At 46.0% G+C, this 576,716-nt stretch overlaps 1 long non-coding RNA gene across 1 annotated transcript; it reads left to right on the plus strand.

Annotated features, from left to right (window-relative positions):
- The first annotated feature begins 433,837 nt into the window (after window positions 1–433,837).
- LOC145715281 (uncharacterized) lies at window positions 433,838–435,203 on the plus strand. The gene is made up of 4 exons (XR_014137250.1): window positions 433,838–433,875; window positions 434,014–434,159; window positions 434,265–434,356; window positions 435,050–435,203. It is a non-coding gene; the product is annotated as an uncharacterized LOC145715281 (long non-coding RNA).
- Window positions 435,204–576,716: the final 141,513 nt, after the last annotated feature.

Raw genomic sequence — 576,716 nt, forward strand, 5'->3', positions numbered from 1 at the left:
TGCTCAGTAACTGCTTGATTGATGCAGATGAACACAGGAGAGGGAGAGACATCCCCATACATACTTTGAGATTCTCCTTCCTTTCTTAAGTAGACCAACTAGGTCACAAAGAAATGCAGCCTGAATAGATGTTGTGAGTTTTCTAACTCACTGTTACAATAACAATGATTTTTCTGATTGAAATACAATTTGAGGCGCCTCACAGTGTTCCAGTGATCGCTTTGTCTCACCGTTACCGATGCTGTTAATAACTCATGAGGGATGCTTGTCATCCACTCCGATGAGCCCTGGGTCATCCACATACAGCAGTACAGCAGGAGCATCTAGGGGAGTGATGTGGCTTCAGGGACCCCTCCTCTGAGCCCATCCAGGGTGTGGGTGTCCTTGATGACACCCTTGTGAGTTTCAGTTTGACCCCTAAACTGCCCCCTCCCTCCTGTCTTGTGGCCTCTGATAATTCTCAGGCATCTCAGACCTATCTGCAAGTTTTGTTTGACCTGACACCGCCTCCCTTCTGAAGGGCGGGGTCAGCCCCAAGGTCAGTGAGCTGGAGGTGAGCAGGGTGGCAGGGTGGCGGTGGGTGTGTTGTGGGTGTCGTTAGAATGAAAACCACAGGCCCCAAATAGTGTCACTTCGCTGAAGTTCCCAAACTGGGGCTTAAGGCCTAATCCAACTGCATTTCAGCCCCCCTCAGAGACGTAGTCTGAACCAGCCAGGAATGTTCCATCAGTGCCAGTGCCTCTGCCACAGGGGCCTCTCCACCCAAAGAAAGAAGACGTCTCCTGGATCCAGGGACCCCTTGCTTTCCCCCTGGACAGCAGCCTCTCTGCAACAGCCCTTCACTGTTGCTAGTAACTTTCTTACCCGGCTCTCCTTCTAGATGGACCTTCCTTTCTGTCCAGCTTCTTGGAGCCCCTTCTGCTTGCTGCTTGGGGTGCTACCCAATTCATGAGTCCTAAAGCCAATCATATATTTAAAATCTGCTCAGTTGCATTTTTGTTGTCTGGCAGTCTGTGCAAGAAGGCTCAGCCGGTGTCTTTCTGAGGCTTAGGCCCCTTCAGGCATGGCCACCGAAGACCCTGAGGGACCTTTCTCGGGATGGAGGGTCTCTGAGTTTGGAACTTATCCTGAGACAAGATTTGAGTGATGTTACTGCTCCTAAGGGAGCAGGGCAGGATGGGGGCCTATAAAGGGTGTGCGGCTCCTCTGAGAGACGGTGGGGACAGTGTGGGGACAGTGTAGGAAACGCCTCAGCGTTGCCTAGTGGGGGCAGAGGACTGGGGCATGGGCGTGCAGTGAGCCCACCCTCCATGGTTGATGCTGGGGCAGAGATGCCTTGCAGGCAGCAGCCTTGGCAGGAGGGGGTGTGGGTGGGGCACCCTGTGGGCTGCTCCTGCCTCGCTTCCCGGCCTCCCTGCCACTTGGGGACCAGAAGTCCTGACCGTAGTGTTGATAGTGGAATGTCTGAGCCCCCTAAGGGGAGCCCTGGAGGAGGAGTATGAGAGTGTCCTATAAAAGCTGACCGCTTGGGAGAGCACGGGAGGGAAGAAGAGGGCTCTGTCTGTGAGCTGGCCGCAGCCCTCAGACCAGCCAGGAGCCTCTGTGGGAGCAGCCAGTGGGATCAAGCCCGAGGAGCCTACCCTCTGTTCAGCCCAAGCATTGGAGCTTCAGGCCCAGACACTGGCAAGGGCAAGACTCTCCCCTCACCGCCTCACCTCTGTCAGGAGCCGAGCCTCCCCAAAGAGGCTGATGGAAGAGAGCAGGTCTCTACATCCTCTTGGGGGCCATGGCAGCCCTTTGTGGCTTCTCCAAGTGGATTCCTAGGCCACCAGCATGGTTAGGGGGGACCCAAGACGGACAGAAGTCCAGCAGTGACAGGACATGGTAGACGGGCACACGGGAAGAAGCCCTTTTGAGACTCAGAAATGCCTGGGTGTTTTGGGGGGTTTTGACTCAGTCACTAAGGCCACTGGAGGGGTGTCTATGCACCATCATGTGAACATGAAGGAACAACAGGGAAACCCAAACTGATGCACAGCCTGAAAGTAACACACAGGCCTCTGTTCCTCCAAATTTCTGTGGCATGAATGACCAAGGCCGAGGAATGTTCCAGAATAGAAGGTAAATAAAGAGATGTGACCACAGAATACAGTTAGTGACCTTGGAATGCATTCTGTGCAGGAACAAAGTTTAATAAGGACATTTTGGGGACAGTTGATGACATTGGAATATGACCCATGGTTTAGATTACGGTGTTGTACTGGTGTTCAATTTCCTGAGGCTGGTCACTGACTTGTGAATATGTGAGAGGATGGTTTTGTCCTCAGGGTGTAGACCCTGAGCAGAACCGACAAAGGGGCACGGTATGTGCAACCGACTTGGAAATGATTTAGAAATACAGTAAAACCTTGGATTGTGAGTAATCTGCTCCGCGAGTGTTCCACGAGACGAGCAAACATTTCTAATAAACTTTAACTTGATGAAGGAGCGATGTCTTGCAGTATGAGTCGTACGTGACTCCGAATGTCATGTGGTCACAACTGAGCCAGTGGTTCTTGAAATTTGCTTTGATACATGAGTGTTTTGGATTACAAACATGTTTCTGGAATGAGGTATGCTCGAAAACCAAGGTTTTACTTTATGTACAAGTCACGCGCATACGTCTGTACATAGGTAAATCCTGGCCAAGTGAAGTATTAGTGAAACGGGCTAAAAGGTATATGGGGGTTCCTTTACTATTCTCGCAGTCTTTTGTGGCTTTGACAGTGATTGCAAGATAAAAGGAAAAGGAAGTTAGTGACCAGTTAGTGAGGCTCGGGAACACTCACACACAGTGTCCCCTGCATCCCATGGGAGACCAGATCCCCCACCCCTCCTGCCCAGTCTGCTGCCCCACCCCCACCTGGCAGAGTGCTTAGATTGTCCACGAAGCCCAGTCTCCAACACCCGCCTTGCGCTCCACCCCCTTGGGACTCATGCTTGGAACCATGCACAGGCGTTTGTTTCCTCTTCATTCACATGGCCTTGTTTTCCGCTAGCTGTGCCAACGCCGACCCTTGGTGCACCCCCAGGGTCCCCAGACAGATCAGGAGTGTCCCGCCCTGCCCTCTTTTAAGCCATATTTTCCCAGCCGTATTGTCCAGATCTGGTCTGTCCAGCCCTATGGCATGATGCATGGCACAACTTCATTTTCTGGGTCGAATGAGCGGGCCAGGCAGGGGGAGGGTGGTGTGCTCCCAGACCCTTGGGAAGATGTTCTGAGGGAGGAGAGGGCCACCTGGCTGCTGTGGGGGGGCAGGTGGGTAGGCGTGGGCCAGGCGTTCACCCAGGGATTGTGGTGCTGCCGGCAGGCCCGTGTCAGAAATGACAGGAGGTAGAACCATACCTGAGCAAAGCGTCCTGTCCGTTGTGACCGCATCATGCTGGAAACTTCCTTTCTTAGTGTCCCTTTGAGGCTGCGGTCAGGGAGGGGCTGGGTCCCATTGGAAGCTGGGTTTGTGTGGGGTCGGGAGACCGCAGCCCCCAGGAAGGGGAAAGGGGGTGATGGGGGAATGGAGGGAAGGGGGAAGGGGGTGCTTCAGGAGGTCTATAGGAGGTGAAAGGCAGCTAGAGACACAGAAAATAAAAGCAGAATGAAGACTCTTAGGGATCCATAAACAAGCTGATGGGGCCCGCCCCTTGGGGTCCTCTCCAAGGCCCACCAGTGGGGAGCTTCTCAGGCTGCAGGGAAGGTCTTTGTGGCGAAGGTCTGGTAGGTGCTGCACTTAAGTGGATTGATGTACAAGTATCTCAAAGCACTAGGGGAGGGCGAGCAGGGTATGGCCACTCTATACTAGGGTTTTGGATTTGTACTTTTCCTTTCGATTTGTGAAGTCAGGTCTTTTGTTCATGTCGGATAATGCTTTGCTCTGGCGGGGGGGCAACTCGGGGTCCTCTCCTTGCAGGGGGTTCACAGCCTCTTCCATCTCATTCACTGGCTTTGGGCAAATCGATAATGAGCCCAGCCACCGTCTATAGAATCAAATCAATCCTGTTAGTGTGTCTCGGTGGCCCACACTCCCTTTTGTGGCCCCAGTGGACTCTGGGCAATCTTAGTCCTTGATCTGTTCTGCAAATATTGTTGAGCTGCTTTTTAAGAGCCAGGCATGGGGCGCCTGGGTGGCTTGGTCGGTTAAGCGTCTGACTTCAGCTCAGGTCATGATCTCACAGCCCGTGAGTTTGAGCCCCGCGTCGGGCTCTGTGCTGACCGCTCAGAGCCTGGAGCCTGTTTCGGATTCCGTGTCTCCCTCTCTCTCTGCCCCTCCCCTGTTCATGCTCTGTCTCTCTCTGTCTCAAAAATAAATAAACGTTTAAAAAAATTAAAAAAAAAAAAAAAAAAAAGAACCAGGCAGTCGGTCTGGAGCTACAAATATAACGGCAGCCCACGGGGGCCCCTGTTCTAGGTCCGAGATGACAGGAGACCAGTAAGCAGAATCCTGAGGTCCATCCAGCAGGATTCATGCTGTAAAAATAAAGAAGCCTAGGGTTCGAGAGAGGAGCTCTAGATTAGGTCAGAAACATCTTCCTGGAAGGGCGTGGGTGAGCAGAGCCCAGAAGGAAGTAGGGACCATCCCTGTGTCCTGCGAGCTCCTGGCAGATGGCAGGGCACAGCCATGATTGTGAGGTATCTGGGGAGGAGTGGAGGGCCATGGGGAGATGGGGCAGGAGTGGCAGGGACAGGCCTGGATGTTGGAGGCAGCAGGAAGAGCACCGCCTGGCAACATGGGCAGGGGCTTAGCTGTAGCCACACTGATGTGAGAAGCGGGTTTTGGGGCTAGGAGAGTGATACGTAGCACAGTCATCCAGGGGGTCAGATTAACTCCCACTGACTTCAGCTTCTATGTTACCCCTCCCGAGGGAGCTGTGGCCCGAGTGTCTATGCCCTGCATCTGTGCTTCTGATTGGACGCTGCATGAGGACCAGCAGGACATAACGCTGAAAGAGGCCATGCTTCTCAACCAGAGGTGATTCTGTCCCCTGGCTGACAGTGGACAATGTCTGGGGACATTTGTGGTTGTCACCACTGTGTGTGTGCTCACACGTACCTGCACGTGTGTGTATGTGTGCTTGTGTGTGCACGTGTGTGCACTCCTGGCATCTACTGGGTACAGGCCAAGGATGTTTCAAACATCCCTCAGTGTCTAGATCAGATGTCCCAAACAGGCTCTTCTGGCCCCAGATGACCCCACTGCCGACTCTAGACCCCAGCTACACATGGCATGTTCTTTGCTTCATTTAATCCTTATAGGAATCCTATTAAGAATGTGATTCCCTTTTTATAATTGGGGAAACTGACATTGGGGATGGTGAGCCATTTCCCAAGTGACACAGCTGGTTAGAGGTGGAGCTGGTTTTCGAACCTGGGTCTGACCCTGCAGGTTGTGTTTTAGTCGATGAAGGACGTTGTGCGGGGACCAGGCAGGTAAGGGGCACTCAGCAGGTGCCTGGAGGGTGAAGAAACCTCTTTATTTTGACTTGAAAGTTCTCTGGGTTCTGCTGCCAGTTTGCTTTTGCCCCAGACATTCCCTGGTCACCCCCTTGATTTGTTCACTCCCTCGGAAATCATCCAGAACATTCACACCACTGCCCAGCACTCATCGGACACTGCCAAGCAGGGAGTTAATGACATCTTGATGTTGGAGTCAAGGAGAACTAGATTGGGCAGCCAAGTCTTACAATCTGTACATGGGAATGAGGGGTTATATTACCAGTGCCGCCCGCCCTGAGTCTTGGATTTGTAAACTGTGCTGACGAGTGCCCGTCAGCCTCAGGTCCCTTTCTTAGGAGGCCCCAACCCCTTAGGGAGGTTCCTGGACCCACTACACGGCAGGGCAGGGGGCCTGATTACCCACCACAGCGAGAGGATGGTGGGGCATCTGATTCAATTGCTGTTCCTGTGGATCCACTGTGACAGATGTCTGTGGTGGGCCTGTGTGCATGCTTGGCCTGGGGACTTCCTCAGCGTCTTGACGGCCATCCCAGGGGATGCCTCAGCAGGGGCATTGAAGGACCCAAATGTGAGATCCATGAGCATGGTTTGTAATCACACCCCCTCCCTGCCCCTCTCGCCGGCTGCCCCAGGGGCTCCTGTTCGTATCATCCCCTCAGCTGTGATTCCTTGGGCCTACAGGTTTTGAACCAGCCTGAGCCAGAGCAGTGGGTAGGTGGGCTCTGAATGGCATCAACTTACCAGAGACCTGCTTCTTTTATTTATATTTTTAAAGTTTACTTATTTGGGGGGAGGGGGGAGAGAGAAAGAGAGAGAGAGAGAGAGAGAGAGAGAGAGAGAGAGAGAGAGAGAGAGAGAGAGAGACAGTGAGAGCGGGAAGGGCAGAGAGAGAGAGAGTCCCAAGCAGGCTCTGAGCTGTGAGCAGAGCGCCTGATGTGGGGCTCGAACCCAGATAATGACCTAAGCTGAAATCAAGAGTCGCTGGCTTAATGGACTGAGCCACCCAGATGCCCCAGGAGCCCTGCGTCTCAGTGTCTCTCACCCACTTCCCTAACCCTCGGGGCCATTGGTGGATGGGTTGATGGGGACGGTGGGGACAAGACAGCATTCATTAGGAGTATACAGATGGCTCATGGGGACCCCTGCTAGTTTTTCAAGTTCAGCTTTCTCACTGAGCTGGGCAGGCCCTGCTCCAGGCATGGGAGCTATTCATTTAAATGAATCCTACAAGGCCTGCCCTCCGTGAGCATGTGGTCTGTTAAAAAAGCCCCATGTACAGTAAGTACATCAGTGCAGGGCCCCCTGGCTCTTGTCACTGCCCTGCTCACCTGCCCACCTTCCATGGCTACTCTTGGCTGTTCCCGTCCCCTCTCTTGCCCTCAGCTGAATATTGCTGGCAGGTCTGGCCTCCAGGCACCTGACCTCCAGAGCCCTTTCTGCACCCACCACCCATCCTTTTCCCTGGTGCCTCCATGCCCTGCCCTCTGGGTAGAGGCCTCTGGATGTGCTCCTCAGCCTGGCTGTGAGCTGGCTGTGGGTGGACCCTTCTGTGCTGCAGGCCTGGTGCTGTGTGCTGAGGGGCAGAGGAAGGCCTGGCGTGGTGTGCGGGGCAAGTGCAGGGTGTGGAGGGAAACCATGGGTCTGTGTGCAGCAGCCTTTCCTGCAGAAGGCACTGATCCCGGGTATCTGGGCATTGGCCTCACCCACATCAGAGGCTCAGGGTCAAGACTTTGTTGCCATGAGTCTGGGGTGCACGTGGGCAGGTTACAGTGTCAAGAGCCAAGTGTGGACCCCAAGGCTCATTGTTGGGATTTTCAGCCACTCATCATAAACTCGTCCTCCTGCCTAAGGGGAGAAACCCTCCCAAACTCAGGATCCTTCTGGAAACCACCAGGGCCTCGGACAAAAGGATAATGAAGATTTTCTGCAGCGACAAAAATGAAACCTGGAACTAATGTGTTTTTACAACGTCCAGTGTCGTCTCCCCGACCCACAATCGCGTTGCCCCAGCACATCCTGCCTCCTGCCCCCACCTGCTGCTTGGACTTGGAGGATAAATGAGCTGGGGTGTCCCTGAGAGCTGGCCTGCTGGGCACGTGGAGTCGGGGGCACTTGGGGCGGGTGTGGTGCAGAGCCGCATTTTAATAAGTGTTTGATAGTTGCTACCTGCACAGTGACTAATTGCGTGCACCCGTCAGGAGGGCAGACCCCCTGCGTGGCGCTCCATTAACAAATTAGTCTTCAGTCCTGAGGGCAGGACTCCCTGCCCTTGCTGTGATTCTGGAAGCTCAGTGGGGCACAGCCTCACCTTCAGAGTGACAGCTTCCTTGTGCCACCAGCAGGCTGTGTGGAAGGTTTTACCTCTCACCCTTCCCGTGGCTGGGTCGGAAGGGCCGCCCTGGAAGGGGTGTCGACCTCTGTGCCCTCCTTATCCCCCTCATCTGCTTCAGCCCTTGCCCTCACCCCTGCTGAAGAGCCCTGCCACAGCCACCTCTTTGTTACCTGGAGGTCTCTGTAGTCAAACACCATTTCCTTAAATAGGGCAACTTGATTCCAACAGATTCTGTCCCTGGAGCGGGAAGGCCGGGACCGGCTTAGCCAGAGTGGCAGGTGCGTTATGTGATGTGGGGTCAGAGGGCACCCTCCAGTGACGCTGAAATCTTCCCTTTTCCTTGCTCAGTCTCTCTGGGAGACTCACCTGCTTCCCTTCCTACGTGCCCAAGCACAGCCCAGGGGAAAAATAAAACCTCTTTCTTGCCATTGCCAAGAATTCTTATTGCCAAGAAAGTCCATGCGTTCATTGTAAACTGCTGTTTTTGTAGAGGACAAAAATCAGGGTTAAGCCTGGACAGCAGCCTCCAATGAAAAATATACCAGGAAAGATGTGAGGGTTTGGTGAAAGGAATCACACACACAGGATCACAGGAAAGGTTTAACAACTAGATTTTGTCTGACAAAGGCTGGCGACTTTCCCTCCCTCCCTCCCTCCTTCTCCACCCCAACTAGTTCCCTGTTATCTTTAAGAAACATCTCCTTTCCTTCCCCATCTTGCTCATGGTTCTTGGTTGCAAACAACAGACCCCGCTCTAGCTCGTGGCTCGTTTCAATGTGGACAGAGCCCGTTGAAGGACCCTGGTGAGCTCACAGAATCCCCTGGGACATTCTGAGTCTTGCGATCACAGGTCATGCACACAGGAGCCCAGCCAGGCCTGGCGATGCCCCCTGCCCCAGCTACTGTGGGCCATGCTACTGCCATGGATGGGGCTAGGTCACACGTCCTGCAGCTAGGACAGATGCATGGCCCCGCAAATTCAGCATGAGGTGAGGACCCAAGACCGAGGCTGAGGAGCAGGGCAGAGCCATGGACTGAGAAGGGGCTCAGGCAGCCACTGGTCTGTCTCATGGTCATAAGTGGAGACCTGCAGTGTGCCACAGGGTGGGAGCACCGGGGGCAGGGGTAGGTGTGGTCTCGTGGGAAAGATGGGCCAAACCAGGGGAACAGAAACATCACAGTAATTTTGCTGGAAGGGAAAAAATTGGAGGTAGTGATGGGCCTTCCCCAGATGGGGTCCAGGGCGCCTCCCTGTGGTGGTGCCAGCTAAGCTCACCTGTGGCTGCTCCTGCCATCTGGGCACAGCCAAGTGTGCCGGCTCTGATATCCGCATTGCCAGGATCAAGGCCCGTGTGCCTAGCTCAAGCTCATGGCGGTCCTTGGATAAAGTTGGTAGGTACATGGGGTGGTTTGGGGTCAAGGGGAAGCATTTGGGCCCTGGAATCTTCGAAGCAGCTTAACTTGGGTAAACTGACCTCTCTTACCCTTGGCTTTCTTCTCAGGAGGTAGGATTGATGAAGGTGCCTGTCCCATAGGGTTGGAGGTAATGCTTGTCAGGTGTGGAGGACACAGTCTAGCTCACAGCAAGTGCTCAGTTAATGCTTGGCTGTTAGGGTGGCATCACCTTGCTCATTAGCAATCAACTGATGAATCAATCGCTAAACCATAAAGCCAGACTGTTCCTTAGTGCTTTGCCGGTGCATAGGCACAGGGGGGAATAGTGTTTGGGATTTTCTTTTAAGAATCTCTGTTCTACCATATTTTCATACCTCAGTGTTCTTCCTTAACTACATTATCTACTAGTTGTTGGGTATTTATTCTAGGCGCCTTCCCCAGAATGCCATACTTAATCCTTAGTGTGTGTGTGTGTGTGTGTGTGTGTGTGTGTGTGTGTGTGTGTGTGTGTGTGTGTGTGAAAATCAAGTGTCATAGACTTTAAGTATGTCGCCGAGTGTTGTAGCTTCTGTGAGGAATAGCTGGGATTTGAACCCAAATCTGGCTGACCTCCAGTTGTGTCTTATGACCAGTGCCGGGTTGCAGAGCAGCGCTGAGGTGCGGGAGCTGGAGGCCTGTGCTCTGTGTCCATCTCCTCGTGAGCCAGAGTCCTCACACACACAGCAGGTGTGTCCCGAGGAGAGCCCAGCAGCACCCATTTTTGCCGTCAGACAAAGAATGTGCCTGGTGTTTCCCCCAGAACTTTCTTGGGAAATTGTGCCTAAAGAAGGCAGTTCCTTGTAAATTCAGCCGCCACCGAAAGCAGAGAGGACTCGGTTTTCCAGAATGGCAGAACCACCGCCGATCCATTTTTATTTGCTTCTTGTTCTTTTGCATTTTCTTCTATCCCCATAGTGCTTTCTCCCCCATGTGGTAAGATTTTCATCTGACTGTCTATTTAACATACCGATGCTTCTCGCAGAAACTGACGTCCATTGTTCCTTGGAGTGGGGATTCATTAGTCTTTGCCAGAGAGGGGCTGTGGATTCGGTGCCTCCTTTGTAGGTTTGAGATTAATTCCTGCTGTGGTCATGTTCATTGGGATAATTTTATCAAGATTTTCTTTCTGTTGCTTTTATTACTTGCTTTCTTGGTTACTTTATTAAATTCTAAAATGTCTTATTAAAATCACTTCTTTTCTCATGACAAAAGTATAACTTTTAAACTTGGCTTGAAAAAATTTGCAAACCAGGTGCTTCTTGCCCCTCCCCCCTGCCCCTGGGGGGTGGGACAGGGCCTGCTGGGGACATGGGCCAGGGAAGGCTCTCACCTGTTCGCTCTAAACGTTTGTGAATGGTTTTTACTATTGATACTCATCACAGACTATTTCACTGAATTGCTTTAAGCAGTGAAAAAAGACTTCTGGACGTGGTAATGTTAATTTTTAAATTGTCTTATAAATTTATGTTAAAAGCAGTTGGCAGATATAGAAATGTAACAAGTCTTTTGAGAAATACACTTCGAGGACTCCACCTTTAAAAAATTGACAGATGGCAATCCCTCCAGTGAGAATAATGTGGCTATCAAAGTTGCACAGAATTCAGGAATATGCTTTAATGGAGATTTTTAAGGCCACTTGGCCTAACTGCAGTTTACAGCCCAAGTGACAATCTGTCTGGGTTCTGTTGGAGTATCCAAAGGTGCAGAGATAGATAAGCTGTACTCACACTGTGGAGCAAGACTTAATGCCAGCAAATGACTTCCATGTCGGCCATCACCGGAAACCATCTATCTAGAAGGACAATTTATGAAAACCCGGCCTTTTGTGACTTACATGTTGCCTGGTCATTTGAAAAAGGACTGTCAGGGCAGGACTTATTTGGTGCCCACCATGAGTTAGTTTCTCACCTGGACAGGTGTCTGCCTCTTGCAGGTGGGCAGGTAAGTTGGCTTGCTGGCCTTGGGAGGCAGGGCACCTATGGGTGGAAACCAATTGGTGTGGAGAGCAATGCCTGGTGGTGGAGGAACATTCCTGTGTTCACAGGCCTCCCCACTCCCCCTCTCCAGGGCTCTGTGCCTCTCCTGGTCCCAAATAGGAGTGCTTTCTTGAAGCTACAATAGTCAGAACACCCCACGTCCTCTGCCTCGTTCCCACCCCCGGATCCCCCACTCATATGTCACATGTGTTTCTTAGACACGGATCTAAAATTAATGCTCTCGAGCTCGGTTCCTCGGGGAAAAGTGGGATAATCAGCAAATGTCAAAATGTTTTCTCCAAATTTCTAAATGAATGGAAAATAAAACAACGTAATTCCCCCTCCCTCAGGAATTACCTGGCCACCGTTTTGCCAGAGATTTGACAAGGCTATCTTCTGTTCCCCTGAGTGAATCCAGTTGGGAATATTTAATGCTTTAGATCTCTGAGCTCTGAGGAGAGGCACTGCCCCTTTGGAAAGAGGGGGTCCTGAGCACAAGGGTTCTAGGGCGGTGTCTTTGGGTTCCAGGCAGCTTTCTGAGCCATGCAGTCTGTGAGGCACCTGGCCACTCACCCAGAAACGGGCTCCTTCTGTGGGTAGTGCCGGTTAACCTCCAGAATCTATTGTAACTGGAAATCTTTATTGGAATTACCCAAGCCATTACCCGCTCACTGTATTAGCTCTGCCCTCGAACACTCTTGACTGCGTCTCATGGGGTTGGAGTGCTTAGTCAGTTGGAACTCAAGCCTCCCGATCTTAATTAGAGATGTGCCAAAGTACCTGAATTTAATGGAGAAGGTTGGAAGACAGATCTCTCTCCACCCCTCTTGCACTGAATGACTTCATTACTGAGTACCGTCCACAGCCATGCAGAAATTAAATACGCTCTGCAGAGAAGCAGAGGTTGACGTGCAACCGCTTCTGCGTGGCACGTTCTGTGTGCAGCTCTGCGCTCTTTGCAAAACGGGGAGAGCCGAGATGTCAGCATTTTGCCCTGCTGTCCCCCGGCCATGCTCCGCCCAGCAGCCTGTCCTCGGACACCCGCGAGGGGCTGATGCCCCTGATACCCTGAGGTGCGGTGAATGCATTATTCATGCACTCGCTCCCATCCGCAGATAATTCAATATTCTGCTCTCAACAATCTTTTCCAGTGTTATCTGTATTCGTCCTCTCGTTTTGTAAAGAAGGCTGCTACGTAATTGTTAAATATCTCTCCTGCTCCCTGAATAAATTGGAGATACAGAAAAATAATAGGGGTATGATTGCACCGTGTTCATTGGGTCGCGTCTGCCCTGAGTCAGTGGTGCGGTCACGGCAGATGGAAGTGCGGCCTTGTAGGGACTGCAGAGCAGGGCCCAAGTCACAGCTCTTTCTCCCCCTGGAAGATTTCCTCCGACATCTGTCCTTCTTAACTCAAACACGGCACCCTGCCCTGGCGACACCAGCTCTTACCAGCGGTGGCTTCTTTTCCACCAAAAACCAGGTGGTGGTCCTGGTCCATTCACGTGGAAACTCTGCCAGCCTCATTCTCTTATGTAAGCTAAACATTTCTGTCAGAGGCAGGAACAGTGTAACTATTACACCCGTCTGCTTTGCAAAGCCAATTCACAGGTTCAGATTTCCCCAGTCTAAGCAAGGGCTTGTGAGCACAGTAAATACAGCTGGAGGGAACTGTTTGTGTAACACTTGCTTGGAAGGAATAAATAGCACTGGGTTCCGCCAAGAAAGGTAAAGAGCTCCCAGGCTTCCACAGAGGAGAGAGGAGCCAGGAAAATGGTGACTCTTTCCTGGAAAATTCACTGGAAAAGAAGGAGTCGCTTTCACTTTGACGCTGAAAGAAAACATTCAGGGAGAGCGGCCGATGCTGGGGTGCTGGGCTTGACCACTTTTCCTCTGGAAGCCAGGTGCAGGCTGAACTTGAGGGCTGGGCAGGCGTCTGAGCACGGGGCTCCCAGCGGGCAAGAAGCTGGTGCTTCCGGAGCTCAGAGCCACTGGTCCGGGTGTGTGGGTGGGGTGGGTGGCCCAGGGCCGGGTGGCGGGTCAAGGGTGTCGGCTCATGGGGTGTCCTGACCACCCGTTCCTCTGGGCCCCTCTCCGGTCAAGGTGAGGTGCTGGGCTAGTGCTTGCCATCAGCCCTGGGTGGCTGCAGGTAAGTTTAGGACACCACACTTCTCATCCTGAGAGCTCCGTGTGAGGCCACTCAGCCACAGGTATTTATAAGCACGTGTGTCTCTCAGGTAAGTACCTGTGGAAGTCAGCTCTACCTTAGTTCTGGTTTTCCAGTCACATGCAGTTGGCTGTATGCTCAGGATCCTGCCCTTCCCCTTGGCGGGACAGCACTGTGCTTCTCTCCGTCTGTGTTTGGACATCAGTCTCTTCCCAACCTTTCCTTCTCTCAGTCTCTGATGTAGTGTCTTCTGACACATCATGTCCTTCTCTCCTTTCCTTGCGGCCAGCAGACTTCATTTGCATCCCGATCTTCAGGGTCACCGCTCACTCCCTCGACATCTTTTTGTTTTAGAGCCTGTCACATCAGCGTGGACGCAAGCCTCCCGCATCCTCCAGAGATCTTTGACAGTGCTGTAGACGCCTCAACCCACCCAATGTGTGGAATCTGCTCCCTGCCGAATTAATTTCCTCCCCAGCCTCCAAGAGCCTTCAAGTACGTATGGTCTCATCTCTTCATTCACCCTGGCCAGACTCTCTCACTGGGGCTGACGAACACATAGCACTAGTTTAGACCAGTGGTTCTCGACCAGGGGGCTGTCCCCTCCCAATGGGAGACCTGGGGATGTCTGCAGGTATCTAGGGGGTGAAGGCCAGGGAGGCTGCCGACCATCCCACGGTGCACAGCCCCCATCACAGAGAATCACTCAGGCTAGAAGTCTGTCATGCCTAGGCAGAGGAACCGTAGGTCGTAACACAGCAGTGGTCAGGGTTTGCCTTCTCCTGGCAATATGACCTCAGCCAGAAAACAAACCCCACAGCTCTTACCTTGAGAGCTTCTGCAGGGATTAAAGGAAGTCATGTTCATAAAGTGCCTGGCAGAGTTATTCATGGCACATGGAAACACGCAAGTCCCGGGTGCTGTTGTTGATTTTCCTGGGCTTCGTAAAACCCAAGCCCCACACCCCAACTTCTCCCGAGGGCTGGTCTCCTGTTCTTCATCTGCTCAAAGCCCTTGCTTGGCTCCTTGCACTACCCTGCTTCACACCAGCACTGTACAGTGACCCCGGCCTGGGCTCCTGCAGCCCGGCCCGCACTGCCAGCATCTGCCCCGGCACTCTGCTGTTTGGGCCCTTCCCTGAGTGTGTGCCTCTGTCTCTCATCCCCAGGGATGTGGCCATGTTCCTCAGGACCTCCCTCACCCAGGCCCGCCTCTCTACCGAGGTCAGTACGGGGGAGGGGGAGGGCTGGTGTGGGAAGGGGTTTAGCGTGCAGAGCCAGAGGCCACCTGCTCATCCCTCTCCTGAGTGCCCACTAAGCCTGACCCGGGCACTGGGACAGGGCCTGACCTTCTCACATCCGTGCTCGAGGGCCTTGGGAACAGGATGTAGGTGTGTGCGAGGAGCATGAGGGTCCCTCTTCCCTTCTTCTGAGTCTTCCCTAAGGCAGAGGCTTCTCACCTGGTGGAAAGACACATCAGGCTGATTTCAGGGGCACCTTGTTAAATGATATTAATGGCCCTCGAATGTCTAGTGTTGTCCCATACTTGGAAATGAACTCGGGGGCAGAAAAGCTGCCTCTGTTACCTGGTACTTAGAGTGAGAGTCAAAGGCCATACACTTGCAGGAAGTCCTTTCCTTCATGCTGAGCGCTTCTTTTTGGCCCAGCAGATGGGTCTCAGATGCCTCTGCCCCTGCCCTCTGACTGTTCTCAGGACCCTCTTGCTCTGGTGCATTCCAGCAGCTCCTCAGTCTCTGCTCACTTATCACCTCCTGTCACAGGCTTACCTGAGCATCTTATAGAAAGGCGCCTGTTTTCAATCACCCTGGTTCTGGTTAGGACATTGTCGCCATCTTCAAATACCTTGTTGATCTGTCTACTCGTATTCTCTGCGAGCTCTGCCATGGAGGCAGGTCTGTGTATTCTCTTCATTCATGGCTGTAGCCAAAGGACGTAGCTGAGCCTCTGGCACCCAGTAGGTGCTCAGGAACTATTTAGTGAGTGCCTGGCATGAGTGTATGGGAGGTTCTCCTTCTGCCCATGGAGAAGGAGGGAACGGGGAAAGGCAGAGAGATGTGGCATCGTCATGCCTTCCTGAGGGTTCCCCTTGATGCAGGCTGGGACCAGGGCAGCATGGTGACACCTTCCAGGTCAATGGTATTCTTCTTGGATTCTACAGGCCAGTAGTCTCTGTAGCCAGGACTCTGAAGACCACAAATAATAAAAATGTGGTTGGGTCCGTGGAGCCGTTCCCTGCTCAGTATGTGTGGACATTATTCCCCGGCCCTGGGTTGAGCACCTGCTGTGCAAGGCCCTGGACTACGGTCACAAGGAGCAGACCTGGTGGGCTGGCAGGAGGAGAACGAAGTTGGAAAAATGGCGGCCACGCGTGACAGTCTGTGGGAGGTGGTAAGGGACACAGAACATGGCCGCAGGCATGGGGCTCTGTTTGCATCGGACCCAAGCTCCTCCGTGGGACCATTTATTAGGTGGGTAGCTAGAAAGAGCCCTGTCATCCCTAGTGCAAGATGAGTCCCAGCAACCTACCTGTAGGGATCTCAGCTTTGATAAGGATGTCCACGTTTGTTGTTCATTTCCTGCCTCCTGATGAATCAGCCTATGAGCTGCCCCAGGACCCTGCCCCACGGATTTCCCTGCCCTGCAGTTCCTTGCTCTTTAGCTGACCTTTAGTGCTATTTGGATCCCTGCACCTGCGCTGTGTCCTGGTCGCCGGTGCCCACCTGTCCTGTCATGGTTGTATGAGCCACACTCCGCTCTCCTGCTCTCTGTTGGCTGGGACGGGTCATTTATAGAAGATAGTTTGTCCATGTGGGATTGTAAATAGGCTCATAACGTATCTTCCCTGGGTGACCCCTCGTTATCTGCACCCTGTTCTTGAGGCTCGTGTGTTAATGGCATTAGCAGGGTTTGAAGTCCAGAGCCAAGAGGTGAAGTGTGGAGCAGGCTACAGAAAACGCTGCAGACTTTGGGCTTTCACAGCCCTGGTTTGAATCCTGGACCACCATTCACCAGCTCCGTGGCCGGGCCAAGCATTTCCCTTCACTGGGCCAGTGTTTCCACCTGTAAGATGCAGATAATACCAGTATTGCACACGGCTCTTCGAATGCAAGCCACGTGGCTGAGGCTGGGTCTTGCCTGCCCAGCATTGCTTCCATCGCTTCTAGTAGGGCCCTCCCATTCCTGTGTAGAGTGCATTTCATCGGGATCAATCTCCCCACCTCCCTTTGGGGACAGGCACCTTGGCCAAGCCAAGCTCAGGATGCTCACATGACCTAGACTAACGAACCAGCTTGGCAAACACACACACACACACACACACACACACACACACACGTGCACACACATCCACGCACACACACAGCCAGGACTAATCAGTCAGCTCAGGGAGGCAAGCATACGTGACCAGGTGTGACCAGATCAGCACAGGGTAACTCAGATGACCCAGACTAGACATTCAGCTCAGGGAAAAAACATACATGACCAGGGCCACTCACTTCAGCCCCAGGATGCACACCTGACCGGGTGGTCCTGTCTCCCCATGAGTGATCAGTCACTCTCCATCCCAGGAGGGAGGCTGTACCCTTGGGCAATTCTTAGAGCACATAGCCTTCCATGAGCTGGAATCTGGGAGATTTCTGGGTGTATGTGAAGTTTATTTCCATTTCACCCATGCTAGTGGGAGAGTTCATGTAACTGACCACTGAAAACAGGTGCCCAGTGCCTGGCACAGAGTGGACGTTCGGTGTTTCAAGACAGGAGTCTCCCCCAGGCTCTGGGGAGACAAACCAGTAGTTTCCTGCTCCCCTGCTGGACAAGCGGCAGCTGGCTGTGGATGGGCGCAAGGGTCCTTCATGTCCCTCGAGAAGACCACCACCTTCTGAGACGTCCGGAGGAAACAAAAGGTGCCTGTTGCTAGCCCTCAGTGCTCAGCCTGTTAACTGAAGGAAAATGCATTTCTTTAGTGCTGCTCTGAGAGAGCTTTCTTTCTGATTGGTAATTCTCTAGCACCCAATAGATGCTAATGAAAACGCACTCTCATTGCCAATTCCTCATGTAATTCATTCCTTTTCAACAACAGAAAGGAGGGTGTTTTATCCATGGATTGCAGGCAAAGAGAGGCTTTGCCTCTGTAGCAAAGAGACTTCACTACTCATATGTGTGTGACTGTGACTACATCTTGATGTAACTTGAGTCAGCGTTTTAGCGTCAGAGTGTATCGAGTCCCCCCACGAGCGTTGGTGTTGGGGGCAGGAGCCATCTTTCTGATGAGCTACACAAAAGTCAAGCTAGTTAAGCCCCTTGTTGAGTAAGTGACCATCCGTAATCTCTCAGAATTTCAGGAACCTAAGTAGATGGAGTAGGTACACACAGGCTTCCGTGGTCGTGCTTCCTGGAGCTTGCCAGTCGAACATCCCATAGCTGACGGTCCCAAGACACGAGCCCTTCCTACATAATGACGCCCTTCCAGACTAAGGCACCATCTGTCATTACCTCATCACTCAGCCGTGTCTTATTTATTCCAGCATGGCTCTGCAGAGCCCATGAGAAAACATGTTCTTCTGCCCCCAGAGAGCGCTGCCTCTGCCTGGTGAAAATGGACTGTTTCCAATCAAATAGCTCACAAATCACTTATCCCCGGAGCGATGAAAACGCTTGGAGGTCACTTTAGACGGAGCCGAAGGAAGCAAATCCGATGCGTCTCTCCTCGGTTCATCAGCTCTGCGTGTTTGCATCCTCACAGACTCCTTGCTGGACGACAGCCTCCAACGTTTTCCAGGCAGCCACTGCTTGTGATTTCCCTGAAGTCTCATGACTGCTGATGAATGACGTCAGAGACTGGCCAGCCAAGGGCACCTCTCCTAGGTCATAGTGGGGAGCACATTGGAGCTCCACTCGTAGGTACAGGCAAGAGCCGGGGAGCCTGGCCACGACTGGGCTGGCCTGACCCACGGGTCTTGTCTTTAGTCTAATCCTTCTGGGGCCCCTCAATGCTGAGTGTGTCTCCTGTTACTCCTAGTTGTCTCGGTGTGTGAATGGAAGTCTCAGGCATTTATCCAGGCTGAGTGTTGTGTCAGGGACAGATTAAGCACGTCCTGGGCGGCGTGTCTTAGGAAGAGCAGTGGAGGGGCTTGGGTGTCATAATAGGTGGACCATGTGCTGAGGAACACAGAGGCCCTGCTCAGACCGGCTGGGTTCTTGTCTGCTTCTGTTTCTCACTAGGAGTGACTTGGGTGTCTCAGTACATTCAGTGTGCTCTAACCAAATGCCACAGGATGAGTTACAGATAAGAAGCAGACACTTTGAAAGGTTGTGTAATTTGCGAGGTCTGAGATCGTGGCACCAGGGTGTTTGGTGTTTGATGAGGACCTGCTTCCTGGTTCCTAGATGGCTGTCTTCTTGCTGTGTCTCACATGGTGGAGGGTGTCAGACACTTCTCTGGGGTCTGGAATTGCAATCTTGTCAGAAGAGGAAAAAAAAAAACCATTCATGTCTTAAGAAGCTTACCATGTTGGGGGCCTGGGTGGCTCCGGTGTTTAAGCGTCCAATTGCAGCACAGGTCATGATCTCGCAGTCTGTGGGTTCGAGCCCTGCGTTGGGCTCTGTGTGACGGCTGAGCCTGGAGCCTGCTTGGATTCTGTCTCCCTCTCTCTCTGCCCCTCCCCTGCTCACATTCTGTCTCATTCTCTCTCTCTCAAAAAAAGAATAAATGTTAAAAATAAAAAAAGAACCTTACCATTGATGATAGACACTAAAAATGAGTGTTCATTATACCTCCAATGAGGAGGCACACCTGTGGAAAATTACCACTTAGTGCATCCAGATCTCGCGAGGCCCCCAACTCTTTAGGAATAGTCCATTTGCGTAAAGTGGGGTCCTCTTCATGCGTGGGTGCTTGCCCTAGGGAGACAGTAAGGCTGAGAAATTATTAATCTACCCCAACCCAACTTCATTCGTGGGCAGAGTCCAGAGGGTGAAGAGTGAGTGAATGTTGTAGACGTTTGCAGTCTTGGTGATCTGCTCATAAACACAGTGGTTTATTAGAATCTAGGATGCTGGATTTGATAACAGCTGCAGTAGGGAACCTCCTCTCAGAGAGGTTGCAGAATGCCCCTTGGGGCTGGTAATGATGTGCAGAACCAGTCTGTCTCTCCTGGAAGGGAAAAGGCTGGTGCACAGTGAAGTTTGGAAACAAAAACAAACTCAAACACACCTTCCTCAAGACCCGAGATTCTAGCCGCGTGCGATGCAAGGCATCGCAGAGGCCCAGTCAGTCTTGGGGGAAACTCGTCCAATGCTCACTTCTGCTTGGTGGCAGGGACTCTGCAGAGATTCACTGATGTCCTACTCCAATTGCAAAGCCGTGGCTCGTGGCCCACGATCACAGGGCTGCTGGGTTCACATAGCTGCAAGGCAGTCCCAAAGGGTGGAGAATTCCAGAATGTGGGAGAATAGGTGACGGAGGTGGGTGAATATGTGAGTGACTGACATTTATCATCGAAGAGATCTGATGTATGCTAGAAGTTGGCTTTGGAAGGGGCCGGAGATCAAGGTATTGCTTGCCCGTTTCCTGGTGATTTTATTTGTCACAGAAGAAAGGAAATACAGTCATCACTTGGGAATTGTGAATGAGGTTGGGGCCCTCTGTTTAGGAATGGGAGCACACTGAGGGACAGGATGTTGGGAAGGAAAGTGGCTCTATTTCTCCCAACACAGTGCCTTTCCTCAAGCCAAGGAGTCTCCCCTGGTTTCTGAATAGATAAGAATGGTTTGTAATTCACATATTGTCAAGGGCTTCTGGAATGCTTGAGAATGGTTGGAAAACGATTTCAGTTGACACAGCATGGCTTTGCCCAAATTGCATATGCCATATTCCTTAGCCAGTTCCTTTCTTTATACAGAGGTTAACTTCCCAACTGGCAGGTAGGGATTATCACAGTCCGAATGTAGGTGGTTTCTGTATAATATTTGCCTCTGGGTGCCCCTGTGAAAACAGCTAAAAATAGGGTCTTCTAGAGAGAGAGAAGTCATCAGCTGGGAAAGCTAAGGGCTGGAGGTGACCTCAAAACCTAGGGAGATAAGCTTTGCTGTGAGTTGAGGCAGCTGGGAACCTGTGAGGAGTTTCCAAGAAGTTAATTCTACAGAGGTCTTCAGTTATCTACACTGCTATTTCTCTAACTTCCACCGGAAGAAATGTTTATATTTAGCTTGGTTTTGGAAAGGGTAGGAAAAGGATATATTTAAATAAAAGTTTGGACAGCTTGTATACCAAAACCCATCACCCTCCAGGTACACATATCCCTACAAGCTGAGGGAAGGAAGCCTTCATCCAATGGCTCCCTTAACTGGTGGTGTCTGTTTCTGTTTGGATCTCAGAAACCCCAAACACAGCTGTTTTCGTTAACACAGATTTTAATGGGAGATATTTGTCCCCAGCACTCAGTCATTTCCACTTGCCTGAGACTGCCATTTAAAACAACAAGTATAATAGCATCTTTGAGCTTTGTAGTTAAAAATTAATTAGGAGGTTTAAGAGCAAACTCTTTGGGGGTTACTGTACAATAGCATGTTTACAGAATTAGGTCTGGGCTTTTTGTTCTGGTTAAGTGTTTCCATTAATTCTCTGTCTATTAAATGTAATTACGTATGATGCCATCATACATTCATCAGCCATCAACATTATGATGTCGCATTTAAAAAGCAAGCTGGGAAAAAGTCTATAATTTTAAGTGTGGGATGAGGGTAACTATGGAAATTCAAATACAGGCACCTGTGACTGGGTGGTGGGGGAGTCACGGCCAAGAATCGAACAGCAGAGTTTCAATCACGGAGGCCATTCGGAACACCTTTATCCCTGTTGATCTCACCTTCCTGCTTCTGCTAGGATGCTTCCTTGGGGAACACCAGCACAGGCTAGATGTGTGCTGCAGAAGGACAAGAATGAACGGAAAGAAGGAATGTTCTCGCTCACGTCCTTGGCATGTATTTTCGCACTTACTGTTTTTTAATGAGAGCTTTTCATCGATTAAACGCTCGCTTTTGACATTGGCCGTTCAATGCATGTGCTTCCAGAATAACCTTCATTTTCTCAGTCTGGAAACAGTGCTTTTAGACACTTTGGAAGCAGGCTCTGTAGTCCATTCTTTTTCAGAGCATAGCTCTTGAACAGGTAGCATTTGCTGGGAGGGTTTTAACGTGTTGCTGTGCAGGTACTCAGGCTTCAGGACGAGGAAGCCCAAAGAGCTCCTCCCCCTCCTGTTCATTGACAGATTCTGTGGCAGTGGCCCGGCACGTTGGATCCCACCTGCTTAATCACCTCTGTTAAAAATGGATGGAACGGTGTCGTATCTCGAGATTGTATGCAATAACTAAAAAATAGTGCTTCTTGGAGAGGAATGCCAGGGTCTTGTCCTGTGGCCGACCCCCTTCTCCAAGCCCGGGGTGTGCATGGGAGCAGTTAGTTCACATCGCACTAGAACAGAGACTTAAGAAGCTTGCAGTGGTGGGGCTCCCCAGTGGTTGGCAAAATAAAGCCTAGACCAGAGTGACCTCTGAACACTCCCATGCTCCTGGCAGACGTACGAGACACAAGAAGTCACTTGCTGGGAGAGCCCGCCAAGATGGCCCTCTTCTCCTTGTGTCAAGGCACCTGGGGCCCAGCGATGCCCTCCATTTTCAGACGGAGGGGGAACACCCTGCAGGTAGTTCCTGGACTTGGGGACACCAGACATGCTTCTTTTGGACGCACCCTGACTCGGCTGTGCTGACAGAACTCATCTTGGAAATACAGCCCTTCCGCAGGCCTTATCTGAAGAATGCAGCTCTTCCCTGTGATTTCTCTTCAGCAGTTGTATTTTTGGAGCGTGTTTCTTGATGGGAGACGTGCTGGGATCCGTAAGGAAGGATGTTGATGTTCTGGTGTCGCTCCTGGTCATTGGAGTGGCTGGAGGGGACACACATCAGTAGGTACGGTTGGGCTTAACATGATGTCCCCTGCCTCCGTGCTGCCTGGTTTCCCTCTTGCCGAGAGAAGGGACGGTCTCTCTTCCTTCTCCAGACTTCTCAAGCTCTCCCTGGTGACTGCTGAGGTGGCAGATCCCTTTGTGGGGGGGGATTCTAAGAGGGGAAAATAGACTATTTCTCTTGCTGCGTTCATATAGTATTGGGGGCATTAGAAAAAAGGGGGCAAAGAAAAAGTTATTTTCAAGGCTTGGGGGGTGCTACTGCAGTGTAGTGGTGTTACCTTCTTTTTGTTTCTTTCCTCCAGGGTATAGTTAAAATTCTGAATTAGAATTTTTGTGGCATGTTCTCACTGTGCATCTTGATGATCAGATTTCCACTACGAGATGATATTTATCCCATATGCCTCACTTTAAGAACTGTCTTTTTTAAATCATTCCTCACAAGATGGGAGTGACTTTGTTTCAGGTTTTCAAATGCCTTTCATCTCATGCATCTCTCTCCCTATTTTGAATAACACAGTTTTCACTCAAGAAGACACTTCAGGCTGAAAGAGCCTCATTCAGTCCCAGCTTGGGTGCTTATGGAGGGAGCACATATCAAGATTGGTAGTGGAGGTTTTTTTTTTTTTTTCCCCAAAGCAATAAAGACGAGTTAGCACAGATTTGGCAATTATTGCATGAGGTGGGACCTCGCATCTCCAAGCCTTGTGTGTTATTGGACACAGATCTGTCAAGAACCACTTTAAAAAGCAGCACAGGAGTAGTTACTCTGGAACTCATTTGATTTACATGTATCAGAAAAGAAAAAAAGAAAAGCAAACTGTCCTTGTGTCACACAAATACACACTTGGACTAGGCAGCAATTTCCAGAAACACATTCATGTGTGGAATCAAAAAGTGCTTAATTGCAAACATCTGAGATGAAAGGAAAAGTGGGATACTTGGAAAAGTATGCTAGATGATTCAGATGGGCGCCCTGGAGATGGGAGAGACACTGATGGGAGAGCCAAGCACGGGGTCTGAATGAAGTCATCTCATCAGACACGAGATGGAGAAATTAATGTTTCCACGTTGATACTTTCTACGGGATAAAAATGTGTATACGTGCCTGAGTTAATAACCTGAATATTATTAATAGATATTGGACGTCTTCATCTTTTTCAAGGAGCTTTATTTATTTATTTTTTCTTTCAGTTTGGTCAGAATCTACTTTGGGATTACCTCTTCCTGGAAAAACAGCACCATGTCTCTGGGCACATGTGTTGTTGATTTTTCTTTCAGACCTTGGAGCAAGGCTTGAGGTTGGGAAGTATTGGGGGAGGTGGAGAGAACTGCCCGTCGTTCACACCTGTGCATGGTACATCCACAGGTCACGTACACAGTTCTGGTTAAGTCGGCAAACTTGGAGTGTGCTTATAACCTTAATTTTCAGTGTTTCATAAACATCAGAATGGTCGGTGGAGTTTATTAAAAATATAGATTCTGGGGGCCGCCTGGGTGGCTCAGTCAGTTAAGGGCCCCACTCTTGATTTCAGCTCAGGTCATGATCCTGGAGTTGTGGGATCCAGCCCCGTGTTGGGTTCTGTGCTGAGAGCAGAGCCTGCTTCGGATTCTCTCTCTCCCTCTCTCTGCCCCTCCCCAGCTCATGTTCTTTCTGTCTCTCAAAAGAAAAATTAAAAAAAAAAAGAATGGAAAGAAACACAGATTTGTGGGCATCATCTCCCATAGAGCTGGAGTAGGACCAGGAATCTGAACTGGGGACATTTGGATGTCGCCATCACACTGAGGCCTGGAGAGTTTTCCAGGGGTGCGATTCGATCCAGCATCAAGGGGAGGTGTGGGTGATGGGGCTCCACGAGGAAGGTAGAGCAAAGGGGCTGGGTCTCTACGTGCGTGTGAGGAATCAGCTGTACCCAGGCAGGTCCAGTCTCCACCCTCAGCCTCAAGGATATCATCTCAAGGCCCTTGGAAGGTTCTAGCCAGAAGGAGCATCCTCGTTTGATGGGGACTTTGGCCACTCAACAGTCCAGCGGTGTGATTTATGACGGGGTCTTTAGGACCCATCATATCAGTTCTGATCTGGGGTAGGAGACTAAAGGTCAGCCAAGTGGGCAGGACGCAGTCAAGCCCCAGTTAAGATTCTGGAAAACAAAGGCTTGGGTGAGCTTCCCGGATGAGCCACGCTCTGCAGTGCTGTCGCGCACGGAAGCCCGGAGGAAGTAATACCGTCCAGGACACCACGGGGGTGGCTGGAGGTTTTTGGCACTGGAAATTCATACGTGGACCCTCCCAGACTTTGCCTCTGTCCTGTGGTTGGCTCTTACTTGTATCCTTGTACTCATGATAAACCTGTTCGTAAATACAGTGTTTCCTGCATTCTGAGAGGTGTTCTAGTGAATTATCAGACCTGAGGGAATCTTGGGGACCCCAGGATTCGCAACCAGGGGGTCAGACGTGATGGTGGCCATGGTGACCCCGAGTGTGTGGCTGGCATCTGAAGTCTTGCGCCTACATGGCAGTCTGGAGGGCTGTGCCCTCTCCTGGAGCATGGCCAATCCTTCTGCAATGTGCTTCAGCCTGGACAAGCCTGAGAAACACAAGGTGGAGAGAAAGAAACAAGTTCCATACAATGATATACAGCATGACAACATTGATGCCAATTTTAGAAAGAATAAAGCGATGCCGCTGTGCCTAGGTGGCTCAGTCGGTTAAGCGTCCGACTTCAGCTCAGGTCATGATCTCACGGTCCGTGAGTTCAGGCCCCGCATCGGGCTCTGTGCTGACCCCTCAGAGCCTGGAGGCTGTTTCGGATTCTGTGTCTCCCTCTCTCTCTGACCCTCCCCCGTTCATCCTCTGTCTATCTGTCTGAAAAAGAAATAACTGTTAAAAAAAATTAAAAAAAATAAATAAAACGATGCCATAGGTTGTTTACTAACATATATGCACACGCACATATAACTCATATTTTCATGCGTGTGAAGTGCATAGGTAAATGTATATGGTTTATGTATAAATATGTATACTTACTCATTTCTATGAATATGCAAAGCATTATAGTTTGGAACTGGACAGATACACACCAGTTTCTTAACCAACCTGCTTCCAGGGTCAGGATGAGAAAGCGAAAATGACAAACTGAGAACATTTGTTAATTACCGATGATGATTTTGGGACGTTCATATTATTATTCTGTATGTTTCCCTGTATTTGAAATTAATGCACACAAATCTGGATTGGAGGCAAGGGAGTCAGTGGGGCTTCAAGGGTGCTGGGAAGAGACCTAGGGGGCTGAGTGGTCACAGCTCCAGCAGCAGGACCACCCGGAGAGCAGCATGGGCTGTCGAGCAAGGACATGCAGATGGTTTGTGTGGCTTCTCCCGTGATGGCTGTTCCACAGACGACCACACCAGGAGGGATTCTTCAGCCTGAGTGCCTGGAGGTTCAGGAGCTGCCCATCGCTGGACTCCCCTCCCCCCCCACCCCGTCCACCCAGATGCCTGGGTGATGGTCACCAAGGAGGGAACAGCTGGGGGCTCTTGGTTCAGCTTCAGCCCAGTGTCTGGGAGCGGCCCTAACAGAGCGGCCATTGGGCTTTCCTGCCTTCGCTTGCTGCCCCCTTGCAACTGAGGGCACATGTGGGTGTGCAGACTTGCCCGGCCTCAGCTCAGGGCATCCACGAAGCCCTCTATGTGGTGCGGGCCAGCCCCGGCCGCCACAATGCCAGCTTGGCCTCCTCGGTGGCTATTGTTTCTTGCCTGTGCCTAATTATGCTCATCGGTGGCACAAGTCAATAAAAACCCCACCTGGCCCTCACAGCACAGAAGACTCTGTCTGCCTTGAAAATTCGTTTATGCTGAGCCAAGCACATGCTTCTAAATCACAAGGGACAGAAGAGTCAAGGTGACATGGCAGGAACAAAAAATCAGCCACAGGAAGCACAGGCGCCATGGGGCCATATTTCACCCTTCATGGGGAGGACAGCAAAGGCACGTTTCCTGGTTTGTTCAGGTGATGAGAGGACATGAGGAGGCACGTGTGAGGACGTTAAATGGGGTGTGCATTTTACCCAGAATATATTATTGTGGGTGCATTGCATTTAACGTCTGTTTGACCTAACTGGGGACCCAGTCAGACTACCAGCTTCACTGTGTCAGAACCACAGGCATTAAAAAAAAAAATTTTTTTAATGTTTATTTATTTTTGAGAAAGACAGAAGGAGAGACAGAGAGAGAGGGAGAGGGAGAGAGGGAGAGAGAGAGAGAGAGAGAGAGAGAGAGAGAGAGAGAGAGAGAGAGAGAGGAGAGGCAGAGAGAGAGAGGAGAGGCAGAGAGAGAGGGAGACACAGAAACAAAGGCAGGCTCCAGGCTCTGAGCTGTCAGCACAGAGCCCGACGCGGGGCTCGAACCCACAAACTGTGAGATCATGACCTGAGCCAAAGTCCGGTGCTTAACCGATTGAGCCACCCAAGCGCCCCAGAACCACAGGCATTTTGAGCTCCAGCCACCCTAGTAAGCTGCCTGGGACAGTGTCAGGTCAGCTGTGCCCAACTCAGGGTCCTGGGCACCTTCCTGTGAGAAAGAATTCCAAGCAGGATACCAGGTGGAAAAAGCCTGGATTTTCACAATAGACATGAACTTGATGTGTAGGTGTCTTGTTCTGTTCTGGTGTGGGGCAGGGGTAGGACACACCCCTTATCTTTCTTACCCTCTTTTTCTGAGCATCTGTGCTTCTGAGCTCAGCGTTGGGGAAGCAGGGCTGGTCAAAACACGGGTCCTGCTCTCCAGGGTCCGCATGTGGCGGTGGGGAGAAAGAGGCAGGTCAGGGAACAGACAGGCACTTTCAGGTGCTGAGGGAATGGGGGAAGTCACAGGGCGGGGGTGTGGGGTGAGGCATGGGGTCCCCATGAGGGGCCTCATTGAGAAGGAAGGAGGGGTAGGAGGACTGACAGAGGAAGAAGAAGGAGGGGAGGGAGGAGGCGAAAGGAGGGAAGGAAGAGGAGGGAAGAGGAGGGATGGAGGGAGAGAGGAAAAGGAAGCATGCATGGCTGCCACTGTGTGGTAGGCTGTGGCAGCGGCTCGCCCACCTTCCTGGGCGCTGGCTGCTTGGCTGCCCTCGGTCTTCCTCAAGCCCTCCGTGTCCCCACCTCTCACCACCTCTGTCGCCCCTGGGCTATCTCTGACTTCCGGCATCTGTGGCCCCCAGCCTGGCCCCTGCATCTGGCCCAGATATGACAATTCTAACTTTTATCCAGTCCTTGAATCTTAATATGTTTCAGCTGCTTGGGGCCTGGGTTCCCCTGCTGGTCTCGTCCTCACCTCGTTGCTGGCAGCACCTGGTGCCCCTGTCCCGGTGGCTTGCGGTCACCTGCGACGTCCTCCAGGGGCCGGCTTCTCTGCCACAGCCCTGGCCTCCGGGTCCCTAGAAATTAGACATTTTGGTGGAGGCAGTAACATTTCTTAGCACCTGGAATCGGCAGGCAGCCTCCTGTCCGTGCGTTACCCGCAGTCATCCGCCGCCTGCGGTTACGGTAAACAGAGTGCGCGTGGGGGCGAAAGGCTCGTGTGGTGATAGATGTGGCCCCCTGGTTCCACACCCCACGCAGGATTAAACAGGTGTTTCACCTTCTGCTTATGAATTCTGTCAATAAGTCTAATAAGAACTTGCAAACATTAAATTAGAATCAGCTCATAGGTTTTTAACATGAAAGGAGACAAAATTTGCTGAGATAAGTCAATTTGAAAAAAAAGAAAAGAAGCTGCTCACATTATGCATTTATGAAGTAGAAACTCATTTTCCCATCCAATTTGAGCTTGCTGTTTCACGATGGGTAATAGGTACTTCTGATAACAACAGCAGCCCCTGATGGAAACGCCAACGCAGTCTCACCAGTAAGTTCTCTCCAGGCTCGGGTCAGTGATGAAAATCTCATTGGCCGGACCCTGGCTAGTTAAAGGCGGAGTGCAGTGTGCCAGCCAGTTCCTTGGCTCACTGCCTTGCTGCATTTATTTATTATTCGTACCTAAATGCTGCCCACCCTGTGCACGTGAACTCCAGGCTCCCTCCTCTGGGAAGCGTCCAGGGCTGGCCCTGGGCTGCAGTGATTGCGCCTCTGGCCACCACCACCCTTCAGGCCCCTCATCCGCTGCTCCCAGCTCTGTGGTCAGGACGGGACAGGCAGAAAGGGTAGGCGGGTGCTGAGTTTGACACCCATTTTCTGCTGGATCCCTCACGAGAAATCTGTTTGTGGACCTGACAGGCCCCTGCTCAGGCTTCTGGGGGTGACCTCTGCCTTCTTGGGCCCCAGCCTGGGTGTGGGAACCAGGATGGTGGGTGCAGAGGCCTAGAAGGACCCAGAAAGTTCTGCATAAGCCACGTCGTTGAAAAGCAGGCTTGGGGAAGGTTTGCTCTTAGAGAACTAGAGTCAGAGAGATCCAGGGGGGAGCTGGGCAACCGGCCTAGGGAGGATTATGGCGTTATCTGGGGTGGCCGGTTTACAGAGAAATGATGAAGGATTTTGAGGGCATCCGCAAGGCAAGGGCTAGACGGCCCGTGAGTGGGGAGAGGACTGGTGTGCGGTATTGTCGTTCGGGGTCACTCATCCCATCTTCTCCGGTGTTCGCTGAGATGCTCTGCCAGACCCAGAGGGACCGCGTCTCTCTGCACTGCCCCGCGTGGCCGTGTGACCCCTTGGCTGCATGGCATGTTGTGGGCCGTATGTGGCCCCTTTGCTCAGGCCCGGGTCTGAATTCGGCTATGCGGCGGGGAAGCTGGATGGCAGATCTGGAGCAGGTTGCTTAGCTCTCTAAGCCTCGTGTCCTCAGCTGTGAAAGGGGCACAACTAATCACCTCCTAATGGGGTTGTTCTGAGGTCAAAGTGAGATAAAGGGAGGTGACATGGGGTGTGGGGCTCATCACGCAGCAAACAATTGGAGGCTAACAGGTCTTTGTGTCATTGATCTCCTAGCCCCGCATGGCTCAGCCCTACCCTGTGTCTGCGTCTTACCCCTCAGCTGCTGTGTGTGCCCTCTGCGGAAGGGGCCGTGACTCAGGAGCTGTTTATGCCCCCAGAGCCCTCCCAGGAAGGGGTACGCAGGGGGAGCTCAGTGAGCCCATGAGCATGTTCCTCCTGTTACCCCAGCGGGCAGTTTCCTGAGCTGCGGGAGGGCCGGGCTGGCGCAGGCACAGAGGAGAGCCCTGGGGCCAGCACGCTGGCCCGACGGGATTCCTCTCTGGCTGCGCTGTCCTGCATCTGAGTTTCTGGACTTTGGTCACAAGAATCTCGTAGGAGAGAAGCACGCGGGTTTGGCATGCTGAACTCAACCTCTAGAAATAGCACGCACACACACGGCTCTCAACACATGTTCCTGCGAGGAGTCATAAATTCGTAAGCACATTTAATTGTTCAACAACAAGGCGTCCACTTGTCTAAGGGCAAAATACTGAAAAATGCATCGAGCAGGGGAAAATCACCAACAAAAATTGAACTTAAAGTCCCATGACTAAGTATTTATGTAGGGTGTTCCGTTCAATCACAGTTGACCATGTCTGAAAACAGCCAGATTGTGCAGCAGGCATGGGAGAGTTGACCATGGGTCAGCCCAAGCTGGGCCCGTGGACCCACGCCATGTCTGTGAGCAGGCGACTCAGGCAGATACAGTGGCTCCTTGGACTGTGGTTTCACAAGAGGAGCTGAGGGGCTGTGTGCACAGCGTCCAGCACCAACCGAGGACTCAGTGTATCCCAGACGTTGTAACTGTTATTACTGTAGTTTTTATTTTATTTTTTTACTTCATTTTACTTAATTATTTTATTTTACTGTATGTATGTATGTATGTATGTATGTATGTATGTATGTATGTATGTTTGTATGTATGTATGTATGTATGTATGTATGTATGTATTTGAGAGAGGGAGAGAGAGCACACAGGCATGTGAGCAGGGGAGGGGCAGAGAGAGAGAGAGGGAATCCCAGGCAGGATTCACGCTCAGCGTAACGCCCACACGGACTCAGTGTCACAACCAAGAGACCACGACCTGAGCTGAAATCAAGAGTCAGACGCTTAGCCTATTGAGCCACCCAGGGGCCACCCTTATGATTGTATTTAGGAGTACTAATGCCATTTGTTCCTCCTGAAAAAATGGCCGTTCTTAATTCTTTTGTGTACTCTCAAGTGAGATAAACATGTTAACTGATGGCTGTCGCACATTCCGCGTCTGACACCCTAGTGAACGGCAAACACATCTCCACTCAGTAACGGCCTTAAAAGAACCACAGACCTGGTTTCGCAAAAAGATGTATCTTTGCAATCAACAGACCTGCCGTTCATTCCTGCAGCCATCAGGAGGCTCTCAGCTGTTTGCACACATCCACCAAAAATGCAGAAGTGTGGGTGCGTGACCTTGAATACTCACGTGAGAACAACAGGTGGCTGTTAACACGAGCTGAGAGCAAAGAGCACACTTAGGGACATTTCACTCGGAGTGGGACTCCTGGCGCTCACACCTACTCCCATGGAAGCAAATTTACTGAGAAAGCAATGGAGGCAGCATGACAGCAGCTCAGACTGGAGCCCCCCGCCATCTGTGCAAAGACCTAAGCGTGTGGTGCAGACCCCGTGCCTTTTCTCTCAGGGTGTTTTAAGATAAATATCCTGAAAAAGCATAACTGTTGACTGAGCTTGATTCAGTCGTTATGGAAAGAAAAGTCCGAACTAATAAGCAAAGAGAAAGCACTCAGAGGTTTGGCGGTTGGTGGGCGTTTGGCTCACCACCTGTCCCCAACCCCAGTGCTGGGCATTATCCCACTATTCCTGCTGCGACTTTGATCCCTAATGAGCAAGGGCCAGGCCTGGGTCTCAGAAGCAGCTGAGGTCACTGATGGGAGACAAGTGATGGTAAGACCATAGCTGTGAGTCAGCCCTTCCTGCACAAGGTGCTTTGCAGAGTGATTCTGTTTGCCTCGGCCATCCTCGGATTGTGGCGTCACTCTGACCTCTGCCTCCTCTTCACATCAGCTCCGCTGTATGTCGTCTCCTCTTTGGTCTTTTATAAGGACACCACTGTGTCACATCTGGCATGAGCTCATCTCGAGACCCTTCACATAACGCCATCTGCAAAGACCCTTTTCCAGAGGAGGTGACATTCACAGCTTCCAGGATGCAAATGTAATTGGGGGCGAGGGGGCACCGTTCACCCTCTGCAGAGAGCCTTCAGTCAAAGATCTCAGCACAATGCCTGGCACCACTGAGTGCTCGAGGAATATTATCTGTTCCTGTATGGTAACTATTGTTTCCTGGGAGAGGGTTTGGGAAGCGCTCTGGTCCTTTGTTTAAAACAGAACAGATGGAAAGGAGAGTCTTCATGACGGGGCAGGCTAGAAGGGGCCAGGGGCACTGCCGCCGGGCCTGCCAAGCGAACACGGGGCTCCCTGCCTCAGTCCCCTCAGCCTGGGTTGAACTTTTCTTTTGGCATCTGCATTGTGGGTTTCTTGGGAGCAGAAGTTTTCCCGGGTAGAGTATGCTTTCGCTCTTGAGAGGCTCGGCTGTCCTGCCCCTGGCCAGTGTGCTCCTGCAGCACCAAGTCTCAGAGCTAACCACCACCTGCTGTCAGCAGAGAGGTGGGCAGAGCCCAGGAGGATTGTACCAGGGGACGAATGCACCACTGGCCTCCTCTATCATCTGCGGCCTCAGTGGAGCTGCTCAGATGCCAGACTGGAGGAAGCAGGAGAATCTTCCTCTCTTCCCAGGGGAGGAACCCATGCACCTGACCTGGGACGTTCACCCACCAGAGCACCAGGACTGAGGGGCTCGGAGCTCCTTGCTTGAGGCTGGGGCTCTCGGACAGGTCTCTGTCCCGAGCCCTGCACAGCGGCCCCCTCACTCCCGCCTGACCTCTCCGACCCCATGGGTGGCCCGCAGGCACTCATGCCCTTCCATGTTCTCTTGACTTCTGGGGATCACGGGCCCACTTTATGCCAGGTGAGGTGCTAGGTGGACGCTGCAGCCTTGGAGGGAGCACTGGCCAGAGAAAAGCCATCTGTCTGTGTCTGCCCCCATTTACCGATTTGTGGGATGAACAGATCCTGCCCAGGCGGTGACCGTTGAACACCTGCAGGCTGCAAGCCACCTCCCCCTGCGGTCCTCAGGTGCGTCTCCGGCTCTGGCCTTGTGTGTGCGCTAAGAGCCAATTAAGTCTGTTCCCACATCTGTTTATGCCAATTGCACCAGTTCGTGTAATTACATCACATGACTAAATATTGCATAAAACAATGGCATTTCAGTGCGAACAGGAAGAAGGGGTTTGTTTCTATAAAAACAGTCGAATTTTTGGAAAGACTTAAAATGGGCAAGGTAGTAAAATTTTTCTTTCAAATTCAGTTTCCATGAATCTGCAATAAAGGATTGAAGGGAGGAGTCACAATTCTGACTGATGGTGATACCTGCAGGCGCTTCAAATTGCCTGCGTCCTCACAGCACGTTTGGTGGGTGGGATGTGCACTGCGGGCATGGTAGCTGTGAGCCAGAAACCAGAGGGCAGAGGGGGGGTGTTTTCCCAGTGGTGACCAGACAGTAAGTGAGCATATGTCTAAGCGTTTTGTGTTGAGATGTTTAAGGCATCATCAGTGGTAATGACTGTCCACTTCACAAGACTGAGCCTGTGTGGCTCAGTCGGTTTAGCATCTGACTCTTCTTGACTTTGGCTCAGGTCATGATCCCAGGACTGTGAAATCCAGGCCTGCGTCAGGCTCTGCCCTTACTGTGGATCCTGCTTGGGATTCTCTCTCTCTCTCTCTCTCTCTTTCTCTCTGTCCCTCTCCCCTCCTTCTCCCTCCCTCTCTCTCCCTCTTCCTCCCTCTTTCTCTCCCTTCTCTCTCTCCCTGTCTCTCCTTCTCTCTTCCTTCCCCCTCCACCCCTCTTCTGCTCATGCTCCCTCTTTCCAAATTAAAAAAAAAATGGTCCACTTCACAGGATTTTTTTGGTCCCGTTTGAGAGGGAGTCTTCTGGGAGGCACTGTGATGGCGGGAGCTCACAGGGACCCAGGTCTCTCCAACATCCAGGATGTCATCCCCAGACCAGAGATCGCAGAACAGTGATACCTGTGGGATGGCATGTCAGAGTCTCCACAGCGCCTGACACATCCTCAGGAGGAAGCACTCCAGTTTTCTTGTTACTCTTCAGTGGAGGAAGCGTGTAAAAGAGGGCTTACTTTTGTCACACATATGCACACGCGTCTGTATTTCTCTCTCTGTTCCAAAGACGGTAACTCTAAATGTGACTTTCTGTTCGGTCAGCGTACACAAAATAATCCTGAAAACATGGGAACTCACTTCCAAGAGAGAAAAAGAAGTTTAGACAGAAACTGAGGCATAAGCAGCAGTTACCTGCCGGTCAGGTCTCCTTAGGGTCCCAGAGAGCTGTCAGCTGGCCCCTCGACACGAAGACGCAGGGTCTCATACAGCGGCCACCTGGATGCTCACACACCAAGCGTGGGGATGCTTTGCTTGCAAAGCTCATTGCACTCCGTCTAGTTAGAAGGCAATATCTTTTAAAAGGTAAAATATTGCTCATGTAGATTATTTAACTTTTTTTTTTAGCTCCTTCTATAATAATAAAAAGAGGCATACAGCATCGAAATGAGCAATTTATGGAAACATATAAAGGAGCACATTTTCTTGGCGAGTCCTTGAAATTTAATTTAGAGATGTGGCAGCAGAGGAAAGGATGCATTTTCATGATGCTTGTTTCCTCTCCTTTGGGTGACTTTGCGGTGCCTTTGTGAGAGCAGCTGAGTTCAGGGAAGGAGCCACAGGGCCTTTCAGATGGTCAGGCATCCCCGTCCCTGAGCATTGGGTGGGGAGGGCCTTGTGCTAAGCCTGAGGAACTCCTGTCTCTGCACTCACTCCCTCGCTCGAGAGTTGAGTGCCACCGGCGTGTCTCTACTTGGACGTCAGGAGCCCATCTCACACTTGATGCATGGGGAGCTCAGCTCCCGCCTACGAAGCTTTCTCTGCGAAGTCTTTCCCATCCTCGTGGATTTCAACAGTGTCCATCCAGGTGCTCCAGCCGGATCACCGTGTCATCCCGGCTCCTCTTTTCCTACACCTCACACATAATCCATCACCGTGCCTTTCAGCAACACCTTCCAAATACATCCAGAAGCCAGCTGACATAGATAGGTAGCTTGTAGCCAACACCACGTGGGCGCCTGAGGAACTGCCGTGGCTGCTGAACTTCCATTCTGCCCATCCTTACCCCATTTCGGTGTCTACACGACGGCCAGTGGGAACCTGCTAACGCCCAGTAGGGCGATGTCACCCTGCTTCCAATCCTCTGAGGGCTCTTTTCTCCCTCGGTCGGTCATGTGACTGTGTGAGTGAGGGGCCGTTCCGCCGTGTGGTGGCAGGGGCTCCTGCAGCTGGAGACACTGAGAGCCGGGGGTGGTGAATGTGAGCAGGCACACTCACAAACGGAGCAAGCCCCACGGACAAAGCAGGTTCTTAGTGTTCTGGCCCCGTCCCTCTGATGCCAGAGCAGGCACATCCCTGTATCACGTCATCGTCACTGGGGAAGCCCTCTTAGGCTAGGACCTTGGTGGATGTGAAGGAAGATTGCCAGGAGGGAGAGAATACCAGATGGATGAAATGTCTACGATTCCATTCTGGTTTAGGGAAGTAACTTACGCCTCAAAGATAGTGAGTGGGGCACCCGTGTGTCTCAGTCAGTTGACCGTCTTGACTCTTGAAATCATCTTAGGTCGTGATCTCACAGTTCATGGATCGAGCCCTGTGTCAGGCTCTTCATTGACGAGGAGGCTGCTTGCCATTCTCTCTCTCCCTCTCTCTCTCCCTTTCCTGCTTGCTCTCACTGTCTCAAAAATGGAGGAGGGGGAGGAAAAGGGAAAGGAGAAGGAGGAGGGGAAGGGAAAGAGGAAGGGGAAGGAGGTGACTAGGTGGCTCCGTCACTTAAGCAACCAAGTTCGGCTCAGGTCATGATCTCACACTTCATGAGTTCAGGCCCCACCTCAGGCTCTGTGATGATTGCTTGGAGCCTGGAAGCTGCTTTGGATTCTGTGTCTCCCCCTCTCTCTGCCCCTCCCCTGCACATGCTCTGCCTGTTTCTCAAAATTGAATAAATGTTAAAAAATTTTAATAAAAGGAAGAAGGAGGAGGAGAGAGGGAGGAGGAGGAAGAGGGGAAGGAGGAGGGGAGTGGGGAAGGGGGAGGAAGAGGGGAAGGAGAAGGAGGAGGAGGCTGAGTGGTGGGGGAGGGGAGGGAGAGGAGGAGAAGGAGGCAGAGATGATAATACAGAGTGGCTGGAATAACCAAAGCCCAGGTATGACCCTGTGGGATCAACCCTAGGTTGTGTGCCACAACTAGGTTTTGGCACACAACCCTAGTACTTCCCCGGAGAGTGCCCCAGGCGAGGGACGTCCCTGCTCTCACAGAGTGTACAGTCTGGAATACCTGTCTAAAGTCCCCAAGAGGGTCTGAACTGACCGACATCAGCCAAGAGAGCTCACTGGCATCACATGACGCTCTGCAGACTGAGTCTGGTTTCTCTGTGTGTCATCCAGTCAGATTGCACGTGGCATTTAAGGCCCTCGTCTGAAATGAAACCAGGGGCCCAGGTGATGGATTGTTGACTGATTCATTCATTCACACACATTCACTGCACACCTGTTGTATGCCAGGCGCTGGGTCAGCCACTGGGGGTGGTGAGCCCCGCGAGACCATGAAGCAAACCAAGAGTCTCCCAGCACCAGGGCTCCTGGAGGACCCTGTCGCAGAGCCATCTTGCACAAGGATGTCTGGAAGGCCGCCCTGTGCAGCTGCCCCCACGCACAACACATCTCCGTTGTATGTTTACACAGGGCATCAGGGATTTATGTGGGGAGGCATTAAAGCATCAGGGATATCCAGTCAGAGCAACAAAAAAATACAGGGACCGTCTTTCACTCCTGGTATCTGCACAGTTCCCTTTTTATGTGACAAATATGGAGAACAATTAGGTCCCTTTTGATGGGATAATTGCTTGCTACCTGAAGAAGCTGCCTTAAAATGACAACTCGAGCAACGTGGACTTGCCAGCACTATTTAAACCCGTCACATTATCCAGAAGAAGTGGAAGGAAGGCTGAGCCAATCCGTGAATGCCTCCTTCCTAGATTGCCCAGCCTTTTGTATCTGTTATTAAGCCCTTCACAAGTATGCTGTTTCTCTGGTGAGAAAATGTATTTGCATAGCTCCCAGTGGCTACACCAGACAGTGGTCAGCTCGAGATACACCTCCCAGAGCTGGGGAGGAGGGTATTACGCACATACCATAACCAGGTCCAATTATGTTGAAAACCAATAGCTGTGTTTCTCTGCCCATGTGTTCCCTGAGTGTGAAGAGAAGGAACAAATAGACTGATAAAATAGAATGGAATGGAATGGAATGGAACAGAATGGAATGGAATGGAACAGAATAGAACAGAATAGAATAGGAGTAAAATAAACTAGACTAGGCTAGAATAGACTAGACTAGATTAGAACAGACTAGACTAGACTAGACTAGACTGGAATAGAATAGAAAAGAATAGAATAGAAAAGAATAGAATAGAATAGAATAGAATAGAATAGAATAGAATAGAATAGAATAGAATAGAATAGAATAGAATAGAAAAATAATATAGAATAGAATAGAATGGAATAGAATGGAATGGAATAGAATAGAATAGAATAGAATAGAATAGAATAGAATAGAATAGAATAGAATAGAATAGAATAGAATAGACTGGACTCAAGTAGACTAGAGTAGACGAGACTAGACTAGAATAGAATAATAAAATTGCTACAGGGTTTTAAGGATGGGAGTCTGAGGAGGAGCCATTCAGGTTCTTGCCGCTTGTCCTGTCTCGTGTGGGTCTCCCAGGAGCACAGGGTATGCTGGTTCTGCCAGCCCCTGTGGGCTGCCCCCTGGTTGGAGGCAGTGTTGGGGTCTGCCAGCACTCCATGTGGCAACAGGAGCCTGGAAGTGCCTTCTTGAAGAAATGGCCTAGAGAGGCATGAAGCTCCTCGTTTTCTTTCTTTCCAGTAATTGACTGTATATTGAGTTCCCCACCAAAGTGGACAGTCAGGCGCTCGTTCCCAATGAAAATTGCAGCGAGAGACAAATGGCAGTTGAAATAAGTAACATCGAGTCGCTTCACAAATGCATCTGCAGCAGCAGCAGAGGCCCCGGCTCAGGAGACACAATTATGCACCTGACCTTTGAAGCCAGTGCCTCAGTGGCCGCAGGAAAATGGATCGGCTACGTGGGGCCTGGCGTGGGCCCTTTCCATGTATTTGTCCCAGAAAAGTTAATCAGAGTGAAGTGGAGACGGGGAGAGCTAAGGTTATCCTAATAGCGTTAAAACAAATTAAATTCCGGTTGGCCCTTTGCAATCCAGGCTCATTTCTCTCTCCCTCTCTCTCTCCTATGGAAACCGTGTCTATCCGTGTCTTTTCAGTGTGAGAACAGTTTCACCCTTGAATTGGTGAGAGGGGCCTTACAGTTTCTTAGGGAAGTGCAGAGGGCAGGACAGGGATTGCGAGGGGAGGTCCAGTGGCTCCCATGGTCTCCTCCACCCCACCCACAGGGCTGGCAGGAGAACACAGATAGTGCCATTTTACCTGGACAAGCATGTGGTTGAGGACAAGGCCCCTGGGGGTTTTATGGGCATGGGTTTGCCTGGAGGACAGATCTGGGAAGGCTAAGAGAACGTACGCAGGGAGCTCCGGAGGGGCAGAGGAAGGATAGGTCAGGTGTCGTCAGTCACCCAGCGCTCCTTGCCCTGAACAGATGCATCGTGCAAGAGTGTGTCTTTGCATCTGCCCATCATGCCCAAGGCTGGGGGTGAGCCTACGCCCCTGAGGATTCAAGGACCAGACTGAGCCCCTCTGCTGGTTGAGGCGGGAGGAGTGTCAAGGCTGGGATCCTAGATGCTTACACTGGGGAACATCTCCCCGAGCACCATACGGCTGCCTGCCTGGCCAGTGCCAACCAACGTGGCCTGGAAGGCTCCAGAGCTCAGGCTGAGAGGCCACCTCTGGACATTGTGCCCATAGGAAGCCCCTCCCTTAGCTGTCATCCAGCAGGAGAAAGTCCCTGGTGTTGCTTCTGAGGCCACCACCGCATTGCCTCTTAACACCCCAGACAGGTTCCTGGAGGTTGGATGGTTGCTGAGTAAAAACCAGCACCTCCTTGACCTGCTGCCCTTAGGAAAATGGACATGGCCCAGCAGCCGGGGGTGACTGTGCTGCCATCCCCACCCAGCCTCCAGCCACGCTGCACCCAGAACCTTCTAGGGGTCCGCCAGGGGGCTTTGTGCATGTGTACAGTGTCAGGAGGCCCTGCAGGAGGTTGCCTCCACCCGGTGCGGTGCCCTGGTGGTGGTTCAAGGTCCTTCTCTCCTGCCCTCCCACCCTTCACGCGTGTATGGGCAGCACTGGGTCCCACATGCCAGGTGCCGATGGCAGTGTTTTACCAACCTCAGTCATTTACTTCCTTACTCCGTGGTTTGGTTTGGCCACGTCTCCTGCCACCACGGCCCATCTTCACCGTTTTCCACTTTGAAATATTTCCTTTTTTATTATTTATTCATTGTCTCCTCTTAGTTGCCTTTTTAAAAAATAGACTTTATTTTTTAGAGCCGTTTTAGGTCCACAGCAAAATCGAGAGCAAGAGGAAGGTCCAAAAACGTTTCCATATGCTGCCCTCCCCGCACTGACGTGGCCTCCCTCGTCGTCACCGTGCCCACGGGATTTGTTACAGTCCATGAACCACGTGGACGAGTCATTATCACCCAAAGTCCATCGTTCACCTGAGGATTCACTCTTGGCGCTGTGTGCATTCTGTGGGTCTGGACTGATGTGCGGTGGCACGGCCCGCCAACATAGCACCACACACTGTGGTTTCTCGGTCCTGAAAGTCCTCCGTGCTCCCCCCTTGTCATCCGCCTCGCAAATCCCTGGAAACCACCGATCTGTTTACTGTCTCTGTAGTGTCGCCTTTCCCAGAACATCATAGATTGGAGTCAGATTGGCTTCTTTCATGTGGTAATACACACTTAAGTTTCCTTAAGGTAACTTATTAAACTGAAGTGAATTTATTTTTTTTTAAATTTTTTTTTTCAACGTTTTTTATTTATTTTTAGGACAGAGAGAGACAGAGCATGAACGGGGGAGGGGCAGAGAGAGAGGGAGACACAGAATCGGAAACAGGCTCCAGGCTCCGAGCCATCAGCCCAGAGCCTGACGCGGGGCTCGAACTCACGGACCGCGAGATCGTGACCTGGCCGAAGTCGGACGCTTAACCGACTGCGCCACCCAGGCGCCCCTGAAGTGAATTTATTTTAAAGGGACTCAGTACCACGCATGGAAAACTAGTATCATTTATATTAATGGGGGATAATGGGATGAATACAATAAAAAGCGAATACGTTTTGGCTAGATATCATCAATTAACAAAGGGTCAGAGCCCCAGATCTATTTTCTTTATTGAAAAGATACATGAGTGTATGTGAGGTGTCAAGGCTAGAGCACCATGGAACTGAGGCTTTCCTCTTTATCGGAAGAGCTGAACAGCCTCTGCTGCGTGTGTCCGCTCGGTCGATACCAGTAGGACAGTGGTGGGTTCACACTCTTCCTTCATTTCGGATTTAGTTATATTCTGGAGCAGATGTTACTATTGCCAGTTTAAAGAGGGGAAATTGAGGCTTGGCAAGGCAGTGGAGCCAGGACCTGAACCCAGCATCCTGGCCCTCAGGTCTCATGCTCACGAACATTGCATTCCTCGCGTCGGGGAGAGGGGGCGGTTCCGTCTCAAGGCTCCCAGCCCCCGGCATCAGACTGGCAGGGAGGGCTACCCCCAAGGCATGTGTCGGTCCTGGAGGGCTCAAGGCAGCCCACCTCTGGGGCCAGGCTGGTCATCTACCTCACCTTTGGGTTGACTCTCTGACCCAAAGCACAGATAGGCTTCTGTGTGAGTGGACCATCCGCAGCTGGGTTGGGTTGGATCCTCTGGGAAGGGCCCTAAACTTCCTAAGCGCTCTTCTCTGTCATGTGTCTCGGGGGCAATCAGGAAGTGATGCAGGTGACCTTTCCCCCAGAGCAGAGCTCCCCATTAATGCTCGACATTAATGCTCAGGTTCAGAGGATCAGGTTCACAACATCTCAGCCTGCCCCATTAATGCTCGACACCTGGAAAGATTGGGCCCACACCAGGAGTTGGTTTCTCAGAGAGGCTCTCTGCAGCCCCGGGGTTCCTTTTAAATTTCTCAGCAGCAAAGGATATACAAGAGGGAGTGTCATGCGTGCCCAGGCAGTGGGAGGACTTTCTTTCCAGTGACCTGGGGAAGTGACCTGCTGTCTCCAGGTAGGTGGATGCTGGAAGTCCCTCACCTGTGAGCATCTGGCAGGGCTTATTATCCATGGCCATGGAAGGAGCGGCCCCCCGCTTTCACGACTCGAGGATAAGTTATGTCTGAGTTATGCATATGACTAACGTATTGGCAGACCCGCGAGCGTCTGTCCTGGTTTTCTGGGTCAGCTGTTGTCAGCAGGAAGATTGACACTCCTCCAGCTCCTTGTTCTGCATCCTCCCTCCTTCTGTTCGACACCTGTTGATAGCGTGCCAGGCACTCCAACACTCGGGATGGCTCCAAGGCCCTGGTTTCTGCTTCTATTAGGCTACCGGGCACCTTGTCTAAGAGCGGAGCATAGACCTGGAGTGCGGGCTGTCTGCACCCACACTTCCCATCCGTGCACACTGGGGGGCAGGCTCTCTCCGTCCCCTGCATCCCCTCTGGAAGCTTACCTTCCATTCTGTGGCTGTGATGACTGGGTATTTCTATATTGAGGAAAGTATGCATGGTTACAGGGAGGTCAGGACCGGGACACTTGAGGCCTCTTTCCTCCCCTTTTTGGCGTTGTGTGTATGGGAAGATAGAAATGGGACCCACTGCATCTAAGTCCCATGTGCAGAACTGAGCCATGGGGAGTAAAGTGTCTACATGGGCATGGCCCAGGGGGCCTGGCTCTCTTGTCTGAGAAGGTTCTGGAAGCAATAGAGACCAGAGTCCAATGGTCTGTGTCACGATACCTTGTGGTCGGTCTGCCCTCTGTGGAACACAGAGTGGCAGGGTCGGTCACCCGGAGGAAGGAGTTGGCAAGCACCTGGCAAGTTGACAGGTCCCAGGCACTGCCTGAGCTTCAGGTGAGGCAACAGTTCCCATGGACACTGGAGAGCTGCACAGAGATGCCGCGGTCATCAAGACAGCGTGACGTGGGAGGAGAGGGGGTGATTACACCAGTGTGGCCCAAAGCCCAGGTGCCACCAGCACACCAGGTACAACATCTCTGAACCTGAGGGAGCAAGCCAAGAGCTCAGGCCTGTCACCAGAGGGGCTGGGGCCTCCCCTCTGCCCTCTTCCTTTGCCTCTTCAGTTCTGGGCACCTGGTCTAATACTGTATATGCCCAGCCCACCCCCTTCCCTGCTGACTCGTTCTTCTGGCTGCTGCCACCATCCAATCTTACGTTGTACTTCATTCTTTCGTCCATCGTGTGGTTCTGCCCATTGGGGTCTGGGCGGGAGAGCTCATTGTCTGGTTCCCAGTGCCGGCCACCTTGTGAGTCCAGGACACATGTTTCTTGCATGGCTGACAGGTGGCCACATGCCACATGGACGTCTTGTGCAGGCTAGATCACACGGCCAGCTTACGGTGTCTGGAGGGGAGGCGTGCATGGGTCCACTCGGGCCGCAGGGACCTCGCCATCCACTCGGTCTTTCTGGCTTCTCCTGGAGCAGCTTTTCTTCCGGTAAATGGTAGCCAGAGCAAATGTGCTCAAGCCTAGTTGTGAAATCTGCAGTGGTGTGTAACAGGGACACTTGTACTTTCTGTAAAGCTGAGCTCACAGTTCTCCCCATATCCCCTTTTTGGGGGAGCCATGGGAAGGATTGTAAAGATATTTTTTTGTAACGTCAATTTTAAAAAAGAGAGACGCCACATATTCCCCTCTGTTCTGCCTTAAATCAAGGAAATACAGCTAGGGCCTTCTTGGGGGACTTCCCGACTCCTTCCCATCCACATACTTACTGCTCTGTTCAGTTGTTCATCTGGCCCACAGACACGGGTCTGGCACCCACCAAGCTCCAGGTGTGATGTGTGATAAAGAACCCTTCCTATTAGATCAGATGCTTTGAAGGTCAAAGAAACCAACCAGGGATAGCATTGGCTGAGGCCCACAAGGACTTTCTGGCAGTAGTCCAGGGAGCCTCCCTGAGTTACAGAGAGAGGAAGCCAGGGCACGAAGAGTGGTGGACGCGTGAACAGAAAGAACTCAGACAGTAAGCTGGTGCTGTGTCTTTGAGAAATTTGAAGGTGAGGAGAAGCCAAAGGTTGTGAGGACAAAGCAGGGTTAGAAGCCCGGGAATTGAAATCACCGTATTCCAAGTGGATGAGGAACAGCCAGTGGAGAGAAAGAGAGCCTGCTACACATAATCTTATAAAAAAATTTTAATTTCACTTTTTATGTTTAGAGAGCTCGAGTGGGGAAGAGGGCAGACAGAAGGCAAGAATCTTAAGCAGGCTCATGGAGCCCGATAACGGGGCTGGATCACACGACCCTGGGATCATGACCGGAGCCGAAGCCAAGAGGCGGACGCTCAACCAACTGAGACCTCCAGGTGCCTCGACGACGACACATCTTTCATCTCCTTGTGTCCTGCTGGCAGAGGTGGCGAGGAGGTGAGACTTCCTGGGAGGACCTTGGGGGGCCCGTCTTTGGCTAGACTCCCCGGTTCCTTAAGTCAGAGGGAGGCCCTGAGCAACCATCTAGTGCTCCTGCACGACTGCTTACAAGATGGGGAGCATGGTGGCATCAGCGGCGAGCGGGGATGACTTTCTTCTGGAACCTTCCTCGGTGTCACCGAGCAGCTTGTAGCCTGTGACATGCCATGTGTGTCATTCGACAGGTTTGCGTGAGTGCCCAAAATATGCCAAAGAAGGCTCTCCCGAATGAAAGGTTAAGAGATGAGGGGTCCGCGTTGCTGGTGGGGCGGTGGGAAGGGCGGCTTCCACCGTCACACTCGTCTTGTGGAGCCAATAGCCGCAGGTTCTTGCAGGGACCGGGGCGCACCTGCCCCCAGCCACGCAGAGCCCTTGGTGATCTTTCCGCCTGGGTCTCCATCGGCTCTGGGTGCGGCTACTCCACTAAATCATTGCCGGTGTGATGAGGGTACAGTGATGACTCCTGTGGCTTTAATGAGCGTTTCCTGAAGACCAGTGAGTTTAAGAATTGTTTTCACGTTTGTCGGTCGGTTGGCGATGCTCTTGAGATTTACTGACTGTGCACATCCTTTTGTTCATTGACAAGTGGCTGGGTTGTTTCTTCTTGTCCTTTCTGTCAGAGGTCTGTGCGTGTTGGAGCTGTTCACCCATTGCTTCTTATCTGCTGCAAATGCTGATGGCTCCAGACTGCCGATGGTTTGACCTCACTGTTTTTCGTCTTTTTCGTGGCGTGAAGGCAACATGCACTCAGTGGAAAGCGTCTTTGGGATTGCGGGTTTGGACCTCTTCCTGGGTTAGTGATGTGTGGTCCGATCATCACCTATGATGTGGGGCAGCGCGGGCTCCCGTTAGCCACATGACCACAAGTGTCACCAACCCATACGCTGGTGGCCACTCTGCACCCAGGCGTCCCTCTGGCTCCCACTTCAGGACAGTATTTGGTACATTCCACGAGGCAGTCAGCACTCCTTGATCCAATAGGATTTAGGATGAACGGTCCTGCCCAGCCGTGGGCTCACACGACTGTTCTTGCATATGGAAGGCAGGCTGGACTGAGCTCTGAGGTGTGGGAGGTCAGGCGTATGCATGCATTTTAGACTTAATGATGTTTTCAACGAAGGATGGGTTGATAGGGATACAACCCCATCGTGAGTCCAGGAAGATCTGTATTTCTTTTTTTTACAAAGACTTCATTTAGGGGCACCTGGGGGCTCAGGCCATGCGTGATCTCACAGCTGGTGGGTTTGAGCCCCGCGTTGTGCTCTGTGCTGACAGCTCAGAGCCTGGAGCTTCTTCACATTCTGTGTCTCCACCTCTCTCTGCCCCTCCCCTGCTCACACTCTGTCTCTCTCTCTCAAAAATAAATAAATAAATATTAAAAAATTAAAACAAAATAAAACCCACAAGGCTTTCATTTACCTGTTGATGTGTTTGCAAAGGCATTTGCTATGTAAAATTTCTCATTTTTTGTGCTGCCAAGTGTGAGTGCTGTCTGTGCAGCATCTGAGGTCCCGTCCTTCCCAGGGATGTGTCCCTGTGCCTAGATCCTGGTGGAGTTTCTTCTGTTTCTCCTAGGAAAGCGCCTGTATGACACCACCCCTTAAAAGAGCCTTGTCTTTTCTGAAACATCAATTAGATCTGAAATAGGAGAAATACGGAAGGTTTAAAATTGTTGCCTGGATATTATTTTATAGCCCTGTGTCAAGATCCTATTGAGAATTGCTGGGAAACCCGTGTTGTGAGAGAACTTTGACTTGATTTTCATGGTGTATATTTCCTTCTTACCCTTTCCGCACTGAGTCCTCTTCTCTGGACAGTCTGGACAGTGGTACCCCCAATTTCCTTGGGGTAATGAATGCGTCTCGGCCATCGAGGGCATTCTGGATTAGACACATTGGTGTCCACTCTTGCCCCGCGAGCTCCCGGTGCAGCCAAGCCTGGTGGAGGCCCTCCTGAGCTGAGTGGAGGGCTGGAGGCGGAAAGTGGGCCAGGGGGCTGGGCCATGTCTCTAAGCCCCTGTGCCTCCCCTGGGCTCTGTGTGCTTCTCTTCGTCAGAGAATCAAAATTACGGTTTTTATAACTGGCACGACGAAAGCGCTTGAATCCACTCCAAGCGCGAACTGGCCGGCCACTTACCCGTGTGGCTCCTGGACAAGGAGGTGCACGCGTGTTTGGGGGGATGAGAAATCACTTGCTAAGTAAGAGGCTCGTGGAGTTTCAATCAAACCCAGCACCTCTGGCTTCTGGCAAACTTTTAAAAGTATTACCACTCCTGCCTGCCTTTGTGCAAACACCCCCAGGCAGGGGTTAGAGGCAGGACTGAATTTCGCTGTTTGCTCACCTCTTAGGGCAGATTCCCCAGTGTCCCCTCCATCCCTCGTCATAGCTCAAGTGCCAGGAAATGAGTATTGCCATCTATCATCTGGCAGATTCCCAGTTCCCTCTGTTGGCTGGTGAGGAATCAGGTCTCTGGCTGCAGGGATATGCTGACTGTTTGTAAAATGGCTTTTTGCAGGGCCAGCTGAACTGTCATCCCCCCCACCCCACCCCCAAACTTTACAAAGTGCTGGATTCACCCCAGAGCCAGGAGCAGTTGCCCTGTGAACACATCAAGGCTCTGGAAGAGGATTTAAAGAATTTGCTTAAGAGAAGCTTTGAAAACCTCAAAGAGAGCAAATCCAGCTCAGCAGGAAGCCTGGGAGAGGAGCCCTTTCCTCGTGGGGTTTAATTTTAATTTGCAAATGTGACCAGAGGAAGGAAGGCTCAGGAGAGCAGGGCACTAATGAAATAGAAACACGTTGTTTTCTTTCATCTCCTCCACATCGAGGCAGCCAGGGGTTCTGCAAGGTGGGTGCTCTGTCAGCAACATCCGTGAACTTGGGAAATGAGGTGAAGCCATTCTTGGGTGCACAGCACATTCTTGAGATGCCCAAACTGGCACACACCATTCCCAGAGCCTGGCAGGGCTGGGACACATCCGAGTTGGATCTTTGGGTTTGATGCTCTTTCTCTCTGCTTCCTGCCCCTGCACAAGGTGACCAGTGGGTGCAGGCGGCGGGAGAATGAGCCCAAGGCCCTGGCTGTGGCTGTGGCTGTGGCTGTGGCTGTGGCTGTGGCTGTGACTGTGGCTGTGGCTGTGGCTGTCACTGTTTCATGACCTGAGTAAGTTCCGATCCGTTTCAAACCCTCATTCCCCCTCAGCACAATGGAGACAAAGATATCTCCTTTCTGGGCTCCCAGGGTCATTTGGAACATCAAATAAGGGCACAAATGTCAAGATAATAGTACTGACCATCACTGATTGCCTGCCTAATGCCGGGCTCTGTGCTAAGTGCTTTCCATGCAGAGCACAGAGCATAGATTGGCTGCCTGCTTTGTGTAGGAGCACAGTGGGGCACAGAGTGCGAATGAGGCGCCCAAAGTCATACAGCAAAGCGATGAGTGAGGATGACGACCCACATCAAAGCTAGTGCTCTAAGTCACTGCTCAGAGGCTTCACACATTTCTTGTAAAGGACCAGACAGTAATATTTTCGGCTTGCTGGGCCATTAGGTCTCTACTGTTATCTTCTCATCTCTGCTATTGTAGCACAAGAATGGTGGTAGTTGCCAAGTAAGCCAGTAAGTGTGGCTGTGTTCCAATAAACTTTATTGACAAAGACCAGCAGGGGAATGGATAGACGCTGCTTAAACGGTACAGGTTTTACTCTGGAGTTGACAGAAATATTTGGAACTAGATAGAGTGCGGATTGCAGAGCATTATGAAAGTACTAAATGCCACTGAATTGCTCATTTTTACAATGATTAATTGTACATTTTGTGACTTTCACCTCAGAGAATGAATGAAAAAAAAATTCTGGTGTTGAACCCAGTTTGCAAACTGTTCCCGGTCCCAAATCTAGTTAAATGAAGGTGTTCAAGAGGCATTGGGAATGAACTCTTTCAGCCACCTGCCAGCATCTTAAACCAGCTGGTTCCTTGTAGAAAAAACAGGGATGTCCACACAGGCAGAGGAGACCACCAGCATGCTGGAGAGCGCCAGGCTCAGCACATCCTGCTTCTGTTTAGCACCCGCTGAGTCCGCATGCGCAGTGGTTCAGTCTCTCAGTTTGCTCATCTGTAGGATGGGGGTGAAGGGGATGAGCTGAGTCAGTGCGTGTGCACGACAAGAGTCTGCCCATGTTTGCCATTTTTTCAGCTTTGAGAGATGAAGCAGCTTTCCTACCCGTCAGGTACTGTTTGCTAATAAATGAGAGCTCAGCAGGCAGGTCTGGTTTTATTTTTCTTTTTTTCCTCACGTTTGTTGAGATATAATTGGTCTATACAATTGTGCAGACTTAAGGTGTACACTGTGATAATTTGATATGCCTACATATTGTGGAATGATAACAACAATAAAGTTAGTTAACACATCCATCACTTCACAGACTTCCCTTGTTTGTTATGGTGAGAATATCTAAGATTTGTTCCCATGGCAACATTTCAGTGTACAATGTAGTGTTGTCAACCATAGTCACCATGCTGTATGTTAGATCCCCAGAACTTATTCATCGAACACCTGGAAATGTATGCTCTTTGACCAGCATCTCCCCATGTAACCAGCCCCTAGCTCCTGGCAACTGCCAGCCTACTTTGTTTCTAGTAGTTTGTATTTTTCAGATTCCACATATAAGTGAGATCACACAGTATCTGCTTTTCTCCATGCAACTTATTTTACTTAGGATGATGCCCTCAAGGTGCATCCATGTTGTTGCAACTGGCAAGGGTTTCTTCCTTTTCGTGGCCGAATAATATTCCACTTTGAGTGTGTGTGTGTGTGTGTGTGTGTGTGTGTGTGTGTGTGTGTGTGTGTGTGTCTGTGTCTGTGTCTGTGTGTGTGAGTGTGTGTGTAATGCTTGAGAGAGAGAGAGACAGAGAGACAGAGAAACAGAGAGATTGTGTGTCTGCCTGTGGAGCATATTTTCTTCATCTACTCATGCATTTATAGGCACTTAGATTGCTTCCATCTCTTGACTATTGTGAATAATGCTTCAGCGAATATGGGGTGCAGATATCTCTTCCAGATAGTGATTCTGTTTCCTTTGGGTATATACTCAGAAGTCGAATTTCTGGATCATGTGGAAATACTATTTTTAACTTTTTGCGGAAACTCCATGTTGTACTGGTAATGGCTCCATGGTAACGGCTGTACCAATCTATATTTCCACCAGTAGTGCACGAGGGTTCTTCCCATTTCTCTACACCTTTGCCAACACTCGTTATCTCTTGTAATTTTGATGATGGTCATTCTACTCAGTGTGAGGTGATATCTCATTGTGGTTTCCCATGATGTGCATTTCCCTGATGTTTAGTGGTAGTGACCACTGTTTTATGCATCTGTTGGTTATTTGCAGGGCTTCTTTGTAACAATATCTATTCAGGTCCTTTGCCCATTTTTAAAGGGGATGTTGATGATGAGGATGATGAGGATTTTGCTATTGGGTTGTATGAGTTTCTGAAATATTTTGGATATTAACCCCTTATTTGGGACATGGTTTGCAACTATTTTCTCCCATTCTGTACGTTGCCTTTTCATTTTGTTGATCATTTCTATTGCTGTGCAAAAACTTTTTTATTTTGATATGGTGCCGCTTTTTTAAATTTTTGCTTTTGTTGCTTATGCTTTTGGTGTCACATGCAAAATAGCCTTGCCAAGACCAATGTCAAGGAGCTTTTCTCTTATGTTTTCATCTAGGAGTTTATGGTTTCAGATCTTACACTGAAATCTTTGTAATCTATTTCCAGCTACTTTTTGTGAATGGGATAAGATAGGAATCCTAACTTCATTCTTTTGCATGAAAATATCCGGTTTTCTCAACACCATTTATTGAAGATGATATCTTTCTCCATTGAGTATTCTTTGCTCCCTTGTCACGTATTATTACTTGACAGTATATGCATGGGTCTATTCTTAGACTCTCAATTCTTTTTTTTTTCTTTGAAGGTTATTTATTTTAAGACAGAGGAAGCACGAATTGGGGAGGGGAAGAGAGAGAGGGAGAGTGAGGGAGAATCCCAAGGAGCCCCCACAACACTGTCAGTACAGAACCCAGAGCATGGCTCAAACTTACAAAACCCGAGCCGATCGTGACCCAAGCCGAAACCAAGAGTCAGGCGCTTAACCGACTGAGCCACTCAGGCACCCCATGGGCTCTCAATTCTGTTCTGTTGGTCTATGTGTCTGATTTTGTTTTGTTTTTGTTTTGTCAGTATGATACCGTTTTGATTACTATAGCTTTGTAATAGTTTGAAATAAGGAAGTGTGATGACTCCATTTTTTTTTCTTTCTTTCTCAAGATGGCTTTGGCTTTCTGGGTGTTTGTGATTCTATGTGAATTTAGGATTGTTTTCTTTATTTCTGTGAAAAATGTCATTGGAATTTTGGTAGGAATATCAGTGAATCTGCAGATTGTTTTAAGTACTATGGGCACTAACAATGTTCTTCCCATCCATGAACATGGGCTATCTTTCCATTTCTTCATGTTTTCTTCAGTCTCTTTCACCAATATCTTAAGTTTCCAGGACACAGATCTTTCACCTCTTTGGTTAAGTTTATTGCTAAGTACTTTATTGTGTTTGATCTTATTATAAATGGGATTATTTTCTTTTTCAGACACATTGTTGTTAGTGTATAAAAATGTAATTGATTTTTGTGTGTCAATTTTGTATCCTTCAACTTTACTGAATTTACTTTGAAGAGATTTTTGATGGAGTCTTCAGGGTTTCCTATAGGTAAGATGATGTTATCTGCAGAGACAAACTAACTTCTGATTTATAAACATTGTATTTCTTTTTCTTGACTAATTGTTCTGGCTAGGATTTCAGTACTAGGTTTAATGTAAGCATCTTTGTCTTGTTCCTGATCGTAGGGAAAAGCTTTCAGCTTTTCACCATTGTATGATGTTAGATGTGGGTTTATCATATATGGCTTTTATTTCGATGAAGTTCATCCCCTCCAAATCTAATTTGTTGAGAGTTTTTATCGTGAAGCGATGTTGAATCTTGTCAAATGCTTCATCTGTGTCTGTTGAGATGAACATATGGCTTTAATCCTTTATCCTGTTCATACAGTGTAACACCTTTGTCGATTTGTACATAGCGAACCATCGTTGTCTCCCAAGGATAATCCCCACTTGATCTTGGTGTATGGCTGAGAAGGGCTGGCCATTTCAAGGTACACACCTGGGACTGAGGTCTATGGGGCTCTGAGCCAGTGCAGATATGGGTATAACTTCTCCCAGAGCCCTTGACGTATGGGGCTGGTGACAGGAGAGATGGCAGATGGTGCTATAGCTGAGCCTGCAGGGGCATGGACCTGTTTCTGGGTATATAGTTGAGACTGCAGTCAGTGAGTCAGCCACCTGGCTATGGGCTTCCATTCTCAAAATAGCGCTTGGACTGCATAGGGTTTCAGAATTTCCTACCTGGATCCCAAAGCTCCCAGAAAAGCACTGTTGTCTGTGGATAGATGCCAGGTTTTTATTGCTGAGCGGGGGGTGGGGGGGTGTGCATATGAACAGGGGACCTACTGTGCTACCACCTTGCTGATGTCATTCTCTCAGCCTGGTTTTTAAGAGTCAGCACTGGCAAGCCCTAGATAAGCATGCTAAGGGAAGTTTAGAGGCAACTTCAGATAGATGTGGTTACTTCCCAGAATTCAGGAGGTTCTGTGAGCAAAGACCAGGCTTCATAACTTGTGTTTGTCATGAATATAACACAAGTGGCTCCTACCTGCTCCATTCTTTAGGGCTCACTAACTCCCATTATTGTCCAGCTACAATAGAAGCGCCTGTTTCTTGTTTGACCACAGAGGCCAATCTTTACTAGATCAGGCTTCAGGAAGGAAATAGACCACAAACTGGCAAAACAGAAGAATCAACAGAGATATTGTCCAGAGAGCGGCACATCAAGGAACCCCTTGGCTAGTGATAATGGGAGAACCATTTCCATCCCAGGACCTGAAGGAGTGGGGGAGGGGGCAGTTACAGGGCTCCATGGAGGAGAGCTGTAGGGAGCTACGGCAGAAGTGAGAGCTTCAGAAGGAGGACGAAGCCAGCTTGCAACAGTGGAGCAGAGAGGATACCAGAGGAATAAATAACTCAACCATTCTTCCTCTTCTGCTGGGCTCTCTCGTACATGGACCAAAGCCAGCTACCAGCCCCTCTGTACTTACAGCACCTCCCCAGCAAAATTCTCAGCCAACATCTGATGGTTCCAGTGAAAGTCCCAGGGAAGCTTTGCATTGGCCAGGATTGAGCCAGTAGGAGACCACATTCTGAGTGGCTAAGTCTGGTGTGCAAAGGGCTTCAGGCTAGAAAGAGAAGTTCTAATGCCAGAAGAATGAAGACAGGGAAGGGAACCAAGGAGGATTATATCCATTGACATCCACTGTACTTGTTCTTCTCAGACAGACCAATGCTCTGCCCTCCACACATCACCAGCATTTTGCAGTTACATTCTCCGGAAGGGTTAAGGACCTCCTCTGTTTCCTTAAAGTGGGATTAAATCAGGCTCCTTTCATGTTTATCAAAACTTCACAGAAAGCTTGGAGGGACCAAAGTTGAAAGAAGGCTGTGATCTGAAGCCAGGTCCACCATAACCACGGGTCCCTGCTAGATGTGCTTCTCTTTAACCCTCAACCTGATACCATGTTTCTGCATCCAGTGCACCAGTCCCAGGACCCACCTCTTGCCTGCCATCAACCGCAGCATTTTGGGATCAGCAGAAAGAATGCTGCCCGCTTCCCCCTAGCCCCCCACACAAAGGCCTAGACTCATCTCCCACATTACACTCCCAATTCAAAGGTGAGTTCCATGCACAGCAGTGACACACTTCACATTATCACGCAAGGCTATTTCACATCTCCTTATTTAGAACCTCTCCATTCCCAAATAGGGGTTTGGCTTCTCCTTTGTAAAGTCAAAGGGCTCCTTGAAATGCTTTGTTTTGTTTTGTTTTTTTGGAAATAAAAGAGCAGTCTTCCTTTCCAAAGATGGTTCAGAAAATTGCTGAGAGATTTAAAATAGCAGCATGTCCCCACTCCCACCCATCAAGTATTAAAAATATGAGGGTCTAGACTCAGAGTATCCCATTTACACAAGGATAAATTAAAATCAAAATGCTTTATTGCAAAAATCTGCTTCCTGCTGGGAAAAGTTGACCTGCCATGTGTCAAGGGGGAAAATTCTAGAGAGACACCACAATTTTCCCTATCCATAGGGAATCATAGCTGGACCTCAGGGAGCTACAGGTCAGGAGCTCTGTCAGTTTGGCAAAATGCATGCTTTTTTCCTCTACCCACATCTGGAGCTACCTTGTAATCAGTCCCTCCTGAGTCCCGTTCTCATGTTTTCTTTTCTTTTGTTTTTAAGGTTTCTAATAGATGAGTTCTCTGCCACCCCCAACCAAGTCCTTGCAGCTTCCATAATCACAGAGGTAGGAGATCAAAACAGAGGAGATTTTGTTCTGAAGTTGGGCGTGCATCTCTGGAATTAGGGGACATTTTGCCCGACAGAGAATTAATTGCTACCTTTGCATTCTGAAGATAATGCTACTCCATTATCTGTTATTGTTATAAACATTTTATGATTTTATTTTTTTTTCAACCTTTTTTTTTTATTTTTGGGACAGAGAGAGACAGAGCACGAATGGGGGAGGGGCAGAGAGAGAGGGAGGCACAGAATCGGAAGCAGGCTCCAGGCTCTGAGCCATCAGCCCAGTGCCTGACGCGGGGCTCGAACTCACGGACTGCGAGATCGTGACCTGGCTGAAGTCGGACGCTTAACTGACTGCGCCACACAGGCGCCCCATCATTTTATGAATTTAAAGAAAATCTTTCCTCTTCTTTTTTTTAATGTGCCTATGCTCAGATTTCCTTGTTGTCTCTTTTATTTGGGGAATGGTTACCACTTCCTCTGGAACTACTGATTGTCAGTGAGGAAAACAATTGAGATCAATATGGGCGTGAAGTATTGATCTACAAGTGGGGGAAATCCGTGGTACAGACCTCCAGCTGCTACCATGTCAATGCAGTGCCCCCCCCACCCCAACTCCCGATTCCTCCCCAAGATGCCAGGACCTCCAGCCTGCCTCCTGTCGAGGCCGCACAGTGCCAGCATCTGATCGTCCCCAGCTCTGGGTTCTGCTGAGCACACTGGGAGGCTGTGATGCTTTCAGCAAGGGCACGGGTCTGCCTCAAACCATTTCAGAAGTTCCTCCTGGGTCCCTGCTCTTTGTGCACAGCCATAGGTCCCAGTAGACAGCCAAAGAACTCTCTGGTGAGCACTCTTTGTTGGAGAGTTATTGACTTTCTATTCATGATACTGAGCCCAGGTCCAGTGAGCAGCTAAGTGTAAGGCAGAATCCGATTCTAAGGTGATCATTGTCCAGGGAAAGCTCTCTCCACCCATGATTTTCAATACAGGATGCTGTTTTTGGATCACAGTTGGAAGGGTCTGAGAAAGAAAATCTATAGATATGTAAGATTTTCCATGATTTCAGAAGGGCTCTAGCCTTCTTAAAGCCTCACCTTGGCTTCCAGGTTCAGATCCCCTAGTCTCTCAGCTGCTCTGAGGACATGTTCATCCATCCATCCATCCATCCATCCATCCATCCATCCATCCATCCATCCATCCAATAAATGTTGTTTTGGGTGTCTATTAGGTAACAAGCTATAGTGATACCTAGCAGAATAAAATAGACATAGTTCCTATCCTTTGAGGGCTTATAATTTTGAGGGAGTTTCCAGACTATAGGCAAAATAAAGAAGCAAATAAAGAGTTATGACTGGTGAAGGTGCTATAAGCCAACCCAAATCAACAGTAATAGAGTGAATTGGCATTGGATGTGTGTGGCCATCCAGTAGAAACCTGGTCCAGGAAGTACCTTGTGAAGATGTAGCATTTAAGCCATGCAGGCAAAGTGCTGGTGAGCACATTCTAGACAGAGATAGAACATGTGCAAAGGCCCTGAGATAAGGGGGTAGTCAGTTTGGTCCAGCACAGAATGGAGGCGAGCATGGTGCAAGTCCAGGGACCACAGGGGGAGGGAAGAGATAAACAGGATCGGATCCCTCAGGTCTTGTGGCACAGGTAGGAGCTCAGACTCTTCTTTTAAGTTTAGTAGGAAGTTAAGCAAGGATTGTATATGACAGCCCAATCCAGCTTTAAAATTCCTTTTTAGCTGCAGTGAAGAGAGTGTGCTGGAAGGAGCAGGAATGGGAGAAGGCCGTTTTTGAAGTGAGAGTTGATAACTTGAAGTCAGGTGGTCATTGTGACGACGGGGAGAGGCAAACTAATTTGGGATGTAGAAGTGGTGTGTTGGTAAGTGGTAAGCCAACAGTCTTAAAAACAAACACAATGAGTGTTACAATTCCATGACGTAAACAACTTCACCGCTGGCTGATTGCAAGCTGCCTGGGTGATGTCACTGAACGTGGAGTCAGGAAGCCGTGTGCACAGTCCAGCTGCAGTCTGGCACTGGTTAGCAGGAGGCACCTCAGGCAGGGAGGTGGATTGAAGAGGCCAGCAAGGAGGCATTGGAGACCCCCACACGTTTTGGTTTGAGTAGCTAAGAGGATACCAGGAGGACTGGACACCTGAGGTGCATGCATGTAGAATGGACAGGCTTCTTTCCTGTGCCCTCTGGAAGCTGGCACTTACTCAATCTATGATGCTGGAAGGTGACAGAAGGAAGGGAGACAGACAGTCTTTGGGAAGAGGGTGTGCATGACACCCACGGACTTTAAGATGTTCTGCCTGAACCCTCATCACCCTGGGATCTTTGGATTCTGAAGCCGCTCACTTCCCTGGCCTCCTATCCAGTAACAGACAGAGACCAAAACAGAAGACGGGGATCATGTGGAGGGTGGCCCCAGGGGGTGCTGGCCGTGGCCCTGTTTCCTAGCTTGATGAGCTCTGGCCTCCCAGACCCCAGGCCTTGGAGCCACAGCTGGAACCTGCCTTTGCTGACACAGTGCTTCCATATGTTTAATTAGACATGCTAGGTGGACCCTGATTTAAATGACAGTATGTTCAGGGCACTACTTTGGTCACAGCATACCTGCAAAGAAGAAAAGTTGCAAGTAGGAAATAAGTCAAATACTGAGGCCAGGACCAAATCTCTGAGCAGCCTGGCAAGATTTACAGACCCTGCCTTGAGCCAAGGTCAGAGAATGCAGCTCACTTCCAAGGGCTTAGTGAGAAACAAGGGGCAGGAGGGCTCGAGAAAGGGGCTGTGGAGGGAGGAAGGTGATCAGGGTTCATGCTGCCCAGGGCCCAAGCGTGTGGTCGCCATCTCTGTAGGGACCCAGGAAGGGGCAGTGGGTGTGCTCGAATGTGGGCGAGCTGTGGGTGGAGGGTGGACATGAGAAGGAACGTTGGATGCATGCGGCCACCTTGAGGGGTTGGGAGAAGCAGCCAAGTCTTCAATCCAGGCAGGTCTTTCTATTAATCATTTATTGAGCACCTAGATACACCGGGTACCATTCTAGTATCAAGGCTACAAATGCATCAGGGATTCATCAGGTTCCCAACTCTGAAGTGCACGGAATACCTAATACCCTTACTTTCTGGCCATCAAAGGAATGAACAAGCTGAGCCTTCATCCTTCCTGGTGAGAGGAAAATTCAGCCACACTTGTTCTTGGGGGTCAGCTTCTGTCAGGGTTTTGGAGAACTTCCCTTGTTGGAGGCCGTAGCCAGGTGTGGAGGAAACTGCTCTGGCCACTTGTCACTAGGCCAGAGTGCCCGCGTCCCAGCATGAAGGTCCATGCTGTTTTATGTCCATCCTGGACCGCAAGAGTCTTTGGCCAAGAAGTCTGGGGTGTGAAGCAGGCGTACTGAACAGGTGTGCCCCTAAGATACAGCCAAGGCTGGGGCTACTTCCAGAGCCTCCCTAGTCCCCTCCTCCCTCACTTTCTGCTCCCAGAAGACACTTATTTTCCTTTTTCCTGCAAATTCAACTCCATTTAAGCTTCTCCACCTCATCTTGTATTCTCCCTGCTCTCTGCCACTTCTAACACTTGCTGAGGTTCTATCACCTGCCCCGGAGCCTTTGAACCTGCTATTTCTTTCTGTCATCAGTGCTGTTTTCCTTGGTTTAGCTCTGCCCTCCTAATTCTGATCTCATCTCAATATGATTTTCCAAAGGGCTTCCGTGGTCACTTGATTTTCATAGCCTTCAGTCATTGTCACTTCCTATCAGGCATGCTGTTGGCTTGTCTTTATAAAGGACACTGCCATCTTACTGTTTTAAACTTACTTCTTTGTTACAAGTCAGTCCCAGCAGAATGTAAGCATTTGAGGATAGTCTCATCCTGTCCTGTTCACCACTGTGTCCTTCTCAGTGGCCAGCATTTAGTAGTTGCTCAATAAATACCTGTTGAGTGTGGGGTGGACAAGCGCAGAATGTCTGGCTTCTTGCACGCTAAGTAGAGCTCACTGAAGATTCCTACCTCCCTCCTGCAGAGTCCCTCTGATTGGGGTGGATTGACTAGAGAATAGGGCTGTTTTTATTTCTTTTCTGGATCTCATAGAATACATCTATTTCCAGCTTAATAAAAAAAAAAAACAACAAAAAAACCAAGAGACAATAAAAACGCATTGTTACAGATTGGATGGGTAAAACAATTGGTTTGACAGTAATCTAGGAATTTAATTATAGCAAAACATGCCCATGTAATACCCAGATTTGGGAAAGAAGAGTTGAAGGGGTCCAATAAATCATTGTTTGTAAAAACAGAAGAAGCCTTTGTAATCGTCCAGTTACTGCTGATGAGGCCATAAAGAAGGCCTAAGCAGGCTGGGCACCATGCATCAAAAGCCTTAATGTGCAGGCGGCTCTTCGGAATGGGGAGCTGCCTGCGAAAGAGCTGAACTATGTGGTTATTTGTCTCAAATGGAAAGCTATCACTCAGGGTGGTGGGAGCTGTTTAGTGAAGATCCTCCATGGCCAACCGCACGGTCCCGCATATGTTTGGGCAGGAGTCTAAAGGAGCACGGGTGGGGGGGAGACAAAGATGTCCAGGAAGCACTCGCAGTCCCACTTGGGCAGAATTCCCTGGTAGACGGCTTCTGGCAGCTCGCCTGCCCCCAACCGGGCCTGCGAACACATCCTCCAGGATCCCCTGCCCGGCGAGCGATGCAGGTCCCCAAGCGCCCCTTCACGCCTCTTTGCGATGGCACCTCGTTCATGCACCAGCTCCTCAGAGAGCCCTCTTGCCTGTCCACGTAAAGAACCTGCTGCCACCACCCCTCCCCCTCCCCCTCCCCCAGTCCCTGGTTGATTTTCTTCAGAGCATTTATCACCATTGGAGAGTGTCTTACCTGAGGGTTGGTTCACACATTATCCGTCCCCGCAGTGTGACGTAAACTTCGAGAAGGCGGGGGTTAGCTCACATTGCCACAGCCCCACATCTGGTACCTGGCACGGAGCCAGGCCCGCTAATGTGTGCGTAGCTCTTGGAGCGGTTCTCTAGCGGACCCAGGGACAGGATGTCCTGCCACCCACCCCCTCTTCAAGAAAGTGAGTGTGGAGAGGGCAGTGCAGGGGCGTTAGACACTGCCCAAGGTCTGCAGAAGGACATGTGGCTTGAGATCATAATTCATTTTTAGTTTTTTAAAGTGCTTATTGTGGACTAAGCCATGTGAATTGACTCCTACTCTCACATACATGTGCACACACACCACACATATGCATAGAGGGGAGTGTGCGTGTGCACGTACACCTGTGCACGTAAGTATATGTACATTTAATATTATCTGTAAACACAGGCAATATGATAAGTATACATAAACTACATATTATTATTGTTTATGAGTGCACTAGTCGTTAGTACGAAGCAATTTCTCTGTAGATGGTAGAAATACATCTATGTATATGGTCCCTCTCTGTGTATCTGGTAGAGTTACCTTTCCTGGCATGTCCCCTGTTGTGGGGGGGAGGGGTCAGGTGACCACCCCAGGTGGCCCGGGAGTTGTGAGTGGAGTCGGCACATGTCACTTCCACTGCTGGTGTGACATCCACGAGGCCCTCCCTCCCTCCACTGTCTTGAGCAGCAGAGGTGCCGGAACGGGGTCCCACTGGGGAGCAGAGCAGAACTCCCACCCACCCGCAGACAGCGTGTTGCTTCCTCAGACACAAACCTTTGCTGTTTTAAGCCACCATATTCAGGAAACCATTTGTTACTATGGCATGTAGTTAACAGCCTGGTCCGTCCTGACTTGCAGTTTTTTTGTGTTTTTTATTTATATAAAAATAAAGTACAACATTCAAATTCTCATATCACAGGAATTAGTGGAACTCTTCCAGGGTGCGTGTGTGTGTGTGTGTGTGTGTGTGTGTGTGTGTGTGTGTGTGTGTACACACACCATACGAGGCAGGGAGACACGTCTGTGTGTCTATATGCTAGACTCTATCATCACGCTCAGTGCTTCTACTTCCTGGTCTTCCAACCCTAACAAGTGGGCACATCTGAGCACAAGGCAAGGTCTTCATGCACTGAAGGTCTCTGCACTGAGGAACAGAGCTGCCTGGGCCCCAAAGTAGATCTTCTGACTCCCCAGAGAGGACCGAACCGCCCACTTAACCATTTCCATCATTTCTCAGTTTCCTCCAGTGATGGGGGTTTTCCATTGTTTTACCTCGGAGCATGACATCGGAGGTATTTCAGACGTCTTCATTTCTCCTCAGTAACAGACCCCTCCTTCATCTTGCATCACACCCTTCTTTTCCTCTGATTCTGTGCATTGCATGCATATCCTCGGGCTGTTTTGTTCTTCTAAAGATATGAAACAATTTCCCAGGCCCTGGTTACTTCTCCATGGATTCAGCCTGGCTTTTTCAAAGCACTGTTCAAGGTTTACGTGCGTCAGCATTATGTGGGACGTTGGCTGCACACTCAGATTCCTGCCTTGTCCTGCGGACCTCCTGCAGAGTTGGGGCCCCAGTTCTGGGCATGTTGAGGGGTCCCCTCCAGTAGGAGGTGTGCTCCCGCCCTGAATTGGACACCATCGAAGTGATTGTTAAGCATGCATAGTCCTGGGCCCATCTTTCTTCTCTGTAAGGTAATCATTAGGCGACTGGGGGAAGGAGGGCGAGATGGGACTCGGTATTGAGGAAGAAGCCGAGGTGTGGGAGTGACAGTAAAGATCTGATTTGTCCTCCAGTGTCTTTGACACGGTTGGGTCAGTGGGCAGGTATGCCGTTCCCCTACAGTGGACAGCCGCTCCTGGGTGTTGGGGTAAGGGTACTCACAATTTCCTTTGGGGGACCACTCTGTGCCCACACTTTGTCTGCGTGGTTTGTGTGGGGCTAATTCCACCCCAGCCGCAGAAAGCCCACTTGGCCCAGGCCTAGCCAGTCAGCTTCTTCCACTCATTGGCCTGTTGAGTGGGCCCTGGGACTTGTGCTCAGCACCCAGGAAAGGCTTCTCTCTTCACCTGGACAGGAGCCAGTGCACTGTGTCACCACCAGGGGAGCTTCCCCAGAGTGTAGTCCATGGAGGTGAACATAAACCTGACAGCAGAGGTTGGCCCTCTGCAGCCAGCCTGGTGCTTATTCGCCAGGTCATGGGAACCAAAAATGTTCTTGTCTTTAATAAACCCGCCTGTGTTTAGTTTCTGTCACTTACAAAAAGAAGGGTCCTGGTAATGCTGGGGCAGCCCCCTCCCCATCCTGGTTCCGCAAATGCCTGGGATGCTTGGCCAGGGGCTGTGAGCTGGCAGTGGTATTGTCAGGAGTTGATGGGCATTCCTGCAGGGCCTGATTCCAGTAACAATTAGGCCAAGCGACTCTCAATGCCAAACGCATCACCGGGGACCATCACACACAGCCCTCTCTAAATGCCTCCCTCAGGGCCTCCAGGGTGGTCCTGCCTAGCTGGTATTTTCATCCATGAACGTGTGGGTTTGCTCACCGTTAAATCATTTCCATCCTGAGGGGGTTGGTCGCCAGGTAACTGAGAGAGAAGGAAGTCTGGCCCCAGCTGAGTGCCCTTTGCTCTCCTCCCCGCTTTGGTCTTCAAGATATTTCTGCAAGTTTGTGCCAGCCCCTCCTTGTCTGGCTGGTTTCTCTTTAAGTTTCCACTGGCCCGTCCTGTTCCTCTGAATCTAGGACTTAGTCCACTTTCTTTCTACCAACTGTGAAGCTTTTCCTCTGCGAATGAACAAATTTGCCTTTAAGGAACATATTCCTCTCTGCTAGAGTCTTGTGTTTCCATGTTGTGTGCAAGGTTCCGTGAATATGCACGAATGTGAATTTTCATGGCCCACCGTCGCCTGCTGGATAATTTGCTGCCCAGAATTGACAGCACATCTGTCTCCTTCCTTTCCTCCTACAGAGGGACGTCCCCCGGGCCCCGGGCCCACCACTTACATCATAATTCACCGGCTGAAGGGAGGTGGAGGCCACTGAGCCATCTTTGGTTGGGGGTCTGGGAGAGTCAACATGGGCCGGACTCATAGGGCAGAGCGATGGGGACCAACTGCCTCCCTACCTGGCCCACGCCTTCACGTCACCAAATGCCGGGCCACCAAGCGCCCTCTGTGTGCTGCAAGGGGGCAGATGCAGCCTGTCTTGTGACTCCAGCTGCAGTTCCCCACCTGGACCCCTGCCCAACCCTGCTCATATCCCCCTTCTCTCCAGGACCTCCTCCTTTGAGCCCTCCCCCAGCTGGAGAAGTGTCTTCCCCTGCATGTGAGTGGCCTTCCCTGTCTGGACGGGTCACCTAGTGCTACGCTAAGCCAGGTCTTTGTCTGCCGACTCTCAGAGATCAGCGGTACTATCCACAGCTACTTGTCAGCTGTGAGGACAAGGGTCCCACCTCTGGCTTCTCAGTAAACCCCATTTGGCCATTTACATAGTGAATGCTCAATGAGTGTGTTAGTGAATTCATGGGAGAACTGTTTTATCTCCCAGAGGACAGGACGAGCCCCGTTGCTATGCTGTGTCCATGTAATGGGCCCATCCGATGTCTAACAGGATGAAATACTTACTGTGCCTTGCTGGAACAGTGTGTTGGGGATGGACGAGTCTGAGCAAGAGTCTTCATTATACACAGTAGGAAAACAAACCCCTCTGCTGGGCAGGAAAACCGGTTCCTACTTCACATTCTTGTCGACAGACAGGCCTGGGGGCCAGAACAGGGTTCCGGGGTCCCCCGCCTCACCACAATTTCAATGCAACGAGGAGTGGAGAAGAGCTCACTTTGCCAGCAGGGAATTGGGGAACAGTCCAGCTCCTGTGTTCTGGGGCTTAATGAAGCAAAGTGACAGAAGGAAGCCAAGTTGTGGGATGCAGATGCCTCCATAGCTGCAGTGGTGGACCCCGGAGCTGGGTGAATTAAGATGGAAACTGTTTGGGACGGTCTGGGTGGCTTAGTCAGTTAAGCATCCGACTTCAGCTCAAGTCATAATCTCGCGGTCCTTGAGTTGGAGCCCCGTGTCGGGCTCTGTGCTGACAGCTGGGAGACTGGAGCCTGTTTCAGATTCTGTCTCCCACTCTCTCTGACCCTCCCCCATTCATGCTCTGTCTCTCTCTGTCTCAAAAATAAATAACCATTAAAAAAAAAAGATGGAAACCATTTGGCCTGTGGCCTCAGAGCTGGTTTTATGGCCATGTGGGGACCGAGCCATGTCCTGGACCCGGCCTGAGCCAGGAGGAAAAACTCTGAGTAAGTTTTGTAAGTTCCAAGACCATGTAAATCCCCATGGTCCCTCCGTCCAGTTAGTCCCTGCCATACTGCCTGCCCCCGCAGGGTGTGGGATGGGTGGGGAGAAGCATGGAGAAGCATCAGTAGAGAGATACCACAAGCCTTCACATCTTATCCTGAGTGGTCGGAGCTCATTCTTTACTGTTGCAAATAAGCCGTGTCCAGACTCCCTGGGGCTCCGTACTGTACCCCCAAATCCTTAATTAGAGGTGGAAAACACAGCAGTTCTGAAGATGTGGTGCCGTGGGTGTCTGAGGACCATGCTTTGAAAACGAAAGACTTGGTCCCATCAGGACTTGTTCTCTGACACTGGGGATCCTGTGGCTTGAGGAAGGTCAGGGTGCATTAGAAAGAAGCACCTCTCTGCTCACTCCCCCTCCCTGAGACTTCATGGCACAGGCTTGTGGGTAACTGCGATGGCTCAAAGCTGGCCTGGGAGATGGCACCAAGGATGATCATTTGAAGAAGAATATCTCATACTGTGCAGGGAGTGAAGTTTCCATCTGTTCAGTCTGAAAGCAGGAACTATATGGAAACAAGGCACTGCTGTCATAATCCACAGAAGCGTCTCCCATCTCTGGCCACCCTCCCTCCATCCCCGTGACACTGCACTGGCTTCTCTTGAACATCTGGGACTCCAAAGAGTTTTCATGTCTAAGCTACCATGAGGAGTGACAGAAGAAGCTGGTTATTCATTTAGAGGATGGTTATCAAGTTGCAGCCTGCCAGGGGTCAGTTTTTATGGCTCACTCCTGATCCCCGAAATGCAGACTTGACGATGACAGTTTTTTGGGCAGCGCTTGGAGTTCCGTGGCATAGCAATAAAGAAATCTGAGCAGAACGCACTCTCCTTCCCAAGTAAGCCCCTCTGTCAGCAAAATTGCGCAAGTGCTTTTTCATAAATAAAATAATTCTGTGTTCCAGCTGAGAGTGCTGTGCACACCCTTCCTAGTTATGTGTCCATAGCCTGTGTTTTCACTGCTGGGCAGGATCTGTTGATGGGCACTTTATCGCTAAGTGTGTTGTCCCTTTGGGAGAAAAATACTTTTATCCCACCGCGTGCCTCATCTCCAAGTCTACTGATCAGTGGTGTTATTATACTTGCAAGAGTCATTTGTAAGCTTTTCAAATGATATGTCAATATGTGTGTGTGTGTGTGTGTGTGTGTGTGTGTGTGTGTGTGTGTGTGTGTGTTTTCCAGGTAAAGGAGAGGATACGCTAAAAGCAAAACCCTATATATCTACGGGGCCGGGGGGGGTGGGGTGGAGGGCGTCAATCCAACCGAATCGATGTTTATCTTACAAGTACCGTCTATCATGAAAGGCCTGCTGGCTACTTTCTTGTGCATGTTCCGGAAGCAATACTCACTATTAAATAAGATTGGGAAAGTGGATTGGAGAACTAAGCACCCGTCACGCTCCTTCTTAGCTGTCAGACCAAGGAAATATAGGTGGAAGATTTCAAGCCTTTGTTTTCTCATCTGTGAGAAGGGAGCAGTGCTGATGCTTAGTTCTTGAAATGGTTGTGGAGATTCATGGCCATGATGAAGGATAAGGGGCACAGAGTGCCGTTCCGGGTTCTCGGTACATCAGGAATATCTCTGTGATAGTCTCTGCTCTTGTGTTTCTTGTTCACTATGAGTTTGGCAAATCTCTCAGTATTTCAGGGTGGTTGGTGTTTGAGACCACTCTTTCTTATGTTTACTGGTGATCTTAAACCAGTTTGGGGCAGAGATAGAACCAGTATCCTTTTCCCCCCCTCAAAATCCTGCAGTTTGTTACACACGTTTGCCTAGAGTTCATGCATCGCGTGCTCAGAGCTGACAGCGTTGTAGTATCCCCGAGAGGTGTGTGTGAGTGTGTGTGCACACACATACACCGGGATGTTCTCACGAGCCTCCCATAGAAGGATGAACTCCTACTCAGGGGACGGAGAAGCCTGCCTTGGGCTGACTCTCACATACCAGTCAAATCTGGGCCCCGGAAGACTAAGGGGTCCTGCCATTATCTCCACCAGTCTCCAGATCTTGATCCTGAATGAAGGTCGTCTAGTTTCATGACACGCAGGCCGGATGGGGGACAGTCTTGGTGATGGCTGGTGGCATATTTGTGGAGCCCCAAAGAGGCAGGTGTGACCATCACACAAGTGTTCTGAACACAGTGTGTGTCACCTTTGGCCAGCGTGGCTCCCGTCCCCACAAAGTGAGCTGCCACCTTCCTGCTGGTGGCTGGGGATGGGGGTATTGGTGGGGATGGGGAGAGCACATGGCAGTGAGCTCCTCACTTGGTTGTCGTCTCCCCAGGGCTGCCATGAGGATGTTCTTCCCACAGGTGAGGTCGTGTGGGCCCCTTCTTTACTCGTTTGTCTTGGCTGTCACCAGACTAGCTGGGCCGGTGGGGTCGGGGTGGGGGGGCTAAGAGAAAACAATTCTCTTTCCACCAGTGAAACACAACATACAAGCCTATTTTTCTGTTGCAAACCTTGTATCCAGTACTTTTAAAGAACTGAATCTAGTACAGGGAATGTGCCCCAGAGTTGCCAGTTACCTTGCAAACCACCCCTGTGCTCTATGGTTTTCAGGGTGTGTGCGGTTCGAGCTCAGTCCCTATCAAATCACTATGAAACTGAGGGGCTGGGGGCTTCACCGCCCAGGGGAGCCTGAGACTCAGAGATGAAGCAATTGCCTGGGGACATGAGTAATTTAGCGGGGGAGGGGAGGCAGGAATTCAAGCTCAGGTCCTTCTGACCCCGAGTCATGGGTGTCTTCTGCCCTGCCCCACTGGGGTCCGGCCCTGTGCAGAATGCCGGTGCTGGAGAACAAGGTTGCAAGGAGTGTATGTGCTCTGCAGGTGCACATGCTAATCAGCCCCCTTCCAAATGTGCACACAGCTCTCTGTGTCAGCTGCTGTTTGGACAGCCGAATCTCTAAGGAAACACAACATAATGCCTGATTCCTACCCTGGGAGTTAGAAAGTAACCCCAGGTTGGAAATGTAAATATTTTCCCCATGGGCAAGAACTGTTTTTAGCTGATTATAAATGGAAAAGACTGGCAGCTGTCAATATTGATGGTTTTTCCTTGAAAAATGACTTCAAGGTACTGCTAATCAATTGTCTCTCAGAATGAAGAATGGAGCACACAGCTCTCTGGGAACGTCAACATGTATTTATAAACACATGCTTTATCGAACACACAGGAAAAGTGAGCCAGACGTTTGGCATTATGATGAGTTATTCAGAGTAAATACAACAATTATTAGCGTCTATAGTGGACTTCAAATTGACAAAATTCCTTTAAAAAATGGCTGTTGCTGCTGTTTTGTGTTTCTGTTATTTAGTGTTCTCCTCGCTACACTGAAGCATGCTGCTTGGCACTGAGCTGAAGACTTCACAAGGGCCGGGATTGTTTCTTTCTTACTCGGTAAATAAGTAGCTTTCCACTTGGCTAACAACGCCTGGATGAATTAGGCACTGGCTAACAACGTTTGCCTCGCCGTGTCTTCCTAAAACTGACGTTGGCGTGTAAGGTGCAGGAGAATGCGTGTTTTACTGTGAGGACTGTGGGTTCTTCTTCCTCACACCCTTTGCTGGGGACTGGGGTGTAGAGGCGTGGCAGGCAGAGTAAGATGACCTCCCGGAACTCATGTCCCTGGAATTCCCTTCCCTCTAGTGTGGACGTGATCCGTGGCTTGCTTTCAGCCACCGAATGTGGCAAAGTTTGGAATGTCGTTTCTGGTATTGCCCTTCAAAAGATTGTGACATCTGTCTGGTGAGGAGGCTGTCCCTTGTGCGCTGTGTTGAAGAACGCCCCGCTGCCCCCAGGGAGCCCCGATGGCAGGGCGCTGAGTGCAGGGCCCCTGTCTCAGCAGGAAGCTGAGACCCAGTCTGCCAGCAGCGAGGGGCTCCCCAGCTCACCTGTGGCCGCTTTTGGAGATTGCTGATTGACCCTTTGTTGCAGTAAGCCCTGGAACAATGATTTCAGAATCACAGCTTCCACTCCCCCAGCGGTTGGATACCCTCCACTACTCTCCCATTCCACGCCAGGATTGGCTGTATTCATCCTGAACCATGGAAGGTGAGGGCGGAAGAATCACAAGACCTCACGCAGGAGCCTACTCCTGATTCCAGGACTCATTTCTTAATTTATAACCCGGGAATTTTTAAAAACAAGAATAAATGAGTACTGTTTCACTGTTGTATCAAAAGACACAGAAGAAACTGTGTGTCATGAGGTCAGTGTCATGCCTCCTGCCCCAGGAGCAGACTCACAGTGCAGCCTCCAAAGTATCATGAGCTTACGGTGAAGCTTATAGCACAGTCCTCCACATCAAGGCACCACAGACCTGTGAACGTGAGGCCAACCAAGAGGCAAACGGGCTGTTCATGGAGAGCTGCAGACACATCACACACTCTCTGAATTGACTCACCCAATGTACATAGACGTGGGATGCTCTACGTGGTGTCATCCTTGTCCACAGAGGGCACGGAGGTAAAGGTCCTTCTGGGCAGCTGGCGTCCTCCCTGGGACGGTGCCCTTCACACCTGACATTCAGTCTTTCATTTGATGCACTTATTGGGCACCAGCTGCATGCCATATGTGACATAGATGCTGAGAGGAAATCAGTGAACAGATCATTTTCTCCCTTCCTAAGAGGGGATGGCGGCTGAACTTGTTCTGCTCCAGGATGCAGAGGGCTTCCATCCTGTAAATTCACTCCACACATTCTAGTACTCACCGCACTAGATGCCTTTACCACAATTAACGATGTTGGCCATTCCTCCTTTTCCAAACACCTGTCCCCTTGGAATTGTGAGAATGAAATGACCCATGTGGGAATCCAGTGGTCAATATGGAGAAGTTTTTGCAAGTTAGTGGGAATTCAGATCAGGAACAGGCTATGGTCTGATTTGTTCTTGGTTAAGACACTCTGGCTTCATTGTGGGGGCTCATGAGAGAGAGAGGAGGTCCTTCTGACTGACTTCCAGATGGGAGACATGGGAAGTTCACCTCACTGTCTTCTGGATGAGAGAGTGGTGGTTCTCCAGACCGACTTCTGGATGAGAGAGAGGGGTGGTTCTCCTGACTGACTTCTGGACAAGAGAGGAGGGTTCCCATCTATGAGAGAGAGGGTAGGTTCTGCTGACTGAGTTTTGGACGAGAGAGGAGAGATTCTGCTGAGTGAGTTTTGGACGAGAGAGGGAAGGTTCTCCTGACTGACTTCTGGACCAGAGAGTGGAGTTGCTTGAATGAGAGAGAGGGGAGGTTCTCCTGACTGACTCTTTACAAGAGAAAGGAGGTTCTCCTGATGTGATTCTGGACCAGAGAGTGGAGGTTCTCTTGAAAGAAGAGAGGGGAGATCTCCAGTCTGACTTCCAGGCGAGAGAGGGGAGGTTGTCCTGACCAACTTCCAGATGAGAGAGAAGGGAGGGGTTCTCCTGACTGACTTCTGGACCAGAGAGTGGAGGGTCTGCTCACTCACCTCTGGACAAGAGTGAGGAGAAGGTTCTCCTGACTGATTTCTGGCCCAGACCAGGGGAAGTTCTCCTGTCTTATTTCTCGACAAGGAAGAGGGGAAGATCTCCTGACTTCCGGACCAGAGAGGGGAGGTTCTTGAATACGTGAGAGGGGAGTTTCTCCTGAGTGACTCCCGGATAAGAGAGAGGGGAGGTTCTGGTGACTGATTTCTGGATGAGAGAGGGGAGGTTCTCCTGACTGACATCTGGACACGAGAGGGGAGGTTCCCCTGACTGACTTCTTGACGAGAGAAGGGAGGTTCTCCTGACTGACTTCTCGACCAAAGAGTGGAGGTTGTACTGACCGACTTCCGGATGAGACAGAAGGGAGGTTCTCTTGACTGACTTCTGGACGAGAGAGGGTAGGTTGTCCTAACTGACTTTTACACGAAAGAGTGGGCAGGTTTTCCTGACGTCTGGACCAGAGAATGGAGGTTGTTGAATGAGAGAGATGGGAGCTTCTCTTGACTGACTTCTGGACCAGAGAGTGGAGGTTCTTGAGTTAGAGAGATGGGAGGTTCTGTTGACTGACATCTGGACAAGAGAGTGGAAGTTCTCATGAATGACAGAGAAGGGAGGTTCTGCTGACTGACTTCTGGGTTAGAAAGAGGAGAGGTTCTTCCTGACTGACGTCTGGACCAGAGAGGGGAGGTTCTTGAACGAGAGAGAGGGGAGGTTTTCCTGACCGACTTCCGGATAAGAGAGAGGGGAGGTTCTCCTGACTGATTTCTGGACGAGACAGAGGGGAGGTTCTGCTGAGTGACTTCTGGGTGAGAGAATGGAGTTTCTCCTGACTGACTTCCAGACCAGAGAGTGGACGATCTTGATTGAGTGAGAGAGATGGGAATTTCTCTTGACTGACTTCTGGACAAGAGAGTGGAAGTTCTCATGAATGACAGAGAAGGGAGGTTTTGCTGACTGACTTCTGGACAACAGAGAGGAGAGGTTCTCCTGACTGACTTCTGGACCAGAGAGGGAGGGGAGGTTCTTAAAGAAGAGAGAGGGGAGGTTTTCCTGACTGGGTTCTGGATGAGAGAGAGGGGAGGCTCTCGAGACTGACTTCTGGACAAGAGAGAGTGGAGGTTTTTCTGCCTGACTTCTGGGCGAGAGATGGGAGATTCTCCTGACTGACATCTGGACCACAGAGTTGAGGTTCTGCTGACTGACATCTGGATGAGAGAGAGGGGAGATTCTCCTGACTGACTTCTGGATGAGAGAGGGGAGGTTTTCCTGACTGACTCATGGACGGGAGCGAGCGGAGGGTTTCCTGACTGGCTTCTGAACCAGAGAGTGGAGGTTCTTGAATGAGAGAGACTGGAGGTTCTCCTGAATGATTTCTGGGTGAGAGAGGGGAGGTTCTGCTGACCACAGTCCGGATGAGAGAGAGGGGAGGTTCTCCTGACTGACTTCTGGACGAGAGACGGGAGGTTCTCCTGACTGACTTCTGGACAAGAGAGGGGAATTTCTCCTGAGTGACTTCTGGGTGAGAGAATGGAGTTTCTCCTGACTGACTTCCAGACCAGAGAGTGGACGATCTTGATTGAGTGAGAGAGATGGGAATTTCTCTTGACTGACTTCTGGACAAGAGAGTGGAAGTTCTCATGAATGACAGAGAAGGGAGGTTTTGCTGACTGACTTCTGGACAACAGAGAGGAGAGGTTCTCCTGACTGACTTCTGGACCAGAGAGGGAGGGGAGGTTCTTGAACAAGAGAGAGGGGAAGTTTCCTGACTGACTTCTGGATGAGAGAGAGGGGAGGTTCTCCTGGCTGACTTCTGGACCAGAGAGGGGATGTTCTCCTGACTGACTTTTGGACGAGAAAGAGAGAAGGTTTTCCTGAGTGACTTCTGGACCAGAGAGTGGAGGTTCTTTTATGAGAGAGAGGGGACATTCTCCTGACTGGCTTCTGGATGAGTGAGGGGAGGTTCTCCTGACTGAATTCTGGACCAGAGTGGAGGTTCTCTTTAAGGAGAGAGAAGGGAGAATCTCCTGACTGATTTCCAGGCGCGAGAGAGGGGAGGTTCTACTGACCAACCTCCAGATGCCAGAGAATGTTGTTTCTCCTGACTGACTTCTGGACCAGAGAGCGGAGGTTCTGCTGACCAACGTCCGGATGAGAGAGAGGGGAGGTATCCTGTCCGATTTCTGCACGATATAGGGGACGTTCTCCTGAGTGACTTTGGAAGAGAGAGGGGGAGGTTTTCCTGATGGACTTCTGGACCAGAGTTCAACGGTTCTTGAATGAGAGTGAGGGGAGGTTCTCCTGACCGAATTCTGGACCAGAGATGGAGGTTCTCTTGAAGGAGAGAGAGGGGAGATGATCCTTACTGGCTTCTAGGTGAGAGAGAGGGGGAGGTTCTCCTGACTGACTTCTGGACCAGAGATGGAGGTTCTGCTGACCGACATCAGGATGAGAGAGGGGAGGTTCTCCTGTCTGAATTCTGGACCAGAGAGTGGAGGTTCTCCTGATTGACTTCTGGATGGAAGAGAGGGGAGGTTCTGTTTAGTGACTTCTGGACAAGAGAGGGGAGGTTGTTGAAGAGAGAGAGGAGACATTCTTCTGAATGACTTCCGGATGAGAGAGAGGTGAGGTTCTCCTGACAGAATTCTGGACCAGAGAGTGGAGGTTCTCTTGATGGAAAGAGAGGGGCGATTTTCCTGACTGACTTCAGGCAAGAGAGAGGGGAGGTACTCCTGACTGACTTCCGGAGCAGTCAGGGGAGGTTCCCCTGTCTTAACTTTAGACGAGAGAGAAGGGAGGTTCTCCACACTGAATTCTGTACCAGAGAGGGGAGGTTCTTGAGCAGGAGAGAGTGTAAGTAGTCCTGAATGACTTCCGGGGACAGAGAGGTGAGATTCTCCTTACTGACTTCTGGACGAGAGAGGGGAGCTTCTCCTGACCGACTTCTGGATGTGACAGAGCGGAGGTGGTCCTGAATGACTTCTGGATGAGAGAGGGGAGTTTCTCCTGACTGACTTTTGGATGAGAGCGAGGGGAGATTTTCCTTACTGACTTCTGGACCAGAGAGAGGAGTTTCTTGAACAAGAGAGAGGGGAGGTTCTCTGAATGAATTCTGGATGAGAGAGAGGGGAGGTTCTCCTCACTGACTTCTGGATCAGAGAGGAGAGGTTCTGCTGAACGATTTCTGGATGAGAGAGGGGAGGTTCTCTTGCAGAATAGAGAGGGGAGGTTCTCATGATTGATTTTAAGGTGAGAGAGAGGGGAGGTTCTGTTGACAGATTTCTGGACTACACAGGGGAGGTTCTCCTGTCTTACTTCTGGATGAGAGAGAGGGGTGTTTCTCCTGAATGACTTCTGGACCAGAGATGGGAGGTTCTCCTGACTGACTTCTGGATGAGAGAGGGGAGGTTCTCCTGACTGACTTCTGAATGAGAGACAGGGGAGGTTTCCCTGAGTGACTTCTGGACCAGAGAGGGGAGGTTCTTGAACGAGAGTAAGGGGAAGTTCTCCTGAATGATTTTCGGACGAGAGAGAGGGGAGGTTGCCCCAACTGACTTCCAGAATAGAGACAGAGGAGGTTCTTCTGACTGACTTCCGGACCAGAGAGTGGAGGTCCTCCTGACCCATGTCAGATGAGAGAGCGGGGAGATTTTCCTGACTGACTTCGAGGCGAGAGAGAGGGGAAGTTCTCCTGACTGATTACCGGACCAGACAGAGAGTTTCTCCTGTCTTACTTCTGGATGAGGGAGAAGGGAGGTTCTCCTGAATGACTTCTGGACCAGAGAGGGAAAGTTCTTGAATGAGAGAGAGGGGAGGCTCTCCTGAATGACCTCCAGATGAGGGACAGGGGAGGTTCTCCTGACTGACTTCTGGATGAGAGAGGGGAGGTTCTCCTGAGTGGCTTCTGGAAGAGAGACTGGAGCTTCTCCTAACTGACTTCTGGATCAGAGAGTGGATATTCTGCTGACCGACTTCCAGATGAGAGAGAGGGGAGGTTCTCCTGATTGACTTCTGGATGAGAGAGGGGAGGTACTCCTGACTGAATTCTGGATCAGAGAGTGGAGGTTCTCTTGCAGGAGAGAGAGGGGAGATTCTCCTGACTGACATCCAGGAGAGAGAGAGCAGAGATTCTCCTGACTGGTTTCTCGACCAGACAGGGGAGGTTCTCCTGTCTTACTTCTGGATGAGAGAGTGGGGAGTTTCTCCTGACTGACTTCTGGACCAGAGAGGGGAGGGTCTCCTGACCGTCTTTCAGGTGAGATAGAGGGGAGGTCCTCCTGACTGACTTCTGTACAAGAGAGGGGCGGTTCTCCTGACTGACTTCTGGAGTTGAAACCAGGCAGGTGCTCAGCGTGGCTATGTCAGCTCGAGGAAGCATCTTTACATTTGAAGGTGCTTGGGGAATGATGGCAACTGGGAAGTGCCAACTACCTCTTCTCAGGTGTAACAACAGTGGTTGTAGTATTTGCTCATTTCACCTACAGGTTGACTTCACTGATAGCAGATTCAGACAAATTGTGCCCAGCCAGCTCCAGGGGGCTGGTGTGAGCAGGACTCTGACAGGATGGTCAGCAGGTGTGAGCAGGTGACCCACTGGGATGGTCAGCAGTTCTGAGCAGGTGCCCTGACAGGATGGTCAGCAGGTAGCATGTTGCAAGGGCCTGGCAAGGACAGTGTAGGTGAGCAGTGTTCCGGGGATTATTGCTGGGGTCCTGTCTTTCAAATGGAATGGATGTTGCAACTGCTCACAGACACACTCCAAGGGGAATTACAGGGGATTTGGAAAAAGTTGTAGGGACTAGCAGTCCCAGAGGGTCTCAGGACCTGAGTGGACAGTCTGTCAGCCCAGGTCATGTGTCAATGCTTTCACGAGGTAAGTACTTACCTGGGACACCCTGGTCCTGTGTTTAGAGGATGGGACAAGGGCACAGTGGGAGATGCCAGCTTCAGATCAGAGGAGGGGGCTGGACTGGAGAAAATCATGTGAGAATCACACATTCCTGTGCGGCTGAGGCCAGGGCCTGGGTGAGGTTCCAGAGCAACAGTGAGGATGTCACCCATGAGGGAGTGAGGCCCACCATCTCTCTGTCTCTCACTCCACTCTTCTCTCTGTCTCTGTCTCCCCCATGTCTCTCCATGTCTCTGTCTTCTGTCTCTCTCTCTCTTTTGTCTCCCTCTGTCTATCCTCTCTCTCCCCTCGTCTGTCTCTGATGAATGCCATGGCTGCCAGCTGGGTAGAAGAGACTATGCCTTACCAGCAGGCTGAGGAGCAGCGGGAAGGACACTGGAGACTGTAGCCAGGGGAGGAGTGTTTCTGGAAGGAAGTCGGTGCTGGGTGGTCCACAAGGGTATGGAGGATGGCGGTTGGGTGTGGGCAGGTGGAGGCCTCAGGAGACCCTGGGCAGGTTCCCGGGCCAGCCGAGGGGTAGGAGCAGCGTGGAGTGGACGCAGCAGTGGATGCGCCTGAGAAGCTGGTCTGGCACCCTCAGATGCCTCCAGAGTCTGTAGCTGGGGGAGCACTCGAGAGAAGTGGGAGGAGTTTTCAAAGGGAAGTACTGAAGCTGCCTACAGGTTGATGCAGCCAAGAGGGGAGTTTAAATGTGAAAGAGAGAGAGACAGAGACAGAGACAGAGACAGAGACAGAAAGAAGGGAAACAATAGAGTAATGACCTCTGAATGTCACTCTCCCAGTAAGAAAAGATGGCCGAACTGGTCAGAAGAAGCTTTTCCACAACTCTAGAAATTAATCAGTCTTCCAGGAACATAAGATTTTCTGTGTTCTGGTTTTCCGTTGTTGTTTTGAGGAAAAGCTGTTGAATTTTGTTAAGAACGGTGAGAATTCTGACTTTCCCCATATCGCTCCTGCTCTGCAACTCTGGGTGACCTTGAGCACCAGCAGTGCCACCCAAGGGGTGAACAGAGTCAGGGCTCGCTGAAACCTCCTCCTCAGAGCACTTCCCTCACCATACGTGTCCTGCAGTTGCTTGGACACCTCTGTCTACGAGGCTGTTTGTTTGCCTTGACTGGAGCTCACCTGGCGTGAAGTCAAGGAGGGGCAGGTGACAGACAGAGAGCCGGCCACTCAGTGACAGAGCACAAGAGCATTTCAGGTGGAGGGCACAGGTGCAGGTCCTGAGGCTGGAGTGAAGCTGGTTGGGATCCCAGAAGGAAGATCGGGGATAGGGCAGGTGTGGGAGTGCCAGAGAGGAGGGCTGGGGACCCTGGATCTCACCCCACGGGCACTGACGAATTCTGGCTGCGTTTTGAGTTGGGGAAACCGCTCTGAGGTGGGGTGCTACTTTGTCTTTGAGCCACGATTCCGCTGGCCTGTGAGTGATGTGGGAATAGAGACTGCCTCTTACATCCTCAGGACAGAATCCTGCCATCCGTCACAGGTCCTGTCGTAGGGGCATTTGGGGAAAGAAAGAGGAAGGAAGGAAGGAAGGAAAGCCAGCTGGGTGGCCTAAGCTCACGCTGCTGTGCCTCTGCCCTTAGCATGCTGGAGGGGGTGCTCTGATTTGGGATTTGAGGCCTTTTCTGACTGTTTAGTTTAGCATCTGTGCCTGTTGGGCCTGACATGCTTCTAAATTCAATACCCTCTTCCTCTCATATTTTATGCCAAAATTCTCTACTTTGGAAATTCTAGATCCTTTCTTCTGGGAAAAAAAATTGCATGTTTTTGATGCCATAAAATATAATTTACTGGGAGTTACACATAGCTTTTCCATTTAATCATTATTCATTTGTTCAATTTTACATTTCTTCTAACAATTTTATACCACTATGTTTCTCTCGGTTGTTAATTAGAGCCAGTGTGTATTCCAGGCATTCCTGGAGTCAGAACGCACAGGTTCGTTGTTTGCAAAGGTGAATGGGAGTTGCCAGCCTGTGCCTGCCCCAATATGCCCCAGTATGCACAGTACACTCTGCGTTTGCACATTCTCAGAAGGCACCATATGTCCCATATCTGGCTGGGGAAGCCGTTGGTGGCAGTGATGGTCCTCACCTGGTGATGATCTCTTTACTGCGTCTGTTAAATAATGTAGTCACTTTTATTAATTCTCAGTCCATCTATGCAGGAGAAAATACCTGAACAGGCATATGGTTGACTTTAAAAAAAATAATGTTTATTTATTTTTAGAGAGAGAAAGAGAGAGACAGAGCATAAATGGGCGGGGGCGCTAAGAGGGAAACACAGAATAGAAGCAGGCCCCAGGCTCTAAGCTGTCAGCACAGAGCCTGACACGAGGCTCAAACCGACAAACCATGAGATCATGACCTGAGCTGAAGTCAGACACTTAATCAAACGAGTCACCCAGGCGCCCCCATAAAGTTGACTTTTTAATGACTGCAAAATTCCTTTTTTTTCTTTTATGAAATTTATTGTCAAATTGGTTTCCATGCAACACCCAGTGCTCATCCCAACAGGTGGTCTCCTCAATGCCCATCACCCACCTTCCTCTCCCTCGACCCCCATCAACCCTCAGTTTATTCTAAGTTTTTAAGAGTCTCTTATGGTTTGGTTCTCTGCCTCTTATTTTTTTTTTTCCTTCTCCTCCCCCATGGTCTTCTGTTAAGTTTCTCTGGATCCACATATGAGTGAAAACATATGATATCTGTCTTTCTCTGCCTGACTTATTTCACTTAACATAATACCCTCCAGTTCCATCCACGTTGCTACAAAAGGCCAGATTTCTCATTGCCAAGTAGTATTCATTGTGTATATAAACCACAATGTCTTTATCCATTCATCAGTCAATGGACATTTAGGCTCTTTCCATAATTAGGCTATTGTTGAAAGTGCTGCTATAAACATTGGGATACAAGCGTCCCTATGCATCAGCACTCCTGTATCCCTTGGGTAAATTCCTAGTAGTGCTCTTGCTAGGTTGTAGGGTAGTTCTATTTTTGTTTTTTTGAGGAACCTCCACACTGTTTTTCAGAGCGGCTGCACCAGTTTGCATTCCCACCAGCAGTGTGAGAGGGTTCATGTTTCTCCACATCCTCGCCAGCATCTAGAGTCTCCTGATTTGTTCATTGTAGCCACTTTGACCAGCGTGAGGTGATATATCAGTGTGGTTTTGATTTGTACTTCCCTGATGAGGAGTGATGCGGAGCATCTTTTCATGTGCCTGTTGGCCATCTGGATGTCTTCTTTCGGAAAGTGTCTATTCATGTCTTCTGCCCATTTCTTCACTGGTTTTTTGTTTTTTGGGTGTGGAGTTTGGTGAGTTCTTCACAGATTTTGGATACTAGCCCTTTGTCAGATATGTCATTTGCAAATATCTTTTCCCATTCTGTCGGTTGCCTTTTAGTTTTGTTGATTGTTTCCTTTGCATTGCAGAAGTTTTTTATCTTGTGAGGTCCCAATAGTTCATTTTTGCTTTTAACCCCCTCGCTTTTGGAGATGTGTCAAGTAAGAAATTGCTGAAGCTGAGGTCAGAGAGGTTTCCTCCTGCTTTCTCCTCTAGGGATTGACGGTTTCCTGTCTCACATTCAGGTCCTTTAACCATTTTAAGTTTATTTTTGTGAATGGTGTAAGAAAATGGCCTAGTTTCATTCTTTTGCATGTTGCTGTCCAGTTCTCCCAGCACCCTTTGTTAAAGAGACTATCTTTTTTCCATTGGATATTCTTTCCTGCTTTGTCAAAGATTACTTGGCCGTACTTGTGTGGGTCTAATTCTGGAGTCTCTATTCTATTCCATTGGTCTATGTGTCTGTTTTTGTGCCAATACTATGTTGTCTTGACGATTACAACTTTGTAGTAAAGGCCAAAGTCTGGCATTGTGATGCCTCCTGCTTTGGTCTTGTTCTTCAATATTACTTTGGCTATTTGAAGTCTTTTGTGGTTCCATATACATTTTAGGATTGATTGTTCTAGCTTCTAGAAGAATGCTGGTGCAATTTTGATTGGGATTGCGTTGAACGTGTAGATTGATTTGGGTAGTATTGACATTTTAGCAGTACTTATTCTTCCAATCCATGAGCATGGAATGTTTTTCCATTTGTTTTTATTTTTTTTCAATTTCCTTCATAAGCTTTCTATAGTTTTTAGTGTACAGATCCTTTACATCTTTGGTTAGGCTTATTCCTAAGTATTTTATGATTCTTGATGATGATTGAAAAATTCCTGATGTCACATGAAAGATTCTGGAGGCATGCACATTATGCCTGATTTTCTGCTAACTTCCAAACCTAGTTCCGATCCCCTCCTGGGGGACCTTTACTACGTGGCTGTGTATTTAAGAAAAGGGGACAGTTCACAGTGCAGGCACAGAGCTGCAATGCATACTTAATGGCTTGTTCCAAGGAGTAAATGAAGCCTGGAACTGTCACTGTATTAAACTTAGCAGAGCAGGTCTTGAGCATTAAGGAGAGACATTTCTGAGAGAGAGGGTTCATTCTTTCACATTCACTCAATAGTAAAATATAGTGAACTCTGACAATGTGATTTAGCAAAGACTCTAAAATATAACATGTTGGAGTGGCTGTGTATCAAAAGTTATTTTTCTGTTCTATTACCTTTAATGAATAGCTTAGATCGCCAAGTATATTCACAGAGCTATGGCCCAGTACATTTTTGATAAGGAGAAAAAAAGTACCCTGGGTTTTGGTGTAATGTTATATATGCCGACGTTGCGTGCTCAGTGTCCTGTGTGTGCAGAAGTGCCTGTCCCCGTGCACAGTGTCCGTGTTTGTTTACACACAGGGGCACGTGAAGATTTTACCTTTGGGGTTTGACTGAATCAGGATAGGTTTGATAATAAAGAGCTTTATTGTGTTTTTCATCTTAAATAAATAGAAGCGCACAAAACCCTTTCTTGGAAATTCACTGAAAGGAGACACGTCGTCAGATTAGTCCCCACAAGGCCAGCTGTGAGGTGAAGTGGTGAATCTATCTCAGATGAGTCACTGCTCTGTGAAAATACCTCAGATTATTTAGCCCATGGCCTTGAAAGGACTAACTGTCTCCCAATGCATAGTTTGAAGCAGAGTAAAACCACCCATTCCTTACTTTCAGAGTTCAGGTGGGAAGTTTCCACTTGCCTTCTGGGCTGAGTCTCTTCTCCCCTTCCAGCAGCGTCTTCAGCTGCTGGGCGGGGAACACAGTCTGTCTGCCCCCGAGGCTGGGTCAGCCAGTGACTCCCCTGCTATAGGACCCCATCATGTACTGGGGACCAGTCACCTGGATGGAGAATCCTGGACAGGAATACTCTCCGTGGGGGTTGTGGTAAAGCCCTCTCCCCCATCCCCCGCAGGCTTCTGCCTGGTGTGGGTCAGCGTGGCTTAGCTGGGACCACAGCTTTGCCGACCCCACGGTCACTGGAGGCACCCCCGCTACCACCTCTCTGGCCTTTCTTCAAGGTGCCCACCCCTCAGGGCTTTTGCTCTGACTGCACCTTTTAGCTGGAACACCCCAAGCCTGGTTGCCTAGTTTACATTCCTCTAAGATTTTTCTATCGTCTGAATCTATCACCATTCATTCATTCATTCACTTATAACGTTTATTTTTGAGAGAGAGAGAGACAGAGAGAGAGAGCGAGCGAGCACTAGCAGGGAGGGGCGGAGAGAGAGGGGGACACAGAATTGAAAGCAAGCTCCAGGCTCTGAGCTGACAGCACACAGCCTGATGCAGGGCTCGAACTCAGAAACCATGAGATTATGAACTAACCTGAAGTCAGACAACTGATTGAGCCACCCAGGTACCCCGACACATATTTTTTAAAGTTTATTTATTTTGAGAGAGAGGGAGAGACCAAGAGCGAGCAATCAGAGTGCACATGAGTGGGAATGAGGCAGAGAGGGTGAACCCCAAGCAGGCTCCACGCTGTCAGTGCAGAGCCCCACACAGAGCTCGAACCCATGAACCGTGAGATCACAACCTGAGCCGATATCAAGAGCAGACTCCCAACTGACTGAGCCACCCAGGCATCCCACGTCCAACCCATTTTTTTGATGACTTCCTCTGGATGGGAGGCACCAGGTAGAGGTGTGTCTCTGAATGAGCCATATGGGGGGATCATGTTCTAAGCAGGGGAGACAGTATACGTTTCATGGATGAGGACATGCATCACACACAATCTGTCCTGTGCTTGGCACAAGCCAGGTGTCACATGGGTTCAGGGGCCCTCATTTGGGCTGTCATAGGCATTTGTCATGGTGTGCACCACGCTATATGAGAAAAGACCTCTTCCACTCCACTGTAAGTTTTGCAGGGCAGAGCCATGCTGTTTTGATCTTTTTATACATAGCGTGGTGCCTTCTTGACAGGTTCTAGAAAATGCTTTCAGTAATCCATCCCACAAATATTTACTGAGCTCCTGCTGTGCAGCTTGCCTCATTCTAGGTACCAGAGATGGAGATAGGTGAGGCTGCCACCCCCTGGGGAACGAGGGGAGGAAAGGAGGTTCAGTCAACTAGTTCACCTGGGACCCACCATCTCCAGAGTCTCTGATCAGGCAGGCGTGCCACGGGGTTTGAGAATGTGCATTTGCAGCAATCCCTGGAGCTGCTGCTACTGGTGCATAGGACACTTGGAGAAGGGGACATGGAAACTGAGGCCTGGAGGAGAGGAAGGGGGCAGAGTATTTCAGGGAGGGGCATCGAGGGCAAAGTCCCTGAGGTAGGAACAACCGGATCATAACACCAGGGGCCCTGAGCCTGGCGTCCAGTGAGAGGGGAGGAGGGACGTGACACTCAGGGGATTTGGTGTCAGGTAGGTCCACCAAGCTGGGGCCACTGAGCTCAGCAAGGAGCTGAAATTTTTGCAACAGCAGTGAGAAAGTGCTGTGGCCTGTTAAGCAGGGAGTGGCATCAGCTGATGTACATGACGGCAAACAGTGGCTCCAAGCAACACTGTTCTTCCCAGCTCTGGGCTCACCTGTGGTCTCACGGGGCTGAAGTCACGACGCCCACATGCCACATTCCTCTTGGAGGCTACCACCTCCTGGTCTGTTTCAGCCGCTAGCGGCCCTCGTGGGCTGGAGGTCGCCTGCTCGGTGGTTAAGACACATGACGGTGCACCCGCCAGTCTTTCTCTGCTCCCTCTCCCACCATCAGGGCTGACCCACTTGGGTGACCCAGGGTACTCTCCATATCCTGTGGTCCACAGATGAGCCATCGTTGTGGGGAGCACTGTTCTGCCCGCACATCTGGTTTACTTTAAAGTGAACACTGTGGATACAGTTCAGAGGTGTCAGCACAAGGGTCCGAAACTGGTCCAGGTGTGGGATGGGGGGGCAGAAGTGCCATGAACTGAAGGACAAGGCAGATGAGGGTCAGAGTCAAGTCTGTTCAACCTAGCTCACTTACCAGTATACACACCGGGCTTTAGAAGCACATAAACTTTATTTTTTGAACCAGAAGATGAATCTTGGGCTCTAGTGTCTTAAGGAAATCCATCACTCTGTGGGCTGGCACTGATTGACCTGCGGGACAAAAGGAATCTGCATCAATTCTCGGATGTTTCATAAAGAGAAAAAAGATGTTTGAAGACTGTGCTTGAAAGGAAGTGTGGACTTCTGGGATGGGCACAGGCTGACCTGAGTTTGAATCCAAGTTGGACACTTACTAATTGAGATATTCCAAGAACTTGGCTGACTTCCCTGACTCCTTCTTCTGGAAATATGCCCTGAGAAATCAACCTGTGGGGTTGTCTAAGACTGGGCATGCTGTACATAAATGCCTCACAGCTCCTGAGAGTTCATTCTTACACTCTTCTGGTCTCTGTTGAGTTCTAATGAGTTGGAAAGCATTTGTTCTGACATTAGTACTCTGAGGCAACGGCTTTTTCAGGGTGCTATACAATTACTGATCCAATTGATATGCCCTATGAAGGCTCCTCAAAGCAGCCAATAATTAAAAAATTAAGCTTTGTAAAAAAGTTCAGCATCCTTAAAAATATCTGTATTATTCGCTCTTCTTTATAGGCCAGCAGGTGGTAAGAAAACTTTTACTTAAAAAAATTTAAATTTTTTTTTTTATTTTTTAAGAAAGAGAGAGAGAAACACGGTGAGTGGGGAAGGGACAGAGAAAGAGGGACACACAGAATCTGAAGCAGGCTCTAGGCTCTGAGCTGTCAGCACAGAGCCCAATGTGGGGCTGGAACTCATGGACCATGAAATCATGACCTGAGCCAAAGGTGGACATTCAGCTGACTGAGCCACCCAGGTGCCCCAAGTTTTTCTCTTCTTTTTTTTTAATGTTTATTTTGAGAGAGAGAGAGAGAGAGAGAGAGAGAGAGAGAGAGAGAAAGGGAGAGAGAGACAGAGAGAGAGAGCACGCAGTAGAGGTGCAGAGAGAGAGGAAGAGAAAATCCCAAGCAGGTTATGCATTGTCCTCACAGAGACCTACATGGGGCTTGAACCCTGGGATCTCACGAACCCTGAGATCATGAACTGAGCCAAAATCAAGAGTCAGATGCTTAACTGACTGAGTCACCCAGGTGCCCCCCCAAAAAGTTTTTCTAATGAAGAATGTGGGAATCTCTGTGAAAGTCCAGCAGCCCTCTTTGAGAGGTAGGCAACGTTACGTACAAAAACAATACATCATCTGATGTTTTCCAAACTGCCTTACTTTCTCCTCTCGTGTTCTCATCTCTGTGTACTCTCCCATCTGGCGATGCGCACAAGTACTCGTCAAAAGTCAAAGCCATATTAATATGTTTGTTTTCTCAGACGGTTGACAGTGAGTGAACAATTAGCAGGTCTGATTATGGTTTTAAATTCAGTCCCGCCTCCTAGTTGCCAAGCATGACAGGCTTCATGAGCCGCAGACACTGTGAGTTTATTTTTCATTTGTATTCATGACACTCGTGATCTGAAATGGCTATTTTCATGTGTCCCCACTCCTCTTTGCAATAAATGAGTGGAGTCAGTTGCTTCTGGCCCGAGGTCTCATTTGTTGTGCCAAATGTGACCCGGATGCCAAGTTCTGTCTCAGCATTGGCATTTAGAGCACATTGGACATAAAGAGACCCTGACGGCCCTTATCTGCGGTCTGGGAAGGGGCCAGCAGTGCAGTACCACGGACAGCTGCCTGAATGCACCTCCTGACACTTTATGTCTGGGGATACAGTGACCACAGGCTGTCCCTCCAGCACAATGGTTGCTGATGAGAGGGGACAGCTCCACAGGCTCTACTCCAGCACTGGGGTATTGACGAGATGATTCTTGGTTTTGGCAGGGTTTTGGGCCAAGGAATTTCAAATACCTTTACTTTCATTGTGATTATTGATGCAGAATCTTCAGGTTGCTGAGTGTAGCATTTACAAAAATTAATGTTTATTTAGTTTTCAGAGAGAGACGGAGTGCAAGTGGTGGAGGGGCAGAGAGAGAGGGAGGCACAGAATCTGAAGCAGGCTCCAGGCTCCCAGCTGTCAGCACAGAGCCAGATGTGGGGCTCCAACTCACAAACCGTGAGATGGTGACCTGAGCCGAAGTTGGACCCTTAACTGACTGAGCTCCCCAGGCACCCTAGTGTGGCATTTTTAACCACTATTTAAAAATATTATAAAGGTAATATATACAATATATGACTTTTACAAAGTCAAATGTAGAGAAGAAGGTAGAAGATAGATGCTACACACAGGTGTGGTTTCTACCGTTCTAAGTAGGATCTCAAAGATGGGGAGGATGTAGAAGCCTAAGTTAGGGTTCTCTCCACCACTTCCATTGTGTGCTCATTTTCTACAGTTGACCTTCCACTGTATACTCACTTTCTACACTTGATCTTAGCCAAAAGGCTGATAAGCAATGTAAGTTTATTTTCTAGAAGTAGTATTTTTAGATTTTAGCTACTTTATTTCTTATGTACCTTTATAGAAATACGTATGCATTTACCACAATGTCATCTATATAATACATCTCTGTGGTACTTATAAGGCATCTCCATTTGTATACATATGCACATTTGAGAAGCCTGATTTAGATGAACTTTTCCCATTCTAAATGCACCTTTTTCCTGATCCGATCTTGAATATTTCATATGTACAGAAGAGTACATATACTGGGTGCATTCCTTAAAGAATGGCAATGAGTGGATTCTCTACCCTACTCAGGTACCCCAAAGAAGCCCATGAACACCCATCAACTGTACCCCTTCTCCTGTTACCCCAAATGCTATAATTATTTCTTTGCTTTTCTTATAATTCGTCACATATGCATACATCTCCCCCCAAAAAACACAATATTTTCTTTTACATACATGGAATCCTCTGTTGTTCTGCAGTTTTCTTTTTTGGGGGTAGAATATTTTTGTGAAATTAATCTAGATTGATGGATAAAGGCAGATATTTGGATTGGAGATAATATGGGCCAATCAGGGGCGATCGATGATGCTGACCGGGACGCTGAGAATAAACACGCCCCTGAGGTTCCCATGGCTGATTCTTCAACTCATCTGGTTGGACCAGAACCCCGTGCTGTCCCCACACAGCACCACCCCTCTGCCTGGGCCACCAACATCACTCCTGCCTGGGTTATGGCAGCCAGCCATCCTCACTGCACCCCCTGTACCCAAGTTCATATCCCATCAGCCTGCAGAGCAGCGAGGGCCACATTGTATCTCAGCACAGAGCCCGTCCTTGGACTCTCATGTCACCCCAAGCAGAAGTCAGGGTCCCTACAATCCTCTCCACGTCCTGACCCTGAGTCTCCTGGACCTCTGCACCATACCCCTCCCTGCCCTGCAGCCTCCAGCTGCCCCCGACACTCCTCCCCAGCCAGCTTCCTGCCAGCTCACTAGTCTCTTCTAAAATGTAAAATGGGGCACCTGGGTGGCTCAGTGGGATAAGTGTCCAACTTTAACTCAGGTCATTCATGATCTCATGGCTGGTGGGTTCGAGCCCCACGTTGGACGCTGGGCTGACAGCTCAGAGCCTTGAGGCTGCTTTGGATTCTATGTCTCCCTCTCTCTCTGCCCCTCCCCTGCTCCCGCTCTCTTTCTCTCCCTTTCTCTCTCTCTCTCTCTCAAAAATAAATAAACATTAAATTAATAAAAATTTTTAAAAAAGTGTAACATTCTGCCGAGGGCTCCTTGAACCATCCTCTAAAGAACTACATCCTACTGCCCTCTCCCCCAGCTCCCTGCCCCATGCCACGGTATGTTTTCAGTACTACTTGTTATCCACTAACACATCGTGTAACCTAGTCATTTGCGCTGTTAATTGTCTTTCATAGCAGAACAGTATCTCCTGCTAGAATATTAGTGGGGAGTTGTGTTTGTTTTATTCTCTGATACATGTCTACCGTGCAGAAGAACGTGGGGCACGTGGTAGGTACTAAATCAGTCTGTGTTGTATAATTGAAAGGAGGAATAAAATGGGACAGCCAAGTGTGCCCCGGATGTTTGTCTGACTGCGTCGGTGATGTGGGCTGCAGGTAGCGCTGTAGGACAGAGATGGACACATAGCTGGTGCCGGTGCCTGAGCGAGCTCACCTGGGAATGAGCAGTGGTGCAAGAAGAGGATGGAACAGTGACTGTCAGGGTAGGAGGTGTCCCAGGTGAGCGTGAGCCCTGGGGGCAGAGGAAAGAACATGCAGGGTGCCACCCTGGTGACAGTCTGACTGTGAGATTTGGTGATGGGATCCCTCGGGTCTTGCTGTAGGAGGTGATGGGAATAGGGGATGTGAACGCCCTTCTGTGGGAAGGTTTCAGGGAAAATGGGAGGAACAGTGGTGATGACACTGAGTATGGTCACAGCCTCTAAGACTTTTTCCATAAAGGGGAGAAGAGACTGAGGTACCTGCTGTGGGAGAAGGGAGCTTATGTGGTTTGTTCAAGGTGGGAGGCATTTTTGGCCCATCTGTGGCCAGAAGGAATTCTGTAGAGAGGAGAGTTGGTAACGAAAGACAAGATGACCGTGGTTGAGAGGTGGCCTTGAAGTTGTGAGAGGCCCAGGGCTCTGGTGTCCACACAGGGTCCCCAGCCTCCACAGGGCACACGAGTGTGTGTTTGCAGGAGTGAGCAGGTGGAGGAGACATGGGGACATGGGTGCCAGGCGAGCGATGGATGGGAGGACCTGTGTCTCTTTCTTATTGCTTCTGTCTCCCTTGGTGATCTGGGAGGGAAGGCCGTCATTGGGAGAGAGGAGGCCAGCAGCCCCCGGCCCTTGCAAGATGGGTGGCCTTGAGTGCTGGAGCGACCTGGACACATGTGTGTGCTGGCCTACTGCCACGGTCAATTGGGTGGGTGCAGGCACACGTAGGAGGAGCATTTGGGTTAATCAGGGCAGGGGTCTTCTGGGGACATAGACCATGTGGGCAGAGGCCAAGGGGGTTGACTGCTCAGGAGGTATCAAGCTGCATGAGGAAGGAAGGCGAGGGACGCTAGACAGGCCCCCAGATCTGCATCTCAGAGACTCTCAGAAATGGCTGGGGTTTGGCTGTGAAATGACCAGAGCGGGTGAGTCGCTCTGATACGTGTCTAGATACATGTGGTGTTTCTTTTTTTTTTTTTTTTTTTTTTTAATTTATTTTTGGGACAGAGAGAGACAGAGCATGAACGGGGGAGGGGCAGAGAGAGAGGGAGACACAGAATCGGAAGCAGGCTCCAGGCTCCGAGCCATCAGCCCAGAGCCTGACGCGGGGCTCGAACTCACGGACCGCGAGATCGTGACCTGGCTGAAGTCGGACGCTTAACCGACTGCGCCACCCAGGCGCCCCACATGTGGTGTTTCGAGAGTGCTGTGCTCGACGTGATTGTAGGGAGGTGGTGTGGCTTCACCAGCCACAGGGTCAGGAGAGAGTCGTGGGGATGGGTGACTGAGGCAAGGAGGGTGAGGTTACTGGAAGAGAGAAGCCAGGAGCTATACCCAGTGTCCTCATAAATGCTGTGGCTTGAGCATGTTGAGGGCAGAGGTGGGCTGGCTACTGGGACAGGCATCCATTTTCTGAGGTTACTGTTATGGGGAATTAGGATGTTGGCTGAAGGAGTTGGGGAGTGTTTGTGTGTCCTTGTGTCGGAGATGAACGGAGAGGATATGAGAGTCACAGAGCGACAGGGACAATGGCGATGGTGCTACTCACTGTCCTTAGTCACTTAAAAGCACGGGTTTGGTAGGTTTTTCGTGACAACCTGAGGAGGAGGACGCTGTATTACCCACACATTGCAGACAGTGAAACTCTGGCACAGAGGGTTTACAACACCAGCTTGAGATTGAATAGCTCATCAGAAATGGAACTAAGTCTGCACCCCAGAGATCAGATTTCAGAGCCCATGTTATCATGACTTGGCGTCCGTGCTGGACCCCACCTGCTTACCGTGCCTGTGCACCCCTCTGAGGGAGGATGACAGCCAGGGAGCACCGAGCAGGTTGCCTAGCCACACGGCATCTCTGGTGGGCTCAGGGCTCAGGGCCACCGTCTGCAGAGCCAGCTGCATCCAGCAGAGCGGGACACAAGTGCCTGAGCCCAGTGTGCACTCAGCCACTACTTTGTTTCCCCTCCAACGTTCCACTGTACAAACTTCACACGTACGGAAGAGCTGACGGAATTTTACAGTGAAGGCCTGCATGACATTCCTCCATGTAGCTTTTACTATTCCTGTTTTATCACAGCTTCGTCCATCTCTCTATCCCCTCCAAGCATCAAACCATCATATGCTTTTTATGTATTTCAGAGTCACTTGTGGAAGTCAGTGCACATTTCCCTGGGTTCTTCAACATACGTGTCATAAACTAGAATTTAGTATTGACTTAGATTTTTTTTCTTTTGAGGTAAAATTTGCATAACACTAAACGCACACATTTTAAGTGAATCATCCCATTTCCCTCTGACAAATGCACGTGTGTAAGTAACCCAGACTCCTGGCGAGACTCTGAACATCCCCCTCACCACAGAACGTTCCCTTCTGCCCATCTCCCATCACCTCCCACTCCCTTCCCACTCCCCGGAAGCAGCTGCTTGCTGGTTATTTTCCACCGTGGATTGTTTTTGCCTGTTCTAAAACTTTGGATAAATGGTACCATACTGCGTGCTGTTTTCTGTAGACTTGTTTCACTTGGCATAATGATTTTCAGGATTCAGTCAGGTTATGTACCTACTCTGTTCAATTAAGTTACTGAGCCCCAGTCATTGTGTAGATAGACACACAGATTGTTTATCCATTCTCCCATTCACTGATGTCAAGATTATTTTTAGTTGTTGGCTCCGGTGAATAAAGCTAAAGGGTGTGTAAGTCTTTTGTGGACACCTGTTTTTATTTTTCCTTGGGAAAACGCCTGGACCGCAGAATTGCCAGGTCATGCTGTACATGTGTCGCTTCGTTAGAAACACTGACTGACAATTTGGGCACGTGGGTGCTCAGTCAGTGAAGCATCTGACTTGGGCTCAAGTCATGATCTCTCAGTTCTTGAGTTTGAGCCCCGAGTTGGGCTCTCTGCTGTTCAGGGCATAGCCCACTTTGGTTCTCTGTCTACATGTTTCTCTGTCCCTCCCCTGCTCATGTGCTCTCTCTCTCTCTCTCAAAATAAGTAAATAAACTTTATATATAAAATTTATTCACTTATTTACTGTATATATTACTATATATATGGTTGTTTCTTCCAGGGAGGGGATAGCCCTTTCTTAACATTAACATCCATGACTGTGTTCCGTCCTGAGAAACATTCACCACAACCTATTGTGTGAACGAACATATCCATCACCTCCCTCACATAGCATTGTCTTTATGGGGATGCTTACGGTCTACTCTGTTAACAAGTGTCAAGTATAGGATATGGTATTGTTAACTGCAGTCGACCCCAGAACTTACTCCTCTGCACCCTTTGTCCGGCCTCTCCCCATCGCCCTCACCCTGGTCCCTTGTATCCACCAGTCAATCTCTGTTTCTGTGATAATATGTGTGCACAGCGGTTGGGATGCATAGGGAACCACCTGTGTCTGTTGAATGAATGGGCATCTCCAGATATATAATATTTCTTTGTATATGACATATGTGATATTCCATTATGCACAATGGAATCTTGCAGCCATAACAGGGAAGGAAATCCTGCCGTGTGTGACCACATGGATGAACCTGGAGGCATTATGATCAGTGAAATAAGCCAGAAAAAGAAAGATGGATACTGCATGGTATCACCTACATGTGGATTCTTAAAAAGAAGGAAGAGTAGGAGGAGGAGAGGTCCTTGAGCATCAGGGACTCAAATCCCTGTAGCTTGGGAGCAGCCATCCCAACATCTGACATCATTTGTCGGCCTGGATGGACTCTGAGGCTGAGTTGGGGAACACGACGCTGTGAGCAAGTGTGGGGTGGCGGGGGGGACAGTCCGTGCATAGCAGGAGCACCCTGAGGCTTGCAGAGTGAGAGGACACAGCTAGTGGTGCTGTCACTGTGACAGACGCATTCCCTCCGGGGCAGGGAAACCCTGAGTTAGCATCAGAACTAACTGGAAAGAGTGAGGAGCCATGGCATGGCAGGTTTCTAAAATACCCGCGAATGGCCTAATTTCCCACGTTCATTTTGTGGAATATTAACTTCCTGGACAGACGAACAAAGTGTCCGTTGTTCCCACCTAAGAGGCTCAGACCTTGGGAATCTGCCTGATGAGGGGATAACAGTCTGAGTCCCCAATGGGGGTGAGCATCACACCGCTTGCTCAGGCTGGGGTGTAAACTCATTCCAGGTAAGTAAACACATGACCTCTCACCAGGGTGGCCACATGCTCTCCTCATGTTGAATCTGCCCCATTGTTGCCCAAATCTCCTAGTCGCACCTGAGATGGGAGCAGGTTCTATGCTTCGGGCATACCCTGGTTCTGTGCAGCCTTCCTCTGGTGATTAAAAAAGAAGCTTCTTTTCTAAAGTGTGTGAAATGGGTAAAGAAGGGGTGTTGTGATTGAACGTGAATGTGGCTTAATTAAGCTGAATCTCTGTGCAGCCCTACAGCCCGTCGGACGCTCCAAACAGGATTCCCTTCGGATCTCAAGAGGCTGAAGCTCCGTGGGTAGGAGTGGAAGCCAAGTCCGGAAGCCAGCTGGCCCTTCATGCTGCTTCTTCATTAACTTTGATGAAATCCCTGGCACATCGTGAAATGGGTAGGGAGGGCTTCAGTGGAAGAGAGCCCCTGAGAAATCAGTCTCAGATTTTCTCTCCCAGATTGTCCGTTTGTTAATATTACAGTGGCCAAAATAGACCCAAAGTAAAAGTGTGTGTGTGTGTGTGTGTGTGTGTGTGTGTGTGTGTGTGTGTGTGTGTGTGTGTGACCAGCAGGAGCATGTAGTGTGAAGTGCTCCCACCTTGCCAGGAGTGCTCTCCACACACATTTGGGGCATCATTGACAACCCCCACTCCGGGCAGCCTCCTGAGGGACAGGGGTCTTCCCTCCGTGTGGGGGCTCTCCGGGAGGCCCCTTCACCAGTGGTTATGCAGGGGATGGTCTGGCTTCCCCGGTGGAGCCATCACTCAAGACTCCACTTCTTTTGTACACAGAGTCTCCTTATGACTTTCATTCCTAATTTGGGGTATTTCTTAAGAAGCTGGAAGGAACAAAATAAATTCAAATTCTCTGTCATATCTAAACATAAGGCCTGGGCATTCTTGTTTTTCCTCCACCATATTGTTGAATTGGGGGAATTTTTAAACCGACGTCAACCTCATCATCTTCTGCAAGATACCAAGAGTTTTCTGATTTTTCTCCGCAATAGTTTCTCTACTTTTTTGTGAACACATACATTTACACACTATATACGCACAGCACCCCCCACACAAGCGCATGCACCACCTCTTCTAATATTTGTACTGTTTCCTATTTAGCAGAATATTCCCTTCTTAGAATATGCTCTGAAAATTATTCACACCAAAAACCCTGCAGCTTTTTAAAGATGTATTTCATTTTTCTCCTTGTGTCGCACAGAATTAATCAAGGTTCTGATGATTGCTCTGCAGGTGTTATTTCAAAAACAAAAAGTACCCCCAAATCAGTAAGTTTACAGGGAAACTTTTGATTACAGGAGCTGATGACTCTTCTTTCTAAAATAGAAGATGTGAAGTGTGACAAAAATCAATGACACCGCCATTAGGTTGGAGCTAAATTTACCCAGGTTTTACATTTGTGAGGTTCTTACCCCCTTCTCTGCAAATACTCACCACGTTGTGACTTGTGAGTGTGTACACTTGGACATTTCTAACTTATCCTGATGATTTGGGGAAGAATTTGAAAGAATCAATGCCCAGAGATCTACTCAACAATATTACTGAGGAGCTGATCAGTGCAAGGCTTGACCCTGGGCCACAAAGGGTTTGACACAGGGCTCTTCCCAATGGATTTTCCATTTGAGAGGAGACAGATATTAAGCCCACAGGTACCTGCGTGCATACATAATCCCAGGATTGATAAGAAATACACGTGGGCACCTAAATATGGGAGTCATATTATGGGAAGAGGCCCCAAGGAACAGACAGAGGGCACACCTTGAGTTATTTAGGGCGTGGAGTCTTACCTAGGAATGTGGTTGCAGAGAGAGAAAACTAATCTGCGTTTTGAAAAACTCTCTTTATCCCAAATCCTGTTCCCTCATGTAAATTTCCAGGACGGCGTAGAGAGCTCAGGTTTCAGGGTTCTTAAATTGTGTGCTGTTGCACATCATTATGACAGGACAGGGCCTTCCTTTGCACAACATTCTACAAGTGTGTCTCTACTTTGCAAAACTCACATGTCCCCAGTGTCAGGGGCTGTCAGCAGGGTATGACTTTGCCCCTGCCCCTGCCCCAGGGGATGTGTGACAATGTCTGGAGACATTTTCCATGGTCATAACTGGAGGGGAGTTGGTCCTGGCATCTAGTGGGTAAAGACCAGGGATGCTGATAACCACCCTGTAGTGCCCAGGATGGTGACAGTCTCCCCCCGCCCCGCCCCCAACCCCCAGGACAGAGAATCATCTGGTGTGAAATCTCAGTGACCCTTCTTCTCTTGTGTCCCTCACTGGATGGCAAGATCCTCGTGGACAGCACAGCAGGTACCACGGAAGCAGCCAATCACACGTCTGCAGGTTCTGTGGGAGCCGCTGGGCAGCTCCAGCTTCTGTCCTGCCGCCTACCAACTGTGCATGCATCCCGAAAGCTTAAACTCTCACCCCTCCCTTTCCTCCTTGGGAAAATAGCAATGCCTGTGTGGCCACAGGAGCTGAAAGTAAGTCCTGGGTGGGCTCCTAGTAAGTGCTCAGTAAATACTGCTGGTCTTTGCTAACCCTGGAGGAAGTTCACAGCTTCCAAAGCCTTATCTTAAGCCTTGTCCTTCTCCCTTTGAAAAGCCAAAGAAAAGGAGCACATGCCCCCACATTGCAGTTGAAGTGAGAATGTAAAAGGTTTATTGGCCTTTGGAAAGGCTCTGGGCTTGAAGGAGGCACAGGTTAGAGATAAGGATTATCAGTGTCTCCCCCCACTGGGGTCCTGGGTGCCTCCTCCGGATGCCTGTCATGATCACTGCTGCAGGCCGCCCCTCAGATTCTTTTATGTGCACACCTCTGAGATCACACCATTTGGTTAAGGACTGTGATGTCACACTTTGTCCTCAGAGCTCAGGGGGCTTCCCCCCCAGCCCCAGACACACAGCCTTCTCCTCTAGGTCTGAGCCGGCCTCCTGTTGGAGAGAGAAAGAGAAGGGATCTCGTGACTGAGCCCCCCCAACCCCCGCCCCGTTCCTCTGACTGTCGTGCCTTCAGCGTCCATGTAACCACAGCCTTCTGCAGGTGTGTGGGTATGTCAGGGCTCCAAAGCTCAACCCAGACCCTCTGTGATGTTCCAGACCCTTGGCCAGCCCATTTGGGGCCCAGGGATCCAGTTGCAAATTGGATCCAGCTCCCACCTTTCTGATGTATACAGTCCAGAGCAAGGGAAAGGATTAATTTTGAGGAAATCAGCCAAATACATGTAAAAATGATAATTGGACGAAGTGCTATGGAGAAGGGAAGGTGCTATAGGTACAGGTGACTATGGTCTGATGCAGCGAGCTCATGGGGGCCCGGCCTGAGTGCATGGCCATGAAGGGGATAGGCCAGGAGACCTGGAGGAGTCAGTGGAGGAGACCGCTGTGTGGGAGGTGAGGCAGGCGAGAGCAGAATCCCCTACTGGGCTGCCACAGGCCAACGCCACTGACCAGCATCTCCATCCAGGATATGATGGACCAGGGTTTTCTCCATCAGAGGAGAGCCCCATGTAGACTTGTTGTCCTACCCCACTAATCCCTTCCTCCCACAGATGGCACTCTTCGGATCCCACAAGCAAGGGCACAGTGGAGTTTCTGCAGCAGAGGGACATGACCAAACCCATGACTGAAAACTTCCTGGGTGCTTCACAGGGGCTGGATTGAAGCTAGGCACAATTTGGGTGCCGTTGGGGAGGACGTGATGGTCCTCTGGATTGGAAGCTGGCCATCGGGGGGGGGGGGGGGGGCGGGCGGTGAGAAGAGGCACATTTCCCAGACTTCTGGGAGTCAGAATCCTTGGACTCAGCGTTTGATGGGTTTAGAGGCTGCCTGAAGAGCCTGCAAGCGTGACGTCCAGGTTTTGGGTTTCAGCACTTTGGGTACAGTGGCTACATGGTCTAGTGTGTGGAGGGCTCGCTGAGAAAATCCCCTAGAGCAGTGCCGTGTTGGGGGAGGTGGGGGCACTCCAGAGGCGTGCTGGGGACACGCGGCACAGTCTCATCCCTATACGTCATGCCCCAGACATAGTCCATGCCTCCCCAGCTGGCCCTCCATCCCTGCTCCAAGTACACCTCCCTTCCCTCCCCGTCCCCATGCACTGACCCTGTGTTCCTCCTTCCTCTGGCTTCCTGAGCTCAGCACGAAGCCACCCCGCACACCTCCAGTCACTTGTGGACTCACAGGTCCACGTTATCTCAATAGAATGTTGGGGATCAAAAGAACTCCAGGTCACCAGTTGCCATGACCTTTTCCAGTGCTCCACTCCTCAAGGTCAGCGGCCATGGATCCCGTCGTGTCCCTTAAAGGACAACTATAGAGTTGTTCCCTCTTCCCCGCAAGAATGTCATCAAGTCTTCTCTGCCAGGCAGTCACCTGGCCTCTGCTTGTGTGTCTGTGGATGCTGGAAAGTTCCCCCTTGGGGCTGTTCTGCCCCAAATGCTCAAGTGGGGATCTTTTCCCACCAAGTGGAGTGTCTTTTCCAATTGGGACCTTAGGAGTTGGCCGCCTTCTCTGTGGCAGGACCGGCCTTTCCCCAAGCAGGAACCAGGGGACTTGTTACTTGGTAAGTGGTCCTAACGTGGAGTTGTCCCCCAGCTCCTGAGGGCAAAATCCCCTTTGTGCCCAGTGTTTGCTTCTGGGCTGTACTTGTGTGTTGCTCCTGGAAAAAGGGGAACAAGCAGGGGAGTTTCACCGACTAATGCAACCCCAGTAGACCCAGAGGGTTAGCCCAGTGAGAGCGTCTGTCTCATGTCTCCCTGCCCATCTCATGGGGACCTCGCCTCACATGATTCTGTGTCCCTAGAGCACATCCCTGGAACACGGTCAGTACACAGTGAATGTTTGCTGAGCCTGTGTCTCAAGAAGGAGGAGATTCCAGATAGTTGAGAATCTCCAGTCCTCACCGCACAGCCACCTCCAGGAGGATCCACATTCTAGCACATTCTGTTCATTACAAGCAAGCCACTAAGTACACCCCATGCTTAAGGAGACAGGAATTACCCCCACCTTTTAACATGAGGGTTATCAAAGGGGCTCTTGTGGACGTCCTAACAAGAACAAAGGGCCCAGACATGGAGGGACTTCCTTGTAGAGATCTGTCTCTTGGTCCTTCCATGCTCTCCAGACTCCGTCCTCATGTGAATCAGAAAAAAATCTTCTCATCTTTCCAGGTGTGCAGTATGGAAATTGAGCCTCCCCATGCTTTAAAGTTGGTCCCAGCAGATCTGAGCTGTGAACTCTCCCTTTGTGACCATTTACATCGCGGACCATTCAATCTGCCCATCAGAGTGTGCACCCAGTACTCACCTGCCCACAGCTTAGCAGCTGAAATTTAGACAGCCACGCCCGGGGACCTCCACCCTGCTGGTAAGGTGTGTGCTCTAGCCTGTCCAGTAGGGAGCGGGAGGATTTCTCCATTAAACAAAGAGGCCAGCCCTCCAAAGCAGCGATAAAGCCAAAGCCACACTTGATATTTGATGATCGGTTTAGCAAAGGAATATAAGTTCTCCCAGATCCCGCTGGAAAACACCGCGTTCCCACATCTCGCACCATGGATTTTGTTGACTGCCGTGGGTTTCTGCCTTGGATGGTGTCCTGAAGGCCTGAGTGCTTCTCCAGAGAATCATGCAAGGGCTTCAGGAACTTTCTGAATTTTTATGCAAGCTCTGTGTTCATTATATATATATATATATATATCTATAGATATAGATATAGATATAGATATAGATATAGATATAGATATAGATATAGATATAGATATAGATGATAGATATAGATATAGATATAGATATAGATATAGATATAGATATAGATATAGATATAGATACTGATACAGATATAGATATAGATACAGATACAGATATAGATATAGATAGATATGTATTTATAGATAGAAAGATATATATTTATAGATAGATAGATAGATATAGATATAGATATAGATATAGATATAGATATAGATATAGATATAGATACAGATACAGATATAGATATAGATATAGATATAGATACAGACACAGATTTAGAGATATAGATCGATATAGATCGATATAGATATAGATATAGATATAGATATAGATATAGATATAGATATAGATATAGATATAGATATAGATATAGATATAGATATAGATATAGATATAGATATAGATATAGATATAGATATGGATAGATGGAGATAGAGATAGAGATAGATAGAGATGATGATAGAGATAGAGATAGATAGAGATAGAGATAGATAAGAAATAGAGATAGAGATAGAGATAGAGATAGAGATAGAGATAGAGATAGAGATAGAGATAGAGATAGAGATAGAGATAGAGATAGAGATAGAGATAGAGATAGAGATAGAGTTAGAGATAGGGATATTAATGGAGAGTCAAAAACTTTTTCAGATCCTTTAGAATCCCTGATGAATTCCCACTGACTGTCCCTCTGTCCCCCATCCAGACACACTCATATCAAAAACAGTAGGTAAGTAAGTGACCCCCCACAATCGTGACTCTCTAAAAGAAGACATGCTCTCTGTCCTGAAGTTTGCACCACTGGTGTGTCTGGCCAGTGGACGTGGGTCGACGCTCTGAGAGAGTTGTAGCAGCTGCATTTCCCCAATCCCCCGCCATGGATTCATGAGCTTTGACGGAAAGGGCCATGCCTGTGTCTGCTCGTAGCTGTGGTTTCTCAGCACATGGCTCTTTGTGGAACAGAGTCTCCACGACCTTGCCAGAGCTTGGCTTCCAGGAGCTGGTTCTGGGCACAGTTGTTCTTGCTGCCATATGCTGGTCTCACCCAAAATAGAGCAGAGTGTTTGCTAAATGGCTATCAGCTTGTCATGTGCAAAATAAGCAAGATAAACCAGGAGGCAGATCCAAACAGAATCTAGGAAATAAATGTGATGTTACAGACTCGGCCCCCTTCTGACTGTGGAACTGTCACCTCCTTACTTCCCTCCTACCTTTCTCCCTCAGCAAAACTTACCCTGGATTCACCCAACACTGTGCAGAGGGCCAGGAGCCTGGGACAAACGGGGCTGTCTTGGATGTCCCTGTATGGAAGGGGGGGATGTAAGGAACCACCCAACACCATTCATAGCCTGAGAACACCCTGGAGGCAGGAACTTGGTACATCCTTGACCTGCCCTGTGATCTGATTTCAACATAGCAACCTGAGTGTCCTTCAGAATGGGTTGGACCATGTCACTTTTTGCTTAAAACCACCAGCTGCTGGATATCACTCAGAGCAAAAACCACATTCTTATGCCAGCCTGCAGGGCCCACATTATCCCTTTCCCTACCAGCTCCTCCTCCTTCCCCCCCACCTTATTCTCTACCTCTCTGCTCTCTCCCCTGTCTCACTGCTGCCCAGCCCTCTCCTCCCCTCCACTCAGCTCCTTGAGCACTTTGTCCTGGGGCTTCCTCCTGCCCCAGGGCCTTTGCGTTGGCTCTTCTCTCTAACTACCATGTTTTTCCCAGATGTTATTTTCTCTCTAGTTATTCTGTTCTCACCTCAAAAGGCACCCCTCATGGAAGCCCTCCTTACTTATTATTTTCCATGGGACACTCTCACTCCATCACTCTCTGGCTCTGTTAACCTTTGGCTGTATCTGTCCTTGCAGGTACACAGGCTGTCTTGGTTTTGCACATGTCAGCTACTGGAACACCATGCGGGGTGGGGAAGGGCAAATTGCTTGTTCTCGTGCGGGTCCTCAGTGTCCAGACCATGGCTGGCAGTGAGTGGGTGCTGCTTAGTGCCTGAGGAAGGAGAAAGGGGGACACTGTTATTTGTGATTCCCAATCCCTGGCTCCTCCCACTGCCCACTCCACACCTGCCCTTCTTCCCTTCCAGAAGGTGCAGCTGGAGTACGAATCCCTCACATTTATACACTTCTGTTTTCAATCTATGATGTTGACACCCAGAAAACAGGAGGTGCTCAGTGGGCATTGGTAGGATGAGTGAAGGAGTGAATGAGTGAACGAATGCACAAAGTTTAATCAGAGCTCGCAGATTCCAGCCAAGGGAGTCAAGGGGACTTCCCAGGAGAGCGGAGTTGAGCTCTTTCCTGAGGGAAGACCGAAATAGGCCTGGGAGCTGTGCCCAGGTGTGCCTGCATGTGCCCTGCACTGGTGGGTCGGAGACCCTCTTCCTGTGTCCTCCCTCTGCCTTGAATAGCTCAGCCTTCCCCTGTGCTGGATGCCCAGCCCTGCCCTGGCTGGGCCTCTAGGCCTGCCCCCTGTCCTTCCTTTCCTGCTCTCTAAAGTGGACGCCCCCTGGGGCTTCCCTCTCCTCTCCACCTGCTCCCTCTTGAACTGCTTAGAGCATTTCTCCCGCAGAGACATCTTTCTCCTTTGGAGCGTGAACAATGTGGAGTAAAGGTGGGCAGGCGAGCTGAAGATCAAGAATGTCTGTGAAGAATGAGGGTGACTTTTGAAGACATTGAGGCCGTGGAGATTGAGGTGGCAGAAGGATGCTGCCTACGACCATATAGGAAGGCAGAAATGGGTCCCCTGAGCACAGGGAAAGAGGGCACCATCCCCATTTCTGAGAGGCAGTGTCTATTGTTAGTGTGCTGGGGTCAGGTGCCTGCATCAGGCCCTGTGATGGGGAGGAGGAAGGAGACTGTGTGTATAAATAGGTAGGTGCGTGAGCACGTGTGCACAGACACCCACAGACACACACAGCATACTTGTATGCGTCAAGCTACTGCTTTAAAGCCGTAGATCTTGCCTACTATTGTTTCAAATGTAAAGGTATCTGCACAGTTAGATGCAGAAATTCTACTTCTAGTTATGTGTCCTAAAGGGATACTTATGTATGTATGCGAAGATGGGCAGTCAACGATGTTTATCGTAGCATGGTTGTAATAGCCACCACCATGCTCCCTGATGCACAGGAGACTGGGCAAGTCCAGGTCAAATGAGATGAATAAGTACAAATAAGTAAGCTGTCAGTGATGAGGCAAAAGCTTTGACGCCAATACAGGAATATCACCAAGCCCCATCACTTTGTGAAAGAAAACAAGGGACGTTTACATGTTTGAAAAGCTGCTGGGGTACGCATCCTTTTGTTGAAATTTCCGCTACTTTAAAAAAATTGTTATTATTTACTTATTTCTGTGAGAGAGACAGAGACAGAGTGCGAGTGGGAGAGGGGCAGAGAGGGAGGGAGACATGGAATCTGAGGAAGGCTCCAGGCTCTGAGCTGTCAGCACAGAGCCTGAAGCAGGGCTCAAACCCACGAACCGTGAGATCGTGGCCTGAGCCAAAGTCAGATGCTCAGCTGACTAAGCCAGCCAGCCCCTCCAAATTTTCACTACTTTCTTGTAATAACGTAAGAATGTCCAGTTTTCTTAGGTAATTTAAAGTCACCTCTCCGATGGCAGAGATCGAGGGGATGGTTGGGGCTGATGTGAAGCCATGTGCACGCTCAGTGAGGAGATTCCCCAGAAGCTCTTTCTGTTGGTATTTTTTACAAGGAGGAGCTATGCAGGCTTTGGAAGCAAAATGGAGTAGATTCTTGCCTGTCTTCATATTTGAAGGAAAAGGCTCTCCTTTATGAGGCTTCCCTCTGGGACACAGCCTGTCCTTTGGGTTTGAAAATCATTCAGCCTTCACAGGTTAGAGGTTCGTTCAGACAAGACTACCACATGCCTCGTGTTCCAAATCTCCTTCTGTCTGCTGGGTGTCCAGTGTACATCTTTGAGCACTTACTAAGAATCGAGAACTAGGCTAGGGATAGAATATGAGCAAAATTAAACATGTCTTTGCCTGCAAAGACGCTGCAAATACGTGTTCGTAGCACACGCAAAAAGCGTGCTATGGGAATGAGTCACGGAAGTTCTGAAGGGGGCCACCTGCACGGTTGTGTGGTCTGTGTACTGACCAAGGGCTTTCTCAAGAGGGTATAATGAGAGGGGATTGAAATCTAGCCCACACTTTGCTGACCAAACCCTGCGCCCTAATGTAGGGCTGTATCCACCTGCTGGGGGCACCACCATCCCTCCCCAAGCCATAAGTCCCCAGGGCTATGTTTGGCCAGAGGCAGCATCCTTCCTAATTGTCTACCCAGAAGGGGAGTCACATATTAATGCTTCCACTATTGTCTGTAGGCTAGATGTGTCTGTGGATACAGCCTCGTCGGGGATATCAGGGAGGGCTTCCTGGAGGAAGTGACACATGCTCTCTGGATGAGGAATGAGAAGAGCTCTCCAGTCAAGAACCAGTGGAGGCCGAGGATGGGAAAGGTCACGGTCCATGTGGGTGATGGTGATGGGAGGGGCATAGCGGCAGACACTGCCTGAGCATCCCTGCTTCTCTGTCTTTCCCACACTTGTGTGAGCATTCCACATGACAGATGACTGGACACCGAGCTGCTGACTAAGAGCCTGCACTTTCTCCGAACTCAGCAGAAGTACACAGGACTTACCAGGAGCCTCACTGGGCCCCTGTGGAACAGCTCATCCTGACCCCTGCTGGCCAGAGCCAAACCAAATTTCCCCGCTGGCCTGAAACCTCATCGTCTTGTTCTTCCAGGGCATTCTAGTGAACAATTTATTTTATCTATTTTTAATTTTTTTAATGTTCATGTATTTTTGAGAGAGAGAGAGAGAGAGAGAGAGAGAAAGAGAGAGAGAGAGAGAGGAAGTGGGGGACGGGCAGAGAGAGAAGGAGACACAGAATCTGAAGCAGGCTCCAGGCTCTGAGCTGTTGGCACAGAGCTGGACGCAAGGCTCGAACCCAGGAACCTGGAGATCATGACCTGAGCCAAAGTCGGATGCCTGACGGACTGTGCCATCCGGGTGCTCCTCAAAAACTTTTTTTTTTTAAAGCACCCTCTGAGGGGCGCCTGGGTGGCTCCGAAGGTTGAGCGTCCGGCTTCAACTCAGGTCATGATCTCGCAGTCAGTGAGTTCGAGCCCCGCGTGGGGCTCTGTGCTGACAGCTCAGAGCCTGGAGCCTGTTTCAGATTCTGTGTCTCCCTCTCTCTGACCCTCCCGTTCAGGCTCTGTCTCTCCCTGTGTCAAAAGTAAATAAAACGTTAATAAATAAATAAATAAATAAATAAATAAATAAATAAATAAATACACCCTCTGAGCCTGGCTTGTGGGCGCCGCTGGAAGAAAAAGAGAGGAACCCCCTTTGACCGTCAGTTAAGTAGCTACAAGGAGGCGTCAGAAGGTCTCACTATGGACAGGTGCAGATGGCAGTGTGCGGAGAGCTGGAGGCGCTTGCGCATTCTACAAAGTCCACCCCATTGGTGGGCGGAGACTTACTGTCGGGCTACAGGGCACATCAGAGGCACGAAGCCCGTGACTTGCCCAAGGTCCCAGAACTCTGCAGAAGTGCCTCCAGGGAGTTTGGGGGAGGACGGGTGTTCCTGGCTATTTCTGCTCAATCACAGACACTCTTAATTTAGCTCCCTCCACGATGGGGTCCCCTGGGCATGATGTTTTCAAGTCTCACTGTACAAACAACTTTGTAAACTGATGGAATCCACCTCCCTTGTTTTATGCAGAAGAGTAACCGAGGGAACAGGGAAACGGAGGATGTCAGTATCAAAGGTGATTAGTGGCAGAGCCGGGCCGGGACCAACTGTTTAGAAGATGGAAGTTTTTGTACACTTGAGTTCTGAACCCTGGCTGCACATGAGAATTACCTTGGAAATGTTTTAAAAATTGCCATGTCTGGGCCCAGTCTGCTCAATTGCATCAGAATCTTTAAGGGTGACACGCACATTCGGTATCTTTGAAAGCTTCCCAGGATATTCAAATGCACAGCTCTGACACCACTGCTGGGTAGAAACCTTCAATGGGAGGAATCACAGGTCCTCTGGATGGAAAAGTAGCACTGCTCTCCTGCTGGACTATTCAGATGTTCTGTTTCTACTTGTGACAGTTTTGGTAGGTTGCGTTTTCTTTTTCACCTAAGTTGTCAAATTTATTGGCATAAAGCCATTTAAACATTTCCTTGTCCATTTATTTATTTATTTATTATTTATTTATTTATTTATTTATTTATTTATTTATTTATTTATTCATTCATTCATTCATTCTTTCATTCATTCATTCATTCATTCATTTATTTTATTGACGTGTTTTATTTATTTATTTTTTAGTTTACATCCAAATTAGTTAGCATATTGTGCAACAATGATTTCAGGAGTAGATTCCTTAGCACCCCTTACCTGTTTAGCCCATCCCCCCTCCCACTGCCCCTCCCGTAACCCTCAGTTTGTTCTCCATATTTATGAATCTCTTCGGTTTTGTCCCCCTCCCTGTTTTTATATTATTTTTGTTTCCCTTCCCTTATGTCCATCTCTTTTGTCTCTTAAAGTCCTCATATGATTGAAGTCATATGATTTTTGTCTTTCTCTGACTAATTTCACTTAGCATAATATCCTCCAGTTCCATCCACATAGTTGCAGATGGCAAGATTTCACTCTTTTTGACTGTCAACTAATGCTCCATTGTGTGTGTATATATATATATATATATATATATATATATATATATATATATATATATATATATATATATATATATATATTTAATGTTTATGTATTTTTGAGAGAGAGAAAGAGAGAGACAGAGAGAGAGAGAGAGAGAGAGAGAGAGAGAGAGAGAGAGAGAGAGAGTTATATATATATAACACTTCTTCTTTATCCATTCATCCATTGATGGATATTTGGACTCTTTCCTTGTCCTTTCAATGTCTGTAGGGTCTGTAAGGATGTACATATTTTTATTCCTTATGTCAATAACTTATGTTCTCTTTCTCTCTCTCTTTTTAAAATTAACACAGTATTGGGCACTTGGGTGGGTGAGTCGCTAAGCATCCGAGTCTTGATTTTGGCTTGGGTCATGATCCCAGGGTCGTGGGATCAAGACCCGTAGTGAGCTCCACACTGAGCCTGGAGCCTGCTTTAGGTTTTCTTTCTCTCTACTCTCTCCTCTCCCCCCTCCTGCACTCATGCTCTGTTTCTCTCTCTAAAATTAAAAACTAAATAAATAAAAGTTAAATTAAAATAAATTAATACAGTATTATTAGCGGGGTCTAGCAATTTTATTACTCTTTCCAAAGAAAAACTTTTGGATTTGTTAAAATTATTTCTGCTTTTGTCTATTTCCTATTTTACTAATTATTGCTGTCCTACTTATAATTTCCTCAGGTAAGTCAATTGATTTCCTTAATTACTCCCCATTGGTCCCCTCCCAGAGCCCTTGGCAACCACTAATCAATCTACTTTCTGTTTCTGTGGATTTTCTTATTCTGGACATTTCATATGATAGTCATACAAACTGTGGCCTTTTCTTTTACATAATTTTTTCAGGGTCCATCCATGTTGTTGTAGCCCTGCATTCCTTCATTAGCCCTTCATTTCTTTTTATGTTCCGCTGTATGGAAATCACACTTTATTTTCTGATATGTTGATGGACATCTCAGATTGTTTCCACTTTTTGGAGATCATGAGTAATGCTTCTAGGAAAATTTGTGTACAAGTTTTTGTGTGGAAATATGTTTTCCGTTTTCTTAGACATACTTTGGAGTGCAATTAATTGTTTGTGTCATTAGGAACTCTATGTTTAACATTTTGAGAAAAATGTCAAAAGGTTTTCCAAAATGGCAGCGGTTCCATTTTACAATCACATAGCAAAGTCTGATCTTTCCAATTTTGCCATATCCTTGTCCAAGCTTGTAATGTTGTCTTCTTCCTTTTAGCCATCCTAGTGGGTGTAGAGTGTTATATCATTCAAAATACTCTGTTTCACTTGTGATTTATTCCTTGGTCTCTGGCTTGTTTCAAAGTGTGTTCTCCAATTTATAAGATTTTAGAGTTTTTATCAGGTTATTGATTGACATTAATTTCTGTTTTAAATATAATTTATTGTCAATTAGGCTAGCATACAGTGTATATACAGTGTGCTCTTGGCTTTGGGAGTAGATTCCCATGATTCGTTGCTTACGTACAACACCCAGTGCTCATCCCAACAAGTGCCCTCCTCAATGCCCATCACCCATTTCTCCCTTTCTCCCCCACTCCCCAGCAACCCTCAGTTTGTTCTCTCTATTTAAGAGTCTCATGGTTTGCCTCCCTCTGTTTGAAATTATTTTTCCCCTTCCCTCCCCCATGGTTTTCTGTTAAGTTTCTCAAGTTCCACACATGAGTGAAAACATATGCTGCTTTCTGTGACTGACTTATTTCACTCAGCATCATACCCTCCAGTTCCATCCACGTGGCTGCAAATGGCAGGATTTCATTCTTTCTCATTGCCAAGTCGTATTCCTTTGTGTATATAAACCACATCTTTATCCATGATTGACATTAATTTCTCACCTAATTCCAGTGTGGTTAGAGAACCTACACTATATGCTTTAATTCTTTTGAAATGTATATATTTAAAAATTATACAAATGGAATAATTCACTATATAGCATTTTGAAATTAGATTCTTTTACTTAATGATATGCATTTGAAATTCTTCCTGTGTTGCACGTGTCAATAGTTTCCTATTGCTGAGTAGTTTTTCAATGTGTACATAAACCACAATTCATTCATCTATTTGTGTTGCTTAACAGTTTTGACTCTAAGGAATAAAGCATTTATGTAGAATTCTTTATGTGGACACACAGTTTCATTTTTCTTAAAAACCTAGAAATGGAATTGTTGGGTCATTGGTTGAATGCATGTTTATTCTAAATTGACAAGGAATTTTCTAACATAGCTGACATGCTTTCCATTCCACTGGCAACATTTAAGAATTTCATGTATTCCAACAGTCTACAAACTTCGAAATTCTCAGTATTTTTGTTTGGTGCTATTATGTTAGTCGTGCACTGGTATCTCATTGTGGTTTTAATTTTCACTATCTCTAGTGATCAATTCTGTTGAATGTTCTTTTAGCTGTGTCTTTAACCATATACATGTTCTTTGGTGAATTACCTGTTTGTGTCCTTTATCGCTTGTTTAATCTTGTTATTATTGAATTGTAAGTATTCTTTACATATTCTGGAAACAAATAATTTGTCAGGTAAATGTTTTGGAAATCCTTCCTCCTACTCTGTGGCTTGGCTTACATTTTATTTTCCTAATAGTGGTCTTATGAAAGCAATGTTCTTAATTCTGATAAAGTCTAATATATCTTTTTAAATTTAAAATTGTATTTGAGATACATGTACATTTGAGATTGTAAGAAATAACCCAGTTGTCAGAAATAATACAGAGAAGTCCCGTGTACCCTTTACTGAGTTTCCACCAAAGGCAACACTTTGCAAAAATATACTTCAATATAACCACCAAGATATTGACATTGGTATAACCAAGGTACAGAACATTTACATCCACAGGGATCCCTCATGTTCCCCTGATGTAGCTACAGGCACTTTTCTTTTTCTACCTCCACCTGCTTAACTTAACCCTGGAAACCACCAATGTGTTCTCTATTTCTATAATTTTGTTATTTTGAGACTGTTATATAAATGGAAGCATACAGTATGTAACTATTTTGAGATGAGCTTTATTGCACTCAGAGTAAATCCCTTGAGATTAATCCCAAGAAGTTGCTAGTATTCCTTTTTTTATTTCCCAGTAATATTCCATGGTATGGATATACCACAGTTAGTTTAACAATAAACCCACTGAAGGATATTTAGCAACTTCCCATTTTTGACTGTTGCTAATAAAGCTATGGATTGTGTCTATAAGTATCTACATGAACATAAGTTTAGAATTATTTCCCAGGAGTACTGTTGCTCGATCTTTGATAATTCCATCACTAATTTTAAAAGAAACTTTCTAATTATTTTCCAGAGTAACTCCACCATTTTAAATTCCCACCAGCATTGTAGGAACAGTTCAGTTTCTCCAAATCTTTACTAGCTTTTGGTGTACTCATTATTTTTAAAATTTCTGTTGTGTTGATGGTGTGGATTTCAGTATGCTTTTAATTTCCATTTCCCTAGTGGAATAGAGGTTGAACATTGTTTCATGGGCTGATATGACATCTTTGTATCCTATTTAGTGAGATGTCTGTTCCTATATTTTGCTCAGTTTTTAATTGGATTTTTTAAATGTTGACTTTCCCAGGTTCTGTATATAGTTTAAAATTAGGCTTTTGTTGGAAACATGATTTGAAAATATGTGTCCCAGTCTCTAATTTTTCATTTTGTTATCTTGACAGGGCCTTTTGAAGAGCAAAGTGGTTAATTTGGATGAAGTCCACCAAATTATGCTGGTGTCCAGATCTTTGCTTAACCCTAAATCCCCAAGTGTTTGTCCCCTACTATAGTTCTTCAAGGTTTAGTTTTGTGCTTTATATTTTTTACCCACGATTCATGTTTTATTCATTTCTGGGTAAGTGATGTGACTCAGGTCGAGTTTCAGATTCTGTGCTATTGTTGTTGTGTATTTTCCTCCGCGTGTGTTACAAACACCATGCCTCAGTGTTGTTATTCTTCTCTAAGGAGCTAAAAGTCTCTTAAAGAGACTTGAATAATGAGTAAATATATATTTTCTCACTTATTCCCCACTTGTGGTCTTCATTAGTTTTCATGTAAATCCCTGTTTCCATCTATTATCATTTCCCTCGTTCCCGAAGAACTTCCTTTACTATTTCGTGTACCAGGTCTGCTCATCACGAATCCTTTCAGCCTTCCTTTTACACTTAAAGTGTCTTTATTCCAGCTTCACTTTTGAAATATAGTTTTGTTCTGATTAGTATCCTAAGTGGACAGGCTTGTGTTTGTTTTCCCTCAGTGGAGATGCTTTCTGCCATCTTCTTCCCTGGGGTCTTTAGACTTACCTTTGTTCCTGTTTATGGAATGTTTCTTTGTTCCCTGAATGCTTTTTTTTTTTTTTTTTTTTGCTTTTGAAAATATCTTGTGTCTTTTTCTCAACTTAGTATGTTTTTGTTTATTTATTTTTTAACTTTTTAAATGTTTATTTATTTATGAGACAGACAGAGACAGAGCATGAGCAGGGGATGGGAAGACAGAGAGGGAGACACAGAATTGGAAGCAGGCTCCAGGTTCCCAGCTGTCGGCACAGAGCCTGACACGGGGCTTGAATTCCCAAATGATGAGATCATGACCTGAGCTGAAGTCGGATGCTCAACCAACTGAGCCACCCAGGTGTCCCATCAACTGGGTGTGTTTTTAAAGATTCTACCATAATCTGTATATTTATCTGAAGTCTTCGCTTTTTCATTCCTAGATAACATCCCCATCTCTGAACCTGTGCTCTTTGTTAACTACAACTTACACGATGAACCTGTGAGCTATTTTTAGTCTAGAATCTCTGATTGCTTTTAAGATTTTTCTCTCCATCACTGGTTTTGAAGAAATTAGTTATGCTGTACCTTTGTGTAGTTTTCATGTTTCTTGTGCTTCAGGGCCATTGAGATTCTTCCATCTGGGAGTTTATAGTTTTCATCCAATTTAGAAATTTTTCACCATCATTTCTTCAAATATGTTTCTCTTCGAACTGCTTCTTATTCTAGGGCTCTTAAAATTATTAGGTAGCTAAATAGTCCATTTTATGTTTTGAACCTTTTTAGTCCCTGTGTTTCATTCTTCAGAGCTGGTATCACTGTGTCTTCTGGGTCGCTGATTTTTTCTTCTGTGACATCTACTTTGCCACCCACACATGTGTCACATGTTGACCCTGATTTCATGAAATCCATAGTCTGGTCAAGGAGACCCAATTCTCTTGCCCATGTTTGATGTGAGTTTCCTTTCTTCCGTCCCCTGTAATCTTCTGAATACAGAACGTTTAACTTTGAAAGCATATGTTCCCCCTTACTATATCAACCAACTGGTTCCTCTAAGACAGAGAGAAGGTTTCTTTGTAATACCGTAATAATGAATGTGGCAAAAAGTATCATTTCTTGATTTTTAATGTTTATTTTGTATTTAGAGAGAGAGAGAGAGAGAGAGAGAGAGAGAGAGAGAGAGAGAGAAAGCAAAGCAGGCTCCAGGCTCTGAGCTGTCAGCACAAAGCCAGTCAAACTCAAAACTTTGAGATCATGACCTGAGCTGAAGTCTGACACTTAACCAAGTGAGCCACCCAGGGACCGTGTCATTGTTTCTACACTGAAGTACCTTCCTCTTCACCACAGTTACCTTCCTTGTATGAACCTTCTTCAAATTCTGTGCCTCTCTCTCTCTCTGCCCCTCCTCCCACTTGCAGTCTGTCTGTCTCTCTCTCTCTCTGTCAAAAATAAATTAAAAAAAAAAACATTAAAGAAAAGATGCATAAATTCTAGGAATCTAATGAACAACGTAGTGATTACACTTAAAGGTACTGTACACTTGAAATTTGCTAAGAGAGTAGGTCTTAAGTGTCCTCGCCTCACACACATGATCCTAACCATGAGAGCAGATTTTCTTCAGTAATAGTTTTTGTCCACCTAAGAATTCCTTTGCTTTGGGGCACCTAGGTCCCTCCATTGGTTAAGCACCAACTTCGGCTCAGGTCACGATCTTGCATTTTGTGAGTTCAAGCCCCATGTCAGGCTCTGTGCTGACAGCTGGGAGCCTGGAGCCTGCTTCAGATTCTGTGTCTCACCCTCTGTCTGCCCCTGCCATGCTCATGCTCTCTCTCTCTCTCTCTCAAAAATAAATACACATTAAAAAAAATTCCTTTGCTTAGTGAATAGGGGATTTGATTCTTTTAATTTACATGGGCAACTCAGGCACACATCTGCGGTGTACAGGTGAGTTCCCAACTTATATATGTAAGTGGGGCAGTTTTCCCACCAATAAGAGGAGAAACTAGGTATCATCTTAGGTACCGTGATGGCATGTTAGGCAATTTTACAATCTTTGCATATGTGTTTTCCTCTTTTACTACTACTGTAGCTCTGTGAGTTAGGGACGGTCCCTTACGCTTATCCAATGGGCAGGGATGCTGGTGCTCAGAGTAATTAGGTGTCTCAAGTAAGGCCACATGGCGGAGGAGGTGACGTGTGCACCCAGGTCGGTCTGTCTGATGCAGAAGGATAACCATAATCCTGTGAGAAGAATGAGAGTTTCACAGATTCTTGAGTCAATGCTCTTTCTTTGAGACCGCATTACCTCTTACTTCGCTTTTAAGAGGCACGATCTAATGGAATATTATTCAGCCATAAAAGAGACAGTATCGACATGCTACCACGTGCATGGACCTTGAAAATGTCGTACTGAGTGAAAGGAGTCAGACCCAAGGTCACATGCTCTGTGATTCCACTGATAGGAAATCCACAGAGACAGAAGAATGAGTGGTTTGCAGGGGCTGTGTGAAGAGAGAATGGCGTGGCTGTGTAATAGGTCAGGGTTCCTTTTGGGGTGAGAATGTTTTAGAACTGGATAGGAGTGGTGGTTGCACAGCACTATGAGTGTACTAAATGCGGCTGAATTAGACACTTTAACAGGGTTGGTTTTAAGTTATGTGAATGTCACCTCAATAGAAAAGAGTAAATGGAGATCGGAAAAGCAGGTCCCCATCCAGGCTGACACACCAGGAGCAACAGAGGACGCTTCTCCCCAAGAGCTGTGTCATTTTCCTACCACCCAAGGTTCCCGCCTGTGACATTGCAACATGGCCAGGTGGTGACACTGCCGAGTGTGACTTGGAGCATGAGAGCAGACTCTGGTCCATGAAAGTGGGTCCTTCCAACATGGGTGCAAGGATCAGCGTTGGTGTTACCACCCCTAGGACAGCACAGCTGTGAAGAGCCCGGGCTCTGGATGCAGACGAGTCCAGTGTAGATCCCACTGAGGCGCTTTCCTTCCGTGTGATCCCTCAAAGCCACACTTTCCCCATATGTTATGGGGTCAGTAGTATCTTCCTCGTAGGGATGTTGTGGAGGTTAAGGAGACAACGTTCCAGGGCCTAACACAGTTGTGGTGAGCTGCTGGGCTCTGTTACAGACTCACATCGCTCGTGGCACAGCAGGATTGTTGGTAAGGTGAGGGCTGGATGTGCCCTGGTTCCCCAGAGCCCACCGAGCCAAATGAATCAGCCTCCCCAACTGGCTCTGCACATGACCTCCCTCACCAGGGCCCTCCGCCTCCCTGACACCTGGTTGACTCTAGCTCAGATCATGGGCCCCTATCACAGGTCTGATTTTGTTCAGTTGATTCCAATGGACCACATCCACAGGCTGCGGAAACACAGGAGCCCGTGTTCATGCACACAAAGTCCTTGGGGACGCACAGGCGGTGAAATTGTCAAGTGCCCTTGAGATAATCACACACGGTGACTTGTTGGAACCGTGGTAATGACGATCCCTTCCCTGAAGGACAAAGGGGTTGGTGCGAGCTGCCCTGACCTGGAGAACAAAGCACCCTTCTCCAAGTGCAGAGTGTTTGTTTGCAATGTGGTGTTGTTTTCATAATTTCTGAAGCATCCCTTGGACCAAAGCATGCTGCATAATGGGGGCCCATGGCTCATCCAGGGCTCCTTGACATTTGGACGGCAGTACACCTGTTTTCTGCCTTGAAGATATTAGGCACAAGCCCTTGAGAATGTTTTCTGAATCCTTTTGCTTGGGGAGAAAAAAAGGAACATTTTCCTTCTCTGTTCAGTGTGAACGCCAAGGGGCTAATTCACCAAGAAACAACCTACTCACAGTCATAGGCAGGAGACTTGGTAGAATGTGTTTGCTGGCTCAGGAAGAGCTGTAGTAAGCTGTGTCTTGAGCAATTGGAAGCCCTAAGAAAAAGTCACTCTCCAGCCCCCTGGCTTCATCTGCTGAGCAAGACTGAATGCCCCGCTGTCCTTCCCTGCACTTGTGAAGCTCGGTGTCGCATAGCTGCCTTTCGAGCCAGAGCCTCGTAATGAAAGGAGGATGCCACTCGAGGCCTGATTCAGGGCTTGGGGCTGATGCTCACGTTGATCCTCGCTGGTCGGCATCTCAGCCCCAGCGTCCCCTGGATGTTCAGCTGTGGTTCTGGGAGCAGTGCACTATGGGTATGTCTGCAGGTTCAGCTCAAAGCCTTCCCGAACTGGGGCCGTAGTCACCCTTGTGACAGCATAAGCGGACGGACTAAGGGGAGCTTTTGGGTGGTGCTGATCACATTCTGTTTCTTCATCTGGGTACTGGTTATGTGAATGTATTCAATTTGAGAAAATTCGTCAAGTGGTACCGTGTGTGTTTTCAATTTCGGTGAATAAAATGTAAAAACAGCGTTGGGTCCTGGCCTGAGGGAACCGTGTTGCTTTCTTGCCTCTGTCTTCCATACCGAAGATCCAGTTGCACGTGCGCCTGACCAGTCCCTGGGCTCACAAAGTCATGAAGAAAGTAGTACCTTGGGATCAAAGAGCTTTGGGATAATGAAGAAGAAACCAGGTGGCGATGGGTGAGCCCGTGAGAGAGTTTTGCAGAGTGAAGGACTGTCACAGCTCAGAGCAAGAGACCAAGAACATCAGGAAAGCTGGAAAGGCTTCAGGGAAGTCTGCATTGTTCTGATGTGCGGCAGGGGCTCCAGGAGTCTCCTGAAAGATGCCCTGCAGCACATTTGACCCTGAGCCGTCTGATTCTGAATCTCATGCCCTCTCAGCATCCCCACCTGGCCTCCCACCTGCTCCTACTTCTCCCTGGTCAGACTCTGTAAATTCTTCTGTGTCCTTTCTGTGACCGAGCCTTTGGCCTGATTCCTCACCTTGTTCCCTGGTCTTGATTTCCTAGTCCCGCTCCCCTTACCCACCTGCTGCACACTTCCCTGACTCTCAGCTCCCCTGGGCATTTCTGTTCTTACCAGGTTCCTAGTATGGGCCTGCTGGTCCCCCTGCTTGATAGCAGAGCCTGCCAGGCCCCTGCCCTGTGTCTGCCAGCACTTCCCTGCCTTCTCTTGCCCAAGTGGCAGCGCAAAACTTTGGAGAACTTTCCCTTTTTGGAAGAAAGCCAGCCTGTAGAAATGAAGCCCTCCTTTTCTTGCTCCTTTTTCAGGGAAACCAGAGGACAGATGGTCATTGTCCTCCACGCTGAGAAAAAAAAAAAATCTCACCAACAATTAAAATTGAAATGACCAGTATGTAAAAATGCCATCTTACCAGAATTCCAAAATATAAAATAAATAGCAATATTTCCTGGTTGCTGTGAAGCTCAGTGTTAGAGTTCTCTTGTTTTAGAACAGGCGGACTAGTATAAAACTTTAAGGGAAGATAAATGATTTCCTTTATATTTCTAACTAAGTGTGTTAAGGCCACTAATTTTTATGACCTTCTGACTTTCTCCATGGCAAGGTCTTTGTACCATTGTCTTCAGAAGAGAGTCTCCTGAGAGCCCTGTGCTGTCTGAGCCTCGCTGCAGTGTCCCTGTCCACAGACAAAGGTGGGAACAAAGTTGCCCTCATTACAGATGTGCAGGGGAGCACCCTGCTGTAGGGAAACTTCAGGAAACATTCGGAAACTGAACAATGGCTCCCGGAGAACAGGAACAGATACGCCTCAATTTCAGAAACAAATGCTCATGAAACATCATCTTTTATTGGAGGACATATATATTAACTTAAACTCTTTTAAAAATCATTACCAGGAAACAGTGACCTTTCCAACGCCTTCATGAGCTGTGGTTTTAGGAGAACATAATAAATGCCATGAGACGCTCTGGAACAGAAAACATAGGGATTCACCAAATGAAACTCGGGACACACGGCCAAGATACCCAGTATAGACCTGTGTGTACAGTCACTGCTATGTATTATTTTTCCCATCAAAAAGTTGACATTCAGGATATTCAAGAAATAGGAGTGCCCTTTCAGACTTCAAATTGGGATTTATTTCCTGGTGATGCTGTGTTTATTTAGCCATGTATTAGTGTCATGCAACAGAAATGGGCTTTCATGTAAATAAAATCTCTTACTTCTTGCAATCAAAATTCAGCATGAATTCCATTAAGAGAATGAAATGTTAGGGTAGGTTCGATGCACTAATCGCTCTTTATATGTAGAATTTTAACAGCTGAAAGCATCTCTGCTGTGCCTTCTCCTTCAAACATTTGTTTACGAGCATGTATGAGTTCATAAGCTATCATGAACTAAGAATTAAATTCAGGCTAAAATGTAAGGTAATAGTAGAATACAGAGAATAGGTTACTGTATATATTTGAGAACATGTTCAGATTTTGATGTTTGGGAGAAAAGCCAGCTTTCTGTGCTAGAATTTTTCCGCATTTCCCCTCATATGGGTCTATATGCAGAGGTCTATGCTGGTTTTCCTGAGTGTTTACTTATTATGAGGCAGAGCCGGCCACCACTGGACTATTTTCAAGCCAAGTGTGACTATCTGCTCTTGAATTCTCTATCTTCTTCATGTTCCTACACCCACGTTCTCACTTTCCAGAGCCATTGGAAAGGATGAAGGGCACTGTAGTGTGAGCCCACCTCAGTGCTGAGATGCCTCACAGGGTGACCGACTGACTGAGGGGACAGACTGGTTTGTTTCCAAGTGACGGGGCAATGTGCGTCCCCTGGGACCTGGCCCTCAGATGTGACAGCTCAAAATTTCAAGTAAAGCAAACCATTACTCTTCCTTGGGAATGGACTGTTGTGTTGGCCAATAATGAATATGGAAATTGTGCATCTGAACGTAGAGGATGCTAATCTTGCAAATCTATTTTCTTATCCTGTATGAGCATGAAGTAACTTTTTTTTCGTCCATGATCCTGAAAAACTGAAAGATTATGGCATACAATTATCTCACTGTCAAAAAGTTTTCTTCTGTTGAAAACGAAGTCAACTTCCTTGAATGTTTAGCCCTTCTTTTAATTGATCTCTTTTGAGATTTCACTGGCATGTTCGGGATACTCAGAAGTTGAGATATTATAGACAGTTGTTTACTGGGGTCTGTCAGGAAGGTGCCTGGCCCCGGGAATGGCTGCAGATGGAGAGATGCCAGCCCTATATGGCTCTCATCAGAGATGTGCGCCAGGTGGTGAGGGGTGACAAGTCTCAGTGCCAGAAGCCTTCACAACCTGGTCCTCACCCCTCTATAGCTTCATCCCAATGGCCCCAGCACTCAAGCCCTGTTCAGTTTGAGGTACTCCTCTGATATCATCCCTGTCCAACCATCTCTGTTTCTATGTCTGGTCTCTTGACTTCTCTTTTTTCTCCCAGCCCTGCACACACCATGCCTCTGCCTACAATGCTGTTCTCTCCCTCCTTGCCTGACTGTCGTCTGTGCAACCATTTGGTACTCGATTAAGTATTGCTTCTTCTGGGAAGACTTCCTTGGCCTTCTTTGAGACCATCGGAGTATTTCTCACACTTAACTGTATTTATTTAACGATTCCCTTTGTTAGATTCTATACTGAAAATCTCTAAATCGTCTACTTCAAGCCAAATGCTATTCACTGCCTGTTTTTGTAAACAAAGTTGTATTGGCACACGGCCATGCCCATTCATTTTGACACATGGCTGCTCTTGCAGTAGGATGGCTGAAATGAATGCCTCTTCCATCAGAGGTGTATGGCTCAAAAATCCTAAAATATTTGCTCTCTCGCCAGTAGCAGAATAAGTTTGCTGACCCCTGCTGTAAACAGTTAGGTCAGAGACCTGGTACTATTCCGTCATCAGTACTAGGTCTAGCACCGACAGGCATTTATTTTCTGGACATTTGTTGAATGAAGGAATGAATGAAGGAATGAATGAATGAATGAATGAATGAATGAATGAATGAATGAATGTGAGTACATTGGCTGAGAACTCAGCACGAAGGCACTAGCGGTAACTGGCTTACATTTGCGGAGGATCTGATACGCAGAAAAATGCAGAACATTAATGTTCTTGATTCTGTTTGTGCTGATGTTACGACGTCTAACCAGTTAGCGTGTATTGACTATTCACTACCTGCCACAGATAGTGCTAACGGATTTAGCTGGTTTCTCTCACTCAATCCTCGCAACAATGCAGCATGGTAGGAACTAGTATCATATCCATCTTACAGAGAAATACACGGAGTCTGGGAAAGTTTGGTTTGGCCGTGACCCCCACGTCTAGGAAGCAGACTTTTGGGAGCTCACTTCTTTCACCCATGAGCCTCCACATGAACTAGCTCATTTGCTTATTTGGGAATTGTGTCTTCAGTTGCATTTTGTTTTTGTGCAAAGCATATCTTCTGTCTGAGCAACTGTCTAGGTGTCTAGGTGAATGGTTAGTTTTGTAGGAAGTCCAGCTTCTGTAATGAAACTGAATTCCCCATACATTCCATTGTAGCCACAGGTATAAGATATATTTTCAGAATTGTTTTATTTGGACTAAAAAAAGTGTGAACCCAACAATTCGACTAAGTAAGAATTTTCTGAAGTCAGGAAGTACATGGGATGGACGGGTAAAAATCACTGCACCCAAACAATTGCAATGACAAAACAACAGCAACAATAAACGTGAGCAAAGCTGAAAGGCATTTTAATAGATCATCCCCATGAAGAACGCTCTTATGGGTAGGAAATCTGATGGGTGGAAAGGACCCCAGAGACCAGGGACAAATAATCTTCACATGGGGTTATGAACAGCACAGGCATTTAAGTGGAGCACTCATGATATTCCATAGAACAAATACTATATTCCGTAATGAATGAATGGAGTGATGTTTACAGTGTGACTTTGGCCTTCTGATAGCTGCTAACATCTAAAAGTTGGAATTACATTTTTAGTCACTTACCTTCCATACTTTGACATTATAAGCTATTCATATTTTATTTGTCTCTTTTGTAGTAAGTAAGCCGTTAACCCGAAAACGGGTCCACAGATACAAGAGGGCTTGGGTGTGCAATGAAAAGTCAGAGGAAACCTACATTTCCAAGATTTTCTGAACTAATTGCCAATGGGAATATGCATAAACTTGGAAGCAATTTGTTTGGTTAAATGAAGAAGTTCTTCATCCAAATTGCAAAATCACATGGGCTTCACATCAGGGCCAAAGTTAAAAGTGACTGAATTGGTCATTTGAAGGAAAATCTTCAATTTATGTTTTAATACGGTTCTTTTAAAAGCTGAACTAGTTGAATCATTAACCAAAAACCTACAAACAAACAAGCACACAAAAAATGCCCAGGACCACGTGACTACCAATGAACTCTAACAGACCTCTAAGCAATCAGTACCAATCTTTCTCAACCTCTTCCAAAACATGGAAGAGAAAGGAATACTTCCTAACTCATTCTATAGGGCCAGCATTACCCTGATACCAAAGTCAGCAAAAGACATAAAAAAACAACAACTAATGTGTCCATGAATAAAACACAAAAATCCTCAACAATACATTAGCAAACCAAAGCAAGTAGCAATAGTAGCAATATGCACCATGAGCAAGTGGGATTCACTCCAAGAATGCAAGAGTAGTTCAACATACCAAAACCAATCAGTGTAATACCTCACATTCATAGAATGAAGAAAGAAAAGAAATCACATAATCATTTCAATAAATGCAGATTAAAAAAAAAAAACAAGCATCTGGTAAAATCTAGTGCCCTTTCAAGGTAAAAACAAACAAAAACTAAACTAAACAAGGAATAAAGGGAACTTCCCCGATGTAATGAACAACATTTATGTAAAATCCACAGCTAATATCACACCTGAATGAAACAAGAATTCACACTTTCACCATCTTTTCAGCATTGTACGTGAAGTCCTAGCCAGAGCAATTAGGCAAGAAAAAGAAATAAAAAGACACCAACATTGGAAAGGAAAAGGGAAAGTTGTGTCTATTTATAGAGGATATAATCGGTTGTATTTCTGTAATGAATAGTCTGAAACAGAAATTAGGAAATCAATTCCATTTACAACAGTATCAAAAAGAATTAGGTACTTAGGAATAATTTGATGAGGTACAAGTCTTGTACAATGAAAACTACAAAATATTGCTGAAAAAATGAAGGCAGCTAAATATAAAGACACCCTGTGTTCATGTGATAGAAGACAATAGTGTTGAGATTGTAGGACTCCCCCAAACAATCTATGGATTCCTTTTAATAGCTATCAAAATCTCAATGGCTTTTTGTAAAAGTAGTAAAGCTGGACATACATTTGTAAGAAAATTCAAGGCACATAGAATAGTCAACTCTATCTTGAAATAGAAGAACAAAGTTGGAGGACTTATACTTGTTCATCTCAAAACTCTTTCCTGCATCAAAGGACACTATTCAGAATGAGAAAAAGAACTCACAGAATGAGGAAGAATTTACAAATGACATATCTGAAAAGGGTCTAGTATCCAGTATATATAAAGAACACTTACAATTCAACAACAAAAAGACTAAAAGCCCAATTAATGCATGGGATATCAACATGAACAGTCATTTGAGGAATGCAGATAAAACCACAATGAGATAATGCCACTTCACACCCACTAGGATATCTAGAATCATAATCATAATCAACAGGAAATAAGTGTTTGTGAGAATGTGGAGAAATTAGAACACTGTGCATTGCTGATCAGAATTTCAAGTGATGGAGCCACTCTGTAGGACACTTTGGATGATCCTCAGTAGGTTAAACCTAGAATTGCCACATGACCCAGCATTTCCACTCCTAGGTATATATCCAAAATAATCGAAAACAGGTGTTCCACCAAAAACTTTTATGCGAATGTGTGTTGGAATACTAAATACAGTAGCAAAAAGGTGGAAAAAACTCAAATGCCCATCAAGGGATGAACAGATAAATAAAGTGTAGTATAGCCATACAACGGAATAGCATTCTGGTATAAAAGGGAATGGCGTACAGATACATGCTATAACACAGATGAATCTTGAAAACTTTGTGTTAAGTGAGCAAAGACACAGAGGCCACATATTGTGTTATTCCACTCACATTAAACATACAGAATAAGCAAATCCATATACAGAAGCAGATTTGTAGATTTTAGGGGACAGGTGTATAGTGGGGTGGGAACTCAATGTGTACGGGATTTCCTCTTGGAGTGATGAAAATGTTCTGGAGCTACATGGTGGTGGTGGCTGCACAAGAGTGTGGAAGTACTTCACTGCCACTGTGTCGTACACCCTCAAGTGGTTAAAATGATAAACTTTATGTTTTGTGTATTTTACCACAGTAAAAAGCTGAGCTATTATGGCCAGTTTCTCCGAAGCAATGAAATTATTTTTTTATTATGCATCTTGGCAATTTCATACTTTAAAGGCCTGTTTTTTTTTTTCTGATTAGAAAAACAGTATTTGTTTACTAGTAAGGTTTCAGCCACACAGAAGCACTATGGGAAAAATAAAACATACCCGTGTTCCCACTACTAACAAGTAGCCACAGTGCGTTTTTAATGTCAATCCTTCCAGGCTTTTTTGTCACGGGCATAAGGGTGTGTGCACACACTCATGGTTGTTATTTGCATTTTTAACAAAACTGTTATTATGCAGTACATAGGCTGTTATAATCTGCTTTCCCTCTTGCTATATCATGAGCATTTTCCTATTGTCATTTTCTGTTCTCCCGCATCACATTAAATGGCCAGATAGCATTCCATCTTATGGTTGTAACATACTTTATTTAGCCAATTTCTATTGTTGGCTAGATCCTAACATTTTAGAGTCGGAATACACTATAGACATTGTTGTGTCCAAGTTATTTCTTTCCCAAGCTTTATAGCTGCAAGCCTTAAGCACATGGCACACAAAAACCATTCGACATTTTGAAAACAGTGTCATTTTTTCACTTTCCAGCTGGATTTGGGTATTGCAGGGGCTTTGGATTTGCCATTCAGGAATCTAAAAGATGGAAATAGTGGATGGGTGGTAGGAGGGGGGAATGAGCCAGGTGTGAAATAGTGCCCAAGGCATCAAAACTCTATCCTGAATGGTTTGTGTCCCTGAAAAATAGATATGGCAGACCACAAAATAGGTTCTATTGAATCTGTTGATGACAGTTCCATCATGCAAAATGGGTAATGCCTTGACAGAGAAGAGACTAAGTAGAGAACGGGTTGCGGTGAATGTGTCTCTCAGAGTCAAGCAGCACATTCTCTTCCCCACAGTTCACGGAACGAGAACATCCAGTCATTGGGTCTTGCTGTGCTGAGCCTCTTTGTGTTTCTGGAGGCACGGGGGCCAGGCAGGAGAAGTCGTTCTTGACGCTTTTTTTTTTTTAATTTTTTTAATGTTTATTTATTTTTGAGACAGAGAGAGACAGAGCGTGGATGAGGGACGGTCAGAAAGAGGGAGACACAGAATCTGAAATAGGCTCCAGGCTCTGAGCTGTCAGCACAGAGCCCGACGTGGGGCTCGAACTCACGGACCGCGAGATCATGACCTGAGCCGAAGTCGGCCCCTTAACCGACTGAGCCACCCAGGCGCTCCATTGACGCTTTCATTTCAACTGGCCATCGGTGTCAGAGACTTCAGGATATTCTCTGATGATGTCTTTAAACCCAAATGAGTCACATCAAGGTAGAAATAACTGCGTTCCTTGAGGTCTACACGAATGTGACACATACTCTGGATGTTGGAGGATTATGGAAGCAGTTGTATGTTTTTCCTGGGGCGTCCCTCATGGGACGGAGGTTTTCCAATTAGAGTGCTGCACTCTCCCTGTCACCGAGGCATTTTCCACAATAGGGTGGCTTCTCAATATCACTCCCCATTGGCTTAGTTGGGTTTGGTAGAGGGCACAGGAGGCCACCTTGCCTGGTCTTAAGCTGAAGTTTTCAGTCCAAGTTAGATTGGTTTTATGAAGAATCATTCCTAGACTATTTTTTTCTATTGTGTAGAATGGATTTTTCTTATTGAGTTATAGAAAATTTTCTATCTCAGGCAGCAATTATTTTTCTGTTGTGTATGTTTCAATTTATTTCCACATCTTTTGCCATCAAACTATGTGCATAGTATAGAGAAATTTAAGAATCTCATGTAACCAAACACGTCTTTCTTTCCTTCCTTGTTTCTGTACTTTATGACTTAATTTAGCAAGGCTTGCCCTCTCCAGTAATTAGTATTAGTTTTTAATATTTCTTTGTATTTTATTCCTAGGCTTATATGACATCCCCCTTCCATTTGGCTCCATTATCCACCTGAATTTAGATTTGCATGTCATTGGAGGCAGGGGATGAAGAATACGGTTTCAAGACCACCACCTATATAATCTTATGTTCTCCACTAACAAGTGTGTCTTCAGGATGCATTTCCTTGCTTTGGAAATTAAATCTAGAAGCAAGTCTTGCTTGTGAACAGTCAGAGAAGCTTCATTTGGTGGAATTCCCAGTGGTCTTACTTCAAATCAAGGCCAGTGCAAAGCCTGGACGCTTATTTCAGTGATCCTTTTGGCTTCTTTCCAAGGGAAGACATTGTAAGGTCATTCACAGATTTATAAAATGTGTTCCATGGCTTGTGCTGGCTACAGAGGAATTTCTAGTATGGCCCAGTATGCCTTGAAAATTTGATGAGCTTCCCAGAATGAGTAGATAAGTCTGTGCTGTAAGATCAAAAGCCCTAAGTCCAGATCGCTGTCTTAAAAAGGCCTTCTTCTGAGTGCCTGGCCAAGGGCCTTTGCTTCTTATGCAGTTGTCAAAGGTAACAACAGGAGAGCCACTGGCAGGTGAGGCCTCCCCAAGGTAGGACTTAGAAAGGACTTACAGTGCTCACCCTTTGCAAGGAGGGGCATGGTCTAGAACCTCAGTGATCCTGGCTCCCCCCTTTTTTTCTTTCACGAATTTCCTTGTTCAGGGAGAGGTTTACCTTTGCCAGAAAAAGGCTCCTAGTTCAAGCATACATCTGTCTGTGGGGACACCGTGTCCTCTTTCCCTTACCAGACCACAGACACTCAACAAAGAGCATCTAATAAAAACATCAGAGCCAGGTAAGGTTAACCAGAAGGAAGGAAATGACACTGAGTGATTGGGGTGCAATGATCCTGGGTCACTCCAAATCACCACAGCTTGAACTCACAAAGTCTTTTCTTTGCTCTTGGATGTCTCCCACCAGCACCTCTGGACGCCCAGTGGAAACATCACCACCCACAGAAACTTTCCACTGCTGGTTCGAGAGCCTTTTTTCCCAACAGAGCAGCACAGATGGATGGTGTCAGCAGAGGGCTAGGTGAGTCAGCAAGGTCAGGCCAGACCATTCAGCTCACGTCTGTGTCTAGTTGAGCAAACAGCAGAGCCTAGGGGATGCTGTCGGGAGTATTCTAACACTGATGCAGTTTGTCTCCCTGACGGTGATCTCTGATGTAATTAACAAATTCATAGTGAATGTGTACCTCATAGCTTTGTGCCCTGGAAACTTCTGGGAGATTCCTCTCTCTCCTGCACGTTCTAAGAAGCTGGTGAAAGACAGGGAAGGTGGAATTTTTATAAAATGCAATCCTTCCTGGAGCTAATGCTGAGTTATGCTTCCTGCCTTCTAGAAACGTGCTCCCATTCAACTTCAGCAGGAGCATGAGGCACTTGCCTGTCACATGGGCACATGGTGGGAAGTGAGAGAGAAAGAGAGAGAAAATACAGATATATATATCTGAGAGAGAGAGAGAGAGAGAGAGAGAGAGAGAGAGAGAGAGAGAGAGAGAGGGAGTGCACATGCCTCAGATGTCTGCTCCAGAATTTTCCCCTTCATCCCTTTACTTACTGGGCGGCCAGATGGAAAATGTAAAACAGCGCTGCTGCAGGAAGCCCTGTGACTGCCCGGGGTCCTGAATGATGTCTTTTGCCAACTTAGAGACTGGACCTTCTCCAGGTCTGAGGCTCCTTGTAGAGATTGAATTCCAGGATTCCAGAAGGCTCTCCCCTTCTTACAAAAGGAAACGATTGTCCAGGCAACAGTCCATTAACATCTGGCAAAGGTACAGATAACTTCTTGGAATCGAGCTCAGTATTTTACAGCTGTGGGCGCTCGAATGCTCCCTTGGTGACCACTAGACCCAGCCCTCGATCTTTCTTCTTTGCAAGAGAGGGTCACCCGGAAGTCCAGACGTGTGATGAGGCATAAGGAGAGGTGCACCTGCTTACCGCATTGTGGTCACCACAGAGAAAGTTAGGGGGAAGAGGGCTTTGGGTTGGCTGGGGACGCTTGCTGCCCTTGGCTTGGCACCTCCACCCTCACGGTCGGGAATCTGGCCAGGGAGTAGCAGATGGGCCCAGGGCTGGAAGCAGCCAAGAGACTACTTCTGCACCCAGAGTGCTTGTGGATGAACGAGTCTCTGAGTCACAGCATCAGATGAGTTTGCCTCCATGACCTCCAACCCTTGGCTGAAGGACGAGGGCTCTCTCCATCTGTTCCGGAATTTACAGAGTGGAGCCCTTGCCGAGAAGCCCACTCAGGAGGACTTTCTGAGAGCTGAGTGAATGTTCTACAGTGTGTGTCGACAGCTGGCCTCGTAGGAGGCCTGTGTGCTGGGGACCCTGGAGAAGTGCATGGCAGGGCTGGCAGGATGCAGCTCTGGGAGACAGTGACATGTCCCCTGACAGCCTAGGGGACAGAGGGCTGTTTGTTCGTTGCCTGGGCTTCAGACCAAACACTTCCCCAGAGCATAGAGACACCGTTTAGCAAACTTGAAGCCAAAGCTAACATAAGAGGCAAGGAAATCCATGCAAAGCATGTCAGTACCAAGGGCTGACACCCGTTTAGCACTCCCGGCCTATGAGGCCATGTGCTATAGTGGCCATAATGGGCACTGTCCCTTTCATCTTCAAAGCAGCCCTAGGAGGCCAGTGCTATGTCATTATTGTGCCTGTTTGACAGCTGAGACTCAGGCTCAGAGAGGCCCAGATGCTTGCCCTGAGTTGAACAGAAGCAGAGGAGACAGGACCCCAACCATGGCTGTGTGATGCAGCAGTAACATTGACTCCTTCAAACCTGTGCTGTGAAAAGTGGTGGTATCGATACATTCTTTGCAAACTAAGTAAAGATAGTGAGAAGACAGAAAGCGCCCTCTCTTTCCATTTGAGCTCCCCGTGTGTCCCTCCCCATCTCCCCAGCAGCCAGGCCCGGTGGCCCCTGGAGACAAACTTACTTTATCACATGGCTGCTTCTGGCCCTGCTGGAATTACCTGGGAAGCTCTTTTCTCTTATTCCCCGTAACTGCTCTTGGTGTAAAGCTCTCAGAGGTGAAGCTTATCCTGATCCATTTACCCCCCAGATGCCTTGGTTTCTTCTCCCTCGGAGTCTGACCCCACTTCTCCTCCTCGCCCTCACTAGTGTTGGGCTATGCAGGTTGGAAATCGGAAGGCGCCCTGCAGTCTCCTTGTTGGCACTGAGCTGGAGACTGGGGTGGGTGGGCACAGTGCCCACAGTCTGGGGAAACCACAGCCCGGTGAAAACGACAGCTGCTTCCTTACAAATGTGACCGAGCAACCCCTCCTCCTCCACCTGGAGCCCTGGGGGGGCTTGTTGTTTCACAATAACAAGTTAGATAGTGTGTGTGTGTGTGTGTGTGTGTGTGTGTGTGTGTGTGTGCGCGCGCGCGCGCCTGTGTGCGTGTGCATGTACACACGTGGGCACCCGCATGCACACTCAGCTTCCTGGTTGCGCAGATACAAAAGATGAAAATGTTGTTTTGGGGTTTTAAGGTCTCCTATTAATATATATTATATATATATAATAAATATATAAATATAATATTATATATAATATATATAATAAATATATATAAATATAATATATATACATATATAAGTATATATATATGTGTGTGTGTGTGTGTCTATATATATATATATGTATAACATATATATATGAATATATATGTACCTATATGTTTGTGTGTGTGTGTGTGTGTGTGTGTGTGTGTGTGTGTGTGTATAAATCTAGCTTTCTTTCCATGACTTATAGCCTACACGTGCAGGAAGTCCCTAGCCTCGGTCCCCATTCGGCCCCTCCACTCTGCAGAAGGGTGTAGACATTTCTTCCAGAAAGGTTTGGTGCTGATTGGCTGTTACGTGCATGTACTTAGCAAGCTCATAGATTGTTCATTTGCAGTCAAAATGCCGAACCCCCAGCCTCTGGGGCCACCATTCTGTCTTCCTGTTCTGTCCCCTGCCTCTCTTCCGTCTAGAGCAGGTGGCGTTTCTGCCGCAAAACTAACAAATGCATTTGGGGGCTCCACCTTGAGGTGGGGTGCTCCTTCAGGGTGATGGCGAATACCAAGCACCAAAGGAAGCTTCTAACTCGTTTGAGAACAGAGTAGAAGAAAGTTTCAGGAAAGCCCGTTGTCTCGGTTCTGAATGCCAGAACCAAATACCACAGACGGGACACTCAGACAAAGGGAATCTGTATCTCAAGGTTTTGGAGGCTGGAAGTCCAAGGTCAAGGTGCCTGCAGAGTAAGTCTCCGTGAAAGTCCCTTCCTGGCTTGTGGCTTCCCATCAGCTCCCAGTGTCCTCCCAGAGCCCATGCTCTGTGCTTGGTGCCTGTGCTCCTGGCACAGTCTTGTTGGATTAGAACCCCACCCTCCTGACGTCATCTAACCTTGATTACCTCCTTGAAGGCCCTACCTTCAAACACAGTGACATTTGGGATTATGGCTCCAATCTAGGAACTCTGGAGGGACACACATTACTACAAGTTACTACAATTTAACTATAACCTAAAAGCCAAGATGAACATATTCCTCCTACACATGTAGATTTCAATGAGTTTCTTTCTTCCCTTTTTCTATTCCAGTTGGGAGAGTGCATTGTGCACCAAGAAAGCTCAAGTCCCAGTAGGCAGAGGGGAGAAGTACCCTACAACTCTTCCCATGCCCCCTGTCTCCACTGTTACCAGGGACAGGAGCATAGCCATGCATGCCGGGACAGATGCCCACCGGCCTGTGCCCTCCCAGTGAGGAGGTCCCCGCTGGCCCTACTCCTGGTCGGTGTGTGGGCATTGGGTCTCAGACTGTCTCACACCTCACTCAGATGTGCACACACCATGTGGTTGCTCTGTTTTTGCAAGTGGCTGCTCCAGTGTCCTCGGGGGTCCCCCATTTGCCATATAGCAAGTGGGGGGAAGCTTCAGCCCAGCCCAGTGAGCTCGGTCTGAAGAAAGAATTTACATCCGGTAAAACCTTGGATTGCAAGTAACTTGTGCTGTAAGTCTTCTGCAAGACGAGCAAACACTTGTCATAAATTTTAGCTTGATAAACGAGCGATGTCTTGCCATAGGAGTCGTAGGTGGCACTGAATGTTCCATGATCACAACTGAGCCCATAGTTCTTGAAATTCACCTTGATCTATGAGTGCTGTGGATTCCAAGTGTGTTTCTGGAACGAATCACGCTCACACACCAAGGACTTACTGAATTTAGTTTAGCATGTTTGGTCTCTTCATGTAAAGATTCAGACATGGGTCACATTCCTCTGTCCCTCTGCAGGGTTGAGACTGGGTGGGTGTAGAGGCACAGCTTGTGGCCTGCTGGTGGCAGAGGACAGAGGAAGACCGTAGGCTAGGGAGGCACAGCCCCCTCTGGCTGTGGCCTGATGCCCCTTTTACACCGGGGACATGGACGACGCCCTGCCTTCCCAGGGAGGTGCCTGTCTCTGGGGACTTCCACACCGTGGCGCCTCGCCGGCACATGCTCCCCCTTTAGGAAGTCAGGCTCCTTCTCACAGCCTCAGCCTGAGCCCCAAGGTGTCCTCATTAGGAATCTTAGAGGGATGGTGCTTTAGGGACAGGGGACCTTCCCCCAGTCCTCCTGTTCCCTGCTCCCCCGTGGCTAAGTGGTGCCTTGGCTGGTGGCATGGGGAGAGGGGGGCTAATGAGGCCTGCTGGAGAAGTGTTTCAGTTCAAAGTCTGAAACGTTGCAAAGCTTCCCCCAAATCGCACACCTCCTTTGCACTCACAGCCTTTTGAAGTGGCTCAGCTGACTCGAAGCAGAGAGATTCAAAGCTGAATTTCAACCACTGTTCATTTCTTATTTGAGAATAGGGAAGGCAGATCCTTAGACGGTGAATGCACTGTGTCTGTTCAGGGGACAGAATGTGAGCTGCTGTGCGACCTCTCGGGGATGAACAGCCAGGCTCCTCTCTGGGCTCTGGGCATGCGGGGGGCAGAGGGTGGGGGCGGGGGTTGTGCCAAGACAAGCCCATTCAGACACAGGGCATAAGTCTGCAGCACCTCACTACAAATTTAGCAGGAAGGCAGCGATCACACAGTGATGATAAATTAAAAGATGAAAAAATAAAGATTAAAAAGAGGGAGAGAGCAGCTCAGCTCCTGAACAGAAGCCAAGCAGGAATTTGCTCCCAGAGTGGTTGGCGGTGCATCAGGAGTGAGTTAGGGTTGCACCCACTTCCTCTCGTTGCCACGGGCAGTCATCTCCTTTATTCTCTCTGGAAGGCATGCAGCATGGGGCGTGCATTCACCTTCAGGGCTTGTGAGCACATCAGACCTCTCATCTGGATGTAACGCACCCAGGAGTGCAATTTCTCAAGTTGGCAATTTAAGCCTTAGGTGGAGAGGTGGAGTGATCTCCCTGCTCCCTCAGATTCTGGGAGATGGGAGGTCACTGGAGTCCCACCCCGGGCCTGGGTCCAGTGCAGACTCAGCCCTGCTGGCTGCTTGAATCCTGGTCTCCTTCATTTGCATGCTGATTATCCAATTAGTTAATGTTCCCTTCTCCAGCTGAGTGGACTGGAGTGGGGGGAGTGGAGAAAAATAGTAGGGTGGAATCTCAGGGCCATAGTAATGGCTTTCTACTCCTTGAGAAGCATTTGATGGGTGTTTTTCCACAGAACTTAATTCAGTTTTGAATATGAATCAGGATGAAAACAGAACAAATCTAATAGCAATCAATAGAATTTCGCTATGGTGGATCTCGGGGTCATTTAAGATGAACTGGCACAAGGCAAGCTAAATCAAACAAATAAAGGCTTCACGCCTTTACCAGAGAGGTCGGACAAGGGCGTCCTTTAGGGTAGAAGTTCTTAGCTGGGGCCTCACAGCTCAGCATTATGGGGTCCGTGTAGTCCTGGATATGGGATTCCAAGCCAGCTGGTGTGTGCATTTTGGGGGGAAAGGATCCTTAATTTTTTCATCAGATTCTTAGAGCAGTGTCAGGTGGTCCCCACTGGCTTTGGCAACACTGTTTAAAAGAAGATTCAGGGATTGATTAGAGACCACAGGGGGAGAGATGTTACCAGGCCTGGGCCTTGGAGATGCAAATTGTTGCCATGTGTGTGTGTGTGTGTGTGTGTGTGTGTGTGTGTGTGTGTGTGTGTGTGTGTGTGTGTGTTGGGGGTGCACTCATACCCTTGTGCGGGTCTGCCAGACATGCTAGCAGAGTGAGAAGAGCACTGGCCCAATATCTCAACCCTGTTTCTGTCTCCCACTGTGTGACCTCAGACAAGTTTCTCAACCTTCCTGTGCTTCAGCTTCTTACCTGCAGAATGGGGACAGTCGTGGTGCGCATGCCATAGAGGCTTTGAATATTAAAAGCATCATTCCTCACAGAGATCTGCAGACCGCACAGAAGAGACAGAGACACAGTGGTCTCCGGCTGCTTTGTGCCTCCACTTAAGGCAGCGTCGCCGTTTCTATTCTCGATCCCGAGCGCTTCACGCTGCCGGTCATTTCTGTGTTAGGTATGGGCAATGAGGCACTTGGCAAAGTGCCTGGTTCAAGGTGAGCGTAGTGGAGAGTCAAGGAATGTTTGTTGGGGTGCAGTTCTGTCTGCCAAGTGCAGCCGCGCAGTGCGAGAGCCATCCAGGGTGCCTGGACGAGCCCAGACTTCAAAGCTGGTGAAGGCCGCACTTCTGTGAAGCCCTCCTCCTCTGTGCTGATGGCGACAATTTCTATTTGTATTTTCATTGTCTTTCCCCTAAGAGATACATTTTGTGGCCTGCCATTGAGTCTGCTTCCCAAAATGTAGCTTGGAGATTTTTTTTTTTTTTTTCTGAGATAAACTATCCTGTGAAGAAAGATAGATACTATATTTTAATCTGGGAAAATTGCATTCGGAACGTCTTTTTTTTTTTTTTTTTTTTTTTTTTTTTTTTTTTTTTTTAAGGCAACATTAGTAGTGCTATCATTCAGAGGATATGGACGTTTCGAGGAAATTTACATCCAATCATGCCTTTGAAGCTTTACCAGCCCTGGGCAATATCATCTTTCTGTCTGGAAACAGCAGTGGCTATGGATGTAACACATGATCCCGGATCATAGTGCCCACACCACGAAGGTCCGTGTCCACACATCTCCAGGCCTGTTGTGGCTAAGATTCTTACACGGGAGGGCCCCTTCCCTGACAGATGTCGTGTACCTATCGGAGCGAAGCCAGGGAGGTCTGCTGGTTAGCGCAAAGGCGGTATCCAACCCACAGGGAGGACACAGGGGCTGGCATTGAGCCACCGGGGAGCACTCTGCTTAATCCTGCCCCATTTTGGAAACAATGGGGAGGAAGGTGAGCTTGGTGGTTGAAGGCACCTAAAATTGTCACCCTGGGGTGTTTCCCAGATGGAAACTAATTGCCTTTTCTCATAGCAAGAAAGATGCAAAAAAAAAAAAAAAAAAAAAAATCAAGACCCATTAGTTTTGCTCCAGATAGATCTGGGTGCTTCTATTTGTTAAATATTAACCTGTAGAATAAGATGGTCCCCTGTGGGTTGGTTCCACCTCAGAACTCCCTGAGAACCCAAGCATGGTCCCCTCGTCAATGATTCTTCCCGGCTGGTGCCCTCGAGCCCCATGTACAGATGTGGGGCCCATCGATTTCAACATATGTAGGAGAAAATGCACCTGTTAACAATAGTCTTCTTACACATCTGTGGGATGTACAATACACTCATCCCCCCACAAACCAAAACGTGACCCGCTGCTGCAGACTCGGGGAGCACCCCACAGTGTGCCTGATGTGATGCTTCTCCAGGAAAGGAACAAAACTGCATGACATCAGTGCCCACCCTTTCCAAAGATTTTCAATTCGCCGTGGTAATGGGGAGCGGGCCAAAACATGGGCAAGACAACACCAAAGATATTTTTAAAAATTTTTCTCCAATCGTTATTTATTTTGAGAGAGAGGGACAGAGCTTGAGCAGGGGAGGAGCAGAGAGGGAGGGAGACAAGCCGAAGCAGGCTCCAGGCTGTGAACTCTCAGCACAGAGCCCAATGCGGGGCTCGAACCCATGAAAGCAAGATCATGATCTGAGCCAAAGTCAGATGCTCAACTGACTGACCCCCCAGTCTCCCCGATGGTCTTATTTATGGAAACTGTGTGACATTCCTTCCATCCCCAGCCCCTCCCAGTGGGCACCCCGTCTGTGATTTGCTGAAACCTACAGTGGTTTTTATGAGGATGTGTGATCCCACCAAATGGTGGAAACTGACCCAGGGTTCAAATTTGGTGGAACTCAGTCTGTGAAATGGATTACATTGCACCTTGCTAGAATGTAAACGCAAATTCAAGTTCACAAGGTGGGGGTGGGAAGGGATTTACTAAGAGCAAGAAAGACTTGAGCTGAAAATGCATTTTGAAAGCGTGGAATTGCGCTGATAGGTATGGGCGTAAGGAAGACAGGATTCTACAAACATGTATTGGTCCAAAACTTGGGGCTGATGCTGGGCTGGTTAGTGGACAAATACGGCTCAACTGTGACCTCACAGGAGGACGTAGGTCTAGAGGATGCACACTGGGGCAGGAGAGGGCCTCTCTGGCCGGACAGGCAGGAAGGAGCCCGTGAAGGTGGCCACCCGGACGAGGTGGGGAGTGGAGCCAGAGGGTGGGCACGCCCACGATTTGGAATGCCGCTTTGGTGCTGAGCAGGATGCGGGATTGTGAGGAGACCCCTTGCTCTTTCAGACCCCAGCTTTGGGGACCTTGGGTCTGCAGAGTGTCCTGTTAGGTGACAAGCTAACAACATCACTAAAGAGTGTTATCTGCTTCCCTTAACCACGTGGCCAGGGTCGGGGCACCTGGGTGGTTCCGCCAGTTAAGCATCTGACTTTGGCTCAGGTCATGGTCTCAGCTTCGTGGGTTGGAGACCCCCATTGGGCTCTGTGCAGACAGCACATGGATCCCGCTTGAGTTTCTCTCTCTCCCTCTCTCTCTGCCCCCTCCCTGCTCACGTACGTGTGCTCATGCTTTCTGTCTCTCAAAAATAAATACAAAACTTAAGAAAAGAATGGCCAGGTTCCTGACACTGTTTCTGCAAAGAGGGGGCCAGCAGCGGTAGGGACTCACTTTACTGGACATGGAATCGGGCTACAGATGTGTCACTGACACCGCCTGTGTGGCACAAAGCCTCACCCTCTGCCCTCGGTGTTTCCTGTTTTCCCTCTCTCTGAACATTTGTCTGAGTTTCTCCTGAAAAGCCAATACTCCTCTCAAGGAAGCAGTGACCCCTATAAGTAGTTCTAGGGAACTCCTAAACCTGGCCCATCTCTCTGTCTCTTGTTCCCAGACCATGGCTCTTAGGAGCTTTAATACAAGTTCAGGAAGTAGGAGGAAGGTGTGATGAGTGATAGTGGCAGGTCGTTGTGGTTTGCTGGGCGACAGGTTGCGAGTGTCCCCACAGTTCTGTGTGGCACTTCACTGTTGCTCTTCTTCCACATGTGGCTGAGAGTTACGGCCATGAGCACGGCTGGCTGTCTCTGACGTGCTGTGAGGACGCTGGGGTGGGTTTTTCTAGGGACCGGAAATCCTGGGTGCCTCAAGATGTTCTATTTCTCTTGGGAAAAAAAAGGCTCTTCTGGGGCCAGTACAAAGAGAATCCTTTATGCTTCTGTGAGGGGGTTCCAAAAAATATATGAGAACCACAACAACAAAAAGAAATCACCATCACGTTTACGCCTTAAATTTACGGACAGCCTGTCATGATGAAGTCAAAGATTGATACTCACTTTGTGGACTTAATTTCAAATGACTTAGTGGAGGGAAAGCAGGCCCTTGCTTTGAACTGCCCGCAATCCAAACACAGACTCCGACAGCCGAGTGTGAAAAGGGGCCGTTGGGCACTGCTAACCACCTGTCCCACGTTCACCTCCCCTTCTCTCTCTCCCCGCAGAGTCTCCACCCGCGTTTGCCCCTCCGCCTGGAGGTCCAGGTGGCTCCAGGGCTGCCAGCCACACCGGGAGGGGCCATGCATATGCCTGCACGTGTGCACCGGGGGTCCTGGAGACACGAGGCCTCCTGGGTTCTGCCACAAGCATTCACACCCAGCCTCGCCTTTGGGATTCTGCTGTGTCAGGGCAGCGACATGCTGCAGCCACTTACTGGTGGAGGCCAGCCCGGGGGACAGGTGAAGGGTGCTCCGAAGCCAGACATGCAGGAAGATGGGCCTGGTGACTCCCTCTGTATGGTTGCCATTGGAGTGCGGGCCTCTTTATTCACAGGCAAGAGAGTCCCTGGAAGCTGAGAGCTAGCTGTTCATACTACGTATCTGGGATCCAGGTTATCCCCAGGTGGCCTACTCAGTCGTTGTAGACTTTGGAGTCCCTTGGGTGGAAGTTTCTCATGCTCCTGGAGCAGGAGCCACCCAGGCATGGCGTCATTCTCCCTGTCCTGCCAGGAGAAGGGCCTCGGACCCCTGTTCACCCCAGCAAGACAGCAGAGTGGGAGCACAGAGGCCACTGCATTCCCTGGAGGCCTCAGGGAGGCTGCGTGATGGAGGCTTTTCATGGGCCAGATGCCCTGAACCGCCCACAACTGCTTCTGGTGCCTCTGCACGGCCCAGACCACCCTGGGCGTGGACCCCTGGGCTCCGCCTGTATGAGTGAGGGTCCCAGGTCTTCAGTGGCAGAGCATCCCCGGCTGCAAAGCCCTCCTGCCGCTCTCCCCACAGGATGTCCTGTGCCCCCCGCCAGCTCAGCATGGGCAGAAGTGCTGGAGGCCAGGGAACTTGACGCAGCAACGCTGGCCACAGGCACGGCCAAGTTTGGAAGGTCGTGGAATAGGAATTGTGTCAGTGCTCAGCGGCTTCTTCAGGGTTACGGGCTATTTATTTTTGTGTTTATTTAGTTAGGTTTGGGTTAGAGGCTGGGGTGAGCCTGCACATGCGAGTATGAGCAGGGGACGGGCAGCGAGAGAAGAAGAGAGAATCCCAGGCAGGCTCCACGCTGTCAGCACAGAACCCGATGTGGGGCTCGAACCCACAAACTGAGAGATCATGACCTGAACCGAAGTCAAGAGTCGGACGCTTACCCGACTTTGCCATGCAGGCTTCCCATGTTACAGGCAGTTTAACTGAATTAGTGTTTCTGTGGTGAGCAGAGTGCAGGGCACCCAGGAAGGATCTAGTCCTTTGGGAGGCACCTGACCAGAAGATGACAAGAATTGCAGGGAGAACTTATTTTCGGTAAGGGTTTTCTTCATATACCTTCAGAGTGCTAAGTCCTTTCCCCACCTTCTAACTTATTCCTCCCACCGACCTATTAGCTCCATTTTATAAGTGAAGGCAGAGGTCAGAGAGGTTCAGGAACTGTCCAAGACACACAGCACGAAGAGTGTGGGATCAAGATTTGGACCTAGGGGCGCCTGGGGGACTCAGTCGGTTAAGCAACTGACTTCACCTCAGGTCACGATCTCACGGTTCGTGCATTCGAGCCCTGTGTCAGGCTATGTGCTGACAGCTCGGAGCCTGGAGCCTGTTTCGGATTCTGTGTCTCGCTCTCTCTGCCCCTCCCCCCGCTTGTTCTCTGTTTCTCAAAAACACATAAACGTTAAAAAAAATTTTTTTTTTTTAAATTTGGACCCAGGTGAGTCTGAATGCCAGACGTGCCTGGACTCTCGCCCGTTACTGACGTGCACCTAGACCTACGTCTCCGTGACAGTTTGCTCCTGTAGGGAATGTGACGGTGAGAGGCTGAAGGGTCTGACTTACCTGGTAGTTTAGAACCAACCGTTCATCCAAGAGGCATCGCAAACCTCCAGCTCTCTCCCACCTCGTCCTTACCCTGCATGCTGACGAGACAGATGCCATTCAAACACTGGCAAGTCTCTGTCATTGCCCCCAGGGGATGGGTGACCTTAGAACACAGGCCAGCCCCATCTGCCTGAGCTGGAAGAGGGCAGAGAAGAAAAACTACAGGGAATCCAAACACTAAGACCACAGCCACCCGTCGGCCATCCTGTGCTGACGATGTGCTCGTCACAACACATTAATACGATGCTTTCGAATTCTGCTCACTTCAAATGATGAAGCCTTGTACCATAAACGGACGTCACTGCTGCCCCATGAACGAATGCAGAGGGATTCCTCGTAAAGTCACCTCGAGCTTGCCCCTGACCTCACCCACCTGCTTTAATTATGCACGAGGTGCTCAGATTCCCTGGCAACAAGCAGGCATTCATTACCTATAATTCCTATTTTATAACCTTTTTCTTTGATCTGTCCCAGAATTCATTCTGAAGAAATCCAACAGAATAAATGATCATTCTCCCCGACCACATGACTGCTTCTTTGAATACGTGATGAGGCTGCACGTGTGTATTATTTATGAAAAATTGATTGCCACGGAGCCTCCACATCCCTTTCATGCTCTGCAAACGTGGACTTAACACACTCCCTCTGAAACCCGCAGCCAGCCCCGCGTACGTGACAACACGTTGAAGGAGCAAATGGATTTATTGGTTTGGGCAGCATGTCCCTGGTGAGGAAATTAGGGGATGTGCAGATATGCAAACTCTGCTCTTGTCTGCATCTCGGCACACTGCTCTGGGGCCTGAAGACTGCATCAGCCTACAGGGAAGCCCCCCACCCCTGGGAGACATGAGGACTCCATGAGCCAGAAGCAGGCGCCCGAAGGCGTTTCTCTTAGAACCTTTGCCAGAAAGAAGCACCTGCCAGTGGGGTACCCGGGACACAGTGTCATGGCAGCTCAGGGGCTGACAGGTGCCCCAGGGGCTCTGTGATTGGGGCCCTTGGGTGCAAGCCTTCAGACAAGGACTTGGGTCCAAGAGTTCACTTACAAGGAGATGCCAGAAGAATCATAAGGTTTGGGCAGGGGCCAACGAAGGGTGTGTTTGTTACCAGACTCGGGGATCCTTGTGAAACACCTCTGAGCTCCCCCAGGGGCGAGGGGGCAGGGGTGCACAGCACCTGATGCCCACTCATCCCTGGCGGGGGCGTGATCCAGGTCCCCTCCTTGCTTGGCATTTCTGGCCGGCCCTGCTGGTGGCGGGGTGGGGGGCAGGGGAGTGGGGAGGTGGGGTGGCTGGAACGGGACAGCGTGCACTGCGGGGCAGTGGCTGGGTCAGTGGTGGTCACCACATTTAGGAGACCCTAGTCCCACGTTTCTCGCTGCACACCCGGGGCCCCAGGAGTCACAGCAGAGTGACCCTGCGAAGTCGCATCTGTGACCTTGGATCCAGATGGTGTGGTGGCATCCCAGTGAGAACAGCCACCTGGGGACGTGGGGATCTGGGGTCATGGTGAACGTTACCACCTGAGCCTACTGTTGTGCCATCCAGAACCTTCTGCAGAGCTTCACTGGTGCTGGCAGTATGAGAGGCCCCCAGACCTGAGTGGGACTGGGAGATGAGGAGCGGAGGGGAAGTAAAGGAACAGAAATGGGACAGCAAGTAGTGGGAGGTGCACTGCATGGGGGGCGGGGGGGAGGCAGTGTGTTTGAGGCTCACTTGGACATGGCGACCCCAGCTCAGCTCCAGCGCAAGGACCGTGCAGTCCAGCCTGTGTCCCTGAGACGGACGAGGGCCTGTTTCAACTTGTCTCCAGCCTAGCTGCTCCCAGTCTGGTCAGCGGCCGGGCAGCTCCCGCCTCGCCTGGGAGCCATGAGAAATCCCACTGTGGTCCAGCCCTGGCCTCTGATTCAAAATCTGCATTTTCATAAGATCCCCAGCTGCTTCCCAAGCCCATGGGCTGAGAGGCACGGATTGGGCTCTGGCTCTCCAGCTGGGAGTCCTGGGCCCTCCCCTGGGTGTTTGGGGTCTGAATGTCGTGTAGCCTATGTGGCTTCCATGTTTTCAGGTGGCCAGACTCTGCATGGCCTCATTTCACTCTGCAAATGATGCTGCTCGGCCACAAGCACCAGGGTCCTCATCACCATACAGGGTAGGAACCCACAGTTGTGCCGGGGACATATACACCACAGTCCCTGAGTCCTGCAGCATCGGGCCTGGAGCCCACACCCCTCGGGCCCCCGTCTCCCCGGCCAGCCTGTCCCTAGGCAGTGGAACACGTCCGATCTGGAAGATTGTTGGCAGATTTCCACACCCGAGAAAACATTTTGTTTTGTTTTGCATTCCAAATGAAGGAGACAGTGAAAGACAGACAAAGGGGTTAAGTTGTAGGCAAACAGTTTTGTGCTGTATTTTCTTGCTGAATGTTTTTTATGAGGCATCCGATGCCCTTTAAAGGTCAGATATTACTATTGTTCATTTCCTCATCAGTTAGCTAACCAAGCACTGTGCACCGCTTCAGGTCACAAGTGTTAGTTACTGATGAAAGAGAAAGCCTGCTCTTGATTTTGTAAGGGGAAGACATGATTCAATCGCACGCTTGTAGAAACAGTTTTGCAACCAGGGCAAGCATGCTATGCACAGATTTAATTTGGGGGAGATAACGTTATGTCAGATACAGGATCTTGACTCCCATCGCTGGCCACTGTGTGCAGGGGCCACACCTGCTGGTGCCGATCTGGCCAGGACAGTGGCCAGAGCAGACACCACCGTTTATGCATCGTGACCAGGAAAGACACCGAGTGCTGCAACAGCTCGGGCCAGCCTGCTTCCCCTCTGGTGTGACGGGGATGAGGAACCTGCCTGTCCCCAGCAGGGTGAGGGTCGGGGTGGCATACACAGTCTTTCTCAGTAAACGGTCGGTGAGAAAAATGAGAGCACATGAACTCCTGGTACTTGAGAATCCACGTCATGGTAGAACTTCTCTTGGGAAAGCTTGGGAAAGAAAAGAAGAGAAGAGAAGAGAAGAGAAGAGAAGAGAAGAGAAGAGAAGAGAAGAGAAGAGAAGAGAAGAGAAGAGAAGAGAAAAGAAAAGGAAAGAAAAGAAAAGATAAAAGAAAAGAAAAGAAAGGAAAGGAAAGAAAAGAAAAGAAGAAAGAAGAGAAGAGAAGAGAAGAGAAGAGAAGAGAAGAGAAGAGAAGAGAAGAAAAGAGAAGAGAAGAAGAAAAGAAAAGAAAAGAAAAGAAAAGAAAAGAAAAGAAAAGAAAAGAAAAGAAAAGAAAAGAAAAGAAAAGAAAAGAAAAGAAAAAAGAAAAGAAAGGAAAAGCTGGATTAAAACTCCTGAATAGGGTTTGCCCAGCACAGGCGAGCGATGAGGACAAACCTGACGACATTCCACTTTCTTTCAGCATCTTGGGGTCAGTTTGGATGTAAGAGACAGACCCAGTCCTGTCGGTCAGGGATCAGGGGCATCCGGCTCCAGAAAACAGAGCAGCGACCCCAGCAGTTACAGATGGAGCTGGGCTGAGGGGCTGTGGCTCCTGTGTGGTGCCTCCCTCGGATAAGGGTTTATAACTACCCCCTCCACTCCCCCTACCCTGTGCCTCTCCCTCTCTGCTAAAGGAGACTGGCTTTTGTCCAGATATCAAAGAAGGAGAGAAAAATATAATCACTTCTCTAAAGGAGAGGGGAAAGGGGTTCCCACGATTCTAATTGGTTGATTTGAGCCACGTGATCAGGGACCTGAGGGGAGGGGAGGGGTTCTGATGATTCTGATTGGTTGGTTTGGTTCAGAAGCATGTGATTCTCATGGAAGGTCTGGCCTGGACTACCTGTGTGGAGGAGGGGGAAATATTTCACCTCATTCAGAAGAAAGCGCCAAGCCTGGGGACCCTCCCTTGGAGTTGCTGACTATGGGGTGGGTGGCTCTGGTCACTGGGTAGATTCCATGTCCAGGCAAGAGTGCCCTTTGAACTTGTCGCCCGTTGTCAAACCAGCCAGGCCCGGGCACTGCTCTGTTTCATTCCCCACCCATTGTCACCCCCTTTGAGGGGTCGCATCACTCAAGGGGACACATGAGCCCTGTTGATGTTCAGTTCCCCGGTTTTTATTGTTGTTAATTCTGTCCTTTGCTGCGATCATGGAATTCTGCTTTGGAAATCATTTTAGGCAATACTGGTCTCATGAGTGTTAGAAGTGACTCTGTATTTTTGCCTGGGGGTGTGTTTCCAAGCTGTGTGAGTTCACTTGTGTTTTATGGGCCTGGCAGGAGGGTCTGGCCCTTCACCTGCATCACAAATGTATGTGTGTGTACAGTATTGCACACTCACGCAGTATCACAGCCTCTCCAAGTGCCAGAGACATCTGTTTACGCTGTGCCTTGTTCTCCATATACCCCCACACCTGTCTGATTTGGGCCAACGAAGGCCGCTGTGCAAATGAGCTGACATGCCACTCTGCCCGCAGGGCACAGACACGCTTCCCGTGCCCCCCCGGGTATGGGGGCCCCAGGAGATGCTGTACGTCATTACCTATCAACACTGCGTCCGATCAGTTTCTCCGGGAATATGACAGGCTCGTTCTTCCCCTCCAGCTGCAGCAAGTGCTGGGGCCTATCCTGGGTTGGAGATCTTCTGCTCCCCTTGGAAACCTAGAGCTTTAATGACTGGTTAACATATCGACTGCCCCCACAAACCCTAAGGCATCTCCTGTTAAAAGTCAGCCTGCAGCCAGTGTATAATGGCTGCTTCTCCGAGATAATTAGTTACTTTCCTCCGATTAAAATTGGAAAATGCACAGAGCTGAACATTTGTCTCAGTTAACATCCACTGAGATGCATCTTCAGACCCATAATCGCTCCCCCGAGGTGGGAGGGCTGGCTTAGGGGACCGCAGACAAGTCGGGTCTGAGGTGGTGTTTTCCCATCATTCTCACCACGGTGACCTAATCTTGGCACCGAGATGGCGTGGGACCTTGGAAGGCCTCAGGGAGATATGTGAAGGCTTCCCAGACGCCAATCAACACCCCCCACCCCCACCAATGCCCTCCCATACTGCCTGCTGCGGCCAAGCCAGGGTCCAGGATGTCTGTATCTGATCACCAGCTGCCTCCTGCCTCCTGAACATGCCAACAACACAGCTCATTATTCAAATAGATGTTTCTGTTTGCTTCGGATTGCTATCCCGAAGGGAATCAGGCTTTCTCATTTGCAAAATGAAGACTGTACTTCAGTTTGTGCAAGATGTTAGGTCCCCCAAATACCCAGATCATTGGTAGAGAGGCTGACGGCTCAGGTTAAGAGGTTGGATGGGAAAATGGTCATTCTGCAGTCAGTGAACATTCTGTATTCTTGTGATGGGCCTCTGGCCCTTTATCTCTGTCTCTTGAACATTCAGAATTCCGGAGAGCCTCACTCTGGAAGAGCCCCCCACCCCCTAGCCCCCGACAGGCAGGTTATACTCCTGTGTCTACAACACAGCTCTGGAGGCCCAGCCTGAGGGGCTTAAGACACAGTCCACGGGCTCCTCTCTGCCCTCTTGTTAGATACGTCTTGTTTTTACTCCCACACCCTTAGTGGCTGTCCTTTGTTTATAAATAATTTGTGTTGAATACTTAAAAGTCATAAGAGCACACAAAAATAACACGAAGAGAGTAAAAGTCTCCTGAGTCCCTGTTGGCCTGGTCTAACCCGTGGCAAATGGTTTTTATTCAAATCCTTCGACTTACTATTTCTTTCCATTTCTCTCCACCATTTCTTTGAGGGATGGGCTGGACAGCGTATTCATTTAGGAGTCTCTCCAAGTCAAGACCCTTTACAAAAATTGTTGCACACTTGTTGCTCTGTGGCTATATAATATCTTAGCAACCTTTGCCCCAGTGACGAACATCCACTTGGTTTCTAGTTCTTTTTGTTTTTGGGGGGTGGGAGGTTTTACTGGCCAGGCAGCAGTGCTACAATGTGCTTGATGTACGTACCTATCCTCATGCACCAGCTCAGTCTTTAACTCCTAGAGAACTCTGGCTTCTAGGCACTGATAAGGAATGCAAGTGGTTGTTTGCAGAGCCTATCTCTTGGGAAAGCAAATGCTGTTTTCAGCTCCACTGCCACCTTGTCCTGGAAGAGAGTTTGTTCCCATTGCACAGAAGACACCTGAGGCCTGGGGTCATCTTCTCAGATGTGCGAGGCTCTCAGCTCCCATCCCATTTACTCTTGGCTCCCCAGCCCGTATCAGCCATACCTCTCGCGGTTTGCTGAGGTCCCCAGGAATGAGTGACTGACTCTCTATGTTGGAGAACAGTCCATAGAAGTGTGTCTAGGTCCCTCCTGCATGCCCAGCCTCTGTTTACCTCGGCAAGTAGACCTCTCCCCATTCCTATTTAGCCTCACTACATCAAGCAGATAGCCTTCCAGGGCCAGGAGGAGGCAGGGTTCCTGGGTCCAGACCTTGATATAGCCGACAGGCAGAAGGGGTCATAATTTCATGGTGTGGCCTCCAGTTGAAATATTAGGAGTTCTGGTGGGGATTGGAGAAAGCCGGTTTCAACCGGTTACATTATGCACACCGTCTATCTCCATTCTTCTAAAGAATTTTAGGTAGAGGATTCTGATTTCAGAGCACAGGCAGGAGGGCCAAGTCCTTTGGGGTTTGGGGGGAAAGTGACATTTAGATACGACCAGGACAGGTCTTAAGTCCTGGCAGAATGGAATCCCTAGATAGAGCCTGCACATCAGAAGTCAGGAAGGTAAGAACGAGATTTTGTACTGGGATGGGGGTCCAGACTCTGGACAGCCTGGTAGGCAGGGGGTCAGGTTCTGAGCAAAGGTTGCAGCAAAGGTTGTTGGAATATGTTGAAGAAAACCTGGACATTCCCAGGAGTTCTGGCTGCTCCCGTCTTTGCCTCCTTCGGGACACACTTTCCCTGTGATCCCACACCTGCTGGAATCAGAGAGAGCCGCTCTAAGGGGTCAGGGCAAGTACTTCCCGGATGTTGAGAAGCACATGCATTCACAGAAGGGCCACGGACAGCTTCAAGTTCAGGCAGGAAATGCGGCGCGTGACAAAGTTTGGGCAGGAATGTTGTTTTCTACTTTAAGATACCTGAAAGGCGTTTTAACACTAACCTCCCATGGAGCTTTCCTGTGGATGATATATAACTCCATTTACCGCTGTAATCTGGGTAGCAAAATGAATACTCCATCGTTGTACTATGAATAGTAAATTAACCCAGATAAAAGTGTTCTCTAGCCAATCAAAACCATTAAGTAACTAGGAGACTAAGATTAGTGAGCACATTCCGAAGGCAATTATAATGAATAACTAAAGAATACATTCACTTCAAGAGGGCAGACGGCTTCAGAAGCTTTCTGGTCTCTCCAAAGAAAATGAGGGTAGGTGGGAAGAAAGCTGAAGAAATTTCATAAAAAGGACATATGTATTGATCAATGTGGGGCCATTTAGAATCGGTAATGGGTTCTTAGGGCGACTTGGGCGTCTTAGCCATCAGTGGGATCATTAAAGGAAACAAAGAACCGAGAAGTTTTCCCTGTTCACCACCTTTTACAGCCAGGTCAGACCCAGAGGCTGTGCCTGAATCTCAGTGTGGCAACAGTTCTCAGTCTCTTGTGAAGAAATACCATTTTCGTGTTTTAAATGTAAGTGTAATGCATGCTAATTGCAGACAGTATGGAACACTCACCAAAAAACACGAAACGATACCAAAACCGATCCATAATCCTGTCACCCAGAGACAGCCATTATTAACATTTTGGGGTAACTAGGCTTTTAAGTGTTTCTGGGTATGTACATTATATGTTTGGATAGTCCTAAATTATTCTGTTCACTTAAGAATGATGACTTTAATATTTTGGTAAAAACGATACAACTTATTATATAAAATTCAAGCCATACAGAAAAATGCAAAGAAATGTTTTAAAAACTTTCACCTTGGGGCACCGGGGTGGCTCGGTGGGTTGATTATTCAACTCTGGGTTTCGTCTCGGGTCATGATCTCGCGGCTTCACGAGTTCGAGCCCTGCCGATGGGCTCTGTGCTGCCAGCCCGGATCCTGCTTGGGATTCTGTCTCTCCATCTCTCTGCCTCCTCCCTGATCCTGGCTCCACCTCTCAAAATAAATAAATAAACTTAAAAAAACCAAACTTGCCCCTGAACTCTCACCCAGGGAAGTTAACCATCCTGCATCTTCCTTCAGCTTATGGGCTAATTATGTGCTCTCTCAGAGAGAGATCAATTACCTTCTGTAAAAAATGGATGATTGTAGGCTATTTTCATGCAAAAATGGTAATTTTTTTTTTTTTTTTTTGTAATTTCAGGTAAGGAAATAAACAAACCAGAAGGACAAAACACAAGGCTGAATGACTGTGACACTACTGGAAACTGTTTCCAGGGGCCACACTGGTTCTTTTAAGAGATTCTGCCCATTCTCTCTCCTGACTTTCTCTTCTTTGTGCTGAGACATGTCAGCTCATCGCGTCTTCCAAGGCAGCAACAGGGCTCCGTGTAAGGCCCTCGGCAAACAAAACTCACTGATGGGTCAGCCGGATGTCTTTTGCTGTTCTGACACAATTTAGTACAATTCAGGACACCAGTTCAAGAATATCAAGTGAGCAGCAGACAATTTTTAGTGAAAGTATGACCCAGACAATATCGGGCACATATTTATACCAAAAGATATTCATTGTTGTTTGTTTTTCTGTGTTTTATCTGAGATTCAAGTTTTGCCTGGATGTCTTGTCTTTGCTTGTGGGTTTTGGTGGATGATTTCCACCCCCCCTCATGGGGACCCCCGTCTTAGGAAGTCTGTGAGCTTTCTCTGTCTTCCCTGCCTCTGTCCAGATTTCAAAGTATTTGGCAGCTAAGCGTCATGTTTTTGGTTTGGTCCGTTTCCTTTTTCATTGATAATGTAGTTGTTTTTCTCTTACTATTATTATTTTTTTAATTTTCTTTTTGTTTCCAGTAGGTTTGGAGGAAATTGTGGGGTAAGAATGTATTTTTTTATGTCATTGATGAGCAGTCTCTACAGTCTGCTTTTTAATTTAACATTGTATCATATATATTTCCCCATCATGAAATCTTCCTATTTAAATTTGTTTAATGTTTAATTATGTTTGAGAGAGAGACGGAGAGAGAGCATGAGCAGGGGAGGGGCAGAGAGAGAGGGAGACACAGAATCCAAAGCAGGCTCCAGGCTCTGAGCTGTCAGCACAGAGCCCGACGCAGGGCTCGAACTGACAAACTGTGAGATCATGACCTGAGCCGAAGTCAGACGCTCAACTGACTGAGCCACCCAGGTGCCCCAACATTTCCTCATTATGAAATATTTTTAAAACACATTCACTCGTATGAATTTCCCAAACCTGTCTTAGGTGAAGTTCAGTTACATTTAATGCTCGGAAAACCTGTGTACAGATATTGGAGCTAGAAGCAGAACTGTGTGGGAGAAAGAGTCGATTCTCCTGCTTGTTCCTAATGGGGCTGGGAGAACAGGAGAACTGTCCACGGTGGGTCGGCTCTGACTGTCCTTAGCAGCCACTACAAATGATGGTTCCTCCCACAGCCCTGGTCCCAGATTTCCAGTGGCCTTCCTTAGCTTTACCTTACACAAGTCCGGTGAAGGATTTCTTTTTCTCCCCTAAATCATCTGGGGACCTCTTCTTATTAACTGTTGGTTTCTAATGAGCAAGGCAATCCTACCAACTGGGTTTGATGTGATTAAGAAAAGTGCTTTTTCAAGCTATTATTTTTTGTGGTGGGGATGATTCTCGGGTAATTAGGCCACACTGTGGAGACATGACTTGATACATTGGCTTATTTGGGTTTTGACAATATGAATAAAAGTCCTAGGCTTTTGCCAAACAAGCTGCTGAGGACTGTTGGCATTCCATTTGGTATCTGCTGGGATCTGAAGTTGTGTGCGGGGGACAAGGGTAAGTGCACAGAAGGGGAGGAAGGGGCTGCCGTGTCCTGTCTGCGTAATCCACCTGCGTGGAGCTCGCGCTGGCTCGCAGAGATGGTAAGGGCACCGTTGGGACCGCATACTGCAGCCCAAGTGCAGAATCAAGTCATAGTAGGAAGGTTCCGTGGGCACCTGGAGGCACGAGGCTCTCTGTTCAGCGCTGTGGGGGCGTAAGGCACCGCCCTCATCCTCACGGAATCCGAGTTTGACTGAAGGGCTGAGATCTGTAAGCACGCAGCAGTACCAGGTAATAAAAGATAGGGTACATTTAGGTGCTCACGGGTTCGGGTGGAACCCCAGAGACCATGTGTTACATTTGCCCATCCAGCTTGTGCTTTGGGGGCTGACCCTCCGGTACTTGTGGTTCCCAAGGGACCATGACGCAGAAGACCTGGCTCCCGGGAGCCCAGGGGTCCTGTCTGCTCAGCGGTACTGCAAGTGGGATCATGTGTTCAAGCAGGGCCAGTCAAACTTGTTACCAGAGTTCCCTTATCATCTATGGAAACTGCTTGAACCAAGAGCTCTTTCTGCCCCACTGCTGAAGTGCGCACAGGGTTGGCTCTAGCTCGAGGGAGGGGGGTAGCCAGGACACAAAGTGTAAGGGGGGACGTAGCTCTCAGGCATGACCCTGAGAATGAGCGTCTCCTTGAATCTGTGCATATTTGCCTGCCCTGGTCCTGGTGCCTCAGGGACATCGTCCCTCACAGCCATCTTTCCTTTCCACGGAGAGACAGCCTATCTGGAGAAGGAGATGGAAACGGCGCAAAGACACAGAGAGAGCTAGAACCCCAGTGATATCATGAGAGCTCCTGGAGCCAGCCATGCCTGCAGCTTGTGTTTCTGGTCATAGAGCTAATGCATTGAACTGGCTTTCTGTCCCTAAAACTGACTTGGCACCTTCAAGTGGAGGGCAGCAAGTGACAGGGTAGAAAGCGAGGCCTTGGCTGAAACGAGGGGACAAGGGGGGGTGATGTGAATCACCGTCTCCTGCTGAGGAGTGTGTGAACTTAGTCTGTGCATGAGGACGTCACAAGCTGGCAGGGGAGTTTGTAGATGCTGTGTGGTGTTTGTTAAGAGCCCACAGCCGAGGAGGCTCATTCTACCCGCCAGAAGAGCAGAACAGGACAGAAAAGAACTTTATTGATTGCGTATTTTTCACGACTGAGAGCCCTGGACCCAGCTGTGCCTGAAGACAGGCCATCCCTCAACTTCCGAGCTATGACAACCAATAGACTGCTCTTTTCTGTGAGCCAGGCCAGGAGACATGGGTAATGCCCACAGAAACTAATACAGGCTTGGTCCCCCCTCACCACCACACGCACTGAACTATAAGCAACTTGGGGGCCAGTGTGGTGTTCCGGGCCAGGGTAGGGACGGAGACACTGTACGCACACAGTCAGCCATGACACCCGGATGGATGGATGAATGGTTGGGGGGAGAGGTCCAGGGCCCCCTCTATGGACATGTAGCCCCTGCCTCCTTGGAGCACCTAAGCAGGGAAGCAAAGTGGAAGGAGGCTTATGGACCATTTGGGGCCACCGGGCCTGGGTGCTGGGAATCCCACAGCTGAACAAAACACACACACTTCTAACTTTCCAGGCCTCCTCCAATCGCTGTGCCCTGAAAGGATCTGGAGCTGGGGCTGAGAGGGTGTGGCAGACCTACCTCCCCGAAGGTGACCTGTGATGAGTCACACCCTTGTACAAATCCCCTCCCCTCCAGAGCAGGCAGACCAGGGACTTGCTTCTGACCAGCAGAATAGGGCAAAGGGGATGAGACGTCACTGTCATGAGCACATCATATCATATAACAACGGTGAAGGGATGTTGGGTGCAGTTAAGGTCCCTATTTCTCTGGCTATAATTAAATAGAGTTCGACCTGGGTGGGCCTGATCTAACCCAGGGATGGAAAGTCCTTTATAAGAGCATCTCATCCTTCTCTGACATCAGAGACTGCCAGTAGAACAATATGTTTGTGCTGGCTCTCAAAAAGCAAACTGCCAGGCTGTGAATGGCCCACAGGGAGGGCCATCTGCCAGGAGCCGGGGCCACAAGCAAGTGAACACATTTTGGAGCTGGGCTCTATAGGAGCTGGGCGGTCCAGCTGCTCCTTGACTGCAGCCGTGGGAAACCCCGACCACAGGAAGGGCCTGCCTGGACCCCGAAGCTGAGGCGTGTGGCAACTACGAGTGGTGTTCCAAAGTGCGATGTTTACAGAAATTTGTGCAGGAGCAACGATAGGAAACTCACAGGGTTTGGGGAGATCTGATGGGGCTGGGAATCCTCTACCCAAAATGAAAAGTCTTCCAGTATGAGATTCAAACCCCGGCTGTGGGGCCGGACAGTGTCAGCAAAGGGTTGGCCCCATGCTGACCACCGAGGAGGGACCCCGAAGTGTGGAAGGACTGTCTACACAGGTGCGTCTCACCCCTGCCCTCAGCCGCAAGAACTTCCGCACTCATGCCGCCCGGCCCTTGCCTCAGGCTCGGATTTACCAAACAGTCCTTGTTCCTGCCCTTTGTGCCCAACCTTCACTGTGCCTCCCTTTCCCCACTGGGCTCCCAGGGAGACCTCAGCTCGGCCCTGACTCAAGTCCGCTGCTGGCCTGAGAGTGTGTCATTCAATATTAGAGCGGGTAAAGCATTCCAATTCCCTCACTCAATGATATTAAATTACACATTCCCACAAAAAACTCTCCCATTGCTGCATTATTTAAGCAGAAAGAGCTAAATACAAGAAGGCCTATAAGTTCCATTCCTGATTCTCGTGTCACTATAAATATACTGGCTTTTTCCACCCCCTTAATCATGGATTAACTTTTATGGAGATGGTTGGTTTCCTTTCTATGGAGACACGGTTTTGACTGGAGCCCTAAACCAGTAGTAAAGATAGTGACTATTCTCACTCCCATCGTGCTCACCAGAACATGTGCCCGGGCATTTCTATAGCAACTGCTGCCGAGGGCCCGGAGGCCACGGCATATCTTGCCCTGGAAGCTGTTTCTCTTCTTGACCCGTCTTGTTACGTGCTCCAAACAAGGCTTCCGAATCCAGGCGGTACCCTCCGTGGGAAATGCATTCGTCATGTTACGCAGGGATATGCAGACGCCCGCACACCGAGTTTTAGCAGACTGAACCCCGCTTGCCCGTCTGTACACTTCGGTTTTGCTTTCCCGAGTGAGTTTCCAGAGGGGGCTGAGGGAACATACACTCACTCTGCTTCAGACACTTCCCAGCTAATTGTGATAAGCCACCAAGAGGAGACCTCACGACTCAAGTAAACAAATCAATCCATGTTTGTGCAGAACCCAGGCTTGTTTAGGTACAGCAAATAATGCCATATCACTTTAATGTTTTTTAATGTTTTTATTTATTTTTAAGACAGAGAGAGACAGAGCGTGAGTGGGGATGGGTCAGAGAGAGAGGGAGACACAGATTCCGAAGCAGACGCCAGGCGCCAAGCTGTGACACAGAGCCCACGCGGGGCTGAAACTCACGAACCGTGAGATCATGACCGAGCTGAAGTCGGACGCTCAACCCACTGAGCCACCCGGGTGCCCCCATATCACATTAATAGAGAGGAAGTACGGAACAGGATTAGAGCGCAGCCTCCAGGTGGGGGACGCCCCGGGATTCTCAATCCTGTACTGCTATTCCCCAGCTCTGTGACCTTGGGCTAGTGACGCAGCCTCTCTATGCCTCGCTGTTTCCGTCTTCAGAATGTGATATTGTTAGTGCTTGGCGCATAGGGCGCTGACCAGGCTTAAATGAGTTACCGAGTGGAAAGCCCTGAAAATGGTGCTTAGCCCGTAGTAACTTGCAAGCCTTTGTGGCTCTTCTTTGGCTGTTGTTACCATCGTCTTCATTTTTCTAGGGTGGATTTCACTGAAATGAACACCACAGGCGATTTAGTGATTTCCTCACCGTCTCGCCCATGCATTCATTCATGCCCCCAGCATTAATCCGTGTCCCCCGCATGGCGCCTGGGGCGGCTGTGATCTAGGTGACAAATTTTCGGTAGCACTTTTCTCCTCTGCAGCGAACAGCTTAGATTCACTCCTCCGGGTTGAGCTGAGTCCTTCCGGCCCACACCGAGCCTTCTCCTGCGAGTTCCTGCAAGAGACAGGACACTCCAAATTGTCTTTCTCAGGCTCCAGATGTGTCCACAGAGAGAATGTCTCACAGATGAGGTCAGTGGGAGAAAATGAGCAAGATACACTCATGCGGGCATTCTGCTGAACCAAGGATGTGTTGCCCTCCTCCGGCTTTCCCAGTGCTTCGGGATCTTGGTCATTCTTTGGGTTTGAGCAATACAGGAGCGGCAGATTCGGGACTGTATTGTTCTTTTCTGCAATCTTATTTAAGCCCTCTGTGAGCATAGGTGAGTTTTCAGTGGCCAACACCTAGCACATAGGAGCGCCTGAATTTCCATCTCATTCATGTGCCAAATCTATTTCACAGGGGCAGGGATGAGGGCTCCACGGAGCAGTCAGGGTCACGCAGGTTACCACAAATGCATGCCTAAGAAAACACAGCAGCCAGAGAAAGATGTGCCCGGCCATCTACTCGGGCAGTGCCATTAATTTCCATCACATTACACTGCCTTCAGCCAAACGTTACTCTTCTTTTTACTGATTGCAACAAGTCCTTGATTTGAGAGAATAAGATCACCTATGGTACGCCCGGTCCGTCCAGATAATCAGATCACAGGTGTCCTTGCTTCTTCAAATGTAATCAAGGGCAACATCCATCAACCCAAGATGAGACAGCCTTGCTCAGCACCACCCTGGAAGCAAAGGTGTCCTCTCCCGATCACGGAGGGCTTGAGGTTCGCAGGTAATTACACCCATCCATGCTGACCAAATGCTTGTAAACGTCAGAGAATCACAATCAAAGGAGATAAATTAAATGGGAGGAAAGCAAAAGTTTTGAAGAAGTCAGTTTTTCAACATTTGGATGGCATCTCTTTGTTGAGGTTAGAATTTTTAATTAAAAACTGAAACAACCAATATCTCTATCATAGCAATCATGCTTCACTCCATCTACATTTGGGGGAGTTGGTGCAGGGGAGCGGTTCTCAATGGGCAGTGAATTTCCCCCTTACCCCGGGGGACATCTGACAATGTTTGGAGACACTTTTGGTTGTTGCCATTGGCACGTAGCAGGTGGAGGCCAGGGACACTGCTAAACGTCACGTAACACACCAGATGACCTCCCCCACCCAAGAGAGACCGTCTGCCCCCACCCCCGTCAGCAGTGCCGAGGTTGCGGACCCTATAGGAAGGGACCATAGGGGGTCCAGCAGGTATACTTTTATACAGTGTAAGAAAGCCACTTGCTAGGCTAACTCAACATGTAGGTAGGACCTGACGAGGAACACTTAACATTTCAGTACCTGTGTTTTCACCCATCGGACCAAAAATCACTGAACATTTTCCTTTAAGCAATGAAGCTGCCCCAAATCATCATTCTGTCATGCATGCCAGCAACATTATTGCAAATAGAAAAGATAAAACATTTGTTGAGTGGTATCACCCTCGCCATGGGAGGAAGTGAGTGAATGCACGTGGCACCTTGGATGCAGCACATGTGTGGCTGCGGGCAGTGTGGCCTTGACTGCCCGACGAGTGCTGTATGCTTTGGGTGATCTGACTGCGATCAGACAGCTCAGTTCTGGGGCGGGGAAGCTGTCTCGCCGGGGAAGAGGACTCACGGAGGTTGACCAGACGGTTAGTGGCAAAGCTGAGGCTGGAGCATGCACCTGGCCTCCTGTGTCTGGAGCACAGAGGAAACACTCCGTCGTCTTAGCAGCCTGCACCGTTCCTCGTCTTTGAGCGTCTGAGAATGCAGAGGTCAGGCAGGAGCACGGCCAGCGGGGGCACCCAGTGTGGCGTGTCAGTGGCGGTAAGGGATTCCAAGCTGTGTGGTTGTGCCTCTTTGATGGTCCAAGGGCAGCAGGAGGTCAAGCTTGCCCAAAGGCGAACCCTTTTACCTGGCCATTAAGACCCCAAAGGCTGTGGAGAAGAGGATGGGGTTCTTCTGTTTGGAGACCCAGTCTAATTTACTTCCTTGAGGATCTTATTTTGAAAGTCCTGATAATGATTTTGTGCCTATTCTTGGATTTCACACTGCGGTCAGGGTGGCAGGGAGAGGCAGAACCTCAAAAGGTGGCCTGCACCCCTTGGTCGGCACGTGGCCAAACTTAGGGCCAAACTCCCAAGTCTCTGAATCCTGCCCTGTTAAGCCATCATATCCCACGGCAAAATCTCTCCATTTCTTCCTGATCTCCTTAAGGGCCAAGACACCCAGGAAGGGGGTGGCGGTGCAGAGAAGAAAAAGGACCCCTTAGAGCCCACAGACTCACACCGTCTCTGTTTCCAAACGGAACCCCTATGGTGTCACCTGTGGGCAAGAAGGCTGAGGTGCAGAGAGGCCAATCAGGTGTCCAAGCCCCTGTCACCTGTTAGTGCCAACACCAGGCTTTGTTCCCAGACTGCCTGATGACACAGCCAGTGATCCGGGAAGCAGATGCCCAGACAAGGCCCAACACCTCAGCCACTTTCAAGTGCATGGGTGACGTTGGAGGGCAGTTGATGTCTCAGCTTGCCCATCATCAGTTTGAAAGTGAGGATGACCTCTGGGCCCTGCTCAGCACGGAGCCCGGTACACAGCACATGCACAGGAAGGGTGTCCCCACCGCCACGGTTTCTGATCCAGGTGTCCCATGACGCTGGCCACACAGAGCTTCAATGTGCCGAGGACCAATGTGTGAAATCCAGGTGTGCAGCCAAGCAGGCAGAATTTAGCACAGTCAGCTCGGACCCTCGGGGTACCTGCTCAGTCTCCTCCTCCGGGACGTCACCCGGCTTCCTCCCAGAGTGTACAGACGCACCCCACACTGCCTCCCCAGGGCATTGCTGCGGGTTTCCCCGTGATGGAGTTCAACAGTACAGCTGCCATTCCACACCTGAAGTACAATTCTTCAGCCTCCTAGTTCGACCTCAGTTGTGGAAACCGGGGCCTGCTGTCTGGCTGCCAAGACCATTTCTCCGCACGTGGTGAATTCCTAGCCAGCGAAGAGTAGCAGGGCGACTGAAACAGCATAATTTCTTCATCTTCATTTTTAACGGAGAGTTTTGTTGGGCACAGAATTCTTAGTTGATGGTTTTTTTCAGCACTTCGGATTTATCAGTACACCATCTTCGGGCTTCCATTGTGTCTGATGAGAAATCAGCCATTAGTCACATTATTCTTGCCCTATATGTGGTAAGGAGCTTCCTCTTTCTACTTTCAAAATAATATCTTTATTTTCCAATAGTGTAACTATGATTTGTCTAGGTGTGTTCTTCTTTGTGTTCATCCAAATTGAAGTTATTTCAAGTTTTTGGATCTTTCAGATAATTTTCATCAAATTTGGTATGTAAACAACTAGTTCAGTAATATTTTTGTCCCTTTTTCTCCCTCCTCTCCATCTGGGGCACCTATTATACATGTGTTACATAATTATGTTGGAGCACCTGATATTGTCACAAAGTGCTCTGCTGATTGGTGTCCAATTTTTCTCCCCTCTCTATTCTTTGGCTTGGCACATTTCCCTTGATTTACCTTCAAGTTCACACATTCCTTCTTCTATTTCTAATATACTGAGTTAATCTAGTGAAATTTTATTTGAGTTATTGTATTTTTCAATTCCATAAATTTCACTTTTTAAAAAATCACTTCCATTTGTCTATTGTGATTCTTGGTGGACTCACATCATGTTTCCTACTGTATCTTTGAATATATTTTCCTTTAGTTCTTTAAATATAGTAGCTGCTGGAAGTCTTTGTTAAATCCAAATACATTTTCCTTTAGTTCTTTAAATATAGTAGCTGCTTGAAGTCTTTGTTAAATCCAAAGGTGGGCCTAGTCAGTTTCTATTTAACTACTCTTTTTCTTCAGTATGGGTTAAACTTTGTTAATGTGCGTGTTTATTATTTTTAGGTGAAAAGTAAACACTTATTTAGATTATCTGCTCACTTGCATGCGCACGCAGGCACGCATGCACACACACACTTGTTGCTATCATGACTGGCAAGAGATAATATTCTCTCTACTCTTACTAATTAGCATTTCCATAACAAAATCCTAGAAACAATAACACACTCATACGTGCTAATACAAACATAGAGTCCCTTTATAAAAGGGGCCACTAAAGAACAATTAAAGTTGCTTGAGGAGGAAAGAAGGGATTTGAACACGTGTACCTTTTAAATTCACATCCACAAACTACCTATTCATTTAAAAAACAAAAACAAAAACGAAAACCAATCTGTTTCACTGATACTCAGCAACAGCACTGTGCATTAAAACCTAAAAGCACCTTTTATTTTGCATTTACTACCTTCTCATTATAATCGACTCTTAACTAAGAAATAGCAAAATGCATTTTTAAAGCAGGAAACAAGAGTTAGCCTCCAAAACATGGCTAAACCACCACATCATACACTTTCCTTTTTACAACCATCATCCTTTTATGAACCAAATAAGTGAGGTATCACTCCAATGGTATTCAGATGCTAGCTGACTATTAGCCTTTCAACTACTGACGGTGGGGACAGGTTTGGAAATACTATTCAGTTTAAAAGTAGCAAGCAGATCTCTTTTAACATGAAAGGGACTCAGAGCTGAGCAGAAAAGGTGAGAGCAGTGAATTTACTCCTGGATGGCAAAACCTAGGTTGGCTGAAATCAGGAAATGCTTTTGAGATCAGCTTGTTCAGAAGCTCCCCATCTGAGATCCTTGGAACTGAGAAAACCAAAATGGGATCTCCTGCACTTACTCAACATATCAAGGAGACTTTTTAAAGACCTCATTAATATTATCAATGAAAAAGCTGCTCTAGATAACCAAAACAGGTATTTGTTACACCCTACATCTTTCTGGTCATACCAGCATTACCAACATTATTTCTCATCATCAGCCCCCAGGACAATAAGTTTCTCATGTCCCTGCATTGATACTACATTCTTTCTGCCTTATACACCAGTCCCTACTGTCTATTAAGCTTCTCTTTATCTTGCAAGATCCACCTCAAGTATTATCTCTGTTTTTAAAAAGAGCACATTTTTATTTGTTTTGAGACAGAGAGAGAGAGAGAGAGAGAGATAAAGAGAGAGAGACAGAGAGTATGCGAGCACAAGCACGGGAGCCACAAGGAGAATCCCGAGCAGGCTTAACCAACTGAGCCACCCAGGAGTACCATCTCTTAATGAAAATATTATCTCTTAATGAAAGCATGAGCGCTGCAGCCAGACTACCTGCCTGGGTCCAAGTTACAGCTCTAACACTGATTGTAAGACTAGTCTAGGTCTCATCAGGTATCCCGTCTGCATCCCAGATGTGCAGCTTCCTAAATGGTACCTAGTCACAGCATGACGATATTGGAAGAATAGACAAATACTATGCCACGGCGGGAAAAAACAAAAACAAAAACAAAAACAAAAAACAAAAAAAAAACTGGACCAAAAAAAAAAAAAAGTACTTACTTTATGATCTCACTCATCAAGAACTCTAAATAATAGAAACTAATATATTGTGACAGAAGGCAGATCAGTAATGGGTGACAGAGAGGGGCAAGAGGAAAGGATGACCAAGGGACACAAGGAAACTTTTCGGTGATGGATATGGTCACTATCTAGACTGTGGTGGTTTCATGGATATGTGTGTGTATATACTTTTTGATCTGTGTGTATACTCATCCACACTGATGTATAAACTTATCAAATAGCACACTTTAGCGTCCTGCAAGTTATGCCAATTATACAACAATAAAATTTTTTAAAAATAAAAACAAACAGGATGATATTTTTAATAAAATGCAACGTGTGGGATTTGCTTCAAATAAACCAGGGGAAGAGGGGAGCAAGGACAAAACGGGTAGAAAGACAGATGAAACAAGATTGGACATGAGTTTTTGATAATTTTTAAAACTAGGTCCTAAGCATATGGGGGTATAATATACTATTTTCTTGACTTTTACATATTTGACATTTTCTATAATAAAAACAATGTTTAAGTTAAAGGGGAGCAAATCATAAACCAGGATAAACTAAAAGAAAAAAATACTATGCTGGCTCCAGAGCCCATACTGCTAGTAGCCAAGACTTCCTTAGAAGTTGAAGAGCAAGGGAATGTGGAGTTTAAAGGGACACATTTTATTCTCTACTCTATCACCTGAGAAATGTGCATGTTCCTTTGAGAGCTAAGCCATCCTTTCCCTGGTTGGCTCAAAGCTGGGCTCCCTTGCACACTTGACTTCTCGTGGAGCCTTCAAGCTGTCAGACCACACAGTCTTCCACAGATATGCTTCCAACAGCCTGAAGTTTAGGATAAAAGAAAAACCATCTTGTCGCCCATTTGAAGTATTTCATGCATGCTGAAGCAGCACCTGGTTAGATAGCCAAGTACTACAGCCACAGGCAACTCAGAAACACACAAACAGAAGCAGCATTTTTATCTTTTTTTCCTCCAAGCCTCTGCTCATGCATCTTACAAAAGGAGTCCCAATCACATCAACCGATTTTTAAAGAAAGGAACTCTTGGCCAACATTTGCTTAGAGCACACTAACTCATCATCTCATTTGAGCCTCATGTTTAACCTTGGGAAGCAGCATGTATCTTTACCCCCCTTTTTAAGCATGTTAAATACTGAAACTCAGAGAGATGAAACAAATGGAGTGCCCAAGGTCACACAGCTAGCCTGTGGCAGGGACAGGAGTCAAGGTCCGTCCCACCTCTGTGCCTGTCTAGCGTGACTACCTCACAATCTTAGCAGAAACTCTCATCAAGATGCCTATATGAAGAAAAGTCGTATCCCAATTAACCCACTTTTTTTCTACCCAATCTCAAACACGTCAAAGTATTTTAAGAGTAGGCACATGAAACCATTACTGCAAATAAAGCTTTTTCAGTTATGTATTATTTCTTTATCCCCTAGCACAAGGATGTATGAGGAAGGGACAGCAATTGACTTTAGACATTACATGAGGGGAGGAAAAGGAAGGTATTGCCCAAAGAAAGATCAAAGAAAGAAAACTAGGGATCAGACTGGAAAGAACAGCACAGTAAACACAAAACCCAAATTAACGACCCCCATGGTATTTTCTCTGTAACACCAGCATGTCCTGGGTGGTGATTACCCTGTTAGTGAAATGAAAGAAAACGGCCATTTTTTTCAAGCTACTGGTTTCACCCATGCTAGGTTAAACTGGAAGAGAATTTTTCAAAACTGTATTAAATTTGCTCACACCTGGTGATTCTCCATTTTCCAACAAAACATGTCACTTTCAGAGTTCAAGGTCTACAGTAACAATCCTTGCTTCTGGGGTAATGCATGAAACTGGATATTTAAAATGTGTATTCTGGTTGTCACAGCTAATAATAGCAACTAGTACTTACTGAGCACATATTATGAGCAGGTATTGTTTCTAATGCTTTTAATCTTCAAAATGGATCTTCTGACACAGGTTTGCTTATTGTGAGGGCAACAATATAATTTATTGTCCAAATAAAGATACTTTGGGGAATCAAAGCGGAAAGCCATTAACAGTTGTGCCAGGCACGGCCACAATCCAGGAACATTTGGACATAGAATCACTAGCCTCATTTTGCAAATGGAGACTTAAGGAACAGAAAGGTTAAATAGCCTACCCAAGGTCACACATCTAGTCAGCCAGGGTTCAAGCCCAGGTCATCTGGCTCTAGTCTCATATTCAGCCATTCTGCCTGTGCCCCCTCTGAGCTGATATACTACCTTAAAAAAAATACATCATCCCACTGTTCACTTTGAAGCACACAAACCTCTCTATATTTCAGAATACATTTGCTACAAGAAAATGGCTAAAACCCAAGGAGAAATATGACTCAAGAGTTCATATGTTTAAAAAATAAAGACCGGGCGCCTGAGTGGCCCAGTCAGTTACTATCGGACTCTTGATGTCAGCTCAGGTCATGATTTCATGGTTAGTGACATGGCGCCCTGCGTCAGGCTCTGCACTGCCAGGTTCTCTCTCTTCCTCTCTCTCTCTCTCTCTCTCTCTCTCTCTCTCTCTCTCTCTCTCTCCCTCTCTCTCTCTCTCTCTCCCCTTCCCCTTCTTGCATTCTTTCTCTCTGTCTCTCTCTCACACAGAATAAAAAAAATCTTTAAACACACACACACACACACACACACACACACACACACACACACACACACACACACACATACATACATTTGCTCTTGGGTATGCAACTGAAACATGTCCCTTGTTACACATGCTTTTCTTAATTACTTTTCTCCACATACAGTATCTCCTCATTTCACTCAGGAATAAATCCACAGCTAAAGCAGCAACAGCTACATTTCAGACATGCATACTTAGATTGATACCACAGATACATTCAGTGGTTTCACTGCTCAGACCACACTGGGCTTTGGGGCCTTCACCTTATACCATAGAAGCAAAGTCTCACCTTCCCTTGAGTAGTACTGGATGGTTTTCAAAAACTTCCAAGAAAAAATGATGTCCCAGAAATGAGTTTGGAAACTAGAGAATTCAACATTTTCCTTTCATTACTAAAAAAAAACAAACAAACAAACAAAAAAAAAAAAAACCTACAGGCATCATAAAACTTCAGAGAGCCACAATGCCAGGTAGGTAGAAAGTGTTTTTGTGAATATACAAGACTTCTTGCAGATGTGCTTTTTGAGGCAACACAATACTGGCGTGTTTCACATCATCCCCTTTCTCAAATACCTCAGTGATACCACTGTCCTTTTACACTTACAGCTCTTCCTGCATCTTCCCTCAGATTACTGCACATTTGCTTCAATGCTCCATTTAGTGTGTCTGTCAGACAGCAATTCACCAGCCAGGCTAGGGTCATGCCCTTCCACCAGCCAGCATCACTCTCTCTCCTCTTACCCCATCTATCCCTTTCTTCGAAGCCAGGGTAGAGGAAAAAATAAATAAAAATAAAAATAAAAATAAAAATAAAAGTAAAAATACAAATACAAATACAAATATAAAAATAAAAATAAAAATAGTGTTGAAAGGAAAAAAAACACCCATTGAAAATTCTATATCCAGCAAAAGTGTATTTTAAACTGAAGAAAAAAGACTTTTTGGGGTGCCTGTGTGGCTCAGTCAGTTGGGCATCCGACCATGGTTTCTGCTCAAGTCATGATCTCATGTTTAATGAGATTGAGCCCCACATAGGACTCTCTGCTATCAGAATGGAGTCTGCTTGGAATTCTCTCTCCCCCCCCCCCCCCGTCCCTTTCTCCCTCAACATAAATAATAAATATTAAAAAAGATGTTAGGCATGGAGTGCGTTACTCTTCCCAAAAGCATCTGAATTTTACAATCCCTCACCTTTGTAAACAACAAGAACAACAACAAGAAAAACAACAACAACCCAAAAACAAGTAATGCGTTGTGAAACAAAAAAGGAAGGACTTTATCACTAGTAGATCTGCCTTGCAAGAAAAAAAAAAAAAGTTCCTTGGAGGATACCTCAGTGGTTAAATACCTGACTTTAGCTCAGGTCATGATCTCACCATTCATGAGTTCAAGTTCCACAGTTTGTGAGTTCAAGTGCCACATCAAGTGAGCTCCAGCCCCACTGCAAGTGAGCATGAGCCATGCTTTGAGTGAGATCCCATTATCTTTCCCTCTCTCTCTGCCTTTCGTGGGATTCTCTCTCTGCCCCTTGCTCATTTGTACCCCCTGTCTCTCTCAAGAGAAAGGTCTTTAGTAAAAGGAATATGGATATAGGTTATAGATAAGGAATTCAGATCTATGTTTAAAAAAGAAGAGGACTAGAGTAGGAATAAGGGAAGGTAAGATAAAATATTTTATTTTTCTCATTCCCAACTTATCTGATAGATAACAATTTGTTTAAAGTGATAACAGCAGCAATATACTTGATTGATCATAGCACATGGATAAAGAGGTAGATGACCTCAATATTAGAAGGCATGGGATGGAGGAATTGAGAAAGTTTTATAAGGTAGCTGCACTACCTGTGAAGTGGTACAGTGTGATTTGAAAGAGGAATTTGACTAGTTATAAATGAGTAATGCAAATGCAAATAAAAGGGATACCACTCCAACTTTTTAAAATAAAAAGTATAATGAATATGCTAAGAGAAAGAAGAAAATGGAATATACCCACTGCTGCATTAAAATCCAGAAGGCAGAAAAAGGTGAAGATAGAAAGGAAGCAAAGTATGAATGCAGTGAATAGAAAACAGTTACAAACATGGTAGATATTATTCCAACTATATCAAAACTCACATCAAATGTGAATAGTCTAAATATACCAATTAAAGCTCAGAGATTGTCACAGGAGATCCAAAAACAAGATGCAACTCTATGTTGTCTATAAGAAATTCACATGAGATATAAAGGTACAGATAGATTAAAAGTAAAAGGATGAAGAAAGATTTATCATGCTAATGCTTATCAAAAGAGAGCTGGAGTAATTGCATTAATTCCAGACAAAGCAAACTTCCAAACAAGGAAACTCTAGAGAGATAAAGAGTGTCATTATATAAAGAGATTATCTAGAGAGATAAAAGGGTCAGTTCTGTAAGAAAACATAACAATCCCTAATTTTCTATGTCTAACAACAGAGAATGAAAATACATGATGGAAAAACTTTTAGAATTTCAAGGAGAAAGGGATAAATTCATTATTACAGTGGAGACTTCAACACCTTTCTGCCAGTGACTGACAGGTCTAGAAGGATATAGGTAAGGCTACAGCTGGACTAAGCAGTAGCAGTAATCACCTAGATCTAACTGATACGTATGGAATATTTTATCCAACAGTAGTTGAATAAACATGTTTCTCAAGTTCACACAGAACATGCACCAAGTCAGAACATGTTCTGGGCCATAAAACACATCCTACCAAATTTCAAAGCCTAGAAACCATACAAAGTATGCTGTCAGGCCACACTGGATTGAACTGGATAGAAAGCAATAATAAAAAGATAGCAGAAAAAATCCCCAAATGCTTAGAGATTTAAGAACATACTTCTAAATAACACATCAAAGAAGGAATTTTGAGAGAAATTTCAAAGTAGTTTGGACTCAATGAAAATTAAATACAACCTACCAAAATGTGCAGGGCGGGGTGAGGGGGGCACTGAAGACATGGCTTTCAGTAAAATGAACAGCACTGAATGCATTTATTAGAAAAGTAGAAAGATCTTCGGGCATCTGGGTGCTCAGTCGTTTTAGCATGCAACTCTTTGTTTCCGCTCAGGTCATGCTATCATGGTCATGAGATCAATCTCCTGTATTGGGTTCCTGCTTGGGATTCTCTCTCTCCCTCTCGCTGCCATGCCCCTGCTCACATACATTCTTTCTCTCTCTCTCTCTCTCAAAGTAAATAAATGTAACAAAATCGAAAAGGAGAAAGACCTTAAACTAGTAGCCTAAACTTCCACCTTAGGAAAATAGGGGTGGAGGTACAGTTGAAGGCTGAAGTAGAAGAAAAGAAATAATAATAATTAAAAAATAATAATTAGAACAGAAATCAATAAAATAAAAGATAGTAAAATACTGGAGATAATCAATAGAGAAATCAAAAGATGGTTCTTTGAAAATATCAATAAAGGCAATGAACCCCTAACTAGGTTATCCAAGGAAAAAAGTAGGCACAAATGGCTAATATCAAAAATGAAAGAGACATAACCGCTACCGATTCCATGAACATCAAGAGTATAATGGAAAATATTATGAATGACTCTATGCCCTCAAATTTCATAACTTATATGAAACAGATCAATTATTTAAAAGATGCACACGATGGGGCACCTGGGTGGCTCAGTCAGTAAATGTTTGACTTCAGCTCAGGTCATAATCTCCTGGCCCATGGGTTTGAGCCCTGTGTCAGGCTCTGTGCTAACATCTCAGAGCCTGGGGCCTGCTTCAGATTCTGCGTCTCCCTCTCTCTCTGCCCCTTCCCACCTCCCACTCTACAGCTCTCTCTCAGAAATAAATGAAAACCTTTTAGAAAAATATAGAAAACAAATAAAAGACACACACTACTAAAACCCACATAAGGAAACATAGATTATCTGGATAGGCCTATATTTATTAAGTAAGTAGAGTCAAGGACGAATTACCTTCCCAAAAGAAAACATCAGGCCCACATGGTTTCACTGAAGAATTCTAGCAAACATTTACAGGAAAAAATGATGCTAATGTCCTATAATCTCTTCCCGAAAAAAAAAAAAAAACAAAAAACAAAAAACCAGAGGGAAAACTTCCTCATTCTAGGAGGCCAGCATTGACAAAACAAGATAAAGGCATTATAAGAAAGGAAAACTGGAGACCAGTGTCTTGCATTTTCATAGACACAAAATACCCAATACATGTTAGCAAATCAAATCCAACCATGTGTAAAAAGAATTATACATCCATAACCAAGAGGGATTTAGTACCAGTATGGGAGAATGGTTCAATATTCAAAAATCAATTAGTTTAACCCCTCACAACAATAGGCTAAAGAAGAAAGACAGGATAATGATCAGATGGTCTTAAAAACAGATGCAGACAAGGCATTTGTTACCTCCATTCATAATAAATAAAACATTCTCTCCACAAACTATGAGTCCAGGGAGACTTCATCAACTTGATAAAGGACTTTTATAAAACAAACAAAAACAAATCCCCACCAAAAAAGCCTACAACTAGCATCATAAAAGTTTCACCATTTCATGGGGCGCCTGGGTGGCTCAGTCGGTTGAGTGTCTGACTTCAGCTCAGGTCATGGGTTTGAGCCCTGCATCAGGCTCTGTGCTGACCACTTGCTCAGAGCCTGGAGCCTGCTTCGTATTCTGTCTCCTTCTCTCTCTGCCTCTCTCCCACTCACACTTTGTCTCACTCTGTTTCTCAAAAATAAATAATATAGACACAAAATTAAAAAAAAATGTTTCACCATTTCAGTGGGGAAGAATGGGATGCTTTCTGAAATGCTACTGTAGCTGATTATGAAGAGGCCAGGTAGGTGAAGACACCTGTAGTAATAATGGACATAATTATATAATTCTATAAGAACACACCCAGAACAGGCCTGTTCTGTTGAATTGTTCCTGATTCTGCTACAACACTAACTGTTGATCAGTTAATAATTTGTGATTCCATCTTCAGAGGAACTAAGTATTGACAAAACAAACATCTTGTAACACTGAATGTACATTCATATTGTCAGAGGGACGTCATACCCCAACTTAGAGCTACTCAGAGTAAATAGAGTATTACATGGAGCCAAAGTATTCCCTGCAAATGATAGTTTGTTTTTATATTATATTCTGTTGATTTTTTCCAGCTTTTTTATATTGTTCCTTTTTTTTTTCCAAATCCTGATGATTCTACAAATATTAAAGTTTTAGTCATTTGTTTACAGGTGAATTTTAAAATCGTGGGTATCTAGCTAAAACTGGCTGGCTGAAGAGAGTTTCCAGTTTCCATGAATGCAAATTAATAGATTCAATTAAGGGAACAAGCTTGAAAGCCAGATGTTGCTGTACCCCAAGGATAGGCCCCAGCTAGTTGAGAATCAGTGAGAATAAATTATCTTTAGATAGCTCACAAACAGGAGCTTCTTAAATTTGGCTTCAGTATACACTCCACATATAAATAAATGACAACGAAAGTAAAACAGAACCACAGCAATGACTGCAATCTGTACAGTAGAAAAGACCCTCCAGGAGATAATACATGTGTGTACAAGTTGTACATTTTACAGATTTGAGGGTTACCATTCGCACTATAGTTCATATAAATCATGTCCCCTAGAACTGTGCAGTATACAACTTGTGCAACCAATAGCAACAAACTGAAAACATTCTGATGCTGGTATAGAATAGCAAATATATGAACAAGGAGTACAAAGTACATCTGAAGTTATAAGGTGTATAAATTGGATTCATATAAAAGAAAAAAAAATCTCTAAATTGCACTTCATTAGTACTAAAACTTTTGCTTGGTAAAAGACTCTGTGAAAAGAACAAAAAGACAATCTATGGACTTGGAAGAAATATTCCCAAATCATATATCCAGCAAAGGTCTTGTGTCCAGAATATCATATATTGAAGTGTGCAAAACGATGCTCCACAACACTAGGCTTCAGGGAAACACATTACAACTGCCCTGAGATACTGCTATACACATATTGAAAATGTTTTTTTCAATCTTTACTTATTTTTGAGGGATAAAAGAGACAGAGTGTGAGCAGGGAGGGACAGAGAGAGAGGAGATACAGAATCCAAAGCAGCCTCCAGGTTCCGAATTGTCAGCATAGAGCCAAACATGGGGCTTGAACTCACAAACCGTGAGATCATGACCCGAGCTGAAGTCAGCTACTCAATCTACTGAGCCAACCAGGAGCCCATGAAATATATATATATATATATTTTAAAGACACTACCTAATACTTGCATGTGACCCATAAATCTGACTTCTAAACATTTGCTCTAGAGAACTGAAAACTTATGTTTATAAAAGAAAAACAAAAAAACATGCACACAAATGTTTACAGCAACTCTAATCATAACTGACAAAAATGGAAAAACACAAATTTCCTTCAGGAAATGAATGGTTAAACAAATCCTGGTATATCCGTACAGGGAAACACTAAGAAACAGATGTATTGTAAAGGCATTATGTTGAATGAAAGAAACCACTCTCATAAAGTTACCTACAATAAGGATCCATTTACATGATATTAAAGTTGGAGATAGATAGTTGCCAAGCCTCAGGGGTGGGTTGATAGTGATTCAACATGAGGGAATTCTGGGAGCTGATGGAATTGTTCTCTTTGTGTCTAATTTTTTTGGGGTCAGACAGAGAGTGAGAGTGGGGGAGGCACAGAAAAAGAGGTAGAGAGGGATAATCCTAGGTGGGCTCCGGGAAGTTCGTGAGCAGGGGCTCAAACTCAAGAACAGTGAGATCACGACCTTAGCCGAAATCAAGAGTGGGATGCTTAAGTGACTAAGCCACCTATGTGCCCCAGGAACAGAACTCTTCTGTATTATCACTGGGGCGACATTTACATGAGTATATACAATCTTTAAAACTCAAAGCACTATGCACCAAGAGTTATTTTATATAATGTTAATTACACAACAAGATTGAGATGTCTCCAGGACTGTAGGGGCAGATCCATGTGCTCTATTGTTCCCTCATTGGTCTGAAGTCCTCAGAAGAAGCCATTCCACCCCCAACCCCTCCAAAGGAATTTGGTTCCATGCTTGTGTAATAAAGCTAGAATTTCCTTGCTGTTCTCCCACCTCTGGCTCCTCCCGCCTCATTTTCTTTCCTTCTTTCTTTTTTTGACTGCCACTCTTCCTGGACGAAAGATCGAATATGTGTGGAAAGTTGTTGCAATAGTTGGTATTCTCAACACCAATTGCAATAGTGGGTATACTCAATCCCACACCTTTCTGAGTTTTAACTGGATTCCAACGCTTTGACCAAGGATACTGTCTAAGAAATTCAAGCGTATCACTGTTAATAATGTAAGGATTTGTATGGCTTTGAATGTCACGGGCTCGGTGATTACAAACCAAAAGATTCAAAGTTCAACTGTGTACACATTCTTCAGACGTTTCTAAAGATTTTATACTGAAATGTAATGTTGATGTTTACTGAACTCCTAAAGGAAATGGTAGACACTCGGAAGGTTTTGTTTAGTAAAATTAACTTGGGAAATTCTTTATAAGTGGGTAAAACTGAAAATGCATTGAGAAACCTCACGGTTTCTATTAAAAACCAATGAGTGAATTTCAAAAAATAATAAATAAATAAATAAATAAATAAATAAATAAATAAATAAATAAATAAACAAACAAACAAACAAACAAACAAACTGGTGCTGGTTATGGACATGGATGGAATCCACTCGGAAATGACTTGGCCTTGTACCAATCTCACATACTGATCTGGGAATCTTTCCAGGGTAATTTATTTTAAAATGGAAATCACATAGTGTAAATGAGTATGGGTAAGCATGGTGACTAAACCTGCATACATAATAGCCGTTGGATTTCTCTGAAGTATTACTGATCCAGAGTGGTGGTACATTTTTTTTTGGCACCAAATAACTGGTTGAGGTTATCTTTGGGCAAAAGAGATTTTCCTCACTTGTTTTTGTCGTTGTTGTTGGATAACAGGAAATATCCACATTACCATGCATCACTCTTATAAATATCATGGCAGTTGGTTAACAGTTCTGCTCCAGGACTTTCCTTTATTATCTTATGTCCATGCACAGTTGTGTTAGCAGGTATTGGTCTTTTGTTTGACAATCAAAGACCACAGGGATCAAACAGGAGAGCCACAGAGAGTACTTTTCACTTTTATGATAGTGTTTATATCCTGTGGCCCAGCATGGAATTCTTGATTATCCAGGTGACCTCAGTTATTGGTGGCAGCAAGACTTAATGGTGTTTAGTCAGTGGTGCCGCAGCCAGATTTTACTGCGATATCGGAAGGGCCAAGGAGTGATTTTGTACCACTATTCTTTCAAGTTTAAGTATTCTGCAATAGAACCATCCATCCCAGGCTGAAACATGACCTATTAAATCTTCCATATTACGGTTTCTCTCTGCTTGGCAGCTTTTTAGGGGAATAATGAGAGTTGTGATTTTTTTTTTTTTATTTTCTTTTAATGTTTATTTATTTTTGAGACAGAGAGAGACAGAGCATGAATGGGGGAGGGTCAGAGAGAGAGGGAGACACAGAATCTGAAGCAGGCTCCAGGCTCTGAGCTGTCAGCACAGAGCCCCACGCGGGGCTCGAACCCACGGACCGTGAGATCATGACCTAAGCTGAAGTCGGACGCTTAACCGACTGAGCCACCCAGGTGCCCCGAGAGTTGTGATTTTGACTCTTGAGCTTGTAGAGTTCAAATGGCATAGCTTCCTAATATACAGTTTCCAAGTAAGCCTCATATTCTTTTTTTCACTACTCAATGATAATGTGTTGTTACAAATACTGCCACATGAGTAAACAAAAGTGAATAATTATTTAAAAGATGCAGAGGGTTAAATTATACTCGTTTCATAGGAAGCTTATATAAATTTTCATTACTAGCTTCCATTGCCAATGGTATTTCAAATACAGAGGTTTTTCTCCCCCACCATTCCCAAATTAACTGTTTTAGCTAATTAGCCCCTGAGGAAAAGATACATATTTGTACAACTTCCCTATGGTATATAATTGTATAATAATTAAAAATGAATCCAATGACCATATTAGAATGTAATTTCAACATACAGCTTATCGAGGTAGCTTCCCAGAGGGTTTTGAAATTAGATGTAGCTGGGAGGATAACTTTGCTCAGCACAGCTTTGAAACACAACCATTGACACCATGCAGTTATTTGAACTTAACTGAGAATCTTAGTGTTTCCCTGCTATACCTTGTTACTTTATTGCACTTGAACTTGCATTCATGCTTTTTGTTATCTGGGCTATCTGATTTCGGTTTGGATCTGAATGTCCATCCTAAATTCAATATGTTGTTTAGCTGGTCCCTTAAAAAATTTTGCCATTTCTAGTTTAAAAAACAGGATGGTAAAAAAAAAAAAAATCTTTGTTTTTTCCACGTTTTTAGCAAAACTTTGCTGAAGTTTTGTTTTACAACTTATAAAATGTGAAGACACAACTAATATAGTTGATTCATATATTAATAGGAAAATGAAAGTATTTTATGCATCCTTTTGGGCAGACCGTGAAAAGGAACTTGACACGGTGACCTTTCTGGTGAGGCATTCATTTACTGTCTTCTAAAATGAGTCTGCGCTTAGGTTGTACAGATTTTTGAAATAAATCCCATAGTCTTTATTCATTCTCATACCTTTATAGCTCATATGGCACAAGTAAGGAGGAAGTTTATGACCTTGGTATGCATGAGTGCCTATATGTGGTGACTGGCACCTCAAATAAGCTTTTGAATTCCTGATGTCATTTTTATCCCCCTTCTACTTGTCACCCAGCAACTTAATTTTCCTTACAGAACCAGTAATGTTATAATTGTGGAGAGCAAGCTTCATTGTTGTTTACTGTCACTGTTGTGCTGTGTGTTTTGTCCAAATTTGAGTAACAATTGATCCAGTATAATTTAAACCGGTGGCTGACACATATTGATTTGCTGTGTGCAAACAATACTACTATTGTTCTGAACACTGTTGAATAAAAATGCATGAAACATATTTGGATACAAAGAAATCTGAGCAATTTTGAACTCATAGTTATTTGGTGTTCCAAGGATTGCCATGGAGCTCTTAAAATCAGTGTTTTTAGTGCATATATAATTTATATATATAATATTTATATCATTTAGAGGGTATATATATTATATAGTGGATATATATATATATATATATATGTATATATACATATATATATATATATATATATACACACACACACACATATACATATATGAAATTTGCTTTATTGGTGTATTTAAAATATTTTTGGTAGATTGTCATGTCTTATGGGAATTAGAACTCAGTTGTTTGTCATGGAGCTGAATTGTGTTCTGGGACAGTTTAATGTGCACATATGATTAAGATGTACAATCTGCTTGTACTTTTCTTTTTATTGTATTAACTGTAAATACGTGTTAGAGAATGTGCAGTGTCTAGCTCTCGTAATGATGTTGGAAAGTTTTTGAAATGGAATCTTAGGTTTGCATGTGAATCGCAAAGCAATGTGAGAAATTTTTATTTCTTTTGTTAACGTCAACACCCTGGAAGCCTGGAGATATGGTTTTTATGCTATTTTGGGAGTCAACAGTTTGTCAATATCAAGTCTGATGATCTAGTGAATCCCTGAGACAATGCTTCATGCCAGAGTCCAAACCATTACCCAGTTTGCCACAATAAAGACTTTAAACCTGCATCAAAGTTCATTTTGAGTCCTGACTCTAACCCCCTTCTAGTAGTGATGGAAAGCCTAACACTCACGTATGTTTATATTTAAAAGAACATAAGTGTGCTGCATAAGAGTAGCAGCAGTAAAGGCTGTCCTAGAGAATAAAGTAAAGCCAGAATTTTCATTACAGCCTAGCGGGTAGATGTAGAGTGCTAGCAAGTGCAGGATTCATAGTATTATGTGCCCTGGAATTGTCTTTGTGTCTGAGTTCCTATCAATAATTGGAGGCAGCAGCGTACTAACTGTGGATCACATTGCCTGCGGTGGGATGAAAGATTGACCACTCGAAACCATTAGAACTGTACGTAAGTTACAGAAATGCTCTGTGCTTTAGCTTCCTGAAAAACCACATGTGGTTAGTAAAATAAACTATTGGACTACTGAAAGGATTAAAAAAGGATGTTAGTGGGTGAACACATAGAAAATGCTTCACAAATGCTATTAACTGGAGGCATGTGGGCTGAAAATAAATATATATGCTGAGAGGTACTTGCGAGTTTAACATCCTGAAAATAGAGTGTGGTCTGAGAAAGCCAAAAGACAAATGATGAGAAGGTTATGTATGAGTGGGTTTAGTTGAAGAAAGGACAGCAGGTGGTGAGGTTAAGTTGATTTATTAGGTAGTTTTCACTGTTGGAGGTTTTCTAGACTTTTCTAGACTTCCTTAGATATTTGGGGTCTTTTGTCCTTTGTTCTGAAATATATTTAAAACATATTGTTATGTATATTAAACTATCTGAGAATTTATACAAATAATAAGAGTTACCTATCACGAACTTGCCAAATGTCAACACGAAATTTTCATTTTGGGTAAGCTCGGTAATGTTTGCTTTAATCCGTGTGAGTTTACATGTACGAAACTAAATTTGAAGCAATATGTGTGAGTTTTGTACTTCCTGTGTTAAAGGAGACCAGTAAGTGCAGTAGTTAGATTTGAAATAGCAGAGCGTTGTTACCATAGGGAAAAGATAGCCTCACAGTTGAAGCATGGACACACTCATCTTTAGATTTGGGTCTAATGCCTGCGACTTAGCTCTGCTTCCACTCCCACCTGCAGAAGGAATAACAACATATTCTAGGTTGGAGAGCAAGTCAAAGTTACAGTAGCTGAAATTAACAATAAAAGAATTCCCCTAGATGGAATTTATCTGGTGGTAAGAAGATCAAAACTGAGCCTGGCTGCAGATTTTGCAAGAACAATGACTTCTGGTCAGCACTCCCTTGTCTTGGCAATGTCACCTTACACTGAAATTTATAACATGCGGGACATATCCAGAGCCCAAAAGGAAAGCAGTGCTCAGAACAAGATGGGACAGTATGGCTCTCAAACAAATTTGAATAAATATTCTAGGGGACTCAAAACTGAACTTCTCTTACTTTGAAAGGTATTCATAGAAATGTTAATGTTTAGATTCTTCCAACTATTGAAAAAAGTTATGTAAAATGTGTATGTATATATATATATGTGTATGTGCATGTATATATATATATATATATATTTATACACACATATGTATATATACATATACAAATATATATACATATATAGACATATATGTCTATATACATATACACATATACATATACACATATGTATATATACATACATACATACATACATACATACATACACATATACATATACGTATATGTATATATACATATATATAAATATATATATACACATATATATATACATATATATATATTTCTCTCTTCTAGGATGTTTTAAAGTACATATTCTTTAAATGTTTAGTAGAGACAGTAGAGAAAAAAAGGGTGTGATTTACGGGTCTGCACTCAGATTAAAATAAGATTACAGAAGTATAGTATACATTCAAAAGGACATATATTATTTTTTTCATGTTTGTTTATTTTTGAGAGAGAGACACCGTGTGAGCAGGGGAGGGCCAGATAGGAAGCCACAGGATCGAAGCAGGCTCCAGGCTCTGAGCTGTCAGCACACAACCTGATGTGGGGCTCGAACTCAGAAACCGTGAGAACATGACCGTAGCCAAAGTTGGACACTTAACGACTGAGCCACCCAGGCATCCAAAAAGGACATGTATTATTAAAAGTATTCTGAGCACAGCTTGATGAAGTTAAGTTCAATATACTTGTGGAACCTGCACTCATTAAACAAGGTACCAGTACCCTAAGGGACCACCTGTGCCTCTTTCAGTCAAGGTCTATGTCTCCTTTGGGACAGCAATTATTCTGACTTCTTACAGAATATACAACTTTGCTTGTTTTGGGACTATATAGAAATGGAATTATGTGTCCTACACCTAGCTTCTTTCACTCAAACTTATGTTAGTGATATTCATGTTATTGTGTGTGTAGATCCTTTATACTCATTGGTGTATAGAATTTCCTTATATGAATAGTTTACAATATTTCCGCAACTCTTGGTGGACATTTAGGTAGGTTCTGGCTTAGGGTAATTATGCATAAAGCTTCAGTGAACATTATAGGACATGTCGTTTGGTGAACATGTTTTAGAATAGTATTTATTTATCTAGGAGGGAATTTGCTGGGTCGCATGTCATCCACCTTATCAGCTTTGGTAAGATTCCTCCAAACTGTTTCTATAATGGTTATACCAATGTACATGAACTTCTTTCTATAGTAGTGCCTGCATAGTGTCTGTGAGCTCTGAATACTTGATAGCCTTGCCAACACTTGCTAATATGTTCTTTTTCATGTTATCTATTCTGGCAGGTGTACAGATTTTTTTTTTATTTGAGAAATTTCAATCCAGGTATTGTATAGAAATAGTTAACAAAAATACCCATAACATCCAAATTGCAGATCAGGACTTGCAATAAAAAAAACAAAAGCTTTGTTTCCCCCACGAACACCTCTTCCCCAGAGGCAACACTCTCTTTTCTTTTCTTTTCTCTTTTTTTTTAAATCAGGGTTTTTTTAAACGGACCATTTTGTTTGAACAATTTTAGATTTAGAGACAAATTACACAAAAAATCCAGTTTCCTCACCCCCACTCGTTTCTATAGTACCTTGCACTAATGTGGATACATTAATTATAAGTGGTGGATGAGCCATTATTGATTGACATATTATCATTAGACACATTATCATTAAGAGTTAGGGTTTATTTTGTGTTATATAGATTCATAAGTTTTGAGAAATGTAAATGGTATGTACCTACTATTGCAGTATCATACAGAATAGTTACACCACCCTAAAGTGCCCTGTGCTCCACCTATTACCACTTCCTCTCTCCCCCTAAACCCTAATAGCCACTGGTCTTTTTCCTGTCTCCGAAGGTGTTTTTGTTGTTGTTGTTCTTGTCGTTGTTGTTGTCATTGTTGTTGTCGTTTTGTTTTGTTTTGTTTTTCCAGAATGTTATCATAGTTGGAAACGTAAAGCATATGGCGTTTTGGATTGGATCCCTTCACTTAGTAATCCACATTTAAGTTTCCTGCATGACTTTTAAGTAGCTCCCTTTCTCCCTCTTTCCTTCCCTCCTCTTCTGTCTCTCTGCCTTCCTTTCATTAAGGGAGTTTATTTTTTAAAACAGCTTTTGGTTTACAGAAGAATACTGGAAAGTGCAGAGTTCCCCTGTTCTCCCTTTTACCCCCCAAAACATAGTGCTCCCTATTGTAAACTTCTTGTGTCAGTGTAGTGCATTTGTTACAACGGGTGAGCCAAAATGGAAACTATTATTAATGAAAGTCCCAAGTTTACCTTAGCATTCACTGTGGTGTGCAGTTCTGTGAGTTTTGACAAATGCACAATGCCATGATTCAAAGCATTTCACTGTCTTACATGATGTTTCACTGCCGTAAATATTCCCTGTGCTTCATCTATTATTCATCTGTCCCTTCCCCCCTGAGTTCCTGGCAACCACAGGTCTCTTTACTGCCTCCATTATTTGAGGCAACACTTTTAACTGTTCCAGGTTTATATTCTTTTCTTAGGTATCTTCATGAATATAAGTAATATAGCATACTGCTGCTTATTGATTTGTCAGTTTTAAGCACCGTCTACTGATTTCCTATGTGAAGATGATGTATAGGTCGCTTAAGCCACCTGTCTTCTCTCTCCTCACCTTCCCATATATTCCTGAACTTCTATCTTTATACTGTTTCAGTCAGGTCCAACCAGCCGGTGAGTCACTATCGGTATTTTAAAGAGTTACACACGTGATGGGAAATCCCAGAAGCCAAACAAAGGATGGCGAAGCAATCAGGAATTAGTATCATCAGAAAGGTGTTTCCACCCCCAGGGCTAGAGAAACTCAGAACCGTACCTAGCAGGAACTGAGAACATGGGAGAAGAGGCTCTTGGAAAGAAGCTAGAATTTGGAGGAGATAAAATCACTGGTAGCAAGTGGAGTGGGAGAGAGAAGAACCTCTGGGCTTATACCTTCCTCCCTTTCTCCCATCAAACACCCATTGGTCAAACCCCTCTGGAAGCCAGGTGGCAAGGAACCAGGAAACACATTCTGTAGGAGAAGTGCAGGAACTGGATCTGAGGGCAAAAAGACATAATGGCTGAAGTTACATATATGTCCCAGTTAGGGTTCTCCAGAGACTCAGTATCAATAGGAATTGGTTCACAGGATTACGGAGGCTGAGAAGGGAAGACCCAGGAGATCCAGTAGTTTAGTTCCAGGCAGACTCCAAAAGCCTAAGAATCAGGAGAGCTGATGATGTATGTTCCACTCCAAGTCTGAGTCTGAAGTCAGGAGACCAATATCGCAGCTTGAAGACACTCAGATACACAACAGTGGATTCTCTCTTACTCTGCCTTTTGTTCCATTCAGGTCTCCAACCGATTAGTTGAGGCCACCCAGTGTTTGTCAAGGCAATATGTTTTGCTTAGTCTCCTGATATACAGATGTTCACTGTACAAAGAAATGTCCTCACAGACTCACTAGAAATAATGTTTAACCATATATCTGGGTACCCTGTGGCTTAGCCCAGTTAAAACATGAAATTAACCATCACAAGATATAATTTTATGTATGTATATATGTATGTATGTATGTATGTATGTATGTGTGAATGAATATATGTTATTTGAGAGAGAGAGAGAGAGAGAGAGAGAGAGAGAGAGAGAGAGAGAGAGAATACGCTCAAGCAGGATAGGGGCAGAGAGAGAATTCTGAGAATTCTGTCAGTGCAGAACCTAATGCTCATCTTAGTCTTATGAACAGTGAGATCATAATCTGAGCCAAAATCAAGAGTTGGATTCTGAACTCACCGAGCCACTCAGGTACCCCACAAGATGTAATTTTAAAATAGAGACCTATTTCCCTTACCTGTACTATCATTTTTCATTCCTTACATTGTAAGATAAATGTCTTCCTCAACCTTGCTGCACTTTTTCTCGGTTTCCCATCAGCTTTGGACTTCTGTTTGTCATTGTTGTTAACACTGGTATCATGCTCTGCAATCAAGTCTCTTTCCATTGTTTAAGGTTGATTCTAAAACTTGAAAACTAATAAATGGTTTAAATTATTGGGATTATTAAATAATATGCAAACATTAGAATTACTACTCTGTTCCTGGAGTCCTTGGACCTGCTGAATGAAGACATCTCTAGGAACAAGGTGAAATGGATCCTTTTTCTTTGTGTTCCATCAGTGCTTTAGACCACGCCATGTTTCACTTGTCTCATTCATACTAAGACCATCTTATGGATATTTTCTCGTTCTCCTTTTCTTGTTTCTCGTTTTCTAATTACACTTCTTTGTTTTATTGCACTCTTTCAGTGTTCTCAAATCATGCCACTTATGACATCTTCCTGTTAAACTCTTAGCGGTCACTTACTGGAGCCTTCTCTTTTCCTGCCTCATTTAGGTGGTGACTCAGTAGGTCTGCTTCATAGCTTCCTTCCTGTGATTTTCCTCTGCTAAGGTCCCCGTTTGTTTCCATGGTTTCATGGTAATATGGCTATCTGAGAATTTAGGGAGCATTGAAAAGCCTGGACTTTTGAGCCAGACGGCCTTGGGTTAGACTTTACTTGTTCCACTTACCAACTGTGTAACGTGGATGTTGGATGAGTTATTTGGCTTCTTTATAACCCTATTTCCTCCTCTAGAAGATAATAATCGTAATTGTATATACTTTATAAGTTTGTTGTGTGGTTAATATGTAATAATATGTGAAAATAACCCATAACAGTGTCTGGCACAAAAATAAACACTGTTAATGTTGGCTATTATTAACTATAATTTTCTTTATTTTTTTCTCTCCTTGTTTTGCTGGAATACACCTTCAGATTACTTCCTAATGAAGAATGAATAGAATCAAATGTTCTGAGTCTTTGCACGTCTGAAGATATCTTGAGTCCACTCTCAAATTTAATTGATAATTTGATAGGTGTACAATTCTAGCTTCTTTTTTTATTTTATTTATTTTTAATTTTTAAAGTTTACCTCCACATTAGTTAGCATGCAGTGCAACAATGATTTCGGGAGTAGATTCCTCAGTGCCCCTTACCCATTTAGCCCATTCCCCCTCCCACAACCCCTCCAGTGACCCTCAGTTTGTTCTCCATATTTATGAGTCTCTAATGTCTTGCCCCCTCCCTGATTTTATATTATTTTTGTTTCTCTTCCCTTATGTTCATCTCTTCCACTCATAGAATTCTAGCATCTAATGGCCTGTTGCCCCTTCCATCGATTATCCCCTGATCACAACACCATTGGAACTACAATATCTGCTCTTTAGAGTGTTTTTGACTCACCATCACTTTCACCTTCTTGTATTTTTCAAAACCATTCAGTACGTCTGGCGTATGCTTAAGGAAAAGGGAATGGAGGTCCACCTTTTGAAGGGCTTAAAAGAGAATTTATGAACATATTTTAGACTGCCACAGCCTGTCTGCTGGCCTCCTATTATTCACTTTCATCCTGCATGAAAAATACCCTCACCCTACCCCAAGAATCCTCCCTCTTAAAGACCCAACCCTTGTAACATCAGCTCAAAGTTCAGGATATTTTTATCCAAATTAGGTCCAGGTGTGAATGAGTCTCCTTGTGTGCACTGGCCCTCGATTCCACTTTCAATCTGAAGACCTATGAATGAAGACCTATGAATTAAGCAAACAACCAACACGGGCATGTGATAACCAGAAAACACACACACAAAACACACACACACACAAACACACACACACACACACACACACACACACACACACACACACACAGAGAAAACAAACAAACCAACAAAACACAAACATTTCTGTCCCAAAAGAGAGGAAGGAGGTTATCATGAGTCACTGGTCCATAACAATTCTGAAGTTCAGCTGGCACAGGTAGGCAGTCCTTTCATTGGGTCTTAAGGCCTGGGATCAATGAGGAAATATCACTGCCTGCCTTTGCTCTCGCTGAGCAGCTTGGGGTCTCGGCTGGGTCCCAGGGAAGGCTCTCCTTCCTAAGGACACCAGGGTCGCAGTATAACAAAGGACGGGTCTTGTCGGTGGGAAGCAAGGCCAGAAGACAGCATGGTGGGGAGCTTGGCAGATGCATCCGAGCTCCGCCTTTTACGTGTCGGGTCGGGGAAGCTTCTTTGAGAAAAGACTGGAGTCAGAAAGAGTAGAGGTCTCCTCCCAGGTACCAAAGGGTATGAGCTCCCAGCAGGCAGGGATCCCTGCGACATGCAGACAGGCCTACTGAGGCCCTACTGTCAAAACGCCCAACGGCTGAGAAACAGTGCTCTTCTGACGGCTCCTCAGAATAAGTGGGATGATGCCCAGACTGTGTGGGCCTGGTTCCCACATTGGCAGTAGCGGAGTAAGACAGGCACCGTGTACAACTGAGGGGCTTGTTACAGGAAAGAGGGAGCATCAAAAAGCAAGGGGGAGTCCAAAGCCGACAGAGGTGGCTCCATGGCTGACAGATTTCCTGCTCTGCGTCCTAAGGGAAGGATGGACAGAGGCTGTCTGGCGGTCGATACCTGAGGCTTTTGTTTCTGTCTCAAAATCTCAGCTCAAATGCCCCCTCTCTCTTTTCAATTGTTTTAAAGGTGAACAAAGTTTTCATTTGCTCTAACTTTCTCGTTGATGGTCTCTGCACACGCTGGAGCATCTCTTCTGTAGGACAAGGCCTCCCCAAAGTGTGTTTGCTGCCACATAGTCCCAAGTGGTGTCTTAGATGTTTTGTTTGTCTGTTTTTTCACCAACGGGGTGCCTTGTCTAAGAGGTCCAGGAAAAGAGGGTTAAATGAAGCAAAACCAGGGTTTGGAAATAAGAGGTTGGCAAAAATAATAAGAAGCGTGCTGGCAGGAGAATTAGAAGTAGCCGTGGTTCAGACGTGTGATAGTGAGGAGGACACCTCAACATTCCACCGTCCTCCTCGGTCACCGACTTCTATCCCAAACTTGCATCGTTTACCAGTCAAAACAAGCTTTTGCCAACAGCCCCACTAACTCAATCACATCCGAGAATCAAGTCCTGTCCGGCCGGCAAGAAAGACACCAGGGTCAGCCTCTCCTTGGCTCCTGGGCTGTGGGTGTGCGGGGCACAGGAGACTCGGGTGTTTTCCCTTTTCTTCTTATCACAGCTTTCTCTCCAGGAGATGCTCTAGAAATGGAGCCCTTTTTGTGTCCATGCCTCCAGGTGGAGAGGCGTGCTAGGTGCAACTCGAGATTGGATAGATGAGCATTTTGGAGCCACTGAATATTTGATTTCTCTTTTTGGGGATGACACTTTAAAGTTCAGATGACGTTCTGAGTACCTGCCCTCAAGCTCACCCTGACACCCGTGGTCCTTCTGCATGTGGAGTGATCCCGGAGCATTGATCTTTCCTAATGCTCTCCCTCTTCCGCTCCCTCCCTCCTCCCCCGCTTCCTCTGTCCTTCTGCCTTTCTTCTTCTCCTCTCCATTTCTTTTTCTTTCTCTCTTACTACCCTAGCCAAAAATGGCCGGACTAAGGCACTCATTGCCAAAACAAGGATGGATGGACCCTCTGAGCCGGCCAGCAAGCACTGGGTGGAAGAGTGCAAGAGCGCTGGCCGGTGGACGCCTCCCACACGAGACAGACACCCACAGGCCAATCCAGTCCTGTATCTGAAGAAGAAGAAAGCTAGTTTGTGGAGGCCCAACATGTCACCCAAAGTGCCTCATAGTTTCTACATAACAGGATTCTCAACTTCATAAAAGTGGCATTTGAAGCCGCCAACAAAATTAAAAACACCAGCTCTAAAACCGAGAACGATCGTGACTCACTGTGCCACAGTGGAGTGGATCTGGAGAAAAAAACAGGAAGTAGAATGGAATTATCTCGGTGTTTTGTGCCATCAGGGTAGATGCCATCCACCTTCTTCATGGAATGTGGTTATCCTGGGAAGCAGTATGCGGTCCCAAAATGGTGCCCTTACCATCTCCGCGAGCCAGCGCGACCTCCCCCCAGGTGAATTACGTGGACCGGACACGGCAGCCCCTTCCTCCCCTAGCTGTGCATTTGCCCTTGTCCCCCGCACACAACTTCAGATCCCAGCAGATACCAAATGGAATGCCAACATTCCTCAGAAGCTTGTTTGGCAAAAGCCTAGGACTTTTATTCATATTGTCAAAACCCAAATAAGCCAATGTATCAAGTTGTGTCTCCACAGTGTGGCCTAATTACCCGAGAATCATCCCCACCACAAAAAATAATAGCTTGAAAAAGCACTTTTCTTAATCACATCAAACCCAGTTGGTAGGATTGCCTTGCTCATTAGAAACCAACAGTTAATAAGAAGAGGTCCCCAGATGATTTAGGGGAGAAAAAGAAATCCTTCACCGGACTTGTGTAAGGTAAAGCTAAGGAAGGCCACTGGAAATCTGGGACCAGGGCTGTGGGAGGAACCATCATTTGTAGTGGCTGCTAAGGACAGTCAGAGCCGACCCACCGTGGACGGTTCTCCTGTTCTCCCAGCCCCATTAGGAACAAGCAGGAGAATCGACTCTTTCTCCCACACAGTTCTGCTTCTAGCTCCAATATCTGTACACAGGTTTTCTGAGCATTAAATGTAACTGAACTTCACCTAAGACAGGTTTGGGAAATTCATACGAGTGAATGTGTTTTAAAAATATTTCATAATGAGGAAATGTTGGGGCACCTGGGTGGCTCAGTCAGTTGAGCGTCTGACTTCGGCTCAGGTCATGATCTCACAGTTAGTCATTTCGAGCCCTGCGTCGGGCTCTGTGCTGACAGCTCAGAGCCTGGAGCCTGCTTTGGATTCTGTGTCTCCCTCTCTCTCTGCCCCTCCCCTGCTCATGCTCTCTCTCCGTCTCTCTCTCAAAAATAAATAAACATTAAAAAATTTAAATAGGAATATTTCATGATGGGGAGATATATATGATATAATGTTAAATTAAAAAGCAGACTGTAGAGACTGCTCATCAATGGCATAAAACAATACATTCTTACCCCACAATTTACTCCAAACCTACTGGAAACAAAAAGAAAATTAAAAAAAAATAATAGTAAGAGAAAAACAGCTACATTATCAATGAAAAAGGAAACGGACCAAAACAAAAACATGACACTTAGCTGCCAAATACTTTGAAATCTGGACAGAGGCAGGGAAGACAGAGAAAGCTCACAGACTTCCTAAGACGGGGGTCCCCATGAGGGGGGGTGGAAATCATCCACCAAAACCCACCAGCAAAGACAAGATATCCAGGTAAACTTGAATCTCAGATAAAACACAGAAAAACAAACAACAATGAATATCTTTTGGTATAAATATGTGCCAGATATTGTCTGGGTCATACTTTCACTAAAAATTGTCTGCTGCTCACTTGATATTCTTGAACTGGTGTCCTGAATTGTACTAAATTGTGTCAGAACAGCAAAAGAAATCCGGCTGACCCATCAGTGAGTTTTGTTTGCTTTGCGCGGTGTTTTCGATTTTCTAACTTACCCTCAATATATGTAAGTAAGGAGATTTCAGTTAAAAATTTAGGTCCCTGTGGGGGCGCCTGAGCGGCTCAGTCGGTTCAGTGCCCGACTCTTGGTTCTGGCTCAGGTCACCGTCTCACAGTTTGTGAGTTCGAGCCGGAATCAGCCTCTGTGCCGACAATACGGGGTCTGCTTGGGATACTCTCTCCCTCTCTCTCCCTGCCCAACTCAATCACCTCCCCCCTTGAAACAAATAAAATAAACATTACCCAAAAAATTTAAAAACATTTAGATTTTTGGTTCCTCCTGACAAATCTGATGATATGCCCACATGGACCCCAATTCCCATCTGGCAAGACTAGGCTGGGGGTTTTCAGTGTCCGCTCTGGATGCTCAGGTTTATTGGTTTGCTCTTATCCCACATAAGCCACTTAATTCACTGATATCACTGCTTAGGTCTTGGAAGCTTTGCTTTGTTTGGTGTTTGTGTTTGTTCATCTTTCCCTAGCACCTGAGGATGCGGGTTGGTGGTACATGTAAGAATGTCCCTTTAGTGACTGGCTAGACAGCCGAGGGTCACCGTGGCCACGGGTTGAACACTTCTCAGTATCCGGCCATTGTTGTGTCTGGGATTGAGCCACCAGACTTAGAGAATCTGCTGGAAGTCAGGAAAAGCAGGATGTGCGGCTCAGGGCCTTACACGGAGCCCTGTTGCTGCCTTGGAAGATGCGATGAGCTGACATGTCTCAGCACAAAGAAGAGAAAGCCAGGAGAGAGAATGGGCGGAATCTCTTAAAAGAACCAGTGTGGCCCCTGGAAACAGTTTCCAGTAGTGCCACAGTCCTTCAGCCTTGTGTTTTGTCCTTCTGGTTTGTTTATTTCCTTACCTGAAATTACAAAAAAAAAAAAAATTCCATTTTTGCATGAAAATAGCCTACAATCATCCATTTTTTCAGAAGGTAATTGTTCTCTCTCTGAGAGAGCACATAATTAGCCCATAAGCTGAAGGAAGATGCAGGATGGTTAACTTCCCTGGGTGAGAGTTCAGGGGCAAGTTTGGTTTTTTTAAGTTTATTTATTTATTTTGAGAAGGGGAGCCAGGATCAGGGACGAGGCAGAGAGATGGAGAGACAGAATCCCAAGTAGGATCCGGGCTGACAGCACAGAGCCCATCGGCAGGGCTCGAACTAGTGAAGCCACGAGATCATGACCCGAGACGAAACCAAGAGTTGAATGATCAACCCACCGAGCCACCCCGGTGCCCCCAGGTGAAAGTTTTTAAAACCTTTCTTTGCATTTTTCTGTATGGCTTGAATTTTATATAATAAGTTGTATCATTTTTACCAAAATATTAAAGCCATCATTCTTAAGTGAACAGAATAATTTACGACTATCCAAACATATAATGTACATACCCAGAAACACTTAAAAACCTAGTTACCCCAAAATGTTAATAATGGCTGTCTCTGGGTGACAGGATTATGGATCGGTTTTGGTATCGTTTCACGTTTTTTGGTGAGTGTTCCATACTGTCTGCAATTAGCATGCATTACACTTACATTTAAAACACGAAAATGGTATTTCTTCACAAGAGACTGAGAACTGTTGCCACACTGAGATTCAGGCACAGCCTCTGGGTCTGACCTGGCTGTAAAAGGTGGTGAGCAGGGAAAATTTCTTGGTTCTTTGTTTCCTTTAATGATCCTGCTGATGGCTAAGACGCCCAAGTCACCCTAAGAACCCATTACCAATTCTAAATGGCCCCACATAGATCAATAAATATGTCCTTTTTACGAAATTTCTTCAGCTTTCTTCCCACCTACCCTCATTTTCTTTGGAGAGACCAGAAAGCTTCTGAAGCCGTCTGCCCTCTTGAAGTGAATGTATTCTTTAGTTATTCATTATAATTGCCTTTGGAATGTGCTCACTAATCTTAGTCTCCTAGCTACTTAATGGTTTTGATTGGCTGGAGAACACTTTTATCTGGGTTAATTTACTATTCATAGTACAACGATGGAGTATTCATTTTGCTACCCAGATTACAGCGGTAAATGGAGTTATATATCATCCACAGGAAAGCTACATGGGAGGTTAGTGTTAAAACGCCTTTCAGGCATCTTAAAGTAGAAAACAACATTCCTGCCCAAACTTTGTCACGCGCCGCATTTCCTGCCCGAACTTGAAGCTGTCCATGGCCCTTCTGTGAATGCATGTGCTTCTCAACGGCCAGGAAGTACTTGCCCTGACCCCTTAGAGCGGCTCTCTCTGATTCCAGCAGGTGTGGGATCACAGGGAAAGCGTGTCCCGAAGGAGGCAAAGACGGGAGCAGCCAGAACTCCTGAGAATGTCCAGGTTTTCTTCAACATATTCCAAATGCCCTTGGAATTTCCTGCAACCCTTGCTCAGAACCTGACCCCCTGCCTACCAGGGTGTCCAGAGTCTGGACCCCCATCCCAGTCCAAAATCTCTTTCCTACCTTCCTGACTTCTGATGTGTAGGCTCTATCTAGGGATTCCATTCTGCCAGCACTTAAGACCTGTCCTGGTCGTATCTAAATGTCACTTTCCCCCCAAACCCCAAAGGACTTGGCCCTCCTGCCTGTGCTCTGAAATCAGAATCCTCTACCTAAATTTCTTTAGAAGAATGGAGACAGACGGTGTGCATAATTTAACCGGTTGAAACCAGCTTTCTCCAATCCCCACCGGAACTCCTAATACTTACACTGGAGGCCACACCATGAAATTATGACCCCCTTCTGCCTGTCTGCTATATCAATGTCTGGACTCAGGAACCCTGCCTCATCCTGGCCCTGGAAGGCTATCTGCTTGATGTTGTGAAGCTAAACAGGAATGGGGAGAGGTCTACTTGCCGAGGTAAACAGAGGCTGGGCATCCAGGAGGGACCTAGACACACTTCTACAGACTGTTCTCCAACATAGAGAGTCAGTCACTCATTCCTGGGGATCTCAGCAAACCGCGAGAGGTACGGCTGATATGGGCTTGGGAGCCAAGAGTAAATGGGATGGGAGCTGAGAGCCTCGCACATCTGAGAAGATGACCCCAGGCCTAAGGTGTCTTCTGTGCAATGGGAACAAACTCTCTTCCAGGACAAGGTGGCAGTGGAGCTGAAAACAGCGTTTGCTTTCCCCAGAGATAGGCTCTGCAAACAACCACTTACGTTCCTTATCAGTGCCTAGAAGCCAGAGTTCTCTAGGAGTTAAAGACTGAGCTGGTGCATGAGGATAGGTACGTACATCAAGCACATTGTAGCACTGCTGCCTGGCCAGTAAAACCCCCCACCCCCAAAAACAAAAAGAACTAGAAACTAAGTGGATGTTCGTCACTGGGGCAAAGGTTGCTAAGTTATTATATAGCCACAGAGCAACAAGTGTGCAACAATTTTTGTAAAGGGTCTTGACTTGGAGAGACTCCTAAATGAATACGTTGTCCAGCCCATCCCTCAAAGAAATGGTGGAGAGAAGTGGAAAGAAATAGTAAGTCGAAGGATTTGAATAAAAACGTCGAGTCACCATTTGCCACGGGTTAGACCAGGCCAACAGGGACTCAGGAGACTTTTACTTCCTTCGTGTTATTTTTGTGTGCTCTTATGACTTTTAAGTGATCAACACAAATTATTTATAAACAGAGGACAGCCACTGAGGGTGTGGGAGTAAACACAAGACGTATCTAACAAGAGGGCAGAGAGGAGCCCGTGCACGGGGTCTTACGCCCCTCAGGCTGGGCTCCCAGAGCTGTGTTGTAGACACAGGTGTATAACCTGCCTGTGGGGGGCTAGGGGGTGGGGGACTCTTCCAGAGTGAGGCTCTCCGGAATTCTGAATATTCAAGAGATAGAGATAAAGGGCCGCAGGCCCATCACGAGAATACAGAATGTTCGCTGACTGCAGAATGACCATTTTCGCATCCAACCTCTTGCCCTGAGCCGTCAGCCTCTCTACCAATGATCTGGGTATTTGGGGGACCTAACATCTTGCACAAACTGAAGTACGGTCTTCATTTTGCAAACGAGAAAGCCCAATTCCCTTCGGGATAGCAATCTGAAGGAAACAGAAACATCTGTTTGAAAAATGAGCTCTGTTGTTGGCATGTTCAGGAGGCAGGAGGCAGCTGGTGATCAGATACGGACATCCCTGACCCTGGCTTGGCCGCCACAGGCAGTATGGGAGGGCAGTGGGTGGGGGTGGGTGGTGTTGATTGGCATCTGGGAAGCCTGCACACATCTCCCCGAGGCCTTCCAAGGTCCCACGCCATCTCGGTGCCAAGATTAGCTCACCGTGGTGAGAATGATGGTGCTTTCTTGATTTTCGAGAAACCACCACCTCAGACCCGACTTGTCCGAGGTCCCCTAAGCCAGCCCTCCCACCTCGGGGGAGCGATTATGGGTCTGAAGATGCATCTCAGTGGATGTTAACTGAGACAAATGTTCAGCTCTGTGCATTTTCCAATTGTAATCGAAGGAAAGTAACTAATTACCTCGGAAAAGCAGCCATTATACACTGACTGCAGGCTGACCTTTAGCAGGAGATGCCTTAGGGCTTGTGGGGGCAGTCGATATGTTAACCAGTCATTAAAGCTCGAGATTTCCAAGGGGAGCAGAACGTCTCCAACCCAGGATGGGCCCCAGCACTGGCTGCAGCTGGAGGGGAAGAAGGAGCCTGTCATATTCCCGGAGAAATTGATCGGATGCAGTGTTGATAGGTAATGACGTACAGCATCTCCTGGGGCCGCATACCCGGGGGAAGCACGAAGCGTGTCTGTGCCCTGCAGGCAGAGTGGCATGTCAGCTCATTTGCACATCGGCCTTCGTTGGCCCAAATCAGACAGGTGTGGGGGTATATGGAGAACAAGGCCCACGTAAACAGATGTCTCTGGCACTTGGAGAGGCTGTGATACTGCGCTTGTGTGCAATACTGTACGCGCACATACATTTGTGACACAGGTGAAGGGCCAGACCCTCCTGCCTGGCCCATAAAACACGAGTGAACTCACACAGCCTGGAAACACACCCCCAGGCCAAAATACACAGTCACTTCTAACACTCATGAGACCAGTATTGCCTAAAATGATTTCCAAAGCAGAATTGCATGATCGCAGCAAAGGACAGAATTAACAACAATAAAAACTGGGGGACTGAACATCAGCAGAGCTCATGTGTCCCCTTGAGTGATGCGACCCCTCAAAGGGGGTGACAATGGGTGGGGAATGAAGCAGAGCATTGCCCGGGCCTGGCTGGTTTGGCAACGGGCAACAAGTTCAAAGGGCACTCTTGCCTGGACATGGGATCTACCCAGTGACCAGAGCCAGCCACCCCATAGTCAGCAACTCCAAGGGAGGGTCCCCAGGCTTGGCGCTTTCTTCTGAATGAGGTGAAATATTTCCCCCTCCTCCACACAGGTAGTGCAGGCCAGACCTTGCATGAGAATCACCTGCTTCTGAACCAAACCAACCAATCAGAATCACCAGAACCCCTCCCCTCCCCCCAGGTCCCTGATCACGTGGCCCAAATCAACCAATTAGAATCGTGGGAACCCCTTTCCCCTCTCCTTTAGAGAAGTGATTATATTTTTCTCTCCCTCTTTTCTGTCTGGACAAAAGCCAGTCTCCTTTAGCAGAGAGGGAGAGGCACAGGGTAGGTGGAGTGGAGGGGGTAGATAGAAACCCTTATCCGAGGGAGGCACCACACAGGAGCCAGGTACCACACAGGAGCCACAGCCCCTCAGGCCAGCTCCATCTGTAACTGCAGGGCCGCTGCTCTGTTTTCTGGAGCCGGATGCCCCTGATCCCTGACCGACAGGACTGGGTCTGTCTCTTATATCCAAACTGACCCCAAGATGCTGAATGAAAGTGGAATGTCCTCAGGTTTGTCCTCATCGCTCGCCTGTGCTGTGCAAACCCTATCCAGGAGTTTTAATCCAGCTTTTCTTTTCTTTTCTTTTCTTTTCTTTTCTTTTCTTTCCTTTCCTTTCCTTTCCTTTCCTTTCCTTTCCTTTCCTTTCCTTTCCTTTCCTTTCCTTTCCTTTCCTTTCCTTTCCTTTTCTTTCTCCTTTCCTTTCCTTTCCTTTCCTTTCCTTTCCTTTCCTTTCCTTTCCTTTCCTTTCCTTTCCTTTCCTTTCCTTTCCTTTCCTTTCCTTTCCTTTCCTTTCCTTTCCTTTCCTTTTTTCTTTCCTTTTCTTTCCTTTTTTCTTTCCTTTTCTTTCCTTTCCTTTCCTTTTTTCTTTTCTTTTCTTTTCTTTTCTTTTCTTTTCTTTTCTTTTCTTTTCTTTTCTTTTCTTTCTTTTCTTTTTTTATTTATTTACTGATTTTAAGAGAGAGAGAGCAGGGGAGGGGCAGAGAAGGAGGGAGAGAAAATCCCAAGCAGGCTCCATACTGTCTGCACTGAGCCCAATGCAGGGCCTGAACTCAAGAACCCGGAGATCATGACCTGACCCAAAACCAAGAGTCGACCACCTAACGGACCGAGCCACCCAGGCGCCCCTAATCCAGCCTTTCTTGTCCCTGACAAAGCCTCCAGGCCTTACTGTGTTCGCCCCACAAATGAGACCTCCCTCCGGGATGGGAAAGAAAACACAGGAAATAAAAGACAGCTAGTAGCTGTGGGAAGGGAGCAGGTAAGTGTTTCAACACTGTGGGACCACAGAGGGCCTCCTGCCCTGGGGGCTCTGTCAGGTCAGGTGCCAGAACCCCCTGGTTGTGCCATGGGATGCGGGCCACTAGACCTCTCTGCTGGCTGGTTTTCTTCACTGCTCTGAGGGGACTGGACTTCCTGCTTAGGCCAAGTGCACAGCTTTCCCGAGAGAAGTTCTACCATGATGTGGATTCTCAAGTACCAGGAGTTCACGTGCTCTCATTTTTCTCACCGACCGTTTTACTGAGACAGGCTGTGTATGTCACCCCGCCCCTCACACTGCAGGGGACAGGCAGGTTCGTCATCCCTGTCACACCAGAGGGGAAGCAGGCTGGCCTGAGCTGTTGCAGCACTCGGTGTCTTTCCTTGTCACGATGCAGAAATGGTGGTGTCTGCTCTGGTCACTGTCCTGGCCAGATCGGCACCAGCAGGTGAGGCCCCTGCACACAGTGGCCAGAGATGGGAGTCAAGATCCTGTATCTGACATAACGTTATCTCCCCCAAATTAAATCTGTGCATAGCATGCTTGCCCTGGTTGCAAATCTGTTTCTACAAGCGTGCGTTCGAATCCTGTCTTCCCCTTACAAAATCAAGAGCAGCCTTTCTCTTTCATCAGTAACTAACACTTGTGACCTGAAGCGGTGCACAGTGCTTGGTTAGCTAACTGATGAGGAAATGAACAATAGCAATATCTGACCTTTAAAGGGCATTGGACGCGTCATAAAAAACATTCAGCAAGAAAATACAGCACAAAACTGTCTGCCTACAACTTCACCCCTTGGTCTGTCTTTCACTGTCTCCTTCATTTGAAATGCAAAACAAAACAAAATGTTTTCTTCAGTGTGGAAATCTGCCAACAATCTTCCAGATCAGACGTGTTCTGCTGCCTAGGGACAGGCCGGTCGGGGAGACGGGGGCCCGAGGGGTGTGGGTTCCAGGCCCGATGCTGCAGGACTCAGGGACTGTGGTGTATATGTCCCCGGCACAACTGTGGGTTCCTACCCTGTATGGTGATGAGGACCCGGGTGCTTGTGGCCGAGCAGCGTCATTTGCAGAGTGAAATGAGGCCTTGCAGAGTCTGGCCCCCTGAAAACATGGAAGCCATGTGAGCTCCGTGACATTCAGACCCCAAACACCCAGGGGAGGGCCCAGGACTCCCAGCTGGAGACCCAGAGCCCAATCCGTGCCTCTCAGGCCATGGGCTTGGGAAGCAGCTGGGGATCATATGACAATGCAGATTTTGAATCAGAGGCCAGGGCTAGACCACAGTGGGATTTCTCATGGCTCCCAGGTGAGGCGGGAGCTGCCCGGCCGCTGGCCAGACTGGGAGCAGCTAGGCTGGAGACAAGTTGAAGCAGGCCCTCGTCTGTCTCAGGGACACAGGCTGGGCTGCACGGTCCTTGCGCTGGAGCTGAGCTGGGGACGCCATGTACGAGTGAGCCTCAAACACACTGCCTTCCCCCGCACCCCCTGCAGTGCACCTCCCACTACTTGCTGTCCCATTTCAGTTCCCTTACTTCCCCTCTGCTTCTCACCTCCCAGTCCTCCTCAGGTCTGGGGGCCTCTACACTGCCAGCACCAGTGAAGCTCTGCAGAAGGTTCTGAATGGCACAAATGTAGGCTCAGGTGGTAACGTTCACCATGACCCCAGAGCCCCACGTCCCCAGGTGGCTGTTCTCACTGGGATGCCACCACACCATCTGGATCCAAGGTCACAGATGCGACTTCGCAGGGTCACTCTGGTGTGACTCCTGGGGCCCCGGGTGTGCAGTGAGAAACGTGGGACTAGGGTCTCCTAAATGTGGGGACCACCACTGACCCAGCCACTGCCCCGCAGTGCACGCTGTCCAGTTCCAGCCACACCATCTCCCCACTCCCCTGCCCCCCCACCCCCCACCAGCAGGGCCGGCCAGAAATGCCAAGCAAGGAGGGGACCTGGATCACGCCCCCGCCAGGGATGAGTGGGCATCAGGGGCTGTGCACCCCTGCCCCCTCGCCCCTGGGGGAGTTCGGAGGTGTTTCACAAGGATCCCCAAGTCTGGTAACAAACACACCCTTCGTTGGCCCCTGCCCAACCCCTATGATTCTTCTAGCATCTCCTTGTAAGTGAACTCTTGGACCCAAGTCCTTGTCTGAAGGCTTGCGCCCGAGGGCCCCAATCACAGAGCCCCTGGGGCACCTGTCAGCCCCCGAGCTGCAGTGACGCTGTGTCCTGGGTCCCCCACTGGCAGGTGCTTCTTTCTGGCAAAGGTTCTAAGAGAAGCGCCTTCGGGCGCCTGCTTCTGGCTCATGGAGTCCTCATGTCTCCCAGGGGTGGGGGTTTCCCTGTAGGCTGATGCAGTCTTCGGGCCCCAGAGCAGCGTGCCGAGATGCAGACAAGAGGAGAGTTTGCATGTCTGCACATCCCCTAATTTCCTCACCAGGGACATGCTGCCCAAACCAATAAACCCATTTGCTCCTTCAACGTGTTGTCACGTACGCGGGGCTGGCTGCGGGTTTCAGAGGAAGTGTGTTAAGTCCACGTTTGCAGAGCATGAAAGGGATGTGGAGGCTCCGTGGCAATCAATTTTTTGTAAATAATACACACGTGCAGCCTCATCAAGTATTCAAAGAAGCAGTCAAGTGGTCGGGGAGAATGATCATTTATTCTGTTGGATTTCTTCAGAATGAATTCTGGGACAGATCGAACAAAAAGGTTGTAAAATAGGAATTATAGGTAATGAATGCCTGCTTGTTGCCAGGGAATCTGAGCACCTCGTGCATAATTAAAGCAGGTGAGGTCAGGGGCAAGCTCGAGGTGACTTTGTGAGCAATCCCTCTGCATTCGTTCATGGGGCAGCAGTGACGTCGGCTTACAGTATAAGGCTTCATCATTTGAAGTGAGTGGAATTCGAAAGCATCTTATTAATGTGTTGTGACGAGCACATCGTCAGCACAGGAAAGCCAACGGGTGGCTGCGGTCTTCGTGTTTGGATTCCCTGAAGTTTTTCTTCTCTGCCCTCTTCAAGCTCAGGCAGATGGGGCTGGCCTGTGTTCTAAGGTCACCCCTCCCCTGGGGGCAATGACAGAGACTTGCCAGTATTTGAATGGCATCTGTCTCATCAGCAGGCAGGGTAAGGATGAGGCGGGAGAGAGCTGGAGGTTCGCGATGCCTCTTGGATGAACGGTTGGTTCTAAACTACCAGGTAAGTCAGACCCTTCAGCCTCTCACCATCACATTCCCTACAGGAGCAAACTGTCACGGAGACGTAGGTCTAGGTGCATGTCAGTAACGGGCGAGAGTCCAGGCACGTCTGGCATTCAGACTCAGCTGGGTCCAAATTTTAAACAAAAAAATGTTTTTAACGTTTATGTGTTTTTGAGAAACAGAGAACAAGCGGGGGGAGGGGCAGAGAGAGCGAGACAGATCCGAAACAGGCTCCAGGCTCCGAGCTGTCAGCACAGAGCCTGACACAGGGCTCGAACGCACGAACCGTGAGATTGTGACCTGAGGTGAAGTCAGTTGCTTAACCGACTGAGCCCCCAGGCGCCCCTGGGTCCAAATATTGATCCCACACTCTTCGTGCTGTGTGTCTTGGACAGTTCCTGAACCTCTCTGACCTCTGCCTTCACTTACAAAATGGAGCTAATAGGTCGGTGGGAGGAATAAGTTAGAAGGTGGGGGAAGGACTTAGCACTCTGAAGGCACATGAAGAAAACCCTTACCGAAAAGAAGGTCTCCCTGCAATTCTTGTCATTGTCTGGCCAGGTGCCTCCCAAAGCACTAGGTCCTTCCTGGGTACCCTGCACTCTGCTCACCACAGAAACACCAATTCAGTTAAACTTCCTGTAACATGGGAAGCCTGCATGGCAAAGTCAGGTAAGCGTCCGTCTCTTGATTTCGTTTCAGGTCATGATCTGTCAGTTTGTGGGTTCGAGCCCCACATCGGGTTCTGTGCTGACAGCGTGGAGTCTGCCTGGGATTCTCTCTTCTTCTCTCGCTGCCCGTCCCCTGCTCATACTCGCATGTGCAGGCTCACCCCAGCCTCTAACCCAAACCTAACTAAATAAACACAAAAATAAATAGCCCGTAACACTGAAGAAGCTGCTGAGCACTGACACAATTCCCATCCCACGGCCTTCCAAACTCGGCCGTGCCTGTGGCCGGAGTTGCCACGTCAGGCTCCCCAGCCTCCAGCACTTCTGCCCACGCTGAGCTGGCGGGGTCACAGGACAGCCTGTCAGGAGAGCAGCAGGAGGGCTGTGCAGGTGGGGATGCTCTGCCACTGAAGACCTGGGACCCTCATTCATACAGGCGGAGCCCAGGGATCCACGCCCAGGGTGGTCTGGGCCATGCAGAGGCACCAGAAGCGGTGATGGGCGGTGCAGGGCATCTGGCCCATGAAAAGCCTCCATCACGCAGCCTCCCTGAGGCCTCCAGGGAATGCAGTGGCCTCTGTGCTCCCACTCTGCTGCCTTACTGGGGTGAACAGGGGTGTGAGGCCCTTCTCCTGGCAGGACGGGGAGAATGACGCCATGCCTGGGTGGCTCCTGCTCCAGGAGCATGAGAAACTTCCACCCAAGGGCCTCCAAAGTCAACAACGACTGAGTAGGCCAACTTGGGATCACCTGGATCCCAGATACGTAGTATGAACAGCTAGCTCTCAGCTTCTAGGGACGCTCTTGCCTGTGAATAAAGAGGCCCACTCCAATGGCAGCCATACAGAGGGAGTCACCGGGCCCATCTTCCTGCACGTCTGGCTTTGGAGCACCCTTCACCTGTCCCCGGGCTGGCCTCCACCAGCAAGTGGCTGCAGCATGTCGCTGCCCTGACACACAGCAGAATCCCAAAGCCGAGGCTGGGTGTGAATGCTTGTGGCAGAACCCAGGAGGCCTCATGTCTCCAGGACCCCCGGTGCACACGTGCAGGCATGTGCCTGGCCCCCCAGGTGCGGCTGGCGCCCCTGGAGCCACGTGGACCACCAGGCGGAGGGGCGGACACGGGGGGAGACTCTGCAGGGAGAGAGAGAAGGGGAGGCGAACGTGGGACAGGTGGTCAGCAGTGCCCAACGGCCCCTTTTCACACTCGGCTGTCGGAGTCTGTGTTTGGATTGTGGGTGGTTCAAAGCAAGTGCCTGCTTTCCCTCCACTAAGTCATTTGAAATTAAGTCCACAAAGTGAGTATCAATCTTTGACTTCATCGTGACAGGCTGTCCGTAAATTTAAGGCATAAACGTGATGGTGATTTCTTTTTGTTGTTGTTGTTCTCATATATATTTTGCTACCCTCTCACAGAAGCATAAAGGATTCTCTATGTACTGGCCCCAGAAGAGCCTTTTTTTCCAAGAGAAATAGAACATCTTGAGGCACCCAGGATTTCCGGTCCCTAGAAAAACCCACCCCAGCATCCTTACAGCACATCAGAGACAGCCAGCCGTACTCGTGGCCGTGACTCTCAGCCACATGTTGAAGAAGAGCAACAGTGAAGTGCCACACAGAACTGTGGGGACACTCGCAACCTGTCGCCCAGCAAACCACAACGACCTGCCACTATCACTCATCACACCTTCCTCCTACTTCCTGAACTTGTATTAAAGCTCCTAAGAGCCATGGTCTGGGAACAAGAGACAGAGAGATGGGCCAGGTTTAGGAGTTCCCTAGAACTACTTATAGGGGTCACTGCTTCCTTGAGAGGAGTATTGGCTTTTCAGGAGAAACTCAGACAAATGTTCAGAGAGAGGGAAAACAGGAAACACCGAGGGCAGAGGGTGAGGCTTTGTGCCACACAGGCGGTGTCAGTGACACATCTGTAGCCCGATTCCATGTCCAGTAAAGTGAGTCCCTACCGCTGCTGGCCCCCTCTTTGCAGAAACAGTGTCAGGAACCTGGCCATTCTTTTCTTAAGTTTTGTATTTATTTTTGAGAGACAGAAAGCATGAGCACACGTACGTGAGCAGGGAGGGGGCAGAGAGAGAGGGAGAGAGAGAAACTCAAGCGGGATCCATGTGCTGTCTGCACAGAGCCCAATGGGGGTCTCCAACCCACGAAGCTGAGACCATGACCTGAGCCAAAGTCAGATGCTTAACTGGCGGAACCACCCAGGTGCCCCGACCCTGGCCACGTGGTTAAGGGAAGCAGATAACACTCTTTAGTGATGTTGTTAGCTTGTCACCTAACAGGACACTCTGCAGACCCAAGGTCCCCAAAGCTGGGGTCTGAAAGAGCAAGGGGTCTCCTCACAATCCCGCATCCTGCTCAGCACCAAAGCGGCATTCCAAATCGTGAGCGTGCCCACCCTCTGGCTCCACTCCCCACCTCGTCCGGGTGGCCACCTTCACGGGCTCCTTCCTGCCTGTCCGGCCAGAGAGGCCCTCTCCTGCCCCAGTGTGCATCCTCTAGACCTACGTCCTCCTGTGAGGTCACAGTTGAGCCGTATTTGTCCACTAACCGGCCCAGCATCAGCCCCAAGTTTTGGACCAATACATGTTTGTAGAATCCTGTCTTCCTTACGCCCATACCTATCAGCGCAATTCCACGCTTTCAAAATGCATTTTCAGCTCAAGTCTTTCTTGCTCTTAGTAAATCCCTTCCCACCCTCACCTTGTGAACTTGAATTTGCGTTTACATTCTAGCAAGGTGCAATGTAATCCATTTCACAGACTGAGTTCCACCAAATTTGAACCCTGGGTCAGTTTCCACCATTTGGTGGGATCACACATCCTCATAAAAACCACTGTAGGTTTCAGCAAATCACAGACGGGGTGCCCACTGGGAGGGGCTGGGGATGGAAGGAATGTCACACAGTTTCCATAAATAAGACCATCGGGGAGACTGGGGGGTCAGTCAGTTGAGCATCTGACTTTGGCTCAGATCATGATCTTGCTTTCGTGGGTTCGAGCCCCGCATTGGGCTCTGTGCTGACAGTTCAGAGCCTGGAGCCTGCTTCGGCTTGTCTCCCTCCCTCTCTGCTCCTCCACTGCTCAAGCTCTGTCTCTCTCTCTCAAAATAAATAACGATTGGAGAAAAATTTAAAAAAAATATCTTTGGTGTTGTCTTGCCCATGTTTTGGCCCGCTCCCCATTACCATGGCGAATTGAAAGTCTTTGGAAAGGGTGGGCACTGATGTCATGCAGTTTTGTTCCTTTCCTGGAGAAGCATCACATCAGGCACACTGTGGGGTGCTCCCTGAGTCTGCAGCAGAGGGTCACGTTTTGGTTTGTGGGGGGATGAGTGTATTGTACATCCCACAGATGTGTAAGAAGACTATTGTTAACAGGTGCACTTTCTCCTACATATGTTGAAATCAATAGGCCCCACATCTGTACATGGGGCTCGAGGGCACCAGCCAGGAAGATTCATTGATGAGGGGACCATGCTTGGGTTCTCAGGGAGTTCTGAGGTGGAATCAACCCACAGAGGACCATCTTATTCTACAGGTTAATATTCATCAAATAGAAGCACCCAGCTCTATCTGGACCAAAACTAATGGGTCTTGATTTTTTTTTTTTTTTGCATCTTTCTTGGTATGAGAAAAGGCAATTAGTTTCAATCTGGGAAACACCCCAGGGTGACAATTTTAGGTGCCTTCAACCACCAAGCTCACCTTCCTCCCCATTGTTTCCAAAATGGGGCAGGATTAAGCAGAGTGCTCCCTGGTGGCTCAATGCCAGCCCCTGTGTCCTCCCTGTGGGTTGGATACCGCCTTTGCACTAACCAGCAGACCTCCCTGGCTTCGCTCCGATAGGTACACGACATCTGTCAGGGCAGGGTGACCTCCCGTGTAAGGATCTTAGTCAAAACAGGCCTGGAGGTGTGTGGACACGGACCTTCGTGGTGTGGGCACTATGATCCGGGATCATGTGTTACATCCATAGCCACTGCTGTTTCCAGACAGAAAGATGATATTGCCCAGGGCTGGTAAAGCTTCAAAGGCATGATTGGATGTAAATTTCCTCGAAACATCCATATCCTCTGAATGATAGCACCACTAATGTTGCCTTAAAAAAAAAAAAAAAAAAAAGACGTTTCGAATCCAATGTTCCCAGATTAAAATATAGTATCTATCTTTCTTCACAGGATAGTTTATCTCAAAAAAAAAAAAAATCTCCAGGCTGCATTTTGGGAAGCAGACTCAATGGCAGGCCACAAAATGTATCTCTTAGGAGAAAGACGATGAAAATGCAAATAGAAGTTGTCGCCATCAGCACAGAGGAGGAGGGCTTCACAGAAGTGCGGTCGTCACCAGCTTTGAAGTCTGGGCTCCTCCAGGCACCCTGGATGGCTCTCGCACTGCGCGGCTGCACTTGGCAGACAGAACTGCACCCAAACAAACATGCCTTGACTCTCCACTACGCTCACCTCGCGCCAGGCACTTTGCTGAGTTGCCCATACCTAACGCAGAAATGACCGGCAGCGTGAAGCGCGCGGGATCGAGAATAGAAACGGCAACACTGCCTTAAGTGGAGGCACAAAGCAGCCAGAGACCACTGTGTCTCTGTCTCTGCTGTGTGGTCTGCAGATCTTTGTGAGGAATGATGCTTTTAATCTTCAAAGCCTCTATGGCATGCGCACCACGACTGTCCCCATTCTGCATGTAAGAAGCTGAAGCACAGGAAGGTTGAGAAACTTGTCTGAGGTCACACAGTGGCAGACAGAAACAGGGTTGAGATATTGGGCCAGTGCTCTTCTCACTCTGCTAGCATGTCTGGCAGACTCGCACAAGGGTATGAGTGCACACCCAACACACACACACACACACACACACACACACACACACACACACACACACACACACACACTCTCTCTCTCTCTCTCTCTCTCTCTCTCTCTCTCTCTCTCAGGGCAACAATTTGCATCTCCAAGGCCCAGGTCTGGTAACATCTCTCCCCCTGTGGTTTCTAATCAATCCCTGAATCTTCTTTTAAACAGTGTTGCCAAAGCCAGTGGGGACCACCTGACACTGCTCTAAAAATCTGATGAAAAAATTAAGGATCCTTTCCCCCCTAAATGCACACACCAGCTGGCTTGGAATCCCATATCCAGGACTACACGGACCCCGTAATGCTGAGCTGTGAGGCCCCAGCTAAGAACTTCTACCCTAAAGGACGCCCTTGTCCGACCTCTCTGGTAAAGGTGTGAAGCCTTTATTGGTTTGATTTAGCTTGCCTTGTGCCAGTTCATCTTAAATGACCCCGAGATCCACCATGGCGAAATTCTATTGATTGCTATTAGATTTGTTCTGTTTCCATCCTGATTCATATTCAAAACTGAATTAAGTTCTGTGGAAAAACACCCATCAAATGCTTCTCAAGGAGTAGAAAGCCATTACTATGGCCCTGAGATTCCACCCTACCATTTTTCTCCACTCCCCCCACCCCAGTCCACTCAGCTGGAGAAGGGAACATTAACTAATTGGATAATCAGCATGCAAATGAGGGAGACCAGGATTCAAGCAGCCAGCAGGGCTGAGTCTGCACTGGACCCAGGCCTGGGGCAGGAGTCCGGTGACCTCACAACTCCCAGAATCTGAGGGAGCAGGGAGATCACTCCACCTCTCCACCTATGGCTTAAATTGCCAACTTGAGAAATTGCACTCCTGGGTGCGTTACATCCAGATGAGACGTCTGATGTGCTCACAAGCCCTGAAGATGAATGCACGCCCCATGCTGCGTGCCTTCCAGAGAGAATAAAGGTGATGACTGCCCGTGGCGGCGGGAGGAAGTGGGTGCAAGCCTAACTCACCCCTGATGCACCACCAACCACTCTGGGAGCAAATTCCTGCTTGGCTTCTGTTCAGGAGCTTAGCTGCTCTCTCCCTTTTTTTAATCTCTATTTTTTCATCTTTTAATTTATCATCACTGTGTGATCGCTGCCTTGCTGCTAAATTTGTAGTGAGGTGCTTCAGACTTGTGCCCTGTGTCTGAATGGCTTTGTCCTGGCACCCCCCACCACCCCCACCCCCGCCCCCCGCACGCCCCGAGCCCAGAGAGGAGCCTGGCTGTGCATCCCCGAGAGGTCCCGCAGCAGCTCAAGTTCTCTCCCCTGAACAGACACAGTGCATTCACCGTCTGAGGATCTGCCTTCCCTATTCTCAAATAAGAAATGAACAGTGGTTGAAATTCAGCTTTGAATCTCTCTGCTTCGAGTCAGCTGAGCCACTTCAAAAGGCTGTGAGTGCAAAGGAGGTGTGCGATTGGGGGGAAGCTTTGCAACGTTTCAGACCTTGAACTGAAACACTTCTCCAGCAGGCCTCATTAGCTCCCCTCTCCCCACGCCACCGGCCAAGGCACCCCTTAGCCACAGGGGAGCAGGGAACAGGAGGACTGGGGGAAGGTCCCCTGTCCCTAAAGCACCACCCCTCTAAGATTCCTAATGAGGACAACCTTGGGGCTCAGGCTGAGGCTGTGAGAAGGAGCCTGGCTTCCTAAAGGGGGAGCATGTGCTGGCGAGGCGCCACGGTGTGAATGTCCCCGGAGACAGGCACCTCCCTGGGAAGGCAGGGCATCGTCCATGTCCCAAGTGTAGAAGGGGCATCAGGCCACAGCCAGAGGGGCCGGTGCCTCCCTAGCCTACGGTCTCCCTCTGTCTTCTGCCACCAGTAGGTCACAAGCTGTGCCTCTACACCCACCCAGCCTCAACCCTGCAGAGGGACAGAGGAATGTGACCCAAGTCTGAAACTTTACATGAAGAGACCAAACATGCTAAACTAAATTCAGTAAGTACTTGGTGTGTGAGCCTAATTTGTTCCAGAAACACACTTGGAATCCACAGCACTCATAGATCAAGGTGAATTTCAAGAACCATGGGCTCAGTTGTGATCATGGAACGTTCATTGCCACCTACGACTCGTATGGCAAGACATCGCTCGTTTATCAAGCTAAAATTTATGACAAGTGTTTGCTCGTCTTGCAGAAGACTCACAGCACAAGTCACTTGCAATCCAAGGTTTTACCGGAAGTAAATTATTTCTTCAGACCGAGCTCACTGGGCTGGGCTGAAGGTTCCCCCCACTTGCTACATGGCAAATGGGGGACCCCCGAGGACACTGGAGCAGCCGCTTGCAAAAACAGAGCAACCACATGGTGTGTGCACATCTGAGTGAGGTGTGAGACAGTCTGAGACCCAACGCCCACACACCGGCCAGGAGCAGGGCCAGCGGGGACCCCCTCACCGGGAGGGCACAGGCTGGTGGGCATCTGTCCCGGCACGCATGGCTACGCTCGTGTCCCTGGTAACAGTGGAGACAGGGGGCACGGGAGGGGTTGTAGGGTACTTCTCCCCTCTGCCTACTGGGACTTGAGCTTTCTTGGTGCACAATGCACTCTCCCAACTGGAATAGAAAAAGGGAAGAAAGAAACTCATTGAAATCTACATGTGTAGGAGGAATATGTTCATTTGGCTTTTAGGTTATAGTTAAATTGTAGTAACTTGTAGTAATGTGTGTCTCCCCAGAGTTCCTATATTGGAGCCCTAATCCCAAATGTCACTGTGTTTGAAGGTAGAGCCTTCAAGGAGGTAATCAAGGTTAGATGAGGTCATGAGGGTGGGGTTCTAATCCAACAAGACCGTGCCAAGAGCACAAGAACCAAGCACAGAGCATGGGCTCTGGGAGGACACTGGGAGCTGATGGGAAGCCACAAGCCAGGAAGGGACTTTCACAGAGACCTACTCTGCAGAGACCTACCTTGACCTTGGACTTCCAGCCTCCAAAACCTTGAGATACAGATTCCCTTTGTCTGAGTGTCCCGTCTGTGGTATTTGGTTCTGGCATTCAGAACCGAGACAACGGGCTTTCCTGAAACTTTCTTCTACTCTGTTCTCAAATGAGTTAGGAGCTTCCTTTGGTGCTTGGTATTCGCCATCACCCTGAAGGAGCACCCCACCTCAAGGTGGAGCCCCCAAATACATTTGTTAGTTTTGCGGCAGAAACGCCACCTGCTCTAGAGGGAAGAGAGGCAGGGGACAGAACAGGAAGACAGAATAGTGGACCCAGAGGCTGGGGGTTTGGCATTTTGACTGCAAATGAACAATCCATGAGCTTGCTAAGTACATGCACGTAACAGCCGATCAGCACCAAACCTTTCTGGAAGAAATGTCTACACCCTTCTGCAGAGTGGAGGGGCTGAATGGGGACCAAGGTTAGGGACTTCCTGCACGTGTAGGCTATAAGTCATGGAAAGAAAGCTAGATTTATACACACACGCACACACACACACACACACACACACACAAACACACACATATGTACATATATTTGGATATATATATGTTATACATATATATATATATATAGACACACACACATATATATATATACTTATATATGTATATATATATAATATTATATGTATATGTATTTATTATATATATTATATATAATATTATATTTATGTATTTATTATATATATAATATACATTAATAAGAGACCTTAAAACCCCAAAACAACATTTTCATCTTTTGTATCTGAGCAACCAGGAAGCTGAATGTGCATGCGGGTGCCCACGTGTGTACGTGCACACGCACACACGCGCGCGCACACACACACCCACACACACACACACTATCTAACTTGTTATTGTGAAACAACAAGCCCCACCAGGGCTCCAGGTGGAGGAGGAGGGGTTACTCGGTCACATTTGTAAGGAAGCAGCTGTCGTTTTCACCGGGCTGTGGTTTCCCCAGACTGTGGGCACTGTGCCCACCCACCCCAGTCTCCAGCTCAGTGCCAACAAGGAGACTGCAGGGCGCCTTCCGATTTCCAACCTGCAAAGGCCAACACCAGTGAGGGAGAGGAGGAGAAGTGCGGTCAGACCCCGAGGGAGAAGAAAACTAGGCGTCTGGGAGGTAAATGGATCAGGATAAGCTTCACCTCTGAGAGCTTTACACCAAGAGCAGTTACTGGGAATAAGAGAAAAGAGCTTCCCAGGGAATTCCAGCAGGGCCAGAAGCAGCCATGTGCTAAAGTAAGTTTGTCTCCAGGGGTCACCGGGCCTGGCTGCTGGGGAGATGGGGAGGGATGCGCGGGGAGCTCAAATGGAAAGAGAGGGCGCTTTCTGTCTTCTCACTATCTTTAGTTAGTTTGCAAAGAATGTATCGATACCACACTTTTCACAGCACAGGTTTGAAGGAGTCAATGTTACTGCTGCATCACACAGCCATGGTTGGGGTCCTGTCTCCTCTGCTTCTGTTCAACTCAGGGCAAGCATCTGGGCCTCTGTGAGCCTGAGTCTCAGCTGTCAAACAGGCACAATAATGACACAGCACTGGCCTCCTAGGGCTGCTTTGAAGATGAAAGGGACAGTGCCCATTATGGCCACTATAGCACATGGCCTCATAGGCCGGGAGTGCTAATCGGGTGTTAGCCCTTCGTACTGACACCCTTTGCATGGATTTCCTTGCCTCTTATGTTAGCTTTGGCTTCAAGTTTGCTAAACGGTGTCTCTTTGCTCTGGGGAAGTGTTTGGTCTGACCCAAGCAAAAAACAAATAGCTCTCTGTCACCTAGACTGTCAGGGGACATGTCACTGTCTCCCAGAGCTGCATCCTGCCAGCCCTGCCATGCACTTCTCCAGGGTCCCCGGCACACGGGCCTCCCACGAGGCCAGCTGTCATCACACACTGTAGAACATTCACTCAGCTCTCAGAAAGGCCTCCTGAGTGGGCTTCTCGGCAAGGGCTCCACTCTGTAAATTCCGGAGCAGATGGAGAGAGCCCTCATCCTTCAGCCAAGGGTTGGAGGCCATGGAGGCAAACTCATCTGATGGTGTGACTCAGAGACTCGCTCATCCACAAGCACTCTGGGTGCAGAAGCAGTCTCTTGGCTGCTTCCAGCCCTGGGCCCATCTGCTACTCCCTGGCCAGGTTCCCGACCGTGAGGGTGGAGGTGCCAAGCCAAGGGCAGCAAGCGTCCCCAGCCAACCCAAAGCCCTCTTCCCCCTAACTTTCTCTGTGGTGACCACAATGCGGTAAGCAGGTGCACCTCTCCTTATGCCTCATCACACGTCTGGACTTCCAGGAGAACCTCTCTTGCAAGGAAGAAAGATCAAGGGCTGGGTCTAGTGGTCACCAAGAGAGCATCCGAGCACCTACAGCTGTAAAATACTGAGCTTGATTCCACTAAGTTGTCTGTACCTTTGCCAGATGTGAATGGACTGTTGCCTGGACAATCGTTTCCTTTGTAAGAAGGGGAGAGCCTTCTGGAATCCTGGAATTCAATCTCTACAAGGAGCCTCAGACCTGGAGAAGGTCCAGTCTCTAAGTTGGCAAAAGAAATCATTCGGGACCCCGGGCAGTCACAGGGTTTGCTGCAGCAACACTGTTTTACATTTTCCATCTGGCCGCCCAGCAAGTAAAGGGATGAAGGGGAAAATTCTGGAGCAGACATCTGAGGCACATGCTCTCTCTCTCTCTCTCTCTCTCTCTCTCTCTCTCTCTTTCTCTGACAGATATATATATCCATATTTTCTCTCTCTGTCTTTCTCACTTCCCACCATGTGCCCATGTGACAGGCAAGTGCCTCACGCTCCTGCTGAAGTTGAATGGGAGCACGTGTCTAGAGGGCAGGAAGCATAACTCAGCATTAGCTCCAGGAAGGATTGCATTTTATAAAAATTCCACCTTCCTTGTCTTTCACCAGCTTCTTAGAACGTGCAGGAGAGAGAGGAATCTCCCAGAAGTTTCCAGGGCACAAAGCTACGAGGAGCACATTCACTATGAATTTGTTAATTACATCAGAGATCAAGGCCAGCGAGACAAACTGCATCAGGGTTAGAATACTCCCGACAGCATCCCCTAGGCTCTGCTGTTTGCTCAACTAGACACAGACGTGAGCTGAATGGTCTGGCCTGACCTTGCTGACTCACCTAGCCCTCTGCTGACACCATCCATCTGTGCTGCTCTGTTGGGAAAAAAGGCTCTCGAACCAGCAGTGGAAAGTTTCTGTGGGTGGTGATGCTTCCACCGGGCGTCCAGAGGTGCTGGTGGGAGACATCCAAGAGCAAAGAGAAGACTTTGTGAGTTCAAGCTGTGGTGATTTGGAGTGACCCAGGATCATTGCACCCCAATCACTCAGTGTCATTTCCTTCCTTCTGGTTAACCTTACCTGGCTCTGATGTGTTTATAAGATGCTCTTTGTTGAGTGCCTGTGGTCTGGTAAGGGAAAGAGGGGACACGGTGTCCCCACAGACAGATGTATGCTTGAACTAGGAGCCTTTTTCTGGCAAAGGTAAACCTCTCCCTGAACAAGGAAATTCGTGAAAGAAGAAAAGGGGGGAGCCAGGATCACTGAGGTTCTAGACCATGCCCCTCCCTGCAAAGGGTGAGCACTGTAAGTCCTTTCTAAGTCCTACCTTGGGGAGGCCTCACCTGCCAGTGGCTCTCCTGTTGTTACCTTTGAAAACTGCATAAGAAGCAAAGGCCCTTGGCCAGGCACTCAGAAGAAGGCCTTTTTAAGACAGCGATCTGGACTTAGGGCTTTTGATCTTACAGCACAGACTTGCCTACTCATTCTGGGAAGCTCATCAAATTTTTCAAGGCATACTGGGCCATACTAGAAATTCCTCTGTAGCCAGCACAAGCCATGGAACACATTTTATAAATCTATGAATGACCTTACAATGTCTTCCCTTGGAAAGAAGTCGAAAGGATCACTGAAATAAGCGTCCAGGCTTTGTACTGGCCTTGATTTGAAGTAAGACCACTGGGGATTCCACCAAATGAAGCTTCTCTGACTGTTCACAAGCAAGACTTGCTTCTAGATTTAATTTCCAAAGGAAGGAAATGCATCCTGAAGACACACTTGTTAGTGGAGAACATAAGATTATATAGGTGGTGGTCTTGAAACCGTATTCTTCATCCCCTGCCTCCAATGACATGCAAATCTAAATTCAGGTGGATAATAGAGCAAAATGGAAGGGGGATGTCATATAAGCCTAGGAATAAAATACAAAGAAATATTAAAAACTAATACTAATTATTGGGGAGGGCAAGCCTTGCTAAATTAAGTCATAAAGTACAGAAACAAGGAAAGAAAGAAAGACGTGTTTGGTTACATGAGATTCTTAAATTTCTCTATACTATGCACATAGTTTGATGGCAAAAATGTGGAAATAAACTGAAACATACACAACAGAAAAATAATTGGTGCCTGAGATAGAAAATTTTCTATAACTCAATAAGAAAAATCCATTCAACACATTAGAAAAAAATAGTCTAGGAATGATTCTTCATAAAACCAATCTAACTTGGACTGAAAACTTCAGCTTAAGATCAGGCAAGGTGGCCTCCTGTACCCTCTACCAAGCCCAACTAAGCCAATGGGGGGGGGGTTATTGAGAAGCCACCCTATTGTGGAAAATGCCTCGGTGACTGGGAGAGTGCAGCACTTTAATTGGAAAGCCTCCGTCCCATGAGGGACACCCCAGGAAACACATACAACTGCTTCGATATTCCTCCAACATCCAGAGTATGTGTCACATTCGTGTAGAGCTCAAGGAACGCAGTTATTTCTACCTTGATGTGACTCATTTGGGTTTAAAGACATCATCAGAGAAAATCCTGAAGTCTCTGACACTGATGGGCAGTTGAAATGAAAGCGTCAATGGAGGGCCTGGGTGGCTCATTCGGTTAAGCGGCCGACTTCGCTCAGGTCATGATCTCGCGATCCATGAGTTCAAGCCCCACGTCGGGCTCTGTGCTGACAGCTCAGAGCCTGGAGCCTATTTCAGATTCTGTGTCTCCCTCTCTCTGACCCTCCCCCATTCGCGCTCTGTCTGTCTCTGTCTCAAAAATAAATAAACATTAAAAAAATTAAAAAAAAAAAAGCGTCAAGAACGACTTCTCCTGCCTGGCCCCCGTGCCTCCAGAAACACAAAGGGAGGCTCAGCACAGCAAGACCGAATGACTGGATGTTCTCGTTCCGTGAACTGTGGGGAAGAGAAAGTGCTGCTTGACTCTGAGAGACACATTCACCTCAACCCGTTCTCTACTTAGTCTCTTCTCTGTCAAGGCATTATCCATTTCGCATGATGGAACTGTCATCAACAGATTCAATAGAACCTACTTTGTGGTCTCCATATCTATTTTTCAGGGACACAAAACCATTCAGGATAGACTTTTGATGCCTTGGGCACTATTTCACACCTGGCTCGTTCCCCACTCCTACCACCCATCCACTATTTCCATCTTTTAGATTCCTGAATGGCAAATCCAAAGCCCCTGCAATACCCAAATCCAGCTGGAAATGAAAAATTAACACTGTTTTCAAAATTTCGAATGGTTTTTGTGTGCCATGTGCTTAAGGCTTGCAGCTATAAAGCTTGGGAAAGAAATAACTTGGACACAACAATGTCTATAGTGTATTCCGACTCTAAAATGTTAGGATCTATCCAACAATAGAAATTGGCTAAATAAAGTATGTTACAACCATAAGATGGAATGCTATCTGGCCATTTAATGTGATGCGGGAGAACATGAAATGACAATAGGAAAATGCTCATGATATAGCAAGAGGGAAAGCAGATTATAACAGCCTATGTACTGCATAATAACAGTTTTGTTAAAAATGCAAATAACAACCATGAGTGTGTGAACACACCCCTATGCCCATGACAAAAAAGCCTGGAAGGATTGACATTAAAAACTCACTGTGGCTACTTGTTAGTAGTGGGAACACGGGTATGTTTTATTTTTCCCATAGTGCTTCTGTGTGGCTGAAACCTTACTAGTAAACAAATACTGTTTTTCTAATCAGAAAAAAAATAGGCATTTAAAGTATAAAATAGCCAAGATGCATAATAAAAAAATAATTTCATTGCTTTGGAGAAACTGGCCATTATAGCTCAGCTTTTTACTGTGGTAAAATACACAAAACATAAAGTTTATCTTTTTAACCACTTGAGGGTGTACGACACAGTGGCAGTGAAGTACTTCCACACCCTTGTGCAGCCACCACCACCAGGTAGCTCCAGAACATTTTCATCACTCCAAGAGGAAATCCCGTACACATTGAGTTCCCACCCCACTATACACCTGTCCCCTAAAATCTACAAATCTGCTTTCTGTATATGGATTTGCTTATTCTGTATGTTTAATGTAAGTGGAATAACACAATATGTGGCCTCTGTGTCTTTGCTCACTTAACACAAAGTTTTCAAGATTCATCTGTGTTATAGCATGTATCTGTACGCCATCCCCTTTTATACCAGAATGCTATTCCGTTGTATGGCTATACTACACTTTCTTTATCTGTTCATCCCTTGATGGGCATTTGAGTTGTTTCCGCCTTTTTGCTACTGTATTAAGTACTGCAACACACATTCGCATAAAAGTTTTTGGTTGAACACCTGTTTTCGATTATTTTGAACATATACCTAGGAGTGGAAATGCTGGGTCATGTGGCAGTTCTAGGTTTAACCTACTGAGGATCATCCAAAGTGTCCTACAGAGTGGCTCCATCACTTGAAATTCTGATCAGCAATGCACAGTGTTCTAATTTCTCCACATTCTCACAAACACTTATTTCCTATGGATTATGATTATGATTCTAGATATCCTAGTGGGTGTGAAGTGGCATTATCTCATTGTGGTTTTATCTGCATTCCTCAAATGACTGTTCATGTTGATATCCCATGCATTAATTGGGCTTTTAGTCTTTTTGTTGTTGAATTGTAAGTGTTCTTTATATATACTGGATACTAGACCCTTTTCAGATATGTCATTTGTAAATTCTTCCTCATTCTGTGCGTTCTTTTTTCATTCTGAATAGTGTCCTTTGATGCAGGAAAGAGTTTTAGATGAACAAGTATAAGTCCTCCAACTTTGTTCTTCTATTTCAAGATAGAGTTGACTATTCTATGTGCCTTGAATTTTCTTACAAATGTATGTCCAGCTTTACTACTTTTACAAAAAGCCATTGAGATTTTGATAGCTATTAAAAGGAATCCATAGATTGTTTGGGGGAGTCCTACAATCTCAACACTATTGTCTTCTATCACATGAACACAGGGTGTCTTTATATTCAGATGCCTGCATTTTTTCAGCAATATTTTGTAGTTTTCATTGTACAAGACTTGTACCTCCTCAAATTATTCCTAAGTACCTAATTCTTTTTGATACTGTTGTAAATGGAATTGATTTCTTAATTTCTGTTTCAGACAGTTCATTACAGAAATACAACTGATTATATCCTCTATAAATAGAGACAACTTTCCTTTTTCCTTTCCAATGTTGGTGTCTGTTTATTTCTTTTTCTTGCCTAATTGCTCTGGCTAGGACTTCGCGTACAATGCTGAAAAGATGGTGAAAGTGTGAATTCTTGTTTCATTCAGGTGTGGTATTAGCTGTGGATTTTACATAAATGTTGTTCATTACATCGGGGAAGTTCCCTTTATTCCTTGTTTAGTTTAGTTTTTGTTTGTTTTTACCTTGAAAGGGCACTAGATTTTACCAGATGCTTGTTTTTTTTTAATCTGCATTTATTGAAATGATTATGTGATTTCTTTTCTTTCTTCATTCTATCAATGTGAGGTATTACACTGATTGGTTTTGGTATGTTGAACTACTCTTGCATTCTTGGAGTGAATCTCACTTGCTCATGGTACATATTGCTACTATTGCTACTTGCTTTGGTTTGCTAATGTATTGTTGAGGATTTTTGTGTTTTATTCATGGGCACATTAGTTATTATTATTTTTTTTTATGTCTTTCGCTGACTTTGGTATCAGGGTAATGCTGGCCCTATAGAATAAGTTAGGAAGTCTTCCTTTCTCTTCCATGTTTTGGAAGAGGTTGAGAAAGATTGGTACTGATTGCTTAGAGGTCTGTTAGAGTTCATTGGTAGTCACGTGGTTCTGGGCATTTTTTGTGTGCTTGTTTGTTTGTAGGTTTTTGGTTAATGATTCAACTAGTTCAGCTTTTAAAAGAACCGTATTAAAACATAAATTGAAGATTTTCCTTCAAATGACCAATTCAGTCACTTTTAACTTTGGCCCTGATGTGAAGCCCATGTGATTTTGCAATTTGGATGCAGAACTTCTTCTTTTAACCAAAGAAATTGCTTCCAAGTTTATGCATATTCCCATTGGCAACTAGTTCATAAAATCTTGGAAATGTAGGTTTCCTCTGACTTTTCATTGCACATTCAAGCCCTCTTGTATCTGTGGACCCGTTTTCGGGTTAACGGCTTACTTACGACAAAAGAGACAAATAAAATATGAATAGCTTATAATGTCAAAGTATGGAAGGTAAGTGACTAAAAATGTAATTCCAACTTTTAGACGTTAGCAGCTATCAGAAGGCCAAAGTCACACTGTAAACATCACTCATTCACGCATTACGGAATATAGTATTTATTCTATGGAATATCATGAGTGCTCCACTTAAATGCCTGTGCTGTTCATAACCCCATGTGAAGATTATATGTCCCTGGTCTCTGGGGTCCTTTCCACCCATCAGGTTTCTTACCCATAAGAGCGCTCTTCATGGGGATGATCTATTAAAATGCCTTTCGGCTTTGCTCACGTTTATTGTTGCTGTTGTTTTGTCATTGCAATTGTTTGGTTGCAGTGATTTTTACCCGTCCATCCCATGTACTTCCTGACTTCAGAAAATTCTTTCTGAGTCGAATTGTTGGGTTCACACTTTTTTTAGTCCAAATATAACAATTCTGAAAATATATCTTATACCTGTGGCTACCATGAAATTTATGGGAAATTCAGTTTCATTACAGAAGCCGGACTTCCTACGAAACTAACCATTCACCTAGACACCTGGACAGTTGCTCAGAGAGAAGATATACTTTGCACAAAAACAAAATGCAACTGAAGACACAATTCCCAAATAAGCAAATGAGCTAGTTCATGTGGAGACTCATGGGTGAAAGAAGTGAGCTCCCAAAAGTCTGCTTTCTAGACGTGGGGGTCACGGCCAAACCAAACTTTCCCAGACTCCGTGTATTTCTCTGTAAGATGGATATGACACTAGTTCCTATCATGTTGGGTTGTTGCGAGGATTGAGTGAGAGAAACCAGCTAAATCCGTTAGCACTATCTGTGGCAGTTAGTGAATAGCCAATACACGCTAACTGGTTAGAAGTAGCATCAGAACAAACAGAATCAAGAACATTAATGTTCTGCATTTTTCTGCGTATCAGATCCTCCGCAAATGTAAGCCAGTTACCTCTAGTGCCTTCGTGCTGAGCTTCTCGGGCAACGTACTCACTTTCATTCATTCATTCATTCATTCATTCATTCATTCATTCATTCATTCATTCAACAAATGTCCAGAAAATAAATATCTGTTGGTGCTAGCCCAAGTACTGATGACGGAATAGAACCAGGTCTCTGACCTAATTGTTTGCAGCAGGGGTCAGCAAACTTATTCTCCTACTGGCCAGAGAGTAAATATTTCAGGATTTTTGAGCCATACACCTCTGATGGAAGAGGCATTCATTTCAGCCTTCATACTGCAAGAGCAGCCATGTGTCAAAATGAATGGGCATGGCCGTGTGCCAATACAACTTTGTTTACAAAAACAGGCAGTGAGCAGCATTTGGCTTGAAGTGGACGATTTAGAGATTTTCAGTATAGAGTGTGTCAAAGGGAATCGTTAAATAAATACAGTCAAGTATGAGAAATACTCCGATGGTCTCAAAGAAGGCCAAGGAAGTCTTCCCAGAAGAAGCAATACTTAATCGAGTACCAAATAGATGCACAGAAGACAGTCAGTCAAGGAGGGAGAGAACAGCATTGTAGGCAGATGCATGGTGTGCGCAGGGCTGTGAGAAGAAAGAGAAGTCAAGAGACCAAGACGCAGAAACAGAGACGGTTGGACAGGGTTGATATCAGAGGAGCACCTCAAACTGAACAGGGCTTGAGTGCTGGGGCCTTTGGGATGAAGCTATAGAGGGGTGAGGACCGGGTTGTGAAGGCTTCTGGCACTGGGACTTGTCACCCCTCACCACCTGGCGCACATCTCTGATGAGAGCCGCATAGGGCTGGCATCTCTCCATCTGCAGCCATTCCCGGGGCCAGGCACCTTCCTGACAGACCCCAGTAAACAACTGTGTATAATACCCCAACTTCTGAGTATCCCGAACATGCCAGTGAAATCTCAAAAGAGATCAATTAAAAGAAGGGCTAAACATTCAAGGAAGTTGACTTCGTTTTCAACAGAAGAAAGCTTTTTGACAGTGAGATAATTGTATGCCATAATCTTTCAGTTTTTCAGGATCATGGGCTAAAAAAAAGTTACTTCATGCTCATTCAGGATAAGAAAATAGATTTGCAAGGTGAGCATCCTCTACGTTCAGATGCACAATTTCCATGTTCATTATTGGCCAACACAACAGCCCGGTCCCAAGGAAGAGTAATGGTATGCTTTACTTGACGTTTTGAGCTGTCACATCTGAGGACCAGGTCCCAGGGGACGCACATTGCCCCGTCACTTGGAAACAAACCAGTCTGTCCCCTCAGTCAGTCGGTCACCCCATGAGACATCACAGCACTGAGGTGGGCTCACACTACAGTGCCCTTCATCCTTTCCAATGGCTCTGGAAAGTGAGGACGTGGGTGTAGGAACATGAAGAAGACAGAGAATTCAAGAGCAGATAGTCACACTTGGCTTGAAAATAGTCCAGTGGTGGCCGGCCCTGTCTCATAATAAGTAAACACTCAGGAAAACCAGCGTAGACCTCTGCATATAGACCCATATGAGGGGAACCGCAGAAAAATTCTAGCACAGAAAGCTGGCTTTTCTCCCAAACATCAAAATCTGAACATGTTCTCAAATATATACAGTAACTTATTCTCCTCTTTATTCTACTATTACCTTACATTTTAGCCTGAATTTAATTCCGAGCTCAAGATAGCTTATGAACTCATACATGCTCATAAACAAATGTTCGAAGGAGAAGGCACAGCAGAGATGGTTTCAGCTGTTAAAATTCTACATATAAAGAGCGATTAGTGCATCGAACCTACCCTAACATTTCATTCTCTTAATGGAATTCATGCTGAATTTTGATAGCAAGAAGTAAGAGATTTTATTTTCATGAAAGCCCATTTCTGTTGCATGACACAATACATGGCTAAATAAACACAGCATCACCAGGAAATAAATCCCAATTTGAAGTCTGAAAGGGCACTCTCATTTCTTGAATATCCTGAATGTCAACTTTTTGATGGGAAAAAAATACATAGCAGTGACTGTACACATAGGTCTGTACTGGGTATCTTGGCCGTGTGTCCCGAGTTTCATTTGTTGAATCTCTATGTTTTCTGTTCCAGAGCGTCTCGTGGCATTTATTATGTTTTCCTAAAACCGCAACTCATGAAGGCGTTGGAAAGGTCACTGTTTCCTGGTTATGTTTTTTAAAAGAGTTTAAGTTAATATATATGTCCTCCAATAAAAGATGAGGTTTCATGTGCATTTGTTTCTGAAATTGAGGCATATCTGTTCCTGTTCTCCGGGAGCCATTTTTCAGTTTCCGAGTGTTTCCTGAAGTTTCCCTGCAGCAGGGTGCTCCCCTGCACATCTGTAATAACGACAACTTTGTTCCCACCTTTGTCTGTGGACAGGGACACAGCAGCGAGGCTGAGACAGCACAGGGCTCTCAGGAGACTCTCTTCTGAAGACAATGGTAAAAAGACCTTGCCATGGAGAAAGACAGAAGGTCATAAAAGTTAGTGGCCTTAACACCCTTAGTTAAAAATATAAAAGAAATCATTTATATTCCCTTAACTTAAAGTTTTATACTAGTCCCCCTGTTCTAAAAAAAGAGAACTCTAACACTGAGCTTCGCAGCAACCAGGAAATGTTGCTATTTATTTTATATTTTGGAATTCTGGTAAGATGGCATTTTTACATACTTGTCATTTCAATTTTAATTGTTGGTGAGATTTTTTTTTCTCAGGGTGGAGGACAATGACCATCTGTCCTCTGGTTTCCCTGAAAATGGAGCAAGAAAAGGAGGGCTTCATTTTTACAGGCTGGATCCAACAGGGAGGGACTGGGAGGCTGTGGTCTGTCCAAAGGGTCTTTAATCTTTCTGTGTCCCCAAGGAAATTTTAAAGTCAGATCCATGGCTGTTTCTTTACACCATGATTTTGAACAACAGACTCCCGGGTTTGGTTTCCCTGGAAGCTATAGCTTGAGTTGAGATTTGTGGGCTCTCTGAGAGGGCTGGGATGAGAAAGTACTGAATCTGGGACCCACCGTGTCCTGATTCCTCTCCATCTGATAAATTATTTTAAAAGCTCATCTCTTCCTTCGCTCCTCTGACTACAGTCAGCTGGAAAAAAACCATGAGGGTTCCTGTGAACACACGGCCTGAAAACTCACTTGGTAAACCATTTTCTGTTTTCTATGAGCAACGATGCTGGCCACACTTTCTGGGACAACATAGTAAGGGCCTTCTGCCTGCTTCCAGTCTCCCTTTACACCCTCCTGACAGTCTCCTCGAGGCTCTCTGCCTCCCTCGTGCCACACCAGGCTGTTTTATTGAAATACATACTGTACCTTATTTTTAAGGGGTGCACTCTGTTGGTTTAATGCAGGATATATTGTGAAATGATCACCACAGTCAAGGTGGTTAAAAACCCCAACATCTCACGGTTAGGATCACGTGTGTGAGGCGAGGACACTTAAGACCTACTCTCTTAGCAAATTTCAAGTGTACAGTATAGTACCATTAACTGTAATCACTACGTTGTTCATTAGATTCCTAGAATTTATGCATCTTTTTTTTAATGTTTTTTTTAATTTATTTTTGAGATAGAGAGAGAGAGAGAGAGACAGAGTGCAAGTGGGAGGAGGGGCAGAGAGAGAGAGAGGCACAGAATTTGAAGCACGTTCATACAAGGAAGGTAAAGGTGAAGAGGAAGGTACTTCAGTGTAGAAATAATGACACGGTCCCTGGGTGGCTCACTTGGTTAAGTGTCAGACTTCAGCTCAGGTCATGATCTCAAAGTTTTGAGTTTGACAGGCTTTGTGCTGACAGCTCAGAGCCTGGAGTCTGCTTTGGTTTCTCTCTCTCTCTCTCTCTCTCTCTCTCTCTCTGGAAATACTAAATAAACATAAAAAATGAAGCAATGATACTTTTTGCCACATTCATTATTACGGTATTACAAAGAAACCTCTGTCTTAGAAGAACCAGTTGGCTGATTTATTAAGGGGGAACATATGATTTCAAAGTTAAAGGTTCTGTATTCAGAAGATTAGAGGGGAAGGAAGAAAGGAAACTCACATCAAAAATGGGCAAGAGAATTGGGTCTCCTTGACCAGACTATGGATTTCATGAAAACAGGGTCAACATGTGACACATGTGTGGGTGGCAGAGTAGATGTCACGGAAGAAAAAATCAGCGACCCAGAAGACACAGTGATACCAGCTCTGAAGAATGAAACACAGGGACTAAAAATGTTCAAAACATAAAATGGAGTATTTAGCTACCTAATAATTTTAAGAACCCTAGAATAAGAAGCAATTCGAAGAGAAACATATTTGAAGAAATGATGGTGAAAATTTTCTAAATTGGATGAAAAGTATAAACTCCCAGATGGAAGAATCTCAATGGCCCTGAAGCACAAGAAACATGAAAACCACACAAAGGTACAGCATAACTAATTTCTTCAAAGCCAGTGATGGAGAGAAAAATCTTAAAAGCAATCAGAGATTCTAGACTAAAAAGAGCTCACAGGTTCATCGTCTAAGTTGTAGTTAACAAAGAGCACAAGTTCAGAGATGGGGACGTTATCTAGGAATGAAAAAGAGAAAAATTCAGATAAATGTACAGATTGTGGTAGAATCTTTAAAAACACACCCAGTTGATGGGACACCTGGGTGGCTCAGTTGGTTGAGCATCCGACTTCAGCTCAGGTCATGATCTCATCATTTGGGAATTCAAGCCCCGTATCAGACTCTGTGCCGACAGTTCGGAACCTGGAGCCTGCTTCCAATTCTGTGTCTCCCTCTCTGTCTTCCCCTCCCCTGCTCACGCCCTGTCTCTGTCTCTCTCATAAATAAATAAACATTTAAAAACTTAAAAAATAAATAAATAAAAACATACTAAGTTGAGAAAAAGACACAAGATATTTTCAAAAGCAAAAAAAAAAAAAAAAAAAAAAAAAAAAAAAAAAAAAGCATTCAGGGAACAAAGAAACATTCTATAAACAGGAACAAAGGTAAGTCTAAAGACCCCAGGGAAGAAGACGGCAGAGAGCATTTCCACTGAGGGAAAACAAACACAAGCCTGTCCACTTAGGATACTAATCAGAACAAAAGTATATTTCAAAAGTGAAGCTGGAATAAAGACACTTTATGTGTAAAAGGAAGGCTGAAATGATTCGTGATGAGCACACCAGGTACACGAAACAGTAAAGGAAGTTCTTCGGGAACGAGGGAAATGATAATAGATGGAAACAGGCATTTACGTGAAAACCAATGAACCACAAGTGGGGAATAAGTGAGAAAATATATATTTACTCATTATTCAAGTCCCTTTAAGAGACTTTTAGCTCCTTAGAGAAGAATAACAACACTGAGGCGTGGTGTTTGTAACACACACGGAGGAAAATACACAACAACAATAGCACAGAATCTGAAACTCGACCTGAGTCACATCACTTACACAGAAATGAATAAAAATGAATCGTGGGTAAAAAATATAAAGCACAAAACTAAACCTTGAAGAACTATAGTAGGGGACAAACACTTGGGGATTTAGGGTTAAGCAAAGATCTGGACACCAGCATAATTTGGTGGACTTCATCCAAATTAACCACTTTGCTCTTCAAAAGGCCCTGTCAAGATAACAAAATGGCAAATTAGAGACCGGGACACATATTTTCAAATTATATTTCCAACAAAAGCCTTATTTTAAACTATATACAGAATCTGTGAAAGTCAACATTTAAAAAATCCAATTAAAAACTGAGCAAAAGATAGGAACAGACATCTCACTAAATAGGATACAAAGATGTCATATCAGCCCATGAAACAATGTTCAACCTCTTTTCCACTAAGGAAATGGAAATTAAAAGCATACTGAAATCCACACCATCAACACAACAGAAATTTTAAAAATAGTGAGTACACCAAAAGCTAGTAAAGATTTGGAGAAACTGAATTGTTCCTACATTGCTGGTGGGAATTTAAAATGGTGGAGTTACTCTGGAAAATAATTAGAAAGTTTCTTTTAAAATTAGTGATGGAATTATCAAAGATCGAGCAACAATACTCCCGGAAATAATTCTAAACTTATGTTCATGTAGATACCTATAGACACAATTCATAGCTTTACTGGCAACAGTGAAAAATGGGAATTTACCTAAATATCCTTCAGTGGGTTAATTGTTAAACTAACTGTGGTATATCCATACCATGGAATATTACTGGAAATAAAAAAAGGAATACTAGCAACTCCTTGGGATTAATCTCAAGGGATTTACTCTGAGTGCAATAAAGCTCATCTCAAAATAGTTACATACTGTATGATGCCATTTATATAACAGTCTCAAAATAACAAAATTATAGAAATAGAGAACACATTGGTGGTTTCCAGGGTTAAGTTAAGCAGGTGGAGGTAGAAAAAGAAAAGTGCCTGTAGCAACATCAGGGCAACATGAGGGATCCCTGTGGATGTAAATGTTCTGTACCTTGGTTATACCAATGTCAATATCTTGGTGGTTATATTGAAGTATATTTCTGCAAAGTGTTGCCTTTGTGGAAACTCAGTAAAGGGTACACGGGACTTCTCTGTATTATTTCTGACAACTGTGTTATTTCTTACAATCTCAAATGTACATGTATCTCAAATACAGTTTTTAATTTAAAAAGATATATTGGGCTTTATCAGAATTAAGAACATTGCTTTCATAAGACCACTATTAGGAAAATAAAATGTAAGCCAAGCCACAGAGTAGGAGGAAGGATTTCCAAAACTTTTACCTGAAAAATTATTTGTTTCCAGAATATGTAAAGAATACTTACAATTCAATAATAACAAGATTAAACAAGCAATAAAGGACACAAACAGGTAATTCACCAAAGAACATGTATATGGTTAAAGACACAGGTAAAAGAACATTCAACAGTATTGATCACTAGAGATAGTGAAAATTAAAACCACAACGGGATACCAGTGCACAACTAACATAATAGCACCAAACAGAAAGACTGAGAATTTCGAATTTTGTAGAGTGTTGGAATACATGAAATTCTTAAATGTTGCCAGTGGAATGGAAAGCATGTCAGCTATGTTAGAAAATTCCTTGTGAATTTAGTATAAACATGCATTCAATCAATGACCCAACAATTCCATTTCTAGGTTTTTAAGAAAAATGAAACTGTGTGTCCACATAAAGAGTTCTACATAAATGCTTTATTCCTTAGAGCCAAAACTGTTAAGCAACCCAAATAGATGAATAAATTGTGGTTTATGTACACAATGAAAAACTACTCAGCAATAGGAAACTATTGACACGTGCAACACAGGAAGAATTCAAATGCATATCATTAAGTAAAAGAATCTAATTTCAAAATGCTATATAGTGAATTATTCCATTTATATAATTTTTAAATATATACATTTCAAAAGAATTAAAGCATATAGTGTACGTTCTCTAACCACACTGGAATTAGGTGAGAAATTAATGTTAATCATGGATATAGATGTGGTTTATATACACAAAGGAATACGACTTGGCAATGAGAAAGAATGAAATCCTGCCATTTGCAGCCACGTGGATGGAACTGGAGGGTATGATGCTGAGTGAAATAAGTCAGTCACAGAAAGCAGCATATGTTTTCACTCATGTGTGGAACTTGAGAAACTTAACAGAAAACCATGGGGGAGGGAAGGGGAAAAATAATTTCAAACAGAGGGAGGCAAACCATAAGAGACTCTTAAATAGAGAGAACAAACTGAGGGTTGCTGAGGAGTGGGGGAGAAAGGGAGAAATGGGTGATGGGCATTGAGGAGGGCACTTGTTGGGATGAGCACTGGGTGTTCTACGTAAGCAACGAATCATGGGAATCTACTCCCAAAGCCAAGAGCACACTGTATATACACTGTATGCTAGCCTAATTGACAATAAATTATATTTAAAACAGAAATTAATGTCAATCAATAACCTGATAAAAACTCTAAAATCTTATAAATTGGAGAACACACTTTGAAACAAGCCAGAGACCAAGGAATAAATCACAAGTGAAACAGAGTATTTTGAATGATATAACACTCTACACCCACTAGGATGGCTAAAAGGAAGAAGACAACATCACAAGCTTGGGCAAGGATATGGCAAAATTGGAACGATCAGACTTTGCTATGTGATTGTAAAATGGAACCGCTGCCATTTTGGAAAACCTTTTGACATTTTTCTCAAAATGTTACACATAGAGTTCCTAATGACACAAGCAATTAATTGTACTCCAAAGTATGTCTAAGAAAACTGAAAACATATTTCCACACAAAAACTTGTACACAAATTTTCCTAGAAACATTACTCATGATCGCCAAAAAGTGGAAACAATCTGAGATGTCCATCAACATATCAGAAGATAAAGTGTGATTTCCATACAGTGAAACATAAAAAGAACTGAAGGGCTAATGAAGGAATGCAGGGCTACAACAACATGGATGGACCCTGAAAAAATTATGTAAAAGAAAAGGCCACATTTTCTATGACTATCATATGAAATGTCCAGAATAAGAAAATCCACAGAAACAGAAAGGAGATTGATTAGTCGTTGCCAAGTGTTGGTGGGAGGGGACCAATGGGGAGTAACTAAGGAAATCAATTGACTTACCTGAGGAATTATAAGTAGGACAGCAATAATTAGTAAAATAGGAAATAGACAAAAGCAGAAAGGATTTTAACAAGTTGAAAAGTTTTTCTTTGGAAAGAGTAATAAAATTGCTAGACCCCCCTAATAATACTGTATTAATTTATTTTAATTTAACTTTTATTTATTTAGTTTTTAATTTTAGAGAGAGAAACAGAGCATGAGTACAGGAGGGGGGAGAGGAGAGAGAAAGAAAACCTTAAGCAGGCTCCAGGCTCAGTGTGGAGCTCACTACGGGTCTTGATCCCACGACCCTGGGATCATGACCCAAGCCAAAATCAAGACTCGGATGCTCACCGACTCACCCACCCAAGTGCCCAATACTGTGTTAATTTTAAAAAGAGAGAGAGAAAGAGAATATAAGTTATTGACATAAGGAATAAAAATATGTACATCCTTACAGACCCTACAGACATTGAAAGGACAAGGAAAGAGTCCAAATATTGGATGAATGGATAAAGAAGTAGTGTTTTAATATATATAGATACACACACACACACACACACACACACACACACACACACACACACACACACACACAATGGAGCATTACTTGACAGTCAAAAAGAGTGAAATCTTGCCATCTGCAACTACATGGATGGAACTGGAGGATATTATGCTAAGTGAAATTAGTCAGAGAAAGACAAAAATCATATGACTTCAATAATATGAGGACTTTAAGAGACAAAAGAGATGAACATAAGGGAAGGGAAACATAAATAATATAAAAACAGGGAGGGGGACAGAACTGAAGAGATTCATAAATATGGAGAACAAACTGAGGGTTACTGGATGGGCAGTGGGAAGTGGGATGGGCTAAATAGGTAAGGGGTGCTAAGGAATCTACTCCTGAAATCATTGTTGCACTATATGCTAACCAATTTGGATGTAAATTTAAAAAAAAAATAAAAATAAAAAATAAAACACGTCAATAAAATAAATGAATGAATGAATAGATAGATAGATAGATAGATAGATGGATAGATAGATAAATGGACAAGGAAATGTTTAAATGGTTTTATGCCAATAAATTTGACAGCTTAGATGAAAAAGAAAACACAACCTACCAAAACTGTCACAAGTAGAAACAGAATGTCTGAATAGTCCAGCAGGACAGCAGTGCTACTTTTCCATGCAGAGGACCTGTGATTCCTCCCATTGAAGGTTTCTACCCAGCAGTGTTGTCAGAGCTGTGCATTTGAATATCCTGGGAAACTTAGGAAGATACCGAATGTGCGTGTCACCCTTAAAGATTCTGATGCAATTAAGCAAACTGGGCCAAGACATGGCAATTTTTAAAACATTTCCAAGGTAATTCTCATGTGCAGCCAGGGTTCAGAACTCAAGTGTACAACTTCCATCTTCTAAACAGTTGTGGGTCCCGGCCCCGGCTCTGCCACTAATCACCTGTGATACTGACAACCTCCGTTTCCCTGTTCCCTCGGTTACTCTTCTGCATAAAACAAGGGAGGTGGATTCCATCAGTTTACAAAGTTGTTTGTGCAGTGAGACTTGAAAACATCATGCCCAGGGGACCCCATCGTGGAGGGAGCTAAATTAAGAGTGTCTGTGATTGAGCAGAAACAGCCAGGAACACCCGTCCTCCCCCAAACTCCCTGGAGGCACTTCTGCAGAGTTCTGGGACCTTGGGCAACTCACGGGCTTCGTGCCTCTGATGTGCCCTGTAGCCCGACAGTAAGTCTCCGCCCACCGATGGGGTTGACTTTGTAGAATGCGAAGGCGCCTCCAGCTCTCCCCACACTGCCATCTGCACCTGTCCATAGTGAGACCTTCTGACGCCTCCTTGTAGCTACTTAACTGACGGTCAAAGGGGGTTCCTCTCTTTTACTTCCAGAGGCGCCCACAAGCCATGCTCAGAGGGTGCATTTATTTATTTATTTATTTATTTATTTATTTATTTATTTATTTATTAACGTTTTCTTTACTTTTGACACAGGGAGAGACAGAGCCTGAACGGGAGGGTCAGAGATAGGGAGACACAGAATCCGAAACAGGCTCCAGGCTCTGAGCTGTCAGCACAGAGCCCCACGCGGGCCTCGAACTCACTGACTGCGAGATCATGACCTGAGTTGAAGCCGGACGCTCAACCTTCGGAGCCACCCAGGCGCCCCTCAGAGGGTGCTTTAAAAAAAAAAAAGTTTTGGGGCGCCTGGGTGGCGCAGTCGGTTAAGCGTCCGACTTCAGCCAGGTCACGATCTCACGGTCCGTGAGTTCGAGCCCCGCGTCAGGCTCTGGGCTGATGGCTCAGAGCCTGGAGCCTGTTTCCGATTCTGTGTCTCCCTCTCTCTCTGTCCCTCCCCCGTTCATGCTCTGTCTCTCTCTGTCCCACAAATAAATAAAAAAAAAAAAAAAAACAAAAACAAAACAAAAAAAAAAAACGTTGAAAATAAAAAAAAAAAAGTTTTTGAGGGGCACCCGGATGGCACAGTCCGTCAGGCATCCGACTTTGGCTCAGGTCATGATCTCCAGGTTCCTGGGTGCTAGCCTTGCGTCCAGCTCTGTGCCAACAGCTCAGAGCCTGGAGCCTGCTTCGGATTCTGTGTCTCCTTCTCTCTCTGCCCCTCCCCCACTTCCTCTCTCTCTCTCTCTCTCTCTCTCTCTCTCTCTCTCTCTCTCTCTCTCTCCCTCTCTGTCTCTTTCTCTCTCTCAAAAATACATAAACATTTAAAAAATTAAAAATAGATAAAATAAATTGTTCACTAGAATGCCCTGGAAGAACAAGACGATGAGGTTTCAGGCCAGCGGGGAAATTTGGTTTGGCTCTGGCCAGCAGGGGTCAGGATGAGCTGTTCCACAGGGGCCCAGTGAGGCTCCTGGTAAGTCCTGTGTACTTCTGCTGCGTTCAGAGAAAGTGCGGGCTCTTAGTCAGCAGCTCGGTGTCCAGTCATCTGTCATGCGGAATGCTCACACAAGTGTGCGAAAGACAAGAGAGGCAGGGATGCTCAGGCAGCGTCTGCCGCTATGCCCCTCCTATCACCATCACCCGTTCCCACCCTCGGCCTCCACTGGTTCTTGGCTGGAGAGCTCTTCTCATTCCTCATCCAGAGAGCATGTGTCACTTCCTCCAGGAAGCCCTCCCTGATATCCCCGACGAGGCCGTATCCACAGACACATCTAGGCTACAGACAATAGTGCAAGCATTAATATGCGACTCCCCTTCTGGGTAGACAATTAGGAAGGATGCTGCCTCTGGCCAAACATAGCCCTGGGGACTTATGGCTTGGGGAGGGATGGTGGTGCCCCCAGCAGGTGGATACAGCCCTACATTAGGGCGCAGGGTTTGGTCAGAAAAGTGTGGGCTAGATTTCAGTCCCCTCTCATTGTACCCTCTTGAGAAAGCCCTTGGTCAGTACACAGACCACACAACCGTGCAGGTGGCTCCCTTCAGAGCTTCCGTGACTCATTCCCATAGCACACTTTTTGCATGTGCTATGAACACGTATTTGCAGCGTCTTTGCAGGCAAAGACATGTTTAATTTTGCTCATATTCTATTCCTAGCCTAGTTCTCGATTCTTAGTAAGTGCTCAAAGATGTACACTGGACAACCAGCAGACAAGGAGATTTGGAACACGAGGCATGTGGTAGTTTTGTCTGAACGAGCCTCTAACTTGTGGAGGTTGAATGATTTTCAAACCCAAAGGACAGGCTGTGTCCCAGAGGGAAGCCTCATAAAGGAGAGCCTTTTCCTTCAAATATGAAGACAGGCAAGAATCTACTCCATTTTGCTTCCAAAGCCTGCATAGCTCCTCCTTGTAAAAAATACCAACAGAAAGAGCTTCTGGGGAATCTCCTCACTGAGCGTGCACATGGCTTCACATCAGCCCCAACCATTCCCTCGATCTCTGCCATCGGAGAGGTGACTTTAAATTACCTAAGAAAACTGGACATTCTTACGTTATTACAAGAAAGTAGTGAAAATTTGGAGGGGCTGGCTGGCTTAGTCAGCTAAGCATCTGACTTTGGCTCAGGCCACGATCTCACGGTTCGTGGGTTTGAGCCCCGCTTCAGGCTCTGTGCTGACAACTCAGAGCCTGGAGCCTGCCTCGGATTCCGTGTCTCCCTCCCTCTCTGCCCCTCTCCCACTCGCACTCTGTCTCTTTATCTCTCACAGAAATAAGTAAATAATAACAATTTTTTTTAAAGTAGTGGAAATTTAAACAAAAGGATGCGTACCCCCCAGCAGCTTTTCAAACATGTAAACGTCCCTTGTTTTTTTTCACAAAGTGATGGGGCTTGGTGATATTCCTGTATTGGCGTCAATGCTTTTGCCTCATCACTGACAGCTTACTTATTTGTACTTATTCATCTCATTTGACCTGGACTTGCCCAGTCTCCTGTGCATCAGGGAGCATGGTGGTGGCTATTACAACCGTGCTACGATAAACATCGTTGACTGCCCATCTTCGCATACATACGTAAGTATCCCTTTAGGACACATAACTAGAAGTAGAATTTCTGCATCTAACTGTGCAGATACCTTTACATTTGAAGCAATAGTAGGCAAGATCTACGGCTTTAAAGCACTAGCTTGACGCATACAATTATGCCGTGTGTGTCTGTGGGTGTCTGTGCACACATGCTCACGCACCTACCTATTTATACACACATTCTTCTTCCTCCTCCCCATCACAGGGCCTGATGCAGGCACCTGACCCCAGCACACTAACAATAGACACTGCCTCTCAGAAATGGGGATGGTGCCCTCTTTCCCTGGGCTCAGGGGACCCATTTCTGCCTTCCTAAATGGTCGTAGGCAGCATCCTTCTGCCGCCTCAATCTCCACGGCCTCAATGTCTTCAAAAGTCACCCTCATTCTTCACAGACATTCTTGATCTTCAGCTCTCCTGCCCACCTTTACTCCACAGGGTTCACGCTCCAAAGGAGAACAATGTCTCTGCGGGAGAAATGCTCTAAGCAGTTGAGGAGGGAGCAGGTGGAGAGGAGAGGGAAGACCCAGGGGGCGTCCACTTCAGAGAGCAGGAAAGGAGGGACAGGGGTCGGGCCTAGAGGCACAGCCAGGGCAGGGCTGGGCTTCCAGCACAGGGGAAGGCTGAGCTATTCAAGGCAGAGGGAGGACACAGGAAGAGGGTCTCCGACCCACCAGTGCAGGGCACATGCAGGCACACCTGGGCACAGCTCCCAGGCCGATTTCAGTCTTCCCTCAGGAAAGAGCTCATCTCCGCTCTCCTGGGAAGGCCCCTTGACTCCCTTGGCTGGAATCTGCGAGCTCTGATTAAACTTTGTGCATTCGTTCACTCATTCACTCATTCACTCCTTCACTCATCCTACCAATGCCCACTGAGCACCTCCTGTTTTCTGGGTGTCGACATCATAGATTGAAAACAGAAGTGTATAAATGTGAGGGATTCTTACTCCAGCTGCACCTTCTAGAAGGGAAGGAGGGCAGGGGTGGAGTGGGCAGTGGGAGGAGCCAGGGATTGGGAATCACAAATAACGTGTCCCCCTTTCTCCTTCCTCAGGCACTAAGCAGCACCCACTCACTGCCAGGCATGGTCTGGACACTGAGGACCCGCACGTGAACAAGCAATTTGCCCTTCCCCACCCCGCATGGTGTTCCAGTAGCTGACTTGTGCAAAACCAAGACAGCCTGTGTACCTGCCAGGACAGATACGGCCAAAGGTTAACAGAGCTGGAGAGTGATGGAGTGAGAGGGTCCCACGGAAAATAATAAGTAGGGAGGGCTTCCATGAGGGGTGCCTTTTGAGGTGAGAACAGAACAACTAGAGAGAAAATAACATCTGGGAAAAACATACTGGTTAGAGAGAAGAGCCAACGCAAAGGCCCTGGGGCAGGAGGAAGCCCCAGGACAAAGTGCTCAAGGAACTGAGTGGAGGGGAGGAGAGGGCTGGACAGCAGTGAGACAGGGGAGAGAGCAGAGAGGTAGAGGATGGGGGGGGAAGGATGAGGAGCTGGTAGGGAAGGGGACAACGTGGGCCCTGCAGGCTGGCATAAGAATGTGGTTTTTGCTCTGAGTGATATTCAGCAGCCGGTGGTTTTGAGCACACAAGTGACATGGTCCAACCCATTCTGAAGGACACTCAGGTTGCTATGTTGAAATCAGATCACAGGGCAGGTCAAGGATGTACCAAGTTCCTGCCTCCAGGGTGTTCTCAGGCTATGAATGGTGTTGGGTGGTTCCTTACGTCCCCCATTCCATACAGGGACATCCAAGACAGCCCCGTTTGTCCCAGGCTCCTGGCCCTCTGCACAGTGTTGGGTGAATCCGGGGTAAGTTTTGCTGAGGGAGCGGGGGAGGAGGGAAGGAAGGAGGTGACAGTTCCGCAGTCAGAAGGGGGCCGAGTCCGTAACATCACATTTATTTCCTAGATTCTGTTTGGATCTGCCTCCTGGTTTATCTTGCTTATTTTGCACATGACAAGCTGATAGCCATTTAGCAAACACTCTGCTCTATTTTGGGTGAGACCAGCATATGGCAACAAGAACAACTGTGCCCAGAACCAGCTCCTGGAAGCCAAGCTCTGGCAAGGTCGTGGAGACTCTGTTCCACAAAGAGCCATGTGCTGAGAAACCACAGCTAAGAGCAGACGCAGTCATGGCCCTTTCCGTCAAAGCTCATGACTCCATGGCGGGGGATCGGGGAAATGCAGCTGCTACAACTCTCTCAGATAGAGATTAATATCTCTATCTCTATCTCTATCTCTATCTCTATCTCTATCTCTATCTCTATCTCTATCTCTATCTCTATCATCTCTATCTCTATCTCTATATCTATCTCTCTCTGTATCATCATTTATCTCTATCTCTATCTCTATCATCATCTATATCTATCTCTATCTCTATATCCATCTATATCTATCTATATCTGTATCTGTATCTGTATCTATATCTATATCTATATCTATATCTATATCTATATCTATATCTATATCTATCTATATCATCTATCATCTATCTCTATCTCTATCTCTATCTCTATCTCTATCTCTATCTCTATATCTATATCTATCTATCTATATATCTATATCTATCTATCTATCTATCTATCTATCTATCTATCTATCTATATCTATATCTATATCTATAATCTATATCTATCTATATCCATCTATCTATAAATATATATATCTATATATCTATATCTATATCTATATCTATATCTATATCTATATCTATATCTATATCTATATCTATATCTATATCTATATCTATATCTATATATCTATCATCTATATCTATATCTATAGATATATACATAACGAACACAGAGCTTGCATAAAAATTCAGAAAGTTCCTGAAGCCCTTGCATGATTCTCTGGAGAAGAACTCAGGCCTTCAGGACACCATCCAAGGCAGAAACCCACGGCAGTCAACAAAATCCATGGTGCGAGATGTGGGAACGCGGTGTTTTCCTGCGGGACCTGGGAGAACGTATATGCCTTTGCTAAACCGATCAGCAAATATCAAGTGTGGCTTTGGCTTTATCGCTGCTTTGGAGGGCTGGCCTCTTTGTTTAATGGAGAAATCCTCCCTCTCCCCACTGGACAGGCTAGAGCACACATCTTACCAGCAGGGTGGAGGTCCCCGGGCGTGGCTGTCTAAATTTCAGCTGCTAAGCTGCGGGCAGGTGAGTACTGTGTGCACACTCTGATGGGCAGATTGAATGGTCCGCGATGTAAATGGTCAGCAAAGGGAGAGTTCACAGCTCAGATCTGCTGGGGCCAACTTTAAAGCATGGGGAGGCTCAATTTCCATACTGCACACCTGGAAAGATGAGAGGATTTTTTTCTGATTCACATGAGGACAGAGTCTGACGAGCACGGAAGGACCAAGAAACAGATCTCTACAAGAAAGTCCCTCCATGTCTGGGCCCTTTGTTCTTGTTAGAGCCCCTTTGATAACCATCATGTTAAAAGGTGGGGGTAATTCCTGTCTCCTTAAGCATGGGGTGTACTTAGTGGCTTGCTTGTAATGAACAGAATGTGCTAGAATGTGGATCCTCCTGGATGTGGCTGTGAGGTGAGGACTGGAAATGCTCAACTATCTGGAATCTCCTCCTTCTTGAGACACAGGCTCAGCAAACATTCACTGTGTACTGACCGTGTTCCAGGGATGTGCTCTAGGGACACAGAATCATGTGAGGTGAGGACCCCGTGAGATGGGCAGGGAGACATGAGACAGACGCTGTCACTGGGCTAACCCCTCTGGGTCTACTGGGGTTGCATTAGTCGGTGAAACTCCCCTGCTTGTTCCCCTTTTTCCAGGAGCAACACACAAGGACAGCCCAGAAGCAAACACTGGGCACAAAGGGGACTTTGCCCTCAGGAGCTGGGGGACAACTCCGCGTTAGGACCACTTACCAAGTAACAAGTCCCCTGGTTCCTGCTTGGGGAAAGGCCGGTCCTGCCACAGAGAAGGCGGCCAACTTCTAAGGTCCCAATTGGAAAAGACACTCCACTTGGTGGGAGAAGATCCCCACCTGAGCATTTGGGGCAGAACAGCCCCAAGGGGGAACTTTCCAGCATCCACAGACACACAAGCAGAGGCCAGGTGACTGCCTGGCAGAGAAGACTTGATGACATTCTTGCGTGGAAGAGAGAACAACTCTATAGTTGTCCTTTATGGGACACGACGGGATCCATGGCCACTGACCTTGAGGAGTGGAGCAGTGGAAAAGGTCATGGCAACTGGTGACCTGGAGTTCTTTTGATCCCCAACATTCTATTGAGATAACGTGGACCTGTGAGTCCACAAGTGGCTGGAGGTGTGCGGGGTGGCTTCGTGCAGAGCTCAGGAAGCAAGAGGAAGGAGGAACACAGGGTCAGTGCATGGGGACGGGGAGGGAAGGGAGGTGTACTTCAAGCAGGGATGGAGGGCCAGCTGGGGAGGCATGGACTCTGTCTAGGACATGATGTATAGGGATGAGACTGTGCTGCGTGTCCCCAGCACGCCTCTGGAGTGCCCCCGCCTCCCCCAACACGGCACTGCTCTAGGGGATTTTCTCAGCGAGCCCTCCACACACTAGTCCATGTAGCCACTGTACCCAAAGTGCTGAAACCCAAAACCTGGACGTCACGCTTGCAGGCTCTTCCCGCAGCCTCTAAACCCATCAAACGCTGAGTCCAAGGATTCTGACTCCCAGAAGTCTGGGAAATGTGCCTCTTCTCATCGCCCGCCCCACCCCCCCATGGCCACCTTCCAATCCAGAGGACCATCACCTCCTCCCCAACGGCACCCAACTTGTGCCTAGTTTCAATCCAGCCCCTGTGAAGCAACCAGGAAGTTTTCAGTTAAGGGTTTGGTCATGTCCCTCTGCTGCAGAAACTCCACTGTGCCCTTGCTTGTGGGATCCGAAGAGTGCCATCTGTGGGAGGAAGGGATTAGTGGGGTAGGACAACAAGTCTACATGGGGCTCTCCTCCGATGGAGAAAACCCTAGTCCATCATATCCTGGATGGAGATGCTGGTCAGTGGCGTTGGCCTGTGGCAGCCCAGTAGGGGATTCTGCTCTCGCCAGCCTCACCTCCCACACAGCGGTCTCCTCCCCTGACTCCTCCAGGTCTCCTGGCCAATCCCCTTCATGGCCACGCACTCAGGCCAGGCCCCCATGAGCTCGCTGCATCAGACCATAGTCACCTATACCTATAACACCTGCCCTTCTCCATAGCACTTGGTCCAATTATCATTTTTTACATGTGTTTGCATGATTTCCTCAAAATTAATCCTTTCCCTTGCTCTGGACTGTATACATCAGAGCTAGATCTAATTTGCAACTGGATCCCTGGGCCCCAAATGGACTGGCCAAGGGTCTGGAACGTCACAGAGGGTCTGGGTTGAGCTTTGGAGCCCTCACGTACCCACACACCTGCAGAAGGCTGTGGTTACATGGACGCTGAAGGCACGACAGTCAGGGGAACGGGGTGGGGGTTGGGGGGGCTCAGTCACGAGTTCCCTTCTCTTTCTCTCTCCAGCAGGAGGCCGGCTCAGACCTAGAGGAGAAGGCTGTGTGTCTGGGGCTGTGAGGCAGCCCCCTGAGCTCTGAGGACAAAGTGTGACAGCACAGTCCTTAACCAAATGGTGTGATCTCAGAGATGTGCACATAAAAGAATCTGAGGGGTGGCCTGCAGCAGTGATCATGACAGGCATCCGGAGGAGGCACCCAGGACCCCAGTGGGGGGAGACGCTGAAATCCTTATCTCTAACCTGTTCCTTCTTCAGGCCCAGAGCCTTTCCAAAGGCCAATAAACCTTTTACATTCTCACTTCAACTGCAATGTGGGGGCATGTGCTCCTTTTCTTTGGCTTTTCAAAGGGAGAAGGACAAGGCTTAAGATAAGGCTTTGGAAGCTGTGAACTTCCGCCAGGGTTAGCAATGACCAGCAGTATTTACTGAGCACTTACTAGGAGCCCACCCAGGAGTTACTTTCAGCTCCTGTGGCCACACAGGCATTGCTATTTTCTCAAGGAGGAAAGGGAGGGGTGAGAGTTTAAGCTTTCGGGATGCATGCACAGTTGGTGGGCAGCAGGACAGAAGCTGGAGCTGCCCAGCGGCTCCCACAGAACCTGCAGACGTGTGATTGGCCACTTCCGTGGTACCTGCTGTGCTGTCCACGAGGATCTTGCCGTCCAGTGAGGGACACAAGAGAAGAAGGGTCACTGAGATTTCACACCAGATGATTCTCTGTCCTGGGGTTTGGGGGCAGGGCAGGGGGAGACTGTCACCATCCTGGGCACTACAGGGTGGTTATCAGCATCCCTGTTCTTTACCCACTAGATGCCAGGACCACCTCCCCTCCAGTTATGACTACCAGAAAGTGTCTCCAGACATTGTCACACATCCCCTGGGGCAGGGGCAGGGGCAGAGTCACACGCCACTGACAGCCCCTGACACTGGGGATATGTGAGTTTTGCAAAGTAGAGAAACACTTGTAGAATGTTGTGCAAAGGAAGGCCCTGCCTTCTCATAATGGTGTGCAACAGCACACATTTTAAGAACCCTGAAACCTGAGCTCTCCACGCCGTCCTGGAAATTGACATGAGGGAACACTATTTGGGGTAAAGAGAGTTTTTCAAAATGCAGATTAGTTTTCTCTCTCTGCAACCACATTCCTAGGTAAGACTACACGCCCTAAATAACTCAAGTTGTGCCCTCCATCTGTTCCTAGGGGCCTCTTCCCATAATATGACTCCCATATTTAGGTGCCAACGTGTATTTCTTATCAATCCTGGGATTATGTATACACGCTGGTACCTGTGGGCTTAATGTCTGTCTCTTCTCTCAAAAAGAAAATCCATTGGGAAGAGCCCTGTGTCAAATCCTTTGTGGTCCAGGGTCAAGCCTTGCACTGATCAGCTCCTCAGTAATATTGTTGAGTAGATCTCTGGGCATTGATTCTTTCAAATTCTTCCCCAAATCATCAGGATAAGTTAGAAATATCCAAGTGTACACACTCACAAGACACAACGTGGTGAGTATTTGCAGAGAAGGGGGTAAGAACCTCACAAATGTAAAACCTGGATAAATTTAGCTCCAACCTAAAGGCGGTGTCATTGATTTTTGTCACCCTTTACATCTTCTATTTTAGAAACAATAGTCATCAGCTCCTGTAATCAAAAGTCTCCCTGTAAACTTACTGATTTGGGGGTATTTTTCTTTTTGAAATAACTCCTGCAGAGCAATCATCAGAACCTTGATGAATTCTGTGCGACACAAGGAGAAAAATGAAATACATCTTTTAAAAAGCTGCAGGGTTTTTGGTGTGAATAATTTTCAGAGCGTATTCTAAGAAGGGAATATTCTGCTAAATAGGAAACAGTACAAATATTAGAAGAGGTGGTGCATGCGCTTGTGTGGGGGGTGCTGTGCGTATATAGTGTGTAAACGTATGTGTTCACAAAAAAGTAGAGAAACTATTGCGGAGAAAAATCAGAAAACTCTTGGTATCTTGCAGAAGATGATGAGGTTGACGTCGGTTTAAAAATTCCCCCAATTCAACAATATGGTGGAGGAAAAACAAGAATGCCCAGGCCTTATGTTTAGATATGACAGAGAATTTGAATTTACTTTGTTCCCTCCAGCTTCTTAAGAAATACCCGAAAGCTAGGAATTAAAGTCATAAGGAGACTCGTGTACAAAAGAAGTGGATTCTTGAGTGACAGCACCACCGGGGAAGCCAGACCATCCCCTGCATAACCACTGGTGAAGGGGCCTCCCGGAGAGCCCCCACACGGAGGGAAGACCCCTGTCCCTCAGGAGGCTGCCCGGAGTGGGGGCTGTCAATGATGCCCCAAATGTGTGTGGAGAGCACTCCTGGCAAGGTGGGAGCACTTCACACTACATGCTCCTGCTGGTCACACACACACACACACACACACACACACACACACACACACACACTTTCACTTTGGGTCTATTTTGGCCACTGTAATATTAACAAACTGACAAACTGGGAGAGAAAATCGGAGACTGATTTCTCAGGGGCTGTCGTCCACTGAAGCCCTCCCAACCCATTTCACGATGTGCCAGGGATTTCATCAAAGTTAATGAAGAAGCAGCATGAAGGGCCAGCTGGCTTCCGGACTTGGCTTCCACTCCTACCCACGGAGCTTCAGCCTCTTAAGATCTGAAGGGAATCCTGTTTGGAGCGTCCATCGGGCTGTAGGGCTGCACAGAGATTCACTTAATTAAGCCACATTCAGGTTCAATCACAACACCCTTTCTTTACCCACTTCACACACTTTAGAAAAGAAGCTTCTTTTTTAATCACCAGAAGAAGGCTGCACAGAACCAGGGTATGCCCGAAGCATAGAACCTGCTCCCATCTCAGGTGCGACTAGGAGATTTGGGCAACAATGGGGCAGATTCAACACGAGGAGAGCATGTGGCCACCCTGGTGAGAGGTCATGTGTTTACTTACCTGGAATGAGTTTACACCCCAGCCTGAGCAAGCGGTGTGATGCTCACCCCCATTGGGGACTCAGACTGTTATCCCCTTGTCAGGCAGATTCCCAGGGTCTGAGCCTCTTAGGTGGGAACAACGGACACTTTGTTCGTCTGTCCGGTAAGTTAATATTCCACAAAATGAACGTGGGAAATTAGGCCATCTCACGGGTATTTGAGAAACCTGCCATGACATGGCTCCGCACTCTTTCCAGTTCGTTCTGGTGTTAACTCAGGGTTTCCCTGCCCCGGAGGGAATGCGTCTGTCACAGTGACAGCACTGCTAGCTGTGTCCTCTCACTCTGCAAGCTCAGGGTGCTCCTGATACCCACGGACTGTCCCCCCGCCACCCCACACTTGCTCACAACATCGTGTTCCCCAACTCACCCTCGGAGTCCATTCAGGCCGACAAATGATGTCAGACGTGGGGATGGCTGCTCCCAAGCTACAGGGATTTGAGTCCCTGATGCTCAAGGACCTCTCCTCCTCCTACTCTTCTTTCTTTTTAAGAATCCACATGTAGGTGATACCATGCAGTATCCATCTTTCTTTTTCTGGCTTATTTCACTGATCATAATGCCTCCAGGTTCATCCATGTGGTCACACACGGCAGGATTTCCTTCCCTGTTATTGCTCTGCAAGATTCCATTGTGCATAATGGAATATTACATGTGTCATATACAAAGAAATATTATATATCTGGAGATGCCCATTCATTCAACAGACACAGGTGGTTCCCTATGCATCCCAACCGCTGTGCACACATATTATCACAGAAACAGAGATTGACTGGTGGATACAAGGGTCCAGGGTGAGGGCGATGGGGAGAGGCTGGACAAAGGGTGCAGAGGAGTAAGTTCTGGGGTCGACTGCAGTTAACAATACCATATCCTATACTTGACACTTGTTAACAGAGTAGACCGTAAGCATCCCCATAAAGACAATGCTATGTGAGGGAGGTGATGGATGTGTTCGTTCACACAATAGGTTGTGGTGAATGTTTCTCAGGACGGAACACAGTCATGGATGTTAATGTTAAGAAAGGGCTATCCCCTCCCTGGAAGAAACAACCGCAATGGGAAAGAAAGTTGTGCCCGCCCTGCCCTTGCTCTCTGTCGCCTACCTCTCTTCTCTCTTCTTCGATGTAAGCCTGGGTGCATGAAGCTCTTCCTGGAGTAGGTGCCCCATTATGTACCTATAAAGGTACATAAGAAATAAAGTAGCTAACAGATAAAAATACTAGTTCTAGAAAATAAACTTACATTGCTTCTCAGCCTTTTGGCTAAGATCAAGTGTAGAAAATGAGTACACAGTGGAAGGTCAAGTGTAGAAAAGGAGCACACAGTGGAAGGGGTGGAGAGAACCCTAACTTAGGCTTCTACATCCTCCCCATCTTTGAGATCCTACTTAGAATGGTAGAAACCACACCTGTGTGTAGCATCGATCTTCTACCTTCTTCTCTACTTTTGACTTTGTAAAAGTCATATATTGTATATATTACCTTTATAATATTTTAAAATAGTGGTTAAAAATGCCACACTAGGGCGCCTGGGGAGCTCAGTCAGTTAAGCGTCCAACTTCGGCTCAGGTCACCATCTCACGGTTTGTGAGTTGGAGCCCCACAACTGGCTCTGTGCTGACAGCTGGGAGCCTGGAGCCTGCTTCAGATTCTGTGTCTCCCTCTCTCTCTGCCCTTCCCCCACTTGCACTCTGTCTCTCTCTCAAAACTAAATAAACATTAATTTTTTTAAATGCTACACTCAGCAACCTGAAGATTCTGCATCTATAATCACAATGAAAGTAAAGGTATTTGAAATTCCTTGGCCCCAAACCCTGCCAAAACCAAGAATCATCTCGTCAATACCCCAGTGCTCGAGTAGAGCCTGTGGAGCTGTCCCCTGCAACCATTGTGTAGGAGGGACAGCCTGTGGTCACTATATCCCCAGACATAAAGTGTCAGGAGGCGCGTTCAGGCAGCTGTCCGTGGTACTGCACTGCTGGCCCTTTCCCAGACCGCAGATAAGGGCCGTCAGGGTCTCTTTATATCGAATGTGCTATAAAGGCCAATACTGAGATGGAACTTGGCATCCGGGTCACATTTGGCACAACAAACGAGACCTCGGGCCAGAAGCAACTGACTCCACTCATTTGTTGCAAAGAGGAGTGGGGACACATGAAAATGGCCATTTCAGATCACGAGTGTCATGAATACAAATGAAAAATAAACTCACAATGTCTGCGGCTCATGAAGCCTGTCATGCTTGGCAACTAGGAGGCGGGACTGAATTTAAAACCATAATCAGACCTGCTAATTGTTCACTCACTGCCAACCGTCTGAGAAAACAAACATATTAATATGGCTTTGACTTTTGACGAGTACTTGCGCGCATCGCCAGATGGGAGAGTACACAGAGATGAGAACACGGGAGGAGAGAAGTAAGGCAGTTTGGAAAACATCAGATGATGTATTGTTTTTGTACGTAACGTTGCCTACCTCTCAAAGAGGGCTGCTGGACTTTCACAGAGATTCCCACATTCTTCATTAGAAAAACTTTTTGGGGGGGTACCTGGGTGACTCAGTCAGTTAAGCATCTGACTCTTGATTTTGGCTCAGTTCATGATCTCAGGGCTCGTGAGATCCCAGGGTTCAAGCCCCACGTAGGGCTCTGTGCTGACAATGTGGAACCTGCTTGGGATTTTCTCTTCCTCTCCCTCTACACCTCTACTGCGCTCTCTCTCTGTCTCTCTCTGTCTCTCTCTGTCTCTCTCTGTCTCTCTCTCTCTCTCTCTCTCTCTCAAAATAAACATTTAAAAAAAAAGAAGAGAAAAACTTGGGGCACCTGGGTGGCTCAGTCGGCTGAATGTCCGAATTTGGCTCAGGTCATGATCTTATGGTCCATGAGTTCCAGCCCCACACTGGGCTCTGTGCTGACAGCTCAGAGCCTAGAGCCTGCTTCAGATTCTGTGTCTCCCTGTTTCTCTGTCCCTTCCCCACACACCGTCTCTCTCTCTCTCTCTCTCTCTCTCTCTCTCTCTCTCTCTCTCTGTCTCTCTCTCTCTCTCTCTCTCTCTCTCAAAAAATAAAAAAAAAAGTTAATTTTTTTTTAATAAAACTTTTCTTAACACCTGCTGGCCTATAAACAAGAGAGAATAATACAAATATTTTTAAGGATGCTGAACTTTTTTACAAAGCTTAATTTTTTAATTATTGGCTGCTTTGAGGAGCCTTCATAGGGCATATCAATTGGATCAGTAATTGTATAGCACCCTGAAAAAGTCGTTGCCTCAGAGTACTAATGTCAGAACAAATGATTTCCAACTCATTAGAACTCAACAGAGACCAGAAGAGTGTAAGAATGAACTCTCAGGAGCTGTGAGGCATTTATGTACAGCATGCCCAGTCTTAGACAACCCCACAGGTTGACTTCTCAGGGCATATTTCCAGATGAAGGAGTCAGGGAAGTCAGCCAAGTTCTTGGAATATCTCAACTAGTAAGTGCCCAACTTGGATTCAAACTCAGGTCAGCCTGTGCCCATCCCAGAAGTCCACACTTCCTTTCAAGCACAGTCTTCAAACATCTTTTTTCTCTTTATGAAACATTCCAGAATTGATGCAGATTCCTTTTGTCCCGCAGGTCAATCAGTGCCAGCCCACAGAGTGATGGATTTCCTTAAGACACTAGAGCCCAAGATTCATCTTCTGGTTCAAAAAATAAAGTTTATGTGCTTCTAAAGCCCGGTGTGTATACTGGTAAGTGAGCTAGGTTGAACAGACTTGATTCTGACCCTCATCTTCCTCGTTCTTCAGTTCATGGCACCCCTGCCCGCCCATCCCATGCCTGGACCAGTTTGGGACCCTTGTGCTGCCACCTCTGAACTGTATCCACAGTGTTCACTTTAAACGTAAATGAGATGTACGGGCAGAACAGTGCTCCCCACAAAGATGGCTCGTCTGTGGACCGCAGGATATGGAGAGTACCCTGGGTCACCCATGTGGGTCCTCCCTGAAGGTGGGAATGGGAGGAGAGAAAGACTGGCGTGTGCACCGACATGGGTCTTAACCACCGAGCAGGCAGACTCCAGCCCACAAGGGCCGCTAGCGGCTGGAAAAGGCCAGGAGGTGGGAGTCTCCCTGGGAGCCTCCAAGAGGAATGCGGCGTGTGGGCATCGTGACTTCAGCGCCGTGAGAGCACAGGTGAGCCCAGAGCTGGGAAGAACAGTGTTGCTTGAAGCCACTGTTTGTCGTCATGTACATCAGCTGATGCCACTCCCTGCTTAACAGGCCACAGCACTTTCTCACTGCTGTTGCAAAAATATCAGCTCCTTGCTGAGCTCAGTGGCCCCAGGTTGGGGGACCTACCTGACACCAAATCCCCTGTGTGTCACGTCCCTCCTCCCCTCTCACTGGACGCCAGGCTCAGGGCCCCTGGTGTTATGATCCGGTTGTTCCTACCTCGGGGACTTTGCCCTCGATGCCCCTCCCTGAAACACTCTGCACCCTTCCTTTCCTCCAGGCCTCAATTTCCACGTCCCCTTCTCAGAGTGTCCTATGCACCAGCAGCAGCAGCTCCAGGGATTGCTGCAAATGCACATTCTCAAACCCCGTGGCACGCCTGCCTGATCAGAGACTCTGGAGACTGTGGGTCCCAGGTGCACTAGTTGACTGAGCCTCCTTTCCTCCCCTCGTTCCCCAGGGGGTGGCAGCCTCATCTATCTCCATCTCTGGTACCTAATGAGGCAAGCTGCACAGCAGGAGCTCAGTAAATATTTGTGGGATGGATTACTGAAAGTATTTTCTAGAAGCCGCGAAGACGGCACCACGCTATGTATAAAAAGATCAAAACAGCATGGCTCTGCCCTGCAGAACTTACAGTGGAGTGGAAAAGGTCTTTTCTCATACAGCGTGGTGCACACCATGACAAATGCCTATGACAGCCCGAATGAGGGCCCCTGAACACATGTGATGCCTGGCTTGTGCCAAGCACAGGACAGATTGTGTGTGATGCATGTCCTCGTCCATGAAACGTATACTGTCTCCCCTGCTTAGAACATGATCCCCCCATATTGCTCACTCAGAGACACACCTATACCTGGTGCGTGCCATCCAGAGGAAGTCATCAAAAAAATGGGTTGGACGTGGGATGTCTGGGTGGCTCAGTCAGTTGGGAGTCTGCTCTTGATATTGGCTCAGGTTGTGATCTCACGGTTCATGGGTTCGAGCTCTGTGTGGGGCTCTGCACTGGCAGCGTGGAGCCTGCTTGGGGTTCCCCTTCTCTGCCTCATCCCCACTCATGTGCACTCTGATTGTTCGCTCTTGCTCTCTCCCTCTCTCTCAAAATAAATAAACTTTAAAAAATATGTGTCGGGGTACCTGGGTGGCTCAATCAGTTGTCTGACTTCAGGTTAGTTCATAATCTCATGGTTTCTGAGTTTGAGCCCCGCATCAGGCTGTGTGCTGTCAGCTCAGAGCCTGGAGCTTGCTTCCAATTCTGTGTCTCCCTCTCTCTCCGCCCCTCCCTGCCAGTGCTCTCTCTCTCTCTCTCTCTCTCTCTCTCTCTCTCTCTCAAAAATAAACGTTATAAGTATATGAATGAATGAATGAATGAATGAATGGTCATAGATTCAGAAGATAAAAAAATCTTAGAGGAATGTGGACAAGGCAACCAGGCTTGGGTGTTCCAGCTAACGGTGCAGTCAGAGCAAAAGCCCTGAGGGGTGGGAAGCTTGAAGAAAGGCCAGAGGGGTGGTGGCGGAGGCGCCTCCAGTGACCGTGTTGTCAGCAAAGCTGCGGTCCCAGCTGAGGCATGCTGACCCACACAAGGAAGAAGCCTGCGGGGGGTGCGGTAGAGGGCTTTACCACAACCCCCACGGAGAGTATTCCTGTCCAGGATTCTCCACCCACGTGAGGGGTTCCCGGTACAGAATGGGGTCCTATAGCAGGGGAGACACGGGCCGACCCAGCCTCAGGGGCAGACAGACTGTCTTCCCCGCCCAGCAGCTGAAGACGCTGCTGGAAAGGGGGAGAAGAGACTCAGCCCAGAAGGCAAGTGGAAACTTCTCACCTGAACTCTGAAAATAAGGAATGGGTGGTTTGAACTCTGCTTCAAACTATGCATTGGGAGACAGTTAGTCCTTTCAAGGCCATGGGCTAAATAATCTGAGGCATTTTCACAGAGCAGTGACTCATCTGAGATAGATTCATCACTTCACCTCACAGCTGGCCTTGTGGGGACTAATTTGATGACGTGTCTCCCTTCAGTGAATTTCCAAGAAAGGGTTTTGTGCACCTCTATGTATTTAAGATGAAAAACACAATAAAGCTTTTTATTATCAAACCTATCCTGATTCAGTCGAAGCCCCACAGGTAAAATCTTCACGTGCCCCTGTGTGTAAACAAACACGGACACTGTGCGTGGGGACAGACACTTCTGCACACACAGGACACTGAGCACGCAACGTTGGCATATATAACATTACACCAAAACCCAGGGTACTTTTTTTCTCCTTATCAAAAATGTACTGGGCCATAGCTCTGTGAATATACTTGGTGATCTAAGCTATTCATTAAAGGTAGTAGAACAGAAAAATAACTTTTGATACACAGCCACTCCAACATGCTATGTTTTAGAGTCTTTGCTAAATCACATTGTCAGAGTTCACTTTATTTTACTATTGAGTCAATGTGAAAGAATGAACCCTCTCTCTTAGGAATGTCTCTCCTTAATGCTCAGGTCCTGCTCTGCTAAGTTTAATACAGTGACAGTTCCAGGCTTCATTTACTCCTTGGAACAAGCCATTAAGTATGCATTGCAGCTCTGTGCCTGCTCTGTGAACTGTCCCCTTTTCTTAAATACACAGCCATGTAGTAAATGTCCCCCAGGATGGGATTTGAACTAGGTTTGGTAGTTAGCAGAAAATCAGGCATAATGTGCACGCATCCAGAATCTTTCATGTGACACCAGGAATTTTTCAGTCATCATCAAGAATCATAAAATACTTAGGAATAAGCCTAACCAAAGATGTAAAGGATCTGTACACTAAAAACTATAGAAAGCTTATGAAGGAAATTGAAAGAAAAATAAAAACAAATGGAAAAACATTCCATGCTCATGGATTGGAAGAATAAGTACTGCTAAAATGTCAATACTACCCAAATCAATCTACACGTTCAACGCAATCCCAATCAAAATTGCACCAGCATTCTTCTAGAAGCTAGAACAATCAATCCTAAAATGTATATGGAACCACAAAAGACTTCAAATAGCCAAAGTAATATTGAAGAATGAGACCAAAGCAGGAGGCATCACAATGCCAGACTTTGGCCTTTACTACAAAGTTGTAATCGTCAAGACAGCATAGTATTGGCACAAAAACAGACACATAGACCAATGGAATAGAATAGACTCCAGAATTAGACCCACACAAGTACGGCCAAGTAATCTTTGACAAAGCAGGAAAGAATATCCAATGGAAAAAAGATAGTCTCTTTAACAAAGGGTGCTGGGAGAACTGGACAGCAACATGCAAAAGAATGAAACTAGGCCATTTTCTTACACCATTCACAAAAATAAACTCAAAATGGATAAAGGACCTGAATGTGAGACATGAAACCGTCAATCCCTAGAGGAGAGAGCAGGAGAAAACCTCTCTGACCTCAGCTGCAGCAATTTCTTACTTGACACATCTCCAAAAGCGAGGGGATTAAAAGCAAAAATGAACTATTGGGACCTCATCAAGATAAAAAGCTTCTGCACTGCGAAGAAAACAATCAACAGAACTAAAAGGCAACCGACAGAATGGGAAAAGATATTTGCAAATGACACATCAGACAAAGGGCTAGTATCCAAAATCTGTGAAGAACTCACCAAACTCCACACCCAAAAAACAAATAATCCAGTGAAGAAATGGGCAGAAGACCTGAATAGACACTTTCCGAAAGAAGACATCCAGATGGCCAACAGGCACATGAAAAGATGCTCCGCATCACTCCTCATCAGGGAAGTACAAATCAAAACCACACTGATATATCACCTCACGCTGGTCAAAGTGGCTAAAATGAACAAATCAGGAGACTCTAGATGCTGGCGAGGATGTGGAGAAACAGGAACCCTCTCACACTGCTGGTGGGAATGCAAACTGGTGCAGCCGCTCTGGAAAACAGTGTGGAGGTTCCTCAAAAAAACAAAAATAGAACTACCCTACAACCTAGCAAGAGCACTACTAGGAATTTACCCAAGGGATACAGGAGTGCTGATGCATAAGGACACTTGTATCCCAATGTTTATAGCAGCACTTTCAACAACAGCCTAATTATGGAAAGAGCCTAAATGTCCATTGACTGATGAATGGATAAAGACATTGTGGTTTATATACACAATGGATTACTACTTGGCAATGAGAAATCTGGCCTTTTGTAGCAACGTGGATGGAACTGGAGGGTATTGTGTTAAGTGAAATAAGTCAGGCAGAGAAAGACAGATATCATATGTTTTCACTCATATGTGGATCCAGAGAAACTTAACAGAAGACCATGGGAGAGGGGAAGGAAAAAAAAAAAAAAAGAGGGAGAGAACCAAACCATAAGAGACTCTTAAAAACTTAGAATAAACTGAGGGTTGATGGGGGTGGGGGCGAGAGGAAGGTGGGTGATGGGCATTGAGGAGACCACCTGTTGGGATGAGCACTGGGTGTTGCATGGAAACCAATTTGACAATAAATTTCATAAAAGAAAAAAAAAAAGGAATTTTGCAACCATTAAAAAGTCAACCATATGGGGGCGCCTGGGTGACTCGCTTGATTAAGTGTCTGACTTCAGCTCAGGTCATGATCTCACAGTTTGTGGGTTTGAGCATCGTGTCAGGCTCTGTGCTGACAGCTCAGAGCCTGGGGCCTGCTTCTATTCTGTGTTTCCCTTTTAGCGCCCCCACCCACTTACGCTCTGTCTCTCTCTTTTCTCTCTAAAAATAAATAAACATTATTTTTTTTCTTAAAGTCAATCATATGCCTGTTCAGGTATTTTCTCCTGCATAGATGTACTGAGAATTAATAAAAGTGACTACATTATTTAACAGACGCAGTAAAGAGATCATCACCAGGTGAGGACCATCACTGCCACCAACGGCTTCTCCAGCCAGATATGGGGACATATGGTGCCTTCTGAGAATGTGCAAATGCAGAGTATACTGTGCATACTGGGGCATACTGGGGGCAGGCACAGGCTGGCAACTCCCATTCCCCTTTGCAAACAACGAACCTGTGCGTTCTGACTCCAGGAATGCCTGGAATACAGACTGGCTCTAATTAACAACCAAGAGAAACGCAGTGGTATAAAATTGATAGAAGAAATGTAAAATTGAACAAATGAATAATGATTAAATGGAAAAGCTATCTGTAACTCCCAGTAAATTATATTTTATGGCATCAAAAACATGCAATTTTTTTCCCAGAAGAAAGGATCTAGAATTTCCAAGGTAAAGAAACTTGGCATAAAATATGAGAGGAAGAGGGTACTGAATTTAGAAGCATGTCAGGCCCAACAGGCACAGATGCTAAACTAAACAGGAAAGTCCTCAAATCCCAAATCAGAGCACCCCCTCCAGCATGCTAAGGGCAGAGGCGCAACAGCCTGAGCTCCGGCCACCCGGCTAGCTTTCCTTCCTTCCTTCCTTCCTTCTTTCTTTCCCCAAATGCCCCTAGGACAGGACCTGTGACGGATGGCAGGATTCTGTCCTGAGGATGTAAGAGGCAGTCTCTATTCCCACATCGCTCACAGGCCAGCGGGATCGTGGCTCAAAGAAAAAGTAACACCCCACCTCAGAGCGGTTTCCCAAACTCAAAACGCAGCCAGAATTCGTCAGTGCTCCTGGGGTGAGATCCAGGGTCCCCAGTCCTCCTCTCTGGCACTCCCCCACCTGCCCCACCCCCGATCTTCCTTCTGGGCTCCCAACCAGCTTCACTCCAGCCTCAGGGCCTGCACCTGTGCCCTCCACCTGAAATGCTCTTGTGCTCCATCATTGAGTGGCCGGCTCTCTGTCTGTCACCTGCCCCTCCTTGACTTCACGCCACGTGAGCTCCAGTCAAGGCAAACCGACAGCCTCGTAGACAGAGGCGTCCAAGCAACTGCAGGACACGTATGGTGAGGGCAGTGCTCTGAGGAGGAGGTTTCTGCGAGCCCCAGCTCTGTTCACCCCTTGGGTGGCACTGCTGGTGCTCAAGGTCACCCAGAGTTGCAGAGCAGGAGCGATATGGGGAAAGTCAGAAATCTCACGTTCTTAACAAAATTCAACTGTTTTTCCTCGAAACAACAATGAAAAACTAGAACACAGAAAAACTTATGTTCCTGGAAGACTTTGATTAATTTCTAGAGTTGTGGAAAAGCTTCTTCTGACCATTTCGGCCATCTTTTCTTAGTGGGAGAGTGACATTCAGAGGTCGTTACTCTGTTGTTTCCCTTCTCTCTGTCTCTGTCTCTGTCTCTGTCTCTGTCTCTGTCTCTCTCTCCCCCCTCCTCTCTCTCGTTCACATTTAAACTCCCCTCTTGGCTGCATCAACCTGTAGGCAGCTTCAGTACTTCCCTTTGAAAACTCCTCCCTCTTCTCTCCAGTGCTCCCCCAGCTACAGACTCTGGAGGCATCTGAGGGCGCCAGGCAAGCTTCTCATGCGCATCCACTGCTGGGTCCACTCCACACTGCTCCTATCCCTCGGCTGGCCCAGGAACCTCCCCAGGGTCTCCTGAGGCCTCCACCCACCCACACCCAACCACCATCCTCCATACCCTTGCTGGACCTCCCAGTGCTGACTTCCTTCCAGAAACACTCCTCCCTTGGCAATAGTCTCCAGTGTCCTTCCCGCTGCTCCTTAGCCTGCTGGTAAGGCATAGTCTCTTCTACCCAGCTGGCAGCCATGGCATTCACCAGAGACAGAAGGGGGGAGAGAGAGGAGAGACAGAGGGAGACAAAAGAGAGAGAGACAGAAGACAGAGACATGGAGAGACAGGGGGGAGACAGAGACAGAGAGAAGAGTGGAGTGAGAGACAGAGAGATGGTGGGCCTCACTCCCTCACGGGTGACATCCTCACTGTTGCTCTGGAACCTCACCCAGACCCTGGCCTCAGGCACACAGGAATGTGTGATTCTCACATGATTTTCTCCAGTCCAGCCCCCTCCTCTGATCTGCAGCTCGCATCTCCCACTGTGCCCTTGACCCATCCTCTAAACACAGGACCAGTGTGTCCCCAGTAATTACTGACCTCCTGAAAGCATTGACACATGACCTGGGCTGACAGACCGTCCACTCAGGCCCTGAGACCCTCTCGGACTGCTAGTCCCTACAACTTTTTCCAAATCCCCTGTAATTCCCCTTGGAGTGTGTCTGTGAGCAGTTGCAACATCCATCCCATTTGAAAGACAGGACCCCAGCAATAATCCCCGGAACACTGCTCACCTACACTGTCCTTGCCAGGCCCTTGCAACATGCTACCTGCTGACCATCCTGTCAGGCACCTGCTCAGAACTGCTGACCATCCCAGTGGGTCACCTGCTCACACCTGCTGACCATCCTGACAGAGTCCTGCTCACACCAGCCCCTTGGAGCCGGCTGGGCACAATTTGTCTGAATCTGCTCAGCCTGTAGGTGAAATGATCAAATACTACAACCACTGTTGTTACACCTGAGAAGAGGTAGTTGGCACTTTCCAGTTGCCATCATTCCCCCAGCACCTTCAAATGTAAAGATGCTTCCTCGAGCTGACATAGCCACGCTGAGCACCTGCCTGGTTTCAACTCCGGAAGTCAGTCAGGAGAACCGCCCCTCTCTTGTACAGAAGTCAGTCAGGAGGACCTCCCCTCTATCTCATCTGAAAGTCGGTCAGGAGACCCTCCCCTCTCTGGTCCAGAAGTCAGTCAGGAGAAACTCCCCACTCTCTCATCCAGAAGTAAGACAGGAGAACCTCCCCTGTCTGGTCAAGAAATCAGTCAGGAGAACCTCCCCTCTCTCTCTCCTGGATGTCACTCAGGAGAATCTCCCCTCTCTCTCCTGCAAGAGAACCTCCACTCTCTGATCCAGAATTCAGTCAGGAGTACCTCCCCTCTCTCATCCAGAAGTCAATCAGGAGAACCTCCCCTCTCTCTCATCTGGAAGTCGGTCAGCAGAATATCCACTCTCTGGTCCAGAAGTCAGTTAGGAGAAGCTCCAGTCTCTCTTCCAGAAGCCACTCAGGAGAACCTCCCCTCTCTCATCCAGAAGTCAGTCAGGAGAACCTCCCCTCTCTCTCATCTGGAGGTCATTCAGGAGAGCCTCCCCTCTCTCTCATTCAAGAACCTTCCCTCTCTGGTCCAGAAGTCATTCAGGAGAACCTCCCTTCTCCCTCATCCAGAAGTAAGACAGGAGAAACTCTCTGTCTGGTCCAGAAATCAGTCAGGAGAACTTCCCCTCTCTCTCGCCTTGAAGTCAGTCAGGAAAATCTCCCCTCTCTCTCATCTGACATGGGTCAGGAGAACCTCCACTCTCTGGTCCAGAAGTCAGTCAGAAGAACCTCTGCTGTCTCAATTCTGGAAGTCAGTCGGGGCAACCTCCCCTCTCTCTCATCCGAAAATCATTCAGGAGAACTTCCCCTCACTCCCGTTCAAGAACCTCCCCTCTCTGGTCCAGAAGTCATTCAGGGAAACCTCCCCTGTCTCTCATTCAGAAGTACGTCAGGAGAACCTCCCCTCTCTCATCCAGAAGTCAGTCAGGAGAACCTCCCATCTCTGGTCCAGAAGTCATTCAGGAGAAACACCCCTCTCTCTCGTCTAGAAGTAAGACAGGAGAAACTCTCTGTCTGGTCCGGAAATCAGTCAGGAGAACTTCCCCTCTCTCTCGCCTCGAAGTCAGTCAGAAAAGTCTCCCCTCTCTCTCATCCGACATCGGTCAGGAGAACCTCCACTCTCTGGTCCGGAAGTCAGTCAGAAGAAACTCCGCTGTCTCTTATCTGGAAGCCAGTCGGGGGAACCTCCCCTCTCTCTCATCCGAAAGTCATTCAGGAGAACTTCCCCTCTCTCTCGTTCAAGAACCTCCCCTCTCTGGTCCAGAAGTCATTCAGGGAAACCTCCCCTGTCTCTCATTCAGAAGTCAGTCAGGAGAACCTCCCCTCTCTCATCTGGAAGTCAGTCAGGAGAACCTCCCCTCTCTGATCCAGAAATCAATCAGGAGACCTGCCCTCTCTCTCGTCCAGAAGTTAGACAGGAGAACCTCTCGTGTCTGGTCCAGAAATCAGCCAAGAGAACCTCCCCTCTCTCTCGCCTGAAAATCAGTCATGAGAACCTCCCCTCTCTATCCTGCAAGAGAACCTCCCCTCTCTCATCCAGAAGTCGGTCAGCAGAACCTCCCCTCTCTGATCCAGAAGTCAGTGAGGAGAACCTCCCCTCTCTCTCATCCAGAATTCATTCAGAGAACCTCCCCTCTCTCTTGTTCAAGAAACTCCTCTCTCTGGTCCAGAAGTCAGTAAGGAAAATCTCCCTCGCTCTCATCCAAAAGTCAGTCAGGAGAAACTCCCCTCTCTCATCCAGAAGTCATTAAGGACCACCTCCCCTCTGTCACATCCAGAAGTCAGTCAGGAGAAGCTCCCCTCTCTCGTCCAGAAGTCAGTCAGGAGAATCTCACCTCTCTCTCTCCGGAAGTCATTCAGGACTACTTACACTTTCTCTTGCTCAAGAACCTCCCCTCTGGGGTACAGAATTCAGTGTGGAGAACCTCCCTTCTCTCTTGTCCAAAGTTAAGACAGGGGAACCTCCACTGACTGCTCCGGAAATCAGTCAGGAGTACCTCCCCTCTCTCTTGCCTGAAGTCAGTCAGGAGAATCGCCCCTCTCTTTCCATCAAGAGAACCTCCACTCTCTGGTCCAGAATTCTGTCAGGAGACCTCACCTCTCTCTCATCCGGAAGTCATTCAGAAGAATATCTCCTCTCTCTCTTCAACAACCTCCCCTCTCTGGTCCAGAAGTCACTCAACCGAACCTCCCCTCTCTCCCGTCCAGAAGTCAGTCAGGAGAACCTCCACTCTCTGGTGCAGAATTCAGACAGGAGAACCTCCCCTCTCTGTCATCCAGAAGTTGGTCAGCAGAACATCCATTCTCTGCTCCGGAAGACAGTCAGAAGAACCTCCGATCTCTCATCCAGAAGTCAGTCAGGAGAACCTCCATTGTCTTTCATTCAAGAACCTCCACTCTATGGTTCAGAAGTCAGTTAGGTAAACTTCCCATCTCTCTCGTCCAAAAGTCAGTCAGAAGAACCTCCCCTCTGTTGTCCAGAAATCAGTCAAGAGAACCTCCACTCTCTCATCTGGACGTCGGTCAGCAGAACGTCCACTCTCTGGTCCAGAAGTCAGTCAGGAGAACCTCCCCTCTCTCTCATCTGGAAGTCGGTAAGCAGAACTCCATCTCTGGTCCAGAAGTCAGTCAGGAGAACCTCCCCTCTTCTCTCACCTAGAAGTCAGTCAGGGTGATCTCCCCTCTCTCTCTTTCAAGAGAACCTCCATCTCTGTTCCAGAATTTGGTCAGGAGAACCTCCCCTCACTCTCATTCAAGAACCGCTGATCTCTGGTACAGAAGTCCGTCAGGAAAACCTCCCCCTCTCTCTTCCAAAGTCAGTCAGGAGAACGTCCCCTCTATCGTCCAGATGTCAGTCAGTAGAACATCCCCTCTCTCTCATCCAGACTGTGGTCAGCAGAACCTCCCCTCTCTCGTCCAGAAATCATTCAGGAGAACCTCCAGTCTCTCTCATTCAAGAACCTCCACTCTCTGGTTGAGAAGCCAGTCAGGAAAACCTCCGCGCGCTCCCGTCCAAAAGTCAGTCAGGAAAACCTCCCCTCTCTCATCCAGAAGCCAGTCTGGAGAATCTCCCGTCTCTCTCATCCAGAAGCCAGTAAGCAGAACCTCCACTCTGTGGTCCAGATGTCAGTCAGGAGAACCTCCCATCTCTCGCCCAGAAGTCAGGCAGGAAAACCTCCACTCTCTCTTGTCCAGAAGTCAGTCTGGAGAACCTCCCGTCTCTCTCTCATCTGGAAGTTGGTCAGGACAACCTCCCATCTCTGGTCCAGAATTCATTCAGAAGAAGCTCCCCTCCCTCTCGTCCAGAAGTAAGACAGGAGAACCTCCCCTATCTCATCCAGAAGTCAGTCAGGAGAACCTCCCCTGTCTCTCATTCAAGAACCTCCAATCTATGGTTCAGAAGTCAGTCAGGTAAACTTCCCATCTCTCTAGTCCAAAAGTCAGTCAGAAGAACCTCTCCTCTGTTGTCCAGAAATCAGTCAAGAGAACCTCCACTCTCTCATCCGGATGTCTATCAGCAGAACTTCCAATCTCTGGTCCAGAAGTCAGTCAGGAGAACCTCCCCTCTCTCTCGTCTGGAAGATGGTCAGTAGAACCTCCATCTCTGGTCCAGAAGTCAGCCAGGAGAACCTCCCCTCTTCTCTCTCACCTTGAAGTCAGTCAGGGTGATCTCCCCTCTCTCTCCTTCAAGAGAACCTCCATCTCTGGTCCAGAATTCGGTCAGGAGAACCTCCCCTCAGCCTCATTCAAGAACCACTGATCTCTGGTCCAGAAGTCCGTCAGGAAAACCTCCCCCTCTCTCTTCCAAAGTCAGTCAGGAGAACGTCCCCTCTATCGTCCAGAAATCAGTCGGGGAACCTCCCCTCTCTCTCATCCGGATGTCAGTCAGCAGAAACTCCGCTCTCTGGTCCAGAAGTCAGTCAGGAGAAACAACTTTCTCTGGCATCTGGAGGTTGGTCAGTAGAACCTCCCCTCTCTCGCGCCTGGAAACCAGTCAGGAGATTCTCCCCTCTCTCTTCTTAAAGAGAACCTCCACTCTGGTCCAGAATTCAGTCAGGAGAACCTCCCCTCACTCATCCAGAAGCCGATCAGGAGAACCTCCCCTCTCTCTCATAAAAGAACCTCCACTCTCTGGTCCAGAAGTCACTCAGGAAAACCATCTCTCTTTCTCGTCCAAAAGTCAGTCAGGAGAACATCCCCTCTCTGGTCCAGAAGTCAGCCAGGAGAACCTCCCCTCTCTCTCATCCAGAAGCCAGTCAGGAAACCTCCCCTCTCTCTTGTTCAAGAACCTCCCCTCCCTCTCTGGTCCAGAAGTCAGTCAGGAGAACCTCTCCTCTCTGTTGTCCAGAAGTCAGTCAGCAAAACCTCCCTTCTCTGTCATTCATGAGAACTTCCACTCTCTTGTCCAGAAGTCAGTCAAGAGAAACTCCCATCTCTCTCACTCAATGAAGATCGTCCACTCTCTGGTCCGGAAGTCAGTCAGGAGAAACTCCAGTCTCTCACCCAGAAGTCACTCAGGAGAAATTCCCTCTCTTGTCCAGAAGTCAGTCAGGAGAACCTCCCGTCTCTCGTTCAGAAGTCAGTCAGGAGAAATTCCTGTCTCTTGTCCAGAAGTCAGTCAGGAAAACCTCCCCTCTCTCTCATCCATAAGTCAGTCAGGGGAACCTCCCCTCTCAGGTCCAGAAATCAGACAGAGGACCTACCAACTCTCTCGTCCAGAAGTCGGTCAGCAGAACCTCCATCTCTGGTCCAGAAGTCAGTCAGGAGAACCTCCCCTCTTCTCTCTCACCTTGAAGTCAGTCAGGGTGATCTCCCCTCTCTCTCCTTCAAGAGAACCTCCATCTATGGTCCAGAATTCGGTCAGGAGAACCTCCCCTCAGCCTCATTCAAGAACCGCTGATCTCTGGTCCAGAAGTCCGTCAGGAAAACCTCCCCCTCTCTCTTCCAAAGTCAGTCAGGAGAACATCCCCTCTATCGTCCAGAAATCAGTCGGGGAACCTCCCCTCTTTCTCATCCGGATGTCGGTCAGCAGAACCTCCATCTCTGGTCCAGAAGTCAGTCAGGAGAACCTCCCCCTCTCTCTCACCTAGAAGCCAGTCAGGATGATCTCCCCTCTCTCTCCTTCAAGAGAACGTCCATCTCTGGTCCAGAATTCGGTCAGGAGAACCTCCCCTCAGCCTCATTCAAGAACCGCTGACCTCTGGTCCAGAAGTCTGTCAGGAAAAAACCCCCCCTCTCTCTTCCAAAGTCAGTCAGGAGAACGTCCCCTCTATCGTCCAGAAATCAGTCGGGGAACCTCCCCTCTCTCTCATCCGGATGTCGGTCAGCAGAACCTCCGCTCTCTGGTCCAGAAGTCAGTCAGGAGAAACAACTTTCTCTGGCATCTGGAGGTTGGTCAGTAGAACCTCCCCTCTCTCGCGCCTGGAAACCAGTCAGGAGATTCTCCCCTCTCTCTCCTTAAAGAGAACCTCCACTCTGGTCCAGAATTCAGTCAGGAGAACCTCCCCTCACTCATCCAGAAGCCGATCAGGAGAACCTCCCCTCTCTCTCATAAAAGAACCTCCACTCTCTGCTCCAGAAGTCACTCAGGAAAACCTTCTCTCTTTCTCGTCCAAAAGTCAGTCAGGAGAACATCCCCTCTCTGGTCCAGAAGTCAGCCAGGAGAACCTCCCCTCTCTCTCATCCAGAAGCCAGTCAGGAAAATCTCCCCTCTCTCTTGTTCAAGAACCTCCCCTCCCTCTCTGGTCCAGAAGTCAGTCAGGAGAACCTCTCCTCTCTGTTGTCCCGAAGTCAGTCAGCAAAACCTCCCTTCTCTGTCATTCATGAGAACTTCCACTCTTTTGTCCAGAAGTGAGTCAGGAGAAACTCCCATCTCTCTCACTCAACCAAGACCGTCCACTCTCTGGCCCGGAAGTCAGTCAGGAGAAACTCCAGTCTCTCACCCAGAAGTCACTCAGGAGAACTTCCCCTCTCCCGTCCAGAAGTCAGTCAGGAGAACCTCCCGTCTCTCGTCCAGAAGTCAGTCAGGAGAACCTCCCCTCTCTCTCATCCAGACTCTGGTCAGCAGAACCTCCCCTCACTCGTCCAGAAATCATTCAGGAGAACCTCCAGTCTCTCTCATTCAAGAACCTCCACTCTCTGGTTGAGAAGCCAGTCAGGAAACCCTCTGCTCCCTCCCATCCAAGAGTCAGTCAGGAAAACCTCCCCTCTCTCATCCAGAAGTCAGTCAGGAGAATCTCCCCTCTCTCTCATCCAGAAGTCAGTCAGCAGAACCTCAACTCTGTGGTCCAGATGTCAGTCAGGAGAATCTCCCATCTCTCGCCCAGAAGTCAGGCAGGAAAACCTCCACTCTCTCTTGTCCAGAAGTCAGTCTGGAGAACCTTCCCTCTCTCTCTCATCTGGAAGTTGGTCAGGAGAACCTCCCATCTCTGGTCCAGAATTCATTCAGAAGAAGCTCCCCTCCCTCTCGTCCAGAAGTAAGGCAGGAGAACCTCCCCTGTCTGGTCCAGAAATCAGTCAAGAGAACCTCCCGCCTCTCTCGCCTGGAAGTCAGTCATGAGAATCACCCCTCTGTCTCCTGCCAGAAACCCTCCCCCCCTCATCCAGAAGACGGTCAGGAGAACCTCCCCTCTCTCATCCAGAAGTCAGTCAGGAGAACCTCCCCTCCCTCTTGTTCAAGACCCTCCTCTCTCTGGTCCAGAAGTCAGTAAGGAAAACCTCCCCTCTCTCTCATCCAAAAGTCAGTCAGGAGAAACTCCCCTCTCTCATCCAGAAGTCATTCAGGACCACCTCCGCTCTCTCACATCTGGAAGTCGATCAGGAGAACCTCCCCTCTCTCATCCAGAAGTCAGTCAGGAAACCCTCCCATCTCTCTGTCCAGAATTAAGACAGCAGAACATCCCGGCTCTGGTCCAGAAATCAGTCAGGAGAATATTCCCTCTCTCTCATCTGGAAGACTGTCAGCAGAACCTGTACTCTCTGGTCCAGAAGTCAGTCAGGAAAACCTCCCCTCTGTCGTCCAGAAGTCACTCAGGAGAACCTCCCCACTCTCTCATCCGCAAGTTGGTCAGCAGAACATCCCATCTCTGGTCCCCAAGTCAGTCAGGAGAAGCTCCAGTCTCTCGTCCATAAGTCACTCAGGAGAACCTCCCCTCTCTCATCCAGAAGTCAGTCAGGAGAACCTCCCCTCTCTCGTCCGGAAGTCAGTCAGCAGACCCTCCCCTCTCTCATCCAGAAGTCAGTTAGAGAACCTCCCCTCTCTCTCGTTGGGAAGTCATTCAGGAGAACCTCCCCTCTCTCTCTCATTCAAGAACCTCCCCTCTCTGGTCCAGAAGTCATTCAGGAGAACCTCTCCTCTCTCTTGTCCAGAAGTAAGACAGGAGAACCTCCCCTGTCTGGTCAAGAAATCAGTCAGGAGAACCTCCCCTCTCTCTCGCCTGGAAGTCAGTCAGGAGAATCACCCCTGTCTCTCCTCCAAGAGACCCTCCACTCTGTGGTCCAGAAGTCAGTCAGGAGAACCTCCATTCTCTCATCCAGAGAGAATCTTGTCAATCAGGGGAACATCCCCTGTCTCTCATCCGGAAGTCGGTCAGCAGAACCTCCGGTCTCTGGTCCAGATGTCAGCCAGGAGAATCTCCCCTCTCTCTCATCGGGAAGTTGGTCACCAGAACCTCCAGTCTCTGGTCCAGAAGTCAGTCAGCAGAACTTCCCCTCTCTCGTTCAGAAGTCATTCAGGAGAACCTCCCATCTCTCATCCAGAAGTCAGGCAGGAAAACCTCTCTCTCTTGCCCAGAAGTCAGTCAGGAGAACCCTCCCTCTCTCTCATCTGGAAGTTGGTCAGGAATGTCTCCCCTCTCTGGTCCAGAAGTCAATCAGGAGAAACTCCCCTCTCTCTTGTTCAGCAAACTCCCCTCTCTGGTCCAGAAGCCAGTGAGGAGAACCTCTCCTCTTGTCCAGAAGTTACAACAGGGGAAACCCCCCCTGTCTGCTCCAGAAAACAGTCAGGAGTACCTCTCCTCTCTCTTGCCTGAAGTCAGTCATGAGAACCTCCCCCCTCTCTCCTTCAAGAGAACCTCCACACTCTGGTCCAGAATTCAGTCAGCAGAACCCCCCCTCTCTGGTCTAGAAGTGAATAAGGAGAACCTCCCCTCTCTCTCTTCCCAAAGTAAGACAGGAGACCTCCCCTGTATCGTCCAGAAGTTGGTCAGGAGAACCATCCCGCTCTCTTGTCCAGAAGTCGATCAGCAGAACCTCCACTCTCTGGTCCAGAAGTCAGTCAGGAGAACTTACCCTCTCTCCCGCCTGGAAGTCAGTCAGGAAAATCTCACCTCTCTCTCCTTCAAGAGAATCTCCACTCTCTGGTCCTGAAGTCAGTCAGGGAAACCTCCCTTCTATCTCGTCCAAAAGTCAGTCAGGAGAACCTACCCTCTCTGGTCCAGAAGTCAGTCAAGAGAACCTCCCCTCTCTCTCATCCAGAAGTCAATCAGCAGAACATACACTCTCTGGTCAAGAAATCAGTCAGAAGAACCTCCACTCTCTCGTCCAGAAGTCACTCAGGACAACCTTCCCCCCTCTCATCCAGAAGTCTGTCAGTAGAACCTCCCCTCTCTCTCATCCGGAAGTCGGTGGGCAGAAACTCCCCTCTCTTGCCCAGAAGTCAGTCAGGAGAACCTCCCCTCTCTCCCATTGAAAAGTAAGACAGGAGAACCTCCCCTGTCTGGTCCAGAAATCAGTCAGGAGGACCTCCCCTATCTCTCGCCTGGAAGTCAGTCAGGAGAATCTCCCCTCTCTCTCATCCGGAGGTCGATCAGCAGAAAATCCACTCTCCGGTCCGGAAGTCAGTCAGGAGAACCTCCCCTTTCTCATTCAGAAGTCAGTCAGGAGAACCTCCTGTCTCTTGTCCAGAAGTCAGTCAGGAAAACCTCCCCTCTCTCTCATCCAGAAGTCAGTCAGGGGAACCTCCCCTCTCAGGTGAAGAAATCAGTCAGAGGACCTACCCACTCTCTCGTCCGGAAGTCAGGCAAAAGAACCTCCACTCTCTGGTCCAGATGTCAGTCAGGAGAACCTCCCTCTCTCTCATCTGGAAGTCTGCCAGGAGAACCTCCCCTCGCTTGTCCAGAAGGCAGTCAGACAACCTCCCCCCTCTCTCTTTCAAGAACCTCCACTCTCTGGTCAAGAAGTCATTCAGGAGAACCTCCCCTCTCTCTCGTCCAGAAGTAAGACAGGAGAACCTCCTCTGTCTGGTCCAGAAATCAGTCAGGAGAAACTCACCTCAATCTCGCCTGGAAATCAGTCATGAGAATCAACCTTCTCTCTCCTGTAAGAGAACCTCCCCTCTCTCATGCAGAATGCAGTCAGGAGAACCTCCCCTCTCTCATGCAGAAGTCAGTCAGGAGAACCTCAGGTCTCTAATCCAAAAGTCATGTAGGAGAACCTCCCCTCTCTCATCCAGAAGTCAGTCAGGAGAACTTCCCATCTCTCGCATCCGGAAGTCGATCAGCAGAACCTCCGCTCTCTGGTCCAGAAGTCACTCAGGAGAACCTAGCCTCTCTCGTCGAAGAAACATTCAGGAAAACCTCCCCTCGCTCTAGTCCGAAAGGCAATCAGGAGAACCTCCCCTCTCTCATCCAGAAGTCAGGCAGGAAAACCTCCCCTCTCTCGTCCAGAAGTCAGTCAGGACAGAAGTCAGTTAGGTGAACCTCCCCTGTCTCTCATCTGAATGTTGGTCAGGAGAACCTCTCATCTCTGGTCCAGAAGTCAGTCAGGAGAACCTCCCCTGGCTCTTGTCGGGAAGTCATTCAGAGAGCCTCCCCACCCTCTCGCTCAAGAACCTCCCCTCTCTGGTCCAGAAGTCATTCAGGGGAAACACCCCTCTCTCTCTTCCAGAAGTAAGACAAGAGAACCTCCCCTGTCTAGTCCAGAAATCTGTCAACAGAACCTCCCCCTCTCTCGCCTGGAAGTCAGTCCTGAGCATCACCCCTCTGTCTCCTGCAAGAGAACCTCTGCTCTCTGTTCCAGAAGTCAGTCAGGAGAACCTCCAGTCTCGTCCAGAACTCACTCAGGACAACCTCCCCTCTCTCTCTTCCAGAATTCGGTCAGCATAACCTGCCCTCTCTTGTCCACCAGTCAGGAAGGAGCACCTCCACTCTCTCTCTTTCAGAAGTCATTCAGAGATCCTCCCCTCTCTCTTGTTCAAGAACCTCCTCTCTCTGGTTCAGAAGTCAGTCAGAGGAACCTCCCCTCTCTGGTTCAGAAGTCAGTCAGGAGAACTTCCCCTCTCTTATCCATAAGTCAGTCAGGAAAACCTCCCCTCCTTCTCATCCAGAAGTCAGTCAGGAGAACCTCCCCTTTCCCTCATCTGGAAGTTGATCAGGAGCACCTCAATTCTATGGTCCAAAAGTCACTCAGGAGAACCTTCCCTCTGTCTCGTCCAGAAATCAGTCAGGAGAACCTCCCCTCTCTGTTATGTGGAAGTCGGTCAGGAAAACCTCCCCTCTCTCTCGTTCAAGAACCTCCCCTCTCTGGTCCAGACATCAGTCAGGAAGAACCTCTCCTCTTTCTAACCCAGAAGTCAGTCAGCAGAACCTCCCTTCTCTGTCATTCATGAGAACTTCCACTCTCTTGTCCAGATGTCAGTCAACAGAACCTCCCATGTCTCTAACTCAAGAACCTCCACTCTCTGGTCCAGAAGTCAGTCAAGAGAACCTCCCATCTCTCTCATTCAACAACCTCCACTCTCTGGTCCAGACGTCAGGAAAACCTGCCCACTCTCTCGTGTAAAAGTCAGTTAGGACAACCTACCCTCTCTCGTCCAGAAGTCAGTCAAGAGAACCTCCTTCTTGTCTCATCCGGAAGTCGGTGAGTACAACCTCCACTCTTTGGTCCAGAAGTCAGTCAGGAGAACCTCCCTTCTCTCATCAAGAAGTCAGTCAGGGGAAACTCCCCTGTCGCGTCCAGATGTCAGTCAGGAGAACCTCCCCTCTCTCATCCAGAAATCAGTCACCAGAACCTCCGCTCTCTCTCATCCGGGAGTCACTCAGGAGAAACTCCCCTCTCACTTATTCAAGAACCTCCCGTCTCTGGTCCGGAAGTCAGGAGATCTTCCCCTCTTCCTTGTCGAGAAATAAGACAGGAGAACTTCCCCTGGTCTGGGCCAGAAATCAGTCAGGAGAACCTTCTCCTCACTCTTGTCCAGAGGTGAGTGAGCAGACCCTCCACTCTCTGGTCCAGAATTCAGGCAGGAGAACCCCACCCCCACCCCCTTCTCTCTCATCTGGAAGTTGGTCAGGAGAACCTCCCCTCCCTTGCCTGGAAGTCAGACTGGAGACCTCCCCTCTCTTCTTTCAAGAGAACCTCCACTCTCTCGTCCAGAATTCCATCAGGAGAACCTCCTTTCTCTTGTCCAGAGTCAGTCAGGAGAAGACCCCCTCTCTCTCATTCAAGCAACTCCACTCTCTGGTCCAGAAGTCAGTCAGGAGAACCTTCCCTCTCTCATCCAACGACATTCCAATCTTCGCCACATTCGGTGGCTGAAAGCAAGCCACGGATAACGTCCACACTAGAGGGAAGGGAATTCCAGGGACATGAGTTCCGGGAGGTCATCTTACTCTGCCTGCCACGCCTCTAGACCCCAGTCCCCAGCAAAGGGTCTGAGGAAGAAGAACCCACAGTCCTCACAGTAAAACACAAATTCCCCTGCACCTTGCACGCCAACGTCAGGTTTAGGAAGACACGGCAAGGCAAACGTTGTTAGCCAGTGCCTAAATCAGCCAGGTGTTTTTAGCCAAGTGGAAAGCTACTTATTTACCGAGTAAGAAAGAAACAATCCCGGCCCTTGTGAAGTCTTCAGCTCAGTGCCAAGCAGCATGCTTCAGTGTAGCGAGGAGAACACTAAATAACAGAAACACAAAACAGCAGCAACAGCCATTTTTTAAAGCAATTTTGTCAATTTGAAGTCCAATATAGACGCTAATAATTGTTGTATTTACTCTGAATAACTCATCATAATTGCAAAGGTCTGGCTCATTTTTCCTGTGTGTTCGATAAATCATGTGTTTATATATACATGTAGAGGTTCCCAGAGAGCTGTGTGCTCCATTCTTCATTCTGAGAGACAATTGATTAGCAGTACCTTGAAGTCATTTTTCAAGGAATAACCATCAATATTGACAGCTGCCAGTCTTTCCCATTTATAATCAACTAAAAACAGTTCTTGCCCATGGCGAAATATTTACATTTCCAACCTGGGGTTACTTTCTAACTCACAGGGTAGGAATCAGGCATTATGATGTGGTTCCTTAGAGATTCAACTGTCCAAACAGCAGCTGACACAGAGAGCTGTGTGCACATTTGGAAGGGGGCTGATTAGCATGTGCACCTGCAGAGCACATACACTCCTTGCAACCTTGTTCTCCAGCACCGGCATTCTGCACAGGGCTGGACACCAGTGGGGCAGGGCAGAAGACACCCACCACTCGGGGTCAGAAGGACCTGAGCTTCAATTCCTTCCTCCCCACCCCCTGCTAAATTACTCATGTCCCCAGGCAATTGCTTCATCTCTGAGTCTCAGGATCCCCCGGGCAAACCGTCAAGGGCCCACCACCATTTTGTGGGATGCTACAAGGGGAAGGTGTGTGAAGTCCTGTGGCATTAGATGCCATTAGTTATGCTAATAGAATTTGGCAGGTGGAACTCTGCGGGTTTGGGCACTGTTTTTTGAAAACTTTGTTTTATGAAAAATTCCAACCTTAGACAGAAATAGAGAGAACAGAATAATGAGCCCCATGCATCCATCAACGGGGATCGACAATTACTAACTCATGCCAATTTGATTCCTTCCACATCCACAAACACTCCTCCTTCGAATTATTTTGAAAGAGAACTCAAACTATCATTTCATCTATAGATATGTGAAAATGTATCTCCAAAAGATAGAGGCTCCTTTACATGCAATCTCAAGACTATACCGCACTGAAAGTAATAATCTCTTAACATCGCAAAACATCCAGCTGGGAGTTGATTTCCTGATCATCTTATGTATTCTATTTTTTTAATGCTTATTTATTTACTCTTGTAAGAGAGAAAAAGAGAGAGAGAGAGGGAGGGAGGGAGAGAAAGTCAGGGAGGGACGGAGAGAAAGGGAGACAGAGAATCCCAAGCAGGATCCCATCTATCAGCACAGAGCCTGACGTGGGGCTCCATCCCATGAACTGTGAGATCATGCCTGAGCTGAAACCAAGAGACGGACACTTGGCCGACTGAACCCCCCAGGTGCCCCATTCGCCCTTTCGATTTTAACTCAGGCCAGGACTTTCCAACCCTTGAAGTGTTGCCATGTGGGGCCGGGTAACACTTTGCTGAAGGATGTCCCATGCATGGGAGGGTGCTCAGCGGCCTCCCTGGTCTCTGCCCACATGAGGCCAGGAGGACCCCTTCCCCTCAGTGGTGACCAGCAAAAATGTCTCCAGATGTTACCAAATGTCTCCTGGTTGAAGAGGAGGCCTCACCTCCTGTGGAGAATCGCAGATTTGGAAGATGAGAGGCACTGCATCAGAAACAGTAAGACATTGCCAGTCTTTTGTAGCGGGGCGGCGAAGCCCCCAGCCCCTCAGTTTCATAGTCATTTGATAGGGACTGAGCTTGAACTGCACACACCCTGAAAACCATAGAGCACAGGGGTGGTTTGCAAGGTAACTGGCAACTCTGGGGCACGTTCCCTGTACTAGATTCAGTTCTTTAAAAGTACTGGATACAAAGTTTTGCAACAGAAAAATGGGCTTGTATGTTGTGTTTCACTGGTGGAAAGAGAATTGTTTTCTCTTAGCCCCTCCACCCTGACCCCACCGGCCCAGCTAGTCTGGTGACAGCCGAGACAAACGAGTGAAGAAGGGGCCCACACGACCTCACCTGTGGGAAGAGCATCCTCATGGCAGCCCTGGGGAGACGACAACCAAGTGAGGAGCTCACTGCCGTGTGCTCTCCCCATCCCCACCCACGCCCCCATCCCCAGCCACCAGCAGGAAAGTGGCAGCTCACTTTGTGAGGACAGGAGCCACGCTGGCTGAAGGTGACACACTCTGTGTTCAGAACACTTGTGTGATGATCACACCTGCCTCTTTGGGGCTCCACAAATATGCCACCAGCCATCATCAAGACCGTCCCCCATCCGGCCTGCGTGTCATGAAACTGGACGACCTTCATTCAGGATCAAGATCTGGAGATTGGTGGAGATGATGACAGGAACCCTTAGTCTTCCAGGGCACAGATTTGACTGGTATGTGAGAGTCAGCCCAAGGCAGGCTTCTCTGTCCCCTGAGTAGGAGTTCATCCTTCTATGGGAGGCTCGTGAGAACATCTGGTTTATGTGTGTGCACACACACTCACGCACACCTCTCGGGGATACTACAATGCTGTCAGCTCTGAGCACGCGATGCATGAACTCTAGGCAAATGTGTGTAACAAACTGCAGGATTTTGAGGGGGGGGGAAGGATACTGATGTTATCTCTGCCCCAAACTGGTTTAAGATCACCAGTAAAGGTAAGAAAGAGTGGTCTCAAACACCAACCACCCCTGAAATACTGAGAGATTTGCCAAACTCATAGTGAACAAGAAACACAAGAGCGGAGACTATCACAGAGACACTCCTGATGTACCGAGAACCCGGAATGGCACTCTGTGCCCCTCATCCTTCATCATGGCCCTGAATCTCCACAACCATTTCAAGAACTAAGCATCAGCACTGCCCCCTTCTCACAGATGAGAAAACAAAGGCTTGAAATCTTCCACCCATGTTTCCTTGGTCTGACAGCTAAGAAGGAGCGTGATGGGCGCTGAGTTCTCCAATTCCACTTTCCCAATCTTATTTAATAGTGAGGATTGCTTCTGGAACATGCACAAGAAAGTAGCCAGCAGGCCTTTCATGATAGACGGTGCTTGTAAGTTAAACATCGATTCGGTTGAAATGGCGCCCTCCACCCCCCCCCCCGCCCCCGTAGATATATAGGGTTTTGCTTTTAGCGTATCCTCTCCTTTACCTGGGGGAAACACACACACACACACACACACACACACACACACACACACACACACACACACACACACACACATATTGGCATATCATTTGAAGAGCTTACAAATGACTCTTGCAAGTATAATAACACCACTGATCAGTAGACTTGGAGATGAGGCATGCGCTGGGATAAAATTATTTTTCTCCCAAAGGGACAACACACTTAGCGATAAAGTGCCACTCAGCAGATCCTGCCAAGCAGTGAAAACACAGGCTATGGACACATAACTAGGGAGGGTGTGCACAGCACTCTCAGCTGGAACACAGAATTATTTTATTTATGAAAAAGCACTTGTGCAATTTTGCTGACAGAGGGGCTTACTTGGGAAGGAGAGTGCTTTCTGCTCAGATTTCTTTATTGCTATGCCACAGAACTCCAAGCGCTGCCCAAAAAACTGTCATCGTCAAGTCTGCATTTCGGGGATCAGGAGTGAGCCAATCTTCAGGAGTGGATCGGGATGGCTACACGGCCCTGGTTTCTGCTTCTATTAGGCCACCGGGCACCTTGTCTAAGAGCGGAGCGTAGACCTGGAGTGTGGGCTGTCTGCACCCACACTTCCCACCCGTGCACACTGGGGGGCAGGCTCTCTCCCTCCCCTGCGTCCCCCCCTGGAAGCTTACCTTCCATTCTGTGGCTGTGATGACTGGGTATTTCTATATTTGAGGAAAGTATGCATGGTTACAGGGAGGTCAGGGCCGGGGCACTTGAGGCCTCTTTCCTCCCCTTTTTGGGGTTGTGTGTATGGGAAGATAGAAATGGGACCCACTGCATCTAAGCCCCGTGTGCAGAACTGAGCCATGGGGAGTAAAGTGTCTACATGTACATGGCCCAGGGGGCCTGACTCTCTTGTCTGAGAAGGTTCTGGAAGCAATAGAGACCAGAGTCCAATGGTCTGTGTCACAACCCCTTGTGGTCGGTCTGCCCCCTGTGAACACAGAGTGGCAGTGTCGGTCACCCAGAGGAAGGAGTTGGCAAGCACCTGGCAGGTTGACAGGTCCCAGGCACTGCCTGAGCTTTAGGCGAGGGAACTGTTCCCATGGACACTGGAGAGCTGCACAGAGATGCCCCGGTCATCAAGATAGCGTGATGCGGGAGTAGAGGGGGTGATTACACAGGTGTGGCCCAAAGCCCAGGTGCCACCGGCACACCAGGTACAACATCTCTGAACCTGAGGGAGCAAGCCAAGAGCACAGGCCTGTCACCAGAGGGGCTAGGGCCTCCCCTCTGCCCTCTTCCTTTGCCCTGCCAGGTCTGGGCACCTGGTCTAACATTGCATATGCCCAGCCCATCACCTTCCCTGCTGACTCGTTCTTCTGGCTGCTGCCACCATCCAATTGTACGTTGTACTTCATTCTTTCGTCCGTCGTGTGGTTCTGCCCACTGGGGTCTGGGCAGGAGAGCTCATTGTCTGGTTCCCAGTGCCGGGCACCTTGTGAGTCCAGGACACATGTTTCTTGCATGGTTGAGAGGTGGTCACGTGCCGCATGGACGTCTTGTGCAGGTTAGATCACACGGCCAGCTTATGGTGTCTGGAGGGGAAGGCATGCATGGGTCCAGTTGGGCCGCAGGGACCTCACCATCCACTCGGTCTTTCTGGCTTCTCCTGGACAGCTTTTCTTCCTGTAAATGGTAGCCAGAGCAAATGTGCTCAAGCCTAGTTGTGAAATCTGCAGTGGGGTGTAACAGGGACACTTGTACTTTCTGTAAAGCTGAGCTCACAGTTCTCCCCATTTCCCCCTTTTGGGGGAACCATGGGAAGGATTGTGAAGATATTTTTTTAACATCAATTTTAAAAAAGAGAGACGCCACATATTCCCCTCTGTTCTGCCTTAAATCAAGGAAGTACAGCTAGGGCCTTCTTGGGGGACTTCCCAACTCCTTCCCATCCACATACTTACTGCTCTGTTCAGTTGCTCATCTGGCCCACAGACACGGGTCTGGCACCCACCAAGCTCCAGGTGTGATGTGTGATAAAAAACCCTTCCTATTAGATCAGATGCTTTGAAGGTCAAAGAAACCAACCAGGGATAGCATTGGCTGAGGCCCACAAGGACCTGCTGGCAGTCGTCCCGGGAGCCTCGCTGAGTTTACAGAGAGAGGAAGCCGGGGCACAAAGAGTGGTGGACGCGTGAACAGAAAGAAGTCAGACAGTAAGCTGGTGCTGTGTCTTTGAGAAATTTGAAGGTGAGGAGAAGCCGAAGGTTGTGAGGACAAAGGAGGGTTAGAAGCTCGGGGATTGAAATCACCGTATTCCAAGTGGATGAGGAACAGCCAGTGGAGAGAAAGAGAGCCTGCTACACATCATCTTTTTAAAAAATTTTTAATTTCACTTTTATGTTTAGAGAGCTCGAGTAGGGAAGAGGGCAGTCATAAGGCGAGAATCTTAAGCAGGCTCATGGAGCCCGATAACGGGGCTGGATCACACGACCCTGGGATCATGACCGGAGCCGAAGCCAAGAGGCGGACGCTCAACCAACTGAGACCTCCAGGTGCCTCGACGACGACACATCTTTCATCTCCTTGTGTCCTGCTGGCAGAGGTGGCGAGGAGGTGAGAGTTCCTGGGAGGACCTTGGGGGACCCGTCTTTGGCTAGACTCCCAGGTTCCTTAAGTCGGGGGGGGGGGGGGCCTGAGCAACCATCCAGTGCTCCTGCACGACTGCGTACAAGATGGGGAGCGTGGTGGCATCAGCGGTGAGCGGGGATGACTTTCTTCTGGAACCTTCCTCGGTGTCACCGAGCAGCTTGTAGCCTGTGACATGCCATGTGTGTCATTCGACAGGTTTGCGCGAGTGCCCAAAATATGACGAAGAAGTCTCTCCCGAATGACAGGTTAAGATATGAATGATCCGCGTTGCTGGCGGGGTGGTGGGAAGGGCAGCTTCCACTGTCACATTCATCTTGTGGAGCCAATAGTCGCAGGGGTCTTGCAGGGACCGGGGCGCACCTTCCCCCAGCCCCGCGGAGACCTTGGTGATCTTTCCACCTGGGTCTCCATCGACTACTCCACTAAATCATTGCCGGTGTGATGAGGGTACAGTGATGACTCCTGTTGCTTTAATGAGCGTTTCCTGAAGACGAGTGAGTTTGAGAATTGTTTTCACGTTTGCCGGTCGGTTGGCGATGCTCTTGAGGTTTACTGACTGTGCACATCCTTTTGTTCATTGACGAATGGCTGGGTTGTTTCTTCTTGTCCTTTCTGTCAGAGGTCTGTGCGTGTTGGAGCTGTTCACCCATTGCTTCTTATCTGCTGCAAATGCTGATGGCTCCAGACTGCCGATGGTTTGACCTCACCGTTTTTCATCTTTTCCGTGGCGTGAAGGCAACATGCACTCAGTGGAAAGCGTCTTTGGGATTGTGGGTGTGGACCTCTTCCTGGGTTAGTGATGTGTGGTCCGATCATCTCCTATGATGTGGGGCAGCGCGGGCTCCCGTTAGCCACATGACCACAAGTGTCACCAACCCATACGGTGGTGGCCACTCTGCACCCAGGCGCCCCTCTGGCTCCCACTTCAGGACAGTATTTGGTACATTCCACGAGGCAGTCAGCACTCCTTGATCCAATAGGATTTAGGATGAACGGTCCTGCCCAGCCATGGGCTCACACGACTGTTCTTGCATATGGAAGGCAGGCTGGACTGAGCTCTGAGGTGTGGGAGGTCAGGCATATGCATGCATTTTAGACTTAAGTAGGATAAATAATACGATAAGTGTAAAGGTATAATGGGATAAATACATTTCATGTATAAATACTGGTGTGCTTGTCTGGACAGCCCTAATAGATTAGTGTTTAGTGATATATGTGCATAGCTGGAAATTGGCTATGGTGGGAATATTTATCCCCAGGGAATCTGTAGTTGCTACAAGTGGGGTTTTTTTAACGTCTGGACCGCCAGTTGTTCAACATTTACCAGCACACCCTTGGACAGCAGAGTATTCCTGGGATACTATGTGCTTCACACTTTCTTTTACAAAATACACATTAAAAAAACCAAAAAAACCCCAAAATACATTGATTTTGCAGAGACAACTTCAGACCAGAGGTCAGCAAACTAGAGCCTGCAGAACAAAGCTTGCCCATTGTCTCTTCTTAGAAATAAACTTTTGTAGGAGCTCAGCCATGTACGTACTGTCTGTGGCTGTTTTCAGACCACAGGGGCAGAGCTGAGCAGCTGGGAAAGAAGCCAGATGGCCCGCAGAGGCTGAGTGTTGACTCCCAGGCGTTTGGTGGAAAATGTGCCGGCTCCTCCTTTAGACAGGTGCTTCTCAAATGTTAATGAGCAGGTGAATCACTGCACCTGGTCCTGGGCCACAGCCTTATAGCACAACTGCCTGGAAAATCAGCAGCACTTGCCCTGAAGGGAAGGAGCTCTGAAGAGAACAGGGCAAGGTGGACTAAATGGCAGAATGCTTCCCGGAGTTTGTGGCCTGCCAGGGACTCCGGGCCGGATGTCCCTTTTTGTGGTGAAGGACATCGGCGAGCATATGAGACGTGTTGGCAGTGAAATGAGACTTTGTCCTGCGTGTAGGAAGAGGGGATAGGAGACCACCAAAAAGGTGAAACTCCCACCCCGTGTGGTTCAGTGGCCTTCTGTGTCACGTTCCTGTCGCCCCTCACCTCTTGATGCCACCGGGAAGATGTGGCCACACGTGGGGACCGCGGCACAGAGACATCATTACTTATTAAGGTGATAAAGCCATCGGGGCTGACAAATGCCTTTATTTTTGGTTCTGTTTTACATTTTTCTCCTCCCAGAGTGCCACCTTCTTTCCCGCACACGTTGAGTATCGCCGGGGACCTAGCGTGTCTGCACGGGGACGGCGGAAAAATGGCCAAAGAGATTCTTTATCGCCCTCTCCTCAAGCTCTGCCACCTTAAACTTGAAGTCCGCAGCTCTTGCATTGTTATAAAGCCTCTGGTATATCTCTAAAACTAATGGCCCAAACCACTGTGTGACAAATTAAAATACTTTCCACTCTGTCATACTGCAAACAAGAAGCTACTCCCAAGTCTTTGGAAAGCATTTCTGAGATAAAATATGTACTTGTGGGTTCTGCAGATTAAAAAAAAAAGTCTTGAATCTTCATAGGTTACGGGGGGGGGATGTTGCATGTAAAATGTGCTTTTCCTTGACATTTAGAGGTCTTGCAAAGTGGTTTATTATAGATCTTTTGGACATCTTGATATTTAATTAAATTTCAGAAATATATTCTCTACACTAATAAGAAGGAATATGAAGAATGTATTTATTCACTGTCTATTTGTTATTCTTTTTCTGTTTCTCACACAAAATTATCAGTTGCAAGTAAGTCATCAGAGGCACTTACAATTTTTCAGGGTCCAAAAACTAATTAACCCCAGTAACTGTGCTTAAAATGTTAATATAAGACAAGTCCTTACAGGAGTCTTTGGTAATATTCAGTCTGGATGATATATTTACAGTTTTTTTTTTTTTTTTTTGGAAACTAACCTTTAATGTCTATTTTCACAGACATGAGGAAATGGAAAGGAGATTGGGAAACAAGTCACTTGTGAGGCCTCATCCTGTACATTTCTGTAAATTATTGCTGAGTGTAAGCAGCTGAATTTGTAAATTATTTCATCCCTTTACATTTTTATATACTGAATTAAGAGCAAGTTCACAGCAAATGGACCATTTCATCTGAAATAGCTTTTTCTCCCCCATTTAAAATTGAAAACAGAGAATGGAGCCCATATATGTCCAACGTACACATTTTGGGGTAAATGATTTTCACAGGTGTCTTACTGGTGGGCGTGCCTGGTACAGTTTGGGTCTCTGATGTCTCTTGACCAACTAAGCTGTTCTGGCACGTTCTTGGGTGCTCTGCTTTATTTTTCTGTGAGTGGGCTCTAGTTTGCAACAGGATGGAAGTCGAAGCCACATTCAAAGAACCATCAGGATTCAGACAATTTCTCTTCATGAGACGGAACGTTTTGCCCCCAACTTGTCAGAGGAAGAGCTGAGGGAAGTGGTTGGGACAGGGGCTCTCAGAACTTGGGGAGAAAATACAGAAGACTCACGTGGTTGGCATGGAAGGTACTGGAAGGGGTGGAGGAGCAGGAGCGAGCCGTGGGAGGTGCCAGGCAGGTAGCCTGCAAGTGTCGGTGACAGGTGAGTGGTACTGGTGTCACAAGCAGGTGGTCCACCCCTTGCCCACTAAGGCGGGAAGATTTGGGGAGGCAGAACTGAGAGCGAGTGTGGGGGCAGGCCTCGATGTCTGGTGGACAGACTGGGCCAGAAATGTCTACAGGCTGGGGGTGGGGTGGATCCTGGCTGGTGGGGAGTAGGCGGAGCCCAGGCCTCAGGGAAGGAGGGGTGGGAAGGACCCATCTCCTACGGGCATCATTAGAGTTAGAAGTTTCATTGTTCATCAGAAAATCTAAGGCATCGAACCATTATTCATTTCCCATGGCTGCTATAACGGAGTTCCACAAACTCAGTGACTTCGAACACAAATTTAGTATCTCACTGTTCAAGAGGGAAGTCTGGCACGAGCCCTGAGTCAAGTGTGGGGAGGGCGGGTTCCTTCCAGAGGCTCTAGGGGCAATCCGTTTCCTGGCCCTTTCCAGCTTCAAGAGACGCCTGCCCTCATCAGCTCGTGGCCTCTTCCTCCTTCCTCAAGGCCATGGCACTGGTCAGAGTCCCTCCTGTGCTGCCATCTCTAGAGTTCTTACTTTTCCGCTTCGGCTCCTTATCCTTAGGATTTCGTGAGGTACCCAGAAAATCTCCCCATCTCACAATCAGCTTAATGACCTTTCTGAGAAGTTTTATTTTAATTCCCGTTGGTTAACATACAGCGTTAAATTAGGTTCAGCTGTGGGGTACAGTGCTTTGGCACCTCCGTGCATCACCTGGTGCTCGTCAGGACAAGTGGCCTCCGTCATCCCCATCCTCTCACTGCCCCCCCTCTGGTGACCATCAGAGTGTTCTCTATACTTAAGAGTCTGGTATTCTTGTCTGTCTCTTTTTTTCTTAGTTGCTTGTTTGTTTTGTTTCTTAAATTCCACCTATGAGTGAAATCATATGGCATTATTAGATTTTCTGGGATCAACTTACTTCACTTAGCATAATACTCTCTAGCTCCTTTCATGTTGTTGCAAAGGGCAAGATTTCATTCTTTTTTTGTGGCTGAATAGTATTGCAGTGTATATATATCCCACGTCTTCCTTATCCATTCATCAATCAGGCGACACTTGGGCTGTTTCTATAATTTGGCTCTTGTAGATGCTGCCGCTATATAAACACAGATGTGCATTGTAGCCCTTTAAATTAGTGCTTTTGTCTCCTGTAGATAAATACTTAGTAGTGCGATTGCTGGAGCATAGGGTAGTTCTGTTTTTAACTTTATGAAGAACCTCCATAGGGTTTTCCAGTGTAGCTGCACCAGTTTGCATTCCCACCAGTAACGCATACGGTTTTTTTTTTTTTTTTTCTCCACATCCTCGCCAGCACCTGTTGTTTCTTTTGTTGTTGATTTTAGCCATCCTGACAGGTGTGATGTGATAGCTCATTGTGGTTTTGATTTGCATTTCCCTGATGACGAGTAATGATGAACGTCTTTTCATGTGTCTGTTGGCCATCTGGATGTCTTCTTTGGAGAAATATGTGTTCATGACTTCTGCCCATTTTTAATTGTATTAGTTGGTTTTTGGGTGTTGGAGTGTAGAAATACAGAAACACATTTTGGATACTAACCCTTTATCGGATGTGTCATTTGCAAATATCTTTTTGTCCTGTTGGTTTCCTTTTTGTTGATAACTGTTTCCTTCACTATGCAGAAGCTTCTTATTTTGATGAGGTCCCAGTAGTTCATTTTTGCTTTTGTTTCCCTTGCCTCTGGTGACGTGTCTAGGGATGAGTGGCTGCGGTCCGTGTCAAGGAGGTTTACTGCTTGTGTTGTCTCCTGGGATTTTTATGGTTTCACGTCTCCCATTTAGGTCTTTCATCCATTTTGAGCTGACTTTTGTGTATGGTGGGAGAGAGTGGTCCAGTTTCATTCTTTTGCGTGTCGCTGTCCATGTTCCCAGCACCATTTGTTGAAGAGGCTGTCCTTTCCCTTTGGATATTCTTTCCTGCCGTGCCCAGCACTAATTAGCTGCATAATTCTGGGTTCGTCTCTGGGTTTTCTGTTCTGTTCCTTTGATCTCTGTGCCTATTTTTGTGCTGGTATCATACTGTTTTGATGACTGCAGCTTTGTACTATATCTTGAAGTCCAGAATTGTAATGCCTCTAGCTTTGGTTTACTTTCTCAAGGACACTTTGGCTATCCAGGGTGTTTTTTGGTTCTGTACAAGTTTTACAATTGTCTGTTCCAGTTCTGTGAAAAATTCTGGCGGTATGTGACAGGGATTGCCCTAAATGTGCAGACTGCTTTGGGTAATATAGACATTTTACCCATGAGCATGGGATATTTTCACATTTCTTTGTGTCGTCCTCAGTTTCTTTCCTCAGTGTTTTCAGAGTATAGGTCTTTCACCTCTTTGGATAGTTTATTCCTAGGTGTTTTATTATATTTGGTGCAGTTGTAAATGGAATTGTTTTCTTGATTTCTCCTTCTGCTGTTTCATTATTAGTGTATAGAAATGCAACAGGTTTCTGTACATCGATTTTTGTGTCATGTGGCCTCACTGAATTTATGTATCAGCTGAACAGTCCTCAGTCCTTCTGTAATCCTCCTTCCACACAAGCTGACAAATGCACTGGTTCTGGGTTTCAGGGCATCTCTGGGGGCCCGTGGTTCTGCCCACCATGGCCTCATCCAGAAGGAAGTGGGGGCGGGAGAAAAGTAACTAGAGCTGGAGCAAAGCGGGACGTGACTGAAGGCCTGGTTGACCACTTGTTCCGCTGTGCAGCAGACACCCCCCACGCCAGAGCTCGGGGGTATGCAAAAGCTGTTCCATTATGCTTCCAGACATCCTTGCAGGCCACGTCAGGGACAGCCTGTCTCTGCCCCGTGCTGTCTCATTGGGAAGACTACAAAGATGGGGTTGGTTCAGTGGCAGGGGGCTGGTGTCATCCGAAGGCCTCTTTCCTCGTGTGGAAGACCGTTGGTGCTGGAAATACCCTGGATCTCGGCCGGATCACCTGTAGGTGGCCTGTCCGTGGACCCAGGCTTCCTGAACAGTATGGCTGCCTCAGGATATTTGAATTTCCTACATGGTGGCTCAGGGCTCCAGAAGCCAGTGTCCCAGCCACGACACGGCATCTGCATTGCCCCCGATGTCACACCGTGCCATTTCTGCTGTTGGTTATAAGCAGGTCACAAGCCCCCCTACCCTCGCCTCACAGGGACAGGTGTCAGAGCCCATCTCTAATGAGGGAGTGACACATGCAGGGTAGGAGAGGTGAGGCACCAGCCTCGGCAAAGCAACCTGCCACTCTCTCTTAGATCCCAGCATGGTCGGCCCTCGGCCAGGATGCACAAGTTGTTTCTAGACAAACTCCATCCCAGGGTTGCCAGGTTTAGCAAATAAAAACACAGAATGTCTAGTCAAATTAGGATTTCTGATAAACAATGAATCTTCAGGAAACTTACGTCCTTGCAACATTTAGGATATACTTAGGCTGAAAAATAGTTGTTTTTCTGAAATTCAAATTTAACTGGGTGCCTTGCATTTTATCTGGCAGGCCTTATGCATTCTGAATGTTCATTCTCACATATTTTGAGCCCGACCCCTGTAGAGGAAGAAGGTAGGGACAGTTAACTAGGGGAGGTTTCTGAGAGAGGCGCTCAGGGTGGGGAGCTAACTTCTGCATGAAGAAGCCCGGACCTGAGTGTCACTGTTCCTGACTCGCCCATTTCTGAGGAGGAAACCCGTCCCCTCTCCACTCGCCATTGGCCGTGGGACAACTTCCAGCCTCCTTGTAATAAACAGGAAGTATGGAACCCGTTCTTCCAATGAAATTTCAATCCATTAGTGTCTAATTCCCAAATGCTCATGAATAAATGACTAATTCAGGTCACAAATAGAATCGAAGACCTCACTGCTTATGAACAGCATGGTTTAGAGATGACCCCATCATCCTTTCCGTCAACCTCACTGTCGTCAGGGAAGCAGTGGCAGTCACTGAACACGTGAGCTGCCAGACGCCTCCCTGGATTCTCTGATCTCTTGGCAAACCAATTGGATGGTGTCTGTTCTTACGTGAACCATGCAAACCAAGCCACTGGTCATCAGCCAGAGGTCACACAATGAGAAAGCAGTGAGGCTGGGAGGACTCAGCAGCACCCGGGTCCTGGCCCAGTTCTTTGCTTTTCTGTCCTGCTCACTGTCCCTTTTCTGAGGACAGAAAGTGAGCTTCTGGACAGGCGTTGGGGCTAACACATCCCTTTGGCTACGGTCTTGAGTTGGATGTTGTTTCCCAAAATGATAGGTCCAGGTGGTAACCTCTGTACCTGTGAATGTGACTTCATTTGGAAATGGAGTTACAGATGTAATGAAGGTAAGGACCTCGGGGTGAGAACATCCTAGATTTAGGGTGGGCCCTAAGCGCAATGACGGGGGCCCCATAAAAGAAGGGAGGGGGAAGTTTGAGACACAGACACAGAGGGAAGACAGCCATGTGAAGACGGAGGCGGGGGCTGGAGTCACGCTTCTACAGGCTGGGGACTGCAAGGAATGTGGTAGCCACCAGCACCTGGGAGAAAGGCAAGGGATTGGTTCCCTGTCGGAGCCTCCAGAGGGAACCAGCCACACTCAGCCCTTGATCCTGGACTTCTGGACCTCAGGGTGGTGAGACAGTAAGTGTCTGTTGTTCTCAGCCATCTCGTTGGCAATACTTTGTGAGCAACCAAAGCTGAAGAGAGGGTGCTACCACCTGAATGTTCAGTTGTCTGTCCATAGGTCTGGAGTGGCTCAGCTGGCCTGTCCCATGCCGCCGACCCCAACCAAGCCATCACGTTGCCTTTCGTCACACAAGGCACAGGGCTTTGGCCTCCCCTGTGTGTACGAGACACAAGCGGTGATCTGTGATTCTGGGCCTGCCTGCGTGGCACTGGACAAAGACAAATCATGTCAGCAAAGCCTCTGCCGGGGTCTCCAGAGGGAAATTTAGAGTAACCTGGGCTCTGTGGTCTTCTCTTGGTCAGAGAATCAAAATTACGGTTTTTATAACTAGCACGACGAAAGCGCTTGAATCCACTCCAAGCGCGAGCTGGCCGGCCACTTACCCGTGTGGCTCCTGGACAAGGAGGTGCACACGGGTTTGGGGGGATGAGAAATCACTTGCTAAGTAAGAGGCTCGTGGAGTTTCAATCAAACCCAGCACCTCTGGCTTCTGACAAACTTTTAAAAGTATTACCACTCCTGCCTGCCTTTGTGCAAACACCCTCAGGCAGGGGTTAGAGGCAGGACTGAATTTCGCTGTTTGCTCACCTCTTAGGGCAGATTCCCCAGTGTCCCCTCCAGCCCTCACCATAGCTCAAGTGCCAGGAAATGAGCATTGCCATCTATCATCTGACCGATCCCCAGTTCCTCCCTCTGTTGGCTGGTGAGGAAGCAGGTCTCTGGCTGCAGGGCTGTGCTGACTGTCAAAAAGCCCAAAAAAATGGCTTTTTGCAGGGCCAGCTGAACTGTCATCCCCCCCACCCCACCCCCAAACTTTACAAAGTGCTGGATTTACCCCAGAGCCAGGAGCAGTTGCCCTGTGAACACATCAAGGCTCTGGAAGAGGATTTAAAGAATTTGCTTAAGAGAAGCTTTGAAAACCTGAAAGAGAGCAAAGCCAGCTCAGCAGGAAGCCTGGGAGAGGAGCCCTTTCCTGGTGGGGTTTAATTTTAATTTGCAAATGTGACCAGAGGAAGGAAGGCTCAGGAGAGCAGGGCACTGATGAAATAGAAACACATTGTTTTCTTTCATCTCCTCCACATCGAGGCAGCCAGGGGTTCTGCAAGGTGGGCGCTCTGTCAGCAACATCCGTGAACTTTGGAAATGAGGTGAAGCCACTCTTGGGTGCACAGCACGTTCTTGAGATGCCCAAACTGGCACACGCCATTCCCAGAGCCTGGCAGGGCTGGGACACATCCGAGTTGGATCTTTGGGTTTGATGCTCTTTCTCTCTGCTTCCTGCCCCTGCACACAGTGACCAGTGGGTGTAGGCGGTTGGAGAATGAGCCCAAGGCCCTTGCTGTGGCTGTGTCTATGGCTGTGGCTGTGGCTGTGGCTGTCACTGGTTCGTGACCTGAATAAGTTCCGATCCGTTTCAAGCCCTCATTCCCCATCATCACAATGGAGACAAAGATATCTCCTTTCTGGGCTCCTAGGGTGATTTGGAACATCAAATAAGGGCACAAATGTCAAGATAATAGTACTGACCACCATTGATTGCCTGCCTAATGCCGGGCTCTGTGCTAAGTGCTTTCCATGCAGAGCACAGAGCATAGATTGGCTGCCTGCTTTGTGTAGGAGCACAGTGGGGCACAGAGTGCGAATGAGGCACCCAAAGTCATACGGCAAAGCGATGAGTGAGGATGCCAACCCACATCAAAGCTAGTGCTCTAAGTCACTGCTCAGAGGCTTCACACATTTCTTGTAAAGGACCAGACAGTAATATTTTAGGCTTGGTGGGCCATTAGGTCTCTACTGTTATCTTCTCATCTCTGCTACTGTAGCACAAGAATGGTGGTAGTTGCCAAGTAAGCCAGTAAGTGTGGCTGTGTTCCAATAAAACTTTATTGACAAAGACCAGCAGAGAAATGGAGAGATGCTGCTTAAATTGTACAGGTTTTCTCTGGAGTTGACAGAAATATTTGGAACTAGATAGAGTGCTGATTGCACAGCATTATGAAAGTACTAAATGCCACTGAATTACTCATTTTTACAATGATTAATTGTACATTTTGTGACTTTCACTTCAAAGAATGAATGAAAAAAAAAAAACATTCGGGTGTTGAACCCAGTTTGCAAACTGTTCCCGGTCCCAAATCTAGTTAAATGAAGGTGTTCAAGAGGCATTGGGAATGATCTCTTTCATCCACCTGCCAGCATCTTAAACAAGCTGGTTCCTTGTAGAAAAAACAGGGATGTCCACACAGGCAGAGGAGACCACCAGCATACTGGAGAGCACCAGGCTCAGCACATCCTGCTTCTCTTCAGCACCCGCTGAGTCCGCCTGCGCAGTGTTTCAGTCTCTCAGTTTGCTCATCTGTAGGGTGGGGGTGAAGGAGATGAGCTGAGTCAGTGCGTGTGCACGACAAGAGTCTGCACGTGTTTGCCATTTTTTCAGCTTTGAGAGACGAAGCAGCTTTCCTACCCGTGAGCTACTGTTTGCTACTAAATGAGATCTCAGCAGGCAGGTCTGGTTTTATTTTTCTTTTTTTCCTCACGTTTGTTGAGATATAATTGTCCTATACAATTGTGCAGACTTAAGGTGTACACTGTGATAATTTGATATGCTTACATATTGTGGGATGATAACCACAATAAAGTTAGTTTACACATCCATCACTTCACAGACTTCCCTTGTTTGTTATGGTGAGAACATCTAAGATTTGTTCCCATGGCAACATTTCAGTGTACAATGTAGTGTTGTCAACCATAGTCACCATGCTGTATGTTAGATCCCCAGAACTTATTCATCGAACACCTGGAAATGTATGCTCTTTGACCAGCATCTCCCCATGTAACCAGCCCCTAGCTCCTGGCAACTGCCAGCCTACTTTGCTTCTAGGAGTTTGGATTTTTCAGATTCCACATATAAGTGAGATCACACAGTATCTTCTTTTCTCCATGCAACTTATTTTACTTAGGATGATGCCCTCAAGGTGCATCCATGTTGTTGCAACTGGCAAGGTTTTCTTCCTTTTCGCGGGCCGAATAATATTCCACTTTGAATGTGTGTGTGTGTGTGTGTGTGTGTGTGTGTGTGTGTGAGTGTGTGTGTAATGCTTGAGAGAGAGACAGACAGAGAGACAGAGAGAATGTGTGTCTGCCTGTGGAGCATATTTTCTTCATCTACTCATGCATTTATAGGCACTTAGATTGCTTCCATGTCTTGACTATTGTGAATAATGCTGCAGCGAATATGGGGTGCAGATATCTCTTCCAGATAGTGATTCTGTTTCCTTTGGGTATATACCCAGAAGTCGAATTTCTGGATCATGTGGAAATAGTATTTTTAACTTTCTGCGGAAACTCCATGTTGTACTGGTAATGGCTCCATGGTAACGGCTGTACCAATCTATATTTCCACCAGTAGTGCACGAGGGTTCTTCCCATTTCTCTACACCTTTGCCAATATTCGTTATCTCTTGTAATTTTGATGATGGTCAGTCTACTCAGTGTGAGGTGATATCTCATTGTGGTTTCCCACGATGTGCATTTCTCTGATGTTTAGTGGTAGTGACCACTGTTTTATGCATCTGTTGGTTATTTGCAGGGCTTCTTTGTAAAAATATCCATTCAGGTCCTTTGCCCATTTTTAAAGGGGATGTTGATGATGAGGATGATGAGGATTTTGCTATTGGGTTGTATGAGTTTCTGAAATATTTTGGATATTAACCCCTTATTTGGGACATGTTTTGCAACTATTTTCTCCCATTCTGTACGTTGCCTTTTCATTTTGCTGATCATTTCTATTGCAGTGCAGAAACTTTTTAGTTTGATATGGTGCCGCTTTTTTAAATTTTTGCTTTTGTTGCTTATGCTTTTGGTGTCACATGCAAAATAGCCTTGCCAAGACCAATGTTAAGGAGCTTTTCTCTTATGTTTTCTTCTAGGAGTTTATGGTTTCAGATCTTACACTGAAATCTTTGTAATCTATTTCCAGCTACTTTTTGTGAATGGGAGAAGATAGGAATCCTAACTTCATTCTTTTGCATGAAAATATCCGGTTTTCTCAACACCATTTATTGAAGATGCTATCTTTCTCCATTGAGTGTTCTTTGCTCCCTTGTCACATATTATTACTTGACAGTATATGCATGGGTCTATTCACAGACACTCAATTCTTTTTTTTTTCTTTGAAGGTTATTTATTTATTTTAAGACAGAGGAAGCACGAATTGGGGAGGGGAAGAGAGAGAGGGAGAGTGAGGGAGAATCCCAAGGAGCCCCCACAACACTGTCAGTACAGAGCCCAGTGCGTGGCTCAAACTTACAAAACCCGAGCCGATCGTGACCCAAGCCGAAACCAAGAGTCAGGCGCTTAACCGACTGAGCCACTGAGGCACCCCATGGGCTCTCAATTCTGTTTTGTTGGTCTATGTGTCTGATTTTGTTTTGTTTTTGTTTTGCCAGTATGATACCGTTTTGATTACTATAGCTTTGTAACAGTTTGAAATAAGGAAGTGTGATGACTCCATTTTTTTTTTTTTTTTTTTTTTCCTTTCTCAAGACTGCTTTGGCTTTCTGGGTGTTTGTGATTCTATGTGAATTTAGGATTGTTTTCTTTATTTCTGTGAAAAGTGTCATTGGAATTTTGGTAGGAATATCAGTGAATCTGCACATTGTTTTAAGTACTATGGACACTAACAATATTCTTCCCATCCATGAACATGGGCTATCTTTCCATTTCTTCATGTTTTCTTCAGTCTCTTTCACCAATATCTTATAGTTTCCAGTACACAGATCTTTCACCTCTTTGGTTAAATTTATTGCTAAGCACTTTATTGTGTTTGATCCTATTATAAATGGGATTATTTTCTTTTTCAGACACATTGTTGTTAGTGTATAAAAATGTAATTGATTTTTGTGTGTCAATTTCGTATCCTTCAACTTTACTGAATTTAGTTTGAAGAAATTTTTGATGGAGTCTTCAGGGTTTCCTATAGGTAAGATGATGTTATCTGCAGAGACAAACTAACTTCTGATTTATAAACATTGTATTTCTTTTTCTTGACTAATTGCTCTGGCTAGGATTTCAGTACTAGGTTTAATGTAAGCATCTTTGTCTTGTTTCTGATCTTAGGGAAAATCTTTCAGCTTTTCACCATTGTATGATGTTAGATGTGGGTTTATCATATATGGCTTTTATTTCGATGAAGTTCATTCCCTCCAAATCTAATTTGTTGAGAGTTTTTATCATGAAGTGATGTTGAATCTTGTCAAATGCTTCATCTGTGTCTGTTGAGATGAGCATATGGCTTTTATCCTTTATCCTGTTAATACAGTGTAACACCTGTGTCGATTTGTACATAGCGAACCATCGTTGTCTCCCAAGGATAATCCCCACTTGATCTTGGTGTATAGCTGAGAAGGGCTGGCCATTTCAAGGTACACACCTGGGACTGAGGTCTATGGGCATCTTAGCCAGTGCAGATATGGGTATAACTTCTCCCAGAGCCCTTGACGTATGGGGCTGGTGACAGGAGAGATGGCAGATGGCGCTATAGCTGAGCCTGCAGGGGCATGGACCTGTTTCTGGGTATATAGTTGAGACTGCAGTCAGTGAGTCAGCCACCTGGCTATGGGCTTCCATTCTCAAAATAGCGCTTGGACTGCATACGGTTTCAGAATTTCCTACCTGGATCCCAAAGCTCCCAGAAAAGCACTGTTGTCTGTGGATAGATGCCAGGTTTTTATTGCTGAGCGGGGGGTGGGGGGGTGTGGATATGAACAGGGGACCTCCTGTGCTACCATCTTGCTGATGTCATTCTCTCAGCCTGGTTTTTAAGAGTCAGCACTGGCAAGCCCTAGATAAGCATGCTAAGGGAAGTTTAGAGGCAACTTCAGATAGATGTGGTTACTTCCCAGAATTCAGGAGGTTCTGTGAGCAAAGACCACGCTTCATAACTTGTGTTTGTCATGAATATAACACAAGTGGCTCCTAACTGCTCCATTCTTTAGGGCTCACTAACTCCCATTATTGTCCAGCTGACAACAGAAGGGCCTGTTTCTTGTTTGACCACAGAGGCCAATCTTTACTAGATCAGGCTTCAGGAAGGAAATAGACCACAAACTGGCAAAACAGAAGAATCAACAGAGATATTGTCCAGAGAGCGGCACATTGAGGAACCCCTAGGCTAGTGATAATGGGAGAACCATTTCCATCCCAGGACCTGAAGGAGTGGGGGAGGGGGCAGTTACAGGGCTCCATGGAGGAGAGCTGTAGGGAGCTACGGCAGAAGTGAGAGCTTCAGAAGGAGGATGAAGCCATCTTGGAACAGTGGAGCAGAGAGGATACCAGAGGAATAAATAACTCAACCATTCTTCCTCTTCAGCTGGGCTCTCTCGTACTTGATCAAAGCCAGCTACCAGCCCCTCTGTACTTACAGCACTTCCCAGCAACTTTCTCAGCCAGCATCTGATGGTTCCAGTGAAAGTCCCAGGGAAGCTTTGCATTGGCCAGGATCGAGCCAGTAGGAGACCACATTCTGAGTGGCTAAGTCTGGTGTGTAAAGGGCTTCAGGCTAGAAAGAGAAGTTCTAATGCCAGAAGAATGAAGACAGGGAAGGGAACCGAGGAGGATTATATCCATTGACATCCACTGTACTTGTTCTTCTCAGACAGACCAATGCTCTGCCCTCCACACATCACCAGCATTTTGCAGTTACATTCTCCGGAAGGGTTAAGGTCCTCCTCTGTTTCTTAAAGTGGGATTAAATCAGGCTCCTTTCATGTTTATCAAAACTTCACGGAAAGCTTGGAGGGACCAAAGTTGAAAGAAGGCTGTGATCTGAAGCCAGGTCCACCATAGCCGCGGGTCCCTGCTAGTTGTGCTTCTCTTTAACCCTCAACCTGATACCATGTTTCTGCATCCCGTGCACCAGTCCCAGGACCCACCTCTTGCCTGCCATCAAACGCAGCATTTTGGAATCAGCAAAAAGAATGCTGCCCGCTTCCCCCTAGCCCCCCACACAAAGTCCTAGACTCCTCTCCCACATTACACTCCCAGCTCAAAGGTGAGTTCCATGCACAGCAGTGACACACTTCACATTATCACGCAAGGCTATTTCACATCTCCTTATTTAGAACCTCTCCATTCCCAAATAGGGGTTTGGCTTCTGCTTTGTAAAGTCAAAGGGCTCATTGAAATGATTTGGGTTTTTTTTTTATTTTGTTTTTTTGGAAATAAAAGAGCAGTCTTCCCTTCCAAAGATGGTTCAGAAAATTGCTGAGAGATTTAAAATAGCAGCGTGTCCCCACTCCCACCCATCAAGTATTAAAAAATATGAGGGTCTAGACTCAGAGTATCCAATTTACACAAGGATACATTAAAATCAAAATGCTTTATTGCAAAAATCTTCTTCCTGCTGGGAAAAGTTGACCTGCCATGTGTCAAGGGGGAAAATTCTAGAGAGACACCATAATTTTCCCTATCCATAGGGAATCATAGCTGGACCTCAGGGAGCTACAGGTCAGGAGCTCTGTCAGTTTGGCAAAATGCATTTTTTTTTCCTCTACCCACATCTGGAGCTACCTTGTAATCAGTCTCTCCTGAGTCCCGTTCTCATGTTTTCTTTTCTTTTGTTTTTAAGGTTTCTAATAGATGAGTTCTCTGCCACCCCCAGCCAAGTCCTTGCAGCTTCCATAATCACGGGGGTAGGAGATCAAAACAGAGGAGATTTTGTTCTGAGGTCCCCTGGGCAGTAGGGGACATTTTGCCCAACAAAGATTTAATTGCTACCTTTGCATTCTGAAGATAATGCTACTCCATTATCTGTTATTGTTATAAACATTTTATGATTTTAAAGAAAGTCTTTCCTCTTCTTTTTTTTTAATGTGCCTATGCTCAGATTTCCTTGTTGTCTGTTTTATTTGGAGAATGTTTACCACTTCCTCTGGAACTTCTGATTGTCAGTGAGGAAACCAATAGAGATCAATATGGGCGTGAAGTATTGATCTACAAGTGGGGGCAATCCGTGGTACAGACCTCCAGGTGCTACCATGTCAATGCAGTGTCCCCCCACCCCAATTCCCGAACCCTCCCCAAGATGCCAGGACATCCAGCCTGCATCCTGTCGAGGCCGCACAGTGCCAGCGTCTGATCGTCCCCAGCTCTAGGTTCTGCTGAGCGCACTGGGAGGCTGTGATGCTTTCAGCAAGGGCACGGGACTGCCTCAAACCATTTCAGAAGTTCCTCCTGGGTCCCTGCTCTTTGTGCACAGCCATAGGTCCCAGTAGACAGCCAAAGAACTCTCTGGTGAGCACTCTTTGTTGGAGAGTTATTGACTTTCTATTCATGATACTGAGCCCAGGTCCAGTGAGCAGCTAAGTGTAAGGCAGAGACCGATTCTAAGGTGATCATTGTCCAGGGAAAGCTCTCTCCTCCCATGATTTTCAATACAGGATGCTGTTTTTGGATCACAGTTGGAAGGGTCTGAGAAAGAAAATCTACAGATACGTAAGATTTTCCATGATTTCAGAAGGGCTCTAGCCTTCTTAAAGCCTCACCTTGGCTTCCATGTTGAGATCCCCTAGTCTCTCAGCTGCTCTGAGGACATGTTCATCCATCCATCCATCCATCCATCCATCCATCCATCCATCCAATAAATGTTGTTTTGGGTGTCTATTAGGTAACACACTATAGTGATACCTAGCACAATAAAATAGACATAGTTCCTATCCTTTGAGGGCTTATAATTTTGAGGGAGTTTCCAGACTATAGGCAAAATAAAGAAGCAAATAAAGAGTTATGACTAGTGAAGGTGCTATAAGCAAACCCAAATCAACAGTAATAGAGTGAATTGGCATTGGATGTGTGTGGCCATCCAGTAGAAACCTGGTCCAGGAAGTACCTTGTGAAGATGTAGCATTTAAGCCATGCAGGCATAGTGCTGGTGAGCATGTTCTAGACAGAGATAGAACATGTGCAAAGGCCCTGAGATAAGGGGGTAGTCAGTTTGGTCCAGCACAGAATGGAGGCGAGCACGGTGCAACCCAAGGACCACAGGGGGAGGGAGAAGATAAACAGGATCGGATCTCTCAGGTCTTGTGACACAGGTAGGAGCTTAGACTTTTCTTATAAGTTTAGTAGGAAGTTAAGCAAGGATTGGATACGACAGCCCAATCTAGGTTTAAACTTCCTTTTTAACTGCAGTGAAGAGAGTGTGCTGGAAGGAGCAGGAATGGGGGAAGGCCGTTTTTGAAGTGAGAGGTGATAACTTGAAGTCAGGTGGTCATGGTGGGGACGGGGAGGGGCAAACTAATTTGGGATGTAGAAGAGGTGCGTTGGTAAGCCAGCAGTCTTAAAAACAAACATGATGAGTATTACAATTCCATGACACAAACAACTTCACCGCTGGCTGATTGCAAGCTGCCTGGGTGATGTCACTGAATGTGGAGTCAGGAAGTCGTGAGCACAGTCAAGCTGCAGTCTGGCACTGGTTAGCAGGAGGCACCTCAGGCAGGGAGGTGGATTGAAGAGGCCAGCAAGGAGGCACTGGAGACCCCCACACGTTTTGGTTTGAGTAGCTAAGAGGATACCAGGAGGACTGGACACCTGAGGTGCATGCATGTAGAATGGACAGGCTTCTTTCCTGTGCCCTCTGGAAGCTGCCACTTACTCAAGCTACGATGCTGGAAGGTGACAGAAGGGAGGGAGACAGACAGTCTTTGGGAAGAGGGTGTGCATGACACCCACGGACTTTGAGATGTTCTGCCTGAACCCTCATCACCCTAGGGCCTTTGGATTCTGAAGCCACTCACTTCCCTGGCCTCCTATCCAGTAACAGACACAGAGACCAAAACAGAAGATGGGGATCACGTGGAGGGTGGCCCCAGGGGGTGCTGGCCGTGGCCCTGTTTCCTAGCTTGATGAGCTCTGGCCTCCCAGACCCCAGGCCTTGGAGCCACAGCTGGAACCTGCCTTTGCTGACACAGTGCTTCCATATGTTTGATTAGACATGCTAGGTTGACCCTGATTTAAATGACAGGATGTTCAGGGCACTACTTTTGTAGAAGAAGCCTTTGTAATCGTCCAGTTACTGCTGATGAGGCCATAAAGAAGGCCTAAGCAGGCTGGGCACCATGCATCAAAAGCCTTAATGTGCAGGCGGCTCTTCGGAACGGGGAGCTGCCTGGGAAAGAGCTGAACTATGTGGTTATTTGTCTCAAATGGAAAGCAATCACTCAGGGTGGTGGGAGCTGTTTAGTGAAGATCCTTCATGGCCAACCGCACGGTCCCGCACATGTTTGGGCAGGAGTCTAAAGGAGCAAGGGTGGGGGGGAGAAAAAGATGGCCAAGAAGCGCTCGCAGCCCCACTTGGGCAGAATTCCCTGGTAGACGGCTTCTGGCAGCTCGCCTGCCCCCAACCGGGCCTGCGAACACATCCTCCGGGATCCCCTGCCCGGCGAGCGATGCAGGTCCCCAAACGCCCCTTCACGCCTCTTTGCGATGGCACCTCCTTCATGCACCAACTCCTCAGAGAGCCCTCTTGCCTGTCCATGTAATGAACCTGCTGCCACCTCCCCTCTCCCAGTCCCTGGTTGATTTTCTTCAGAGCATTTATCACCATTGGAGAGTGTCTTACCTGAGGGTTTGTTCACACATTATCGGTCCCCGCAGTGTGCAGTAAACTTCGAGAAGGCGGGGGCTAGCTCACATTGCCAAAGCCCCACATCTGGTACCTGGCACGGCGCCAGGCCCGCTAATGTGTGCGTAGCCCATGGAGCTGTTCTCTAGCTGACCCAGGGACAGGATGTCCTGCCACCCACCCCCTCTTCAAGAAAGTGAGTGTGGAGAGGGCAGTGCAGGGGCGTTAGACACTGCCCAAGGTCTGCAGAAGGACCTGTGGCTTGGGATCATAATTCATTTTTAGTTTTTTAAAGTGCTTATTGTGGACTAAGCCATGTGAATTGACTCCTACTCTCACATACATGTGCACACACACCACACATATGCATAGAGGGGAGTATGCGTGTGCACGTACACCTGTGCACGTAAGTATATGTACATGTAATGTTATCTGTATACACAGGCAATATGATATGTATACATATACTACATATTATTATTGTTTATGAGTGCACTAGTCGTTAGTACGAAGCAATACTCATTTCTCTGTAGATGGTAGAAATACATCTATGTATATGGTCTCTGTCTGTGTATCTGCTAGAGTTACCTTTCCTGGCATGTTCCCTGTTGTGGGGGGGAGGGGTCAGGTGACCACCCCAGGTGGCCCGGGAGTTGTGAGTGGAGTCGGCACGTGTCACTTCCACTGCTGGTGTGACATCCACGAGGCCCTCCCTCCCTCCACTGCCTTGAGCAGCAGAGGTGCCGGAACGGGGTCCCACTGGAGAGCAGAGCAGAGCTCCCACCCACCCGCAGACAGCGTGTTGCTTCCTCAGACACAAACCTTTGCTGTTTTAAGCCCCCATATTCAGGAAACCGTTTGTTAGTATGGCATGTAGTTAACAGCCTGGTACGTCCTGACTTGCAGTTTTTTTGTTTTTTATTTATATAAAAATAAAGTACAACATTCAAATTCTCATATCACAGCAATTAGTGGAATTCTTCCAGGGTGCATGTGTGTGTGTGTGTGTGTGTGTGTGTGTGTGTGTGTGTGTGTGTGTGTACACACACCATACGAGGCAGGCAGACATGCCTGTGTGTCTATATGTCGGACTCTATCATCACGCTCAGTGCTTCTACTTCCTGGTCTTCCAACCCTAACAAGTGGGCACATCTGAGCCCAAGGCAAGGTCCTCATGCACTGAAGGTCTCTGCACTGAGGAACAGAGCTGACTGGGCCCCAAAGTAGATCTTCTGACTCCCCAAAGAGGACCGAACCGCCCACCTAACCATTTCCATCATTTCTCAGTTTCTCTCAGTGATGGGGGTTTTCCATTGTTTTACCTCGGAGCATGGCATTGGAGGTATTTCAGGCATCTTCATTTCTCCTCAGTAACAGAGCCCTCCTTCATCTTGCATCACACCCTTCTTTTCCTCTGATTCTGTGCATTGCATATATATCCTCGGGCTGTTTTGTTCTTCTAAAGATATGAAACAATTTCCCAGGCCCTGGTCACTTCTCCATGGATTCAGCGTGGCTTTTTCAAAGCACTGTTCAAGGGCCACGTGCATCAGCATTATGTGGGACGTTGGCTGCACACTCAGATTCCTGCCTTGTCCTGCGGACCTCCTGCAGAGTTGGGGCCCCGGTTCTGGGCATGTTGAGGGGTCCCCTCCAGGAGGAGGTCTGCTCCCACCCTGAATTGGACACCATCGAAATGATTGTTAAGCATGCATAGTCCTGGGCCCATCTTTCTTCTCTGTAAGGTAATCATTAGGCAACTGGGGGAAGCAGGGCGAGATGGGACTTGGTATTGAGGAAGAAGCTGAGGTGTGGGAGTGACAGTAAAGATCTGATTTGTCCTCCAGTGTCTTTGACACGGTTGGTTCAGCAGGTAGGTATACCCTTCCCCTACAGTGGACACCGCTCCTGGGTGTTGGGGTGAGGGTACTCACAATTTCATTTGGGGGACCACTCTGTGCCCACACTTTGTCTGCGTGGTTTGGGTGGGGCTAATTCCACCCCAGCCACAGAGAGCACACTTGGCCCAGGCCTAGCCAGTCAGCTTCTTCCAATCATTGGCCTGTTGAGTGGGCCCTGGGACTTGTGCTCAGCACCCAGGAAAGGCTTCTCTCTTCACCTGGACAGGAGCCAGTGCACTATGTCACCAAGGGGAACTTCCCCAGAGTGTAGTCCATGGAGGTGAACATAAACCTGACAGCAGAGGTTGGCCCCCTGTAGCCAGCCTGGTGCTGAGTCGCCGGGTCATGGGAACCAATAATATTCTTGTCTTTAATAAACCCGCCTGTGTTTAGTTTCTGTCACTTACAACCAGAAGGGTCCTGGTAATGCTGGGGTGGCCCCCTCCCCATCCTGGTTCTGCAAATGCCTGGGATGCTTGACCAGGGGCTGTGAGCTGGCAGTGGTTTCGGCAGGAGGTGATGGGCATTCCTGCAGGGCCTGATTCCAGTGACAATCAGGCCAAGCGACTCTCGATGCCAAACTCATCACCGGGGACCGTCACACACAGGTGGTTGTTTTGTCTCAGTGGATGCTGGTACAGGCCCCCTCTGAGCCAATACCATGAGCCTAGGATAGACCAATCTGTCTGCCCCATCTCCTGTCGCTTCCCGAGGACACAGGGACTCCTGCTTGGAGGCCTTCATGATGTGCCCAGAGGGCCTGCCGCTCATTTCCTGCTGATCATGCAGAACCTGGCTCCAGCACACAACTTCCTGTCTCCTCCCCTGAGGTGGGGAGGGGGAAGGGAAAGTGCCTACCCAGGTTTTACTTTGTCTCCAGTTTTAAGGATAGGGCAAAGCAAGAATGCTTCAAGGCATTCTACTTGCAAAAGACAAAACAGGAAAACTTCTCTTCCAAAAAAAGACTGAGTTGTGTGGTTCCAATAGGTTGGGGAGACACTGGTTTAAAAAGAAGTCAAATAGGGGCACCTGGGTGGCTCAGCTGGTTAAGCGTCCAACTTTGGCTCAGGTCATGATCTCACGGTTAGTTCAAGACCTGCGTCAGACTCTGTGCTGACAGCTCAGAGCCTGGAAACTGCTTTGGATTCCGTGTCTCCTCCTCTTTCTGCCCCTCCCCTGCTCATATTCTGTCTCTCAATAACAAATAAGTGTTAAAAAATGTTTAAAAGCAGTCAAGTAGATGTTGCACAACAGGAAGATGCTGAATTGCTAACACACCACGTGCTGTGACCCAAGAAGTGTATGTGACTGCCTTTGTTAATCTCACGTGCTCCTAGGACCTCTGTTTGGGGAGCATCTCTTGGGATCTTGTGTGCTGCAGAAGACTCCTGGGGAACGTTTTAAGGAGAAAGGTGCAAGAGTCTTCTCTCTGTCTTTAGCTTGGAAGTTCTGCAGGGTTACTTTGTGGGACTGGACCCTGTGGTATGAGGAAGAGATGCTCATTGTCTATACACTGGTTCATAAGCTTCAGGTTGCCTGTCTGGTTCACCACTCTGTCTCCGGCACTGACCGCGGTGTCTGATGCATGGTGGGCCCTTGAAGCATTTGCCGGATCAGGGAATGAACAGTGTGTGGTCGAGGCCACATACACCCAGCATGGGGACAAGGTGGAGCCGGAGAGCTTGCTTTCTGCCACCTCTGAAAGTCTTGTATGTGAAAGGAGGGATTATTTGTTCCCCTTGTGGTTTTAGAAAACAGAGCTGGAGTTGGGGCATGTAGCTGGCTTAGTCGGTTGAGTGTCTGACTGTGGCTCAGGTCATGATCTCACGGTTCATGGGTTCAAGACCCGTGTCAGGCTCTGTGCTGACAGCTCGGGGCCTGGAGCCTGCTTCGGATTCTGTGTCTCCCTCTCTCTCTGCCCCTCTCCTCCCCCTCTAAAATAAAAAAAAAAAAAAATACAAACATTAAACAGAAAAAAAAAAAAAAAAAAGGAAACCAGAGCTGGGGTCCAAGGGTGGAGTTGGCACCGAAGAGGAGTTCAGCCAGGAGGGAGAAAAGCATCTCCAGCAGTCGGCAGTAGCTCAGCAAATGGTAGGCTGTCTCCAGAGGCAGGGGCCCCCGTGCGTTACTGCAGATGTACTCACGCCTCAGATGGGGGCTTGCTCTGTGTGGTCTCCAAGGGCAAGTCTCTGCATTGCGTGCGTGAAATAGCGACATGTTCTCCCTGTGTGACTTCCTCAGTGACGAGCCTAGCTGCCTCCAGAAGCTGTTGGCACTGACCTCCACAGTTCCTGAGCTGCCTTCAAATATTTGAGGACATTGGGAATGTTTCTTATTTGCCATGAGAAGCCCTGGGTGTGCTTTCCTTTCATAAATTCAACCTAGATAACAACACAAGAAGGAAATAGAAGACCGGAAAGAAAAGCATGTCTTGCAATTGCAAGGGCTCATTTGTGGAGTGACCTCTCTCTTGGTGACCTGCATCTTGGGTCAGGGTGTCCGGAAGCACACTCTGAGCAGATCCATGAGAAGGTGCTTCAGTAGGAAAGTGATCCTAGGGAGACTGGCAGGAGCAGGGGGGAGGGGGCTGGGCTGGGGTGGGAAGGGAGGGAAGAAGAACCCTTCCTGACCCCACAGGTGGGCCCCAAGTGCAAGGGACCAGACCTGTCAACATCAAGGCCAGGGATGTCACTGGAGAATGCCCTGGGTCTCAGAAGGTGCTCAATGCTTAAGTAACAGGGGTAGAGGATGTGGTGTCTTTAAGGAGCTTTCTAACAATTCAGCCTAAAAGAAGAAAAGCGCCTTTATGTATACACACATACACGTGATTCTTCTGTTAAAATTCCCTACGTAATTATTTTATAAATATTTATATATTACATTTACATAATTTATATATATTCATATATAATATTTCTATATACATACTTATAAATGTGTTTCTATATACATACTTATAAATGTCCCATATCTATATATCCACGTAGATACATAAAACACACGCAAAAGATGGAAGTGAGTGTTGTACTTTTCACTCTTCTATAGGCTTGAAATTTTTAAAACAAAATGTTGGGGAGAAAGTGAACCACAATTCCACCTTCCCAAACTAAACACTGCGTGAGTCCTGTTAATGTTTCAGTCTGTGGTTCTTTCCTCGCAGCTGCGGGCACATGTGTCCAGGCACGTGCTTGCAAGATGCCTCGAGAGTCTCTGTTAGCCTGGGGAGTTGGTTCAGGGATTGAGATGTGGTTTGCACACAGGACCCTGGGCTGCCCAGACCCTCCCCGAGCCCAGGCGCTCATGTCCAGAAGCCCAGGCACAGAGCACCAGTGAGCTGGCGTGGGAGGGTGAGGGAGTCTCCCTTTCGTGCAGGTCCCCTGGAATGCCCAGCTCCCCCGTGAATGACCCGGGCTCCCACGGTCTGGGGAGGCCAATGGCGGCCTGGCCCCTGGCTAGGCAGTATGCATGTGGTAGAGCCCCGCGTCCTCCTGGAGGGGCGGGAGGCCCAGCGCCACCCCTCCCCAGAGGCTGAACACTCAGAGGGAGAGAGAGACACACGTTTCTCACTTTCACGGTAGAAGACACAGAGGGAAGCCAGTGCTGTGAGTTCCCCATCTGAAGAGGCACCCGGCCGTCACTCCTGCACTTAGGTGATTGCTTCCAAATTTCCGGCGGAGTGTCTGTCCTCAGTCCTCGGTCATCCTCCTGGAAGGTGAGGGTGGTGGGGGGTTGAGTGAGGAGTCTTGATGTCATCAAGGCGACAGTGGAACACACAGCATGATATCCGTAACCTCCTTTATCATTATTTTAAGTAATGGACTCATCGAGCAGTTTTAGTTTCACAGAGAAACACATGGGGAGTGCGAAGGCTCCCCCTGTATGTTCTCCCTCCTGCTCCCCCATTCCTCCCATTGGCAGCTTGCCTGGGAGGGTGCAGGAGGTATGGGCGCTGGGTCGGTGGGGATCCTCTGTCATTAACCGTAAAGCTTGCACTTGGCCTTAGTGTTCATTTTCGGTGTTGTACATCTGCGGACTTCCACAGACGTGCAGTGACATCCATCCACCATTAGAGTGTCACTTGGAGTATTTCCCTTGAGGCTCACCTGTCCATCTTTCCTCCAGAACCCTTGGGAATCACTGACCAGTTTGCTCGGCAATATACCAGGAACATTTTCTCATGCCATTAAATTTTCCTAAAAAGTGAACTTTTTAAAAGGTATTTTAATGTGACATTCTCCAGTTATTAAATGCATTTAAAGCAAGTCTCTATGTTGGGAAAGTTAGGCCGTTTCCTTTTTTTTTTTTTTCCCCTCTGCCTCAACTGTGAAATCGTTGCAATGAACACAATTTTGCATCACGGTTTCTCACAACAGCACTGTTGACACTTTAGGCAGGATTACGTTTTGCCACGGGAGATTTTCTGGCCGCTGCAGGATATCTGCCAGCATCCCTGGCCTCCACCCAGCAGATTCCAGCAGCGTCCACCCCCAGCAGTGCCAACAGAAAATGTGTCGTCGCGCCACCAAGTGCACTGATTTACCTCTGTCTTTCTGCGCACATCCGGCTGTTTCGGGGGCTAGGGCCTCATCAGTGGGATTAGTAGTTGGGATTGTTGCAAGACAAATAATGATTTCGGGAGCATGTGCCATACTGCCCTTCCCGGGTTGCTGAGTGGCTCCTGGCTACAGAGTATATCCTCTCTGTTCCCCAGGTCCTGGCTTAGAGGTGGACATGGGGAGAGTCTAACGTCCCAGGGGATGTAGACTGTGCCCATGGATCCTCCCTCCAGGTGCAGGAGGGAGGCTCACAGGAGAAGATCGAGTTCACCTGGGAGTACCTTTGCCAGCAACTGGCCTGAAACCACAGACAGTTGAAGATGTGCCACGCAGTCATCATGACTGCCGGTGGGCCTCCCTTCCCCTGTGACCATCACATCCTGCTGCTGATGGGACCCTCGGGGAGGTCAGAGAAATGGGGGGCTTGCTAGTGCCATCCCACAACAGGAAGTGGGCACCGGGTGAGCGGGTCCTGCCAGTCTCCAGTGCCAGGTCCAGCAAACACGAAGATGAGAGTGTGCGGACAGCCTGTGCAGGAAGTTGTTACAGTGAAGCAGAAGAACAGGTCTGCCTGTGGGTGGCCCCCGACTTACCCCAGTGCGGACCCCCAGGCTGCCCTGCCTAGTGAACAGCCCTCTCTAAAGGCCTCCCTCAGGGCCTCCAGGGTGGTCCTGCCTAGCTGGTATTTTCATCCATGAACGTGTGGGTTTGCTCACCGTTAAATCATTTCCATCCTGAGGGGGTTGGTCGCCAGGTAACTGAGAGAGAAGGAAGTCTGGTCCCAACTGAGTGCCCTTTGCTCTCCTCCCTGCTTTGGTCTTCAAGACATTTCTGCAAGTTTGTGCCAGCCCCTCCTTGTCTGGCTGGTTTCTCTTTAAGTTTCCACTGGCCCGTTCTGTTCCTCTGAATCTACGACTTGGTCCACTTTCTTTCTACCAACTGTGAACCTTTTCCTCTGCGAATGAACAAGAATGAACAAATTCCCCTTTAAGGAACATATTCCGATCTGTTAGAGTCTTGTGTTTCCATGTTGTGTGCAAGGCTCTGTGAATATGCACGAATGTGAATTTTCCTGGCCCACCGTCGCCTGCTGGATAATTTGCTGCCCAGCATTGACAGCACATCTGACTCCTTCCTTTCCTCCTACAGAGGGACGTCCCCCGGGCCCCGGGCCCACCACTTCCATCATAATTCACCGGCTGAAGGGAGGTGGAGGCCACTGAGCCATCTTTGGTTGGGGGTCTGGGAGAGTCAACATGGGCCAGACTCATAGGGCAGAGCGATGGGGACAAACTGCCTCCCTACCCGGCCCACGCCTTCACGTCACCAAATGACTGGGCCACCAAGCGCCCTCCGTGTGACACAAGGGGGCAGATGCAGCCTGTCTTGTGACTCCAGCTGCAGTTCCCCACCTGGACCCCTGCCGAACCCTGCTCATATCCCCCTTCTCTCCCGGACCTCCTCCTTTGAGCCCTCCCCCACCTGGAGAAGTGTCTTCCCCTGCATGTGAGTGGCCTTCCCTGTCTGGACGGGTCACCTAGTGCTACGCTAAGCCAGGTCCTTGTCTGCTGGCTCTTGGAGCTCACCGGTACTATCCACAGCTACTTGTCAGCTGTGAGGACAAGGGTCCCACCTCTGGCTTCTCAGTAAACCCCAATTGGCCATTTACATAGTGAATGCTCAATGAGTGTGTTAGTGAATTCATGGGAGAACTGTTTTATCTCCCAGAGGACAGGACAAGCTCCGTTGCTATGCTGTGTCCATGTAACGGGCCCATCCGATGCCTAACAGGATGAAACACTTACTGTGCCTTGCTGGAACAGTGTGTTGGAGATGGACAAGTCTGAGCAAGAGTCGTCATTATACACAGTAGGAAAACGAACCCCTCTGCTGGGCAGGAAAACCGGTTCCTAATTCACATTCTTGTCGACAGACAGGCCTGGGGGCCAGAACAGGGTTCCGGGGTTCCCCGCCTCACCACAATTTCCATGCAACGACTGAGGAGTGGAGAAGAGCTCACTTTGCCAGCAGGGAATTGGGGAACAGTCCAGCTCGTGTGTTCTGGGGCTTCATGAAGCAAAGTGCAAGGAGGAAGCCAAGTTGTGGGATGCAGTTGCCTCCACAGCTGCAGTGGTGAATCACGGAGCTGGGTGAATTAAGATGGAACTGTTTGGGAGGGTCTGAGTGGCTTAGTCGGTTAAGCATCCGACTTCGGCTCAAGTCATAATCTCGCGGTCCTTGAGTTTGAGCCCAGTGTCGGGCTCTGTGCTGACAGCTGGGAGCCTGGAGCCTGTTTCAGGTTCTGTCTCCCACTCTCTCTGACCCTCCCCCATTCATGCTCTGTCTCTCTCTGTCTCAAAAATAAATAACCATTAAAAAAAAAAGATGGAAACCATTTGGCCTGTGGCCTCAGAGCTGGTTTTATGGCCATGTGGGGACCGAGACATGTCCTGGACCCGGCCTGAGCCAGGAGGAAAAACTCTGAGCAAGTTTTGTAAGTTCCAAAACCATGTAAATCCCCATGGTCCCTCCATCAACTTAGTCCCTGCCATACTGCCTGCCTGGTGTGGGATGGGTGGGGAGAAGCATGGAGAAGCATCAGTAGAGAGATACCACAAACCTTCACAGCTTCTCCTGAGTGGTCGGAGCTCATTTTTTACTGTTGCAAATAAGCCATGTCCAGACTCCCTGTGGCTCCGTGCTGTACCCCCAAATCCTTAATTGGAGGTGGAAAACCCAGCGGTTCTGAAGATGTGGTGCCCTGGGTGTCTGAGGACCACGCTTTGAAAACAAAAGACTTGGTCCCATCAGGACTTTTTCTCTGACACTGGGGATCGTGTGGCTTGAGGAAGGTCAGGGTGCATTAGAAAGAAGCACCTCTCTGCTCACTCCCCCTCCCTGAGACTTCATGGCACAGGCTTGTGGGTAACTGCGATGGCCCAAAGCTGGCCTGGGAGATGGCACCAAGGATGATCATTTGGGGAGGAATATCTCATAGTGTGCAGGGAGTGAAATTTCCATCTGTTCAGTCTGAAAGCAGGAACTGTATGGAAACAAGGCACTGCTGTCATAATCCACAGAAGCGTCTCCCATCTCTGGCCACCCTCCCTCCATCCCCGTGACACTGCACTGGCTTCTGGTGAACATCTGGGACTCCAAAGAGTGTTCATATCTAAGCTACCACGAGGAGTGACAGAAGAAGCTAGTTACTCATTTAGAGGATGGTTATCAAGTTGCAGCCTGCCAGGAGTCAGTTTTTATGGCTCACTCCTGATCCCCGAAATGCAGACTTGAAGATGACAGTTTTTTGGGCAGCGCTTGGAGTTCCGTCGCATAGCAATAAAGAAATCTGAGCAGAAAGCACTCTCCTTCCCAACTAAGCCCCTCTCTCAGCAAAATTTCGCAAGTGCTTTTTCATAAATAAAATAATTCTGTGTTCCAGCTGAGAGTGCTGTGCACACCCTCCCTAGTTATGTGTCCACAGCCTGTGTTTTCACTGCTGGGCAGGATCTGCTGATGGGCACTTTATCACTAAGTGTGTTGTCCCTTTGGGAGAAAAATAATTTTATCCCAGTGCGTGCCTCGTCTCCAAGTCTACTGATCAGTGGTGTTACTATACTTGCAAGAGTCATTTGTAAGCTTTTCAAATGATATGTCAATATGTGTGTGGGTTTTTTTTTTTTCCAGGTAAAGGAGAGGATACGCTAAAAGCAAAACCCTATATATATACGGGGGCAGGGAGGGGGAGTGGAGGGCGTCATTCCAACCAAATCGATGTTTATCTTACAAGCACCGTCTATCCGAAAGGCCTGCTGGCTACTTTCTTGTGCATGTTCCAGAAGCAATCCTCACTATTAAATAAGATTGGGAAAGTGGAATTGGAGAACTCAGCGCCCATCACGCTCCTTCTCAGCTGTCAGACCAAGGAAACATGGGTGGAAGATTTCAAGACTTTGTTTTCTCATCTGTGAGAAGAGGGAAGTGCTGATGCTTAGTTCTTAAAATGGTTGTGGAGATTCAGGGCCATGATGAAGGATGAGAGGCACAGAGTGCCGTTCCGGGTTCTCGGTACATCAGGAATGTCTCTGATTGTCTCTGCTCTTGTGTTTCTTGTTCACTATTAGTTTGGCAAATCTCTCAGTATTTCAGGGGTGGTTGGTGTTTGAGACCACTCCTTCTTACCTTTACTGGTGATCTTAAACCAGTTTGGGGCAGAGGTAGCATCAGTATCCCTCCCCCCCCCCCTCAAAATCCTGCAGTTTGTTAAACACATTTGCCTGGATTTCATGCATCACATGCTCAGAGCTGACAGCATTGTAGTATCCCAGAGAGCTGTGTGTGAGTGTGTGTGCACACACATACACCGGGATGTTCTCACGAGCCTCCCATAGAAGGATGAACTCCTACTCAGAGGACAGAGAAGCCTGCCTTGGGCTGACTCTCACATACCAGTCAAATCTGGGCCCTGGAGACTAAGGGGTCCTGCCATCATCTCCACCAGTCTCCAGATCTTGAACCTGAATGAAGGTCGTCCAGTTTCATGACACGCAGGCCAGATGGGGGATGGTCTTGATGATGGCTGGTGGCATATTTGTGGAGCCCAAAGAGGCAGGTGTGACCATCACACAAGTGTTCTGAACACAGAGTGTGTCACCTTCGGTCAGCGTGGCTCCTGTCCTCACAAAGGGAGCTGCCACCTTTCTGCTGGTGGCTGGGGATGGGGGCGTGGGTGGGGATGGGGATAGCACATGGCAGTGAGCTCCTCACTTGGTTGTCGTCTCCCCAGGGCTGCCATGAGGATGCTCTTCCCACAGGTGAGGTCGTGGTGAGGGCCCCTTCTTCACTCGTTTGTCTCAGCTGTCACCAGACTAGCTGGGCCGGTGGGGTCGGGGTGGGGTGGCGAACAGAAAACAATTCTCTTTCCACCAGTGAAACACAACATACAAGCCCATTTTTCTGTTGCAAAACCTTGTATCCAGTACTTCTAAAGAACTGAATCTAGTACAGGGAATGTGCCCCGGAGTTGCCAGTTACCTTGCAAACCACCACAGTGCTCTATGGTTTTCAGGGTGTGTGCGGTTCAAGCTCAGTCCCTATCAAATGACTATGAAACTGAGGGGCTGGGGGCTTCTCTGCCCAGCTAGAAAAGACTGGCAATCTCTTACTGTTTCTGATGCAGTGCCTCTCATCTTCCAAATCTGCGATTCTCCACAGGAGGTGAGGCCTCCTCTTCAACCAGGAGACATTTGGTAACATCTGGAGACATTTTTGCTGGTCACCACTGAGGGGAAGGGGTCCTCCTGGCCTCATGTGGGCAGAGACCAGGGAGGCCGCTGAGCACCCTCCTATGCACGGGACGCCCCGTAGCAAAGGTTACCCAGCCCCACATGGCAACACTTCAAGGGTTGGAAAGTCCTGGCCTGAGTTTAAAATCGAAAGGGCGAGTGGGGTACCTGGGGGGTTCAGTCGGCCAAGTGTCCGTCTCTTGGTTTCAGCTCAGGCATGATCTCACAGTTCATGGGATGGAGCCCACGTCAGGCTCTGTGCTGATAGATGGGATCCTGCTTGGGATTCTCTGTCTCCCTTTCTCTCCGTCCCTCCCTGACTTTCTCTCCCTCCCTCCCTCTCTCTCTCTCTCTCTTTTTCTCTCTTACATGAGTAAATAAATAAGCATTAAAAAAATAGAATACATAAGATGATCAGGAAATCAACTCCCAGCTGGATGTTTTGCGATGTTAAGAGATTATTACTTTCAGTGCGGTATAGTCTTGAGATTGCATGTAAAGGAGCCTCTATCTTTTGGAGATACATTTTCACATATCTATAGATGAAATGATAGTTTGAGTTCTCTTTCAAAATAATTCGAAGGAGGAGTGTTTGTGGATGTGGAAGGAATCAAATTGGCATGAGTTAGTAATTGTCGATCCCCGTTGATGGATGCATGGGGCTCATTATTCTGTTCTCTCTATTTCTGTCTAAGGTTGGAATTTTTCATAAAACAAAGTTTTCAAAAAACAGTGCCCAAACCCGCAGAGTTCCACCTGCCAAATTCTATTAGCATAACTAATGGCATCTAATGCCACAGGACTTCACACACCTTCCCCTTGTAGCATCCCACAAAATGGTGGTGGGCCCTTGACGGTTTGCCCGGGGGATCCTGAGACTCAGAGATGAAGCAATTGCCTGGGGACATGAGTAATTTAGCAGGGGGGTGGGGAGGCAGGAATTCAAGCTCAGGTCCTTCTGACCCCGAGTGGTGGGTGTCTTCTGCCCTGCCCCACTGGTGTCCAGCCCTGTGCAGAATGCCGGTGCTGGAGAACAAGGTTGCAAGGAGTGTATGTGCTCTGCAGGTGCACATGCTAATCAGCCCCCTTCCAAATGTGCACACAGCTCTCTGTGTCAGCTGCTGTTTGGACAGCTGAATCTCTAAGGAACCACAACGTAATGCCTGATTCCTACCCTGGGAGTTAGAAAGTAACCCCAGGTTGGAAATGTAAATATTTTCCCCATGGGCAAGAACTGTTTTTAGCTGATTATAAATGGAAAAGACTGGCAGCTGTCAATATTGATGGTTATTCCTTGAAAAATGATTTCAAGGTACTGCTAATCAATTGTCTCTCAGAATGAAGAATGGAGCACACAGCTCTCTGGGAACCTCAACATGTATTTATAAACACATGCTTTATCAAACACACAGGAAAAATGAGCCAAACCTTTGGCATTATGATGAGTTATTCAGAGTAAATACAACAATGATTAGCGTCTATACTGGACTTCAAATTTACAAAATTGCTTTAAAAAATGGCTGTTGCTGCTGTTTTGTGTTTCTGTTATTTAGTGTTCTCCTCGCTACACTGAAGCATGCTGCTTGGCACTGAGCTGAAGACTTCACAAGGGCCGGGATTGTTTCTTTCTTACTCGGTAAATAAGTAGCTTTCCACTTGGCTAAAAACACCTGGCTGATTTAGGCACTGGCTAACAACGTTTGCCTTGCCGTGTCTTCCTAAAACTGACGTTGGCGTGCAAGGTGCAGGGGAATTTGTGTTTTACTGTGAAGACTGTGGGTTCTTCTTCCTCAGACCCTTTGCTGGGGACTGGGGTCTAGAGGCGTGGCAGGCAGAGTAAGATGACCTCCCGGAACTCATGTCCCTGGAATTCCCTTCCCTCTAGTGTGGACGTGATCCATGGCTTGCTTTCAGCCACCGAATGTGGCGAAGATTGGAATGTCGTTTCTGGTATTGCCCTACAAAAGATTGTGACATCTGTCTGGTGAGGAGGCTGTCCCTTGTGCGCTGTGTTGAAGAACGCCCCGCTGCCCCCAGGGAGCCCCGATGGCAGGGCGCTGAGTGCAGGGCCTTTGTCTCAGCAGGAAGCTGAGACCCAGTCTGCCAGCAGCGAGGGGCTCCCCAGCTCACCTGTGGCCGCTTTTGGAGATTGCTGATTGACCCTTTGTTGCAGTAAGCCCTGGAACAATGATTTCAGAATCACAGCTTCCACTCTCCACAGCGGTTGGATACCCTCCACTACTCTCCCATTCCGCACCAGGATTGGCTGTATTCATCCTGAACCATGGAAGGTGAGGGTGGAAGAATCACAAGACCTCACGCAGGAGCCTACTCCTGATTCCAGGACTCATTTCTTAATTTATAACCCGGGAATTTTTAAAAACCAGAATAAACGAGTACTGTTTCACTGTTGCATTAAAAGACGCAGAAGAAACTGTGTGTCATGAGGTCAGTGTCATGCCTCCTGCCCCAGGAGCAGACTCACAGTGAAGCCTCCAAAGTATCATGAGCTTACGGTGAAGCTGATAGCACAGTCCTCCACATCAAGGCACCACAGACCTGTGAACGTGAGGCCAACCAAGAGGCAAACGGGCTATTCACGGAGAGCTGCAGACACATCACACACTCTCTGAATTGACTCACCCAATGTACGTAGACGTGGGATGCTCTGCGTGGTGTCATCCTTGCCCACAGAGGGCACGGAGGTAAAGGTCCTTCTGGGCAGCTGGAGTCCTCCCTGGGACGGTGCCCTCCACACCTGACATTCAGTCTTTCATTTGATGCACTTATTGGGCACCAGCTGCATGCCATATGTGACATAGATGCTGAGAGGAAATCAGTGAACAGATCATTTCCTCCCTTCCTAAGAGGGGACGGCGGCTGAACTTGTTCTGCTCCAGGATGCAGAGGGCTTCCATCCTGTAAATTCACTCCACACATTCTAGTACTCACCGCACTAGACGCCTTTACCACAATTAACGATGTTGGCCATTCCTCCTTTTCCAAACACCTGTCCCCTTGGAACTGTGAGAATGAAATGACCCATGTGGGAATCCAGTGGCCAATATGGAGAAGTTTTTGCAAGTTAGTGGGAATACAGATCAGGAACAGGCTATGGTCTGATTTGTTCTTGGTTAAGACACTCTGGCTTCAGTGTGGGGGCTCATGAGAGAGAGAGGAGGTCCTTCTGACTGACTTCCATATGGGAGACATGGGAAGTTCTCCTCACTGTCTTCTGGATGAGAGAGTGGTGGTTCTCCAGACCGACTTCCGGATGAGAGAGAGGGGAGGTTCTCCTGACTGACTTCTGGACAAGAGAGGAGGGTTCTCATGTATGAGAGAGAGGGTAGGTTCTGCTGACTGAGTTTTGGATGAGAGAGGGAAGGTTCTCCTGACTGACTTCTGGACCAGAGAGTGGAGTTGCTTGAATGAGAGAGAGGGGGTCTTCTCCTGACTGACTCTGGACAAGAGAAAGGAGGTTCTCCTGACGGAATTCTGGACGAGAGAGTGGAGGTTCTCTTGAAAGAAGAGAGGGGAGGTCTCCAGTCTGACTTCCAGGCAAGAGAGGGGAGGTTCTCCTGACCAACTTCCAGATGAGAGAGAAAGGGGTGGGGGTGGGGTCCTCCTGCCTGAATTCTGGACCAGAGAGTGGAGGGTCTGCTCACTCACCTCTGGACAAGAGTGAGGAGAAGGTTCTCCTGACTGATTTCTGGCCCAGACCAGGGGAAGTTCTCCTGTCTTATTTCTCGACAAGGAAGAGGGGAAGATCTCCTGACTTCCGGACCAGAGACGGGAGGTTCTTGAATAAGTGAGAGGGGAGTTTCTCCTGAGTGACTCCCGGATGAGAGAGAGGGGAGGTTCTGGTGACTGATTTCTGGATGAGAGAGGGGAGGTTCTCCTGACTGACATCTGGACGCGACAGGGGAGTTTCCCCTGACTGACTTCTTGATGAGAGAAGGGAGATTCTCCTGACTGACTTCTGGACCAAAGAGTGGAGGTTGTACTCACCGACTTCCAGATGAGACAGAAGGGAGGTTCTCTTGACTGACTTCTGGACGAGAGAGGGTAGGTTGTCCTAACTGACTTTTACACGAGAGAGTGGGCAGGTTTTCCTGACGTCTGGACCAGAGAGTTGAGGTTGTTGAATGAGAGAGATGGGAGGTTCTCTTGACTGACTTCTGGACCAGAGAGTGGAGGTTCTTGAGTTAGATACATGGGAGGTTCTGTTGACTGACATCTGGACAAGAGAGTGGAAGTTCTCATGAATGACAGAGAAGGGAGGTTCTGCTGACTGACTTCTGGGTTAGAAAGAGGAGAGGTTCTTCCTGACTGATGTCTGGACCAGAGAGGGGAGGTTCTTGAACGAGAGAGAGGGGAGGTTTTCCTGACCGGCTTCCACATAACAGAGAGGGGAGGTTCTCCTGACTGATTTCTGGACGAGACAGAGGGAAGGTTCTCCTGAGTGACTTCTGGACCATAGAATTGAGGTGCTCCTGATCAACTTCCAGATGAGGGAAAGGGGAGGTTCTCCTGACTGACTTCTGAACCAGAGAGGGGAGGTTCCTCTGACTGACTTCTGAACCAGAGAGAGGAGGTTCTTGAACAAGAGAGAGGGGAGGATCTCTGAATGACTTCTGAAAGAGAGAGAGTGGAGGTGCTCCTTCCTGACTGGTGGACAAGAGAGGGCAGGTTATGCTGACCGAATTCTGGAAGAGAGAGAGGGGAGGTTGTCCTGATTGAGTTCTGGACGAGAGCCTGGAGGTTCTCCTGACTGACTTCTGGAACAGAGAGCAGAGGTCCTCTTGCAGGAGAGAGAGAGGTGATGCTCAGGACTGACTTCCAGGTGAGAGAAGGGCGGGGGGGTTCTGTTGACAGATTTCTGGACTAGACACGGGAGGTTCTCCTGCCTTACTTCTGGGTGAGAGAGAGGGGTGTTTCTCCTGAATGACTTCTGGACCAGAGAGGGGAGGTTCTTGAGCGAGAGGGTGGGGAGGCTCTCTGAATGACTTCCCGACAAGAGCCAGGGGAGGTTCTCCTGACTGACTTCTGGACCAGAGATGAGAGGTTCTCCTGACCAACATTCAGATGAGAGACAGGGGAGGTTCACCTAACTGACTTCTGTCCTGACTGACTTCTGGACGAGAGAGGGGAGGTTTTCCTGCCTGACTTCTGGATGAGAGAGGGGAGGTTCTCCTGATTGCCTTTCGGACTAGAGCGAGGGGAGGTTTTCCTGAATGTTTCTTCGACGAGAGAGGCTAGGTTCTCCTGAGTGACTTCTGGACCAGAGAGCGGAGGTTCTGCTGATCGACTTCCGGATGCGAGAGATGGGAAGTTCTCCTGACTGACTTCTGGATGAGAGAGGGGAGGTTCTCCTACATGACTTTTGGATTAGAGACCTGAGGTTCTCCTGACTGACTTCTGCATGAGAGAGGGGAGGTTCTCCTGACTGCATTCTGCATGAGAGAGGGGAGGTTCTCTTACAGGAGAGAGAAGGTTGATTCTCATGACTGATTTCCAGGCGAGATTGAGGTGAGTTTCTCCTGACTGATTTCTGGACCAGACAGAGGAGGTTCTCCTGTCTTACTTCTGGACGAGAGAGAGGGGAGGTTCTCCTGAATGACTTCTTGACCAGAGAGTGGAGGTTCTTGAAAGAGAGAGGGGGGAGGTTGTCTGACTGCCTTCTGGACAAGCGAGGGGAGGTTCTCCTGGCAGACTTCCAGATGAGAGAGAGGGAGGTTCTCCTGACTGACATCTGGACCAGAGAGTGGAGGTTCTTTTGCCTGACTTCCGGACGAGAGAGTGGGTAGGTCCTCTGACTGATTTCTTCACCTGAGAGGGGAGGTTCCCCTGACTGACTTCTGGATGAGAGAGAGGGGAGGTTTTCCTGACTGACTTCTGGACAAGAGACAGGAGGTTCTCCTGACTGACTTCTGAATGAGAAAGGGGAGGTTCTCCTGACTGACTTCCGGACCGGAGAGTGGATTTTCTGCTGATCGACCTCCGGATGAGAGAGAGGGGAGATTCTCCTGACTGACTTCCAGGCGAGAGATAGGGGAGGTCCTCCTGACTGATTTCTGGACCAGACAGGGGAGGTTCTCCTGTCTTACTTTTCAATGGGAGAGAGGGGAGGTTCTCCTGACTGACTTCTGGGCAAGAGAGGGGAGTTTCTGCCCACCGACTTCCGGATGAGAGAGAGGGGAGGTTCTACTGACAGACTTCTGGATGAGAGGGGGGAAGGTTGTCCTGAGTGACTTCTGGACGAGAGAGTGGAGGTTCTTCTGACTGATTTCTTGACCAGAGAGTGTATGTTCTGCTGATTGACTTCTGGATGAGAGAGAGGGGAGGTTCTCTTGACTGACTTCTGGACCAGAGAGGGTAGGTTCTCCTGACTGACTTTTGGACGAGATAGAAGGGAGGTTTCCCTGACTGACTTCAGGACCAGAGAGTGGAGATTCTCTTGAAGGAGAGAGAGGTGAGATTTTCCTGACTGACTTCCAGGCGGGAGAGAGGGTAAGTTCTCCTGACTGACTTCTGGACCAGAGAGTGGAGGTTCTGCTGATCGACTTCTGGACAAGAGAGCGGGATGGTTCTCCTGACCAACTTCTGGACGATACAGGGGAGGTCTCCTGTCTTACTTTGGGAAGAGAGAGAGGGGAGGTTCTCCTTATTCACTTCTAGACCAGAGAGGGGGGGTTCTGCTGACTGAATTCTGGACCAGAGTGTGGAGGTTCTCTTGAAGGAGAGAGGGGGGAGGTTCTCATGACTGACTTCAGGCAAGAGAGAGGAGAGGTACTCCTGACTGTTTTCTGGAGCAGACAGGGGGGGTTTCCCCTGTTGTAACTTCTGGACAAGAGGAGAGGTTCTCCTCACTGGCTTCTGGACCAGAGAGGGGAGTTTGCTGAACAAGAGAGAGGGGAGTTTCTCCTGATTGACTTCTGGACCAGAGAGGGGAGACATTCCTGACCAACTTCCAGATGAGAGAGAGGGAGGGTTCTCCTGACTGACTTCTGGGCAAGAGAGAGAGGTTTTCCTGCCTGACTTCTGGATGAGAGATGGGAGGTTCTCCTGAATGACTTCTGAACGAGAGAGGGGAAGTTCTGCTGACTGACTTCTGGACCAGAGACTGGAGGTTCTGGTGACCAACTTCCCGATGAGAGAGAGGGGAGATTCTCCTGGCTGACATCTGGACCAGAGACCGGAGGTTCTGCTGACCGACTTCCGGATGAGAGACAGGGGATGTTCCCCTGATTGACAAGATTCTCTCTGGATGAGAGAATGGAGGTTCTCCTGACTGACTTCTGGACCACAGAGTGGAGGGTCTCTTGGAGGAGAGACAGGGGTGATTCTCCTGACTGACTTCCAGGCGAGAGAGAGGGGAGGTTCTCCTGACTGATTTCTTGACCAGACAGGGGAGGTTCTCCTGTCTTACTTCTGGACAAGAGAGAGGAGAGGTTCTCCTGAATGACTTCTGGACCAGAGAGGGGAGGTTCTTGAATGAGAGAGAGAGGGGAGGTTCTCCTGAATGACTTCCCAACGAGAGAGAGGGGAGGTTCTCTAACTGACTTCTGGATGAGAGAGGGGAGGGTCTGCTGACTGACTTCCGGACGAGAGAGGGGAGGTTCTCCTGACTGACTTCTGGATGAGAGAGGGGAGGTTCTCCTGAGTGACTTATGGACGAGAGACTGGAGCTTCTCCTGACTGACTTGGGGACCAGAGATGGGATGTTCTGCTGACCAACTTGCGGATGAGAGAGTGGGGAGGTTCTCCTGAGTGACTTCTGGACGACAGAGGGGAGGTTTTCCTGACTGACTTCTGGACCAGAGAGTACAGGTTCTGCTGACAGTCTTCCAGATGAGAGAGAGGGAATATTCTCCTGACTGATTTCTGGACCAGAGCCGGGATGTTCTGCTGTCTTAATTCTGGACAGAGAGATGGGAGGGTTTCCTGACTGACTTCTGGATGAGAGAGGGGAGGTTCTCCTGATCGACTTCCAGATGTGAGAGAGCGGAGGTGGTCCTGAATGACTTCTGGATGAGAGAGGGGAGTTTCTCCTGACTGACTTTTGGATGAGAGAGAGGGGAGGTTTTCCTTACTGACTTCTGGACCAGAGAGAGGAGGGTCTTGAACAAGAGGGAGGGGAGGTTCTCCTGACTGACTTCTGGATGAGAGAGGGGAGGTTCTCCTGACCGTCTTCTGGATGAGGGGGGGAGGGTTTCTGGCAGGAGACAGAGGGGTGATTCTCATGACTGACTTCCAGGCGAGAGAGGCGGGAGGTTCTCTTGACTGATTTCTGGACCAGACAGGGGAGGTTCTCCTGCCTTACTTCTGGACGAGAGGGAGGGGAGCTTCTTCTGAATGAATTCTGGACCAGAGATGGGAGGTTCTCCTGACCAACTTCCAGATGAGAGAGAGAGGGAAGGTTCTCCAGACTGACTTCTGGACAAGAGAGAGTGGAGGTTTTCCTGCCTGACTTCTGGGCGAGAGATGGGAGATTCTCCTGACTGACATCTGGACCACAGAGTTGAGGTTCTGCTGACTGACTTCTGGATGAGAGAGAGGGGAGATTCTCCTGACTGACTTCTGGATGAGAGAGGGGAGGTTTTCCTGACTGACTCTTGGATGGGAGGGAGCAGAGGGTTTCCTGACTGGCTTCTCAACCAGAGAGTGGAGGTTCTTGAATGAGAGAGACTGGAGGTTCTCCTGAATGATTTCTGGACGAGAGAAGGGAGGTTCTGCTGACTGACTTCTGGATGGGAGAAGGGAAGTTCTCCTGAGTGACTTCTGGGTGAGAGAGTGGAGTTTCTACTGACTGACTTCCGGACCAGAGAGTGGACGATCTTGATTGAGTGAGAGAGATGGGAGTTTCTCCTGACTGACTTCTGGACAAGAGAGTGGAAGTTCTCATGAATGACAGAGAAGGGAGGTTTTGCTGACTGACTTCGGGACAACAGAGAGGAGAGGTTCTCCTGACTGACTTCTGGACCAGAGAGGGAGGGGAGGTTCTTGAACAAGAGAGAGGGGAGGTTTTCCTGACTGGCTTCTGGATGAGAGAGAGGGGAGGTTCTCGAGACTGACTTCTGGACAAGAGAGAGTGGAGGTTTTCCTGCCTGACTTCTGGGCGAGAGATGGGAGATTCTCCTGACTGACATCTGGACCACAGAGTGGAGGTTTTCCTGCCTGACTTCTGGGCGAGAGATGGGAGATTCTCCTGACTGACATCTGGACCACAGAGTGGAGGTTCTGCTTACTGGCTTCTGGATGAGAGAGACGGGAGATTCTCCAGACTGGTCTCTGGATGAGAGAGGGGAGGTTTTCCTGACTGACTTTTGGACGGGAGCGCGCAGAGGTTTTCCTGACTGGCTTCTCAACCAGAGAGTGGAGGTTCTTGAATGAGAGAGACTGGAGGTTCTCCTGAATGATTTCTGGACGAGTGAGGGGAGGTTCTGCTGACCACAGTCTGGATGAGAGAGAGGGGAGGTTCTACTGACTGACTTCTGGACGATAGAGGGGACGTTCTCCTGACTGACTTTGGAAGAGAGAGGGGGAGGTTTTCCTGACGGACTTCTGTACCAGAGATCAGCGGTTCTTGAATGAGAATGAGGGGAGGTTCTCCTGACAAAATTCTGGAACAGAGATGGAGGTTCTCTTGAAAGAGAGAGAGGGGAGATCACCCTGACTGACTTCTAGGTGAGAGAAGAGGGGAGGTTCTCCTGACTGACTTCTGGACCAGAGATGGAGTTCTGCTTACCGACTTCCAGACGAGAGAGAGGGGAGGTTCTCCTGACTGACTTCTGGACCAGAGAGTGGACGTTCTGCTGACCGACGTCCAGATGAGAGAGTGGAGGTTCTCTTGACTGATTTCTGGACAACAGAGGGGGGGTTCTTCTGACTGACTTTTGGACGAGAGAGATGGGAAGTTTACCTGACTGACTTTTGAACCATAGAGTGGAGGTTCTTGAATGAAAGACAATGGAGGTTCTCCTGACTGACTTCTGGATGAGTGATCGGAGGTTCTTCTGACTGTCTTCCGGAGCAGAGAATGGATGTTCTGCTGACCAACTTCTGGATGACAGAGAGGGGAGGTTCTCCTGTCTGAATTCTGCACCAGAGAGTGGAGGTTCTCCTGACTGACTTCTGGATGGGAGAGAGGGTAAGTTCGGTTGAGTGACTTCTGGACCAGAGAGGGGAGGTTGTTGAAGAGAGAGAGGAGATATTCTTCTGAATGACTTCCGGATGAGAGAGAGGTGAGGTCTCCTGACAGAATTCTGGACCAGAGAGTGGAGGTTCTCTTGATGGAAAGAGAGGGGCGATTCTCCTGACTGACTTCAGGCATGAGAGAGGGGAGGTACTCCTGACTGATTTCCAGAGCAGTCAGGGGAGGTTCCCCTGTCTTAACTTTGGACAAGAGAGAAGGGAGGTTCTCCACACTGAATTCTGTACCCCAGAGGGGAGGTTCTTGAGCAAGAGAAAGTGTAAGTAGTCCTGAATGACTTCCGGAGAGAGAGAGGTGAGATTCTCCTGACTGACTTCTGGACGAGAGAGGGGAGCTTCTCCTGACTGACTTCTGGATGTGACAGAGGGGAGGTGGTCCTTAATGACTTCTGGATGAGAGAGGGGAGTTTCTCCTGACTGACTTTTGGATGAGAGCGAGGGAGATTTTCCTTACTGACTTCTGGACCAGAGAGAGGAGTTTCTTGAACAAGAGAGAGGGGAGGTTCTCTGAATGAATTCTGGATGAGAGAGAGGGGAGGTTCTCCTCACTGACTTCTGGATCAGAGAGGGGAGGTTCTGCTGACCGACTTCTGGATGAGAGAGGGGAGGTTCTCTTGCAGGATAGAGAGGGGAGGTTCTCATGACTGATTTTCAGGCGAGAGAGAGGGGAGGTTCTCTTGGCTGATTTCTGGACCAGACACGAGAGGTTCTCCTGTCTAACTTCTGGACGAGAGAGAGGGCAGGTCTCCTGATTGATTTCTGGATCAGAGAGGGGAGGTTCTCCTGACTGACTTCCAGATGAGAGAGGGGAGGTTCTCCTGACTGACTTCTGAATGAGAGACAGGGGAGGTTTCCCTGAATGACTTCTGGACCAGAGAGGGGAGGTTCTTGAACGAGAGAGAGGGGAAGTTCTCCTGAATGACTTTCGGACGAGAGAGGGGGAGGTTCCCCCGACTGACTTCCAGATAAGAGACAGCGGAGTTTCTTCTGACTGACTTCCGGACCAGAGAGTGGAGGTTCTCCTGACCGATGTCGGATGAGAGAGAGGGGAGACTTTTCTGACTGACTTCGAGGCGAGAGAGAGGGGAAGTTCTCCTGACTGATTTCCGGACCAGACAGAGAGTTTCTCCTGTCTTACTTCTAGACGAGAGAGAGGGGTGTTTCTCCTGAATGACTTCTGGACCAGAGATGGGAGGTTCTCCTGACTGACTTCTGGATGAGAGAGGGGAGGTTCTCCTGACGTACTTCTGAATGAGAGACAGGGGAGGTTTCCCTGAATGACTTCTGGACCAGAGAGGGGAGGTTCTTGAACGGGAGTGAGGGGAAGTATTCCTGAATGATTTTCGGATGAGAGAGAGGGGAAGTTGCCCCGACTGACTTCCAGAATTGAGACAGCAGAGGTTCTTCTGACTGACTTCTGGACCAGAGAGTGGAGGTTCTCCTGACCAATGTCAGATGAGAGAGAGGGGAGATTTTCCTGACTGACTTCAAGGCGAGAGAGAGGGGAAGTTCTCCTGACTGATTTCTGGACCAGACAGAGAGTTTCTCCTGTCTTACTTCTGGATGAGGGAGAAGGGAGGTTCTCCTGAATGACTTCTGGACCAGAGAGGGAAGGTTCTTGAATGAGAGAGAGGGGAGGCTCTCCTGAATGACCTCCAGATGAGGGACAGGGGAGGTTCTCCTGACTGACTTCTGGATGAGATAGGGGAGGTTCTCCTGAGTGGCTTCTGGAAGAGAGACTGGAGCTTCTCCTAACTGACTTCTGGACCAGAGAGTGGATATTCTGCTGACCGACTTCCAGATGAGAGAGAGGGGAGGTTCTCCTGATTGACTTCTGGATGAGAGAGGGGAGGTACTCCTGACTGAATTCTGGATCAGAGAGTGGAGGTTCTCTTGCAGGAGAGAGAGGGGAGATTCTCCTGAGTGACATCCAGGAGAGAGAGAGGGGAGGTTCTCCTGACTGATTTCTTGACCAGACAGGGGAGGTTCTCCTGTCTTACTTCTGGATGAGAGAGTGGGGAGTTTCTCCTGACTGACTTCTGGACCAGAGAGGGGAGGGTCTCCTGACCGACTTTCAGATGAGATAGAGGGGAGGTCCTCCTGACTGACTTCTGTACAAGAGAGGGGCGGTTCTCCTGACTGACTTCCGGAGTTGAAACCAGGCAGGTGCTCAGCGTGGCTATGTCAGCTCGAGGAAGCATCTTTACATTTGAAGGTGCTGGGGGAATGATGGCAACTGGAAAGTGCCAACTACCTCTTCTCAGGTGTAACAACAGTGGTTGTAGTATTTGCTCATTTCACCTACAGGCTGAGCAGATTCAGACAAATTGTGCCCAGCCGGCTCCAAGGGGCTGGTGTGAGCAGGACTCTGTCAGGATGGTCGGCAGGTGTGAGCAGGTGACCCACTGGGATGGTCAGCAGTTCTGAGCAGGTGCCTGACAGGATGGTCAGCAGGTAGCATGTTGCAAGGGCCTGGCAAGGACAGTGTAGGTGAGCAGTGTTCCGGGGATTATTGCTGGGGTCCTGTCTTTCAAATGGGATGGATGTTGCAACTGCTCACAGACACACTCCAAGGGGAATTACAGGGGATTTGGAAAAAGTTGTAGGGACTAGCAGTCCGAGAGGGTCTCAGGGCCTGAGTGGACGGTCTGTCAGCCCAGGTCATGTGTCAATGCTTTCAGGAGGTCAGTACTTACCTGGGACACCCTGGTCCTGTGTTTAGAGGATGGGTCAAGGGCACAGTGGGAGATGTCAGCTTCAGATCAGAGGAGGGGGCTGGACTGGAGAAAATCATGTGAGAATCACACATTCCTGTGTGGCTGAGGCCAGGGCCTGGGTGAGGTTCCAGAGCAACAGTGAGGATGTCACCCATGAGGGAGTGAGGCCCACCATCTCTCTGTCTCTCACTCCACTCTTCTCTCTGTCTCTGTCTCCCCCCTGTCTCTCCATGTCTCTGTCTTCTGTCTCTCTCTCTCTTTTGTCTCCCTCTGTCTCTCCTCTCTCTCCCGCCTTCTGTCTCTGATGAATGCCATGGCTGCCAGCTGGGTAGAAGAGACTATGCCTTTCCAGCAGGCTGAGGAGCAGCGGGAAGGACACTGGAGACTATAGCCAAGGGAGGAGTGTTTCTGGAAGGAAGTCAGCACTGGGAGGTCCAGCAAGGGTATGGAGGATGGCGGTTGGGTGTGGGCGGGTGGAGGCCTCAGGAGACCCTGGGGAGGTTCCTGGGCCAGCCGAGGGGTAGGAGCAGTGTGGAGTGGACGCAGCAGTGGATGCGCATGAGAAGCTGGCCTGGCGCCCTCAGATGCCTCCAGAGTCTGTAGCTGGGGGAGCACTGGAGAGAAGAGGGAGGAGTTTTCAAAGGGAAGTACTGAAGCTGCCTACAGGTTGATGCAGCCAAGAGGGGAGTTTAAATGTGAACGAGAGAGAGGAGGGGGGAGAGAGAGACAGAGACAGAGACAGAGACAGAGAGAAGGGAAACAACAGAGTAACGACCTCTGAATGTCACTCTCCCACTAAGAAAAGATGGCCGAAATGGTCAGAAGAAGCTTTTCCACAACTCTAGAAATTAATCAAAGTCTTCCAGGAACATAAGTTTTTCTGTGTTCTAGTTTTTCATTGTTGTTTCGAGGAAAAACAGTTGAATTTTGTTAAGAACGTGAGATTTCTGACTTTCCCCATATCGCTCCTGCTCTGCAACTCTGGGTGACCTTGAGCACCAGCAGTGCCACCCAAGGGGTGAACAGAGCTGGGGCTCGCAGAAACCTCCTCCTCAGAGCACTGCCCTCACCATACGTGTCCTGCAGTTGCTTGGACGCCTCTGTCTACGAGGCTGTCGGTTTGCCTTGACTGGAGCTCACGTGGCGTGAAGTCAAGGAGGGGCAGGTGACAGACAGAGAGCCGGCCACTCAATGATGGAGCACAAGAGCATTTCAGGTGGAGGGCACAGGTGCAGGCCCTGAGGCTGGAGTGAAGCTGGTTGGGAGCCCAGAAGGAAGATCGGGGGTGGGGCAGGTGGGGGAGTGCCAGAGAGGAGGACTGGGGACCCTGGATCTCACCCCAGGAGCACTGACGAATTCTGGCTGCGTTTTGAGTTTGGGAAACCGCTCTGAGGTGGGGTGTTACTTTTTCTTTGAGCCACGATCCCGCTGGCCTGTGAGCGATGTGGGAATAGAGACTGCCTCTTACATCCTCAGGACAGAATCCTGCCATCCGTCACAGGTCCTGTCCTAGGGGCATTTGGGGAAAGAAAGAAGGAAGGAAGGAAGGAAGGAAAGCTAGCCGGGTGGCCGGAGCTCAGGCTGTTGCGCCTCTGCCCTTAGCATGCTGGAGGGGGTGCTCTGATTTGGGATTTGAGGACTTTCCTGTTTAGTTTAGCATCTGTGCCTGTTGGGCCTGACATGCTTCTAAATTCAGTACCCTCTTCCTCTCATATTTTATGCCAAGTTTCTTTACCTTGGAAATTCTAGATCCTTTCTTCTGGGAAAAAAATTGCATGTTTTTGATGCCATAAAATATAATTTACTGGGAGTTACAGATAGCTTTTCCATTTAATCATTATTCATTTGTTCAATTTTACATTTCTTCTATCAATTTTATACCACTGCGTTTCTCTTGGTTGTTAATTAGAGCCAGTCTGTATTCCAGGCATTCCTGGAGTCAGAACGCACAGGTTCGTTGTTTGCAAAGGGGAATGGGAGTTGCCAGCCTGTGCCTGCCCCCAGTATGCCCCAGTATGCACAGTATACTCTGCGTTTGCACATTCTCAGAAGGCACCATATGTCCCCATATCTGGCTGGAGAAGCCGTTGGTGGCAGTGATGGTCCTCACCTGGTGATGATCTCTTTACTGCGTCTGTTAAATAATGTAGTCACTTTTATTAATTCTCAGTACATCTATGCAGGAGAAAATACCTGAACAGGCATATGATTGACTTTAAGAAAAAAAATAATGTTTATTTATTTTTAGAGAGAAAAAGAGAGAGAAAGAGCGTAAGTGGGTGGGGGCGCTAAAAGGGAAACACAGAATAGAAGCAGGCCCCAGGCTCTGAGCTGTCAGCACAGAGCCTGACACGATGCTCAAACCCACAAACTGTGAGATCATGACCTGAGCTGAAGTCAGACTACTTAATCAAGCGAGTCACCCAGGCGCCCCCATATGGTTGACTTTTTAATGGTTGCAAAATTCCTTTTTTTTTTTCTTTTATGAAATTTATTGTCAAATTGGTTTCCATGCAACACCCAGTGCTCATCCCAACAGGTGGTCTCCTCAATGCCCATCACCCACCTTCCTCTCGCCCCCACCCCCATCAACCCTCAGTTTATTCTAAGTTTTTAAGAGTCTCTTATGGTTTGGTTCTCTCCCTCTTTTTTTTTTTTTTTTCCTTCCCCTCTCCCATGGTCTTCTGTTAAGTTTCTCTGGATCCACATATGAGTGAAAACATATGATATCTGTCTTTCTCTGCCTGACTTATTTCACTTAACACAATACCCTCCAGTTCCATCCACGTTGCTACAAAAGGCCAGATTTCTCATTGCCAAGTAGTAATCCATTGTGTATATAAACCACAATGTCTTTATCCATTCATCAGTCAATGGACATTTAGGCTCTTTCCATAATTAGGCTGTTGTTGAAAGTGCTGCTATAAACATTGGGATACAAGTGTCCTCATGCATCAGCACTCCTGTATCCCTTGGGTAAATTCCTAGTAGTGCTCTTGCTAGGTTGTAGGGTAGTTCTATTTTTGTTTTTTTGAGGAACCTCCACACTGTTTTCCAGAGCGGCTGCACCAGTTTGCATTCCTACCAGCAGTGTGAGAGGGTTCCTGTTTCTCCACATCCTCGCCAGCATCTAGAGTCTCCTGATTTGTTCATTTTAGCCACTTTGACCAGCGTGAGGTGATATATCAGTGTGGTTTTGATTTGTACTTCCCTGATGAGGAGTGATGCGGAGCATCTTTTCATGTGCCTGTTGGCCATCTGGATGTCTTCTTTCGGAAAGTGTCTATTCAGGTCTTCTGCCCATTTCTTCACTGGATTATTTGTTTTTTGGGTGTGGAGTTTGGTGAGTTCTTCACAGATTTTGGATACTAGCCCTTTGTCTGATGTGTCATTTGCAAATATCTTTTCCCATTCTGTCGGTTGCCTTTTAGTTCTGTTGATTGTTTTCTTCGCAGTGCAGAAGCTTTTTATCTTGATGAGGTCCCAATAGTTCATTTTTGCTTTTAATCCCCTCGCTTTTGGAGATGTGTCAAGTAAGAAATTGCTGCAGCTGAGGTCAGAGAGGTTTTCTCCTGCTCTCTCCTCTAGGGATTGACGGTTTCATGTCTCACATTCAGGTCCTTTATCCATTTTGAGTTTATTTTTGTGAATGGTGTAAGAAAATGGCCTAGTTTCATTCTTTTGCATGTTGCTGTCCAGTTCTCCCAGCACCCTTTGTTAAAGAGACTATCTTTTTTCCATTGGATATTCTTTCCTGCTTTGTCAAAGATTACTTGGCCGTACTTGTGTGGGTCTAATTCTGGAGTCTATTCTATTCCATTGGTCTATGTGTCTGTTTTTGTGCCAATACTATGCTGTCTTGACGATTACAACTTTGTAGTAAAGGCCAAAGTCTGGCATTGTGATGCCTCCTGCTTTGGTCTCATTCTTCAATATTACTTTGGCTATTTGAAGTCTTTTGTGGTTCCATATACATTTTAGGATTGATTGTTCTAGCTTCTAGAAGAATGCTGGTGCAATTTTGATTGGGATTGCGTTGAACGTGTAGATTGATTTGGGTAGTATTGACATTTTAGCAGTACTTATTCTTCCAATCCATGAGCATGGAATGTTTTTCCATTTGTTTTTATTTTTCTTTCAATTTCCTTCATAAGCTTTCTATAGTTTTTAGTGTACAGATCCTTTACATCTTTGGTTAGGCTTATTCCTAAGTATTTTATGATTCTTGATGATGACTGAAAAATTCCTGGTGTCACATGAAAGATTCTGGATGCGTGCACATTATTCCTGATTTTCTGCTAACTACCAAACCTAGTTCAAATCCCATCCTGGGGGACATTTACTACATGGCTGTGTATTTAAGAAAAGGGGACAGTTCACAGAGCAGGCACAGAGCTGCAATGCATACTTAATGGCTTGTTCCAAGGAGTAAATGAAGCCTGGAACTGTCACTGTATTAAACTTAGCAGAGCAGGACCTGAGCATTAAGGAGAGACATTTCTAAGAGAGAGGGTTCATTCTTTCACATTGACTCAATAGTAAAATAAAGTGAACTCTGACAATGTGATTTAGCAAAGACTCTAAAACATAGCATGTTGGAGTGGCTGTGTATCAAAAGTTATTTTTCTGTTCTACTACCTTTAATGAATAGCTTAGATCACCAAGTATATTCACAGAGCTATGGCCCAGTACATTTTTGATAAGGAGAAAAAAAGTACCCTGGGTTTTGGTGTAATGTTATATATGCCAACGTTGCGTGCTCAGTGTCCTGTGTGTGCAGAAGTGTCTGTCCCCACGCACAGTGTCCGTGTTTGTTTACACACAGGGGCACGTGAAGATTTTACCTGTGGGGCTTCGACTGAATCAGGATAGGTTTGATAATAAAAAGCTTTATTGTGTTTTTCATCTTAAATACATAGAGGTGCACAAAACCCTTTCTTGGAAATTCACTGAAGGGAGACACGTCATCAAATTAGTCCCCACAAGGCCAGCTGTGAGGTGAAGTGATGAATCTATCTCAGATGAGTCACTGCTCTGTGAAAATGCCTCAGATTATTTAGCCCATGGCCTTGAAAGGACTAACTGTCTCCCAATGCATAGTTTGAAGCAGAGTTCAAACCACCCATTCCTTATTTTCAGAGTTCAGGTGAGAAGTTTCCACTTGCCTTCTGGGCTGAGTCTCTTCTCCCCCTTTCCAGCAGCGTCTTCAGCTGCTGGGCGGGGAAGACAGTCTGTCTGCCCCTGAGGCTGGGTCGGCCCGTGTCTCCCCTGCTATAGGACCCCATTCTGTACCGGGAACCCCTCACGTGGGTGGAGAATCCTGGACAGGAATACTCTCCGTGGGGGTTGTGGTAAAGCCCTCTACCGCACCCCCCGCAGGCTTCTTCCTTGTGTGGGTCAGCATGCCTCAGCTGGGACCGCAGCTTTGCTGACAACACGGTCACTGGAGGCGCCTCCGCCACCACCCCTCTGGCCTTTCTTCAAGCTTCCCACCCCTCAGGGCTTTTGCTCTGACTGCACCGTTAGCTGGAACACCCAAGCCTGGTTGCCTTGTCCACATTCCTCTAAGATTTTTTTATCTTCTGAATCTATGACCATTCATTCATTCATTCATTCATTCATATACTTATAACGTTTATTTTTGAGAGAGAGAGAGAGAGAGAGAGAGAGAGAGAGAGAGAGAGAGCACTGGCAGGGAGGGGCGGAGAGAGAGGGAGACACAGAATTGGAAGCAAGCTCCAGGCTCTGAGCTGACAGCACACAGCCTGATGCGGGGCTCAAACTCAGAAACCATGAGATTATGAACTAACCTGAAGTCAGACAACTGATTGAGCCACCCAGGTACCCCGACACATATTTTTTAAAGTTTATTTATTTTGAGAGAGAGGGAGAGAGCAAGAGCGAACAATCAGAGTGCACATGAGTGGGGATGAGGCAGAGAAGGGGAACCCCAAGCAGGCTCCACGCTGCCAGTGCAGAGCCCCACACAGAGCTCGAACCCATGAACCGTGAGATCACAACCTGAGCCAATATCAAGAGCAGACTCCCAACTGACTGAGCCACCCAGACATCCCACGTCCAACCCATTTTTTTGATGACTTCCTCTGGATGGCACGCACCAGGTATAGGTGTGTCTCTGAGTGAGCAATATGGGGGGATCATGTTCTAAGCAGGGGAGACAGTATACGTTTCATGGACGAGGACATGCATCACACACAATCTGTCCTGTGCTTGGCACAAGCCAGGCATCACATGTGTTCAGGGGCCCTCATTCGGGCTGTCATAGGCATTTGTCATGGTGTGCACCACGCTGTATGAGAAAAGACCTTTTCCACTCCACTGTAAGTTCTGCAGGGCAGAGCCATGCTGTTTTGATCTTTTTATACATAGCGTGGTGCCGTCTTCGCGGCTTCTAGAAAATACTTTCAGTAATCCATCCCACAAATATTTACTGAGCTCCTGCTGTGCAGCTTGCCTCATTAGGTACCAGAGATGGAGATAGATGAGGCTGCCACCCCCTGGGGAACGAGGGGAGGAAAGGAGGCTCAGTCAACTAGTGCACCTGGGACCCACAGTCTCCAGAGTCTCTGATCAGGCAGGCGTGCCACGGGGTTTGAGAATGTGCATTTGCAGCAATCCCTGGAGCTGCTGCTGCTGGTGCATAGGACACTCTGAGAAGGGGACGTGGAAATTGAGGCCTGGAGGAAAGGAAGGGTGCAGAGTGTTTCAGGGAGGGGCATCGAGGGCAAAGTCCCCGAGGTAGGAACAACCGGATCATAACACCAGGGGCCCTGAGCCTGGCGTCCAGTGAGAGGGGAGGAGGGACGTGACACACAGGGGATTTGGTGTCAGGTAGGTCCCCCAACCTGGGGCCACTGAGCTCAGCAAGGAGCTGATATTTTTGCAACAGCAGTGAGAAAGTGCTGTGGCCTGTTAAGCAGGGAGTGGCATCAGCTGATGTACATGACGACAAACAGTGGCTTCAAGCAACACTGTTCTTCCCAGCTCTGGGCTCACCTGTGCTCTCACGGCGCTGAAGTCACGATGCCCACACGCCGCATTCCTCTTGGAGGCTCCCAGGGAGACTCCCACCTCCTGGCCTTTTCCAGCCGCTAGCGGCCCTTGTGGGCTGGAGTCTGCCTGCTCGGTGGTTAAGACCCATGTCGGTGCACACGCCAGTCTTTCTCTCCTCCCATTCCCACCTTCAGGGAGGACCCACATGGGTGACCCAGGGTACTCTCCATATCCTGCGGTCCACAGACGAGCCATCTTTGTGGGGAGCACTGTTCTGCCCGTACATCTCATTTACGTTTAAAGTGAACACTGTGGATACAGTTCAGAGGTGGCAGCACAAGGGTCCCAAACTGGTCCAGGCATGGGATGGGCGGGCAGGGGTGCCATGAACTGAAGAACGAGGAAGATGAGGGTCAGAATCAAGTCTGTTCAACCTAGCTCACTTACCAGTATACACACCGGGCTTTAGAAGCACATAAACTTTATTTTTTGAACCAGAAGATGAATCTTGGGCTCTAGTGTCTTAAGGAAATCCATCACTCTGTGGGCTGGCACTGATTGACCTGCGGGACAAAAGGAATCTGCATCAATTCTGGAATGTTTCATAAAGAGAAAAAAGATGTTTGAAGACTGTGCTTGAAAGGAAGTGTGGACTTCTGGGATGGGCACAGGCTGACCTGAGTTTGAATCCAAGTTGGGCACTTACTAGTTGAGATATTCCAAGAACTTGGCTGACTTCCCTGACTCCTTCATCTGGAAATATGCCCTGAGAAGTCAACCTGTGGGGTTGTCTAAGACTGGGCATGCTGTACATAAATGCCTCACAGCTCCTGAGAGTTCATTCTTACACTCTTCTGGTCTCTGTTGAGTTCTAATGAGTTGGAAATCATTTGTTCTGACATTAGTACTCTGAGGCAACGACTTTTTCAGGGTGCTATACAATTACTGATCCAATTGATATGCCCTATGAAGGCTCCTCAAAGCAGCCAATAATTAAAAAATTAAGCTTTGTAAAAAAGTTCAGCATCCTTAAAAATATTTGTATTATTCTCTCTTGTTTATAGGCCAGCAGGTGTTAAGAAAAGTTTTATTAAAAAAAAATTAACTTTTTTTTTTATTTTTTGAGAGAGAGAGAGAGAGAGAGAGAGACAGAGAGAGAGAGAGAGAGAGAGAGAGAGAGAGAGAGAGAGAGAGAGACGGTGTGTGGGGAAGGGACAGAGAAACAGGGAGACACAGAATCTGAAGCAGGCTCTAGGCTCTGAGCTGTCAGCACAGAGCCCAGTGTGGGGCTGGAACTCATGGACCATAAGATCATGACCTGAGCCAAATTCGGACATTCAGCCGACTGAGCCACCCAGGTGCCCCAAGTTTTTCTCTTCTTTTTTTTTAAATGTTTATTTTGAGAGAGAGAGAGAGACAGAGAGAGACAGAGAGAGACAGAGAGAGACAGAGAGAGAGCGCAGTAGAGGTGTAGAGGGAGAGGAAGAGAAAATCCCAAGCAGGTTCCACATTGTCAGCACAGAGCCCTACGTGGGGCTTGAACCCTGGGATCTCACGAGCCCTGAGATCATGAACTGAGCCAAAATCAAGAGTCAGATGCTTAACTGACTGAGTCACCCAGGTACCCCCCCAAAAAGTTTTTCTAATGAAGAATGTGGGAATCTCTGTGAAAGTCCAGCAGCCCTCTTTGAGAGGTAGGCAACGTTACGTACAAAAACAATACATCATCTGATGTTTTCCAAACTGCCTTACTTCTCTCCTCCCGTGTTCTCATCTCTGTGTACTCTCCCATCTGGCGATGCGCGCAAGTACTCGTCAAAAGTCAAAGCCATATTAATATGTTTGTTTTCTCAGACGGTTGGCAGTGAGTGAACAATTAGCAGGTCTGATTATGGTTTTAAATTCAGTCCCGCCTCCTAGTTGCCAAGCATGACAGGCTTCATGAGCCGCAGACATTGTGAGTTTATTTTTCATTTGTATTCATGACACTCGTGATCTGAAATGGCCATTTTCATGTGTCCCCACTCCTCTTTGCAACAAATGAGTGGAGTCAGTTGCTTCTGGCCCGAGGTCTCGTTTGTTGTGCCAAATGTGACCCGGATGCCAAGTTCCATCTCAGTATTGGCCTTTATAGCACATTCGATATAAAGAGACCCTGACGGCCCTTATCTGCGGTCTGGGAAAGGGCCAGCAGTGCAGTACCACGGACAGCTGCCTGAACGCGCCTCCTGACACTTTATGTCTGGGGATATAGTGACCACAGGCTGTCCCTCCTACACAATGGTTGCAGGGGACAGCTCCACAGGCTCTACTCGAGCACTGGGGTATTGACGAGATGATTCTTGGTTTTGGCAGGGTTTGGGGCCAAGGAATTTCAAATACCTTTACTTTCATTGTGATTATAGATGCAGAATCTTCAGGTTGCTGAGTGTAGCATTTAAAAAAATTAATGTTTATTTAGTTTTGAGAGAGAGACAGAGTGCAAGTGGGGGAAGGGCAGAGAGAGAGGGAGACACAGAATCTGAAGCAGGCTCCAGGCTCCCAGCTGTCAGCACAGAGCCAGTTGTGGGGCTCCAACTCACAAACCGTGAGATGGTGACCTGAGCCGAAGTTGGACGCTTAACTGACTGAGCTCCCCAGGCGCCCTAGTGTGGCATTTTTAACCACTATTTTAAAATATTATAAAGGTAATATATACAATATATGACTTTTACAAAGTCAAAAGTAGAGAAGAAGGTAGAAGATCGATGCTACACACAGGTGTGGTTTCTACCATTCTAAGTAGGATCTCAAAGATGGGGAGGATGTAGAAGCCTAAGTTAGGGTTCTCTCCACCCCTTCCACTGTGTGCTCCTTTTCTACACTTGACCTTCCACTGTGTACTCATTTTCTACACTTGATCTTAGCCAAAAGGCTGAGAAGCAATGTAAGTTTATTTTCTAGAACTAGTATTTTTATCTGTTAGCTACTTTATTTCTTATGTACCTTTATAGGTACATAATGGGGCACCTACTCCAGGAAGAGCTTCATGCACCCAGGCTTACATCGAAGAAGAGAGAAGAGAGGTAGGCGACAGAGAGCAAGGGCAGGGCGGGCACAACTTTCTTTCCCATTGCGGTTGTTTCTTCCAGGGAGGGGATAGCCCTTTCTTAACATTAACATCCATGACTGTGTTCCGTCCTGAGAAACATTCACCACAACCTATTGTGTGAACGAACACATCCATCACCTCCCTCACATAGCATTGTCTTTATGGGGATGCTTACGGTCTACTCTGTTAACAAGTGTCAAGTATAGGATATGGTATTGTTAACTGCAGTCGACCCCAGAACTTACTCCTCTGCACCCTTTGTCCAGCCTCTCCCCATCGCCCTCACCCTGGACCCTTGTATCCACCAGTCAATCTCTGTTTCTGTGATAATATGTGTGCACAGCGGTTGGGATGCATAGGGAACCACCTGTGTCTGTTGAATGAATGGGCATCTCCAGATATATAATATTTCTTTGTATATGACACATGTAATATTCCATTATGCACAATGGAATCTTGCAGAGCAATAACAGGGAAGGAAATCCTGCCGTGTGTGACCACATGGATGAACCTGGAGGCATTATGATCAGTGAAATAAGCCAGAAAAAGAAAGATGGATACTGCATGGTATCACCTACATGTGGATTCTTAAAAAGAAAGAAGAGTAGGAGGAGGAGAGGTCCTTGAGCATCAGGGACTCAAATCCCTGTAGCTTGGGAGCAGCCATCCCCACGTCTGACATCATTTGTCGGCCTGAATGGACTCCGAGGGTGAGTTGGGGAACACGATGTTGTGAGCAAGTGTGGGGTGGCGGGGGGACAGTCCGTGGGTATCAGGAGCACCCTGAGCTTGCAGAGTGAGAGGACACAGCTAGCAGTGCTGTCACTGTGACAGACGCATTCCCTCCGGGGCAGGGAAACCCTGAGTTAACACCAGAACGAACTGGAAAGAGTGCGGAGCCATGTCATGGCAGGTTTCTCAAATACCCGTGAGATGGCCTAATTTCCCACGTTCATTTTGTGGAATATTAACTTACCGGACAGACGAACAAAGTGTCCGTTGTTCCCACCTAAGAGGCTCAGACCCTGGGAATCTGCCTGACAAGGGGATAACAGTCTGAGTCCCCAATGGGGGTGAGCATCACACCGCTTGCTCAGGCTGGGGTGTAAACTCATTCCAGGTAAGTAAACACATGACCTCTCACCAGGGTGGCCACATGCTCTCCTCGTGTTGAATCTGCCCCATTGTTGCCCAAATCTCCTAGTCGCACCTGAGATGGGAGCAGGTTCTATGCTTCGGGCATACCCTGGTTCTGTGCAGCCTTCTTCTGGTGATTAAAAAAGAAGCTTCTTTTCTAAAGTGTGTGAAGTGGGTAAAGAAAGGGTGTTGTGATTGAACCTGAATGTGGCTTAATTAAGTGAATCTCTGTGCAGCCCTACAGCCCGATGGACGCTCCAAACAGGATTCCCTTCAGATCTTAAGAGGCTGAAGCTCCGTGGGTAGGAGTGGAAGCCAAGTCCGGAAGCCAGCTGGCCCTTCATGCTGCTTCTTCATTAACTTTGATGAAATCCCTGGCACATCGTGAAATGGGTTGGGAGGGCTTCAGTGGACGACAGCCCCTGAGAAATCAGTCTCCGATTTTCTCTCCCAGTTTGTCAGTTTGTTAATATTACAGTGGCCAAAATAGACCCAAAGTGAAAGTGTGTGTGTGTGTGTGTGTGTGTGTGTGTGTGTGTGTGTGTGTGTGACCAGCAGGAGCATGTAGTGTGAAGTGCTCCCACCTTGCCAGGAGTGCTCTCCACACACATTTGGGGCATCATTGACAGCCCCCACTCCGGGCAGCCTCCTGAGGGACAGGGGTCTTCCCTCCGTGTGGGGGCTCTCCGGGAGGCCCCTTCACCAGTGGTTATGCAGGGGATGGTCTGGCTTCCCCGGTGGTGCTGTCACTCAAGAATCCACTTCTTTTGTACACGAGTCTCCTTATGACTTTAATTCCTAGCTTTCGGGTATTTCTTAAGAAGCTGGAGGGAACAAAGTAAATTCAAATTCTCTGTCATATCTAAACATAAGGCCTGGGCATTCTTGTTTTTCCTCCACCATATTGTTGAATTGGGGGAATTTTTAAACCGACGTCAACCTCATCATCTTCTGCAAGATACCAAGAGTTTTCTGATTTTTCTCCGCAATAGTTTCTCTACTTTTTTGTGAACACATACGTTTACACACTATATACGCACAGCACCCCCCACACAAGCGCATGCACCACCTCTTCTAATATTTGTACTGTTTCCTATTTAGCAGAATATTCCCTTCTTAGAATACGCTCTGAAAATTATTCACACCAAAAACCCTGCAGCTTTTTAAAAGATGTATTTCATTTTTCTCCTTGTGTCGCACAGAATTCATCAAGGTTCTGATGATTGCTCTGCAGGAGTTATTTCAAAAAGAAAAATACCCCCAAATCAGTAAGTTTACAGGGAGACTTTTGATTACAGGAGCTGATGACTATTGTTTCTAAAATAGAAGATGTAAAGGGTGACAAAAATCAATGACACCGCCTTTAGGTTGGAGCTAAATTTATCCAGGTTTTACATTTGTGAGGTTCTTACCCCCTTCTCTGCAAATACTCACCACGTTGTGTCTTGTGAGTGTGTACACTTGGATATTTCTAACTTATCCTGATGATTTGGGGAAGAATTTGAAAGAATCAATGCCCAGAGATCTACTCAACAATATTACTGAGGAGCTGATCAGTGCAAGGCTTGACCCTGGACCACAAAGGATTTGACACAGGGCTCTTCCCAATGGATTTTCTTTTTGAGAGAAGAGACAGACATTAAGCCCACAGGTACCAGCGTGTATACATAATCCCAGGATTGATAAGAAATACACGTTGGCACCTAAATATGGGAGTCATATTATGGGAAGAGGCCCCTAGGAACAGATGGAGGGCACAACTTGAGTTATTTAGGGCGTGTAGTCTTACCTAGGAATGTGGTTGCAGAGAGAGAAAACTAATCTGCATTTTGAAAAACTCTCTTTACCCCAAATAGTGTTCCCTCATGTCAATTTCCAGGATGGCGTGGAGAGCTCAGGTTTCAGGGTTCTTAAAATGTGTGCTGTTGCACACCATTATGAGAAGGCAGGGCCTTCCTTTGCACAACATTCTACAAGTGTTTCTCTACTTTGCAAAACTCACATATCCCCAGTGTCAGGGGCTGTCAGTGGCGTGTGACTCTGCCCCTGCCCCTGCCCCAGGGGATGTGTGACAATGTCTGGAGACACTTTCTGGTAGTCATAACTGGAGGGGAGGTGGTCCTGGCATCTAGTGGGTAAAGAACAGGGATGCTGATAACCACCCTGTAGTGCCCAGGATGGTGACAGTCTCCCCCTGCCCTGCCCCCAAACCCCAGGACAGAGAATCATCTGGTGTGAAATCTCAGTGACCCTTCTTCTCTTGTGTCCCTCACTGGACGGCAAGATCCTCGTGGACAGCACAGCAGGTACCACGGAAGTGGCCAATCACACGTCTGCAGGTTCTGTGGGAGCCGCTGGGCAGCTCCAGCTTCTGTCCTGCTGCCCACCAACTGTGCATGCATCCCGAAAGCTTAAACTCTCACCCCTCCCTTTCCTCCTTGAGAAAATAGCAATGCCTGTGTGGCCACAGGAGCTGAAAGTAACTCCTGGGTGGGCTCCTAGTAAGTGCTCAGTAAATACTGCTGGTCATTGCTAACCCTGGCGGAAGTTCACAGCTTCCAAAGCCTTATCTTAAGCCTTGTCCTTCTCCCTTTGAAAAGCCAAAGAAAAGGAGCACATGCCCCCACATTGGAGTTGAAGTGAGAATGTAAAAGGTTTATTGGCCTTTGGAAAGGCTCTGGGCCTGAAGAAGGAACAGGTTAGAGATAAGGATTTCAGCGTCTCCCCCCACTGGGGTCCTGGGTGCCTCCTCCGGATGCCTGTCATGATCACTGCTGCAGGCCACCCCTCAGATTCTTTTATGTGCACATCTCTGAGATCACACCATTTGGTTAAGGACTGTGCTGTCACACTTTGTCCTCAGAGCTCAGGGGGCTGCCTCACAGCCCCAGACACACAGCCTTCTCCTCTAGGTCTGAGCCGGCCTCCTGCTGGAGAGAGAAAGAGAAGGGAACTCGTGACTGAGCCCCCCCAACCCCCACCCCGTTCCCCTGACTGTCGTGCCTTCAGCGTCCATGTAACCACAGCCTTCTGCAGGTGTGTGGGTACGTGAGGGCTCCAAAGCTCAACCCAGACCCTCTGTGACGTTCCAGACCCTTGGCCAGTCCATTTGGGGCCCAGGGATCCAGTTGCAAATTAGATCTAGCTCTGATGTATACAGTCCAGAGCAAGGGAAAGGATTAATTTTGAGGAAATCATGCAAACACATGTAAAAAATGATAATTGGACCAAGTGCTATGGAGAAGGGCAGGTGTTATAGGTATAGGTGACTATGGTCTGATGCAGCGAGCTCATGGGGGCCTGGCCTGAGTGCGTGGCCATGAAGGGGATTGGCCAGGAGACCTGGAGGAGTCAGGGGAGGAGACCGCTGTGTGGGAGGTGAGGCTGGCGAGAGCAGAATCCCCTACTGGGCTGCCACAGGCCAACGCCACTGACCAGCATCTCCATCCAGGATATGATGGACTAGGGTTTTCTCCATCGGAGGAGAGCCCCGTGTAGACTTGTTGTCCTACCCCACTAATCCCTTCCTCCCACAGATGGCACTCTTCGGATCCCACAAGCAAGGGCACAGTGGAGTTTCTGCAGCAGAGGGACATGACCAAACCCTTAACTGAAAACTTCCTGGTTGCTTCACAGGGGCTGGATTGAAACTAGGCACAAGTTGGGTGCCGTTGGGGAGGAGGTGATGGTCCTCTGGATTGGAAGGTGGCCATGGGGGGGTGGGGCGGGCGATGAGAAGAGGCACATTTCCCAGACTTCTGGGAGTCAGAATCCTTGGACTCAGCGTTTGATGGGTTTAGAGGCTGCGGGAAGAGCCTGCAAGCGTGACGTCCAGGTTTTGGGTTTCAGCACTTTGGGTACAGTGGCTACATGGACTAGTGTGTGGAGGGCTCGCTGAGAAAATCCCCTAGAGCAGTGCCGTGTTGGGGGAGGCGGGGGCACTCCAGAGGCGTGCTGGGGACACGCAGCACAGTCTCATCCCTATACATCATGTCCTAGACAGAGTCCATGCCTCCCCAGCTGGCCCTCCATCCCTGCTTGAAGTACACCTCCCTTCCCTCCCCGTCCCCATGCACTGACCCTGTGTTCCTCCTTCCTCTTGCTTCCTGAGCTCTGCACGAAGCCACCCCGCACACCTCCAGCCACTTGTGGACTCACAGGTCCACGTTATCTCAATAGAATGTTGGGGATCAAAAGAACTCCAGGTCACCAGTTGCCATGACCTTTTCCACTGCTCCACTCCTCAAGGTCAGTGGCCATGGATCCCGTCGTGTCCCATAAAGGACAACTATAGAGTTGTTCTCTCTTCCACGCAAGAATGTCATCAAGTCTTCTCTGCCAGGCAGTCACCTGGCCTCTGCTTGTGTGTCTGTGGATGCTGGAAAGTTCCCCCTTGGGGCTGTTCTGCCCCAAATGCTCAGGTGGGGATCTTCTCCCACCAAGTGGAGTGTCTTTTCCAATTGGGACCTTAGAAGTTGGCCGCCTTCTCTGTGGCAGGACCGGCCTTTCCCCAAGCAGGAACCGGGGGACTTGTTACTTGGTAAGTGGTCCTAACGCGGAGTTGTCCCCCAGCTCCTGAGGGCAAAGTCCCCTTTGTGCCCAGTGTTTGCTTCTGGGCTGTCCTTGTGTGTTGCTCCTGGAAAAAGGGGAACAAGCAGGGGAGTTTCACCGACTAATGCAACCCCAGTAGACCCAGAGGGGTTAGCCCAGTGACAGCGTCTGTCTCATGTCTCCCTGCCCATCTCACGGGGTCCTCACCTCACATGATTCTGTGTCCCTAGAGCACATCCCTGGAACACGGTCAGTACACAGTGAATGTTTGCTGAGCCTGTGTCTCAAGAAGGAGGAGATTCCAGATAGTTGAGCATTTCCAGTCCTCACCTCACAGCCACATCCAGGAGGATCCACATTCTAGCACATTCTGTTCATTACAAGCAAGCCACTAAGTACACCCCATGCTTAAGGAGACAGGAATTACCCCCACCTTTTAACATGATGGTTATCAAAGGGGCTCTAACAAGAACAAAGGGCCCAGACATGGAGGGACTTTCTTGTAGAGATCTGTTTCTTGGTCCTTCCGTGCTCGTCAGACTCTGTCCTCATGTGAATCAGAAAAAAATCCTCTCATCTTTCCAGGTGTGCAGTATGGAAATTGAGCCTCCCCATGCTTTAAAGTTGGCCCCAGCAGATCTGAGCTGTGAACTCTCCCTTTGCTGACCATTTACATCGCGGACCATTCAATCTGCCCATCAGAGTGTGCACACAGTACTCACCTGCCCGCAGCTTAGCAGCTGAAATTTAGACAGCCACGCCCGGGGACCTCCACCCTGCTGGTAAGATGTGTGCTCTAGCCTGTCCAGTGGGGAGAGGGAGGATTTCTCCATTAAACAAAGAGGCCAGCCCTCCAAAGCAGCGATAAAGCCAAAGCCACACTTGATATTTGCTGATCGGTTTAGCAAAGGCATATACGTTCTCCCAGGTCCCGCAGGAAAACACCGCGTTCCCACATCTCGCACCATGGATTTTGTTGACTGCCGTGGGTTTCTGCCTTGGATGGTGTCCTGAAGGCCTGAGTTCTTCTCCAGAGAATCATGCAAGGGCTTCAGGAACTTTCTGAATTTTTATGCAAGCTCTGTGTTCGTTATGTATATATCTATAGATATAGATATAGATGATAGATATATAGATATAGATATAGATATAGATATAGATATAGATATAGATATAGATATAGATATAGATATAGATATAGATATAGATATAGATATAGATATAGATATATAGATATATATATTTATAGATAGATGGACATAGATAGATATAGATTATAGATATAGATATAGATATAGATAGATAGATAGATAGATAGATAGATAGATAGATATAGATATATAGATAGATAGATATAGATATAGAGATAGAGATAGAGATAGAGATAGAGATAGAGATAGAGATAGATGATAGATGATATAGATAGATATAGATATAGATATAGATATAGATATAGATATAGATATAGATATAGATACAGATACAGATACAGATACAGATATAGATAGATATAGATGGAGATAGAGATAGAGATAGATATAGATGATGATAGAGATAGAGATAGAGATAAATGATGATACAGAGAGAGATAGATATAGAGATAGAGATAGAGATGATAGAGATAGAGATAGAGATAGAGATAGAGATAGAGATAGAGATAGAGATAGAGATAGAGATAGAGATAGAGATAGAGATATTAATCTCTATCTGAGAGAGTTGTAGCAGCTGCATTTCCCCGATCCCCCGCCATGGAGTCATGAGCTTTGACGGAAAGGGCCATGACTGCGTCTGCTCTTAGCTGTGGTTTCTCAGCACATGGCTCTTTGTGGAACAGAGTCTCCACGACCTTGCCAGAGCTTGGCTTCCAGGAGCTGGTTCTGGGCACAGTTGTTCTTGTTGCCATATGCTGGTCTCACCCAAAATAGAGCAGAGTGTTTGCTAAATGGCTATCAGCTTGTCATGTGCAAAATAAGCAAGATAAACCAGGAGGCAGATCCAAACAGAATCTAGGAAATAAATGTGATGTTACGGACTCGGCCCCCTTCTGACTGCGGAACTGTCACCTCCTTCCTTCCCTCCTCCCCCGCTCCCTCAGCAAAACTTACCCCGGATTCACCCAACACTGTGCAGAGGGCCAGGAGCCTGGGACAAACGGGGCTGTCTTGGATGTCCCTGTATGGAATGGGGGACGTAAGGAACCACCCAACACCATTCATAGCCTGAGAACACCCTGGAGGCAGGAACTTGGTACATCCTTGACCTGCCCTGTGATCTGATTTCAACATAGCAACCTGAGTGTCCTTCAGAATGGGTTGGACCATGTCACTTGTGTGCTCAAAACCACCGGCTGCTGAATATCACTCAGAGCAAAAACCACATTCTTATGCCAGCCTGCAGGGCCCACGTTGTCCCCTTCCCTACCAGCTCCTCATCCTTCCCCCCCCCATCCTCTACCTCTCTGCTCTCTCCCCTGTCTCACTGCTGTCCAGCCCTCTCCTCCCCTCCACTCAGTTCCTTGAGCACTTTGTCCTGGGGCTTCCTCCTGCCCCAGGGCCTTTGCGTTGGCTCTTCTCTCTAACCAGTATGTTTTTCCCAGATGTTATTTTCTCTCTAGTTGTTCTGTTCTCACCTCAAAAGGCACCCCTCATGGAAGCCCTCCCTACTTATTATTTTCCGTGGGACCCTCTCACTCCATCACTCTCCAGCTCTGTTAACCTTTGGCCGTATCTGTCCTGGCAGGTACACAGGCTGTCTTGGTTTTGCACAAGTCAGCTACTGGAACACCATGCGGGGTGGGGAAGGGCAAATTGCTTGTTCACGTGCGGGTCCTCAGTGTCCAGACCATGCCTGGCAGTGAGTGGGTGCTGCTTAGTGCCTGAGGAAGGAGAAAGGGGGACACGTTATTTGTGATTCCCAATCCCTGGCTCCTCCCACTGCCCACTCCACCCCTGCCCTCCTTCCCTTCTAGAAGGTGCAGCTGGAGTAAGAATCCCTCACATTTATACACTTCTGTTTTCAATCTATGATGTCGACACCCAGAAAACAGGAGGTGCTCAGTGGGCATTGGTAGGATGAGTGAAGGAGTGAATGAGTGAATGAGTGAACGAATGCACAAAGTTTAATCAGAGCTCGCAGATTCCAGCCAAGGGAGTCAAGGGGCCTTCCCAGGAGAGCGGAGATGAGCTCTTTCCTGAGGGAAGACTGAAATCGGCCTGGGAGCTGTGCCCAGGTGTGCCTGCATGTGCCCTGCACTGGTGGGTCGGAGACCCTCTTCCTGTGTCCTCCCTCTGCCTTGAATAGCTCAGCCTTCCCCTGTGCTGGAAGCCCAGCCCTGCCCTGGCTGTGCCTCTAGGCCCGACCCCTGTCCCTCCTTTCCTGCTCTCTGAAGTGGACGCCCCCTGGGTCTTCCCTCTCCTCTCCACCTGCTCCCTCCTCAACTGCTTAGAGCATTTCTCCCGCAGAGACATTGTTCTCCTTTGGAGCGTGAACCCTGTGGAGTAAAGGTGGGCAGGAGAGCTGAAGATCAAGAATGTCTGTGAAGAATGAGGGTGACTTTTGAAGACATTGAGGCCGTGGAGATTGAGGCGGCAGAAGGATGCTGCCTACGACCATTTAGGAAGGCAGAAATGGGTCCCCTGAGCCCAGGGAAAGAGGGCACCATCCCCATTTCTGAGAGGCAGTGTCTATTGTTAGTGTGCTGGGGTCAGGTGCCTGCATCAGGCCCTGTGATGGGGAGGAGGAAGAAGAATGTGTGTATAAATAGGTAGGTGCGTGAGCATGTGTGCACAGACACCCACAGACACACACGGCATAATTGTATGCGTCAAGCTAGTGCTTTAAAGCCGTAGATCTTGCCTACTATTGCTTCAAATGTAAAGGTATCTGCACAGTTAGATGCAGAAATTCTACTTCTAGTTATGTGTCCTAAAGGGATACTTACGTATGTATGCGAAGATGGGCAGTCAACGATGTTTATCGTAGCACGGTTGTAATAGCCACCACCATGCTCCCTGATGCACAGGAGACTGGGCAAGTCCAGGTCAAATGAGATGAATAAGTACAAATAAGTAAGCTGTCAGTGATGAGGCAAAAGCATTGACGCCAATACAGGAATATCACCAAGCCCCATCACTTTGTGAAAAAAAACAAGGGACGTTTACATGTTTGAAAAGCTGCTGGGGGGTACGCATCCTTTTGTTTAAATTTCCACTACTTTAAAAAAAATTGTTATTATTTACTTATTTCTGTGAGAGATAAAGAGACAGAGTGCGAGTGGGAGAGGGGCAGAGAGGGAGGGAGACACGGAATCCGAGGCAGGCTCCAGGCTCTGAGTTGTCAGCACAGAGCCTGAAGCGGGGCTCAAACCCACGAACCGTGAGATCGTGGCCTGAGCCAAAGTCAGATGCTTAGCTGACTAAGCCAGCCAGCCCCTCCAAATTTTCACTACTTTCTTGTAATAACGTAAGAATGTCCAGTTTTCTTAGGTAATTTAAAGTCACCTCTCCGATGGCAGAGATCGAGGGAATGGTTGGGGCTGATGTGAAGCCATGTGCACGCTCAGTGAGGAGATTCCCCAGAAGCTCTTTCTGTTGGTATTTTTTACAAGGAGGAGCTATGCAGGCTTTGGAAGCAAAATGGAGTAGATTCTTGCCTGTCTTCATATTTGAAGGAAAAGGCTCTCCTTTATGAGGCTTCCCTCTGGGACACAGCCTGTCCTTTGGGTTTGAAAATCATTCAACCTCCACAAGTTAGAGGCTCGTTCAGACAAAACTACCACATGCCTCGTGTTCCAAATCTCCTTGTCTGCTGGTTGTCCAGTGTACATCTTTGAGCACTTACTAAGAATCGAGAACTAGGCTAGGAATAGAATATGAGCAAAATTAAACATGTCTTTGCCTGCAAAGACGCTGCAAATACGTGTTCATAGCACATGCAAAAAGTGTGCTATGGGAATGAGTCACGGAAGCTCTGAAGGGAGCCACCTGCACGGTTGTGTGGTCTGTGTACTGACCAAGGGCTTTCTCAAGAGGGTACAATGAGAGGGGACTGAAATCTAGCCCACACTTTTCTGACCAAACCCTGCGCCCTAATGTAGGGCTGTATCCACCTGCTGGGGGCACCACCATCCCTCCCCAAGCCATAAGTCCCCAGGGCTATGTTTGGCCAGAGGCAGCATCCTTCCTAATTGTCTACCCAGAAGGGGAGTCGCATATTAATGCTTGCACTATTGTCTGTAGCCTAGATGTGTCTGTGGATACGGCCTCGTCGGGGATATCAGGGAGGGCTTCCTGGAGGAAGTGACACATGCTCTCTGGATGAGGAATGAGAAGAGCTCTCCAGCCAAGAACCAGTGGAGGCCGAGGGTGGGAACGGGTGATGGTGATAGGAGGGGCATAGCGGCAGACGCTGCCTGAGCATCCCTGCCTCTCTTGTCTTTCGCACACTTGTGTGAGCATTCCGCATGACAGATGACTGGACACCGAGCTGCTGACTAAGAGCCCGCACTTTCTCTGAACGCAGCAGAAGTACACAGGACTTACCAGGAGCCTCACTGGGCCCCTGTGGAACAGCTCATCCTGACCCCTGCTGGCCAGAGCCAAACCAAATTTCCCCGCTGGCCTGAAACCTCATCGTCTTGTTCTTCCAGGGCATTCTAGTGAACAATTTATTTTATCTATTTTTAATTTTTTAAATGTTTATGTATTTTTGAGAGAGAGAAAGAGACAGAGAGGGAGAGAGAGAGAGAGAGAGAGAGAGAGAGAGAGAGAGAGAGAGAGAGAGAGAGAGAGGAAGTGGGGGAGGGGCAGAGAGAGAAGGAGACACAGAATCCGAAGCAGGCTCCAGGCTCTGAGCTGTTGGCACAGAGCTGGACGCAAGGCTAGCACCCAGGAACCTGGAGATCATGACCTGAGCCAAAGTCGGATGCCTGACGGACTGTGCCATCCGGGTGCCCCTCAAAAACTTTTTTTTTTTTATTTTCAACGTTTTTTTGTTTTTTTTTTTTTTTTTTTTTTTTTTTTTTTATTTATTTGTGGGACAGAGAGAGACAGAGCATGAACGGGGGAGGGACAGAGAGAGAGGGAGACACAGAATCGGAAACAGGCTCCAGGCTCTGAGCCATCAGCCCAGAGCCTGACGCGGGGCTCGAACTCACGGACCGTGAGATCGTGACCTGGCTGAAGTCGGACGCTTAACCGACTGCGCCACCCAGGCGCCCCAAAACTTTTTTTTTTTTAAAGCACCCTCTGAGGGGCGCCTGGGTGGCTCCGAAGGTTGAGCGTCCGGCTTCAACTCAGGTCATGATCTCGCAGTCAGTGAGTTCGAGGCCCGCGTGGGGCTCTGTGCTGACAGCTCAGAGCCTGGAGCCTGTTTCGGATTCTGTGTCTCCCTATCTCTGACCCTCCCGTTCAGGCTCTGTCTCTCCCTGTGTCAAAAGTAAAGAAAACGTTAATAAATAAATAAATAAATAAATAAATAAATAAATAAATGCACCCTCTGAGCATGGCTTGTGGGCGCCTCTGGAAGTAAAAGAGAGGAACCCCCTTTGACCGTCAGTTAAGTAGCTACAAGGAGGCGTCAGAAGGTCTCACTATGGACAGGTGCAGATGGCAGTGTGGGGAGAGCTGGAGGCGCCTTCGCATTCTACAAAGTCAACCCCATCGGTGGGCGGAGACTTACTGTCGGGCTACAGGGCACATCAGAGGCACGAAGCCCGTGAGTTGCCCAAGGTCCCAGAACTCTGCAGAAGTGCCTCCAGGGAGTTTGGGGGAGGACGGGTGTTCCTGGCTGTTTCTGCTCAATCACAGACACTCTTAATTTAGCTCCCTCCACGATGGGGTCCCCTGGGCATGACGTTTTCAAGTCTCACTGCACAAACAACTTTGTAAACTGATGGAATCCACCTCCCTTGTTTTATGCAGAAGAGTAACCGAGGGAACAGGGAAACGGAGGTTGTCAGTATCACAGGTGATTAGTGGCAGAGCCGGGGCCGGGACCCACAACTGTTTAGAAGATGGAAGTTGTACACTTGAGTTCTGAACCCTGGCTGCACATGAGAATTACCTTGGAAATGTTTTAAAAATTGCCATGTCTGGGCCCACTCTGCTCAATTGCATCAGAATCTTTAAGGGTGACACGCACATTCGGTATCTTCCTAAGTTTCCCAGGATATTCAAATGCACAGCTCTGACAACACTGCTGGGTAGAAACCTTCAATGGGAGGAATCACAGGTCCTCTGCATGGAAAAGTAGCACTGCTGTCCTGCTGGACTATTCAGACATTCTGTTTCTACTTGTGACAGTTTTGGTAGGTTGTGTTTTCTTTTTCATCTAAGCTGTCAAATTTATTGGCATAAAACCATTTAAACATTTCCTTGTCCATTTATCTATCTATCCATCTATCTATCTATCTATCTATCTATTCATTCATTCATTTATTTTATTGACGTGTTTTATTTTTTATTTTTATTTTTTTTTTAAATTTACATCCAAATTGGTTAGCATATAGTGCAACAATGATTTCAGGAGTAGATTCCTTAGCACCCCTTACCTATTTAGCCCATCCCACTTCCCACTGCCCATCCAGTAACCCTCAGTTTGTTCTCCATATTTATGAATCTCTTCAGTTCTGTCCCCCTCCCTGTTTTTATATTATTTATGTTTCCCTTCCCTTATGTTCATCTCTTTTGTCTCTTAAAGTCCTCATATTATTGAAGTCATATGATTTTTGTCTTTCTCTGACTAATTTCACTTAGCATAATATCCTCCAGTTCCATCCATGTAGTTGCAGATGGCAAGATTTCACTCTTTTTGACTGTCAAGTAATGCTCCATTGTGTGTGTGTGTGTGTGTGTGTGTGTGTGTGTGTGTGTGTGTGTGTGTGTGTATATCTATATATATTAAAACACTACTTCTTTATCCATTCATCCAATATTTGGACTCTTTCCTTGTCCTTTCAATGTCTGTAGGGTCTGTAAGGATGTACATATTTTTATTCCTTATGTCAATAACTTATATTCTCTTTCTCTCTCTCTTTTTAAAATTAACACAGTATTGGGCACTTGGGTGGGTGAGTCGGTGAGCATCCGAGTCTTGATTTTGGCTTGGGTCATGATCCCAGGGTCGTGGGATCAAGACCCGTAGTGAGCTCCACACTGAGCCTGGAGCCTGCTTAAGGTTTTCTTTCTCTCTCCTCTCCCCCCTCCTGTACTCATGCTCTGTTTCTCTCTCTAAAATTAAAAACTAAATAAATAAAAGTTAAATTAAAATAAATTAATACAGTATTATTAGGGGGGTCTAGCAATTTTATTACTCTTTCCAAAGAAAAACTTTTCAACTTGTTAAAATCCTTTCTGCTTTTGTCTATTTCCTATTTTACTAATTATTGCTGTCCTACTTATAATTCCTCAGGTAAGTCAATTGATTTCCTTAGTTACTCCCCATTGGTCCCCTCCCACCAACACTTGGCAACGACTAATCAATCTCCTTTCTGTTTCTGTGGATTTTCTTATTCTGGACATTTCATATGATAGTCATAGAAAATGTGGCCTTTTCTTTTACATAATTTTTTCAGGGTCCATCCATGTTGTTGTAGCCCTGCATTCCTTCATTAGCCCTTCAGTTCTTTTTATGTTTCACTGTATGGAAATCACACTTTATCTTCTGATATGTTGATGGACATCTCAGATTGTTTCCACTTTTTGGCGATCATGAGTAATGTTTCTAGGAAAATTTGTGTACAAGTTTTTGTGTGGAAATATGTTTTCAGTTTTCTTAGACATACTTTGGAGTACAATTAATTGCTTGTGTCATTAGGAACTCTATGTGTAACATTTTGAGAAAAATGTCAAAAGGTTTTCCAAAATGGCAGCGGTTCCATTTTACAATCACATAGCAAAGTCTGATCGTTCCAATTTTGCCATATCCTTGCCCAAGCTTGTGATGTTGTCTTCTTCCTTTTAGCCATCCTAGTGGGTGTAGAGTGTTATATCATTCAAAATACTCTGTTTCACTTGTGATTTATTCCTTGGTCTCTGGCTTGTTTCAAAGTGTGTTCTCCAATTTATAAGATTTTAGAGTTTTTATCAGGTTATTGATTGACATTAATTTCTGTTTTAAATATAATTTATTGTCAATTAGGCTAGCATACAGTGTATATACAGTGTGCTCTTGGCTTTGGGAGTAGATTCCCATGATTCGTTGCTTACGTAGAACACCCAGTGCTCATCCCAACAAGTGCCCTCCTCAATGCCCATCACCCATTTCTCCCTTTCTCCCCCACTCCTCAGCAACCCTCAGTTTGTTCTCTCTATTTAAGAGTCTCTTATGGTTTGCCTCCCTCTGTTTGAAATTATTTTTCCCCTTCCCTCCCCCATGGTTTTCTGTTAAGTTTCTCAAGTTCCACACATGAGTGAAAACATATGCTGCTTTCTGTGACTGACTTATTTCACTCAGCATCATACCCTCCAGTTCCATCCACGTGGCTGCAAATGGCAGGATTTCATTCTTTCTCATTGCCAAGTCGTATTCCTTTGTGTATATAAACCACATCTATATCCATGATTAACATTAATTTCTCACCTAATTCCAGTGTGGTTAGAGAACGTACACTATATGCTTTAATTCTTTTGAAATGTATATATTTAAAAATTATATAAATGGAATAATTCACTATATAGCATTTTGAAATTAGATTCTTTTACTTAATGATATGCATTTGAATTCTTCCTGTGTTGCACGTGTCAATAGTTTCCTATTGCTGAGTAGTTTTTCATTGTGTACATAAACCACAATTTATTCATCTATTTGGGTTGCTTAACAGTTTTGGCTCTAAGGAATAAAGCATTTATGTAGAACTCTTTATGTGGACACACAGTTTCATTTTTCTTAAAAACCTAGAAATGGAATTGTTGGGTCATTGATTGAATGCATGTTTATACTAAATTCACAAGGAATTTTCTAACATAGCTGACATGCTTTCCATTCCACTGGCAACATTTAAGAATTTCATGTATTCCAACACTCTACAAAATTCGAAATTCTCAGTCTTTCTGTTTGGTGCTATTATGTTAGTTGTGCACTGGTATCCCGTTGTGGTTTTAATTTTCACTATCTCTAGTGATCAATACTGTTGAATGTTCTTTTACCTGTGTCTTTAACCATATACATGTTCTTTGGTGAATTACCTGTTTGTGTCCTTTATTGCTTGTTTAATCTTGTTATTATTGAATTGTAAGTATTCTTTACATATTCTGGAAACAAATAATTTTTCAGGTAAAAGTTTTGGAAATCCTTCCTCCTACTCTGTGGCTTGGCTTACATTTTATTTTCCTAATAGTGGTCTTATGAAAGCAATGTTCTTAATTCTGATAAAGCCCAATATATCTTTTTAAATTAAAAACTGTATTTGAGATACATGTACATTTGAGATTGTAAGAAATAACACAGTTGTCAGAAATAATACAGAGAAGTCCCGTGTACCCTTTACTGAGTTTCCACAAAGGCAACACTTTGCAGAAATATACTTCAATATAACCACCAAGATATTGACATTGGTATAACCAAGGTACAGAACATTTACATCCACAGGGATCCCTCATGTTGCCCTGATGTTGCTACAGGCACTTTTCTTTTTCTACCTCCACCTGCTTAACTTAACCCTGGAAACCACCAATGTGTTCTCTATTTCTATAATTTTGTTATTTTGAGACTGTTATATAAATGGCATCATACAGTATGTAACTATTTTGAGATGAGCTTTATTGCACTCAGAGTAAATCCCTTGAGATTAATCCCAAGGAGTTGCTAGTATTCCTTTTTTTATTTCCAGTAATATTCCATGGTATGGATATACCACAGTTAGTTTAACAATTAACCCACTGAAGGATATTTAGGTAAATTCCCATTTTTCACTGTTGCCAGTAAAGCTATGAATTGTGTCTATAGGTATCTACATGAACATAAGTTTAGAATTATTTCCGGGAGTATTGTTGCTCGATCTTTGATAATTCCATCACTAATTTTAAAAGAAACTTTCTAATTATTTTCCAGAGTAACTCCACCATTTTAAATTCCCACCAGCAATGTAGGAACAATTCAGTTTCTCCAAATCTTTACTAGCTTTTGGTGTACTCACTATTTTTAAAATTTCTGTTGTGTTGATGGTGTGGATTTCAGTATGCTTTTAATTTCCATTTCCTTAGTGGAAAAGAGGTTGAACATTGTTTCATGGGCTGATATGACATCTTTGTATCCTATTTAGTGAGATGTCTGTTCCTATCTTTTGCTCAGTTTTTAATTGGATTTTTTAAATGTTGACTTTCACAGATTCTGTATATAGTTTAAAATAAGGCTTTTGTTGGAAATATAATTTGAAAATATGTGTCCCGGTCTCTAATTTGCCATTTTGTTATCTTGACAGGGCCTTTTGAAGAGCAAAGTGGTTAATTTGGATGAAGTCCACCAAATTATGCTGGTGTCCAGATCTTTGCTTAACCCTAAATCCCCAAGTGTTTGTCCCCTACTATAGTTCTTCAAGGTTTAGTTTTGTGCTTTATATTTTTTACCCACGATTCATTTTTATTCATTTCTGTGTAAGTGATGTGACTCAGGTCGAGTTTCAGATTCTGTGCTATTGTTGTTGTGTATTTTCCTCCGTGTGTGTTACAAACACCACGCCTCAGTGTTGTTATTCTTCTCTAAGGAGCTAAAAGTCTCTTAAAGGGACTTGAATAATGAGTAAATATATATTTTCTCACTTATTCCCCACTTGTGGTTCATTGGTTTTCACGTAAATGCCTGTTTCCATCTATTATCATTTCCCTCGTTCCCGAAGAACTTCCTTTACTGTTTCGTGTACCTGGTGTGCTCATCACGAATCATTTCAGCCTTCCTTTTACACATAAAGTGTCTTTATTCCAGCTTCACTTTTGAAATATACTTTTGTTCTGATTAGTATCCTAAGTGGACAGGCTTGTGTTTGTTTTCCCTCAGTGGAAATGCTCTCTGCCGTCTTCTTCCCTGGGGTCTTTAGACTTACCTTTGTTCCTGTTTATAGAATGTTTCTTTGTTCCCTGAATGCTTTTTTTTTTTTTTTTTTTTTTTTTTTTTTTTTTTTTTGCTTTTGAAAATATCTTGTGTCTTTTTCTCAACTTAGTATGTTTTTATTTATTTATTTTTTAAGTTTTTAAATGTTTATTTATTTATGAGAGAGACAGAGACAGGGCGTGAGCAGGGGAGGGGAAGACAGAGAGGGAGACACAGAATTGGAAGCAGGCTCCAGGTTCCGAACTGTCGGCACAGAGTCTGATACGGGGCTTGAATTCCCAAATGATGAGATCATGACCTGAGCTGAAGTCGGATGCTCAACCAACTGAGCCACCCAGGTGTCCCATCAACTGGGTGTGTTTTTAAAGATTCTACCACAATCTGTACATTTATCTGAATTTTTCTCTTTTTCATTCCTAGATAACGTCCCCATCTCTGAACTTGTGCTCTTTGTTAACTACAACTTAGACGATGAACCTGTGAGCTCTTTTTAGTCTAGAATCTCTGATTGCTTTTAAGATTTTTCTCTCCATCACTGGCTTTGAAGAAATTAGTTATGCTGTACCTTTGTGTGGTTTTCATGTTTCTTGTGCTTCAGGGCCATTGAGATTCTTCCATCTGGGAGTTTATACTTTTCATCCAATTTAGAAAATTTTCACCATCATTTCTTCAAATATGTTTCTCTTCGAATTGCTTCTTATTCTAGGGTTCTTAAAATTATTAGGTAGCTAAATACTCCATTTTATGTTTTGAACATTTTTAGTCCCTGTGTTTCATTCTTCAGAGCTGGTATCACTGTGTCTTCTGGGTCGCTGATTTTTTCTTCCGTGACATCTACTCTGCCACCCACACATGTGTCACATGTTGACCCTGTTTTCATGAAATCCATAGTCTGGTCAAGGAGACCCAATTCTCTTGCCCATTTTTGATGTGAGTTTCCTTTCTTCCTTCCCCTCTAATCTTCTGAATACAGAACCTTTAACTTTGAAATCATATGTTCCCCCTTAATAAATCAGCCAACTGGTTCTTCTAAGACAGAGGTTTCTTTGTAATACCGTAATAATGAATGTGGCAAAAAGTATCATTGCTTCATTTTTTATGTTTATTTAGTATTTCCAGAGAGAGAGAGAGAGAGAGAGAGAGAGAGAGAGAGAGAGAGAGAGAAACCAAAGCAGACTCCAGGCTCTGAGCTGTCAGCACAAAGCCTGTCAAACTCAAAACTTTGAGATCATGACCTGAGCTGAAGTCTGACACTTAACCAAGTGAGCCACCCAGGGACCGTGTCATTATTTCTACACTGAAGTACCTTCCTCTTCACCTTTACCTTCCTTGTATGAACGTGCTTCAAATTCTGTGCCTCTCTCTCTCTCTGCCCCTCCTCCCACTTGCACTCTGTCTCTCTCTCTCTCTCTCTATCTCAAAAATAAATTAAAAAAAACATTAAAAAAAAGATGCATAAATTCTAGGAATCTAATGAACAACGTAGTGATTACAGTTAATGGTACTATACTGTACACTTGAAATTTGCTAAGAGAGTAGGTCTTAAGTGTCCTCGCCTCACACACGTGATCCTAACCGTGAGATGTTGGGGTTTTTAACCACCTTGACTGTGGTGATCATTTCACAATATATCCTGCATTAAACCAACAGAGTGCACCCCTTAAAAATAAGGTACAGTATGTATTTCAATAAAACAGCCTGGTGTGGCACGAGGGAGGCAGAGAGCCTCGAGGAGACTGTCAGGAGGGTGTAAAGGGAGACTGGAAGCAGGCAGAAGGCCCTTACTATGTTGTCCCAGAAAGTGTGGCCAGCATCGTTGCTCATAGAAAACAGAAAATGGTTTACCAAGTGAGTTTTCAGGCCGTGTGTTCACAGGAACCCTCATGGTTTTTTTCCAGCTGACTGTAGTCAGAGGAGCGAAGGAAGAGATGAGCTTTTAAAATAATTTATCAGATGGAGAGGAATCAGGACACGGTGGGTCCCAGATTCAGTACTTTCTCATCCCAGCCCTCTCAGAGAGCCCACAAATCTCAACTCAAGCTATAGCTTCCAGGGAAACCAAACCCGGGAGTCTGTTGTTCAAAATCATGGTGTAAAGAAACAGCCATGGATCTGACTTTAAAATTTCCTTGGGGACACAGAAAGATTAAAGACCCTTTGGACAGACCACAGCCTCCCAGTCCCTCCCTGTTGGATCCAGCCTGTAAAAATGAAGCCCTCCTTTTCTTGCTCCATTTTCAGGGAAACCAGAGGACAGATGGTCATTGTCCTCCACCCTGAGAAAAAAAAATCTCACCAACAATTAAAATTGAAATGACAAGTATGTAAAAATGCCATCTTACCAGAATTCCAAAATATAAAATAAATAGCAACATTTCCTGGTTGCTGCGAAGCTCAGTGTTAGAGTTCTCTTTTTTTAGAACAGGGGGACTAGTATAAAACTTTAAGTTAAGGGAATATAAATGATTTCTTTTATATTTTTAACTAAGGGTGTTAAGGCCACTAACCTTTATGACCTTCTGTCTTTCTCCATGGCAAGGTCTTTTTACCATTGTCTTCAGAAGAGAGTCTCCTGAGAGCCCTGTGCTGTCTCAGCCTCGCTGCTGTGTCCCTGTCCACAGACAAAGGTGGGAACAAAGTTGTCGTTATTACAGATGTGCAGGGGAGCACCCTGCTGCAGGGAAACTTCAGGAAACACTCGGAAACTGAAAAATGGCTCCCGGAGAACAGGAACAGATATGCCTCAATTTCAGAAACAAATGCACATGAAACCTCATCTTTTATTGGAGGACATATATATTAACTTAAACTCTTTTAAAAAACATAACCAGGAAACAGTGACCTTTCCAACGCCTTCATGAGTTGCGGTTTTAGGAAAACATAATAAATGCCACGAGACGCTCTGGAACAGAAAACATAGAGATTCAACAAATGAAACTCGGGACACACGGCCAAGATACCCAGTACAGTCCTATGTGTACAGTCACTGCTATGTATTTTTTTCCCATCAAAAAGTTGACATTCAGGATATTCAAGAAATGAGAGTGCCCTTTCAGACTTCAAATTGGGATTTATTTCCTGGTGATGCTGTGTTTATTTAGCCATGTATTGTGTCATGCAACAGAAATGGGCTTTCATGAAAATAAAATCTCTTACTTCTTGCTATCAAAATTCAGCATGAATTCCATTAAGAGAATGAAATGTTAGGGTAGGTTCGATGCACTAATCGCTCTTTATATGTAGAATTTTAACAGCTCAAACCATCTCTGCTGTGCCTTCTCCTTCGAACATTTGTTTATGAGCATGTATGAGTTCATAAGCTATCTTGAGCTCGGAATTAAATTCAGGCTAAAATGTAAGGTAATAGTAGAATAAAGAGGAGAATAAGTTACTGTATATATTTGAGAACATGTTCAGATTTTGATGTTTGGGAGAAAAGCCAGCTTTCTGTGCTAGAATTTTTCTGCGGTTCCCCTCATATGGGTCTATATGCAGAGGTCTACGCTGGTTTTCCTGAGTGTTTACTTATTATGAGACAGGGCCGGCCACCACTGGACTATTTTCAAGCCAAGTGTGACTATCTGCTCTTGAATTCTCTGTCTTCTTCATGTTCCTACACCCACGTCCTCACTTTCCAGAGCCATTGGAAAGGATGAAGGGCACTGTAGTGTGAGCCCACCTCAGTGCTGTGATGTCTCATGGGGTGACCGACTGACTGAGGGGACAGACTGGTTTGTTTCCAAGTGACGGGGCAATGTGCGTCCCCTGGGACCTGGTCCTCAGATGTGACAGCTCAAAACGTCAAGTAAAGCATACCATTACTCTTCCTTGGGACCGGGCTGTTGTGTTGGCCAATAATGAACATGGAAATTGTGCATCTGAACGTAGAGGATGCTCACCTTGCAAATCTATTTTCTTATCCTGAATGAGCATGAAGTAACTTTTTTTTAGTCCATGATCCTGAAAAACTGAAAGATTATGGCATACAATTATCTCACTGTCAAAAAGCTTTCTTCTGTTGAAAACGAAGTCAACTTCCTTGAATGTTTAGCCCTTCTTTTAATTGATCTCTTTTGAGATTTCACTGGCATGTTCGGGATACTCAGAAGTTGGGGTATTATACACAGTTGTTTACTGGGGTCTGTCAGGAAGGTGCCTGGCCCCGGGAATGGCTGCAGATGGAGAGATGCCAGCCCTATGCGGCTCTCATCAGAGATGTGTGCCAGGTGGTGAGGGGTGACAAGTCCCAGTGCCAGAAGCCTTCACAACCCGGTCCTCACCCCTCTATAGCTTCATCCCAAAGGCCCCAGCACTCAAGCCCTGTTCAGTTTGAGGTGCTCCTCTGATATCAACCCTGTCCAACCGTCTCTGTTTCTGCGTCTTGGTCTCTTGACTTCTCTTTCTTCTCACAGCCCTGCGCACACCATGCATCTGCCTACAATGCTGTTCTCTCCCTCCTTGACTGACTGTCTTCTGTGCATCTATTTGGTACTCGATTAAGTATTGCTTCTTCTGGGAAGACTTCCTTGGCCTTCTTTGAGACCATCGGAGTATTTCTCATACTTGACTGTATTTATTTAACGATTCCCTTTGACACACTCTATACTGAAAATCTCTAAATCGTCCACTTCAAGCCAAATGCTGCTCACTGCCTGTTTTTGTAAACAAAGTTGTATTGGCACACGGCCATGCCCATTCATTTTGACACATGGCTGCTCTTGCAGTATGAAGGCTGAAATGAATGCCTCTTCCATCAGAGGTGTAGGGCTCAAAAATCCTGAAATATTTACTCTCTGGCCAGTAGGAGAATAAGTTTGCTGACCCCTGCTGCAAACAATTAGGTCAGAGACCTGGTTCTATTCCGTCATCAGTACTTGGGCTAGCACCAACAGATATTTATTTTCTGGACATTTGTTGAATGAATGAATGAATGAATGAATGAATGAATGAATGAATGAATGAATGAATGAATGAAAGTGAGTACGTTGCCCGAGAAGCTCAGCACGAAGGCACTAGAGGTAACTGGCTTACATTTGCGGAGGATCTGATACGCAGAAAAATGCAGAACATTAATGTTCTTGATTCTGTTTGTTCTGATGCTACTTCTAACCAGTTAGCGTGTATTGGCTATTCACTAACTGCCACAGATAGTGCTAACGGATTTAGCTGGTTTCTCTCACTCAATCCTCGCAACAACCCAACATGATAGGAACTAGTGTCATATCCATCTTACAGAGAAATACACGGAGTCTGGGAAAGTTTGGTTTGGCCGTGACCCCCACGTCTAGGAAGCAGACTTTTGGGAGCTCACTTCTTTCACCCATGAGTCTCCACATGAACTAGCTCATTTGCTTATTTGGGAATTGTGTCTTCAGTTGCATTTTGTTTTTGTGCAAAGTATATCTTCTCTCTGAGCAACTGTCCAGGTGTCTAGGTGAATGGTTAGTTTCGTAGGAAGTCCGGCTTCTGTAATGAAACTGAATTTCCCATAAATTTCATGGTAGCCACAGGTATAAGATATATTTTCAGAATTGTTATATTTGGAGTAAAAAAAGTGTGAACCCAACAATTCGACTCAGAAAGAATTTTCTGAAGTCAGGAAGTACATGGGATGGACGGGTAAAAATCACTGCAACCAAACAATTGCAATGACAAAACAACAGCAACAATAAACGTGAGCAAAGCCGAAAGGCATTTTAATAGATCATCCCCATGAAGAGCGCTCTTATGGGTAAGAAACCTGATGGGTGGAAAGGACCCCAGAGACCAGGGACATATAATCTTCACATGGGGTTATGAACAGCACAGGCATTTAAGTGGAGCACTCATGATATTCCATAGAATAAATACTATATTCCGTAATGCGTGAATGAGTGATGTTTACAGTGTGACTTTGGCCTTCTGATAGCTGCTAACGTCTAAAAGTTGGAATTACATTTTTAGTCACTTACCTTCCATACTTTGACATTATAAGCTATTCATATTTTATTTGTCTCTTTTGTCGTAAGTAAGCCGTTAACCCGAAAACGGGTCCACAGATACAAGAGGGCTTGAATGTGCAATGAAAAGTCAGAGGAAACCTACATTTCCAAGATTTTATGAACTAGTTGCCAATGGGAATATGCATAAACTTGGAAGCAATTTCTTTGGTTAAAAGAAGAAGTTCTGCATCCAAATTGCAAAATCACATGGGCTTCACATCAGGGCCAAAGTTAAAAGTGACTGAATTGGTCATTTGAAGGAAAATCTTCAATTTATGTTTTAATACGGTTCTTTTAAAAGCTGAACTAGTTGAATCATTAACCAAAAACCTACAAACAAACAAGCACACAAAAAATGCCCAGAACCACGTGACTACCAATGAACTCTAACAGACCTCTAAGCAATCAGTACCAATCTTTCTCAACCTCTTCCAAAACATGGAAGAGAAAGGAAGACTTCCTAACTTATTCTATAGGGCCAGCATTACCCTGATACCAAAGTCAGCGAAAGACATAAAAAAAAATAATAATAACTAATGTGCCCATGAATAAAACACAAAAATCCTCAACAATACATTAGCAAACCAAAGCAAGTAGCAATAGTAGCAATATGTACCATGAGCAAGTGAGATTCACTCCAAGAATGCAAGAGTAGTTCAACATACCAAAACCAATCAGTGTAATACCTCACATTGATAGAATGAAGAAAGAAAAGAAATCACATAATCATTTCAATAAATGCAGATTAAAAAAAAACAAGCATCTGGTAAAATCTAGTGCCCTTTCAAGGTAAAAACAAACAAAAACTAAACTAAACAAGGAATAAAGGGAACTTCCCCGATGTAATGAACAACATTTATGTAAAATCCACAGCTAATACCACACCTGAATGAAACAAGAATTCACACTTTCACCATCTTTTCAGCATTGTACGCGAAGTCCTAGCCAGAGCAATTAGGCAAGAAAAAGAAATAAACAGACACCAACATTGGAAAGGAAAAAGGAAAGTTGTCTCTATTTATAGAGGATATAATCAGTTGTATTTCTGTAATGAACTGTCTGAAACAGAAATTAAGAAATCAATTCCATTTACAACAGTATCAAAAAGAATTAGGTACTTAGGAATAATTTGAGGAGGTACAAGTCTTGTACAATGAAAACTACAAAATATTGCTGAAAAAATGCAGGCATCTGAATATAAAGACACCCTGTGTTCATGTGATAGAAGACAATAGTGTTGAGATTGTAGGACTCCCCCAAACAATCTATGGATTCCTTTTAATAGCTATCAAAATCTCAATGGCTTTTTGTAAAAGTAGTAAAGCTGGACATACATTTGTAAGAAAATTCAAGGCACATAGAATAGTCAACTCTATCTTGAAATAGAAGAACAAAGTTGGAGGACTTATACTTGTTCATCTAAAACTCTTTCCTGCATCAAAGGACACTATTCAGAATGAAAAAAGAACGCACAGAATGAGGAAGAATTTACAAATGACATATCTGAAAAGGGTCTAGTATCCAGTATATATAAAGAACACTTACAATTCAACAACAAAAAGACTAAAAGCCCAATTAATGCATGGGATATCAACATGAACAGTCATTTGAGGAATGCAGATAAAACCACAATGAGATAATGCCACTTCACACCCACTAGGATATCTAGAATCATAATCATAATCCATAGGAAATAAGTGTTTGTGAGAATGTGGAGAAATTAGAACACTGTGCATTGCTGATCAGAATTTCAAGTGATGGAGCCACTCTGTAGGACACTTTGGATGATCCTCAGTAGGTTAAACCTAGAACTGCCACATGACCCAGCATTTCCACTCCTAGGTATATGTTCAAAATAATCGAAAACAGGTGTTCAACCAAAAACTTTTATGCGAATGTGTGTTGCAGTACTTAATACAGTAGCAAAAAGGCGGAAACAACTCAAATGCCCATCAAGGGATGAACAGATAAAGAAAGTGTAGTATAGCCATACAACGGAATAGCATTCTGGTATAAAAGGGGATGGCGTACAGATACATGCTATAACACAGATGAATCTTGAAAACTTTGTGTTAAGTGAGCAAAGACACAGAGGCCACATATTGTGTTATTCCACTTACATTAAACATACAGAATAAGCAAATCCATATACAGAAAGCAGATTTGTAGATTTTAGGGGACAGGTGTATAGTGGGGTGGGAACTCAATGTGTACGGGATTTCCTCTTGGAGTGATGAAAATGTTCTGGAGCTACCTGGTGGTGGTGGCTGCACAAGGGTGTGGAAGTACTTCACTGCCACTGTGTCGTACACCCTCAAGTGGTTAAAAAGATAAACTTTATGTTTTGTGTATTTTACCACAGTAAAAAGCTGAGCTATAATGGCCAGTTTCTCCAAAGCAATGAAATTATTTTTTTATTATGCATCTTGGCTATTTTATACTTTAAATGCCTATTTTTTTTCTGATTAGAAAAACAGTATTTGTTTACTAGTAAGGTTTCAGCCACACAGAAGCACTATGGGAAAAATAAAACATACCCGTGTTCCCACTACTAACAAGTAGCCACAGTGAGTTTTTAATGTCAATCCTTCCAGGCTTTTTTGTCATGGGCATAGGGGTGTGTTCACACACTCATGGTTGTTATTTGCATTTTTAACAAAACTGTTATTATGCAGTACATAGGCTGTTATAATCTGCTTTCCCTCTTGCTATATCATGAGCATTTTCCTATTGTCATTTCATGTTCTCCCGCATCACATTAAATGGCCAGATAGCATTCCATCTTATGGTTGTAACATACTTTATTTAGCCAATTTCTATTGTTGGATAGATCCTAACATTTTAGAGTCGGAATACACTATAGACATTGTTGTGTCCAAGTTATTTCTTTCCCAAGCTTTATAGCTGCAAGCCTTAAGCACATGGCACACAAAAACCATTCGAAATTTTGAAAACAGTGTTAATTTTTCATTTCCAGCTGGATTTGGGTATTGCAGGGGCTTTGGATTTGCCATTCAGGAATCTAAAAGATGGAAATAGTGGATGGGTGGTAGGAGTGGGGAACGAGCCAGGTGTGAAATAGTGCCCAAGGCATCAAAAGTCTATCCTGAATGGTTTTGTGTCCCTGAAAAATAGATATGGAGACCACAAAGTAGGTTCTATTGAATCTGTTGATGACAGTTCCATCATGCGAAATGGATAATGCCTTGACAGAGAAGAGACTAAGTAGAGAACGGGTTGAGGTGAATGTGTCTCTCAGAGTCAAGCAGCACTTTCTCTTCCCCACAGTTCACGGAACGAGAACATCCAGTCATTCGGTCTTGCTGTGCTGAGCCTCCCTTTGTGTTTCTGGAGGCACGGGGGCCAGGCAGGAGAAGTCGTTCTTGACGCTTTTTTTTTTTTTAATTTTTTTAATGTTTATTTATTTTTGAGACAGAGACAGACAGAGCACGAATGGGGGAGGGTCAGAGAGAGGGAGACACAGAATCTGAAATAGGCTCCAGGCTCTGAGCTGTCAGCACAGAGCCCGACGTGGGGCTTGAACTCATGGATCGCGAGATCATGACCTGAGCGAAGTCGGCCGCTTAACCGAATGAGCCACCCAGGCCCTCCATTGACGCTTTCATTTCAACTGCCCATCAGTGTCAGAGACTTCAGGATTTTCTCTGATGATGTCTTTAAACCCAAATGAGTCACATCAAGGTAGAAATAACTGCGTTCCTTGAGCTCTACACGAATGTGACACATACTCTGGATGTTGGAGGAATATCGAAGCAGTTGTATGTGTTTCCTGGGGTGTCCCTCATGGGACGGAGGCTTTCCAATTAAAGTGCTGCACTCTCCCAGTCACCGAGGCATTTTCCACAATAGGGTGGCTTCTCAATAACCCCCCCCCCCATTGGCTTAGTTGGGCTTGGTAGAGGGTACAGGAGGCCACCTTGCCTGATCTTAAGCTGAAGTTTTCAGTCCAAGTTAGATTGGTTTTATGAAGAATCATTCCTAGACTATTTTTTTCTAATGTGTTGAATGGATTTTTCTTATTGAGTTATAGAAAATTTTCTATCTCAGGCACCAATTATTTTTCTGTTGTGTATGTTTCAGTTTATTTCCACATCTTTTGCCATCAAACTATGTGCATAGTATAGAGAAATTTAAGAATCTCATGTAACCAAACACGTCTTTCTTTCTTTCCTTGTTTCTGTACTTTATGACTTAATTTAGCAAGGCTTGCCCTCCCCAATAATTAGTATTAGTTTTTAATATTTCTTTGTATTTTATTCCTAGGCTTATATGACATCCCCCTTCCATTTTGCTCTGTTATCCACCTGAATTTAGATTTGCATGTCATTGGAGGCAGGGGATGAAGAATACGGTTTCAAGACCACCACCTATATAATCTTATGTTCTCCACTAACAAGTGTGTCTTCAGGATGCATTTCCTTCCTTTGGAAATTAAATCTAGAAGCAAGTCTTGCTTGTGAACAGTCAGAGAAGCTTCATTTGGTGGAATCCCCAGTGGTCTTACTTCAAATCAAGGCCAGTACAAAGCCTGGACGCTTATTTCAGTGATCCTTTCGACTTCTTTCCAAGGGAAGACATTGTAAGGTCATTCATAGATTTATAAAATGTGTTCCATGGCTTGTGCTGGCTACAGAGGAATTTCTAGTATGGCCCAGTATGCCTTGAAAAATTTGATGAGCTTCCCAGAATGAGTAGGCAAGTCTGTGCTGTAAGATCAAAAGCCCTAAGTCCAGATCGCTGTCTTAAAAAGGCCTTCTTCTGAGTGCCTGGCCAAGGGCCTTTGCTTCTTATGCAGTTTTCAAAGGTAACAACAGGAGAGCCACTGGCAGGTGAGGCCTCCCCAAGGTAGGACTTAGAAAGGACTTACAGTGCTCACCCTTTGCAGGGAGGGGCATGGTCTAGAACCTCAGTGAACCTGGCTCCCCCCTTTTCTTCTTTCACCAATTTCCTTGTTCAGGGAGAGGTTTACCTTTGCCAGAAAAAGGCTCCTAGTTCAAGCATACATCTGTCTGTGGGGACACCGTGTCCCCTCTTTCCCTTACCAGACCACAGGCACTCAACAAAGAGCATCTTATAAACACATCAGAGCCAGGTAAGGTTAACCAGAAGGAAGGAAATGACACTGAGTGATTGGGGTGCAATGATCCTGGGTCACTCCAAATCACCACAGCTTGAACTCACAAAGTCTTCTCTTTGCTCTTGGATGTCTCCCACCAGCACCTCTGGACGCCCGGTGGAAGCATCACCACCCACAGAAACTTTCCACTGCTGGTTCGAGAGCCTTTTTTCCCAACAGAGCAGCACAGATGGATGGTGTCAGCAGAGGGCTAGGTGAGTCAGCAAGGTCAGGCCAGACCATTCAGCTCACGTCTGTGTCTAGTTGAGCAAACAGCAGAGCCTAGGGGATGCTGTCGGGAGTATTCTAACCCTGATGCAGTTTGTCTCGCTGGCCTTGATCTCTGATGTAATTAACAAATTCATAGTGAATGTGCTCCTCGTAGCTTTGTGCCCTGGAAACTTCTGGGAGATTCCTCTCTCTCCTGCACGTTCTAAGAAGCTGGTGAAAGACAAGGAAGGTGGAATTTTTATAAAATGCAATCCTTCCTGGAGCTAATGCTGAGTTATGCTTCCTGCCCTCTAGACACGTGCTCCCATTCAACTTCAGCAGGAGCGTGAGGCACTTGCCTGTCACATGGGCACATGGTGGGAAGTGAGAAAGACAGAGAGAGAAAATATGGATATATATATCTGTCAGAGAAAGAGAGAGAGAGAGAGAGAGAGAGAGAGAGAGAGAGAGAGAGAGAGAGAGAGAGAGAGAGAATGTGCCTCAGATGTCTGCTCCAGAATTTTCCCCTTCATCCCTTTACTTGCTGGGCGGCCAGATGGAAAATGTAAAACAGTGTTGCTGCAGCAAACCCTGTGACTGCCCGGGGTCCCGAATGATTTCTTTTGCCAACTTAGAGACTGGACCTTCTCCAGGTCTGAGGCTCCTTGTAGAGATTGAATTCCAGGATTCCAGAAGGCTCTCCCCTTCTTACAAAGGAAACGATTGTCCAGGCAACAGTCCATTCACATCTGGCAAAGGTACAGACAACTTAGTGGAATCAAGCTCAGTATTTTACAGCTGTAGGTGCTCGGATGCTCTCTTGGTGACCACTAGACCCAGCCCTTGATCTTTCTTCCTTGCAAGAGAGGTTCTCCTGGAAGTCCAGACGTGTGATGAGGCATAAGGAGAGGTGCACCTGCTTACCGCATTGTGGTCACCACAGAGAAAGTTAGGGGGAAGAGGGCTTTGGGTTGGCTGGGGACGCTTGCTGCCCTTGGCTTGGCACCTCCACCCTCACGGTCGGGAACCTGGCCAGGGAGTAGCAGATGGGCCCAGGGCTGGAAGCAGCCAAGAGACTGCTTCTGCACCCAGAGTGCTTGTGGATGAGCGAGTCTCTGAGTCACACCATCAGATGAGTTTGCCTCCATGGCCTCCAACCCTTGGCTGAAGGACGAGGGCTCTCTCCATCTGCTCCGGAATTTACAGAGTGGAGCCCTTGCCGAGAAGCCCACTCAGGAGGCCTTTCTGAGAGCTGAGTGAATGTTCTACAGTGTGTGATGACAGCTGGTCTCGTGGGAGGCCCGTGTGCCGGGGACCCTGGAGAAGTGCATGGCAGGGCTGGCAGGATGCAGCTCTGGGAGACAGTGACATGTCCCCTGACAGTCTAGGTGACAGAGAGCTGTTTGTTTTTTCTTGGGTCAGACCAAACACTTCCCCAGAGCAAAGAGACACCGTTTAGCAAACTTGAAGCCAAAGCTAACATAAGAGGCAAGGAAATCCATGCAAAGGGTGTCAGTACGAAGGGCTAACACCCGATTAGCACTCCCGGCCTATGAGGCCATGTGCTATAGTGGCCATAATGGGCACTGTCCCTTTCATCTTCAAAGCAGCCCTAGGAGGCCAGTGCTGTGTCATTATTGTGCCTGTTTGACAGCTGAGACTCAGGCTCACAGAGGCCCAGATGCTTGCCCTGAGTTGAACAGAAGCAGAGGAGACAGGACCCCAACCATGGCTGTGTGATGCAGCAGTAACATTGACTCCTTCAAACCTGTGCTGTGAAAAGTGTGGTATCGATACATTCTTTGCAAACTAACTAAAGATAGTGAGAAGACAGAAAGCGCCCTCTCTTTCCATTTGAGCTCCCCGCGCATCCCTCCCCATCTCCCCAGCAGCCAGGCCCGGTGACCCCTGGAGACAAACTTACTTTAGCACATGGCTGCTTCTGGCCCTGCTGGAATTCCCTGGGAAGCTCTTTTCTCTTATTCCCAGTAACTGCTCTTGGTGTAAAGCTCTCAGAGGTGAAGCTTATCCTGATCCATTTACCTCCCAGACGCCTAGTTTTCTTCTCCCTCGGGGTCTGACCGCACTTCTTCTCCTCTCCCTCACTGGTGTTGGCCTTTGCAGGTTGGAAATCGGAAGGCGCCCTGCAGTCTCCTTGTTGGCACTGAGCTGGAGACTGGGGTGGGTGGGCACAGTGCCCACAGTCTGGGGAAACCACAGCCCGGTGAAAACGACAGCTGCTTCCTTACAAATGTGACCGAGTAACCCCTCCTCCTCCACCTGGAGCCCTGGTGGGGCTTGTTGTTTCACAATAACAAGTTAGATAGTGTGTGTGTGTGTGGGTGTGTGTGTGCGCGCGCGTGTGTGCGTGTGCACGTACACACGTGGGCACCCGCATGCACATTCAGCTTCCTGGTTGCTCAGATACAAAAGATGAAAATGTTGTTTTGGGGTTTTAAGGTCTCTTATTAATGTATATTATATATATAATAAATACATAAATATAATATTATATATAATATATATAATAAATACATATACATATAATATTATATATATATACATATATAAGTATATATATATGTGTGTGTGTCTATATATATATATATATGTATAACATATATATATCCAAATATATGTACATATGTGTGTGTTTGTGTGTGTGTGTGTGTGTGTGTGTGTGCGTGTGTGTATAAATCTAGCTTTCTTTCCATGACTTATAGCCTACACGTGCAGGAAGTCCCTAACCTTGGTCCCCATTCAGCCCCTCCACTCTGCAGAAGGGTGTAGACATTTCTTCCAGAAAGGTTTGGTGCTGATCGGCTGTTACGTGCATGTACTTAGCAAGCTCATGGATTGTTCATTTGCAGTCAAAATGCCAAACCCCCAGCCTCTGGGTCCACTATTCTGTCTTCCTGTTCTGTCCCCTGCCTCTCTTCCCTCTAGAGCAGGTGGCGTTTCTGCCGCAAAACTAACAAATGTATTTGGGGGCTCCACCTTGAGGTGGGGTGCTCCTTCAGGGTGATGGCGAATACCAAGCACCAAAGGAAGCTCCTAACTCATTTGAGAACAGAGTAGAAGAAAGTTTCAGGAAAGCCCGTTGTCTCGGTTCTGAATGCCAGAACCAAATACCACAGACGGGACACTCAGACAAAGGGAATCTGTATCTCAAGGTTTTGGAGGCTGGAAGTCCAAGGTCAAGGTAGGTCTCTGCAGAGTAGGTCTCTGTGAAAGTCCCTTCCTGGCTTGTGGCTTCCCATCAGCTCCCGGTGTCCTCCCAGAGCCCATGCTCTGTGCTTGGTTCTTGTGCTCTTGGCACGGTCTTGTTGGATTAGAACCCCACCCTCATGACCTCATCTAACCTTGATTACCTCCTTGAAGGCTCTACCTTCAAACACAGTGACATTTGGGATTAGGGCTCCAATATAGGAACTCTGGGGAGACACACATTACTACAAGTTACTACAATTTAACTATAACCTAAAAGCCAAATGAACATATTCCTCCTACACATGTAGATTTCAATGAGTTTCTTTCTTCCCTTTTTCTATTCCAGTTGGGAGAGTGCATTGTGCACCAAGAAAGCTCAAGTCCCAGTAGGCAGAGGGGAGAAGTACCCTACAACCCCTCCCGTGCCCCCTGTCTCCACTGTTACCAGGGACACGAGCGTAGCCATGCGTGCCGGGACAGATGCCCACCAGCCTGTGCCCTCCCGGTGAGGGGGTCCCCGCTGGCCCTGCTCCTGCCGGTGTGTGGGCGTTGGGTCTCAGACTGTCTCACACCTCACTCAGATGTGCACACACCATGTGGTTGCTCTGTTTTTGCAAGCGGCTGCTCCAGTGTCCTCGGGGGTCCCCCATTTGCCATGTAGCAAGTGGGGGGAACCTTCAGCCCAGCCCAGTGAGCTCGGTCTGAAGAAATAATTTACTTCCGGTAAAACCTTGGATTGCAAGTGACTTGTGCTGTGAGTCTTCTGCAAGACGAGCAAACACTTGTCATAAATTTTAGCTTGATAAACGAGCGATGTCTTGCCATACGAGTCGTAGGTGGCAATGAACGTTCCATGATCACAACTGAGCCCATGGTTCTTGAAATTCACCTTGATCTATGAGTGCTGTGGATTCCAAGTGTGTTTCTGGAACAAATTAGGCTCACACACCAAGTACTTACTGAATTTAGTTTAGCATGTTTGGTCTCTTCATGTAAAGTTTCAGACTTGGGTCACATTCCTCTGTCCCTCTGCAGGGTTGAGGCTGGGTGGGTGTAGAGGCACAGCTTGTGACCTACTGGTGGCAGAAGACAGAGGGAGACCGTAGGCTAGGGAGGCACCGGCCCCTCTGGCTGTGGCCTGATGCCCCTTCTACACTTGGGACATGGACGATGCCCTGCCTTCCCAGGGAGGTGCCTGTCTCCGGGGACATTCACACCGTGGCGCCTCGCCAGCACATGCTCCCCCTTTAGGAAGCCAGGCTCCTTCTCACAGCCTCAGCCTGAGCCCCAAGGGTGTCCTCATTAGGAATCTTAGAGGGGTGGTGCTTTAGGGACAGGGGACCTTCCCCCAGTCCTCCTGTTCCCTGCTCCCCTGTGGCTAAGGGGTGCCTTGGCCGGTGGCGTGGGGAGAGGGGAGCTAATGAGGCCTGCTGGAGAAGTGTTTCAGTTCAAGGTCTGAAACGTTGCAAAGCTTCCCCCCAATCGCACACCTCCTTTGCACTCACAGCCTTTTGAATTGGCTCAGCTGACTCGAAGCAGAGAGATTCAAAGCTGAATTTCAACCACTGTTCATTTCTTATTTGAGAATAGGGAAGGCAGATCCTCAGACGGTGAATGCACTGTGTCTGTTCAGGGGAGAGAACGTGAGCTGCTGCGGGACCTCTCGGGGATGCACAGCCAGGCTCCTCTCTGGGCTCGGGGCGTGCGGGGGGCGGGGGTGGGGGTGGTGGGGGGTGCCAGGACAAAGCCATTCAGACACAGGGCACAAGTCTGAAGCACCTCACTACAAATTTAGCAGCAAGGCAGCGATCACACAGTGATGATAAATTAAAAGATGAAAAAATAGAGATTAAAAAAAGGGAGAGAGCAGCTAAGCTCCTGAACAGAAGCCAAGCAGGAATTTGCTCCCAGAGTGGTTGGTGGTGCATCAGGGGTGAGTTAGGCTTGCACCCACTTCCTCCTGCCACCACGGGCAGTCATCACCTTTATTCTCTCTGGAAGGCACGCAGCATGGGGCGTGCATTCATCTTCAGGGCTTGTGAGCACATCAGACGTCTCATCTGGATGTAACGCACCCAGGAGTGCAATTTCTCAAGTTGGCAATTTAAGCCATAGGTGGAGAGGTGGAGTGATCTCCCTGCTCCCTCAGATTCTGGGAGTTGTGAGGTCACCGGACTCCTGCCCCAGGCCTGGGTCCAGTGCAGACTCAGCCCTGCTGGCTGCTTGAATCCTGGTCTCCCTCATTTGCATGCTGATTATCCAATTAGTTAATGTTCCCTTCTCCAGCTGAGTGGACTGGGGTGGGGGGAGTGGAGAAAAATGGTAGGGTGGAATCTCAGGGCCATAGTAATGGCTTTCTACTCCTTGAGAAGCATTTGATGGGTGTTTTTCCACAGGACTTAATTCAGTTTTGAATATGAATCAGGATGGAAACAGAACAAATCTAATAGCAATCAATAGAATTTCGCCATGGTGGATCTCGGGGTCATTTAAGATGAACTGGCACAAGGCAAGCTAAATCAAACCAATAAAGGCTTCACACCTTTACCAGAGAGGTCGGACAAGGGCGTCCTTTAGGGTAGAAGTTCTTAGCTGGGGCCTCACAGCTCAGCATTACGGGGTCCGTGTAGTCCTGGATATGGGATTCCAAGCCAGCTGGTGTGTGCATTTAGGGGGGAAAGGATCCTTAATTTTTTCATCAGATTTTTAGAGCAGTGTCAGGTGGTCCCACTGGCTTTGGCAACACTGTTTAAAAGAAGATTCAGGGATTGATTAGAAACCACAGGGGGAGAGATGTTACCAGACCTGGGCCTTGGAGATGCAAATTGTTGCCCTGAGAGAGAGAGAGAGAGAGAGAGAGAGAGAGAGAGTGTGTGTGTGTGTGTGTGTGTGTGTGTGTGTGTGTGTGTGTGTGTTGGGTGTGCACTCATACCCTTGTGCGAGTCTGCCAGACATGCTAGCAGAGTGAGAAGAGCACTGGCCCAATATCTCAACCCTGTTTCTGTCTGCCACTGTGTGACCTCAGACAAGTTTCTCAACCTTCCTGTGCTTCAGCTTCTTACATGCAGAATGGGGACAGTCGTGGTGTGCATGCCATAGAGGCTTTGAAGATTAAAAGCATCATTCCTCACAAAGATCTGCAGACCACACAGCAGAGACAGAGACACAGTGGTCTCTGGCTGCTTTGTGCCTCCACTTAAGGCAGTGTTGCCGTTTCTATTCTCGATCCCGCGCGCTTCACGCTGCCGGTCATTTCTGCGTTAGGTATGGGCAACTCAGCAAAGTGCCTGGCGCGAGGTGAGCGTAGTGGAGAGTCAAGGCATGTTTGTTTGGGTGCAGTTCTGTCTGCCAAGTGCAGCCGCGCAGTGCGAGAGCCATCCAGGGTGCCTGGAGGAGCCCAGACTTCAAAGCTGGTGACGACCGCACTTCTGTGAAGCCCTCCTCCTCTGTGCTGATGGCGACAACTTCTATTTGCATTTTCATCGTCTTTCTCCTAAGAGATACATTTTGTGGCCTGCCATTGAGTCTGCTTCCCAAAATGCAGCCTGGAGATTTTTTTTTTTTTTGAGATAAACTATCCTGTGAAGAAAGATAGATACTATATTTTAATCTGGGAACATTGGATTCGAAACGTCTTTTTTTTTTTTTTTTTAAGGCAACATTAGTGGTGCTATCATTCAGAGGATATGGATGTTTCGAGGAAATTTACATCCAATCATGCCTTTGAAGCTTTACCAGCCCTGGGCAATATCATCTTTCTGTCTGGAAACAGCAGTGGCTATGGATGTAACACATGATCCCGGATCATAGTGCCCACACCACGAAGGTCCGTGTCCACACACCTCCAGGCCTGTTTTGACTAAGATCCTTACACGGGAGGTCACCCTGCCCTGACAGATGTCGTGTACCTATCGGAGCGAAGCCAGGGAGGTCTGCTGGTTAGTGCAAAGGCGGTATCCAACCCACAGGGAGGACACAGGGGCTGGCATTGAGCCACCAGGGAGCACTCTGCTTAATCCTGCCCCATTTTGGAAACAATGGGGAGGAAGGTGAGCTTGGTGGTTGAAGGCACCTAAAATTGTCACCCTGGGGTGTTTCCCAGATTGAAACTAATTGCCTTTTCTCATACCAAGAAAGATGCAAAAAAAAAAAAAAAATGAAGACCCATTAGTTTTGGTCCAGATAGAGCTGGGTGCTTCTATTTGATGAATATTAACCTGTAGAATAAGATGGTCCTCTGTGGGTTGATTCCACCTCAGAACTCCCTGAGAACCCAAGCATGGTCCCCTCATCAATGAATCTTCCTGGCTGGTGCCCTCGAGCCCCATGTACAGATGTGGGGCCCATTGATTTCAACATATGTAGGAGAAAGTGCACCTGTTAACAATAGTCTTCTTACACATCTGTGGGATGTACAATACACTCATCCCCCCACAAACCAAAACGTGACCCTCTGCTGCAGACTCAGGGAGCACACCACAGTGTGCCTGATGTGATGCTTCTCCAGGAAAGGAACAAAACTGCATGACATCAGTGCCCACCCTTTCCAAAGACTTTCAATTCGCCATGGTAATGGGGAGCGGGCCAAAACATGGGCAAGACAACACCAAAGATATTTTTTTTAAATTTTTCTCCAATCGTTATTTATTTTGAGAGAGACAGAGCTTGAGCAGGGGAGGAGCAGAGAGGGAGGGAGACAAGCCGAAGCAGGCTCCAGGCTCTGAACTGTCAGCACAGAGCCCAATGCGGGGCTCGAACCCACGAAAGCAAGATCATGATCTGAGCCAAAGTCAGATGCTCAACTGACTGACCCCCCAGTCTCCCCGATGGTCTTATTTATGGAAACTGTGTGACATTCCTTCCATCCCCAGCCCCTCCCAGTGGGCACCCCGTCTGTGATTTGCTGAAACCTACAGTGGTTTTTATGAGGATGTGTGATCCCACCAAATGGTGGAAACTGACCCAGGGTTCAAATTTGGTGGAACTCAGTCTGTGAAATGGATTATATTGCACCTTGCTAGAATGTAAATGCAAATTCAAGTTCACAAGGTGGGGGTGGGAAGGGATTTACTAAGAGCAAGAAAGACTTGAGCTGAAAATGCATTTTGAAAGCGTGGAATTGCGCTGATAGGTATGGGCGTAAGGAAGACAGGATTCTACAAACATGTATTGGTCCAAAACTTGGGGCTGATGCTGGGCCGGTTAGTGGACAAATACGGCTCAACTGTGACCTCACAGGAGGACGTAGGTCTAGAGGATGCACACTGGGGCAGGAGAGGGCCTCTCTGGCCGGACAGGCAGGAAGGAGCCCGTGAAGGTGGCCACCCGGACGAGGTGGGGAGTGGAGCCAGAGGGTGGGCACGCTCACGATTTGGAATGCCGCTTTGGTGCTGAGCAGGATGCGGGATTGTGAGGAGACCCCTTGCTCTTTCAGACCCCAGCTTTGGGGACCTTGGGTCTGCAGAGTGTCCTGTTAGGTGACAAGCTAACAACATCACTAAAGAGTGTTATCTGCTTCCCTTAACCACGTGGCCAGGGTCGGGGCACCTGGGTGGTTCCGCCAGTTAAGCATCTGACTTTGGCTCAGGTCATGGTCTCAGCTTCGTGGGTTGGAGACCCCCATTGGGCTCTGTGCAGACAGCACATGGATCCCGCTTGAGTTTCTCTCTCTCCCTCTCTCTCTGCCCCCTCCCTGCTCACGTACGTGTGCTCATGCTTTCTGTCTCTCAAAAATAAATACAAAACTTAAGAAAAGAATGGCCAGGTTCCTGACACTGTTTCTGCAAAGAGGGGGCCAGCAGCGGTAGGGACTCACTTTACTGGACATGGAATCGGGCTACAGATGTGTCACTGACACCGCCTGTGTGGCACAAAGCCTCACCCTCTGCCCTCGGTGTTTCCTGTTTTCCCTCTCTCTGAACATTTGTCTGAGTTTCTCCTGAAAAGCCAATACTCCTCTCAAGGAAGCAGTGACCCCTATAAGTAGTTCTAGGGAACTCCTAAACCTGGCCCATCTCTCAGTCTCTTGTTCCCAGACCATGGCTCTTAGGAGCTTTAATACAAGTTCAGCAAGTAAGAGGAAGGTGTGATGAGTGATAGTGGCAGGTCGTTGTGGTTTGCTGGGCGACAGGTTGCGAGTGTCCCCACAGTTCTGTGTGGCACTTTACTGTTGCTCTTCTTCAACATGTGGCTGAGAGTCACGGCCACGAGTACGGCTGGCTGTCTCTGATGTGCTGTAAGGATGCTGGGGTGGGTTTTTCTAGGGACCGGAAATCCTGGGTGCCTCAAGATGTTCTATTTCTCTTGGAAAAAAAGGCTCTTCTGGGGCCAGTACATAGAGAATCCTTTATGCTTCTGTGAGAGGGTAGCAAAATATATATGAGAACAACAACAACAAAAAGAAATCACCATCACGTTTACGCCTTAAATTTACGGACAGCCTGTCACGATGAAGTCAAAGATTGATACTCACTTTGTGGACTTAATTTCAAATGACTTAGTGGAGGGAAAGCAGGCACTTGCTTTGAACCACCCACAATCCAAACACAGACTCCGACAGCCGAGTGTGAAAAGGGGCCGTTGGGCACTGCTGACCACCTGTCCCACGTTCGCCTCCCCTTCTCTCTCTCCCTGCAGAGTCTCCCCCCGTGTCCGCCCCTCCGCCTGGCGGTCCACGTGGCTCCAGGGGCGCCAGCCGCACCTGGGGGGCCAGGCACATGCCTGCACGTGTGCACCGGGGGTCCTGGAGACATGAGGCCTCCTGGGTTCTGCCACAAGAATTCACACCCAGCCTCGGCTTTGGGATTCTGCTGTGTGTCAGGGCAGCGACATGCTGCAGCCACTTGCTGGTGGAGGCCAGCCCGGGGACAGGTGAAGGGTGCTCCAAAGCCAGACGTGCAGGAAGATGGGCCCGGTGACTCCCTCTGTATGGCTGCCATTGGAGTGGGCCTCTTTATTCACAGGCAAGAGCGTCCCTAGAAGCTGAGAGCTAGCTGTTCATACTACGTATCTGGGATCCAGGTGATCCCAAGTTGGCCTACTCAGTCGTTGTTGACTTCGGAGGCCCTTGGGTGGAAGTTTCTCATGCTCCCGGAGCAGGAGCCACCCAGGCATGGCGTCATTCTCCCCGTCCTGCCAGGAGAAGGGCCTCGCACCCCTGTTCACCCCAGTAAGGCAGCAGAGTGGGAGCACAGAGGCCACTGCATTCCCTGGAGGCCTCAGGGAGGCTGCGTGATGGAGGCTTTTCATGGGCCAGATGCCCTGCACCGCCCACCACCGCTTCTGGTGCCTCTGCATGGCCCAGACCACCCTGGGCGTGGATCCCTGGGCTCCGCCTGTATGAATGAGGGTCCCAGGTCTTCAGTGGCAGAGCATCCCCACCTGCACAGCCCTCCTGCTGCTCTCCTGACAGGCTGTCCTGCGACCCCGCCAGCTCAGCGTGGGCAGAAGTGCTGGAGGCTGGGGAGCCTGACGTGGCAACTCCGGCCACAGGCACGGCCGAGTTTGGAAGGCCGTGGGATGGGAATTGTGTCAGTGCTCAGCGGCTTCTTCAGTGTTACGGGCTATTTATTTTTGTGTTTATTTAGTTAGGTTTGGGTTAGAGGCTGGGGTGAGCCTGCACATGCGAGTATGAGCAGGGGACGGGCAGCGAGAGAAGAAGAGAGAATCCCAGGCAGACTCCACGCTGTCAGCACAGAACCCGATGTGGGGCTCGAACCCACAAACTGACAGATCATGACCTGAACTGAAATCAAGAGTCGGACGCTTACCTGACTTTGCCATGCAGGCTTCCCATGTTACAGGAAGTTTAACTGAATTGGTGTTTCTGTGGTGAGCAGAGTGCAGGGTACCCAGGAAGGACCTAGTGCTTTGGGAGGCACCTGGCCAGACGATGACAAGAATTGCAGGGAGACCTTCTTTTCGGTAAGGGTTTTCTTCATGTGCCTTCAGAGTGCTAAGTCCTTCCCCCACCTTCTAACTTATTCCTCCCACCGACCTATTAGCTCCATTTTGTAAGTGAAGGCAGAGGTCAGAGAGGTTCAGGAACTGTCCAAGACACACAGCACGAAGAGTGTGGGATCAATATTTGGACCCAGGGGCGCCTGGGGGACTCAGTCGGTTAAGCAACTGACTTCACCTCAGGTCACAATCTCACGGTTCGTGCGTTCGAGCCCTGTGTCAGGCTCTGTGCTGACAGCTCGGAGCCTGGAGCCTGTTTCGGATCTGTCTCGCTCTCTCTGCCCCTCCCCCCGCTTGTTCTCTGTTTCTCAAAAACACATAAACGTTAAAAACATTTTTTTGTTTAAAATTTGGACCCAGCTGAGTCTGAATGCCAGACGTGCCTGGACTCTCGCCCGTTACTGACATGCACCTAGACCTACGTCTCCGTGACAGTTTGCTCCTGTAGGGAATGTGACGGTGAGAGGCTGAAGGGTCTGACTTACCTGGTAGTTTAGAACCAACCGTTCATCCAAGAGGCATCGCGAACCTCCAGCTCTCTCCCGCCTCGTCCTTACCCTGCCTGCTGACGAGACAGATGCCATTCAAATACTGGCAAGTCTCTGTCATTGCCCCCAGGGGAGGGGTGACCTTAGAACACAGGCCAGCCCCATCTGCCTGAGCTTGAAGAGGGCAGAGAAGAAAAACTTCAGGGAATCCAAACACGAAGACCGCAGCCACCCGTTGGCTTTCCTGTGCTGACGATGTGCTCGTCACAACACATTAATAAGATGCTTTCGAATTCCACTCACTTCAAATGATGAAGCCTTATACTGTAAACCGACGTCACTGCTGCCCCATGAACGAATGCAGAGGGATTGCTCGCAAAGTCACCTCGAGCTTGCCCCTGACCTCACCTGCTTTAATTATGCACGAGGTGCTCAGATTCCCTGGCAACAAGCAGGCATTCATTACCTATAATTCCTATTTTACAACCTTTTTGTTCGATCTGTCCCAGAATTCATTCTGAAGAAATCCAACAGAATAAATGATCATTCTCCCCGACCACTTGACTGCTTCTTTGAATACTTGATGAGGCTGCACGTGTGTATTATTTACAAAAAATTGATTGCCACGGAGCCTCCACATCCCTTTCATGCTCTGCAAACGTGGACTTAACACACTTCCTCTGAAACCCGCAGCCAGCCCCGCGTACGTGACAACACGTTGAAGGAGCAAATGGGTTTATTGGTTTGGGCAGCATGTCCCTGGTGAGGAAATTAGGGGATGTGCAGACATGCAAACTCTCCTCTTGTCTGCATCTCGGCACGCTGCTCTGGGGCCCGAAGACTGCATCAGCCTACAGGGAAACCCCCACCCCTGGGAGACATGAGGACTCCATGAGCCAGAAGCAGGCGCCCGAAGGCGCTTCTCTTAGAACCTTTGCCAGAAAGAAGCACCTGCCAGTGGGGGACCCAGGACACAGCGTCACTGCAGCTCGGGGGCTGACAGGTGCCCCAGGGGCTCTGTGATTGGGGCCCTCGGGCGCAAGCCTTCAGACAAGGACTTGGGTCCAAGGGTTCACTTACAAGGAGATGCTAGAAGAATCATAGGGGTTGGGCAGGGGCCAACGAAGGGTGTGTTTGTTACCAGACTTGGGGATCCTTGTGAAACACCTCCGAACTCCCCCAGGGGCGAGGGGGCAGGGGTGCACAGCCCCTGATGCCCACTCATCCCTGGCAGGGGCGTGATCCAGGTCCCCTCCTTGCTTGGCATTTCTGGCCGGCCCTGCTGGTGGGGGGTGGGGGGGCAGGGGAGTGGGGAGATGGTGTGGCTGGAACTGGACAGCGTGCACTGCGGGGCAGTGGCTGGGTCAGTGGTGGTCCCCACATTTAGGAGACCCTAGTCCCACGTTTCTCACTGCACACCCGGGGCCCCAGGAGTCACACCAGAGTGACCCTGCGAAGTCGCATCTGTGACCTTGGATCCAGATGGTGTGGTGGCATCCCAGTGAGAACAGCCACCTGGGGACGTGGGGCTCTGGGGTCATGGTGAACGTTACCACCTGAGCCTACATTTGTGCCATTCAGAACCTTCTGCAGAGCTTCACTGGTGCTGGCAGTGTAGAGGCCCCCAGACCTGAGGAGGACTGGGAGGTGAGAAGCAGAGGGGAAGTAAGGGAACTGAAATGGGACAGCAAGTAGTGGGAGGTGCACTGCAGGGGGTGCGGGGGAAGGCAGTGTGTTTGAGGCTCACTCGTACATGGCGTCCCCAGCTCAGCTCCAGCGCAAGGACCGTGCAGCCCAGCCTGTGTCCCTGAGACAGACGAGGGCCTGCTTCAACTTGTCTCCAGCCTAGCTGCTCCCAGTCTGGCCAGCGGCCGGGCAGCTCCCGCCTCGCCTGGGAGCCATGAGAAATCCCACTGTGGTCTAGCCCTGGCCTCTGATTCAAAATCTGCATTGTCATATGATCCCCAACTGCTTCCCAAGCCCATGGCCTGAGAGGCACGGATTGGGCTCTGGGTCTCCAGCTGGGAGTCCTGGGCCCTCCCCTGGGTGTTTGGGGTCTGAATGTCACGGAGCTCACATGGCTTCCATGTTTTCAGGGGGCCAGACTCTGCAAGGCCTCATTTCACTCTGCAAATGACGCTGCTCGGCCACAAGCACCCGGTCCTCATCACCATACAGGGTAGGAACCCACAGTTGTGCCGGGGACATATACACCACAGTCCCTGAGTCCTGCAGCATTGGGCCTGGAACCCACACCCCTCGGGCCCCCGTCTCCCCGACCGGCCTGTCCCTAGGCAGCGGAACACGTCCCATCTGGAAGATTGTTGGCAGATTTCCACACCGAAGAAAACATTTTGTTTTGTTTTGCATTTCAAATGAAGGAGACAGTGAAAGACAGACCAAGGGGTGAAGTTGTAGGCAGACAGTTTTGTGCTGTATTTTCTTGCTGAATGTTTTTTATGACGCGTCCGATGCCCTTTAAAGGTCAGATATTGCTATTGTTCATTTCCTCATCAGTTAGCTAACCAAGCACTGTGCACCGCTTCAGGTCACAAGTGTTAGTTACTGATGAAAGAGAAAGGCTGCTCTTGATTTTGTAAGGGGAAGACAGGATTCGAACGCACGCTTGTAGAAACAGATTTGCAACCAGGGCAAGCATGCTATGCACAGATTTAATTTGGGGGAGATAACGTTATGTCAGATACAGGATCTTGACTCCCATCTCTGGCCACTGTGTGCAGGGGCCACACCTGCTGGTGCCGATCTGGCCAGGACAGTGACCAGAGCAGACACCACCATTTCTGCATCGTGACAAGGAAAGACACCGAGTGCTGCAACAGCTCAGGCCAGCCTGCTTCCCCTCTCGTGTGACAGGGATGACGAACCTGCCTGTCCCCTGCAGTGTGAGGGGCGGGGTGACATACACAGCCTGTCTCAGTAAAACGGTCGGTGAGAAAAATGAGAGCACGTGAACTCCTGGTACTTGAGAATCCACATCATGGTAGAACTTCTCTCGGGAAAGCTGTGCACTTGGCCTAAGCAGGAAGTCCAGTCCCCTCAGAGCAGTGAAGAAAACCAGCCAGCAGAGAGGTCTAGTGGCCCGCATCCCATGGCACAACCAGGGGGTTCTGGCACCTGACCTGACAGAGCCCCCAGGGCAGGAGGCCCTCTGTGGTCCCACAGTGTTGAAACACTTACCTGCTCCCTTCCCACAGCTACTAGCTGTCTTTTATTTCCTGTGTTTTCTTTCCCATCCCGGAGGGAGGTCTCATTTGTGGGGCGAACACAGTAAGGCCTGGAGGCTTTGTCAGGGACAAGAAAGGCTGGATTAGGGGCGCCTGGGTGGCTCGGTCCGTTAGGTGGTCGACTCTTGGTTTTGGGTCAGGTCATGATCTCCGGGTTCTTGAGTTCAGGTCCTGCATTGGGCTCAGTGCAGACAGTATGGAGCCTGCTTGGGATTCTCTCTCCCTCCTTCTCTGCCCCTCCCCTGCTCTCTCTCTCTTAAAATCAGTAAATAAATAAAAAAAGAAAAGAAAGAAAAGAAAAGAAAAGAAAAGAAAAGAAAAGAAAAGAAAAGAAAAGAAAAGAAAAGAAAAGAAAAAAGGAAAGGAAAGGAAAGAAAAGGAAAGAAAAAAGGAAAGAAAAGGAAAGAAAAAAGGAAAGGAAAGGAAAGGAAAGGAAAGGAAAGGAAAGGAAAGGAAAGGAAAGGAAAGGAAAGGAAAGGAAAGGAAAGGAGAAAGAAAAGGAAAGGAAAGGAAAGGAAAGGAAAGGAAAGGAAAGGAAAGGAAAGGAAAGGAAAGGAAAGGAAAGGAAAGGAAAGGAAAGGAAAGGAAAGAAAAGAAAAGAAAAGAAAAGAAAAGAAAAGCTGGATTAAAACTCCTGGATAGGGTTTGCACAGCACAGGCGAGCGATGAGGACAAACCTGAGGACATTCCACTTTCATTCAGCATCTTGGGGTCAGTTTGGATATAAGAGACAGACCCAGTCCTGTCGGTCAGGGATCAGGGGCATCCGGCTCCAGAAAACAGAGCAACGGCCCCAGCAGTTACAGATGGAGCTGGCCTGAGGGGCTGTGGCTCCTGTGTGGTACCTGGCTCCTGTGTGGTGCCTCCCTCGGATAAGGGTTTCTATCTACCCGCTCCACTCCCCCTACCCTGTGCCTCTCCCTCTCTGCTAAAGGAGACTGGCTTTTGTCCAGACAGAAAAGAGGGAGAGAAAAATATAATCACTTCTCTAAAGGAGAGGGGAAAGGGGTTCCCACGATTCTAATTGGTTGATTTGGGCCACGTGATCAGGGACCTGGGGGGAGGGGAGGGGTTCTGGTGATTCTGATTGGTTGGTTTGGTTCAGAAGCAGGTGATTCTCATGCAAGGTCTGGCCTGCACTACCTGTGTGGAGGAGGGGGAAATATTTCACCTCATTCAGAAGAAAGCGCCAAGCCTGGGGACCCTCCCTTGGAGTTGCTGACTATGGGGTGGGTGGCTCTGGTCACTGGGTAGATCCCATGTCCAGGCAAGAGTGCCCTTTGAACTTGTTGCCCGTTGCCAAACCAGCCAGGCCCGGGCAATGCTCTGCTTCATTCCCCACCCATTGTCACCCCCTTTGAGGGGTCGCATCACTCAAGGGGACAAATGAGCTCTGCTGATGTTCAGTCCCCCAGTTTTTATTGTTGTTAATTCTGTCCTTTGCTGCGATCATGCAATTCTGCTTTGGAAATCATTTTAGGCAATACTGGTCTCATGAGTGTTAGAAGTGACTCTGTATTTTGGCCTGGGGGTGTGTTTCCAGGCTGTGTGAGTTCACTCGTGTTTTATGGGCCCGGCAGGAGGGTCTGGCCCTTCACCTGTGTCACAAATGTATGTGCGCGTACAGTATTGCACACAAGCGCAGTATCACAGCCTCTCCAAGTGCCAGAGACATCTGTTTACGTGGGCCTTGTTCTCCATATACCCCCACACCTGTCTGATTTGGGCCAACGAAGGCCGATGTGCAAATGAGCTGACATGCCACTCTGCCTGCAGGGCACAGACACGCTTCGTGCTTCCCCCGGGTATGCGGCCCCAGGAGATGCTGTACGTCATTACCTATCAACACTGCATCCGATCAATTTCTCCGGGAATATGACAGGCTCCTTCTTCCCCTCCAGCTGCAGCCAGTGCTGGGGCCCATCCTGGGTTGGAGACGTTCTGCTCCCCTTGGAAATCTCGAGCTTTAATGACTGGTTAACATATCGACTGCCCCCACAAGCCCTAAGGCATCTCCTGCTAAAGGTCAGCCTGCAGTCAGTGTATAATGGCTGCTTTTCCGAGGTAATTAGTTACTTTCCTTCGATTACAATTGGAAAATGCACAGAGCTGAACATTTGTCTCAGTTAACATCCACTGAGATGCATCTTCAGACCCATAATCGCTCCCCCGAGGTGGGAGGGCTGGCTTAGGGGACCTCGGACAAGTCGGGTCTGAGGTGGTGGTTTCTCGAAAATCAAGAAAGCACCATCATTCTCACCACGGTGAGCTAATCTTGGCACCGAGATGGCGTGGGACCTTGGAAGGCCTCGGGGAGATGTGTGCAGGCTTCCCAGATGCCAATCAACACCACCCACCCCCACCCACTGCCCTCCCATACTGCCTGTGGCGGCCAAGCCAAGGTCAGGGATGTCCGTATCTGATCACCAGCTGCCTCCTGCCTCCTGAACATGCCAACAACAGAGCTCATTTTTCAAACAGATGTTTCTGTTTCCTTCAGATTGCTATCCCGAAGGGAATTGGGCTTTCTCGTTTGCAAAATGAAGACCGTACTTCAGTTTGTGCAAGATGTTAGGTCCCCCAAATACCCAGATCATTGGTAGAGAGGCTGACGGCTCAGGGCAAGAGGTTGGATGCGAAAATGGTCATTCTGCAGTCAGCGAACATTCTGTATTCTCGTGATGGGCCTGCGGCCCTTTATCTCTATCTCTTGAATATTCAGAATTCCGGAGAGCCTCACTCTGGAAGAGTCCCCCACCCCCTAGCCCCCCACAGGCAGGTTATACACCTGTGTCTACAACACAGCTCTGGGAGCCCAGCCTGAGGGGCGTAAGACCCCGTGCACGGGCTCCTCTCTGCCCTCTTGTTAGATACGTCTTGTGTTTACTCCCACACCCTCAGTGGCTGTCCTCTGTTTATAAATAATTTGTGTTGATCACTTAAAAGTCATAAGAGCACACAAAAATAACACGAAGGAAGTAAAAGTCTCCTGAGTCCCTGTTGGCCTGGTCTAACCCGTGGCAAATGGTGACTCGACGTTTTTATTCAAATCCTTCGACTTACTATTTCTTTCCACTTCTCTCCACCATTTCTTTGAGGGATGGGCTGGACAACGTATTCATTTAGGAGTCTCTCCAAGTCAAGACCCTTTACAAAAATTGTTGCACACTCGTTGCTCTGTGGCTATATAATAACTTAGCAACCTTTGCCCCAGTGACGAACATCCACTTAGTTTCTAGTTCTTTTTGTTTTTGGGGGTGGGGGGTTTTACTGGCCAGGCAGCAGTGCTACAATGTGCTTGATGTACGTACCTATCCTCATGCACCAGCTCAGTCTTTAACTCCTAGAGAACTCTGGCTTCTAGGCACTGATAAGGAACGTAAGTGGTTGTTTGCAGAGCCTATCTCTGGGGAAAGCAAACGCTGTTTTCAGCTCCACTGCCACCTTGTCCTGGAAGAGAGTTTGTTCCCATTGCACAGAAGACACCTTAGGCCTGGGGTCATCTTCTCAGATGTGCGAGGCTCTCAGCTCCCATCCCATTTACTCTTGGCTCCCAAGCCCATATCAGCCGTACCTCTCGCGGTTTGCTGAGATCCCCAGGAATGAGTGACTGACTCTCTATGTTGGAGAACAGTCTGTAGAAGTGTGTCTAGGTCCCTCCTGGATGCCCAGCCTCTGTTTACCTCGGCAAGTAGACCTCTCCCCATTCCTGTTTAGCTTCACAACATCAAGCAGATAGCCTTCCAGGGCCAGGATGAGGCAGGGTTCCTGAGTCCAGACATTGATATAGCAGACAGGCAGAAGGGGGTCATAATTTCATGGTGTGGCCTCCAGTGTAAGTATTAGGAGTTCCGGTGGGGATTGGAGAAAGCTGGTTTCAACCGGTTAAATTATGCACACCGTCTGTCTCCATTCTTCTAAAGAAATTTAGGTAGAGGATTCTGATTTCAGAGCACAGGCAGGAGGGCCAAGTCCTTTGGGGTTTGGGGGGAAAGTGACATTTAGATACGACCAGGACAGGTCTTAAGTGCTGGCAGAATGGAATCCCTAGATAGAGCCTACACATCAGAAGTCAGGAAGGTAGGAAAGAGATTTTGGACTGGGATGGGGGTCCAGACTCTGGACACCCTGGTAGGCAGGGGGTCAGGTTCTGAGCAAGGGTTGCAGGAAATTCCAAGGGCATTTGGAATATGTTGAAGAAAACCTGGACATTCTCAGGAGTTCTGGCTGCTCCCGTCTTTGCCTCCTTCGGGACACGCTTTCCCTGTGATCCCACACCTGCTGGAATCAGAGAGAGCCGCTCTAAGGGGTCAGGGCAAGTACTTCCTGGCCGTTGAGAAGCACATGCATTCACAGAAGGGCCATGGACAGCTTCAAGTTCGGGCAGGAAATGCGGCGCGTGACAAAGTTTGGGCAGGAATGTTGTTTTCTACTTTAAGATGCCTGAAAGGCGTTTTAACACTAACCTCCCATGTAGCTTTCCTGTGGATGATATATAACTCCATTTACCGCTGTAATCTGGGTAGCAAAATGAATACTCCATCGTTGTACTATGAATAGTAAATTAACCCAGATAAAAGTGTTCTCCAGCCAATCAAAACCATTAAGTAGCTAGGAGACTAAGATTAGTGAGCACATTCCAAAGGCAATTATAATGAATAACTAAAGAATACATTCACTTCAAGAGGGCAGACGGCTTCAGAAGCTTTCTGGTCTCTCCAAAGAAAATGAGGGTAGGTGGGAAGAAAGCTGAAGAAATTTCGTAAAAAGGACATATTTATTGATCTATGTGGGGCCATTTAGAATTGGTAATGGGTTCTTAGGGTGACTTGGGCGTCTTAGCCATCAGCAGGATCATTAAAGGAAACAAAGAACCAAGAAATTTTCCCTGCTCACCACCTTTTACAGCCAGGTCAGACCCAGAGGCTGTGCCTGAATCTCAGTGTGGCAACAGTTCTCAGTCTCTTGTGAAGAAATACCATTTTCGTGTTTTAAATGTAAGTGTAATGCATGCTAATTGCAGACAGTATGGAACACTCACCAAAAAACGTGAAACGATACCAAAACCGATCCATAATCCTGTCACCCAGAGACAGCCATTATTAACATTTTGGGGTAACTAGGTTTTTAAGTGTTTCTGGGTATGTACATTATATGTTTGGATAGTCGTAAATTATTCTGTTCACTTAAGAATGATGGCTTTAATATTTTGGTAAAAATGATACAACTTATTATATAAAATTCAAGCCATACAGAAAAATGCAAAGAAAGGTTTTAAAAACTTTCACCTGGGGGCACCGGGGTGGCTCGGTGGGTTGATCATTCAACTCTTGGTTTCGTCTCGGGTCATGATCTCGTGGCTTCACTAGTTCGAGCCCTGCCGATGGGCTCTGTGCTGTCAGCCCGGATCCTACTTGGGATTCTGTCTCTCCATCTCTCTGCCTCGTCCCTGATCCTGGCTCCCCTTCTCAAAATAAATAAATAAACTTAAAAAAACCAAACTTGCCCCTGAACTCTCACCCAGGGAAGTTAACCATCCTGCATCTTCCTTCAGCTTATGGGCTAATTATGTGCTCTCTCAGAGAGAGAACAATTACCTTCTGAAAAAATGGATGATTGTAGGCTATTTTCATGCAAAAATGGAATTTTTTTTTTTTTTGTAATTTCAGGTAAGGAAATAAACAAACCAGAAGGACAAAACACAAGGCTGAAGGACTGTGGCACTACTGGAAACTGTTTCCAGGGGCCACACTGGTTCTTTTAAGAGATTCCGCCCATTCTCTCTCCTGGCTTTCTCTTCTTTGTGCTGAGACATGTCAGCTCATCGCATCTTCCAAGGCAGCAACAGGGCTCCGTGTAAGGCCCTGAGCCGCACATCCTGCTTTTCCTGACTTCCAGCAGATTCTCTAAGTCTGGTGGCTCAATCCCAGACACAACAATGGCCGGATACTGAGAAGTGTTCAACCCGTGGCCACGGTGACCCTCGGCTGTCTAGCCAGTCACTAAAGGGACATTCTTACATGTACCACCAACCCGCATCCTCAGGTGCTAGGGAAAGATGAACAAACACAAACACCAAACAAAGCAAAGCTTCCAAGACCTAAGCAGTGATATCAGTGAATTAAGTGGCTTATGTGGGATAAGAGCAAACCAATAAACCTGAGCATCCAGAGCGGACACTGAAAACCCCCAGCCTAGTCTTGCCAGATGGGAATTGGGGTCCATGTGGGCATATCATCAGATTTGTCAGGAGGAACCAAAAATCTAAATGTTTTTAAATTTTTTGGGTAATGTTTATTTTATTTGTTTCAAGGGGGGAGGTGATTGAGTTGGGCAGGGAGAGAGAGGGAGAGAGTATCCCAAGCAGACCCCGTATTGTCGGCACAGAGGCTGATTCCGGCTCGAACTCACAAACTGTGAGACGGTGACCTGAGCCAGAACCAAGAGTCGGGCACTGAACCGACTGAGCCGCTCAGGCGCCCCCACAGGGACCTAAATTTTTAACTGAAATCTCCTTACTTACATATATTGAGGGTAAGTTAGAAAATCGAAAACACCGCGCAAAGCAAACAAAACTCACTGATGGGTCAGCCGGATTTCTTTTGCTGTTCTGACACAATTTAGTACAATTCAGGACACCAGTTCAAGAATATCAAGTGAGCAGCAGACAATTTTTAGTGAAAGTATGACCCAGACAATATCTGGCACATATTTATACCAAAAGATATTCATTGTTGTTTGTTTTTCTGTGTTTTATCTGAGATTCAAGTTTACCTGGATATCTTGTCTTTGCTGGTGGGTTTTGGTGGATGATTTCCACCCCCCCTCATGGGGACCCCCGTCTTAGGAAGTCTGTGAGCTTTCTCTGTCTTCCCTGCCTCTGTCCAGATTTCAAAGTATTTGGCAGCTAAGTGTCATGTTTTTGTTTTGGTCCGTTTCCTTTTTCATTGATAATGTAGCTGTTTTTCTCTTACTATTATTTTTTTTTAATTTTCTTTTTGTTTCCAGTAGGTTTGGAGTAAATTGTGGGGTAAGAATGTATTGTTTTATGCCATTGATGAGCAGTCTCTACAGTCTGCTTTTTAATTTAACATTATATCATATATATCTCCCCATCATGAAATATTCCTATTTAAATTTTTTAATGTTTATTTATTTTTGAGAGAGAGACGGAGAGAGAGCATGAGCAGGGGAGGGGCAGAGAGAGAGGGAGACACAGAATCCAAAGCAGGCTCCAGGCTCTGAGCTGTCAGCACAGAGCCCGACGCAGGGCTCGAAATGACTAACTGTGAGATCATGACCTGAGCCGAAGTCAGACGCTCAACTGACTGAGCCACCCAGGTGCCCCAACATTTCCTCATTATGAAATATTTTTAAAACACATTCACTCGTATGAATTTCCCAAACCTGTCTTAGGTGAAGTTCAGTTACATTTAATGCTCAGAAAACCTGTGTACAGATATTGGAGCTAGAAGCAGAACTGTGTGGGAGAAAGAGTCGATTCTCCTGCTTGTTCCTAATGGGGCTGGGAGAACAGGAGAACCGTCCACGGTGGGTCGGCTCTGACTGTCCTTAGCAGCCACTACAAATGATGGTTCCTCCCACAGCCCTGGTCCCAGATTTCCAGTGGCCTTCCTTAGCTTTACCTTACACAAGTCCGGTGAAGGATTTCTTTTTCTCCCCTAAATCATCTGGGGACCTCTTCTTATTAACTGTTGGTTTCTAATGAGCAAGGCAATCCTACCAACTGGGTTTGATGTGATTAAGAAAAGTGCTTTTTCAAGCTATTATTTTTTGTGGTGGGGATGATTCTCGGGTAATTAGGCCACACTGTGGAGACACAACTTGATACATTGGCTTATTTGGGTTTTGACAATATGAATAAAAGTCCTAGGCTTTTGCCAAACAAGCTTCTGAGGAATGTTGGCATTCCATTTGGTATCTGCTGGGATCTGAAGTTGTGTGCGGGGGACAAGGGCAAATGCACAGCTAGGGGAGGAAGGGGCTGCCGTGTCCGGTCCACGTAATTCACCTGGGGGGAGGTCGCGCTGGCTCGCGGAGATGGTAAGGGCACCATTTTGGGACCGCATACTGCTTCCCAGGATAACCACATTCCATGAAGAAGGTGGATGGCATCTACCCTGATGGCACAAAACACCGAGATAATTCCATTCTACTTCCTGTTTTTTTCTCCAGATCCACTCCACTGTGGCACAGTGAGTCACGATCGTTCTCGGTTTTAGAGCTGGTGTTTTTAATTTTGTTGGCGGCTTCAAATGCCACTTTTATGAAGTTGAGAATCCTGTTATGTAGAAACTATGAGGCACTTTGGGTGACATGTTGGGCCTCCACAAACTAGCTTTCTTCTTCTTCAGATACAGGACTGGATTGGCCTGTGGGTGTCTGTCTCGTGTGGGAGGCGTCCACCGGCCAGCGCTCTTGCACTCTTCCACCCAGTGCTTGCTGGCCGGCTCAGAGGGTCCATCCATCCTTGTTTTGGCAATGAGTGCCTTAGTCCGGCCATTTTTGGCTAGGGTAGTAAGAGAGAAAGAAAAAGAAATGGAGAGGAGAAGAAGAAAGGCAGAAGGACAGAGGAAGCGGGGGAGGAGGGAGGGAGCGGAAGAGGGAGAGCATTAGGAAAGATCAATGCTCCGGGATCACTCCACATGCAGAAGGACCACGGGTGTCAGGGTGAGCTTGAGGGCAGGTACTCAGAACGTCATCTGAACTTTAAAGTGTCATCCCCAAAAAGAGAAATCAAATATTCAGTGGCTCCAAAATGCTCATCTATCCAATCACGAGTTGCACCTAGCACGCCTCTCCACCTGGAGGCATGGACACAAAAAGGGCTCCATTTCTAGAGCATCTCCTGGAGAGAAAGCTGTGATAAGAAGAAAAGGGAAAACACCCGAGTCTCCTGTGCCCCGCACACCCACAGCCCAGGAGCCAAGGAGAGGCTGACCCTGGTGTCTTTCTTGCCGGCCGGACAGGACTTGATTCTCGGATGTGATTGAGTTAGTGGGGCTGTTGGCAAAAGCTTGTTTTGACTGGTAAACGATGCAAGTTTGGGATAGAAGTCGGTGACCGAGGAGGACGGTGGAATGTTGAGGTGTCCTCCTCACTATCACACGTCTGAACCACGGCTACTTCTAATTCTCCTGCCAGCACGCTTCTTATTATTTTTGCCAACCTCTTATTTCCAAACCCTGGTTTTGCTTCATTTAACCCTCTTTTCCTGGACCTTTTAGACAAGGCACCCCGTTGGTGAAAAAACAGACAAACAAAACATCTAAGACACCACTTGGGACTATGTGGCAGCAAACACACTTTGGGGAGGCCTTGTCCTACAGAAGAGATGCTCCAGCGTGTGCAGAGACCATCAACGAGAAAGTTAGAGCAAATGAAAACTTTGTTCACCTTTAAAACAATTGAAAAGAGAGAGGGGGCATTTGAGCTGAGATTTTGAGACAGAAACAAAAGCCTCAGGTATCGACCGCCAGACAGCCTCTGTCCATCCTTCCCTTAGGACGCAGGGCAGGAAATCTGTCAGCCATGGAGCCACCTCTGTCGGCTTTGGACTCCCCCTTGCTTTTTGATGCTCCCTCTTTCCTGTAACAAGCCCCTCAGTTGTACACGGTGCCTGTCTTACTCCGCTACTGCCAATGTGGGAACCAGGCCCACACAGTCTGGGCATCATCCCACTTATTCTGAGGAGCCGTCAGAAGAGCACTGTTTCTCAGCCGTTGGGCGTTTTGACAGTAGGGCCTCAGTAGGCCTGTCTGCATGTCGCAGGGATCCCTGCCTGCTGGGAGCTCATACCCTTTGGTACCTGGGAGGAGACCTCTACTCTTTCTGACTCCAGTCTTTTCTCAAAGAAGCTTCCCCGGCCCGACACGTAAAAGGCGGAGCTCGGATGCATCTGCCAAGCTCCCCACCATGCTGTCTTCTGGCCTTGCTTCCCACCGACAAGACCCGTCCTTTGTTATACTGCGACCCTGGTGTCCTTAGGAAGGAGAGCCTTCCCTGGGACCCAGCCGAGACCCCAAGCTGCTCAGCGAGAGCAAAGGCAGGCAGTGATATTTCCTCATTGATCCCAGGCCTTAAGACCCAATGAAAGGACTGCCTACCTGTGCCAGCTGAACTTCAGAATTGTTATGGACCAGTGACTCATGATAACCTCCTTCCTCTCTTTTGGGACAGAAATGTTTGTGTTTTGTTGGTTTGTTTGTTTTCTCTCTCTCTGTGTGTGTGTGTGTGTGTGTGTGTGTGTGTGTGTGTGTGTGTGTGTGTGTGTTTGTGTTTGTGTTTGTGTGTGTGTGTGTTTTGTGTGTGTGTTTTCTGGTTATCACATGCCCGTGTTGGTTGTTTGCTTAATTCATAGGTCTTCATTCATAGGTCTTCAGATTGAAAGTGGAATCGAGGGCCAGTGCACACAAGGAGACTCATTCACACCTGGACCTAATTTAGATAAAAATATCCTGAACTTTGAGCTGATGTTACAAGGGTTGGGTCTTTAAGAGGGAGGATTCTTGGGGTAGGGTGAGGGTATTTTTCATGCAGGATGAAAGTGAATAATAGGAGGCCAGCAGACAGGCTGTGGCAGTCTAAAATATGTTCATAAATTCTCTTTTAAGCCCTTCAAAAGGTGGACCTCCATTCCCTTTTCCTTAAGCATACGCCAGACGTACTGAATGGTTTTGAAAAATACAAGAAGGTGAAAGTGATGGTGAGTCAAAAACACTCTAAAGAGCAGATATTGTAGTTCCAATGGTGTTGTGATCAGGGGATAATCGATGGAAGGGGCAACAGGCCATTAGATGCTAGAATTCTATGAGTGGAAGAGATGAACATAAGGGAAGAGAAACAAAAATAATATAAAATCAGGGAGGGGGCAAGACATTAGAGACTCATAAATATGGAGAACAAACTGAGGGTCACTGGAGGGGTTGTGGGAGGGGGAATGGGCTAAATGGGTAAGGGGCACTGAGGAATCTACTCCCGAAATCATTGTTGCACTGCATGCTAACTAATGTGGAGGTAAACTTTAAAAATTAAAAATAAATAAAATAAAAAAAGAAGCTAGAATTGTACACCTATCAAATTATCAATTAAATTTGAGAGTGGACTCAAGATATCTTCAGACGTGCAAAGACTCAGAACATTTGATTCTATTCATTCTTCATTAGGAAGTTGTCTGAAGGTGTATTCCAGCAAAACAAGGAGAGAAAAAAATAAAGAAAAATTATAGTTAATAATAGCCAACATTAACAGTGTTTATTTTTGTGCCAGACACTGTTATGGGTTATTTTCACATATTATTACATATTAACCACACAACAAACTTATAAAGTATATACAATTACGATTATTATCTTCTAGAGGAGGAAATAGGGTTATAAAGAAGCCAAATAACTCATCCAACATCCACGTTACACAGTTGGTAAGTGGAACAAGTAAAGTCTAACCCAAGGCCGTCTGGCTCAAAAGTCCAGGCTTTTCAATGCTCCCTAAATTCTCAGATAGCCATATTACCATGAAACCATGGAAACAAACGGGGACCTTAGCAGAGGAAAATCACAGGAAGGAAGCTATGAAGCAGACCTACTGAGTCACCACCTAAATGAGGCAGGAAAAGAGAAGGCTCCAGTAAGTGACCGCTAAGAGTTTAACAGGAAGATGTCATAAGTGGCATGATTTGAGAACACTGAAAGAGTGCAATAAAACAAAGAAGTGTAATTAGAAAACGAGAAACAAGAAAAGGAGAACGAGAAAATATCCATAAGATGGTCTTAGTATGAATGAGACAAGTGAAACATGGCGTGGTCTAAAGCACTGATGGAACACAAAGAAAAAGGATCCATTTCACCTTGTTCCTAGAGATGTCTTCATTCAGCAGGTCCAAGGACTCCAGGAACAGAGTAGTAATTCTAATGTTTGCATATTATTTAATAATCCCAATAATTTAAACCATTTATTAGTTTTCAAGTTTTAGAATCAACCTTAAACAATGGAAAGAGACTTGATTGCAGAGCATGATACCAGTGTTAACAACAATGACAAACAGAAGTCCAAAGCTGATGGGAAACCGAGAAAAAGTGCAGCAAGGTTGAGGAAGACATTTATCTTACAATGTAAGGAATGAAAAATGATAGTACAGGTAAGGGAAATAGGTCTCTATTTTAAAATTACATCTTGTGGGGTACCTGAGTGGCTCGGTGAGTTCAGAATCCAACTCTTGATTTTGGCTCAGATTATGATCTCACTGTTCATAAGACTAAGATGAGCATTAGGTTCTGCACTGACAGAATTCTCAGAATTCTCTCTCTGCCCCTATCCTGCTTGAGCGTATTCTCTCTCTCTCTCTCTCTCTCTCTCTCTCTCTCTCTCTCTCTCTCAAATAACATATATTCATTCATACATACATACATACATACATACATACATACATACATATATACATACATAAAATTATATCTTGTGATGGTTAATTTCATGTTTTAACTGGGCTAAGCCACAGGGTACCCAGATATATGGTTAAACATTATTTCTAGTGAGTCTGTGAGGACATTTCTTTGTACAGTGAACATCTGTATATCAGGAGACTAAGCAAAACATATTGCCTTGACAAACACTGGGTGGCCTCAACTAATCGGTTGGAGACCTGAATGGAACAAAAGGCAGAGTAAGAGAGAATCCACTGTTGTGTATCTGAGTGTCTTCAAGCTGCGATATTGGTCTCCTGACTTCAGACTCAGACTTGGAGTGGAACATACATCATCAGCTCTCCTGATTCTTAGGCTTTTGGAGTCTGCCTGGAACTAAACTACTGGATCTCCTGGGTCTTCCCTTCTCAGCCTCCGTAATCCTGTGAACCAATTCCTATTGATACTGAGTCTCTGGAGAACCCTAACTGGGACATATATGTAACTTCAGCCATTATGTCTTTTTGCCCTCAGATCCAGTTCCTGCACTTCTCCTACAGAATGTGTTTCCTGGTTCCTTGCCACCTGGCTTCCAGAGGGGTTTGACCAATGGGTGTTTGATGGGAGAAAGGGAGGAAGGTATAAGCCCAGAGGTTCTTCTCTCTCCCACTCCACTTGCTACCAGTGATTTTATCTCCTCCAAATTCTAGCTTCTTTCCAAGAGCCTCTTCTCCCATGTTCTCAGTTCCTGCTAGGTACGGTTCTGAGTTTCTCTAGCCCTGGGGGTGGAAACACCTTTCTGATGATACTAATTCCTGATTGCTTCGCCATCCTTTGTTTGGCTTCTGGGATTTCCCATCACGTGTGTAACTCTTTAAAATACCGATAGTGACTCACCGGCTGGTTGGACCTGACTGAAACAGTATAAAGATAGAAGTTCAGGAATATATGGGAAGGTGAGGAGAGAGAAGACAGGTGGCTTAAGCGACCTATACATCATGTTCACATAGGAAATCAGTAGACGGTGCTTAAAACTGACAAATCAATAAGCAGCAGTATGCTATATTACTTATATTCATGAAGATACCTAAGAAAAGAATATAAACCTGGAACAGTTAAAAGTGTTGCCTCAAATAATGGAGGCAGTAAAGAGACCTGTGGTTGCCAGGAACTCAGGGGGGAAGGGACAGATGAATAATAGATGAAGCACAGGGAATATTTACGGCAGTGAAACATCATGTAAGACAGTGAAATGCTTTGAATCATGGCATTGTGCATTTGTCAAAACTCACAGAACTGCACACCACAGTGAATGCTAAGGTAAACTTGGGACTTTCATTAATAATAGTTTCCATTTTGGCTCACCCGTTGTAACAAATGCACTACACTGACACAAGAAGTTTACAATAGGGAGCACTATGTTTTGGGGGGTAAAAGGGAGAACAGGGGAACTCTGCACTTTCCAGTATTCTTCTGTAAACCAAAAGCTGTTTTAAAAAATAAACTCCCTTAATGAAAGGAAGGCAGAGAGACAGAAGAGGAGGGAAGGAAAGAGGGAGAAAGGGAGCTACTTAAAAGTCATGCAGGAAACTTAAATGTGGATTACTAAGTGAAGGGATCCAATCCAAAACGCCATATGCTTTACGTTTCCAACTATGATAACATTCTGGAAAAACAAAACAAAACAAAACGACAACAACAATGACAACAACAACGACAAGAACAACAACAACAAAAACACCTTCGGAGACAGGAAAAAGACCAGTGGCTATTAGGGTTTAGGGGGAGAGAGGAAGTGGTAATAGGTGGAGCACAGGGCACTTTAGGGTGGTGTAACTATTCTGTATGATACTGCAATAGTAGGTACATACCATTTACATTTCTCAAAACTTATGAATCTATATAACACAAAATAAACCCTAACTCTTAATGATAATGTGTCTAATGATAATATGTCAATCAATAATGGCTCATCCACCACTTATAATTAATGTATCCACATTAGTGCAAGGTACTATAGAAACGAGTGGGGGTGAGGAAACTGGATTTTTTGTGTAATTTGTCTCTAAATCTAAAATTGTTCATACAAAATGGTCCGTTTAAAACAACCCTGATTTAAAAAAAAAGAAAAAAGAAAACAAAAGAGAGTGTTGCCTCTGGGGAAGAGGTGTTCTTGGGGGAAACAAAGCTTTTGTTTTGTTTATTGCAAGTCCTGATCTGCAATTTGGATGTTATGGGTATTTTTTTTAACTATTTCTATACAATACCTGGATTGAAATTTCTCAAATTAAAAAAAAAATCTGTACACCTGCCAGCATAGATAACATGAAAAAGACCATATTAGCAAGTGTTGGCAAAGCTATCAAGTATTTAGAGCTCACAGACACTATGCAGGCACTACTATAGAAAGAAGTTCATGTACATTGGTATAACCATTATAGAAACAGTTTGGAGGAATCTTACCAAAGCTGATAAGGTGGATGACATGCGACCCAGCAAATTCCCTCCTAGATAAATAAATACTATTCTAAAACATGTTCACCAAACGACATGTCCTATAATGTTCACTGAAGCTTTATGCATAATTACCCTAAGCCAGAACCTACCTAAATGTCCACCAAGCGTTGCGGAAATATTGTAAACTATTCATATAAGGAAATTCTATACACCAATGAGCATAAAGGATCTACACACACAATAACATGAATATCACTAACATAAGTTTGAGTGAAAGAAGCTAGGTGTAGGACACATACTTCCATTTCTATATAGTCCCAAAACAAGCAAAGTTGTATATTCTGTAAGAAGTCAGAATAATTGCTGTCCCAAAGGAGACATAGACTGTGACTATAAGAGGCACAGGTGGTCCCTTAGGGTACTGGTACCTTGTTTAATGAGTGCAGGTTCCACAAGTATATTGAACTTAACTTCATCAAGCTGTGCTCAGAATACTTTTAATAATACATGTACTTTTTGGATGCCTGGGTGGCTCAGTCGTTAAGTGTCCAACTTTGGCTACGGTCATGTTCTCACGGTTTCTGAGTGCGAGCCCCACATCAGGTTGTGTGCTGACAGCTCAGAGCCTGGAGCCTGCTTCGATCCTGTGGCTTCCTATCTGGCCCTCCCCTGCTCACACTGTGTCTCTCTCTCAAAAATAAACAAACATGAAAAAAATAATATATGTCCTTTTGAATGTATACTATACTTCTGTAATCTTATTTTAATCTGAGTGCAGACCCGTAAATCACACCCTTTTTTTCTCTACTGTCTCTACTAAACATTTAAAGAATATGTACTTTAAAACATCCTAGAAGAGAGAAATATATACATATGTATATATATATGTGTATATATATATTTATATATATGTATATATACATCTACGTATATGTATATGTGTATGTATGTATGTATGTATGTATGTATATATACATATGTGTATATGTATATGTGTATATGTATATAGACATATATGTCTATATATGTATATATATTTGTATATGTATATATACATATGTGTGTATATATATATATATATATATATATATATATATATATATATATATACATGCACATACACATATATATATATATATATACATACACATTTTACATAACTTTTTTCAATAGTTGGAAGAATCTAAACATTAACATTTCTATGAATACCTTTCAAAGTAAGAGAAGTTCAGTTTTGAGTCCCCTAGAATATTTATTCAAATTTGTTTGAGAGCCATACTGTCCCATCTTGTTCTGAGCACTGCTTTCCTTTTGGGCTCTGGATATGTCCCGCATGTTATAAATTTCAGTGTAAGGTGACATTGCCAAGACAAGGGAGTGCTGACCAGAAGTCATTGTTCTTGCAAAATCTGCAGCCAGGCTCAGTTTTGATCTTCTTACCACCAGATAAATTCCATCTAGGGGAATTCTTTTATTGTTAATTTCAGCTACTGTAACTTTGACTTGCTCTCCAACCTAGAATATGTTGTTATTCCTTCTGCAGGTGGGAGTGGAAGCAGAGCTAAGTCGCAGGCATTAGACCCAAATCTAAAGATGAGTGTGTCCATGCTTCAACTGTGAGGCTATCTTTTCCCTATGGTAACAACGCTCTGCTATTTCAAATCTAACTACTGCACTTACTGGTCTCCTTTAACACAGGAAGTACAAAACTCACACATATTGCTTCAAATTTAGTTTCGTACATGTAAACTCACACGGATTAAAGCAAACATTACCGAGCTTACCCAAAATGAAAATTTCGTGTTGACATTTGGCAAGTTCGTGATAGGTAACTCTTATTATTTGTATAAATTCTCAGATAGTTTAATATACATAACAATATGTTTTAAATATATTTCAGAACAAAGGACAAAAGACCCCAAATATCTAAGGAAGTCTAGAAAAGTCTAGAAAACCTCCAACAGTGAAAACTACCTAATAAATCAACTTAACCTCACCACCTGCTGTCCTTTCTTCAACTAAACCCACTCATACATAACCTTCTCATCATTTGTCTTTTGGCTTTCTCAGACCACACTCTATTTTCAGGATGTTAAACTCGCAAGTACCTCTCAGCATATATATTTATTTTCAGCCCACATGCCTCCAGTTAATAGCATTTGTGAAGCATTTTCTATGTGTTCACCCACTAACATCCTTTTTTAATCCTTTCAGTAGTCCAATAGTTTATTTTACTAACCACATGTGGTTTTTCAGGAAGCTAAAGCACAGAGCATTTCTGTAACTTACGTACAGTTCTAATGGTTTCGAGTGGTCAATCTTTCATCCCACCGCAGGCAATGTGATCCACAGTTAGTACGCTGCTGCCTCCAATTATTGATAGGAACTCAGACACAAAGACAATTCCAGGGCACATAATACTATGAATCCTGCACTTGCTAGCACTCTACATCTACCCGCTAGGCTGTAATGAAAATTCTGGCTTTACTTTATTCTCTAGGACAGCCTTTACTGCTGCTACTCTTATGCAGCACACTTATGTTCTTTTAAATATAAACATACGTGAGTGTTAGGCTTTCCATCACTACTAGAAGGGGGTTAGAGTCAGGACTCAAAATGAACTTTGATGCAGGTTTAAAGTCTTTATTGTGGCAAACTGGGTAATGGTTTGGACTCTGGCATGAAGCATTGTCTCAGGGATTCACTAGATCATCAGACTTGATATTGACAAACTGTTGACTCCCAAAATAGCATAAAAACCATATCTCCAGGCTTCCAGGGTGTTGACGTTAACAAAAGAAATAAAAATTTCTCACATTGCTTTGCGATTCACATGCAAACCTAAGATTCCATTTCAAAAACTTTCCAACATCATTAGGAGAGCTAGACACTGCACATTCTCTAACACGTATTTACAGTTAATACAATAAAAAGAAAAGTACAAGCAGATTGTACATCTTAATCATATGTGCACATTAAACTGTCCCAGAACACAATTCAGCTCCATGACAAACAACTGAGTTCTAATTCCCATAAGACATGACAATCTACCAAAAATATTTTAAATACACCAATAAAGCAAATTTCATATATGTATATGTGTGTGTGTGTATATATATATATATATGTATATATATATATATATATATATATATATATATATCCACTATATAATATATATACCCTCTAAATGATATAAATATTATATATATAAATTATATATGCACTAAAAACACTGATTTTAAGAGCTCCATGGCAATCCTTGGAACACCAAATAACTATGAGTTCAAAATTGCTCAGATTTCTTTGTATCCAAATATGTTTCATGCATTTTTATTCAACAGTGTTCAGAACAATAGTAGTATTGTTTGCACACAGCAAATCAATATGTGTCAGCCACCGGTTTAAATTATACTGGATCAATTGTTACTCAAATTTGGACAAAACACACAGCACAACAGTGACAGTAAACAACAATGAAGCTTGCTCTCCACAATTATAACATTACTGGTTCTGTAAGGAAAATTAAGTTGCTGGGTGACAAGTAGAAGGGGGATAAAAATGACATCAGGAATTCAAAAGCTTATTTGAGGTGCCAGTCACCACATATAGGCACTCATGCATACCAAGGTCATAAACTTCCTCCTTACTTGTGCCATATGAGCTATAAAGGTATGAGAATGAATAAAGACTATGGGATTTATTTCAAAAATCTGTACAACCTAAGCGCAGACTCATTTTAGAAGACAGTAAATGAATGCCTCACCAGAAAGGTCACCGTGTCAAGTTCCTTTTCACGGTCTGCCCAAAAGGATGCATAAAATACTTTCATTTTCCTATTAATATATGAATCAACTATATTAGTTGTGTCTTCACATTTTATAAGTTGTAAAACAAAACTTCAGCAAAGTTTTGCTAAAAACTTGGCAAAAACAAAGATTTTTTTTTTTTTTTACCATCCTGTTTTTTAAACTAGAAATGGCAAATTTTTTTAAGGGACCAGCTAAACAACATATTGAATTTAGGATGGACATTCAGATCCAAACCGAAATCAGATAGCCCAGATAACCCAAAGCATGAATGCAAGTTCAAGTGCAATAAAGTAACAAGGTATAGCAGGGAAACACTAAGATTCTCAGTTAAGTTCAAATAACTGCATGGTGTCAATGGTTGTGTTTCAAAGCTGTGCTGAGCAAAGTTATCCTCCCAGCTACATCTAATTTCAAAACCCTCTGGGAAGCTACCTCGATAAGCTGTATGTTGAAATTACATTCTAATATGGTCATTGGATTCATTTTTAATTATTATACAATTATATACAATAGGGAAGTTGTACAAATATGTATCTTTTCCTCAGGGGCTAATTAGCTAAAACAGTTAATTTGGGAATGGTGGGGGAGAAAAACCTCTGTATTTGAAATACCATTGGCAATGGAAGCTAGTAATGAAAATTTATATAAGCTTCCTATGAAACGAGTATAATTTAACCCTCTGCATCTTTTAAATAATTATTCACTTTTGTTTACTCATGTGGCAGTATTTGTAACAACACATTATCATTGAGTAGTGAAAAAAAGAATATGAGGCTTACTTGGAAACTGTATATTAGGAAGCTATGCCATTTGAACTCTACAAGCTCAAGAGTCAAAATCACAACTCTTGGGGCGCCTGGGTGGCTCAGTCGGTTAAGCGTCCGACTTCAGCTTAGGTCATGATCTCACGGTCCGTGGGTTCGAGCCCCGCGTGGGGCTCTGTGCTGACAGCTCGGAGCCTGGAGCCTGCTTCAGATTCTGTGTCTCCCTCTCTCTCTGACCCTCCCCCATTCATGCTCTGTCTCTGTCTCAAAAATAAATAAACATTAAAAGAAAATAAAAAAAAAATCACAACTCTCATTATTCCCCTAAAAACCTGCCAAGCAGAGAGAAACCGTAATATGGAAGATTTAATACGTCATGTTTCAGCCTGGGATGGATGGTTCTATTGCACAATACTTAAACTTGAAATAATAGTGATACAAAATCACTCCTTGGCCCTTCCGATATCGCAGTAAAATCTGGCTGCGGCACCACTGACTAAACACCATTAAGTCTTGCTGCCACCAATAACTGAGGTCACCTGGATAATCAAGAATTCCATGCTGGGCCACAGGATATAAACACTATCATAAAAGTGAAAAGTACTCTCTGTGGCTCTCCTGTTTGATCCCTGTGGTCTTTGATTGTCAAACAAAAGACCAATACCTGCTAACACAACTGTGCATGGACATAAGATAATAAAGGAAAGTCCTGGAGCAGAACTGTTAACCAACTGCCATGATATTTATAAGAGTGATGCATGGTAATGTGGATATTTCCTGTTATCCAACAACAATGACAAACACAAGTGAGGAAAATCTATTTTGCCCAAAGATAACCTCCACCAGTTATTTGGTGCCAAAAAAAATGTACCACCGCTCTAGATCAGTAATACTTCAGAGAAATCCAACGGCTATTATGTATGCAGGTTTAGTCACCACGCTTACCCCTACTCATTTACACTATGTGATTTCCATTTTAAAATAAATTATCCTGGAATGATTCCCAGATCAGTATGTGAGATTGGTACAAGGCCAAGTCATTTCCGAGTGGATTCCATCCATGTCCATAACCAGCACCAGTTTTTTTTTTATTTATTTATTTATTTATTTATTTATTTATTTATTTATTTATTTATTTATTTATTTATTATTTTTTGAAATTCACTCATTGGTTTTTAATAGAAACCGTGAGGTTTCTCAATGCATTTTCAATTTTACCCACTTATAAAGAATTTCCCAAGTTAATTTTACTAAACAAAACCTTCCGAGTGTCTACCATTTCCTTTAGGAGTTCAGTAAACATCAACATTACATTTCAGTATAAAATCTTTAGAAACGTCTTAAGAATGTGTACACAGTTGAACTTTGAATCTTTTGGTTTGTAATCACCGAGCCCATGACATTCAAAGCCATACAAATCCTTACATTATTAACAGTGATATGCTTGAATTTCTTAGACAGTATCCTTGGTCAAAGCGTTGGAATCCAGTTAAAACTCAGAAAGGTGTGGGATTGAGAATACCCACTATTGCAATTGGTGTTGAGAATACCAACTATTGCAACCACTTTCCACACATATTCGATCTTTCGTCCAGAAAGAGTGGCAGTCAAAAAAGGAAAGAAAGAAAGAAAATGAGGCGGGAGGAGCCAGAGGTGGGAGAACAGCAAGGAAATTCTAGCTTTATTACACAAGCATGGAACCAAATTCCTTTGGAGGGGGTGGGGGTGGAATGGCTTCTTCTGAGGACTTCAGACCAATGAGGGAACAAGAGAGCACATGGATCTGCCCCTACAGTCCTGGAGACATCTCAATCTGGGGTTAGGAAGAAAGGGGACCTCCCTTGCGGTCCAGGGGTCTCCTCCCTCCGCAGACCCGGTGCTGGGAGGCAGCAGAGGGGCACAGCTGCCGCGGAGTCCCAGCAGGCGGCGCCGCATCCCGGGGGCGCGGGCCGGGACCATCTGGTGCTTCTTCGCCCATAAAGTGTACTAGGGGACGCAGTCCCGGCTGTCCCTGGTTCATCCCTCCAGGCACAACCCGTCCCTGGGCTGAGAGGTCGCGCGGCGGTGGCCCGCATCTCACGCCCAGGCACTGGGAAGCGGCGGAGTCTCACCACGGGTTCAGGTTCACTCCCAGGACTTGGCGCGCCTGGCGCCGCGCTTCTGCCAGGCTGCTCTCGACCCACACGTCGCCCATTGTGAGGTCACAATGTCTGCATATCTTATCACGGTGGGCTGCCCAAAGCTGCCTTAGGTTTGGCTGTGTTTAAGATTATGCCCTTGAGAAAGACCTGTACCTAATCTTACCTGAGAAGGCCCATAATTCTTCACGAGTTCAAGAGGGTTGTCTTAGAGGTGAATGCACGGGTGCTTCAGCCTCCATTAATTCCATCTAACATGAAATGACACTTAGCGGTGGAGAGTACACACAACTTGCAATCAAACACGACTCTAAGAGGGTGTTAGCTAATTAAATGCCTTGTCATGCAACGCACTGAAAGCCAAATTGAAATAACTACTCTACCCTTTCAAAGAATACCGATATACTGTGCCTTGCTTAGGGTTCCATACCTGTGTTGGTACAGCTCACAGTTCACGAAGCTGTTCTTCACAGCAGCAGCAAACAGTTTGCCTAGTTAGTATCCATGCTCACTTTCATGCAGCTTAGGGAAGACCGAGTCATTGTGTGCTTAAGAGCAAAGCGTCAACGAATTCTGTGTGAGTGGCCAGTAGGGCATTCAGTGCCACTAAAACCTATTCACTACCTACCAATTCATGATATTTCAGGTAAGTCATACACAAAGTAGTAAGAGACCGTATGGGATTCCAAGGGTAGAAAACGTGTTACACCGTCCGTGTAAGTGCTTTTGAAAGCAACCAGCATAGTCCATCCATCATCACCACATACACAATTCATTCACAAAATACTACAAGGACCACCTACCATGATCAACTGAAATCCATTTGGTATGAAAAGATGACTCCAAACTAGGTGAATCACTAAGAGTGATAAGTCATGGTACAATCAGAAGAGAAACTTGCCAAGGTCAACGTGATACATGTGACAGGCCTCTGTCTTTATTCAACTCCTTTTCTTAAACACACAAACAAAACTTTCATCTACACAGCTTAAGCTACTACTACCTCACACTCATAAAGTGCTGAAAATGGAAAGCTATCCTTATATTCAGTAAGAGCCACCCCTGGATTTCCTTTTTCATTCAATGTAATTTATTTTCAAATTGGTTCCACGCAACACCCAGTGTTCATCCCAACTGGTGCCCTCCTCAATGCCCGTCACCCACTTTCCCCTCTCCCCAACCCCACGTGAACCCTCAGTCTGTTATCAATATTGAAGAGTCTCTTATGGTTTGCCTCCCTCCCTCTCTATAACTTTTTCCCCCCATCACCTCCCCCATGGTCTTCTGCTAAGTTTCTCCAGATCTACACATGGATGAAAACATATGGTATCTGTCTTTCTCTGCCTGCCTTATTTCACGTAGCATAATACCCCCCAGTTCCATCCACGTTGCCACAAATGGCCAGATTTCATTCTTTCTCATGGCCAAGTAGTATTCCATTGTGTATACATAAACCACAACTTCTTTATCCACTTGTCAGTTGATGGACAGCTAGGCTCTTTCCATAGTTTGGCTGTTGTTGAAAGTAGTGTTATAAACATTGGAGTACATGTGCCCCTATGTCTCAGCACTCCTGTACCCCTTGGGTAAATTCCTAGCAGTGCTATTCCTGGGTCTTAGGGTAGATCTATTTTTAATGATTTGAGAAACCTCCACACTGTTTTCCACAGCGTCTGCACCAGGTTGCATTCCCACCAACAGTGCAAGAGGGTTCCTGTTCCTCCACATGCTCAACAGCATCTATAATCTTCTAATTTGCTCATTGTAGCCACTCTGACTGGCATGAGGTGGTATCTCAGTGCGATTTTGATTTTGATTTCCCTGACGGGGAGTGCTGTTGAGCATCTTTTCATGTGTCTCTTGACAATCTGGATGTCTTTTTTAGAACAGTGTCTGTTCAAGTCTTCTGCCCGTTTCTTCACTGGATTATTTGTTTCCCGGGTGTGGAGTTGGTGAGTTCTTTTGATAGGTTTTGGATAGTAGCCAATTATCCAGTGTGACTTTTGTACACATGTTTTCCCATTCAGTCAGTTGCCTTTTAGTTTTTTTGATTGTTTCCTTCACTGTGGAGAAGATTTTCATTTTGATGAGGTCCCGATAGTTCATTTTTGCTTTTAGTTCCCTTGCCTTCGGAGATGTGTCAACTAAGAACTTGCTGACGCTGAGGCCAAAGACAATTTTTCCTGCTTTCTCCTCAAGGGTTTGATGGTTTCCTGTCTCACATTCACGTCCTTCATGCATTGTGAGTTTATTTTTGTGAGTGGTGTAAGAAAGTGGTCTAGTTTCATTCTTGTGCATGTTGCTGTCCACTTCTCAGCACCATTTGTTAAATGGATGCTGTCTTTTTTTTCCATTGGATATTCTCTCCTGCTCTGTCAAAGATTAGTTGGCCATACGTATGTGGGTCCAATTCTGGGGTCTCTATTCTATGCCATTAAGTCTATGTATTTGTTTCTGTGCCAATACCATGCTGTCTTGATGGTTATAGCTTTGTGGTACAGGCTAAACTCTGGCATTGTGGTGCCTCTCACTTTGGTTTTCCTCTTCAGTATTACTTTGGCTATTCAGGGTCTTTTGTGTTTCTATACACATTTTATGATTGCTTGTTCCAGCTTGGAGAAGAATGCCGGTGCAATGTGATTGGGGCTGCATATAATGTGAGGACTGCGTTGGGTCGTATTGACATGTCGTCAATATTTATTCTTCCAATCCACGAGCATGGGCAGTTTTTCGCATTCTCTGTATCTTCTTCAATATCCTTCACAAGCTTTCTATAGTTTTCAGCATACAGATCTTTTACACCTTTGGTTAGGTTTATTCCTAGGTATTTTTTGACTCTTGGTGCATTGTAAATTGGATCCGATTCTTTATTTCCCTTTCTGTTGCTTCATTATTGGTGTATAAAACGCAACCAATTTCTGTACATTGATTTTGTACCCTGCAACATTGCTAAATTCATGTATCAATGCTAGAGGACTTTTGGTGGAGTCTGTCAGATTTTCCATGTATAGTGTCATGTTTGCTGCAAAAGTGGAAGTTTGAATTCATCGTTGCAAATGATGACACCTTTAATTTCATTTACTGTCTGATTACTGCTGCTAAGACTTCCAACACTATGTTCAACAACGGGGGTGATATTGGACATCTCTATCTTGTTCCTGATCTCAGGGGGAATGGTCTCAGTTTTCCCCCATTGAGGATGATATTTACTGTGGGCTTCTCATAAATGGCTTTTATGATGTTTAAAGTATGTTCCTTCTATCCCAATTTTCTAGAGGGTTTGTATTAAGTATGGAAGCTGTATTTTCTCAAATACTTTTTCTGCATCTATTGACAGTGTACTATGGTTCTTATCTTTTCTTTTATTAATGTGATGTAGCACATTGATTGATTTGTGAATATTGCACTAGCCCTGCAGGCCAGGAATGAATCCCGCTTGATCGTGTTGAATAATACTTTCTATATGCTATTGAATGTGATCTGTTAGTATCTTGTTGAGAATTTTTGCACCCCTATTCATCAGGGATATTGGCCTGTAATTCTCCTTTTTTTCTGTGTCTCGGGTTTGGGAATCAAAGTAATGTTGGCTTCATACAATGATTCTGTATGTTTTGCTTTCATTTCCATTTTTTGGAACAGCTTGGGAAGGATAGCTATTATCTCTACGTTAAATGTCTGCTAGAATTCGCCAGGGAAGCCACCTGGTCTAGGACTCTTATTTATTGGGATATTTTTGATAACTGATTCAATTTCCTCACTAGTTATGGGTGCGTTCACATTTTCTATTTCTTCCCGTTTGAGTTTTGGAAGTGTGTGGGTATGGAGGCATTTGTCCATTTCTTCCAGGTTGTGCAGTTTGTTGGCATAGAAGATTTTATAATGTTTCCTGATGATTGCTTGAATTTCTGAGGGATTCGTTGTAATAATTCCATTTTCATTCGTGATTTTACCTATTTGGGTCCCCTCTCTTTTCTTTTTGAGAAGCCAGGCTAGACGTTTATCACTTTTGTGTATATTCTCAAAAACACAACTCTTGGTTTCATTGATGTGCTGTACTGTTTTCCTTTAGACTCCATATTGTTTATTTCTGCTCTGATCTTTATTATTTCTCTTCTTCTGCTCGGTTTGGGGTGCCTTGCTCTTCTGCTTCTAGTTCCTTTAGGTGTGCTGTTAGATTTTATATTGGGGATGTTTCTTCTTTCTTGAGATAGGCCTGGATAGCAATGTTTCTTGTTGTTGTTGTTGTTGTTGTTTCATTTTGTTTTGTTTTGTTGTTCCCTGCCAGGATTGCCCTTGCTGCATCCCGAAGGGTTTGCATTGTTGTATTTCGTTTTCATTTGTTTCCTTATGTCTTTTAATTTCTTCTCAAATTGCCTGGTTGACCCATTTATTCGTTAGTGGGATGTTTTTTAACCTCCATGCTTTTGGAGATTTTCCATCCTTTTTTCTGTGGTTAATTTAATGTCCCTGAAATTACCACATTCTTATCAACAAGGTTCTGTATATTTTTAATTAATTGTTTTATATATTTGTGTGTCTACGAATTTGGTGTGTAGACATTTAAAATGTTTAGCTCTTCCTGATGGAGAGACCCTGAAATTGATATAAAAAGCTCTTCGTCATCTCTTCTTACAGCCTTTAATTTAAACTCTACTTTGTATGATATAAGTTGGCTACTCCAGGTTTCTTTTGACCTCCAGTAGCATGATAGACAGTTCTCCATCCCCTCCCTTTCAATCTGAAGGTGTCCTCATGACTAAAATCAGTCTCTTGTAGACAGCAAAGAGATGGGTCTTGTTTTGTTTTTTGTTTATGTTTTTTCTATCCATTCTGATACGCTATGTTGTTTGGTTGGAGCATTTAGTCATTGAAATTCACTGTTATTAGGGAAAGATATGCGTTTAGAGTCATTGTGATGTCTGTAAGTTTCATGCTTACAGTGGTGCACCAGTTTCCTTTCCCACCAACAGTGAGAGAGGGTTACTCTTTCTCCATATGCTCGCCAGCATCTGTGGTTTCCTGAGTTTCTCATTTTAGCCACACTGACTAGTGTGAGGTGGTATCTCAGTGTGGCTTTGATTTGTATTTTCCTGATGATGAGTGATGTTGAGCATTTTTTAATGTGTCTGTGGGCCATCTGGATGTCTCCTATGGAAAAGTTTCTATTCATGTCTTCTGCCCATTTTTTCACTGTATTACATTTTCCAGGTGTGACTTGGTTAAGTTCTTTATACATTTTGTATACTAACCCTTTACCAATATGTCATTCGCAAATATCTTCACTCCTTCCATCGGTTGCCTTTTAATTTGGCTGATTGTTTCCTTTGCAGTGCAGAAGATTTTTATCTTCACCAGGTCATGATAATTCATTTTACCTTCTCATTTCCATGTCTTTTGAGACATGCCAAAGAAGAAATGGCTGCAGTTGAGGTCAAAGGGTTTCTTTCCTCTTTTCTCCTCTAGTGTTTTGATGGTTTCCTGTCTACATTTAAGTCTTTCATCCGTTTTGCGTTTATTTTTGTGCACGTTGTAAGAAAGTCATCTAGTTGATTCTTCATCATGTTGCTGTTCAGTTCTCCCAGCACCACTTGTAAAGAGACTGTCTTCTATCCATTGGATTCTCTTTCCAGCTTTGTCAAAGGTTAGTTCAGCATATATTTGTGGGGCCCCTTCTGGGTTCTCTACTCTGTTTCATTGGTTAATGTGCCTGTTTCTGTGCCAATGTCATACTATCTTGATGATTACAGCTCCATAGGAAAGGGGAAGTCTGGGCTGCCTCCCACTTTGGCTTTCTTTTTTCAATATAAGTTTGAGTACTCAGGTTCTTTGGTTGTTCCGTGCCAATTTTCAGATTGCTTACTCTAGTCTGGAGAAGAATGTTGGTACAATTTTGATTGGTATTGCATTAAATGTGTAGATTGCTTTGGGTAGTATTTATATTTTAACACTATTCATTCTTCCACTCTATAGGCATGGATTGTTTGTTTGTTTGTTTGTTTGTTTTCTGATTTTGTTGTGTCTTCATCATTTCCCTTTATACATTTTTCTATACTTTTCACCGTACAGATCTTTTACATCTTTGGTTAGGTTTCTTGCTACGTATTTTATGGTTCTTGGTGAAATTGTAATTGGCATTGATTTCTTGACTTCTCTTTCTGTTGCTTCCTTATTGGTGTATAGAAATGCAACCAGTTTCTTTACATTGATTTTGTATCCTGTGAGTTTGGTCAATTCATGTATCAGATCTAGCAGCGTTTTCATGGAGTCTTTTGGGTTTTCTGCGTTCAGTCTCATGTCATCTTTGAAAGGCCAAAGTTTGACTTTCAGTGATATATGTTCAGTTAAGTGTAGTTAAAAAGAATTTACCCTTTGGGCTCTATGGTAACTTCATAATTGCACAATAAGTGAGAAATAAGCAAGAACTTTGCATGTTATCCCACATTAGGTTTGGTAACTGGAATCTAACTCTTTAAAATATATTGAATTCCTCATGATATGGATAGAAGTATGAAACATCTAACTTCACCCAGTGCACACGTGTGTATTTGTAAACACATATGCTAAACAGCAAAATTGTAATACTAGTGAGGGGTACAAAATTTTACATGTTCATTGTACAGATAATATTGTTTTACCGTCTTTATGGTAGCAGCCCAAATAAGACATTTGGAATCAAGGAGAGAATCCAGAACCTAGAGGGTACATTCTCCATGCTCTATTCTGGCTTTCAAATAAATGAACAAATGGAATTAAAAAAAAATATAGATTGCACTGGTAATCATGTTTATTGCAATTGTGCAATAACTTTTTATGGAGTCTAGCCATAATAAGAGTGCACGTGAATAGGGTTTGGAAATAACACCTATTTATTACTTTGTTTGACATGACAAACTCACTAGCAAAATATACTTTCAAAAACTTTTTATTTTTTGCTATTCATTTTTTCAGATATTCTATAAGACCCAATAACGTATTACTCCACATGTAGAAGAGCAAAGGTAGAAATGGTGAACTTTGCATGTGTTACGATGGCTATCACATACTATTATTTGATATCCTAGAATTTTAAACAACTATACAGCTGCACGGCTCATGCTAGGTATTTAAACCTTGACATATTTTAGCTTTCTCCTTTTCATTATTTAATAGTTTTTTTTTTAGAATTAGCTTTTGCTACAATCTCATAACTATTAACTTGGGTAGTAGACATCCAAGTTTCCAGCTTATCTGTTTTTGTATCAGTGATTAAAATCAATCCCTATGTCATTGCCTTTTTAATTAACCATGGCTATGTTTTAGTTCTTTTCTCACTGCAATACTAAATTATCTGTTGTCTTCTATGCCTTTTTTGAAGCCCAGTGATAAATCTTATGACAATTATTCTAAGTTCTTGCTGTTATACTGCTTTTATCTATTTTGATCAATTTAACGGTCACTTCATCCTGGAATTTCGTCTGACAGGAATTCTTCGGTTTCATCATGGTGGATAGTTTTCTATTCCTTATGTGTTTTAACGTTTTTGTTGTTGTTGTTGTTGTTGTTGTTGTTGTTGTGTTGTTTTGTTTTGTTTTGTTTTATGTGCTCTGCACCTGAGAGCACTGCTACATTAAAGTGGGCTCATTCCCTCTCCATGGCCTGGCCCTTCTGGAGGTGTGTTTTGGAAAGTGTTTCTTGCTTTGCGTTGCTATGACTTTCGTTGTTTGATTTCTCATCTCAGAGTGATGTTTGAAAATCCCACGAGGTGTGCTTTGATTTGCTCCTTGAAGTACCGAATGAAGTAATTGGAGGTTTGCACTCTCTTGACACGGGTTAAAACACCTTAAATTGCCATGGAAGGATGTTCTTGCCCTTCCCAACAATGGGGGTTTCTCCTGGTAGTGAGATCCTGGAGATGTGATGGCGCCAAAGCCCGGGCTCCCCACAGACGGCTCCTCCGAAAGGCTCTGGGCAGCTGCACTTATGAAAGCCGCTCATTTTCTGATTTCCCAGAGGTTACCTTGGGCAAAATTGTGGATTTTTTAAATTACCTGGCCCCATCAATTCCTTCTACCATCCAGATCTTAGATTGTAGGCAAATGATACCTCACAGTTTGCTTTTCCAATTTGTAAAGGGGAAGTATAACGCCTATGTTCAGTATAGTTGTGAGATTATTGGTAATCCCTGTAAAACGTGTGGAAAAAATCCTGGCACATTACACTCAATAAACACTGTATTTTGTTTGATTTCCTCATAGTTGTCACTACATCCATGCAAACTGTATCTCCAGGGTGGGGTCTTTTGTAGGTCAAAATGTAAGCTACACCATAGAAGCTATCAACAAGGCAAACTCTTTTTCCTATTCTTGAGGAGGTGACCCTTCCCTTTTTTGTATATGAATACTAAATTTGGTGGTAGAGATTATTGAAGACTTGAATGTATATTGCAGTCAAACACACCGGGAGATAGTTAAAAGTCCCCTATTTCAGGTACTGTGGATATACATATCGAATACCTTAGGTGTCAGGTACTATTAGGTTCAAGTAAACAGTGATAATCAAACATGCACGCTCCATATATTCAGGATGTTTCAAACCTCAGCTACAAAAGGTACATGTGTAATTACAACTTGTGGCAAATGCTGTTAAATGAAAGACTAAATGTTATGAGAAGGAATGACACAGAGGACAAAATGTCGATTAGAGGGTTGGCCAACAAAGGTTTCTTGGGGGGAAAAGTCCTTTATTCAAAGTTGGACCCGTAGCAAGAACGGTAAGCTAACTAGTGAACACAAAATGCATCCTAAGCGGAACCTACGTGGGTCTAATTTAAGAAACCAGGAAAAGAGACGGTCCCAATCACCTAATGAAAGGAGAATGAGGAAAGATGGCATTAGAGGGGTGACAAGGCAGGACTGCCAACGTCTGGTGGTCACGTTACAGATTCTATGTGTCATTTTGAGTACAGTGGAGATTAGAGGGTTGTTTTAAGTAGAGGAATGAACTGCTCAGATTCAGGATTTTTGGATTGCATTCCTGATGTAGTGAAAAGAATGAACGGGGATTTTGGTTGGAAGGGAAAGGCAGCATGGGGATAAGAACAAAAATGGAGAGTAGGCAGAAGGTGGTGAGAAACTAGCTGGCGTGGCATACGTTGGAGGTGGAGTTGAGAACCCCTGCTGCTGAATGGATCACAGGAAAGACGTTGAGGAGGAGAAGACTGACAAGAGTCTCCTTCCCTCTAGAGCAACTGAAGACAGTGTCCCATTAACAGAGAGACACAAGAGGAGTCTTACGTTGGTCATGGATTTCAATTGCTTATTCATTGGGTATTAATTCACATACTTACAGAAGTTTGCTTAGAATTTTAACTTTTCGTTGTTTTGTTTCTACCGAATTGCTTCCTTATTACCATCTTGAGGTTCTAACTGATGGTCTCCAATTCTTCGCTGTCAACAAGACCTTCTTACATAAGATTATGGAATTGATGGGTGATGTAGGTACCTCATCTTCTACCCAGTCTTGGTCATCGTCACAAATACTTAATGACCACTGTTGTAGAAGAAGCTCAAACTCCATCAGGGTTGTTCTCACTGTTCCGGGAATGCCTGCCCCTCCTTTTTTCCCACACATTTGCTTTTGTCTCCTTTGTCCTTCTCCTTTCTGCCTGCCAGCTAGAAATTTGGTCATCCTTTAAGATTCTTTGTGCTATGCCTCTGAGATGCCTTTACTGATCAACTCAGCTCACTGGACTTCTCCTGATACATGAAACTTGACCTTGAAGTCTTACTGTGTTTTTTATGGTGTTTGGGTTTTTTCTACCCTCAAATATTGTAAGTTTCTTGAAGGCAAAGATGAGGTCTTCCATGCTTCCAGAAACTTTTATAAACACTCAAACATGGTCAAAGGTTAGAAATCTTTCTTGGTGAAGTGTTGGAGTCAACGTCATATCAGGTGGGAGGGGAGTCTGCTGAAGGAATTTTCAGATTCAAGTGCAACCTTGAAACAAGGTATACATCACAAACCAGAGGCAATTACCTAACTTCACAAAAATAATAAGTTACTGCACATATCTTCACGTTTCACAAAAGAGTTCTATCATGACCTCGGTTTTCTCCTACCTGTCAATGCATATTGGAGACTGAACTTGAAGAACGTGTTTTCAGAGGTTTGTGATACCTCAATTTAACTGTTGCAGTACTTTCTAGAGTCACATTGTTCGTTTTTGGCTTTCATTCTCTGACATATATTCATCAAGACAGATTCTGGACATGAATCCAAAAAGCAGTTTCAGGAAACTAGAAAATTAAAGAGCACCAACTAAATTTTCAGTTGTAACAGTTACTACTAAGGAGATCTCATTTAATTCTGTCTTTATCGGGACCATGGAAAATTAACACTTGCCTTTTCCAGTTTCAGTATTTATGGAGCTGGGATACCAAACTAGGGTATGTCTACATTTTTGATACCCTAATCTCTCACTCAAGTGTGCCGTATCATGGAACACATATTTTTAGAACATGTCTAAAGACGTTTCCTTGAGAATTTGGGGTATTTTCAACATATTATGGAAGCCATGCAGAGTCTCTTAAAACCTATACGTAGTCTTTATGTGTAGGAGCTTTATGAAAAAAGAAGAAGAAGAAAGAAGAAGAAGAAGAAGAAGAAGAAGAAGAAGAAGAAGAAGAAGAAGAAGAAGAAGAAGAAGAAGAAGAAGAAAGAGGAGGAGGAGGAGGAGTCCTCAGGAGGAGGAGGAGGAGGAGAAGAAGAAGAAGAAGAAGAAGAAGAAGAAGAAGAAGAAGAAGAAGAAGAAGAAGAAGAAGAAGAAGAAGAAGAAGAAGAAAGAGGAGGAGGAGGAGGAGGAGGAGGAGGAGGAGGAGGAGGAGGAGGAGGAGTCCTCAGGAGGAGGAGGAGGAGGAGAAGAAGAAGAAGAAGAAGAAGAAGAAGAAGAAGAAGAAGAAGAAGAAGAAGAAGAAGAAGAAGAAAGAGGGGGAGGGGGAGGGGGAGGGAGAGGGGAGGGGGAGAAAAGTGATGTCAATATGCCCACAAAATAATTTTTACATTGCATTTTATTGTCCAGAAAGAGGAACCCATTGAGAATTCCTTAAACTGGATTCATCTCCTCCTTTTGTCTGGGGATTTCAACATCTACCCTAGTGGTTCTTAACCCAAGCTCAAATTAGAATAATCTGTGGAACTGACATCCAGACATCAGGGTGATTCTGATGTACAGCCAGGGTTTAAGGCTAAGGCAGCTAACTAAACATTAACGTGCTGTAGTAGATACGCTTCATGCTGAGCACAGTAAAAGGGAAATGTTCATAGCAGCCTTCCGTATAAGTACAGTATGGAAACATACATTCCAAATGTGAATCAACAGTAGAATGGATAAGCAAATTGTTAAATAATCATGTAAGAGAATATAATGTGGATGTACCAATCCCTGAGTTACATCTATCCAAAACAACATCAATGAGCCTTATAATGTTGAACGGAAGAAGCCAGATCTAAAGAAATGCATATTATTCCATTATATTTTTATAAAATTCAAACATGGACTAATTTAAACTGTTGCTCAAAGTCAGGATATTGATTACGTTGGGGAAGGGATATGGAGTAGGATTGGGGAGTGATTGCAGGGAGAGAATTTATGGTGCTGCTAATGTCCTCCTTTTGGAGTTTCATGGAAGTTAGAGGCCTAAGGTTATACAATATAAACTTATGTATTTACTTTACATTTTCAGTATGTCCTCAAACCTATATGCTGAACTAATTGCTGAAGTTCATCTGTATTAAAAGCAATAGAATCCTTTGAAATAAGCTCTTTGGCCAAAAAAATAGTAACAAAGTTGACAGTGGGATGGATCATTATGCGTCATGATTGCTACTAGTTCTTGTTTTGTTTCTTTCTTTGCCTGTCTGTTTGTTTGCTTGCTTGCTTGTTTGTTCGTGTTTAATATGATGTGGTCCTGGAGCAGACCCACTGAAGATGATATTTTGGAAGTTAATATATTAATTAGAGTAAGTGGGTTGATGAATCTGTTCACTAAAGTCTTTCGTAAAGGCAATAGCATATGGTGTACAGCCAATTATATGATTTTCAAACAAATGTAATTTCTTATAAAGTCACAGTTTTTATGGACTCCTGTGTGGCTCAGTTGGTCAAGCATCTGACTTCAGGTCAGGTCGTGATCTCACAGTCTGTGAGTTTGAGCCTGGAATCGGATTTGGATTTTGGATTTTCTCTCTGTCTCTCTCTGTCTCTCTCTCTCTGTCTCTCTCTCTCTCTCTCTCTCTCTCTCTCTCTCCTTGCTTTTACTCTTCCTCTCTCTCTCTCTCTTAAAAATACATCAACATTAAAAAAATAAAACAATAAAAAAATAATAATGTTGATTTTGAGACAGAGAGAGCACAAACAGAGAAGGGGCAAACAGAGGGAACAGATGATCCAAAGTGAGTTTTATGCTGATAGCACTGAGTCTGGTGTGGTGCTTGTATTCACAAATTGTGAGATCATGACCTGAGCAGAAGTTGGACACTCAGCTGACTCAGCTACCCAGGTATCCCTAGACTCCCATTGTAATCTAGACCTTAGCAACGTTAACACTGGACTATTTGAAACTATCCTTGATATGTTGAATGTACCTAATAAATTTATGAATTGAAACACTTTATTTATTTAAATGATACTAGACTGAATCATTTATTTGAAACGTTATTTTATGATTATGGTAGTCTTAAAGTTTATTGCAGAAAAGTTAGAAAATTAAAAAAAGAAGAAAGAAAAATGGTCATAAGTCAAACACCTGGAGATAAGCATATCTAAACACCTTTTTTTATGTTTACGTATTTTTGGCAGAGAGAGAGAATGAGAGACAGATGAGCAAGAGTGAGCGATGGGAGGAGAGAGAGAGATAGAATCATAAGCAGGCTCCACGCTGTCAGTGCAGAGCCTAATATGCAGCTTGGTCCCACACACTGTGGAATCATAACTGAGCTGGAATCTAGAGCCAGATGCTTAACCGACTGAGCCATTCAGGTGCCCCTGGAGGTAAGCACCTCTAACACTGTGGTATAATCGCCACGGAAGAGGTATATGTACATGCATTATCCAGAATTAGCTATGTAGCTGTGAATCCCATTTCTGGTCATCTAGTGATACGAGCATTTCACTAGGTCATAAATGTTCTGCAGGGCTATGAATTTTAAAGGCCACATAGCATGCCATAACCTATTTAAACACTGCTATTGATCATTGAGGGTGTTCGATTTTCTTGCTTCAATTAGTTGCTACAAGTAGAATTAGCTTTTCATGGTCTAGACACAGTTTAGTAAATGTCAATTAAAAAATAAAAAGAACTGCAGCCGGTAATGTGAGGCGGAGGAACAGGTATGACCAGATGTGGCTTCACCTTGTCTATTGCTGGCAGTCTTTACATCCTTCTCTCCCTCATCCTCTTTTTCTCCTCCTTGACCCACAACCTCCACCTCTTTATTGCTCCTTCTTCACATCCTCATTTCTCTGTCTATACTGGCCTCCTTGCTTCCCATCACTACACACGTTCACACTCCTGCCTTGGGGAATTCATGGGTCCTTCTGCCTAGATCACCTCCTGTCAGCAGGTAGTTCTCTCATTTCCTTGAGGTATTTATTGAACTGACACCTTTTTCAGCAGGACCCTCTGTGTCTAGTATTTCACCCTGTCTAGTATTTCACACCCCCTCCCCCAATTCTTCTATCCTCTCCAAGATGTATTTTCTTTTTTTCCCCATTCATTATTCTCTACCATAGTTTCTATTTCCATTACCTTTGTCAGTCCCCCCACTGGACTATTAAGCACCAAGATTACAGTGATCCTTGCTTCTTTTGTTCACTAGTGGATCCTCAGGGTGTAGACTGTGTTGTCTCACTCTAAATGCTCCAAAAGTATTTATTGAATGATTCTATGAACCAACAGCACTACTTTCTTATGAAAGTTTTATAATTTTGTACTTTACACTTACATCTATGATCCATTTGAGTGAAGTTTTGTATAAGTTATGAATTTAGGTCAAGGCTTCTTTTAATTAATTAATCAATGAACCGACTAATTAAACAATTAATTACTTAGTTCATTGATTACTATTGCATACGAACAGTAATTGTTCCAGTAACACTTGATGAAAGACTATATCCCTTTTTCTATTAGGTTGGCTATATGTCATTATCAGAAGTTGCGTGAGGATGGTTGTGTATGGGGTCAGTTTCTGGATTCTCCGTTCTATCTCTTGACCTGTGTCTCCATCTTTCTTCAATATCACACTGCCTTGATTACGGGAGGTTTATATTAAGTCTTAAAATTGTGCAACATGAGTTCTCCAAATTGGTTATTTTTCAGAGCTGTTTGGCTGTTCTAGTTCCTTTGTCTTTTCACACACATTTTAGAGTCAGCTTGCTGATATCCACAAAAGAATCCTGGGATTTCGACTGGGATTATGTTGAATCTCTAGATCAAGTTGATAATTGACATCTTACTAGCGAGGCTTCCATGGGTAGATATGGCATATGTCTCCATTTATTTATATCTTCCTTGATTGATCCAATCAGCCTTCTGTGGCTTTTAGCATACAGATCCTCTGCATGGCTGTTAGATTTAAATGTAAGTATTTCAATGTTTGGTGTGATATTAAATGGTTCTTTAAAATCATTTCATATTCTAATTGTTCATTGCTTATGTATAAAATAAAACTGAGTTGTATATATTGACCATGTATTCTGGGGCTTATTTAATTATGTTTGAGTTCTAGAAACCTGATGTATACCCCTTAGAATTTGTTTCATGTTGATAACCCCATGATTTAAGAGTCGTGGCAGTTTTCAGGGCACCTTGATGACTCCATCAGTTGACTACCAGACTGCTGTGCTCAGCAGCTCAGGTTATGGTCCCATGGTCAGGGGATTGAGCCCTGTGTGGGACTCTGTGCTAAGCATGGAACCTGCTTAAGCTTCTCTCTCTGTCTTTCTCTCTGTCTCTTTCTCTCCCCGTCTCTGCTCATTCTCTCTTTCCAAAATACAAATTGAAAAATAAATAAATAAAATAATTGAGATAGTTTTTATTTTTACTTTTTCCAATCTGAAGGCCTTATCTATGCCTTTTTCTGTACATGCCACGCTTGTAATCAGGGGAGGTACTGGTGTTTATGTCGATTTGTACACAGAACTGGTAGATTCCTTGCTTTTATTGTTTCCTTCGTTGGATTTCTCCCAAACTTTCCCCAATCAAAATAGGATTCAGAGGGACCCTATTCTAGTTTCGGTTCAAGATGGCTGTGTAGGAAGGCCTTGAACTCAACTCCTCCAAAGTGAAAGAAGATTTCAACTACCTCCATATTGACCTTAAACTATCCAATTGATTAACTTTTTCTTTCCAGCTTCTCTCCTTCTTTATGATTCTTTATTTTTGAGACAGAGGGAGACAGAGTGCAAGTGGGAGACAGGCAGGGATAGCAGGGGACATAGAATCTGAAACAGGCTCCAGGCTCTGAGCTGTCAGGACAGAGCCCAATGCGGGGCATGAACCCATGAACCATGAGATCATGACCTGAACTGAAGTAGGATGCTTAATCAGCAGAGCCACTCAGGCGCCCCCTCCCCACCCTCAGCTTATCTCTTAATTCAGGATCCTGAAAGCAAAGTATCACCTGATGGGAACTGAATCTACCCCTCTAGCATTAAGGACAGCCTGAGCCAATAAGACTCCACTCTCAAGCCCAAGACAATGACCAACCTGACCTTAGTGACCACCTGTGTATACCTACCTCTTTTTGTCCCACATTTTCCTTACATAAACCTGGAAGTATTTTCAGCGCTTTAGAGAGAGTCTTTGATGTGAGTCTGCTGCATTTCTGGTGTCGACCTCTGAATACATTTCCCATTTGTTTCACCTCCACTAGTTCCTTTGAATTGCGATCTTGTCAGTAATGGGTAACCAAACCTCACCTTTTTTGGGTCCCCTGGAGCTAGGTGCTCTTGTGCCTGAACTCCCTGACTACGTTTCTGGTGAACCAGCCAGAACGTGTACTTCCAATTTGTCCAGCTCCCTGGGGATTGCACCCATTGATATAACAATTCCTCCTGAGGAGCTGAGGACTGACTGCACAGATTGTGCCTAACAAAACATAGCAAATCAAAAGACAGAAAAGAAAGAAAACAGCAAGACAGAGAGACAGTAACAAAGGGAACACTCACCCCTAACGTTGCCAAGTGTAGTTGGGGAAGGACCAGAAACAGAGTCCTCTGTCTTTGGGCAGAAAAAAGAAATAAAAAAAAAACAAAACACAACTCTGCAGTTTGAAAAGAGCAACTGTCATATAAAAGAGAGCATTAGAACTCTGTCAACGACAGAGGAGCCACAGGAGTTCTCTCTGGGTCATAGAGACGGGAGAATGGCAGGGTTACATTTTACATCCACATTTTTTAATGTTTACTTATTTTTGAGAAGCAGAGAATACACGCAGAGCAGGGGCAGAAAGAGGGGGACAGAAGATTCAGGAAAGGCTCTACACTGACAGCATCAAGCCCAATGTGGTTCTCAAATTCATGAACTGTGAAATCATGACCTGAGCTGAAGTCAGATACTCCACTCACTGAGCCATCCAGCTGCCCCACATTCTCCCCCTACCTTAAAAGCATAGACCAGAGCAGGGTTCAGTTGCTGTAGCTGGCCTGCTGCCTCAGTAAGTTCCAGGCACACAATACACACCAGCCCCAATTGCACTGGACACACACACTCCCATGATATGCTTTCCCCCCCTTAAACAATGCACTTTAAAGAGGAACTAGCATATAAGAACAGCCATTCCTGGACTGTAACCCACCTCAGCTCCCACGGCCCCTTCAGGGCACCCTCTCAGTGGAAAGTCCTGGTACACCCTAGTTTATATCCACTTCAGCTTCAACTATATTGGCAAGGTATCTTCTGCATTTACAGCCCCCGGTGCCTTCAGCTTTTACCCACTTTAGCTTCACCTATCTTGCCCAGAAACCGTCTGCATAGAGAGATCAAGGACAACCTTAACCCCAGACTGCTTATGTTCTAGCCACCCTGTACAGGGCACCTATACACAGCACCCCAGCTTGCCTCAACTTGCAATCATTTCAGCTTCAGCTGTCCTGCCAGGGTACCCTCAACACACAGAATCCTGGTACATCCCAGTATGCGTTCACTTCAGCTTTAAGTATCCTGACAGGGCGCCTGTTATGTAGAAAGCCCCAGGATCCCCAGTCCATGCAAGCCACGGCTTCAGCCAGCCAGCCAATGTCACCAACTAGCACACAGAGTCTACCCAGGGGGACAATCATATATAAGACAATTCCTTCAAGTGTAGGAGAAGTAGCTGCTCTGCCTCATCTATAGAAACAAATGCAGAAAGGTAAGCTAAAGGAGAGACAGAGAAATATGTTCCAAAACAAAGAACAATAAAAAACCCAGAAAAGAGCGGAAACACAGGTAAGCATTGTCCCTCAATTAAATAAAGAATATAAATTAATAATGGTCAAGATGCTCGCTGAGCTGCAGAGAAAAGGCAAGAACTAAGTGAGACCCTTAATTAAGAGATATCAAACACACACAAAATCAGAGTTCAAGAATATAATACCTGGAAAAACAAACACTAGAGGGAATCAACAGTAGAAGACGGTATGCAGAAGGACATATCAGTGATATGGAAGACAGATTAAGGGAAAGCACCCAAAACAAATAGCAGAAAGATTTTTTTTTTTTAAATGAGGATAGGTTAAGGGATACTTTGGAAATATCAAGTGAGCAAAAATCCACATAATAGGGATTCCACAAGAAGGAAAGGGGGTACCAAAATTATTTGAAGAAAAGATAACTGAAGACTTTCCAAAACTAGAGAAGAAAACAGACATCTAGGACAAGAAACACCGAGTTCCAAACATGATGAAACCAAGGAGCCCCACACTATGACACATCAGAATTAAAACGTCAAAGTTTAAAGATTAATAAAGAATTTCAAAAGTTGTAAGAGAGAAGCAAAAGTTACCTATGATTTGAAAAACAAATCACAACAAACAAACACCTAAAGCTGTCAGCTGTTATTTCAGCAGAAAGTTGGCATGCTGGGAAAGAGTGACATGATATCTTCAAAGGCCTGAAAGGATAATCCCAACACCAAGAAAACTTTACCTGGAAAGATTATCATTAAGACTTGAAAAAAAAGAGATAAAGAGTTTCTCAGACAGAAGATAAAGAAGTTTATCACCACTAATCAGCAATGCAAGAAATGTTAACGGGGGGGGGGTGGGGGGGAATCATAATTAGATATTACAGAACTATGAATAAAAAGATGTAAAATATGACAACATACACATAAAATTTGGAGGAGGGACTTAAAAAAAGTTACTCTTTGTATTTTATTTTACTAAAATAATATGTTTTATTCCATGTTTGAGAGAGAGAGACAGAGTGTTAACAGGGAGGGACATTGAGAGGGGGAGGCACAGAATCTGAAGCAGGCTCCCGCCTCTGAGCTGTCAGCACAGAGTCCAACGTGCAGTTCAAACTCACGTATTGTGAGACCATGTCCTGAGCTCGAAATCACACACTTAACTCTCTGAGCCACCCACTTGCCCCAAAGGTTAATCTTTTTAAATTTCTCGAATGTGTTTATATTTAACTGACCACCAAATTAACATAGACTGCTGTTTCCTTGAGATGTTATATGTAAGCCTTGTGATAACAAACTCAAAACACAAAAATAAAATATGAAAAATAAAGAAAAAGAAAGCCAAGTAAAGCACAACACAAATCCATCTATGAGAAAGAAAGAGAGTATGGAAAAAAAGAAACAGAGACCTACAAAAGCAACCGGAAAACAAAGAACAAAATTACAATTAGTACATAATGGTCAACAATTACTTTAAATATAAATGGCTGAAGTGCTCCAGTCCAAATACGTAGGGTAACAGGATGGACAAAAAACAACACTCATCCATATGCTTCCTAGCACAGACTCACTTCAGACCTAGACACATACAGACTGAAAGTGAAGGGATGGAGATACATTTCCCGTGCAAATGAAAGCAAACAACAACAAGGACAACAACAACAACATCAAACAACAACAACACCTCAGAACCAGGTAGCAACACCTATATCAAACCAAATAGACTTTAAAATCCTCAATAAAATATTAGCAAACTCCTCTCAACAACACACTAAAATGATTAAGTGGCTTTTATTCCAGGGAAACAAAGATGGCTCATCCAATCAATCAACATAATATCCCACCTCAACAAAACGAAGGGTAAAAATCATATGATTATACCAATAAATGCAGAAAAAACATATGACAAAATTTAACATGTATTCATGGTAAAAGTTCTCAACAAAGTCAGGGGGGCGGACATGCCTCAACACATAAAAATATTATTTTATATATTGTTTATATTAAGTTCACACCTAACATCTCAATGGTGAAAAACTGAGAGCTTTCCCTCTAAGATCAAGAACAAGATAAATATGTCTACTTTTGCCACTCTTGTTTAATATAACACTAGAAGTCCTAGCCACAGGCATCAGATAAGAAAAAAGAAATTAAAGTCATCTACCTTTGTAAAGAAGCTGAACTGTCACTATCTACAGATGACATGGGAATATGCATAGAAAACCCTAAAATTTCCCCCAAAAACTACGAGAAGTAATAAACGAATTCAGTAAAGTTGCAGATATGGATTTGATACACAGAAATTGGTAGGGTTTCTATATAATAATAATGAAGTCACAGAAAGAGAAATTAAGAAAACAACACCATTCCTAATTGCACCAAAAAAAGAGAGAGTAAAATAGCTAGGACTAAACTTATCCAAAGAAGTGAAAGACCTGTAGTGTGAAAACCATAAGTCAATGATGAAATTGAAGACAACACAAACAAATGGAAAGCTATCCCATGATCATGGATTGGAAGAATCAGTATCATTAAAATGTCCATATTACTCATAATTATCTACAGTTTCAATGCAATCCCTATCCAGATCCCAAAGGCACTTTTCACAGAACTGAAACAACTAATACTAAAATATGTATGGGACCGCAAAAGACCCTGAAGAGTGCAAATAATCTTGAAAGACAAAACCATACCTAGAGGTATCAAAATCCCAGATTTCAAGATGCGGAGGCAAGAATAAACAATGGGGGAAAGACAGTCTCTTCAACAAATGGTATTGGGAAACCAGGAGATCTACATGCAGGTAGCTAGGACCTAACCCTAACGCTGGCCTGGGCTCTGGCCCTAAAGGGACCTAGCATGGACGTCTGTAAGACATAACGGATTGGGACCAATTACCATTGGGGAAAATCCTGTGTGGAAGTCACACTCTCTCCATGACATTTCCATGGCCGTGATGGAGATGGAGGTGGAGATCCTGAGACAGTTTCAGTCTGGCCCACCCATATGTTTGGCTCCGCTCTTCCAACGCTACCCCTGACCCATAACCGCACATGGGCCCTCATTTCAGTCCTGCAGGAAAATCACATCACTGTGGGGTGTTGGAGCAAAGGCACTTCAGGAGAACCAAACCTAACCCTACCCACTGCTCTGCCTCTAAGCGAGATCACCATCTAAGGCTGAGAAAAGAAGCGGCGGGGCATGGATTCCTCCTTTTTCTACCCTGTGTTCTCTTCAGGACCTCAGGACATTGAATGCTGCCCACACTCACTGACGACGAGAGTTTGCTTTACTGAGTCCACCAAATCAAATGCTAATCTCACCCAGAAACACTCTACAAATATCCCGAGAAAAAATGTTTAGTCTCGGGCACCCCACGGCCAACTCAAGTAGACACGTAATAATAACCATCACAGGGTCATTCTTGTTTTGCTTCCCTTCCCTCATTCACCTCCTATTGCTAACTTTCAAGTTCTGAAGTCGTTGCTTTTTATATTCTGACCAGTGTATAGCGTTAAGAGAAATTTGAGGAAAGTTTTCTTGTGCAGGGACTAGTGTTTCAGTTAATATGAAAATGTTTCCGGTCAGGTAAGGGAAAAAGATCTTAGCTAGGGCACCAACATACTCCATGGTACTTTATCAGGGTTGGCCCTCAGCTTTCCAAACCCTTAACATGCTAAAGGGGAGGCAGTGTAACATGGCTGAGAGCATGCATGTTGGCATAGGAGCAGAGCTGGTGCCCATCTCAGCCACACCACTTGTGTTTGTGTTATCTTGGACCAATTACTTAACATATCTGAAACTCAGCTGCCTAATTTATAAAATGGAAATAGTAACAATGGGTCAAAAAGTTTAAATAACAGTATTGGCAAGGTGCTTAATCCAACACCTGACAACACGGAACAAGTGCTCCACCGATGATAGCCATCATTATCCTCATTTGAACAGCTAAGACAGGCTAATATTCTGTGAGGGGTCAAATACCTACAGGTGGATCTCAGGTCTTCTGACACTGATTCTTTAATTTGGAGGGAGCCCAGGGCCAGGATGGCTGAATGAGTACAAGGAGGTACACCAGTAAGCCAGTCCTCTATCCACCTCTTATTTGATAGTCCAGTTGTATATTCATCTCTTTCCTTCCACTAAAAGAAATGCAAATCCCTCCCTCTAGAAGAAGTAATACACAGACGCTTGCATGTAATATTAAGTTTTAGGCTCTGTAAAACTGGCACATGCATCATCTCATTTAATCTCACAATGGCCCTTCATATGGGAGTCCTTATTCCATTTTCCAGGTGAGGAAATTGAGACCTAGGAAAGTCAAGTGCCTTCCCCATAACTTGTTTATGACTGTGGTAGACAACAACCCTAGACTCTACTCCATGTCCAGTGTGTTTTCTTCTGTGCCACAGTTTGTTCTCTTCCAAGGCGAACACTGGTAAAGAATCATTTGAACAAAGCAGTAAAAAAAAAAATCGTTTAAGACGTCTAGTTTTCACCCAAGTAATTCAAACATTAGTTTGAATTCTCATATTATGGGTGTTAAAGTGGAAGCTGAGATTTCACATGGCTTTGACAATCGCCATCAATTCCTTTCTTCAAGATTTGACTGCATATTCTCATTCTTTCCTTTTTTTTTCTTTTTTAACTATACTTCCAATCTGCCAGCTCATCCCTAGTTTCTCCCTATGTCTAACAATGACCATTCTCCATATGTCCACATTAAATCCATCATCAAAGAAGAATAAAAAGATAAAAGAACAAAGCCAGAGAAGTAAGACTCAATACTAAAATGTAAATTGGTGTTAACACTTCTACTTCCAGCCAAATGTGATAACAAAAACCAGATTTATACTCCTTATGGAAGCAGCTAAAAGTGTAGACAAAATATGTAAGAAGCTGTTCTCAAAACACCAGACATCAGGCAGTGAAGGGCAGTGATCCCTGATATTGGGAAATAAATGAAATGGTTCCTATAGTGCCCTAGCTTATTGACTAGGTGGGGATTTGAGTCTGTGGTTTAGAGAGGAGGAAGCTGGCATAGCCCAACAGTTTCCCTGAATTGTGGAGGGGGTAGTCACTGATTCAGGAAGACTGCTATATTTCACAGAGCAGAGTACCAAAGAAGAGAAAGTTGTTCACAGAGAGAACTCCAGAGATCAACAGATTGCCTGCCTTGAGTATTCAATTGGATATGGATAAACTCTTGTGTATGAGGAAACTGAGACCAGGGGAAGGAACAATACCCACTGCCATACAGGGTCAGGAATAATGCCTGACAGCCAGTGTGGAAGACCTCACAATTTACATGCCATTTGGAAAATACTTGATTTTTGTGTCAGTACTGGACAAAAATTATCCCTAAACTAAGTGCTGCCTGTGCCTTGCCCAAAGTATATTTAAAGAAAGACCTGAAAGGATCAAGCTATTTCTAAGTAACTAAACTATGTCCCAAAACAAAAACCAAGAATGTTTTTAGGAATCTAGAAGTATCCAGCCTCTGACAGGCTAAAACTGACCATGTTCGGCAACCCATATAAATTATCAGGCTGCAAAGAAACAGGAAACTAAGACACGTAAGGAAGGGGAACTCAACTGACACTGACCCAGAAATTACGCAAATGATATAATTTATACATAAGAACTTTCAAATAGTTATTATAACTATTACCAGTATATCCAAGAAATTATAGGGCAGAATGAGCATGTTACATAGAGACATGCAAGTGATATGCAAGACCTAAACCAAACTTCTCATGACAAAAGCAATGACTAAAATAAGAAATCTGGTCTATGATTACTGAATGAAATTAAAGGCATATAGACAGTGCAGAAAAGAAAAAAAAGTTTGATGAACCTAAAGAATAGCAATGGAAATCATCTGAAATGAAACACACAGAGAAAATGTGACTGCAAATCATCCAATATACAGGTAATTGTATCTCCAAGGAACACAGACAAGAAAACTAGTTTCAGTAAATAATGAAACTAATTTGAATTTATAGTTGTTAAGGTTGATGCAAACTAAAAATATATAGTTCCAGTAAATTCAATGAACCTCAAGGACAGGAAATATGAAAACAACTACACCAAGGCACCCCACAATCAAATTGCTTTAATCCAGAGAAAGGGAGGAAAAAGATTTCTCATCAGAACCAATGCAATCTAGAATACAGTACGATAACTTTTTTAAAGTACCTAAAGTAGGAGACCATTATGACCTTGGATTAGGCAAATATTTCTTAGCTACACCACCAACAATATGATTCATTACAAGAAAAAAAAAGATTGATTGGATTTTATCAAACTAAAACTTTTGCTTTTCAAAGCACAAAGAGTTTGAAATAGAAGACTGAGACTGGGAGAATATATTTACAAATCACCTATGTGAAATGGGACTTATATCTAGAACATATGGGCAATCCGCAAGATTCAATATTCTGAAGCGAAATAATCCAAAAAAAGGCAAAAGATTTGAAAAGACACATTACCAAAAAAGACATATGTACAGCAGATACACACATGAAAATGTGTTGAGCATCATGAGGGGAAATGCAAATATAAACTACATTGAGATAAATGAGATACAATGAGATCAACTTCTACTTCATACCTACGAGATGTCTAAAATCAAAAGACAGGGCTCCGAAGTGTTAGCTAGGATATGAAAGAACTGGAATTCTCACATACTGCTGATGAGAATGTAAAAGTGATAAAACTACCCTGGCAAACAGTTTGACAGTATCCTAAAAAGCTGAACATGCAACCTATTCTATGATTCAGCCAAATCTACTCTCAAATATTTTCCCTAGAGAGAATAAAGTTTACGATCATACAAAACAAAACAAAACAAAACAAAACAAAAGAGAGAGAGAGAAAAGAAAAGAAAAAAATAAATGTTTATAGAAGCTTTGTTTTTAATAGGCTAAGGAGCAGCTGGTGCTTCAGTTGGTAGATTTCTTGATTTCTTGATTTCTGCTTGGGTCATCATCCCAGGGTCGTGTTATTGAGACTCACATTGAGCTCCGCACTAAGCATGGAGGCTGCTTAAGATTCTTTTTCTCTTTCCCTCTGCTCTCTCTTTCTCTTTCTCTTTCTCTCTCCCTCCCCCTCTCCCTCTCCCTCTCTATCTCCCTCTCCCTCTCCATCTCCCTTTCCCTATCTCTCCCCCACCTCTCCTTCCACCCTCCCCTCTCCTTCTCCCTCCCCCTCACTCTCTAATAAAAAGAAATAAATACGCCAAATGTGGAAATAATACAAATGTCCACTGAAATGTGAACGGATAAACAAGTAGTAACAGACTATTGGAACACACAACACTATGGATAATATTCAAAATACCAAGTGAAAGAAGTCAACTCCCCACCCCCAAAAAATAAGGAGTATGTCTTATATAATTTTATTTGTATACTATTCTAGAAAGTGCAAGATAATATGTAGGGACAGAAAACAGACCAGAGATTGCCTAGGAATGGGAATCGGGAAGACTTGGGGGACGGAGGGATAGCTAAAGGATACGAGGACATTTTTAGTGGTGACAGACATATTCTTTTCCTTGTTGCTATGTATACATTGGTGTATATATAACCAAAATTTACCAAAATATGTAATTGTATTTATTTGTATTAGTATTAATTATTAACTGTTAATTAAGTAATTTATTTATTAGGGCTTTTTTAAATTTTTTTAACGTTTATTTATTTTTGAGACAGAGAGAGACAGAACATGAACAGGTGAGGAGCAGAGAGAGAGGGAGACACAGAATTTGAAACAGGCTTCAGGCTCTGAGCTGTCAGCACAGAGCCCAACGCGGGGCTCGAACCCACGGGCTGTGAGATCATGACCTGAGCCGAAGTCGGACGCTTAATCGACCAAGCCACCCAGGCATCCCATAGGGCTTTTTTTTCGGAGAGAGAGCTGAAGCGTTCATAACTGGGGGAGAGAGGCAAGGGAGAAAGAGAGAATCTTAAGCAGACTCCATGCTTAGCATGGAGCCCAATTAAGGGCTTGATCGAACCTGGGATCATGACCTGAGCCAAAATCAAGAGTCTGATGCTCAAGTGAGTGAGCCACACAGGTGCTCCACCAGTTACGTACTTTAAATATGTACAGTTTGTGTATATCAGTTAAACATTAATGAAGTTGTTAAAAAAAACAAACATGATTAGATATTGTGACTTTTGACCTCTGGGGCTGCTATTTGAAACCTGGTGCACCAGCATCTACTGATTCTGGGAATTCCCAGTATCTTTCATTAACTCACATAAGTTCTTCAAAATAAATGTAACTTGGGAAAAGGGGAAATACCCTGGCAGTGATCACGTGTATCAATTATAAACGTCACAACACTTAGAACTATGATCCATATATGAGGTGGGTGATATAGCATATGTTTCCTTTAGACAACTGAGAGCTGGTTGACTCCCAGCACCCCATTACCCTTGTACACTTGTTAATTAGTTGTTTACCAGTTAATGGTCCTCTGCCTCCTTATACTGTATAAAGAAGGGACTTGGTCTGTCTTGCTCACTTCTGTGTTTATAATGTTACAAAACCAGGCTGGAACGCTGGCAGAAAACAAAGCGGCACTCGGAGATCTTCTTTGGATTGCAGATCTTGATGGAATGGCGGGCTCAGAGGACCCTGTTTCTCCAAACTTCTGAGCGCTGAATGCAAGTGGGGCAGGAAATTTACAGTCATCAGCTGCCATATCTGTGGGGGTTTTCCTGCACACAGAAAACAAAGGAAGAAGAACCAGGAGGAGGGGTCTCTAAGATAGAGACCAGAGTTCGTTTTATCCCACCGGCCATCTTTGGTGCAGTATTTTATTCACTTCTCCAACATTATCCCATTTTATGCCTTTTAAAACACCTTTTTAGTAGGTATCACCTTTCAGTTTTTTAGGTTGGTACCCTCAGAAGGCTAAGATGCCTGCAGTAGTTTGGTGAGCAACAGTGTTTTCAATAAAATGTACCATGGTATTCAGTATACAGGGGCCAATGGATACAAGTACAATTAGGGAGAAGAGGGGCCCTGCCAGGGCAGGAAGCCAGGATCCCAATCTGTGAGATCTCATTTGTTCCATTGATTGGTACTTTCCTGTTGTCAATGTTGAATTATTATTATTATTATTATTATTATTATTATTATTATTATTGTTATTATTATTATTATTATTTTTAGTTCCTTAACCTTAGTTGTAAGTATTTCTGACTGGTTTAAAAAATAGCAACATTCCTCCCCCGAAAAGATGCAAGTCCCTCCATTTTCTGAAGTGAGGAGGTCGGGGGCTTGTCTATTTTGGGGGGTTACTACCACCAGAGAGTTTATTTGGTTTTCTAAGGTTACCAGAGAATCGGCCACGCGTTCCATGTCTTCATTTAGCTCTTGAGATAGTCTATGGTACAGTCCTATGCATAAACCTATGCCCCCTTATCCAGTTCCTATTCCTTTCACAATTTCTGAGCCTATCCGAATTGGTAGCAGTACTGCCCGTTTAGCCTGAGACTTGGGGCTAAAGGTTGTTAGGTACTGATCTTCAGTGTATACAAATATCCCTGGGGTCCGGAAGATGGAATAACATTTCTGAGTCCAGTTGGCCTCTAAGCATCAATAGGCTGAATTAGAACACAGATAGAACACCCCAAAGGTGCAACATATTTCCTTGTCTGCAATCTGGTGTAGGTCTCCTGGGAGCTTTCCTAAACGTGTGTGGTGGGGGGGGGAGAGGGTCGCCCATATAATAACTCAAAAGGGGAGAATCCCAGTGCCCCAGGCGGGCATTGGGCACACAGGAGGGCCAGCCGAAGTAAATCTGGCCATAGGGGGTGAGTCTCTTGGTGGAACTTGGCCAGGGTTTCCTTGAGGGTGCAATTCATCCGCTCTACCTTTCCCTGAGCTCTGGGGGTGTTAAGTAGTGTGCAGTTTCCAGGCAATGTTAAGGGACTTTGTTAGGGTTTGTATAATGTCCGCTCCAAATGCAGGTCCATTATTACTGTGTGTGATTAAGCCCAATGTCCCATAGAAGAGCTTTGGCCACCTCGTGACTTCATTCCATTCTGGTCTGGAATGCTTGCAGGTATCCCAAATTGGTGCAGATTGTTCCAAGAAGGTACCTAACCCTTTATTTGGTTGTATGTTGGTAAAGTCCACCCCTAAGTCCATCCTTTGTGAGCCAGGCAGGGGCTGTGGGGCAGAGCAAGCATTGTTTTTGGCACATGTTACACATTATTCACTGACAGCCTGGCATAATGCTGGCAGCTGGCTGGCTGCCGGCAGCTGATATTGTAGTTCTTTTTGAAGAGGACCTGTAGACCTAAGAGGGTGAGTTAGCTATATTCCTTCACTAGGTGCTTTCACATTGATGACGGGACAAGACTCACCATCCGTCTTTGCTTAGTGTGCCCGCTTCTGTCGAGGCCCAACTTCTTTCTTCACTCATGTACAGGGGTGGGGAGGCTTCCTTCTGGGGCACAAGAGTCAGAGTGTAAGTAGGAGATTCACCTAGATCACCTCAGGCAGCCACTCTGGCTGTTTTGTCAGACAGGTGATTTCCTTGATTTATGGGGGCATCTCATTTCTGAGGTCCCTTACAGTGTAGGATAGCTACTTTGTCTGGTAGCCATATGGTCTCAAGAAGCTTTAGTGTTTCTTCCTCGTTTTTGATAGTTTTCTCTGAAGCGGTAAGGAGGCCTTTTTCTTTATAGATGGCCCCATGTACATGCACAGTAGCGAAGCCATACCAGGAATCGATGTAGATGTTAACTCATTTACCTTTGCGAATGATGATGGCTCAGGTTAAGGCGTACTGAGTCCATCCCATTGTGCCGACCATCCTTCCGACAAGGCCTTGGCTTCCTGAACTCCCGTGGTTGTGATTACCGCATACCATGCTCTTTGGCTGCACTCCTCTAAATAGCTGCTCCCATAGCTGAACAGGGTGATCTCTGGGCTTGTTATACCCTGGTCTTGGAGGTCTGGGAAGTTGGTGCAGACTTCATCCACTACTCCAGAACAGTCATGGTCAGGTTCTCCCTCCTCTGTGGGAAGGAAGGTGGCCAGGTTTAGTGTTCCTTTACTGTTTCGAGAGTGAGCCTTGGGTTCTCGTAGAGAAGGCCTTGGGATTGTGTCAGCTGAGAAATGGAGAGGAAACGATATCCTTGGGTGCTTGTGAGCCACACGACCATGTGTGGGACCTTAACATTAAATGTTTGGCCCAGTGTGAGCTTGTCTGCATCCTTCATGAGCAGGACTGTGGCTCTGATCTCTGAGGCACAGGGGCCATCCTGCAGCCACAGGATCAAGTTTTTTTTTTTTTTTTCTTTGTTTTTTTTTTTTGACAATCAGAACACTGGCCATTGCCAAGTGTTTTCATGTAGGAAGAAGTTAAAGGCCTTTCTATGTCAGGCAAACCATGGGCTGGGACTTGACCCAGAGCCAACTTTATTTCTGTGAAAGCGGCCCTCGCCTCCTCAGTCCATGCGAGGGACTCCCAGTTTGGTCCTCCCAACAGGTCATAGAGGGACCTCACTATGGCTGAGCATCTGAGGATTCCCAATGCGAAAGAACCCTCCGGCCCCTAAACATTCACACAAGCCTCGTTTTGTTTGGGGCTGTGGCAGTGTGGTGCCACACTTTCTTCCTTTCTGGTCCTCATTCTCTTTTTCCTTTTGTGAGTAGGGAGCCTAAGTATTGGACCTGCTGCGGACAAATCTGTGCCCTTTTCCATGAGGGTGGTACCCCAAGTAGGATCAGAGCTGTAGGAGGGCCTGTGTACCTTTCATACAGTCTTTCTGGGTGTCACTGGAAAGGAGGAGGTCTTCTACATATTGGAGAAGGATATACCCTGTGGTTTCCTTCGGAAAGTCAACGAGATCTGAACCTAGGGCTTCCCCCAGAAGAATGGGCGAGTTGTTGTAACCTTGGGAAAGTAGTGTCCAGGTCAGCTGCATCTGACACTCTGTAACGGGCTTAGTGCATTCAAAGGCAAACAATGATTGACTTTGTGGAGCCAGGCAGAGGCAGCAGAAAGCATCCTTTAGGGCGAAGCACGCAACCCTTCTGGCTGACCACGGAATTTGGCTGAGGAGAGTATACTGAGGGTTCGGAATGACTGGGTGTAAGGAAACCTTCACTTTGCTAATGGCCCTCAAATCCTGTACTGGTTGGTGTCCTCCTGGCTTCTTGCCTGGCAAGAGTGAGGTATTCCAAACTGATTGGCACTCAGTTAGAATACCTCTTTCTCTGAGCTTGGTCAGGTGCTCTTGTATGCCCATTCTAGCCTCTAGTGGAATGGGGTACTGCCTTGGTGTCTGAGGTTGAGCTTCAGGGATCAGGTCAACAATGATTGGGACCCGATTCCAAGCTATTTCAGGCGGGTTATCATCAGCCCATAGGGAGGGGAATGTAAGCCTGAATTCTTACGGGCTACCAGGTAAGGCCTGGGCACAGAACAGTCTCCATTCTTCTTCCCTTGGCAGGGGTATCTCCAAGACCAGGGTTTCCTTCTGCCTGGGGTTTCATTGGAGGCTAGTGTGTCCAGTGGGTTCAAAAGGTATCTGGGCCCCAAGTTTGGAGAGTAGATCCCGGCGCAGGAGAGGAATCGGGCAGTCACGTAAGTAGAGGAACTCATGCCGGACCTTGTGACCCCCAAGTGCACCTTGTTGAGCTTGACAGAAGGGCCGTTGCATTGCCTGTGTCCCAGTAGCCCCAAGTATGGTTGCTGTCTTTTGGCCTAAGGGCGCTACCAGGGAAGTAACAAAGGAGTATTCAGCCCCAGTGTCAACCATGAAAGTTATTGTTCAGCCCACCACCTCATTTCAACCGTGGGTTCATGGGGGCCAAGAAACAAAGAGTCCGGTCCCCCTCAGTCCAATTCTACCCCGGCCAGGTCAAGAGGGTTCTCACCTCGAGGTTCCTCCAGATATTGGCTGGGTTTTGAGGTCCCCATCCAATTCGGACATTGTTACAATTTCCCTTACCTTTGCAGTATGCACACTGGTCCCTTGCTAAGGGGGCTATGGGCTTCCCCCCTTTTTGTGGTTGGGGTTTTCCCATCTTTGCAGCATCTGTTCTTTAGTTCTGCTGTGAGAAAGGTGGCCTTCTGTTTTAGTCTTCACTTCTCTTTCAGCTGCAAATTTCTGTTCATGAAAACTGTACTGATGACCTCTAACAGCTGAGTGATATTCATCTGGCAAGCCCTCCAACTTCTGGAGCTTTCGTCGGATATCTGGGTAGCCTGTGCCACAAAAGAGATATGTACCATCTGTTGACTCTGGTCCCTCGGGGTCAAACGGTGCGTATACACGGTACACTTCACATAATCTTTCATAGTAGTCTCCGGGAGACTCCCCAGGGTGCTGTGTGACTGATGATATTTTAGTCATGTTCATGGGATTGTTGACTCCAGCTCACACTCCCTGAAGGAGGGCTTCCAGGTATCATCAGACGTGGCCCTGTCCTCCTTCTGTGGTGAAATCCCGTGTTGGGCGTTCTTCACGCATGCAGCTTGAGCCCAGACAGTAGGGTCATTGATTCCTGGAGATGTGTGATCTCCTAGGTACTGTCATGTTTCTGTCATTCTTATTTTTAATTAAACAAAGTATGGAGTAACTGTTGACAATCTTCCCAAGTCTGTGAGTAGGTCTGGAAGAGGGACTCCATCAAGTCAAACATTGCTTGTTTCTTTTCGGAGTATGGTGGAGTGTTGTGTTTCCACTTGAGGAGGTCGGTTGTAGAGAAAGGTAGATAACCCATCATGGAATGGCTGGTCTGGACTGGTCCATCCTCTTTCTGTCTTTCAGGCTCTCTTGTCTCCGTTACATGCGTTTGGAGAGTTTTAGGTCTGGGTCTGGGGCGCAGTCTGGCTGCTGGCCCATGTGGGGGTGGGTTATCTGGATCTGAGAGGGGCTGGGAGATGGGCAGCACTGACTGCAGTGGCAAGTGCACTGACTCTGGCTGTGGCTGGAGAGACAGATGCAGGAGGAGTCTCAAGCTCAGAGGGAGGGAGGCAGGAGCTTGAAGAGTTATAAGGAGGTGGAAAGACAATATCTTCGTCCACATCTCCTTTAAAAATTAGAGGAGCAGTGGATCACTTCTTTGACTCCCTGGTGAGCCTCCAGATAAAGTGGCTAAAACCTTTGCCTGGCTCTGTTTGCTAATGATGAATCACCTTCAAGGCAGGAAATCTGGGGCAATTTCAAGCCAGGAGTTGATGTACAGAAATGGATCAGGGTGGCCTGGGTTCCCAGTGACTATTAGCCAAACCTGCTGCACTATTTGAGCATCTAATGTCCCTTCTGGAGGCCATCCTGCATTGAATATGGGCCATTCTAGTTCACAAAATTTCCTTAACTTCCTGGGTGTCATTGTCACCCCATGGTAACCTGAAAACCCCTGTTCACATTTTTTCATCATGACCTCAAAAAATCGTAGGCTTACTCTGTTTTCATCCCATTATTAATTTCTTTCTCATATTTGGTGTCACAAAGACAGACAAAGTTAGGGTATACCGCCAGATGAGAGGACTATTCACATACTCCTCTGGTCGCATTCCTGAGGGAAAGTTTAGGTGAGGTTTGGCTATAGTGGACTCGGCTTTGTGACTTGTAATGGGAATCTGATCTGATACCGCCCTAGACCTTATACTTTCACAATGACACAGGGGAGCCCATTTAGACTCCAGAGACCTTGGGGACCTTGAGAGTGCCCGTCCATGAAGCCACAAACTCTAAATCGACTGGCAACCCTGGCTTAGCTGCACATTCTCTCTCTCTCTCTCTCTCTCTCTCTCTCTCTCTCTCTCTCTCTCTCTCACACACACACACACACACACACACACACACACACACACGCACACACACATGCACACCAGAGTCTATTACATTTCCTTCCACAAAATTTCCTACCTGGGACACCTATTAAGTCCTCTGGGAATTGATCATGTCCCCCTTCCACTCTTTTGGGTATGCCTGACATCTTCGGGGCCCCGGCTTTACCAGTTCCATGGAGCAGGACCTGCCCAAGACAGCGGAGAAGGAGGCTGCCGAAATTCAGGCAGAGCATGCACTTTCTCCCTTGCTAGCCTTTGCTTTGCCACCACATCACTGTTCTCCCAAACTAGTGGCAACAATGGGCCAGTGCGGTTGGGTTTCCTAGTCAGCAATCTAGTATGTTACGGAACCAGGCTGGAACACTGGAGGAAAAACCAAGTGGCACTCAGAGTTTGGTCAGAGAGTTTGAGAGGCCTGAGAAAACTGAAACTTAAAAGCTTAAGTTACGGGAAACTGAAACCTAACCAAGCCTAACTAGCTTGTTCCGCTTCTGTACAATTGCTTGGCGCGCCCGTGTATTCCTGATCAATCATTGTTGCTTGGCACATCCGTATATTCCTGATCAATCATTGTGATACCCGTACCCCCGGTTGTGGTCTGACCTAAAGGCAGGAACCAATCGAATACTGCTAAGTGTCCAACTTTAAACACCAACCAATCGCAGCTCTGTAACTGTGGAAAATTCCTGATTTCCCCATGACTTGTTTGTACCTGTCTATGAAAGGGGTGTAAAAACCTCTCTCGGGGCCTCTCAGCGTCACTGGCAATTAGTGCGCAGAGGTTCAGGTTCGAACCTGCAATAAATGACCCTTACTGCTTAACTTTGACTCTGGACTCTGGTGGTTCGTTTCTGGGGGTCTCTTGGACTCTGGGCATTTCAAGTTTGGCTCACCAAAGGTCTGAGCGTGGAGTCCAGTGGGGAGGGTAATTTATAGTCGTCAGCTTCCATATCTGTGGGGGTTTTTGCACATGCACCAAACAAAGGAAGGAGAATCCAGAGGAGAGGTCTCTAAGCTAGAGACCAGAGTCTGTTTGAGCCCCGTTGACCATCTTTGGAGTACTTTATTCACTTCTTCCACAAGAATAGAGCTCTAAATATCACATAGTATATGCTCATTAAATCTATATTAAGTGAATGAGTTCTATTGCTTCTGTATCGGACATATAACAAGAATTTTGACAATCTATATGGTAAGAGTCCCCAGACCATCACATTATAGGGATTTCAAGGTTTTGTAGTCTTCACACAATATTAAGGTTTTGTTACAACCACCATAAGCTAACCCTACAACCTCCCATCCTGGATCATATAATGCCCCTGTCTCCTCCTCATTCACAGTCTTTTGCAACTGAGTGCAGACAATTCCATAATGTGGTCTTGGTTCAGAAAGCCAAATTCCTCAGTTTTTCTCAGTCAGACAGAATTAAATCTTACTGTGAACATCTGCCAGTAATGTTGCAATAGAGATGAAGAAGATCAATTCAAGTTGACTCCCTGAGCTGATCCCTATAATCTCTTTAGGGCATGAGTACAGTTAAACAGAAATGCTGCACTCAGAATTATGTCTACTGCTTATCCAAGGAAAAAAAAGCAAGCATTAAAAAAGTAAGCCTTTTCCCTGCAGAGCAGCTTAATCAGGGAGAGTGAGTGGTGTAAAGTGGGTGAATTCTTCTCCAGGGCCTTAACTATTGCAGAGACTCAGTTCAACCTATGGGGGTGTATAACAGAAACATGAAACCTGAGAGCTGCCATTGTTGGGTAACAATGTTCTCTAACTGTGCCTTAGGCATTGACATGATAATCCAAGGGAGAAAAGCACTAATTATAAGTGGCATAGACGTGGACAATTTCTACATGCTTCAACACCTCTTGATAATAGTTAATCCTGTCTGTCTTTGCACGTGAACATTCCGTTGTTGGTCATTTTTGCCATGACAGAAATGGTCCCCTGTGTTTCCGTGGGCTTGTAAACTTAGCCTTCCGGAATAGGGTTGGAGACATCAAAAGGGTATCTCTTGGTACCTGTTGTTTCATTTTGTTCGATAGTTATGGACCTACCCCTATAAAAGGATTCAGAATTTTCGTAGTATGTCTTAAGACTGAATTGGAAGCCCGTTTCCTTTATTCAATTCAACTTAACAAAGAGGGTATTACATGTCAGACATTGTGAAACATATAACTGAAGGAATAGTACTTCCCAAAGATTGACCCTCAAAATCAGTACGCCTTACTAATGATGCCTTGTTTTTTGGAAGGTCATGAAGGTGTGGATCAAGGTAAGAATGGATTAAAATTAAATAGAACCAATAAGAAAATATAAAAGTACATTTGCACTTAGTAAGGATAACCAATAATTCATGAAATGTTGTTTATTTCATTTATTTATATGTATGTGTATGTGTATGCTTATAGTGGGTTTTGGTGAAATATGTGTTCCTTACAGTAGGTTGGGGATAAAATATTTGAGAGACGCTGTGCTAATGCACCTTATCAGGCTGCCTGGTGCCTCTGTAGCTTGGGTTCTTGATAGGGCTTAGGTTCATCCGCTTCATGTGCTTGCATGAAATTTGGAAGATATGATGGCTAATTTTATATGTCAACTTTACTGGACCACAGAAGTCCAGATGCTTGGTCAAACATTTTTCTGGTGTTTTGTGATGGGAAATACTTGAGTCTGTACAGTGAGTAAAACAGATTATTTTCATAATGTAAATGCGCCTTATCTAATCAATTGAAGGCCTGAATAGAATAAGGATGATTCTCCCATGGATACTAGGGAATTATTCTTGCCTGCCTGAATGTCTTTAAACTGAGACATTGGCCTCTTCCCCAGACTCAAACTGAAACAGCAGCTCTACCTGAGATTCAAGCCTGCCAGCCATTGGACAAGAACCACGCCATCAGATCTCGTGTGTTTCCAGCTAGCCAACTCATCCTGCAGATCTTGGGACTTGTCACCGTCCACATTTATGGGAGCCAATTTCTTATAATAAATAAATAAATAAATAAATAAATAAATAAATAAATAAATAAACAAATAAATAAATAAACAAACAAACTAACAAACAAACAAATAAATATAAATACATAAATATAAATATATATTTATTTAATAAATTCATATTCATAAGAATATATAAATATAAATATAAATATAAATATAAATATAAATATAAATATATAAATAAATAAAAATATATAAATATATTATAAGCTATAATATATATTATATATATATGAGAAAGAGAAGTTTTCTCTGTTGAATCTTACTAATTCAGAAGGTGAAAACTATTATCTATTGGTTCTACAGCTGTTTTTTGTTGTTGTTGTTTACAAACACAATGTGGTAGACATTATTCTAACAGAAAAAAAATAGCACCCAACGTTCCATACCTTAATGCTGACAACCCATGAAAATGAAGAGATACCATTTCTATAGTCGTGTTGTATTATAGAGAGAGATTTTCTGGATCAACCTAGTATCATCATGAACCCATGCATCATACACCCATGCAAAGCAGAGTGTTTTCTCTGGCTGGCCATCCCACAATCTGAAAATAAAGACCTCACTTGTATAACTGCAAGGAACTTAATTGTCCAAAACCCAAATAATCTCAGAAGTAGATTTCTCCAGATAAGATCCCAACCTACTGACACTTGACTCTTACCTAGTGATACCCTAGGCCCAGAACACCAGTGAGTCTGCCTGGACAGACCAGTGAGTCTGCTGGGGTTATTCTGGCAAGACAATTCTGCAGTGCTGTCTTTGGATTCTGGGAGTGCAGTGTACACCCCACTTAACTAACACTTCTCCTGATGTTTTGAACACACAATTCCTCATATTAAGTCACTGCTTGGATAGAAGGTAATTTCTGCCATATGCTACTGAAATTTGACGATTGTACTTCCACGTATCTCCTACTAGTTAAATGCAACGATACCTGTAGCTTATTTCGAACTCAAGTAAAGCAAAACACAAAACTCTAAAGAACGGACCACTCCTTACTTCTTGAAAATACCTCTTCTTTTCTTTTTGATAACATTTGACTCTCCTGGTTTCTCTTTTATATTCCCTCTACTAATTTTCATTCTATTTTCCTGCCTCATTTCCATTCATCAAGCATGCATTGAGCACGCACTAGGTTGTAGGCACTGTATACAAAGAACAGAGGTCTTATCTAGAACTAATAATGGACCTTGTTATCCAGGGATTTGCCACTGTGCAAACAAATTAACTATACTGAGTTGATAACATCTGTAATAGAGGTGGATAAATGTACCCTGGAATTGCAAAGAAGAAAACACATGAGTCTCTGGGGCACCCAGGGAGTGCCTTACAAAAATGAGAGTCACTTGAAGTGAGTCTTCTAGAGAAGGCATATTTCAAATCGACAGAGTAAGGAAGGGCATTGCAGGCAGGAAAAATAAAAAATGAAAAAAAGCAAGACACGGAAGTTTGAAAATGTGACACCATTAAAGGAGTAGCAAAGTTTCCTTTGGATGGATTTCTTGTGGGAATGGGAGGTTGGTAAAGAGTGAGGATTGGTGTAGAAGGTGACATATGAATTGGATCCTAGAAACAGTTTACAGGAGATAGTTATTGTGCCCGAATGACTTTGATGACTACCCATTGTATTCAAATAAACCTGAAGAGACTTCTTGGCTTAGTTAGAAGGTTGCTCATCATCTGTTTAATTCTATAAGGTTAATCTCATCCTATGTTCCTCTTCTCTACCAACCATTCACTCATTTACTCATTTATTTATTCAGTCAGTCAGTCAGAGAGGGTATGTGTGGGGTGCATATCACGAAGAATGTGGAACTCATTATAAGGACTTTGACTTTTATTTTCAATGAGATGGAAAGTCAGTTGAGTAGTCTGACCAAGTTCATATTTCAGTTTTATTTATTTGGTTATTTATTCATTCATTCATTCATTTATTTACTTACTTACTTACTTATTTATTTATTTATTTATTTATTTATTTATTTATTTATTTATTTATCTATTTATTTATTTATTTATTTAATGAGAGTGCCCACAGGGGGATAGAGAGACAGAGAGACAGAGAGACAGAGACAGAGAGAGAGAGAGTGAGAGTGAGAGAGGGAATCTCAAACAGGCTTCATGCCTAATTCATGCCTAGCACAGATCCTAATGCACGTTCTGACTCCATGAGCTCATGATTTCTGCATCATGACCTGAGCCAAAATCAAGAGTCAGATGGCTAACCACCTGAGCTGCCCAGGTCACCGTAATTTATGTTAAACAAATCATTCTGACTACTGTCTGGAGAGCAGGATGGAGTGGGAAGCAAGCATACAAGCAACAACAACAACACAATAAGGAGGTTACTATAGTAATCCTGAAATAACTGTAGGTTGAATAAGGATGCAAGAAGGGCACATAGTGAGAAAATTATGATCATGTGTACATTATAAATGTGGATATAATAGGATTGCTTGTGGTTGAATATAAGGTATGATAAAAACAGATATAAAAGATGATACCAAGTTTGTTTTTGTTTTTGTTTTTGTTTTTGTTTGCTTGTTTTTTTGGGCTGGACCACAGGTTGGTGGTAGTTTTGAGTTGTCTGTTAGAGATCATGGGTTTTAGGGGAAACATCAGGACTTGCTTTTTTTTTTTTTTTTTAATTTTTTTTTTATTTTTGGGACAGAGAGAGACAGAGCATGAACTGGGGAGGGGCAGAGAGAGAGGGAGACACAGAATCGGAAACAGGCTCCAGGCTCCGAGCCATCAGCCCAGAGCCTGACGCGGGGCTCGAACTCACGGACCACGAGATCGTGACCTGGCTGAAGTCGGACGCTTAACCGACTGCGCCACCCAGGCGCCCCAGGACTTGCTTTTTTTAACATTGTGAGTTTTGAGATGCTTATCAGACATCCAAGCTGCATTTTTGTGAATGCAGTTAGATATAGGCATCTGGAGTTTAAATTAAGAAGTTTCGTGTGGACTCTAGGCTGGATTACTTAGTATGAGATCGCATGAGATCAGCTAGAGTGAGAATGGATGAGAGAGAAGACATGCAAGGACTGAGCTCTGGGGTCTCTAACTCTTAAAGTACTGCAAGATGTGGAAAAACTAGCGAAGGAAACTAGACACAGTGCCCACTGAAGGAGTAGGCGAGACATGAGGAGGGTCTCGAGTCCAGGAAGCCTGGTAAGGAATGTGTTTCAAGGAAGGAGGTATCAAATTGGTCAAGTGCTGATGGCAAGTCAAATAGGATGAGTTCAAATAAATGATCATCAGGGTCACATGGGGGGGGGGTCACTTGGTTAAATGTCTGACTCTTGGTTTCACCTCAGGTCATGATCTCATGGTTTGTGGGTCCAAGCCCCAGGTGGGGCTCCATGCTGACAATGTGGAGTCTGTAGGATTCTCTCTATGCCTCCATCTGTCTCATAACCTCCCCTGCTCACTCTCCCTTTCTTTCAAAATGAATGCATACACTTTAAAAACTACTAAAATATAAATAATCACTGTGTTTTGCAAAGTGGATGTCATTGACCTGTGATGAGAACCGTTTCAGTAGCACCGGGGAAAAGCCGAATTGGAGTGGTTTCAACAGAGAATTGGAGGAGAATGACTGTAGACAGGGAGGAAGGCAATTCTTTCAAGGAGCATTGTGACAAAATGTGGGAGAAAAATGAGGCAGCAGTGGGAAGGGAAGGGAGCAGGGTCAAGAGAGGGCTTTGGTTTTTCTTTCTAAAATTTGAGAAATAAAAGCATTTTTGTAATTTCCATATTGCTGATGGAAATGATGATATGGCAGAGTGGGGGAGAACTGCTGACAGAAATGTTCTTAACAGGGCGAGAGTGACTTTAGTCTAGTGTCCAAAAGATAATTGGCCCGGAGAGGAATGAACAGATCCTTCATATTAATGTTGGTGAGAGCAGAGCACAAGGGAATAGGTGTAGATGGAATGGTAGATGCGATAGGTGATTTTGCAAATTCTCTTTTCACTGACCTGGTTTTCTCAGTGCGGTAATAGGCAAAGTTATAAGACCAGAGTGAAGAAGGGTTGGGAACAGTTAGAAGTTTGCGGAGAAGGAAGTTGTGAAATAGAGGTCTAGGGGTGTGAGTAAGTAGCCTTCCGACCTCACTTTGGTCAGTGGCCATCAAGTAACTTTTGTGCTGCTTTTCTCCAATTACATTGGATGTTGCTATGCGTAGGAAGTAGATTGAACTCCCTGCGGTTCCCCACTTCTTTACCTTTGCATAGGTAAGTTTGCATCTGCCTGAGAAGCCCTCTCTACCCTAATCACTCATATTTCAAACTTGCCTCAACCATTACTTACTTAATCCCACCAGGCGGAGTGAATTAGTCCCTTCTTGGAACTCTTGTGGTACCATGTGCAGTACGCTGTACTGTAATTTTTGCCATATTGCAATAATTTGCGTCCCTGTCTCCCTAGATAATTTGGCCACTCCTTGAGGGTGTCAATTTGGTCATTGCACTTCCTCGTATACAGTTTGACTTGTGGTTAGGCTTTGTTAATTGCCAATTGAATTGAATTGAATTGAGTTGAGTTGAATTGAGTTGAATTGAATCGAATGTATTGAATTGAATTGAATTGAATTGAATTGAATTGAATTGAATTGAATTGAATTGAATTTCATGGAGAGAATTAGCAGAAGGGATTGGCAGGTAGGAAGGGCAGAGCCTAGAAAGAGTGGTGACATTTAGAACAAGACTTGTCTGATCTATAAGGAGGGGAACTCCTGCTCATGAGAGTGGGAAAGGTAACTGTTTACTCACCTGTAGTGGTGGAGTGAATGGAGCCGAAACCCCAAATGGACTTCTGTAAATTGTGTCAACAATTCTTACTTCTATCGTGTTTGCGTTGAGGACCAAAAGAGTTCATATATGCAGAAGGATTTTGTACATAAAAATGTGCTGCATAATGTAAGATACTCTTTCTCACAACACTCTGTGCCAAGATTAAAGAAATGTGTTGATTTTATATATTTTACTAAAGGATAGCGTGTATAACAGAGGAAGAGAAGGATGGGTTTAAAAAAATGATTATAGTTATACTCGTCTTGTTGACCTTTCTGCTCTTCAAAGTCTCTTTGGAAGATATCATCCTGGTCTCTTTCAGTTACAGATGCCTCTTATTGTCTCTGAGACAATAGCCCTAATATGATCTAATTTGCTAAGCCAGGTGGTGTGGAAGACAGAGAAAACGGCCAGCTCATTCTGCAGGAAGCAGCATATAAGGAGCCCACTGATCTGACAGGCTTGTGTCACAATGCACCAGTGTGGGAATTGCCCAGGCTCAGAAAAGGCCAGTTTTTCGCAACATTATACAACTCAAGAGAACTTTCTAACACAGAGGCAATGTTCACAGTTCCACAGAAAACACATGTCTGATTCTTGATGCTGACTAGAAGTCAGCCAGTTATTTTAACACAGGTTATAACTGTCACTGGTTTCACTTCACTTTCCCTTAAGTTTCAGGTTTCTTAAGGGCAGGGACCATGTTCTGGGCTTCATAACCTCTGCCCACACTTGTCTACCATGGTATTTCATGGGCGTTCCGTTATCATCTGTTATTCATTGGGTTTTTTAGTAGGTGTCAGGCAGCTTTCATGGTGACCACGTATTGGCAGATCATCAAGAGAGTGGCAATAGTGGAGCTTTCTCTACTATATGAACCACATGTTATTATCTTAAAATTCCTGGAATATATGTATGATGTCCTGTATGAATGATTGTGAGTTTATGACACTCATATTCTACTCCTTTTTCCCAACAGTTTAAAATACGTTTATGGCAGTTTACCTTCCTTTCATTCCCTAACTTAAAATATTTTACTTCTTTGGCTTTGGACTACCTGCCTACATGCTAAAAGATGCAACACTAGAAAACATGATTGCATTTTGATGTGTTCTTAGCAGGCTGCCTTAATTGCCAGCTCTGTTGGGTGGGTTGGATATCTCTGTTACTTCTGGCAGGATCTTCTGAGATACAAGTATATTTCTTGGGCAAAGTAGCATGTTGAGTCCATCATCATTTGGAGTGAAACTCAGTCTACGTCCAGTAGAGTTGGTCCTATTGGTCACATGAAGGAATGAAAACCAGGCCGTATTCGTTTCGATGTCATAACATTCTGGGACGTGTAGTGATGCCCATGAGAAAAAAAAAAAAGAATCAGACAGGGGACTCCATTTAAGAGACGTCTCAGCAAGCAGAATCAAGATGCCAGAATGAGGAACAAAGATAAATGCTGTCTAGGTTGTAGAGGTTGGAGACATTGCTCCAGCAGTGAGAAAGTTCCTTCAGGGTTAAGGGAGAGGCTGGATAGTGATCCTCAGGCCCCTTGTTACCACCTCCAGGCCATGATCTTTCTACTCCCCTGAAATTCCTGCCTTCACCTCCTTAGTCCATCTATTCAATCCCAGAGCGCCACCCTTTTTTTCATGGACATTTCTGGAATCCCTTCCTACTCTTCTTTCTCCTCATGTTGCTCCTGCCTCTGTTGTGGGCAATTTCAGAATCCTGGTAAAATTGCTCTAGCAATGTAGCTTCAGTGTTCTTTAAATTCTCTGGCTCCCACAACCTTAAGAGTCAGTTTCCTCCAGTAGCTAACTTCCGTGATGGTGCTCTGAGCTCTATGATCATCCAGATGTCTCCTGCTAGAATGTGAAATTTAACGTGCCAATATCTCAGAAGACAACCTCCCCTAACCAGGTGTCTCACTACTTGACTTCACAACTTCTCTTCTTCAGCCTGATAGAGACTTGTGGTCCCTACTTCCTCCCTCTCATTTCCCTGTATATCATCCCTTGTGGCTCCACTTCCCTTCCTAATTCAGTGTATACACCTCAGTATGTCACTTTGTGTTGGAACCTCCTAGTCCTCTGCTGCATCGGCTCTGGTGGCCTTGAAGCTTGGATGAGTCCTCCTCTCTGTCAGCCAATCCTCTGTCTCACTCAGCCCAGTGAACTGTTACAGGGACTCACAGTCACTAGGGTCACTCACTATGATTTTATGGTTGCTGATGGCAACCTACCCCCAGAGCTTCTTGCCAATCTTAAGCGGTCTTCTCCCCACAGCAGCTATTCCATACCTCCATCATTTCCCTCAACCTATCTTTTTCACCTTTCCCTGGGAAATGACTCTTATTTCATAGATAGAACTTAGATTGTAGACACTTTCAAACTCTCACTCAGACCTCATAATCACACCTTTCAACACAACTTTCAACCCCAACCCCAGTATGAGAGACAAAAATGTTCCTATTCCCACTCTAGATTCATTAATTCATTCGGCAGTCACTGAGAGCCAACTGAGTCCTACGAAGCACTGTGCTATATGCTTGGGACATTAGAGATGAGGAGGCAGACCCTACTCACAAGGCGCTTACAATCACAAGGAGCTTACAATCATGTAGGGGAGGCAGATATTATGGTGTAATGATCCCAAGATGCATGGAGCATTAGGAGAGTGTGAAGGGAAAATCCATGTAACTCAGCCTTCAGGGGAAGGAGATGAAGTGTTGTAAGGGACTTTTCAGGTGGCGTGCTATCTTGAACTAATCCTTAAAGAGTGAGTAGGTATTAATTAGGCAAGGTTGGAGTAGGAAGGACACAAGAGGCTCAGGCATTACACAGTAGAGAAAAATCACACTGAATATAGGGAGGGGGTATAAGTAAAAATAGGAAATTGAGTCATTCCGATTCTTGACTGGGTCCTACACTTTGTAAAGAGGTCATCTCACAAAGAACCTCAAACGATCACATTTTCCCACAATTTCCTTCTGCATTTTTTATTCTTTATCCTAGTGTAATTCTTCTCCTTCCCTCACCAGTATGATTCAATTAGTAACTCACTTCTGTGGATACTATGGCAACCACATTTCCTCTATGCCGCACCCTTCTGTGTCTTTGCTTGGCATCAGTGGAGCCTCATGATGGAGCTCATATCTCTCCTCCCCTTAGAGTGGACTTTGGAACATGCAAAAGTTATTACATCACTGCCTTCCAAGCTGTGGTTCCCCCACACTCCAGCATGATAGAAAACACCTTTCCCATCCACACCCTGCCCCCACCTTTGCATCCTTACTGGTCCTGGGCCAGTTGCTCATGCCCTTAGACTCCCGCATGATCAACTATCAGCAAATTCCTTAAGATGCCCTATTGTTTTATACCTAGATGTCTTCCCCATCACCATGGGTATGTTTTGATGCAGCATCTTAATTGGTACATATTTTAATGCAGGCTAAAATAACTATCAAATATCTAACCTATTCTCTCTCTTTTTTTTTAATTTCCCAGATAACAAGGGTAATAGATGCTTTTTTTTTCATTTTAAAAATTCTATTATTGAAGTATAGATTACATACAGTGTTATTTTAGTTTCAGGTGTGTAAAATAGCGATTTGATAATTCTATACATTATTCAGTGCTCACCATGGTAAGTGTAATCACCATTTTTCACCATATCATGTTGTTATAATATCAACTATATTTCCTGTGCTGTACTTTTCACCTCTGTAAGTTATGTACTTTATGACAGGAAGTTTGTAACTCTTAGTCACCTTTCCCTATCTTACACACCCCACCCACTTCTCTTCTTGTAACCACAAGTTTGTTCTCTGTATTGAAGAATCTGTCTGTTTCTTTCTTTGTTTTGTCTTTTAGCTTCTACATAAAAGTGAAATTATATGGTATTTCCTTTTATCGGAATAATCCCACATAGCATAATACCCTCTAGGTTCACACATGTTGTTGCAAATGGCAAGGTTTTATTCCTTTTTTTACAATGAAATTATATTCCATTCTATGGACACTACATTTCTTTATGTATTCATCTGTTGACAGACACTGGGGCTGCTTCCATAGCTGGGTTATCATAAATAATGCTTTAATAAACACAGAGGTGCATGCATCTTTTCAAATTGGGGTTTCCCTTTTCTTTGGGTAAATACCCAGTAGTGGAATTATTGGATGATGTAGTATTTCTGATTTAATTTCTTGAGGAACCTGCATTCTGTTCCCTAGAGTGGCTGCACCTATTTACATCCCCACCAAGAGTGCATTGGTGTTACTTTTTCTCTTACCTTCTCACCAATACTTGTTATTTCTTGTCTTGCTGATACCAGGCAGAGTAGGGAGGGGAGGAAGTTGGGATCCAAATTGCAATATTGAAATATCAGAGGAATGTTATTGTCATATTCATAAACTTCCCTATACGTATCCTAAGGAAAACTTTTTTTTCTTTAACGAGCTTTTTAAAGGTAATATACACATGGTAAAAATTCATATAGTAGCAAAAAAAGTTATTCAGTGAAAGTAAATCTATGTCTTCTCTAGGCCTCCATTATCCTTCCCCAGAAGAAGACCACCTTTAACAGTTTGTAGGGTTTTTTTTCCAGAATCTCAAAGTATATAATATGCATATTATGGTATATGCATACCTCACATGAAAATATATATATATATATTAGGCATATATATATATGCCATATATATATATGCCATATATATATATGCCATATATATATATGCCATATATATATATGCCATATATATATATGCCATATATATATATATATATATATATATATATATATATATATATATATATATATCGCTCTCCATTTTATAGATACATGATTTTTGTGATTGTTAAAAGGTATGACATGCCATTTGCCCTCTTAAAAATTAAAGTGTCTGGTCCAATGGGACATTATTTTTTAAATATACTTCATGGTATTCCTACCCTGGCTGCATTGGAGGTATTTAATCTGTCCCCTGTTTATGTGTATTTAATTTGTTTCTAGTCTACGACTATAGACTATATATGCTGCAGTGAACATATGTTTGTGTACATATGCAGTGTACATATGTTTGCCTGCCAGAGTCCAGCAGAGTGTGGGTGTTGCCTCTAAAATCTTACCTGGAAAGAGTTTAATGGGGGAACTGTGAACACAGGTGCTGGCGAGATAAACGGGCTCAAAACTAAGTGGTCGAGTTCTTGGGGACTAGCAAGAGAAGACTTCACCTCTCCCAGGCACCAAGGGACAAGGAAAGGACAAGTGTTACTAGAAGCCAATGAGCCCACAGCTGGGAGAGAAGCCACCTAACAGGAGATGTGGCCATAGACTGAGGAATAAGCCACTGCCAAAATTCCAGAGTTCACAGTACATATAATGACTGCTTTTCTTTTGCTCTCTGGCTACCTATTAGTATACCTGCCAACGATGGATGGAAGCCAGAGGACAAGAAAGCCTAAACGATGCAGTCCATGGAGGTCAGCTTACTGGCAGGCATAAGATGATCAAAAATATATCTGCAAGGATGAATGGAGGATTAGCAGTCGCTGGCTTAATATTGTTTGACTTATAGTTATTGGACTTCACAAGGGTGTGAAAATGATAGCATTGTTTACAAATTGTACTTTCAAGAGCATCTGGCTGGCTCAGTGGTGTAAGCATCTGACTTTAGTTCATGTCAAGATCTCACGGTTCATGAGTTCAAGCCTGCCTCAGGCTTTGCTGACAACTTGCATCCTGGGGCTGACTTGAGATTCTGTGTCTCTCTCTGTCTCTCTGCCCCTCCCCTGCTCGCACTCTTTCTCTCTCTCTTTGTCTCCAAAACTTGAATAAACATTAAACGTTTTAAAAGATAAATTGTACTTCAAGTTTAAATTTTTGACCTCTCCCAGTGCTAATGAGACGCGATACGACCCTCTCCTGTGATGCCTGGCAGAGCAACCAGCCACAGCTCCCAGTCCACCACATGATCATGGTGGTGAACAATCTATATGCTTACAGCCATTCTGTACTCACACAACCGTTGTGTTTATGCTTTCAACACAGTATTCACTGAAATACATGAGACAGTTAAACTTTAATGTAACATAGGCTGTGTGTTAGATGATGTCTCATAATTTCAGCTAATGCAACTATTCTGAACACACATAATAGAGGCTAGACTAAACTATGATATTCAGCACATTATGTGTGTTAAATGCATTTTTGACTTAGCATAATTTCAACTCACAATGGTTTTATCTAGAGGTGACTCCATCCTAAATCAAGGATGATTTGTAATGTAAAAATCTTGGGAAATTTCCTAGAACTGGAATTGTGGTATCAGTAGGACAGAAAGAAGCTCTTCCACATCCATTCCTCCACCTCCTTCCTTTGCTGGTTATTACCAGCGCTTAGCTGTGCCTACGGGCACTCGGAATTAGGACTACATACCCCAGCTTCCCTTGCAGCCAAAGCAATATAAGAGGAAGTGTCATGTGGCAGCTTTTCTGAGAAAGTTGAGACAGCTGTGTGCCTGGTGTCCTTTATTTTTTCTTTGATGTCATTCACATGCGGCCTTGGATCCTGAACTCTAGGGCCAAACCATTTGGATGGAAAGTGAACTGAGATTCTTCCAGCAAGAGCTCGTAGGAACTAGATTTCTTTGCACTTCATAGAATATAGCTGCCCAATCAGACTTGAGCTGTATACCTCCAAATTTCACTTATTTGGGAGAGAAATCCACTTTTACCCTATTGAAATCATAGTTCTTCCTTGTTCTGTGTTGTAGGGAAAAACCTAACCCTCATGAAGGTATACAGATAACAGGTATAAATAGTTTGAATTTTTATGGGTTTTGTCAAGTTTGGTATTTTGAACTGAATTTTTAATACTGACTTTGAATTCAGCTACTCCATTCACAACACATGACTTAATCTTCTTGTGCCTCTGATTTCTCAGAGGGGTAGTAATATAAAGCACTCCAATTTGGTTGTTATGAGGAATAATTAAATTAAAATATGTGAAAGAGGTCAGTGTCTGTCCAACATGCCAAACACTCAATGAATGTTATTACTGTTATTTTTACCATTATCATGTTTAACTGTCTTCCAAACAAGACGTACCAGTTAGCCAATTACATTTCTGAAATGCCTTTTTCCTCTTCCCTTATCTATAGTGTGCATTACCAAAGTTTTTGTCCAATAGATGAGTAGTAGTATTTCATTTTTATTTACAATTGCTTTCTAAAATTGTGGTTGTACATCTTGACATTTTTTAAAAGTCATTTATGCTTGTTTTCTGGTGAACTTCCTTTTTCTTTCCTCTATTCCTTCTATTGGATTTTTGTTTTGTTTTACAGTGTGGCTTAAAAAAAAAAGCAATACAAGCATTATGGGAATTTGTCTTCTGTGTTTCTATTGGTGGTGCAAATATTTCCACTAATTTTCATTTGCCTTTATTTTCTTTTTTTTTCTTTTTTTAAAGTTAATATTTATTTATTTTTTGAGAGAGAGAGAGTGCGAACAGGGAAGGAGAAGAGAGAGAGGGAGACACAGAATCTGAAACAGCCTCCAGACTCTGAGCTGTCAGCAAAGAGCTAGATGCAGGGCTCAAACCCACAAACCATGAGATCGTGACCTGAGTTGAATTTGGACGCTTAACCTACCAAGCCACCCAGGCACCTCACTTTATTTTTTCTTTTTCCCTTTTTTTTTTTTTTTTTTGGCTTTATTTTTTCTTTACAAAATTAAAAAAATATATATATTCAATATAATAAAAATGATCCTTCTCTACTGTCATTACATCTGAGCTTAATATCCACCCCTATTTTAGAAAGATCGTTGTCATTCTGTATTATAAGAATAATTCCCCCATGTTTTCTCCTAGGTCTTCATAGATTGACTTACATAAAAAAATATCTTCTCCATTTGTAATAAAACTGGGGGAGGCAGTGAGATGAGATTTAAAGTGATTCTGCAGATGACTGTGTTGGAGCGTTGGCAAAAATGAACGCTTTGACACATAAATCTTACCTAAGAAAGTTATAGTTTCCTTTGATCCACATAATAGATACTTCTTAAACAAAGCATGTGGGAAGCCATCCTCCTTGCAGGTATGGGGTAAGCTTGCCTCCTGGGCTTTTTTTTTTTTTTTTTTTTTTTTTTTTTTTTTTTTTTTTTTTTTTACTCTTGGGGGGAAACGCATCGGTTGTTTATAATGGAATTTTGTATTTCCATGTTAAGGTGCTGCCAGGTACAGCCTAACTAATTTACAGTTTGTAAGACTGCCTCTCACACATCGCTTCCTGGTAGTAGGCAAAATTTCTTTCTCTGCAACCAGGACCATACTGCCACTTGTTCACAGGTTAAGTAATGATGCCAAGACATTTTTATGCCTATGCTACCAATGGCCCATCTGTGGACAAGTGCAGGCAGATACTGCCTACCTTTTAAGGCCAAGGAGGTATTGAGCCCAGGGCCTTCCACTGGGCTCCACCATTGTTTCTGCTCTCTCTGGTGTTTGTCAGTTGTGATCATCACGGTTGAGAACACACGCTCTAGAGTAAAACTATCTGACTATGTACTTCCATCTTGAGCTATAGGGAAACAAATAAAGTCCCCTTACCTTTTTTGTTCTTTGCTTTCTCTTTTGTGAAACGGACATTACCACAGTGTGGAAATTAAATAAGTAAATAAATAAATACGTAAGTGCTTAAAAAATCTTAGCAACAAGTGCTCAGTAAATATTAAGAAGGCTTATCCCAATAGAGAATAGAAAAATAACTTTCTTGTTTTCTCCTAGGATTTTATAGATGCATTTTTATAAGAAAACATATAACATTGGTAACAATATTATAACATATAATAATATGAAATTATACAAATTAAGACACGTATAAGAACAGTACTGAAACTTCATGAATAGTATCATTGTTACTATTATTCGAATAATGCATTTGCTTTCAAAGGTTCACTTAGCTATATACTAAATTTGCATATGCTTTGAACCTAGTTCTGGATTCTCTATGACGATTCATTCATTGGGCTTAGCCACATTTGCTTTATAACATAATTTATCATCTGGTAGAACTCACCTAATTCATATGCTTCCTTTTCAGAAAATGTTTTCTGGATCAGCTTGAATTTTGATATTTATACAAAATCTTAGAACCAGCTGATCTGATTTAAAAAATCCATATTTTATTGGGCTTGCAACAAATTTACATAGTAATTTAGAGATGGTTGGCATTCTTACAATAATAACTTTTCCTATTCCAACACAAGGAATGTTTATATTTAAGCTTTTTTTAATTTTTTTTTATTTAAAAAAATTTTTTAACGTTTATTTATTTTTGAGACAGAGAGAGACAGAGCATGAATGGGGGAGGGGCAGAGAGAGAGGGAGACACAGAATCGGAAGCAAGCTCCAGGCTCTGAGCCATCAGCCCAGAGCCCTACGCGGGGCTTGAACTCATGGACCGCGAGATCGTGACCTGAGCTGAAGTCGGACGCTTAACCGACTGAGCCACCCAGGTGCCCCAAGCTTTTTTTTAAATATCTCTCAGAAGAGTTTAAAGTTTTCTGAAAGGCTTATTCACATATTTCTTTCATGTTTCTTGTTAAGTTCCCCCCTTCCTTCCTTCCTTCCTTCCTTCCTTCCTTCCTTCCTTCCTTCCTTCCTTCCTTCCTTCCTTCCTTCCTTCCTTCCTTCCTTCTTTCCCCCCTTCCACCTCCTTCTCCTTTTACTTCTGTTATGGCAAATGGTGCCAATTCTCTGACTATAATTCTAATTATTTCTTGTTCGTATGGGAGAATGATAAATTGTTTACCTTGTGAGCCTGGATCATGTAACTTCATCAGGAAGACTCATGAAAAATCTGATCTCCCTTCCTTCATCGCAGTTATGTATAATTGACATTTGTTGGAAGGAGATAAACAGAGTCAAGAGAATTTCGGTCTTAGAAGAGAAGCCCCTGAGGTGAGAGTAGCCTGAGAGAGCAATTGGAGAGGGAACAAATGTGACCCAGAAAGGAGCTCACTGAACAATGTGATTGGGATAACCCCCCAAAAGCAGGTTGATTAGGAATAGCACCAATCAGTAATTGTCAGATATGATCAAAGCTGTACAAGGGCCACTTTAAAGTGTTAGATGTTTTCCTTAAATACAAAAACTTTTGTATTTAACCAAGAAATTAAAAAGTTACCCAAGATAAAATCAGTAAAATTAAAGCATTTTTCTTTTAAACAGAAAATTCAAGGAAACCAAATTATTAAAGGAAAACATGGTAACATTATAGAGCTTTTTGTTATGAAAAAATCCTATGTACATATGCCAATAAAATAGACAATGAATGTTTTGGAGGCAATGTAAATGACTACACTGGTTTAAGAAAAAGCAGCAAGAGAATGAAAGCGATGCGAGTCATTTCTTTGAAAAACTAGAATAACCCCATAAGTCTAACACTGGAGCAAATGCGTAAGACTTGGGGACCAGCTAGCCTGGCTGAGATGTTTCTTGCCAACACTTACTTAGTTCTTACTCATACCAGGGGAGGTTCTGAACATTTCACAAGTAATTCATGTCATTCTCCTAAGGGCCCTAGGAGGGAGGGGTTACTATTAACCTCCTTTTACACATCAGCAAATTGAAGAAGTTCAGAGGTTAAGGAACTTGTCTGCTCCCAAGGTCAACACAGGTGGCATGTGATGGAACTGAGAGGTGGCATGAAATAGTGTCCTCTAGTGCCAGCGTACCCAAGTTTACATCCTGTCTCAGCAGTACTAGGTGTATGATCATCGGCACACTTTTTTTTAATGCTTTTGTGCTTTAGTTCTCATATATGTAAGACCAAGAGATGAATATAATAATCATATAAAGAGTTTAGAACAATATCTGAAACATAGCAAACACCCCTTATATAGAATCCTATTATTACTGCTATTATTATTAAAACAGGACAGGACAGAGAATACCTAAAAAGACATAATAACACATATGCAAACAAATGAATTTCCTGATACCTAAAATATCAGAAAATCCAGTAATTTATTTAGGTGCTCTAAAGTTGTTTTTTTTTTTTCTTTTCTTATAAATTGAATTTATTTTTAAATATTTTACGTTTTTTAAACAATATCTTATTTATTTTTGAGAGAATGCAAGCAGGGTCAGAGAGAGGAATAGCATATCTGAAGTGGGCGTGATGCCTACACCAGTGACCCAATGTAGGGCTTGAACCCACGAACTGCGAGATCATGACCTGAGCCAAAGTTGGATGGTCAACCAACTGAGCCACCTAGAAGCCCCTATTTTTTTCACATATAGTGTTATATTAGTTTCAGATGTACAATATACTAATTCAGCAATCCCTTACAATACCCAGTACTCATGGCAACAAGTGCACTCCTTAATCCCCATCACATATTTCACTCACTACATCTGCACCCCCCCCCCCCAACACTGGTAACCATCAGTTTGTTATCTATAATTAAGTGTATGTTTCTTGATTTGTCTATTACTCTTTTTCCCCAACTTTTGATCATTTGTTTAGTTTCTTAAATTTCACCTATGAATGAAATCATATGGTATCTGTCTTTCTCTGACTGACTTCTTTTGCCTAGCATTATATTCTCTAGCTCCATTCATGCTGTTGCAGATGGCAAGATTTCATTATTTTACATGGCTGATTGCTATTCCACTGTGTGTGGGTATTATACATAATATACCACATCATATAATTATGTGTGTATAATACCACATTATAATACCACATCATATATACATACTAAATCTTTATCCATTCATCATTTGATGGACGCGTGGCTGTTCTTTATCTATGCTATTTTAGATAATGCTGCCAAAATTATCAGGGTTCTTGTATCTCTTTGAATTATCGTTTCTGTATCCTTTGGCTAAACACACAGTAGTGTGATTGCTGCAGTTGTATTTTTCACGTTCTGAGGAACCTACTATGTTTTCCACACTGACTGCACCAGTTTGCATTCCTATCAACAGTGCAAAAGTTCTTCTTCCATATCCTCATCAACACCTGTTGTTCATTGTGTTGCTGAGTTTAGCTATTCCAACAAGTGTGAGGTGGTATCTCATTGTCCTTTTGACTTGCAATTTCCTGATGGTAAGTGATGATAAACATGTTTTCACGTGTCTGTTGGCCATCTGCATGTCTTCATGGAGGAGTGTCTGTTAAGGTCTTCTGCCCATTATTTAATTGGATAATTTCGTTTTTCAGTATTGAGTTTTGTAAGTTCTTTATGTAGTGGATACTAATCCATTACTGGATATGTCATTTGCAAATATCTTGTCCCGTTCTGTAGGTTGCCGTTCATTTTTGTGGATTTTTTCCTGAGCTGTGCAGAAGCTTTTTGTGTGGATGCAATCCCAATAGTTATTTTTGCTTTTGTTTCCCTTGTCTCAGGAGATATACCTAGAAAACGTTTCTTTGGCTAATGTCAAAAAATTACTGCCTGTGTTCTCTTCTAGAATTTTTATGGTATCAGGGTCAGCATTTATGTCTCTAATCCATTTTGGATTTATTTTCATGTGTTTTGTAAGAACGTGGTCCAGTTTCGTTCTTTTCCATATTTCTGTCCAGGTTTCCAACACCATTTGCTGAAGAGAATACCTTTTTCCCATTTTATATGCTTTCTTGCTCTGTCAAAGATTAATAGACCAGATAGTTGTGGGTTTATTTCTAGGTATTCTATCTGTTCCATTGGTCTACGTTCCAATTTGTGCCAGTACCATGCAGTTTTGATAACTACAGCTTTGTAGTATAACTTGATATCTGGAGTTTGTGATGCCTCCAGTGTTTGTCTGTCTGTCTGTCGGTCTGTCTGTTTGTTTGTTTAAGATTGCTTTGCTCTTCAGGTTCCTTGGTGGTCCCATATAAAGTTTAGGACTGTTTGTTCTAGTTCTGTGAGAAATGCCGTTGGTGTTTTCATTGGGGTTACATTAAATATGTAGATCGCTTTGGTAACATAGACATTTTAACATTATTTGCCCTTTCAATCCATGAGCATGGAATTATCCATTTCTTTGTGTTGACTTCAGTTTCTTTCAACCTTATTTAATAGGTTTCAGAGTATGGGTTATTCACCTCTTTGTATAAGTTTACCCCTAGATATCTTATTTTTTTGGTCCAATTATAAATGGGATTGTTTTCTTAATTTGTCTTTCTGCGGCTTCATTATTAGTGTATAGAAATGCAACAGGTTTCTTTGTGTTGATTGCATCCTATGACTTTACTGAATTCGTTCTTCAGTTCTCACAGTTTTGTCCGTGGAATCTTTCAGGTTTCCTACAGCAGAGTATCATGTCCTCTATAAATCGAGAACATTTTTCTTCTTCTTTATTGATTCCATCGCCTTTTACTTCTTTTTGGTGTCTAATTGCTGTGGCTAGGAGTTCTAGTACTGTGCTGAATAAAAAAGTGGTGGGAGTGGATATCCTTGTCTTCTTCCTAAGCTTACGGGAAAAGCTTTCAGGTTTTCCCCATTAAAAAAGATTTTAGCTATGAGTTTTTCATAGATGGCCTTTATTATGTTGAGGTATTTTTCCTCTAAATCTAATTTGCGGAGGGTGTTTATCATGAATGGATGTTGTACTTCTTCAAATGCTTTTCCAGCAGCTATTGAAATGATAATGGGGTTCTTCTCCTTTATCTTATTGGTGTACTGTAACATGTTAATTGATTTGTGAATATTGGACTATACTTGCAAACTAGGAATAAATCTACCTCAATTGTGGTGAATACTTTTTTATAATGTATTATTAGAGTCAGTATGCAAGTATTTTCTTGAGGATGTTTGCATCTATGTTCATTAAACATATGGGCTTGTAGTTCTTTTTCTTAGTGGAGTAGTATTCTGATTTTGACATAAAGTTAATGCTGGTCTCCTAGAATGAAGTTGGAATTCCTTTGAGAAGAACAGGGAGTAACATTTCTTTAAGTTTATAGTAGAATTAATCTGGTCCTGGACTTTTGTTTCTTCAGAGCTTTTGGATTTCTAATTTATGTTTGAGATTCTATCTCACCGTCTCTGTGCCTCTCCTCTGTATTCTCCCTCTCTCTCTCTCTCTTTCTCTCTCTCTCTTTCAAAATAAATTACTTTTAAAAAGATAAGTTGAGACGTTTTAAAATCATATACAATATCAGCAATTATGGCAATATTGTCAGATGGAATGAATTTGAGAAACTTTTAAATATTGACATCAAACTTGTCATCGAATTTTCAATAAATAAAAATTTAAGAGGTTTTTTTGCAAGATCGAATATCAAATCATATTTTGAAGGAGTTTTTTAAAAATCATATATTAAAGCATAACAATTTTGAGAATGAATGTTGGAAATAAAATTGTAAACAAAACAAAATACCTAATTTTTTGATTAAACAATTTGATCACACACTCACACCCACAAGACTCCTGAAGGAGTCCTAGTACTGATGCCCTTGTGTGAACTTCGCTGTTTCTGAAATGACCTCAGGTTACGGATGGGTGGCCCAGATTGCAAGCCAACAGAGGGGAGGGTCGTGGGGAGGTGGGGCTCTTCAAGGGCACAAACACACCATCCTCTCCCGTGTGCCCTCTGCCCTCTCATCATCAGCCGTGATGAGTCGGGTGATGCTCTTCCTCTGTGTCCACAGGCTTAACCCGTGTGTCCAACACGCCATGTGAGACTTGTGAGAAGACTCCCAAGTGCAAACACCAGCAGGCGCTCAAGGAGGTCACCTCGTCCCAGGCAACCTGTGTTCCTTTGCCTGAGTGTCTGGACAAAGGCTGCCTCGGCCACATAGGGAACGATGGACTTGTACAGCCTTAGCATTCTGTGCAGAGGTCCCAGGCAGGCCTGGAGCTTAGAAAGGACTGGGACGAGCCTCACCTGCGAAGACGTGAGTACTGGGGTACTCCTTACAGAGCAGTTGGCTGCTTGCCAGAGAGGTCTGTGCTAGGGATGGGGCAAAAGCTCCACCGTGCTAGCAGTGCAGTAGACAGAGTTCAGCCTTGTCCATCGCAGGCTCTTCTGTATCCCCACGTAACACGGCCCCCAGCACAGCGTACCTGAGACTGACATCCCGACACTAATCTTCCTGTCTCCCAAGCTGCCCAAGCCCCCCAGGATCCTCACTGCACAGCTCTGCAGTACAAGAGCCTTCTCTGCAGTGGGTCTATTCCAGAGAAGGCGTGGGCAGTCCCAATGCATGGAGGCCTCTTGCCCCTATCATATGCAGACAACATGGTCAGCGGGGTGTCAGCACGCTGTGGAGTTGAGGATCTGTGCGACCAAGCCTTACCTCTTCCAGGGCAGAGGCTGTCGCACTCTCTAGAAGGGAAGGCAGGCCTTTCTCTCGCTGCTGTCTGCACACTGGCTGGAGAGGCACGTCTTCTCAGCTGCTTGATGGGTAAATGTTGGGGTACCCTGGAAAAGCTCCCTGTGCTGACCCGAGTCTTTGGGTGTGAACATCCAAAGAAAGTATGGCCCATGATTGTGCAGTGGGAATACGGCCTCAGTGGTCATGAGGCTGGGCCCTTTGGGGCATCTTTCTGCACAAGCAGGCCGTTACTTGATAGGTCTTGCCGAGCAGGAACACTTTACGGGACAGGTGAACACAGGGTCCCCCACATGTTAATATCTCCAGCCAATACCTCCTTAGGGGCCAGGGTGACGTTTCCGCCCGGCCTGTCCCAAAGACAAGGTACGGACAAGGTGTGGGTGTAGAATGCACTCACAGCACCCAGAGCCAAACCCTCGAGTGTGGACACTTGAGGTCCGTGGTCAGAGGCCTCGGTGCTCTGTGTCCGAGGGATTACAGCCCTCATGCTGCACACCCGGCAACCCCGGTTGTCCTCCCATATCCGCAGCACTCCCCGGGGAGCCCTAGGGTCCAGGAGCTGCTAAACCCCCTGCACAACTGTATCTGCTGCCCAGTGGCCTCTTCCACCCCAACACCAGCGTGTGTGGGCCCCAGAGTGCTGTCCCTCGAGAGAGGACACCCTCAGCAATTCAGGAGCCTTCTGACTTCCATGTCTCTGAACCACACATGTCTCTCATTGGTCTGTCGGGATCGTTGTTCTCTGTGCGCAGGAAATGTCTTGCATTGCCTGTGCTCCTCTGTCTCCCTGAGTGACCCTGGTGTGTCCATGACTTTTCCTGGCTTTGCCTTTGCCGACACCTCTCTGGTGATGCCTCCTTGCCTGGCCTAAGTGGGCACAGCTGTACCCGTGTAACCACCTTCGTCTCTGCACACCTGTGTGTTGTGTCAGCTGTGGCTCTGGTGGCCTGTCTTGTCTTTGGAGTATGCTTCTGTGCTTGAGTGTGTTTCCCTCTGAATTCAACCCCTTTCTTCCACTGACAGATCCAATTGCTCTCCTGCTGTCAGGTGGAGGGGCTTCTGCATGTTCTGTTATATGTTCCAGGAGCTAGAAATCATTCCGTGCCGGTAGGACCTTCGTCAGAGGATTGGCCATGCACTCACTGCCAGCCAGTTAATGTCCCCAAATGCAGCTGCCTTGCTGTGAGCATTCAGTCACATCTCTATTTTCTGTCCTTCTGTTTTCAAACCCTTTGCATCTGAGGGGCTCAAACATCACTGGCTTGCACATTGCAGATGCAGGCGTAAATTGTGAAAAGCGGTCCAGCAACGTTTTCCCACTTACTCTTTTGCCACGTGGCATGTTCCTGGCTGGGAGAGACTTCCCCCTGCCAGTGTGTGTCTGATTTCCGTGTGCCTCCTGTGTGTTCTGGTCCCTAATTTGTCCATTACGTCCTCATTGTACTCCCCTCGGGTGCGAGTTTCCTCCATCACTGTGGTGGAAGGTAACCTTTATAACCATATATTGGCTTGAAATTACTGGGCGGATCACCTGTCTGCGTCCGGGGATCTGAAGGAGACCTTGGCTCTTTTGCTCACGGTGCACCCTTTCTATGTGATGAGTCACTTTGGATGAGAAGCTTGCCAGAGGCAAGGGGCCTCAGAGTTGAGCACATTTCCTGGGCATCTGTGAGAACTTCGTTGGTTCCACTCGGAAAGCGTTGACATTCATGGATGTGCACCCTCTGCTTTTGCTTGAATTTGCCGAGGTTTGGGACGTGATTTCTTCCCGCACGTGCTGTGCCTAAATCTCTGCTGTCTCTTTCTGGCAGTCCCGTTTCCTGTCTCCTGCTGGTAAGTACAGGGCTTCCAGCAGCCCTGTGGGGATCGGGTCCTTGTTTTCTTCCCTGCGGTGCCCTCTTCCTCATCCCGAATGACCTCATTGCAGCTTCCTTCTAGTTCAGGGATCGTTTCAGACTGCCCTTAAGGTCCAGGTGGGAGCAGTGCCTTTTGTGCTGAGGGCTGACCACTGTACACCATTCATCTATGTGCAAATAGCACAGGTGAATTTCACCAGGTGAAACTGCACACTGTAGTTGCCCTGTCTTCAGAGTCAGCCCACCTGTCTCCGCCTCGGCTGCCCCTGCTCTCCTTCCTCCTACCCTCTACTTGCCTCCCCCTCCCTTGTCTTCTTCCTGTCCCTCCCTCCCACTTTCCTTCCAGCTCTCTTTGTCTTCGTCTCCCTCCTCTCCATTACTAATGCCTCCCCCTGTCTCAGTCTGTCTTCCTTGTAATAGGTGCCCCTCTGTCTCTTCTTGTCTTGCTCCTCCTCCCTGTCTCTCCCGCCAATCTCCATGGGACTCTCCCTCTCCAGGCCGGTCTTCCCCTCCACTCATCCTTCCTTCATCTGCTTGCACGTGTCTCTCTCTCTCCCTCTATAGCTCTGTCTCTCTGTATGTCTCTTTCTCGCTGTCTGTCTCAGTGGACCTTCTGTGTCTGGGTGCATGCTTCTTCAGAATTCTCGTTGGCGCCTGGGAAATGTGAACTGAACTCATCTGCTTTTGTGTGTACTAGTGAAAGCAGGCACCGGGCTTTCTCAGAGACAGACACAGACAAGTTTCCAATTCTTGGTGAAGGGCCCCTAAGTGCCCTGCTTGGTTGGAGTCGTCCTCCTTTTAGTGGAAGGTTAGATTTCAGGACCGGAGCAAGCTGCTAAATCCTACTACCCCATCTCCCTGGCGCTCTGTACGGAGATCAGTAGGGCACCAGTGGCAGATGGGGCTCTGGGGGTTGTTCTTTGCTCTGAATTGCAGTGCAGTGAGGTCTACTGAGCTGTTTTCTTGCAAGGACATGGCGGTGGGGTGGGTCTAGGGTGGGTGTCACTGGTTCTGGGTGGGCACCCACCTTACCGCCGCCCTCAGCCTAACGGCCAAGGAGGAGATACCGTGCGGACGGCCATGTGGCCCCGGTAGGCGTGACACTAAGGACTTCTCCAGGCCTTGCCCCAGCTTCATGAAGAAGGGGCAAGGGACGGAGCAGGCAGTGGCTCACGGCAAGAACGTTCCTGTGCTGAATGCTCTGGTGCCTGTAGTGAGGCCTCTGGAGAAAGGGTGTACAAGCCACCACAGACTGTGCGATACCGGGACCCCGCAATTCAGGCCTGGAAGGTGACAGCGCTGAAGAGGACATGCGGCAAACGGGGGCCACGCTGGCACCTTGGCACTCGCTCCAGAGCCTGGACCGGCCATTGGCGCGCGCTTGCTGGCGGCCAGCACCCTGTCTTGCTGTCTTGCAACTGATTGTTCCCCGAACCTGGCCAGCTGGCCTGACCTGCCCTGGAACCACTTCGCCCCCAGGCCGCATGCGCACACTCTTCACTGCCTCTGTCTCGGCCCCTCCTCCACAGCAGCCACAGCCAATGCAGAGTCCTCAAATCCCAGAGCCTGTGCGCCTGCGCGCAACTTTGGCGGGCTGCGGCGGGAGGCTTCAGGGAGCTAATGGTCTTGCGGCCAAGGCTCCCCCCACCTGCTGCCATTTTCTGTCCTTGTCCTGAGGCTGCCCTAGCTACACTGGGGCCGGGGCCGAGCGTCATGGCCAGCGTGTCGCGGTCCGGACAAAGCGGAGATTCCCGTCGACCCTGGGCCCTGATCGTCCCGGATGAGAAAGGTGGAGAGTCCCGGCCCCGCGGGAATGCAGGGGCGCTGGACGGCATGGGCTGGCCGCAGTCCCCAGGTTCAGGGGTGGCAAGCGCCCATCCTGTGCAGGAAGCCCAGGCCGGGTGTGAGATACAGGTGGCAAGCCCAGCGGAGGAATTGGTGCTGATATTGGATGACGGAATCGTGGCGGCTGAGGTGGTGATCGGAATGGTGGCGGCTGAGGCGGCTGAGGTGAGGGAGGAGGAAGAGGACGGCGAGGCGACCAAGGCTGAGGTGGCTGGAGAGGAGAATTCTGAGGAAGCCAAGCCAGAAGCAGAGGACATGCACGAGGAGGAGGAGGTGGAAGTTGAGAGACAGCAGCAGGAGGAGATTCAGGAGCAAGAGGAGAAGCGCGAGGCAGATGCAGAGGCGGAGGAGGGGCCCCAGCTCTCACAGCCGCTGCAGCAGCAAGAGCCAGCGCTGCGTCCTGCCTCAGCCCAGGACGCGCTGGCAGCGCTGGAGCGTCTTCAGCTGGAGATCAGCGCTGGGAATGCCCAGGATTCCAGGGCCTTATGGCGGCTGAAGCGCAGGATTCTTCGGAGGCGGTTTTCTCACCTGGATCACAGAAGGTGCGTCATCAAGCACATCCCTGGCTTCTGGGCCCAGGCGGTATCCTTCCTTGTGCTGGTGGGTGATGCCGGGGGCTGTTGTGCAGGAGGGCTGGGCACTGAGAGCAGGGTGCCTCAGGGCGATGGCCCCCAGAGAGGAGAGCTGGGGAATGGTCCCTGGCCCTGGGTTGGTGTGGTCTGGGATCCAGTGTAAGGCCTTGGACAGGGGTGGTTGTTGGGCATGGGGGGACTTGGTGACTGGGTCTGTTTCCTCTAGGTCTCCGCCAACGATGGCCTGCAGGCTGGTCTCAGATATTACTTGCAGACACGAGCCATGTGTCCCCATGCTACCAGAGCTAGGGTAGCACAAAGCAGCCTTCACTCAGAGCAGATAAGGCAAGGAAATATTTCGCTGCAAAATGGGAGAGTTACACAGGCCGCACACCCACCTTCACATTCACAGGCTGTGCACGTTTCCTAGCAGTTCCTTCAAAAGAGAGCATTTCAGACACACACTCATGACCTTTAGTGGAACCACGCCACGCCCCTTTGCCAGACAGTAGGACGACTGAGACCCACTCCGAATGGGGTACAAGCTGCCTCCTCAGACCCTGACACACACACACACACACACACACACACACACACACACACACACACACAGAGGATTCTCTCCTGGTATCTCCACCCCTGCTTCCCTCTCTGTCCTCAGGCTCCGGCTCGGTCCCACCCATGTCTTTCTCTCCGGACTGGCTGTGTCACTGTGTCTAATCCTTTTCCCTCTTCAGCCCTCCTCGTCCGTGCTTCTCGATCTCTTTCTCCCTCCCACACCCTCTGCTTGCAGCGTAAGTGTGCAGTCGGGTTCCTGTAAGCCATGTTATTCCATCTGGACTCAGGAGGCTGGTGACAACATAGGTCTTCATGGGAATATGCCAAGAAACCCAGCCGTGCGGAGGGGTCAGAGCACATGCCGACATCACAAGCTATGATGGGCTGCTGGCAGCCCACACAGGTCCGATATAGGAAGGAACTGTGAGGCGTGCAGGCAGTGGAGTCTCTCCCTGCTGTGTGCAGACAACGTGGGAGGTACAGGAAGCCAAGGGACTGCCCAGTGTCGATGGGGTCTGATGCATTTGCAGAGGCTGAGGAGTGTGGGGACTAGTGTTTCCTGGTCTTTCTGCACATGCCATGATTTAGTCCCTTGCTCTTAGCCTGGGAGGGTTGGAGGGGGGCTGTGTCTGTTTCCACAGCATCTGAAGGCACAGCTCCTTGACACAGCACAGATTCTGAATCACCCCCAGTTGTTGGCCATGATCGGTGCCCAGGACAAAGATGTGCTCAGCTACGTGGTCGACTTGGAGGTCAGACCGGAGAGGATGTGGCTGGGGGCCGTCCCGTTGGGTGTGGGATTTAGACAGGAGAGGGTGAGGCAAAGGTGCTCACCCTCACAGCCAGGCAAGTAGCTCAGGACCCAGAGGGAGGACACTTGCCCCCTCCTGTCCCATTGCTCACGGCAGGTGGGAGAAGTGGGCCATCCCAAGTACCGCTGCAGAGTGATGTTTTTCTTTGGGGCCAACCCGTACTTCCGGAACCCAGTGATCATTGAGGAGTATCAGCTTAGCTTTGCTGGTAGGGTGTGGGTCCCATCATGGTGTGGGGCAGGGGGATGAGGAGCATGAATCAGGGGCAGGGGGTAGGGGGAGGGGGAGGGGGAAGTGGGTGGGGAGGAGGCCGTCAGGTTGCTCCTCAAATCCTCTCTTCCTGCAGGCTACGGGACATCGCGTTCCACTCCAGTCCAGTGGTTCTGGGATTATGAACGTGGAGCTCCCAGTCGCAGGCATGACCCCACCAGCCTTAACTTGTTCAACTGGCTGTGTGAGCACAGCTGCCCAGGGGCGAACAGGATTGCCGAGGTGGGGCCCCTGAGGCCTTCGTCAGCAGTGGGGATGTGGGTGGCCCCCGGCCAGAGAGGAGAGTGGGCTATGCCCAATGTGGCGCCGGCCTGTGTCCTCTTCCAGATCATCATCGAGGACCTGTGGCCCAATCCCCTGCAGTACTACCTGAGGGAGGAAGGGACCAGAAGACAGTGGTCTGACGTGCTCACGTGTCGGTGAGAACCCCAGTATGCGGTGTGTTGACCTGCGTGTTGTATGGGCAAGGGAACGTGGGCCACGCATTGGCTTGCAAATGGAAGGTCCGCCGACACAGGGACACAGGTAGCATGGGGAGAGGGTGGGAGGATGACAGGGGACCTGCAGAGACTCAGCAACAAACACACAGAGGGTCGAAGCCTGCAAACCAAATGCAGTCGTGCTGTGGGCTGGGGCTTTGGAGAGCAACTCGGGAGGAGCAGTGCTTCACCACAAATGCTCCCCGTGGATGTCCGCCCTGTCCCGGGCTTCCCCCTGCTCCTTCAGTCTGGATTTGCCTGCCAGTCTTTGGGTCAGGAGCTGCCGTGTCCCCAGGCGCCACTGTGGTGAGAATCTCGCACTTCCTTCCATGTGCCCCACCACGCCATGTCCTCCCGCAACCCGACAGCCATTCTTAGAACTGGTCCAAGGCCATTGGGGGCTGGAAATGAATCCCTGGGTGAGAAAGCAAGGGGGATCGCAAAAGGGCGAGGCACAAGAGTGACCCCATCTGGGATGTATTTGCAAATATCCCGTATCATTCTTGGTGTCTGTTGCGTGGGGGCGCGTGTGTGCACGTGTACGCAAATGTGTCTGCGTGTGCCCACATGCGTCAGGTGCTCTGCATCTGTGTGGGCGTGAATCGTACAGAGCTTCTATCTTTGCCCATGCAGAAACAATGGAGGACGCCACCAGTGCTGGAAGAGATGGGTGGATGAGTCTCCTGTCTTCTACGTGCCCCGGAGAGAATTGAGGAAGAGATAACGTGTGGCAGCCTTGAAGAGTTTCCACGATGTTTATGTGGACACATACAGGAAGCTAAAAACCCTTCTGTTTTTGGTGTGTGTGTGTGTGTGTGTGTGTGTATGGGGACCTGAGGAGGGACGATGAGGAAGGGACCTGAGTGTGACTGTCCTGCCGCTGCCCGGGTGATTCTGTGTGTGCAGGAGAGGTGCAGTACTGGGGTGGGGCCGGTGTTGCCATGTGCACAGAGGCCTGCCTTCTTGGGCAGGAAGAGCCTGGAAGGAGGAGGAGGAAGAGACAGACCTGTTATTTGGAGATTTATTGTATAGGCCAGAGCCGAAAGGCAGGGAAGGGGATTGCACAGTGGGACCAAATTGGTCCATTGGGTCCTGGTACAGTGTGGCCAGGACTCGGGGGGTTTCAGCCAGGACCCTTGATCCCAGAGGGGTGCTGTGTCCTTGGTGAGATAGAATCCAGTCAGCAAAGCCTCCAGTCAGGATCAGAGCGAAGACCACATGTCCCCGGACAACTCAGGAGCAGGCAGGCTTCTCATAGTCGATGCCAGTATACCTTGCTGCTGCCTCCCACACCCGGGGCTCCTTTGACCCCGAGCCCTGTCCTCAGACAGTGGCTCAGGATGGGAGATGTGTCAGGGGGAGGGGCAGGTGTGGGTTGTGGGCAGCAGCGAGGCTTATGAGTGGGATTTCATGCAGAGAGTACGCGTGAGGGCAGAGATCCAGCGTGAGTTCCTGCAAGTGTGTGTGGGCATCTGTGGCAAAAAGGGCCTGAGATCCGTGGTGGTGCTGGCAGTGTGAGCGTGCATATGCTCGTGCGATTGCGTAGCCATGTGTCTCTGTGTGTGCAGGATTGGGTGTGTAAGCCGCCGGAGAGACAAGGAGAGACACAGGGGTCTCTGTGAATGAGGTGCTTATGTGGGACGGTCAGGTGCCAGAATACAAGAGTGCAGTCCCTTCCCTGCTGAGTCCTGACAGTAATCGCTGGGATGGGTGCAATTGTTGCTGGTGGAGCTTTGCCCCATCCCTAGCACAGACCTCTCTGGCAAGCAGCCAACTGCTCTGTAAGGAGTACCCCAGCACTCACGTCTTTGCCAGTGAGGCTCATCCCAGTCCTTTCTAAGCTCCAGGACTTCCTGGGACCTCTGCACAGAATGCTAAGGCTGTACAAGTCCATCGTTCCCTATGTGGCCGAGGCAGCCTTTGTCCAGGCACTCAGGCAAAGGAACACAGGTTGCCGGGACGAGGTGACCTCCCTGAGCGCCTGCTGGTGTTTGCACTTGGGAGTCTTCTCACAAGTCTCACATGGCGTGTTGGACACACGGGTTAAGCCTGTGGACACAGAGGAAGAGCATCACCCGACTCATCACGGCTGATGATGAGAGGGCAGAGGGCACACGGGAGAGGATGGTGTGTTTGTGCCCTTGAAGAGCCCCACCTCCCCACGACCCTCCCCTCTGTTGGCTTGCAATCTGGGCCACCCATCCGTAACCTGAGGTCATTTCAGAAACAGCGAAGTTCACACAAGGGCATCAGTACTAGGACTCCTTCAGGAGTCTTGTGGGTGTGAGTGTGTGATCAAATTGTTTAATCAAAAAATTAGGTATTTTGTTTTGTTTACAATTTTATTTCCAACATTCATTCTCAAAATTGTTATGCTTTAATATATGATTTTTAAAAAACTCCTTCAAAATATGATTTGATATTCGATCTTGCAAAAAAACCTCTTAAATTTTTATTTATTGAAAATTCGATGACAAGTTTGATGTCAATATTTAAAAGTTTCTCAAATTCATTCCATCTGACAATATTGCCATAATTGCTGATATTGTATATGATTTTAAAACGTCTCAACTTATCTTTTTAAAAGTAATTTATTTTGAAAGAGAGAGAGAGAAAGAGAGAGAGAGGGAGGGAGAATACAGAGGAGAGGCACAGAGACGGTGAGATAGAATCTCAAACATAAATTAGAAATCCAAAAGCTCTGAAGAAACAAAAGTCCAGGACCAGATTAATTCTACTATAAACTTAAAGAAATGTTACTCCCTGTTCTTCTCAAAGGAATTCCAACTTCATTCTAGGAGACCAGCATTAACTTTATGTCAAAATCAGAATACTACTCCACTAAGAAAAAGAACTACAAGCCCATATGTTTAATGAACATAGATGCAAACATCCTCAAGAAAATACTTGCATACTGACTCTAATAATACATTATAAAAAAGTATTCACCACAATTGAGGTAGATTTATTCCTAGTTTGCAAGTATAGTCCAATATTCACAAATCAATTAACATGTTACAGTACACCAATAAGATAAAGGAGAAGAACCCCATTATCATTTCAATAGCTGCTGGAAAAGCATTTGAAGAAGTACAACATCCATTCATGATAAACACCCTCCGCAAATTAGATTTAGAGGAAAAATACCTCAACATAATAAAGGCCATCTATGAAAAACTCATAGCTAAAATCTTTTTTAATGGGGAAAACCTGAAAGCTTTTCCCGTAAGCTTAGGAAGAAGACAAGGATATCCACTCCCACCACTTTTTTATTCAGCACAGTACTAGAACTCCTAGCCACAGCAATTAGACACCAAAAAGAAGTAAAAGGCGATGGAATCAATAAAGAAGAAGAAAAATGTTCTCGATTTATAGAGGACATGATACTCTGCTGTAGGAAACCTGAAAGATTCCACGGACAAAACTGTGAGAACTGAAGAACGAATTCAGTAAAGTCATAGGATGCAATCAACACAAAGAAACCTGTTGCATTTCTATACACTAATAATGAAGCCGCAGAAAGACAAATTAAGAAAACAATCCCATTTATAATTGGACCAAAAAAATAAGATATCTAGGGGTAAACTTATACAAAGAGGTGAATAACCCATACTCTGAAACCTATTAAATAAGGTTGAAAGAAACTGAAGTCAACACAAAGAAATGGATAATTCCATGCTCATGGATTGAAAGGGCAAATAATGTTAAAATGTCTATGTTACCAAAGCGATCTACATATTTAATGTAACCCCAATGAAAACACCAACGGCATTTCTCACAGAACTAGAACAAACAGTCCTAAACTTTATATGGGACCACCAAGGAACCTGAAGAGCAAAGCAATCTTAAACAAACAAACAGACAGACCGACAGACAGACAGACAAACACTGGAGGCATCACAAACTCCAGATATCAAGTTATACTACAAAGCTGTAGTTATCAAAACTGCATGGTACTGGCACAAATTGGAACGTAGACCAATGGAACAGATAGAATACCTAGAAATAAACCCACAACTATCTGGTCTATTAATCTTTGACAGAGCAAGAAAGCATATAAAATGGGAAAAAGGTATTCTCTTCAGCAAATGGTGTTGGAAACCTGGACAGAAATATGGAAAAGAACGAAACTGGACCACTTTCTTACAAAACACATGAAAATAAATCCAAAATGGATTAGAGACATAAATGCTGACCCTGATACCATAAAAATTCTAGAAGAGAACACAGGCAGTAATTTTTTGACATTAGCCAAAGAAACGTTTTCTAGGTATATCTCCTGAGACAAGGGAAACAAAAGCAAAAATAACTATTGGGATTGCATCCACACAAAAAGCTTCTGCACAGCTCAGGAAAAAATCCACAAAAATGAACGGCAACCTACAGAACGGGACAAGATATTTGCAAATGACATATCCAGTAATGGATTAGTATCCACTACATAAAGAACTTACAAAACTCAATACTGAAAAACGAAATTATCCAATTAAATAATGGGCAGAAGACCTTAACAGACACTCCTCCATGAAGACATGCAGATGGCCAACAGACACGTGAAAACATGTTTATCATCACTTACCATCAGGAAATTGCAAGTCAAAAGGACAATGAGATACCACCTCACACTTGTTGGAATAGCTAAACTCAGCAACACAATGAACAACAGGTGTTGATGAGGATATGGAAGAAGAACTTTTGCACTGTTGATAGGAATGCAAACTGGTGCAGTCAGTGTGGAAAACATAGTAGGTTCCTCAGAACGTGAAAAATACAACTGCAGCAATCACACTACTGTGTGTTTAGCCAAAGGATACAGAAACGATAATTCAAAGAGATACAAGAACCCTGATAATTTTGGCAGCATTATCTAAAATAGCATAGATAAAGAACAGCCACGCGTCCATCAAATGATGAATGGATAAAGATTTAGTATGTATATATGATGTGGTATTATAATGTGGTATTATACACACATAATTATATGATGTGGTATATTATGTATAATACCCACACACAGTGGAATAGCAATCAGCCATGTAAAATAATGAAATCTTGCCATCTGCAACAGCATGAATGGAGCTAGAGAATATAATGCTAGGCAAAAGAAGTCAGTCAGAGAAAGACAGATACCATATGATTTCATTCATAGGTGAAATTTAAGAAACTAAACAAATGATCAAAAGTTGGGGAAAAAGAGTAATAGACAAATCAAGAAACATACACTTAATTATAGATAACAAACTGATGGTTACCAGTGTTGGGGGGGGGGGTGCAGATGTAGTGAGTGAAATATGTGATGGGGATTAAGGAGTGCACTTGTTGCCATGAGTACTGGGTATTGTAAGGGATTGCTGAATTAGTATATTGTACATCTGAAACTAATATAACACTATATGTGAAAAAAATAGGGGCTTCTAGGTGGCTCAGTTGGTTGACCATCCAACTTTGGCTCAGGTCATGATCTCGCAGTTCGTGGGTTCAAGCCCTACATTGGGTCACTGGTGTAGGCATCACGCCCACTTCAGATATGCTATTCCTCTCTCTGACCCTGCTTGCATTCTCTCAAAAATAAATAAGATATTGTTTAAAAAACGTAAAATATTTAAAAATAAATTCAATTTATAAGAAAAGAAAAAAAAAAAACAACTTTAGAGCACCTAAATAAATTACTGGATTTTCTGATATTTTAGGTATCAGGAAATTCATTTGTTTGCATATGTGTTATTATGTCTTTTTAGGTATTCTCTGTCCTGTCCTGTTTTAATAATAATAGCAGTAATAATAGGATTCTATATAAGGGGTGTTTGCTATGTTTCAGATATTGTTCTAAACTCTTTATATGATTATTATATTCATCTCTTGGTCTTACATATATGAGAACTAAAGCACAAAAGCATTAAAAAAAAGTGTGCCGATGATCATACACCTAGTACTGCTGAGACAGGATGTAAACTTGGGTACGCTGGCACTAGAGGACACTATTTCATGCCACCTCTCAGTTCCATCACATGCCACCTGTGTTGACCTTGGGAGCAGACAAGTTCCTTAACCTCTGAACTTCTTCAATTTGCTGATGTGTAAAAGGAGGTTAATAGTAACCCCTCCCTCCTAGGGCCCTTAGGAGAATGACATGAATTACTTGTGAAATGTTCAGAACCTCCCCTGGTATGAGTAAGAACTAAGTAAGTGTTGGCAAGAAACATCTCAGCCAGGCTAGCTGGTCCCCAAGTCTTACGCATTTGCTCCAGTGTTAGACTTATGGGGTTATTCTAGTTTTTCAAAGAAATGACTCGCATCGCTTTCATTCTCTTGCTGCTTTTTCTTAAACCAGTGTAGTCATTTACATTGCCTCCAAAACATTCATTGTCTATTTTATTGGCATATGTACATAGGATTTTTTCATAACAAAAAGCTCTATAATGTTACCATGTTTTCCTTTAATAATTTGGTTTCCTTGAATTTTCTGTTTAAAAGAAAAATGCTTTAATTTTACTGATTTTATCTTGGGTAACTTTTTAATTTCTTGGTTAAATACAAAAGTTTTTGTATTTAAGGAAAACATCTAACACTTTAAAGTGGCCCTTGTACAGCTTTGATCATATCTGACAATTACTGATTGGTGCTATTCCTAATCAACCTGCTTTTGGGGGGTTATCCCAATCACATTGTTCAGTGAGCTCCTTTCTGGGTCACATTTGTTCCCTCTCCAATTGCTCTCTCAGGCTACTCTCACCTCAGGGGCTTCTCTTCTAAGACCGAAATTCTCTTGACTCTGTTTATCTCCTTCCAACAAATGTCAATTATACATAACTGCGATGAAGGAAGGGAGATCAGATTTTTCATGAGTCTTCCTGATGAAGTTACATGATCCAGGCTCACAAGGTAAACAATTTATCATTCTCCCATACGAACAAGAAATAATTAGAATTATAGTCAGAGAATTGGCACCATTTGCCATAACAGAAGTAAAAGGAGAAGGAGGTGGAAGGGGGGAAAGAAGGAAGGAAGGAAGGAAGGAAGGAAGGAAGGAAGGAAGGAAGGAAGGAAGGAAGGAAGGAAGGAAGGAAGGAAGGAAGGGGGGAACTTAACAAGAAACATGAAAGAAATATGTGAATAAGCCTTTCAGAAAACTTTAAACTCTTCTGAGAGATATTTAAAAAAAAGCTTGGGGCACCTGGGTGGCTCAGTCGGTTAAGCGTCCGACTTCAGCTCAGGTCACGATCTCGCGGTCCATGAGTTCAAGCCCCGCGTAGGGCTCTGGGCTGATGGCTCAGAGCCTGGAGCTTGCTTCCGATTCTGTGTCTCCCTCTCTCTCTGCCCCTCCCCCATTCATGCTCTGTCTCTCTCTGTCTCAAAAATAAATAAACGTTAAAAAATTTTTTTAAATAAAAAAAAATTAAAAAAAGCTTAAATATAAACATTCCTTGTGTTGGAATAGGAAAAGTTATTATTGTAAGAATGCCAACCATCTCTAAATTACTATGTAAATTTGTTGCAAGCCCAATAAAATATGGATTTTTTAAATCAGATCAGCTGGTTCTAAGATTTTGTATAAATATCAAAATTCAAGCTGATCCAGAAAACATTTTCTGAAAAGGAAGCATATGAATTAGGTGAGTTCTACCAGATGATAAATTATGTTATAAAGCAAATGTGGCTAAGCCCAATGAATGAATCGTCATAGAGAATCCAGAACTAGGTTCAAAGCATATGCAAATTTAGTATATAGCTAAGTGAACCTTTGAAAGCAAATGCATTATTCGAATAATAGTAACAATGATACTATTCATGAAGTTTCAGTACTGTTCTTATACGTGTCTTAATTTGTATAATTTCATATTATTATATGTTATAATATTGTTACCAATGTTATATGTTTTCTTATAAAAATGCATCTATAAAATCCTAGGAGAAAACAAGAAAGTTATTTTTCTATTCTCTATTGGGATAAGCCTTCTTAATATTTACTGAGCACTTGTTGCTAAGATTTTTTAAGCACTTACGTATTTATTTATTTACTTATTTAATTTCCACACTGTGGTAATGTCCGTTTCACAAAAGAGAAAGCAAAGAACAAAAAAGGTAAGGGGACTTTATTTGTTTCCCTATAGCTCAAGATGGAAGTACATAGTCAGATAGTTTTACTCTAGAGCGTGTGTTCTCAACCGTGATGATCACAACTGACAAACACCAGAGAGAGCAGAAACAATGGTGGAGCCCAGTGGAAGGCCCTGGGCTCAATACCTCCTTGGCCTTAAAAGGTAGGCAGTATCTGCCTGCACTTGTCCACAGATGGGCCATTGGTAGCATAGGCATAAAAATGTCTTGGCATCATTACTTAACCTGTGAACAAGTGGCAGTATGGTCCTGGTTGCAGAGAAAGAAATTTTGCCTACTACCAGGAAGCGATGTGTGAGAGGCAGTCTTACAAACTGTAAATTAGTTAGGCTGTACCTGGCAGCACCTTAACATGGAAATACAAAATTCCATTATAAACAACCGATGCGTTTCCCCCCAAGAGTAAAAAAAAAAAAAAAAAAAAAAAAAAAAAAAAAAAAAAAAAAAAAAAAAAAAAAGCCCAGGAGGCAAGCTTACCCCATACCTGCAAGGAGGATGGCTTCCCACATGCTTTGTTTAAGAAGTATCTATTATGTGGATCAAAGGAAACTATAACTTTCTTAGGTAAGATTTATGTGTCAAAGCGTTCATTTTTGCCAACGCTCCAACACAGTCATCTGCAGAATCACTTTAAATCTCATCTCACTGCCTCCCCCAGTTTTATTACAAATGGAGAAGATATTTTTTTATGTAAGTCAATCTATGAAGACCTAGGAGAAAACATGGGGGAATTATTCTTATAATACAGAATGACAACGATCTTTCTAAAATAGGGGTGGATATTAAGCTCAGATGTAATGACAGTAGAGAAGGATCATTTTTATTATATTGAATATATATATTTTTTTAATTTTGTAAAGAAAAAATAAAGCCAAAAAAAAAAAAAAAAAAGGGAAAAAGAAAAAATAAAGTGAGGTGCCTGGGTGGCTTGGTAGGTTAAGCGTCCAAATTCAACTCAGGTCACGATCTCATGGTTTGTGGGTTTGAGCCCTGCATCTAGCTCTTTGCTGACAGCTCAGAGTCTGGAGGCTGTTTCAGATTCTGTGTCTCCCTCTCTCTCTTCTCCTTCCCTGTTCGCACTCTCTCTCTCTCAAAAAATAAATAAATATTAACTTTAAAAAAAGAAAAAAAAAGAAAATAAAGGCAAATGAAAATTAGTGGAAATATTTGCACCACCAATAGAAACACAGAAGACAAATTCCCATAATGCTTGTATTGCTTTTTTTTTTAAGCCACACTGTAAAACAAAACAAAAATCCAATAGAAGGAATAGAGGAAAGAAAAAGGAAGTTCACCAGAAAACAAGCATAAATGACTTTTAAAAAATGTCAAGATGTACAACCACAATTTTAGAAAGCAATTGTAAATAAAAATGAAATACTACTACTCATCTATTGGACAAAAACTTTGGTAATGCACACTATAGATAAGGGAAGAGGAAAAAGGCATTTCAGAAATGTAATTGGCTAACTGGTACGTCTTGTTTGGAAGACAGTTAAACATGATAATGGTAAAAATAACAGTAATAACATTCATTGAGTGTTTGGCATGTTGGACAGACACTGACCTCTTTCACATATTTTAATTTAATTATTCCTCATAACAACCAAATTGGAGTGCTTTATATTACTACCCCTCTGAGAAATCAGAGGCACAAGAAGATTAAGTCATGTGTTGTGAATGGAGTAGCTGAATTCAAAGTCAGTATTAAAAATTCAGTTCAAAATACCAAACTTGACAAAACCCATAAAAATTCAAACTATTTATACCTGTTATCTGTATACCTTCATGAGGGTTAGGTTTTTCCCTACAACACAGAACAAGGAAGAACTATGATTTCAATAGGGTAAAAGTGGATTTCTCTCCCAAATAAGTGAAATTTGGAGGTATACAGCTCAAGTCTGATTGGGCAGCTATATTCTATGAAGTGCAAAGAAATCTAGTTCCTACGAGCTCTTGCTGGAAGAATCTCAGTTCACTTTCCATCCAAATGGTTTGGCCCTAGAGTTCAGGATCCAAGGCCGCATGTGAATGACATCAAAGAAAAAATAAAGGACACCAGGCACACAGCTGTCTCAACTTTCTCAGAAAAGCTGCCACATGACACTTCCTCTTATATTGCTTTGGCTGCAAGGGAAGCTGGGGTATGTAGTCCTAATTCCGAGTGCCCGTAGGCACAGCTAAGCGCTGGTAATAACCAGCAAAGGAAGGAGGTGGAGGAATGGATGTGGAAGAGCTTCTTTCTGTCCTACTGATACCACAATTCCAGTTCTAGGAAATTTCCCAAGATTTTTACATTACAAATCATCCTTGATTTAGGATGGAGTCACCTCTAGATAAAACCATTGTGAGTTGAAATTATGCTAAGTCAAAAATGCATTTAACACACATAATGTGCTGAATATCATAGTTTAGTCTAGCCTCTATTATGTGTGTTCAGAATAGTTGCATTAGCTGAAATTATGAGACATCATCTAACACACAGCCTATGTTACATTAAAGTTTAACTGTCTCATGTATTTCAGTGAATACTGTGTTGAAAGCATAAACACAACGGTTGTGTGAGTACAGAATGGCTGTAAGCATATAGATTGTTCACCACCATGATCATGTGGTGGACTGGGAGCTGTGGCTGGTTGCTCTGCCAGGCATCACAGGAGAGGGTCGTATCGCGTCTCATTAGCACTGGGAGAGGTCAAAAATTTAAACTTGAAGTACAATTTATCTTTTAAAACGTTTAATGTTTATTCAAGTTTTGGAGACAAAGAGAGAGAGAAAGAGTGCGAGCAGGGGAGGGGCAGAGAGACAGAGAGAGACACAGAATCTCAAGTCAGCCCCAGGATGCAAGTTGTCAGCAAAGCCTGAGGCAGGCTTGAACTCATGAACCGTGAGATCTTGACATGAACTAAAGTCAGATGTTTACACCACTGAGCCAGCCAGATGCTCTTGAAAGTACAATTTGTAAACAATGCTATCATTTTCACACCCTTGTGAAGTCCAATAACTATAAGTCAAACAATATTAAGCCAGCGACTGCTAATCCTCCATTCATCCTTGCAGATATATTTTTGATCATCTTATGCCTGCCAGTAAGCTGACCTCCATGGACTGCATCGTTTAGGCTTTCTTGTCCTCTGGCTTCCATCCATCGTTGGCAGGTATACTAATAGGTAGCCAGAGAGCAAAAGAAAAGCAGTCATTATATGTACTGTGAACTCTGGAATTTTGGCAGTGGCTTATTCCTCAGTCTATGGCCACATCTCCTGTTAGGTGGCTTCTCTCCCAGCTGTGGGCTCATTGGCTTCTAGTAACACTTGTCCTTTCCTTGTCCCTTGGTGCCTGGGAGAGGTGAAGTCTTCTCTTGCTAGTCCCCAAGAACTCGACCACTTAGTTTTGAGCCCGTTTATCTCGCCAGCACCTGTGTTCACAGTTCCCCCATTAAACTCTTTCCAGGTAAGATTTTAGAGGCAACACCCACACTCTGCTGGACTCTGGCAGGCAAACATATGTACACTGCATATGTACACAAACATATGTTCACTGCAGCATATATAGTCTATAGTCGTAGACTAGAAACAAATTAAATACACATAAACAGGGGACAGATTAAATACCTCCAATGCAGCCAGGGTAGGAATACCATGAAGTATATTTAAAAAATAATGTCCCATTGGACCAGACACTTTAATTTTTAAGAGGGCAAATGGCATGTCATACCTTTTAACAATCACAAAAATCATGTATCTATAAAATGGAGAGCGATATATATATATATATATATATATATATATATATATATATATATATATATATATATATATATGGCATATATATATATGGCATATATATATATGGCATATATATATATGGCATATATATATATGGCATATATATATATGGCATATATATATATGCCTAATATATATATATATATTTTCATGTGAGGTATGCATATACCATAATATGCATATTATATACTTTGAGATTCTGGAAAAAAAACCCTACAAACTGTTAAAGGTGGTCTTCTTCTGGGGAAGGATAATGGAGGCCTAGAGAAGACATAGATTTACTTTCACTGAATAACTTTTTTTGCTACTATATGAATTTTTACCATGTGTATATTACCTTTAAAAAGCTCGTTAAAGAAAAAAAAGTTTTCCTTAGGATACGTATAGGGAAGTTTATGAATATGACAATAACATTCCTCTGATATTTCAATATTGCAATTTGGATCCCAACTTCCTCCCCTCCCTACTCTGCCTGGTATCAGCAAGACAAGAAATAACAAGTATTGGTGAGAAGGTAAGAGAAAAAGTAACACCAATGCACTCTTGGTGGGGATGTAAATAGGTGCAGCCACTCTAGGGAACAGAATGCAGGTTCCTCAAGAAATTAAATCAGAAATACTACATCATCCAATAATTCCACTACTGGGTATTTACCCAAAGAAAAGGGAAACCCCAATTTGAAAAGATGCATGCACCTCTGTGTTTATTAAAGCATTATTTATGATAACCCAGCTATGGAAGCAGCCCCAGTGTCTGTCAACAGATGAATACATAAAGAAATGTAGTGTCCATAGAATGGAATATAATTTCATTGTAAAAAAAGGAATAAAACCTTGCCATTTGCAACAACATGTGTGAACCTAGAGGGTATTATGCTATGTGGGATTATTCCGATAAAAGGAAATACCATATAATTTCACTTTTATGTAGAAGCTAAAAGACAAAACAAAGAAAGAAACAGACAGATTCTTCAATACAGAGAACAAACTTGTGGTTACAAGAAGAGAAGTGGGTGGGGTGTGTAAGATAGGGAAAGGTGACTAAGAGTTACAAACTTCCTGTCATAAAGTACATAACTTACAGAGGTGAAAAGTACAGCACAGGAAATATAGTTGATATTATAACAACATGATATGGTGAAAAATGGTGATTACACTTACCATGGTGAGCACTGAATAATGTATAGAATTATCAAATCGCTATTTTACACACCTGAAACTAAAATAACACTGTATGTAATCTATACTTCAATAATAGAATTTTTAAAATGAAAAAAAAAGCATCTATTACCCTTGTTATCTGGGAAATTAAAAAAAAAGAGAGAGAATAGGTTAGATATTTGATAGTTATTTTAGCCTGCATTAAAATATGTACCAATTAAGATGCTGCATCAAAACATACCCATGGTGATGGGGAAGACATCTAGGTATAAAACAATAGGGCATCTTAAGGAATTTGCTGATAGTTGATCATGCGGGAGTCTAAGGGCATGAGCAACTGGCCCAGGACCAGTAAGGATGCAAAGGTGGGGGCAGGGTGTGGATGGGAAAGGTGTTTTCTATCATGCTGGAGTGTGGGGGAACCACAGCTTGGAAGGCAGTGATGTAATAACTTTTGCATGTTCCAAAGTCCACTCTAAGGGGAGGAGAGATATGAGCTCCATCATGAGGCTCCACTGATGCCAAGCAAAGACACAGAAGGGTGCGGCATAGAGGAAATGTGGTTGCCATAGTATCCACAGAAGTGAGTTACTAATTGAATCATACTGGTGAGGGAAGGAGAAGAATTACACTAGGATAAAGAATAAAAAATGCAGAAGGAAATTGTGGGAAAATGTGATCGTTTGAGGTTCTTTGTGAGATGACCTCTTTACAAAGTGTAGGACCCAGTCAAGAATCGGAATGACTCAATTTCCTATTTTTACTTATACCCCCTCCCTATATTCAGTGTGATTTTTCTCTACTGTGTAATGCCTGAGCCTCTTGTGTCCTTCCTACTCCAACCTTGCCTAATTAATACCTACTCACTCTTTAAGGATTAGTTCAAGATAGCACGCCACCTGAAAAGTCCCTTACAACACTTCATCTCCTTCCCCTGAAGGCTGAGTTACATGGATTTTCCCTTCACACTCTCCTAATGCTCCATGCATCTTGGGATCATTACACCATAATATCTGCCTCCCCTACATGATTGTAAGCTCCTTGTGATTGTAAGCGCCTTGTGAGTAGGGTCTGCCTCCTCATCTCTAATGTCCCAAGCATATAGCACAGTGCTTCGTAGGACTCAGTTGGCTCTCAGTGACTGCCGAATGAATTAATGAATCTAGAGTGGGAATAGGAACATTTTTGTCTCTCATACTGGGGTTGGGGTTGAAAGTTGTGTTGAAAGGTGTGATTATGAGGTCTGAGTGAGAGTTTGAAAGTGTCTACAATCTAAGTTCTATCTATGAAATAAGAGTCATTTCCCAGGGAAAGGTGAAAAAGATAGGTTGAGGGAAATGATGGAGGTATGGAATAGCTGCTGTGGGGAGAAGACCGCTTAAGATTGGCAAGAAGCTCTGGGGGTAGGTTGCCATCAGCAACCATAAAATCATAGTGAGTGACCCTAGTGACTGTGAGTCCCTGTAACAGTTCACTGGGCTGAGTGAGACAGAGGATTGGCTGACAGAGAGGAGGACTCATCCAAGCTTCAAGGCCACCAGAGCCGATGCAGCAGAGGACTAGGAGGTTCCAACACAAAGTGACATACTGAGGTGTATACACTGAATTAGGAAGGGAAGTGGAGCCACAAGGGATGATATACAGGGAAATGAGAGGGAGGAAGTAGGGACCACAAGTCTCTATCAGGCTGAAGAAGAGAAGTTGTGAAGTCAAGTAGTGAGACACCTGGTTAGGGGAGGTTGTCTTCTGAGATATTGGCACGTTAAATTTCACATTCTAGCAGGAGACATCTGGATGATCATAGAGCTCAGAGCACCATCACGGAAGTTAGCTACTGGAGGAAACTGACTCTTAAGGTTGTGGGAGCCAGAGAATTTAAAGAACACTGAAGCTACATTGCTAGAGCAATTTTACCAGGATTCTGAAATTGCCCACAACAGAGGCAGGAGCAACATGAGGAGAAAGAAGAGTAGGAAGGGATTCCAGAAATGTCCATGAAAAAAAGGGTGGCGCTCTGGGATTGAATAGATGGACTAAGGAGGTGAAGGCAGGAATTTCAGGGGAGTAGAAAGATCATGGCCTGGAGGTGGTAACAAGGTGCCTGAGGATCACTATCCAGCCTCTCCCTTAACCCTGAAGGAACTTTCTCTCTGCTGGAGCAATGTCTCCAACCTCCACAACCTAGACAGCATTTATCTTTGTTCCTCATTCTGGCATCTTGATTCTGCTTGCTGAGACGTCTCTTAAATGGAGTCCCCTGTCTGATTCTTTTTTTTTTTTTCTCATGGGCATCACTACACGTCCCAGAATGTTATGACATCGAAACGAATACGGCCTGGTTTTCATTCCTTCATGTGACCAATAGGACCAACTCTACTGGACGTAGACTGAGTTTCACTCCAAATGATGATGGACTCAACATGCTACTTTGCCCAAGAAATATACTTGTATCTCAGAAGATCCTGCCAGAAGTAACAGAGATATCCAACCCACCCAACAGAGCTGGCAATTAAGGCAGCCTGCTAAGAACACATCAAAATGCAATCATGTTTTCTAGTGTTGCATCTTTTAGCATGTAGGCAGGTAGTCCAAAGCCAAAGAAGTAAAATATTTTAAGTTAGGGAATGAAAGGAAGGTAAACTGCCATAAACGTATTTTAAACTGTTGGGAAAAAGGAGTAGAATATGAGTGTCATAAACTCACAATCATTCATACAGGACATCATACATATATTCCAGGAATTTTAAGATAATAACATGTGGTTCATATAGTAGAGAAAGCTCCACTATTGCCACTCTCTTGATGATCTGCCAATACGTGGTCACCATGAAAGCTGCCTGACACCTACTAAAAAACCCAATGAATAACAGATGATAACGGAACGCCCATGAAATACCATGGTAGACAAGTGTGGGCAGAGGTTATGAAGCCCAGAACATGGTCCCTGCCCTTAAGAAACCTGAAACTTAAGGGAAAGTGAAGTGAAACCAGTGACAGTTATAACCTGTGTTAAAATAACTGGCTGACTTCTAGTCAGCATCAAGAATCAGACATGTGTTTTCTGTGGAACTGTGAACATTGCCTCTGTGTTAGAAAGTTCTCTTGAGTTGTATAATGTTGCGAAAAACTGGCCTTTTCTGAGCCTGGGCAATTCCCACACTGGTGCATTGTGACACAAGCCTGTCAGATCAGTGGGCTCCTTATATGCTGCTTCCTGCAGAATGAGCTGGCCGTTTTCTCTGTCTTCCACACCACCTGGCTTAGCAAATTAGATCATATTAGGGCTATTGTCTCAGAGACAATAAGAGGCATCTGTAACTGAAAGAGACCAGGATGATATCTTCCAAAGAGACTTTGAAGAGCAGAAAGGTCAACAAGACGAGTATAACTATAATCATTTTTTTAAACCCATCCTTCTCTTCCTCTGTTATACACGCTATCCTTTAGTAAAATATATAAAATCAACACATTTCTTTAATCTTGGCACAGAGTGTTGTGAGAAAGAGTATCTTACATTATGCAGCACATTTTTATGTACAAAATCCTTCTGCATATATGAACTCTTTTGGTCCTCAACGCAAACACGATAGAAGTAAGAATTGTTGACACAATTTACAGAAGTCCATTTGGGGTTTCGGCTCCATTCACTCCACCACTACAGGTGAGTAAACAGTTACCTTTCCCACTCTCATGAGCAGGAGTTCCCCTCCTTATAGATCAGACAAGTCTTGTTCTAAATGTCACCACTCTTTCTAGGCTCTGCCCTTCCTACCTGCCAATCCCTTCTGCTAATTCTCTCCATGAAATTCAATTCAATTCAATTCAATTCAATTCAATTCAATTCAATTCAATTCAATACATTCGATTCAATTCAACTCAATTCAACTCAACTCAATTCAATTCAATTCAATTGGCAATTAACAAAGCCTAACCACAAGTCAAACTGTATACGAGGAAGTGCAATGACCAAATTGACACCCTCAAGGAGTGGCCAAATTATCTAGGGAGACAGGGACGCAAATTATTGCAATATGGCAAAAATTACAGTACAGCGTACTGCACATGGTACCACAAGAGTTCCAAGAAGGGACTAATTCACTCCGCCTGGTGGGATTAAGTAAGTAATGGTTGAGGCAAGTTTGAAATATGAGTGATTAGGGTAGAGAGGGCTTCTCAGGCAGATGCAAACTTACCTATGCAAAGGTAAAGAAGTGGGGAACCGCAGGGAGTTCAATCTACTTCCTACGCATAGCAACATCCAATGTAATTGGAGAAAAGCAGCACAAAAGTTACTTGATGGCCACTGACCAAAGTGAGGTCGGAAGGCTACTTACTCACACCCCTAGACCTCTATTTCACAACTTCCTTCTCCGCAAACTTCTAACTGTTCCCAACCCTTCTTCACTCTGGTCTTATAACTTTGCCTATTACCGCACTGAGAAAACCAGGTCAGTGAAAAGAGAATTTGCAAAATCACCTATCGCATCTACCATTCCATCTACACCTATTCCCTTGTGCTCTGCTCTCACCAACATTAATATGAAGGATCTGTTCATTCCTCTCCGGGCCAATTATCTTTTGGACACTAGACTAAAGTCACTCTCGCCCTGTTAAGAACATTTCTGTCAGCAGTTCTCCCCCACTCTGCCATATCATCATTTCCATCAGCAATATGGAAATTACAAAAATGCTTTTATTTCTCAAATTTTAGAAAGAAAAACCAAAGCCCTCTCTTGACCCTGCTCCCTTCCCTTCCCACTGCTGCCTCATTTTTCTCCCACATTTTGTCACAATGCTCCTTGAAAGAATTGCCTTCCTCCCTGTCTACAGTCATTCTCCTCCAATTCTCTGTTGAAACCACTCCAATTCGGCTTTTCCCCGGTGCTACTGAAACGGTTCTCATCACAGGTCAATGACATCCACTTTGCAAAACACAGTGATTATTTATATTTTAGTAGTTTTTAAAGTGTATGCATTCATTTTGAAAGAAAGGGAGAGTGAGCAGGGGAGGTTATGAGACAGATGGAGGCATAGAGAGAATCCTACAGACTCCACACTGTCAGCATGGAGCCCCACCTGGGGCTTGGACCCACAAACCATGAGATCATGACCTGAGGTGAAACCAAGAGTCAGACATTTAACCAAGTGACCCCCCCCCCCCATGTGACCCTGATGATCATTTATTTGAACTCATCCTATTTGACTTGCCATCAGCACTTGACCAATTTGATACCTCCTTCCTTGAAACACATTCCTTACCAGGCTTCCTGGACTCGAGACCCTCCTCATGTCTCGCCTACTCCTTCAGTGGGCACTGTGTCTAGTTTCCTTCGCTAGTTTTTCCACATCTTGCAGTACTTTAAGAGTTAGAGACCCCAGAGCTCAGTCCTTGCATGTCTTCTCTCTCATCCATTCTCACTCTAGCTGATCTCATGCGATCTCATACTAAGTAATCCAGCCTAGAGTCCACACGAAACTTCTTAATTTAAACTCCAGATGCCTATATCTAACTGCATTCACAAAAATGCAGCTTGGATGTCTGATAAGCATCTCAAAACTCACAATGTTAAAAAAAGCAAGTCCTGGGGCGCCTGGGTGGCGCAGTCGGTTAAGCGTCCGACTTCAGCCAGGTCACGATCTCGTGGTCCGTGAGTTCGAGCCCCGCGTCAGGCTCTGGGCTGATGGCTCGGAGCCTGGAGCCTGTTTCCGATTCTGTGTCTCCCTCTCTCTCTGCCCCTCCCCAGTTCATGCTCTGTCTCTCTCTGTCCCAAAAATAAAAAAAAAAATTAAAAAAAAAAAAAAAAAAGCAAGTCCTGATGTTTCCCCTAAAACCCATGATCTCTAACAGACAACTCAAAACTACCACCAACCTGTGGTCCAGCCCAAAAAAACAAGCAAACAAAAACAAAAACAAAAACAAAAACAAACTTGGTATCATCTTTTATATCTGTTTTTATCATACCTTATATTCAACCACAAGCAATCCTATTATATCCACATTTATAATGTACACATGATCATAATTTTCTCACTATGTGCCCTTCTTGCATCCTTATTCAACCTACAGTTATTTCAGGATTACTATAGTAACCTCCTTATTGTGTTGTTGTTGTTGCTTGTATGCTTGCTTCCCACTCCATCCTGCTCTCCAGACAGTAGTCAGAATGATTTGTTTAACATAAATTACGGTGACCTGGGCAGCTCAGGTGGTTAGCCATCTGACTCTTGATTTTGGCTCAGGTCATGATGCAGAAATCATGAGCTCATGGAGTCAGAACGTGCATTAGGATCTGTGCTAGGCATGAATTAGGCATGAAGCCTGTTTGAGATTCCCTCTCTCACTCTCACTCTCTCTCTCTCTGTCTCTGTCTCTCTGTCTCTCTGTCTCTCTATCCCCCTGTGGGCACTCTCATTAAATAAATAAATAAATAAATAGATAAATAAATAAATAAATAAATAAATAAATAAATAAATAAATAAGTAAGTAAGTAAGTAAATAAATGAATGAATGAATGAATAAATAACCAAATAAATAAAACTGAAATATGAACTTGGTCAGACTACTCAACTGACTTTCCATCTCATTGAAAATAAAAGTCAAAGTCCTTATAATGAGTTCCACATTCTTCGTGATATGCACCCCACACATACCCTCTCTGACTGACTGACTGAATAAATAAATGAGTAAATGAGTGAATGGTTGGTAGAGAAGAGGAACATAGGATGAGATTAACCTTATAGAATTAAACAGATGATGAGCAACCTTCTAACTAAGCCAAGAAGTCTCTTCAGGTTTATTTGAATACAATGGGTAGTCATCAAAGTCATTCGGGCACAATAACTATCTCCTGTAAACTGTTTCTAGGATCCAATTCATATGTCACCTTCTACACCAATCCTCACTCTTTACCAACCTCCCATTCCCACAAGAAATCCATCCAAAGGAAACTTTGCTACTCCTTTAATGGTGTCACATTTTCAAACTTCCGTGTCTTGCTTTTTTTCATTTTTTATTTTTCCTGCCTGCAATGCCCTTCCTTACTCTGTCGATTTGAAATATGCCTTCTCTAGAAGACTCACTTCAAGTGACTCTCATTTTTGTAAGGCACTCCCTGGGTGCCCCAGAGACTCATGTGTTTTCTTCTTTGCAATTCCAGGGTACATTTATCCACCTCTATTACAGATGTTATCAACTCAGTATAGTTAATTTGTTTGCACAGTGGCAAATCCCTGGATAACAAGGTCCATTATTAGTTCTAGATAAGACCTCTGTTCTTTGTATACAGTGCCTACAACCTAGTGCGTGCTCAATGCATGCTTGATGAATGGAAATGAGGCAGGAAAATAGAATGAAAATTAGTAGAGGGAATATAAAAGAGAAACCAGGAGAGTCAAATGTTATCAAAAAGAAAAGAAGAGGTATTTTCAAGAAGTAAGGAGTGGTCCGTTCTTTAGAGTTTTGTGTTTTGCTTTACTTGAGTTCGAAATAAGCTACAGGTATCGTTGCATTTAACTAGTAGGAGATACGTGGAAGTACAATCGTCAAATTTCAGTAGCATATGGCAGAAATTACCTTCTATCCAAGCAGTGACTTAATATGAGGAATTGTGTGTTCAAAACATCAGGAGAAGTGTTAGTTAAGTGGGGTGTACACTGCACTCCCAGAATCCAAAGACAGCACTGCAGAATTGTCTTGCCAGAATAACCCCAGCAGACTCACTGGTCTGTCCAGGCAGACTCACTGGTGTTCTGGGCCTAGGGTATCACTAGGTAAGAGTCAAGTGTCAGTAGGTTGGGATCTTATCTGGAGAAATCTACTTCTGAGATTATTTGGGTTTTGGACAATTAAGTTCCTTGCAGTTATACAAGTGAGGTCTTTATTTTCAGATTGTGGGATGGCCAGCCAGAGAAAACACTCTGCTTTGCATGGGTGTATGATGCATGGGTTCATGATGATACTAGGTTGATCCAGAAAATCTCTCTCTATAATACAACACGACTATAGAAATGGTATCTCTTCATTTTCATGGGTTGTCAGCATTAAGGTATGGAACGTTGGGTGCTATTTTTTTTCTGTTAGAATAATGTCTACCACATTGTGTTTGTAAACAACAACAACAAAAAACAGCTGTAGAACCAATAGATAATAGTTTTCACCTTCTGAATTAGTAAGATTCAACAGAGAAAACTTCTCTTTCTCATATATATATAATATATATTATAGCTTATAATATATTTATATATTTTTATTTATTTATATATTTATATTTATATTTATATTTATATTTATATTTATATTTATATATTCTTATGAATATGAATTTATTAAATAAATATATATTTATATTTATGTATTTATATTTATTTGTTTGTTTGTTAGTTTGTTTGTTTATTTATTTATTTGTTTATTTATTTATTTATTTATTTATTTATTTATTTATTTATTTATTTATTATAAGAAATTGGCTCCCATAAATGTGGACGGTGACAAGTCCCAAGATCTGCAGGATGAGTTGGCTAGCTGGAAACACACGAGATCTGATGGCGTGGTTCTTGTCCAATGGCTGGCAGGCTTGAATCTCAGGTAGAGCTGCTGTTTCAGTTTGAGTCTGGGGAAGAGGCCAATGTCTCAGTTTAAAGACATTCAGGCAGGCAAGAATAATTCCCTAGTATCCATGGGAGAATCATCCTTATTCTATTCAGGCCTTCAATTGATTAGATAAGGCGCATTTACATTATGAAAATAATCTGTTTTACTCACTGTACAGACTCAAGTATTTCCCATCACAAAACACCAGAAAAATGTTTGACCAAGCATCTGGACTTCTGTGGTCCAGTAAAGTTGACATATAAAATTAGCCATCATATCTTCCAAATTTCATGCAAGCACATGAAGCGGATGAACCTAAGCCCTATCAAGAACCCAAGCTACAGAGGCACCAGGCAGCCTGATAAGGTGCATTAGCACAGCGTCTCTCAAATATTTTATCCCCAACCTACTGTAAGGAACACATATTTCACCAAAACCCACTATAAGCATACACATACACATACATATAAATAAATGAAATAAACAACATTTCATGAATTATTGGTTATCCTTACTAAGTGCAAATGTACTTTTATATTTTCTTATTGGTTCTATTTAATTTTAATCCATTCTTACCTTGATCCACACCTTCATGACCTTCCAAAAAACAAGGCATCATTAGTAAGGCGTACTGATTTTGAGGGTCAATCTTTGGGAAGTACTATTCCTTCAGTTATATGTTTCACAATGTCTGACATGTAATACCCTCTTTGTTAAGTTGAATTGAATAAAGGAAACGGGCTTCCAATTCAGTCTTAAGACATACTACGAAAATTCTGAATCCTTTTATAGGGGTAGGTCCATAACTATCGAACAAAATGAAACAACAGGTACCAAGAGATACCCTTTTGATGTCTCCAACCCTATTCCGGAAGGCTAAGTTTACAAGCCCACGGAAACACAGGGGACCATTTCTGTCATGGCAAAAATGACCAACAACGGAATGTTCACGTGCAAAGACAGACAGGATTAACTATTATCAAGAGGTGTTGAAGCATGTAGAAATTGTCCACGTCTATGCCACTTATAATTAGTGCTTTTCTCCCTTGGATTATCATGTCAATGCCTAAGGCACAGTTAGAGAACATTGTTACCCAACAATGGCAGCTCTCAGGTTTCATGTTTCTGTTATACACCCCCATAGGTTGAACTGAGTCTCTGCAATAGTTAAGGCCCTGGAGAAGAATTCACCCACTTTACACCACTCACTCTCCCTGATTAAGCTGCTCTGCAGGGAAAAGGCTTACTTTTTTAATGCTTGCTTTTTTTTCCTTGGATAAGCAGTAGACATAATTCTGAGTGCAGCATTTCTGTTTAACTGTACTCATGCCCTAAAGAGATTATAGGGATCAGCTCAGGGAGTCAACTTGAATTGATCTTCTTCATCTCTATTGCAACATTACTGGCAGATGTTCACAGTAAGATTTAATTCTGTCTGACTGAGAAAAACTGAGGAATTTGGCTTTCTGAACCAAGACCACATTATGGAATTGTCTGCACTCAGTTGCAAAAGACTGTGAATGAGGAGGAGACAGGGGCATTATATGATCCAGGATGGGAGGTTGTAGGGTTAGCTTATGGTGGTTGTAACAAAACCTTAATATTGTGTGAAGACTACAAAACCTTGAAATCCCTATAATGTGATGGTCTGGGGACTCTTACCATATAGATTGTCAAAATTCTTGTTATATGTCCGATACAGAAGCAATAGAACTCATTCACTTAATATAGATTTAATGAGCATATACTATGTGATATTTAGAGCTCTATTCTTGTGGAAGAAGTGAATAAAGTACTCCAAAGATGGTCAACGGGGCTCAAACAGACTCTGGTCTCTAGCTTAGAGACCTCTCCTCTGGATTCTCCTTCCTTTGTTTGGTGCATGTGCAAAAACCCCCACAGATATGGAAGCTGACGACTATAAATTACCCTCCCCACTGGACTCCACGCTCAGACCTTTGGTGAGCCAAACTTGAAATGCCCAGAGTCCAAGAGACCCCCAGAAACGAACCACCAGAGTCCAGAGTCAAAGTTAAGCAGTAAGGGTCATTTATTGCAGGTTCGAACCTGAACCTCTGCGCACTAATTGCCAGTGACGCTGAGAGGCCCCGAGAGAGGTTTTTACACCCCTTTCATAGACAGGTACAAACAAGTCATGGGGAAATCAGGAATTTTCCACAGTTACAGAGCTGCGATTGGTTGGTGTTTAAAGTTGGACACTTAGCAGTATTCGATTGGTTCCTGCCTTTAGGTCAGACCACAACCGGGGGTACGGGTATCACAATGATTGATCAGGAATATACGGATGTGCCAAGCAACAATGATTGATCAGGAATACACGGGCGCGCCAAGCAATTGTACAGAAGCGGAACAAGCTAGTTAGGCTTGGTTAGGTTTCAGTTTCCCGTAACTTAAGCTTTTAAGTTTCAGTTTTCTCAGGCCTCTCAAACTCTCTGACCAAACTCTGAGTGCCACTTGGTTTTTCCTCCAGTGTTCCAGCCTGGTTCCGTAACATACTAGATTGCTGACTAGGAAACCCAACCGCACTGGCCCATTGTTGCCACTAGTTTGGGAGAACAGTGATGTGGTGGCAAAGCAAAGGCTAGCAAGGGAGAAAGTGCATGCTCTGCCTGAATTTCGGCAGCCTCCTTCTCCGCTGTCTTGGGCAGGTCCTGCTCCATGGAACTGGTAAAGCCGGGGCCCCGAAGATGTCAGGCATACCCAAAAGAGTGGAAGGGGGACATGATCAATTCCCAGAGGACTTAATAGGTGTCCCAGGTAGGAAATTTTGTGGAAGGAAATGTAATAGACTCTGGTGTGCATGTGTGTGTGCGTGTGTGTGTGTGTGTGTGTGTGTGTGTGTGTGTGTGTGAGAGAGAGAGAGAGAGAGAGAGAGAGAGAGAGAGAGAGAGAGAGAGAATGTGCAGCTAAGCCAGGGTTGCCAGTCGATTTAGAGTTTGTGGCTTCATGGACGGGCACTCTCAAGGTCCCCAAGGTCTCTGGAGTCTAAATGGGCTCCCCTGTGTCATTGTGAAAGTATAAGGTCTAGGGCGGTATCAGATCAGATTCCCATTACAAGTCACAAAGCAGAGTCCACTATAGCCAAACCTCACCTAAACTTTCCCTCAGGAATGCGACCAGAGGAGTATGTGAATAGTCCTCTCATCTGGCGGTATACCCTAACTTTGTCTGTCTTTGTGACACCAAATATGAGAAAGAAATTAATAATGGGATGAAAACAGAGTAAGCCTACGATTTTTTGAGGTCATGATGAAAAAATGTGAACAGGGGTTTTCAGGTTACCATGGGGTGACAATGACACCCAGGAAGTTAAGGAAATTTTGTGAACTAGAATGGCCCATATTCAATGCAGGATGGCCTCCAGAAGGGACATTAGATGCTCAAATAGTGCAGCAGGTTTGGCTAATAGTCACTGGGAACCCAGGCCACCCTGATCCATTTCTGTACATCAACTCCTGGCTTGAAATTGCCCCAGATTTCCTGCCTTGAAGGTGATTCATCATTAGCAAACAGAGCCAGGCAAAGGTTTTAGCCACTTTATCTGGAGGCTCACCAGGGAGTCAAAGAAGTGATCCACTGCTCCTCTAATTTTTAAAGGAGATGTGGACGAAGATATTGTCTTTCCACCTCCTTATAACTCTTCAAGCTCCTGCCTCCCTCCCTCTGAGCTTGAGACTCCTCCTGCATCTGTCTCTCCAGCCACAGCCAGAGTCAGTGCACTTGCCACTGCAGTCAGTGCTGCCCATCTCCCAGCCCCTCTCAGATCCAGATAACCCACCCCCACATGGGCCAGCAGCCAGACTGCGCCCCAGACCCAGACCTAAAACTCTCCAAACGCATGTAACGGAGACAAGAGAGCCTGAAAGACAGAAAGAGGATGGACCAGTCCAGACCAGCCATTCCATGATGGGTTATCTACCTTTCTCTACAACCGACCTCCTCAAGTGGAAACACAACACTCCACCATACTCCGAAAAGAAACAAGCAATGTTTGACTTGATGGAGTCCCTCTTCCAGACCTACTCACAGACTTGGGAAGATTGTCAACAGTTACTCCATACTTTGTTTAATTAAAAATAAGAATGACAGAAACATGACAGTACCTAGGAGATCACACATCTCCAGGAATCAATGACCCTACTGTCTGGGCTCAAGCTGCATGCGTGAAGAACGCCCAACACGGGATTTCACCACAGAAGGAGGACAGGGCCACGTCTGATGATACCTGGAAGCCCTCCTTCAGGGAGTGTGAGCTGGAGTCAACAATCCCATGAACATGACTAAAATATCATCAGTCACACAGCACCCTGGGGAGTCTCCCGGAGACTACTATGAAAGATTATGTGAAGTGTACCGTGTATACGCACCGTTTGACCCCGAGGGACCAGAGTCAACAGATGGTACATATCTCTTTTGTGGCACAGGCTACCCAGATATCCGACGAAAGCTCCAGAAGTTGGAGGGCTTGCCAGATGAATATCACTCAGCTGTTAGAGGTCATCAGTACAGTTTTCACGAACAGAAATTTGCAGCTGAAAGAGAAGTGCAGACTAAAAGAGAAGGCCACCTTTCTCACAGCAGAACTAAAGAACAGATGCTGCAAAGATGGGAAAACCCCAACCACAAAAAGGGGGGAAGCCCATAGCCCCCTTAGCAAGGGAACAGTGTGCATACAGAAAAGGTAAGGGAAATTGTAAGAATGTCCGAATTGGATGGGGACCTCAAAACCCAGCCAATATCTGGAGGAACCTCGAGGTGAGAACCCTCTTGATCTGGCCGGGGTAGAATTGGACTGAGGGGGACCGGACTCTTTGTTTCTTGGCCCCCATGAACCCACGGTTGAAATGAGGTGGTGGGCTGAACAATAACTTTCATGGTTGACACTGGGGCTGAATACTCCTTTGTTACTTCCCTGGTAGCGCCCTTAGGCCAAAAGACAGCAACCATACTTGGGGCTACTGGGACACAGGCAATGCAACGGCCCTTCTGTCAAGCTCAACAAGGTGCACTTGGGGGTCACAAGGTCCGGCATGAGTTCCTCTACTTACGTGACTGCCCGATTCCTCTCCTGCGCCGGGATCTACTCTCCAAACTTGGGGCCCAGATACCTTTTGAACCCACTGGACACACTAGCCTCCAATGAAACCCCAGGCAGAAGGAAACCCTGGTCTTGGAGATACCCCTGCCAAGGGAAGAAGAATGGAGACTGTTCTGTGCCCAGGCCTTACCTGGTAGCCCGTAAGAATTCAGGCTTACATTCCCCTCCCTATGGGCTGATGATAACCCGCCTGAAATAGCTTGGAATCGGGTCCCAATCATTGTTGACCTGATCCCTGAAGCTCAACCTCAGACACCAAGGCAGTACCCCATTCCACTAGAGGCTAGAATGGGCATACAAGAGCACCTGACCAAGCTCAGAGAAAGAGGTATTCTAACTGAGTGCCAATCAGTTTGGAATACCTCACTCTTGCCAGGCAAGAAGCCAGGAGGACACCAACCAGTACAGGATTTGAGGGCCATTAGCAAAGTGAAGGTTTCCTTACACCCAGTCATTCCGAACCCTCAGTATTCTCTCCTCAGCCAAATTCCGTGGTCAGCCAGAAGGGTTGCGTGCTTCGCCCTAAAGGATGCTTTCTGCTGCCTCTGCCTGGCTCCACAAAGTCAATCATTGTTTGCCTTTGAATGCACTAAGCCCGTTACAGAGTGTCAGATGCAGCTGACCTGGACACTACTTTCCCAAGGTTACAACAACTCGCCCATTCTTCTGGGGGAAGCCCTAGGTTCAGATCTCGCTGACTTTCCGAAGGAAACCACAGGGTATATCCTTCTCCAATATATAGAAGACCTCCTCCTTTCCAGTGACACCCAGAAAGACTGTATGAAAGGTACACAGGCCCTCCTACAGCTCTGATCCTACTTGGGGTACCACCCTCATGGAAAAGGGCACAGATTTGTCCGCAGCAGGTCCAATACTTAGGCTCCCTACTCACAAAAGGAAAAAGAGAATGAGGACCAGAAAGGAAGAAAGTGTGGCACCACACTGCCACAGCCCCAAACAAAACGAGGCTTGTGTGAATGTTTAGGGGCCGGAGGGTTCTTTCGCATTGGGAATCCTCAGATGCTCAGCCATAGTGAGGTCCCTCTATGACCTGTTGGGAGGACCAAACTGGGAGTCCCTCGCATGGACTGAGGAGGCGAGGGCCGCTTTCACAGAAATAAAGTTGGCTCTGGGTCAAGTCCCAGCCCTTGGTTTGCCTGACATAGAAAGGCCTTTAACTTCTTCCTACATGAAAACACTTGGCAATGGCCAGTGTTCTGATTGTCAAAAAAAAAAACAAAGAAAAAAAAAAAAAAACTTGATCCTGTGGCTGCAGGATGGCCCCTGTGCCTCAGAGATCAGAGCCACAGTCCTGCTCATGAAGGATGCAGACAAGCTCACACTGGGCCAAACATTTAATGTTAAGGTCCCACACATGGTCGTGTGGCTCACAAGCACCCAAGGATATCGTTTCCTCTCCATTTCTCAGCTGACACAATCCCAAGGCCTTCTCTACGAGAACCCAAGGCTCACTCTCGAAACAGTAAAGGAACACTAAACCTGGCCACCTTCCTTCCCACAGAGGAGGGAGAACCTGACCATGACTGTTCTGGAGTAGTGGATGAAGTCTGCACCAACTTCCCAGACCTCCAAGACCAGGGTATAACAAGCCCAGAGATCACCCTGTTCAGCTATGGGAGCAGCTATTTAGAGGAGTGCAGCCAAAGAGCATGGTATGCGGTAATCACAACCACGGGAGTTCAGGAAGCCAAGGCCTTGTCGGAAGGATGGTCGGCACAATGGGCTGGACTCAGTACACCTTAACCTGAGCCAACATCCTTCGCAAAGGTAAATGAGTTAACATCTACATCGATTCCTGGTATGGCTTCGCTACTGTGCATGTACATGGGGCCATCTATAAAGAAAAAGGCCTCCTTACCGCTTCAGAGAAAACTATCAAAAAAGAGGAAGAAACACTAAAGCTTCTTGAGACCATATGGCTACCAGACAAAGTAGCTATCCTACACTGTAAGGGACCTCAGAAATGAGATGCCCCCATAAATCAAGGAAATCACCTGTCTGACAAAACAGCCAGAGTGGCTGCCTCAGGTGACCTAGGTGAAGCTCCTACCTACACTCTGACTCTTGCGCCCCAGAAGGAAGCCTCCCCACCCCTGTACACGAGTGAAGAAAGAAGTTGGGCCTCGACAGAAGTGGGCACACTAAGCAAAGACGGATGGTGAGTCTTGTCCCGTCATCAATGTGAAAGCACCTAGTGAAGGAATATCACTAACTCACCCTCTTAGGGAAAACTGCTCTACAGGTCCTCTTCAAAAAGAACTACGCTGCTGGCATTATGCCAGGCTGTCAGTGAATAATGTGTAACATGTGCCAAAAACAATGCTTGCTCTGCCCCACAGCCCCTGCCTGGTTCACAAAGGATGGACTTAGGGGTGGACTTTACCAACACACAAACAAATAAAGGGTTTAGGTACCCTCTTGGAAAAATCTGCAACAATTTGGGATGCATCCAAGCATTCCAGACCAGAATGGAATGAAGTCACAAGGTGGCCAAAGCTCTTCTACGGGAGATTGGGCTTAATCACACACAGTAAAAATGGACCTGCATTTGGAGCGGACATTATACAAACCCTAACAAAGTCCCTTAACATTGCCTGGAAACTGCACACTACTTAACGCCCCCAGAGCTCAGGGAAAGGTAGAGCGGATGAATTGCACCCTCAAGGAAACCCTGGCCAAGTTCCACCAAGAGACTCACCCCTATGGCCAGATTTACTTCGGCTGGCCCTCGTGTGTGCACAATGCCCGCCTGGGGCACTGGATTCTCCCCCTTTGAGTTATTATATGGGCTACCCTCTCCCCCCCCCACACACACACACGTTTAGGAAAGCTCCCAGGAGACCTACACCAGATTGCAGACAAGGAAATACGTTGCATCCTTGGGGTGTTCTATCTGTGTTCTAATTCAGCCTATCGATGCTTAGAGGCCAACTGGACTCAGAAATGTTATTCCATCTTCCGGACCCCAGGGATATTTGTATACACTGAAGATCAGTTCCTAACAACCTTTAGCCCCAAGTCTCAGGCTAAACGGGCAGTTCTGCTACCCATTCGGATAGGCTCAGAAATTGTGACAGGAATAGGAACTGGAGAAGGGGGCATAGGTTTATGCATAGGACTGTACCATAGACTATCTCAAGAGCTAAATGAAGACATGGAACGGGTGGCCAATTCTCTGGTAACCTTAGAAAACCAAAAAACTCTCTGGTGCCAGTAACCCCCAAAATAGACAAGCCGCCGACCTCCTCACTTCAGAAAATGGAGGGACTTGCATCTTTTCGGGGGAGGAATGTTGCTATTTTTTAAACCAGTCAGAAATACTTACAACTAAGGTTAAGGAACTAAAAATAATAATAATAATAATAATAATAATAATAATAATAATAATAATTAATAATAATAATAATTCAACATTGACAACAGTAAAGTACCAATCAATGGAACAAATGAGATCTCACAGATTGGGATCCTGGCTTCCTGCCCTGGCATAGCCCCTCTTCTCCCTAATTTTACTTGTATCCATTGTGCCCTGTATACTGAATACCATGGTACATTTTATTGAAAACACTGTTGCTCACCAAACTACTGCAGGCATCTTAGCCTTCTGAGGGTACCAACCTAAAAAACTGAAAGGTGATACCTACTAAAAAGGTGTTGTAAAAGGCATAAAATGGGATAATGTTGGAGGAGTGAATAAAATACTGCACCAAAGATGGCCGGTGGGACTAAAACGAACTCTGGTCTCTATCTTAGAGACCCCTCCTCCTGGTTCTTCTTCCTTTGTTTTCTGTGTGCAGGAAAACCCCCACAGATATGGCAGCTGATGATTGTAAATTTCCTGCTCCACTTGCATTCAGCGCTCAGAAGTTTGGAGAAACAGGGTCCTCTGAGCCCGCCGTTCCACCAAGATCTGCAACCCAAAGAAGATCTCTGAGTGCCGCTTGGTTTTTCTGCCAGCGTTCCAGCCTGGTTTTGTAACATTATAAACACAGAAGTGACCAAGACAGACCAAGTCCCTTCTTATACAGTATAAGGAGGCAGAGGACCATTAACTGGTAAACAAGTAATTAACAAGTGTACAAGGGTAATGGGGTGCTGGGACTCAACCAGCTCTCAGTTGTCTAAAGGAAACATATGCTATATCACCCCTCTTATATATGGATCATAGTTCTAAGTGTTGTGACGTTTATAATTGATACACGTGATAACTGCCAGGGTATTTCCCCTTTTCCCAAGTTACATTTTTTTTTAAGAACTTATGTGAGTTAATGAAAGATACTGGGGATTCCGAGAATCAGTAGATGCTGGTGGACCAGGTTTGAAATAGCAGTCCCAGAGGTCAAAAGACACAATATCTAATCATGTTTGTTTTTTTTAACAACTTCATTAATGTTTAACTGATATACACAAACTGTACATATTTAAAGTACATAATTGGTGGAGCACCTGGATGGGTCAGTCACTTGAGCATCAGACTCTTGATTTTGGCTCAGGTCATGATCCCAGGTTCGATCAAGCCCTTAATTGGGCTCCATGCTAAGCATGGAGTCTGCTTAAGATTCTCTCTTTCTCCCTTGCCTCTCTCCCCCAGTTATGAATGCTTCAGCTCTCTCTCTGAAAAAAAAGCCCTATGGGGCGCCTCGGTGGCTTGGTCGATTAAGCGTCCGACTTCGGCTCAGGTCATGATCTCACGGTCCGTGGGTTCGAGCCCCGCGTCGGGCTCTGTGCTGACAGCTCAGAGCCTGGAGCCTGTTTCAGATTCTGTGTCTCCCTCTGTCTCTGCTCCTCACCTGTTCATGCTCTGTCTCTCTCTGTCTCAAAAATAAATAAACGTTAAAAAAATTTTAAAAAGCCCTAATAAATAAATTACTTAATTAATAATTAATAATTAATACTAATACTAATAAATACAATTACATAATTTGGTAAATTTTGGTTACATATACACCAATGTATACATAACAACAAGGAAAAGAATATGTGTGTCACCACTAAAAATGTCCTCGTATCCTTTAGATATCCCTACATCCCCCACGTCTTCCAGATTCCCATTCCTAGGCAATCTCTGGTCTGTTTTCTGTCCCTACATATTATCTTGCACTTTCTAGAATAGTATACAAATAAAATTATATAAGACATACTCCTTATTTTTTAGGGGTGGGGAGTTGACTTCTTTCACTTGGTATTTTGAATATTATCCATAGTGTTGTGTGTTTCAATAGTCTGTTACTACTTGTTTATCCGTTCACATTTCAGTGGACATTTGTATTATTTCCACATTTGGCGTATTTATTTCTTTTTATTAGAGAGAGAGGGGGGGAGAAGGAGAGGGGAGGGTGGAAGGAGAGGTGGGGGAGAGATAGGGAAAGGGAGATGGAGAGGGAGAGGGAGATAGAGAGGGAGAGGGAGAGGGGGAGGGAGAGAGAAAGAGAAAGAGAGAGCAGAGGGAAAGAGAAAAAGAATCTTAAGCAGCCTCCATGCTTAGTGTGGAGCTCAATGTGAGTCTCAATAACACGACCCTGGGATGATGACCCAAGCAGAAATCAAGAAATCAAGAAATCTACCAACTGAAGCACCAGCTGCTCCTTAGCCTATTAAAAACAAAGCTTCTATAAACATTTATTTTTTTCTTTTCTTTTCTCTCTCTCTCTTTTTTTTTTTTGTTTTGTTTTGATTTTATTTCTATGATCGTAGACTTTATTCTCTCTAGGGAAAATATTTGAGAGTAGATTTGGCTGAATCATAGAATAGGTTGCATGTTCAGCTTTTTAGGATACTGTCAAACTGTTTGCCAGGGTAGTTTTATCACTTTTACATTCTCATCAGCAGTATGTGAAAATTCCAGTTCTTTCATATCCTAGCTAACACTTCGGAGCCCTGTCTTTTGATTTTAGACATCTCGTAGGTATGAAGTAGTAGTTGATCTCATTCTATCTCATTTATCTCATTGTAGTTTATATTTGCATTTCCCCTCATGATGCTCAACACATTTTCATGTGTGTATCTGCTGTACATATGTCTTTTTTGGTAATGTGTCTTTTCAAATCTTTTGCCTTTTTTTGGATTATTTCACTTCAGAATGTTGAATCTTGCGGATGGCCCATATGTTCTAGATATAAGTCCCATTTCACATAGGTGATTTGTAAATATATTCTCCCAGCTTCAGTCTTCTATTTCAAACTCTTTGATCTTTGAAAAGCAAAAGTTTTAGTTTGATAAAATCCAATCAATCATATTTTTTCTTGTAATGAATCATATTGTTGGTGGTTTAGCTAAGAAATGTTTGCCTAATCCAAGATCATAATGGTCTCCTACTTTAGGTACTTTAAAAAAGTTATCATACTGTATTCTAGATTGCATTGGTTCTGATGAGAAATCTTTTTCCTCCCTTTCTCTGGATTAAAGCAATTTGATTGTGGGGTGCCTTGGTGTAGTTTTCCTCCTATTTCCTGTCCTTGAGGTTCATTGAATTTATTGGAACTATATATTTTTAGTTTGCATCAACCTTAACAACTATAAATTCAAATTAGTTTCATTATTTACTGAAACTAGTTTTTTTGTCTGTGTTCCTTGGAGATACAATTACATGTATATTGGATGATTTGCAGTCACATTTTCTCTGTGTGTTTCATTTCAGATGATTTCCATTGCTATGTCTTTAGGTTCATGAAACTTTTTTTTTTTTTTCTGCACTGTCTATATGCCTTTAATTCCATTCAGTAATCATAGACCAGATTTCTTATCTTAGTCATTGCTTTTGTCATGAGAAGTTTGGTTTAGGTCTTGCATATCACTTGCATGTCTCTATGTAACATGCTCATTCTGCCCTATAATTTCTTGGATATACTGATAATAGTTATAATAACTATTTGAATGTTCTTATGTATAAATTATATCATTTGTGTAATTTCTGGGTCAGTGTCAGTTCAGTTCCCCTTCCTTACGTGTCTTAGTTTCCTGTTTCTTTGCATGCCTGATAATTTTTATGGGTTGCCAAACATGGTCAGTTTTAGCCTGTCAGAGGCTGGATACTTCTAGATTCCTAAAAACATTCTTGGTTTTTGTTTTGGGACATAGTTTAGTTACTTAGAAATAGCTTGATCCTTTCAGGTCTTTCTTTAAATATACTTTGGGCAAGGCACAGGCAGCACTTAGTTTAGGGATAATTTTTGTCCAGTACTGACACAAAAATCAAGTATTTTCCAAATGGCATGTAAATTGTGAGGCCTTCCACACTGGCTGTCAGGCATTATTCCTGACCCTGTATGGCAGTGGGTATTGTTCCTTCCCCTGGTCTCAGTTTCCTCATACACAAGAGTTTATCCATATCCAATTGAATACTCAAGGCAGGCAATCTGTTGAACTCTGGAGTTCTCTCTGTGAACAACTTTCTCTTCTTTGTCACTCTGCTCTGTGAAACATAGCAGTCTTCCTGAATCAGTGACTACCTCCTCCACAATTCAGGGAAACTGTTGGGCTATGCCAGCTTCCTCCTCTCTAAACCACAGACTCAAATCCCCGCCTAGTCAATAAGCTAGGGCACTATAGGTACCATTTCATTTATTTGCCAATATCAGGGATCACTGCCCTTCACTGTCTGATGTCTGATGTTTTGAGAACAGCTTCTTACATATTTTGTCTACGCTTTTAGCTGCTTCCATAAGGAGTATAAATCTAGTTTTTGTTATTACATTTGGCTGGAAGTAGAAGTGTTAACACCAATTTACATTTTAGTATTGAGTCTTACTTCTCTGGCTTTGTTCTTTTATCTTTTTATTCTTCTTTGATGATGGATTTAATGTGGACATATGGAGAATGGCCATTGCTAGACATAGGGAGAAACTAGGGATGAGCTGGCAGATTGGAAGTATAGTTAAAAAAGAAAAAAAAAAAGGAAAGAATGAAAATATGCAGTCAAATCTTGAAGAAAGGAATTGATGGTGATTGTCAAAGCCATGTGAAATCCCAGCTTCCACTTTAACACCCATAATATGAGAATTCAAAGTAATGTCTTCAACTTGGAAACCTTAATCTGACAGTGAGCTTTACTAATTTCTACTGGTCTTCATAACGCTGTAACAAAGGCCGAGGTTTGGAATTTCTCACCTTTGTTTCTCAGAGAGAAACCACACCAAAGTCACCCAGAAAGCAGTGTTTGGGTGAAAACTAGACGTCTTAAATGATTTTTTTTTTTTTTTTACTCTATGCTCAAGTGATTCTTTATCAGTGTTCGCCTTGGAAGAGAACAAACGGTGGCACAGAAGAAAACACACTGGACATGGAGTAGGAGTCTAGGGTTGTTGTCTAACACAGTCATAAACAAGTTATGGGGAAGGCACTTGACTTTCCTAGGTCTCAATTTCCTCACCTGGAAATTGGAATAAGGACTCCCATATGAAGGGCCATTGTGAGATTAAATGAGATGATGCATGTGCCAGTTTTACAGAGCCTAACACTTAATGTTACATGCAAGCGTCTGTGTATTATTTCTTCTAGAGGGAGGGATTTGCATTTCTTTTAGTGGAAGGAAAGGGATGAATATACAACTGGACTATCAAATAAGAGGTGGATAGAGGACTGGCTTACTGGTCTACCTCCCTGTACTCATTCAGCCATCCTGGCCCTGGGCTCCCTCCAAATTAAAGAATCAGTGTCAGAAGACCTGAGATCCACCCGTAGGTATCTGACCCCACACAGAATATTAGCCTGTCTTAGCTGTTCAAATGAGGATAATGATGGCTATCATTGGTGGAGCACTTGTTCCGTGTTGTCAGGTGTTGGATTAAGCACCTTGCCAATACTGTCATTTAAACTTTTTGACGCTTTGTTATTATTTCCATTTTATAAATTAGGCAGCTGACTTTCAGATATGTTAAGTAATTGGTCCAAGATAACACAAACACAAGTGGTGTGGCTGGGATGGGCACCAGCTCTGCTCCTATGCCAACATGCATGCTCTTCTTCCCATGTTACACTGCCTTCCCATTAGCATGTAAAGGGTTTGGAAAGCTGAGGGCCAACCCTGATAAAGTACCATGGAGTATGTTGGTGCCCTAGCTAAGATCTTTTTTCCTTACCTTACCGAAAACAGTTTCATATTAACTGAAACACTAGTCCCTGCACAAGACAACATTCCTCAAATTTCTCTTAACGCGATACACTGGTCAGAATATAAAAAGCAAGGACTTCAGAACTTGAAAGTTAGCAATAGGAGGTGAATGAGGGAAGGGAAGCAAAACAGGAATGACCCTGTGATGGTTATTATTACGTGTCTACTTGAGTTGGCCGTGGGGTGCCCCAGACTAAACATTTTTTCTCGGGATATTTGTAGAGTGTTTCTGGGTGAGATTAGCATTTGATTTGGTGGACTCAGTAAAGCAGACTATCATCGCCAGTGAGTGTGGGCAGCATTCAATGTCCTGAGGTCTTGAAGAGAACACAGGGTAGAAAAAGGAGGAATCCATGCCCCACCGCTTCTTTTCTCAGCCTTAGAAGGTGATCCCGCTTAGAGGCAGAGTAGTGGGTAGGGTTAGGGTTGGTTCTCCGGAAGTGCCTTTGCTCCAACAACCCACAGTGATGTGATTTCCCTGCAGGACTGAAATGAGGGCCCATGTGCGGTTATGGGTCAGGGGTAGTGTTGGAAGAGCGGAGCCAAACATATGGGTGGGCCAGACTGAAACTGTCTCAGGATCTCCTCCTCCATCTCCATCATGGCCATGGAAATGTCATGGAGAGGGTGTGACTTCCACACAGGATTTTCCCCAATGGTAATTGGCCCCAATCCGTTATTTCTCTCAGACGTCCATGCTAGGTGCCTTTAGGGCCAGAGCCCAGGCCAGCGTTAGGGTTAGGTCCTAGCTACCTGCATGTAGATCTCCTGGTTTCCCAATATCCTTTGTTGAAGAGACTGTCTTTCCCCCATTGTTTATTCTTGCCTCCTCTGTTATGATGTTATGATAGTTATGAGTAATATGGACATTTTAATGATATTGATTCTTCCAATCCATGATCATGGGATAGCTTTCCATTTGTTTGTGTCGTCCTCAATTTCATTATTGACTTATGGTTTTCACACTACAGGTCTTTCACTTCTTTGGATAAGTTTAGTCCTAGCTATTTTACTCTCTCTCTCTCTTTTTTTTTTTTTTTTTTTTTTTTTTTTTTTTTTTTTTTGGTGCAATTAGGAACGGTGTTGTTTTCTTAATTTCTCTTTCTGTGGCTTCATTATTATTATATAGAAACCCTACCAATTTCTGTGTATCAAATCCATATCTGCAACTTTACTGAATTCGTTTATTACTTCTCGTAGTTTTTGGGGGAAAGTTTTAGGGTTTTCTAGCATATTCTTATGTCATCTGTAGATAGTGACAGTTCAGCTTCTTTACAAAGGTAGATGACTTTAATTTCTTTTTTCTTATCTGATTCCTGTGGCTAGGACTTCTAGTGTTATATTAAACAAGAGTGGCAAAAGTAGACATATTTATCTTGTTCTTGATCTTAGAGGGAAAGCTCTCACTTTTTCACCATTGAGATGTTAGGTGTGAACTTAATATAAACAATATAAAAAATAATATCTTTATGTGTGAGGCATGTCCACCCCCCCGACTTTTTGAGAACTTTTACCATGAATACATGTTAAATTTTGTCATATGCTTTTTCCGCATTTATTGGTATAAACATATGATTTTTACCCTTCGTTTTGTTGAGGTGGGATATTATGTTGATTGATTGGATGAGCCATCTTTGTTTCCCTGGAATAAAAGCCACTTAATCATTTTAGTGTGTTGTTGAGAGGAGTTTGCTAATATTTTATTGAGGATTTTAAAGTCTATTTGGTTTGATATAGGTGTTGCTACCTGGTTCTGAGGTGTTGTTGTTGTTTGATGTTGTTGTTGTTGTCCTTGTTGTTATTTGCTTTCATTGCACGGGAAATGTATCTCCATCCCTTCACTTTCAGTCTGTATGTGTCTAGGTCTGAAGTGAGTCTGTGCTAGGCAGCATATGGATGAGGGTTGTTTTTTGTCCATCCTGTTACCCTATGTATTTGGACTGGAGCACTTCAGCCATTTATATTTAAAGTAATTGTTGACCATTATGTACTAATTGTAATTTTGTTCTTTGTTTTCTGGTTGCTTTTGAAAGTCTCTGTTTCTTTTTTTCCATACTCTCTTTCTTTCTCATAGATGGATTTGTGTTGTGCTTTACTTGGCTTTCTTTTTCTTTATTTTTCATGTATTTTGTGTTTTGAGTTTATTATCACAAGGCTTACATATAACATCTCAAGGAAACAGCAGTCTATGTTAATTTGGTGGTCACTTAAATATAAACACATTCGAGAAATTTAAAAAGATTAACCTTTGGGGCAAGTGGGTGGCTCAGTCAGTTGAGTGTGCGATTTTGAGCTCAGGTCATGGTCTCACAATACGTGAGTTTGAACTGCACGTTGGACTCTGTACTGACAGCTCAGAGCCGGGAGCCTGCTTCAGATTCTGTGCCTCCCCCTCTCTCTGTCCCTCCCTGTTAACACTCTGTCTCTCTCTCTCAAACATGAAATAAAACATATTATTTTAGTAAAATAAAATACAAAGAGAAACTTTTTTAAGTCCCTCCTCCAAATTTTATGTGTATGTTGTCATATTTTACATCTTTTTATTCATAATTCTGTAATATCTAATTATGATTCCCCCTCCCCGTTACATTTCTTGCATTGCTGATTAGTGGTGATAAACTTCTTTATCTTCTGTCTGAGAAACTCTTTATCTCTTTTTTTTCAAATCTTAATGATAATCTTTCCAGGTAAAGTTTTCTTGGTCGAGGGATTATCCTTTCAGGCCTTTGAAGATATCATGTCACTCTTTCCCAGCATGCCAACTTTCTGCTGAAATATCAGCTGACAGCTTTAGGTGTTTGTTTGTTGTGATTTGTTTTTCAAATCATAGGTAACTTTTGCATCTCTCTTACAACTTTTGAAATTCTTTATTAAACTTTAAACTTTGACGTTTTAATTCTGATGTGTCATTGTGTGGGGCTCCTTGGTTTCATCATGTTTGGAACTCGGTGCTTCTTGTCCTAGATGTCTGTTTTCTTCTCCAGTTTTGGAAAGTCTTCAGTTATCTTTTCTTCAAATAATTTTGGTACCCCTTTTCCTTCTTGTGGAATCCCTATTATGTGGATTTTTGCTCACTTGATATTTCCAAAGTATCCCTTAACCTATCCTCATTAAAAAAAAAAAAAATCTTTCTGCTGTTTGTTTTGGGTGCTTTCCCTTAATCTGTCTTCCAATCACTGATATGTCCTTCTGCATGCCATCTTCTACTGTTGATTCCCTCTAGTGGTTTTTTTTTTTGTTTTTTTTTTTTTTTTTTTTTTTTACTTTTCACCTATTATCTTCCTGAACTCTGATTTTTTGTGTGTTTGCTATCTCTTAATTAAAGGTCTCACTTAGTTCTTCCTTTTCTCTGCAGCTCGGCGAGCATCTTGACCATTATTAATTTATATTCTTTATTTAATTGAGGGACAATGCTTACCTGTGTTTCCGCTCTTTTCTGGGTTTTTTATTGTTCTTTCTTTTGGAGCATAATTCCCTGTCTCTCCTTTAGCTTACCTTTCTGCATTTGTCTCTATAGATGAGGCAGAGCAGCTACTTCTCCTACACTTGAAGGAATTGTCTTATATATGATTGTCCCCCTGGGTAGACTCTGTGTGCTAGTTGGTGACATTGGCTGGCTGGCTGAAGCCGTGGATTGCATGGACTGGGGATCCTGGGGCTTTCTACATAGCAGGCACCCTGTCAGGATACTTAAAGCTGAAGTGAACGCAGACTGGGGTGTCCCAGGATTCTGTGTGTTGAGGGTACCCTGGCAGGACAGCTGAAGCTGAAATGATTCCAAGTTGAGGCATGCTGGGGTGATGTGTATAGGTGCCCTGTACAGGGTGGCTAGAACATAAGCAGTCTGAGGGACAGGTTGTCCTTGATCTCTCTATGCAGACGGTTCCTGGGCAAGATAGGTGAAGCTAATGTGGGTACAAGCTGAAGGCAGAGGGATTTGTACATGCAGCAGATACCTTGCCAATATAGTTGAAGCTGAAGTGGATATAAACTAGGGTGTACCAGGACTTTCCACTGAGAGGGTGCCCTGAAGGGGCCGTGGGAGCTGAGGTGGGGTACAGTCCAGGAATGGCTCTTTTTATATGCTAGTTCCTCTTTAAAGTGCATTGTTTAAGGGGGGGAAAGCATGTCATGGGTGTGTGTGTGTCCAGTGCAATTGGGGCTGGTGTGTATTGTGTGCCTGGAACTTACTGAGGCACCAGGCCAGCTACAGCAACTGGACCCTGCTGTGGTCTATGCTTTTAAGGAGATGGAGAATGTGGGGCAGCTGGGGCTCAGTGGATGGAGTATCTGACTTCAGCCCAGGTCATGATTTCACAGTTCATGAATTTGAGAACCACATTGGGCTTGATGGTTTCAGTGTAGAGCCTTTCCTGAATCTTCTGTCCCCCTCTTTCTGCCCCTGCTCTGCGTGTATTCTCTGCTTCTCAAAAATAAGTAAACATGAAAAAATGTGGATGTAAAATGTACCCTGCCATTCTCCCGTCTTTATGACCCAGAGAGAACTCCTGTGTCTCCTCTGTCATTGACAGAGTTCTAATGCTTTCTTTTAATGACAGTTGCTCTTTTCAAACTGCAGTGTTGTGTTTTTTTTTCTTTCTTTCTTTTTTCTGCCCAAAGACAGAGGAGTCTGTTCCTGGATCTTCACCAACTGCCCTTGGCAACGTTAGGGGTGAGTGTTCCCTTTGTTACTGTCTCTCTGTCTTGCTGTTTTCTTTCTTGTCTGTCTTTCGATTTGCTATGTTTTGTTAGGCACAATCTGTGCAGTCAGTCCTCAGCTCCTCAGGAGGAATTCTTATATCAATGGGTGCAATCCCCAGGGAGCTGGACAAATTGGAAGTACACCTTCTGGCTAGTTCACCAGAAACGTAGTCTGGGAGTTCAGGCACAAGAGCACCTAGCTCCAGGGGACCCAAAAAAGGTGAGGTTTGGCTACCCATTACTGACAAGATCGCAATTCAAAGAACTAGTGGAGGTGAAACAAATGGGAAATGTATTCAGAGGCCGACACCAGAAATGCAGCAGACTCACATCAAAGACTCCCTCTAACGTGCTGAAAATACTTCCAGGTTTATGTAAGGAAAATGTGGGACAAAAAGAGGTAGGTATACACAGGTGGTCACTAAGGTCAGGTTGGTCACTGCCTTGGGCTTGAGGGTGGAGTCTTATTGGCTCAGGCAGTCCTTATTGCTAGAGGGGTAGATTCAGTTCCCATCAGGTGATACTTTGCTTTCAGGATCCTGAATTAAGAGATAAGCTAAGGGTGGGGAGGGGGCGCCTGTGTGGCTTGGCTGATTAAGCATCCTACTTCAGTACAGGTCATGATCTCATGGTTCATGGGTTCATGTTCCGCATTGGGCTCTGTGCTGACAGCTCAGAGCCTGGAGCCTGTTTCAGATTCTATGTCCCCTGCTATTCCTGCCCATCCCCCACTTGCACTCTGTCTCCCTCTGTCTCAAAATTAAAGAATCATAAAGAAGGAGAGAAGCTGGAAAGAAAAAGTTAATCAATTGGAAAGTTTAAGGTCAATCTGGAGGTAGTTGAAATCTTCTTTCACCTTGGAGGAGTTGAGTTCAAGGCCTTCCTACACAGCCATCTTGAAACTAAACTAGAATAGGGTCCCTCTGAATCCTATTTTGATTGGGGAAAGTTTGGGAGAAATCCAAGGAAGGAGACAATACAAGCAAGGAATCTGCCAGTTCTGTGTACAAATCGACATAAACACCACTACCTCCCCTGATTACAAGTGTGGCATGTACAGAAAAAGGCATAGAAAAGGCCTTCAGATTGGAAAAAGTAAAAATAAAAACTATCTCAATTCTTTTATGTATTTATTTTTCAATTTGTATTTTGGAAAGAGAGAATGAGCTGAGATGGGGAGAGAAAGAGACAGAGAGGAAGACAGAGAGAGAAGCTTAAGCAGGCTCCATGCTTAGCACAGAGCCCCACACGGGGCTCAATCCCCTGACCATGGGACCATGACCTGAGCTGCTGAACCCAGCAGTCTGGTAGTCAACTGATGGAGCCATCAAGGTGCCCTGAAAACTGCCGCGACTCTTAAATCATGGGGTTATCAACATGAAACAAATTCTAAGGGGTATACATCAGGTTTCTAGAACTCAAACATAATTAAATAAGCCCCAGAATACACGGTCAATATATACAACTCAGTTTTATTTTTATACATAAGCAATGAACAATTAGAATATGAAATGATTTTAAAGAACCATTTAATATCACACCAAACATTGAAATACTTACATTTAAATCTAACAGCCATGCACAGGATCTGTATGCTTAAAGCCACAGAAGGCTGATTGGATCAATCAAGGAAGATATAAATAAATGGAGACATATGCCATATCTACCCATAGAAGCTTCGCTAGTAAGATGTCAATTATCAACTTGATCTAGAGATTCAACATAATCCCAGTCGAAATCCCAGGATTGTTTTGTGGATATCAGCAAACTGATCCTAAAATGTGTGTGAAAAGACAAAGGAACTAGAACAGCCAAACAGCTCTGAAAAATAACCAATTTGGAGAACTCATGTTGCACAATTTTAAGACTTAATATAAACCTCCCGTAATCAAGACAGTGTGATATTGAAGAAAGATGGAGACACAGGTCAAGAGATAGAACAGAGATTCCAGAAACTGACCCCATACACAAACATCCTCACACAACTTCTGATAATGACATATAGCCAACCTAACAGAAAAAGGGATATAGTCTTTCATCAAGTGTTACTGGAACAATTAAGTGTTCGTATGCAATAGTAATCAATGAACTAAGTAATTAATTGTTTAATTAGTCGGTTCATTGATTAATTAATTAAGAGAAGCCTTGACCTAAATTCATAACTTATACAAAAATTCACTCAAATGGATCATAGATGTAAGTGTAAAGTACAAAATTATAAACTTTCATAAGAAAGAAGGAGTGATGTTGATTCATTGAATCATTCAATAAAAATCTTTGGAGCATTTAGAGTGAGACAACACAGTCTACACCCTGAGGATCCACTAGTGAACGAAAGAAGCAAGGATCACTGTGATCTTGGTGCTTAATAGTCCAGTTGGGGGACTGACAAAGGAAATGGAAATAGAAACTATGGTAGAGAATAATGAATGGGGAAAAAAAGGAAATACATCTTGGAGAGGATAGAAGAATTGGGGGACGGGGTGTGAAATACTAGACAGGGTGAAATAGGAGACACAGAAGGTCCTGCTGAAAAAGGTGTCAGTTGAATAAATACCTCAAGGAAATGAGAGAACTACCTGCTGACAGGAAGGTGATCTAGGCAGAAGGACCCATGAATTCCCCAAGGCAGGAGTGTGAACGTGTGTACTGATGGGAAGCAAGGAGGCCAGTATAGACAGAGAAACGAGGATGAGAAGAAGGAGGAATAAAGAGGTGGAGGTTGTGGGTCTAGGAGGAGAAAAAGAGGATGAGGGAGAGAAGGATGTAAAGACTGCCATCAATAGACAAGGTGAAGCCACATCTGGTCATACCTGTTCCTCCGCCTCACATTACCGGCTGCAGTTCTTTTTATTTTTTAATTGACATTTACTAAACTGTGTCTAGACCATGAAAAGCTAATTCTACTTGTAGCAACTAATTGAAGCAAGAAAATGGAACACCCTCAATGATCAATAGCAGTGTTTAAATAGGTTATGGCATGCTATAAATTAAATTAAAATTCATATAATATAATGAATATAAAATTCATATAATATAAATTAAAATTCATAGCCCTGCAGAACATTTATGACCTAGCGAAATGCTCGTATCACTAGATGACCAGAAATGTGATTCACAGCTACATAGCTAATTCTGGATAATGCATGTACATATACCTCTTCCGTGGCGATTATACCACAGTGTTAGAGGTGCTTACCTCCAGGGGCACCTGAATGGCTCAGTCGGTTAAGCATCTGGCTCTAGATTCCAGCTCAGTTATGATTCCACAGTGTGTGGGACCAAGCTGCATATTAGGCTCTGCACTGACAGCGTGGAGCCTGCTTATGATTCTATCTCTCTCTCTCCTCCCATCGCTCACTCTTGCTCATCTGTCTCTCATTCTCTCTCTCTGCCAAAAATACGTAAACATAAAAAAAGGTGTTTAGATATGCTTATCTCCAGGTGTTTGACTTATGACCATTTTTCTTTCTTTTTTATTTTTAATTTTCTAACTTTTCTGCAAAACACTTTAAGACTACCATAATCATAAAATAACATTTCAAATAAATGATTCAGTCTAGTATTATTTAAATAAATAAAGTGTTTCAATTTCATAAATTTATTAGGTACATTCAACATATCAAGGATAGTTTCAAATAGTCCAGTGTTAACGTTGCTAACGTCTAGATTACAATGGGAGTCAAGGGGTACCTGGGTAGCTGAGTCAGCTGAGTGTCCAACCTCTGCTCAGGTCATGATCTCACAATTTGTGAATACAAGCACCACACCAGACTCAGTGCTATCAGCATAAACCTCACTTTGGATCATCTGTCCCCTCTGTTTGCCCCTTCTCTGTTTGTGCTCTCTCTGTCTCAAAATCAACATTATTTTTTATTTTTCATTGTTTTAATTTTTTAAATGTTGATCTATATTTAGAGAGAGAGAGAGAAAGAGTAAAAGCTGGGCCAGAGAGAGAGAGAGAGAGAGAGAGAGAGAGAGAATCCAAAATCCAAAACCGATTCCGGGCTCAAACTGACAGACTGTGAGATCATGACCTGACCTGAAGTCAGATGCTTGACCAATTGAGCCACACAGGAGTCCATAAAAACTGTGAGTTTGTAAGATATTACATTTGTTTGAAAATCATATAATTGGCTTTACACCATATGCTATTGGCTTTAGGAAAGACTTTAGTGAACAGATTCATCAACCCACTTACTCTAATTAATATATTAACTTCCATAATATCACCTTCAGTGGGTCTGCTCTAGGACCACAACATATTAAACACGAACAAATAAGCAATCAAGCAAACAAACAGACAGACAAAGAAACAAACAAAACATGAACTAGTAGCAAATCATGACGCATAGTGATCCATCCCACTGTCAACTTTTGTTACTATTTTTTTGGCCAAAGAGCTTATTTCAAAGGATTCTATTGCTTTTAATACAGATGAATTTCAGCAATTAGTTCAGCATATAGGTTTGAGGAAATACTGAAAATGTAAAGGAAATACATAAGTTTATATTGTATAACCTTAGGCCTCTAACTTCCATGAAACCCCAAAAGGAGAACATTACCAGCACCATGAATTCTCTCCCTGCGATCACTCCCCATTCCTGCTCCATCTCCCTTCCCCAACGTAATCAGTATCCTGACTTTGGGCAACAGAGATTAATTAGTCCATGTTTGAATTTTATAAAAATGTAATGGAATAATATGCATTTCTTTAGATCTGGCTTCTTCCGTTCAACATTATAAGGCTCATCGATGTTGTTTTGCATAGGTGTAACTCAGAGATTTCTACTTCCACATTGTATTCCCTTAGATGATTATTTAACAATTTGCTTATCCATTCTACTGTTGATTCACGTTTGGAATGTATGTTTCCATACTGTACTTATTATACGGAAGACTGCTATGAACATTTCCCTTTTACTGTGCTCAGCATGAAGCGTATCTACTACAGCGCATTAATGTTTAGTTAGCTGCCTTAGCCTTAAACCCTGGCTGTACATCAGAATCACCCTGATGTCTGGATGTCAGTTCCACAGATCATTCTAATTTGACCTTGGGCTAAGAACCACTAGGGTAGATGTTGAAATCCCCAGACAAAAGGAGGAGATGAATCCAGTTTAAGGAATTCTCAATGGGTTCCTCTTTCTGGACAATAAAATGCAATGTAAAAATTATTTTGTGGGCATATTGACATCACTTTCCTCCCCATCACCCTCCCCCTACCCCTTGTTCTTCCCCTCCTCCCCCTCCTTCTTCTCCTCCCTCCTCCTCCTCCTCCTCCTCCTCCTCCTCCTCCTCCTCCTCCTCCTTCTTCTTCTTCTTCTTCTTCTTCTTCTTCTTCTTCTTCTTCTTCTTCTTCTTCTTCTTCTTCTTCTTCTTTCTTCTTCTTTCTTCTTCTTCTTCTTCTTTCATAAATCTCCTAGACAAAAAGACTACATATAGGTTTTAAGGGACTCTGCTTAGCTTCCATAATATGTGGAAAATTCCCCAAATTCTCAAAGGAAACGTCTTTAGACATGTTTTAAAAATATGTGTTCCATGATACGGCACACTTGAGTGGGAGATTAGGGTATCAAATATGTAGACATACCCTAGGTTGGTATCCCAGCTCCATAAATACTGAGACTGGAAAAGGCAAGAGTTAATTTTCCACGGTACAGATAAACACAGAATTAAATGAGATCTCCTTAGTAGTAACTGTTACAACTGGAAATTTAGTTGGTGCTATTTAATTTTCTAGGTTCCTGAAACTGTTTTTTGGATTCATGCCCAGAATCTGTCTTGATGAATATATGTCTGAGAATGAAAGCCAAAAACGAACAATGTGACTCTAGAAAGTACAGCAACAGTGAACATTGAGGTCTCACAAAACTCTGAAAACACGTTCTTCATTTTCAGTCTCCAATATGCATTGAGAGGAAGGAGAAAACAGAGGTCATGATATAACTCTTTTGTGAAACGTGAAGATATGTGCAGTAACTTATTATTTTTGTGAAGTTAGGTAATTGCCTCTGGTTTGTGATGTAAACCTTGTTTCAAGGTTGCACTTGAATCCGAAAATTCCTTCAGCAGACTCCCCTCCCACCTGATATGACGTTGACTCCAACACTTCACCAAGAAAGATTTCTAAACTTTGACCATGTTTGAGTGTTTATAAAAGTTTCTGGAAGCATGGAAGACCTCATCTTTGCCTTCAAGAAACTTACAATATTTGAGGGTAGGAAAAACCCAAACACCATACAAAGCACAGTAAGACTTCAAGGTCAAGTTTCATGTATCAGGAGAAGTCCAGTGAGCTGAGTTGATCAGTAAAGGCATCTCAGAGGCATAGCACAAAGAATCTTAAAGGATGACCAAATTTCTAGCTGGCAGGCAGAAAGGAGAAGGACAAAGGAGACAAAACCAAATGTGTGGGAAAAAAGGAGGGGCGGCCATTCCAAGAACAGTGAGAACAACCCTTATGGAATTTGAGGTTCTTCTACAACAGTGGCCATTGAGTATTTGTGACGATGACCAAGACTGGGTAGAAGATGAGGTACCTACATCACCCATCAATTCCATAATCTTATGTAAGAAGGTCTTGTTGACAGCGAAGAATTGGAGACCATCAGTTAGAACCTCCAGATGGTAATAACGAAGCAATTCGGTAGAAACAAAACAACGAAAAGTTAAAATTCTAAGCAAACTTCTCTAAGTATGTGAATTAATACCCAATCAATAAGCAATTGAAATCCATGACCAAGTTAAGACCCCTCTTGTGTCTCTCTGTTAATGGGACATTGTCTTCAGTTGCTCAAGAGGGAAAGAGTCTCATTGTCAGTCGTCCCCTCCTCAACGTCTTTCCTGTGATCCATTCAGCAGCAGGGGTTCTCAACTCCAACTCCAACGTATGCCAAGCCACCTAGTTTCTCACCACCTGCTTACTCTCCATTTTCGTTCTTAGCCCCATGATGCCTTTCCCTTCCAACCAAAATCCCAGTTCATTCTTTTCACTGCATCAGGAATGCAATCCAAAAATCCTGAATCTGAGCAGTTCATTCCTCTGCTGAAAACAACCCTCTAATCTCCACTCTACTCAAAATGACACATAGAATCTGTAACGTGACCACCAGATTTCGCAGTCTTGCCTTGTCACCCCTCTAATGCCATCTTTCCTCATTCTCCTTTCATTAGGTGATTGGGACCGTCTCTTCTCCTGGTTTCTCAAATTAGACCCACGTAGGTTCCGCTTAGGATGCATTTTGTGTTCGCTAGTTTCCTTACCGTTCTTGCTACGGGTCCAAGTTTGAATAAAGGACTTTTCTCCACAAGAAACCTTTGTTGGCCAATCCTCTAATCGACATTTTGTCCCCTGTGTCATTCCTTCCCATAACATTTAGTCTTTTATTGAACAGCATTTGCCACAAGTTGTAATTATACATGTACATTTTGTAGCTGAGTTTTGAAACATCCTGAATATATGGAGCGTGCATGTTTGATTATCACTGTGTACTTGAACCTAATAGCACCTGACACCTAAGGTGTTCAATATGTATATCCACAGTGCCTGAAATAGGGGACTTTTAACTATCTCCTGGTGTGCTGGACTGCAATATACATTCAAGTCTTTAATAATCTCTACCACCAAATTTAGTATTCATATACAAAAAAGGGAAGGGTCACCACCTCAAGAATAGGAAAAAGAGTTTGCCTTGTTGATAGCTTCTATGGTGTAACTTACATTTTGACCTTCGAAAGACCCCACCCTGGAGATACAGTTTGCATGGATGTAGTGACAACTATGAGGAAATTAAAAAAATACAGTTTTTATTGAGTGTAATGTGCCAGTATTTTTTCCACACGTTTTACAGCATTACCAATAATCTCACAACTATACTGAACATAGGCGGTATACTTCCCCTTTACAAATTGGAAAAGCAAACTCTGAGGTATCATTTGCCTACAGACTAAGATCTGGCTGGTAGACGAATTTTATGGGGCCAGGTAATTTAAAAAATCCACAATTTTGTCCAAGGTAACCTCTGGGAAATCAGAAAATAAGCGGCTTTCATAAGTGCAGCTGCCCAGAGCCTTTCAGAGGAGCTGTCTGTGTAGAGCCTGGGCTTTGGCGCCACCACGTCTCCAGGATCTCACTACCAGGAGAAACCCCCATTGTAGGGAAGGGAAAGAACATCCATCTATGGCAACTTAAGGTGTTTTAACCCCTGTCAAGAGAGTGCAAACCTCCAATTACTTCATTCGGTACTTCAAGGAGCAAATCAAAGCACATCTCATGTGATTTTCAAAAATCACTCTGAGATGAGAAATCAAACAACGAAAGTCATAGCAACACAAAGCAAGTAACACTTTCCAAAACACACCTCCAGAAGGGCCAGGCCATGGAGAGGGGATGAGTCAACTTCAATGTAGCAGTGCTCTCAGGTGCAGAGCACATAAAACAAAACAAAACAAAACAAAACAAAACAACACAACACAACACAACACAACAACAACAACAACAACAACAACAGCAACAACAAAAACGTTAAAACACATAAGGAATAGAAAACTATCCACAATGATGAAACCGAAGAATTCCCCTCAGACGAAATTCCAGGAGAAGTAACCGTTAAAGAATTGATCAAAATAGATAAAAGCAGTATAACAGCAAGAATTTAGAATAATTGTCATAAGAATAATCACTTGGTTTCAAAAAGGCATAGAAGACAACAGAGAATTTAGTATTGCAGTGATAAAAGAACTAAAACATAGCCATGGTTAATTAAAAAGGCAATGACATAGGGATTGATTTTAATCACTGATACAAAAACAGATAAGCTGGAAACTTGGATGTCTATTACCCAAGTTAATAGTTACGCGATTGTAGCAAAAGCTAATTCTAAAAAAAAACTATTGAATAATGAAAAACAGAAAGCTAAAGTATGTCAAGGTTTAAATACCTAGCATGAGTCGTGCAGCTGTATAGGTGTTTAAAATTTTAGGATATCAAATAATATTAAGTGATAGCCATTGGAACAAATGCAAAGTTCACCAGTTCTACCTTTGCTCTTCTACATGTGGAGTAATACGTTATTGGGCCCTATAGAATATCTGAAAAAATGAATACTAAAAACTAAAAAGTTTTTGAAAGTATATGTTGCTAGTGAGTTTGTCATGTCAAACAAAGTAATAAATAGGTGTTATTTCCAAACCCTACTCACGTGCACTCTTATTATGGCTAGAGTGCATAAAAAGTAATTGCACAATTGCAATACACATGATTACCAGTGCAATCTATTTTTTTTAATTCCATTGTTCATTTATTTGAAAGCCAGAATAGAGCATGAAGAATGTACGCTGTAGGTTCTGGATTCTCTCCTTGATTCCAAATGTCTTATTTAGGATGCTACCATAAAGACGGTAAAACAATATTATCTGTACAATGAACGTGTAAAATTTGGTACACCTTACTAGTATTACAATTTTGCTGATTACCATATGTGATTACAAATGCACACGTGTGCACTGGGTGAAGTTAGATGTTTCATACTTCTATCCATAACATGAGGAATTCAATATATTTTAAAGAGTTAGATTCCAGTTACCAATTCTAATGTGGGATAACATGCACAGTTCTTGCTTATTTCTCACTTATTGTGCAATTATGAAGTTAACATAGAGCCCAAAGGGTAAATTCTTTTTAACTACACTTAACTGAACATATATCACTGAAAGTCAAACTTTGGCCTTTCAAAGATGACATGAGACTGAACACAGAAAACCCAAAAGACTCCATGAAAACGCTGCTAGATCTGATACATGAATTGACCAAACATACAGGATACAAAATCAGTGTAAAGAAACTGGTTGCATTTCTATACACCAATAAGGAAGCAACAGAAAGAGAAGTCAAGAAATCAATGCGAATTAAAATTTCAACAATAACCCTAAAATACCAAGCAAGAAACCTAACCAAAAATGTAGAAGATCTGTACGGTGAAAGTATAGAAAATGTATGAAGGAAAATGATGAAGACACAACAAAATCAGGAAAAAAACCAAACAAACAAACAATCCATGCCTATAGAGTGGAAGAATGAATGGTGTTAAAATGTCAATACTACCCAAAGCAATCTACACATTTAATGCAATACCAATCAAAATTGTACCAACATTCTTCTCCAGACTGGAGCAAGCAATCTGAAAATTGGCACGGAACAACCAAAGAACCTGAGTAGCCAAAGTTATGTTGAGAAAAGAAAGCCAAAGTGGGAGGCAGCCCAGACTTCCCCTTTCCTATGGAGCTGTAATCATCAAGATAGTATGACATTGGCACAGAAACAGGCACATTAACCAACGAAACAGAGTAGAGAACCCAGAAGGGGCCCCACAAATATATGCTGAACTAACCTTTGACAAAGCTGGAAAGAGAATCCAATGGATAGAAGACAGTCTCTTTACAAGTGGTGCTGGGAGAACTGAACAGCAACATGATGAAGAATCAACTAGATGACTTTCTTACAACGTGCACAAAAATAAATGCAAAATGGATGAAAGACTTAAATGTAGACAGGAAACCATCAAAACACTAGAGGAGAAAAGAGGAAAAAGACCCTTTGACCTCAACTGCAGCCATTTCTTCTTTGGCATGTCTCAAAAGCCAAGGGAATGAAAAGCAAAAATGAATTATCAGGACCTGGTCTAGATAAAAATCTTCTGGGGGCGCCTGGGTGGCGCAGTCGGTTAAGCGTCCGACTTCAGCCAGGTCACGATCTCGCGGTCCGTGAGTTCGAGCCCCGCGTCAGGCTCTGGGCTGATGGCTCGGAGCCTGGAGCCTGTTTCTGATTCTGTGTCTCCCTCTCTCTCTGCCCCTCCCCCGTTCATGCTCTGTCTCTCTCTGTCCCAAAAATAAATTAAAAAAAAAAAAAAAAAAAAAAAAACGTTGAAAAAAAAAGAAAAAAAAAATCTTCTGCACTGCAAAGGAAACAATCAGCCAAATTAAAAGGCAACCGATGGAAGGAGTGAAGATATTTGCGAATGACATATTGGTAAAGGGTTAGTATACAAAATGTATAAAGACCTTACCCAAGTCACACCTGGAAAATGTAATACAGTGAAAAAATGGGCAGAAGACATGAATAGACACTTTTCCAAAGGAGACATCCAGATGGCCCACAGACACATGAAAAGATGCTCAACATCACTCATCATCAGGAAAATACAAATCAAAGCCACACTGAGACACCACCTCACACTAGTCAGTGTGGCTAAAATGAGCAACTCAGGAAACCACAGATGCTGGCGAGCATATGGAGAAAGAGTAATCCTCTCTCACTGTTGGTGGGAAAGGAAACTGGTGCACCACTGTAAGCATGAAACCTACGGACATCACAATGACTCTGAACGCATATCTTTCCCTGATAACACTGAATTTCAATGGACTAAATGCTCCAACCAAACAACATAGCATATCAGAATGGATAGAAAAAACAAAAACAAAAAAACAAAACAAGACCCACCTATTTGCTGTCTACAAGAGACTGATTTTAGACATGAGGACACCTTTAGATTGAAAGGGAGGGGATGGAGAACTATCTATCATGCTACTGGAGGTCAAAAGAAACCTAGAGGAGCCAACTTATATCATGCAAAGTAGAGTTTAAATTGAAAGCTGTAACAAGAGATGATGAAGGGCTTTCTATATTAATTCCAGGGTCTCTCCATCAGGAAGAGCTACACATTTTAAATGTCTACACACCAAATTCGGAGACACACAAGTATATAAAACAATTAATTAAAAACATACAGAATCTTATTGATAAGAATGTGGTAATTGCAGGGACATTAAATTAACCACAGAAAAAAAAAGATGAAAAGTCTCCAAAAGCATGGAGGTTATAAAACATCCCACTAACGAATAAATGGGTCAACCAGCAATTTGAGAAGAAATTAAAAGATATAAGGAAACAAATGAAAATGAAATACAACAATGCAAACCCTTCGGGATGCAGCAAGGGCAGTCCTGACAGAGAACAACAAAACAAAACAAAACAAAACAAACAACAAAAAAAAAAACAAAACAACAACAACAGCAACAACAACAAACATTGCTATCCAGGCCTATCTCAAGAAACAAGAAAAATCCCCAATACAAAATCTAACAGCACACCTAAAGGAACTAGTAGCAGAACAGCAAGGCACGCCAAACCGAGCAGAAGAAGAGAAATAATAAAGATCAGAGCAGAAGTAAACAATATGGAGTCTAAAGGAAAACAGTAGAGCACATCAATGAAACCAAGAGTTGTGTTTTTGAGAATATACACAAAAGTGATAAACGTCTAGCCTGGCTTCTCAAAAAGAAAAGAGAGGGGACCCAAATAGGTCAAGTCACGAATGAAAATGGAATTATTACAACAAATCCCTCAGAAATTCAAGCAATCATCAGGAAACATTATAAAATCTTCTATGCCAACAAACTGCACAACCTGGAAGAAATGGACAAATGCCTCCATACCCACACACTTGCAAAAGTCAAACGGGAAGAAATAGAAAATGTGTACGGACCCATAACTAGTGAGGAAATTGAATCAGTTATCAAAAATATCCCAATAAATAAGAGTCCTAGACCAGGTGGCTTCCCTGGCGAATTCTAGCAGACATTTAAAGTAGAGATAATAGCTATCCTTCCCAAGCTGTTCCAAAAAATGGAAATGAAAGCAAAACTTCCAGACTCATTGTATGAAGCCAGCATTACTTTGATTCCCAAATGAGAGACACAGAAAAAAAAGGATATTTACAGGCCAAAATCTCTGATGAATAGGGGTGCAAAAATTCTCAACAAGATACTAACAAATCACATTCAATAGCATATAGAGAGTATTATTCAACACGATCAAGCGGGATTCATTCCTGGCCTGCAGGGCTAGTGCAATATTCACAAATCAATCAATGTGCTACATCACATTAATAAAAGAAAAGATAAGAAGCATAGTACACTGTCAATAGATGCAGAAAAAGTATTTGAGAAAATACAGCTTCCTTACTTGATACAAACCCTCAAGAAAGTTAGGATAGAAGGAACATACCTTAAACATCATAAAAGCCATTTATGAGAAGCCCACAGTAAATATCGTCCTCAATGGGGAAAAACTGAAACCATTCCCCCTGAGATCAGGAACAAGACAGAGATGTCCACTCTCACTCCGGTTGTTGAACATAGTGTTGGAAGTTTTAGCATCAGTAATCAGACAGTAAGTGAAATTAAAGGTATCATCATTTGCAAAGATGAAGTCAAACTTCCACTTTTTGCAGATGACATGACACCATACATGGAAAATCCGACAAACTCCGCCAAAAGTCCTCTAGCACTGATACATGAATTTAGCAATGTTGCAGGGTACAAAATCAATGTACAGAAATTGGTTGCGTTTTATACACCAATAATGAAGCAACAAAAAGAGAAATAAAGAAATGGATCCAATTTACAATGCACGAAGAGTCAAAAAATACCTAGGAATAAAACTAACTAAAGATGTAAAAGATCTTTATGCTGAAAACTATAGAACGCTTGTGAAGGAAATTGAAGAAGATACAGAGAAAGGAAAAACATCCCATGCTTGTGGATTGGAAGAATAAATATTGACGAAATATCAATATGACCCAACACAGTCCTCACATTATATGCAGCCCCAATCACATTGCACCAGCATTCTTCTCCAAGCTGGAACAAGCAATCATAAAATGTGTATGGAAACACAAAAGACCCTGAATAGCCAAAGTAATTCTGAAGAAGAAAACCAAAGTGAGAGGCACCACAATGCCAGACTTTAGCCACTACCACAAAGCTATAACCATCAAGACAGCATGGTTATGGCACAGAAACAAATACATAGACTTAATGGCATAGAATAGACACCCCAGAACTGGACCCACATACGTATGGCCAACTTATCTTTGACATAGCAGGAAAGAATATCCAATGGAAAAAAGACAGTGTCTTTAACAAATGGTGTTGAGAGAAGTGGACAGCAACATGCAGAAGAATGAAACTAGACCACTTTCTTACACCACTCACAAAAATAAACTCACAATGGATGAAGGACGTGAATGTGAGACAGTAAACCATCACACCCTGGAGGAGAAAGCAGGAAAATAGTCACTGTCCTCAGCGTCAGCAAGTTCTTAGTTGACACATCTCCGAAGTCAAGGGAACTAAAAGCAAAAATGAACCATCGAGACCTCATCGAAATAAAAAACTTCTCCACAGTGAAGGAAACAATCAACAAAACTAAAAGGCAACTGACTGAATGGGAAAAGATGTGTGCAAAAGTCATACTGGATAATTGGCTAGTATCCAAAACCTTTAAAAAGAACTCACCAACTCCACACCCGGGAAACAAATAATCCAGGAAGAAACGGGCAGAAGACTTGAACAGACACTGTTCTAAAAAAGACATCCAGATTGTCAAGAGACACATGAAAAAATGCTCAACAGCACTCCTCGTCAGGGAAATCCAAATCAAAACCGCACTGAGATACCACCTCATGCCAGTCAGAGTGGCTGATGTGAGCAAATTAGAAGACTATAGATGCTGGTGAGGATATGGAAGAACAGGAACCCAACCCTCTTGCACTGTTGGTGGTAATGCAACCTGGTGCAGCCTCTCTGGAAAACAGTGTGGAGGTTCCTCAAATCATTAAAAATTGTCTACCCTAAGACCCAGCAATAGCACTGCTAGGAATTTACCCAAGGGGTACAGGAGTGCTGACACATAGGGGCACATGTACCCCAATGTTTATAGCACTACTTTCAACAACAGCCAAACTATGGAAAGAGCCTAGCTGTCCATCAACTGACAAGTGGATAAAGAAGTTGTGGTTTATGTATATACGATGGAATACTACTTGGCCATGAGAAAGAATGAAATCTGGCCATTTGTGGCAACGTGGATGGAACTGGGGGGTATTATGCTACGTGAAATAAGGCAGGCAGAGAAAGACAGATACCATATGTTTTCATCCATGTGTGGATCCAGAGAAACTCAGCGGAAGACCATGGGGAAGGTGATGGGGGGAAAAAGTTATAGAGAGGGAGGGAGGCAAACCATAAGAGACTCTTCAATACTGATAACAGACCGAGGGTTGATGTGGGGTTGGGGAGAGGGGAAAGTGGGGGACGGGCATTGAGGAGGGCACCTGTTGGGATGAACACTGAGTGTTGCGTGGAAACCAATTTGAAAATAAATTACATTTAATAAAAAAAAATCCAGGGGTTGCTCTTACTGAATATGAGGATAGCTTTCCATTTTCAGCACTTTATGAGCGTGAGGTAGTAGTAGCTTAAGCTGCGTAGATGAAAGTTTTGTTTGTGTGTTTAAGAAAAGGAGCTGGATAAAGACAGAGGCCTGTCACATGTATCACGTTGACCTTGGCAAGTTTCTCTTCTGATTGTTACCATGACTTATCACTGTTAGTGATTCACCTAGTTTGGAGTCATCCTTTCATACGAAGTGGATTTCAGTTGATCATGGTAGGTGGTCTTTGTAGTATTTTGTGAATGAATTGTGTATGTGGTGATGATGGATGGACTATGCTGGTTGCTTTCAAAAGCACTTACACGGACGGTGTAACACGTTTTCTACCCTTGGAATCCCATACGGTCTCTTACTACCTTGTGTATGCCTTACCTGAAATATTCATGAATTGGTAGATAGTGAATAGGTTTTAGTGGCACTGAATGCCCTACTGGCCACTCACACAGAATTCGTTGACCTTTGCTCTTAAGCACACAATGACTCGGTCTTCCCTAAGCTGCATGAAAGTAAGCATGGATACTAACTAGGCAAACTATTTGCTGCTGCTGTGAAGAACAGCTTCCTGAACTGTGAGCTGTAGCAACACACGTATGGAACCCTAAGCAAGGCACAGTATATCGGTATTGTTTGAAAGGGTAGAGTAGTTATTTCAATTTGGCTTTCAGTGCGTTGCATGACAAGGCATTTAATTAGCTAAAACCCTCTTAGAGTCGTGTTTGATTGCAAGTTGTGTGTACTGTCCACCGCTAAGTGTCATTTCATGTTAGATGGAATTAATGGAGGCTGAAGCACCCGTGCATTCACCTCTAGGACAACCCTCTTGAACTCGTGTGAAGAATTATGGGCCTTCTCAGGTAAGATTACGTGCAGGTCTTTCTCAAGGGCATAGTCTTAAACACAGCCAAACCTAAGGCAGCTTTGGGCAGCCCACCATGATAAGATATGCAGACATTGTGACCTCACAAAGCGCCTGGTCTCCGAGCAACTGCAGTGTAACTCTCACAGCCTGCCTCCTGATTTGGCTTCATGGTAGGAAATTCATCAGGGCCCTGCGGCGGCCGCGAGACCTGGCAAGCGCGGGCGGCCACTAGTGGCCTCACATCCTGAGCAGCAAGAAGAAGCTGGGGGCGCTGGCCCCAGGAGGCCCTGGCCCTGGCAGCAGGGGAAGGAGCCTCTAGCGCTGCAGGAGGGGCCGCCCTGGAGGCGCCTGAGGAGAAGGTGGTGTACACGCGGAGGCAGCAGCCCCCGGAGGCCTGCCTCCAGACGGGCCGGCCAGCTGCCAGGCGGAGGCGCCACGGAGCCCGGACGGTGGCGGTAGGCCAGAGGAAGATGCCGCCCCCGCCGCCGCCCTCCCGCGAAGACAGCAGCCACCGCAAGCCCATGGCCCCCGGGCCCTCCTCCGGGGGCCGCACCCTGGAGGAGAGTGGGAGGGCGGCCACCCCGACGCTGACCACCTGCCCCACCATTCGCGGAGTGGGCGACGTGTGGGTCGAGAGCAGCCTGGCAGAAGCGCGGCGCCAGGCGCGCCAAGTCCTGGGAGTGAACCTGGCACCCGTGGTGAGACTCCGCCGCTTCCCAGTGCCTGGGCATGAGATGCGGGCCACCGCCGCGCGACCTCTCAGCCCAGGGACGGGTTGTGCCTGGAGGGATGAACCAGGGACAGCCGGGACCGCGTCCCCTAGTACACTTTATGGGCGAAGAAGCACCAGATGGTCCCGGCCCGCGCCCCCGGGATGCGGCGCCGCCTGCTGGGACTCCGCGGCAGCTGTGCCCCTCTGCTGCCTCCCAGCACCGGGTCTGCGGAGGGAGGAGACCCCTGGACCGCAAGGGAGGTCCCCTTTCTTCCTAACCCCAGATTGAGATGTCTCCAGGACTGTAGGGGCAGATCCATGTGCTCTCTTGTTCCCTCATTGGTCTGAAGTCCTCAGAAGAAGCCATTCCACCCCCACCCCCTCCAAAGGAATTTGGTTCCATCCTTGTGTAATAAAGCTAGAATTTCCTTGCTGTTCTCCCACCTCTGGCTCCTCCCGCCTCATTTTCTTTCTTTCTTTCCTTTTTTGACTGCCACTCTTTCTGGACGAAAGATCGAATATGTGTGGAAAGTGGTTGCAATAGTTGGTATTCTCAACACCAATTGCAATAGTGGGTATTCTCAATCCCACACCTTTCTGAGTTTTAACTGGATTCCAACGCTTTGACCAAGGATACTGTCTAAGAAATTCAAGCATATCACTGTTAATAATGTAAGGATTTGTATGGCTTTGAATGTCATGGGCCCGGTGATTACAAACCAAAAGATTCAAAGTTCAACTGTGTACACATTCTTAAGACGTTTCTAAAGATTTTATACTGAAATGTAATGTTGATGTTTACTGAACTCCTAAAGGAAATGGTAGACACTCGGAAGGTTTTGTTTAGTAAAATTAACTTGGGAAATTCTTTATAAGTGGGTAAAATTGAAAATGCATTGAGAAACCTCACGGTTTCTATTAAAAACCAATGAGTGAATTTCAAAAAATATAAATAAATAAATAAATAAATAAATAAATAAATAAATAAATAAATAAATAAATAACTGGTGCTGGTTATGGACATGGATGGAATCCACTCGGAAATGACTCGGAAATCCTTGTACCAATCTCACATACTGATCTGGGAATCTTTCCAGGATAATTTATTTTAAAATGGAAATCACATAGTGTAAATGAGTAGGGGTAAGCGTGGTGACTAAACCTGCATACATAATAGCCGTTGGAATTCTCTGAAGTATTACTGATCTAGAGCGGTGGTACATTTTTTTTGGCACCAAATAACTGGTGGAGGTTATCTTTGGGCAAAATAGATTTTCCTCACTTGTGTTTGTCATTGTTGTTGGATAACAGGAAATATCCACATTACCATGCATCACTCTTATAAATATCATGGCAGTTGGTTAACAGTTTTGCTCCAGGACTTTCCTTTATTATCTTATGTCCATGCACAGTTGTGTTAGCAGGTATTGGTCTTTTGTTTGACAATCAAAGACCACAGGGATCAAACAGGAGAGCCACACAGAGTACTTTTCACTTTTATGATAGTGTTTATGTCCTGTGGTCCAGCATGGAATTCTTGATTATCCAAGTGACCTCAGTTATTGGTGGCAGCAAGACTTAATGGTGTTTAGTCAGTGGTGCCGCAGTCAGATTTTACTGCGATATCGGAAGGGCCAAGGAGTGATTTTGTACCACTATTCTTTCAAGATTAAGTATTGTGCAATAGAACCATCCATCCCAGGCTGAAACATGACGTATTAAATCTTCCATATTACGGTTTCTCTCTGCTTGGCAGCTTTTTAGGGGAATAATGAGATTTGTGATTTTTTTAAATTTTCTTTTAATGTTTATTTATTTTTGAGACAGAGAGAGACAGAGCATGAATGGGGGAGGGTCAGAGAGAGAGGGAGACACAGAACTGGAAGCAGGCTCCAGGCTCCAAGCTGTCAGCACAGAGCCCGACGTGGGGCTCGAACCCACGGACCGTGAGATCATGACCTGAGCCGAAGTCGGACGCTTAACCGACTGAGCCACCCAGGCGCCCCAAGAGTTGTGATTTTGACTCTTGAGCTTGTAGAGTTCAAATGGCATAGCTTCCTATTATACAGTTTCCCAGTAAGCCTCATATTCTTTTTTTCACTACTCAATGATAATGTGTTGTCACAAATACTGCCACATGAGTAAATAAAAGTGAATAATTTTTTAAAAGATGCAGAGGGTTAAATTATACTCGTTTTATAGGAAGCTTATAAAAATTTTCGTTACTAGCTTCCATTGCCAATGGTATTTCAAATACAGAGGTTTTTCTCCCCCACCCTTCCCAAATTAACTGTTTTAGCTAATTAGCCCCTGAGGAAAACATACATATTTGTACAACTTCCCTATTGTATATAATTGTATAATAATTAAAAATGAATCCAATGACCATATTAGAATGTAATTTCAACATATAGCTTATCGAGGTAGCTTCCCAGAGGGTTTTGAAATTAGATGTAGCTGGGAGGATAACTTTGCTCAGCACAGCTTTGAAACACAACCATTGACACCATGCAGTTATTTGAACTTAACTGAGAATCTTAGTTTTTCCCTGCTATACCTTGTTACTTTATTGCACTTGAACTTGCATTCATGCTTTGGGTTATCTGGGCTATCTGAATTCGGTTTGGATCTGAATGTCCATCCTAAATTCAATATGTTGTTTAGCTTGTCCCTTAAAAAATATTGCAATTTCTACTTTAAAAAACAAGATGTAAAAAAAAAATCTTTGTTTTTTCCAAGTTTTTACCAAAACCTTGCTGAAGTTTTGTTAAAACATATAAAATGTGAAGAAAAAACTAATATAGTTGATTCATATATTAATAGGAAAATGAAAGTATTTTATGTATCCTTTTGGGCAGACCGTGAAAAGGAACTTGACACGGTGGCCTTTCTGGTGAGGGATTCATTTACTGTCTTCTAAAACGAGTCTGCCCTTAGGTTGTACAGATTTTTGAAATAAAATCCCATAATCTTTATTCATTCTCATAATGTTATATCTCATATGGCAAAACTAAGGAGGAAGTTTATGACCTTGCTATGCTTGAGTGCCTATTGTGGTGACTGGCACCTCAAATAAGCCTTTGAATTCCTGATGTTAGTTTTATCCCCCTTCTACTTGTCATCCAGCAACTTAATTTTCCTTACAGAACCAGTAATGTTATAATTATGGAGAGCAAGCTTCATTGTTGTTTACTGTCACTGTTGTGCTGTGTGTTTTGTCCAAGTTTGAGTACACAATTGATCCAGTATAATTTAAACCGGTGGCTGACACATATAGATTTGCTGTGTGCAGACAATAGTACTAGTGTTCTGAACACTGCTGAATAAAAATGCATGAAACATATTTGGATACAAAGATATCTGAGCAATTTTGAACTCATAGTTTTTTGGTGTTCCAAGGATTGCCACGGAGCTCTTAAAATCAGTGTTTTTAGTGCATATATAATTTATATATATAATATTTATATTATTTAGTGGGTATAATATTATATATTTGCTTTATTGGTGGGCTTAATATATTTTTGGCAGATTGTCATGTCTTATGGGAATTAGAACTCAGTTGTTTGCCATGGAACTGAATTGTGTATTTGGACAGTTTAATGTGCACTTATGATTAAGATTTACGATCTGCTTGTAGTTTTCTTTTTAATGTATTAACTGTAAATATGTATTAGAGAATATACAGTGTCTGGCGCTTCTAATGATGTTGGAAAGTTTTTGAAATGGAATCTTATGTTTGCATGTGAATCGGAAAGCAATGTGAGAAATTTTTATTTCTTTTGTTAACATCAACATCCTGGAAGCCTGGAGATATGGTTTTTACGCTATTTTGGGAGTCAACCATATATCAATATCAAGTCTGATGATCTAGTGAATCTCTGAGACAATGCTTCATGTCAGAGTCCAAACCATTACCCAGTTTGCCACAATAAAGACTTTAAAACTGCATCAAAGTTCATTTTGAGTCCTGACTCCAACCCCCTTCTAGTAGTGATGGAAAGCCTAACACTCACGTATGTTTACATTATAAAAGAACATAATGTGCTGCATAAGAGTAGCAGCAGTAAAGGCTGTCCTAGAGAATAAAGTAAAGCCAGAATTTTCATTACAGCCTACCGGGTAGACATAGAGTGCTAGCAAGGGCAAGATTCATAGTATTATGTGCCCTGGATTTGTCTTTGTGTCTGAGTTCCTATCAATAATTGGAGGCAGCAGCGTACTAACTGTGGATCACATTGCCTGCGGTGGGATGAAAGATTGACCACTGGAAACCATTAGAACTGTATGTAAGTTACAGAAATGCTCTGTGCTTTAGCTTCCTGAAGAATCACATGTGGTTAGTAAAATAAACTATTGGACTACTGAAAGGATTAAAAAAGGATGTTAATGGGTGAACACATAGAAAATTCTTCATAAATGCTATTAATTGGAGGAATGTGGGCTGAAAATAAATATATATGCTGAGAGGTACTTGCGAGTTTAACATCCTGAAAATAGAGTGTGGTCTGAGAAAGCCAAAACACAAATGATGAGAAGGTAAAGTATGAGTGGGTTTAGTTGAAGAAAGAGACAGCAGGTGGTGAGGTTAAGTTGATTTATTAGGTAGTTTTCACTGTTGGAGGTTTTCTAGACTTCCTTAGATATTTGGGGTCTTTTTGTCCTTTGTTCTGAAATATATTTAAAAGATACTGTTATGTATATTAAACTATCTGAGAATTTATACAAATAATAAGAGTTACCGATCACGAACACAACATTTTCATTTTGGGTAAGCTTGGTAATGTTTGCTTTAAATCCGTGTGAGTTTACATGTACAACACTAAATTTGAAGCAATATGTGTGAGTTTTGTACTTCCTGTGTTAAAGGAGACAAGTAAGTGCAGTAGTTAGATTTGAAATAGCAGAACGTTGTTACCATAGGGAAAAGATAGCCTCACAGTTGAAGCATGGACACACTCATCTTTAGATTTGGGTCTAATGCCTGTGAATTAGCTCTGACTCCACTCCCACCTGCAGAAGGAATAACAACATATTCTAGGTTGCAGAGCAAGTCAAAGTTACAGTAGCTGAAATTAACAATAAAAGAATTTCCCTAGGTGGAATTTATCCGGTGGTAAGAAGATCAAAACTGAGCCTGGCTGCAGATTTTGCAAGAGCAATGATTTATCGTCAGCACTCCCTTGTCTTGGCAATGTCACCTTACACTGAAATTTATAACATGCGGAACATATCCAGAGCCCAAAAGGAAAGCAGTGCTCAGAAAAGATGGGACAGTATGGCTCCCAAGCAAATTTGAATAAATATTCTAGGGGACTCAAAACTGAACTTCTCTTGCTTTGAAACGTATTCATAGAAATGTTAATGTTGAGATTCTTCCAACTACTGAAATAGGTTATGTAAAATGTGTATAAAGTACCTATATTTATATGTTTATATTTAGATTTATTTTTTATATAATTTAAATATATTTATGTTTAAAGTACAATTTCTTTAAATGTTTAGTAGAGACAGTAGAGAAAAAAGGGTGTGTTTTATGGGTCTGCACTCAGATGAAAATAAGATTACTGAAGTATAGTATACATTCAAAAGGACATATATTATTTTTTCATGTTTGTTTATTTTTGAGAGAGAGACACCGTGTGAGCAGCACACAACCTGATGTGGGGCTCGAACTCACAAACCGTGAGATCATGACCTGAGCCAAAGTTGGACACTTAACGACTGAGCCACACAGGAACCCAAAAAGGACATATATTATTAAAAGTATTCTGAGCACAGCTTGATGAAGTTAAGTTCAATATACTTGTGGAGCCTGCACTCATTAAATAAGGTATCAGTACCACAAGGGACCACCTGTGCCTCTTTCAGTCACGGTCTATCTCTCCTTTAGGACAGCAATTATTCTGACTTTTTACAGAATATACAACTTTTGCTTGTTTTGGGACTATATAGAAATGGAATTATGTGTCCTACACCTAGCTTCTTTCATTCAAACTTATGTTAGTGATATTTATGAATGAAACTTCAGTGAATATTATAGGACACGTTGTTTGGTGAACATGTTTTAGAATAGTATTTATTTATCTAGGAGGGAATTTGCTGGGTCACATGTCATCCAACTTATCAGCTTTGGTAAGATTCCTCCAAACTGTTTCTATAATGGTTATACCAATGTACATGAACTTCTTTCTATAGTAGTGCCTGCATAGTGTCTGTGAGCTCTGAATACTTGATAGCCTTGCCAACACTTGCTAATATGGTCTTATTCATGTTATCTATGCTGGCAGGTGTACAGATTTTTTTTTTTTTGAGAAATTTCAATCAAAGTATTGTCTACAAATAGTTAAAACAAAACAAAACAAAAAAAAAAACAACAAAAAACAAACAAAAAAATAAACCCCACAACATCCAAATTGCAGATCAGGACTTGCAATAAACAAAACAAAAGCTTTGTTTCCCCCACGAACACCTCTTCCCCAGAGGCAACACTCTCTTTTGTTTTCTTTTTTCTTTTTTTTTAAATCAGAGTTTTTTTTAAACAGACCATTTTGTATGAACAATTTTAGATTTAGAGACAAATTGCACAAAAAATACAGTTTCCTCACCCCCACTAGTTTCTATAGTACCTTTCACTAATGTGGATACATTAATTATAAGTGGTGGATGAGCCATTATTGATTGACATATTATCATTACACACATTATCATTAACAGTTAGGGTTTATTTTGTGTTATATAGATTCATAAGTTTTGAGAAATGTAAAATGGTACGTACCTACTATTGCAGTATCATACAGAATAGTTACACCACCCTAAAGTGCCCTGTGCTCCACCTATTACCACTTCCTCTCTCCCCCTAAACCCTCATAGCCACTGGTCTTTTTACTGTCTCTGAAGGTGTTTTGTTGTTGCTGTTGTTGTTGTTTTGTTGTTGTCGTTTTGTTTTGATTTGTTTTGTTTTCCAGAATTTTATCATAGTTGGAAACGTAAAGCATATGGCTTTTCTGATTGGATCCCTTCACTTAGTAATCCACTTTTAAGTTTCCTCCATGACTTTTAAGTAACTCCCTTTCTCCCTCTTTTCTTCCCTCCTCTTCTGTCTCTCTGCCTTCCTTTCATTAAGGGCGTTTATTTTTTAAAACAGCTTTTGGTTTACAGAAGAAGACTGGAAAGGGCAGAGTTCTCCTGTTCTCCCTCCTACCCCCCAAAACATAGTGTTCCCTATTGTAAACTTCTTGTGTCAGTGAAGTGCATTTGTTACAATGGATGAGCCAATGTGGAAACTATTATTAATGAAAGTCCCAAGTTTACCTTAGCATTCACTGTGGTGTGCAGTTCTGTGAGTTTTGACAAATGCACAATGCCATGATTCAAAGCATTTCACTGTCTTACAAGATGTTTCACTGCCATAAATATTCCCTGTGCTTCATCTATTATTCATCTCTCCCTTCCCCCCTGAGTTCCTGGCAACCACAGTTCTCTTTACTGCCTCCATTATTTGAAGCAACACTTTTAACTGTTCCAAGTTTATATTCTTTTCTTAGGTATCTTCATGAATATAAGTAATATAGCATACTGCTGCTTATTGATTTGTCAGTTTTAAGCACTGTCTACTGACTTCCTATGTGAAGATGACATATATAGGTCGCTTCAGCCACCTGTCTTCTCTCTCCTCACCTTCCCATATATTCCTGAACTTCTATCTTTATACTGTTTCAGTCAGGTCCAGCCAGCCGGTGAGTCACTATCGGTATTTTAAAGAGTTGCACACGTGATGGGAAATCCCAGAAGCCAAACAAAGGATGGCGAAGCAATCAGGAATTAGTATCATCAGAAAGCTGTTTCCACCCCCAGGGCTAGAGAAACTCAGAACCATACTTAGCAGGAACTGAGAACATGGGGGAAGAGGCTCTTGGAAAGAAGCTAGAATTTGGAGGAGATAAAATCACTGGTAGGAAATGGAGCGGGCGAGAAAAAAACCTCTGGGCTTATACCTTCCTCCCTTTCTCCCATCAAACACCCATTGGTCAAACCCCTCTGGAAGCCAGGTGGCAAGGAACCAGGAAACACAGTCTGTAGGAGAAGTGCAGGAACTGGATCTGAGGGCAAAAAGACATAATGGATGAAGTTACATATATGTACCAGTTAGCGTTCTGCAGAGACTCAGTATCAATAGGAATTGGTTCACAAGATTACGGAGGCTGAGAAGGGCAGACCCAGGAGATCCAGTAGTTTAGTTCCAGGCAGACTCCAAAAGCCTAAGAATCAGGAGAGCTGATGATGTATGTTCCATTCCAAGTCTGAGTCTGAAGTCAGGAGACCAATATCGCAGCTTGAAGACACTCAGATACACAACAGTGGATTCTCTCTTACTCTGCATTTTGTTCCATTCAGGTCTTCAATCGATTAGTTGAGGCCACCCAGTGTTTGTCAAGGCAATATGTTTTGCTTAGTCTCCTGATATACAGATGTTCATTGTAATAGGAAATGTCCTCACAGACTCACTAGAAATAATATTTAACCATATATCTGGGTACCCTGTGGCTTATCCCAGTTAAAACATGAAATTAACCATCACAAGATATAATTTTATGTGTGTATGTATGTACGTATGTATGTATGTATGTATGTATGCATGTGTGAATGAATATATGTTATTTGAGAGAGAGAGAGAGAGAGAGAGAGAGAGAGAGAGCATATGCTCAAGCAGGATAGGGGCAGAGAGAAGAAATGTGAGCTGTCAGTGCAGAACCTAATGCTCATCTTAGTCTTATGAACTGTGAGATCATAATCTGAGCCAAAATCAAGAGTTGGATTCTGAACTCACCGAGCCACTCCACACAAAGCCTGACGCAGAGCGGAGCTCACAAACCATGAGATCATTACCCGAGTCGAAAGCAATATACTCACATGCCTAACTGACTGAGCCACCCAGGTCCTCTCACCTTTGTTAAGATGGAAATTCCCAGGTTTTTATGTAGACAAATGACAGATCTTACAAACAACAACAAAACAGATTAGAAGGATGGTTCAAAACCAAGAATTGCAAGATTGCAGTAAGGACATAATATGTGGGAGTAATCGGGGTGGGTGTGAGGAAGAAAGGGCCAGGGGGCAGATGGAGGATCTGTAAATGGAAGCTGACCTTCTAGGACAGGTGGAGCCTTGTTATTTCCACTCTTTTACTCCAGAACTTGTTGTCCCCAGCATGTGGTGTCCACTTACCATATGCTTCAGAGCTGGAGGATGGATAAGCTGCCCATTGAAATCAGGGGTGTACAGATTGCAGTCATTGCTGTGGTTCTGTTTTACTTTCCTTGTCATTTATTTATTATGTGGAGTGTATACTGAAGCCAAATTTAAGAAGGTCCTGTTTGTGAGCTATCAAAAGGTAATATATTCTCACTGATTCTCAACTAGCTGGGGCCTATCCCTGGGGTACAGCAACATCTGGTTTTCAAGCTTGTTCCCTTAATTGAATCTATTAATTTGCATTCATGGAAACTGGAAACTCTCTTCAGCCAGCCTGTTTTAGCTAGATACCCATGATTTTAAAATTCACCTCAAAAACAAATGACTAAAACTTTAATATTTGTAGAATCATCGGGATTTGAAAAAAAAAAAGAAACAATATAAAAGAGCTGGAAAAAATCAACAGAATATAATATAAAAACAAAAATATCATTTGCAGGGAATACTTTGGCTCCATGTAATTCTCTATTTACTCTGAGTAGCTCTAAGTTGGTGTATGACGTCCCTCTGACAATTGAATGTACATTCAGTGTTACAAGATGTTGTTTTTTTTTTGTCAATACTTAGTTCCTCTAAAGATGGAATCACAAATTATTAACTGATCAACAGTTAGTGTTGTAACAGAATCAGGAACAATTCAACAGAACAGGCCTGTTCTGGGTGTGTTCTTATAGAATTATATAATTATGTCCATTATTACTACAGGTGTCTTCACCTACCTGGCCTCTTCATAATCAGCTACAGTAGCATTTCAGAAAGCATCCCATTCTTCCCCACTGAAATGGTGAAACATTTTTTTTTAATTTTTGTGTCTACATTTATTTATTTTTGAGAAACAGAGTGAGATAAAGTGTGAGTGGGGGAGAGGCAGAGAGAGAAGGAGACAGAATACGAAGCAGGCTCCAGGCTCTGAGCAAGTGGTCAGCACAGAGCCTGATGCAGGGCTCAAACCCATGAACTGTGAGACCATGACCTGAGCTGAAGTCGGACACTCAACCAACTGAGCCACCCAGGCGCCGCATGAAATGCGAAACTTTTATGATGCTAGTTGTAGGCTTTTTTGGTGGGGATTTGTTTTTGTTTGTATTATAAAAGTCCTTTATCAAGTTGATGAAGCCTCTCTGGACTCATAGTTTGTGGAGAGAGTGTTTTATTTATTATGAATGGAGGTAACAAATGCCTTGTCTGCATCTGTTTTTAAGACCATCTGATCATTGTCCTGTCTTTCTTCTTTAGCCTATTGTTGTGAGGGGTTAAACTAATTGATTTTTGAATATTGAACCAGTCTCCCATATTGGTACTAAATCCCTCTTGGTTATGGATGTATAATTCTTTTTACACATTGTTGGATTTGATTTGCTAACATGTATTGGGTATTTTGTGTCTATGAAAATGCAAGACACTGGTCTCCACTTTTCCTTTCTTATAATGCCTTTACCTTGTTTTGTCAATGCTGGCCTCCTAGAATGAGGAAGTTTTCCCTCTGTTTTTATTTTTGGGAAGAGATTATAGGACATTAGCATCATTTTTTCCTGTAAATGTTTGCTAGAATTCTTCACTGAAACCATGTGGGCCTGATGCTTTCTTTTGGGAAGGTATTCATCCTTGACTCTATTTACTTAATAAATATAGGCCTATCCAGATAATCTATGTTTCCTTATGTGGGTTTTAGTAGTGTGTGTCTTTTATTTGTTTTCCATATTTTTCTAAAATGTTTTCATTTATTTCTGAGAGAGCGCTGTAGAGTGGGAGGTGGGAAGGGGCAGAGAGAGAGGGAGATGCAGAATCTGAAGCAGGCCCCAGGCTCTGAGATGTTAGCGCAGAGCTTGACACAGGGCTCAAACCCATGGGCCAGGAGATTATGACCTGAGCTGAAGTCAAACATTTACTGACTGAGCCACCCAGGTGCCCCATCGTGTGCATCTTTAAATAATTGATCTGTTTCATATAAGTTATGAAATTTGGGGGCATAGAGTCATTCATAATATTTTCCATTATCCTCTTGATGTTCATGGAATCGGTAGCGGTTATGTCTCTTTCATTTTTGATATTAGCCATTTGTGCCTACTTTTTTCCTTGGATAACCTAGTTAGGGGTTCTTTGCCTTTATTGATATTTTCAAAGAACCATCTTTTGATTTCTCTATTGATTATCTCCAGTATTTTACTATCTTTTATTTTATTGATATCTGTTCTAATTATTATTTTTTAATTATTATTATTTCTTTTCTTCTACTTCAGCCTTCAACTGTACCTCCTCCCCTATTTTCCTAAGGTGGAAGTTTAGGCTACTAATTTAAGGTCTTTCTCCTTTTCGATTTTGTTACATTTATTTACTTACTTTGAGAGAGAGAGAGAGAAAGCATGTACGTGAGCAGGGGCATGGCAGAGAGAGGGAGAGAGAGAATCCCAAGCAGGAACCCAATACAGGGGATTGATCTCATGACCATGATAGCATGATCTGAGTGGAAACTAAGAGTTGCATGCTAAAACGACTGAGCACCCAGATGCCCGAAGATCTTTCTACTTTTCTAATAAATGCATTCAGTGCTGTTCATTTTACTGGAAGCCATGTCTTCAGTGCCCCCCACACCCCGCCCTGCACATTTTGGTAGGTTGTATTTAATTTCCATTGAGTCCAAACTACTTTGAAATTTCTCTCAAGATTCCTTCTTTGATGTGTTATTTAGAAGTATGTTCTTAAATCTCTAAACATTTGGGGATTTTTTCTGCTATCTTTTTATTATTGCTTTCCATCCAGTTCAATTCCAGTGTGGCCTGACAGCATACTTTGCATGGTTTCTAGGCTTTGAAATTTGGTAGGATGTGTTTTATGGCCCAGAACATGTTCTGACTTGGTGCATGTTCTGTGTGAACTTGAGAATCATGTTTATTCAACTACTGTTGGATAAAATATTTCATACGTATCAGTTAGATCTAGGTGATTAGGCTACTGCTTAGTCCAGCTGTAGCCTTACCTATATCCTTCTAGACCTGTCAGTCACTGACAGAAAGGTGTTGAAGTCTCCACTATAATAATGAATTTTTCCCTTTCTCCTTGAAATGCTAAAAGTTTTTCCACCATGTATTTTCATTCTCTGTTGTGAGACATAGAAAATTAGGGATTGTTATGTTTTCTTACAGAACTGACACTTTTATCGCTCTAGATAATCTCTTTATATAATGACACTCTTTATCTCTCTAGAGTTTCCTTGTTTGGAAGTTTGCTTTGTCTGGAATTAATGCAATTACTCCAACTCTCTTTTGATAAGCATTAGCATGATAAATCTTTCTTCATCCTTTTACTTTTAATCTATCTGTACCTTTATATCTCATGTGAATTTCTTATAGACAATATAGAGTTGCATCTTGTTTTTGGATCTCCTGTTACAATCTCTGAGCTTTAATTGGTATATTTAGACTATTCACATTTGATGTGAGTATTGATATAGTTGGAATAATATCTACCATGTTTGTAACTGTTTTCTATTCACTGCATTTATACTTTGCTTCCTTTCTATCTTCACCTTTTTCTGCCTTCTGGATGTTAATGCAGCAGTGGGTATATTCCATTTTCTTCTTTCTCTTAACATATTCATTATACTTTTTTATTTTAAAAAGTTGGAGTGGTTTCCCCTTTATTTGCATTTGCATTACTCATTTATAACTAGTCAAATTCCTCTTTCAAATCACACTGTACCACTTCACAGGTAGTGCAGCTACCTCATAAAACTTTCTCAATTCCTCCATCCAATGCCTTCTAATATTGAGGTCATCTACCTCCTTATCCATATGCTATGAACAACTGAGTATATTGCTGCTGTTATCACTTTAAACAAATTGTTATCTATCAGATAAGTTGGGAATGAGAAAAATAAAATATTTTATCTTACCTTCCTTATTCCTACTCTAATCCTCTTCTTTTTTAAACATAGATCTGAATTCCTTATCTATAACCTATATCCATATTCCTTTCTCTAAAGACATTTCTCAAGAGAGAGACAGGGGGCACAAATGAGCAAGGGGCAGAGAGAGAATCCCACGACAGGCAGAGAGAGAGGGAGAGATAATGGGATCTCACGCAAAGCATGGTTCATGCTCACTTGCAGTGGAGCTGGAGCTCACTTGATGTGGCACTTGAACTCACAAACTGTGGGACTTGAACTCATGAATGATGAGATCATGACCTGAGCTAAAGTCAGGTATTTAACCACTGAGGTATCCTCCAAGGAACTTTTTTTTTAATTTTTATTTCTTGCAAGGCAGATCTACTAGTGATAAAGTCCTTCCTTTTTTGTTTCACAACGTATTACTTGTTTTTGGGTGGTTGTTGTTTTTCTTGTTGTTGTTCTTGTTGTTTCCAAAGGTGAGGGATTGTAAAATTCAGATGCTTTTGGGAAGAGTAACGCACTCCATGCCTAACGTCTTTTTTTAATGTTTATTTATGTTGAGGGAGAAAGGGGCAGAGAGAGAGAGGTGGGGAGAGAGAGAGAATTCCAAGCAGACTCCATTCTGATAGCAGAGAGCCCTATGTGGGACTCAATCTCATTAAACCTGAGATCATGACTTGAGCAGAAACCAAGGTCGGATGCTCAACCGACTGAGCCACACAGGCACGCCAAAAAGTCTTTTTTCTTCAGTTTGAAATACACTTTTGCTGGATATAGAATTTTCAATGTTTTTTTTTTCTTTCAACACTATTTTTATTTATATTTATATTTATATTTATTTTTATTTTTATTTTTATTTTTATTTTTATTTATTTTTATTTTTATTTTTATTTGTTCTTCTACCCTGGCTACAAAGATAGATGGGGTAAGAGGAGAGAGAGTGATGCTGGCTGGTGGAAGGGCATGATCTTAGCCTGGCTGGTGAATTGCTGTCTGACAGACACACTAAATGGAGCATTGAAGCAAACGTGCAGTCATCTGAGGGAAGATGCAGGAAGAGCTGTAAGTGTAAAAGGACAGTGGTATCACTGAGGTATTTGAGAAAGGGGATGATGTGAAACACGCCAGTATTGTGTTGCCTCAAAAAGCACATCTGCAAGCAGTCTTGTATATTCACAAAAACACTTTCTACCTACCTGGCATTGCGGCTCTCTGAAGTTTTATGATGCCTGTAGTTTTCTTTTTTCTTTTTTTTTTTTTAGTAATGAAAGGACAATGTTGAATTCTCTAGTTTCCAAACTCATTTCTGGGACATCATTTTTTCTTAGAAGTTTTTGAAAACCATCCAGTACTACTCAAGAGAAGGTGAGACTTTGCTTCTATGGTATAAGGTGAAGGCCCCAAAGCCCTGTGTGGTGTGAGCCAGTGAAACCACTGAATGTATCTGTGGTATCAATCTAAGTATGCATGTCTGAATGGTAGCTGTTGCTGCTTTAGCTGTGGATTTATTCCTGAATGAAATGAGGATATACTGTATGTGGAGAAAAGTAATTAAGAAAAGCATGTGTAACAAGGGACATGTTTCAGTTGCATACCCAAAAGCAAATGTATGTATGTGTGTGTGTGTGTGTGTGTGTGTGTGTGTGTGTGTGTGTGTGTGTGTGTGTTTAAAGTTTTTATTTATTCTGTGTGACAGAGAGACAGATAGAAAGAATGCAAGCAGGGTAAGGGTAGAGAGCCAGAGAGAGAGAGAGGAAGAGAGAGAACCTAGCAGTGCAGAGCCTGACACAGGGCTCCATGTCACTAACCATGAGATCATGACCTGAGCTGAAATCAAGAGTCCGATTGTAACTGACTGAGCCACTCAGGCACCCTGTCTTTATTTTTTAAACATATGAACTCTTGAGTCATAGTTCTCCTTGGGTTTTAGCCATTTTCTTGTAGCAAATGTATTCTGAAATGCAGAGAGGTTTGTGTGCTTCAAAGTGAACAGTGGGAGGATGTATTTTTTTTAAGGTAGTATATCAGCTCAGAGGGGGCACATGGCAGAATGGCTGAATATGAGCCGGGAGCCAGATGACCTGGGCTTGAACCCTGGCTGACTAGATGTGTGACCTTGGGTAGGCTATTTAACCTATCTGTTCCTTAAGTCTCCATTTACAAAATGAGGCTAGTGATTCTATGTCCAAATATTCCTGGATTGTGGCCGTGCCTGGCACAACTGTTAATGGCTTTCTGCTTTGATTCCCCAAAGTATCTTTATTTGGACAATAAATTATATTGTTCCCCTCACAATAAGCAAACCTGTGTCAGAAGATCCATTTTGAAGATTAAAAGCATTAAAAACAATACCTGCTCATAATATGTGCTCAGTAAGTACTAGTTGCTATTATTAGCTGTGACAACCAGAATACACCTTTTAACTATCCAGTTTCATGCATTACCCCAGAGGCAAGGATTGTTACTGTAGACCTTGAACTCTGAAAGTGACATGTTTTGTTGGAAAATGGAGAATCACCACATTGTGAGCAAATTTAATACAGTTTTGAAAAATTCTCTTCCAGTTTAACCTAGCATGAGTGAATCCAGTAGCTTGAAAAAAATGGCCGTTTTCTTTCATTTCACTAACAGGTAATCACCACCCAGGACATGCTGGTGTTACAGAGAAAATACCATGGGGGTCGTTAATTTGGGTTTTGTGTTTACTGTGCTGTTCTTTCCAGTCTGATCCCTAGTTTTCTGTCTTTGATCTTTCTTTGGGCATTCCCTTCCTTCTCCTCCCCTCATGTAATGTCTAAAGTCAATTGCTGTCCCTTCTTCATACATCCTTGTGCTAGGGGATAAAGAAATTATACATAACTGAAAAAGCCTTATTTGCCGTAATGGTTTCATGTGCCTACTCTTAAAATCCTTTGATGTGTTTGAGATTGGGTAGAAAAAAAGTGGGTTAATTGGGATATGACTTTTCTTCATATAGGCATCTTGATGACAGTTTCTGCTAAGCTTGTGAGGTAGTCACGCTACACAGGCACAGAGGTGGGACGGATCTCGACACCTGGCCCTGCCACAGGCTAGCTGTGACACCTTGGGCACTCCATTCGTTTCATCTCTCTGAGATTCAGTATTTAGCATGCTTAAAAAGGGGGGTAAAGATACTTGCTGCTTCCCAAGGTTAAACATGAGGCTCAAATGAGATGATGAGTTAGTGTGCTCTAAGCAAATGTTGGCCAAGAGTGCCTTTCTTTAAAAATTGGTTGATGTGATTGGGACTCCTTTTGTAAGATCCATGAGCAGAGGCTTGGACGAAAAGAAGATATAAATGCTGCTTCTGTTTGTGTGTTTCTGAGTTGCCTGTGGCTGTAGTACTTGGCTATCTAACCAGGTGCTGCTTCATCATGCATGAAATACTTCAAATGGGCGACAAGATGGTTTTCCTTTTATCCTAAACTTCAGGCTGTTGGAAGCATATCTGTGGAAGCCTGTGTGATCTGACAGCTTGAAAGCTCCACGAGAAGTCAAGTGTGCAAGGGAGCCCAGCTTTGAGCCAACCAGGGAAAGGATGGCTTCACTCTCAAAGGAGCGTGCACGTTTCTCAGGTGATAGAGTAGAGAATAAAATGTGTCCCTTTAAACTCCACATTCCCCTGCTCTTCAACTTCTAAGAAACTCTTTGGCTAGTAGCAGTCTGGGCTCTGGAGCCAGCATAGTATTTTTCTTCTTTTAGTTTATCCTGGTTTATGATTTGCTCCCCTTCAACTGAAAAATTGTTTTTATTATAGAAAATGTCAAATATGTAAAAGTCAAGAAAATAGTATATTATACCCCCATGTGCTTAGGATGTAGTTTTAAAAATTATCAAAAACTCATGTCTAATCTTGTTTCATCTGTCTTTCTACCCATTTTGTCCTTGCTCCCGTCTTCCCCTGGTTTATTTGAGACAAATCCCACACGTTGCATTTTATTTAAAATATCATCCTGTTTGTTTTTATTTTTTAAAAGTTTTATTGTTGTATAATTGGCATAACTTACAGGAAACTAAAGTGTGCTATTTGATAAGTTTATACATCAGTGTGGATGAGTATACACACAGATCATAAAGTATATACACACACATATCCATGAAACCACCACAGTCTAGACAGTGACCATATCCATCACTGAAAAGTTTCCTTGTGTCCCTTGGTCATCCTTTCCTCTTGCCCCTCTCTGCCACCCATTACTGATCTGCCTTCTGTCACAATATATTAGTTTCTATTTTTTAGAGTTCTTGATGAGTGAGATCATAAAGTAAGTACTTTTTTTTTGATCCAGATCCCCCCACCCCCCCGCAGAGGCATAGTCTTTGTCTATTCTACCAATATCGTCATGCTGTGACTAGGTAGCATTTAGGAAGCTGCACGACCCTTTAGCAGATATTATAGTAGTCCCGGTGAGAAATGGTGGTTTGGACCAGCGTGGTTACCATGGAGATGATAGCTGCCACAATTAGAGATCTACTTTGAAGGTAGAGCTGATCAGATCGGCTGGATTTAGGGATTAGGGCGGGGGTGGGGGTGGGGGTGGGATCCAGAATTACTCCTGAGGATTCTAGCTGGAGCACACGAAGAGAGTGTGATGAAACGGAGGAGACTCAGTGAGGAGCAGCTATGTATGATCTTTCCCGATTCAGTCCTTCCCTGGATGTCCATTGCTTTTTCAAAGCTCTCATTATTATCATTGGTTGATTTGAACCAGTACTTGAACGGCGGATGAAAAAAACTGTATTGGGAGCACTTTAGGATATTTACAGGTTTACTGGGTGTTATCAGGAATGATATTAAACAAAGGCCAGTTGGCATTGTCAAATTCAAAATAATGAATGTCAGTGTTCTCCTCAGATGTTGGTAGTATCATCTGGTCCAGGTAAGGAGAGACTAAGAAGTAGAGAGGCAAATCACATTTTTAAGAGCTTTAAAAATCTGCTTGAGGTGAAGTTCACTCATGAACAAAGAAAAAAAGAGACAAACAAGAAAACCAGACTCTTAACTTTAGACAACAAACTGACGGTCACCAGAGAGGACTCAGGTAATGGGATTGGTGAGACAGGTGATGGGGATGGAGAGTAAACTTATGATGAGCACGGAGTCATGTACAGAGATGTGAATCACTCACTCTATAGTACACCTGAAACTCCAATGGGAAACGACCACACCCTCTCGAAATGACTACCACTGAAAGAATGGCAACATTAAATGTCGATGTGTGTGTCGAAGGACTGGGGCTCTCACACGTTGTTGGTCAGTGTTTCATCCATCTCTCTCTCTCTCTCTCTCTCTCTCTCTCTCTCTCTCTCTATATATATATATATATATATATATATATATATATATATATATATATATATATATATATATGTATATTATGTATATATAAAATAAACTTTATATAAAGTTTACTTTATATAAAGTTATATAACTATATAAACTTTATATACTTTATATACAAACTTTATATATAAACTTTATAAACTTTATATAAACTTTATATAAAGTTTACTACATATAGTAAATAAGTAAATAAACTTTATATATAAAGTTTATTTACTTATTTTGAGAGAGAGAGAGAGAGACCACATGAGCAGGGGAGGGACAGAGAAACATGGAGACAGAGGACCCAAAGTGGGCTATGCCCTGAACAACAGAGAGACTGATGCGGGGCTCAAACTCAAGAACTGAGAGATCATGACTTGAGCCCAAGTCAGATGCCTCACCGACTGAGCCCTCAGGTGCCCCAACTGTCAGTCAGTGTTTCTAACGAAGCTACACATGTACAGCATGACCTGGCAATTCTGTGGCCCAGGCGCTTTCCCAAGGAAAAATAAAAACAGGTGTCCTCAAAAGACTTACACACCCCATAGCTTTATTCACCAGAGCCAAAAACTAAAAATAATCTTGACATCAGTGAATGGGAGAATGGATAAACAATCTGTGTATCTATCTACACAATGACTGGGGCTCAGTAACTTAATCGAACAGAGTAGGTACATAAACTGAGTGAATCCTGAAAATCATTATGCCAAGTGAAACAAGTCTACAGAAAACAGCACGCAGTATGGTACCATTTATCCAAAGTTCTAGAACAGGCAAAAACAATCCACGGTGGAAAATAACCAGCAAGCGGCTGCTTCCGGGGAGTGGGAAGGGAGCGGGAGGTGATGGGAGATAGGCAGAAGGGAACGTTCTGTGGTGAGGGGGATGTTCAGCATCTGGCCAGGAGTCTGGGTTACTTACACACATGCATGTGTCAGAGCAAAATGGGATGATTCACTTAAAATGTGTGCGTTTAGTGTTATGCAAATTTTACCTCAAAAGAAAAAAAAATCTAAATCAATACTAAACTCTAGTTTATGACATGTATGTTGAAGAACCCAGGGAAATGTGCCCTGACTTCCACAAGTGACTCTGAAATACATAAAAAGCTTATGATGGTTTGATGCTTGGAGGGGATAGAGAGATGGACGAAGCTGTGAAAAAACAAGAATAGTAAAAGCTCCATGGAGGAATCTCATGCAGGGCTTCACTGTAAAATTCCGTCAGCTCTTCAGTACTTGTGAAGTTTGTAAGGTGGAACGTTGGAGGGGAAACAAAGTAGTGGCTGACTGCACACTGGGCTCAGGCACTTGTGTCCCGCTCTGCTGGATGCAGCTGGCTCTGCAGACGGTGGCCCTGAGCCCTGAGCCCACCAGAGATGCCGTGTGGCTAGGCAACCTGCTCGGTGCTCCCTGGCCATCATCCTCCCTCAGAGGGGTGCACAGGCACGGCGGGCAGGTAGGGTCCAGCATGGACGCCAAGTCATGAGAACATGGGCTCTGAAATCTGATCTCCGGGGTGCGGACTTAGTTCCATTTCTGATGAGCTATTCAATCTCAAGCTGGTGATGTAAACACTCTGTGCCAGAGTTTCACTGTCTGCAACGTGTGGTTAATACAGCGGCCTCCTCCTCAGGTTGTCACGAAAAATGTACCAAACCCATGCTTTTAAGTGACTAAGGACAGTGAGTGGCACCATCGTCATTGTCACTGTCGCTCTGTGACTCTCATATCCTCTCTGTTTACCTCCGACACAAGGACATACAAGCACTTCCAAACTCCTTCAGCCAACATCCTAATTCCCCATAAAAGTAACCTCAGAAAATGGATGCCTGTCCCAGTAGCCAGCCCACCTCTGCCCTCAACATGCTCAAGCCACAGCATTTATGAGGACACTGGGTATAGCTCCTGGCTTCTCACTTCCTGTAACCTCACCCTCCATGCCTCAGTCACCCAACCCCACGGCTCTCTCCTGACCCTGTGGCTGGTGAAGCCACACCACCTGCATACAGTCACGTCGGGCACAGCACTCTCGAAACACCACATGTATCTAGACATGTATCAGAGCGACTCACCCGCGTCCAACGTGGGGCTCGAACCCACCAGCCATGAGATCATGAATGACCTGAGTTAAAGTTGGACAATTATCCCACTGAGCCACCCAGGTGCTCCATTTTACATTTTAGAAGAGACTAGTGAGCTGGCAGGAAGCTGGCTGGGGAGTAGTATAGGGGGAAGCTGTAGGCTGCAGGGCAGGGAGGGGTATGGTGCAGAGGTCCAGGAGACTCATGGTCAGGACGTGGAGAGGATTGTAGGGACCCTGATTTCTGCTTGGGGTGATATGAGAGTCCACGGACGGGCTCTGTGCTGAGATACAACGTGGCCCTCGCTGCTCTGCAGGCTGATGGGACATGAACTTGGGTACAGGGGGCGCAGTGAGGATGGCTGGCTGCCATAACCCAGGCAGGAGTGATGTGGGTGGCCCAGGCCAGAGGGGTGGTGCTGTGTGGGGACAGCACGGGGTTCTGGTCCAACCAGATGCGTTGAAGAATCATCCATGTGAACCTCAGGGGCGTGTTTATTCTCAGCGTCCCGGTCATCATCCTGGATCGCCCCTGATTGGCCCATATTATCTCCAATCCAAATATCTGCCTTTAACCATCAATCTAGATTAATTTCACAAAAATAATCTACCCCCAAAAAAGAAAATTGCAGAACAACAGAGGATTCCATGTGTGTAAAAGAAAATATTGAGTTTTTTGGGGGGAGATGTATGCATATGTCATGAATTATAAGAAAAGCAAATAGGGGCGCCTGGGTGGCTCAGTCGGTTAAACATCCAACTTCGTCTCAGGTCACGATCTCGCAGTTCGTGAGTTCGAGCCCCACGCCGGGCTCTGGGCTAATGGCTCAGAGTCTGGAGCCTGCTTCCTATTCTATGTCTCCCTCTCTCTCTGCCCCTCCCCCGTTCATGCTCTGTCTCTCTCTGTCACAAAAATAAATAAAACGTTAAAAATTAAAAAAAAAGAAAAAAAAGAAAAGCAAAGAAATAATTATAGCATTTGGGGTAACAAGAGAAGGGGTACAGTTGATGGGTGTTCATGGGCTTCCTTGTGTTACCTGAGTAGGGTAGAGAATCCACTCATTGCCATTCTTTAAGGAATGCACCCAGTATATGTACTCTTCTGTAAATATGAAATATTCAAGATAGGATAAGGAAAAAGGTGCATTTAGAATGGGAAACGTTCATCTAAATCAGGCTTCTCAAATGTGCATATGTATACATATGGAGATGCCTTATAAGTACCATAGAGATGTATTATATGGATGACATTGTGGTAAATGCATACATATTCCGATAAAGGTACATAAGAAATAAAGTAGCTAACAGCTAAAAATACTAGTTCTAGAAAATAAACTTACATTGCTTCTCAGCCTTTTGGCTAAGATCAAGTGTAGAAAATGAGTACACAGTGGAAGGTCAAGTGTAGAAAACGAGCACACAGTGGAAGGGGTGGAGAGAACCCTAACTTAGGCTTCTACATCCTCTCCATCTTTGAGATCCTACTTAGAATGGTAGAAACCACTCCTGTGTGTAGCATCTATCTTCTACCTTCTTCTCTACATTGGACTTTGTAAAAGTCATATATTGTATATATTACCTTTATAATATTTTTAAATAGTGGTTAAAAATGCCACACTAGGGCGCCTGGGGAGCTCAGTCAGTTAAGCGTCCAACTTCGGCTCAGGTCACCATCTCACGGTTTGTGAGTTGGAGCCCCACTGTGCTGACAGCTGGGAGCCTGGAGCTGCTTCAGATTCTGTGTCTCCGTCTCTCTCTGCCCCTCCCCACTTGCACTCTGTCTCTCTCTCAAAACTAAATAAACATTAATTTTTTGTAAATGCTACACTCAGCAACCTGAAGATTCTGCATCAATAATCACAATGAAAGTAAAGGTATTTGAAATTCCTTGGCCCCAAACCCTGCCAAAACCAAGAATCATCTCGTCAACACCCCAATGCTGGAGTAGAGCCTGTGGAGCTGTCCCCTCTCATCAGCAACCATTGTGTGGGAGGGACAGCCTGTGGTCACTGCATCCCCAGACATAAAGTGTCAGGAGGAGAGTTCAAGCAGCTGTCCATGGTACTGCCTTGCTGGAGCCTTCCCAGACCGCAGATAAGGGCCTAAAGGGTCTCTTTATGTCCAATGTGCTATAAAGGCCAATGCTGAGACGGAACTTGGCATCCGGGTCACATTTGGCACAACAAACGAGACCTCGGGCCAGAAGCAACTGACTCCACTCATTTGTTGCAAAGAAGAGTGGGGACACATGAAAATAGCCATTTCAGATCACGAGTGTCATGAATACAAATGAAAAATAAACTCACAATGTCTGCGGGTTGTGAAGCCTGTCTTGCTTGGCAACTAGGAGGCGGGACTGAATTTAAAACCATAATCAGACCTGCTAATTGTTCACTCACTGCCAACGGTCTGAGAAAACAAACATATTAATATGGCTTTGACTTTTGATGAGTACTTGTGCGCATCGCCAGATGGGAGAGTACACAGAGATGAGAACACGGGAGGAGAGAAGTAAGGCAGTTTGGAAAACATCAGATGATGTATTGTTTTTGTACGTCACGTTTCCTACCTCTCAAAGAGGGCTGCTGGACTTTCACAGAGATTCCCAAATTCTTCATTAGAAAAACTTTTTGGGGGGGCATCTGGGTGACTCAGTCAGTTAAGCATCTAACTCTTGATTTTGGCTCAGTTCATGATCTCAGGGTTTGTGAGATCCCAGGGTTCAAGCCCCACGTAGGGCTCTGTGCTGACAATGCAGAACCTGCTTGGGACTTTCTCTTCCTCTCTCTCTGCACCTCTACTGCGCGCTCTCTCTCTGTCTCTCTCTCCCTTTCTCTCTCCCTCTCTCTCTCTCTCTCTCTCTCTCTCTCTCTCTCTGTCTCTCTCTCAAAATAAACATTTAAAAAAAAAAGAAGAGAAAAACTTGGGGCACCTGGGTGTCTCAGTCAGCTGAATCTGACTTTGGCTCAGGTCATGATCTCATGGTCCATGAGTTCCAGCCCCACATTGGGCTCTGTGCTGACAGCTCAGAGCCTAGAGCCTGCTTCAGATTCTGTGTCTCCCTCTTTCTCTGTCCCTTCCCCACTCACCGTATCTCTCTCTCTCTCTCTCTCTCTCTCTCTCTCTCTCTCTCTCTCTCAAAAAATTAAAAAAAAAAGTTAATTTTTTTTTAAAGTAAAACTTTTCTTAACACCTGCTGGCCTATAAAGAAGAGCGAATAATACAAATATTTTTAAGGATACTGAACTTTTTTACAAAGCTTAATTTTTTAATTATTGGCTTCTTTGAGGAGCCTTCTTAGGGCATATCAATTGGATCAGTAATTGTATAGCACCCTGAAAAAGCCATTGCCTCAGAGTACTAATGTCAGAACAAATGATTTCCAACTCATTAGAACTCAATATAGACCAGAAGTGTGTAAGAATGAACTCTCAGGAGCTGTGAGGCATTTATGTTCAGCATGCCCAGTCTTAGACAACACCACAGGTTGATTTCTCAGGGCATATTTCCAGCGGTTGGGAATCCAGCTCTTGGTATCGGCTCAGGTTGTGATCTCACGGTTCATGGGTTCGAGCTCTGTGTGGGGCTCTGCACTGGCAGTGTGGAGCCTGCTTGGGGTTCCCCCTCTCAGCCTCATCCCCACTCATGTGCACTCTGATTGCTCGCTCTTGCTCTCTCCCTCTCTCTCAAAATACATAGATTTAAAAAAAAATGTGTCGGGGTACCTGGGTGGCTCAATCAGTTGTCTGACTTCAGGTTAGTTCATAATCTCATAGTTTCTGAGTTCGAGCCCCGCATCAGGCTGTGTGCTGTCAGCTCAGAGCCTGGAGCTTGCTTCCAATTCTGTGTCTCCCTCTCTCTCCGCCCCTCCCTGCTAGTGCTCGCTCTCTCTCTCTGTCTCTCTCTCAAAAATAAACGTTATAAGTATATGAATAAATGAATGAATGAATAAATGAATGAATGGTCATAGATTCAGAGGATAGAAACACCTTAGAGGAATGTGGACAAGGCAACCAGGCTTGGGGTGGTCCAGCTAAAAGGTGCAGTCAGAGCAAAAGCTCTGAGGGGTGGGAAGCTTGAAGAAAGGCCAGAGGGGTGGTGGCGGGGGCGCCTCCAGTGACCATGGGGTCAGCAAAGCTGTGGTCCCAGCTGAGGCACGCTGACCCACACCAGACAGAAGTCTGCGGGGGATGAGGTAGAGGGCTTTACAACAACCCCCACGGAGAGTATTCCTGTCCAGGATTCTCCACCAAGGTGAGGGGTCCCCGGTACAGGATGGGGTCCTATAGCAGGGGAGTCACTGGCTGACCCAGCCTCAGGGGCAGACGGACTGTCTACCCCGCCCAGCAGCTGAAGACGCTGCTGGAAGGGGAGAAGAGACTCAGCCCAGAAGGCAAGTGGAAACTTCCTACCTGAACTCTGAAAATAAGGAATGGGTGGTTTGAACTCTGCTTCAAACTATGCATTGGGAGACAGTTAGTCCTTTCAAGGCCATGGGCTAAATAACCTGAGGCATTTTCACAGAGCAGTGACTCATCTGAGATAGATTCACCACTTCACCTCACAGCTGGCCTTGTGGGGACTAATTTGATGACGTGTCTCCCTTCAGTGAATTTCCAAGAAAGGGTTTTGTGCACCTCTATGTATTTAAGATGAAAAACACAATAAAGCTCTTTATTATCAAACCTATCCTGATTCAGTCGAAGCCCCACAGGTAAAATCTGTGTGTGCCCCTGTGTGTAAACAAACACGGACACTGTGCGTGGGGACAGGCACTTCTGCACATACAGGATACTGAGCACGCAACGTCGGCATATATAATATTACACCAAAACCCAGGGTACTTTTTTTCTCCTTATCAAAAATGTACTGGGCCATAGCTCTGTGAATATACTTGGTGATCTAAGCTATTCATTAAAGGTAATAGAACAGAAAAATAACTTTTGATACACAGCCACTCCAACATGTTATGTTTTAGAGTCTTTGCTAAATCACATTGTCAGAGTTCACTTTATTTTACCAGTGAGTCAATGTGAAAGAATGAACCCTCTCTCTCAGAAATGTCTCTCCTTAATGCCAGGACCTGCTCTGCTAAGTTTAATACAGTGACAGTTCCAGACTTCATTTACTCCTTGGAACAAGCCATTAAGTATGCATTGCAGCTCTGTGCCTGCTCTGTGAACTGTCCCCTTTTCTTAAATACACAGCCACGTAGTAAAGGTCCCCCAGGAGGGGATCTGAACTAGGTTTGGTAGTTAGAAGAAAATCAGGCATAATGTGCACGCATCCAGAATCTTTCATGTGACACCAGGAATTTTTCAATCATCATCAAGAATCATAAAATACTTAGGAATAAGCCTAACCAAAGATGTAAAGGATCTGTACACTAAAAACTATAGAAAGCTTATGAAGGCAATTGAAAAAAAAAATAAAAACAAATGGAAAAACATTCCATGCTCATGGATTGGAAGAATAAGTACTGCTAAAATGTCAATACTACCCAAATCAATCTACACGTTCAACGCAATCCCAATCAAAATTGCACCAGCATTCTTCTAGAAGCTAGAACAATCAATCCTAAAATGTGTATGGAACCACAAAAGACTTCAAATAGCCAAAGTAATATTGAAGAACAAGACCAAAGCAGGAGGCATCACAATGCCAGACTTTGGCCTTTACTACAAAGTTGTAATCGTCAAGACAGCATAGTATTGGCACAAAAACAGACACATAGACCAATGGAATAGAATAGAGACTCCAGAATTGGACCCACACAAGTACGGCCAAGTAATCTTTGACAAAGCAGGAAAGAATATCCAATGGAAAAAAGATAGTCTCTTTAACAAAGGGTGCTGGGAGAACTGGACAGCAACATGCAAAAGAATGAAACTAGGCCATTTTCTTACCCCATTCACAAAAATAAACTCAAAATGGATAAAGGACCTGAATGTGAGACAGGAAACCGTCAATCCCTAGAGGAGAAAGCAGGAGAAAATCTCTCTGACCTCAGCTGCAGCAATATCTTACTTGACACATCTCCAAAAGCGAGGGGATTAAAAGCAAAAATGAACTATTGGGACCTCATCAAGATAAAAATCTTCTGCACTGCAAAGCAAACAATCAACAAAACTAAAAGGCAACCGACAGAATGGGAAAAGATATTTGCAAATGACATATCGGACAAAGGGATAGTATCCAAAATCTATGAAGAACTCACCAAACTCCACACCCAAAAAACAAATAATCCAGTGAAGAAATGGGCAGAAGACATGAATAGACACTTTCTGAAAGAAGACATCCAGATGGCCAACAGGCACATGAAAAGATGCTCCGCATCACTCCTCATCAGGGAAGTACAAATCAAAAACCACACTGATATATCACCTCACGCTGGTCAAAGTGGCTATAATGAACAAATCAGGAGACTCTAGATGCTGGCGAGGATGTGGAGATATAGGAACCCTCTCACACTGCTGGTGGGAATGCAAACTGGTGCAGTCGCTCTGGAAAACAGTGTGGAGGTTCCTCAAAGAAACAAAAATAGAACTACCCTACAACCTAGCAAAAGCACTACTAGGAATTTACCCAAGGGATACAGGAGTGCTGATGCATAAGGACCCGTGTATCCCAATGTTTATAGCAGCACTTTCAACAATAGCCAAATTATGGAAAGAGCCTAAATGTCCATTGACTGATGAATGGATAAAGACATTGTGGTTTATATACACAATGGAATACTACTTGGCAATGAGAAATCTGGCCTTTTGTAGCAACGTGGATGGAACTGGAGGGTATTATGTTAAGTGAAATAAGTCAGGCAGAGAAAGACAGATATCATATGTTTTCACTCATATGTGGATCCAGAGAAACTTAACAGAAGACCATGGGGGAGGAGAAGGAAAAAAAAAATAAAAAAAGAGGGAGAGAACCAAACCATAAGAGACTCTTAAAAACTTACAATAAACTGAGGGTTGATGGGGGTTGGGGGGAGAGGAAGGTGGGTGATGGGCATTGAGGAGACCACCTGTTGGGATGAGCACTAGGTGTTGCATGGAAATCAATTTGACAATACATTTCATAAAAGAAAAAAAAAAGGAATTTTGCAGTCATTAAAAAGTCAACCGTATGGGGGCGCCTGGGTGACTCGTTTGATTAAGTGTCTGACTTCAGCTCAGGTCATGATCTCAAGGTTTGTGGGTTCGAGCCTCGTGTCAGGCTCTGTGCTGACAGCTCAGAGCCTGGGTCCTGCTTCTATTCTGTGTTTCCCTCTTAGCGCCCCCACCCACTTACGCTCTGTCTCTCTCTTTCTCTCTCTAAAAATAAATAAACATTATTATTTTTTAAAGTCAACCATATGCCTTTTCAGGTATTTTCTCCTGCATAGATGGACTGAGAATTAATAACAGTGACTACATTATTTAACAGACGCAGTAAAGAGATCATCACCAGGTGAGGACCATCACTGCCACCAACGGCTTCTCCAGCCAGATATGGGGACATATGGTGCCTTCTGAGAATGTGCAAACGCAGAGTATACTGTGCATACTGCGGCATACTGGGGCATACTGGGGACAGGCACAGACTGGCAACTCCCATTCACCTTTGCAAACAACGAACCTGTGCATTCTGACTCCAGGAATGCCTGGAATACGGACTGCCTCTAATTAACAACCGAGAGAAACGCAGTGGTATAAAATTGATAGAAGAAATGTAAAATTGAACAAATGAATAATGATTAAATGGAAAAGCTATGTGTAACTCCCAGTAAATTATATTTTATGGCATCAAAAACATGCAATTTTTTTCCCCAGAAGAAAGGATCTAGAATTTCCAAGGTAAAGAAATTTGGCATAAAATATGAGAGGAAGAGGGTATTGAATTTAGAAGCATGGCAGGCCCAACAGGAACAGATACTAAACTAAACAGTCAGGAAAGGCCTCAAATCCCAAAGCAGAACACCCCCTCCAGCGTGCTAAGGGCAGAGGCGCAACAGCGTGAGCTTCGGCCACCCGGCTAGCTTTCCTTCCTTCCTTCCTTCCTTCCTTCCTTCCTTCCTTCCTTCCTTCCTTCCTTCCTTCCTTCCTTCCTTCCTTCCTTCCTTCCTTCCTTCTTTCTTTCCCCAAATGCCCCTAGGACAGGACCTGTGACGGATGGCAGGATTCTGTCCTGAGGATGTAAGAGGCAGTCTCTATTCCCACATCGCTCACAGGCCAGCGGGATCGTGGCTCAAAGACAAAGTAACACCCCACCTCAGAGCGGTTTCCCCAACTCAAAACGCAGCCAGAATTCGTCAGTGCCTGTGGGGTGAGATCCAGGGTCCCCAGCCTTTCTCTCTGGCACTCCCCCACCTGTCCCACCCCCGATCTTCCTTCTGGGCTCCCAACCAGCTTCACTCCAGCCTCAGGGCTTGCACCTGTGCCCTCCACCAGAAATGCTCTTGTGCTCCGTCACTGAGTGGCCGGCTCTCTGTCTGTCACCTGCCCTTCCTTGACTTCACGGCAGGTCAGCTCCAGTCAAGGCAAACAGACAGCCTCGTAGACAGAGGCGTCCAAGCAACTGCAGGACACGTATGGTGAGGGCAGTGCTCTGCGGAGGAGGTTTCAGCGAGCCCTGGCTCTGTTCACCCTTTGGGTGACACTGCTGGTGCTCAAGGTCACCCAGAGTTGCAGAGCAGGAGCGATATGGGGAAAGTCAGAATTCTCACCGTTCTTAACAAAATTCAACTGATTTTCCTCGAAACAACAACGGAAAACCAGAACACAGAAAAACTTATGTTCCTGGAAGACTTTGATTAATTTCTAGAGTTGTGGAAAAGCTTCTTCTGACCATTTCGGCCATCTTTTCTTAGTGGGAGAGTGACATTCAGAGGTCGTTACTCTGTTGTTTCACTTCTTTTTGTCTCAGTCTCTGTCTCTGTCTGTCTGTCTCTCTCTCTTTCACATTTAAACTCCCCTCTTGGCTGCATCAACCTATAGGCAGCTTCAGTACTTCCCTTTGAAAACTCCTCCCACTTCTCTCGAGTGCTCCCCCAGCTTCAGCCTCTGAAGGCATCTGAGGGCGCCAGACCAGCTTCTCAGGCGCATCCACTGCTGCGTCCACTCCACGCTGCTCCTACCCCTCGGCTGGCCCAGGAACCTCCCCAGGGTCTCCTGAGGCCTCCACCCGCCCACACCCAACCGCCATCCTCCATACCCTTGCTGGACCTCCCAGCGCCGACTTCCTTCCAGAAACACTCCTCCCCTGGCTACAGTCTCCAGTGTCCTTCCCGCTGCTCCTCAGCCTGAGGGTAAGGCATAGTCTCTTCTACCCAGCTGGCAGCCATGGCATTCATCAGAGACACAAGAGGGGAGAGAGAGGAGAGACAGAGGGAGACAAAAGAGATAGAGAGACAGAAGACAGAGACATGGAGAGACATGGGGGAGACAGAGACAGAGAGAAGAGTGGAGTGAGAGACAGAGAGATGGTGGGCCTCACTCCCTCATGGGTGACATCCTCACTGTTGCTCTGGAACCTCACCCAGGCCCTGGCCTCAGCCTCAGAATGTGTGATTCTCACATGATTTTCTCCAGTCCAGCCCCCTCCTCTGATCTGCAGCTGGCATCTCCCACTGTGCCCTTGTCCCATCCTCTAAACACAGGACCAGGGTGTCCCAGGTAAGTACTTACCTCGTGAAAGCATTGACACATGACCTGGGCTGACAGACCGTCCACTCAGGCCCTGAGACCCTCTGGGACTGCTAGTCCCTACAACTTTTTCCAAATCCCCTGTAATTCCCCTTGGAGTGTGTCTGTGAACAGTTGCAACATCCATCCCATTTGAAAGACAGGACCCCAGCAATAATCCCCGGAACACTGCTCACCTACACTGTCCTTGCCAGGCCCTTGCAACATGCTACCTGCTGACCATCCTGTCAGGGCACCTGCTCAGAACTGCTGACCATCCCAGTGGGTCACCTGCTCACACCTGCTGACCATCCTGACAGAGTCCTGCTCACACCAGCCCCCTGGAGCCGGCTGGGCACAATTTGTCTGAATCTGCTGTCAGTGAAGTCAGCCTGTAGGTGAAATGAGCAAATACTACAACCACTGTTGTTACACACGAGAAGAGGTAGTTGGCACTTCCCTGTTGCCATCATTTCCCAAGCACCTTCAAATGTAAAGATGCTTCCTCGAGCTGACATAGCTATGCTGAGCACCTGCCTGGTTTCAACTCCGGAAGTCATTCAGGAGAAGCTCCCCTCTCTCTCATCTGGTAGTCGGTCAGGAGACCCTCCCCTCTCTGGTCCAGAAGTCAGCCAGGAGAACCTCCCCTCTCTCTCATCTTGAAGTCGGTCAGCAGAACATCCACTCTCTGGTCCAGAAGTCAGTTAGGAGAAGCTCCAGTCTCTCTTCCAGAAGCCACTCAGGAGAACCTCCCCTCTCTCATCCAGAAGTCAGTCAGGAGAACCTCCCCTGTCCCTCATCTGGAGGTCATTCAGGAGAGCCTCCCCTCTCTCTCATTCAAGAACCTTCCCTCTCTGGTCCAGAAGTCATTCAGGAGAACCTCCCTTCTCCCTCATCCAGAAGTAAGACAGGAGAAACTCTCTGTCTGGTCCGGAAATCAGTCAGGAGAACTTCCCCTCTCTCTCGCCTCGAAGTCAGTCAGGAAAATCTCCCCTCTCTCTCATCTGACATGGGTCAGGAGAACCTCCACTCTCTGGTCCGGAAGTCAGTCAGAAGAACCTCCGCTGTCTCTATTCTGGAAGTCAGTTGGGGCAACCTCCCCTCTCTCTCGTCCGAAAATCATTCAGGAGAACTTCCCCTCACTCTCGTTCAAGAACCTCCCCTCTCTGGTCCAGAAGTCACTCAGGGAAACCTCCCCTATCTCTCATTCAGAAGTCAGTCAGGAGAACCTCCCCTCTCTCATCTGGAAGTCAGTCAGGAGAACCTCCCCTCAGCCTCATTCAGGATCCGCTGATCTCTGTTCCAGAAGTCCGTCAGGAAAAGCTCCCCCTCTCTCTTCCAAAGTCAGTCAGGAGAACGTCCCCTCTATCGTCCAGAAATCAGTCGGGGAACCTCCCCTCTCTCTCATCTGGATGTCGGTCAGCAGAACCTCCATCTCTGGTCCAGAAGTCAGTCAGGAGAACCTCCCCCTCTCTCTCACCTAGAAGCCAGTCAGGATGATCTCCCCTCTCTCTCCTTCAAGAGAACCTCCATCTCTCGTCCAGATTTCGGTCAGGAGAACCTCCCCTCACTCTCATCCAAGAACCGCTGATCTCTGGTTCAGAAGTCCGTCAGGAAAACCTCCCCCTCTCTCTTCCAAAGTCAGTCAGGAGAATGTCCCCTCTATCGTCCAGAAATCAGTCGGGGAACCTCCCCTCTCTCTCATCCGGAAGTCGGTCAGCAGAACCTCCGCTCTCTGGTCCAGAAGTCAGTCAGGAGAAACAACTTTCTCTCATATATGGAGGTTGGTCAGTAGAACCTCCCCTCTCTCGCGGCCTGGAAATCAGTCAGGAGATTCTCCCCTCTCTCTCCTTAAAGAGAACCTCCACTCTCTAGTCCAGAATTCAGTCAGGAGAACCTCCCCTCACTCATCCAGAAGCCGATCAGGAGAACCTCCCCGCTCTCTCAAAAAAGAACCTCCACTCTCTGGTCCAGAAGTCACTCAGGAAAACCTTCTCTCTTTCTCGTCCAAAAGTCAGTCAGGAGAACATCCCCTCTCTGGTCCAGAAGTCAGCCAGGAGAACCTCCCCCCTTTCTCATCCAGAAGTCAGTCAGGAAACCTCCCCTCTCTCTTGTTCAAGAACCTCCTCTCTCTGGTTCAGAAGTCAGTCAGAGGAACCTCCCCTCTCTCGTTCAGAAGTCAGTCAGGAGAAATTCCCCTCTCTTATCCAGACGTCAGTCAGGAAAACCTCCCCTCCTTCTCATCGAGAAGTCAGTCAGGAGAACCTCCCCTCTCTCTCATCTGGAAGTTGGTCAGGAGTACCTCCCATCTCTGGTCCAGAAGTCACTCAGGTGAACCTCCCCTCTGTCTCATCCAGATGTCAGTCAGGAGAACCTCCCCTCTCTCTTATCCAGAAGTCGGTCAGGAAAACCTCCCCTCTCTCTCGTTCAAGAACTTCCCCTCTCTTGTCCAGACGTCAGTCAGGAAGAACCTCTCCTCTCTCTAACCCAGAAGTCGGTCAGCAGAACCTCCCTTCTCTGTCATTCATAAGAACTTCCACTCTTTTGTCCAGAAGTCAGTCAAGAGAACCTCCCATCTGTCTAACTCAAGAACCTCCACTTTCTGGTCCAGAAGTCAGTCAAGAGAACCTCCCATCTCTCTCATTCAACAACCTCCACTCTCTGGTCCAGACGTCAGGAAAACCTGCCCACTCTCTCATGTAAAAGTCAGTTAGGACAACCTACCCTCTCTTGTCCAGAAGTCAGTCAAGAGAACCTCCCTTCTGTCTCATCCAGAAGTCGGTCAGTACAACCTCCACTCTTTGGTCCAAAAGTCAGTCAGGAGAACCTCCCTTCTCTTGTCAAGAAGTCAGTCAGGGGAAACTCCCCTCTCTCGCACAGATGTCAGTCAGGAGAACCTCCCCTCTCTCATCCAGAAATCAGTCACCAGAACCTCCCCTCTCTCTTATCCTGGAGTCACTCAGGAGAAACTCCCTCTCACTTATTCAAGAACCTCCCCTCTCTGGTCTGGAAGTCAGGAGATCTTCCCCTCTCTCTTGCCGAGAAATAAGACAGGAGAACTTCCCCTGGTCTGGGCCAGAAATCAGTCAGGAGTACCTTCTCCTCACTCTCGTCCAGAGGTCAGTGAGCAGACCCTCCACTCTCTGATCCAGAAGTCAGTCAGGAGAACCCCCATCCCACCCCCTTCTCTCTCTTCTGGAAGTTGGTCAGGAGAACCTCCCCTCTCTCGCCTGGAAGTCAGACAGGAGATCTCCCCTCTCTTTTTTCAAGAGAACCTCCACTCTCTGGTCCAGAATTCCATCAGGAGAACCTACTTTCTCTTGTCCAGAGTCAGTCAGGAGAACCTCCCCTCTCTCTCATTCAAGCAACTCCACTCTGGTCCAGAAGTCAGTCAGGAGAACCTTCCCTCTCTCGTCCAGATGTCCGTCAGGAGTACCTCCCCTCTCTCTTGTCCGGAAGTCATACAGGACAACCTCCTCTCTCTCTTGTTCAAGAACCTCCCCTCTGTGGTCCAGCAGTCAGTAAGGAGTACCCCCCTCTCTCTCACTCAGATGTAAGACAGGAGAACCTCCCCTCTCTGGACTGGAAATCAGTCAGGAGAACCTCCCATATCTCTCTTCCGGACATTGGTCAGCAGTACCTCCACTCTCTGGTCCAGAAGTCAGTCAGCGGAACCTCTCCTCTCTCTGACCTGGAAGTCAGTAACAAAATCTTCCCTCACTCTCGACCAAAGTCAGTCAGGAGAACCTCCCCTCTCTCTTGCCTGAAGGCAGTCAGGAGAATCTCCGATATCTCTATTTCAAGAGAACCCCCACTCTCTCATTCACAAGTCAGTCAGGAGATCCTCCCCTCTCTCGTCCAAAAGTCAGTCAGGAAATCCTCCCCTCGCTCTCATTCAAACACTGCCAATCTCTGGTCCAGAAGTCAGTCAGGAGAACCTCCCCTCTCTCGTCTAGAAGTCAGTCAGGAGAACCTCCCCTCTCTCTCATGCAAGAAACTCCACTCTCTGGTCCAGAAGCCAGTCAGGAGATCCTCCCTTCTCATCCAGATGTCAGTCAGGAGTACCTCCCCTCTCTCTCGTCCAGACGTGAGTCTGGAGTACCTCCCCTCTCTCTTGTTCAAAAACTTCCCCTCTGTAGTCCAGAAGTCAGTCAGGAGAACCTCCCCTCTCTCTCATGCAAGAAACTCCACTCTCTGGTCCAGAAGTCAGTCAGGAGAACCTCTCCTCTCTCGTCCAGATGTCAGTCAGGAATACCTCCCCTCTCTCTCTCTTACCGAAGTCATACGGCACAACCTCCCCTTTCTCGTGTGCAAGAACTTCCCCTCTCTGGTCCAGAAGTCACTCAGGAGTACCTCCACTCTCTTGTCCAGATGTCAGTCAGGAGTACCTCCCCTCTCTCTCATCCGGACGTCGTACACGACAACTTCCCCTCTCTCATCAAGAACTTCCCCTCTCTGGTACAGAAATCAGTCAGGAGAACCTCACCTCTGTCATGTCTGGAGGTCGTTCAGCAGAACATCCACTCTATAGTCCAGAAGTCAGTCAGGAGAACCGCCCCTCTCTCTCATCTGGAACTCATTCAGGAGAACCTCCCATCTTTCTCTTTCAAGAACCTCCCCCGTCTCTCTCATTCAAGAACCTCCACTCTCTGGTCCAGAAGTCAGTCAGGAGAAGCTCTCCTCTCTCTCATCCATAAGTAAGACCAGAGAACCTCCCCTGTCTGGTCCAGAAATCAGTCAGGAGAAAGTCTGCTCTTTCTCTCCTGGAAGTCAGTCAGGATAATCTCCCCTCTCTGTCCTTCAAGAAACCTCCACTCTCTGATCAAGAAATCAGTCAAGAGAACGGCTCCTCTCTCTCATCCTGAAGTCGGTCAGCAGAACCTCCCTTTTCTGTTCCAGAAAACAGTCAGGAGAAACTCCCCTCTCTCTTCCCTGGTAGTCAGTCAGAATAATCTCCACTCTCTTTCTGTCAAGAATATCTCCACTCTTTGGTCCAGAAATGAGTCAGGAGAACATCCTCTATCTCTCGTCCAGGAGTGCATCAGCAGAACCTCCCCTCTCTCACCCAGAAGTCAGTCAGGGGAACCTCCCCTGTCTCTCATTCAAGAACATCTACTCTATGGTCCAGAAGTCAGTCAGGAAAACCTAACTTTCTCTTCTCCAATATTCAGTCAAGAGAACCTCCCCTCTCCTCCAGACGTCAGTCAGAACTTCCCCTCTCTCCCATCCGGAAGTTGGTCAGCAGAACCTCCACTCCCTCTTCCAGAAGTCAATCAAGAGAACCTCCCCTCTCTCTCATCAGGAAGTCAGTCAGGAGAACCTCCCCTCTCTCTCATCCAAAAGTAAGACAGGAGAATCTCCCCTCTCTCATCCATATGTCCATCAGGAGAAACTCCCCTTCTCATCCAGAAGTCGGTGTAGAGATCCTCGACTCTCTGGTCCAGAAGACAGTCAGGAGAACCTCTCCTCTCTGTAGCCAGGAAGTCAGTCAGGAGAACCTCCCCTCTCTCGTCCAAAACTCACTCAGCAGAATCTCCCCTCTCTCGTCCAAAACTCAGTCAGCAGAACCTACCCTCTCTCTCGTACATGAGAACCCTCCTCTCTTGCCCAGAAGTCAGTCAGGAGAACCTCCCCTCTCTCTCATCCGGAAGTCGGTCTGGAGAACCACCACTCTCTCATCCAGAAGACAGTGAGGAGAACCTCCCATGTCTCTCACCTGGAAGTCAGTCAGAAGGACCTCCTCTCTCTCTCTCTCATGAGCCCCCACAATGAAGCCAGAGTGTCTTAACCAAGAACAAATCAGACCATAGCCTGTTCCTGATCTGAATTCCCACTAACTTGCAAACACTTCTCCATATTGGCCACTGGATTCCCACATGGATCATTTCATTCTCGCAGTTCCAAGGGGACAGGGGTTTGGAAAAGGAGGAATGGCCAACATCGTTAATTGTGGTAAAGGCATCTAGTGCGGTGAGTACTAGAATGTGTGGAGTGAGAAAAATTATTCCAAACTTTGCCACATTCGGTGGCTGAAAGCAAGCCACGGATCACGTCCACACTAGAGGGAAGGGAATTCCAGGGACATGAGTTCTGGGAGGTCATCTTCCTCTGCCTGCCACGCCTCTACACCCCAGTCCCCAGCAAAGTGTGTGAGGAAGAAGAACCCACAGTCCTCACAGTAAAACACGCATTCCCCTGCACCTTGCACACCAACGTCAGTTTTAGGAAGACACGGCGAGGCAAACGTTGTTAGCCAGTGCCTAATTCATCCAGGCGTTGTCAGCCAAGTGGAAAGCTACTTATTTACCGAGTAAGAAAGAAACAATCCCGGCCCTTGTGAAGTCTTCAGCTCAGTGCCAAGCAGCATGCTTCAGTGTAGCGATGAGAACACTAAATAACAGAAACACAAAACAGCAGCAACAGCCATTTTTTAAAGGAATTTTGTCAATTTGAAGTCCAATATAGACGCTAATAATTGTTGTATTTACTCTGAATAACTCATCATAATGCCAGAGGTCTGGCTCATTTTTCCTGTGTGTTCGATAAAGCATGTGTTTATAAATACATGTTGAGGTTCCCAGAGATCTGTGTGCTCCATTCTTCATTCTGAGAGACAATTGATTAGCAGTACCTTGAAGTCATTTTTCAAGGAATAACCATCAATATTGACAGCTGCCAGTCTTTTCCATTTATAATCAGCTAAAAACAGTTCTTGCCCATGGGGAAAATATTTACATTTCCAACCTGGGGTTACTTTCTAACTCCCAGGGTAGGAATCAGGCATTATGTTGTGGTTCCTTAGAGATTCAGCTGTCCAAACAGCAGCTGACACAGAGAGCTGTGTGCACATTTGGAAGGGGGCTGATTAGCTTGTGCACCTGCAGAGCACATACACTCCTTGCAACGTTGTTCTCCAGCACCGGCATTCTGAACAGGGCTGGACACCAGTGGGGCAGGGCAGAAGACACCCATGACTCGGGGTCAGAAGGACCTGAGCTTGAATTCCTGCCTCCCCTCACCCGCTAAATTACTCATGTCCCCAGGCAATTGCTTCATCTCTGAGTCTCAGGCTCCCCTGGGCGACGAAGCCCCCAGCCCCTCAGTTTCATAGACATTTGATAGGGACTGAGCTTGAACCGCACACACCCTGAAAACCATAGATCACAGGGGTTGTTTGCAAGGTAACTGGCAACTCCGGGGCACGTTCCCTGTACTAGATTCAGTTCTTTAAAAGTACTGGATACAAGGTTTTGCAACAGAAAAATGGGCTTCTATGTTGTGTTTCACTGGTGGAAAGAGAATTGTTTTCTCTTAGCCCCCCCAGCCCGACTCCACCGGCCCAGCTAGTCTGGTGACAGCTGAGACAAAAGAGTGAAGAAGGGGCCCACACGACCTCACCTGTGGGAAGAGCATCCTCATGGCAGCCCTGGGGAGACGACAACCAAGTAAGGAGCTCACTGCCATGTGCTCTCCCCATCCCCACCCCCGCCCCCATCCCCAGCCACCAGCAGGAAGGTGGCAGCTCACTTTGTGGGGACGGGAGACACGCTGGCCGAAGGTGACACACTCTGTGTTCAGAACACTTGTGTGATGGTCACACCTGCCTCTTTGGGGCTCCACAAATATGCCACCAGCCATCACCAAGACCGTCACCCATCCGGCCTGCGTGTCATGAAACTAGATGACCTTCATTCAGGATCAAGATCTGGAGACTGGTGGAGATGATGGCAGGACCCCTTAGTCTTCCGGGGCCCAGATTTGACTGGTATGTGAGAGTCAGCCCAAGGCAGGCTTCTCTGTCCCCTGAGTAGGAGTTCATCCTTCTATGGGAGGCTCGTGAGAACATCCCGGTGTATGTGTGTGCACACACACTCACACACACCTCTCGGGGATACTACAACGCTGTCAGCTCTGAGAACGTGATGCATGAACTCTAGGCAAATGTGTTTAACAAACTGCAGGATTTTGAGGGGGGGGGGGAAGGATACTGGTGCTATCTTTGCCCCAAACTGGTTTAAGATCACCAGTAAACGTAAGAAAGAGTGGTCTCAAACACCAACCACCCCTGAAATACTGAGAGATTTGCCAGACTCATAGTGAACAGGAAACACAAGAGCAGAGACTATCACAGAGACTTTCCTGATGTACCGAGAACCCGGAACGGCACTCTGTGCCCCTCATCCTTTATCATGGCCATGAATCTCCACAACCATTTCAAGAACTAAGCATCAGCACTGCTCCCTTCTCACAGATGAGAAAACAAAGGCTTGAAATCTTCCACCCATATTTCCTTGGTCTGACAGCTAAGAAGGAGCGTGATGGGCGCTTAGTTCTCCAATTCCAATTTCCCAATCTTATTTAATAGTGAGTATTGCTTCCGGAACATGCACAAGAAAGTAGCCAGCAGACCTTTCATGATAGACGATGCTTGTAAGATAAACATCGATTCGGTTGGATTGACGCCCTCCACCCCCCGCCACCCCCCCCCCCGGCCCTGTAGATATATAGGGTTTTGCTTTTAGTGTATCCTCTCCTTTACCTGGAAAAAAAAACAAAACAAAACACACACACATATTGACATATCATTTGAAAAGCTTACAAATGACTCTTGCAAGTATAATAACACCACTGATCAGTAGACTTGGAGATGAGGCACGCACTGGGATAAAAGTATTTTTCTCCCAAAGGGACAACACACTTAGCGATAAAGTGCCCATCAACAGATCCTGCCCAGCAGTGAAAACACAGGCTATGGACACATAACTAGGGAGGGTGTGCACAGCACTCTCAGCTGGAACACAGAATTATTTTATTTATGAAAAAGCACTTGTGCAATTTTGCTGACAGAGGGGTTTACTTGGGAAGGAGAGTGCGTTCTGCTCAGATTTCTTTATTGGTATGCCACGGAACTCCAAGCGCTGCTCAAAAAACTGTAATCGTCAAGTCTGCATTTCGGGGATCAGGAGTGAGCCATAAAAACTGACCCCTGGCAGGCTGCAACTTGATAACCATCCTCAAATGAACAACCAGCTTCTTCTGTCACTCCTCGTGGTAGCTTAGACATGAACACTCTTTGGAGTCCCAGATGTTCAAGAGAAACCAGTGCAGTGTCACTGGGATGGAGGGAGGGTGGCTAGAGATGGGAGACACTTCTGTGGATTATGACAGCAGAGCTTTGTTTCCATATAGTTCCTGCTTTCAGACTGAACAGATGGAACCTTCACTCCCTGCACAGTACGAGATATTCCTCCCCAAATGATCATCCTTGGTGCCATCTCCCAGGCCAGCTTTGGGCCATCGCAGTTACCCACAAGCCTGTGCCATGAAGTCTCAGGGAGGGGAAGTGAGCAGAGAGGTGCTTCTTTCTAATGCACCCTGACCTTCCTCAAGCCACACGATCCCCAGTGTCAGAGAACAAGTCCTGATGGGACCACGTCTTTCGTTTTCAAAGCATGGTCCTCAGACACCCAGGGCACCACATCTTCAGAACTGCTGTGTTTTCCACCTCTAATTAAGGATTTGGGGGTACAGCACGGAGCCCCAGGGAGTCTGGACACGGCTTATTTGCAACAGTACAGAATGAGCTCCGACCACTCAGGATAAGATGTGAAGGCTTGTGGTATCTCTCTACTGATGCTTCTCCATGCTTCTCCCCACCCATCCCACACCCTGCGGGGGCAGGCAGTATGACAGGGACTAAGTTGACGGAGGCACCATGGAGATTTACATGGTTTTGGAACTTACAAAACTTGCTCAGCGTTTTTCCTCCTGACTCAGGCCGGGTCCAGGACATGGCTCGGTCCCCACATGGCCATAAAACCAGCTCTGAGGCCACAGGCCAAATGGTTTCCATCTTTTTTTTTTTTTAATGGTTATTTATTTTTGAGACAGAGAGAGACAGAGCATGAATGGGGGAGGGTCAGAGAGAGTGGGAGACAGAACCTGAAACAGGCTCCAGGCTCCCAGCTGTCAGCACAGAGCCCGACACTGGGCTCAAACTCAAGGACCGCGAGATTATGACTTGAGCCGAAGTCGGATGCTTAACCGACTAAGCCACCCAGACCCTCCCAAACAGTTTCCATCTTAATTCACCCAGCTCCCGGGTCCACCACTGCAGCTGTGGAGGCAACTGCATCTCACAAGTTGGCTTCCTCCTTGAACTTTGCTTCATGAAGCCCCAGAACACAGGAGCTGTACTGTTCCCCAATTTCATGCTGGCAAAGTGAGCTCTTCTCCACTCCTCTGTCGTTGCATGGAAATTGCGGTGTGGCAGGGGACCCCGGAACCCTGTTCTGGCCCCCAGGCCTGTCTGTCGACAAGAATGTGAATTAGGAACCGGTTTTCCTGCCCAGCAGAGGGGTTCGTTTTCCTACTGTGTATAATGACGACTCTTGCTCAGACTTGTCCATCTCCAACACACTGTTCCAGCAAGGCACAGTAAGTATTTCATCCTGTTAGACATCAGATGGACCCGTTACATGGACACAGTGTAGCAACGGGGCTTGTCCTGTCCTCTGGGAGATAAAACAGTTCTCCCATGAATTCACTAACACACTCATTGAGCATTCACTATGTAAATGGCCAATTGGGGTTTACTGAGAAGCCAGAGGTGGGACCCTTGTCCTCACAGCTGACAAGTAGCTGTGGATAGTACCGCTGAGCTCCGAGAGTCGGCAGACAAAGACCTGGCTTAGCGTAGCACTAGGTGACCCGTCCAGACAGGGAAGGCCACTCACATGCAGGGGAAGACACTTCTCCAGGTGGGGGAGGGCTCAAAGGAGGAGGTCCTGGAGAGAAGGGGGATATGAGCAGGGTTGGGCAGGGGTCCAGGTGGGGAACTGCAGCTGGAGTCACAAGACAGGCTGCATCTGCCCCCTTGTGTCACACGGAGGGCGCTTGGTGGCCCAGGCATTTGGTGACGTGAAGGCGTAGGCCGGGTAGGGCGGCAGTTTGTCCCCATCGCTCTGCCCTATGAGTCCGGCCCATGTTGACTCTCCCAGACCCCCAACCAAAGATGGCTCAGTGGCCTCCACCTCCCTTCAGCTGGTGAATTATGATGGAAGTTGTGGGCCCGGGGCCCAGGGGACGTCCCTCTGTAGGAGGAAAGGAAGGAGACAGATGTGCTGTCAATGCTGGGCAGCAAATTATCCAGCAGACGATGGTGGGCCAGGAAAATTCACATTCGTGCATATTCACGGAGCCTTGCACACAACATGGAAACACAAGACTCTAGCAGAGAGGAATATGTCCCTTAAAGGGGAATTTGTTCATTCGCGGAGGAAAAGCTTCACAGTTGGTAGAAAGAAAGTGGACTAGGTCATAGATTCAGAGGAACAGGACGGGCCAGTGGAAACTTAAAGGGAAACCAGCCAGAAAAGGAGGGGCTGGCACAAACTTGCAGAAATGTCTTGAAGACCAAAGAGGGGAGGAGAGCAAAGGGCACTCAGCTGGGGCCAGACTTCCTTCTCTCTCAGTTACCTGGCGACCAACCCCCGCAGGATGGAAATGATTTAACGGTAAGCAAACCCACACGTTCATGGATGAAAATACCAGCTAGGCAGGACCACCCTGGAGGCCCTGAGGGAGGCATTTAGAGAGGCCTGTTCACCAGGCAGGGCAGCCTGCGGGTCCGCACTGGGTTAAGTCGGGGACCACCCACAGGCAGACCTGTTCTTCTGCTTCACTGTAACAACTTCCTGCACAGGCTGTCCGCACACTCTCATCTTCGTGTTTGCTGGACCTGGCACTGGAGACTGGCAGGTCCCGCTCACCCGGTGCCCACTGCCTGTTGGGGGATGGCACTAGCAAGACCCCCTATTTCTCTGACCTCCCCGAGGGTCCCATCAGCAGCAGGATATGACGGTCACAGGGGAAGGGAGGCCCACCGGAAGTCATGATGACTGCGTGGCACGTCTTCAACTCTCTGTGGTTTCAGGCCAGTTGCTGGCAAAGGTTCCTCCCTGGTGAACTCGATCTTCCCCTGGAGCCTCCCTCCCGCACCTGGAGGGAGGGTCCTTAGGCAAGTCTACATCCCCTCGGACGTTAGACTCTCCCCATGTCCACCTCTAAGCCACGACCTGGGGAACAGAGAGGATACACTCTGTAGCCACGAGCCACCCAGCAACCCAGGAAGGGCAGTATGGCACATGCTCCCGAAATCATTATTAGTCTTGCAACAATCCCAACTTCTAATCCCACCGATGAGGCCCTAGCCCCCGAAAGAGCCGGATGCGCGCAGAAAGACAGAGGTATCAGTGCACTTGGTGGCGCGACGACACATTTTCTGTTGGCACTGCTGGGGGTGGACGCTGCTGGAATCTGCTGGGTGGAGGCCAGGGATGCTGGCAGATATCCTGCAGCAGCCAGAAATGCTCCCGTGGCAAAAAGTAATCCTGCCCAAAGTGTCAACAGTGCTGTTGTGAGAAACCGTGATGCAAAATTGTGTTCATTGCAACGATTTCACAGTAGAGGCAGAGGAAAAAAAAAAAAAAAAAGGAAACGGCCTAACTTTCCCAACATAGAGACTTGCTTTAAATGCATTTAATAACTGGAGAATGTCAAATTCAAATACCTTTTAAAAAGTTCACTTTTTAGGAAAATTTAATGGCATGAGAAAATGTTCCTGGTATATTGCCGAGCAAACTGGTCAGTGATTCCCAAGTGTTCTGGAGGAAAGATGGACAGGCGAGCCTCAAGGGAAATACTCCAAGTGACACTGTAATGGTGGATGGAAGTCACTGCACGTCTGTGGAAGTCCGCAGATGTACAACACCGAAAATGAACACTAAGGCCAAGTGCAAGCTTTACGGTTAATGACAGAGGATCCCCACCGACCCAGCGCCCATACCTCCTGCACCCTCCCAGGCAAGCTGCCAATGGGAGGAATGGGGGAGCAGGAGGGAGAACATACAGGGGGAGCCTTCGCACTCCCCACGGGTTTCTCTGTGAAACTAAAACTGCTCGATGAGTCCATTACTTAAAATAATGATAAAGGAGGTTACGGATATCACGCTGCCTGTTCCACTGTCGCCTTGATGACATCAAGACTCCTCACTCAACCCCCCACCACCCTCACCTTCCAGGAGGATGACCGAGGACTGAGGACAGACACACCGCCGGAAATTTGGAAGCAATCACCTAAGTGCAGGAGTGACGGCCGGGTGCCTCTTCAGATGGGGAACTCACAGCACTGGCTTCCCTCTGTGTCTTCTACCGCCAAGGTGAGAAGAATGCGTCTCTCTCTCCCTCTGAGTGTTCAGCCTCTGGGGAGGGGTGGCGCTGGGCCTCCTGCCCCTCCAGGCGGACGCGGGGCTCTACCACATGCACACTGCCTAGCCAGGGGCCAGGCCGCCATTGGCCTCCTCAGACCGTGGGGGCCCGGGTTATTCACGGGGGAGCTGGGCATTCCAGAGGACCTGCATGAAGGGGAGACTCCCTCAACCTCCCGCGCCAGCTCACTGGTGCTCTGCGCCTGGGCTTCTGGACACGAGTGCCTGGGCTCGGGGAGGGTTTGGGCAACCCAGGGTCCTGTGTGCAAACCACATCTTAATCCCTGAACCAACTCCCCAGGCTAACAGAGACTCCCGATGCATCTTGCAAGCATGTGCCTGGACACATGTGCCCGCAGCTGCGAGGAAAGAACCACAGACTGAAACATTAACAGGACTCACGCAGTGCTTAGTTTGGGAAGGTGGAATTGTGGTTCACTTTCTCCCCAACATTTTGTTTTAAAAATTTCAAGCCTATAGAAGAGTGAAAAGTACAACTCTCACTTGCATCATTCGCGTGTGTTTTATGTATCTACATGGATATATAGATATGGGACATTTATAAGTATGTATATAGAAACCCATTTATAACGATGTATATAGAAATATTATATATGAATATATATAAATTATGTAAATGTAATATATAAATATTTATAAAATAATTACGTAGGGATTTTTAACAGAAGAATCACGTGTATGTGTGTATACATAAAGGCACGTTTCTTCTTTTAGGCTGAAGTGTTAGAAAGCTCCTTACAGACACCACATCCTCTAGCCCTGTTACTTGAGCCTTGAGCACCTTCCGAGACCCAGGGCATTCTCCACTGACATCCCTGGCCTTGATGTTGACAGGTCTGGTCCCTTGCACTTGGGGCCCACCTGTGGGGTCAGGAAAGGTTCCTCTTCCCTCCCTTCCCTCCCCGCCCAGCCCAGCCCCTCCCCCTGCTCCTGCCAATCTCCCCAGGATCACTTTCCTACTGAAGCACCTACTCATAGATCCTCTGCTCAGAGTGTGCTTCCGGACACCCTGACCCAAGATGCAGCTTCACCAAGAGAGAGGTCCCTCCACAAATGAGCCCTTGCAAATGCAAGACATGCTTTTCTTTCAGGTCTTCTATTTCCTTCTTGCGTTGTTATCTAGGCTGAATTTATGAAAGGAAAGCACACCCAGGGCTTCTCATGGCAAATAAGAAACATTCCCAATGTCCTCAAATATTTGAAGGCAGCTTAGGAACCGTGGAGTTCAGCGCCAACAGCTTCTGGAGACAGCTAGGCTCGTCACTGAGGAACTCACACAGAGAGAACGTGTCGCTATTTCACGCTCGCAGTGTAGAGACTTGCCCCTGGAGACCACACAGGGCAAGCCCCCATCTGAGGCGTGAGTACATCTGTAGTAACCCACGGGGGCCCCTGCCTCTGGAGACAGCCTACCGTTTGCTGAGCTACTGCTGACTGCTGGAGATGCTTTTCTCCCTCCTGGCTGAACTCCTCTTCAGTGCCAACTCCACCCTTGGACCACAGCTCTGGTTTCCTTTTTTTTTTTTTTTTTTTTCCTTTTTAATGTTTGTATTTTTTTTTATTTTGGAGGGGGAGGAGAGGGGCAGAGAGAGAGGGAGACACAGAATACGAAGCAGGCTCCAGGCTCCGAGCTGTCAGCACAGAGCCTGACACGGGGCTTGAACCCACGAACCGTGAGATCATGACCTGAGCCACAGTCAGACACTCAACCGACTGAGCCAGCTAGATGCCCCAACTCCAGCTCTGTTGTCTAAAGCCACAAGGGGAACAAATAATCCCTCCTTTCACACACAAGACTTTCAGAGGTGGCAGAAAGCAAGCTCTCTGGCTCCACCTTGTCCCCATGCTGGGTGTATGTGGTCTCCACAACACACTGTTCATTCCCTCATTCGGCAAATGCTTCAAGGGCCCACCACCCATCAGACAGGTGGTCAGTGCCGGAGACAGAGTGGTGAACCAGACAGGCAACCTGAAGCTTATGAATCAGTGTGTAGACAATGAGCATCTGTTCCTCATACCGCGGGGTCCAGTCCCACAAAGTCACCCTGCAGAACTTCCAAGCCAAAGGCAGGGAGAAGACTCTTGCACCTTTCTCCTTAAAACGTTCCCCAGGAGTCTTCTGCAGAACACAAGATCCCAAGAGATGCTCCCCAAACAGAGGTCCTAGGAGCACGTGAGATTAACAAAGGCAGTCACATACTCTTCTGGGGTCATAGCACGCGGTGTGTTAGCAATTCAACATCTTCCTGTTGTGCAACATCTACTTAACTGCTCTTAAACATTTTTTTAACACTTATTTGTATTGAGAGACAGAGCATGAGCAGGGAAGGGGCAGAAAGAGGAGGAGACACGGAATCCAAAGCAGGTTCCAGGCTCTGAGCTGTGAGCACAGAGCCTGACGCGGGGCTTGAATTAACAGAGAGATCATGACCTAAGCCAAAGTCGGACGCTTAACCAGCTGAGCCACCCAGGCGCCCCTATTTGACTTCTTTTAAACCAGTGTCTCCCCAACCTATTGGAACCACACAACTCAGTCTTTTTTTGGAAGAGAAGTTTTCCTGTTTTATCTTTTGCAACTATAATGCCTTGAAGCATTCTTGCTTTGCCCTATCCTTAAAACTGGAGACAAAGTAAAACCTGGGTAGGCACTTTCCCTTCCCCCTCCACACCTCAGGGGAGGAGACAGGAAGTTGTGTGCTGGAGCCAGGGTCTGCATGATCAGCAGGAAATGAGCGGCAGGCCCTCTGGGCACATCATGAAGGCCTCCAAGCAGGAGTCAATGTGTCCTCGGGAAGCGACAGGAGATGGGGCAGACAGATTGGTCTATCCTAGGGTCAGGGTCTTGGCTCAGAGGGGACCTGTACCATCATCCACTGAGACAAAGCAACCACCTGTGTGTGACAGTCCCCGGTGATGCGTTTGGCATCGAGAGTCGCTTGGCCTGATTGTCACTGGAATCAGGCCTTGCAGGAATGCCCATCAACTCCTGACAATATCACTGCCAGCTCACAGCCCCTGGCCAAGCATCCCAGGCATTTGCGGAACCAGGATGGGGAGGGGGCTGCCCCAGCATTACCAGGACCCTTCTTGTTGTAAGTGACAGAAACTAAACACAGGCGGGTTTATTAAAGACAAGAACATTTTTGGTTCCCATGACCTGGCGAATAAGCACCAGGCTGGCTGCCGGGGGCCAACCTCTGCTGTCAGGTTTATGTTCACCTCCATGGACTACACTCTGGGGAAGCTCCCCTGGTGGTGACACAGTGCACTGGCTCCTGTCCAGGTGAAGAGAGAAGCCTTTCCTGGGTGCTGAGCACAAGTCCCAGGGCCCACTCAACAGGCCAGTAAGTGGATGAAGCTGACTGGCTAGGCCTGGGCCAAGTGTGCTCTCTGTGGCTGGGGTGGAATTAGCCCCACCCAAACCACGCAGACAAAGTGTGGGCACAGAGTGGTCCCCCAAATGAAATTGTGAGTACCCTTACCCCAACACCCAGGAGCGGCTATCCACTGTAGGGGAACGGCATACCTGCCCGCTGACCCAACCGTGTCAAAGACACTGGAGGACAAATCAGATCTTTACTGTCACTCTCACACCTTGGCTTCTTCCTCAATACCGAGTCCCATCTCGCCCTGCTTCCCCCAGTCACCTAATGATTACCTTACAGAGAAGAAAGATGGGCCCAGGACTATGCATGCTTAACAATCATTTCGATGGTGTCCAATTCAGGGCTGGAGCAGACCTCCTCCTGGAGGGGACCCCTCAACATGCCCAGAACCGGGGCCCCAACTCTGCAGGAGGTCCGCAGGACAAGGCAGGAATCTGAGTGTGCAGCCAACGTCCCACATAATGCTGACGCACGTGACCCTTGAACAGTGCTTTGAAAAAGCCAGGCTGCATCCATGGAGAAGTAACCAGGGCCTGGGAAATTGTTTCATATCTTTAGAAGAAAAAAACAGCCCGAGGATATGCATGCAATGCACAGAATCAGAGGAAAAGAAGGGTGTGATGCAAGATCAAGGAGGGGTCTGTTACTGAGGAGAAATGAAGACGTCTGAAATACCTCCGATGCCATGCTCCGAGGTAAAACAATGGAAAACCCCCATCACTGGGAGAAACTGAGAAATGATGGAAATGGTTAGGTGGGAGGTTCGGTCCTCTCTGGGGAGTCAGAAGATCTACTTTGGGGCCCAGACAGCTCTGTTCCTCAGTGCAGACACCTTCAGTGCATGAAGACCTTGCCTTGGGCTCAGATGTGCCCACTTGTTAGGGTTGGAAGACCAGGAAGTAGAAGCACTGAGCGTGATGATAGACTCCAGCATATAGACACACAGACGTGTCTCCCTGCCTCGTATGGTGTGTGTACACACACACACACACACACACACACACACACACACACACACACACACACACGCACCCTGGAAGAGTTCCACTAATTCCTGTGATATGAGAATTTGAATGTTTTACTTTATTTTTATATAAATAAAGAACACAAAAAAACTGCAAGTCAGGACGGACCAGGCTGTTAACTACATGCCATAGTAACAAACGGTTTCCTGAATATGGTGGCTTAAAACAGCAAAGGTTTGTGTCTGAGGAAGCAACACGCTGTCTGCGGGTGGGTGGGAGTTCTGCTCTGCTCCCCAGTGGGACACCGTTCCGGCACCTCTGTGGCTCAAGGCAGTGGAGGGAGGGAGGGCCTCGTGGATGTCACACCAGCAGTGGAAGTGACATGTGCCGACTCCACTCACAACCCCCCGGCCACTTGGGAGTGTTCACCTGACCCCTCCCCCCAACAACAGGGGACATGCCAGGAAAGGTAACTCTACCAGATACACAGAGAGGGACCATATACATAGATGTATTTCTACCATCTACAGAGAAATTGCTTCTCTGTCTAATGCCCCTGCACTGCCCTCTCCACACTCACTTTCTTGAAGAGGGGGTGGGTGGCAGGACATCCTGTCCCTGGGTCAGCTAGAGAACCGCTCCACGAGCTACGCACACATTAGCGGGCCTGGCGCCATGCCAGGGACCAGATGTGGGGCTGTGGCAATGTGAGCTAGCTCCCGCCTTCTCAAAGTTTACGTCACACTGCGGGGACCGATAATGTGTGAACAAACCCTCAGGTAAGACACTCTCCAATGGTGATAAATGCTCTGAAGAAAATCAACCAGGGACTGGGGGAGGGGGAGGGGTGGTGGCAGTAGGTTCTTTACGTGGACAGGCAAGAGGGCTCTCTGAGGAGCTGGTGCATGAACGAGGTGCCATCGCAAAGAGGCGTGAAGGGGCGCTTGGGGACCTGCATCGCTCGCCGGGCAGGGGATCCCGGAGGATGTGTTCGCAGGCCCGGTTGGGGGCAGGCGAGTTGCCAGAAGCCGTCTACCAGGGAATTCTGCCCAAGTGGGGCTGCGAGTGCTTCCTGGCCATCTTTGTCTCCCCCCCACCCTTGCTCCTTTAGACTCCTGCCCAAACATGTGCGGGACCGTGCGGTTGGCCATGAAGGATCTTCACTAAACAGCTCCCACCACCCTGAGTGATTGCTTTCCATTTGAGACAAATAACCACATAGTTCAGCTCTTTCCCAGGCAGCTCCCCGTTCCGAAGAGCCGCCTGCACATTAAAGCTTTTGATGCATGGTGCCCAGCCTGCTTAGGCCTTCTTTATGGCCTCATCAGCAGTAACTGGACGATTACAAAGGCTTCTTCTGTTTTTACAAACAATGATTTATTGGACCCCTTCAAGACTTCTTTCCCAAATCTGGGTATTACATGGGCATGTTTTGCTATAATTAAATTCCTAGATTACTGTCAAGCCAATTGTTTTACCCATCCAATCTGTAACAATGTGTTTTTATTGTCTCTTGTTTTTTTTTTTTTTTATTTAAGCTGGAAATAGATGTATTCTATGAGATCCAGAAAAGAAATAAAAACAGCCCTATTCTCTAGTCAATCCACCCCAATCAGAGGGACTCTGGAGGAGGGAGGTAGGAATCTTCAGTGAGCTCTACTTAGCGTGGAAGAAGCCAGACATTCTGGGTTTGTCCACCCCACATTCAACAGGTATTTATTGAGCAACTACTAAATGCTGGCCACTGAGAAGGACACAGTGGTGAACAGGACAGGATGAGACTATCCTCAAATGCTTACATTCTGCTGGGACTGACTTGTAACAAAGAAGTAAGTTTAAAACAGTAAGATGGCAGTGTCCTTTATAAAGACAAGCCAACAGCATGCCTGATAGGAAGTGACAATGACTGAAGGCTATGAAAATCAAGTGACCACGGAAGCCCTTTGGAAACTCATATTGAGATGAGATCAGAATTAGGAGGGCAGAGCTAAACCAAGGAAAACAGCACTGATGACAGAAAGAAATAGCAGGTTCAAAGGCTCCAGGGCAGGTGATAGAACCTCAGCAAGTGTTAGAAGTGGCAGAGAGCAGGGAGAATACAAGATGAGGTGGAGAAGCTTAAATGGAGTTGAATTTGCAGGAAAAAGGAAAAGAAGTGTCTTCTGGGAGCAGAAAGTGAGGGAGGAGGGGACTAGGGAGGCTCTGGAAGTAGCCCCAGCCTTGGCTGTATCTTAGGGGCACACCTGTTCAGTACGCCTGCTTCACACCCCAGACTTCTTGGCCAAAGACTCTTGCGGTCCAGGATGGGCATAAAACAGGATGGACCTTCATGCTGGGACGCGGGCACTCTGGCCTAGTGACCAGTGGCCAGAGCAGTTTCCTCCACACCTGGCTACGGCCTCCAACAAGGGAAGTTCTCCAAAACCCTGACAGAAGCTGACCCCCAAGAACAAGTGTGGCTGAATTTTCCTCTCACCAGGAAGGATGAAGGCTCAGCTTGTTCATTCCTTTGATGGCCAGAAAGTAAGGGTATTAGGTATTCCGTGCACTTCAGAGTTGGGAACCTGATGAATCCCTGCTGCATTTGTAGCCTTGATACTAGAATGGTACCCGGTGTATCTAGGTGCTCAATAAATGATTAATAGAAAGACCTGCCTGGATTGAAGACGTGACTGCTTCTCCCAACCCCTCAAGGTGGCCGCATGCATCCAACGTTCCTTCTCACATCCACCCTGCACCCACGGCTCGCCCACATTCGAGCACACCCACTGCCCCTCCCTGGGTCCCTACAGAGATGGCGACCACACGCTTGGGCCCTGGGCAGCATGAAGCCTGATCACCTTCCTCCCTCCACAGCCCCTTTCTCAGGCCCTCCTGCCCCTTGTTTCTCACTAAGCCCTTGGAAGTGAGCTGCATTCTCTGACCTTGGCTCAAGGCAGGGTCTGTAAATCTTGCCAGGCTGCTCAGAGATTTGGTCCTGGCCTCAGTATTTGACTTATTTCCTACTTGCAACTTTTCTTCTTTGCAGGTATGCTGTGACCAAAGTAGTGCCCTGAACATCCTGTCATTTAAATCAGGGTCCACCTAGCATATCTAATCAAACATATGGAAGCACTGTGTCAGCAAAGGCAGGTTCCAGCTGTGGCTCCAAGGCCTGGGGTCTGGGAGGCCAGAGCTCATCAAGCTAGGAAACAGGGCCATGGCCAGCACCCCCTGGGGCCACCCTCCACATGATCCCCGTCTTCTGTTTTGGTCTCTGTCTGTTACTGGATAGGAGGCCAGGGAAGTGAGCGGCTTCAGAATCCAAAGATCCCAGGGTGATGAGGGTTCAGGCAGAACATCTCAAAGTCCGTGGGTGTCACGCACACCCTCTTCCCAAAGACTGTCTGTCTCCCTTCCTTCTGTCACCTTCCAGCATCATAGATTGAGTAAGTGCCAGCTTCCAGAGGGCACAGGAAAGAAGCCTGTCCATTCTACATGCATGCACCTCAGGTGTCCAGTCCTCCTGGTATCCTCTTAGCTACTCAAACCAAAACGTGTGGGGGTCTCCAAAGCCTCCTTGCTGGCCTCTTCAATCCACCCCCCTGCCTGAGGTGCCTCCTGCTAACCAGTGCCAGACTGCAGCTTGACTGTGCACACGGCTTCCTGACTCCACGTTCAGTGACATCACCCAGGCAGCTTGCAATCAGCCAGCGGTGAAGTTGTTTATGTCATGGAATTGTAACACTCATCGTGTTTGTTTTTAAGACTGTTGGCTTACCACTTACCAACACACCACTTCTACATCCCAAATTAGTTTGCCTCTCCCCGTCGCCACCATGACCACCTGACTTCAAGTTATCAACTCTCACTTCAAAAACGGCCTTCTCCCATTCCTGCTCCTTCCAGCACACTCTCTTTACTGCAGCTGAAAAGGAAGTTTAAACCTAGATTGGGCTGTCATATCCAATCCTTGCTTAACTTCCTACTAAACTTAAAAGAAGAGTCTGAGCTCCTACCTGTGCCACAAGACCTGACGGATCCGATCCTGTTTATCTCTTCCCTCCCCCTGTGGTCCCTGGACTTGCACCATGCTGGCCTCCATTCTGTGCTGGACCAAACTGACTACCCCCTTATCTCAGGGCCTTTGCACATGTTCTATCTCTGTCTAGAATGTGCTCACCAGCACTTTGCCTGCATGGCTTAAATGCTACATCTTCACAAGGTACTTCCTGGACCAGGTTTCTACTGGATGGCCACACACATCCAATGCCAATTCACTCTATTACTGTTGATTTGGGTTTGCTTATAGCACCTTCACCAGTCATAACTCTTTATTTGCTTCTTTATTTTGCCTATAGTCTGGAAACTCCCTCAAAATTATAAGCCATCAAAGGATAGGAACTATGTCTATTTTATTCTGCTAGGTATCACTATAGCTTGTTACCTAATAGACACCCAAAACAGCATTTATTGGATGGATGGATGGATGGATGGATGGATGGATGGATGGATGGATGGATGAACATGTACTCAGAGCAGCTGAGAGACTAGGGGATCTGAACCTGGAAGCCAAGGTGAGGCTTTAAGAAGGCTAGAGCCCTTCTGAAATCATGGAAAATCTTACATATCTATAGATTTTCTTTCTCAGACCCTTCCAACTGTGATCCAAAAACAGCATCCTGTATTGAAAATCATGGGAGGAGAGAGATTTCCCTGGACAATGATCACCTTAGAATCGGATTCTGCCTTACACTTAGCTGCTCACTGGACCTGGGCTCAGTATCATGAATAGAAAGTCAATAACTCTCCAACAAAGAGTGCTCACCAGAGAGTTCTTTGGCTGTCTACTGGGACCTATGGCTGTGCACAAAGAGCAGGGACCCAGGAGGAACTTCTGAAATGGTTTGAGGCAGACCCGTGTCCTTGCTGAAAGCATCACAGCCTCCCAGTGTGCTCAGCAGAACCCAGAGCTGGGGACGATCAGATGCTGGCACTGTGCGGCCTCGACAGGAGGCAGGCTGGAGGTCCTGGCATCTTGGGGAGGAATCGGGAGATGGGGTGGGGGGGCACTGCATTGACATGGTAGCAGCTGGAGGTCTGTACCACGGATTTCCCCCACTTGTAGATCAATACTTCACGCCCATATTGATCTCAATTGTTTTCCTCACTGACAATCAGTAGTTCCAGAGGAAGAGGTAACCATTCCCCAAATAAAAGAGACAACAAGGAAATGTGAGCATAGGCACATTAAAAAAAAGAAGAGGAAAGATTTTCTTTAAAATCATAAAATGATGGGGCGCCTGTGTGGTGCAGTCGGTTAAGCGTCCGACTTCAGCCAGGTCACGATCTCACGGTCCGTGATTTCGAGCCCCGCGTCAGGCTCTGGGCTGATGGCTCAGAGCCTGGAGCCTGCTTCCGATTCTGTGCCTCCCTCTCTCTCTGCCCCTCCCCCATTCGTGCTCTGTCTCTCTCTGTCCCAAAAATAAAAAAAAAAACGTTGAAAAAAAAATAAAATCATAAAATGTTTATAACAATAACAGATAATGGAGTAGCATTATCTTCAGAATGCAAAGGTAGCAATTAAATCTCTGTTGGGCAAAATGTCCCCTACTTCCAAAGATGCACGCCCAACCTCAGAACAAAATCTCCTCTGTTTTGATCTCCTACCTCTGTGATTATGGAAGCTACAAGGACTTGGCTGGGGGTGGCAGAGAACTCATCTATTAGAAACCTTAAAAACAAAAGAAAAGAAAACATGAGAACGGGACTCAGGAGGGACTGATTACAAGGTAGCTCCAGATGTGGGTAGAGGATAAAAGAATGCATTTTGCCAAACTGACAGAGCTCCTGATCTGTACCTCCCTGAGGTCCAGCTATGATTCCCTATGGATAGGGAAAATTGTGGTGTCTCTCTAGAATTTTCCCCCTTGACACATGGCAGGTCAACTTTTCCCAGCAGGAATCACATTTTTGCAATAAAGCATTTTGATTTTAATGTATCATTGTGTAAATTGGATACTCTGAGTCTAGACCCTCATATTTTTTAATACTTGATGGGTGGGAGTGGGGACATGCTGCTATTTTAAATCTCTCAGCAATTTTCTGAACCATCTTTGGAAGGGAAGACTGCTCTTTTATTTCCAAAAAAACAAAATAAAAAAAAAACCCAAATCATTTCAATGAGCCCTTTGACTTTACAAAGCAGAAGCCAAACCCCTATTTGGGAATGGAGAGGTTCTAAATAAGGAGATGTGAAATAGCCTTGCGTGATAATGTGAAGTGTGTCACTGCTGTGCATGGAACTCACCTTTGAGCTGGGAGTGTAATGTGGGAGAGGAGTCTAGGACTTTGTGTGGGGGGCTAGGGGGAAGCGGGCAGCATTCTTTCTGCTGACCCCAAAATGCTGCGGTTGATGGCAGGCAAGAGGTGGGTCCTGGGACTGGTGCACTGGATGCAGAAACATGGTATCAGGTTGAGGGTTAAAGAGAAGCACATCTAGCAGGGACCCGCGGCTATGGTGGACCTGGCTTCAGATCACAGCCTTCTTTCAACTTTGGTCCCTCCAAGCTTTCCGTGAAGTTTTGATAAACATGAAAGGAGCCTGATTTAATCCCACTTTAAGGAAACAGAGGAGGACCTTAACCCTTCCGGAGAATGTAACTGCAAAATGCTGGTGATGTGTGGAGGGCAGAGCATTGGTCTGTCTGAAAAGAACAAGTACAGTGGATGTCAATGGATATAATCCTCCTCGGTTCCCTTCCCTGTCTTCATTCTTCTGGCATTAGAACTTCTCTTTCTAGCCTGAAGCCCTTTGCACACCAGACTTAGCCACTCAGAATGTGGTCTCCTACTGGCTCAATCCTGGCCAATTCAAAGCTTCCCTGGGACTTTCCCTGGAACCATCAGATGCTGGCTGAGAATTTTGCTGGGGAGGTGCTGTAAGTACAGAGGGGCTGGTAGCTGGCTTTGGTCCATGTACGAGAGAGCCAGCTGAAGAGGAAGAATGGTTGAGTTATTTATTCCTCTGGTATCCTCTCTGCTCCACTGTTGCAAGCTGGCTTCGTCCTCCTTCTGAAGCTCTCACTTCTGCCGTAGCTCCCTACAGCTCTCCTCCATGGAGCCCTGTAACTGCCCCCTCCCCCACTCCTTCAGGTCCTGGGATGGAAATTGTTCTCCCATTATCACTAGCCAAGGGGTTCCTTGATGTGCCGCTCTCTGGACAATATCTCTGTTGATTCTTCTGTTTTGCCAGTTTGTGGTCTATTTCCTTCCTGAAGCCTGATCTAGTAAAGATTGGCCTCTGTGGTCTAACAAGAAACAGGCGCTTCTATTGTAGCTGGACAATAATGGGAGTTAGTGAGCCCTAAAGAATGGAGCAGTTAGGAGCCACTTGTGTTATATTCATGACAAACACAAGTTATGAAGCCTGGTCTTTGCTCACAGAACCTCCTGAATTCTGGGAAGTAACCACATCTATCTGAAGTTGCCTCTAAACTTCCCTTAGCATGCTTATCTATGGCTTGCCAGTGCTGACTCTTAATAACCAGGCTGAGATAATGACATCAGCAAGGTGGTAGCACAGGAGGTCCCCTGTTCATATCCACACCCCCCCACCCCCCGCTCAGCAATAAAAAGCTGGCATCTATCCACAGACAACAGTGTTTTTCTGGGAGCTTTGGGATCCAGGTAGGAAATTCTGAAACCCTATGCAGTCCAAGCGCTATTTTGAGAATGGAAGCCCATAGCCAGGTGGCTGACTCACTGACTGCAGTCTCAACTATATACCCAGAAACAGGTCCATGCCCCTGCAGGCTCAGCTATAGCACCATCTGCCATCTCTCCTGTCACCAGCCCCATACGTCAAGGGCTCTGGGAGAAGTTATACCCATATCTGCACTGGCTCAGAGCCCCATAGACCTCAGTCCCAGCTGTGTACCTTGAAATGGCTAGCCCTTCTCAGCCATACACCAAGATCAAGTGGGGATTATCCTTGGGAGACAACGATGGTTCGCTATGTACAAATCGACAAAGGTGTTACACTGTATTAACAGGATAAAGGATAAAAGCCATATGCTCATCTCAACAGACACAGATGAAGCATTTGACAAGATTCAACATCCCTTCATGATAAAAACTCTCAACAAATTAGATTTGGAGAGGATGAACTTCATCAAAATAAAAGCCATATATGATAAACCCACATCTAACATCATACAATGGTGAAAATCTGAAAGCTTTTCCCTACGATCAGGAACAAGACAAAGATGCTTACATTAAACCTAGTACTGAAATCCTAGCCAGAGCAATTAGTCAAGAAAAAGAAATACAATGTTTATAAATCAGAAGTTAGTTTGTCTCTGCAGATAACATCATCTTACCTATAGGAAACCCTGAAGACTCCATCAAAAACCTCTTCAAACTAAATTCAGTACAGTTGAAGGATACGAAATTGACACACAAAAATCAATTACATTTTTATACACTAACAAAAATGTGTCTGAAAAAGAAAATTATCCCATTTATAATAGGATCAAACACAATAAAGTACTTAGCAATAAATTTAACCAAAGAGGTGAAAGATCTGTGTACTGGAAACTATAAGATATTGGTGAAAGAGACTGAAGAAAACATGAAGAAATGGAAAGATAGCCCATGTTCATGGATGGGAAGAATATTGTTAGTGCCCATAGTACTTAAAACAATCTGCAGATTCACTGATATTCCTACCAAAATTCCAATGACATTTTTCACAGAAATAAAGAAAACAATCGTAAATTCACATAGAATCACAAACACGCAGAAAGCCAAAGCCATCTTGAGAAAGAAAAAAAAAATGGAGTCATCACACTTCCTTATTTCAAACTATTACAAAGCTATAGTAATCGAGAGTGTGAGCAGGGGAGCAGCAGAGAGGGAGACACAGTATCTGAACCAGGTTCCAGGCTCTGAACTGTCAGCACAGAGCCTGACATGGGGCTCCAACTCATAAATGGTGAGATCATGACCTGAGCCAAAGTCGGATGCTCAACCGACCGAGCCACCCAGGCGCCCCTTATTCAATATATTTTTAAAAAATACTCCATGAGCTGGAGTGCCGGAAGATGGCGGCGTAGGAGGACGCGGGGCTCACAGTGCGTCCTGCTGATCACTTAGATTCCACCTACACCTGCCTAAAGAACCCAGAAAACCGCCAGAGGATTAGCAGAAGGGAGTCTCCGGAGTCAAGCGCAGACGAGAGGCCCACGGAAGAGGGTAGGAAGGGCGGCGAGGCGGTGCGCGCTTCACGGACTGGCGGGAGGCAGCCGGGGCGGAGGGGCGGCTCGCCGGCCAAGCAGAGCCCCCGAGTCTGGCTGGCAAAAGCGGAGGGGCCGGACAGACTGTGTTCTGACAGCAAGCGCGACTTAGCGTCTGGGAGGTCATAAGTTAACAGCTCTGCTCGGAAAGCGGGAAGGCTGGAGGACAAAGGGAGGGAGAGCTGCTGAGCCCCCGGATGGCAGAGCTCAGCTTGGCGGGGAACAAAGGCGCCAGCGCCATCTCCCCCACCCATCCCCCAGCCAAAATCCCAAAGGGAACCAGTTCCTGCCAGGGAACTTGCTCGCACAGCGCAAACACCCAACTCTGTGCTTCTGCGGAGCCAAACCTCCGGCAGCGGATCTGACTCCCTCCCGCTGCCACAGGGCTCCTCCTGAAGTGGATCACCTAAGGAGAAGCGAGCTAAGCCTGCCCCTCCAGCCACCGTGCACCTTGCCTACCCACCCCAGCTAATACGCCAGATCCCCAGCAACACAAGCCTCGCAGTGTGCAAGTAGCCCAGACGGGACACGCCACCCCACAGTGAATCCCGCCCCTAGGAGAGGGGAAGAGAAGGCACACACCAGTCTGACTGTGGCCCCAGCAGTGGGCTGGGGGCAGACATCGGGTCGGACTGCGGCCCCGCCCACTAACTCCAGTTATACACCACAGCACAGGGGAAGTGCACTGCAGGTCCTCACCACGTCAGGGAGTCTCCAAAATGACCAAACAGAAGAATTCCCCTCAGAAGAATCTCCAGGAAATAACAACAGCTAATGAACTGATCAAAAAGGATTTAAATAATATAACAGAAAGTGAATTTAGAATAATAGTCATAAAATTAATCGCTGGGCTTGAAAACAGTATACAGGACAGCAGAGAATCTCTTGCCACAAAGATCGAGGGACTAAGGAACAGTCACGAGGAGTTGAAAAACGCTTTAAACGAATTGCAAAACAAAATGGAATCCACGATGGCTCGGCTTGAAGAGGCAGAGGAGAGAATAGGTGAACTAGAAGATAAAGTTATGGAGAAAGAGGAAGCTGAAAAAAAGAGAGATAAAAAAATCCAGGAGTATGAGGGGAAAATTAGAGAACTAAGTGATACACTAAAAAAAAATAATATACGCATAATTGGTATCCCAGAGGAGGAAGAGAGAGGGAAAGGTGCTGAAGGGGTACTTGAACAAATTATAGCTGAGAACTTCCCTGAACTGGGGAAGGAAAAAGGCATTGAAATCCAAGAGGCACAGAGAACTCCCTTCAGACGTAACTTGAATCGATCTTCTGCACGACATATCATAGTGAAACTGGCAAAATACAAGGATAAAGAGAAAATTCTGAAAGCAGCAAGGGATAAACGTGCCCTCACATATAAAGGGAGACCTATAAGACTCGTGACTGATCTCTCCGTTGAAACTTGGCAGGCCAGAAAGGCTTGGCACGATATCTACAGTGTGCTAAACAGAAAAAATATGCAGCCGAGAATCCTTTATCCAGCAAGTCTGTCATTTAGAATAGAAGGAGAGATAAAGGTCTTCCCAAACAAACAAAAACTGAAGGAATTTGTCACCACGAAACCAGCCCTACAAGAGATCCTAAGGGGGATCCTGTGAGACAAAGTACCAGAGACATCACTACAAGCATAAAACATACAGACATCACAATGACTCTAAACCCATATCTTGCTATAATAACACTGAATGTAAATGGATTAAATGCGCCAACTAAAAGACATAGGGTATCAGAATGGATAAAAAAACAAGACCCATCTATTTGCTGTCTACAAGAGACTCATTTTAGATCTGAGGACACCTTTAGATTGAGAGTGAGGGGATGGAGAACTATTTATCATGCTCCTGGAAGCCAAAAGAAAGCTGGAGTAGCCATACTTATATCAGACAAACTAGACTTTAAATTAAAGGCTGTAACAAGAGATGAAGAAGGGCATTATATAATAATCACAGGGTGTATCCACCAGGAAGAGCTAACTATTATAAATGTCTATGCGCCAAATACCCGAGCCCCCAGATATATAAAACAATTACTCATAAACATAAGCAACCTTATTGATAAGAATGTGGTCATTGCAGGGGACTTTAACACCCCACTTACAGAAATGGATAGATCATCTAGACACACAGTCAATAAAGAAACAAGGGCCCTGAGTGATACATTGGATCAGATGGACTTGACAGATATATTTAGAACTCTGCATCCCAAAGCAACAGAATATACTTTCTTCTCGAGTGCACATGGAACATTCTCCAAGATAGATCATATACTGGGTCACAAAACAGCCCTTCATAAGTTTACAAGAATTGAAATTATACCATGCATACTTTCAGACCACAATGCTATGAAGCTTGAAATCAACCACAGGAAAAAGTCTGGAAAACCTCCAAAAGCATGGAGGTTAAAGAACACCCTACTAACGAATGAGTGGGTCAACCAGGCAATTGGAGAAGAAATTAAAAAATATATGGAAACAAACGAAAATGAAAATACAACAATCCAAACGCTTTGGGATACAGCGAAGGCAGTCCTGAGAGGAAAATACATTGCAATCCAGGCCTATCTCAAGAAACAAGAAAAATCCCAAATACAAAATCTAACAGCACACCTAAAGGAAATAGAAGCAGAACAGCAAAGGCAGCCTAAACCCAGCAGAAGAAGAGAAATAATTAAGATCAGAGCAGAAATAAACAATATAGAATCTAAAAAAACTGTAGAGCAGATCAACGAAACCAAGAGTTGTTTTTTTGAAAAAATAAACAAAATTGACAAACCTCTAGCCAGGCTTCTCAAAAAGAAAAGGGAGATGACCCAAATAGATAAAACCATGAATGAAAATGGAATGATTACAACCAATCCCTCAGAGATACAAACAATTATCAGGGAATACTATGAAAAATTATATGCCAGCAAATTGGACAACCTGGAAGAAATGGACAAATTTCTAAACACCCACACTCTTCCAAAATTCAATCAGGAGGAAATAAGAAGCTTGAACAGACCCATAACCAGCGAAGAAATTGAATCGGTTATCAAAAATCTCCCAACAAATAAGAGTCCAGGACCAGATGGCTTCCCAGGGGAGTTCTACCAGACATTTAAAGCAGAGATAATACCTATCCTTCTCAAGCTATTCCAAGAAATAGAAAGGGAAGGAAAACTTCCAGACTCATTCTATGAAGCCAGTATTACTTTGATTCCTAAACCAGACAGAGACCCAGTAAAAAAAGAGAACTACAGGCCAATATCCCTGATGAATATGGATGCAAAAATTCTTAATAAGATACTAGCAAATCGAATTCAACAGCATATAAAAAGAATTATTCACCATGATCAAGTGGGATTCATTCCTGGGATGCAGGGCTGGTTCAACATTCGCAAATCGATCAACGCGATACATCACATTAACAAAAAAAAAGAGAAGAACCATATGATCCTGTCAATCGATGCAGAAAAGGCCTTTGACAAAATCCAGCACCCTTTCTTAATAAAAACCCTTGAGAAAGTCGGGATAGAAGGAACATACTTAAAGATCATAAAGGCCATTTATGAAAAGCCCACAGCTAACATCATCCTCAACAGGGAAAAACTGAGAGCTTTTTCCCTGAGATCAGGAACACGACAGGGATGCCCACTGTCACCGCTGCTGTTTAATATAGTGCTGGAAGTTCTAGCATCAGCAATCAGACAACAAAAGGAAATCAAAGGCATCAAAATTGGCAAAGATGAAGTCAAGCTTTCGCTTTTTGCAGATGACATGATATTATACATGGAAAATCCGATAGACTCCACCAAAAGTCTGCTAGAACTGATACATGAATTCAGCAAAGTTGCAGGATACAAAATCAATGTGCAGAAATCAGTTGCATTCTTATACACTAACAATGAAGCAACAGAAAGACAAATGAAGAAACCGATCCCATTCACAATTGCACCAAGAAGCATAAAATACCTAGGAATAAATCTAACCAAAGATGTAAAAGATCTGTATGCTGAAAACTATAAAAGCTTATGCAGGTAATTGAAGAAGATATAAAGAGATGGAAAGACATTCCCTGCTCATGGATTGGAAAAATAAATATTGTCAAAATGTCAATACTACCCAAAGCTATCTACACATTCAATGCAATCCCAATCAAAATTGCACCAGCATTCTTCTCGAAACTAGAACAAGCAATCCTAAAATTCATATGGAACCACAAAAGGCCCCGAATAGCCAAAGTAATTTTGAAGAAGAAGACCAAAGCAGGAGGCATCACAATCCCAGACTTTAGCCTCTACTACAAAGCTGTCATCATCAAGACAGCATGGTATTGGCATAAAAACAGACACATAGACCAATGGAATAGAATAGAAACCCCAGAACTAGACCCACAAACGTATGGCCAACTCATCTTTGACAAAGCAGGAAAGAACATCCAATGGAAAAAAGACAGTCTCTTTAACAAATGGTGCTGGGAGAACTGGACAGCAACATGCAGAAGGTTGAAACTAGACCACTTTCTCACACCATTCACAAAAATAAACTCAAAATGGATAAAGGACCTGAATGTGAGACAGGAAACCATCAAAACCTTAGAGGAGAAAGCAGGAAAAGACCTCTCTGACCTCAGCCGTAGCAATCTCTTACTCGGCACATCCCCAAAGGCAAGGGAATTAAAAGCAAAAGTGAATTACTGGGACCTTATGAAGATAAAAAGCTTCTGCACAGCAAAGGAAACAACCAACAAAACTAAAAGGCAACCAACGGAATGGGAAAAGATATTTGCAAATGACACATCGGACAAAGGGCTAGTATCCAAAATCTTTAAAGAGCTCATCAAACTCCACACCCGAAAAACAAATAACCCAGTGAAGAAATGGGCAGAAAACATGAATAGACACTTCTCTAAAGAAGACATCCGGATGGCCAACAGGCACATGAAAAGATGTTCAACGTCGCTCCTTATCAGGGAAATACAAATCAAAACCACACTCAGATACCACCTCACGCCAGTCAGAGTGGCCAAAATGAAGAAATCAGGAGACTATAGACGCTGGAGAGGATGTGGAGAAACAGGAACCCTCTTGCACTGTTGGTGGGAATGCAAATTGGTGCAGCCGCTCTGGAATGCAGTGTGGAGGTTCCTCAGAAAATTAAAAATAGACCTACCCTATGACCTGGCAATAGCACTGCTAGGAATTTATCCAAGGGATACAGGAGTACTGATGCATAGGGGCACCTGTACCCCAATGTTTATAGCGGCACTCTCAACAATAGCCAAATTATGGAAAGAGCCTAAATGTCCATCAACTGATGAATGGATAAAGAAATTGTGGTTTATATACACAATGGAATACTACGTGGCAATGAGAAGAAATGAAATATGGCCTTTTGTAGCAACATGGATGGAACTGGAGAGTGTGATGCTAAGTGAAATAAGCCATACAGAGAAAGACAGATACCATATGGTTTCACTCTTATGTGGATCCTGAGAAACATAACAGAAACCCATGGGGGAGGGGAAGGAAAAAAAAAAAAAAAGAGGTTAGAGTGGGAGAGAGCCAAAGCATTAGAGACTGTTAAAAACTGAGAACAAACTGAGGGTTGATGGGGGGTGGGAGGGAGGGCAGGGTGGGTGATGGGTATTGAGGAGGGCACTTTTTGGGATGAGCACTGGGTGTTGTATGGAAACCAATTTGACAGTAAATTTCATATATTAAAAAAAAAAAAGCTATAGTAATCAAAACGGTATCATACTGGCAAAACAAAAACAAAACAAAATCAGACACATAGACCAACAGAACAGAATTGAGAGCCCATGGGGTGCCTGAGTGGCTCAGTCGGTTAAGCGCCTGACTCTTGGTTTCGGCTTGGGTCACGATCGGCTCGGGTTTTGTAAGTTTGAGCCACGCACTGGGCTCTGTACTGACAGTGTTGTGGGGGCTCCTTGGGATTCTCCCTCACTCTCCCTCTCTCTCTTCCCCTCCCCAATTCGTGCTTCCTCTGTCTTAAAATAAATAAATAACCTTCAAAGAAAAAAAAAAAAAAAAGAATTGAGAGTCTAAGAATAGACCCATGCATATACTGTCAAGTAATAATATGTGACAAGGGAGCAAAGAATACTCAATGGAGAAAGATAGCATCTTCAATAAATGGTATTGAGAAAACCGGATATTTTCATGCAAAAGAATGAAGTTAGGATTCCTATCTTCTCCCATTCACAAAAAGTAGCTGGAAATAGATTACAAAGATTTCAGTGTAAGATCTGAAACCATAAACTCCTAGAAGAAAACATAAGAGAAAAGCTCCTTGACATTGGTCTTGGCAAGGCTATTTTGCATGTGACACCAAAAGCATAAGCAACAAAAGCAAAAATTTAAAAAAGCTGCACCATATCAAATTAAAAAAGTTTTTGCACACCAATAGAAATGATCAACAAAATGAAAAGCAACGTACAGAATGGGAGAAAATAGTTGCAAACCATGTCCCAAATAAGGGGTTAATATCCAAAATATTTCAGAAACTCATACAACCCAATAGCAAAATCTTCATCATCCTCATCATCAACATCCCCTTTAAAAATGGGCAAAGGACCTGAATGGATATTTTTACAAAGAAGCCCTGCAAATAACCAACAGATGCATAAAACAGTGGTCACTACCACTAAACATCAGGGAAATGCACATCATGGGAAACCACAATGAGATATCACCTCACAGAGTAGACTGACCATCATCAAAATTACAAGAGATAATGAGTGTTGGCAAAGGTGTAGAGAAATGGGAAGAACCCTCGTGCACTACTGGTGGAAATATAGATTGGTACAGCCGTTACCATGGAGCCATTACCAGTACAATATGGAGTTTCCTCAGAAAGTTAAAAATAGTATTTCCACATGATCCAGAAATTCGACTTCTGGGTATATACCCAAAGGAAACAGAATCACTATCTGGAAGAGGTATCTGCACCCCATATTCGCTGCAGCATTATTCACAATAGTCAAGACATGGAAGCAATCTAAGTGCCTATAAATGCATGAGTAGATGAAGAAAATATGCTCCACAGGCAGACACACATTCTCTCTGTCTCTCTGTCTCTCTGTCTCTCTGTCTCTGTCTCTCTCTCTCTCTCTCTCAAGCATTACACACACACTCACACAGACACACACACACACACACACCCACACACACATACACACACACTCAAAGTGGAATATTATCTGGCCACGAAAAAGAAGAAAACCTTGCCAGTTGCAACAACATGGATGCACCTTGAGGGCATCATCCTAAGTAAAATAAGTTGCATGGAGAAAAGCAGATACTGTGTGATCTCACTTATATGTGGAATCTGAAAAATCCAAACTCCTAGTAGCAAAGTAGGCTGGCAGTTGCCAGGAGCTAGGGGCTGGTTACATGGGGAAATGCTGGTCAAAGAGAATAAATTTCCAGGTGTTCGATGAATAAGTTCTGGGGATCTAACATACAGCATGGTGACTATGGTTAACAACACTACATTGTACACTGAAATGTTGCCATGGGAACAAATCTTAGATGTTCTCACCATAACAAACAAGGGAAGTCTGTGAAGTGATGGATGTGTTAACTAACTTTATTGTGGTTATCATCCCACAATATGTAGGCCTATCAAATTATCACAGTGTACACCTTAAGTCTGCACAATTGTATAGGCCAATTATATCTCAACAAACGTGAGGAAAAAAAGAAAAATAAAACCAGACCTGCCTGCTGAGCTCTCATTTATTAGCAAACAGTAGCTGATGGGTAGGAAAGCTGCTTCGTCTCTCAAAGCTGAAAAAATGGCAAATACGTGCAGACTCTTGTCGTGCACATGCACTGACTCAGCTCATCCCCTTCACCCCCATCCTACAGATGAGCAAACTGAGAGACTGAACCACTGCACATGCGGACTCAGCGGGTGCTAAACAGAAGCAGGATGTGCTGAGCCTGGCGCTCCCCAGCATGCTGGTGGTCTCCTCTGACTGTGTGGACATCCCTGTTTTTTCTACAAGGAACCAGCTGGTTTAAGAGGCTGGCAGGTGGCTGAAAGAGTTCATTCCCAATGCCTCTTGAACACCTTCATTTAACTAGATTTGGGACCGGGAACAGTTTGCAAACTGGGTTCAACACCAGAATTTTTTTTTTATTCATTCTTTGAGGTGATAGTCACAAAATGTACAATTAATCATTGTAAAAATGAGCAATTCAGTGGCATTTAGTACTTTCATAATGCTGTGCAATCAGCACTCTATCTAGTTCCAAATATTTCTGTCAACTCCAGAGTAACCTTTACTGTTTAAGCAGCGTCTCTCCATTCCCCTGCTGGTCTTTGTCAATAAAGTTTTATTGGAACACAGCCACACTTACTGGCTTACTTGGCAACTACCACCATTCTTGTGCTACAGTAGCAGAGATGAGAAGATAACAGTAGAGACCTAATGGCCCACCAAGCCAAAAGTATTACTGTCCGGTCCTTTACAAGAAATGTGTGAAGCCTCTGAGCAGTGACTTAGAGCACTAGCTTTGATGTGGGTTGGCATCCTCACTCATCGCTTTGCCGTATGACTTTGGGCGCCTCATTCGCACTCTGTGCCCCACTGTGCTCCTACACAAAGCAGGCAGCCAATCTATGCTCTGTGCTCTGCATGGAAAGCACTTAGCACAGAGCCCGGCATTAGGCAGGCAATCAGTGGTGGTCAGTACTATTATCTTGACATTTGTGCCCTTATTTGATGTTCCAAATCACCCTGGGAGCCCAAAAGGAGATATCTTTGTCTCCATTGTGCTGAGGGGGAATGAGGGCTTGAAACGGATCGGAACTTACTCAGGTCATAAAACAGTGACAGCTACAGCCACAGCCACAGCCACAGCCACAGTCACAGCCACAGCCACAGCCACAGCCACAGCCACAGCAAGGGCCTTGGGCTCATTCTCCCGCCGCCTGCACCCACTGGTCACCTTGTGCAGGGGCGGGAAGCAGAGAGAAAGAGCATCAAACCCAAAGATCCAACTCGGATGTGTCCCAGCCCTGCCAGGCTCTGGGAATGGCGTGTGCCAGTTTGAGCATCTCAAGAACGTGCTGTGCACCCGAGAGTGGCTTCACCTCATTTCCCAAGTTCACGGATGTTGCTGACAGAGCGCCCAGCTTGCAGAACCCCTGGCTGCCTCGATGTGGAGGAGATGAAAGAAAACAACCTGTTTCTATTTCATCAGTGCCCTGCTCTCCTGAGCCTTCCTTCCTCTGGTCACATTTGAAAATTAAAATTAAACCCCACCAGGAAAGGGCTCCTCTCCCAGGCTTCCTGCTGAGCTGGCTTTGCTCTCTTTGAGGTTTTCAAAGCTTCTCTTAAGCAAATTCTTTAAATCCTCTTCCAGAGCCTTGATGTGTTCACAGGGCAACTGCTTCTGGCTCTGGGGTGAATCCAGCACTTTGTAAAGTTTGGGGGTGGGGTGGGGGGGATGACATTTCAGCTGGCCCTGCAAAAAGCCATTTTACAAACAGTCAGCACATCCCTGCAGCCAGAGACCTGCTTCCTCACCAGCTAACAGAGGGAACTGGGAATCTGCCAGATGATAGATGGCAATGCTCATTTCCTGGCACTTGAGCTATGGCGAGGGATGGAGGGGACACTGGGGAATCTGCCCTAAGAGGTGAGCAAACAGTGAAATTCAGTCCTGCCTCTAACCCCTGCCTGGGGGTGTTTGCACAAAGGCAGGCAGGAGTGGTAATACTTTTAAAAGTTTGCCAGAAGCCAGAGGTGCTGGGTTTGATTGAAATTCCACGAGCCTCTTACTTAGCAAGTGATTTCTCATCCCCCCAAACACGCGTGCACCTCCTTGTCCAGGAGCCACACGGGTAAGTGGCCGGCCAGTTCGCGCTTGGAGTGAATTCAAGCTCTTTCGTCGTTCCAGTTATAAAAACCGTAATTTTGATTCTCTGATGAAGAGAAGCACACAGAGCCCAGGTTACTCTAAATTTCCCTCTGGAGACCCCGGCAGAGGCTTTGCTGACATGATTTGTCTTTTGTCCAGTGCCACGCAGGCAGGCCCAGAATCACAGATCACCGCTTGTGTCTCGTACACACAGGGGAGGCCAAAGCCCTGTGCCTTGTGTGACAAAAGGCAACGTGATGGCTTGGTTGAGGTCGGCGGCATGGGAGAGGCCACCTGAGCCACTCCAGGCCTACGGACAGACAACTGAACATTCAGGTGGTAGCACCCTCTCTTCAGCTTTGGCTGCTCACAAATTATTGCCAACGAGATGGCTGAGAACAACAGACACTTACTGTCTCACCACCCTGAGGTCCAGAAGTCCAGGATCAAGGGCTGAGTGTGGCTGGTTCCCTCTGGAGGCTCTGACAGGGAACGAATCCCTTGCCTTTCTCCCAGCTGCTGGTGGCTACCACATTCTTTGCAGTCCCCAGCCTGTAGAAGCGTGACTCCAGCCCCCGCCTCCATCTTCACAGGGCTGTCTTCCCTCTGTGTCCATGTCTCAAGCTTCCCCCTCCCTTCTTTTGTGGGGCCCCAGTCATTGCGCTTAGGGCCCACCGTAAATCTAGGATGTTCTCACCCCGAGGTCCTTACCTTCATTACATCCGTAAGACTCCATTTCCAAATGAAGTCACATTCGCAGGTACAGGGGTTACCACCTGGACCTATCATTTTGGGAAACAACATCCAACTCAAGACCATAGCCAAAGGGATGTGTTAGCCCCAACGCCTGTCCAGAAGCTCACTTTCTGTCCTCAGAAAAGGGACAGTGAGCAGGACAGAAAAGCAAAGAACTGGGCCAGGACCCGGGTGCTGCTGTGTCCTCCCAGCCTCACTGCTTTCTCATTGTGTGACCTCTGGCTGATGACCAGTGGCTTGGTTTGCATGGTTCATGTAAGAACAGACACCAGGCAATTGGTTTGCCAAGAGATCCGAGAATCCAGGGAGGCGTCTGGCAGCTCACGTGTTCAGTGACTGCCGCTGCTTCCCTGACGACGGTGAGGTTGACTGAAAGGATGATGGGGTCATCTCTAAACCATGCTGTTCATAAGCAGTGAGGTCTTCGATTCTATTTGTGACCTGAATTAGTCATTTATTCATGAGCATTTGGGAATTAGACACTGATGGATCGAAAGTTCATCGGAAGAATGGGTTCCATACTTCCTGTTTGTTACAAGGGGGCTAGAAGGTGTCCCACGGCCAATGGCGAGTGGAGAGGGGATGGGTTTCCTCCTCAGAAATGGGCGAGTCAGCAACAGTGACACTCAGGTCCGGGCTTCTTCATGCAGAAGTTAGCTCCCCACCCTGAGGGCCTCTCTCAGAAACCTCCCCTAGTTAACTGTCCCTACCTTCCTCCTCTACAGGGGTCGGGCTCAAAGTATGCAAGAATGAACATTCAGAATGCATAGGGCCTGCCAGATAAAATGCAAGGCACCCAGTTAAATCTGAATTTCAGAAAAACGACTATTTTTCAGCCTAAGTATATCCTAAATGTTGCATGGACGTAAGTTTCCTGAAGAGTCATTGTTTATCTGAAATCCTAATTTGACTAGACATTCTGTGTTTTTATTTGCTAAACCTGGCAACCCTGGGATGGAGGTCATCTAGAAACAACCTGTGCATCCTGGCCGAGGGCAGACCATGCTGGGATCCTAAGAGAGAGTGGCAGGTTGCTTTGCCGAGGCTGGTGCCTCACCTCTCCTACCCTGCATGTGTCACTCCCTCATTAGAGATGGGCTCTGACACCTGTCCCTGTGAGGCAAGGGTAGGGGGGCTTGTGACCTGCTTATAACCAACAGCAAAAATGGCACGGTGTGACATCGGGGGCAACGCAGATGCCGTGTCGTGGCTGGGACACTGGCTTCTGGAGCCCTGAGCCACCATGTAGGAAATTCAAATATCCTGAGGCAGCCATACTGTCAGGAAGCCTGGGTCCGCGAAAGGCCACCTACAGGTGATCCAGACGAGATCTAGGGAATTTCCACCACCAACAGTCATCCACATAAGGAAAGAGGCCTTCGGATGACACCAGCCCCCTGCCACTGAGCCAACCCCATCTTTGTAGTCTTCCCAATGAGACAGCATGGGGCAGAGACATGCTGTCCCTGACGTGGCCTGCAAGGATGTCTGGGAGCATAATGGAACAGCTTTTGCAGACCCCCGAGCTCTGGCGTGGGGGATGTCTGCTGCACAGCGGAACAAGGGGTCAACCAGGCCTTCACTCACGTCCCGCTTTGCTCCAGCTCTAGTTACTTTTCTCCCGCCCCCACTTCCTTCTGGATGAGGCCATGGTGGGCAGAACCACCGGCCCCCAGAGACGCCCTGAAACCCAGAACCAGTGCCTTTGTCAGCTTGTGTGGAAGGAGGATTACAGAAGGACCGAGGACTGTTCAGCTGATACATAAATTCAGTGAGGCCACACGACACAAAAATCAATGTACAGAAACCTGTTGCATTTCTATACACTAATAATGAAACAGCAGAAGGAGAAATCAAGAAAACAATTCCATTTGCAACTGCACCAAATATAATAAAACACCTAGGAATAAACTATCCAAACAGGTGAAAGACCTATACTCTGAAAACACTGAGGAAAGAAACTGAGGACGACACAAAGAAATGGGAAAATATCCCATGCTCATGGGCAAAATGTCTATGCTACCCAGGGCAGTCTGTATCTTAATTTATCACACAGCGGTTTGGGCCATTAGTTTTAGAGATATGCCAGAGGCTTTAAAATAATGCAAGAGCTGCGGACTTCAAGTTTAACGTGGCAGAGCTTGAGGAGAGGGCGATAAAGAATCCCCTTGGCCATTTTTCCGCCGTCCCCGTGCAGACACGCTAGGTCCCCGGTGATACTCAAAGCGTGCGAGAAAGAAGGTGGCACTTGGGGAGGAGAAAAATGTAAAACAGAACCAAAAATAAAGGCATTTGTCAGCCCTGATGACTTTATCTCCTTAATAAGTAATGATGTCTCTGTGCCGTGGTCCCCACGTGTGGCCACATCTCCCCAGTGGCAGCAAGAGGTGAGGGGCGACAGGAACGCGACACAGAAGGCCACTGAACCACACGGGGTGGGAGTTTCACCTTTTTGGTGGTCTCCTATCCCCTCTTCCCACACGCAGGACAAAGTCTCGTTTCACTGCCAACACGTCTCAGATGCTCGCCGATGTCCTTCACCACAAAAAGGGACATCCGGCCCGGAGTCCCTGGCAGGTCACCAACTCCGGGAAGCATTCTGCCATTTGGTCCACCTTGCCCTGTTCTCTTCAGAGCTCCTTCCCTTCAGGGCAAGTGCTGCTGATTTTCCAGGAAGTTGTGCTGTAAGGCTGTGGCCCAGGACCAGGTGCAGTGATTCACCTGCTCATTAACATTTGAGAAGCACCTGTCTAAAGGAGGAGCCGGCACATTTTCTGCCAAGGACCTGGGAGTCAACACTCAGCCTCTGCGGGCCATCTGGCTTCTGTCCCAGCTGCTCAGCTCTGTCCCTGTGGTCTGAAAACAGCCACGGACAGTACGTGCATGGCTGAGCTCCTACAAAAGTTTATTTCTAAGAAGAGACAATGGGCCAGCTTTGTTCTGCAGGCTCTAGTTTGCTGACCTCTGGTCTGAAGTTGTCTCTGCAAAATCAATGTATTTTTGTTTTTGTTTTTGTTTTTGTTTTTTTACTGTGTATTTTGTAGAAGAAAATATGAAGCAAATAGTATCCCAGGAATACTCTGCTGTCCAGTGGTGTGCTGCTAAATGTTTAACAACTGGTGGTCCAGACGTTAAAAAAGCCCCACTTGTAGCAACTACAGATTCCCTGGGGATAAATATTCCCACCATAGCCAATTTCCAGCTATGCACATATATCACTGAACACTAATCTATTAGGGCTCTCCAGACAAGCACACCAGTATTTATACATAAAATGTATTTATCCCATTATACCTTTACACTTATCGTATTATTTATCCTACTTAAGAGATTTAGGAGAAATTGGCTCATGTGGCTATGGAGGCTGAGAATCCCCACAACCTGCCACCTGCAAGCTGGTGACCCAGGCAAGCCCATGGGGTAGTTCCAATCTGAGCCTGAAGGTCTGAGAATCAGGAGATCCAAAGGTGTAACTTCCAGTCCGAGGGGAGAAGAGCCAAAGACTCCCCAGCTCAGTCAGGCAGAGAGAAAACTCCACCCTCCACCTTTTTGGCCTTCCCAGACCCTCCAAAAACTGTGCAATGTCCATCCAAATTGAGGTGACCACTTGCTACATTCAGTTTAAGGATCCACATGCTAATCTCTTCTGGAAACCCTCTCCCAGACACACCTGGAAGTATGTGCCAGTTATCCGGGCCCCTGAGGCCCAGTCAGGTGGATATAAATGCACCATCACGGCAGAATCAGGAAGGGACGTGCACAATCAGCTCTCTCGAGCAGTGCAAAAACCTTGAAGGTGCATCTACTGGGTGGGGTGGGGTATGTCCAGCACATCTCGTCCACCTGGAGCCTCAGAATTGACCTCATTTGGAAACAGGGTCTTTGCAGATGTAACCAGGTGACGATGAGGTCATAGTGATCTGAGGTGGGGACTAATCCAAAGCCTGGTGTCCTTCTGAGAAGGGTAAAGTTTGGACACCAAGGCACACAGAAGGAAGATGTGAGGACGGTGAGCGTTGTCTGCCCAGTAAGCGGTAGCTGCATACTCATGCGGCAGGACTCAGGGGTGTGTGGATATGGCGGAGTCTGGGAAACACAGTGCTAGGTCACACAGGCAGTCAGTGTCACGATGGACATTTAAGCTCAGACGTGCCCCTTACAAGAGCCCACATCCTTAGCTCTTTGACTATGTGGCTTCTCAGAGGGGAATGCAAAAGTCTCCATTAGATTATTTTTTGTGAATTGAGATTTGTTGGCAATTTCCTTCAGCATGTCCTGAAATCACCCAGCAGGTGGAAGTCTCCTTCCTGACCCCTGGCAGCACATTTGCCTTGACCGGCCTTCTGTCTAGAATATTGCAGTTGCTGTAATTACAAAGGTAAAGCCACAGCGCCTATAAAACCTGGAGCATCTGCTGACCTGAGCTCACCTGACAGCTGTCTCCATGAGCACATAAACACACCTCTTGGCCACCGCTGCTGCCCTGTATCTCTGAGCACACACTAAGGCATCAACACAGATGTCGAATGACCACGCCGACCGCCAATCTTGTCTGGGAAGACATCCATGAGAAATCCAACATTTGGACAGACAAACTGCGATCATCCAAGTGGGAAGCCCACAGGACAGAGAAGGCAAAATGGGCAGGCGTGGGCAGGCGTGGCCCTTCGAGACACTATCCCACGGCACTGGGGTTGGCTGCCACCCGCAAGTGTCCACATGCAGCCAGAGTGCCCTCCACCTCTCTGTGTGGTGTCCTGCCTTTCGTTGGGGTGGCCACTACATCACAACTGACCAGGAACAAAGCATGGATATTCCCATAAGCAAAGCCGCTGCCTGGTCTGTGGGTTGGGATAGACTTTGTGGATAGAAAAGTGGAAGATCGTATATGAGGATCAGCGTGTTTTCTACAGAGGAGGCACAGGCACAGACGAGACCCCCAGTGCCAGCCCCATGCCTGCCAGATGGGCCTTCTTCCAGTCCCTGCATCTTTTACTGGGTTCCCAACCCTGGGCCTAGCACTGTGCTTGGCAATGGGGGGCCTGCAGGCCTCTTTCAGCGTGGTGGTTAGTTCTGGTGAGGACAACCAACAAGAGTAACCAGCCAGAGCAGGCATGTGAAGTGGCCACACTCGTGATCAGTGCCACACGGGACAGCACGTAGGACGCCACATGGGATGCCACACAGGACAGAGTAACAGAATCAAAGGGAAGGCCAAATTAGGGGTGGGGTGGGGGCAGGAGGGCCTCTCAGGGGAGATAAAACCAAGCTGAGACCAGAGAGAAGGTGCAGCTGGGCGAATAGAATAGGACCTTCTATAAGCAGGCGCAGCATGACCAAAGGCCCCGTGGTGTGTGTGTTGCGGGGATACACCTGGTCTGCAAGAGACCTGGAGGGCAGCCAGTGTGGCTGCAGCATGGGGTGGGGGATGATCTAAGGCCGGACACCACAGTGGGGCGGTCACTGTGACCGAGGGCCTATGAGCAGGACACGGAGATACCATTTGGCGAGGGCCCAGCTTTGACAGGAGTCCTGGGGAGTAAAAGGGGAAGGCACGTGCGATGCTTTTCACGCTGTCCGCAAAACTCTCGTTTGCAAGGATCCTGCGGTATGTGCATCCGAGCCTGGCTGGCTGTGTGCTGTGTTGGCAATGGCCTCCTCAGCGGTCCTCAGGCAGGGCTCTGTTTTTCCTTAGCTGCTGCTCATCAGCATGAACTCCCCTCTCCGGCTTGCTCCACCTCATCTGTTCCCACTTTCCCCAAGTCACCGGAGCTGGGGCTGGAAACGGAGGACAGCAGAGAGAACCACCTGGTATGGAGGAAAGTTCCAGAACTGCCTGTGGATTAGTTTCCCCTTTCCAGGTTTTGTACCTTAGAAATTCGTCATTCCCTTCTTCCCCTTTCGGGTGACAGACAGTTCTCTCATGTGCTGCTGAGAAGATAATTCGGAATTCTGTGCATTCTAATGCGGTTCAAAATGTCTGTGTCTAACATTTGAAAATAGCTCTGGGCGTTAAATGGTGGCACCTAGAAAGTTTCTGGAACCGGTGTCTCATCCTCTCCTGGTCTGCAAGCCGCTGCATCAGTGTGTCTGTCTGCATCTGCATGAACAGCGGGCTCCTTCTGCAGCAGCTTGCGGGGCAGGGCCCTTGGGGTGGTTTGGGATGTAGGGAGCGGGTGCGCGGGGGCTCTCACTGGGTCATGTGCACGCTGCATGCCCGTGTGCTAAGCACCACGCTGGGCACCAAGTTCACAGCAGGGAAGGGGCCTGGCCAGGCCCTGTGCTCTAGAAGCTCAGTCTGACGGGGACACGCTTTAGGGGAGGTCGCTCACAGTCCCCCTGGTGAGGGGCTCCTGTCCCAGCCTCACTCAGGGAAGCCGCGAAAGATCTGGACTGAAAGTGGCTCAAAGACCAGTGTGAGTGAACAGCAACAAGGGAGGGGAGGCAGGGAGGTGGAGAGGCCGCTGGTACGAAGTCTGAGGTTGGAAATCCCGGGGCCCAGAGTGATGCAGCATCCGTGCGTGAGCGCCTGGGGCAGATGTGTGGAGGAGGGCAGCAAGCCAGCTGTGTGATCTCAGAGACATGAAGGCCCGGTTGGGTGGACAAAGCTGGGGTACGGAGGGGAGACCCGGGGAGCACCAGTCACGAGATCAATGTCCACACCCGCCTCCTCGGTACACCTTGGACAGGTGGGCAGGTGAGCAGCTGGACAGATGAGTCTGAAGTCCTGTACCAAACACAAGGCTCAGAATGCTATGGCCCAGCCCCCCACTGCAGCTTCTTTTAATTGCTATTTCTGCTTCCTCTGTGACTCCCAGCCATGAGGACTGGCTTCTGGTCAGTTGAATTCTAAACTCCCGCCTGCCCCAGGACCTTTGCTCATGTCTTTCCCTCTGCCCAAAACAATCGTTCTTTCTCTCCCTCTGAGCAGTCATCACCAACTCCAGGAAGGCTTCCCTGCCCTCTCCCTCTCAAGACTAACTCAAATCCTCCTATCATTCACTCTTGCAGCCTTCAAACTTTACGTGAAATTATATTCGTAAAACCCGTTACCTGCCTTCTCTATTAAATTCCATCTCTCTGAAGAGAGACAGGTGTCACATCTAGTTTTGCTCAACGTGCAATCTACAGCACAGGAGTGAAATCAGCACTATTTAGCAGGCAAATGTGTCGACCAATGATGCTCTGACAAACCAGCCCACGGGGAGAGTGAGGTACCCACCCTATAGTGGGTGTGTTTCCTCTGGACCCTGGTGGGTGGAGGGGAGAGGCAAAACTGCCTTCAATCACCAGAAAAAGTCCCAACAACCCCCTTCTCTGGCATCCAGGCTTCCGCTGATCTCTTCCCATCCCCTGGACTAGGACCATTTCACTGAATCTGGAAAAACTAAGTCACACAGTTTGGCATTTTCTCCGTAAACCAAGAGGAGATGAAAAATTTGGACTGAACATGTCTTGTAAACAGCTTTCAGTGTGAAAACTCAACATCAAAATGTAGAGACTACCGGCTCCCCCCAGCTCCTCGGGCACGGGCTTCCTCATCACATTTGGGGAACATTTCCACCGGTGCCAGGGGCTGGGACACTCGAACCACAGCCAACGCAGAGCACGTCTGTCCCTCCATGGCTGACGTCTTTATTCCACCCGTTCTTGCCCAACCTCCCAGGGGGCAGCTCCGAGAAAGGGCTCTTCAGCCAGTGTCCACCCCTGCTCCAAAGGGAACTTCCAGGATTTGGACTGAACATCGGGAACCAGACTACCTGATCCAGGTCTGCCGTAAGCCTGGAGTCACCTGTGTTTCCAAATTCAAGCCAAAGGAGTTACACTGCACTGCCAAGGCCTGCCAAGCGTTTGTACTGGAGCCCGGCCCGGTGTGAAATCCTGCCTGGTGCGTGTCTGGGCATCGCGATGTGCCAGAGACAGGAAGAGCCATGGAAATACCCAGAATGAGGAACAGTTGAATGCAGGATGCTCCAGCCAGGGACTGCCCGGCCACTTCTGAGAATCATGCCCCCAGAGGGCAAAAAGGGGAGGCACAGGGGCTTAGAGACACGGCCCAGCCCCCTGGCCCACTCTCTGCCTCCAGCCCTCCACTCAGCTCAGGAGGGCCTCCACCAGGCTTTGTTGCACCGGGAGCTCGAGGGGCAAGAGTGGACACCAATGGGTCTAATCCAGAATGCCCTTGATGGCCGAGACGCCTTCATTACCCCAAAGAAATTGGGGGTGCCACTGTCCAGACTGTCCAGAGAAGAGGACTCAGTGCGGAAAGGGTAAGAAGGAAATATCCACCATGAAAATCAAGTCAAAGTTCTCTCACAACACGGGTTTCCCAGCAATTCTCAATAGGATCTTGACACAGGGCTATAAAATAATATCCAGGCAACAATTTTACACCTTCCGTATTTCTCCTATTTCAGATCTAAGTGATGTTTCAGAAAAGACAAGGCTCTTTTAAGGGGTGGTGTCGGACAGGCGCTTTCCTAGGAGAAACAGAAGAAACTCCACCAGGATCTAGGCACAGGGACACATCCCTGGGCAGGAAGGGACCTCAGATGCTGCACAGACAGCACTCACACTTGGCAGCATAAAAAATGAGAAATTTTACATAGCAAATGCCTTTGCAAACACATCAACAGGTAAATGAAAGCCTTGTGGGTTTTATTTTGTTTTAATTTTTTAATACTTATTTATTTATTTTTGAGAGAGAGAGACAGAGTGTGAGCAAGGGAGGGGCAGAGAGAGGTGGAGACACAGAATGTGAAGCAGGCCCCAGGCTCTGAGCTGTCAGCACAGAGCACAACGCGGGGCTCAAACCCACCAGCTGTGAGATCACGCATGGCCTGAGCCCCCCAGGTGCCCCTAAATGAAGTCTTTGTAAAAAAAATAAATACAGATCTTCCTGGACTCACGATGGGGTTGTATCCCTATCAACCCATCCTTCGTTGAAAACATCATTAAGTCTAAAATGCATGCATACGCCTGACCTCCCACACCTCAGAGCTCAGTCCAGCCTGCCTTCCATATGCAAGAACAGTCCTGTGAGCCCACGGCTGGGCCGGACCGTTCATCCTAAATCCTATTGGATCAAGGAGTGCTGACTGCCTCGTGGAATGTACCAAATACTGTCCTGAAGTGGGAGCCAGAGGGACACCTGGGTGCAGAGTGGCCACCAGCGTATGGGTTGGTGACACTTGTGGTCATGTGGCTAACGGGAGCCCGCGCTGCCGCACATCATAGGAGATGATCGGACCACACATCACTAACCCAGGAAGAGGTCCAAACCCGCAATCCCAAAGACGCTTTCCACTGAGTGCATGTTGCCTTCACGCCACGGAAAAGACGAAAAACGGTTAGGTCAAACCATCGGCAGTCTGGAGCCATCCACATTTGCAGCAGATAAGAAGCAATGGGTGAACAGCTCCAACACGCACAGACCTCTGACAGAAAGGACAAGAAGAAACAACCCAGCCATTTGTCAATGAACAGAAGCATGTGCACAGTCAGTAAACCTCAAGAGCATCGCCAACCGACCGACAAACGTGAAAACAATTCTCAAACTCACTGGTCTTCAGGAAACGCTCATTAAAGCCACAGGAGTCATCACTGTACCCTCATCACACCGGCAATGATTTAGTGGAGTAGCCGCACCCAGAGCCGATGGAGACCCAGGCGGAAAGATCACCAAGGGCTCTGCGTGGCTGGGGGCAGGTGCGCCCCGGTCCCTGCAAGAACCTGCGGCTATTGGCTCCACAAGACGAGTGTGACGGTGGAAGCCGCCCTTCCCACCGCCCCACCAGCAACGCGGACCCCTCATCTCTTAACCTTTCATTCGGGAGAGCCTTCTTCGGCATATTTTGGCACTCACGCAAACCTGTCGAATGACACACATGGCATGTCACAGGCTACAAGCTGCTCGGTGACACCGAGGAAGGTTCCAGAAGAAAGTCATTCCCGCTCGCCGCTGATGCCACCACGCTCCCCATCTTGTAAGCAGTCGTGCAGGAGCACTGGATGGTTGCTCAGGGCCTCCCCCTGACTTAAGGAACCTGGGAGTCTAGCCAAAGACGGGCCCCCCAAGGTCCTCCCAGGAACTCTCACCTCCTCGCCACCTCTGCCAGCAGGACACAAGGAGATGAAAGATGTGTCATCGTCGAGGCACCTGGAGGTCTCAGTTGGTTGAGCGTCTGCCTCTTGGCTTTGGCTCCGGTCATGATCCCAGGGTCGTGCGATCCAGCCCCGTTATCGGGCTCCATGAGCCTGCTTAAGATTCTCGCCTTCTGTCTGCCCTCTTCCCCACTCAAAGTCTCTAAAAATAAAAAGTGAAATTAAAATTTTTTTATAAGATGATGTGTAGCAGGCTCTCTTTCTCTCCACTGGCTGTTCCTCATCCACTTGGAATACGGTGATTTCAATCCCCGGGCTTCTAACCCTGTTTTGTCCTCACAACTTTTGGCTTCTCCTCACCTTTAAATTTCTCAAAGACACAGCACCAGCTTACTGTCTGAGTTCTTTCTGTTCACGCGTCCACCACTCTTCATGCCCCGGCTTCCTCTCTCTGTAACTCAGGGAGGCTCTCAGGACTACTGCCAGAAAGTCCTTGTGGCCCTCAGCCAATGCTATCCCTGGTTGGTTTCTTTCACCTTCAAAGCATCTGATCTAATAGGAAGGGTTCTTTATCACACATCACACCTGGAGCTTGGTGGGTGCCAGACCCGTGTCTGTGGGCCAGATGAACAACTGAACAGAGCAGTAAGTATGTGGATGGGAAGGAGTCGGGAAGTCCCCCAAGAAGGCCCTAGCTGTATTTCCTTGATTTAAGGCAGAACAGAGGGGAATATGTGGCGTCTCTCTTTTTTAAAATTGATGTTAAAAAAATATCTTTACAATCCTTCCCATGGCTCCCCCAAAAGGGGGGAATGGGGAGAACTGTGAGTTCAGCTTTACAGAAAGTAAAAGTGTTCCTGTTACATACCACTGCAGATTTCACAACTAGGCTTGGGCACATTTGCTCTGGCTACCATTTACCGGAAGAAAAGCTGCTCCAGGAGAAGCCATAAAAACCGAGTGGATGGCGAGGTCCCTGCGGCCCGACTGGACCCTTGCACGCCTCCCCCTCCAGACACCATAAGCGGCCATGTGATCTAGCCTGCACAAGACCTCCATGCGGCATGTGGCCACCTGTCAGCCATGCAAGAAACATGTGTCCTGGACTCACAAGGTGGCCGGCACTGGGAACCAGACAATGAGCTCTCCCGCCCAGACCCCAATGGGCAGAACCACACGACGGACGAAAGAATGAAGTACAACGTAAGATTGGATGGTGGCAGCAGCCAGAAGAACGAGTCATCAGGGAAGGGGGTGGGCTGGGCATATGCAGTATTAGACCAGGTGCCCAGAACTAAAGAGGCAAAGGAAGAGGGCAGAGGAGAGGCCCCAGCCCCTCTGGTGACAGGCCTGAGCTCTCGGCCTGCTCCCTCAGGTTCAGAGATGTTGCACCTGGTGTGCCAGTGGCACCTGGGCTTTGGGCCACACTGGTGTAATCACCCCCTCTCCTCCCACGTCACGCTGTCTTGATGACCGCAGCATCTCTGTGCAGCTTTCCAGTGTCCATGGGAACTGTTGCCTCACCTAAAGCTCAGGCAGTGCCTGGGACCTGTCAAATTGCCAGGTGCTTGCCAACTCCTTCCTCCGGGTGACCGACCCTGCCACTTTGTGTTCTACAGAGGGCAGACCGACCACAAGGGATTGTGACACAGACCATTGGACTCTGGTCTCTATTGCTTCCAGAACCTTCTCAGACAAGAGAGCCAGGCCCCCTGGGCCATGCCCATGTAGACACTTTACTCCCCACGGCTCAGTTCTGCACACAGGGCTTAGATGCAGTGGGTCCCATTTCTATCTTCCCATACACACAACCCCAAAAAGGGGAGGAAAGAGGCCTCAAGTGCCCTGGTCCTGACCTCCCTGTAACCATGCGTACTTTCCTCAAATATAGAAATACCCAGTGGTCACAGCCACAGAATGGAAGGTAAGCTTCCAGAGGGGATGAAGGGGACGGAGAGAGCCTGCCCCCCCAGTGTGCAAGGGTGGGAAGTGTGGGTGCAGACAGCCCGCACTCCAGGTCTATGCTCCGCTCTTAGACAAGGTGCCCGGTAGCCTAATAGAAGCAGAAACCAGGGCCGTTTAGCCATCCCAAGTGGTGGAGCGCCTGGAACGCTATCAACAGGTGTCAAACAGAAGGAGGGAGGATGCAGAACAAGGAGCTGGAGGAGTGTCAATCTTCCTGCTGACAACAGCCAACCCAGAAAACCAGGACAGACGCTCGCGGGTCTGCCAATACGTTAGTCAGACATAACTTATCCTCGGGTCGTGAAAGCTGGAGGGCCGCTCCTTCCATGGCCATGCATAATAAGCCCTGCCAGATGCTCACAGGTGAGGGACTTCCAGCATCCACCTTCCTGGAGACAGCAGGTCACTTCCCCAGGTCACTGGTAAGAAAGACCTCCCACCGCCTGGGCACGCATGCCACTCCCTCTCGTATATCCTTTGCTGCTGAGAAATTTAAAAGGAACCCTGGGGTTGCAGAGAGCCTCTCTGAGAAACCAACTCCTGGTGTGGGCCCAATCGTTCCAGGTGTCGAGCATTAATGGGGAAGGCTGAGATGTTGTGAACCTGATCCTCTGAACCTGAGCATTAATGTCGAGCATTAATGGGGAGCTCTGTTCTGGGGGAAAGGTCACCCCGCATCACTTCCTGATTGCCCCCAAGACACATGACAGAGAAGAGCGCTTAGGAAGGTTAGGGCCCTTCCCAGAGGATCCAACCCATCCCAGCTGCGGATAGTCCACTCACACAGAAGCCTATCTGCACTTTGGGTCAGAGAGTCAACCCAAAGGCGAGGTAGATGAGCAGCCTGGCCCCAGAGGTGGGCTGCCTTGAGCCCTCCAGGACCGACACATGCCTTGGGGGCACACCTCCCTGCCAGTCTGATGCCGGGGGCCAGGAGCCTTGAGACGGAACCGCCCCCTCTCCTCGACTCGAGGAATGCGATGTTCGTGAGCATGAGACCTGAGGGCCAGGATGCTGGGTTCAGGTCCTGGCTCCACTGCCTTGCCAAGCCTCAATTTCCCCTCTTTAAACTGGCAATAGTAACATCTGCTCCAGAATATAACTAAATCCGAGAAGAAGGAACAGTGTGAACCCACCACTGTCCTACTGGTATCGACCGAGCAGACACATGCAGCAGAGGCTCTTCAGCTCTTCCGATAAAGAGGAAAGCCTTAGTTCCATGGTGCTCTAGCTTTGACACCTCACATACACTCATGTATCTTTTCAATAAAGAAAACAGATCTGGGGCTCTGACTCTTTGTTAATTGATGATCTCTAGCCAAAACGTATTCGCTTTTTATTGTATTCATCCCATTATCCCCCATTAATATAAATGATACTAGTTTTCCATGCGTGGTACTGATTCCCTTTAAAATAAATTCACTTCAGTTTAATAAGTTACCTTAAGGAAACGTAAGTGTGTATTACCACATGAAAGAAGCCAATCTGACTCCAATCTATGATGTTCTGGAAAAGGCTACACTAGAGAGACAGTAAACAGATCGGTGGTTTCCAGGGATTTGCGAGATGGATGACAAGGGGGGAGCACGGGGGACTTTCAGGACCGAGAAACCACAGTGTGTGGTGCTATGTTGGCGGGCCGTGCCACCGCACATCAGTCCAGACCCACAGAATGCACACAGCGCCAAGAGTGAATCCTCAGGTGAACGATGGACTTTGGGTGATAATGACTCGTCCACGTGGTTCATGGACTGTAACAAATCCCGTGGGCACGGTGACAACGAGGGAGGCCACGTCAGTGCGGGGAGGGCGGCATATGGAAACGTTTTTGGACCTTCCTCTTGCTCTCGATTTTGCTGTGGACCTAAAACGGCTCTAAAAAATAAAGTCTATTTTTTAAAAAGGCAACTAAGAGGAGACAATGAATAAATAATAAAAAAGGAAATATTTCAAAGTGGAAAACCGTGAAGATGGGCCGTGGTGGCAGGAGACGTGGCCAAACCAAACCACGGAGTAAGGAAGTAAATGACTGAGGTTGGTAAAACACTGCCATCGGCACCTGGCACGTGGGACCCATTGCTGCCCATGCGCACATGAAGGGTGGGAGGGCAGGAGAGAAGGACCTTGAACCACCACCAGGGTACCGCACCGGGTGGAGGCAACCTCCTGCAGGGCCTCCCGACACTGTACACATGCACAAAGCCCCCTGGTGGACCCCTAGAAGGTTCTGGGTGCAGCATGGCTGGAGGCTGGGTGGGGATGGCAGCACAGTCACCCCCGGCTGCTGGGCCATGTCCATTTTCCTAAGGGCAGCAGGTCAACGAGGTGCTGGTTTCTACTCGGCAACCATCCAACCTCCAGGAACCTGTCTGGGGTGTTAAGAGGCAGTGCGGTGGTGGCCTCAGAAGCAACACCAGGGACTTTCTCCTTCTGGATGACAGCTAAGGGAGGGGCTTCCTATGGGCACAATGTCCAGAGGTGGCCTCTCAGCCTGAGCTCTGGAGCCTTCCAGGCCACGTTGGTTGGCACTGGCCAGGCAGGCAGCCGTATGGTGCTCGGGGAGATGTCCCCCAGTGTAAGCATCTAGGATCCCAGCCTTGACACTCCTCTTGGCTCAACCAGCAGAGGGGCTCAGTCTGGTCCTTGAATCCTCAGGGGCGTAGCATCACCCCCAGCCTTGGGCATGATGGGCAGATGCAAAGACACACTCTTGCACGATGCATCTGTTCAGGGCAAGGAGAGCTGGGTGACTGACGACACCTGACCTATCCTTCCTCTGCCCCTCCGGAGCTCCCTGCGTACGTTCTCTTAGCCTTCCCAGATCTGTCCTCCAGGAAAACCCATGCCCATAAAACCCCCAGGGGCCTTGTCCTCAACCACATGCTTGCCCAGGTAAAATGGCACTATCTGTGTTCTCCCGCCAGCCCTGTGGGTGGAGTGGAGGAGACCATGGGAACCACTGGACCTCCCCTCGCAATCCCTGTCCTGCCCTCTGCACTTCCCTAAGAAACTGTAAGGCTCCTCTCACCAATTCAAGGGTGAAACTGTTCTCACACTGAAAAGACACGGATAGACACGGTTTCCATAGGTGAGAGAGAGGGAGAGAGAAATGAGCCTGGATTGCAAAGGGCCAACCGGAATTTAATTTTTTTTAACGCTATCAGGATAACCTTAGCTCTCCCCGTCTCCACTTCACTCTGATTAACTTTTCTGGGACAAATACATGGAAAGGGCCCACCCCAGGCCCCGCGTAGCCGATCCATTTTCCTGAGGCCACTGAGGCACTGGCTTCAAAGGTCAGGTGCATAATTGTGTCTCCTGAGCCGGGGCCTCTGCTGCTGCTGCAGATGCATTTGTCAAGCGACTCGATGTTACTTATTTCAACTGCCATTTGTCTCTCGCTGTAATTTTCATCCGGAAAGAGCGCCTGACTGTCCACTTTGGTGGGGAACTCAATATACAGTCAATTACTGGAAAGAAAGAAAACGAGGAGCCTCGTGCCTCTCCAGGCCATTTCTTCAAGAAGGCACTTCCAGGCTGCTGGTGCCACGTGGAGTGCTGGCAGGCCCCAACACTGCCTCCAACCAGGGGGCAGCCCACAGGGGCTGCCAGAACCAGCATACCCTGTGCTCCTGGGAGACCCATACAAGATGGAACAAGCGGCAAGAACCTGAAGCATCCTCCTCAGACTCCCATCCTTAAAACCCTGTAGCAATTTTATTATTCTATTCTAGTCTAGTCTCGTCTACTCTAGTCTACTTGAGTCTATTCTATTCTATTCTATTCTATTCTATTCTATTCTATTCTATTCTATTCTATTCTATATTATTTTTCTATTCTATTCTATTCTATTCTATTCTATTCTATTCTATTCTATTCTATTCTATTCTAGTCTCGTCTACTCTAGTCTATTTGAGTCTATTCTATTCTATTCTATTCTATTCTATTCTATTCTATTCTATTCTATTCTATTCTATTCTACTCTTTTCTATTCTATTCCAGTCGAGTCTAGTCTAGTCTAGTCTGTTCTAATCTAGTCTAGTCTATTCTAGCCTAGTCTAGTTTATTTTACTCCTATTCTATTCTGTTCTATTCTGTTCCGTTCCATTCTGTTCTGTTCCGTTCCATTCCATTCCATTCTATTCTATCAGTCTATGTTCCTTCTCTTCACACTCAAGGAACACATGGGCAGAGAAACACAGCTATTGGTTTTCAACATAATTGGACCTGGTTATGGTATGTGCGTAATACCCTCCTACCCAGCTCTGGGAGGTTTATCTCGAGCTGACCACTGTCTGGTGTAGCCACTGGGAGCTATGCAAATACATTTTCTCACCAGAGAAGCAGCATACTTGTTAATAACAGATACAAAAGGCTGGGCAATCTAGGAAGGAGGCATTCACGGATTGGTTCAGCCTTCCTTCCACTTCTTCTGGATAATGTGACGGGTTTAAATAGTGCTGGCAAGTCCACGTTGCTCGAGTTGTCATTTTAAGGCAGCTTCTTCAGGTAGCAAGCAATTATCCCATCAAAAGGGACCTAATTGTTCTCCATATTTGTCACATAAAAAGGGAACTGTGCAGATACCAGGAGTGAAAGACGGTCCCTGTATTTTTTTGTTGCTCTGACTGGATATCCCTGATGCTTTAATGCCTCCCCACATAAATCCCTGATGCCCTGTGTAAACATACAACAGAGATGTGGTGTGCGTGGGGGCAGCTGCACAGGGCGGCCTTCCAGACATCCTTGTGCAAGATGGCTCTGCGACAGGGTCCTCCAGGAGCCCTGGTGCTGGGAGACTCTTGGTTCGCTTCATGGTCTCGCGGGGCTCACCACCCCCAGTGGCTGACCCAGCGCCTGGCATACAACAGGTGTGCAGTGAATGTGTGTGAATGAATGAATCAGTCAACAATCCATCACCTGGGCCCCTGGTTTCATTTCAGACGAGGGCCTTAAATGCCACGTGCAATC

The sequence above is a fragment of the Panthera onca genome, assembly GCF_046562875.1.
Source record: "Panthera onca isolate mPanOnc1 chromosome Y unlocalized genomic scaffold, mPanOnc1 haplotype 2 h2.ChrY_unloc_6, whole genome shotgun sequence".
NCBI classification, from domain to species: domain Eukaryota; kingdom Metazoa; phylum Chordata; class Mammalia; order Carnivora; family Felidae; genus Panthera; species Panthera onca.